Source organism: Pocillopora damicornis, chromosome 5 (genome assembly GCF_964200805.1).
Source record: "Pocillopora damicornis chromosome 5, jaPocDami1.2, whole genome shotgun sequence".
Taxonomy (NCBI): domain Eukaryota; kingdom Metazoa; phylum Cnidaria; class Anthozoa; order Scleractinia; family Pocilloporidae; genus Pocillopora; species Pocillopora damicornis.
Window position 1 is genome coordinate 23,579,328 of NC_142674.1, and position 417,500 is coordinate 23,996,827.

The 417,500-nt window shown below is 38.0% G+C and overlaps 29 protein-coding genes, 8 long non-coding RNA genes and 2 pseudogenes across 77 annotated transcripts in view; 19 read left to right on the forward strand and 20 right to left on the reverse strand.

Moving 5' to 3' along the window:
- Positions 1-36,705, reverse strand: part of LOC113680940 (sushi, von Willebrand factor type A, EGF and pentraxin domain-containing protein 1) — a 55,600-nt gene extending 18,895 nt beyond the window's left edge. The window contains exons 1-28 of the mRNA XM_089205997.1: positions 36,502-36,705; positions 36,055-36,153; positions 30,740-31,148; positions 29,348-29,742; positions 28,380-28,565; positions 27,759-27,944; positions 27,138-27,323; positions 26,666-26,857; positions 26,169-26,354; positions 24,204-24,615; positions 22,729-23,123; positions 21,852-22,037; positions 21,367-21,552; positions 20,899-21,090; positions 20,424-20,609; positions 18,455-18,866; positions 17,077-17,471; positions 16,230-16,415; positions 15,745-15,930; positions 15,276-15,461; positions 14,807-14,998; positions 14,409-14,585; positions 13,995-14,201; positions 11,863-11,915; positions 11,449-11,548; positions 6,966-7,365; positions 5,463-5,860; positions 4,739-4,921 (exon numbers count right to left, since the gene is read on the reverse strand). Coding sequence (XP_089062123.1) covers positions 4,739-4,921; positions 5,463-5,860; positions 6,966-7,365; positions 11,449-11,548; positions 11,863-11,915; positions 13,995-14,201; positions 14,409-14,585; positions 14,807-14,998; positions 15,276-15,461; positions 15,745-15,930; positions 16,230-16,415; positions 17,077-17,471; positions 18,455-18,866; positions 20,424-20,609; positions 20,899-21,090; positions 21,367-21,552; positions 21,852-22,037; positions 22,729-23,123; positions 24,204-24,615; positions 26,169-26,354; positions 26,666-26,857; positions 27,138-27,323; positions 27,759-27,944; positions 28,380-28,565; positions 29,348-29,742; positions 30,740-31,148; positions 36,055-36,153; positions 36,502-36,568 — 6,538 coding nt within the window. The 5' untranslated portion in view covers positions 36,569-36,705. The remainder of the gene's footprint in view (positions 1-4,738; positions 4,922-5,462; positions 5,861-6,965; positions 7,366-11,448; positions 11,549-11,862; positions 11,916-13,994; positions 14,202-14,408; positions 14,586-14,806; positions 14,999-15,275; positions 15,462-15,744; positions 15,931-16,229; positions 16,416-17,076; positions 17,472-18,454; positions 18,867-20,423; positions 20,610-20,898; positions 21,091-21,366; positions 21,553-21,851; positions 22,038-22,728; positions 23,124-24,203; positions 24,616-26,168; positions 26,355-26,665; positions 26,858-27,137; positions 27,324-27,758; positions 27,945-28,379; positions 28,566-29,347; positions 29,743-30,739; positions 31,149-36,054; positions 36,154-36,501) is intronic.
- LOC149046058 (uncharacterized) lies at positions 496-1,050 on the forward strand. The gene is made up of 3 exons (XR_016186639.1): positions 496-575; positions 667-753; positions 927-1,050. It is a non-coding gene; the product is annotated as an uncharacterized LOC149046058 (long non-coding RNA).
- Positions 36,706-38,117: 1,412 nt separating the features above from the next.
- On the reverse strand, positions 38,118-47,772 carry LOC113680934 (P-selectin). 6 transcript variants are annotated; one of them, XR_016186610.1, is made up of 9 exons: positions 46,080-46,270; positions 43,461-43,860; positions 42,468-42,859; positions 41,711-41,896; positions 40,807-40,992; positions 39,918-40,103; positions 39,221-39,406; positions 38,643-39,095; positions 38,118-38,433 (listed from the first exon to the last, which is right to left on the reverse strand). XR_016186610.1 is itself a non-coding variant. In XM_089206471.1 (9 exons), the coding sequence occupies exons 1-9, from the start codon at positions 47,651-47,653 to the stop codon at positions 38,144-38,146; spliced, it is 2,031 nt and encodes a 676-aa protein (XP_089062597.1). In that variant the 5' UTR covers positions 47,654-47,772; the 3' UTR covers positions 38,118-38,143. The 6 variants fall into 6 exon arrangements, 4 of the variants coding, with proteins under 4 accessions (XP_089062597.1, XP_089062599.1, XP_089062596.1 ...); XR_016186611.1 differs by having other exon boundaries at positions 38,904-39,095; positions 39,189-39,406; XM_089206471.1 differs by lacking the exon at positions 46,080-46,270 and adding an exon at positions 47,641-47,772 and having other exon boundaries at positions 38,904-39,095.
- Positions 47,773-50,096: 2,324 nt separating this feature from the next.
- Positions 50,097-75,297, reverse strand: LOC113680942 (P-selectin-like). 2 transcript variants are annotated; one of them, XM_089206466.1, is made up of 12 exons: positions 75,019-75,297; positions 70,452-70,836; positions 69,901-70,301; positions 69,198-69,395; positions 67,164-67,349; positions 66,345-66,533; positions 59,824-60,226; positions 58,645-59,039; positions 57,917-58,102; positions 57,335-57,514; positions 51,128-51,319; positions 50,097-50,750 (listed from the first exon to the last, which is right to left on the reverse strand). In XM_089206466.1, the coding sequence occupies exons 1-11, from the start codon at positions 75,254-75,256 to the stop codon at positions 51,267-51,269; spliced, it is 2,814 nt and encodes a 937-aa protein (XP_089062592.1). In that variant the 5' UTR covers positions 75,257-75,297; the 3' UTR covers positions 50,097-50,750; positions 51,128-51,266. The 2 variants fall into 2 exon arrangements, with proteins under 2 accessions (XP_089062592.1, XP_089062591.1); XM_089206465.1 differs by lacking the exons at positions 50,097-50,750; positions 51,128-51,319 and having other exon boundaries at positions 56,907-57,514; positions 75,019-75,291.
- Positions 72,149-73,567, reverse strand: LOC149046059 (uncharacterized). Its single transcript, XR_016186634.1, has 3 exons — positions 73,464-73,567; positions 73,039-73,176; positions 72,149-72,436 (listed from the first exon to the last, which is right to left on the reverse strand). It is a non-coding gene; the product is annotated as an uncharacterized LOC149046059 (long non-coding RNA).
- Positions 75,298-75,795: 498 nt separating the features above from the next.
- On the reverse strand, positions 75,796-85,174 carry LOC149046060 (low-density lipoprotein receptor-related protein 2-like). Of its 4 annotated transcripts, XM_089206484.1 has the most exons (8): positions 85,051-85,174; positions 81,994-82,381; positions 81,443-81,843; positions 80,739-80,936; positions 78,298-78,483; positions 77,477-77,665; positions 76,832-76,884; positions 75,796-76,399 (listed from the first exon to the last, which is right to left on the reverse strand). In XM_089206484.1, the coding sequence occupies exons 1-8, from the start codon at positions 85,136-85,138 to the stop codon at positions 76,352-76,354; spliced, it is 1,551 nt and encodes a 516-aa protein (XP_089062610.1). In that variant the 5' UTR covers positions 85,139-85,174; the 3' UTR covers positions 75,796-76,351. The 4 variants fall into 4 exon arrangements, with proteins under 4 accessions (XP_089062610.1, XP_089062612.1, XP_089062611.1 ...); XM_089206486.1 differs by lacking the exon at positions 76,832-76,884 and having other exon boundaries at positions 75,796-76,390; XM_089206485.1 differs by lacking the exon at positions 76,832-76,884.
- Positions 85,175-86,154: 980 nt separating this feature from the next.
- On the forward strand, positions 86,155-94,182 carry LOC113680943 (low-density lipoprotein receptor-related protein 1B-like). Its single transcript, XM_089206494.1, has 6 exons — positions 86,155-86,281; positions 89,909-90,302; positions 90,816-91,216; positions 91,956-92,138; positions 93,331-93,510; positions 93,947-94,182. Exons 1-6 carry the CDS (start codon positions 86,182-86,184, stop codon positions 94,039-94,041), a joined length of 1,353 nt encoding a protein of 450 aa, XP_089062620.1. The 5' UTR covers positions 86,155-86,181; the 3' UTR covers positions 94,042-94,182.
- A 701-nt stretch (positions 94,183-94,883) lies between these two features.
- On the reverse strand, positions 94,884-96,428 carry LOC113680932 (uncharacterized). The gene is made up of 2 exons (XM_027197983.2): positions 96,327-96,428; positions 94,884-95,575 (listed from the first exon to the last, which is right to left on the reverse strand). Exons 1-2 carry the CDS (start codon positions 96,385-96,387, stop codon positions 94,980-94,982), a joined length of 657 nt encoding a protein of 218 aa, XP_027053784.2. The 5' UTR covers positions 96,388-96,428; the 3' UTR covers positions 94,884-94,979.
- Positions 96,429-98,404: 1,976 nt separating this feature from the next.
- LOC113680935 (membrane-associated guanylate kinase, WW and PDZ domain-containing protein 1) lies at positions 98,405-115,017 on the reverse strand. Its single transcript, XM_027197987.2, has 19 exons — positions 114,568-115,017; positions 112,598-112,714; positions 111,884-112,187; positions 111,186-111,268; positions 110,933-110,990; positions 110,146-110,313; positions 108,824-109,374; positions 107,642-107,977; positions 106,995-107,044; positions 106,475-106,725; positions 105,858-105,996; positions 105,546-105,741; positions 104,482-104,847; positions 103,913-104,086; positions 103,284-103,315; positions 102,978-103,079; positions 102,433-102,837; positions 101,944-102,079; positions 98,405-100,737 (listed from the first exon to the last, which is right to left on the reverse strand). The coding sequence occupies exons 1-19, from the start codon at positions 114,887-114,889 to the stop codon at positions 100,640-100,642; spliced, it is 3,888 nt and encodes a 1,295-aa protein (XP_027053788.2). The 5' UTR covers positions 114,890-115,017; the 3' UTR covers positions 98,405-100,639.
- On the forward strand, positions 114,184-117,999 carry LOC113680936 (uncharacterized). 2 transcript variants are annotated; one of them, XM_027197989.2, is made up of 5 exons: positions 114,184-114,346; positions 116,300-116,339; positions 116,792-116,942; positions 117,087-117,244; positions 117,322-117,999. In XM_027197989.2, exons 1-5 carry the CDS (start codon positions 114,306-114,308, stop codon positions 117,493-117,495), a joined length of 564 nt encoding a protein of 187 aa, XP_027053790.2. In that variant the 5' UTR covers positions 114,184-114,305; the 3' UTR covers positions 117,496-117,999. The 2 variants fall into 2 exon arrangements, with proteins under 2 accessions (XP_027053790.2, XP_089062645.1); XM_089206519.1 differs by lacking the exon at positions 114,184-114,346 and adding an exon at positions 115,241-115,281.
- An 809-nt stretch (positions 118,000-118,808) lies between these two features.
- On the reverse strand, positions 118,809-124,287 carry LOC113680954 (protein bicaudal D homolog 2). Its single transcript, XM_027198007.2, has 2 exons — positions 124,008-124,287; positions 118,809-122,543 (listed from the first exon to the last, which is right to left on the reverse strand). Exons 1-2 carry the CDS (start codon positions 124,200-124,202, stop codon positions 120,420-120,422), a joined length of 2,319 nt encoding a protein of 772 aa, XP_027053808.2. The 5' UTR covers positions 124,203-124,287; the 3' UTR covers positions 118,809-120,419.
- A 25-nt stretch (positions 124,288-124,312) lies between these two features.
- LOC113680944 (ADP-ribosylation factor-like protein 8B-A) lies at positions 124,313-131,709 on the forward strand. Its single transcript, XM_089206520.1, has 7 exons — positions 124,313-124,554; positions 125,897-125,977; positions 128,315-128,388; positions 128,832-128,925; positions 129,331-129,398; positions 129,944-130,014; positions 130,516-131,709. The coding sequence occupies exons 1-7, from the start codon at positions 124,432-124,434 to the stop codon at positions 130,560-130,562; spliced, it is 558 nt and encodes a 185-aa protein (XP_089062646.1). The 5' UTR covers positions 124,313-124,431; the 3' UTR covers positions 130,563-131,709.
- Positions 131,710-132,003: 294 nt separating this feature from the next.
- LOC113680955 (uncharacterized) lies at positions 132,004-141,245 on the reverse strand. Of its 2 annotated transcripts, XM_089206467.1 has the most exons (3): positions 141,081-141,241; positions 140,906-140,993; positions 132,004-135,131 (listed from the first exon to the last, which is right to left on the reverse strand). In XM_089206467.1, exon 3 carries the CDS (start codon positions 135,099-135,101, stop codon positions 132,261-132,263), a length of 2,841 nt encoding a protein of 946 aa, XP_089062593.1. In that variant the 5' UTR covers positions 135,102-135,131; positions 140,906-140,993; positions 141,081-141,241; the 3' UTR covers positions 132,004-132,260. The 2 variants fall into 2 exon arrangements, with proteins under 2 accessions (XP_089062593.1, XP_089062595.1); XM_089206469.1 differs by lacking the exon at positions 140,906-140,993 and having other exon boundaries at positions 141,081-141,245.
- A 994-nt stretch (positions 141,246-142,239) lies between these two features.
- Positions 142,240-154,210, reverse strand: LOC113680946 (phosphatidylinositol-3,5-bisphosphate 3-phosphatase MTMR14). Its single transcript, XM_027198000.2, has 21 exons — positions 153,973-154,210; positions 153,774-153,830; positions 153,525-153,625; positions 152,237-152,342; positions 151,796-151,871; positions 151,059-151,131; positions 150,127-150,252; positions 149,949-150,022; positions 149,662-149,732; positions 149,438-149,512; positions 148,921-148,984; positions 148,752-148,837; positions 147,849-147,925; positions 147,394-147,430; positions 146,431-146,507; positions 145,972-146,030; positions 145,473-145,605; positions 145,223-145,352; positions 144,394-144,416; positions 144,194-144,292; positions 142,240-143,794 (listed from the first exon to the last, which is right to left on the reverse strand). The coding sequence occupies exons 1-21, from the start codon at positions 154,066-154,068 to the stop codon at positions 143,611-143,613; spliced, it is 1,824 nt and encodes a 607-aa protein (XP_027053801.2). The 5' UTR covers positions 154,069-154,210; the 3' UTR covers positions 142,240-143,610.
- Positions 154,211-155,478: 1,268 nt separating this feature from the next.
- LOC113680947 (centrosomal protein of 41 kDa B) lies at positions 155,479-163,334 on the reverse strand. The gene is made up of 12 exons (XM_089206506.1): positions 163,243-163,334; positions 163,078-163,141; positions 162,921-162,968; positions 162,396-162,457; positions 161,845-161,908; positions 161,049-161,196; positions 160,607-160,770; positions 159,582-159,649; positions 158,813-158,927; positions 158,388-158,555; positions 157,595-157,651; positions 155,479-156,988 (listed from the first exon to the last, which is right to left on the reverse strand). The coding sequence occupies exons 1-12, from the start codon at positions 163,279-163,281 to the stop codon at positions 156,879-156,881; spliced, it is 1,107 nt and encodes a 368-aa protein (XP_089062632.1). The 5' UTR covers positions 163,282-163,334; the 3' UTR covers positions 155,479-156,878.
- Positions 163,335-163,380: 46 nt separating this feature from the next.
- On the forward strand, positions 163,381-170,729 carry LOC113680948 (mesoderm-specific transcript protein). The gene is made up of 11 exons (XM_027198002.2): positions 163,381-163,571; positions 164,402-164,484; positions 165,096-165,173; positions 165,657-165,787; positions 166,530-166,606; positions 167,005-167,045; positions 167,359-167,426; positions 167,679-167,780; positions 168,556-168,632; positions 169,174-169,234; positions 169,952-170,729. Exons 1-11 carry the CDS (start codon positions 163,415-163,417, stop codon positions 170,079-170,081), a joined length of 1,005 nt encoding a protein of 334 aa, XP_027053803.2. The 5' UTR covers positions 163,381-163,414; the 3' UTR covers positions 170,082-170,729.
- Positions 170,730-171,290: 561 nt separating this feature from the next.
- On the reverse strand, positions 171,291-190,182 carry LOC113680945 (uncharacterized). Of its 6 annotated transcripts, none has more exons than XM_089206477.1 (8): positions 190,041-190,182; positions 183,602-184,161; positions 182,234-182,679; positions 181,430-181,677; positions 180,814-181,076; positions 179,705-179,846; positions 173,658-173,781; positions 171,291-173,085 (listed from the first exon to the last, which is right to left on the reverse strand). In XM_089206477.1, exons 2-8 carry the CDS (start codon positions 184,130-184,132, stop codon positions 172,980-172,982), a joined length of 1,860 nt encoding a protein of 619 aa, XP_089062603.1. In that variant the 5' UTR covers positions 184,133-184,161; positions 190,041-190,182; the 3' UTR covers positions 171,291-172,979. The 6 variants fall into 6 exon arrangements, with proteins under 6 accessions (XP_089062603.1, XP_089062601.1, XP_089062604.1 ...); XM_089206475.1 differs by having other exon boundaries at positions 181,430-181,689; XM_089206478.1 differs by lacking the exon at positions 190,041-190,182 and adding an exon at positions 189,622-189,890.
- On the forward strand, positions 175,180-177,356 carry LOC149046061 (uncharacterized; annotated as a pseudogene).
- On the reverse strand, positions 177,268-179,668 carry LOC149046062 (uncharacterized). The gene has a single exon (XM_089206508.1). It carries the CDS (start codon positions 179,163-179,165, stop codon positions 178,158-178,160), a length of 1,008 nt encoding a protein of 335 aa, XP_089062634.1. The 5' UTR covers positions 179,166-179,668; the 3' UTR covers positions 177,268-178,157.
- Positions 190,183-191,799: 1,617 nt separating the features above from the next.
- Positions 191,800-194,155, reverse strand: LOC113680950 (uncharacterized). Its single transcript, XM_027198003.2, has 2 exons — positions 192,592-194,155; positions 191,800-192,041 (listed from the first exon to the last, which is right to left on the reverse strand). The coding sequence occupies exon 1, from the start codon at positions 194,063-194,065 to the stop codon at positions 192,593-192,595; it is 1,473 nt and encodes a 490-aa protein (XP_027053804.2). The 5' UTR covers positions 194,066-194,155; the 3' UTR covers positions 191,800-192,041; position 192,592.
- Positions 194,138-197,223, reverse strand: LOC113680951 (uncharacterized). Of its 3 annotated transcripts, XR_016186615.1 has the most exons (6): positions 197,089-197,223; positions 196,594-196,683; positions 196,094-196,255; positions 195,296-195,564; positions 194,643-194,967; positions 194,138-194,502 (listed from the first exon to the last, which is right to left on the reverse strand). XR_016186615.1 is itself a non-coding variant. In XM_089206513.1 (5 exons), exons 1-5 carry the CDS (start codon positions 197,096-197,098, stop codon positions 194,874-194,876), a joined length of 477 nt encoding a protein of 158 aa, XP_089062639.1. In that variant the 5' UTR covers positions 197,099-197,223; the 3' UTR covers positions 194,138-194,873. The 3 variants fall into 3 exon arrangements, 2 of the variants coding, with proteins under 2 accessions (XP_089062639.1, XP_027053806.2); XM_089206513.1 differs by having other exon boundaries at positions 194,138-194,967; positions 195,444-195,564; XM_027198005.2 differs by having other exon boundaries at positions 194,138-194,967.
- A 976-nt stretch (positions 197,224-198,199) lies between these two features.
- LOC113680933 (uncharacterized) lies at positions 198,200-203,330 on the reverse strand. Of its 2 annotated transcripts, none has more exons than XM_089206525.1 (4): positions 202,950-203,330; positions 201,357-201,425; positions 200,532-200,791; positions 198,200-199,968 (listed from the first exon to the last, which is right to left on the reverse strand). In XM_089206525.1, the coding sequence occupies exons 1-4, from the start codon at positions 202,951-202,953 to the stop codon at positions 199,894-199,896; spliced, it is 408 nt and encodes a 135-aa protein (XP_089062651.1). In that variant the 5' UTR covers positions 202,954-203,330; the 3' UTR covers positions 198,200-199,893. The 2 variants fall into 2 exon arrangements, with proteins under 2 accessions (XP_089062651.1, XP_089062652.1); XM_089206526.1 differs by having other exon boundaries at positions 198,200-198,433; positions 202,950-203,328.
- A 1,809-nt stretch (positions 203,331-205,139) lies between these two features.
- Positions 205,140-212,274, forward strand: LOC113680938 (solute carrier family 25 member 3). Its single transcript, XM_027197991.2, has 8 exons — positions 205,140-205,356; positions 207,271-207,398; positions 208,136-208,315; positions 209,185-209,366; positions 209,846-209,962; positions 210,938-210,993; positions 211,429-211,539; positions 211,843-212,274. Exons 1-8 carry the CDS (start codon positions 205,230-205,232, stop codon positions 212,010-212,012), a joined length of 1,071 nt encoding a protein of 356 aa, XP_027053792.2. The 5' UTR covers positions 205,140-205,229; the 3' UTR covers positions 212,013-212,274.
- A 1,219-nt stretch (positions 212,275-213,493) lies between these two features.
- On the reverse strand, positions 213,494-215,488 carry LOC113680937 (uncharacterized). Of its 2 annotated transcripts, none has more exons than XM_089206507.1 (2): positions 215,125-215,488; positions 213,494-214,905 (listed from the first exon to the last, which is right to left on the reverse strand). In XM_089206507.1, the coding sequence occupies exons 1-2, from the start codon at positions 215,186-215,188 to the stop codon at positions 213,917-213,919; spliced, it is 1,053 nt and encodes a 350-aa protein (XP_089062633.1). In that variant the 5' UTR covers positions 215,189-215,488; the 3' UTR covers positions 213,494-213,916. The 2 variants fall into 2 exon arrangements, with proteins under 2 accessions (XP_089062633.1, XP_027053791.2); XM_027197990.2 differs by having other exon boundaries at positions 213,494-214,908; positions 215,125-215,468.
- Positions 215,489-219,576: 4,088 nt separating this feature from the next.
- Positions 219,577-224,672, reverse strand: LOC113680930 (uncharacterized). Its single transcript, XR_003447132.2, has 2 exons — positions 224,491-224,672; positions 219,577-219,699 (listed from the first exon to the last, which is right to left on the reverse strand). It is a non-coding gene; the product is annotated as an uncharacterized LOC113680930 (long non-coding RNA).
- A 458-nt stretch (positions 224,673-225,130) lies between these two features.
- LOC113680949 (sorting nexin-6-like) lies at positions 225,131-272,587 on the forward strand. 4 transcript variants are annotated; one of them, XM_089206504.1, is made up of 15 exons: positions 225,131-225,251; positions 228,214-228,324; positions 229,482-229,589; positions 230,147-230,216; positions 230,597-230,657; positions 231,479-231,554; positions 232,195-232,278; positions 232,884-232,958; positions 233,560-233,590; positions 233,948-234,032; positions 234,524-234,563; positions 234,672-234,758; positions 235,482-235,571; positions 235,784-235,849; positions 236,159-237,654. In XM_089206504.1, exons 4-15 carry the CDS (start codon positions 230,171-230,173, stop codon positions 236,294-236,296), a joined length of 879 nt encoding a protein of 292 aa, XP_089062630.1. In that variant the 5' UTR covers positions 225,131-225,251; positions 228,214-228,324; positions 229,482-229,589; positions 230,147-230,170; the 3' UTR covers positions 236,297-237,654. The 4 variants fall into 4 exon arrangements, 3 of the variants coding, with proteins under 3 accessions (XP_089062630.1, XP_089062629.1, XP_089062631.1); XM_089206503.1 differs by lacking the exon at positions 225,131-225,251 and adding an exon at positions 228,005-228,140; XR_016186612.1 differs by lacking the exons at positions 225,131-225,251; positions 234,524-234,563 and adding an exon at positions 228,005-228,140.
- Positions 240,571-261,539, forward strand: LOC149046063 (uncharacterized). Of its 4 annotated transcripts, none has more exons than XM_089206405.1 (6): positions 240,571-240,708; positions 243,125-243,263; positions 246,463-246,617; positions 247,503-247,641; positions 250,876-250,916; positions 254,994-261,539. In XM_089206405.1, the coding sequence occupies exon 6, from the start codon at positions 255,007-255,009 to the stop codon at positions 261,439-261,441; it is 6,435 nt and encodes a 2,144-aa protein (XP_089062531.1). In that variant the 5' UTR covers positions 240,571-240,708; positions 243,125-243,263; positions 246,463-246,617; positions 247,503-247,641; positions 250,876-250,916; positions 254,994-255,006; the 3' UTR covers positions 261,442-261,539. The 4 variants fall into 4 exon arrangements, with proteins under 4 accessions (XP_089062531.1, XP_089062532.1, XP_089062533.1 ...); XM_089206407.1 differs by lacking the exon at positions 240,571-240,708 and adding an exon at positions 242,501-242,655; XM_089206406.1 differs by lacking the exon at positions 243,125-243,263 and having other exon boundaries at positions 240,572-240,708.
- LOC149046064 (protein CFDP2-like) lies at positions 253,340-254,128 on the reverse strand (annotated as a pseudogene).
- On the forward strand, positions 268,658-271,523 carry LOC149046065 (uncharacterized). Its single transcript, XR_016186628.1, has 4 exons — positions 268,658-268,930; positions 269,546-269,673; positions 270,262-270,347; positions 271,393-271,523. It is a non-coding gene; the product is annotated as an uncharacterized LOC149046065 (long non-coding RNA).
- On the forward strand, positions 272,527-274,460 carry LOC149046066 (uncharacterized). The gene is made up of 4 exons (XR_016186621.1): positions 272,527-272,715; positions 273,082-273,168; positions 273,867-273,949; positions 274,367-274,460. It is a non-coding gene; the product is annotated as an uncharacterized LOC149046066 (long non-coding RNA).
- A 4,320-nt stretch (positions 274,461-278,780) lies between these two features.
- LOC149046067 (uncharacterized) lies at positions 278,781-288,905 on the forward strand. Its single transcript, XR_016186635.1, has 3 exons — positions 278,781-278,936; positions 282,262-282,302; positions 288,828-288,905. It is a non-coding gene; the product is annotated as an uncharacterized LOC149046067 (long non-coding RNA).
- Positions 288,906-290,257: 1,352 nt separating this feature from the next.
- Positions 290,258-293,357, forward strand: LOC149046068 (low-density lipoprotein receptor-related protein 5-like). Its single transcript, XM_089206530.1, has 3 exons — positions 290,258-290,417; positions 291,376-291,486; positions 293,113-293,357. The coding sequence occupies exons 1-3, from the start codon at positions 290,360-290,362 to the stop codon at positions 293,241-293,243; spliced, it is 300 nt and encodes a 99-aa protein (XP_089062656.1). The 5' UTR covers positions 290,258-290,359; the 3' UTR covers positions 293,244-293,357.
- A 17,443-nt stretch (positions 293,358-310,800) lies between these two features.
- LOC149046069 (uncharacterized) lies at positions 310,801-315,902 on the forward strand. Its single transcript, XR_016186636.1, has 2 exons — positions 310,801-311,537; positions 313,196-315,902. It is a non-coding gene; the product is annotated as an uncharacterized LOC149046069 (long non-coding RNA).
- Positions 315,903-316,608: 706 nt separating this feature from the next.
- On the forward strand, positions 316,609-332,870 carry LOC149046070 (peroxidasin homolog). 3 transcript variants are annotated; one of them, XM_089206480.1, is made up of 10 exons: positions 316,614-316,821; positions 317,579-317,620; positions 325,896-326,002; positions 326,324-326,459; positions 326,579-326,827; positions 327,766-328,038; positions 329,808-330,089; positions 330,562-330,696; positions 331,066-331,093; positions 331,969-332,870. In XM_089206480.1, the coding sequence occupies exons 1-10, from the start codon at positions 316,725-316,727 to the stop codon at positions 332,342-332,344; spliced, it is 1,725 nt and encodes a 574-aa protein (XP_089062606.1). In that variant the 5' UTR covers positions 316,614-316,724; the 3' UTR covers positions 332,345-332,870. The 3 variants fall into 3 exon arrangements, with proteins under 3 accessions (XP_089062607.1, XP_089062606.1, XP_089062605.1); XM_089206481.1 differs by lacking the exon at positions 325,896-326,002 and having other exon boundaries at positions 316,609-316,821; positions 326,214-326,459; positions 329,835-330,089; XM_089206479.1 differs by lacking the exon at positions 325,896-326,002 and having other exon boundaries at positions 316,615-316,821; positions 326,214-326,459.
- A 6,167-nt stretch (positions 332,871-339,037) lies between these two features.
- On the reverse strand, positions 339,038-359,853 carry LOC149046071 (uncharacterized). Of its 10 annotated transcripts, none has more exons than XM_089206424.1 (26): positions 359,715-359,853; positions 358,488-358,595; positions 356,363-356,756; positions 355,477-355,874; positions 355,041-355,166; positions 354,547-354,952; positions 353,969-354,363; positions 353,556-353,681; positions 352,862-353,285; positions 351,775-352,172; positions 351,111-351,239; positions 350,710-350,883; positions 350,143-350,328; positions 349,718-349,912; positions 349,436-349,621; positions 348,891-349,082; positions 347,847-348,095; positions 347,392-347,568; positions 346,182-346,385; positions 345,288-345,527; positions 344,178-344,414; positions 343,404-343,592; positions 342,140-342,619; positions 341,186-341,344; positions 340,940-341,075; positions 339,038-340,111 (listed from the first exon to the last, which is right to left on the reverse strand). In XM_089206424.1, exons 2-26 carry the CDS (start codon positions 358,564-358,566, stop codon positions 339,925-339,927), a joined length of 6,066 nt encoding a protein of 2,021 aa, XP_089062550.1. In that variant the 5' UTR covers positions 358,567-358,595; positions 359,715-359,853; the 3' UTR covers positions 339,038-339,924. The 10 variants fall into 10 exon arrangements, with proteins under 10 accessions (XP_089062550.1, XP_089062549.1, XP_089062551.1 ...); XM_089206423.1 differs by lacking the exon at positions 359,715-359,853 and adding an exon at positions 358,751-358,960; XM_089206425.1 differs by lacking the exon at positions 359,715-359,853 and adding an exon at positions 358,699-358,957 and having other exon boundaries at positions 339,038-340,108.
- Positions 359,474-390,687, forward strand: LOC113668824 (uncharacterized). 4 transcript variants are annotated; one of them, XM_089206400.1, is made up of 36 exons: positions 359,474-359,634; positions 359,951-360,051; positions 362,881-363,159; positions 363,550-363,747; positions 364,700-364,882; positions 365,308-365,556; positions 366,370-366,564; positions 367,105-367,296; positions 367,594-367,794; positions 368,676-368,924; positions 369,362-369,556; positions 369,786-369,977; positions 370,444-370,632; positions 370,829-371,074; positions 371,726-371,917; positions 372,888-373,085; positions 373,468-373,716; positions 374,074-374,319; positions 374,994-375,182; positions 375,764-376,003; positions 376,111-376,179; positions 376,622-376,687; positions 377,654-377,887; positions 378,422-378,583; positions 379,363-379,524; positions 380,052-380,213; positions 380,688-382,225; positions 382,479-383,343; positions 383,778-384,404; positions 385,502-385,741; positions 386,081-386,272; positions 386,785-387,252; positions 387,549-387,713; positions 388,386-388,494; positions 388,959-389,247; positions 390,116-390,687. In XM_089206400.1, exons 1-36 carry the CDS (start codon positions 359,603-359,605, stop codon positions 390,545-390,547), a joined length of 9,795 nt encoding a protein of 3,264 aa, XP_089062526.1. In that variant the 5' UTR covers positions 359,474-359,602; the 3' UTR covers positions 390,548-390,687. The 4 variants fall into 4 exon arrangements, with proteins under 4 accessions (XP_089062526.1, XP_089062527.1, XP_027040580.2 ...); XM_089206401.1 differs by lacking the exon at positions 390,116-390,687 and having other exon boundaries at positions 388,959-389,569; XM_027184779.2 differs by lacking the exons at positions 376,111-376,179; positions 390,116-390,687 and having other exon boundaries at positions 388,959-389,569.
- Positions 390,688-390,982: 295 nt separating this feature from the next.
- Positions 390,983-395,963, forward strand: LOC113668820 (uncharacterized). The gene is made up of 6 exons (XM_089206509.1): positions 390,983-391,227; positions 392,041-392,193; positions 392,492-392,671; positions 393,636-393,756; positions 394,231-394,407; positions 394,810-395,963. Exons 2-6 carry the CDS (start codon positions 392,089-392,091, stop codon positions 395,109-395,111), a joined length of 885 nt encoding a protein of 294 aa, XP_089062635.1. The 5' UTR covers positions 390,983-391,227; positions 392,041-392,088; the 3' UTR covers positions 395,112-395,963.
- Positions 395,964-405,512: 9,549 nt separating this feature from the next.
- On the forward strand, positions 405,513-413,408 carry LOC149046072 (sorting nexin-6-like). The gene is made up of 11 exons (XM_089206510.1): positions 405,513-405,848; positions 406,195-406,303; positions 406,923-407,001; positions 408,454-408,528; positions 409,131-409,161; positions 409,520-409,604; positions 410,095-410,134; positions 410,241-410,327; positions 411,051-411,140; positions 411,355-411,420; positions 411,947-413,408. Exons 1-11 carry the CDS (start codon positions 405,818-405,820, stop codon positions 412,082-412,084), a joined length of 831 nt encoding a protein of 276 aa, XP_089062636.1. The 5' UTR covers positions 405,513-405,817; the 3' UTR covers positions 412,085-413,408.
- A 304-nt stretch (positions 413,409-413,712) lies between these two features.
- On the forward strand, positions 413,713-416,484 carry LOC149046073 (uncharacterized). The gene is made up of 3 exons (XR_016186631.1): positions 413,713-413,933; positions 414,352-414,504; positions 416,296-416,484. It is a non-coding gene; the product is annotated as an uncharacterized LOC149046073 (long non-coding RNA).
- Positions 416,485-417,500: the final 1,016 nt, after the last annotated feature.

The following is a 417,500-nucleotide window of genomic DNA, read 5'->3' on the forward strand; positions in this document are numbered from 1 at the left end:
AGAGTTGGGCAAAGACAAGACACGTTATTTCCGGTGCGATACAAGAGGTTCAATGGTTATCTCGATTATCTAAACACATTTATTTGCGTGGTAAAGATTTGTTTTTAAATCTATGAACTGATGCTAGTCCTATTTGGAACGAAGTGTATTTGAAATAAAAAAGAATACTAAGTAAAACAAAAGTTGTCTGCAACACGAAGTATGCCTTCGAATTAAGACTGAGAATCCTAATGTTTATCGAATGTTCCCAAAAACCTTCTGATAATCTGCCCGCATCCACCCGTCACCCCGCCCCTCGCCACTGAACCGTACTGTTTTCACTCAGCAGCTGGTCAGCGGTCACGTTTATGAGGTAAACAAACCGATCGATTCTTGATCACCGCTCTTGTCGATCGGAAAATCAAAATACCAGCGTGATATTGCCGCAAAGATGAAGCAGTTATGTTATTTGATTCGTACTTCACATTCGAGTCGAAGCTTGGGTGGCACAGGTTATTTCTTGCGGTGGAATCGACGAGGGGAATTCAGTAAGTTGTAGTGTTTGTATTGTTGGAATAAATGGTCGCATGGGGATGGTAAGTTTAACAAACAATTTCATATTTTGCCGCTTGAATCGAAAGTAAAGTTCATTTGAATTGCTTTCTTATATATTTCTGACGGTTTTAGATTAACCTGCCCTATTTTTATCGGTTACGCTTCATGTTGACAAGTCCCTCAAAATGGCGGCCAAACTTGGAGATTGCCGAAAATTAGGTAAGTTCACGGAGTTATAAAGTTCTCGTAAAGGTCGGGCCGCAAAGTTTTTTTCTGTAGTTATCTTTTCTATGGCACCTACTTCCTAGCTATGTTAGTTGGATCAGTTAAGAACGCCTCACTTTTTCAAAAATGTACCTTGAATTTGATCGGTTTTGGCGTGTTTGATTTAGGCGAACCGATAAGGTGTCATTCAAGTCTTCCTGTTTCCTTGATTGACACGTGATGTTTACGAAAGTCGCCTCGATAGGTAAGATAGAGTTAATATACATGGCTGTGGTATTTGTTTTTTGCTGAGTTCCGTAGTTTTTTGTAAATTGTCCTCCAAAGTTGTATGAAATTAAAGTCTTGAAAAGTGTCACAACAAGCCTTCGCTCGAGTGAAATTTAATTTCCGTAAAACTCTGAAAAATAAAGAGATCCGATCAAACTGATTGTGGTTTTAGTATAGGTACATGAATGTCTTACAACACACGAGAAATGAGCGAAATCCGTGTCTCAAGCAAAATCGACCGGATCGCTCTTACAGAGACACTCTCTTAATCGTCTTTTGTCAGAGCAGACAAGCCTTTAACAGTTAACCGTCTGACATACTTCCTCACTAAGACTCTCTTTTGATTTTTACAGATCTCTTGCCTGTTAAGTGAAAAAGGAAAGACAATTTTCCCGACATAAAAAAGGTTTGCATTTGATTGGTTAAGCTTAGAGTGCATCTTGAGTGGACTCCTTCTCTTTCTGCAGGTTACAGCCACCGAAGTTTAACGTTCTAAACCCTAACACCAGCATACAAAATCTCCATACTGTTATTTATACAATTTCTGTGGTATTGAGGAGGATTGGTTTAACAACCGAGACATTCGTTAACGGACAATCCAACTTCTTCATTCTCATGACCTAAACACTTGATTCAGCCGCGATAGAGTAAAGAGAAAATGGATGCAAGTCCCTCTTAAGAGTCGAATGGTTAAAACCGCCTGGACTTTAACCATAGGCTTGGGGGCCAAGACAATCGATCGGGTAGCTCGTTGCTGTTATTTAATACGCATTTAAAACCTTGTAGACCCCCTTACTTGCAATCAGCGTCAAAATTAGTCGACACATTTTGTTTGAAGAGTCCTATTTATGTGTAGAATAACACTCCTGTGTCTACCACAGTTTAAATCATTTACAATACCCCCTTTCCCAATTCGGTGTTGTCTGTATTTAGTTAAAAAATCGTGGAAGCGCGATACAACATTGTTTTATTTTTTTTGGGGGGGGGGAGGGGAGAAGGGAAGGGAAACAAAGCTTACATGTCTAAGGATTGAAGCACTCTATTTGTTTTCCATTCTCCTCCTTTTGTTTGTCACTACTTGCAATGCACTTGTAATGATATCCTCATTAATAGGTACAGTGATAGAAGTTCCCCAAGCTCAAAGAAGCAAGACAACCTACCAAACTATAGAAAATAAGCAGTTGAATTCATTTTTCCAAAAGGTAAAAGCATTTATATAATTTAGCCAGTATGTTAAAATGATGGTCAATCTTGTTTTGTATTCAGATTGATCACCATGACTGAAGGTTTAATTTTAGATATTGACTTCTAACTTATCTGAATCGATAAATCACCTGAATCGATAAATCACATTCGTTTTCTCCCATACACATCTTTTTATTAATAGATATTGTTCTCTAGTTCCAGTAGTAGCCTATACATTAAAAAAAGTTCATTCCTATTTCTTAGGTGCCTTACAGCGTAAGTGTTGTTGTAAATATTAACAAAAGTAGCATTACGCGTTTTACCTTAACAGTTACATATATAGAACTGATATACAGTAGAACCCCGCCAATTCGAACTCAGTTTACTTGAACCCGACTCCGGTAACGCGAATAAGATTCGATTTTCCTTAAATTATTTTTTCAGTCATTTACTATCAGCTGACTCGAACCGTCGCTAGTTCGAACTATATTTTGTTTCCCTTGGGATTTTGAACTGGCGGGGATTCTACAGTATAATAAATCTATGAAGCAGTAATATTTTTATTTTGCACATGATCCATTCTACCTTTCAGTTGGTAGATCATTGCAAATTCATCCATCCTTAGAAGAGACCATTTTAGAGTTCCAAACGTAGAAAACAAGAGAAGATAGTGGTCCCATCATATCTCTTGGGATAGACTTCTTTAGATCTCTGCGCATAGACAAGAAGAGAACATCTGAAAAGCAATCAGAGACAAGTTAACAAGAAAACTCAGTGTAAGCAGAGTCGAAAAACCAAGGAAATTTCGCAATCGGCTTAGCAGAACGAAACCGATGCACGAATTGAAAAATTACCCGCTTTGGTGATTCTTTTGTTTACGTTAAGTCCAGAAATGCTTCCTCCAATTTTCCCCTTGTTGCAATCAATCAGGTTCGTAAGGTATTTTGATTGGTGTTCTAAAACTCTTCGTTTATTGGCTCAAACTGTGCGTGAAAAATAAATCTGAAAATTAGAATTTAGGTTTCAAAATAACTTTTATTTGCTTTTTTTATTTTCTTTTGCTCTTAATATATATATATATATATATATATATATATATATATAACTGCATATATATATATATATATATATATATAAATATTATGAGAGGAAAAAAGGACGCAACTACATTTCCCGACAAGCCTGTTTCGTGAATCGCTTCACTCTTCTGTTTCGTGAAGCGATTCACGAAACAGGCTTGTCGGGAAATGTAGTTGCGTCCTTTTTTCCTCTCATAATATTTATTCTGCTCTGCTTCAACGTATTGAGCACTGTTCCACGCGAAAATCGACTTGCAGACTTCCTATATATATATATATATGTATATATTTATATATATTACATATGTATGTATGTATATTTAGTACTCTGACTGCTTAAGCACTACGAGAAAGATAAATTACATGCTAACCCCCCAAAAAACCTATATCTCATGTACCTGATTCAATTCCACGTCCTCGAGGTTCATGTCCAAACTGTTCGATCGTGAGTTATCGTCTGCATCAAGTGAATCTCCTGTCTGCACTTATCATCGTCAGTTTAATCTCTGCCGATGTATGGTGACTTCGCAGCTTCTCTGTCTGGATCAAAGGCCTTAAGATGCCTACTGATGGTATCATGAACCGCATCGTAACAAAGATCAACGCTCTAAACGAACAGGCTCAACATGGGATTAGTATTTATAATTAAGATACATCGGACAAGCAGGTGTCATCTCCCTGTTCAGTATCAAAATCATTGATAAAAGTGAATACGGGGCATAAGACAAATGTATCGTTACTGAGTCTTGAACATTTAGAGACAGTGACGATCCATTCTACGGTCGTAAATCGACTGATCCGAGCGCCGATGCATTGGCTCGGCTGCTCAGACTCAAACACAAGATTACTAAGCTGTTGTTAGATCAATCATTATCTACAATCGCTACAAACCTTGAAAAGACTACTTACGACCTTTTATCAATTCATGATGTTAAACCGTAAGTCATCTGAGTTCTTTAAACATAGATCGATTGATCCAGAAACAAACACACATGAGATATACCGCGTAACCATGAGGAAAATGATTGTCACCACGATGTTAGATCAACCGTCGCAATCTACAATCGCAGACAACCTTAGACTAGTGAGGATCTTAGACTGATTCGTCTTCCAAGTTCATCACTAGGACAGAGGAGCAACACTCGCCAGTAGTAAGTGTTCGGAAATCTTATACCTGTACAGACAAGGTCCATACCACTCCAGGTTCCATTCTTTGTACATTTCCTGACTTTTGAACCAACAGACAACATTACTCCGCACTATTTGATACTCAAAATTTAGCCGATCGAAATTTTGCAGTCTGATTGGCTTAGCGGAAAGCGTCAATGGCCATTTTCATGTTGGGAGGAAGTTGAGCTAAGAGGTGGTTTAGGAAATATTGAGGTGTGATCTTCTCTCCTTAGCCACCATACACAGTATCATCAGAAAGTGAATATACTGCTACTTACTTTGACAAACAAACTCTTGTCCGCTCCAGGTTCCGTTGAGTAAACATCTTCTTTCTTGAGAACCATGACCTAAGTAGCGATTGTTACACAAGAACTGACAGACTGTATCATAATTTACACTTGCGTTTCTTGGGCATCCAAGTATTGCTCCATTAGTCGGTGCTGGTAACGCCGGACACGTTGCTACTCCAAAGAAAAAGAAAAGAAAACGTAACAATAATATCTAGAACTGTTGTTTTTGCACGAAAACGATCATTTCAGATAACAGACCCATAGACTTCAAATCAAAAGCAGCGAAAAGCTCTGGTTGTAATGAAAAGTCTAAAGCTGCAGCCCTGGTCAAATTGGAAATGACTGAATAACTCGTCTTGTTACCGAAGTCCAAAGCCAATATGTGCTCATAACTGGAAACCAAAAGACATGGGGGATTGCAAGTACGTCGTCTCAGTTCTCAAGGAAAGGAAAAAACACCAAACTATTCAAATGGCAATACTTTTTTAAACTAATAAGATGCGTGTCCACGCACCTTTTAAACCCCAACAATTGATTCAAAAAGCCTGGAAATTGCAGATGAGATTGAAGTAAATATGTTATTTCATCAGTCGCTACCTTCCACGAGGTGTCTTTCAGACCTGTCACCGGAAAGGGATAGAATTTGATACTTTTTTTCGGAGATCTCATTGTGAACAAGACTGATGTAAGTTTGTAGAATTTGTTTGCAAACCTGGTGGCTGCAAAGTGCTGTCATATCCATAGATTCCACGAGATCCGGATGAGGCGGAGGAAGCAAATTGAACACTACTGACAACTGTTCCATTGGACGCATTCACTTTGAAAACTGTATTTCCATGCCATTCACCAACGAATAAAAATGAGGACGTGAAAGCAATTCCAAACAAGTTAATTACGCCTTGTATCCGACTCAGTAGTACTCTGTTGCTGCCACTATAGTTAACAGATTCTATTTGATCCTTAGTATAGTCCACCCAAAAAACACGCTTTCGTTTTCTATCCACAGTGATACTATGCGCACTTACGAGACTTGATGATACTATAATATCACGCTGTGTTCCGTCCAAATTTGATTTTTCGATTTTCGACATGGCTGCCCAAAACATTAACCTGTAAAGTAAATATCTTACGGATCAATTAAGAGTCAATAAAAATTTTCAGTGTTTTACTCCCAAACTCCTCACTTTCTACCGCGATTGAGCAAGATACATTAAATGAAATAACAGTTGTACCGTGGCAAGAAAAACAGGATGTAACAGGATGTATCATTGTCAATAATTGGTGTGAGCTTGCATTATGTATCTGTTGTACTCAGAGTTCATGTGCTCTCCTGTTTGCAATGTGTTATAACGGGGCAATGTCGAGCGCAGGATGCAGTCCCTGCTTTTTATGGTGTCAATTTTTACCCTTAAGATTCCCTGAATGTTTAGGATCTAATTTCTCTTTACATTATCATCCCTGAATCACACATCAAGGTCATGAAAATAAAGGACACATTGACAACTAGAGAAGCTATTGATCGTTAGACTAACTCTCCATGTCAGTTCTGTCACCACCCTACTGGGGAATGTATAAGGAGCGGTATGGAGAATATGCATACTGATGTTAGGGTGTAAAGGGTCGATTCATGGTCGCCCACTTAAGCCTTTTTCAGATGATTGACAGTTTAATGGCGGCACCACAGACGAATACAAGGGTTTGCGTGAAGGCTTCCAAGACTAATTCTAACACAGAATTGTTACAATGGTATTGAAAGTCATACTTTCATTTTTTTTCCAAACGGTATTGACTGAAGTCAATGCTCGATGGCAAATTCTTCCTTGGATCTACGAAAGAAAGTCTCCAAATGACTTAAGCCCCCGTAACAAAGGATTGATTCAAAGATTAAAAAAATTTGAAAACGCAAACGTTTTTAATCAATTGTCTTCGATACTTGGAAAACATATGCGAGGATTCCCCTTGCTTTAACATTAAAAGACCAGTGGATCTCATGGAAGACCGAGTAAAGGACTTAAGCCTGAAAGTTCGGCAACCATCCAACTCGCGTTCGCGAAACAGAACTTAGAACTAGCCTGACCTAATACGAGCAATAGTATTTATATGATCTCTCACTCGTATTACCATTCTAGTCATTTGTTCATTTATGACGCAAGTCTGATTCACCTGGTGACCCTGACAATGGCGTCAAAATAAACAGTAATTTAAAGACACTTACCCCTGCTGCGGGTCAACAGCAATTCCTCTTGGGTAGTCTGTTGTAGAAAGGACAATGTTTCTGTTGTTTCCCTCCAAGTCTGATACCGATATTGTTTTTTTGGGATTTTCCGTCCAATACAACCGCATCGAGTTCCACTCCACTGCTAGTCCCACACAGTCCGTGTCATTGTGGATAACTGTAATATTTGTACCGTCCATATTCGAGCGCTTGATTTTACGTTGTGCTCGATCACTCCAAAATAAGTAGCCTAGCTTGTAATGAACGTCTACGTAATAACCATTGGCATTTGACAAATTTGAAATGACTGCAAAACTTGACTGGTTACCGTAGTCTACAGCCAATATGCGTGTTGGAGTTGAGATCAAAAGGCACGGAGAGTTGCACGGATGCTTAAGATCTGGTGAAACGGAAATATTAGCGAAAACAATTGACTTCTGAATCAGTTTTAGGAAATCATTTAGGGATGAAAATCGATGATAATAAGTACCAATCAATAACAGTTTTTAAACATTTGGTAAGTACAAATCTCGAATACGTCCTCTTCTCCCCTACATTAACAAACACCCTCACTAGAGATTCAAGATTCCAACTTCCCCATTTAAACTGAAAATTACTCTTCTCTCTTACCTTTCCATTAATCAAAGGCTGTCTATAATACTTTCTTTATGAGGGTGTGAATGGGGTTAACCGACTAGCGACAAAGGGCGTAAAAAATTACTGACTACCGACGAAACAGGGAAAAAATTACCGACTAGCGACAAATAAATTCTAACCGACAAACGACATGGTCAGACGTGATAGGGATGTTTGTATTCAGAAAGAACAGCATTTTGATGATTTCTAGCTCAGAAAATCCTTCTTCACCCGACGTAACCACATTAATTCCAAATTTAGCCGAATTATAGAATTTCTTGTCTTCAAATTACTTTAAGTCCACGGGATCCTTCTTTTCGGTGAGCAGCGTGGGTTCATTTCTAGAACAGCGGCTCGTAATCGTAAGAAAAATCTCTACAAAGAAGTAGCGAGTAAATCAGTTTATAAGCTTCTTTCTGATTAATTGATGAATGAACAACAGTGCAGCTTAACATATTAAAGACCCCGTTTATTTATACACGCCCTTAAATTTATTCGTTTCTGAAAACCAGACGTTCAAATAATATTCAATTATCTCCTCGAGGGAAGCTACGCACGAGAGATTTCGCCCGATGTGCACGTTTTATACATCTTGACGAGCATATGCTGATAAGAACTGTGTAAGTTTCTCAAAAGCCTACTAAAGAGAAAACTTAAAACACACGGTATTTAATATTTTAGTACACATTATCCAAGAGGTCACAAATTGGACCGGAAAGCCAGTAGTGTTGCTGAAGGCGCCGGCTACATCTGATAAAAGCAAGCAGAAGTCAATGAACGACACTGAGAAGAAAGGTGACGAGTCAAAAGTGAGAAGGAAACGGAAATCACAAGAAGAAGCAAAAGAAGATGAAAATCTGGCAAAGAGGATCATGACTGAAGGAGGTGACATCGAGAGAAACGAAAGGCAACAAGGAGACCTTCAAAAGTTTCAGGATGGTAGGGCTGAATTAGCACTTGTAGTTCGTTTACCTGATTTTCAAAAGTCATAAATTTCGCTACTTTGGAAATTCTGCGGTATTCCTTGTTTATAAACACTGCCTTGTTTATACAACGAAAAACGCTCACTTGGTGCGTTCGCTATGTAAAGATAGTTTCTTTTAAATTCCGGCTAAAAACTGTATTATTATTACTTTGATGGGCATTGTGGCGCATTTTGCGTGCTAAAATAAAGAATTTGCCGGGCTAAAATGTATGTAGATGGGCAGCAAAGTACTACACGCATGACAAATCCTTCTATCCGGTACCTCAATCCGCCATGCCCCTTTCTGCTATAGCTACGATGACACCTTTGCCAAGTGAGGACATAACACCAGGGATGGAAGGACAGATCAAAGAGTGGCTAGAGAGTTACAGACCAGTACGCCAACGGACGGTTAGGAGTGAGACCACAAAAGATAAGGCTGGGGCCTTGCCACCAGCTGTCTACGCCGTTCACCACATCGACGAGTCTGAAGAGAGGCTTCGATATCCTGAAGAAAACACTGTATCGTCAGCAAATGCACAACGCGTTGTCAGCATACAATTTGTGGACGAAGGGGATGTTACTGAGGTGTTTGAGGGTCACAGAGAAGTACAAATCGATGAGTATGAGACAGATTCGGATGACGAGGAATCAGATTTTGAAGAACATCCAGAGGTTGTCAACAGAGCGTGTGTTACCCGATCCGGCGGGGCTGTTCGTGCATTTGTGCGTCTCGACATGTAAGAGGTACTAACAGTTAAAAAATCCATTTAACGGTGCAGATTGATACGTATGACAACCAAATTTTTAGCAAAAAAAAAGAGAAAAAAAAGAAACCTCGCAGAAAAGCCACGAGAGCCGTTGAATAATAAGTGTAGTGAGTTTTTGTGGACGTCTCGGAAAAAAGACTTCCGTAGCTTACAAATTCAAATTAGGTATCCCAGGGGCTAGAGTGGGTGTTTCATTCTTTGTAGAATTTACCTCTCTTGATTTACTTCGATGCCCCGTAGTCGACAGGAAACAAATTTACATCTACAATAAAAGCTTTGGTGAATTTTATCAGTATACTAGTTTTGCAAACAAAAGTGGGGTAGATGAGCACGTTGCCAAATTAAAAAACAGCGTTAACGAGGTTTAAGTGAAAACAAATACTGAATTATTACAAGTATTACACTTCGTCTAGAGTTTAAAGTCTTAAAACTGGGCAAATTGCATAATAAATGTCAATAATTAACGTGTATTTTTAATTATTAACTGAGATTTACCGACAACCGACAAAAGTTAAAAATCTTAACCGACAACCGACAAAGTAATGAAATTATAACCGGCAACCGACATTTTGACCCCCCCATTCAGACCTTCCTTTATCATTCACCTAAAATAAACAGCGCTTCTTATACAACCATGCATTGGGTCATTTTGTTCGACCAATCGATAACAATAAGTGACGGTTTGACCTACAGCAAGAGTTATTCGTGTCGTTAAATTTACTATTAGCGGCGAAGCAGTTAATTTGTATTTTTTTGTTTTTTTTTTTCAGTGAACCCTTGTACAATATTTAATGACCCTTGTCGTCCATGTCTGAGCTACTTGCAAATTTACTCGTGTCTACATCTATCTGTTTATGAATGTATTTGCATTAAAATATACACGAAATTTGCTAAGTTAGGGCATAAAAATGTAATCTGCGATAGAATCCGTTTACGTCTCTATATTTGCTTACGTTGAATGGAATTAACTGCCTGGCAATCAGCCATTTTTTCAGAATTTGATGCTTGTTCTGGCAAGACAAGCGACTCCAAACTCCTGCAGTACTAATTAGAATCACCAACATGGCCGACTGTACATAGTTTAGGAACACCAAGTTAGCTGCCATGACGTCCTCACAAAACACTCTGAGAAAGGACACTAGTGTAAACTAGGAAGGACCCATTCGGCCTTAATAACGTTCAGTCGAAAATCAATTTCATCCGAAATGACAGTAACGTGTCTGGTAGCGTGTGTTAACATTAATTATGCATGGATAAAAAGCACTGAGCTGTGTCGGTGTTTTAAAAACTTTTTGTGCGGAAATACGGTGGTTATTTAACTTTCACGGCTTTAAAGAATTCAGAATTTTACCATACCTACATCTATCTGATTACAAATGTATTTGCATTAAAATATGAACAAGATTTGCTAAGTTAAGGCTACACATTGTAAAAATGTAATCTGCGATAAAAACTGTTTACGTCTCTATATTTGATGACGTTATGTGCGATTAACTGCCTGGCAATGAAACATTTTTCATAGTTTCTATTAAGATATTTTTCAAAATTCTTTTGAGTATTTCATGTTTGTTATGGAAAGACAAGCAACTACAAGAATTCATTTTTTTCCCTTTTATTAATTAAACATCCGAACTCTAAAGTGCAATTTTCTCAACGCTTCGAAAATTCCGCGATCTTTTGATGTGCCCATGCTCGGAAATTCGCTCAGAGAGTCTTATATCTGTCATTTTTATGTAATACAAATGTGTTCCGCTCTTAGAGATTATTATAGAACAAGGGGTTCAGTTGAAACTTATGCTCTTCAAGCAAATTATTATTCAACCGATTGAAAAGAGTAACTTGGTAATACATTCCTGATAAACATTGTCGGGCTCGAGTCATCGCAAATTTGAGAACCCTCTGCTTTGTTTCGGCATTAGTTTACCCGAAAGCGCTTTTACAAATACAAAACGATCGATTTTTGTTCGTTTAGCGCCCAATCAGGCAGTGAATTGAAGCATAAGTGAATAGAAAGAAATTTCCGAAGAGCAATTTAAATCTTTGAATGCCGATAAATCACAACTCTGAGCCACAAAATTATAAAGGAAACTGAAAAGAGAAAACCAATACATACCTGATGAGGCAGATACTTTGTTCAAAAGGGCGAGACTTAGAAGGAAGAATGTGCTGAGAAGTTTAAAATCCTTTCCGCTTTCGTCCATAGTTGTGTTCCCCTAGGGTATAACGAGACCAAAACTTAGCAATTATAATGTTTACAACCGACTGATGGCTGTATTCATATTCCCGGATGTTGTGCCATGCAAGAATCAAAAGGGTGAGGGGGAGTTGGGTAAGAATGAATGGGCTTAGCTTACACGGCCGAGCGGTTGCAAACAGTTACACGGCAAGATCTGGGAGCAACTCCTAGTAGAGTTCCCGGTAAGAAAGTTACAAGAAAGGTGCTTTGAAACATAAAAATTTTACTTATGACCAATTTAAATGGAGTCTTTTGTACTAAAATATTATATTGGAGAAATAAATCAATTACCTGCTGAAACTCCAAAGGCATCCTGTATCTTGTGAGAGCATGATATTGAGTTCCTCTCAACCATCATCTGACCATTGTTGCTGTTTACAGAAGACTTACAAGGGGCTTATTTTTCCAGAAGTTTCCCGCTGAAGATTTTACTGACCGAATTAAACTCAGAAAAAGAAATCTCAAAAGAAAATCAGTGATAACATAAATATAAATATTGACCTTTCATTCATAAGACCATTCTCAGTATGAAAAATGTTATCAAATGTTAGATACGTTTCCACGAAGGTCACTTGAGAAGTCACTAGAGAGTCACTAGAAATAAAGATTAAGCCGACTTTACATGCAAACAAGATGCAGTCAGCTATAACTGTTAAGGTAAAACTTAAGTTAAAGGGAAGATGAGAGGCTTACCTCTTGCAAAAAAATCGAGGGAAGATATGATTGAGGGATATAAGAACCACTAGGATAGGCTCGATTGAGAGGCACTTTAAATATTAACTCGGAAGAGAAAAAAGCCGAAGAGAAAACAAAGGGAGGAATGGTGAATGTATCGTCACTGGGTCAAAGATACTTGGAACAGGAACAACACCACCAACATAGACGATCATTATCAATTTGTCTTTAGTGATGACCGCATGACAAAAGATCCATGCATCTCTCTCTTTGAGATGCCTAAGAATGATTGCGTTCCATACTAAAAATACTGCGCTGTTATTAGATCAATCATCGCGATCTACAAACTTGGCACAGCAGAAAAAGTTGATAGATGATCTTGTATCGATCCAAAATCGCCTATAAATTTGCATACTAAGAAGGTGAGTCGTTTCATTCATCTGTAGATGCAAGAGAGGCGGCGTGGCCATCCATTCTAACACGTCAATGATTTCTGACCGCCTGACCGTTGTCATCCACAGTCATGGTGAACCAAGAAATAACTGATTATTAAAGATCTTAGAATCATCAGTGATCCAAGACTTTCATCAAATTAAGAAGAGGTCAAAATTTGCGATTAAACCACATTAATTCTAAGAAAGATGGTTTTTGCCTTGTCACGCGCGTGTGACAGAAAAAATTCTGACCTCCCATGAAGAATCGTACCCGCAGTGAACTTCAGATTCCGCACTAGGACGCCTTACCACTTGGTCACTATGGTGATGATCGTTTCAATTTTATGATGCAAAGTGACTAGAAATTCACACCAGTGCATTCAAAATCTTTTCCATTTCAAACTCCATTTTCCATACATCTCCTTACTGATGAACCTTGAGTCGACTGATTCATGCACAGATACATAGGATCAGCCGACATAAGCAATACAGAATAGTAACACAACGATGTTAGATCGAGTACTGCGATCTACAATCACTGCAAATGATAAGACTATCGACGATCTTGTATCGACTAATGATCCAAGATCGTCAAGTTATCATGTGCGATTCACAATCGTGCATCGATCGCTTCAGGTACAGATAAATTTGATGGACCACGCAGCCATAGCAAAGAATGTTACGAAAATGCCAGACTAAGACCACTGACGATCTTGTATCGACTCGTGATCTATGATCGTCAAATTTATGCGTCTTTCAATTCCACGTCGATTGATTCTTACGAAATGGACCGTGTAGCCATAAAAAAGGAATACGCAACGATGTTAGATCGACTGTAGCGATCAACTATGATTGCAAATCCCAGTCATAAGACTATCGACGATCTTTCATCGACTCGTGATCTAATATCGTCAATTTTTTTACATGGTGCGATCGTATGTCGATTGACCAATCCATATAGGGATATATTAAATCAACTTCAAAGTCATAATAAAGTCTGCTGCAACAATTTAGATCGACTACGGATCTGAAATGATTGCGAGCATAAGTACTGTGGACGAACCTGTATCGACTGGCGATCCAGATGCTCAAGTTATTATATAACGTTTAACGATGGCACATCAATGATCGATGAATTATCGATTTGTAAGATGGACCGCATAAACATAACAAAAAATTTCTGCAACTTTGTACGAACCATAAAAAAATTTCGATGGCCTTGAATTGTTTAATTATCAAGATCGCCAATCGAATGAGTGGGCGGGATTCTCGAATGGCAATTATGATTATTTTAAGTTTTCATGATTCAGAGTTTTGCCAGATCTCTTATACCTGTACACTCAAGGTCTGTTCCAGTCCAGTTTCCATTTTCCGTACATCTCCTTCCTGTTGAACCAGTCGCTACAGATCCTTCTTTACAAGAGAAGCTGCATTCTGTGCCATATAACATCTCCGTCCTATTAGTGTTACATCCCAAGAATACACCATTGGTCGGTAATGATAACATTGGGCAGGTAACAACTAAACAAAACACAAAATTCATCATGACGCCTTTTTTATTAGTCTCAGAGGAGGAGATGTGGTTGTTTTCAAACGCCTTGGTGAATGTGTCCAAAAAGTTTCACGCTAGGGATTTGAAAGGATCTAAAATTAGGATTCGAGCCTTTGTTTAATTGGATTTTTTAGCTCTGATTTTCAAAGGATAAGTTCAATTTTGTGTAAGCTTACCATCACATCGAGGTTGCGTGCCGGTCCATGATCCATCGTTATTGCACCGCATGATTTCTGAGCCAATCAAGTTGAAGCCTCGTTCGCAGGTAAAGTGACAACCTTTGCCTGGCAACCGGTTGCAAGAACCGTTCCTTCTTACATTGGGAGGAAGTTGAAGAGAATCACATATTATCCCTAGAGATTGAAAGCGATAAAGAAAAGCAGTCTGATATATCTCTCTCTGGGTTGGGTGTTTAAGTAGAAACTCTTTCTTCACAGAACATTGAGCGTCTCTCCATCCAGACGTATTGGACCTCTTTTTTTCCTGGGCAAAGTGAGTATCGTTCAATACATTCCTTAACAAAAGCCATTGCGTCTGAAAACAAAATCGTTTCTAGAATATTTTTTTAACTTACTCTCGCAATAAAACTCCCCTCCACCGCTCCAGAGCCCGTTGTCTTGGCATTTTCTCAAGCTAGAGCCAACGAGTTTATAGCCCTCAATGCAGGAGAACTGACATTCTGTGTTATAAGGGTATTCTGCTGTATTCCCAGTGCATCCATGTCGAACACTGTTGGCTGGTGGCAACGGAGTAGGGCACATCACAACTGAAAAACGTAAAATTAATCTTCATCCTGTTCTAGAAGAAATACTTTACTGCTGTTTAATTAGCTTTTCTTTTGAGAATTATGGGCGAACAGCGTAAGGAGTGCCCTTTTACCTATGGAAATATCATACTTTTCAATAAGAATACCAACAGCACAAGAATATCTTCAGTATCCTACATCATTTCCAAACCTAGTGATTATTATCTCCTCTTTCGTGTCTGTTCTAAAGACAAACTGTACTGTTACATTTCAAGCACCACTTAGATATGGGACGTACTTTGACAGACAAACTCATCACCACTCCAAGTTTTATTCTCTTGACATCTTCTTATTTGAGAACCAGATCCTACATAGCCATTATTGCACTCAAACTGACAGACTGTATCATAAAACTCAGTTGCATTCCCTGAACATTCAAATCTTGTTCCGTTTGTTGGTGAAGGCAATCCTGGGCACGTGATTCCTGCAATAAACATAAACAAATGAGTAAGTTGCCAAAGTATTTTAATTGTGAACGTTTCGACGTAATTTTCACTTTCAAATGTCGGTAAAAAATTGTTTTTTCCTGTAATACTAAAACATTATTACTGCTTCAACAGACTCGAAGGAAACCTCTTAAAATGCGCCTGTATAATGAAGGTTGTGTCTAAAAGGTCGTTAAGGTCCATTATCTACTATTTCGCGCCTGTTCTAAAGAGAAAATGTAAAGTTTTACATTTTAAGCGCCATTAAGATATGGAACGTACTTTGACAGACAAACTCTTCACCACTCCAAGTTTTATTCTCTTGACATCTTCTTATTTGAGAACCAGATCCTACATAGCCATTATTGCACTCAAACTGACAGACTGTATCATAAAACTCAGTTGCATTCCCTGAACATCCAAGTCTTGTTCCGTTTGTTGGTGAAGGCAATCCCGGGCACGTGATTCCTGCAATAAACACAAGCGACTGAATTAGTTGCCAAAGTATTTTAATTGTAAACGTTTCGACGTAATTTTCACTTTCAAATGTCGGTAAAGAGTTGTTCATTCCTGTAACACTGACTAAAACATCATTAGTGCTTCAACAGACACGAAGGAAACTTTGAAAAATGCGCCTGTGTAGTAAAAACTGCATCCTGTATCTAAAACGTCGCTAAATTAAGGTCGATTATCTACTATTTCGTGTCTTTTCTAAAGAAAACATGTAAAGTGTTATATTACAAGCGCCACTAAGATATGGGGCGTACTTTGACAGACAAACTCTTCACCACTCCAAGTTTTATTCTCTTGACATCTTCTTATTTGAGAACCAGATCCTATATAGCCATTATTGCACTTAAACTGACAGACTGTATCATAAAACTCAGTTGCATTCCCTGAACATCCAAGTCTTGTTCCGTTTGTTGGTGAAGGCAATCCTGGGCACGTGATTCCTGCAATAAACACAAACAAATGAATTAGTTGACAAAGTATTTTAATTGTAAACGTTTCGACGTAATTTTCACTTTCAAATGTCGGTAAAGAGTTGTTCATTCCTGTAATACTGACTAAAACATTACTAGTGCTTCAACAGACTCGAAGGAAACTTAAAACTGAAAAAATGCGCCTAACAAGTATCTTGGTGGCAAGGGCTCGAATCACATCGATCTTCAACTTTTGTTTAACTCCTTCCCCAGACCAAAAAGTAAAAACTGTATCTAAAAGGTCGCTTAAGTGTAGGAAAGCCAGTTTAGGTATTACTCAGCCATAAGTTCCGTTACTATCCCTCTTGTGCCAAGGTAGGGCGATCAGTTTGCTTGTACCACGGATGTCTAAATGTAATATTTCTGATGCATATATAGACTTAATGATTCGTAACAGAATTTACGTGTACGCCTTTTCCACTGGCACTTTTCCATTTAAGCAACTGAACTCACCACAGTGTAGAGAGTTTAAACAATGCCGGCAGGCATTAAACTTCAGGCTGCCTTCTATGTCAAAGACATTAGCTCTCGGTGTCACACTCAAAACTAAGTCAATCAGCTGATACCCTCCCTGTCCACTACCTCTCCACGCACATAAATCACTCTAAAGTTTTGCTGCTTTTTTACAAACCTGATATCTGCCGATAGCTGTCATATGCCACGAGTCCATAAGCTTTTCCGTGGGACAATGAAATAATGCTTACAACAGTTCCATTGAAGACATCAAATTTGTAAATCCAATTTTCTTTCCACCCAGTGATGAATAAATAAGGGGAGATGAAGGAAAGTAAATAGAAGTCTAAACCATTTTGCTGAAAGAGTAAAGTTCTGTTGTTCCCATTGTAATCAACGGATTCAATTGCACCTCTGGACTCGTCCACCCAGTAAACAAGTTTGTTTCGTCGATCAAGAGTGATACCACTTGGCCAAGTAAGATTTGACGTTACCATAGCAAAACGTTGGGTTCCATCTAAGTTTGATTTCTCGACTTTCGGGGCGTTTCCCCATGCATTCCAAAACATCAATCTGTAGAAGAAAGCACTAAATTCATGACTGGTTGAGTTTTCTTGCTGTTTCCTTTCTAGAATTCCGTTTTAATTTGCATGTTTGAGTATTCCCTCAAAGCAGGTTTATATAAAATGCAAAAGGAGAGTCAACTATTGACTCTTTGCCACGAGTTTGTAACATTCGGAAACAAAGGATACGTACATATACAAATATTTATATATACACTCAATCGTTTTCAAAACCGTTGCAATTTGAACTTTTCTGTCCTATATACATATACCTTTTGTTTCCTCATCAAAAAGGTGATGGACAATGTGATGGCCAATGCCTTTATGTAATTTTGACAGCAGCTATTGTACTTTCCTTTTGAAAAATTGTCCCTTTTGATTTATTCTGTCACTACATTTTTAATTTCAACTAGTCGTTAGAGCAACAAGGAAAGAGGAACTCGAGTAAACTTTTCATAAAGTACAGATCAAAAAGAAAAAAGAAAAAAAAAACAATAACAACAGGGAAAGCACAAGAACAAAAACTTATGTTTCCAAAGTCGTTTGAATAACCTTTCGTACTAAACCATGTATATCAAAATGACGTTTGGTACGGCGAAAATATCAGAATAAAGAACGGTGACATCACCGCCGTACCAGATAACACAGAAGAGTAAATATCTCAAGTAAAAAAGACGCTAAGCTGTTCATAAGCGTAGAAAAATATTTAGCCGGGAGAATAAACACAGTAGCTTCCATTTGGTGCGAATATCTGCTTGCATATTTGTCCCCGGAAATCATGTAGTTCCGCGTAGCTCACAGTTTTTGTCAAGTTTCGCCCTCGGAAAACTGTACGCATCTCGGAACAGATAATGTCCGCGGACAAAAAAAAAATTATCATGGGTGACAGGGATAAGTCCTCTCAGTTGATATTCTCTCGCCACGGACAAATAATGGAGGATATTTTTACGCCAAACAGAGGCTATTGTTTATTCCTTTCAGGGTTATATTTACCCCTCGTGTGGGTCGAGAGCAATTCCTGTAGGCGTGTCAAGATCTGAAGAAATGACCATGCGCCTATTTCTTCCCTCAAAGTCAGATACCCATATCATATCATTTGTTAAATCAGTCCCATACAACTGTAATGAGTTCCAATCCACAGCTAGTCCGTAACATTCTTCTGGGCCATTGTAGATAACTTTTATGTCTGTTCCATCCATATTTGAGCGCTTAATGCTCTTTTCCACCCTATCGGTCCAAAATATAAAGCCACGCTTGTTGTAGTCATTGTAGTAGTAGTCTAAAGCTGTAGCGTATGATGAATTGGCAATGACCACAGAACTCGAATTGGTGTCGTAGGTCAAAGCCAAAATGCGATCAGGAGTGGTAACCAAAAGACAAAGAGAGTTGCATGGAAAAGGAATTTCTAAAAAAACAAAACATCAACAAAATTAGATTACAAAAAACCTGATCACATTTTTTAAGAAACTCGAGGCAGTCATTCAAGGAAATTGGTTAAAAATGGAATATAATTATTTGATCATCAGAAGCAATCGACGAGTAGCATTTATGTGAACTTGATATCTTTCTGTGAATTTCTATCTTTTGTCCCAATTCTACTATGAAGAAGTATGTTTCTAGTACCACTATTTTAGCTGTTATCCTCTCCATTAGATCTTTTTCATTGCGGCCTCTGTGTTCAATTTGAGAGCACGTTTGAGATCAATTTTTGCATAACGGTTTCGGAAGCATAACTTTCCTTATATCGATATTTAGAGGTATAAATTAGATGCAGAATTTTAGTGTCGATCGATCTGATGGTCGATTGCTTTTTTAAACATTGTTTCCTATCGATTTACTCTTCTGGGTAAAACGGGAAATCAATGCAGGCATAGCCATTCCTACCCACTCCTTCCTACTCTGGTGCTCCATCCGAGTCAGTGGCACAGAAAACCGTGGGGATAAATAAAGACGTAAAGACATGGCCAATTCTTCGGTTATTATGTAAAACAAGTTCGTTTCCTTTTAAGGCTATTTAATTTGTAACGTGTTTTTTTGGCGCATTTATGGCGATTTTGTTTCAATCGTCGTTACACGGCTTATGATATTTTGGAATACTATATGCATTCATAAAATTCCTAACTATGTTGGCTCGACCTGTAAATCTGTTTACTGCGACGCAAAAAAATGTTGAAATTTCCTTTTGTATATTCTCGCTTTGTTAATGAAATTATCTTCTTTCTAAACAAGGGCAATTTGCTCAGCAATCGGTAGAAATTGGATTGCTTTTTCTTCAGACTCTACCCAACTTTCATGCCGTAAAATTCCATACAAGAGACCCCCAGAAATGCGGCCCGCTAAAATTCCACGAATATTTGCTAACCCTGTAAGCAGCTGCCCTTCCAAACATATTCTTTCTTTAATATCAACCCACAACACAATCACATTACATCCAATAACAGAAATAACTCGTTAGGTTTGTCTTTGAATGTTGAGATCTTCAAATCCGAAAAGCACAACTTTACTTTGAAATAGGTACGGTTGCACGAGCGCACAGAATTAATTTTGACGTAATTAGTATCGGATTAGGTCGATCTTAATTTAAATTCATTTCGCCAACGTGTAAGCAAATTGTATTTATGTTCTCATAACTAAACTGATCAATTGGCGTTCTTTAAATATATAGACATATGTTTCCTTAAGTAAACTGTAGTTTGAATGACATAAAACACAAACAACTGAATTAGTTACCAAAGTAATTTTCACTTTCAAAGGTCAGTAAAGAGTTGTTCGTTCCTCCATTACTAACTAAAACATTATTACTGCTTCAACAGACTCGAAGGAAACCTCGAAAAATGCACCTGTATAGTAAAATCTGTGTCTAAAACGGTCGCTTAAGGTCGATTATCTCCTATTTCGCGCCTGTTCTAAAGAGAAAATGTAAAGTTTTACATTACAAGCGCCACTAAGATATGGAACGTACTTTGACAGACAAACTCTTCACCACTCCAAGTTTTATTCTCTTGACATCTTCTTATTTGAGAACCAGATCCTATATAGCCATTATTGCACCCAAACTGACAGACTGTATCATAAAACTCTGTTGCATTCCCTGAACATCCAAGTCTTGTTCCGTTTGTTGGTGAAGGCAATCCTGGGCACGTGATTCCTGCAATGAACACAAACAACCGAGTTAGTTGTCAAAGAATTGTAAATGTTTCGACGTAATTTTTACTTTCAAATGTCGGTAAAGAGTAGTTCATTCCTGTAATACTAAAACATTTTTAGTGCTTCAACAGACTCGAAACAAGCCTCGAAAAATGCGCCTACATAGTAAGAACTGTATCTAAAAGATCGCTTAAGTGCAGAAAAGCCAGTTTAGGTATCCGTTGCCATCTCATCCCTCGACGCCATTACGTCTAAAAACAAAATAGCTACAATGAATTTATCAAACTTACTCTCGCAATAAAATTCCCCTCCTCCGCTCCAGAGCCCGTTGTCTTGGCATTTTTTCAAGCTAGAGCCAATGAGTTTATAGCCCTCAATGCAGGAGAACTGACATTCTGTGTTATAAGGGTATTCTGTTGCATTCCCAGTACATCCCTGTCGAACACTGTTGGCTGGTGGTATCGGAGTAGAGCACATCACAACTGAAAAAAGGTAAAATTAATTTCCATCCTGTTTTAGGGGAAATACTTTACAGCTATTTAACTAACTTTTTCTTGTGAGAAGTATCGGCGAACAGCGTAAGGAGTGCCCTTTCACCTACGGAAATATCATACTTTTATAATGAGAATGCCAACAGCACAAGAATATCTTCTACATAATTTCCATCCCTGGTGATTACTATCTCCTCTTTCGTGCCTGTTCTAAAGAAAAAAATGTAAAGCGTTGCATTTCAAGCGCCACTAAGATATGGGACGTACTTTGACAGACAAACTCTTCACCACTCCAAGTTTTATTCTCTTGACATCTTCTTATTTGAGAACCAGATCCTACATAGCCATTATTGCACTCAAACTGACAGACTGTATCATAAAACTCAGTTGCATTCCCTGAACATCCAAGTCTTGTTCCGTTTGTTGGTGAAGGCAATCCCGGGCACGTGATTCCTGCAATAAACACAAGCGACTGAATTAGTTGCCAAAGTATTTTAATTGTAAACGTTTCGACGTAATTTTCACTTTCAAATGTCGGTAAAGAGTTGTTCATTCCTGTAACACTGACTAAAACATCATTAGTGCTTCAACAGACTCGAAGGAAACTTTGAAAAATGCGCCTGTGTAGTTTAAACTGTACCCTGTATCTAAAAGGTTGCTTAATTAAGGTCGATTATCTCCTATTTCGTGTCTTTTCTAAAGAAAACATGTAAAGTGTTACATTACAAGCGCCACTAAGATATGGGACGTACTTTGACAAACAAACTCTTCACCACTCCAAGTTTTATTCTCTTGACATCTTCTTATTTGAGAACCAGATCCTACATAGCCATTATTGCACTCAAACTGACAGACTGTATCATAAAACTCAGTTGCATTCCCTGAACATCCAAGTCTTGTTCCGTTTGTTGGTGAAGGCAATCCTGGGCACGTGATTCCTGCAATAAACACAAACAAATGAATTAGTTGACAAAGTATTTTAATTGTAAACGTTTCGACGTAATTTTCACTTTCAAATGTCGGTAAAGAGTTGTTCATTCCTGTAATACTGACTAAAACATTACTAGTGCTTCAACAGACTCGAAGGAAACTTAAAACTGAAAAAATGCGCCTAGCAAGTATCTTGGTGGCAAGGGCTCGAATCACATCGATCTTCAACTTTTTTTTAACTCCTTCCCCAGACCATTTTTTTTATCGGAACTCACTTGCGAGGATTATTTCGAGTAAAAACTGTATCTAAAAGGTCGCTTAAGTGTAGAAAAGCCAGTTTAGGTATTACTCAGCCATAAGTTCCGTTGCTATCCCTCTTGTGCCAAGGTAGGGCGATCAGTATGCCTGTACCACGGATGTCTAAATGTAATATTTCTGATGCATAGACTTAATGATTCGTAACAGAATTTACGTGTACGCCTTTTCCACTGGCACTTTTTCATTTATGCAACTGAAATCACCACAGTGTAGAGAGTTTAAACAATGCCGGCAGGCATTAAACTTCAGGCTGCCTTCTATGTCAAAGACATTAGCTCTCGGTGTCACACTCAAAACTAAGTCAATCAGGTGATACCCTCCCTGTCCACTATCTCTCCACGCACATAAATCACTCTGAAGTTTTGCTGCTTTTTTACAAACCTGATATCTGCCGATAGCTGTCATATGCCACGAGTCCATAAGCTTTTCCGCGGGACAATGATATACTGCTTACAACAGTTCCATTGAAGACATCAAATTTGTAAATCCAATTTTCTTTCCACCCAGTGATGAATAAATAAGGGGAGATGAAGGAAAGTGAATAGAAGTCTAAACCATTTTGCTGAAAGAGTAAAGTTCTGTTGTTCCCATTGTAATCAACGGATTCAATTGCGCCTCTGGACTCGTCCACCCAGTAAACAAGTTTGTTTCGTCGATCAAGAGTGATACCACTTGGCCAAGTAAGATTTGACGTTACTATAGCAAAACGTTGGGTTCCATCTAAGTTTGATTTCTCGACTTTCGGGGCGTTTCCCCATGCATTCCAAAACATCAATCTGTAGAGGAAAGCACTAAATTCATGACTGGTTTAGTTTTCTTGCTGTTTCCTTTCTAGAATTCCTTTTTAATTTGCATGTTTAAATATTCCCTCAAAGCAGGTTTATATAAACTGCAGAAGGAGAGTCAACTATTGACTCTTTGCCACGAGTTTGTAACATTCGGAAACAAAGGATACGTACATATACAAATATTTTTATATTGAACATTTCTGTCCTATATACATATACCTTTTCTTTCCTCATCAAAAAGGTGATGGACAATGTGATGGACAATGCCTTTATTTAATTTTGATAGCAGCTATTGTACTTTTCTTTTGAAAAATTGTCCCTTTGATTTATTCTGTCACCACATTAGTAATGCAAAAAGAAAGGGAGAAAGTATTTCATAGATATTTAAACTGCAACATTTTTTAAACGGGTACATACATATAGGAAAAAAACTAAATTATACATGGTAGATATCTTATTGTTGTCCTACGCTGGCCTTTTTCAGCTAGTCGTTAGAACAACAAGGAAAGAGGAACTCGAGTAAATTTTTCAGAAAGTAAAGATAAAAAAGACAAAAGAAAAAATCAACAACAACAACAGGGAAAACACAAGAACAAAAACTTATGTTTCCAAAGTCGTTTAAATAATCTTTCATACTAAACCATGTATAGTAAAATGACGTTTGGTACGGCGAAAAAAATCTGAATAAAGAACGGTGACATCACCGCCGTACCAGAGAACACAGAAGAGTAAATATCTGAAGTAAAAAAACGCTAAGCTGTTCATAAGCGTAGAAAAATATTTAGCCGGGAGAATAAACACAGTAGCTTCCATTTGGTGCGAAAATCTGCTTGCATATTTGTCCTCGGAAATAATCTGTTCCTCGTAGCTCACATTTTTTATCGAGTTTCGCCCTCGGAAAACTGTTCGCATCTCGGAACAGATAATGTCCGCGGACAAAAGAAAAACTTATCATGAGCGACAAGGATAAGTCCTCTCAGTTGAGATTCTCTTGCCGCGGACAAATAATCGAGGATATTTTTACGCCAAACAGAGGCTATTGTTTATTCCTTTCAGGGTTATATTTACCCCTCGTGTGGGTCGAGAGCAATTCCTGTAGGCGTGTCAAGATCTGAAGAAATGACCATACGCCTATTTCTTCCCTCAAAGTCAGATACCCATATCATATCATTTGTTAAATCAGTCCCATACAACTGCAATGAGTTCCAATCCACAGCTAGTCCGTAATATTCTTCTGGGCCATTGTAGATAACTTTTATCTCTGTTCCATCCATATTTGAGCGCTTAATGCTCTTTTCCACCCTATCGGTCCAAAATATAAAGCCACGCTTCTTGTAGTCATTGTAGTAGTAGTCTAAAGCTGTAGCGTATGATAAATTGGGAATGACCACAAAACTCGAACTGGTGTCGTAGGTCAAAGCCAAAATGCGATCAGGAGTGGTAACCAAAAGACAAAGAGAGTTGCATGGAAAAGGAATTTCTAAAAAAAACAAAACGTCACAAAATTAGATTAAAAAAAACCTGATCAAATTTCTTTTTAAGAAACTCGAGGCAGTCATTCAAGGGAATTGGTTAAAAATGGAATATAATTATTTGATCATCAGAAGCAATCGACGAGTAGCATTTATGTGAACTTTATATCTTTCTGTGAATTCCTATCTTTTCTCCCAATTTTACTATGAAGACGTATGTTTCTAGTACCACTATTTTAGCTGTTATCCTCTCCATTAGATCTTTTTTCATTGCGGCCTCTGTGTTCAATTTGAGAGCGCGTTTGAGATCAATTTTTGCACAACGGTTTCGGAAGCATAACTTTCCTTATATCGATATTCAGAGGTATAGATTAGATGCAGAATTTTAGTGTCGATCGATCTGATGGTCGATTGCTTTTTTCAAACATTGTTTCCTATCGCTTTACTCTTCTGGGTAAAACGGGAAATCAATGCAGGCATAGCCATTCCTACCCACTCCTTCCTACTCTGGTGCTCCATCCGAGTCAGCGGCACAGAAAACCGTGGGGATAAATAAAGACGTAAAGACATGGCCAATTCTTCGGTTATTATGAAAAAGAAGTTCGTTTTCCTTTTAAGGCTATTTAATTTGTAACGTGTTTTTTTGGCGCATTTATGGTGATTTTGTTTCAATCGTCGTTACACGGCTTATGATATTTTGGAATACTATATGCATTCATAAAATTCCTAACTATGTTGGCTCGACCTGTAAATCTGTTTACTGCGACGCAAAAAAATGTTTAAATTTGCTTTTGTACATTCTCGCTTTGTTAATGAATTTGTCCTCTTTCTAAACAAGAGCAATTTGCTCAGCAATCAGTAGAAATTGGATTGCTTTTTCTTAAGACTCTACCCGGCTTTCATGCCGTAAAATTCCATACAAGAGACCCCCAGAAATGTGGCCCGCTATAATTCCACGAATATTTGCTAACCCTGTAAGCAGCTGCCCTTCCAAACATATTCTTCATTTAATATCAACCCACAACACAATCACATTACATCCAATAACAGAAATAACTCGTTAGGTTTGTCTTTGAATGTTGAGATCTTCAAATCCGAAAAGCACAACTTTACTTTGAAATAGGTACGGTTGCACGAGCGCACAGAATTAATTTTGACGTAATTAGTATCGGATTAGGTCGATCTTAATTTAAATTCATTTCGCCAACATGTAAACAAATTGTATTTATGTTCTCATAACTAAACTGATCAACTGGCGTTCTTTAAATATGTAGACATAAGTAAGCTGTAGTTTGACTGACATAAAACACAAACAACTGAATTAGTTACCAAAGTAATTTTCACTTTCAAAGGTCAGTAAAGAGTTGTTCGTTCCTCTATTACTAACTAAAACATTATTACTGCTTCAACAGACTCGAGGGAAACCTCGAAAAATGCGCCTGTATAGTAAAAACTGCGTCTAAAAAGGTCGCTTAAGGTCGATTATCTCCTATTTCGCGCCTGTTCTAAAGAGGAAATGTAAAGTTTTACATTTTAAGCGCCATTAAGATATGGAACGTACTTTGACAGACAAACTCTTCACCACTCCAAGTTTTATTCTCTTGACATCTTCTTATTTGAGAACCAGATCCTTTATAGCCATTATTGCACTCAAACTGACAGACTGTATCATAAAACTCAGTTGCATTCCCTGAACATCCAAGTCTTGTTCCGTTTGTTGGTGAAGGCAATCCTGGGCACGTGATTCCTACAATGAACACAAACAACCGAGTTAGTTGTCAAAGAATTTGAATTGTAAATGTTTCGACGTAATTTTTACTTTCAAATGTCGGTAAAGAGTAGTTCATTCCTGTAATACTAAAACATTTTTAGTGCTTCAACAGACTCGAAACAAACCTCGAAAAATGCGCCTGCATAGTAAGAACTGTATCTAAAAGATCGCTTAAGTGCAGAAAAGCCAGTTTAGGTATTACTCAGCTATAAGTTTTGTTGCCATCCCATCCCTCGACGCTATTACGTCTAAAAACAAAATAGCTACAATGAATTTATCAAACTTACTCTCGCAATAAAATTCCCCTCCTCCGCTCCAGAGCCCGTTGTCTTGGCATTTTCTCAAGCTAGAGCCTACCAGTTTATAGCCCTCAATGCAGGAGAACTGACACTCTGTGTTATAAGGGTATTCTGTTGCATTCCCAGTGCATCCCTGTCGAACACTGTTGGCTGGTGGCAACGGAGTAGGGCACATCACAACTGAAAAAGGTAAAATTAATTCTCATCCTGTTTTGGAGGTAATACTTTACAGCTATTGAATTAATTTTTTTCTTTTGAGAATTATGGGCGAACACCACAAGGAGTGCCCTTTTACCTATGGAACTATCATACTTTTTCAATGAAAATGCTAACAGCAGAAGAATATCTTCGGTATCCTACATCATTTTCATCCCTAGTGATTATTATCTCCTCTTTCGTGTCTGTTCTAAAGAAAAACTGTAGCGTTACATTTCAAGCACCACTAAGATATGGGACGTACTTTGACAGACAAACTCATCACCACTCCAAGTTTTATTCTCTTGACATCTTCTTATTTGAGAACCAGATCCTACATAGCCATTATTGCACTCAAACTGACAGACTGTATCGTAAAACTCAGTTGCATTCCCTGAACATCCAAGTCTTGTTCCGTTTGTTGGTGAAGGCAATCCTGGGCACGTGATTCCTGCAATAAACACAAACAAATGAATTAGTTGCCAAATGATTTTAATCGCAAACGTTTCGACGTAATTTTCACTTTCAAATGTCGGTTAAGAGTTTTTCATTGCTGTAATGCTGACTAAATTATTATCAATGCTTCAACAGACTCAAAGAAAACCTCGAAAAATGCGCCTGTATAGTAAAAACTGTATCTAAAAGGTCGCCTAAGGTCGATTATCTCCTATTTCGCGCCTGTTCTAAAGAAAACTTGTTCACAAGGAGTGCCCTTTTACCTATGGAACTATCACACTTTTTCAACGAAAATACCAACAGCAGAAGAATATCTTCAGTATCCTACATCATTTTCATCCCTAGTGATTATTATCTCCTCTTTCGTGTCTGTTCTAAAGAAAACATGTAGATTGTTGCATTTCAAGCACCACTAACATATGGGACGTACTTTGACAGACAAACTCATCACCACTCCAAGTTTTATTCTCTTGACATCTTCTTATTTGAGAACCAGATCCTACATAGCCATTATTGCACTCAAACTGACAGACTGTATCATAAAACTCAGTTGCATTCCCTGAACATCCAAGTCTTGTTCCGTTTGTTGGTGAAGGCAATCCTGGGCACGTGATTCCTGCAATAAACACAAACAAATGAATTAGTTGCCAAATGATTTTAATCGCAAACGTTTCGACGTAATTTTCACTTTCAAATGTCGGTAAAGAGTTTGTCATTGCTGTAATACTGACTAAATTATTATCAATGCTTCAACAGACTCAAAGAAAACCTCGAAAAATGCGCCTGTAAAGTAAAAACTGTATCTAAAAGGTCGCCTAAGGTCGATTATCTCCTATTTCGCGCCTGTTCTAAAGAAAACTTGTTCACAAGGAGTGCCCTTTTACCTATGGAACTATCACACTTTTTCAACGAAAATACCAGCAGCAGAAGAATATCTTCAGTATCCTACATCATTTTCATCCCTAGTGATTATTATCTCCTCTTTCGTGTCTGTTCTAAAGAAAACATGTAGATTGTTACATTTCAAGCGCCACTAAGATATGGGACGTACTTTGACATACAAACTCATCACCACTCCAAGTTTTATTCTCTTGACATCTTCTTATTTGAGAACCAGATCCTACATAGCCATTATTGCACTCAAACTGACAGACTGTATCATAAAACTCAGTTACATTCCCTGAACATCCAAGTCTTGTTCCGTTTGTTGGTGAAGGCAATCCTGGGCACGTGATTCCTGCAATGAACACAAACAACTGAATTAGTTGCCAAAGTATTTTAATTGTGAATTTTTCGACGTAATTTTCACTTTCAAATGTCGGTAAAGAGTTGTTCATTCCTGTAACATTGACTAAAACATTTCTAGTACTTCAACAGACTCAAAGGAAGCCTTGAAATATGTGCCTGTATGGTAAAAACTGTATCTAAAAGGTTTGCTTTGTTTGGGCACGTGATCCCTGCAATACACACAAACACTGAGTTAGTTACCAAAGTATTTTAATTGTGAACGCTTTGACGTAATTGTCATTTTCAAATGTGGGTAAAGAGTTTTTTATTTGTATAATACTGACTAAAACATTATTAATACTTCAACAGACCCGAAGGAAACTTCGAAAAATGCGCCTGTATAGTAAAAACTGTATCTAAAAGGTCGCTTAAGCACAGAAAAGCCAGTTTAGGTATTACTCAGCCATATGTTCCGTTGCCATCCCTTTTGTACCCAGGGTAGGGCGATCAGTTAGGCTGTACGACGAATGTCTAAATGTAATATTTCTGATGCATAGACTCAATAATTCGTAACAGAATTTACGTGTACGCCCTTTCCACTGGAACTTTTCCATTTAAGCAACGGAAATCACCACAGAGTAGAGAGTTTAAACAATGCCGCAGACTTTAAACTTCAGGCTGCCTTCTATGTCAAAAACATTACCTCTCAGTGTCACACTCAAAACTAAGTCACTGTCCACTACCTCTCCACGCACATGAATCACTCTGAAGTTTTGCTGCTGTTTTACAAACCTGATATCTGCCGGTAGCTGTCATATGCCACGAGTCCATAAGCTCCTCCGCGGGACAATAATAAAAAGCCTACAACAGTTCCATTGAAGACATCAAATTTTAAAATCCCATTTGTGTTCCACCCAGTGGTAAATAAATAAGGGGAGATGAAGGAAACTGAGTAAAAGTTTAAACCAATTTGCTGAAAGAGTAAAGTTCTGTTGTTCCCATTATAATCAACGGATTCGATTGCGCCACTGTACTCATTCACCCAGTAAACAAGTTTGTTTCGTCGATCAAGAGTGATACCACTTGGCCCAGTATGATTTGACGTTACCATAACAAAACGTTGAGTTCCATCTAAGTTTGATTTCTCGACTTTCGGGGTGTCTCCCCATGCATTCCAAAACATCAATCTGTAGAAGAAAGCACTAAATTCATTACTGGTTGAGTTTTCTTGCTGTTTCCTTTCTAGAATTCCTTTGTAATTTGCATGTTTGAGTATTCCCTCAAAGCAGGTTTATATAAAATGCGAAAGGAGAGTCAACTATTGACTCTTTGCTACGGGTTTGTAACATTCCGAAACAAAGGGTACGTACATATACAAATATATACTCAATCGTTTCCAAAAAACGAAAAAGTGTCCCTTTAATTTATTCTGTCAACACTTTCATAAATACTTTTAAACTGCAACGTTTTTTAAACGGGTACATACGTGTTGGAAACAAAAAAACTAAATTATACATGATAGATATCTTATTATGGCCCTAGGCTGGCCTTTTTCATCTACTCGTTAGAACAACAAGAGAAGAGGAACTCGAGTAAAGTTTTCAGAAAGTAAAGATCAAAAAGAGAAAAGAAAAAAAAAACAACAACAACAGGGAAAACACAAAAACAAAAACTTATGTTTCCAAAGTCGTTTGAATAATCTTTCATACTAAACCATGTATAGTAAAATGACGTTTGGTAAGGCAGAAAATCTAAATAAAGAACGGTGACATCACTGCTCTGTCTCGGTCTCATTTTTTTAGTGGTTTGTTCGTTCATTACGTCGTACCAAAGAACACAGAAGAGTAAATATCTCAAGCAAAAAAACGCTCAGCTATTCGTAAGCGTAGAAAAATATTTAGCCGGGAGAATGAACGCAGTAGCTTCCATTTGGCGCGAAATTATGCTTGCACATTTGCCCTCGGAAATCATCTGTTCCTCGTTGCTTACAGTTTTTATCGAGTTTCGCCCTGGGAAAACTGTTCGCATCTCGGAACAAATAATGTCCGCGGACAAAAGAAAAACTTATCATGGGCCACGGTAACAAGTCTTCTCAGTTGATATTCTCTTGCCGCGAACGAATAACCGAGTATATTTTCACGCCAAACGGAGGCTATTGTTTATTCAGTTTGGGGTTATATTTACCCCTCGTGTGGGTCGAGAGCAATTCCTGTAGGCGTGTCAAGATCTGAAATGACTTTACGCCTGTTTCTTCCCTCAAAGTCAGATACCCATATCGTATCATTTGTTAAATCAGTCCCATACAACTGTAATGAGTTCCAATCCACAGCTAGTCCGTAACATTCCTCTGGGCCATTGTAGATAACTTTTATGTTTGTTCCATCCATATTTGAACGCTTAATGCTCTTTTCCACTCTGTCGGTCCAAAATATAAAGCCACGCTTGTTGTAGTCATTGTAGTAGTAGTCTAAAGCTGTAGCGTATGATGAATTGGGAATGACCACAGAACTCGAATTGGTTTCGTAAGTCAAAGCCAAAATGCGATCAGGAGTGGTAACCAAAAGACAAGGAGAGTTGCATGGAAGAGGAATTTCTAAAAAAACAAAACATCACAAAATTAGATTAAAAAAAACCTGATCAAATTTCTTTTTAAGAAACTCGAGGCAGTCATTCAAGGGAATTGGTTAAAAATGGAATATAATTATTTGATCATCAGAAGCAATCGACGAGTAGCATTTATGTGAACTTGATATCTTTATGTGAATTTCTATCTTTTGTCCCTATTTTACTATGAAGAAGTATGCTCCTAGAACCACTATTTTAGCTGGTATCCTCTCCATTAGATCTTTTTATGTGATAATCAATATGGCTTTAGAAAAAATCGCTCTCCTAGCCTTGCGCTTATCGATTTGTGTGACAAAATTTCTTCTGCATTTGATAGAAAAGAACATGCCATTAGAGTATTCCTAGATCTTTCGAAAGCATTCGATACGGTAAATCACGACATTCTTTTTGAAAAACTCAATCATTATGGGATCCGTGGTCTGGCACTAGAATGGGTCAAAAGTTATCTTTCTGAGAGGACACAATTTGTCGAATTTAATAACGTTAGATCTGCCCCACAGGGGATTCCCTGTGGGGTGCCTCAAGGTTCTATTCTTGGTCCCTTATTTTTTATCCTGTATGTTAATGATTTGAACAATGCTTCCCTGCTTGATGCAATCTTGTTTGCTGATGATACAAACTTATTTATCTCCCATAATGACCCTGTTTACCTAATTAACACATTAAATAGAGAATTAAACAAATTGTCAACCTGGTTTGCAGCAAACCGGCTCTCCTTGAATTTAGCCAAGACTAATTTTATGGTATTCAAGCCTTGGCAAAAGAAGCAATCCTTTGAATTTCAAGTTTTCATAAATGAGCAGCCTATTCTTCGTGTTTCTGAGACCATGTTTTTGGGTGTTTTATTAGATGACAATTTGACCTGGAAATCGCATATATCCTTAACAGCAAATAAATTATCCAAATCTATAGGTATTATTCATAAATCTAGGTTTTTTCTCTCTACTCACTCCCTTCGTACTTTATACAATTCTATGATCCTTCCATATTTGTATTATTGCAATTTAGCTTGGGCTGGTACCTATAAGTCAAACCTTCAAAGAATTGTAACCTTACAGAAACGTGCGTTAAGAATAGTAAGCAATTCTACATACATTGCCCATACTGGCCCTATTTTAAAGGAACTTAAACTCTTAAAATTTCATGATATCCATTCGTTTCAATTAGGTACTTTTATGTTTTCATTCGAGAACTCTACACTCCCTTCCAAATTCAATAACTTTGTTTTACTGAATAGTCAAATCCACAATTATAATAATAGGAATGCTCAGTCCTTCCGTTTGCCACTGTGCAGAACGAACACCAGGAAGTTTTCAATTTACTTTCAAGGTCCAAACTTTTATAATTCGTTAAATTCTGACATAACTAGTTCTCCCTCCTCCGCTTCTTTTAAAAGAAAGCTTAAGGAATTTCTTCTCTCTAAGTATTAGCTTCTGTAAGGCAGTAATTCTTAACTAACTTACTTAATATGTGTGTGTGTGTGTGTGTGTACGTGTGCGCGGTCAAAGTTAATTACCATAAGTCCATATTGTAATTCTAATATAAGATTAGTTATTTTAAGTGAGAAAGCCTGACTTGTTATAAGCCTCGTGGTTTCTTTCAGGTTTTCTCGCCATTTATTTTCTGTCATCAATTTTCTTCATTTTTTTTTTTCCATGTGTAAATGTCGTATATGGCAAATAAATATTGTATTGTATATTGTATTGTATTTCATTGCGGCCTGTGTTCAATTCGTGAGCACGTTTGAGATCAATTTTTGCACAACGACTTCGGAAGTATAACTTACCTTATATCGATATTTAGAGGTATATATATTAGATGCAGAATTTTAGTGTCGATCGATCTGATGGTCGATTGCTTTTTTCAAACATTGTTTCCTATCGATTAGCAGAGCACTCTCACTAAGCGGAAGGAACCAAGAGTATTAAATCTTAAAAGCTTCTTCCTTACTATGCTTCACTATGCTGCTACAACCTCTATGAATGTTGGCTTTTTTCTCAAATTATATTTATATACTAATAACCAAACTAAGTCACTCTAGTGCTCCATCCGAGTTACCGGCACAGAAAACCGTGGGGATAAATAAAGACGTAAAGACATGGCCAATTCTTCGGTTATTATGTAAAACAAGTTCGTTTTCCTTCTAAGGCTATTTAATTTGTAACTGTTTTTTTGGCGCATGGGCGATTTTGTTTCAATCGTCGTTGCACGGCTTATGATATTTTGGAATACTATATGCATTCATAAAATTCCTAACTATGTTGGCTCGACCTGTAAATCTGTTTACTGCGACGCAAAAAAATGTTTAAATTTGCTTTTGTACATTCTCGCTTTGTTAATGAATTTATCTTCTTTTTAAACAAGGGCAATTTGCTCAGCAATCAGTAGAAATTGGATTGCTTTTTCTTAAGACTCTACCCGGCTTTCAAGCCGTAAAATTCCATACCCCCAGAGCGGCCCGCTAAAATTCCACGAATATTTGCTAACCCTGTAAGCAGCTGCCCTTCCAAACATATTGTTTCCTTAATATCAACCCACAACACGATCACATTACATCAAATAACAGAAATAACTCGTTAGGTTTGTCTTCGAATATCGAGATCTTCAAATCGGAAAAGCACAACCTTACTTTGTCATAGGTACGGTTGCACGAGCGCACAGAATTACTTTTGATGTAATTAGCATCGCATTAGGTCGATCTTAATTGAAAGTAATTTCGCCAACGTGTAAACAAATTGTATTTATGTTCTCATAACTAAACTAATCAATTGGCGTTGTTTAAATATATAGAAATATGTTTCCTTAAGTGAACTGTAGTTTGACTGACATAAAATTCATCCGTTGTCAACAGAGGATGAACATTTCTGCGTTCGAGTCACAGCAAGCACAGCAAGTTTTAAAAATAAAAAACAGAGTCGACAGTTTACTTTCTTTTAGTGTTAGTTTGTTCGAAGATAGAGGTTCGTTGTGTGATCAGGTAGTCCATAAGAGAAAGTTTTTCAAGGAACATTTGAAGTCAGGTGATGAGACCCATACTTGAAAGATATCGGAAAGATTTCAGCACAGCCCCATATCGAATACTTCATTATGCTTACAATCCATGGATAAAGAAAACAATGGCGAAGACAATAGATCTTCCTTAGGACTACGGTTACGAAAGGCTACATTGGCTACGAAAGGAAAACTGAACGGAGAACATGAAAATTTACCCGAAGAAGCAGACCCCTTGTTTAAACTGGCAAGACTCAAAATGAAGAATGTGCAGGAAAACATAACACTATGTCCGCGTCCTTTGATAATTGCAATCTTTGTGATCTATCCAGGTGAAGCCTTAGTCATGCCCGGGCATGCAATTGAAGGCTACACTCACAATCACGGATATTGAGTCAAGTAAGAAGCAACGGGAGAACTGACAATAGAGACCGCAAGGCCATAGTCTTGGTCACAACTAGAGGTACTCGGATTCGAATTTTAAAGATTGTGAGGGCAAAATTAAAAAGTTGAAATATGGAATTTGGTATATAATTAATAGCCGACGGGAGCTTACCGCAACTTCGATCCACTGCACTAAAAAACAAATTCTTAAAAAAAAAACAGTGAAGCAGTTCATTTTCGTCGTTGTGGTTTTTGTTCAGTGGGCCCCTTGTTTCTTAAAAAAACAGTGAAGCAGTTAATTTTCATTGTTGTGGTTTTTATTCAGTGAACCCTTGTACAATAATTGATGACGCTTGACTACATGTAAATTTGGCTAATTTAGTGGCAACAATAACACAATGCCAAAGAGCATTTGAAAAGAGATTTTTCGAATTTTATCCACAAAGTGAAATCAACATAAAGAACCCCTTCACCTACGTACCTAGCTATCTTGTTTTTTCCGTTGAAGCAAATAAGAAAAAAAAATTGCAATTAAAAAGAGTTCAGCTCCCACACGACTAATTTAAAACACCAATATGGCCGACTGTTTATCGTTTAGGAACCCAATTTAGCTGCCGTCACGTCATGCGAAAACACTCTGAGAAAGGACACAATGTATAAACTAGGAAGGACCTATTCGGCCTTAATAAAGTTCAGTCGAAAATCAATTTGGCCCGAAATGACAGTAACGTATCTGGTAGCGTGTTTTTATATTAATTATGCATGGTAAAAAGCCCTCTGTTGCAATGGTGTTTAGAAACTTCTCGAGCGGAAATGCGGTGGTTATTTAAATTTCACGGTTTTAAAGAATTCAGAGTTTTACCATGTCTACATATATCTGATTACATATGCATTTGAATTAAAATATGAACAAATTTGCTAAGTTAAGCCTACACATGATAAAAATGTAATCTGCTATAAAAAACTGTTTGCATCTCTATATTTGCTGAGGTTATGTGCGATTAACTACCTAACAATGATACATTTTTCAGAATTTCTATTGAAATATTTTTCAAACTCCTTCTGAGTATTTTATGTTTGTTATGGAAAGACAAGCGACTTTAAAAATTACGTTGTTTTCCACTGAGTTTTACTAAACATTCGAACGTTGACTCGAAATTGCAATGTTCTCGACACTTCGAAAATTCCGCGAGCTTTTGATTTGCCCAAGCTCGGAAATTCGCCCAATGATTTTCATATCTGTCTTTTTTATGCAAAGCAATCTGTGTTACGCTCTTAAAGATTATTATAGAACAAGGAGTTCAGTTGAAAGTTATGCTCTTCAAGCAAATTCTTATTCAACCGATTGAAAAGAGTAGAAGTCAAGAGACAAATTTTCGAAGAACAATTGAAATCTTTTAACGCTGATAAAATACCAGACTGCTAGCCACAAAATTATCGGATCGCACCCTAAGTCTCTTAACGGGAAAGAAAACTTGAAAGAGAAAATCAGCACTTACCTGATGAGGCAGACACTTTGTTCGAAAGGGCGAGACTTAATAGGAAGACTGTGATGAGAAGTGTAAAAACCTTGCCGCCTCCGTCCATAGTTGTGTTCCCTTGGGTATAACGAGGCCAAAGCTAAGTAATTTTCATGTTTACGACCGACTGTAGGCTGCATTCATATATTCCCGGATGTTGTGCCATGCAAGAATCAAAAGGGTGAGGTGGGGGGTAAGAATGGAGGGGCTAACTATAGTGAGCGTGAGGCCTAGTCTTGTACCCAGACCTGACACGGCCAAGCGGTGGTAAACAGTTACACGGCAGGATCTGGGAGCACTTCCCAAGAGAGTTCACGGTAAGAAAGTTACATGGAAGATGATTTGAAACAACAATTTTTACTTATGACCGATTTTAATTTGGGTCTTTTGTTCTAAAATATTCTAATGGAGAAATAAATCAATTACCTGCTGATACTCCAGAGGCATCCTGTATCTTGTGAGAGCATGATATTGAGTTCCTCCCAGCCATCATCTGACCATTGTTGTTGTTTACAGAAGACTTACAAGAGGCTTATTTTTCCTAAAGTTTCCCGCAGAAGATCTTACTGACTGAATTGAACTCAGAAAAGGAAATCTCAAAAGAAAATCAGCGATAACATAAATATAAATATTGACTTTCCATTCATGGCAACATTCTCAGCACGGATCTTTCGTAATGCGATTATCATTAGAGACAAATTGATTTTGATCGTCTATGTTGGTGGTATCGTTACTCTTCAAGTATCTTTGACTCAGTGGCGATACATTCATAATTTCTCTCTTTTTTTTTCTCTTCGGCTTTTTTCTCTTCCGAGTCAATATTTAAAGTGTCTCTCAATCGAGCCTATCTTTGTGGTTCCTATATCCCTAAATCATATCTTCCCTTTCACTCCCACAAGTGACCAAGACAGAATTTCTCCTTACAATATCAATACAATATCAAGCAGGCAGGTGATGAGAATAGAGAAGAATATCGATCATGGGATTATTAGTTGATCCAATACCAAATTCTCTGAACTAACATTATAAGAATTGTATGGCAGATAGTAAGGAGAATTACTAATTAGATCTTGGCAGTGAAAGGGTTAAAGGGAAGTTGAGAGGCTTACCTTTTGTAAAAAAATCGCGCGCGTGAAGAATCGTACCCGCATTGAACTTCAGATTCCGCACTACGACGTTCCACCACTTGGTCATAATGGTTATGATGCAAAGTGTCCAGAAATTCACACCAGTGCATTCAAAGTCTGTTTCATTCCAAACTCCATTTTCCATACATCTCCTTACTGTTGAACCGTGAGTCGACTGATTCATGCACAGATACATAGGATCAACCGACATAAGTAATACAGAACAATGACACAACGATGTTAGACCGAGTACTGCGATCTAAAATCATCGCGAATGACTATCGACGACTTGTATCGACTAGTGATCCAAGATCGTCAAGTTATTGTGATTTATAATCGTGCATCGATCGATTCAAGTACAGATGAATTTGATGGACCAAGCAGCCACAACAAAGAATGCTGAGAAAATGTCAGACTAAGACCACTGACGATCTTGTATCGACTCGTGATCTATGATCGTCAAATGAATGCGTCTTACGATCGATTGATTTATACGAAATGGACCGCGTAGCCATAAAAAAGGAATACGCAACGATGTTAGATCGACTGTAGCGATCAATAATGATTGCGAGTCCCAATCATAAGACTATCGACGACCCTCCATCGACTCGTGATCTAATATCGTCAACTTTCTACATGTTACGATCGTATATCGATTGACCCATCCATGTAGGGATACATAAATCAGCTGCAAAGCCATAATAAAGTCTGCTGCAACAATTTAGATCGATTATGGGGTTCTAAAATGATTGCGAGCATAAGTATTGTGAACCAACCTGAATCGACTGGTGATCCACGATGGTCAAGTCATTATAATGCGTTTAACGATGGTACATCGATGATCGATGATTTATCGATTTGTAAGATGGACCGCATAAACATAACAAAAAATGCTGCAACGTTGTGCGAACCACAGACAATTTTAGATGACCTTGAACTGTTTAATTATCAAGATCGCCAATCGAATAAGTGGGTAGGATTCTCGAATGACAACTATGATTATTTGAATTTTCATGATTCCAAGTGTTGCCAGATCCTATACCTGAACACTCAAAGTCTGTTCCAGTCCAGGTTCCATTTTGAGCACATCTCCTTCCTGTTGAACCAGTCGCTACAGATCCTTCTTTACAAGAGAAGCTGCATTCTGTGCCATATAACATCTCCGTCGTATTAGTGTTACATCCCAAGAATACACCATGGGTCGGTAATGATAACATTGGGCAGGTAACAACTAAACAAAACAAAAAAATTCATTAAGACGCCTTTTTTATTAGTCTCAGAGGCGGAGATGTGGTTGTTTTCAGACGCCCTGGTAAATTTGTCCAAAAAAGTATCATGTGGAGGATTCGAAAGGGTATAAAATTAAGATTCGAGCCTTTGTTTGGCTGGATTTTTTAGTTCTGATTTGCGAAGGATAAGTTCAATGTTGTGTAAGCTTACCATCACATCGAGGTTGCGTGTCGGTCCATGATCCATCTTTATTACACCACAGGATTTCTGGGCCAATCAAGTTGAAGCCTCGTTCGCAGGTAAAGTGACAACCGTTGCCTGGCAACCGGTTGCAAGAACCGTTCGTTCTCATATTGGGAGGAAGTTGAAGAAACTCACATACTACGACGCATTTGTATTGTTCATACATTGCTTAACAAAAGCCATGCGTCTGAAAACAAAATCGTTTCTACAATATTTTTTTTAACTTACTCTCGCAATAAATTTCCCCTCCTCCGCTCCAGAGCCCGTTGTCTTGACATTTTCTCAAGCTAGAGCCAATGAGTTTATAGCCCTCAATGCAGGAGAATTGACATTCTGTGTTATAAGGGTATTCTGTTGCATTCCCAGTGCATCCATGTCGAACATTATTGGCTGGTGGCATCGGAATAGGGCACATCACAACTGAAATAGGTAAAATTAATTTTCATCCTGTTTTAGGGGAGATACTTTACAGATATTTAATTAAATTTTTTCTTTTGAGAATATTATTCTTACATTTTCAAGCATCACTAAGATATGGGACGTACTTTGACAGGCAAACTCTTCACCACTCCAAGTTTTATTCTCTTGACATCTTCTTATTTGAGAACCAGACCCTACATAGCCATTATTGCACCCAAACTGACAAACTGTATCATAAAACTCAGTTGCATTCCCTGAACATCCAAGTTTTATTCCATTTGTCGGTGAAGGCAATCCTGGGCACGTTATTTCTGCAATAAACGAAAAAAACTTAAATAGCTGATAGACCATATCTTTAATCGCAGCACGCCCACGTGGATTATTTTCAGTAACAACTTTATCTTAAAGGTCGCTTAACCGAGGAAAAGCCAGTTTAGTTATTACTCAGCCATAAGTTCAAAAGGAAAGACAAAAGAGGCTCCGTAACTTACAGTGCAGACCGAGAAAACGAGGTTAGTAAGATATTTATTGTATCTCTGGGTTCAAACAGAAGGGAAAGAAATCAAATCAAACAAATTTTTTAATTTAGCGGGCCGTGTAGTAAAATAGTATCCGCTTCATTGACCAATGACTGACTGACTGACTGACTGTCTGACTAACTGACTGATAACACTTTTTATAAGAATACCAATAGCACAACAATATCTTCGGTATCTCACATCATTTCCATCTTAAGTGACTATAATGTCTTCTTTCATGTTTGTTCTACAGAAAAAAAGGTAAAGCGTTACATTTCAAGCATCACTAAGAGATGGGACGTACTTTGACAGACAAACTCTTCACCACTCCAAGTTTTATTGTCTTGACATCTTCTTATCTGAGAACCAGATCCTACATAGCCATTGTTGCACCCAAACCGACAAACTGTATCATAAAACTCAGTTGCGTTCCCGGAACATCCAAGTCTTGTTCCATTTGTTGGTGAAGGCAATCCTGGGCACGTTATTTCTGCAATAAACGCAAAAAACTTTAATAGCTGCAAGAGTATTTTAATCGTTGACGTTTGGAGGTAACTTTCACTTTCAAATGTCGGTAAAGAGCTATTCATTCCTGTGTTACTGACTAAGACAATACTAGTACTTCAACAAACTCGAGGGAAATGTAAAACTGAAAAAAGGCGTCCAAGAGTAGCTTGGAGGCAAGGACTAGAATCACTTCGATCCTTAACTTTTTCTAGCTTTTGCCAGACCATGTCTTTAATCGCAGCTCGCCTACGTGGATTATTTTCAGAAACAACTTTATCTTAAAGGTCGCTTAACCGAAGAAAAGTCAGTTTAGGTATTACTCAGCCATAAGTTCAAAAAGGAAGACAAAAGAGGCCCAGTAACTTACAGTGCAGACCGAGAAAACGAGGTTAGTTAGATATTTATTGTATCTCTGGGTTCAAATAGAAGGGAAAGAAATGAAATCCAACAAACTTTTGAATTTAGCGAGCCACGCAATAGTGTTGCTTCATTTAACAATGACTGACTGACTGTCTGACTTACTGACTGATAACACTTTTTATGAGAATGCCAATGACACAACAATATCTTCGGTATCCTACATCATTTCCATCTAAAGTGACTATAATGTCTTCCTTCGTGATTGTTCTAGAGAAAAAAAAAAGCAAAGTGTTACATTTCAAGCATCCCTAAGATATGGGACGTACTTTGACAGACAAACTCTTCACCACTCCAAGTTCTATTTTCTTGACATCTTCTTATCTGAGAACCAGATCCTACATAGCCATTGTTGCACCCAAACCGACAAACTGTATCATAAAACTCAGTTGCGTTCCCTGAACATCCAAGTCTTGTTCCATTTATCGGTGAAGGCAATCCTGGGCACGTTATTTCTGCAATAAACGAAAAAAACTTCAATAGCTTCTAGAGTATTTTAATCGTTGACGTTTGGAGGTAATTTTCACTTTCAAATGTCGGTAATGAGCTGTTCATTCCTAAGTTACTGAGTAAGACAATACTAGTACTTCAACAAACTCGAACGTAATGTAAAACTGAAAAAATGCACCTAACAGTATCTTTGAGTCAAGGACTCGAATCACTTCGATCCTTAACTTTTTCTAGCTTTTTCCAGACCATGTCTTTAATCGCAGCTCGCCTACGGGGATTATTTTCAGTAACAACTTTATCTGAAAGGTCGCTTAACCGAAGAAAAGCCAGTTTAGGTAGTACTTAGCCATAAGTTCAAAAGGAAAGACAAAAGAGGCTCCGTAACTTACAGTGCAGACCGAGAAAACCAGGTTCGTAAGATATTTATTGTATCTCTGGGTTCAATCAGAAGGGAAAGAAATCAAATCAAACAAACTTTTGAATTTAGCGGGCCGTACAGTAAAATAGTGTCCGCTTCATTGACCAATGACTGACTGACTGACTGACTGACTGTCTGACTAATTGACTGAGGACACTTTTTATATGAATACCAATAGCACAACAATATCTTCGGTATACTACATCATTTCCATCTTAAGGGGCTATAATGTCTTCCTTCGTGATTGCTCTAGAGAAAAAAAGCAAAGTGTAACATTTCAAGCATCACTAACAGATGGGACGTACTTTGACAGACAAACTCATCACCACTCCAAGTTTTATTCTTTTGACATCTTCTTATTTGAGAACCAGATCCTACATAGCCATTATTGCACCCAAACCGACAGACTGTATCATAAAACTCAGTTGCATTCCCTGAACATCCAAGTCTTGTTCCATTTGTCGGTGAAGGCAATCTTGAACACGTGATTGCTGCAATAAACGCAAAAAACTGAATTAGTTGTTAGAGCATTTTAATTGTAAACATTTGGAGGTAACTTTCACTTTCAAATGTCGGTAAAGAGCTGTTCCATCCTGGGTTACTGACTAAAACATTACTAGTGCTTCAACAAACTCGAAGGAAACTTAAAACGGAAAAAATGCACCGAACAAGTATTTTGGTGGCAAGGGCTCGAATCACATCGATCCTTAACTTTTTCTACCTTTTTTCAGACCATGTATTTAATCACAACTAACCTTCGAGCGCTATTTGGCGTGAAAAGGTTATATTAAAGGTCGCTTAACAGCAGAAAAGCCAGTTTAGGTATTACTTAGCCATAAGTTCAAAAGGAAAAAAAAAGCATCCGCAATTTACAGTGCGGACCGAGAAAACGAGGCTAGTAAGAAATTTATAATATTTCTGGGTTCAAATGGAAAGGAAAGAAATCAAATCAAGGAAACCTTTGGATTTAGCGGGCCGTGCAAATAAATAATGTCCGCTACATTTAGTAATTAAAGTACACGCACTAACTAAGAGATACAATAAACGGTGTTGACGACTCACTTTGCCGCTGCCAAGAGCTGTCGTACGGTACAATCCCCATGATCTTGTTTCCAAAATGATATGTCCCAGCTATCGTTCCATTGGAAATATTCATTTTGAAAACACTCTTGTGATTCCATTCAGATATGAATATATATGGAGAATCGAAAGTTACTCCGAAAAAGTGAAAATCGTTTCTCGCGAAAAGCAACGTTCTGTTGTTGCCATCATAATTAATTGACTCCAGTCTGTCTTCCCCGGCATCAACCCAGAATATGAGCCTGTGTTTCCTATCAAGAGTGATGCCGTTTGGCCATTGAAGGTTTGTGTTTACCAGGGTAGTGCGCTCGGTTCCATTTAATGTTGCTGTTTCTATTTTTGGCGCCGCTCCCCAGTCAGTCCAGAACATGGATCTGTCGATGAAGAAATGATATATCGGTAACAGTTAGGTCATGGTGGTATACGGTTTCCCCATATCAATTAGAACTGCAAGTGAACTAACTCGGGTTGTGGTTGATTGACTTATTGACTGACTGATTTACTGTCTGACTGACTTAATGACTGTCTAACTGACAGATTGACTGACTAACTGGTTGATTGACTGACTGTCTGACTGACTAACTGATTGGCTGTCTGACTGACAGATGATTGACTGGCTGATTGGCTGGCAGGATGCCTGCCTGACTGACTGACTAACTAACTGATAGACTCACTGACTGACTGGCTGACTTACTGACTGATAAACTGACTGTCTGACTGACAGAATGACTGTTTGGATGCTCGCCTGACTTGCTGCCTGACTGTTGACTGCCAGACTGACTGACGAACTATCTAGACGACCCACCCACTTATTGTCTGAGTGACAGCTTGTCTAGCTGGCTGGCTGACTGACCGAGTGACTGTCTCTCTATCTGTCCGCATGACTAATTGACTGGCGGACTCCATGGATCTCTATCAAACATTATGAACCGATAGACATCATTAATTTTAATATCCTCATGAACATCAGCTCACCCACGCTCAGGGTCAAGTGCAATCCCTCGAGGCTCATCAAGACCTAAAGAAATTAAGATACGTGTATTTTTGCCCTCAAGGTCTGATACTCGAATGACATCATCTGTCGTGTCAGTCCAGTACAACTGGTATCTCATCCATTCCACAGCAAGCCCGTCACACGTTCCAGTTGTGGAATGAATTACAGTAACATTTGTTCCGTCGATACAAGATCTCTTGATATTTAAGTCTGAAACGTCAGTCCAAAAAATGTACCCCAAGCTGTAATGAACATCAAGGGCTATGACTCTTGATAAACCCGATATTATCTGGGAACTTGTGTTGTTGTCAAAATCCAAGGCCACTATTTCTGTCGTTGTTGATACAATGAGGCATGGGGGCTTGCAAGGGACAGTTAACACTAGAAAAGAAAACAACATTTATCAAGATTGATTTACTGCAACTAACCTAATCAAGTTCATTTGACTAAAGCTATACAAATTTCCTTTTATTCATGAGGTTAGTACCAGCCATGGGAGTTCCGCGAGGTGAGTTTATTTTGTTTCACAATTTACCGTGACTCGAGCATGTCATGTGGTCTGAATGTTAAGCAAACAAACAAATTAAAAACAACCAAACAAAAACATCCTGGAGTAATTACGCTAGACCATCAATCGTTGCGTTCAGGGGTGATATTTGGGAGTGGGAGTGGGGCGAGAGAGGGAGAGGTTATTAGAAGGATCTAAGTTAATGCCTGCAATGTAAACAGTCCGATTGAGAGCAGTAGTGGTGGGGAGGAGTATCAACAGCAATTGAGAGCAGTAGGGGTGGGGAGGAGAAGGGGAGGAGTATCAACAGCCAAAGAAATTGACTACCATTCCTATTCCTTGAAAATTAGTGACTTAACGCAGTCATGACGGCGACGCAAACGAGAAACCTGATTGAATTTACAGTTGTGTGAAGACTTTTGCGAGCAGCTCGAAGACTCCGTTTGCGAGATTGTCATTCTCGGACTAAGAAAAATTTGCCTGGTTGTTTTATAGAAGACAACTGGAAAATATGAAAAGATTTCTAGAACGTTTATGAAGAGTATGTCCATCAAATATTTTGTTTCACTAAATTCTTCCAGCCAACATTGTCCTGATTTGTGTCATGTCCCTTAAATTTCAAGGAAGTTTCTAAGTAACCTAATCTTAAATAAATAATGAAGAAATTTATCGCTTATACAGCGCTATATACAACAAAAAGATCGATAGCGCTTCACAACGAATATGATAATAATAAATATTAACAAGTATAATGTTAAGAAATATTTACGAATATAAATAAGTGCTAAATAACAAAGTACGAATAGTGTCAAGAATGATAATAAATTAATTGTAAAATGTAGGATAATCTAAATATTTTTTTTAATAGTGAGGTCCAAAAATTTATATAAATCCAAAAGCTAACATGAAGAGGACTGTGTGTGCAATTGTCAAAGTAGAAAAATCTTTGCTCAGAGGAGATTGTTGTATTGGCATTAAATCTTTTTATATCTCGCAAAATTTAAACGCACTTAAGAACTCTCATTTGTTTATTTGTTTGAATTCAGTTCCTCTCGTTTATTACCAGAATCGAAAATAAATGAAAAATACTCTGGTCAGCAACGGTTGCTATGAAGATGCGGCCACAAGTTGGGAGGATAGGCAGGAAGTGTTGCGTGACCTTTCAAAAAAACAGGCTGCAAATGTAATTTACCTCCTCGCGTCACTGGGAAGTTTTTTCAAACAGTTATATAACGAAGGAAAGAAAAAGAAAAGTTTGTGCTTGAAATAACTCAGAACAACGAAGGTTATTCGATAGATTTTCACAACAAGCAAGATAGTCTTCAATGGCTCCGTGAGATTTTTTTTAATGAAACGTGACGTGCGTGACGTTACGTACGTGACGACTCTTATTTGATCTAAGCACGACAATGACCTACTGGTGTCTGTACACATCCTAAGCAGTCGTCGAACCCTCAAATGTACTCACATAAATAAATATAATAAATAAAGGAATCTGTTAAATACATTTGCGTTGGGTCAACGAACTTTGGCTGCTACCTAGGTATCAATTTACTCCATAATTTTCTTACGTTGGTTTGCCGTGTTTTTATCCGTGGAATGCAAGACATGCGGTGATCCAAACAGCATGCAAATTTCCATACAAAACCTCAGTCGCAAGACTGTTGTATACGTAATGAAAAAATTGCTAAACTTCACTCAAACTTCTATGACTGCTCAACAAATGAATAATTTAAAATGGCCAATACATTCGTCGAATAGAGCTTTATAGGGCAGTCATTAATCCTGTAGGTTTGAGCTTTAGCATGTGATGTTAATACTTCCTCCTGCCATTACATGTTTCGGCACGGTTGCTGCGGATTATTTTTACTCTTCTCAGAGATCTTGATTCGTTAATTTCCTGAAGTTAATCGGGCTCATTTGTTTTATAAGACAACCGTTCGACCATGCACCTTTAATGCTTAACGCAACCCACATAACCAAAAGATAGAATTGTTTGGCACTCATCAACAGTTTTCGCCTTGTATTCCCAAACGTGTGCCAAAACTGACATTAACAAGGACACAACCAAATGAGTAGAAATTTTACTCACCTCCACACGAAATTACTCTGTAGTGTTCTCTTGATAAAAACAAAATAAATATTCCGAACATCTCCAACAAGGCATTGCCGTTTGTTGTCATCATTCGTCTTCGACAAAGAACGAGCTCACACAAAAGCTCGAGTATACAACCAAATTTTTTAAGTTCTGGTAACAATCAATAGGGGTGAAGTGGAGTGGCGTCTTCCTACTGTGTAGGGTGGGGTGGAGTCCTTACCAGTGTAAGGAGGAATTATGATAAATTGTCAACTTATGTGCTCTAAAATACCATTCTATTCTAATTCTGTCATCCTTCTTGCTTGTGACAAGACTGAAGAATAGGAATTTTATCAGAAATGTGTTTTAAACAGGAGTTGCGAATGCTAATGCAGATATTATCAGATCCGGGTATGACAAAGGGTTGCTGCATCATCTGCCGTCAAATAACCATCCACATTTACCGACTTGACCTTGGTAAATGTTTAAATAATGATGGAAGGCACTGTAAAAATCCGTTAATATAAAATCTGCCATTAGCCTGGAGTCTTGTCCCAGCTGTAGGAAATTGAAGTGTTCATGAATTTAAAAAAGGATAAATGTTTTAGAAAACACGCTAAGTATCTCTCCAGTCATAGATCGTAGTGGAAATTATTTTCGAGGCATGGGGCTATTATTCTTTTCTTTAGTCACAACTTATTAATGAAGGTACCCATTTGCAAGTCAGATTTCAGTTTGATAAGAATCAGGAATCAGACGTATGTATTTTGAGAGCTGTGAAAGAAATCCAATTGTGTTTGTAGTAACATAGGCATGTTACGAATGCAAGAGTTACTTTTTGTAGAGTGGGTTGATTACTTGAAACATTGTAAGTGATGTCTACATTCTTACAAAAGGAAAGAAGAGTATTAACGCGGAAAAGAACGAAAATGTCGAATTAACTCACACACAGGTATTTTGTGGTAGATTATGCGTGTTGTGCGAATAACTGTAACCAAAAATAAACTGTATTGGTGCCACGGATACGTGTTAGTACAAAATGCAGACAGCAGACTGCACACCGGATACAAAATGTAGACTAGGTAGAAAATGTAGAAAATGCAGAGTGGGTACAAAATGCAGACTGATAATCTGAAGAGTTTGCTCGTCTGCTATATGATAACATGTCATCTTACAACGTAGCAAGTGTCACGCAATCGCTTCTCCGCGATCAGCTTTCACGATTATTTGCACAGTTGTGGAATATTCCTAGCCCATTTCTTGATTAAAATCGATCGTAATATAATTTCAAGCCTTCATATAGTCTTCTCACTTTGTGGGCGAGTTGGTTGGTGTGATGTCTATACAGGTTTTACAAACGTAATAAAAGTAGATGTAGATGTAAATGAGATCTCGCCATTGAATATTTAACCGCCCAACATTCAAGAAACAATCGACAGCTTTGCACGTGGTCCGTGTTATCATCTTTTTAAGTGGTATGTGTTTATTTTGTTGACAAAAATGCGGACCGAGACCAAAACTTTTTCATCGACTTAATATATTTTCGACGTTAGTAGATCACAACATATTAACTTACCTCCGTAAATCATTAATTCCAGCAATCAAAATCAAATAAACATGCTAACGATGGTATCTGAATTCGTCCTTGGCCAAACACAAACGTCTCCACAAGATCATTTCCTCCAGTCATCGAAAACTTACACAAAATCTTCCATAGTTAATTTTAATCAGACATTCATCTAGAAATAGCACCGAGCAAACCAATCCAGAAAAATATAATCGGCACACCCAACAAATAATGAATCTTGCAACAAAGCTTGCCGTTAAAGAACTGCTCAAATCAAAATGTTTGATGCAACTCATCAACACTTCAAGCGATATTTGATTAAAAAATTTTCCACTCACTTTCGTCGTGGAGGAACAATAACCATGATCGCGCTACAGTACACAGAACTCCATTTCCATTGCGGTACAATACTCGTTAAAAACACAGAAAAGCCAACGTTTCTCATTCTAAAAGATGATTCCAATTTACAAACCGTTCTCCCCGAATCTCCCATATCTTAGTTGAAATTTGAACACCTCTCAAACAAAAACGACGCTCTGATTGGTGCGAGATACATACCCTAATGCGGTGATCTGATTGGTGCGAGATACATACCCTAAACGATTTGATTGGTGCGCGCAACATACCACTTTCTGTACGCTAACATAAATTTTTTTTAATAAAAAAAAAATAACTCAAAAATAAACCCACGAAAATCGTTTTTGTTTCTTCGTTCGATTTCCTCCTGCCGCTCTTTTGCGACTCCATCGCCGAAATTGCGCGGAAATTACGAACTATGCAATTCCGCTCTACGCAATTTTTTTCCCTTCAGTACGCATGAACGTGAAATAAATCGGAGTGATTACTTTTTGACATAACAGAGAATAGCCCTTTGGGGAAAAGTTATCCAAGTCTTTCGATCGTCTAGCACGGACTTCTGCAGGAATTTTATACAATTTTAACTTTCGCTAGGCTATCATTTCGAGAAATCAATCTTCACCCGTCAAATGGCCTGATCTTTAACCGTCTTTTGTCAGAGCAGACAAGCCTTTTACAGTTAACCGTATGACATACTTCTTCACTGAGACTCTCTTTTGCTTTTTTTCCAGTTCTCTTACCTCTTAAGTGTTAAAAGAAAAGAAAGACAATCTTCCCGAGATAAAAAAAGGTTTGCATTTGATTGGTTAAGCTTAGAGTGCATCTTGAATGAATTCCTTCTCTTTCTGCAGGTTACGTCCCCCGAAGTTTAACGTTCTACACCCTAACACCAGCACATAAAATCTCCATACTGTTCTTTATACACATATCAAACTCATGGGGTACAAATAGTCTTAACATGAATGTAGTGACCACGCCCACTTCAACACCCCACTCAAATCGAGTGTAATTTTCGAATGTTTTACCATCGTATGGGATTCTCTACGGAAAAAGCACTCAATGTACCTCTGAAATATTAAACTATAATATTGTGGCTTTCTATTTCGCTAATTTTCTAACTTTAAGGTAAATTTTTTCCCTCGTCATTTTTACCTTTTCTCAGAGCGGTTGCGTGAAATTAACAAGGCGTTTTGATCAAAACACGACCGAGCAAAGGGTCTCGGGCGATATCTCTTTTACGCAGGCGCAAATTAAAAATGTACTGCCAGAATCAAAAAGAGGAACAAATTTCCTTTATTTTGATATATAAAGTGTCGAACAAAAAGCAGATTTACCCTCGTCAAATGGCGTTTCAAAACAGCTGTATCTTCCTCCTTTTGATTTTTTCCTGTTTTGTAAGCGTGAAAGCAGTAGGAGAGGGATCGGGAAACACAGAAGGCGCTTCGGGAATTAATCTGCCATCGTTTACTTACAAGATAAACAAGTAAGATTTGTGAAGTTCGTTGAAGAATGAAGTCTTAATAAATGCCTTTTTTAAGCTTGTTTGCTGGATTTTTCGTAAACTTCCCTGATTAATTTTTCGTTTCAGCTTACTAATCTACTCTATTTCAAAGCAATGTAAAGACGAAGACGGAGAACCATGAGTCGGTCCTTTCAACAATCGCAAACAAAGCGTTTGAGCAATGAGGTATACGAGGTGTAATAATCAATAGCCACATATCAGAAGTCTTCAGAAAGAAAGTATTCTGTCTCCAGAAAGCTGTCAAGAAAGCTAGTAATCGTGGCGGAGGGAAATTAAATGCACTTCTTAGCAAGTTGGAAACGAGTCCTCGGTATCGATTAAATATCATATCGATCTCGATATGATACAGTTTTGTATCTTTCTTCCGTGGATTCGCCTTTCTAACGGGAGTGTATGTTGAGTATTCATTGCAAAATCGCTTTGTTTTTTTAATTTCCCTCTTTGGCCTGTCCGCCATTTTGAAAATTCGTAACGGAGAGCATGCGTATTACGTGGGGTTAGTGGTTGCGTACACCTGGAACCGAGAAAAACAAATGTTCGTCGCTCTGGGGAAAGAGTTTGATATGTTTCTGTGATACTAAGGAGGATTGCTTTCAATTTTTATTTCAGTGATCATTACCCCTGCTCCGTCACATGAAACAAAGCTTACATGCCCAGGGATTAGAGCAGTCTATTTGTTTTCCCTTTTCTTCCTTTTATTGGCCGCTACATGCAACACATTTGCAAGAATATCCTTATAAGTAACTAACCACTAATCATTCACAGTGATGCAAGTTCCCCAAGCTCAAAGAAGCAAAACAATCCATTAACTTATCGAAAATGAGCGGTTGAATTATTTTTTTTTCAAAAGTGCTAAAGCAATCTTTGCAATTTAGCCTGTATGTTTAAACAAATAGTCAAGGTTGTTTTGTTTTCAGATTGATCACCATGACTAAAGGTTTAATTTTAGGTATTGACTTATTAACTACCTGAATCGATAAATCACATTTGTGTTCTCAACAAGGATCTTATAAAAAATAGTAGCATTACGTTTTGTATCTAAATATATATAACGAGTCTATGAAGCGGTAATATTTGATTTTGCATCAGTTGGTAAATCATTACAAATTCGTGCATCCCTAGAAGAGACCATTTCAGAGTTCCAAATGTAATGCAAGAAATCAAGAGAAAATAATTGTCCCAATAGAATATGGAATAAACTTCTTTGCATCTCTGTACCGCAGGGACAAGATGAAAACATCTGAAAAGCAATCAGAAACAATGTTAACAAGAAAATTCAGTGCAAAATGAAAACCAAGGAAATTTCCAATCGGCTTCGCTGAACGAAATCGATGCACCAATTAAAAAATTACCCGCTTTGGGGTTCTTTCATCTTTTAAGTCCAGAAATGCCTCCTCCAATTTTCCCCTTATCGCAATCAATCAATTCTGGCGACCCTCAAACCGTGCGTGAAAAATTAATCTAAAAATTAGAATTTAGTTTTCGAAATACCTTTTCTTTGCTTCTTTATTCTCTTTTGCTTTTATTATATATATTTTTTAGACCTCTGACTGCTTAAGCGCTACTAAAACGATAGGTTAAATTCTTACCACCCAAAAAAATCTGTATTTCAGGTACCTGAAAAAATTCCACGTCCTCAGGGTTCATATCCAAAATGTTCAACCGTGAGTTATCATCTGCATCTACTTATCGTCAGTCAGTTTAATCTCTGTCAGTCTACAGTGACTCTGTATCTTCTCGGTCTGGATCAAAGGCCTTAAGATGCCAACTGATGGTATCGTGAACCGCATCGCAATAAAGACCAGCACTCTAAACGAATAGGCTCAACATAGGATTAGTATTTATAATTAAGATACAATGGACCAGCAGGTGTCATCTCCCTATTCAGTATCAAAATCACTGATAAAAGCGAATATGCAGTACGGGGGATCTGGGCATGGCTTCGAGGTAGTAAGACGTGCCGCTCCGCGCTCTGCTCGAAAAGTATCTAAAATGGCTTCAAAGTTTTTAGTATGAGTATTCTGCGCTCAGGAAAGAAGCTTAAAGTTCAGTCTACCATGTCGGCGGAAAACGTTGCGGAGCTGAGTCGCCTGGTGAAAAGTCTTGCAGAAAAAATCGATAAGTTGGAAGCTTCGAGCCAAAGTCGCCATGATACTATCTTAACGAAGCTGACAACGCTTGAAACTACAACGAGCGAATTATCCGCAGGTTTAGAAGGGATGAACCAAGAAATGGAAGCAGTGAAACAAACCTTGCAGAAGAAAGCTGATTTAGTACAAGTGGAACTACTTGAGAAGAAATTAGAAGAAATGGAGAATCGTTCTAAGAGAAATAATATTGTTATTTGGAACATTCCAGAAGGTGCCGAAAAAGACTCGTCCTGCTTAGCGCTTGTAACTTCGATCTTGACGGAACACATGGGCCTAGAGGAGATAGAAGTAATGCGGGCCCACCGCACAAATATCAAACAAAGGCAAAGTCCTACAAGTGGTGCAACTCTACCTAGGCCAGTTCACGTATATTTATTAAAATATACCGCCAAGGAATACATCTTGCGTAATGCGGCCTCTAAGTTAAGAGAGAATCCTTTCCATGAAGCAAATCTATACATTTCAGACGACGTATCAAAATCTGTGAGGGAGCAGCGCAAAAAGCTTAAAGAGAGGCACCTGAATGAAATCCGTAGTCGAGAAGATGTCCAATTCGCCTATATTCCTTGGAGCGTACCGGCCAGGATCATTTTTAAATTGAATGGTGAGTCAAAACTTAAGTCCTTCTACCTGCAAGCTGAAAATGCCAACACCAGCTAAACCGACTACTGGACTTGATCGCGTATTGCTTTACTATCAAATATACTATCTTTGCTCTAGAACTGTCTACAATATTTTAAGATGAATTATCTAGCTCTTCATTTAATTTCACGAATTCGAAGGCCGCTCTTTGTTAATCTTTTTTTTTTTGACAAATGATAAAATACATTTATAGGAAGCCATAATTACTGTCAATCATGTTATTAAGTTAATATTTATCGGTTTGGAGCGAGTGCGGCTGAAGGGGAGAGAAAGGATGCTACACTCCTTCAGGAGGAAAGATGAAAATTTGAAATTTGATATTATTTTCCAAGCTAAATTATTTACTATGTGTTTAGTTTTCGTTTCTTTGTGTAGAGCGATGCAAATAATTATTCAAAGGTGTGTTATAAGGCAAATGGTCTTCCAGGTTTTTTCCGTACCAAATAAGAAAAATCATAGCAGAAATGAGTGATTTTAGAATGCTTTCATTAAATGTTAGAGGCTTGAGCAATTTTAAGAAACGACGCGCAATTTTTGCATGGTGCAGAAAACAAAATGCAAATATTATTTTTCTTCAAGAAACGCATTCAACTGGAAACAATGAGAAACAATGGAAAGCTGAATGGGGTGCCCCTCTGGAGCTCGCTCATGGGAGTAGTGGTTCAAGGGGTGTTGCAATACTCTTTCGAAAGGGGTTTGATTGCAAGATAATTAAAAAAGTCATTGATCCCAATGGGAGATATATTAGTATTGAAGTTCAAATCAATGATGAAAAATATTTTTTAGTGAATGTTTACGGTCCAAACAATGATAATCAGGCTGTGCAATTCTATGATCATTTAATTGACGTTCTAAGGAAAGAGGGTCTCGCTTATGAAGATAAAATAATAATAGGTGGTGACTTCAATTGTCCCATTAATCCGCTACTGGACAAAAAAGGTGGGATACTGGTATTAAGGAAGAAAGTTGTTGAACGCATTGAAGAAATACAAACAACATTTAATTTGCATGATGTATGGCGTGTAAAAAATCCCCAAGCAAAAAGCTTTACATGGTCCCAAAAATCTCCATTTATTTTTTGTAGATTAGATTATTGGCTCATCTCAAATTCACTTCAGGACTTGATTAAAGATGTCAACATCATTGCAGCAATAAGGTCTGATCACTCAGCAATTTTTTTACATCTACAGGAAATCGAAGAATGTCAGCGAGGCCCGGGGTTTTGGAAAATGAATACTTCCTTATTGACTGATGAAAATTTGTTCAAAAGATGAAAGGAAAGCTAGACCAATGGAAAAAAGAGGGAGAGGAATTTTCAGATGTGAGAGTTGCTTGGGATTGGATTAAATATAAAGTCAGACTCTTTTGCATAAATTACTCAAAAGAAGTAGCAAAGACCAAAAGGGAGAGAGAAGAAATGGTGCAAAGAAAATTGCAAATTGCTCAAGCACAGTTTCAGCAGGCCCCCTGTGAGGAGGTCGAAAAAATTCTTGATGAATGCAAAGCGGACTTGGAAAATTTTTATGAGGAAAAGGCTAATGGATTAATTGTGCGTGCCAGGGCGAGGTGGCATGAATACGGAGAAAAGAGTACTAAATATTTTTTGAGTTTAGAAAAGAGAAATTACACCAGAAAACACATAAGAAAGCTCTGTTTAAGTGGAGTCATTACTAAAAACTATCAAAAAATATTGGATTCCGCTACGGAGTATTACAAAAACTTATATAGTAGCAAATTGAAGGTAGACCAATCTGACTCATTACATCACTTTCTTGGAAATTCGAATATTCCACGACTATCGCAAGAGGAAAGATTAAGCTGCGAGGGTCAAATAACCATAGAGAAATGTGTTAAAGCACTTGATACATGTGACACGGGGAAGACGCCTGGAAATGATGGAATTCCTTTTGAATTTTATAAAATTTTCTGGAATTCTGTTGGTGAATTAATGACTGAAGTTTTTAATCATTGTTTTGAGCTAGGGCAAATGTCAAATTCTCAAAAGCAGGCGATCATCACCTTGATCGACAAAAAAGGAAGGGACAGGATGTTTTTGGAAAATTGGAGACCAATCTCGTTGATTAATGTCGACTCAAAAATCGCAACTAAGGTCATCGCAAATAGAATAAAAAATGTTCTTCCCTCTGTAATCCATGCAAATCAATCCGGTTTTATGAAGGGTAGGTTTATTGGGGAAACAGCTCGTTCAATCTTAGACATTATCGCTCATACTGAATCACTACAGTTACCAGGGGTTTTACTGTTTATTGATTTTGAAAAAGCTTTTGACTCCATAGAACATGAATTTCTTTATAAAGCATTAAAGTGTTTTAATTTCGGACCCTCCTTCATAAAGTGGATTCAAACGTTTTACAATAACCTCTCAGGTTGTGTTCTTAATAATGGTTTTTTCTCTTCTCCTTTTCAACTAGAAAGGGGTGTTAGGCAGGGAGACCCTCTGTCGCCTTATTTATTTTTAATTGCCATTGAAATTATAGCGATATCTATAAGAACAAATGAGAATATTGAAGGCATAAAAATCGGGGAAGATGAAACTAGGTCTCTGTTGTACGCCGACGACATGACAGCTACTCTAGCAAATATTTCATCAGTCGAAAAAGTAATGCAAATCCTTAATGACTTCGAAAAATGTTCTGGCTTAAAAATGAACCTTTCTAAAACCAAAGCTATGTGGGTTGGAAAAAACAAAAATTCTTTAGAAACACCTCTGGGCCTTGAGTGGTGTACAGGTGTTAAGACCCTAGGTATTCACTTCTCCTGTGATCAAGAACAAGTTATAAAACAAAATTTCCAGGATAGATTAAATGAAGTTCAAAAAATGATTAATTTATGGAAACTCAGAGGTCTCTCCCTATTTGGCAAAGTAACAATAATTAAATCTTTCCTAATCCCAAAATTATTATATGTTTCCTCAATAATAGAAACCCCACCCGAAATTATTAAACAGATGGAGAAAATGATCTACAAATTTTTGTGGAAAGGCCCTGATAAAGTTACAAGGCTTTCTGTGATAAATACTTTAGAGAATGGTGGACTGAATCTCACAGACCTTGAGCTACATATTAAAGCATTAAGATTGTCCTGGATTCCGCGTCTCATAGATGAGAAGGAAGGGCCCTGGATTTCTTATCTCAAATACAACTTAAAAAAATACGGAGGATGTTTTCTTTTTAGATGTAACTATGATGTAAATGATCTTGACTTAAGTCTTAGTAAGTTTTACTTACAGCTTCTAAGATGGTGGGCGGATTTTAGATGCTCCTTTTCTGATGTGAATTATTCTCAAAATGTAATTTGGAATAATAAGGATATACGAATTAATAATAAACCTGTTTTTTATAAAACATACTTTGACAAGGGCATAATTTATTTGAATGATTTACAGTTCGATGTTGACAATGTGCGTTCTTATGAATTCTTTAAGCAAAAAGGGCTTAACACTAATTTCCTGACTTGGACAGCCTTGAGATCTTCTATTATTAATACGAAATCAAAAAGCTCCTGCCCCATCCCCACAGCGGGTAATCTCGATCCTATGAATTTTGATTATAAGTCTAAATCTTTTAATGCATATACTGCAAAGTGTAAACAGTTTTATTCTACGATGATAACAAGTAAAGCGAGAATCCCGAATGGCTTTAAAAAGTTGACGGCGGATTTTGAGCTTTCAAATGCGCAGGAAGTTTTCTCTATTCCTTATCTTGTTGCGAGCGAAACGTATGTTTGGTCGTTTCAATACAGAGTATTGAATTTCATTTTGTTTACAAACGATAAATTGTTCAAAATAGGGTTAAGTGATTCGGACAAGTGTTCTTTTTGTGGAACCTATACGGAAGATCTGTACCACCTCTTCTTTAACTGCTCCTTCGTGCAAGCTTTTTGGAACGTATTTACAGTCTGGTGGTTTGATCTTAGTGGCGAATATTTAATTTTGTCTTTAAAAGATATTATGGTTGGCTTACTTCAGAGGAACGATCTGTTAAATTATTTGATAATTTTAGGGAAATTGACTATTTGGTAATGTAGAAAAAATAACACCTCTCCAATATTTAGATTGTTTTTGCACAAGGTTGAAGTTAAAAAACAAGTTGAAAAAATAATTGCTATAAGAAACAGAAAGCTTCGCGATTTTCAAATTAGATGGGAATTTCTCATATAATTTTGTGTTTGCCCTTTTTTTAAGGAAAAGAATGGAAGACCAATGCATAAACTTAGATCTCATATTCTTCCTTGTTTAATAGTTTATTGTAGTTTATTTTTGTTAGAGAATTAACTGGGCGTCGCCATCGCCGGTATGTGTCACTGTGCAATGTTAAAAGAAAATAGTACTTTTTGTATGTAATGGCATAATTAGTAGACTGTGTTGTTAATAGGGCTGGATACTGTAAGTAGTGTAATTATTAGAGACTGTAAGTAGTGTAAGTATTAGTGACTGTAAGTAGAGTAATGTAAATAAGCATTGTAATTAGTGTAAGTGGTGTTTCATATTGTATTGTAAGCATTGTGTTTGTAATTTAAAAATAAAAAAAAATTAAAAAATTAAAAAAAATTAAAAAAAAAAAAAAAAAAAGAATATGCAGTACGAGACAAATGTATCGTTACTGAGTCTTCTGCACTTACAGACAGTGACGATCCATTCTACGATCATAAATCGACTGATCCGAGCGCCGATGCATTGGCTCGGCTGCTCCGACCCAAACAAAATATTACTGAGCTGTTGTTAGACCAACCATGATCAATAACCGCTACAAACCTTGAAAAGGCTACTTACGATCTTGTATCGATTCGTGATGTTAAATCGTAAGTTCTTTGAATTCTTATACACATGTGATATACGACGTAGCCATTAGAAAAATGATTGTCACCACGATGTTAGATCAACTGTCGCGATCTACAATCACAGCCAACCTTGGAAAGACTATTGATGATCTTAAACTGATTCGTCTTCCAAGATCATCAATAGTACAAGGGAGCAACACTCTCCAGAAGTAGGTATTCGTAAATCTTATACCTGCACAGACGAGGTCCACACCACTCCAGGTTCCATTCTCTGAACATTTCCTGACTGTTGAACCGATCTCCTCAGCTCTTTCCTTACAAGAGAACCTACATTCTGCGCCAAGTGACATCTCTGTGGAGTTCGTGTTACATCCCAAGAGTACGCCATTGGTTGGTAAAGTGCATTTAACAGCTGAACAATAAAAATCAATATGATTGTGAATGATCGAACTAACTCTAAAGTGAGATGGTGGTTGCAGTTAAAATCTGTTGGGAGTACCCTTTTCTCAAAGTTTGTCGCAGAGTTTTGGAATAAATTTTGAGAATTATTTCCACTTTTCTTTCAAATAAAGAACGAAAAAAACAAATAACAAACAAACAGGCAGACAGACAACATTACTCTGCTCTATTTAATACTCAAACTTCGGCCGATCGAAACTTTGCAATCTGATTTGCTTAGCGGAAAACGTCAATGGCCATTTTCGTAGTTGGAGGAAGTTGAGCTAGGAGGTGGATTAGGAAATATTGAAGTATGATCTTCTCTCCTTAATTATCACACAATTTTTCATCGGAAAGTGAATATACTGCTACTTACTTTGACAAATAAACTCTCGTCCACTCCAGGTTCCATCGTGTTGACATCTTCTTTCTTGAGAACCATAACCTTTGTAGCCATTGTTGCACAAGAACTGACAGACTGTATCATAATTTACACTTGCATTTCCTGGGCATCCAAGTATTGCTCCATCAGTCGGCGCAGGTAACGCCGGACACATTGTTACTGCAAAGAAAAAGGAAATAAAACGTAACAAAAGTATCTGGAACTGTTGTTTTTATACAACAATGACCATTCCAGATAAGAAACCTACAGACTTCAAATCAACAACAACAGAAACCTTAGAGAAAGATGTTTCTCGTCTTGTCACGAGCGTGCTCTATTTCCATTTCGCTATTTCTTTTGCCCACGGTAGAGTCTCTGTGGCTCAGTGGAAGAGCATCAGAGCGCGGAATCCGAAGGTCTGAGGTTCGATTCCTTATGGAATTTTTTCTTTATCCCACGCTCGTGACAAGACGAAAAACATCCTTCTATTTCTTTACAGAGCTCAAAACTTACTATCTCACTTATTCTATTTACAAGAAAAATCTAGGGGCAGATATGGGGCTACCTTGCAAAACTTATATGTTTACATTTTGTCATTAACCGTTTCGTTTTAGCATTTCAAAATAAACGATGGAGAAAGGGAGCGGTTACAACCTTCAAGAAAAAGAAGCTCTTACTTTTCGACTGCGTTCACTTCCCTCTCTAATTATTGCAACACAAACCTGGTAACTGCAGTGAGCCGTTCAATGCGACGATTCCCCCGGTTAAAATGCCGCCGGTTGTTACATTTCCTACCACTGTTCCATTATAGGCATCCAATTGAGAAACCCAATTTTGATTCCAACCATTGATGAACAAATAGGACGACGTAAAAGTAACTCCACTGAATGACATTCCTGGCCGGTGAAAGAGAAGTTTTCTGCTGTTTCCATTGTAGTCAACGGATTCTATCACGTCCATTCCATCGTCCACCCAGAAAATAAGTTTGTTTCGTCGATCAAGAGTGATACCATATGGCTTCAAAAGATTGGTCGTTACTATGGCGACACGGTTTGTGCCATGTAAAGTTAATTTCTCGATCTTCGGTGGGTTCCCCCTGTCAGTCCAAAACATCAATCTGTAGAGTAAATCACCTTAATTATCTATTCATAAATTTCCTTAGAGAGAGAGAGTGAAATATGCTCTTTTTAAACTTTTCTTCATGGTCTAAAGGAAGTGGCTTAGGGCAGTAATGGGTGCATAATTTGTCACAAGAATATGGTATCTATCAAAGGAAAACACAGACTAAAGGCGATCCACTTGCAAAGTGATTCTCATACCTTATCCTAAAAGTTTCACGTCCTATCCCACAGGGTGAATTAGTGGTCAGTAAAGTAAAACAATGTTTGTGTCCTTAGAAATGGTTTCCGACCATGTCTAACCATTTATAAAGCTGTAACTTTAAATCGACTGGTTTGCAACCAATATATAAGGAACTCTCTCTCTGCAAGTTTTAGTTTGGCAAGGTTTGAAGCCACTATAAATTTTGAGTAAGACCCTAGATGGTCCCTTAAATTCATGCTCCCTGTAGTCTGTAATTCGATATGGGCCGTTCCTGATCGCAAACTTCCTCCCATTGAATACCCTTAATAAGTGTTATTCAGATGTGATCCTCGAGTTATAAGATCCACCTTCCAAAGGAGATCCCTTTAGCTTGTCAATGGTACCATTACAAGCACAGGAATTATTTGAGGGTCAAGGGTAAGGGATTGTTTTTCTTGTCCTTAATCCTCATATCGTCACTTCTTACATCATTCCAATATTACAGCAAATGAATGCCACTTAAAAGCTTGCCTCTAATGATACAGAATATTCAATGAATTGTTACTTATCGGCGAATTGTACTTCTGATGCGTATTTACCCCTCGTGTGGGTCGAGAACAATTCCGTCCGGCACTTCAGATTTTGATGACCAGAGAATTCTCTTGTTACTTCCATGAAAGTCTGATATCGATATAGTACCATTTGTTACATCAGTCCAATACAGCTGTAATGAGTTCCATTCCACCGCTAGACCCCAACAGGCTCCTGTGTCGTTTTGAATGATTGTAATGTTTGTGCCGTCCATATTCGAGCGCTTGATGTTTTGGTCTCCGACATCACTCCAAAATATGTAACCCAAGTTGTAATGAAAGTCTAAAGCTGCAGCCTTGGTCAATTTGGAAATAACTGAATAACTCGTCTTATTGCCGAAATCCAAAGCCAATATGTGGTCATAACTGGGAACCAAAAGACATGGATGATTGCAAGTACGTTGTCTCAGTTCTACAGGAAATAATAAAAAAGGCAAATTACTCGAATAGCAATATTTTTTATACCTGCCCTGATTTCTGTTGATTATAAATAGCAATCAACACCTTTTAAATTGTTTTGACTGGTATTTATGGTTACTTAGTTTTAAGTGAAAGAAAAACGAAAAAGGTGATGAGGCACAACCCCTGTATTAAATCACATTGCCTGAAATGCGGGAGCCAATCGATAACTATCAATCCAAATTAAACTGAATTTGATTCATTTAATTGAAGAGCACAATAATTGATATTTCTCGATTGAAAATACCAATTGATAATTAATTCGTATGGACCGATATTGTTAAAAGACGAAATTGGTATCAAGCAGGAACTTTTCTTTCTATGTAATTCTAACTTCACTAGGTGTTGGGAATATAAATGGAAATACTATGCCTATGTATATCGTAAGCTATTCAGCAAAAACTATAAAAGTTAGTTGATCATCTATTTAACAAATAGAGAAGCCTTGACTGTGCTCTGTTCTGTTGTAAAGCACGCAAGAAGCGGCTAGAGTACTCCCTACACATCCCTACACTTCTTGAGTAATAAAGAATCCGTTAAATTCCCCAAGAATTATTTTCAATTTTCAAAACAAATCGCTACAATAAGCCAATCAGAATTCCTGTTAGAATGTTTCAAATAATCTGATTGGCTGTACAAGACTAAAGCTGTCAAAAGTGTCAAACCATCAAAGTTCATATTCTGCAATAGTTTACAAACTAAAATAGCTCAGCATGTCGAATTTAACACTTTTGCCTGAAGTTTTTTAGTTTCTAATACAGGATCTGAAAGTGAAATGCTCAGTGAAGTTCTGCCCAATCGTGGCTCACAAAAATACGCAAGTTATTTCACATGACAAGTAGAAAACAAACTGTTCAAGGCGAGTGTATTATGGATGAACAACAGCCGAATTCACTAAGACAAAAAGATCACTCGGAATGACAGCGCCGTAAAACTCGGTTGCAGTGACTGATCTGGCCTTCCACTCAACGCATCGGAAAGGTAATCAGGGCAAGCTCTAATTTTTTCACTCGAAGGGTAGTCGATTTAGTTCCTGAGGCTTGCTCCACTGCGATGACCGAAGATCGCCATGATTAGCTAGCCGCGATAGGCCTTAAGTCGCTCTGACACCATCATGATTAGTATGAATTTTAACAGTTATGCCAGGTTATATTTTTCATAATTCCTGTTTTTTTCTATTTTAAATCGAAACTTAATATACTATATAAGTGTTAGCTGTGTTTGATTTTTATTACCGTACGTAAACTCGCAATCTAACTGAGCGTGAAAACCGTTAAAAAAACTCGGACTGTCTATCTTGTTTTATCTTTGAGGATTTTTGTCTCTGCTCACGTTACAGTAACGTAAATTACTGCGCCTGGCATTTTTGCAAACCTTTGCTCGTTTGAAGATTTTAGATATATGAAAATTCACATATTTGCACTGCGGTGGAGAGATGAAATTAGGAGATCCTAGCAGCTAAAAACACTACTGAAACGAGCAGTTGTAAATAGGACCTGAAAAAAATTCAGGCCCGTACAGGATTTGAACCCATGACCTCTGCGATACCGGTGCAGCTCTCTACCAATTGAGCTAACAAGCCAACTGGGAGCTGGTCAATGAATTGGGTACGAATAAACATCCAAGTGAATGAAGATTTTAGATATATGAAAATTCACATATTTGCACTACGGTGGAGAGATGAAATTAGGAGATCCTCGCAGCTAAGAACACTACTGAAACGAGTAGTTGTAAATAGGACCTGAAAAAAATTATTTGCTCGCTTGTTCCGAAATTTCACTTTTATTAACGAAAGAAAAGCTAGAAAGAAGTCCCGGAAAAGGTCGGACATAATACGATTTGGCAGATGGCGTGACAACTTTAACTCAGTTCTATGCTCTATACTCTCATAGAGCACGCTCTTTCAACCAATGACAGTACTTGTTATATCCGAGCTTTATTATAATATGCTCTTAGAGACCTAGTTTAGCAACCAGATTAATTGTTATCTTTTTATATTTTGTTTCCTTTGAGATTTTCATTTTGGTTAAACCTCATGTCGAATTCACGATCAGGAAAGAATTCTGCTATTCTAATTTCAGCCCTTTTTTCCAAACCTCTTTCGCTCAAGGTGACTTTAAGTGAAATAAATCGTGGCTTTCATCCTCCGCACTGAATTTATAATCAGAATGCTTCTTCGAAGAGCACGTAGCTCGTTAAGAAGCGGTTCCCTAGGTACCCCCTTTGTTCTCTAATCGTTCTGTTTACTGTTATTGTTATGTAACGGTCTTTGAAAGCTCTTTTCTCTGTGGATCTCCTTGTATGTGTAATGTGCAAATATCGTTTTTATTTTAAAAGATCTTAACTGGGAATGTATGCAATTTTACTGAGGTAGAAAGTCAATTTGTAAAGAGTCAACATCTCGAAGGAACATACTAGGTATGCAAGATCCACATTACGTAACTTGATGTGATTCGTTAGTAAAGTGTGACACGATTACTATGGACAATGATTGACAGCCCATTAACTATCACTTAATGGATCTGAGTTAGTGTTCCATGCTTTAGGGTAGTTTAAAAAGTGAATACAGAATAAAGATGAAACCAGCTTGAGTGTTAGAGAAATAAGGTTTACTTCAAACTATAAAGGAGGGCACTCAGAGGCGCAAACATGTTGTGCGCACATTCTCTTTTCTCAATCGATACTCGTTATCTGATTGTTTATTATTTGATACGAAATAATGGAGTTAAGGTTTTACATTAGCATAATTTCAAATTTAGAAAGATTGATTTATTGATTATGTAAAAAGCCTTGTAACATGCAAAAGCACAAAATCTTCATATATTTTTTTAATGAAGTCGGGTTTCTCACAACAAAAGAAAGCGGAATTGTTTATGCCGTTTCGTTTTAATGGCAGTTGTGTTACTATCAGTAAGACAGTTTTTCAAGGTCAAAGTCTGTCATCAATTCACTTAATCTGCTGACTGCAAAGCAAATCTAAAAAAATACTGAGATTTTGGTTTTATATTATTTATATTATTTTATTATGCGTTAGCCCTCTTTTTCAATAGCGACATTTAATGCCATTTGCAATGCATCGTCGTTTTTCTCTTTCTTTAACATCTCACTTTGTTTTCATACCGCAAATATTGGAAAGTAAAGACCTTCTGTAACGCAACGATCGAGGTCCATGGTTGTGAACAAATTATTAGCATGCATTCCTTTCGATGAGACCGAACTCTTTGCAACAGGACTCCGTTGGAATCTATCTTTTCTAAGTTTTATGTTTTGATTGCCGATATCTTTTTTCCCTAAGGCACAGAGCCTAAATCAGTGAACTCGATCGGGGTCGGAAGCATAATAACAATAAAGAACAGATTCCCAAAGTTTCCATCATGTCATTATTGCATTAGATTCCACTACTCCATGTACGGATATCCCTTTCCTTCGATTGCAGTGATCAGTAACCGAAAAAAAAAAGGTTACAACAAATCAGAAAAAAAAGGGCCGGTTGTTGTCACCGCTTCAACTTTCAACTTCTAAGTGAGCGTGCCATGGCTTGTATTTAAACAATTTCGGTTCGTTTTGAACAGGAAATGATTACTTGTCAAAAATCTGTGGCTAACCTGAAGAAGCAGATACCTCCTGAAAGCAAGCGAGACTTGAGATGAAGATTGTGCTCCAAAGCAGAAAAACCCTCTTGAGTCCTTTCATGTCTACGTTTGTTATTGTGCGCCGAGTAGGGTAAGACGGTTTCATTCTGAGAAATTTTAGTCATGGATATCGTAACACGTAAGAGAGGGGCCTGGGTAGAATTTAAATAGGACGTGAACTGGGCGATAACGCTCTGCTGGACTTACTGGTGGATAAGATTTGACAAAGCCCCGATGAAACTTCACAAAATACTATCTTCTTTATTACTCCTATAAAATAGATCTCGGTTCAAAAGGGCTAAAATGGCCTCGTATGTTCGTATATGCAGTGGCAGGACATTGGCGGGGGAGATGGGCGATTGAATTTTTATATATGGGTATTATTAGTCTCGCATCCCCGTTAGAATCAGAAAAGCGATGACTAAGTAATATTGAGTTCAGAGACTGAATACATTAAACCAGAAATGTCTCAAATAAACTAGAGCCAAGTATACGGCCTTGGTCATCAACGAATGCTCTTTAAGCTCCATGGTAGATCATCGGACCGTGAATTCCGAAGGTCTGTGGTTCGATTTGTCAAAGCGGACTCTGATTTTTCCTTCGTTCAGTATTTGTGACAAATTAACAACATGTGTCTTCGTCAACAATGGATCTCAAAATTTATTATATGTGACCCTCCGCGGGATTCAGGGAATAAGGTGAACGCACGCACACGGCACGCTCGCACGCTAAAACAAAACAACTAGCTTTTAACAAGAGATCTTTATTTCGCACGAATACATGATATCTTCACACGCATGAAGATCACTGTTGCTATAGTTATATATGAAAATCGCGCCTTTCGATGTTTTGCCTTCGACTTTGAGAAACATTTACGCTTACCTTTTTTGTTATTATTTTTTATTTCATCATGTAAAGTGCTTAGTTTGTGCAAGCTCCTTAAGTTCTGCCATTGAACGTTTTTCTCACTCTTTGTCTTGCGTTGAACATTATTTACTGCAGTCCATCAGCAACAATGAAGAACTCCGAACGCTCGTAATAGCGAGCTTAATGCTTTAACTCATAACATAGCTTTGCGTAGTCTTCTCCTCAGTGATGTAGTCAGATATGGCCTCTCAGCGTTGTATTATACCCAGGTTCGCAGGCTTTCTGGAATATGCCTTGAACTTTGTGAACAGGACAAAGCCAGGCGCGATAAGTCAGGGTAGGCGAGGACCTGAGGAAAAAGTATGAAGACGGCAGCCGGGGTAGAGTATGTGGGAAAGGGTTATATGTCTCATTCAGGATATTTTAAGCGGTCCTGAATCATCTGCTCGAGGAAGGACCCACCCAGCACAGTCCCTGCTAAAAGACCTGAAGGAGAGTTAGAGATATTATCGAGAGTAAGTGAAAGTAAACAGAACGCATTTCGCATGGCTAATTTGGAGTATACAGCTTCTTTACGTTCAGGTGTACTGAAACAATATTTTCCCCCTCACGATTCTCAAGCTTCTCGTATTTGCACCTCGGGAAATCTCGGGCTTGTTAAGATGATAACTATTATTCCTAAACTTCTACATGAGTATGCAAACCTTCAAGCTATGTAGAGAGTTTTCAAACATCGATCTGCAGATATTGTATCATTGTGTACTTACCACTCGTTGGATCTATAACCGAGACAAGCTATCATCATCATCATCATCATCATAACGTAAATCTCGTCCTTATAAGTGTTTTTTTCAGCTCAATCGTTGGCAATCTACAGTGAGTTCATAGCTATTCTGTATAAATTAAAGACTTTATGATTCATACTTACCAAATCAACAGCGATATCGTAACAACGGCTTAAGATGTAAACAGGACCAAGCCCTCAAGAAAGTTAGAATTTGTGGTAGAAGTGTAATATAGCGAACCTGCACATGCTGCCGCTTATTCAATATTGATATCATTGAGAAGATTGAATACGGCGGGATAATGGCAAATGTATCGTCACTGAGTCTTAAACACATAAAGACAGAGACGATCCATTACGCGATTGTAAATCGAGTGATATATGTGCAGATGCACACGATCAGCTGACAGAACCCATTCATAAGACTGCTGCGATGTTGTTTGATTGATTGTCATGATCTACAACTGCTTCAACCTTATGAAGACTATTGACGACCCTGTATCGATTCGTGATCCAGGGTCGTCAAGTTATTAGATCTCTTTCACCGTACATTGATTGATCCATGTACAGAGATATGAGATCAACCGCGTGGTCCCGAGAATTAACGGTGCAACGATATTAGGTCGACTATCGCGGTCTACAATCGCTGCAAACGTTGGGCGTAAAGACCACTGACGATCTCGAATCGATTCGTCATGCGACGCAATGAATACAACAAGTAAAAGCTAGCGAAAACCACTTAAATTCCATAACATTTTGATAGTACCAATAGTTCGCATATCTCGTACCTGGACAAACAAGGTCTGGTCCAATCCACGTTCCATTTTCAGCACACCTCTTTATTGTTGCACCAATCGCTTCAGGTCCTTCCTTACAAAAGAACCTGCATTCAGTGTCATATAACATCTCTGTGTTATTGGTGTTACATCCCAAGAGGACACCATTCCTCGGTAATGACAAGGTCGGGCACTTTAAAGCTGAAGAAGAAATCCGATTATAATTAGCATGACACTCATCTTTCGAGTATATCACAACCTGGCATTTAACTCTGACTATAGAGAGAAATAAGTTCAGCGGAAGGCATGCAGACATTTGAAGTCGGGTAGAAATGGTTCTCCGATCCTCGGCTAAAAAATTTACGCATAACACGGCATGAAGTGTCTTTTATAAATGTATATGAGGCAAACAAAATAGTAAGACCAAAATCAAAACTAGAACAGTGTCAAATAAACATGATTTTAAAAAGCTCACAATCAGGTATAACAAGGGGATAGTTTGGAGTTTTATAACTCTCGCATTTCATCAACTATCGACTGAAGAATTACCTCTCTTTTTGGTTTTAGAAAAACTCAATGGTTATTGACTGCGCGTGTAGGAGAACTAAATGAACTGGAATAATTATATTGGTTGGCCGAATTCTTAGACACAGCCCTGTGTTAGAACTGAGCTGCAAATGCAATTTATCATCAGCGATGTACAGCTGATGACTAAAAAATAGAAAGAAGCTGAGATAAACTAACATTTTGCACATTCAGATATCAACGACTTCTTGTTCGTTTTGACGTATGAACATTACTCTTTCTATCCGATAAACTTTGGGAACCTACTTTGACAAACAAAGTTCTGTCCACTCCAAATTCCATCGTACTGACACCTTCTGACTTGAGATCCTGATCCTACATAGCCATTATTACACGTGAACCGACAGACGGTACCGTTATATAATGGCACATTTCCTGGACATCCATATCTTGTTCCGTGGGTTGGTGGAGACAGTACTGGACATGTGATCTCTGCAATACAACACACATAGATAATAATCAATATGGTTATAACATAATTAAAAGTTTTATTAACTTTCAAAAGCAAGAAGCCAAATAAAAATGTTGATTAAATAAAACATTTAATCTAAATTTTTCTTTTCCAATTTACATTTACCTTCGCATGCAGGTAAGGAGTTGATAATACTAAATAGCCTAGGAATACGTTTACAAAGACCATTTCGATCCCTTTAGAGACTTTCCTAGACCTCCTAAAGATGAAAACAAAATTTGGGCAGACTACCCTAAAATCAATGGCTCTCATGCACTGGAATTTGCTATCAAGAAATCGAAAGTAAAAAACACTTGCTTCTTTCAAAATCAACCGGGGCTCGCAAACTCGTTAAATAATGACGTCACCATTCATTTACGCAGAAGACTTATTGGAGAATTCTCATGGTTCCTTAGAAGCGCTCGACCATTTTACCACGTTCCTATATGTACTCATATGCTTTTATTCAAACACTCCCCTAAAAAAAGTCCTAGATAGCTCTAAGGAAAAAGAAGCTCTTTGCTTTCGGCCTCTTGACGCTATTCACAGTAATAAATGTTCAGATAAAAGATTCAGCTAAATTCAAGATAGTTTAGAACGCGGTTTTGTTAAACATCGCCCAGAATGCTATTGTTTCTCGCGACATGTACTTACAGTGCCCAATTTATCAACGCGCGGCATAATAATTTGCAGGTCCAGAACTAGTCGGCTGTGATTGGCCAACAGATTTAGCTTTGGGAATACTTGAGTCTCTTTTATCAGCTGCTGTCAATCAAACGGTTGGATGCGAGGCACGGGTCACTCACTTGAACTTCACGCTCGCGCTCTCTTACTGTGCCGGTTAACGCAGTAATGACCGAGAGCATATTACCGGATATTTTTCTCTTTGAAGTCCGGACGGCAAAGAGAAAAAAAAACAAACACCCGCCTAAATAATTATCTAACTATTCCCTCAGGCTTACGCCTGAGTGAATAGTTAAATAATTATTCATATTTGGATCCGGTTTGATTAATCAAAACATCTAAAAAAGTTAAGTTTTATTCAATCCATTCAGTTGAATGAGAGATAACATGTCCAAGCATTTGAGACATCAGCCAGGCTTTTACGCGACATTATTTAATGATGTTTGCGATTGTGCCTGTGATTCAAAATACCGCCTAATTGTTGTGGGCGTTTACGAAGTCGAGCGTATTGTCACAAAACGAGTGAAAGGAGGCAGAGAGAAGTACTTAATTCAATGGCAGAACTACTCCTCGAATGAAAATACATGGGAACCACCCGAAAATTTGCCGGAAGATCTCATCACCGCCTTCGAGAACAGGTCTGTCGATCCGCTTCGTGCCGATGAATGCATTTTTTTAATTACTTTTTAAATTTAGCACCAGCGTCTCAATAAAAGTCCCGGATATGTCGCTGAGTTCTGGGCGATGAGAACGGCTAAACGTTGTCTTAATAACCGGCCCCTAGAAAATACAGCTTATAAAGTACTAATATCAATATTAAAACGCATATAATTATAATTCTTAAAACTACTTAAGAGTCTAATTTCAGTGTTAGTGTATGGACAGTTAAAACTCGTCAAAGAGAAGGGCCTGTAGTTTGTTTTTCGATTTAAAAGTCGCATAGTTCCTCAACTCCCCTGGCAAGGAGTTCCATGCTGCTTCACCTTTGCAGTAAAAACTCCGCTGACCAGAGGTACACTTGTACACGGCAGCGACTCATATTCACTCCCACCAGACACCGAATGTACTGACCTGCCGGTGGTTATTTACAAAATAAAACGGAATATATATTACATATCGGTCATTACCAAGCTTCGAGGACCTACTTTGACAAGAATAATTCTGTCCACTCCAAGTTCCATTGCGCTGACATCTTCTTACTTGAGAGCCAGATCCTACATAGCCATCCTTACACGAGAACTGACAGGTTGTATTGTAATACACTGTATTGTGATGCACTGTTGCATTCCTTGGACATATGGCTCTTGTACCACTGGATGGTGAAGGCACTGGACAAGTTACCACTGTGATGAGAAAGGAACAAAACTCAATTGAAAATCTACCCAACGTAAACACAGGAGGAATGCACTCGACAGCAGCCAACTGATTTGCGATTTTTGACCAATTTCTGGTAAGAAACAAAATATGACCAAAATACTGTTTTTAGTGAGAATTCTGTGTTAAGTTGCATTTTAAACCGTACTTCAGCTTCCGAGCTAACTGGGAAACAGTTTGTCGAGTTTTAGTTTTTAATTGGTATTGCAACTTCTAGATTTGTAGTTTATAGTTACTGCCTCTCCCTTTACATTCAAAACGAAAGGGGTCCATTTTTCTCTTTTGATACTAATCTGTCAGTGGAATTATACAAATGTAATTTTACAACCACTTACATACAGCAATGAATTAATTAGTGAGAGTGGTCAATGTCGCTCAGTTTTGCTCGGGATCATTTTTTATATCTTCAATCACAGGATTAAAGTTCCAAGTTCCAGAATAACCAGTTCAAGTTTGAATAATTTAATGGCAAACCTGGTAACTGCAAGGAACTATCATATGCAACGAGAACATGAAAGCCTCCCCAGATGCTTGTGACGGTTACATTACTTTTAACTTTTCCATTGGAGGGATTCAGTCTGTAAACGCTCCCTGATAACCACCGGTTAGTGGCGAATAAATCAGACGAGATAAAAGTAATCGCCCGGAAGTCGACTCCACCTCTTTGAAAAACTTTCCTTCTATTCTGGCCATTATAGTCTATGGATTCTATTGAGTTCCTTTCATTCAGCCAGAATATGAGCTTTCTTCTTCTATCAAGAGTGATACCAGCTCGATACGTATTATTATGAACCGCTAAAGTAACACGCTGTGTTCCGTATAGAGTTGATCTTTCCACCTTAGAAATATTTCCCGTATCAATCCAAAACATCAATCTGTGGAGGAAATCACTCAGCTGCATCGATTATTGGATTTATCAGCAATTTACTACACAAATTCATCTCAACCTTAGATTTTCATTGAAAAAGTCTCCACTAATAATTAACTGGTTTGCAGAATCGTCCACTCGTTCATACAGTACTTACCCTTGGTGTGGATCAAGAACGATATCGGTTGGTCCCAACAGCGAAGAAACAACAGTGCGTTTGTTATTTCCGTCGAGATCTGATACCATTATAGTTTGGAAATAACTAGTCCAGTACAGCTGGAATGAGTCCCACTCTACTGCCAACCCACGGCAGAGCACGCCATAGTGGATAACTGTGATGTTTGTGCCATCCATATTCGAGCGCTGGATACTTCCCACATCACACCAAAATATGTAGCCCTGGTTGTAATGAAAGTCTACATTTCTAACGAGTGATGAAACGGAAACGACTGGAAATATCGACTTGTTGTCGTAATCCAAAGCTAATACGCGGTCAAAATCTGCAACCAGAAGACATGGCGAGTTGCACGGATGCCTCAATGCTATGAAAAAGAACAAACATAGGAAAATAATGGTAAAACGACCAGTCCATAAAATATTTTTAAAACAATTTAGACGCGATTTAATGATAGTCGATCTCAAATACAGATTTAGTACTGCTGGGGAATTGTCGCATTCTTCACATCCCCCACGAACAAAACAAAACCAAAAAAATTCCCCGGACTCAGCACGATAAACGTAATATTTCTGATCTCATAGTCCGTTTTTTCGCTCGTGATAAAGGGGAAAGTCCATTTTTCTGTGGGAAAAACGGTTAGGATCCATCCTTCTCCTTTCCGCTAAGTCGTTAAGAAGAACGGCAATGGGTAACTCTTTTTTCAAAATATTAAATGTTTTTGGTGTCGCGTTGTTCAGTCTTTTTCACTCTATTAAGCATGTTCTTTGAACAAGTATGATATTATCTAAAGGACTCCCCTCCCCAGTTCTGAGTAGAGAATAAGGACAAAACCAACTTGAGCGTTAGAGAAATAAGTTTTGCTCCAGACTATAAAGGGGGGCTCTCAGAGGTGCTACATGTTACGTGCGCATTCTCGAAGTAATGGAGTTTAGATTTCATATTAGCATGAATTTCAAATTTGGAAAAGTTGATTTATCACATAAACTGTGGTGTTATACAGGGATTTCCGGCCCTGAGAAAAGCCGTAACAACACACGTGAAAAAATATTGTATTTTTTCACGTGTGTTAATATAGCCAATTAGCTGCTGACACGTCACTCGCCTTGGGCGCCACTCGGTCAGGTTGATGAATTAATGGCAAAGCCTTCACCATTCTTAATACAATTTGTTCGTCGGAGCTTTCTCGAATTATGGCGGCTAAAACACTAAAAAATCCGTATCGCTGACAGAAAGTGAGGTTCAACTTTCCTAGAAAGGGAAGAAAACCAATATACTAAAAGAAAAACCAAAAGTTGCGTATTCAGTGGCTTTAGTGTCAGCATTTCTCTCGTCTGAGAATGAAAATCGACAACTGGAAAATTTGCCACCAGGACAAAGTCAATAAAGGAGAATTTTGAGAATTGAAAATTACGACCATTGTTGTTTTGTAATCATGATTCAACGCATTTTTCCATCTTAGGAGTAAGCGACAACGCACTCTAAGATTGTTATTCGAGGATTGTCGATTCATTTATTTTCATTCAGAAATGAAGTCGGCTTTTCTTGCCAGTAAAGGGTTATTGCGTTTAAATGATAAAGACAATAAAATCAAATCAAAACTCGTGTTCAACTCGACATCTCACTCGTTCGCTGCGCTCACTCGTGCTCTTTATAGGAGACTTAAAAAAAATGACAAATGATGGCAACCTTTTATCTTTTATTTTTTTTGTCAACAGTATTTACACTAGTGATTAGTGCTATATCTCATTTGAAAGAGAACAAAATTAGCTTTTCAGAAAAAATATATTTTGCCTCCAAAAATCCATGGATTTTAAACCATGCTAAAAAATGGCATACAATTTGCATAAATTATCGTACAACTTTTGACTTTGAAACAGCCTGGGCCAGAATGGATTGGAGTTACAAGGAAACATTTCAAGATAAAATATTCCTTATCTTATGGGCAAGACATCCAGAGAGTCTGGCTGAAAAAGAACAAATACAGAATTAATTAGAATTTTTTTCCAAACTGTACCCCAAAACCATAAAAATTGACCCAGATTATTGAAAAATGTATTCCTCACCAAGTATTTACAAAAGGGAAGTAAGCTATACCTCACTTGAAACAGCAGTAAATAAGCTTTCCTGGAATACATATTTCCTCTCCAAGAAAAAGGAAACAGCCTCATTGAATGCTTTCAAACTAACATTAATTAGCATAAAATATCATCAAAATTTGAACTGTGAATTAAGTGATACCCAAATAATATAAAGTAATGAGGCAAAAATTAACTAAAGAGGTTCCATGTTATATGGGCAACATCTCCATAAAAATTGGTTGGAAAATAACAAATCTGAGATGTGTTACACATATTTAGTGAACACTGATTGACATACTGACTAATTAGTCTGACCTCATCATCACCCCAAGCCCAAATTTACTAATCCCTCTTGAAGTCTACAGTGCAACCATTGGATCTATATTTCTTTGTTTGACTTCTGAAATTTTGCCTTGAAACAGGGACAAATGAGATAATCAACCTCAAAATACATAAAGCGCAACATATATCGAAAGCCTTTCACTTACAATGCACCACCAGTATTTTTCAAGAGTAAAACAATTCAGAAGTGAAACCGGAAACTGTCATTTTATATCATTCCACTCATTCTTGAGCATAATTTGTTTGTTTTGTGAATTTTCGGCATGTAACAAGTAGAACCACATCTAAAAAACATACAAAACATATAAGATAATGTAAAGGTCGATATATATACAACTATCGTTTTAAAAATAAAATATTTAATTTGATGTAGTTCGGACGCACACTGCGTCATTCGATCTGTCATCGGCTGATAATTTAGACCGTTGCGTTCTAACATTCCATCGAAGATTATTTTCTCTGTCGCTTGAAAATCATGTTTGATCACAATATATATTGATTTTTATTCACAAAGATACATTTAAAGGTTTGTTTCAAGGCAAAAAACAAGGATTCGTTACAGATTACTTACCTCGATTCTTCGCTAGGATTTTCCAGTTTTCTATCTAATTAGGATTCCTCATCGCTAGAGATACCACCATGCTCACTTCCATCGTCAAAAATCATCTCTATAACGCAAGTGATTTTCGGATCGGGCTCCCGAGGTCACGTTTGATAGTTCGGAGCTAAAACTCGCCATGTGATTGGCTTAGAATGTTTACATACTACAGCCGGAATTTCAGAGCGATCGGATGTAATCCGAGCATTTCCGAAAAGGTCAACGTCATCGTGCAATTTTGCACGATCGGCCCCAGGGCTTGACCACGAAGTTAAGCACTCGAAGAGAAATTCCATATCTACGCACGCACATGTAATATTCTCTATTTGTTACGTCAAAAGCAATGTTACGTGCAAAAGCACAACATCTTCTGATATTTTTATGGCAGTTGTGTTACTACACGAGACAGTTTTTCAAGGTCAAAGTCTGTCTCAGAATCTCATAAATTCACTTAATACGCTAATTGCAAAGCAAGTCTAAAAATACTGTAATTTTGGTTTTATATTATTTATCTTTGTCAGGTGTTAGCCCTCTTTTTCAACGACAATACATAATCTGCAAGGCGTTGATTTGTTTCTGTCTTTCTTTAACATCTCACTTTGTTTTCATACCGCGAATATTGGAAAGTAGAGACCTTTTGTAACGCAACGATCAAATTTCACAGTTCTTAACAAATTATTGGCATGCATTCATTTCGAATAAGACCGACTTCTTTGCAACAGGGCTCCGTTGGAATCTGTCTCTGCTAAGTTTTGTCTTAATTGCCGATATCTTTTTTTTAAGGCACAGAGCCTAAATGAGTGAACTCGATCGGGGTCGGAAGCATAATAACAGTGAAGAACAGATTCTGAAAGTTTCCATTATGTTTGTCATTATTGCATTATATTCTAATATTCCATGTACGGATATCTCTTTCCTTCGAAAAAAGACAAGGTTAGAAGAAATCCGAAAAATATATAGGGCCGGTTGTTATCGCGAGGTCTAACAATGCACGGTTTTAATCAATCGGTGGACTTCAGACTTTCTCGATGACCTCTAATTTAATTAAATAAGATTTGTGAATAAGTAAAAGATGTTTAAATACGTTCAAGGACGATGGTGTAAATCAGAAGGCCTTGTATTTACACTACTCTTGGCATAACTCATATTTGAACTGGAATTTGACTGGTAATCTTTCGATCATATCGATCATCGATCATCGTCTCATTGATTTTTTATGGTCCTATTTTACGTTTAGTTAGGAGCCTGTTGGATTTTCCGCATCAATTTTCAACTTCTATGTGAGCGTGCCATGCCTTGTATTTAAAGAATTTCGGTTCGTTTTGAACAGGAAATTTGTCTGGTAATCTTTCGATCAATACATCGTCTCATTGATTTTTTATGGTCCTATTTTACGTTTAGTTAGGAGCCTGTTGGATTTTTCCGCATCAATTTTCAACTTCTAAGTGAGCGTGTCATGGCTTGTATTTAAACAATTTCGGTTTGTTTTGAACAGGAAATGATCGCTCGTCAAAAATCTGTGGCTTACCCGAAGAAGCAGATACCTCATGAAAGCAAGCGAGACTTGAGATGAAGATTGTGCTCCAAAGCAAAAAAGCCTTCTTGAGTCCTTTCATGTCTACGTTTGCTGTTGTGCGCCGAGTAGGGTGAGACGGCTTCAATCTGGGGAATTTTAAGTCATGGATATTGTAACACGTAAGAGAGGGGCCTGGGTAGAATTTAAATAGGAGGTGAACTGGTGATAATGTTCCGCTGGACTTATCCATAGATAAGATTTGACAAAGCCCCCGATGAAACTTCACCAAAATTCTATCTTCTTTATTACTCCTATAAAATAGATCTCAGTTCAAAAGGGCTTAAATGGCCTCGTATGTTCGTATATGCAGTGGTGGGACGTTAGTGGGGGAGATGTGCGATTGAATTTTTATATAAGGGTATTATTTGTCTCGCATCCCCGTTAGAATCATAAAAGCGATAACTAAGTAACATTGAGTTCAGAGACTGAATACATTAAACCAGAAATGTCTCAAATAAACTCGAGCCAAGTATACGGCCTTGGTCATCAACGAGTGCTCTTTAAGCTCCATAGTAGATCATCGAACCGTGAATTCCGAAGGTCTGTGGTTCGATTTGTCAAAGCGGACTCAGATTTTTCCTTCGTTCAGCATTTGTGACAAATTAACAACATGTGTCTTCGTCAACAATGGATCTCAAAATTTATTATATGTGACCCTCCGCGGGATTCAGGGAATAAGGTGAACGTACGCACACGGCACGCTCACACGCTAAAACAAAACAACTAGCTTTTAACACGAGATCTTTATTTCGCACGAATACATGATATCTTCACACGCATGAAGATCACTGTTGCTATAGTTATATATGAAAATCGCGCCTTTCGATGTATTGCCTTCGACTTTGAGAAACATTGACGCTTACTTTTTTTGTTATTATTTTTTATTTCATCATGTAAAGTGCTTAGTTTGTGCAAGCTCCTTAAGTTTTGCCATTGAACTTTTTTCTCACTCTTTGTCTTGCGTTGAACATTATTTACTGCAGTCCATCAGCAACAATGAAGAACTCCGAACGCTCGTAATAGCGAGCTTAATGCTTTAACTCATAACATACCTTTGCGTAGTCTTCTCCTCAGTGATGTAGTCAGATATGGCCTCTCAGCGTTGTATTATACCCAGGTTCGCAGGCTTTCTGGAATATGCCTTGAACTTTGTGAACAGGACAAGCCAGGCGCGATAAGTCAGGGTAGGCGAGGACCTGAGGAAAAAGTATGCAGACGGCAGCCGGGGTAGGGTATGTGGGAAAGGGTTATATGTCTCATTCAGGATATTGTAAGCGGTCCTGAATCATCTGCTCGAGGAAGGACCCACCCAGCACAGTCCCTGCTGAAAGACCTGAAGGAGAGTTAGAAATATTATCGAGAGTAAGTAAAAGTAAACAGAACGCATTTCGCATGGCTAATTTGGAGTATACAGCTTTTTTACGTTCAGGTATACTGAAACAATATTTTCCCCCTCACGATACTCAAGCTTCTCGTATTTGCACCTCGGGAAATCTCGGCTTGTTAAGATGATAACTATTATTCCTAAACATCTACATGAGTATGCAAACCTTCAAGCTATGTAGAGAGTTTTCAAACATCGATCTGCAGATATTGTATCATTGTGTACTTACCACTCGTTGGATCTATAACCGAGACAAGCTATCATCATCATCGTAACGTAAATCTCGTCCTTATAAGTGTTTTTTTCAGCTCAATCGTTGGCAATCTACAGTGAGTTCATAGCTATTCTGTATAAATTAAAGACTTTATAATTCATACTTACCGAATCAACAGCGATATCGTAACAACGGCTTAAGATGTAAACAGGACCAAGCCCTCAAGAAAGTTAGAATTTATAGTAGAAGTGTAATATAGCGAACCTGCACATGCTGCCGCTTATTCAATATTGATATCATTGAGAAGATTGAATACGGCGGGATAATGGCAAATGTATCGTCACTGAGTCTTAAACACATAAAGACAGAGACGATCCATTACGCGATTGTAAATCGAGTGATATATGTGCAGATGCACACTATCAGCTGACAGAACCCATACATAAGACTGTTGCGATGTTGTTTGATTGATTGTCATGACCTACAACTGCTTCAGCCTTATGAAGACTATTGACGACCCTATATCGATTCGTGATCCAGGGTCGTCAAGTTACTAGATCTCTTTCACCGTACATTGATTGATCCATGTACAGAAATATGAGATCAACCGCGTGGCCCCGAGAATTAACGGATGCAACGATGTTAGGTCGACTATCGCGATCTACAATCGCTGCAAGCGTTGGGCGGAAAGACCACTGACGATATCGAATCGATTCGTCATGCGACGCAATGAATACAACAAGTAAAAACTAGCGAAAACCACTTAAATTCCATAACATTTTGATAGTACCAATAGTTCGCATATCTCGTACCTGGACAAACAAGGTCTGGTCCAATCCACGTCCCATTTTCAGCACACCTCTTTATTGTTGCACCAATCGCTTCAGATCCTTCTTTACAAAAGAACCTGCATTCAGTGTCATATAACATCTCTGTGTTATTGGTGTTACATCCCAAGAGGACACCATTCCTCAGTAATGACAAGGTCGGGCACTTTAACGCTGAAGAAGAAATCCGATTATAATTAGCATGACACTCATCTTTCGAGTACATCACAACCTGGCATTTAATTCTGACTATAGAGAGAAATAAGTTCAGCGGAAGCCATGCAGACATTTGATGTCGGGTAGAAATGGTTCTCCGATCCCCGGCTAAAAAATTTACGCTTAACACGGCATGTAGTGTCTTTTATAAATGTATATGAGGCAAACAAAATAGTAAGACCAAAATCAAAACTAGAACAGTGTCAAATAAACATGATTTTAAAAAGCTCACAATCAGGTATAACAAGGGGATAGTTTGGAGTTTCATAACCCTCGCATTTCATCAACTATCGACTGAAGAATTACCTCTCTTTTTGGTTTTAGAAAAACTCAATGGTTATTGACTGCGCGTGTAGGAGAACTAAATGAACTGGAATAATTATATTGGTTGGCCGAATTCTTAGACACAGCCCTGTGTTAGAACTGAGCTGCAAATGCAATTTATCATCAGCGATGTACAGTTGATGACTAAAAAATAGAAAGAAGCTGAGATAAACTAACATTTTTTGCACAATCAGTTATCAACGACTTCTTGTTCGTTTTGACGTATGAACATTACTCTTTCTATCCGATAAACTTTGGGAACCTACTTTTACAAACAAAGTTCTGTCCACTCCAAATTCCATCGTACTGACACCTTCTGACTTGAGATCCTGATCCTACATAGCCATTATTACACGTGAACCGACAGACGGTACCGTTATATAATGGGAAATTTCCTGGACATCCATATCTTGTTCCATGAGTTGGTGGAGACAGTACTGGACATGTGATCTCTGCAATACAACACACATAGATAATAATCAATATGGTTATAAAATAATTGAAAGTTTTATCAACTTTCAAAAGCAAAAAGCCAAGTAAAAACGTTGATTAAATACAACATTTAAACTCAATTTTTTCTTTTTCCAATTTGCATTTACCTTCGCATGCAGGTAAGGAGTTGATAATACTAAATTGCCTAGGAATACGTTCACAAAGATCATTTCCATCCCTTTAGAGACTTTCCTAGACCTCCTAAAGATAAAAACAAAATTTGGGTAGACTACCCTAAAATCAATGGCTCTTATGGACTGGAATTTACTATCATGAAATCGAAAGTCAAAAACACTTGCTTCTTTCAAAATTAACCGGTGTTCGCAAACTCGTTGAATAATGACGTCACCATTCATTTACGCAGAAGACTTATTGGAAAATTCTCATGGTTCTTTAGAAACGTTCGACCATTTTCCCACGTTCCTATATGTACTTATATGCTTTTATTCAAACACTCCCCTAAGAAAAGTCCTAGATAGCTCTAAGGAAAAAGAAGCTCTTTGCTTTCGCTCTCTTGACGCTATTCACAGTAATGAATGTTCAGATAAAAGATGCAGCTAAATTCAAGATAGTTTAGAACGCAGTTTTGTTAAACATCGCCCAGAATGCTATTGTTTCTCGCGACATGTACTTACAGTGCCCAATTTATCAACGCGCGGCATACTAATTTGCAGGTCCAGAACTAGTCGGCTGTGATTGGCCAACAGATTTAGCTTGGGGAATACTTGAGTCTCTTAGCAGATTTCAGCTGCTGTCAATCAAACGGTTGGATGCGAGGCACGGGTCACTCACTTGAACTTCACGCTCGCGCTCTTTTACTGTGCCGGTTAACGCAATAATGACCGAGAACATATTACCGGATATTTTTCTCTTTGAAGTCCGGACGGCAAAGAGAAAAAAAAAACAAACACCCGCCTAAATAGGGTACAAATAAACATACAAGTGAATGATGATTTTAGATATATGAAAATTCATATATTTGCACCGCGGTGGAGAGATGAAATTAGGAGATCCTCGCAGCTAAGAACACTACTGAAACGAGTAGTTGAAAATAGGACCTGAAAAAAATTCAGGCCCGTTCGGGATTTGAACCCATGACCTCTGCGATACCGGTGCAGCGCTCTACCAATTGAGCTAACAAGCCAACTGGGTGCTGGTCAATGAATTGGGTGTTCCCGTACGGGCCTGAATTTTTTTCAGGTCCAATTTACAACTACTCGTTTCAGTAGTGTTCTTAGCTGCGAGGATCTCTTAATTTCATCTCTCCACCGCAGTGCAAATATATGAATTTTCATATATCTAAAATCATCATCCACCTAAATAATTATCTAACTATTCCCTCAGGCTTACGCCTGAGTGAATAGTTAAATAATTATTCATATTTGGATCCGTTTTCATTAATCAAAACATCTAAAAAAGTTAAGTTTTATTCAATCCATTCAGTTGAATGAGAGATGACATGTCCAAGCATATGAGACATCAGCCAAGCTTTTACGCGACATTATTTAATGATGTTTGCGATCGTGCCTGTAATTCAAAATACCGCCCAATTGTTATGGGCGTTTACGAAGTCGAGCGTATTGTCACAAAACGAGTGAAAGGAGGCAGAGAGAAGTACTTAATTCAATGGCAGAACTACTCCTCGAGTGAAAATACGTGGAAACCACCCGAACATTTGCCGGAAGATTTCATCACCGCCTTCGAGAACAGGTCTGTCGATCTGCTTCGTGCCGATGAATGCATTTTTTTAATTAGCTTTTAAATTTAGCACCAGCGTCTCAATAAAAGTCCCGGATATGTCGCTGAGTTCTGGGCGATGAGAACGGCTAAACTTTGTCTTAATAACCGGTCCCTAGAAAATACAGCTTATAAAGTACTAATATCAATATTAAAACGCATATAATTATAATTCTTAAAACTACTTAAGAGTCTAATTTCAGAGTTAGTGTATGGACAGTTAAAACTCGTCAAAGAGAAGGGCCTGTAGTTTGTTTTTCGATTTAAAAGTCGCATAGTTCCTCAACTCCCCTGGCAAGGAGTTCCATGCTGCTTCACCTTTGCAGTAAAAACTCCGCTGACCAGAGGTACACTTGTACACGGCAGCGACTCATATTCACTCCCACCGGACACCGAATATACTGACCTGCCGGTGGTTATTTGCAAAATAAAACGGAATATATTGCATATCGGTCATTACCAAGCTTCGAGGACCTACTTTGACAAGAATAATTCTGTCCACTCCAAGTTCCATTGCGCTGACATCTTCTTACTTGAGAGCCAGATCCTACATAGCCATCCTCACACGAGAAGTGACAGGTTGTATTGTAATACACTGTATTGTGATGCACTGTTGCATTCCTCGGAATTATGGTTCTTGTACCACTGGATGGTGAAGGCACTGGACAAGTTACCACTGTGATGAGAAAGGAACAAAACTCAAGTGAAAATCTACCCAACGTAAACACAGGAGGAATGCACTCGACAGCAGCCAATTGATTTTCGATTTTTGACCAATTTCTGGTAAGAAACAAAATATGGCCAAAATGCTGTTTTTAGTGAGAACTCTGTGTCAAGTTGCATTTTAAAGCGTATGTCAGCTTCCGAGCCAACTGGAAGATATTTTGTCGAGTTTTAGCTTTTAATTGGTATTTGCAACGTCTAGATTTGTAGTTTATAATTATTGCCTCTCCCTTGACATTCAGAACGAAAGGGGCCCATTTTTTTATTTTGATACCAATCTGACAGTGGAATTATACAAATGTAATTTTACAACCACTTACATACAGCAATGAATTAATTTGTGAGAGTGATCAATGTCGCTCAGTTTTGCTCGGGATCATTTTTTAGATCTTCAAACACAGGATTAAAGTTCCAAGTTCCAGAATAACCAGTTCAAGTTTGAATAATTTGATGGCAAACCTGGTAACTGCAAGGAGCTATCATATGCAACGAGACCATAAAAGCGTCCCCAGTAGCTTGTGACGGTTACATTACTTTTAACTTTTCCATCGGAGGTATTCAGTCTGTAAACGCTCCCTGATAACCACCGGTTAGTGGCGAATAAATCAGACGAGATAAAAGTAAGTCCAAAAAAGTTGACTCCATCTCTTTGAAAAACTTTCCTTCTATTGTTGCCACTATAGTCTATGGACTCTATCAAGTTCCATTGACTCAGCCAGAATATAAGCTTTCTTCTTCTGTCAAGAGTGATACCAGTTGAATACGTAACATTATGTACCGCTATAGTGACACGCTGTGTTCCGTATAAAGTTGATCTTTCCACCTTAGAAATATTTCCAGTATCAATCCAAAACATCAATCTGTGGAGAAAATCACTCAGCTGCATCGGTTATTAGATTTATAAGCAATTTACTTCACCATTTTATCTCAACCTTAGATTTTCATTGAAAAAGTCTCCACTAACTAATAATTGGTTTGCGGGATCTTCCACGCGGTCATAAAGTACATACCTTTGGTGTGGATCAAGAACGATATCGGTTAGTCCAGAGAGCGAAGAGAAAACGATGCGTTTGTTATTTCCATCGAGGTCTGATACCATTATAGTTTTGTTGTAATAACCGGTCCAATACAGCTGCAAGGAGTCCCACTCTACTGCCAATCCATAACAGGAAGTCTCATTGTGGATAACGGTGATGTTTGTGCCGTCCATATTCGAGCGCTGGATACTTAGCAAGTTGCACCAAAATATGTAGCCCTTATTGTAATGAAAGTCTACATCTATAGCTGATGATAAATTGGAAACGACTGGAAATATCGACTTGTTGTCGTAATCCAAAGCTAATACGCGGTCTACATTTGCAACCAGAAGACATGGCGAGTTGCACGAATGCCTCATTGCTATGAAAAAGAACAATCAAAGGAAAATAATCGTAAACAACCATAATACATTTTTTTAAAAAATTCAGTGGCGAATTAATGACAATCGACCTCAAATAAAGATTTGGTACCGGTGAGGAATTACCATATTCCTCATATCTCACCCTTTCTCCCCCCCCCCCCCCAAAAAAAACATATATATCTAGATATATATGGAGCACAATAAACTTAATATTTCAGATCTCATAGTCCGTTTTTTCGCCCATGATAAGGAGAATGTACATTTTTCTACGGGAAAAATGGTTATGAGCCATCATTCTCCCTCCCGCTGAGTCGTTTACAAGAATGACAATAGAAAATTCGATTTTCAAAATATTAAATGTTTTGGTGAAGCGTTGCTCAGCCTAGTTCACTTTATCAAGCATGTTCTTTGAACAAGCATGATATTATCAAAAGGACTCCCCAGTCCTGAATACAGAATAAAGACGAAACCAACTTGAATATTAGAGAAATAAGTTTTGCTTCCGTCTCTGAAGGAGGGCACTCAGAGCCACAAACATGTTGTGCGCACAGTCTCTTTTCTCGACCGATACTCATTATCTTATTGTTTATTACTGGATACGAAGTAATGGAGTCCAGATTTCACATTAGCACGAATTTCAAATTTCCAAAAGTTGATTTATTATGTCAAAAGCGATGTTACATGCAAAAGCACCAAATCTTCTAATACATTTTTTGATAAAAACGAATGCGGAACTTTTTTTCCGTTTTGTTTTCATGGCAGTTGCGTTACTACACAAGACAGTTTTTCAAGGTCAAAGTCTGTCTCAGAATCTCATCAATTCACTTAATCTGCTAATTGTAAAGCAAATCTAATGATACTGAAATTATCATGGTTTATTTTATTAATCTTTTTAATGACAACATTTAATTCTGCAGTGCATTGTTGTTTTTTCTCTTTCTGTAACATCTCACTTTGTTTTCATACCGCAAATAGTGAAAAGTAAAGACCTGCTATAACGCAACGATCAAATTCCACGGTTGTTAAAAAATTATTAATATGCATTCCTTTTGAATAAGACCGACTCCTTTGCAACAGGGCTCCGTTGGAATCTGCTGTGCCAAGTTTTGTTTTAATAACCGATATCTTTTTTTTTTAAGGCACAGAGCCTAAATGAGTGAGCTCGATCGGGGTCGGAAGCACAATAACAGTGAAGAACAGATTCCGAAAGTTTTCATTATGTTCGTCATTATTGCATTATATTCTAATACTCCATGTATGGATATCTCTTTCCTTCGAAGAAAGAAAAGGTTACAAGAAATCCGACGTTCTTTATTAAAAAGAAAAACTTCCGATCCCACGTGCTCACATTTCACCTTTACAATTGACCTTTTATAGTTTGTTCATCATTGCTTTTCTTGTAATCGACTCGCGGTTAGCGCTACACGGCCAGTGTATGAATTGATAGATTTCACGCTTCCACTTACTTTCTGCATGCGGATCCACTCTTCAGGAATTAAATTTACATTTTCCCTTCAGTTTAATTCTAAGACTCCTTGTGTTCTTTAGACTGCTTTTCATTTTGTATGCCTAAATTACAACTCCCTGAATATATTCGAAATTCGTCTCGAATTGTATCCAAATTGTACTTATCTCTGTTTTACACAACCAGACATTTTACGAAAATCCTCGTGTTGAAATTTTTTTCGTTATTTTCGTAACCAAATTCTTAAAAACTGGTTTCATATTACTATTTTCCCGTCCGGCCCGCCCTAAATCAGTCAATAATCATAAGACAAAGACTTTTTTCCGCCAAACCAAAGATTTGAATTTTTTTTTTAATCTATATTTTGGTGTGTTTTTGAAACAAGATTGCTCTTATAGAGCATATGATGCCTGTAGCGATATAGCAAACTACGACCTACATGTTCTTTTACTTCAGTAGAGAAATTTGAAATTCATATAAGTTATCTCGAACAAGGGCGGATAAAAAGGAAATGTAATGCTTAAAGCTTCAGCAAAAACGAAAACCACAAACACATGATGGTATTTTGCTTTATCTAAAACTCTACACGTTTATTCAGTTTTCTTTATTGTTGTAAGACGTATTCGTGTAGTAATAATAATAATTCGAGTATTTTTATGGCGCTATTTGCATAGAAATGATCAGTGGCGCTTTCCAGTGATTCACCCATAAAACTGTTCTACAACAATCTAAGTATACGATTTAAAATGAGGTCTACTAAAGAGCAAAAAGTGTGTTAATACGATCGAGGACGATGGTGCAGCCTAGGAGGTCTTGTAACACACAGTTCTAACGTTTCTCCTTTTCTTGATCTACTCTATCATACCACTATTGATTTGTACTTGTCCATGTCACGGTAAGCTATGAGCCTGTTGGCTTGTCTGCCTCAATCTCTTACTTCTAGGCGAGAGTGCTATTGCTTATATTAAACAATTTTGGTTCGTTTTGATCAGGGATTGATGACCAAATTGCCCTAAAATTGTGGCCGGTAGTATTTCAAAGAGCATTTGCAATTTGTTCGGTAGGGAATTACATGGACATTTTTCAATCCTTCAATTGTAAAACTGATATGTACCAAATCTTTATAGTTGTGTAAACAAATGTGTGTCATATCATTTTGCCTTGATAATAAAATCAAATATTCAACAGGGTAATAACACTTACCAGAAGAAGCGGACACCGCATGAAAACAAGCGAGACTTGAAATGAAGATTGTACTCAAAAGCATGACACCCTTCTTGGTACCTTCCATATCGACGTTAGTTGCGGTGTATCAGCAGGGTTGAGTCTGATAATGACGTAGTCTCACTCGTAAGACGGTTTCAATGATTGAGTTGCCAGTAACCAGATCCTTGCGTTTGCGCAAGGATCGCCAAGGGACAAGCACGGCAAGTTGCCAACCGGAAATACTCGGCGGGGGGTAATTTCGAAGTAATTTCTAAGGCCCCGACGAAACTTCACTTAAGTTCTCTATTATTTACTACTCCCATGTAATAGATCTCTGTTCGAAAAGGGCGTTTAGGCCTCGTATGCCCTTTGTATTCACGTCCCTGAATCACATAAGTCCATTGGCAGGACGTTGGTGGAGGACATGGGCAATTGAATTTTTGTAAATGGGCATTATTAGTCTCGCATCCCCGGTGTTGTCACAAAAGCGATAAAGTACATCAAGAGGTATTAGATAGTTAAATAACATGGTCTAGAATAACGGAATAACGGAATATAATAATTAATCTCTTGCCTTGAGCCAAATTTTCCCGCACGGACCGACCAAACTCAGTCAAGAGGTACATAAGACAAAGACTATTTTCTGCAAAGCCAAAGATTTGGTCGGAAATTCAAAGATTCTTTCGACTTTTATTATTGACATAACTGTGAAGTTCCAATATCTTGACCTCTTTGGGGGCAGAAAAACTAAATTCAAAACTGCATACGCTTTATCAGCTTTCTTTATTGTTGTAATATGTATTCGTGTCAGCAAAGTGTGCTAATTCCATCAAGAAGCAAATTAAAAAAAAGGATAATAATTTGATTGTTGGTCGTTACAAATTGTCTTAAAATGTAGCGCTCAATTTTCTCAACGAGCTTTTCGTTTATAAGACAAAGTATCTTTTCTTCCTATAGCAGGGTAAGGGTTTGGCGACTGATTCATTCAGGCCCCTATGAGGTTTAAAAAATTTTACCCGCCACCCTTTGCGTGACCCAATATCCGGGACATGCAAGATCGTAGAATAAAGCTGTCAAACGATTAACAGAACCTCCATAATCAATTTTTACCTCGCTGGGTGTGCCATAATGGACGAAACCATGAGAGGGAACCGGATGGGTTCTATGCTTCTGAGTGCAGTGATGATTGTTAGCCTTGCCTGTTTTAATGAGTTGTCAGCCTCTCCGGGTGAGCATTGTTATTATTTGTTCAATATTCGATCTCATCCCCAAAAAATATGATCCAGCTATGACCTTTCAGCGTCGTAGCTTTGAACATGAAGCACCTCTCGAAGATTTCCTGTGGTATCTATTAACCAATTCACTCCCAAGATCTCGTTAGTACTGGATTCTCCTTACTGTCTGCCAAACAATTCTTGTGATGTTATTTTGGAGAATTTAGTGTTGGATCAACTGATGATCCCCAAATTGATATTTGTCTTTATTCTCATCACTTGTCTGCTTGATGTTGTTTCGAAATTGGAGGGAGAAATTCAGTCTTGGTCACTCATGGGAGTTAAAGGGTTTACCGAGGTCTTTAAATCTTTAAAATTAATGGAGCTAAACATTGTTGTGGTAATAGCCCGAAAACTTAACTTGAAATGTTATTTAATGAACAAATGAAGAAGCCTTGACTGTGCTCTGTTCTGTTGTAAAGCACACAGCAAGCAGCTAGAGCAAGAAAGAAGTGTAAGGAGAAACGTTCGACTATGTCTCGTGTTTCTCGCCACTTCCTAATTGATTTACAACAGAACAGAGCACAGTTAAGGCTTCTTTATTTGTTTCATAAAAAAAGAATCCGTCAAGCTCTCTTAGTATAACTTTCTATTTTCAAAACAAAGTATAATTTTCGAAGCGAAGAAAAGCGTCTTCAGCACGTTTTTAACTTTCTTAAAACACGCTGAAATAAGTCAGTCAGATTCCTTGTTCAAATGTAGCCTTTCACTCGACGCACTGGAAAGGATATCAGAGCAAGCTTTAGTTGTTCACTCGTAAGACGGTTTCAAAACTGTTCTACAACAATCTAAGTATACGATTTAAAATGAGGTCTACTAAAGAGCAAAAAGTGTGGAATACGATCGAGGACGATGGTGCAGCCTAGGAGGTCTTGTAACACACAGTTCTAACGTTTTGAGTTTTACTTAGTTACCGTAGTAAGCTTACAATCTAACTGAGCGCGAAAACCTTCAAAACTCAGACAGTCCATTTCGTTTTTTCTATGGTGATTTTCGTCTCTGCTCAAGTTATAATAACATCAATTACGGCGCTTGGCATGTTTACAAACCTTTGTTTGGTTTTGCCTTTGCTACTTGCCAGCTCGCTTGTTCCGAAATTTCACTTTCAATTAAAGAAAAAAACAGCCAGATGGAGGTCCGGAAAGTGCTCTAACACTGTACAAATGACTGGCAGGTGGCGTGACAGCTTTAGCTCACCTCCGTGTTTTGTGCTCTAATGTGGAAAATCTGTTTCTTTCGAAGGAATAATACCTATTTGTTTATTAGCGGATGATTTAATCGCTTCATTCCAAAAGTTCGTCACTTTCGGAATCTTTCAGTATGAGAGCTGAGTCAGAAAAGTAATGAATTGGTTGATAAATATGCAAAAGAAAATGTTCTTGTGGAAAAGGTTAATCAATTTGGATATAATCTTACGGAAATATTGCATATGAAAATTTTAATCTCAACGTGAGTGGTAATGAGCAAGTAAGTCCAAGGATTATGGTCTGACTACGACTTTTGTGAGAAATACCTCGTTGAGTGACACAACTACTATGAAAATTGGATAACACACAATGAATCAAATAGTCTGAATAAAAAATGAAAAAAAAAATTATTTCTGTGTAAATGAACGAAATAAAACATAATCCTTGGCAATCACAGGCCTCTCTGCCGTTTTATGAAACTGATGCTCAAAACTCCTACCTGCCATTTGTCGGTTTTTGTGGTCGCTGAAGTCACTATGTTACACGGATGAGTTAGTTAGTGAGCGAGCGAGCGAGCGATGGCAAGTAAAAATAGAATTCTGATCTTGATCCAATTTGGACTGGTGTTTCCCGGTGCTTCCTATTGTCTTTTACGGAGTGTCTTTTCAGTCCGGCATTCATATAAATGTTTCTTTCCAAGCTAAAATTGAATCTCGACTCCCGGATTGATACACGCGCATGAGATAGACACAAAACCAGTGTAGGATGCTTCCTTGGAGCGTTCTTAGCTCGAAGCGCTCGACTAAAATCATTACATGAAGAAATTTCCTAACTATTGTGCGATCAGAGCTCAGCGGGAGAATTATCTCAATTTGGAGCATGCACGTAGCAGTTGAAGAACCAAACAGAAAAGTAAACAAATAAGCGATAGGTTTCGCTTTGAATCACAACTACGTGACATAATCACAAAAAATTAGTTGTTGCTTACTAACGTCCACGGGTCTTGATAACTATATCGAGAATTTCGTATAAACTAAACTTCTGATACAAAAACGATCTTGATTACTATACGGGTTTCATCTTGAACTGAAACGCTAATTGTAATTTTTTTTTAACTCAAAAGCACTTATTGCAGAGGCGTCGATCCAACCAGAAAATGTTTCGCACCTTTTCTCAGCATTCAGCTTCATCGGAAGCGGTTACAATTCGCACTCGATACATATTCTGGCCTAAAGCCACCAGCGAATTATTCTAGTTCTTGTATGACACTGCAAAAGACAGTAGAAGACAATAGATTAAACAGTTATTTCAGGATTGCGCGTGATTAATAACAAAACTTTTCCTTTCAGAAATATTTTAATGAATGTGCTGAACGCATAATAAAAAAAATAGAGAAAAAATTTTTTTGAAGAAAGAGCGTTTTAGGTCTATTAGGCCCATAGATATGATTATTTTCAGTTCTTGCCGCACACTAAGAAGTCCATAAACATCCTAAAATCATTTCACGGTGGCATCCACTGACGCGTGATTTAAATCAAAACTTTTTCTGGCAGAATTATCTAATAGGTGTATCTGCACATCACGGAAACCTTGTGGAAGATATGTTTTCTTCGAAAAGAGAACATTTTACCGTTTGAATCAGCGACTTACGGCCCAAAAGAGCCTCTAAATTTGCGAAGCGATTAAGCTCGGCGAAGTTTACAGCGAGTTTGAGTTGTTTAAAATTTGAAGCAGAAATCACCAGTAAGCAGAGTTGAAGTTAGCTTTGTCACGAGCAACTGAAAGATAATTTCCCGCAAACGCCGAGTTTTTTGTTGAGAGTCTTTTGAGACTCGTCAAGACACCTCTGTGTCTCTGTGTTTCTACTGGCGGTCGGCAATTCCAGTGGTAAAAGTGTTAATATAGCTTGATGTATGGTTTTACGGACTTGATGCAGGCCTCACTCGTCCATTACTATCACTCCGTTTGATATTTCAAGAAGTTTTACCAATTGAATGACTGGAACAGGCTAGAAATACGAGCTAATACGATAATAAAGAGGAATTTCATGTTTGTCCATAATTAAGAAGTACGAGAGTCACACGATAGTTGCCTGCTAAGACACACGATATCGAAATGCGTCAATCACTGTTGTGGAAACTCAACCAATCACAGCGAAGTATAGTGCTTATTCACTGTATATAGTCAAAACCCTGTGAAAGATATGGAATGTGGCCGCTTCGTACGACAAACGACAGGTAATCCATCATTCAGAATCGATGAAGAGCACATAAATCTTGACTGCCGCTTTTAGTTCGTCACACCATGAATTTAATTGATATCAACTGGCATTGACTGATTATGTCGGATTTAATAGATTTAATTGATTTGAGTTACGAATTTTCTTTTTCCTAGAGTTGAGCCGTCCGTGCAACTCTTCGTGTATTTTGGTTGCTGCTATAGACCGCATAATGGCTTTGGATTATGATAATAACTGGAGTTTTTCAGTCATTTCTAATTTATCACTCGCTTTAGCTGTGGATTATCACTACAATCTGGGTTACATATTTTGGTGTGATAGAAACGCACAAAACATCAAGCGCTCAAATATGGACGGTACCAACATTACAGTTATCCACAAAAATGTAAAGGACCCTTACTGGCTTACAGTGGAGTGGAACTCATTGCAGTTGTATTGGACAGTTGGAGGAGACATATTAGTGTCTGATTTCGAGGGAAATAATAAACGTGTCTTCAATTGCTCACAATCACATTTCCCAATAGGAATCGCTCTCGACCCACACGAGGGGTAAATATCTAACAGAGAAAGTATCCGTAACTTAATAACAACCTGTCAAAAAAGTGAGTGTGTGTACATGTGTGTAGTTCGGAGTTGGGGTACCATTAAGGCTGCCCAGTTCCTCAGGATTGAAGAGGCGGGACACAAACGATTATGTCTTCTGCATCCACCCCCCCCCCCTCCCCCCTCCTCTCCTACTATTACAGAAATAGAATAGATACTTTATTGACCCCCTTCAAAATTACAGCTTTAGAGCTGAATTAGTTAAAACTTTTCTACCCCGGAGAGGTGAGGAGATAACAGGTTTAAGAGCACCTCCCATTTCTTTCATAGCCAAAGAATACAGGGAAGAAAAAATACAGTTGTGTCAGGTTCAAGCGGAACCCTTCTTACCACATTTTGACGTCATCTGTGATTGTTACTGAACATCGAAAACATTTCGAATTCAAGTTAAGTTTGAGGGAAATTCTTGGATATCTGGATGTATGAGATATCTCATATCTGGAATGGTTTTCTCCACAGAGTGATGTTTTGGACTGAATCGAGATATACCGGTGTACCAAAAGTCGTGAAATCAAATTTGGACGGAACACAGTGTGTCGCTCTAGTAGCTTCCAGTCTTACTAATCCATTGGGTATCACTCTTGACAGACGAAACAAAGTTGTTTTCTGGGTGGACTTCAGCACGGGTGATATAGAATGCGTTGATTATGGTGGAAACAACAGAAGATTACTCGTTACATTTCCTCGCACTTCACACCTTTGGGGTGTTACCTTCACCTCATCATATTTATTCGTTACTAGTCTCAGAAATTGTCACAAAGTAGATGCTTCCAATGGATCAGTTGTCAGGAAGTTTCCGATCAAACCCGCCGTAAGAAGTTATGGACTCATTGCATTTGACAGCTCCTTGCAGGCATCAGGTTTGAGATACAACTCTACAATCAAAGATATAGGGAAAAAGGACGGGTAAAGGTACAATATTAAACTGATCGCAGTCGGACGTTGAAGGTTTTTTTTTGTTTGTTTTTTTATCGGTGATAATTTAAAATTTTTTAAATTTCTGTTGTAGAGTAAACTCATGATCGCTCACTAAGCGGCCATGATTTATGTTAAGAGGATGCGGAAAGGGAAAGGGACTGGGACGGAAGAAATATTCCTTGAGGCTATGCCTTTCTTTCCTCTGCTTTTCCTATCGTCTGTCCCCTCCCCCCTCGGTAACAGAATATTTCTCTCCCTGACCTATTTCCGGTCAAAAGGTCCTCGACAATGACAAAACAGTTTACAAAGATGTACTGAACAATCGTTTACTCTGCCCTCCCCCTGCATATCCCATGCTAATCATTTCGTAGTTTTGTACGTGTTTGTGTTTGATCACATCAAACCGACAACTTTAATAATTTTTGATCACAAATCATGACCTCAATGGATTATTTTAGATCTATATCAGTCATAGAGGTACTTACTGGATATGCTATCGTTAAATATTTTTGTGATTGATACATGTTGACCATATGCGATGCAGTTGGAGATTTTGCCGCCATTGGCTTGTGGCGAGGTTCGATTTTATTGTGATTCTTTCTGATTAGGCTAATCAAATCTTTATCAACTTCGAATCCAGTTATAATTTAACCAAAAGTTATTTTTTGTCTTCCATTGCAGTGATAACGTGTCCAACCTTACCTACACCGCCCCATGGAACAAAGCTTGGATGTCATTGGAATGTAATGTATTATGGTACAGTTTGTCATTTCTCGTGTAATGATGGCTTCATAGGATCTGGTTCTCAAGAAAGAAGATGCCAACGCAATGGAACTTGGACTGGACAAGACTTTGGTTGTCAAGGTAAGTTTCCAACGCACAGTTAGCAATTCTGAGATTCATGTTTGACAACTGATGAGAATTGCTGTCTTTACGAAGAAGTCACGGACTCATTGCATTTGACAGCTCCTTGCAGGCATCAGGTTTGAGATATAACTCTACAATAAAAAATATAGGGAAAAGTAAAAGATGGGTAAAGGTGCAATATTAAACTGATCGCAGTCGGACGTTGAAGCTTTTTTTGTTTTGCTTTTTTCATTGGTAATAATTTAATATTTTTTTAATGTCTGTCGGAGAGTAAACTCATGATCGCCCACTAAGCGGCCATGATTTATGTTGAGAGGGTGAAGAAAGGGAAAGGGACTGGGACGGACAAAATATTCTTAGAGGCCATGCCTTTCTTTCCTCTGCTTTTCCCATCGTCTACCCCAACCCCCCTCCTACCCCGTCCCCCTCCCCCTCAGTAAGACAATATTTCTCTCCTGACCTATTTCTGGTCAATAGGTCCTCGACAGTGACCAAATTGTTTACAGTTAACTATTCTGAGGGATATCATGTTTGATAAGCGACATCCTACAAAATGCAACGGATCAGTTTTTTATTGATTTACAAATATCAGTCACTGGGATCATAAGCACAGATCTTCGGTGTAGCTAAGCATGCTGGACTTTTAACTAATTAATTAATGATTTTTGAGGTCGAAACTTCGAGCTCCCCCTTCCCCTCCCCCCCTTTTTTTTTGTAATATTAAACATCGCCTGTAAATCACTTTCGTGCATGAAGTCGAGACCTCAAGTCCCCTGAGAATAAAACCATACAAAGTATCTTTTCAAAGCTGATGATAATTGCTGTCTTTACGGTGACAACCATCAATGATTAGATGTTCTGGTCATCAATTAGATAATAGTATTTATTGACTGCGTGGAGGGGCTGGACGGGAATTATTTGGCTGGAGGCGATTCTCTCTGACTAAGGGCAGACGCTTAAAATGCATTAGAAGCTCTTTATGGAAGCAAATTCATATTATCAACTCGGCTGGTAAAACTTAATTATCTTGTAATAATATTTCCCACCAACGCAGCGCCACAGCATCTTTAGAACTTACCTCCTTAATTCACTCGGAAAGGACATGTGAAATTAAAGAAAAAATGTGAGGCTTACCTAAACAAAAAGTGACCAACACGGAAAAAGACTATTATTTATTTTACTTTTCTAGCTGTCACATGCCCGTTACCGACCAATGCTGTATTCCTGGGATGCAACACTAATGCGACAGAAATGTTAAAGGTCTCAGAATGCAGGTTCTCTTGCAAGGAAGGATTTGAAGCAAACAATTCAGCGGTAAGAAGATGTAACAAAAATGGAAGATGGAGTGGATTGGAACTTGTCTGTAGAGGTATGATAACTGAGAACTCTTGGTATTTGTAAATAATATGGTTACTTGAGAATTTTGGTTGCCTGCCCTATTGATAATCTTGAATATCAAATTAATACAAGATTGTCAATACTGTTTTATGGTTGCTGCGATTGCACATCCTGACGGTCGATCTAAAATCGTTGCAGCTTTTATTTGTATTGCGGCGGAGCTATTGATCTCATGCATCTGTGCATTGATCAATTGATGCATGATCGAAAAATTGAAATAACTTGACGATCGATCTTGGATCATGGATCGATACAGGATCGTCATCAGTTTTTCCATGGTTCGCAGCGGCTGTAGATCACGATAGTTGATCCAACAGTGTCGCTACGTTCTAATTAATCTGTGCATGGATTATTCAATTTATGCTTGTAGAATGCATCGCTACTGCTTCTTTGTTAATTTAATCCAGAAACGTTGCATTCAAAATTTTCGCCTTATTCAAGCTGGTCAACGATACCGTTTCTGAATATACGGCGACTCATACAGGTCCGACATATTCAGTGAAATCATTTACGAATTTCAATTTTGAGGTAAGCCAGTTTCTTGTACAGATTTAAGCAGTGACTACAATGCTATAGTCATTTATCTCAGCTACAACCTCCAGGCCCTTCATTCAGACAAGTAAAATGAGGAACTCGCTGTACTATCACCGGAGGTGGAACTGACGGATATAAGGACAGGTAAGGGAACTGGTAAGGAGTCTCTTGGGGATCGACAGGTTTGAACAAGAGCGTGGAGAAATGGGTCGAGTGCATGAAGTTGAAGTATTGAGGTAAACGCCGTAATAAGAAAAAATAAACACTCCATCGTTTCACTCTCGTTTTTAACAATTTAGCCACATCGAGGCGAGGAGGTATAGACACGCCCACAAAAAAAATCAATAAGAAAACAATTTATAAGAAAGACAAAAAGAAAATTAAAGAAATGCGAATGAAGTCAAACAACGAAATGAAGTGTTATTGTTTTTGTTTGGTTTTTTTTTATTTCCGGTGAACATTGACTTTGTGTGTTCGATTCAGTTTATGTGGCTATTGTCAAAACATGGCTGGCTCTTGGTATACCTGTGGTGGTTCTGGTGTTCCTGTGGTGGTTCTGGTGTTCCTGTGGTAATTTTTTTCCTGAGGTAACACTGGTATTCCTGTGGTAATTTTGGTTTTCCTGAGGTAACATTGTGATTAAGAAAAGCGACTAAAATGGGTGACTTTCCGGTCATTAAGAAAAAGTAATAGAGTTTGCTCTAAAGGTAAGTACTACACACGTAGGCAGGTTCAAAATATCGAGTAACAATTTCTGTGATGGAAAGAGTATTGTTTCAGTGAAGATAGAAAATTTCAGTCAAACATAAGTAAAGTTAAAGTTTGTTTATTTCAAATCAGCATCTAAAGCAAAGGTTCGCACGACGTATGATGTCACTTTGCGTATCTTTGTCGAGCTCATTCTGTTTACTTCCAGTTGTTCTGCATAACGTGCCCCAGGTTCTCTCTCAGATCTTTCAACAGGACCTGCGCTCGTGAGTTTCCTCCTCCTCCCGAAGACCCTCCTTGACCGCCTCCAATGTCTCCAATGACGTAACCAAACACGTCCACACACACCCTTCCCTGGTTATCTCCGTCATACCTATTCTTCAGATCTTCGCCGTACCAAACGCGGAGCTCCATATGTGGCTGGAGATACAACGGGAAATCGAAGTTGGAGAACACGAGCTCGTCAGAGTGCAAGTCATCTACCACTGGCATGTCGTACCATAAACTTGCTGCATATTTGATAAACTGCGGCAGCGGAAAGATCAGGTTGTTCTGCTTATCAGTGATAACCACATTCAGTGGGCTCGCCTTGAGAGAACTGTAATCATGGCAACCCCAGCGACTGTTGAAAGCGACATCCGAGACGCATCGCACGTGGCCTGACCTGTGCACAAGCTTCAAGGCACCAACCAGAATGCCTTGCAAGCCTCGGTAGGTGACGTAACCTGGACGATTATTTCTGGCCTCAAAGCAAGCGGGAGGACCAAAATTTAATTTGTGCCATGTGGCCTCTCCTAAAGAAAAGAAGGGAAAATGTTAGTTTCAATGAATGTTTTAATAAACTACATGGAAAAGATTTTTTCCGCCAAGGCAAAAAGTAAACAAGTCGCAGAGCAGATTTGGTTGGAAAATCGAAGATTCTTTCGAGTTTTGCGTTTTTCTGGGACCAGAAAAAATAATTTCATAGACTTCAGACTGGAGAGAGCTGGGGTAACATTACAGTGATACCATGACCCAAATCCACATCTGGGAAGGCGTGCTAAATCTGAGAAATTCAGGGAGAACTACTTTAACAGCAGCTGATATATTTTTGACTCATAACTCTGACTTTAAAATCCAATATCTCAAACGTCGGTCAATGTATCAGTTTTATTTGCCCTGGATATATTAAACTTAGGGTTAATTTTCTGCATGTGGAGTTGTACCAGTGTGTCAATGCCAACTTGCCATGGATGCTGGGTACCATTCTGGCTGATATACGCTTGGAGCTTACTAAAAAGGCATGTCAGCGAGTATTGTGATTTTTGTTTCGAAAATTCAATCCATGAAAAGTTTCTTGGCATGAATTAGAGTAGAATTTTTGAAGTAAGCAACTAACCGTTTTGCAAAGGAGGAAAAAAACTATCTTGTCTCTCAAGAGAATTGACTCTGTCTGAAGCCCTGTTTGTAGCATTTTACCGCGGGTCAGGAAAGTGACTACGTCGTTTTGTAGAAAGAATGAAAGGAGATGCACTTAAAAAATAAAATGAACTTCAAAAATCGTACCTGGTAATATCTTGTAGCAGAAGAAAACGAGAAGAACCTGTTTGAAAGAAAACGAACTCATCTTTGCTCAATGGAAGCTTTGTGATTTCCTCTCAGCAAATGAAATGAAAATTTGAGTAGTCTTTGATAAATAATCAGCGTTGGGTAAATGTTTGCACGGAATCTGATTCATTCGTCACGATTTAATAAGAAAATCAAATACATTATGAATTTGTTAACACAACTGTCATATTGGATATGAGTAAACATTCTCTCAGCAAAGGCTCCAAGAAGTTTAGAAAAAACACATATTTTTCATTTTTCGGCAGAAAAAAATACAAAGGAGTACCTAGAATTTTAGGGCAGAATCCAATGGTGTCAAAGATAAAAGTCTTGACAACTTCGTACCCAGGAATGTTCGTTTCCCCTGGCTCGCGGAAGCAGGAACACAAAAAGCCCCGGTGACAAGATTGATTTCTTTCCACCTGCTAATGACGTGTGGAGTTAATCAAACGGATATCTGTTTTTAACGGTTTTTTTTTCCTAAAAACGAGAAGAAATTCCTTAATGAATTTTTTCATAAGGGCGAAAAAAAAATGTTCATAGTTGATTTTAATTAAAAGGTGGTTCCTTGGAGCTATCGGCAGTGTTTTTCAGAATCGCATGTGTTGAGATAAAACTAAATAAATGATTTGGAATTTGTTCCAAGCTGGATCTTTGTTCGTCCAGAAGAGCATTTTCTTATACCTCATATCAATTACAGAATGATACAAATGATCACTATAGGTTTGAAAATAATAAAATAAAATCTCTAGATCTCGATCTATTGTCTTCTTTGCTTTTGTGTCACAAATATTGATCTTGCTTAATTTAAAGGACGCTAATTGAAAACTTAGTTAAATCCTCCACATGAATTTTTTTTCTTGACCAAATAAGACCAATTACAAACAACTACCTTGCTAATTTAGCTAATAACAAAAGGCCGCTTTGAGATGTCAACTGCTCACACGTGTTTATTCGAATGGTCGACCATAAGGGTTTCGTTCACCGACTGAACAGGACGGTGCAATTAATATAAACAGTGCTATAGGAAAGCACTTCTCCTTTCGTTTCACTCCAATGTTCACACATTTAAATCACAAAGGGACTACAAAGGGATCTAGATGCAACATCGTGAAAGGAGCTTGTGTCCTCTATGAAATGACTCAAAAAATTTCTGATCTCGCTGGAAAAGAGGTTGTTCATCGACGACAAAAACGCTTTACTACTTCCTGAGGCAAGCGTATAATGTTGGCCTTATTCTACTTCCCCCTTAAACAGGGTACCCCGGCCCGCACAAAGTCTAGTGACGTCAGCATTCTTAAAAGGCTCCGTTCTGGGCAAACAACGAATCTGGATATTGGTGTGGTTATAGACAGCAGGTCGGGTAATAAATAGAACTCTACGTTTTCAAATTCGTGTGATTTAGGTAGCGTAGCTTGTGGAAAATGTATTTGAAGAAGTGAGGATGGTACGCAGAAGCGCACAAATAAGGTTGCTTTTTTTTTATATTCCTCCAATGTAATAAGACGGGGCGATTCAGGACCAACAGGGCGCCTATGCTTTAATAAGTGAACTTTTCGAATAGGAAAAAGGTAGCATTGAATACCAATGTGGTGCAGACATTCTCGTTTATTCAGCTTGCCCTATTCGTTCAAGACCTCACGCTGAAGTCCTTGACTCCCATGTGATACGAGTTTTTAGAATCTCCTCCCTTATAACTTAAAAAAAATTTCAGACAAAAGAAAACAAAGAGAATTAAGGAAAATAATCACTCGCGGTCCGTAGAGCCTGTGAGCAGGTCGTTATCTCTAGCGCAGAAGGACGCTCGTTTCTCCACCCGGGCAAAGATTTGAGCCGTGTCGGGGAGAGGTTTACCGGGGATCTGGGGCTAATAATAAATTGTTCCAGACCCCTTGCAGTCGCGTTGCTGAAATCGCATACTTTCCTGAAAGCGCCAAATTTTCAGTGCTGACAAACAAAGACATTTATAGTGATCTATTGGTAAAATTCCCTTTTTGATCACGGGATTTCACATGTTAAAACGTTTAGTTGCCAAATGAGAGTTGACAATCACTTTATTTTATTTTCATCAATTACAACATGTACAAATGTTTATCAGGAGATGCAGAGCTTTCGCTGACGAGGGTATTAAACTTTACAATTTACACAACACGTGTAAACACTTGAATTATAGCACAACCATCAAACTTTGATAAAAGTATAAAACATCTCATTAACAGCATAAAATTCGGCATTTTATGTTACCGCGTGAGCACAGCATCACAACTGATGAGAGAATCTTACGATCGGTCCACTAAAAATATCGTCTAAAATACATCAATCAATTTATATTCTATTCAATTGCTTAAAAATACACTCCTGTTGTAAGAAATTTATTCGCACACTCACAATACGCAAGCGATACTAATGAACAGGCTGTAAACTACTCCGAGCTATTTACCAACCTTCTCCACAGACCTTTTGAATAACAAAGAGTGTTTATTAAATTCCCTCAAATCATAGTACCTATGATGAATTGTTGAAGATAACTAATAAAATTTACCCCGAAGCATCTCACAGACTGTCTTTCATCCTTTAAATCCTAAGAGTAACCAGTATCTAATTTCTCGACACAGTATCACCCTGAATTAAACATTTAGGTCAATGTTGTTAACGTGTAAAGGACTAAAACTATACAGCAAATCAAACCCAAGCACGATTAATACAATCACAATTAAATAGAAAACATAAAAAGGGCGTTCTGATTGGCCAATCTGTTAATTACGTCACAATTTACGCCCAATTCTCATTGGCCAAACTGTCAATTACGTCATAATTTACACCTAGTTCACTCTAGGTGCTCTCAGTAGTTAAACTATTTTAAAAATCGCTACGTTACTATTTATACATGTCAAAAAAATTAGCGTGGCTACTGCAATGTAGCTTCTGAATTGAGCTCAGGCCTGACCTTAATACAAGCTTGAATAAAATCTTAAAGCTGTTTTCAATGTAATTCCTCACACGTAACAACTATAACATCAACTTATATCGTTTATGACGTTAGAAAAAAATTGCTTAAAACAGGAAATTCGTGAAAACGTTTTACTACGCTTCTAAAAGAGGCCTAACTTGTATTCTAGAAATTGCAATGGCAGTTGCAGGGCACAGAACTAAGAAGTCTTACGAGTAAATTTTGGACTACGCATGTACCAAAGTCAGCAACGAACCTCGATGTCGCAGGCTCGACTGGTTCTTCGTGTCATGCACAGCTAATTTACAAAATTAAAAAGAAAAACTAAATAAGCTATGCTCTCTCCATTTTTGAGTATGGACTTCAAAGTTTATAAATTACACTCCGTCTGTCTGCTCAAAGAATTCACGAAATAATATTATTATTACATTTATGAAATAGTACTGAAATGCGTTGGGGACATTGAACTCTGGTTAAAAAATTGGACAGGAAAATGTCTATTCCAGGGGATGTGTGGAGGGGAGAAGCAGATTTTACAGGAGGAGGAAGATTGGTGATGATATAAGAAAAGAGCTGTGAGCTAGTTTCAATCAATGATGGCAACATGTAAAGGCTAAGTGGACTGTAAAATCATACCTATACCACAATTAATTTTATACAAATATTGAGATAATGTGATCGTGGACGCGGAGTTTGCACAACTAAAGATTATCACGCGCAACTTTCATATGCATTAGCAAGATTCTCGGGCTAGCTACAAATACAACAGACGCCGCAAAATAAATTCGTCTTTCCGTTGCACTCCCTAGATCTGAACAATAATTCTCCTTACTGTCAGCTATACAATTATTAAAATGTTAGTTTTGAGAATTTGCAATTTAGTCGAATATCTTCTAGTTGATGTTTTTCTTTACTCTCATTACCTTCTGACTTGATAGCGTATGGATATTTTAAGGAGAAATTACTTCCTGGTCATTAACGGGAGTGAAAAGGTAGACAAGTCGAAAACTGAGACTTGAAACTTGAAGTGAAATTCATTTTTGACCAGTGAGCGTGCGAAACTCGATGACAAAATGTTACATGTATGTACACAAAAGTTTGGAATAAATACACAGGGTAAATGTGGAAAGTGAAGTCATTAACAAACAGGCTCAAACTCCCTCTCAGTTTATAAATTCCCTAATATTTTAAAACATCTGAAAAGATTCAATTGACAAAAATTTAGACATTTTATGGTTTCTGAAAATAGTTTCGATTTTATGACAACTTCGTGCAGGTTTTTAGTAAAAATTTACCACAGGAAAAAACTTCCTCCGACTTTTTATGACTGGTACATGCCATGGTATGTTTGACTCTTCCAAGAAGACCGAGGAAGGCTACCACTCTTAGGAATAGTGTGTCCGCCGTTAGGGATACCATCTACAGAAAAAAAACAAACAAACGAAGTGAGGATGATTAGATGTTGCGTGCGTCAAGTAGTTATAAACATGCTTTATAACATAGCTAGTAAATTTGTCTAATCAAATTCAATTGCGTGAGCATGCTTCATATTCCTATTGTGCACGCTCATGACGTCAGCAAACAAATCCCTCGAGAAAAAAAATTTCCATCAGGTTGAAAATGTTATAAAACAATTGCTTCATACGTCAGCTGTGTGTTCATCGAGATATGAAGCACTTGGGAAGTTTAGAGAGCACTCAAGGACCAATGAACCAATTGTTAAATGAACACGTTACAAAACCAGACATGCAGTGATATTCAAAACTCACGCATCCTGTATATCCCAAATGCGAAAAAAGCTTAATAGAGCAATTTTTAATAGTAATAGTAAATTAATAGTATAGTCGATAGTAATTCGGGATTGCTTTGCTTTTTCTTCACTTCGTTCTGTGATGGGTCCAGAAAAACTCGCGCCACTTTCACAACCAATCAGGTGCAAAACTTAAGACTTAGTCGCCCGCGTTTTCCCGCGCGTTAGACAGTTTGGTTATTTCTTCTAATTGGACGTTGTGATTGACTTGGTTTCACTTTTACGAAACTCAATCGAAAAGCGCTCCAATGATGCCTACCGAGTAAAAACCGGTTGGTTGTTTAACCACCCCGCAAAACTAGTTTGTGACTTATCTAAGCAAACTGGTCTATACACTTACTAAGGAAACACTATCCTATAGCTTGCCAAGTTAAACCGGTTACATTTGCATTATCTACACGAAGCGATTAAAAAAAGAAAAATTTATATCGCGCAAATTCCATGTGATTATGTTCAAATGCGCGTTACAAACAAATATGAAAGAGCAAATTAACATAACATGATAAGAATCCCAACTGGCAGGAGGCGAACCAGTTGGCTATTTACAAAGCGTGCAGGAGTTGAGTTCGGGGCCACCGAAGACAAATCCATCTAGTGGCAGGAAGGAGGGTCTGAACCCGGGGCCTCCGGCTTGCAAGTCCAGCGCCCTAACCACTAGGCCACGCTCGCCTCCCGATATCGTTAAGCGATATCGTTAAGTGAAACTGGTTTGTGACTTATTCTAGCGGATAAGTTTGTTGCACCTACTGAGGAGAGGGTGGAGGGGAGCCTGTTAGCTTTCTTGGCTTACCACGTTGAAATTATTTGTTACTTACCCATATAAACCGGTTTGTTATTTCTGGTGATCAACAAGTGAACTCTGTTGCCGCCGCTTTTGATCAAACTTATAGCATCAGCGTGTGGAATATTCTCTGTACTTCTGCCATTGATCTCCAATATCTCGTCTCCAACCTAAAAGAATGGGTGACCCTAACATCAGTATGCATATTCTCCAAACTGTTCACTATACATTTCCTAAGATGATGACAAGGAGAATTTGTTTAACAATCACGAGCTTCTTTGGCTGGTGATCATTTCCTATATTCTCACGACCTAACTGTTTGATTCAAGTGTGAGATTGAAAGGAGAAATTAGATGCAAGTCTCTCTTTGGGGTTAAAGAGTCAACTCACTAAGCTTACACATTTCAACTTATTTGCAATTCGTGTGACAGCAAATATGACGTTTCCAATCACGAGCTGAGCCGCTATGAAAATTCACTAAAATATGATTTTTAAAAAATGCTGCTCTTGCGCTTTCACTTACCCTGAGCCTGCCATCTCTTTGAGCAGCTCCACCCTCAGCCATGCGCAGCACGAATATCGGTAAATCCAGCTCTCTTCCCCCTCGGATACTAAACCCATACCCCTGGGAATCCCGCATCAGATCCACCTCCATGGTCTGTAGGTCATAGCCCCGCTCATCGTTTATCCCTCCGGTGTAACCCTGCGAAAACTGTGGTTGTTTGTACTGAATCTCTGGATTCGATCTCCTCCTCGGATCGTTTCGCACATTATAGACACTGTTTTCTTGACGCCGTTGCTCTTCTTTCACCCGAAGCACTTTCTCTCGTGAAGGTTTTGGAGCCACCCGGGGAGGGACTTTTGGTGGCGATTGTGAATTGTGGTTCTGTGTCCTGGGAAGGCTTTGGAAGCGATTATCGGGAACAACCTAACGACAAAAAAAAAAATGATAATTCAACTTTCAGGTGACATTTTTACTAAAGTAGATCGTAACTGGATGTCTTAGCTAAGATTAGGCCAGCGATCAAAACAAGACCACCACAAGAGGTCCGTATCTTTACTTCCTACCTGGTCTGAGTACGCGTGATCTCTGCTCCACTGGTCAGCGTCCCTTCTATAGTCATTGTTGCCGTCATAAGCATCGCTTGCTTTGGTGATATTCGGGGTACTCTGTGTAAGAAGGCATTAAATGACTCATCAGTAATCGCTATCTGTTGTCAGACACACAGGGGTTATGCTGCAATCACTCACTCCTTCATATCTTTTCGTGACTTTTCCGTTAAAAATAACTTTTCCGTTAAAAAAAAACCCATAAATTTCCTTAATTTTAAGATTTATGCAGTATCCTTAAACTATCTCAAATGAACTACTTACCATTCGCGACAATCTTCTAGAGTCCGTGTTATCTGCGTGAAATCAAAAGTACAATTACTAAAAATTTTTTGACAGATATGTAAGAGAAATGTCAAGTGTGACGACAGCAACGCTATGGAAAACATCCATCACAAATTGCATAAGCAGCTCGATAATTTTATCTCCTCCAACCAGATCAGATCTGTTCTTTAGCGGAAAATTTGGCTGTAGCACGGAATTTCAAATAGCAACGAGAATGAATTGCCGTCGGGGTTTCTTAGCTCCTGCTTCGACGAAACATTTAGCGATTTAAAGAAGTTATCTAGCATAGGACGACTTTGTAACTAAAACGTTTTCAAATGCACGTGTAAAATTGTTGTTCTGCTCATAAAAACGTCTGTTTCGTCACGCTCCCGTTGCCGTCGCGGCTATCTCTGAGAGTGATTGGCATCTAACTTCTCCTTACAATATCACCCCTGAATCACACATTAAGGTCATGAGAATAAAGGATGTGATCACCAATGACAGAAACCTCGATTGTTAAACGAATTCTCCTTCTCAGTACCTTAGGAAATTTAGAGAGAACAGTAAGGAGAATATGCATGTTGATGTTTGGATGAAAAGGATTAAGTGCATATACTATAACGTACCCAAAGGCCGTTGCTGGGCTATCCTAAGAGTGACAGTTCTTCCAGATTGTTTAATAGTTTCCACAATATCACCGTGATGTTGACCGACGATACTGACGTCATTGACTGCTACCAGACGATCACCCACGTGAAGCTGACGACAACGATCGGCAGGACTGCCTTGAATGATACGACCTGAGAACAGAGAGGGAGCATGTAACAAGGGGTCTGGGAATGAAATCACGAGGGAAAAAAAGGGGACTCGTGACTAGTCACAACTGTTTTAAATCTTCATCATTTGACGAATCAGCCTAAAATTTAACATATTCCTTATTCGACGTGATCCTCATTAGTGACCGCATCGTAAGACAAACGATCACACTTTAAAAGGGTTATTTTCCACGATAACAAATACAACCTATTTGACTCTATCTTACTTACTCTATCTCCCTATTCCACGCTTTTGAAACCGCTGATCCTGGAAGTGCGCAGGATGTTTGTCAAGATATCAACTAATTCACGTTATCAGCTCAGTTGATGAAACTAAAGTACCCTATTTCACTTATGAACAACTCAAATTTATCACTCACCTATTGTTGATCCGCTTTTGTGAACAGAAGAAAATATCACGAACCCAAAGCTCTCATTTTCCTCTCGTTCCAGCATGACGTCGCGGTAAGACGTGGGACCCTGGGGCTCAGCTCTTGCGTCACTCTCACTTACGCGTCTGTTCCTTTGAGGTGGTAACCCACCAGAAGTCAAACTTTCCCCAGGGGTAGAGTGATAGCTCCGAAGGGAAGAAGTCTCGTCCGGGTCGTGGTAGTGGTTCCTCCCGTAGTGGTTGAGATTCCCGGTTGACTTTGACCCCTCTCTTGCCTTGATTCCCCCAAGAGCGGCTTCGGAGAGTTCCGTTGATGCTGAACGGGAACGCCGCATGGCACCCGTGGGAGTAGCCCCTTGGGTAAAAATGATCACATGAAAAAAATAACGACGTTGGGTCGGAGAAGGGTAATACGGCGTGTAGATTTTCACGGATAGAATGAAAACCAGCTTTTAGGAAATTTAAGCTTTAACTAGTCATCCATAACTAGATTGCATGCGCCCCGCCATAAATAACAAAATGGATAGAATTTATGATAGAAACTTTAACGAGAACAAAAGCTATGACGAGAAAGACTACACACGGATCAGCTACATACTGAAGGTTAATATTACTTCCTATTTGTAGAGGGATCTTCTATAATAAGCTCGGGGTTTCTTGACAATCAGGGGGGACCTTAGCGAAGGACCTAACAGGCTGGTGCAGAATGCAATTTTGAGGTTGCAGAATTTTAGAGCGACTATGCCAGCCATTGCTTGATCATCACGAGGAAGCATTCCAAGAGAAAAAAAAAGACGCCATGTTCCCTTTCACTAAAGAGATCGTCAAGACTTAAGGCTTTGTCTTGTTATTATTTTTTTTTGTTTAATTTTCGCATCCGTTTTTATTTCAGAAAACAGAGAAACACAACATTTTTCAAGGGAGGTTCAGAAGAACGCAAGGTAGAATATCTTAACTTTTCTATTTTTCTTCGAGGAAGAAAGTCATTCGATGACTTTCGTCCACACGAAATCACCCTCTATCGCACCCAAAATAAATCATGTTTTTACTTACGTCCTGATTTGTTCGGGTTTCTATAGATACCAAGCTTGACCTCCTTAGCCAGTGCAGCGTTACCCATAAGTGTGATCACACGGCGATGCGTGGCACCAATCACGTTTATACCGTCAACATTGTGAATCTCGTCTCCTCGCTGAAGGTGACCGTCCAAGTCGGCAGGTCCCCCCCGGACGATCGTACCTATTGCCACCTAATAATGACGAAGACAATCCCATTTACCACGAAAATGTTACAATTTACTGATGAAAAAACAAATCGAGAAAAAGTGCCAAACACGTTCTCAAAACTGTTGTTTCTTTTCATTACCTGTGTGCCTTCCTCCTGACCCCCAATGATACGAAAACCAAACCCCATCTCCCCCCTTTGAAGGTGCACTGTGAAACTGAATGAGTCAGGGCTTTCCGGGGGAGGCAGTGTTTCTGGAGCAGTCAAGTTTTCCATTGACCTGAAAATTAGTTGAGACAAGATTAAACGCACTTCTTGGTTCAAAACCTTGCACGATTGAATATCTCTGTTTCGAGAAATGTAATTTCACATCAATCATTAAGTCACGATAAGTTTTAATCTAAAATCATTATTTTAATTCTTCCATTACAATCTCAAATATTTTTCCATACCGGAAGTTTTAAATTGAGTGTCGAAAATCCAAAACCTAAACAGTCAGAGCTACCAATCAGAATAACGTTTGACATCATCATCAACCAATGAGAACTCAAAGTCAAAACCTGCAACCTGCTTGAAGCGCGGGAAAACGCGAGTGACCACATCGCGATTGGTTTTAGATTTTGCATCTGATTGGTTGAAATTATGGCGCAAGTTTTCTTGACCAATCAAATAGCGAAGTGAAGCAAAACCAATAAAAGCTGGATCACGTTAGATATTCCATTGCTTTAAACACAGCGATACACGATTCACGAGTTTACCTTCTCGCAGCATTAGCGACAGCCTTCTTGAGTGATGGATATGAATTAAACAGAGCCTCAGAACGTTTGTCCAAAGATGGCTGTCCAAGCATTCTGTTCTCGTACCCAGTCTCCTGATTCCTGGTGCTCTCTCCGGCAGTTGCTAGGTTTCCAGTGCTTCCATGTTCCACTAGAGACTGACCGACATGATTTGAGCCCATAACAGGAGTGGATTTTGGACGAGCAACTCTTGGTGCGATAACTTCCTGTTCCTTAAAAAGAAAGAGGGTAATTCCTCAGATACGTGCGGCCAAAGCTCGCTCTGTAGAAACCCCACTAATACCTTTTCACTCCTAAGATCGTAAAATCGTAAAGTTAATTCTTCAATTGATAACCAAACACTTCCTTACTGGCTAGTATAGAGAATTTGCTGCTCCATCCGCACACTTTCCTACTTCCTAATCATTTTCTCCACATCAGAGAATCAAACGCTGACGTTAGGAGATTTGCAGTGCAATCTCATGCATAAAATATCAATTACCTTTTCTCTTCTTCCAAATGAAGGGCTGTTTCGAAGTGGTGTTGGAATCCCTGTGAATCAAAGAGAAAAATAAAATATATTTAAATCAGTCCGTAAGTTCCAAAATCTCTAAAGTGCTTCAAGACACCGATAGTTTAAGATAACTCGAGTAAAATATACGTGAAAAAAAAAAAAACTTAAGAACAACATCTAGTACATATTATAACAGTGGATTGCGTTGAAGGCGCGCTCTGATTGGCTACTCAAACTCCCAAAATCCTTCCATACTCACATCCCAGCATTTGCGCGCAGGATTTGCATCCGAAAATTTAGTAATCGTGGCAGGGATAGATGAGTTAAAATCGTCTTTTTTGCGTTGTCTTATCTTATTACTTTAGTATATACTAAAACTACAATTTATCTCAGTGTCGGTGACTAGCGATGGATATTTACCTCGCCGCTTCGCGCTGTGCGCTTCGCTAGCCACCTCTATTTTGGTGAATAGTCGTTAACTGTCAGTGCTTGGGAATATTTCACAAGAAGCCGTAAAGCAAAACTTGCAATCACAGATTCCCTGCACTGAAAATTGTTCCATTTGGTGGATTGAAATAATCATATCCAGCCTTTGAACATACAAGAACTTAGTAACAGCTCCTTTAACAACATACCTCCTCTTTGAACCACGATAAATGCCTCCTGTCCCTTGGGGCACTCCTTCAGAATATTCACCGCTTGATTGTGAGTACAGTTACGGATCAATCGCCCGTTAATCTCCACCAAAATGTCGCCTTCTTGAAGCCCAACACATCTGGGCGCATCCAAAATCTGCTTCACCTTCTGACCATACGGGCTGTCGGCGATAGTGAACCCAAATCCCATAGGGCCTTTCACCACCGGGACTGTGATAAGCTCAGGGGTGCCTCGTGGAATAGGGTTGCTCGTGGATGTCCGAGGGAAGCTCGATCCAGGGTACCCTCCAGGGGCAAATGGAGATTCCAACGGTTCTGAAAAAAAAAAATTGGGTAATCCATTTTTTTCACCTAGTGACACACTACAGTAGGTGATTTATACGCCAATCGAATTTGATTTTTTTCGGTGATTGATACGAACAATTAAAGCGAATATTTACGCCGACGCAACGATTTACTTCTCCAGTTTTATTAAAGGTCATTTTGCTGCGTTTTTGCGCACCATTTTGAGAAATTCGTAAAAAAACACTCATTACCAGCGATTCGCCGCTAGAACGTTGGGAATCGGATAAAAAAAACTATTGATACTGTCCAAAAGCCTGTATTAGAAAAATTTAATGTGATATTTTTAAAATGGATGTGATTTTGAAGGAATTCAACTCTGTCTTGAGAAATTTTGGTCCCAAATCATACAATTGACTTCAAATCACACGTGTTATTTCAAACCTGATAAAAACTAAGCCAAAATTCTCGAAGGTGATTGGTTATCACCAGTCCGATTTGATCACTTATAGGACACTGTAAGCGGCATGCTTGTAACTGGACAGTGTAATAGGACAATTGACAAGTCAATCCTGTGTAAGAGGACAGAACGCGTCATGTGCGCGTGCTACTGTCGCGCATTTCGCCGAGTTGAGTGTTGTTTTTCATGAAAACGTTTAAGCGATGGCTTCTTTGTTTCTCAAATTTTTTCATAGTTTTGATTACCTGGTAACAGGACATCGTGCCACCCAATTCCGTCTGCAATCATGCTCGTTGTTCAAAAATCGGCCTCCCGCTTCACGATCGTCCGATTTTGCTAACCACTCGTATGATTACAGACCGAACTGGACTCAAATTTCACCCCACTCAGTTCAAGTGTGATCATAAGTTCATTCTTACCTTGTGAGTTACTCCATTTATTGAACGCTTGTCCTTGTGGATGCGGGGGATACGTTGGACTGTTCTCCTCAGAGGACCGCGGCAGAGGTGACTCTGACCCATTTGAGGTCCCGTGTACCACTGTGTAGGATCCAATTGTCTCCACATTGGGGTCATCCGGATCAAAGGGCAAAGGATACCCACGCACCACCTCCAACTCGACACTCTCCCCAATGGGCATGGCTTGAAACATGCTGACAACATCTTGATGACTTCTAGTCAACACAGACATGCCATTGACCCTTTTCAGAGCATCACCCATTCTTAGCAGACCATCCTTTGCCGCGGCACCGTCTGGGACGATGCTCTTGATCTGTAGGAGTTCCCCAACTTGGTCCCCACCCACGATGGTGAAGCCGAACCCACGCATTCCTTTGATCAATTCTGTTACTATGACCTGACCTTGTAGCTGTCTTCCGTCCACAGAAGAGGGGTGGAATCGCAACTGGTTGTTGGTGCCATCGTCTGTGTATGCTGGCGGAGGCGGCTGAGAAAACTCAACATCTGGCCATCTGATGGGAAATCAAAGTATTAAGAAAGTTCAGTGTGAAAAGATGGTAAGGAACATTAATGATGGCGGTACCCAGTCACTTCACTGACAAGTCGACTCGGTGACACCATAAGTCAACTCGGTGACAGTTGTCTTTGGTCTTTGGTCACAACTTGTGTAGCAAAACTTGGTGTTGGCACAGCAAATTCACCGAAGTTGTCAACAAGTTGACCAATGGTGAGGGCGAATTCACCAGTGGTGTTGGAGAGTCCATTGTCATTAAAGTGACCAATACGCAAGAATGGCAGAGATTGAAAAATTCGGATTCAAATTTTGGGGATGGACCATCCATGATAAAGCCCCTGAAAAATTCTCTTTCCTGATTTGCAAATATCAATTCTCTGCAATTTCTGCCATTTATTTCTTATAATTTCAGGTGTTAAACTAAACAATATCCCCTTGTTTATGTTTGTATTCATTCCCAATACCTCTCTGCCTGAAGGTGTTTTGGTACTCACTCCTGGAATTAAAAGGTTAACATTCCAAAAAAAAAACCAAAGAGATTTGTTAATTCATTGACCCCTTTTACCCCTACAAGTGATTAGCATCTTAATTCTCTTTACAGTATTGCTGCAAAATCTCACATTAAGGTCACAAGAATAAAAGAAATGATCACCAAATAAAAACGCTCTTGACTGGTAAACAAATTCTCTTTGTCTACATCTTGGGAAATGTATAAAGAACAGTATAGAGAATATGCATACTGATGTTAGGTTGTGAAGGGTGAACAGACCTTGAGTGGGCCTCAGCTTCTTGTGCTTTAGCCAAAGCTGCTGCAGACTGGAAGGATGGGGGTCCCTCATGTGGAGGAGGTGCAGTGGAGTATGACACACTGCTTGACTGACTCTGTCGTCTGCGTGCGTGCACTGGATTCTCAAACTGAGTCTTTCTGTTGACATGACTGTAAAGGATACAAAATAACAACTATATTATTATATCTTTGCTTGCCACCTTTGAAATACAGTATTTCTAAATTACAAAAGAATCTGTGGGGAAGAGAAAGACGTTTTTTGATCTTGTCACAAACGTGTCACTAGAAAGTCTAACCTGTCATTAATCTTCAATGAAGGTGTGTACAAACCATACTTTACATAAAGAAACCATTTAAGCTGTTCACCCTTGAGATCTTAAGAGCAATTCTCTTTTCCATTTTTGTTTTACATTTCTTTCCAACAATTTTTACCTTTGAGAATGTAGTGTAAATGAAACAGTCTAGTCAATGTTCCTTGCCTGACAATGAATTGATATTGTATGTAGAAATGACATTTTGATCACTCCTGGGAGTGAAGGGGGGGGGGGGGCAGTCCATCACAAGGTACCCCCTGGCATTTCGTCAGTTAGTTTGTACCTAATTTATACTCCTTGTCGCAGAGAGGATCTCTCACAACACAAAGACACAACTACTTCTCGAACTCAGACCTCTCAGCCAGAAGTCCAGCACGTTCACCAATAAGCCACCATGTCTCTGTCCTGGGAGAAATGGATTATTTTATATTTTACAGAAGGAAACGCACACTTACTCTATGTAATATGTTCCATATTTGGGATCATCTACTCTTTCCCAGCCATAGGGCAGTTCTGAAAGGAAAAACAAATCATTTACATGTAAAGCTGTTTGCAGTCAACAGTACAAATATCATGCGACTTAAAGCTATTCTTCCTAATATTCAAAGGAAGCTTAAGAGAAAAACAATGGTATTCACAGGAACATGATAAACCCACCCCCCAAAAAAACAAAAACAAACTACATTCCCAAAAATACTGATAACATACCATCCTCATCACAATCATCAACTGTGGCTTTCTTCACCTGTGCCATTCTTGGGTCAACCCATTGAGTGGTGCCAGTCCTATGACTGAAATAGTAAATAATAAGATCTTTAGTCTTTCTCTTTACTATAACAGGGATTTCAATAACTTTTTTGCATGAGCAGCTGTGCCCAGAAAAGGGATCACAAGTAACCTTTGTCCAGGGGGGAAAGAATGGGGAAGGGAAAGGCTCCTTCCAAAAAAAAATTGAAAGCTAGAAGCTTGAAATGTAATTTCCAGCGTTCTAGGGATAAAAAAGACAGCTGCATGCTTATAATAATTCTTTATTACCAAGTATATAGTTTGTCTGTCAACCCTGAGCAGTCAAAATGCTGTTGCTGCAACTTATGTTTGTGAGACCCCAATACGTGAGCCTGCTCCTCAGCTAAACAGACAGCTCTAAGAGGTTTAATGGGTAGTGGAAGACTGCTGGTAACCAGCTTTGATAGAAATTTCTGCTTTGAACTTAATTCAGCTGTATCTGCAGATAATTTTTATCATTCAGATAGTTTTGATGCCTTCAGTCCCAGACCCCTGTCACTGTCTCCAGTCCCAGACCCTTTTCACACCAAGTCAAGTTGTCACTCATGGGAGTTAAAGCTTAACAATCAGTCTGATCTGTAAACCATACAGGTATAGCTAAACACTTAAGCAATACTTACTCTATAAAATACTTGACGTTATCCTCAGTGTATGCAACTTCCCAGTTTGGTGGCAGTGGTCCGAGATTATCTGCTGTTCTTGGTCTCCCCTTGTCTTCTGTTGCCTTCCCCTTAGCCGGCACAAAGATCATGTTATCAGCTGGCAGAGGTTCCCTTGGTGGTTTTGGTGTGCCATAGTGGTTCCCTTCATAAATTCCACTTTCAAGAAGGCTGCCACTTCGTTCTAACCTTGCAAACTCCTCCAAGGAGAGAAACACATAATCAACTCCTGGTATTTCACCATTTCTTGGGGATCGTGTTGTACCTGTCCAGTAAGAAGAATTTAAGGTCAAATTTCATAACAAACATAGCCCTACAAGAGCCTTTACTGAATAAACATCATACAAAATTCCTGTATGAGAGTTGTACATGGTGACACAAGCAAGACTAGAAAGAGGCGTATGACCTGCAAGTTCTAAGCTTAAAGATTAAAGACAGAAAAATGAAGAGCAACAGTCATTTGATAAAATGCTTTTTGACTGATTTAGGTGGAGTCGGAAAATTTTACACAGTTGGTATTTTGACAGTAAACTTTTTATACAAGCAATGGACATCCTTCCCTACACAATGCAAAAGAAATATTCCAAGAATTGCAAACAAAAAAAAAGCACCATAACTTTAGAGTTCAAAGACTTGACAATCACGTGAAAATTTGAGAACTGAGGTAAAACTTACATGGTACTGTTCTGTTGTAAAGATTCTCTCTGATGGTTTGCTGCAAGTCACTATCCACTGAAACTTTGTCAAATCTGGTTGAAAGATATTTCTGCAAGTCTCTTGAAATTTGTTCTCCTGTAACAAAATAAATGAATAATGGAAAGTTTAAGAAAACTCTGCATAGAAAATTTGAAATTACTCCCCTTTGGCTTGTGATTATGGCATTCCTGGGGGCTGAATGTTTTTTTTTTTTAAAATAATAAATTCATTTTATGTCATGTTGAAGATAATTGTTCCAGTAGCCTACTAGCAAATTTATTACTTGATGTATTCTCCCAGCAGTTCTACCCCATGCAGCTTATTAACCTATTAATCCCTTAGAGTGATAAGCATCTAATTTCTTCCATGAGAATAAAGGAAATGATCGTAAACTCAAGAAGCTCTTTATTGTTAAACAACTTCCTGTAAGAACCATTGATACAGATTGTTTGAAGATTTGTACAGAGAATTTGCATTCTGATGTTAGGATGAAAAACTAGCCTTCTTTTGTTCTTCCCAACTTCCTATACATACTCTCTAAGTTTGCATCTCACATGGAACTTGACAAAGAGCAGAATCAGTGTAAATGCAATTATAAAATAATTAGTGACACAATCATAAACAGTCTGGGATTATCAAGATTCCAATTATTCTCACCCTCTACAAAACTACGCAGATAGCTTGCAGCATTGACTCAACTGAGTATATCGGAATATAGCAAATTGGAATAAATAATTTGGTTTATCAACTGAGTCGATAATGTAACTTCACCAACACAAAGACTTCTTAAGCTGATGTTTAAAGCATTAGCCCTTATCAGAGCAAATGATAAAAAATGCCAGCTTTGAAACTCTTTATGATGGCTAATTTACATCACCAACTTGGTTGATAAAACAAAACTTCCTGTTATAATCCCTCACCCCTTTTATTCCTAAGAATAGAGGATATTTGTGAAATAAACTTTTCAAACTTTATGTCAAACTAAAAACGGTCATACAAGGAGTACACAATATTCAATATAAATGCTGTAATTTGCCATTAACACAGAATTAATTTTCCTCTTTATGGCAAATTAAGAACTTCAAATTGTATCAATTGTTGAGTGGATGAAGTGTTCTGATAGATTCATGAAAATAGTATGCAACTCACATACTAAGAAAGTCTTTTGGAACTTTCAAACATGAAACTATTTGTATACTAAGGACTTAATAAGCTCATCATTATTTTTTAATTTGTGGGCAGGCTTGGAATGTTGTCCTTAGAAAAACCTTTAAATAAGTGTAGGTTGCAATATCATAATATCACGATAAATCAATTACTGATGAAAAAATAATGTTGCCTCAAAAGTCTTAATTTCAGTTTGATGTGTAAGTCAGAGTCTAATTTTAAGGGAATACCACAAGGAAAAAGCCACGATTGCCCAAGCCACAGGAACGCAACATTCATGTTTAATCCTTCAATTGAAAATTATGTTCAATGACCCACATAATATTGGTGACACATCAATCTGTAATATCATCATCAATAATAAAGCTTCCCTTACGAAACATTGACAGCTATAAGTATTAGTTTCCAAACAGAGGCAAATCCGATCACAGGTCCCGTCTCAATAAAAATAACAGCATGGTTCATTGAAAGTTTGGATTGCATTTTTTTGGGTTCGTGCGGATCAGATACAGGGAAATTCATGAGATTCCGCAGGCATGCGTTTCTGATGCCATTACGGAGGTATTTCATCTAACATTCCAATTAAACTCGATTGCAGGATTTTAAACAGCTTGTTCGAATTATATGTAATTATCGACATCACACGCGACAACTTATACTGCAAAAATCCATAAGTTAAGATTGATAATGTCGTGATTAGCTCTGTATCGGTTGTGTGAGCTCATTGAAAGATATACAAGTGGTATATCGTGATTAATGTTAACGCAAACACTTATTCTAACCTGGCTTTACAATGCGAAGAGTTGCAGCTTCCTTCGAACTCTTGATCAAAGGTAGCACATCGAATTGAGTATAACCAGCCACAGGAGTTCCATTGATTTCCAAAACTACATCTCCAGGTTGAATTTTCCCTCGTCTGTACCGTAATCTATCTTGTTTAACATCCCCAATACAGATAAATTCGCCATTCTCTGCACCTCCTACAATATGAAGATTGAAATTTCCAGTCTTAGGTCCCCTCAGAAGAATGCATTCGTGGACGTTATAAGACCAGTGTTTTCCTTTACGAGGTAAAGAATTGCGTAAATTGGGAAGACTCGACATTCCTTGACGATTATGATCGTGGATCTGCTGGATAAAACATTTCAAATAGTGTCGACCAGCATTGAATTCGCAAGAATATATAAACAGTGAGTCACCGACGCTAAACGTATCACAGGTTAATTACGCATGCTCAGATCTCCCTGTATGCAAATTTTCGAGTAAATATTTCCCATTCTAGTAACGGTGGGTTGCATATTTCTCATGCATGTCATTAGGAAGTAACAGAAAAAAATAGTTCTCAACCCCGAAAAGAGCTTTTTTTTTTCTGTCCACCAAAGTAGCGATGAAAAAATGTTTTGCTAGTAAAATAGCTAATAAAAGTTTCTACTTCATTTACTCCCCATTGTAACATACCTCTTAAACAAAAACATGAATTGGGTCGGCGGAGCGCGGTGAGTTTATCTCTAGGAGCAAAACAACAAAACAACTCAAATGTGACCATAATATTGCCCATTTGTGGCATAAAGACAAAAAATTACTCAGTTAAGCTAAAATATTCGCAGAATTAGTGCAAAACCCTTGTTAAAAAATCAAATTTTTTTCGTCACTGACGCGAAACGCTTGCACGCTCTCCTTTTAGTCTGGAATGTGTGAAACGCCAATTTTGTCGAAACAATACGTCTTTTTTAGAGAATTATTTGATTGTTTAGCGGTTTGTGTTAGAGGAGCTATTGGTCTTCTGTTCTTTAATTAAGTTCCGTTGGGGGCCTGTGCGGTTAATTACGTTTAATGTCTCATTTATTATCAACTTGCAAATATAATCGATTCAGAGAGGGCGGATTACAAAGTGAAGCTTATCATAGTTGATAATCTGGTATGAGATAAGCTTATTTGTGGTTGCTAAGCGGATGAGTTTGCGATACTTTTATCTTATATCTCCAAAAGTTTGGATCGTTGTCAAAATTAAAGGATATCAAAATTTTGTTAGATGGCAATGGCACAAGAGAATTGAAAAATTTATCTCGGCTGAATTTCGTGGTTTTTCCGGATCATTTGACCTGTCGCATAGTAAATCATTTGGGTGAGATGATGAAGCATAAGTTTACTCAAAGTGAGTTATGTTGTCCACAAAATGTCCACACCCACCCGAAGGGTGCAAGATCTCAAAAGCTCCTCTCTTCTCCAAGGAATGTAAATTTCTAGGTGGCAGAAAGCTGTCGCCGACAAAAACGAAATTAGGACATAGCTACAGGAATACGGGCCTTTTAACTCAAAGGCAATTAAATTAAATGAACCAATTGGAATTTTCTGGAGGGTCAGAGTCATGTGAGAGAGAGAGGATGCTTATAGTACGATTAAGAAAACAAACGAACGAACGAACGAACCGAAATGAATTTTGTACTTTACTTTTTCAACTCCAAGAATGTTATCTTTCTGCAAGTTACTAATTTTTTTTTTCATTTTTTCTAGGAGCCGCCTCAAGCTTAAAAATGAGACAAAGTTGCAAAAGGTAAAATTCAAACACCTTAGTTTGCAATGTGATTAAAAAAAATTTAATCGGATTTTTGGGCATCAAAATGTTTATTTGTTAAAGATCTGCTTATACTTCTAACTGGCGTTCTTCTATGGCTTCTTACCCTATAAGCTTAATCCTTCACACCCTAACATCAGTATGCATATTCTCCATACTGTTCTTCATATATTTCTTAGGGTGCTTACAAGGAGAAAATGTTTGACAATTGAAATTTCTTTAGTTGGTGATCATTTCCTTCATTCTCATGACCCTGGTGTGTGATTCAGGAGTGATATTGTAAGGAGAAATTAGATGCTAATCACTTGTAGGGGTAACAGGATTAAATTAAAATATATTTATACTTCTAAGAGTTTCTTTTCTGTTTTGTTTTTTTTTTTTTTCCTGTGGATTCTTACTGAACAAGCTTAAAACCTAGTTTATATCAATAGGAATATTTTGAAAAGAAACGGCAGCTTAAGAGCAACACCAACACAGCGATATCCCAAAGGGTTAGTAAAGCAACAGCTCGAGCAAGCCAAGATCTCCTTAGTCTGGAAGTGATCATGGCAGCTCACAGGGAGAAGAAGAAGCAGAAAAAAGGTAACTCCACACATAATTCCTAGAGGTGCTAAACTTATAATCTAAAAATCCTTAATCAAAACATAGTTAGTTGAGGGGACAAGTCCCCTCTACTAACTATGATCAAAAGTTGTCATTGTTGTTGTTTTTATTTTTATTTTTTAGATAAAAGAGGCCGCACCTCAGAGACCATTGGTCATACCACCTTCAAGAAATCTAGTCAAGCACCATACTTCAGAGAAAGTTCATTGAAGCAGCCACAGCACATATTTCCAGAGCTCTCTCCCATCAGACCAAAGGTGTCAGCTGTAAATCTTGAAAAGGTAGTTACAGTCACCACCAGGATCCAAATCAACTCATTGAGAATTTTCCCATCTAAATGTAATCATTTCTCTTGTAGAGTGGGCAAGGCATTCACCTTCACTCAGATTTAGAAAATCAAGAGTGTATCTTCAGCAGAAGGTCTTTATCAACTTTATGCACTGATGGATGTGAATCAAAATCTGACAGACAAATAATAACAGACCACAAAGGAAAGTTTTGTTTAAAGGAAAATGCATTTTCTCTTGATTAAACACATCAAACCCTCTGAAGTTGAATTACAGTTTTAAATAAGGTAGCCATAGCTTTTGTCACTTAAGGTAATAAATGACTGCATGCTGAACAGTCAATTCTGCAAGTTTATGTTTAAACTTATTATTAACTTAATTGTTGAGAATTTTTTTAAAAAAAAATTACAGGTGTTTAAGTGCAAAATTCCAGAATTGAGCTTGAAAAATGTTGAGATCTCATTTGTTACAGCTATAACATACTTTAAAATTTAAATTTATCATAAAGACCTGGAGCAAAACTTCCATATCTGGGAAAAAATAAATTTATTAAAAATTAACTCATTCTTGAGCATTGTTTAGTCAGTGTGTCAATAAACTATTGTCAGTATTGTCTTGTGACAGTTTGACAAATATGAATATTAATCTGTCTTTTTTTAATGAAATATGTATACTGACTGAGGAAGGATGAGGAAGTTAACAGTGGTGTTGTACTGCATGGATTTTGAATAAATGGGATGCTATTTTAGATACAACTGATGTAAGTTACTTTACTATTGCCATCAGCTAGGGCACCCCACACTTTTTGCATGCTTCTCTCAGTATTTGTGATCAGCTCTTGAAAATTTTCTGTCATCAAGCAATGCATCAGCTCAAGAATGCAGCAATGGTCTTTCTTTTTTGTGGGAGGGAGAGCACTCAGTGTATAAGGGTTTTTGTGATGAGGGGAGATCACACCCATTCTGGCAGTCAAAAGGTTTGGCTTTCTTGCAAAGCTTCATGTTATTAATGTGTAGTCAAAAGAAAGAAGTTCATTCACTCAAGTTTTGAAAATTAAAGCCTTGTGTGCGTCATGAAAATGTTTCAGCACTTGAGGAATGAAAGACCCACACTACAAAGGACTTATGTTGGTTGAGATGCTTTCAACCTCATTATTACCCAGTATTTTATTTGGCAGATCCTTCTCTATTCCATTAAAAAATTGTTTCTCTGTTAAGTTAACATTTTACCTCCCAGAAGTGATTAACCAATAACTTCTCCCAACATTATTCACACACTATCCAGCAAACAAGTAATGAGAATACTCAAATGTATCGGGTAGTTATCTTGATCTAACACCAAATTCTCTTAACTAGATTACAAGGAAGTGTGCAGCAGCTAGAGGGGAGAATTAACAATCAGATCTTGGGGGTCAAAGGGTTAAGTTATAAAAACACAAAGGATTGCTGGACCAAATATGCAAAGAGAGAATGCTGGGATTATAAAAAGTGACTGGGGAAATGAGGGGTTCCCTTAACAATAAAATAAAATGCAGGGTTTATAAAAATACTTGAATGTAACCATGATTATTTAATTTAATGTCTGTTTATGAGAGACCAACATCCACCTAAGATAGAGTTTTGAACATGACCCAACTGATCTCGCTTAAGATTTTTTTCCAGTATATATATCATGAAACAAAGTTCTAGATTTGCCACTCCACCTGAATAAAATACTGGAAAATTACAAGAACTCCTGATCTGTCAAGGTTTCCTGATAGTTTTTTAGTCCCCAAAGTGAATATATTTCAATTCTTATAAAATTATTCTGATTTTTTGAAGGATGAATTTACATCACAACGATACAACACCTCCATCAAGTCTTTCAATTGTTTTCAATAATCAACACTAGCCAAAATAAGAATATTTTCAACACTTCATTTTAAATTCTTTCAACAGTATCACATCTGATAAAATCAAGTAACCAGGGTTAAAATACTTGTCATGAAAAATTTGATATTAATAGCAAATGTGCTTTTTACCTTCTTTGACACCTGCAGACTACATGCGCAACAAACTTTAGGCTGGGTGCTCACCTCACTGTTCAAATATATATAAATATATATTTTTCTCTAATAAAAATATTTGATAGTTGCTGACACTCATTTTAAGAGAATATTCATATTACAATATATCAAACATTGCAATAAAATTACCAAATTTTTATAATAATTATTCCATCAAACTTTTTAAAAAGGTAATATTGAGATGCTGTAAAATATTGCTTTCACACTGTAAAATGTAAAATACTCATTTAAAAGTCTGTTTTTATGAATATTTCAAGATAAAAATTCCATTAATATAATATTTCATTTACTTGCATGAAAAGATAATCAAAGAGTCATGAAACTGTGTCACAAATCCGATAAAATTTAACTGATATGCAACAAAAGACACACATGGAATAGATGCAGGCTGGATATCAGCACCATTCCAACCCAGTGACTTTTGCTGCATGAGACATATTTTTCTTGAGACTTGTAATGTGGTTGCATGATGCTTTGATTAACCTTTCACTCCCTAACATCAGCATGCAAATTCTCCACACTGTTCTCTATACATTTCTAATGTACCTATCAGGAGAATTTGTCTAACAATCCAGAGCGTCTTGAGTTTGTGATCATTTCCTTTATTCCCAAGACCTTTTTGTTGATTCAGGGGTGATATTGTAAGGGGAAATAAGATGTTAATTATTGCCCTTAGGGATCAAAAGGTTAACCCTTATACTCCCAGACCAAATTTGTAATTCTCCTTACTGTCAACCATACAATTCTTACAATGTTAGCTCAGAGAATTTAGTATTAGATCAACTGATTATCCCCAAATTGATATTTTTCTTTATTCTCATCACTTATCTGGTTGATATTGTATTAATATTGTAAGGAGAAATTTTGTCTTGGTCACTCGTGGGAGTTAAAGGGTTTACCATTTTTACATTTGAAGAACAACAAACAACAATTCGCCCTTGACTACAAAACACTGAACTTAAGACTGAATAACATTAATAACCTTTGCACCCTACAGGTAATTGTAGTTACTGAATGAAAGTAAAACAAATACATACAATTCCATTATCTTATATAAGAATATACTGACTAAAAATGAGTAACCTCTGGGAGGAAAATAAAAATCTAGACTCGGGTAACTGGTTTTGAGCGGTTGGCCTTACTGCCTTTTCTTGTGTATGCACGCAGTCTTTCCCTGGCAATCTCAAACTCTTCAAGTCTCTGTGTCAGATCGATTTTCTGGTGAATAGCTTGTTTGAGGAGGTGATTAAGAGTTTTCTTTTCTTCCTCTGATGCAGCATGCTTTCGCTGCAGCTCATCAACTTGAACCAGATATTCCTCACACCTATTGGCATACATGCTGCGAAGTGAGGCAAACGTTGACACTTCAGCTTTCAACGCCTTCAGGTTTCTCTTCAACTGGCCTACTGTCTCTGACTGAACTGCTTTATCATTCTCATAGCGACTTTTTAGATTTGCCAATGCAACCTCATAGGTAGACTTGTTAGCCTTCAGGACTGTCCGCAGTGTAGTGATCTGTTCCCGCTTAGTTGTCAATAAACTTTGTAGCCTTGCAATTTGCTGCTTTTGAACATCACTGTCCTCTCCACTGCTAGCATCATCGTCACTGACAACCACTCGATATTCCAGTGCTCGCTGCTTGGAAATTTCCACTGTCTTTTCCACAGCTTGTTTCAAAAACTTCACTTGATCACGCACCGAGCTGATCAATCTGTAACAGGAATAAGGGTCTCCTCTTTCCATGGTCTCATTTGGATTCTCACTTCCCATTGGTGACTGCCTCACTTCTGCAGTGCTTTCTTTTGCAGCTGAATCTGCCATATTTCTTTCCATTTTTGATGCTGCATGTGACACTTTTTCCTGTTTTTCTTTCCTGGTAAATGAATTGGCTGGGTGATCACCATTTGCTGAGCAAACATGATTATAGAGTCGCTGCAGATCTTCACTGACATACTTCAATTCATCTTGAGTGCAGTTCAGACTTCCCTGAGCATTTCCAGCAAGATCACTCATAGACTTAACATCTTCTTGAAGATTTTTGATCAATTCTTCAGATTCAATGCCTTTGTTCTTTAAATTCAACAGTTCTTCTTCAAGTTCTTTGACTCTCTTTGTCAGGAATGTTGCCTCATCAGATTTTGTTTGCAAGCTCGCTGTCTTTGCTCTCAAGTTATCAATCTCATTCTTCAATTCCTTGATCACAGCTTGAGACTTGTTATCTTTTGTCTGATAGCTCTTCAAGAGTTTCCTTACCTCTTCAAGTTCTTTCAACTGATTATTTATTTTTGAATTAAAAGCTTCTCTCTCTTCAACTCCATCATCACTGTCATCTAGAGTTTCACACAGAACCTTTGCTTCAGTCAGAGTCTGGATGGCATCAAATTCTTCCTTCAACTTCAAGACGTCCTTCTCTTTCTTAGCCAGGGCATTGGTAAGCTCTGTCTTCTCACTGCTCAGCTGTTCAAGCTTGTGAGTCATTTCTTTGACTTCTGACATCTGGAGTTCCCTCATGAGATCTTCCACCAAGCCAGGAACTGGTTTGTATTCCTCAATAATGCTTTTTATCAAGGGATGTTCAACAACTTGTTCAGGTTTTTCAGTCTTCTCAGGACTTTCAATGCCAATAAACCGGCTTTCCTCATGCCAGCTACTGACTGTAGGTGACTGCCGCTGGCGAATTTCTTGCAATTCCTTCTGCAGCAAGGAGTTTCTATCACGTTGCTCCTTTAAAGATTCCAGTGCCTCATTGAGCTGTTTCTGATATTGGTCCCGTTTCTCGCAGGCCACCTGAAGTTGGAGTTGTAATGCTTCCATTTCATCTGTCAAACTTTTGTTTTCAACCTTCAAGGATTCAAACTCCACCATCGATGATCTAAGAGCTGAATATTGCTTCTGAAGGTTGATGTTTTCCTCTTCAAGATCGCTAAATTCTTGACTATACTTTGATTCTCGGTACTTGAGTTCTCGGATTTCATCTCTAAGGAGTTTCTTACTATGCGCAAATTGCTCGATTTCTTTGACATAATTGGAGGCTTGATTACAGAGTCTTTCATTTTCAATGAGTGCATCCCTTTCAGCTTTTCTTGCTTGGCGAACTTCACTCTCTAAATCTGTAATTTTATGAAGATAATTGGCTTCTCTTGATTCGCTCTCCTTCACAAGACTCTCCTCTCTGTCATCACCAAAACGGCTGCGTTTCTCTTGTTCAAGTTTCAACTGTTCATGGACCTTTGAGAGAGGAAAAGGGATAGAAAAAATATTACAAATAATTCCTTACACTCTAACATCAGTATGCATGTTCTCCATACTGTTCTCTGTATATTTTCATAGAAGCTGACAAGGAGAATTTACTTATCAATCAAAAGCTTCTTTTGTTAATGATCATTTCCTTCATTCTTATGACCATAATGTTTGATTCAGGGGGGATATTGTGAGGAGAAATTAGATACTTGTCACTTTTATGGTCAAAGGGTTGAGAAAACAACAGATCTTCAACATTCTTCGTCTAGTCTAGTTCAGAGTTTACTGAATAAAAAACACTTGAAATGTATATTTAGATTAGACTCTGTATGAAATGAATATTAACCCCTTGACTCTGAAGATCTGATTATTAATTCTCCCCACTAGCTGCTACACATTTCCTTGAAAATCAGTTATGAGAATTTGGTACTAGATCAAGATAGCAGCTTCTACCTGATAAGTTTGAATATTCTCATTACCTGTTTGCTGAATAATGTATGAATATTGTAAAGAGAAGTTTTCTGTTAATCACTTTTGGGAGTTACAGGGTTAATATTCCCAAATTTCAGTGATAATATTGATGACCTGATCACAATTCTGCCAAAGACCTCCTTATCACTATTTATAAGTAAACAATCTACCTTAGGCTCAGGACATTGACCATTGCTACAAATATTTTTTTACTTCGTTTCGTTTTTAATTCGGCACCAATTTGAAACAAATAAATAGAAGGGCTGATATGAAAGAAACAGAAGTTCAGTCTTATATATAAATATATAGAGGCTGATATTGGCCCATTGCATGTTAAGCTATATATAGAATCTATTTACGACATCAACAGCATTCAGATAAAATCTCAAGTATTCAAAGTCTAACTGAAAATTATCGATAATCTATTACAAAATTTTGTAGGCCTGAACGATCTCCGATTACAGAAATGGATCAAACTTAGCGTGCCGATGAGTTCTCCCATGGCCTGAGCCTTGAAAAGGAACTCAATCAATATAGGTATCGAGTGATCTCTGAGGGAAATGCCAAGCAATACGATCTGCATAATCTTTTAATCTCAGAAATTTAGACTACAAAAATTTGCAGTCTTACACGTCACGAGAAATTATAATTTCAAAATGACTTTTAAGTTTTGAAGAGATCGTATATTTTGATACGATAGGTATAAATAGAAAGCGTGATGACCCTTTAATCGAAAACATTCGTACAAATTACAGCTGAAAAATTAACGCTAATCTAATCAGGAAGGAAGAAGTTCTGATTGACTACCTCACAATAATATTTCCCTCGCTTAGCGCATGTAAATAATTAAAGATATTAGAAAATCAAACTTTTGTTATGAACTCTTTTCGCGATTCTAATCTTTGATCTGATTAGATCAAATGGTAGGAATATTCTGCTTTCAAACGGAATGGTTAACCACGATTATTTCCTACAAAATACCTCTTTGAGGCATTCCAGTTCCTGCTTGTTGGATTCCAAGAGGGTTTCCAGCTCATCATATTGTTCCTGTAATCTCTGTTTTTCGTCCAAAACTGCTAGCCCGTATTCAGCAGCTTGGACCTTTTCTAAACAGGCCTGCTGTAGTTCACTACTTAGGCGTTCAACTTCGCTTTTAAGCTGGTCGATCGAGCCCATTTTGCCTTCAGTTTGAACGCCGTAATGAAATCCGCCATACCTCCATTGTCGAGGTAATTTTTGAATTGTTTTGAATGACTGCAATGTGTCACCAGATCCTCGCGGTCTACCGAGAACGCAATGCCTTCTGGTATAGAGCCGCCATCTTGAGTCATGTGATTGGAAGCAGTAAAAACGAAAAGAGACAATCTACAGTTTTAGTTTCGTTAAACGAACAAGATCTACGAAGATGTTGGCCTTTTTTCGTAGTATACTTGACTGGATAAAAAGTCTGTTCTGGAAAGAAGAGATGGAGCTTACGCTGGTTGGCCTGCAGTACTCGGGAAAGACAACCTTTGTCAATGTTATCGCAGTAAGTGAAATATACAGTTACTAAATGCAAGCTATTGTAAGGGACTTGCGTTTTATTCGAGTTGTTATCCTTGTAATTACTCTTTCGTTCCTTAATTTAGTTCTTTCTCACTGTATGTAAACATTATCCTAAATTCATCTTCATTTCGCGCCCTATTTGGAAATGTACCTATGCGTAATATTACAATTTGTCGTTGGTACTATACCGAGTCCAAGGGGGGAAATTAGCCTCAATCAAATAAGTGACGCATCATTTTACCTTGGAATTCGTTAAAAAATTCTCTTTTATATGGTTAATATAGGCCGAGATTTACATTTACATTTTTACACGTTGGTCGTGAATATTTAGGATAAGTTCAGGCCTGTGCTTGTTTACCATGACAGAAAAGTATACCTCTTATACATCGTAAAACGGATTCTGCGTTTATCTGCAACATTAACTCTTTTCTGTAACAAAATGCTAGTGCTTCAAACTTCCTCTCGTCAAAATTAAGCTTGTCACTTACCCTTACTGGACTTTATTTTGAAGTAAGTTTTTACTTGTTAGACATTCCAGTTCATCATTTTCTTTAAAAAGTAATAAATGAATCACATGATAAGCTTGATAGAAATTGGACCCCAGTTTTAAATAAGCACCCTTCTTGAATATACACCCTATCCCAAGGTAGGAAAAAAAATTAGTAAGCACTCAGGGAGCTTCTTTGAATTATTTCAGTGGGTATCGTTTATAGCAGGGTTATCATAAGGATGCTGCGTGTTTAGTGAATCTAGAGATTAGCAGCCATGAGAGATGTAGAAGAAAAGAAGAGTAAAGGTTATAGAATACAAATTTAGCAGCAATGAATCATTAGTTAACAGAATTCATGGAGTACCCTGATTCCAGGTGAACAAGGAACTCTCCTCTGCCTCATGATTACTAAACTGAGATGATTTCTAGTGGTAATAATTGTGCAAACTGGGGGAGTTTGAGTGTTAATCACTCCATTGGAGTGAAGGAAATTGAGACTACACTACTGATATGATACTGTGTTTTGACTTAAGATTTTATTTTATTTTTCTCTCATGTGATCCCTATGACCTCAGATAATGTTCATGTCACAAGTCAAATAATTACTTGGTTGATGGGAAAGCTCATCATCAAGTTTCCTGTAGCTCTGTGGAAGAGGATTTGGACATAGCTGCCTAAAATCTGAAGGCCTGGGTTTTAATTTCATGTTGGGTTCTCGGAGTTTTTGACAAACAAGTTACCTCTTTATTCAAAGACAGTTACCTCTTTATTCAAGTTTAGAATTTACCATTTTTCCTGTTCTGTGTACTCACTACAATAACTTTTTGCAATACAGTCAGGTCAGTTTAGTGAAGACATGATTCCAACAGTTGGATTCAATATGAGAAAAGTCACCAAGGGTAACGTAACAATAAAGGTAAGCTGAAAGATGACATATTCTTGCAGTGTTTCTTCTTCGTTATTTGCATTGTGAATTTCATCCAGGTGTATAGACATTTTTTTACATCTTTTAACCCTTTCACTCCCACAAGTGACCAAGACAGAATTTCTCCTTCCAATATCACTACAATATCAAGCAGGCAGGTGATGAAAATAGAGAAGAATATCAATCCTGAGATTATTTGTTGATCCAATACCAAATTCTCTGAACTAACGTCATAAGAATTGTATGGCAGATAGTAAGGAGAATTACTGATTAGATCTTGGGAGTGAAAGGGTTAAGTCCAACTTCAACTTAAACCCTTTAACCCCTAAGAGTGATTAACATATAATTTCTCCTGACAATACCACCCCTGAATCAAACATTAACCCTTTAACTCCCATGAGTGACCAAGATAGAATTTCTCCTTACATTATCAACACAATGTCAAGCAGACAAGTGATGAGAATAAAGAAAAATATCAATTAGGGGATGATAAGTTGATCCAATGCCAAATTCTTCAAACTCACTACACAAGAACTGTATTGCAGACAGTTAGGAGAATGCCAATGAGATCTTAGGAGTTCAAGGGTTAAGGTCACAAGAATGATAGAAATGATCACCAACTAAGGAAGCTCTTTTTTTTTTTTTTTTAACAAATTCTCCTTGTCATCACCACAACAGTATGGAGAGTATGACGTTAAACGGTTAAGTCATTTTGTAATAATATTTTCTTACATGGCAAGTAATTTAATTCTATTTCTGCATTTTCAGCAGATAACTTCCATATTTTAGATCATGCCTCTTCCGGCTTTCAACTTAAGATAAAAGAGGCAATTTATATTCAAAGAGAATAATCATCCTTGAATCAGCAATTACACCATGTAAATCTAAAACTATCCTTTTAATTCTCACACTTTCATGCTTTATCTCTTTTCTTGTTGTCACTATTTATCATAATCAGCATTGCTCTATTTACTATATAATTCAACTTTCAACACTTTGTACAGTAATTAACTGAGGATGACAGAAGTTTCTGCTGAAACATGTTTTACAGACTCAAAAGTTTTGTCGCTTTCTTTAAATTCTATTTCAATGAAAAAACTAGTTTTAATGCACAGATTTGTTAATATGGTAGCTGTCATTTAACCCTTCAACTCTCAGAAGTGATCAACATGAAACTTCTCCCTATAATATCTTAACATTATCCAGCAAACAGGTACAGTAATGAGAATATTCAAACTTATCAGGTAGAAGTTGTTATCTTGAACTTAATCAAATTCTCATAACTAATTTACAAGAATAAGTGTAAGAGCTAGAGGAGAGAATTTACAATGAGATCTTGGGAGTTAAAAGGTTGATTGTTGCCTTACTTTAATTGTTATGTGAAAGTGAAATGATTTTTGACAGATTCATTACAAGTCATACAAAATTTTCAATGGTTATGGTTTTCTCCTTAGTTAACACTTCTTAGTAGTACTGAGTAACAAATTCTTGAGTCTTTACCATCCATTTTTATTCCTTCAATACAGACCACTAACTTAAGACTGGTGCTAATTCTTAACCCTCAACACCTCATATCAGTATGTATATTCTCCATACTGTTTCCTATACTTCTCCTAAGATGCTGATGAGGAGAATTTGTTTATCAGTCTAGATAATATTTAGTTAGTGATCATTTACTTTATTCTTATGACCTTACTGTGTGATGCATGGGTTATAATTTTGGAAGAAATTAGATGCTAGTCACTCTCAGGGGTTAAAGGGTTAAACTCAGGGCATGAAATTGCGCCTAATACAGGCGCCAATGCAACTAAATTTTTCACTTTGGCGATCAAATCCTGAAAGTTAGACGCCAAATTGGCGACTAGAACGTTTCATCATAATCTCACCAAGAGATATAGTGAATTAAAAAGATTTGCAAAGATGAATCCGCAGCAAACTTCCTTGTTAAGTTTGTTTCCAAAACGTAGCACATGCATCTCAATCGATAAATAGACGCCATCTTGGATTTAGATGAGCCTGAACATTGTATATCATCCATCCTAGAGTCCACTTTGTAGCACGTTGAAGATCTTTTCCCTATCTTAATTTTGGAGGGTCTATCTAGAACGCTGACGGCGTAAAGAAAGATTTTTTTTGTCTTTTAAAATGGTGACCAACTTTTTTTGAATTGGCTACCACTTTAAAGAATTTAGGAGCCAAGTGGCTATCAGAGAAAAAAGTTAATTTCACGCCCTGAAACTTTTATTTTCTGGTGCATTTATCCCACCTGGCAACTAGATCTTATGTGACCAAGTTATTGTTGATCATTTTAGCTTTTTTTTTCCATAGGTCTGGGATATTGGAGGGCAACCTCGCTTTAGGAGCATGTGGGAACGATACTGTAGAGGAGTGAACTGCATTGTGTGAGTGTTGATGAAGCTTAAGGATGTAAAGCTGCATTCAAATGGTCTGTTAAGGTTGATTTATGGAAAAAACTATGCTAACTAATTTTCAAGAAAAAGTTTGCAGCCAAACAGAGGGGAAGATGCTAGTGTAGATTAGACTAGATTTCTGTGTGTGGTCTGCCTTTTTGCACAAAGGATTGTCAAGAACAATGCAAGAGACCCCACAATTTGTAGTTAAGTGGAAACTGTGGTAACAGGAGGGGAAGTGACCCTTGATGGCTTAATTACATTAATCTAATGAAATGTCATTGTGAAATGAAATGTTATTTTGGTTATGCAGGGTCTGAAAATGGTAGAAACAGCAACATGATATAAATTGTTAAATTTTCCACATAATGTATGTCAGCAACAAAATGAATACCAATTGAAATTATAGTAATTAATGCAGAGTTTTTCTCCAGGTATATGGTTGATGCTGCAGATCATGAAAAGCTAGAAGCTTCAAGAAATGAACTTCATGGGCTTTTAGAAAAACCACAATTAGCAGGCATTCCAGTAAGTAATACCTTAGACTCTCTTTTGTGAGAGATAGGGTAGCATGATGACAAGTAGGTTGGTACTCTGTGTCAAGGAGTATAATAGTTATGATATAGACCTATTGAAACTGATAAAATAGTTTTAAATAAACCTGCAACACACTAACATCCCATCCAAGCTTCAGTAGTTTAAAAGGTAGATGACTGTATTCAGTGAAAAGCTGAGTGTCTGGTGGATGGTCCAGATTTGTTTTTATCAAAGATACTTTCCTGTGGAATATCCATTTATCTGCTGGTGAGGATTTTCAATCCTTAGAACAACTGCTACTGCTTCTATCTGAGTAGTAGCTATTTTATGTATTTAATGTAACATGGTTACTGGCTTGTAAAATTTATATCATATTGTTTCTTACTACTTTTTCAGGTCTTAGTTTTGGGAAATAAAAAGGATCTTCCCAATGCGCTAGATGAAAAAGAACTAGTGGAGAGACTGTAAGTAGAACATGTCAGAAAAGGACTCTTAACCCTTTCACTCCTACGATCTCTTTAGTAATTCTCTCTATGTTCTGCCATAAAATTTCTTATTGTGTTAGTTTGGAGAATTTGGTTTTCACCTAATTATCCCAAAAATTTATGTTTTTTGTGATTCTCATCATTTGTCTGCTTTATATCATATTGATATTGTAAGGAGATATTATCTTTTGGTCACTCATGGGAGTTAAAGGGTTAAAATGTAACCCCTTCCCCCCATCCTTCAAAAGAGATATATGATAGTGTATTTGCATCTTTAAAATGTCTTTTTTTTTATTTAAAGAAGTTCATTTTCCTTGTTTGTCAGTTTTAATTGTTATTAACCATCCTTGTCTCTTTCATATTTTTTGTCTTGCCCAACAACTATTTTTTATTCCTCAAGTTGAAGGTAGTTTCGATTGTTGCCTATCAATAAGTAACTTAAATTAATGTGGTGCACCTTTACCAAGAGCCATTTGTATTGTACATGATTTAATTCCTATGTCTCTAAATTTACTTTCTGACAGTAACTTGGCATCAATTCAAGATCGAGAAATCTGTTGCTACTCCATTTCATGTAAAGAGAAAGAGAACATTGGTAAGTAATCAGTAATGTAGTTTCAACTTTATGAACTTTTCCTTTTTGCATCCTCTATTAACAATAGTAGTAGAACTGAGTGGAGTTCAATTTGGTCTGTAGTTATATGAGTGACTAACAGAATCAGATGACCTCAAAGCAGGAGTTCCATTTGTTAATCACCCATATGATTACAGACAGAATTGGACTACCAAAGTCCTGTTACCAATTAATCAAAACTATGACAAAATTTGAGAAAGAAACTAAGCAATAGTTAAGTTTTCACAACAAAATGACAGTTCACTTGGCAAAATGTGTGACAACAGCAGGCACTCATGACCCATACTGTCCACTTAAACAGCTATGACATGTCGACTGTCCTATCACACTGTCCAGTCACAAGCATGATGCATGCATTGCCCTATTAGTGCTCAAATTGGGCTGGTGATGACCATTCAGGCTTGAAAATTTTGTCATAGTTTCGATTTACATTTAACTTGTATTTTTGTTTCTGAATCACAGATATCACTCTGCAGTGGTTAATCCAACACTCAAAGTCACGTGGTTGAAGTAATTGTAGATTCATTCAGATTCCTTGTAAAGAGGACAAAGCCTTGGTGCATTTGGCAGAATGAATGGGATCAGAGTGGCCATTTGCAATCAAATTTATAGAACTTAAAGAAACTACATGATGCCCTTTTTCTATTAATAAACTATAGTGAGTGCTTAAAGCCATCAACGTGTTTTAAATCCTATAATATGACATACCCATAGTTACCTTTCAACTTCCAGAAGTGATTAACATGTAACTTCTCCCTATTTTTACACATACTTTATCCTGCAAACAGGTAATGAGAGGACTCAAACTTATTAAGTAGAAGTTGTTATCTTGATCTAACACCAAATTCCCATGACTAATTTACAAGGTAAAGTGTAGCAGCTAGAGGAGAGAATTAACAGTCAGATCTTGGAGTGAAAGGGTTCATTAGAGAGTCCAACTGCTATTTTCTGTATGAACTTAAAAAAAAAAAATACACATAACCAATCATTTTTGTGAAGAGTTGCATTTGTCTGTCAAGAGTTGTGGGCTGGGTTTTTAAAAAGAACAGACAATGTGATCCATAGCAATGAGGCAGAGAAATGTTGAAGGGTTTACCTTGCAACTGTTGAAAGAAAGTGTAAATTGTATTAACACCTTAGGAAAGAGTCAACTAATTTATGTGCTTTACCGTGAATGCACTGTTTGATTGTTTTCTGGTTTTTTTTTTTGTTTTTTGGTTGTTGTCGATAACTAAATCACAACCTTGCCAGTCAGAAGGACGCTTGATTACTTTGGCCAAATTTATATTTGTTTTTCTCAAAATGTGCTCCAGTGAATGTTGCTGTGGAACATTGCTTGACTAGTCTAGAAAGTGTCTTCTTCAAAGATAGTAAAAATATTAAATGATAACAGTTTGTTTGGTATCATTGTAGCATGTTGCAATCCTCTGATTTTTGTAAATGTTGCCTTTTTCATAGACAGGTTGAATTCAGTTATTCCAAACGTGACTTAGTAAGTTCTAATTAGATGGTATTTTTTTACAATAACTCTTTAATGACTCAGTGGATCAAAGTTTCACAACTACAAAACTACTGACGAAGACAGCATTTCTCCTTACTATGTTGATACAATATCAAACAGTCAATTAATGAGAATAAAGAAAAAATATCAGTAAAGGGATTATCAACTGATCCAATACCAAATTCTCCAAACTAATACCATGAGACTTGTATGGCACAAAGTAAGGAGAATCACAGTAACTAAATGCCAAAAGAAGCATCCTTGTGTTGATCAATGGAAAAAATTCAACATTACCCATGTGCATGCATCCTACAAAAAACTTGTTCCAAAAATTGGGTGGTGTGGGGGGGGGGAGGTCTTGACAGAAAGACAGAAGGGGAAGTGGGGTTTGAGGTTCTAACCTCAAATACTATTTCCAAATGAGTTAAGGGTCAGTGCAGAAATTTATGTGGCTACTTGTTGTGCCAGCTGCTGTATTTGTTAATTTGTTTTTTTCCTCACATACATTTTTCTCTTGCACATCTTTTCCTTTCTGCAAAAACTTTTGAAAGTGTCTGTTTATCAAACCTCATTTGTTTCTACCAACAGTCCTTTTTTTGGATACTCTTGTGTCTTAAAGAAAAGTACAGTTTCCATCTTTTTCTTCTTTCCTTTTCCTATTAAGTTTGTTGAACTGATAAGAAGGCTGTGGATCTCTTGTCCTCTTTCAAAGACAAGGCAGGCAGCATTGAGTTCTCTCCATTCTATGTTGTAACTCAGCTAAGTTTTTCTGAATCATTTTGACATAATCATGCTCGGGTCCGAACTTCTTCGAACAAATGTCCTTTGCATGGGCATAGTAGTCAATTGCTAGCTCAAAGTTACCCATTGCATCCTCCACATCACCTAGGTTATTGTAAGTGGATGCCACATCGACATGGTCTGGCCTAAGCTTTTTCAAGTATATATTGAGTGCATTTTCATAATAGCACCTTGCCTTCTTTAGTTTACCCAGATCCCTGTACACAAGACCCAGTTCATTGTAAGTAGATGCAACCTCTACATGCTCATCTCCAAGCATTTTGATACGTAACAACCATGAATGCTTCAAAAAGACTTTTGCCTGCTTCAGATCGCCAAGGTCACGATGCAGAATACCCAGGTTGTGGTAAGAAGTTGCAATGTCATCATGATCAGGGCCCAGGGTTTTCATTTGAATGTCCATTGCATGTTGGTAGTAGTCTTTTGCCTGCTGAAGGTCACCAAGCTTATTACACACCATACCAAGATTATTGTAAGAAGAGGCAACATAAACATGGTCTGGCCTGAAAGTTTTCAAATAGATGTCTAATGCATGTGAAAAGTAATCCTTTGCCTGCTCCAATTTACCTAAGTCACAATGCACTCTACCCAAGCCACTGTAGGCTGCTGCCTCTGCTTTGTTGCAAGCTACCACACCCAAGTTGACAAAGGCTAAGACCACATTACAACACTTCAATGCTGTGTTTAATTCACAGTGTTCAATACACATTTCTCCAAGTGTTAGAAAGTTTTCAGTGAAGTCTTGAACAGTTACTATGCCACTTTTAGCGACTTCTGAGATTCCTTGCTCAGAAAACAATGGACATGTCTCATTAATCAGATTTGTTACATGGGGGACCATGTTCTTGCAGAGAAACATAGGATCTAAGTCCTTCTCAATTTTGGATGCATGTGAAAATGATGCAATGGCCCCATGGATGACTTTAAGGTGTTCATCCTTTGTGTAGCATTTTATGACAGTATTGATGACTTCCTGGACAACTCTATGAACACGAATGTAGATACAGCCCTCCTCTTCTGTAAATAACAACAATGGGCATCGGCGGAGTTTTGCACCAACCATTTCTTTATCATCAAACTCTTTATCTGTTTCCAAAATGTAGCAGGTGACAATGTCTTGAAGTATTGGTTGTGATGCACAGAGAGAGAGCAAAGAGAATGTTTGATGAATAACCTTGTTAGATGTCATTGCCTTCTCTACAGCAAGTGTTATCGCTGCTGTCATGGATTTTGGGTAAGTTGAGTTAGTTTCTGCCAGTATGTTCTCTGTACTTCTTCGTTTTCCTTCATCCAATTTCTTCAAATAGTCAATCCAACCAAACTTGGAAGCCATCTTGTGCTGTCCAACTTCTCTAACATATGTGGCAGCACTTGCCATGGCAAGAGGTTGGTAGTCTAATACTTGCGCAACTTCTTCTTCCATCTCACTATCTGTGACACCAGAAAGGTGTTTCAACAGAAATCTGGCATCCTCAAGATCCATACCTTTGCTGGCTGAGATATGTTGTATGCGAGAGCTTGTCAATGGGATTGTCATGGTGTCTTGTGTTGTTATTATCATCTGGCCCCTTGCCCACTGCTTGTTCCCAGCATCTGGTAAATAACTATGGATACCGGATGCATCAGTGACATTGTCAACTACCAGCAACCAGGAAGTGTAAAGCTCAATTTTGGTGCTTATTAAGGTCTTGAGATTGGTAATTTTCTCATCTGTGTTCATCTCTCTGGATTTGAGAGTGTTTGTAATAGCATACTCAGGACATTTACAATACCGTGCAAAAGAGACATATGATTCCAAAAGAGCTCCTGTGTTTTCGGCATTTAGTGTCATTACAAATGAAGAGGTAGAATTTGAGTCTTCATCAAAGAAGTGCTTGGCTACCAAACGAGACAACTGAGATTTCCCACTTCCTGGATTTCCAGATATATACAGGATGCTTAAACAGTTTTCATTAGCCCCTTTGAGTGCTTTGAGTTGTTGTCTTATTTCAGCAACCTGACGAGTGCAGGGTGCAACATCATGAGAAGGTGGGGAAGGGAGAATGCAGAATGGAGAGACCTCAGTGTATAGCTGTTCCTCCAAAACCTGCCGTTGTCCTTCCTTTTCTTGAAGTTCCAATTCCTTTTCTTGGAATTTAATTTCTTTTTCTTGGAGTTTCATTTCTTTTGCTTGGAGTTTGTTTTCCTTCTCGCAAACGTCTTGTTTAAGGTCATCCACCTTCCGTAAGACCTCTCCTAACTCCTCTGTTGGAAAACTTCTTTGATTTTGTATTTCTTTGATTCTTGCAGTGGCAAGACCAAGATTGTGAAATGCATTGTGGGCTAAGAGAATATCATTCTTAAATTTTACACTAGAAAGATGGCCTTGTGGTACATGTGCAAATTCTTCATTTCGAAATTTCCTGAGGTCATCCACATTTTTTTGCACAGTTGGATTGAGACTTTGAATGCAATCTGAATACAGGATAGCATAAAATAGCATGGAACAATCCCATTCAGCTCTATTGCCATTCTTCATGGTTGTCAACAGATGGGCATTTTTACTTCTGTTTCGAGAGGACTCCCTATTCCAAAAGTCCATTCCATTTTTAGGTTGATCTTTCCATTCTCCTAAAGTTGTCTTGTAGCGTTTGTCCCATTCACATTTGAAGATTGTTCGCAAACCCTCGGTAAGTATGTCCGTGACAACATAAGATATCCTGTAGTAGTTCAGTTGCTCTGCAGTGTATTGCCAGGCAGTGGCCATATTCAAAATTTCGTTGGTGAAATAGGATACCTATTCCAAAAAAAAGTTCAAACAAAATGTTTTCTGGAAGGTTGTACAAGTGGAGGAAACTTACTGTAGATTGTGCTCGACAGTCAGGGTCATTTAGAAACCTTTTGCATGTTACAGAAGTCTTACAGAAACCAGTGCTTGCTCAGCTATCTACTACTAAAATCTTACATTATTAAAGTGATTAAAGATCAGTCACTTAAGTGTCAACTGATAAATTCTTATCCTTCCATTTCTTTCCTAGTATTTTAAAACACTTCTGCACTACTTTTAGGAGAAAAATTCATATTCATAGGGAAAAAAAAAAATTCTCAAACCCCCACCCCACCCCCTTGCCAAACAAAATGTTTTGTTATTGCGCTCCTCTCCTTATGCATGACACGTATCCCTTGCAAACTGAATTCCCAGTTTTCTGGGAATTCCTAGGAATTCTCAAAGATTCCCAATTATGCAAATGACCTTTGCAAACTGAATTCCCAGTTTTCTGGGAATACCTTGGAATTCTCAAAAATTCCCAACTATGCAAATTAGCTCTGATTTAAAAAGCTTGGAATTACTGGGAATTACTAGGAAAGGAAGACTCCAGTTTTGTGAGGACTTGAAATTCCTAGGAATTCTCCGCTATACAAACTACCTATAATTTAAGAAGGGTGGAATTCTTGGGAATTTCTGGGAATTGAATTTGAGGCAATTTAAATACCCTGAGGTCCACATAAATTCTAAGAAATTCTCAATATCTTGAACGTGAAGGTTTTAAGAAAAGGAGTAATTTCAGAGGCTTAAAACTTTGGCTCAATAAAAGGTATGCTATACAAAACTTACCAAGAGATATACATACATGTATATGCTTATAACTTAAAGATCATGAAATTTATTATTCAAACTAAGTTTTAGTAAATCTCATCATTGGATTTTCTCATGAACCAGCAGTAAATTATTTTAAATGGAAATTGCCAATTAATCCAATGTACTCATATCACAGATTTGCTTTCTAACCTCAAAGGACTCTTGGATTCCATGATCATAAAAAACTTTTTTATTGTGATGCAAATTATGTCTCATGTTCACTGATGTGCCAAAATCATCAAACATTCATTCGCTGTTCCTTGGTACACAACTTCCACAATAATTAACAATAATTACATTGTTATCTAAACTTAAAGAACTTTGTTAGTTATGAACATAAGTTACTTCCCTAACCTACATTACTGGTTGCCTTTGTTAGAAAACCTTGGAACAGTCAAGCTCAGTTGCCTCAAACACTGTCAGAGACTTTTTGTTGACATTATTTTCAGTAGAAATTTCATGCCTTAGACAAACAAATTCAACACCTAATTAATCTTTCTTTTTTCATGATTGTTGTTGCTGTTTTTTTTTCAGTTTTTTGCTCTGTTTTCGTGACTAATTGCTGTAATTTGTTTTGCTGTTTTTATTCTCACCAAATATTTCTGTAAGAGTTCCAATACTTGTGGATCATCTACACACTTTGCAAACATTTGGCATGCAGACAAGACAGAGGTATTCAGTGTTCCCTTTGAGAAAAAACACCTTTTAAATGACATATTCAATTTCCTTTATTTGAAACTCTGATCTGAAAATATTTGTCAACAAGACTTGTTGGTAGTGAGAAGTACAAACCAAGTTTCCTTTCATAACTTAATTTCTTAAATGTCCCAATCACTGGATCTCCCAAAAAATATTACATCTTTTTATTTTTGGTGCAAAATACATGGGCTAAACTTCAGAATACCCCGCAACTCATTTCCGCCTCACTTATATGTGTCGGGAGGCTTTGGAGATCGAGGCATAACACAATAGACGCTATTCTTATTCAATGACATGTAAATGAGTTGCGGGGTATTCTGAAGTTTCTCCAATACATGTCCTTCTTTATATACAAATGAAAAGTGCAAGTCACACTTCAATAATAACAGCTCCAAAGTTTACTTCTCTGTCTGTCAGCTATCAACAAAATTGTTCTATACTTCGGACAGTGCATAACTATTTGTGGACCAGAGTTCCAACGTTCCTCTGTAATCGCATATAGTTACTTCTGTCTCTTGTACAAATGTTTCTCCTTTGTAAGACGCACTCTACTCTGTTGTCAATACTGCTTTAAGTTCAGTGGAAACGACTGACTGAGGAATCGAGATGGCGGTGTTGGAACGTGTTGCTGAACGCTTGCTACGGTCAAGCTTTGTAGATCTAGGTACTGGTACACTGGGATCATCTATGTATCGCTTATACTTCCTAATGTGGTATCCTTCTTTTATAAATGTGAGGGTAAAAGACGATTTGTAGTCGCATTCAAAACTGTGATTGGCTTGAGTTATTTCTCACCTTTGCCATGAACACAACTCAAGTGAGTTTCGAGTTTTTGTTTCCTCGACAACTTTCGGCCACAAATCGTGCATTTGTATTACGATCGATTCTTGTCGATTATTTCTACATAGAGTGAGCTCACATCATTATTTATATCACCAAGGTATCCATCGTCTAGAAGCAGAGAACCGGTCGGAGAAGTCAGAATAAAGTTGTACGATTCTCTTAACACTGCAATCGGCAAGCCAGCGGATTCACTTTGCTAGCCAATGACAAGTCCTAAAAGATCCACGTGATCATGCCCGTGATCGGAAACAAAGAAGACTCCATTTGGCGCTCATCTTCGAATTTACTTTTCATCGGTTGATCGTTTTTCTCGACTGTTTTGCTTAATATAACATTTCTAAAGATAGCTTTTATTGTGGTTCAATGGGAAAATGAGAACAGCGTGAGTGTTGTAAAAGAAAAGAAAGGCGTTGGCGCCGTGGAGTTAAAAGAAGGGCAACAGTTGACATATTGACTGGTACAAACAAGGGTCGAGTGGCCATCTGTATGGGCGGCCGTCACCACCAAAAATACAAGGATGTCAAATAGATCAGCAAATACATAGATGGCTTAAGGATCAGTTGCAGGATAGCATAGCTAATAAAGGAATGGCATGGCCAAATTATAGACAGTCTAGTTTTCCTTAGTGAAACAGAACACCCTAAACATGAATAGTTTAGCCAAATGAGAAACGGTCTAGTAGCCCATGTTGAGTTGGAACATGAGATTTCACACAACGCTACACTGTTTTTATGTACGCTGTACCATTCGACATTACGCTGAGCCATTTCCCGCAGCGCTACACCATATGTGTGTACGCTGTACCATTCTACATTAAGCTGAGCCATTTGACGCAACGCTACACCGTTTGTGCGTACGCTGTGCTACTCGACGTTACCCTGAACCGTTTAACGCAACGCTACACCGTTTGAGTACTGTATTGCAAATGAGTGCTAAGCTATTCGTAATTGAGCTAGTCCATTTCACAATCTCATGTTCCAACTCAACATGGGCTACTAGACCGTTTCTCATTTGGCTAAACTATTCATGTTTAGGGTGTTCTGTTTCACGAAGGAAAACTAGACTGTCTATAATTTGGCCATGCCATTCCTTTATTAGCTATGCTATCCTGCAGCTGATCCTTACACCATCTTTGTATTTGCTGATCTATTTGACATCCTTGTATTTTTGGTGGTGACGGCCGCCCATACATCTGTAAAGCTACGATTTTGAAAGTTTGTGGTGAGTAAAAATTGCGATATTCGTTACGTGATCAAAATCTTATAAAAGAATAGATGTAACGGGTTGAATTAAGCTCACATAACGCTCGGCGCAGCTGAAACTAGAATAATTCTGAGAATCGAATCGGTCACTTGCATGCCGCAGTTTCTTAAGCCTATGCTTTACAATGAAATAAATCTATCAGTAAGGTTTCAAGATTCCTTTAGTCACGTTTGGGAAAATTCAAGATTCATAATAGGAACTGTTATTAAACAAACCTTATTACGTAAAGAAGCCCTCCTTGGTAAAAACAAAATAATGTATTCAGCCCTTTTTTAGTAAAATGTATGGGAGAGATGTACTAACTCCAATATCAAAGTCACTCAATATAACAGAGATTTCTCAATTTGAGAATCCAATGAATGCCCTTTTCCTTATAGCCATCTTAAAGGCCTGGTCTGAGCTTTAATATATATATATATATATATATATATATATATATATATATATATATATATATATATATATATATATATATATATAATTATATTATTAAACCAATTAAACCCCTGAAGAGTGAAGCGATTCACGAAACAGGCTTGTCGGGATATGTAGTTGCGTCGTTTTTTCCTCTCATAATATTTATTCTGCTCTGCTTCAACGTATTGAGCACTGTTCCACGCGAAAATCGACTTGCAGACTTCCTATATATATATATATATTACGACTCTGTAACAATTGCATGTTAAGGCCCCTGAGGAAGGCAAATGCCGAAACGCGTCGGGTCTTGAATAAAGCGTTGAAAACGGAAGCACATTCTCCATTGTGCAAATTATATATATATATATATATATTTTTTTTTTTTTTTTCCAAATTCAGATGTCATGGACTCCAGATACAAAATGGTCAAGCTTCTTGTAGACAACCTCATTGAAGGCCAACTCATTTTGAGCCCAGGGAAAAAATACAAACAGCAGCTAAGTTTGCAGTTTAGGATAACTTCATTCTAATTTATTGTTACAGTTACAAGAAGCTTTTAATTAAAAAATCAATTTTATTTATCTGTAATTAACCCCTTCACTCCCAAGAGTGCTTGGTTTTCAAATATAATTTTAAGATATTGTATTTTATGGAAAAGAATCAACAGATTTTATTCACAATTTGTGTCAAACCAAATTTAATGATTGGTTAGGACTATTTTACATGAATAGCTGTAATTGAGGATTAATCTGTATGAAGTTTTCAAGAAAAGAAAAATAAATCAAATTCCATCCTAATATTATCACATGTTGATGTTAATAATTAATCAAAAATATTTTACATGTAAGCCTTAATTAAGCTTGTAAATAAATTTCATTGAATACTTGAATTTTAGCTGGGTTTTTTTAATTTAAAGTATTTATTTTATATCATTAGCCTCAAATTTTTGCTTAAATTTCCCAGTAATTCTTAAACATTCCTAAAAATTCCTGAAAATTCCCAGAAATTCCAAGGAATTTTTTTAGATTTACAGCTTTTCACGGAAAGTTATTGGTTCACTGAGTTGGAATTCCTAGGAATTCCTAGGAATTTCAAGTCCTGTTGGCTATAAATTTAGAATTTCTAGGAATTTCTAGGTTTTTAGAACCAGAGTTGTTATGGTTGGTAATTCCTAGGAATTCCCAGTCCGAATTTACCGTGAAAATTCACACCTTTATTCCTAGGAAAAAATTCCTAGGAATTCCAAAATCCATTTCGCAAGGGATTCGTGCTAGCCTCGCGCTTGCTTTCGTCCGCTTATAAAACAAAAAAACTACACCTGTTCTGCAGGCTAAAACAAAAGAAAGCCTTAATCTCAGAGGTAATCGATTGTTTCCGCCATTGTTTTACAACAAATCGCATGTATGAGGTATGGGGTACTACGGAAATGACACGATGATAATATTAGCAAGCGGACGAGTTTATTTCGAGGCTATAAATTGACAGAAGATTCTTGAACCCCGCAGCGTTTTCGTAAGTTTCCCGAATATAAAATTCCAAACTGGAGCGTATCACTCCAAATTGTGATCTAATGTTTACGCTTTTGTTTTCTCTTGTATCAATTAACTGAGTAGGTAATGAACTGAAATTGCCACCTCAGCGTTTTCCCATCACAATCACATTGTTCTGAAGAATTCCACCACATAAAGACATCGCGGTGAAAATCTCACCCGTTAGCGGGTCTGTGATCTTACACTGTTACATCTTGAAACAATGACCAGCCCTTTCATCTGAGAATCTTGCTTCGGTCTTAGAGTTCTGGAATGTTGTTTTGGTTTTTTTCCGCTTTGAGCAAATTGCCAGCATGTAACGTCATGTCAATGATCACAAGTAAATCAAGCTTACCTTTTCAAAATATTCTGAAAACCTTGAGCAAAAATCAGCAATGCTTTAGTTAGGGCGAAGAACTATGAGGGTACTATCTCAAACTGCAGTAAATAATACACATCAGGAACTAATAAGCAAGAGCACGACTGACTCTCAAGTCGAGCGCCCTTCCGTCACATGCTTGTCATATGAGTCACCACCACAAATTCCCCTACCCTCTCCCAGCCGCGGGCGAAAAAGTTTGGTAAACGCCCGCCCGGCCGTGATTCGTAAAAAATGATACAACGCAGTTCAGATTTACTTGCTGTCCTCGGCTAACCTCATTCCAGATGTCAGATATGTTATTTCAATTACACTCGCCACGCGCCGGGGGGGGGGGGGAACCTACTACACTTAGGCTAACACGTACCCGTTTTCGTTTGAAAACGCAACTTTTTCGTCACGGGTACGGTTTCTGTCCACACGCATCCCATGAAAACGATCACTGAAAACGGAACTTTTCAAAAAGCTCTCAAGAGTGGAACATTTTGACAACGCTGTTTTCGCGCGTACGTATGGACGGACGAAACCGGAACTTTTCTAGAATGTGACGTCACACTATTAGTGCTAATCGACCCTGCGCAATGTTACAAACTTATTTAAGATGACGGGCAGGTGCTTCACTTTCTTGTCTTTACGACTTCAGCTTATTTCACATCTAATTGCTTGCTTTCAAGTAAATTAAGCTTTACCATTTGTTCAAGCTGACGATAAATGAATAAAGGAGGTAAGTTTCTAAAGAAACTGTGGTGCTGCGTCGGTAGGAGAGTGTAACAAGTAATTTAGTGTTAACAACTGAGTTGAAGACGTAAATTGATCACCGTACAGAGATTAAAGGCTAGCGTTTCGAGCGTTAGCCCTTTGTCCATCGCACTGACGAGGGGCTAACGCTCGAAACGTCAGCCTTTAAACTCTTTACGGTGGTCAAGTTACGTTTTCAACTCAGTTGTTAACGCTAAATTGCCTATTCCAGAGGGTACTTTCTCTACCGGTGTCACGAGGCGGAATTCTGAAACTTCAAAATAATTGTGTGGTAGACCGTAAAGAGAATTACTAATGAGATATTGAAATTAAAATCTCTAAGAAACCTTCAAAACATATTCAAATAACAACCAACCAAACGATATTTGACACATTCTGAAACAAATATTGAGAACACTCTTTAATTTGATATTAGGTGTGAAGTGACTTTAAAATACTCTCAGAGATTATCAAGAATTTCATCTTTCAAACAAGTATTATTACCTATGAATATATTTGGATGCGAATATTATCAGAGAAGAGGAAATTTTCAATGTATTTCACCACAATTTGTTAGTATAGGAGGACTGTTAACAATTTAGCATTACAAGTAATGCTATTTTCAAAAAGATTTAATTTCTTCAACAGATCAACTCTTCTAGTTCGCAGTGGGAAACTAGTAATGCTGCTTCTTCTGATTAACAAAATATTCGTTATCAACAACAATTAGATACTAATTTTGTCTTTATAATTTCCTTCCATGTTAGATGGTTTACGTGGTCTTGCAACAATTCCTGCCCAGACTTCTCTCCTGAAAAAATTATCGGCCGGCAGAGAAAGAAGGAAAAACATAGTTGTTAATTCCTCCAAAGATCCCTTGCGCTTTGCGCTCGGTACTAATTGTCTGAAGATTGTTTACACAGTCCTTCCAGAAGAGGCTGGTCAGTTGGTATATGAGACTAAGCACTGATTCACTTGAAGTTAAGAATTGCAGAGAGTTTATCGTTGTCGAAATTTTGGAAGGTCTATTCTGGTCTGCACTGTTTGTATTGATTTGTTTTCACTGCATTTATAAGCTACGTAAAATTCAGTTTAGTTCTGTGATTTCACTCGTTTTAAAGAATTTCGTCGAATGTTTTTCTCTCAAGTTAGGTGAAAAGAAACTGAGTTCAGCAAACAAAAACTACACTTGATTTGGACAACACCTCTCGCCTTAAGAAAGCTAATTTTCTTAAATTTCTGACTAACGCAACTCTTAAAACTCGGTTTACCGTAGAAGTAATTTAAAATACGACGCGAACATTGCATTATTACCGATGAACTAAAAATAAACTAACCTCGTTCCTAGGGTCCTCTCTCTTCCTTCCTTCTAGGGAGGAAGAGAGTTGACCCATAAAAACGAGATTGAAAGTAATTTCCAAATTTTCTCTTCTTTGACGAAAGGGATATCATTCTGAAGATAATCATCACAACAAAAGGACTTAGTCGCAGCACAACTGAAAGTCAGGACATTCAATGGGAATGAATAAATAGCAATTTAACAATGGACAATCCACTAGGTGGCTCATCTTGTCCATTGTTTCTGCATCGAATTGGAATTTGGTATTTAGGGCATTTAGAGATAGGGGCGCATAGGACAGTGACAGAGGACCATGAAGTGCGCAAACTCGGTTTAAGTACTACAACAGGTGCAATTTTTTGTTAAAGGGTGTTCAAACAATTTTCATTTTCTTTTTAAGAATCGTGAATTGAATTCGAATTGACTAAGCTAAACGACGGTACCCCATCCTTCCCGTAATTTCTCGGTTACTTGATCAAGAATACTCGAGAAGGAATTGCCAGCTTCGTACTTCGTCGTGTAGCCGACAGCCTTGAAATAAAGTTGATGAAACAAGCTACGGATGGCTCCTAAGCGCACCTGTCGTTCAGAGCACTCGTCCACGCTTTCAGCTCTGTAAATAGACACAAAATGAGGAAGGGTCACGCATTGTGTACGAAATACTAGCAAAGCGGAGCTACATAGCACCCTGACTAGCTGTTTAGCATGACAAACATTTCTGAGTCACAGAGAATTCAGTTAACATGTGACCCTACTCCAAACAATCACAGCATAGATTCTTTCCCGCTCTTTTCCCAAGTTACACCATTTTTCCCGCAATCATTTATACCAGCTATACACTTTCCGCCATTACGACTGTTTGCACATCTTCCCACCCTTAGCACCAGCTGCATGATTTCTTTGTGTTCTGATTGGTTCACTAGCTTATTGACAGTGGTTTGACAAATACAATATGACCTTGTAACTAAAAAACCGTTGCTCGGGCGGCTACAAACATGCAAACAAAACTCACAAGCTTGTTGAGCTGCTGCCATGTCCAAGTGCGGATATTGGAGAATCTCGTACAGTGGTAGTTCCGTTCGGACTCCCTGTTCCTGATATCAACTGCCAGCTTGAAAAAGAAAAGTAATAATTTATTTGGGGTGGGTGGGGAAATTTACTCCAGGTTTAAAACTCGAAAGAAAGATAGAAAGTTAAATGAGTTTAAATTACCTTCCACATGTAGAGGACGGTTTCTGAAAAGAAGACACGGGAAAAAAGGACAGTTGAATAATAGATTAAAATGTAATACTGTGGTCAAGTCCAGCAAGTGAAAACTTCCTCTAGACAGGATGTCGTCGTAATACAACATAAAAATTCTCACTTGAATCTGGCAAGGGTATGTAGGGGTAGGAATATAGAATAAGCAGTAGAATCCTAAAAAGAAAACTTAAAACAAAAATTTCGCAAATTGTTCAATAATGAAAGTGAAATGTGATCATCGCAGTAAATTTTCCAATTTAAGCAATTGGAAAGAAGAAGCCTGAAAAAAATCAGGGCTTCAACGGGATTCGAACCCGTGACCTCCGCGATACCGGTGCGATGCTCTACCAACTGCGGTTGTAGATGAAAGTGAAATGTGATCATCGCAGTAAATTGAAGCCCTGATTTTTTTCAGGCTTCTTCTTTCCAATTGCTTAAATTGGAAAATTTACTGCGATGATCACATTTCACTTTCATCTACAACCGCAGTACAAATATGAATTATTTCATATAAAAACTTCACATCATTTCACTGCACGGGAAGATATGAACTCAATAAATTGACCTCGCTCCCAATGTGTGGCTTCATAGCTCAGTTGGTAGAGCATCGCACCGGTATCGCGGAGGTCACGGGTTCGAATCCCGTTGAAGCCCTGATTTTTTTTAGGCTTCTTCTTTCCAATTGCTTAAATTGGAAAATTTACTGCGATGATCACATTTCACTTTCATCTACAACCGCAGTACAAATATGAATTATTTCATATAAAAACTGTTCAATAATCAGAGCGCCTGTCCATACTTGATCAGATGGAGTTGAGTTCTTTCTTGACCGACGTGGAACCGGAAGAGGACTGGTGGACTGGTGACGAAATTCATGATCTGCGTGAGAACGAGGTGGAGAGTGATACGCTGCGCGTGCGCCGTTACAACTGAGAAGGAAAAAGAACAGATTCCTATTATCAAATCAGCATTTGAAGCAGTATAATACTCTCATTACACAACAAAGTGGAACCAAAGGAACGAATATCATCGAGAACTAATCAACTTACATGGTAAATGAGGAAGAAGCTAATTCTGAGTCTTCTGCTATCTCCTGACCTATGAAAAAACTTGTTCTTTGTTCTGACGTCATGCTACTACAGCTACTCAAACTTGAGTTACTCCCGCGTGACAGTCGATCATCTGTGTAGGAAAAAAAGAATTTGCTCAGCGTCACACATTATATCTGTTATATCATGCCATTGGAAATATTCAGGCTTCAGTAACTCCCGCGTAAAAATCGATAAACTGAGTATCATCTGTCAATGGAAAATTGATGGTGAAAAATGTCAACTCAGAAGAAATGGGATGTCACATGTTACACTATAAAGCTGTTGTGTCTCGCCACTGTAACTTCCCAAGCTCAATTTACTTGCAAGAGACAAGACTCTATCCATGACCACATCAACACGCCATCACTTTTCGTTTCTTTCTGAAAAGCAGGTGCAAATTAAAAAGCACTTAATAAAACACTTTCAAAGCAGTGACAGTCAAGTACGCTAAACCTACCTAATAACACTGCACCAACATCAAACTGACCTATAGAGTCACTTCGCTTATCACCAGCTCTGATAATAAAGCATACAACTTTGTTAGACCATGAGATTAGCAAAAGAGGTCTTTGACGATAGTCATTTTCCGAAAATATATAGGATAAAAGGTGGAAGGAAAGTGTACTCGACTCTGTTTTAGGAGGATTTATGCCTGCCTAAGTTTCCAAATTTGCACCCCATTTTGCGAAGAATTTGCACGCAAAATAATGCTCCATAGAAGAAATAAGTAAATTACCAACATCCAACACTGCCTAATTCGTGTAACACATGGCGTAACACTTTGTTCGTGGACACAATGTGCCTTGGAAGTTTTTTTGAGCTGAATGAATCCGAACGACTGCTAGTAAGTATACTTTGTCATTTTAATCTTATGATGTCTCATCAAAAAGAAACAAACAAACAAACGCTCATGTACCTCCGGGTTAAAGATGAATTTACAGAAAAGTCATCTGACGCTATGTTTTTCAAGAAATTGAAACAAAAGAAGAAAACCTGAAAGAAAAACATCAATAAGTAAGCAGTGAAAAGAGACATGATTTCCGTAATCAGGGACATTTCCTGCCGGGTGATATATTGTTCCTAATCAAGTTAAAGGTAAAAATGAAGAACAGTACCCGAAAGATATTGTCGGCCGACAGTCGGTAATGTGTCGGTAACCTGTCGGCCGACAGTTGACCGACAGGTTACCGACAGCCGAAAATAGGAATCATTGTTCACTATTACCAAGTTAAGCAATGATACTCGTGAGTGAGATGAGATCTTGGCAATTGCAGAAATGAAGCCTGAAAAAATTCCGGCATCGATCGAATGCGAACTCCTGCTTTCAGATACTATAAATAAAGGGGGTAAGTTTCTAAAGAAACTGTGGTGCTGCGTCGGTGGGAGAGTATAACAGGGTTATTTAGTGTTATCAACTGAGTTGATAACGTAAATTGGCCACTGCAAAGAGTTTAAAAGCTGATGTTTCGAGCGTTAGTCCTTCGTCAATCGCTCTTAACGGCGGCCAATTCACCTTATGAACTCAGTTGATAATACTAAATCACCTTTCAGATACTAGTGGAGTGGTGCTTCCAGCTGAGCCACAAAGCCACACGCTGGGCTAGAAGCGAGGCAAATTTGAGAGGGTCCTCAGTGTATGCTTAAGTTTCAGTTAACCCTTTGACCCTTAAGAGTGACCAGCATCTAATTTCTCCATACAATATCACCCCTGAATCACACATTAAGTTCACGAGAATACGGGAAATGATCACCAAATAAAGAAGCTCTTGATTTTCATACAAATTCTCCTTATCAGCACCTTAAAAAATGTATAGTGAACAGTATGGAGAATATGCATACTGATGTTGGGGTGTAAAGGGTTAAAAACTGAGATTCTAACCTCTTCTCCACGCTGAAGTCTCTCAGGGAGACCATGCCTTCAGTAAGAGACAAAAGAGTAGTAACTATACATTTCTACCAAAGGAGAATCACACGAAGAAAAATCTTCCTACGTTATCTAACCCATGATTTCAAGACGCGTATTATCTTCAGAAGATCTGATAAGCTTGCCGTAGTAGGAGATGGAAGTGTTAGTTAAGACAACCCCGCAACTTCTCTTCCGTGATTTCTTCCTTAACCCTTAAACTCACACGAGTGACCAAGACAGAATTTCTCCTTACAATATCAATACAATATCAACCAGGGAAGTGATGAGAATAAAGAAAACTATCAATTTGGGGATAATTAGTTGATCTTCTACTAAATTCTCTGAACTAACATTATATAAATTGTATTGTTGACCGTAAGGAGAATTACAAATTTGATCCAGAGGTTAAAGGGTTAAGTAACTCTTACCCAAATAAGAACCAGTCATAAGCTATTGTAAGAAAAAGTAGCTCTGCAGGACTCAGCGACTGATGAATTCTTCCATCCTATACGCATAAACAATGAGAGAAGTTAGAGTATGAAAACTGTTGAATAAAGAAGATTGTAAATTTGAAGTTCCTTGTCATCAAATAAAAAAAGTTGTCACTGTAGAAATCGTAAGCTCAAATGTTATCACTGAATAGCAACAGAACCCAATTTTGTCCGTTAACTGGCCTAATAACCCATTTCAAAAGATAATTGAACCCTCGACATATGGGTCAATCACTTGCTCTTGCCTCGTGATATACAAACTCTTCTCGTTTTAATACCAAATACTCAAATATTGGGATAAGAGAGATGGCAAGTTTGAGCTCGGTAAAGAAATAGAGAAAGATATTTTTGCGTCTTGTCACGAGCGTGGGACGAAGGAAAAATTCTGAGTTTCCATGAGGACCGAATCTCAGACCTTCAGATTCCACGCTTCGTTGCTCTACTACTGAGCCACGGAGACTACGGTGAGAGACTCTACGGTCCTTATGAAATCTATTACGACATTATGACAAGCGTCCTGTATACTGCTAGGATCAGCAATGTCGATAGATCCATGTTTGTAAATAAAATAAGAGAAATGGTAAGTGTTGAGCTTGGTAAAGAAATAGAGAAAGATGTTTTTGCATCTTGTCACGAGCGTGGGACAAGGAAAAAATTCTGAGTTCCCATGAGGAATCTATCCTCAGACGCTAGTCATATGAACTTTGTAAAAGAACTCATAGGGACTTTTTCTTTGTCCCACGCTCGTGACAAGACAAAAAACACCTTTCTCTATTCAAATATTCTCCAAACATTCAGTGTGGGTTACTAAACCAGTCAACCAATAGATGATGATCTCACCGCCCATAAAGACATCCTAAGGAGTGAAATAAATAAAGGAGTTCTGTCCCATCCTGAAATGCAGTGTATCAACAGTCCTCCTTCACCTAAATGAAACAAAAGTCAGTTCATCTGATTGCACTTGTAAAATTAAACATGTCCTGTAGAACAGCTGGTGTAGTGAGCTTACCATCTTTAACACAGCTTATCAAAAGATTAAGATAGTTTTGAGTCAGTGTTACGAGATCCCATAACTGTGAAAAAGAAAAAGAAAAAGAACCAAAATAAGACTGGGCCAACATGTTATCACTGCAAAATATCATATAATCTTAGATCAAATTTTTCACTAAACAGTTATGTATCAGTTGATTATCAAAAAGAACAATTTCCCCCATCATATGACTTATGTTAATTCTTCTAGATGACAAACAATATACTGTAACATAAAAAATCTGTATATGAATATCGTGAACAGTGGAAACATTGTGTTGAGTTATTTCATTGGTTATGCTTATTATGGTTATGCCATTGATAGCATATTTTGAGAAGCTGAGGTTCCAAGTACTAGCCTTCTGTTAGAGCAGTTAAGAAATCAATGGCCTTGTTTTATAATGAGTCAGCCTACTAACATTATAAAAAAAATGTCTAATTTATTCTTGATTTAAAGTAATCACTCTATTTTTTAACCAACATTTTTTACATCAAACCTGATAGTTGTGCCATTCGATTCCTTGACGATGCAGTAGCAAATCAGGAACACTTAATTTTGTGTCAACATAATCCTACAAAAGGTGAGAAGACTATTAAGCTAAAGATTCTTAAAGAAACAACGTCAACAATAAAACTTACAGGAAGCTAACAAACAACTCTCAAATATTACTTATTTTCAAATAACAAGTAAGAAAACGCACAAAAGTCCTTGATATATTACCTGTTGCCAATTGAAATGTAAACCATCTGCATTGTACTCATTCTCCTTGAAGTCTCGAAAAAATTCACAGCCTTTGGAAAGAGAAAAAATTAACATATTGCAGTACAAATAACATCTCATGAATTCTCATTAGAGCTAACCTAACTCACTACCAAAATAATGAAAAAAAATTTGTGTTGTTTTCCTAAGTTTTAGTTTGAATTAAACCTTTCTTCAAATGTTACAAATTTCACTTGTATTTGGAAAAGAGTTACAATGGAATCAAACAATGTCTTTATAGCATTTACCTGGATAAGGAACAGAACACAAACAGAAGTCCGAGTATCGCTGGATTTTGTCCACCTTCTCTGAAGATGACACCCTAAAAATGTTCAACACATATTTATCAAATATTTGTTTAATGATTAAAACATAATTTACTAGTGATCTTCACAATGAACTAACATTGTCACAACAAATTCTCACCTCATTCCAAACTTGACTTTTTTTTTCTCCACCATCAAGTCACAGATGTATTTTACTTTGAGAGTTTTGAGCAAGCGAATATCCTGACCTCTGATGCGGTCAAATAAGTCATATTCACCACTGGCACTAGTGAACAAATTAAAAGAGGGCAAATTTTGTTTGAGTTAGACCCTCTCAACATTATCAACTGATTCCAACATGTAATTACTTTCCCTTAAAATTTAAAAAAATCAAATGAATTTAATATATTAAAGTTCACATGGCAACCAGGTGAACAATCAGACATAGTTTGATGCTACTCTGGTTTGCAGATTTAATGAATGTAACCGAAGAAGTTACAATTCATAGACCCAATGTTTCGACACTCCTGTCTACTGCCTTCATCAGGGGTCAATTATGATGGGGTCATTCCCTGATGAAGGCACTAGACAGGAGTGTCGAAACGTTGGGTCTATGAATTGTAACTTCTTTGGTTACATTCATTAAATCTGCAAACCAAAGTAGCATCAAACTATGTCAAATGAATATTTTGCTTATTAAGTATCTATACTGCACACTAAGAATTCTTGTAAGAAAAGCAGCTGCTTTGAAAAATCATTTATTTTAAGTTACTTTTTGCCACATGTTTTGACAACTGAATGTGGCATAAAGAAAGGTGTGTTTTGACTCCTCATGAGAACTAAAGGAATGGAACACAAGACATTCAATAATTGAATGTCTTGGGCCACTGAGTTACAAAGATCTGAACAAAGAGCTCAGCCATTATCAGGTTCTTACGTGAAAAGCTTTGCATACTGCTAGGTCCAGCAGTGTCCACAGCATCATTCAATTATATAAACAGATTTAAAGAAAGGCAGAAAAGAAATGCCTTGCCTTTAATTAATATAATCCTTAATAAATATCAATATTTAAAAAATATCAATATTATTCACCTTGAATAAAGAGACCCTGTTCCATTCACTCCATTAACTTCTTCTAGTGGATTATCAGGGATACTTTCACCACCTACATTTAGAATAAAAAAGATAGTAAGGTCTAAGCTCAGTAGGGAAAGAGAGAAAGATGTTCTTCGTCTTGTCACGAGCATGAGGGAAAGAAAAAATTTTGAGTCCCCACAATAAGTTCTTCACGGAGAATTTTAAAGGAGTTCCTGATGGGGAATTTTTATGAAGTTATTCATGGGGAATTTTTTAGGAGCTCCTCATGAGGAATTTTTTCTTCATCCCATGCTTGTGACAAGATGGAAAACATCTTTCTCTACAATTATTTTACATAGCATTTATTAATAAATGAGAACACAATTCAGAAGGGGCCTTTCAGCAGTTTCACTGCTTCCTAACCATCCTCGATTTTTCAATACACAAGATAACTGTCTCAGATTCTTTCACATGTCACTTTTTACCGTAATATTGGTATTGGAGCTTAGCAATTAGAGAACTGTTATCAACCTAACCTTATCACTGATGTCCATGTCAGTGAAAATTGAAGTTTCCATTATATCTCATGAATGATTGCTGATAATCTCAGAAATCCAAGACAAGTCAGAAAAATAGAAACATTCTTGATTTCATCCCAAAAAATCAGAGATCTCTACATGTTAGAGTTCCATTTATGGGAAAGATACTACAAGGTCTTCAGTCACAATATTTATTTCCGAATACATTCTTACCAGCAAAAAGGAAATCATATCCAGATCGACCATAAATTTCAGGTCCTCCTGATAATGTAGCTGATCTGCAAATATTCTAGAAAGCAAAATTAAAAAACCTTTAGTTTCACTTTGCAAGAATTAATAATCAAACTTTTTCAGACAAGCCTTCGTTGGAAGTCTATCTCTCTGATTCTTGTTTGTTCATTATGCATGTATTTTTAATAAGTTACAGAATAGAGTTCTAGTTTCTGAATCAGATTTAACTTCTCTAGGACAAATAAAAGGTCTTGTCTGTTATAAAATAAGATTATTGTTTATAACAAGGAAATCTGATCCCTGAGAAAAATGACAAAACTGAAACTAAAACACTCATGAAGAAAGGAAATTCTCATTTGCCATGGTAACCATTCATAATTAGGAAAACTGTTCAAAAGATTTGTTTTGTTTGACAAACTTTACCTTTCCCTCAAAGAGAATAACTGGAACAACAAATCTTGATCTACATCTGGCAAATCTAGCCTTCACAAACAGATCCCGAAGTTCCCTTGCATCATTTGCTTTTTGACTGAGGAGTGAAAAATAATTGTAAACCAAAACCATTTGTCCCAACCATACTAAATCTTCTCTTGTCTTAACATTAATTTGATTATATTAAATCACCACCTCCATTTATCAAAAGGTTGTCACATTAATTATGAATCCAGTTTGAAAACTATGCTAAATTCCACTTCTCTTTAAAAATATAAATTTCCCAAAATAAGCTTTTAGGCACACTTTCCCTTTTACATGCTTCACTTCAAGTCCAAATTAGGGGTGTGTCTCTAATTTTAGTTTTGCTTGGTAGGATGCTCTTACTTACTGACAAAGTTAACCCTTTAACTCCCAAGATCTGATTATATATTCTCTCCTCTAGCTGTTACACATATCCTTGTAAATTAGTAATGAGAATTTAGTGAAAGATCAAGATAACAACTTCTACCTGATAAGTTTCAATATTCTCATTACCTGTTTGCTGAATAATGTAAGGATATTATAGGGAGAAGTTTCATGTTGATCACTTCTAAGAGTTAAAGGGTCAACTTAAAAATTTTGTGGGATATATTCAAAACGTACTAGTTAAATTCAAAATGAATCCAGCAAGTAAACATCATGTAAAATTAAAACTGTCTGAGCATTACTGAGGTGACCTATGAGTGGCATTCTTAACAAATGCAATCCAATTTTTGTCTTAAAACTGGAAATGTGCTTTGACATGTCAGTTGCTGTGTTGTCACACGAAAAAATGCCCAAAACAGGTTTCCTATCTCTAATATCTCTATATGAGTCACTGAGTGTTACAAAAAAAATTACAACATTTATTGTGGTTACAAATAGCTATTTGCTTAATAATAATCACACCAATCACTGAACAGTAACTGACACTAAATTGATGGGGCAATATATTTAAATTTTTGATGAGATTTCCATTATTAGCCTCATACTTCATCATGCATACCAAAAAAAACAATGGTAAAAAACAATAGATTGCCTTGGGGACCACAGCTTTTTTTTACCATGAGGCTGTGCGGAAGTCTTACCCGATATTTCCCTTTGACACTCGAGCTCGGAAGGAAATTTCTCCAAAGGTTTAAAATTTTCAGGACGACGGTGAAGTCAGTGGACACAAAATTTACTGAGCAACCTAGTAATTTAACTATATAACAATATAACAAATATCAGATTTTCTCAAGTACAGATAGAGAGTTACCTTTCGTTCTTGTCTGACTCTCCACAATGAAGCTTTGACTCTAAAATAACCAGTTTGAGCGGGTAATGGTTGCACAAGTCTCCATTGCTGTTGGTGATTGTCTAAATGTAAAAAAAAAAAAAAAAACACGTTTTAGCAATATGCAAACACATGAAACTTTGGTGAACATCACCCTAGTTACGCACAGGAAACAAAAACCCATGCGATTTCTCGAAACTAACTGACGAATGACGAATTCAATTGACTAACCGTAAATTTGTAATCTTTAGAAAAGAGCTGTAAGCATTTCTTCTGGATGCCCTCTATCTGATAAAATAAAAACGAAAAAAAAATGATTGAGTAATAGTCTTCGTAGTCGTGATAAATCATAGATAAAATCTACTTGAGGATACAAGTTTGTAACGATATTTAATCCTGAATTCTCATAAAAGTGTTAGGAAATTATCACCTTCGAGTTGGCATCCCGCGCTCTGTAAGGATATTTTGAAAAATAATGCACTAGTTCAGACAGCTCGCTGCTCGAAACCTCCTCATCAAAACTCATAAGTGCCTTATCGTTCAAAAAGAAACCAATTACGGCAAATAAAACAAAGAGATATTCAACCCGGAACCATTTTCCGCTTTCGCGATCCCCAACTACCAACGTGGAGCGCTTGTTTACGTTACGCCACAACGCATACTGAGTTTCGACAAACCGCTGGACAAGGCTCGGTTAAATTAGAAAAATAGAAAAATAGATACGTAATAGGTTCATGTGACTAGTAATTTATCATAAGACTTCTTGCGAACAGTATCCTAAAAAATGCTTATAGAACAGTATTTCTTTCAAAATTTGCCCATGAATCTGTCATACTCTAAAAGTAATCGACGCCATTGGTTTTTCAAAACATTGCACAATGTTGTTTTTTCCGAGCGAAAATCATGAAAAGAAATAGAGGGAACAACCAAATTCTGTAGAGTCGGCCACTAGTGTCCAAAATCCTAAATCGGCAATTAGCGCCTAAAATCTAAAATCAAGAATCGGACACAAGTGTCAAAAATCTTAAAATCATATTCTAATGTTCAAAATAACATATCGAACATTATTGTCTAAAATCAAAATCGGCCACAAAGTGTCCAAAATCAAAAATCGCACTCTAATGTCCAAATTCTTAAAATCAGACGTTAGTGATTGTTAGGAATAATTGTTATTGTGAATAGAAGCTCCTAGAAATCTTCAGTCATGCTGACATGCATACTATAGAATTTTCTAGAAAAAAGAAGGTAGCGTTGTTTTCATACTAAACAGAAGACCTGCAGCATCCTACATATTTATGCGTAGTCTCTTCCACAAGAGAAAGACGATTGAAGCGTATAGTGAATAATTAAAATTCAAACAGTAATCATATGGTTACAGTTAATAATATTAATAATAATAATAATAATAATAATGATGATGATGATGATGATAAAAATAGTAATGTGATAATAATTTATAGGGGCTAGTTTAAAAGCCTTAGGGTTCCTCTATCCTCTAATGATCGTTAAACAACACTTCTTTTATTTTTACAATTTCTTTGCGATTCCATTTTTGTGAGACCCTTGTTTCACACAAGGCATTCCTCGTTTTAGGATATTCCACCATTCTATTATTCCCACCTTGTTAAACTTCAGGTATCTTGAAAGGAGAGAACTCAAATGTGTATCGAGTATCGAACTAATGGGATACTCCCCACCCCCTCCCCCCCGAAAAAAAATATGACAACAACAGAAGCACTGAGAAACGTCAGGTCGAAATTAAATCAAAATCGGAATTATATTGTTACTGACCGTCACCCTCTCACTCACTCGTGCCCGTTTCATGGCGGCTTCGCTTCCTATCAAAAAAGAGGCAGCAGCCACAAAAACGGGTCTAAACAGAAAAACTGTTAACAAAGACTAAAAAAGAAGATAGTATCTGACAGTACACAATATGTTTTTAACTCAAGTCTCTCATTTTATTTACAGAGTGCTATTCCAAGTACATGTCGTGTGAAGAGACTCATTCAGCGGTAATCAGCGACTACCATTCCACTCAAAATCTTATGACTCATACTCTTCACTGAGCCAATAAACACTTAAAATTATGAATGGGCACGAGGGATATCTTTTTTAATCCAATCGTTCTCATTGCGTCAAATATGAAAAAAGATTATCGTCCAGGACAAAAAATATAATGCAGTTTACTTTGACTCCCGTTAGAAGGAGCGACAAGGTGGAGTTCACAACAATAACCAATGCTGGAAAACTGGGTCGAGCACGTGAAATCGAGGCTTATCTGCAGACCTCTCTTGAAAAACAACTTAGAAACCTTCCAAAGTCACTTTAGGGGTTTAACTTTCTTATTTCATTAGCTTTCCAATTTTTTTTCCTGCGGAAATGTTATTTTAGGACTATTTGAAAATTAATAGTCTAAAAGAGGATATTTGATGTTTCAAAATGTTTACCACAAGTACTCCACTAATAGCCTCAACTACATGAATTCGACCCAGGTTTCCAAGCTCACGGGTAGAACGAACCGAGAGAAGACGAAGTAGACCACGCCAAGCCAAGATAGTTTCGTTTTGCTAGCGATTTTGTTCGTTTGTTTGTTTGTTTGTTTGTTTGTTTGTTTTACGATCACACCGTGGTACGTCTCAGACGCCTGCAACCGACGTTCCCCTGTTTTCCCGAATTCGTCCGATATCTAGTTATTATAGCCATGAAACATGGGAAAACTTTCCCATTCATAACAGAATATCTATTATTAAAATGGGTAATTTAGTGTTAACAACTGGGTTGAAAACGTAAATTAGCCACCGTAAAGAGTAAAAAAGCTGACGTTTCGAGCGTTAGCCCTTCGTCTGACTAAGGGCTAACGCTCGAAACGTCAGCTTTTTTACTCTTTACGGTGGCTAATTTACGTTTTCAACCCAGTTGTTAACACTAAATTACCTGCTTTACTCTCCCACCGACGCAGCACCACAGTTTCTTTAGAAACTTACCCCTTTATTATTAAAATGGTTGGAGAGAACATAAAGTTAAGGACATATTGAGTATATTGAGCACCAGTGCCCGATTGTGAAATGAGTGACACAAACTAAAGCAAGTAAAGCTTCTTCCCAACGTATGCTGCAGTCTAGAGAATTCTTTAACGGCTCTCTTCGTCCATTGATCTTTGTCCAAAATATCCATTTCATCGTCAAAACCACGCAATACCTCTGCAAACTTTTTTACTACGTGGCCTTCTATGGAGGCTGGTTAACATGGCCCTTCGCAAATTGAGGCTTCTTCCAAGCCTTCACGCGCTTCCTTGGATGAGGTCCTGAAAAGAGAAATGTCTTGAAATCTATTGGATTATTTCCAGACAGGTTTCGAGCTGCGACTGGTGGCAGAGCTGGCGGCAGTTGACGCTCTGCTTGCCGATGACGCTGCTGATCGACTGGACAAACGAGAATTTTGACGGCCTGTGAAGTAATAAAGCGAGAGTACATCTGTCAAATAGCAATCGTGTTGTCTAAATCTTTTTTTTCTCTCTTTCTTCATTCCTTCTTTTATTCAACTATTCATTCATTCACTTTCATTCATGAAAGCAGCTATTAATTAATTAACCTGTAGAACAGGCGTCATCTTAACGAAAGAGCGCTCAGTATTTCTCGCTGCACTCTGTCCGTGCTTCATGACCGAAAGCCAAATATTTTCCCGTTCAGCCCGACTTCAGGGTGTCAATATGTATTGTTTTCATGACCATCGTTCTATTTTTTCATACTATGTTCTTTTCTTGCTCCCAGCTAGGCTCGCGGCCGTGCCGCTTTTTCCGGTTCAGCTCACACCATCGCTAACGGCCCTCACAAGGGAATTTTTGTCTAATGTTTTCCAGTAATAGAGCGCGCGGACGGACGGGTCACATGACAAAGTCAATGAATCAATTATTAACTAAGATATTAATCAATAAATTAAATATCAACCTGTATTTCTTCTTCTTCTTCATTTTACTCATTACATTTACAAGCTCCTTCTAACGTTAATTATCCATAGAGTTCTATACATGATCTTATTTCACTACAACTTACTGCTCTTGTCTTGACTCAAAAGTTCATCATCCAGTTTATCTTGGAGTTTCACCAGATCTGCCTTCATGTCAAGGAGAAATCTAACGTACATACCAAACAGGAATTTGAACTCATCAACAAGATTGACGAGAATTGCAGATCTACCTTATTTTTTATAAGCTTAATCATACACACAGTTTGATTGGTTCTTAATTATGATTTATTAGAGGACAGATCATAGATGACGTCATCATTACCAGTATTTGCTTTTTTTAATCATATAAAACAAATAGATTCCAATTTAACGTGGGTCTGTACAATAAAAAATTAAAGAAGACGTCAAAACAGGGTAAAGACGTAAGTGACACACTCAGCTGCGCCTCGTGTAACACTTTTTTGTTCTTACCACGTTTTGATGTTATCTGTAATCTATTTACTCAACAGGAGTATGGCAACATTGAATCTATTTGTTAAGTAAATTTGTCATAACCAGAAATTAGGTGTAAAATCAAGAAGGCAAAATTCAGCTGACAACTGTGTTATTTCTCTTCAACTTTTTGCAGCAAAATGTATCATTATTGTAAGGAGAATTTAAATGTAAATCGCTACTCGAAATCAAAAGGTAAAGAGTCTTTCACGCGCTTTCAAGCAACTTAACGTTTTCTCAGTCTACAACTTAATTTTAGAATTTTGTCCTCGGAAGATTTGCCTCTATAATCAGTAAAAATAATCAGCGAAATCATCGTAGTATTTTTATCGAACATTACTATAAAGAGAATTCTTGGTTAAATCTTATTTTCATTGCAAAAGATACCCTCAGGATAAAACCATTTCTGGTCAGCAGAAGCGTATGGACTGGGTCTAGTCGCGCTCGTCGATTTCCCGGATGACTTTCGTGAAGGTGGAGGGGTGGGCCAGCAGGACTGTGGTACTTGACCAGCGACTAAGCCTTCAGGAAACTTCTTATACAACACTTTGAGACCTGCGAAATGAATCACTGCCGTTCACTTTAGTGGTCTTGGAGCTCATAAATACTTAAATCATGCTATGGTATGTTATGGCAAAATTTCTTAATCGTGATAAATTTCTGAAAATTATGTTTCAACTTGCACAAATTCTTATTGACTTGTCAGCAACTTCCGTATGTCGTCGGAAAATCTTCGGCAATTTTCGGAAAGTGTCGGTTCGTTATCTGAAACCCGTAACATTGAAAGCCGAAGCTTTTCTGACATTGCTCACCTCCTGACAACATGAAAACGTTGTCAACCTCTCTCTGTACAAAAGTCGTTGCTGCTGCGGGAGCTAATCTTTCATCTTCATCGTACAGTATTATTATCTTTCCCAGCTTATTTTTCTGTCAAATTTTTAAAGTTAAGAATCGCAAGCGAACACCAAAAAAGTGATAAATCATCAAAGACAGCATATCATTATCAAAATTGACCTTAAAAACAAATTGTAAACCCAGTAATTTTATCTACTCCATGTAATTTATACAAAAATTCCTCTAACGCAAATGGCACACTACAAGCAGTCGTTCCTTTATGGCGAAGTGCGTCGCGCGAGTAAAAAAATCAGCGAAGAGAAAAATGATGTTCGTGCACCACATGGAACTCTGGAAGTGAGGCGCACGATAAAAACGATAATTCTGCGTGGCGTGCAAATGTCAATTTTTTCTGTTGATCTTTTTAAACTCGCACGACGACCTTTCGTCTTAAAAAAGAAGGACCGCTCGTGTACTACACTAATGGCGGACTGCTAACAAAAAAATTGCGTTTACTGGTGTCTGGTGAAAAATTCAGCTTCTATGAAAATCAGTTATTTCTATTTTGGCATTCCAGGTCTTCAAAAGGTTTATGATTTTATGAATAATATCGCGCGTTTTTGCCATAAGATACATGCAGTGATTTCACTTAGCAACCCTTAAGTTTGGTATATGTTGCAATTTTACAAATTCACAATATTTGAAAAAAAAATCCAAAATAACCCCCTCTCTAGTAAAAAAGGATACAAATGTAAGAATTTCTTTAGTGAAATAGTTGTATGATCTTGATAGCATTGAAGAAGGATAACTAAGAGCTGAAAATAAATAAAACGGTTAATTCTGACGAACTTTTGTTCAATATTAAAAATACATTAAGCATCAGTCTGCACAACTGAATGGTGCTGTGGTTGAAAAAACATAATGACTCAGGAACTACTGTTCCCCCCCCCCTCAACACACACCCCCCCCCCCCACACCACCACCTGCTAAGCATCATTCGCCTGCTATATATCTTTTATCCTCTGGCCGTCTGATGATTTGCAAATCAAAGATGCTGGTTAACAATTTTAAAACAAAATACAGGTCCTCATTAATTAGTGTTGCAGAAAGCGTCTGCAGGAAGCGTCTGCAGGAAGCGTCTGCAGGAAGCGTCTGCAGGAAGATTGGAGATGAGCCAAGGAGAGGTTTGCCATGGTCCACGAACTTAGCATTCTGGACCCAGTAGTTCAGAGGGAAGATAACATTATCCAGAGGATAACTCACTATCCAGAGGATAAGTATTAAAAAAAAGTATTGCATTATCCAAAGGATAGAGATATATCCAGATTTATCCATTCTCTGAACAACCGGAGCCTGATTGGTAAGAGGTGATAGGACCTGTCATTTTGACAAAAACTGGTGCGTTATAGAGATGATCAAGGCCTTATTATGATTTGTGAAAAGCAACAGGACCTGTCATTTCAACACAAAACAGCTTGTGCCAAAGCACTTATGTGAGAGCCTGCTTGCGAGCTATGACATACAGAGCACTCTCCTCCCAAAAACACAGCCATAGGATGTATAATTGAAAGCTTTCTTTTTTCAAAGAGACAAATCAATGTTAGTATCTGAGAAACTGTGCACCTATCCCTCCCCTAAACCAAAATCAACCCTAACTTGTTATTAGTTAACTGTTGTTGCATTAGGGGAGGGTTAGGTGCACCACTGCTCAGATACCAACATTGATCCAAAGAGACATCTAAAATACTAACATGACCCTTATGAGTACACACCTCCTATGATATGACATTGCTTATAGGCATCTTCATCTCTAACATCCAGCAAAAGATAAGGCAGAGATTCAACTTCAGGAACTGATAACTGTTCTTCATCAAAGCTGTTGTCTTCTTTTTCATCCTTGTCTCGTATGTCAACTTCTCCAACACCATGTATGAGACTTGGTGAATAAACCCAAGATATTATTATTATGAAGATGGTGAATTTTTTTTGACAAGGAAAAAACAAAACAAAACAAAACAAAAACTATTACGAAAACAACAGGTTTGCTTGAGGTTTGGCTGAAAATTTATTAAGTTAGCTTGTGAATTCATTTTTCCAGTCATTTTTCCACACAAGCATAAAGACTGGAATTCTTAAGGTGTGCAGTCTGACAAGACATTCAAAGTACACACATTGACAATCAGTTGAACATTATACACAAGGCTTGCATCTAACCTTTGTAGAGTTGAGCGTGCACTACTTCTTGCTGTGGAGTCTGGTCTGGCCTCGTCATCTTCTAGATTTAAGGGAGGGATACCTTCACCCTCTCTTGGTGTCTCTTTATCTTCAGCTGTGATAGTTTCATCAGACATCACACTTTCACCTTTCATAAAAAATGCACAACATCAAATCCTTCATTTTTTTAAAAACCTTTTTTAACTGGATTTTGAAAAAATTAGTTAAAGAACAAAAAAACATGTCAGTGTCTCAACCCACTTGTCTTTCCATTAAAAAACTGTGTGTTTGTTGGTGCGTCTGTGTTTCTCAGTGCATGCCTGTCCAACCTCATGCCTGAGTATCTGTCTATGTATGTTAATGTCTATCTGCCTATCTGTCTTGATTTACTTACTATCAGTCTAGTAGAGCAATGTTCTTTGCACATGGGCTCTGCAGATCAAATATGTATTTTATTAAAAAATTGATCAAATTCCTTTATGGGAAAAGAGAACCCTAAAAAAGTTGCCTTATGCAGCTTTGCAGCTCATCTAAGAAGCACAGGTTCAAATCCTTTCAAAGCCTGAATTTTCAGTCCCCTTTTCTGCAATTGCAATGCAGCACACCTGCTAAGATCATAGTTCTACTTAAATTGCATCTGCAGGCTTTAGATGAAATCTGTTTCATCCAAAATGTGATTATAATCAGTCTGATTGTCTATCTCTTTGTATTTCTGCCTGTACATCTGTCAATCTGTTTGCTGGCTCATGGAGGCACAGTTGAATAATTACATAATAAAATAAAACAAGTAACAAACCTCCAGCTGTTGATATACTGTTTCTTTCCTGTTCCAAGCTTACTGCTTCTGCAACTTGAAGGATCTAGATGAAAACCCAAAACATTGATATATGCAAATCTTACAGAAATAAATAATAAAACACAAAATTATCTGAATAAAAGGCACAGGACATAATACAATAGAATAGGGAAGTTACACTTTGATAAATTTACGTATTCTCAATACCTGTTTGCTGGATAGCATAAGAATATTATAGGGAGAAGTTACGTGTTAATCACTTCTGGAAGTTAAGCCTTTCACTCCCAAGATCTGATTGTTAATTCTCCCTTCTAGCTGCTACACATTTCCTTTTAAATAATTTACATGAATTTGGTGTTAAATCAAGAAAACAACCTCTACCTGATTAGTTTAAGTATTCTTGTTACCTCTTTGCTAGACGATGAATGGATTTTATAGGGAGAAGTTACATATCAATCACTTGTGGGAGTTGAAGGGTTAAAGGATTAAATAGGTAAGCTGTTTGTTCTGCTTCAAGCTTACAATCACAATTGACAAAACGTATAACATACCAGCTGTGCTAAGGTTGAAACCTTCATTCTCTTGAAAATTTCATCCTTCCTGTATTTGTAATCTGAATAGTTTAATAAGGAGAAATGTTAGAAGTTTGTCAGAGTCAAGGATCAGTAAAACTAAATTTCAGAATTAGTAATGGATTTCACAATGTCTTCCATAAATTTTTTTGTACGGTGAATGTTTTTCCTAGCCTTGTGACTTGTTAAATATTGTACCCTCCATAGAAATCTCAATGCAGAGCTTTAATTGCCCCATTCTCAAGAAGATTTAGACAATTATGTTTACAGACATATATAAATAAAATATAGCCAATGAATGCTAAATATTTTATAATAGATGAAGGCTGGAGATTGACAGCTGATAAAACAGCTATTTTACCCATAGCTCGCAAAACAAGTTAGATGTAATTCATTTTCGATCGAAGCCAGTGATCAGATCAAACTTGAGAATAAATTAAGTTTAAATCATTTAATTAAATTCATTGGCTACAAGTACGACATGCAAACTAGAAGGTCACCTACTTTTCCGCATTTCTTCGATCTTTTGTTCATATCTTGAAATGCTGGCTCCTGAGACGAAGAAATTACAAATATATTGTCATCGGAGGGCAACACATCTAACAGATTTAAAATCAGATCATCTGAATTTGTAACAATAATCTTCATTCAAAAAACCTACCCGTGTCAACGGTTGCGCCAATATGATCATACTTTGGATTCTTGTGGATTTTCTTCTCCAGAATCTACGCAAAAAAACGAATACAATACATTACATCTGGCTTCAGGTAGAAAAAAACAACAGCTGAATTCGAATCTGTGTTAATATGATGAGAAATCATCCTACATTTGGAGGTTTTTTCACGGATCGACTCGTTGCTGACATTTTTGTTCGCTCGAATTTCTAGCGTCGTCAAGTCCGCGGTTACTAAGTCGTTTGAAAAAAGGCGGGGGAGGGGAGAGTTATTTATTTTGTTCCAGGCCGCGCGCGAAAGATTTCATATCCAAGACTAGATGACATGGCGATTTCCAATTTTCAAATAGCTTGCGCCATAGCTGTGGTTGCAATTGCTTCTTTCATCAATTTACCTGCTCCAAATTTCTCGCAGAGGCTAAAGGAATGGCGGAAAATGGGACAGTACTTTAATTATGAGGGGAACGCGATATTTTATCAAGGTTAGATGTGGCGCGCGAGCGTGCTTTGATCTCGGATCATATCATGTTTTTATGCGCACAGTCTTTTGCATGTCAGTTGAAAATTTACCCTGATTTTTATGCTGGAATTAGAAAAATGAGTATAATTTTTCAGTTAGGTTCTCGATTTTTGTTTGAGTGCTTGGAATGAAAAATCGACGGCAATTCCTTGAGCTGAAATAAGTTTCGTCATAAGTCGTGCGTTAGAAGGGGATATTTTTCAAAGACCTCTTTCAAATTGAATGAAAGAAGCTTTGTATACAAGTCACTGCTAGCGTGGCAATCCCCATCATGTCTGGAAAAATCAAGACCAACTTGAGGGTAAAATACATGGAATTCATGCCGAAGAAAAGCAAGCTTGATAACTTTTATATTTTTACTGGACATTCCAAACGAGTTCGATTTCATCGTCACAGACGTGAAGAGGGTTTGTTAGGATGAAAGACGCTATTGGGCTTTATTCACGACCTAATGGTTTGGTGCTATGGAACATTTTGATTGTTGGGTTTAGGTTTAAGCTATGACCAAGGCTCTTGTGTTGTCTTCTTGGTCAAGACTCTAAATCCCCCTCTTTAATCACCGAAGAGTACATGGGTACTAACAAAACTTCCTTGGAAACCCGGTGAGAAACTTTGAGAGTAGGGGGGGGGGTGGTTAACACTACGATGGAATGATATCCCAGGGGGGGAGGTGGGAGCAATGCTCAAAGTCACTTCATGCTTTGGAGGTCAGGTCAGGAGACATCAGTGATATCAGTCCATATGACTTTACCCTTGTTGATAAAAACTTGTGAATAACAAAATTATTTGCAGATTTTAGAGGTTATAAGAAAGATGATGATATTGTGGTTCTCTGCATTCATGGATTTCCTACTAGTAATTATGACTGGTCAAAGGTAAGCTTGATCTATATTTAAGACAGAAGAGGGTAAAAAATATTACCTTTTCTCAGTCAAGTATCTCTTTTTGCCTTTTCTTATTTGATAATTAGTTTTATCTTTTGAAAAAAGATCCTACATAAAGCTGGCAACATACTTGGTGATTTTAAATGCTGATCACAGCAATCAGTGAAATTTGCCAGGTGTTCAACAATGCAGCAATTGCAATTTTCACTAATCGCAGCAATTGCGACATAAAATTGCTGATATCTGACAGGTAAGGGAGCATTTATTTTTGCCTGTGATTAAATTTGCAGCAATCAGCAAATGAAATCACCAGGTATGTAACCAGCTTTAGGCAGCTAATATCATTTGCCTAACAATCACTCAATGTTCCATCAGGGATAATTAGTTATAGCAACATATTGCCACTGAAAACTGAGCCATATTTTGATATCAAAACATGGTTGCCGTAATTCCATTGCACCTCACTCAACTGGAAATCTCAGTATTAGGGCTGTTATTTTGCATCTAGTAGTTCTGAAATAAAGGCTTTTCAACAAGAACTAATGACATCTTTGTGATTCTCTAATTCAGAAAAATTTTGCTCTAATAATGAAATGTTTCAGGTTTGGGAAAAACTGAAAAGAAATTTTGGAAGAGTCATTGCAGCAGATATGCTTGGGTTAGGATTCAGTGATAAACCTGTAAGTATAACAAGGAAGGCTGTCATTTTAAAACATGTTTAACACAGCTAGTGAGTAAATCTTCCACATGAGTGTTTGCACATCAGCTCTCCTGCCTTTGCTCCTTATCTACTTTTGCACTCTCTTCCTCCGTGTTCAACCTTTAACTCACTTGAATGACCAAGACAGAATTTCTCCTTACAATATCTATAAAAAATCAAGAAGATAAGTGATGAGAACCTAGAAAAGTATCAATTAGGGGATTATTAGTTGATCCAAAACCAAATTCTCAGAAGTAACATCACATAAATTTTATAGTGGACAGTAAGGAGAATTACTAAAAAGATCTTGGGAGTCAAAGGGTTTAAAGTGAAGTCTTCATATGAAACACACTCAAATAGTTGCTGCAGTATGATATCAAGTAGTAACTAGTTGTCAGTAGTGATAAATACCACACCCCAGTTAGTAAGCTGACTGTGTACTCATATTCACTTAATTACCAAGCGCGACAGAGAATACACTGTAATGGAGCAAGCCACATTACAAGAGACATTTCTAGAATATCTTGGAATCACCAAAGTTCACATTTTAGCCCATGACTTGGGAGATACAGTGGCTCTTGAGATGTTAGCAAGGTATGGATAGTTGTATTATGAGTTTTTACTTTAGATTGCACTCTATAATCTTTTCATGTATTTAATTCCTAACTTGCATATAACTTGCATGAGACTGCACTAATCTGGAGTTTACTTAATAAGACAGTCTGGAAGCTAAAGCTTTGAAAATGGTACAAAGTGTATTGACCCTTCCAATCCAAAGAGTGATTGGCTTCCAATTTTTCCTCACATTGTTATCCTTGAATCAAACATTCAGGTGACCAGACTAAAGGAAATCATCATCAACTAAGAAGGCTCTTGATTGTTAAACTAATTCTCCTTGTCAGCTCCTTGTCAGCACCTCACAAATATTTGGAGAACAGTACGGAGAACTCTGAACTTAAAAGGGCTACTAAGAATAATTTTCCCAAGATTCTTAGTAGGACCACTTCATCAACCCTATTGCTCCCAAGATCTCATCAGTGATTCTCCTTACATCTGCCATTCAGTTCTTATGATGTGTGTGTGGAGAATTTGATATTGGATCATCTAATAATCTCCTAATTGATACTTTTCTATATTCTCATTACTGGTCTGCATGATATTTCATTGATATTGTAAGGAGAAATTCTGTCTTGGTCACTTGCTCTACTTGTGCAAGCATGAACACACTAAAAATTTTCTTTTTCAAGTTCTATATATAAGAAAATTGTTCTTGAAATTTTGTTTCAATGATTATATCCTGGATTCTTTGAAAATCTTGTTCTCTTTTGTTATACAGATATGAGGAAAGGAAAAAGAAAGAGTTGGATCCAACAGAGTATGTCAAAATAGAATCCCTTTGTTTAACTAATGGAGGTAAACAGCTTCTTATTGTCACTTGATGTCTCATACTGATATCTAGAAATGCGCTTTGAAAAACAGAATACAATTAAACAAGCCAGGAACCCCTGGGAAACCTCCAATATTTAAAATTTTAGATTCAGGATTACCTATGGATGAGGTGATGAGAAATTATAATTTCATGGGTAAAAATCAATGGATTGTGAAGAGTTTTACTGATTCTATACAAGGGAAGTTATTACACATGTTGTTACTAGGTTCCAAATGTAAATTTTTTATTGAAAATTGTTACTCATATTTGTATGAGTATCAGCACAATGATGATAACTTTTACTTGCCTAAAGTAAAAATTTAATTTTATCTTCAATACTTAATTATTTATTAACTCTCATTGTTTTTTAATCAATTTTAAGGTATATTTCCTGACACAAACTTCCCTAAAGTAATTCAGAAGGTACTGTTTTGCTTGAATTTTTTGTTATTAACCCTTTAAATCCCAGAAGTGATCAGCATGAAACTTCTTCCTGTAATATCCTTACATTACCCAGTAACTAGGTAATGAGAATATTCAAACTTATCAGGTAGAAGTTGTTATCCTAATCTAGCACCAAATTCTCATAACTACTTTACAAAGAAATGTGTAGCAGCTTGAGGGGAGAATTAATAATTTGATCTTGGGAGTTAAAGGGTTAAACTAATTATCATTACAATTGAAGTACTTTTAGTGGTATAAGATACTTGTTCATGATTTGAATGTATCATTGCAGTTGGGGTCAAATCCATGGTTTGGACCTCTCATTTCAAGACTAACAAGCTACCCAATCTTTGCAAGAAGGTACACACCGCTATAAGTTAGCTTCTACTTCCAATTCAATATAATTTAAGTTTTCTTAACCTAAACTTAATGGAATCAAACCAGTACCCATTGGATGTAAGGAGGTTTTCACTTGCCACCATAGAGATTCTGTAGCTGACATTTCGAGCAGGCAAAGGGCTAGTGCTTGGAATGTCAGCTTAAGAATCTTTCCACAGTGGCCAATTTACATTATCAACTTAATTGATAAAACCATCAAATAATTTTTTCCAGTCTTGCCTCAGTGTTTGGTCCTGGCACACGGCCTCCTAGAGAAGAGCTAGAAGATTTCTGGACCATCATGAGACACAAAGATGGTTACCTTGTAGTACCCAGGTAAGCTCAGCTGGAACTTTCAGTCTCTTTAGAGACATCTGTCCCATCAACATAAATTGTGAATGGATCCAAATACTCAAGAGAATATTTTAACCAGAGTGTCTTCAAACCCAAGCCGTATTTTGTGGAGACTGTCTTCTGATCAGTTATTCCTTCTATTACCCTACTGCAAGAAGCAAATGAGAATTCTAGGTGAAATCTAGCTAACTGCCCAACCAAAAGTGCATTAACATATATTCATTCCAACTGACTTACAATCCCAAATAGAATTCTTGGAACACCTAATGCAAAACGATTAGAAATGAATGTGTTTTAAAATGGTGTAGGCAACAGCACCCCTACCCCTTACCAATATTTATTAGAATCCTGGAAACACTAAGAAAAGCTGCAGTTGGTTTCAGTCTTGCTTGGAGGGTGGTATGTGCACATGGGGAGGGGGAAAGAAGACTCAAATATGAGTGAGTTTTTTAACAGATAAAGAACACATTTGACAGCCACAGTATTATTAAAGGATTAATTTTGAAGGTGTCCTAACAAGTTTAGACCAGGATTATAGTAAAGATTTGTTTTAAAATATTTTCTGGCTTTAAAAGATTATTATTTAGATCAGAACAGAGTATTTATTACTGATGTCTGAAATGTTCATCAAATATTTTTAGGGCAAACAGTTAGTGCATGGGGCAAAAGAAACTACTTGGTGGATTTAGAGGAGTAAAGTTTACAATTAAACGCAGCCTTCTCTATCTTTATTTATTGCGCTCCCATGTTATTTCAGCATTCTTCAGTACATTAATCAGAGGAAGGAAAACAGAGCAAGATGGGTTGGTATCATGCAAACCACAACAGTGCCAGGTAACAGCAAACTGTACCTTGTTTTCAAATTACAATGCATCTGTGGAGAACAGGGCCACAAAATAATGAAGACCAATGAGAGGGCAGGATAAATACAGTCATGAAGACTACAACTTGTTCAGATCCAACCAATCACAGATAGCATAATTACATGACTCGGAATTCTCAATTGATGTGTGGAATGAAAATGACTGTGCAGCCATAGGATGTTAATTGATATCAGGATAAAACCACAGTTCTTTGGGGTACTTTCATATGTAGTGTGAATTGAATGAGTGAATCAATGGGGCCCTAAGCTAATTTAGAAAATTATGAATTTAAAACTAATTTTAAAAAATGACATACTTAGATAGTGAAAGTGTTGATCATCAATTTATGTATTGATTGGATGGGCATTTCTGCCATAAAGATACAGTTATTTGGTCTTCCAGAACATAGCTTTCTTCACTTTGGAATAGTGCTTAATTTTTAGTACTTTAAAATGCATTTGTTGTACAAGAAAAAATTAGTATTACCTGTATTTCCCTTATCTATTTTTTAGTGCATTTTATTTATGGACCTGCAGATCCGATCAATCCTCCTCAAACACTTGTCAAATACAGGTAAATAATTTTAATATTTGTATTACATCAGTAAATTAAATATTCTATTAATAATTGTCTTGTGAGAGTAAATGCTTAAACTGCTAAAGCTACATTTTGGTTTTAGTTGCATAAACCCTTCACACCCAAACATCAGTATGTATATTCTCCACACTGTACTATAGCAGCACTATACATTTCCTATAATACTGACAAGGAGAGTTTGACAGTCAAGAGCTGCTTATGTTGGAGATCAATTTGTCTATTCTCAAGAAGTCATTGTTTGATTTAACTCTCTACACCCTAACATCAGTATGCATATTCTCCATACTGTTCTCTACAGATTTCCTCAGGTGCTGACAAGGAGAATTTGTTTAACAATCAAGAGCCTTTTTAGTTGATCATTTCCTTTACTCTTGTGACCTTAATGTTTGATTCAGGGGGGATATTGTAAGGAGAAATTAGATGTAAGTCAGTCTTGGGAAGCAAAGGGTTCAAGGTGATATTGTAAGGAGAAAAAAGATGCTAATCACTCTATTTACTGTTTCGAGGGTTGTTTGTCTAGGGTGTTGCTTCCATTAACCTGTGATTTGTTTTTTTTTTTTAAGTCTAGTCTGCTTTTTGAATAATTTTAGAACATCAAATAAGGAGGATGGTGAATGTTCAGCTCATTAGTTAAGTAAAGAACCAATCTTTCTACTTAGAGCAATTTCATTTAAAAAAAATTTTTTTTTCCAGGGAACTTGTTGTTAAAGGGACATTTTCAACAATGTCGAAGAATATTGGACATTACCCACACTGGGAAGATCCAGATGGATTCATGGCAGCATATGAACACTTTCTAGTCAAGGTTATTTCAGAAGAGTAATCTTGAGTGTTTTAAGCTAATATTAATAGCAGTAATATTTGAATTTTTAGCAAATGTTTTTTAAAAGCTTACACATGTGTTATATTGTAGGAAATGAAATAATCTTGAATTTTAAGTGTCATATATTTTTACCTGAAACAAATTCTTAATGATTATAAAAAAATTTTTGGATCAATATCAGTATCTGGGCAACTGCCCACCTACCCCTCCCCTAACTCAACAACAGTCAATTGATAACAAGTTGGGGTTAAAATGTTGGGTTAAGGGAGGGGTAGGTGGGCAGTTGCACAGATACTGATATTGATCCAAATTTTTTATTCTGAAAAAACCCTTGAACACTCTAATTGATCAAATCCAAGATTCCCATATGAAGATGCTTTACATAAGTTTGTATTACATAGGGAGAATTTTGTTAGGTTTTTTAAATGAGGACTGCTAGATCAGAATGAGAAAATAGTGATGATTGGCTACACATGAAGCAGGACAGTAGAATGAGAACATTGTGAAATAATAAATGATGAAGACCTAGGTTAACTTCTTTGGGAAGAGTCAGTTTGCACTGTCTCAAAATTGTTCATAAAATAGGCAAAGAAATCTCCAAAGGAGTTTCCAGAAGAATGCAAAATAAATTTGAATGTTAAAATGAAATGAAGGAGGTGTATTTTTCAACTTATTAAAAATAAGCACATGTCTGTGTTTTGTAATAGATTGTTGTTAGTTTGTTTGTATTTGGCCATTGTTGCTGTTTTAGTGAGGGGATGGGAGGGGATGTAATGCATGATCAGCCAAATCACCTCAGTCTTTGACTCTCTCTGAAAAATGATTTACACTTGAAACAAGAGCTTTGGCCAAGGAACATTATCAACTCAGTAGATAAACTCAATTCATCTGGTACAGAGCATGGCATTCCTAACCTTATAACTCCCATGAGTGACCAAGACAGAATTTCTCCTTACAACATCAATACAATATTGACCAGATAAGTGTTGAGAATAAAGAAAAATATCAGTTGGGGATAATTAGTTGATCTAATACTAAATTCTCTGAACTAACATTATAAGAATTGTATGGTTGACAGTAAGGAGAATTCCAAATTTGATCTGGGAGTTAAAGAGTTAATAATCCACAATCACAGCACATGTAGTGTCTGGTCAAAATAATGATAACTATTATAATAAATTTAAATTAAATAATGACATGTGACAAGGGTTTATGAATGGAGTTTATTTCTTGAATATCTGAATAACTTTCTGTTTGAATTGTAACAAGACCGGAAAGAGTAGATCCTTGACAATGTTTGCACAGTCAATCTTGAACTCCACTAATTTCTAAATTTTTACTCTAATAATGTTATTCTATTACAACTGTAACCTCTTGAGCAATAGTATCAGCTTGGATTTCTCAGCTAGCTCAATTGCTGCTTAGTTTTTAAATCATTCTAGTGAACTTTTAGAATCTACAATTTAACAGCAGTCCTAATGTTTCTGTTGAGAAAACTATTGCTTAGTGGGGTTTTCACTACCACCACGAGTATATTTATCAATTAAAGCATTCACTCCTTGTATAGCATTTGGTATAAAAAGGTTCTTGTGCAAAAATTCTTGAGTTTCTCTGTACAGTTATGAAAATGCAAGTCTTCATGTAGTGTTGGATTTGAGTTAAAGAGAGTTTTCATGGGAAAGAGATTGACGTAATTTTTAACAATGACATCAAACCATTGAAGAGACAACAAGATGCAAAAAGCATATAGAAAGTTAGTGAACATTTAAGCTAGGGTCTGCCTCAAATGGTATTTCAGAAAAGAAAAGAAAGAAAATGGAACTTCATTTACTTTTTTTAACCCTGGTACTCTCAGGAGTGACCTAATAGGATTTTCTCCCAACACCTAGGGGAGATGTTCTAAGATTTCACATCAAACTCACTGAGCTAAAATCATGAGAAATGGCTGATGGTGTGAAGCATTTGAAAGAAGTAAGCTTACTAATTTTGTGTATGGCACAATAATAACGATTTATCTCTTTGCTAAAAGGCAAAAGTCGTTAAAAAAATCCAAAACAATTATATATTCAATTGCATAATTATTAAATGCAAAACAACAGCATAACATGGAAGTTCAGTTCTTTCCAAAATTGGATAAATTTTGTAATAAGTTTTTTCCAGTTGATCATTGTTACATGTACTTCTTGGTAAGATTAATTTTGTTTTTTTGATGCAGGACAGAAGATTACCTCTAGAAAGTTGCATATTCAATACAAGCAGTTACAGTGTAATCATGTAAATTTTGGTTTGGAAGATCTGAGAAAAAAGAGGCCAAAAAAAGTCTTGCATAATAAATTTTATCAGCACTTCAATTGCACAAATGCAAATAGCCTTCATAAAATATTACATGACCATCATGCCCCAAGTAAACTAATAGATAATAATTATTATTAATAAAAGAGGATCGCACCCTCTCATTAACCTAAACGTGAACCATGTATATTTCTAATAGTGTGATAATAACTGTAGTTCGCACAATTTGAAAATTGGGATCAGGACACAATCAATAGAAGATTTTTTCTCTGCCAGAACACTGCTGACATTTTTAGATTTAGGATATGTTAATACTTGAATTTACTGCAGATTGACATAACGGAGCTAAATTTTTTACCTTATATTATTACAATCTAAGCTCAAGTTTTAATATTTGATGCGTTGTTGTTTACACCAAAGGAAGTAGTTGTAAATTTTACTATTCTGAAACTACTTGTAGGAACAATGATGCTTGGTTATAACACATCCATAATTTGGATATCACCCTAAGGCTGGAAAATTAACTCACTTTCACCTTTCACCAACAAAATAGCATACTGACCATTTTATACAAAAATCACTATTAACATTACATTACTATAGATTCTAAAGCATCTTCGTTTGAGAGTGGATTTCTTGTTTGAGCCTTATCAAAGATGAAACTGCCTCGGGCGTGGTCACCTTGTACCCAAAAAGCGACGTAGTTGTTCCACTGCAACAGACAAAAATTTATGAATAAATATATCAAGAATAAATTTAGAAGTACTCTTAATTCTTTGTCATTGATAATCTTCTTAGTAAGAAATTATACTGAGACAATTTTTCACCTACAGAGCAATCATGTGGATTTGCTGACAGCCTGTGAGGTTTTAAACCTCTATGGCTTTGATTGTGATGCATCACTCTCCTGAGGGAGAGTGGAAGCATACCCTTCTGGGAAATTGTGAAAAAATTTAAGGTAGCTTAGACATGTGTTCCTTTTTTCTGACCAACAATTTCTTTTGAAGGCGAGCAAGGAGTAAATTATTTTAAAGGTGGGTACTTAACTAAAGCAAAAGTTTGCCCTCTCAAAATCAACAATTTAAACCAGAAACTTTACATGGGTGAGAAACAGTAGTTTTAGTTGGAGAGTGCAAGATTAAATTTGTTGGTAAGAGTCTCACACTTAATGTGCAAGACTTCAGAGCTCTGCAACTCAAGCTTTGTGAATATTTTTGTATTGATTAACAGGCAAGTAAGGTAGAAAAACAGTTATAAAGGACTAAGACAAGAAGGTTAACCTACCAGTTGATGAACTCATGGGCAGGAGACCACCGGCGATCAGAGCTGGGCCCACATTCAGAAAAAGACTTTACATTCAAGCTTTTGACAAGACTGTTTTTCCGCAATTGTCTCAGAGCAGTGATGTCTGAATAAAAGTAATGATGAAAATTGGTTAATAGAGATGATAAATTTATGGCCATCCAGGTAATGGAATTCCAAGTCAAGTTTCGTTCAGGCAAGTCAGACATCTTACTGCATATGTGCTATTTGCAATTTGCACTTGTATTCAACTTTTCACTTGAGTTAATAAAAAAATGCACTTGTTTTCTGCCAATCAGATACAAATCATTTTTTCAAGTACATTATTATATGTCTACTAAGAGTCTTGAAATTTTTAAATTAGTCTATCATTACTTAAAAGTATGCATAAAAATGATAATGACAATTGGCTACTTGAAATGCACTATTTGCAGCTTGGAGATCAAGTGAACAAGGTCAGACCTCCTTAGAGTATTTGAATTCATGCCTAATCAGGGTTCTCAGTTGAACCCGTAACCCGTAACACCTGTCACGGGTGTCACAGGTAAGTGTTACGGCTGTCAAAGTGCTTCAACCAGTAGATCAATTCGTCTATCAAATGCAAATAAAAGAACCGCTTTTTGAGTAAATTGCTGGGTAAACTATTGACTGTTAGTTGCTTTCGCAATGTACTTTTCTTCGGTTTTAGTTGTCAAAGTGAATAGCCTTTTTGCAGACCATAGAATAACCGAACAATCGCTTCACGTCTCCGCAACGTTGAATATGGCCGCCATATTGAATTTGTAAATTTGAACCCAGGCCTCTCGCAGATGTCGTCTTTCCACGTGCAAAAACATGGCCGATTCATTCATTAACAAATATTTGCGCTATCTTATACTCTTTCTCATTTAGATATATAGCAGTTACTGGGTCAGTGTGGCCTTGAGAATTAGTTTTTGTAAGTGGGTGCCCCCATTTGGAGAGGACTGGTTACCTAATAATTATTTTTGTATAAAATGAATGCCATTAACTCAGAAAGCAAAGCATTGTTATTGCAGGTTAATATTTCATTGAATATTGCAGTGTAGTTTTCAGTTTGATAAGAGATAATTTCAACTTTCCGTAGTTCAAAGCCACTGAACAGATTACAAAATGTACTTAAACTTGTTTGGAGAAAGTGAGAAAATATGCCCCCAAAATGAAGGAAAAAGCATTTCTGAGCATCTTAAATAAAAAATTTCCCGGGGGAGCATGCCCCCGGACCCCCCTAGCAGCTTGGGCCCTATGGGCCCAAGTTACACGCCCAAAGGGCGTGTATGTTAGGGTTACGCCTGTAACTACCAAAGCAACGGCTGTACAAAATTCTACTGAGAACCCTGCTAATAAAGATGTCTGATTTAAATTTCCATTACCCTTGATTAAAAATCTCTCCTTAATAATTACAATTAAAATTAATTTCAAAAGCTATTTTCTAATTGCTGGTTTGCAGCTGACGTCATACATTTATGCAAATTAATCGTCCGCCATGTTGGTGCTCATCTCAGGTGTGAAATTTCATGCAAATATAGTGCCCTCTTTCAAATACTTTGTTCTATGGATACTTCAAGCGAAAAAAATCCAGAATCGCAAGAGAATATTCTTCTGCTGCTGTTCTCAGCTTCATCGATCCCTATGCTGACCGGTTTATCGATGAGAGCCACTCCCTGCCGATTATTCCCGATCTATTTGAAACGGGAAATGTTGATCTTGCTTATCCAGAACTACTAAGAAAATGTGTTGAAGTGACATTGGATATTTCTGATGAGCACGTAAACAAAGTGGAACTCAACACAAGAGATCAAGCCAGTGGGTCGGGATTTTTTAGACATCGTGCTGGCAGAATTGGTGCGTCTGAAAGTCACGCAGCATTTCACACAAACATTGCACAGCCCTCTCAGTCTCTGATTAAAACAATTTGTTACCCAAGCCTCTACATAGTTAACACTAAAGCTACCAGGCATGGTAAGAGGCATGAAAGTGATGCTGTAAATGCATACAAAGCTGCCGTAAAAACTGGTCATGTGAACTTAACTGTTAAGAAGTGTGGCTTGTTTATTAACAAAGAACATGAATTTCTCCATACCACTCCTTATTTCTTAGTTTCATGTGACTGTTGTGGCACTGGATGCGGTGAAGTGAAGTGCCCGATTATAATCAAAGATGGCAACTTTGAGAACTTTGCTCAGCAGAAGAATTCCTGCTTAGAAAAAGTGAATGGACATTTACAGCTTAGAAAAAATCACAGCTACTACTATCAGGTGCAGCAGCAGCTTTTCTCTGTGCCTGGAATAAAGTATTGTGAGTTTGTGGTTTGTGCCATTGATGAGAAAAAGAGCATGAATTTAATAGTGCTGCGCATATATCCAGATGTGCAGCATTGGAACTCTGTACTGCCCAAATTGGAAACATTTTGGAGAATATGTATTCTTCCAGAAATTCTAGGGCAATGGTATACCAGAAGATGTACAGTGCCTCCTAAATTACCAGATAAGGATGGTATTTGTTTTTGCAGGAAAATCAGACATGAGGAAACCATTTCATGCAGTAACAAAAATTGCCCTTACAAAAGGTTTCACCCTTCCTGTCTTTCGCTCACTGCCATGAGAAAGCCAAAGACTTGGTATTGCCCTCACTGCTCTCGACTTCCCCAGTTCAAGAGAAGAGGTGGTACCAGGACATCAGCACAACCCCCTACAGCATCTATTCAGGCAGCTATGAAATTGGACAGCATCTGCATCTGCAAGACTAAGCCTAGTACAACAGAGAAGGTTGTAGAATGCCATGGAGACAACTGTGAAAATGGAAAATTTTTCCACCTTTCCTGCCTCAGTTTAAACAGAATGCCCAACAATTATCAAACAACCTGGAAATGTTCTGAATGCAATAAAGTTGCCACTGTCCATTCAGCCACCACCCTTGCCAAGTATTGTTCTTCATCAGATTCCTCAAGTGGTGAAGAGGAAAGTGATATTTCTATCATTAAAGTCACTCATGGCAGCAGTGACAAGTCTAGTCCTCTGGGAAACCTAACTGACTCCCATTTTGATTTAATTCTTAGTCCCACTGGATGGCTAGACTGTGACATTATTCACCAAGCTCAAGTTTTGCTGCGTGGTGAGAATTCAAGCATAGTTCAGCGACCAACACTTGGCCCAGTTAGAAATTTTGATGTTGTCAGTGGTGAATTCATACAAATTTTGCACACTGGTCACAGTCACTGGGTGTGTGTAAGCTCAATTGGATGTGAGCTGGGACATGTCAATCTTTATGACAGCCTGTATCATGACTGTTTTAACCCAAGAGGTTGAAGAACAAATGAATGACTTGTTAGGGGGCTGTTTGGTTGCTCTTAACCCTATGCCAGTGCAGCAGCAAACAAATGGAAGTGACTGTGGGGTTTTTGCAATTGCATTTTCCACCTGCCTGGTCTTTGGAGAAGATCCCACATTCATAAACTTTGATATTCAAAGTATGAGAACTCACTTAGCATCATGTCTAAGTAATGGAAAATTTACTTTGTTCCCTACATTCTAAGTACACTGATTATGCATACAGTCTGAAGTGAAGGATAAAATCCATGTAATTTTGTTTTTAATCAATTTCAGTTCTCAATCTATGTACATTACATGCATGAGAAGATCATTTACTTTGTTCCTAAAAGAAAACTAAGTTTTGCAGGGCAATTTTTTTAATCACACTTGCCAGTCAAAGTTGTTTGTACCTTAGTTGTAATTTTCATGGTATTCTTTGCTTTCCCTACTAGGACACAATAGCCAATGGTAATTGAATGCTAAAATATCTACTGTTTTAACATAATTATAAATTAAAGATGACAGGGCTGGATGCATTCTTCATCCAATCTGCATGCCAACATTAAGTCAAATCAATGTTTCATTTCTTTTCCTCTCATTTCGACAATGGCACACCCACATAAAGACAATGTCAAACAACCCTCCAGTTTCAAAGGAAGGAATCAACAAGCAATATCTAATTAAAAGGGGACATAAACAGGGGTTTGGTTTCTCTTTCCAAGGCTTTAAATTTTTTTTTAAAGAATGATCAAGGGTTTGAAGTATATTGTTGACACCCTCATGGAGAATTCCTCGATCATCAGATACAATATTATTTCACTATTTACAGTACAACTAAAAAAAAAAATGTGAACACCAAAATAAGTCGTGGGTATTAGTCAAGTAGCACAAACCTGATTGGGTTATTCTGGATAGAACACAGTTTGATGAAAAAGTAATAAACAATGTTCACAGTAACAATTCAGGCATATTTCAGTTGTTCACCATTTTCTGAATTGCACTGTAACATCCAAGGTTTACAAATTAAACAAATGGTAAAGTACATTAAGAATATTTATTGGAATATCCACATTTCTGGAGAGTTCCATGTGTCTTTGTTTCTAAATTTATCTTCAATCATACACAACATAACTATTTGAAATGGGAGGTTTGCCTAATCAAAAGGTACAATAGGAGGACAGAAGTTAACAAGAGCTGCACAAACTCTTATCATGTGATCCACCAGTGGAGTGTGGCGATCAGAGTTTTCATGATTAGATATAAGATAGTCAGTTGGCAGGGTACCTTCTAGAATCGTAAATTTTCGTCTGAGCAATCCAATCACACGTTCAACATGGATCCTTACATTTGCAATTCCTCTAGTCTGCTCCACATCCACTGGGTCCAGCTGAGATTTTCCCTTTGTAAAAGCTGGGATTACCAGTCTTGCTTGCTTGAGACCAATGCTTTCACTAACAGTAAATCCTCGGTCAGCCATCACCATATCTCCCAAAAGAAGCTTGTCCAGAAAACCACAGTTCTTGGTTACAAATTTATCAGAGACACGACCTCCCCAGGCTTCTGAAACAAAAGAAATCGTTCCTTGGGGGGTTATACCAACAAGAATCTTGATAGTGATGTGGTGTTTATAACTGGAAAATGTCTGTGCTCTGGCAAGCAAGTTTGATGGTCTTTCAATAAACACCTCAAAACAGTCGATAACAACAGTTGTTTTCCTGCCAAAGGCATACTGGAAACACTGGGGCATTGTCTTCCAAAGTTGATGCCTGTCTGGCCAGTAAACAAAGGGAAACAGTCTTTTGTCCATTACCACAATCCAATGGAAAAATATTCTTGAAATAGTTGAAATGGATACAACAAAACGGTAGGCAAGGTCCTGTAACGGTACATTAAGCCTAAGTTTCATGAGTACAATAATAAACTCTTGGAACCTATCGAGTGACTGAGTTTGCCTTTTTACATGTGAAGCTACATGATCAAACACAACCATTAGCACTTCCAAGGAAGGTAGACCAGTATAGAAGCGAACCTTCTCGTCAGAGTCAAAGAACTCTTTATCCGGTGCCCGATACGTGCTTTTTTGAAACATGTATTCTAATTCGGTGGTTTGGCATTCCGAATCCTTTAACTCTGTGTCTGCTTGGCACTCGGCATCTCTCATAATTTGCGTTCTGATTTCATCAGACTCACTGCCTTCATCACATGCCGTTAGGTCACTGGAAAAGGCATCTTCGTTTCCAGTTTTTTCTTCTTCTGTGGAGGTGCTTGGCTGATTAAAGTCGATCTGGGCCACAGGAAGACTGCTTTCGATGAGTTTCTGACGCTTCTCTGCCGCTTCGCGTTCTTGTTACTCGATGGCGTGTTTCTCTCTTTTCTTCGCTCTTTCTTGCCTCTTTGCTCTCGCTTCATAGTCTATCTCACGGCCATAACTTTTCTTTCCGAGCTCTAAAGTTGGCACCCAATCTACATTGTGCTTGTCCCAGTAAGGAGATGGCTTTCCAGAGACAAAATGCTTGCCGCATACTCGTTCGCTTTTGAGAACGTCTTTTGCTTTTGTGTCGCCCCGACTTATCGCTTGTATCCACTTTTCTCTCCTCTCTGTTGTCAATTCTTCTTCGAAGGTAGACTTATTATTGATAACTGATGGTATTCGATAAAATCCAATCCCTTAAGTTAAGTTTCACTTAAGTTAAGTTTCACCTGGTTTCCTGTTGCATTCAGCGTAAATCCTTGCACATCTCTGCGCAGCAGATGATTTCTGTTCTTCTTCCAAGCCCTCGATCACAGCTATTCTATCTGCTACCTCAGTTGAAGAACAAGCAATGATATTGTCGCCATGAACCTGAAATAAACACAACATTGAGAATTATTAAGTTTTCAAAGGAAGAGATATATCAACCTTTAACTCCCAAGATCTCACTAGCAATTCTCCTTACTACCGGCCATATAATTCTTGATGTTAGTTCAGAGAATTTGGTATTGGATCAACTAATAATCCCCTAATTGATCTTGTTCTTTATTCTCATTGCTAGTCTGCTTGATATTGTATTGATAACGTCAGGAGAAATTCTCTTTTGGTCACTCATTGGAGTTAAAGGTTTGACAGTATACAATACAGTTAATGTTTTGAATGTGGGGGAGAGGGAGGAGGGGGGTATTTGATCACATGGTCTAATAATTGAGCGGCTAAACTGATGATGACTTCTGCCAAGGATGTCAATCACTATTGCTGACAACAGTCATTCTTGGATCAAAATGGAATTAGACTGTGTTTTTAGAAATTGTGGTGCTGTGTTGGTAAGGGATTATAGCAATTATGATTTTGGCATTATCGACTGAGCTGATAATGTAAATTGGCCACGGCTCTGACAAAGGGCTAACACTCAAAACATCAGCTTTGAAACTTTTTACAGTGGCCAATTTACATTATCAACTCAGTTAATAATACCACAATTAACTTTTGAGAACTACCCTTGCAGAGAGGATCAGAGTACACCATCACTAGTGTAACAGGGAGCTGGTCCTACTTCAAGTCCTGGTCAGGGTTATTGTGTTTTATTTTCTTGCCCAAAAATCTTTTCCTTTATTTTTTTCAGTCTGATATTGATTACTAGCTAGCCTAATAAAACACCAGGGAATCCTCTACTATACACAGAGCATCCCACAAAAGCATATTAGCAAAACTTCTTATTTCTACAGGAAGGCTTCAAAATCAGGAAAAGCCTAGATAATTGTGCAAGTCTATTTTCATATGAGAGGAATACCTCTATGACACTGTTATGTGCTTGCAATGAAAAGGTTTTTCTTACCACAACACTGCTCTCAACAAAATCATCCATCAAAAGATGACTCTCCAGTTTGAGGCTATCAAATGGTGGAAAAAATCCTTTCTTTTCCAATTCACTCATTACTTCTTTATTTCTTGAATTCCAACCACATGCCTTTGCTAAAATCACCCTGGCCACATCCTTGGCATTACGCAGACGACACTTGTTTCCGTCGTTGTCAAGTATGGCCACACCTTTGTAAATGAAGTCCTGGGCATAGGTGCAGCTCATGGCATTTTTTTGTCCTGTTTGAATTAGAAATAAGAGTAGAAAGGGTGTCAGGCAATATGGAGAATATTCCTGAAATTCTTTGTTCCATCTGACAAAATTTCCTTCCACAAACTAGGTCACATTGATTTAATTTGTGTTTATTTGGAAACAATGCTTAAGGATAAGTTTGTTAGACAGACTTAGCTTGTCACAGTAACTCAAAGGTAGATCCAGTTTTTTATTTTGACAGCAGATCAAAACTTTGATACAGGTCTGCAGGTCAGATGGGGAAGGGGAGGGGGATTGGGCTGGTTACAGACCCCCCTCCTTTGGTATCACCACTGTAAATTAATCTTTGCTGTGTCCCAAAATATAGGTTAACTCATACCATTCAAAATGGAAGGCCACTCTGTTTTCCTGATCTCTAATTCCCCCATCAGCTTTGTTCTTCTTTCATTTCGCAAGAACAGTTCCTGCGCTGATCGGTGCTCCATATCATAGACTCCCGTCTCCATATTCAGTTGTCCATGTCGTGTGTAGTGAAGTATGTCATGGTTGAAATGTTCCTTAATAGTTTCCATCAACTTTGTGGCATTTTCTTCCAGGACATGAGTGCACTTGATGGCTGATGGTAACCTGGAGAGAGATCTGTAGTTTCAACACCAATTACTATCGATTAAAATAAGTATATAGAAAGTTTGGATCAATATCAGTATCTGGGCAACTGCCCATCTACCCCTCCCCTAACCCAACATTAACCCTAACTTGTTACCAATTGGGTTAGGGGAAGGGTAGGCAGGCAGTTGTCCAGATACTGATATTGATCTGTAAGTTTTATCACTAAACATGTAATGTCTGGCTAAAATTTCATCAATATAGCATAAAGGTTCCTTATAAATAACCAAAGATTTTGGTAGAGATTACCAATATATGAGATGCATGTAGTCCTTAGTTTGTACACAGGGCCATATTATTAGTCCTATGGCACAAGCATTTCTACACTGGAAAGTTCTTTCTGGTAAGATCCTTGGCAGACCTCTTGCCAACCCCAATTTGTTTGATGCATGCTTAATATTCATGATTACCTTGTACTTTGGAGACCACTAGAAGATCTGCCTGGTTGTAAGCCACTTGGCTTGAAAGTAGAGTTTACCTTTACTATTTCAACTGATAAGTAATTCAAACACCTTACCTGTAATCGTAGCGAGCTCTGCACCCCTTACACCGAGTTGACCGTGCCTCGATTTCTGCCATTAGCAGCTTCTGCCTTGTCTCCTGCCTATTCTTCCATCCAATCAACCACTTTGCTGCATCCTCCGCTGATTGTTGTGGAGCATACTGGTAACTTGCAGGAGTACTAACATATGGCATGCACCTTGCATCAACAGTTTCTATATCACTATAGGAGCTGTTCATACTTTCAAGGGCTCGTAAAACCTCCCTCTCTCGCTGAACCAAAGCACATTGTTTCTCTGCTTCCCTCATGTTCTTCTGTCGTTGTTTGTGATTAAGTCTGTCTTGCAGTGCTTCTCTACTTCCATATTTCCTTCTCGCAAGAGTAACAAGATCTGATACTAGGAACTCATAAGAGTCATTGTCAATGGTCCTAAGATCTCTCTCAGTGAGACTAAATTGCTCCTATTAGAGAAAAAAAAAGGAGTTTTTGCTTGTAAAAATGTAAGTATCAGCTTAAAGATGAGAAGGAAAAATTTTCACTGATAATATATTAAGAAATATGGTAAATTTTGAGCGTGGTAAGGAAATAAAGATGATATTTGCCTTAAATGTCACAAGCATGAGGCAAGGGTAAAAAATCTAAAGCATACAGAATTGCATCCTAATTCCATGTATTCTCTGATACTTACTAAGCTACAGATAAAAAGGTAGTGAGCTTAGTTGTTACTACAGGCAGGTTCAAATAAGACTGAGGTCTTAGCTTGCATACTGCAAGGATTGGAAATGTCAAAAGCATTAAGATTATTCCATTCCCATGACAAGATGTAGAACGTTTCTCTGGTCCCTGCCAACTTCTCTTACATTCAACTATGGTCAACAATCAAGAAACAAGCTTATGCCCCTCTCTTCACAAGAGGACCATGCACGTCAGTCAGAAATACACAAAAACAGAAATGGAGCCTATATTAACATGCACTCCCTCTCCCCCCCCCCCCCCACCCACCACCAACCAGGTGATTGGATAATCCTCTCAGCTCCACCAAGAGTTTTAAAGGGTACCAGCAAACTGTCACCTTAACCTTGCATAAGGCTATTTGAGGGAGAGTATCAGCTGCAAATGAATAAGTTCCTTTATGTTAAAAACTGAGCAGGAAATAGACAGGAATGCAGAGCACCAGGCTCTTCCCTCCACTGTTTCTTTCAGCAATAAATACACTTCTTAAAAGTTTTAAAGTGTCAGAGCAGCAATCTATGACAGAGAGAAAAAGTAACAATTATAAACCCCTCCCAAGGCACAGAGGACCTCAGTAGGGTAGGGGTGTTATAAGTGTTACTATTACCCTGTTGAAGATTGGGGCTTTCAAACACCTGATGCTCGACATACCTTGGCATGGCATTTACGTCTGTAAAACAAAGGGTGACAGCTGTCACAGAGCGTCACATCAAAATGAACATCTACCCGATGAGAACAGTTCCGATAACAAACCACACAGCGCCATTTTGAGTATAACCAGCTCCTTGCTGCCATTACTTCCCAGTGCTTTTCACCTGTGCAAAGTTCAACAGCTTTATCATATGAAAATATTGATTCCTCACTCAAAGGATTTGCCACACACAAAACAGTGGGTTTGTGAACAAGTGCCAGCCTCATACACAATGGTTTCCATAAACGTTTGGCATGTGAATTCATAACACGACAAGTTGCCCCTATTGAGGACAGTGCTGGAGCATCTAGGTAAGAAAATAAGAGATTCAGCATCTCAGGAGGTAAGCATCCAAAATACTGTCCTATGCTTTCAATTCCACTTGCTCTTCGCTCACGAAGAAAAAGTCTGGTGATATATCTTGGACTACCACCAACACAACTTGTAAAACAACAATCCTCTGTCTTTCGTTTCTTTGTCCCTGGAGGCATTTTTTTTCCTAGGATCTTGGCTGGAAGCACTGTGGATTGAAAGATAGATTCAAGTTAACCCTTTAATTCCCATGAGTAATCAAGAAAAAATTTCTCTGTACAATATCAAGCAGATAAGGGATGAGAATGAAGAAAATATTAGTCAAGGGACTATAAGTTGATCAATACCAAATTCTCAAAACTACCATCACAAGAACTGTATGGCAGACAGTTAGGAGCATTACTAATGAGATCTTGGGAGTTAAAGGGTTAAGTATTTTCCAACAAAAGCCTTCATGAGTTTTGAATGCTTAATCTGATAAATTATTACCAAAACAAACCTGTAAGAATAAGAGTCCTTTAATCCTATGATAACAATCCAGGTATTCAAATCAAATTTCAAGAAAGCTTTTGAACATAATAAATAACATACCTTGATGAAACAAGAGGTTAAGGCGACTTCGCCTTGTTGAACTCACCACTACTAGTTACAAAACCACAGTGCTGTAATTTGAATTTTCGCATTTTTTTTGTAAGCATGTGATTGCCTTTTGACATTTGATCTGTGGAGTCAACAGTTCTCATTTTGTTCAAGTGTGGTTTCAAGGCAAAATCACGTTATTTGAGACAGGTTCGAGTATGCACGACTAATTATATATTAGTTATACCAGGGGAATCCCATTCCAAACATGCCACAGGATAGAGTAAGCAGACTGTTTGACCCACCGCAATTTATTGAAAGCAGAGAAAGGAAAACATTTTGAAAGTAGTTATCCAGGCACAGCCAAAGTGAGCTCTTAAGCAAAGCTGTAGATAAATCAGACCGTTTCTTTCGCCGGGGAGTTTATTTATCTGAGCACTTCTGCAACACACGACTAGATTGAGTCCTCGCTGAAGACAGTAGTTCGATCTTTACATTTGCCCAGTGTTGAACAAAAATTGTTTGTTTAAAATCTGAGCGTATATTCTTATTGATATGATAATGCGGTAAACTCCAGGAAGGGCTTGGCCAATTTAGAGGTGATATTTTAAAATTCATGGGTTATTTTTTTTTTAGTAAGAACCCTGCAGAAAGGAAATTTGTTTTGATCTCGAAAGATACCCGATACTCACGAAAATTTTAAGAGGATGACCTACATTCACTCTGAGCTTGTAAAATATCCATGCAGGAAACTATCGACCCTTTTTACATGGAAGATGGAGAAATTTCTGATCTTCAGCTCGGGTAATATATTCTCTAAGGCAATCGGAGATTCACAATTTACTAACTACTGAAAAATCTGCCGGCTCATGAAGCTAAAGAATATTTCCGCGGCTTCGGAACTTTCAATTTCTCTCGTAAAACGAGCTGTCCTAGTTGTCCAAAATGTTATCAGTTTTCAGCTTTGTAAATGAAAGTTAGACAACGGGCTTGTCGAGTTTTCCTTTGCCGATTTTGACGGAATTATCAATGCCTTGCATTTTACATGTTAGATTAAAAATTGATACCAAATTGCTATGACATGTGGCATTTAAGAATTATGCATGAACAAAACGAATCGAACTTTTGCTCGTCTTCACTGATATAGAAACTAAGCGCAATTAATTAAAAAAAACTTGCAAAGTAAATGCTAGTGATTACGCTCTCTATATATACGTAAAAAAAATACAGCGATTTGGATTTGCAGTTGTTTCGACATCAACGCTTTCCATCTCACCTCAACGCCTCGAAGATTTTCTTACAATAACAATGAACGCTCGGGAAATTTCTGCAAGCAAAAGCCGGTTCTCTCTTGTATTTTTTGCCCTTCTTGACTTATATTCTTCCACTTTAGAGTAAGAGGGAGATTTATCACTATATTTTTACCAACAAAACATCTAAAAATCGAGCAAACTTGCCAATAAATTTCCAGCTTTGTTGTAGAACATGTAAATATGCATTAGATCGCCCACAAAGAACTCAAAACCATAACGGAGAATTACTCGGATTTTTCTTTGATTATAAAGTAAAACTCGTTCTCCGTCATAGAGCTTAAAGCGTGTTTCATCGAAGTTGCGAAACCATCAACACAAATATCAGATGAGCTAAATTCGAGCAACATTAACCTCACTAAGGTAATCCATGGCTCCACGAATTACTTAGCGGAAACTGTACGCTGCCATATTTATGATATTCCATGAGGTTTTTTCAAGCGATCAGATGCTAGGCATGAAGGAAAATTTCTTCTTGAAATAAAAACAGAACCCTTTTCCTGTTAGATCGCTGTTTGTTGAAGATTTTTTTTCCCAGAAGGAATGAGCCATTTTTGGTGTTACAATACAGGCAAATAATTCTCGGCTCTGATCCCTTAGGTTAAACAGCTCGCCCCGTTAACTTCCAAAACTAGTCGATAAGCGGTTATAAAAACTTACCAGTTGCTTCTCTTGATCTTCAATAAGGAGACACGTTCGGAAAGTTATTCCTGAAGACAAGAAACGGTCGAAACAACGCCGACAACTCGCTCCTCGAAGAAATTTCACTGTCACTAAATCTGACTTTCATCAACCGCGAATATTTAAATACCCTTTACGTCTCATGTGTCCTATTAACTGATGACCAATCACGATGTAGGAAATTTGCACCCGGACCAATCAGATGGTGAGAAACATATTTGAAACAGAGGTGCTAACATGAATGCTCACGTGCATGGAACAAAAGATCTCTCTCAAATACCCGAAGACAATAGATCTTCTGATCTCACACAGCAAACTTTATTGTATTAACATTAGCATAACCTATTAAGGCATGTAAATCAATTCAAATACTTTGAAAAGTAAATTCAAGGCTATTGTTGTTTATATTAAGTCTGTAATTTTTCACGCCATAGAAACGCACGTAAATTAGTTCGCTTTGTTTTCTTTAAGGTTGTCTTTGCGGTTTTTCTCTTCTCCACAAGAATGGACAAACCCAAGCAAAAACTGGCAAACGGAATATTTAGTTTCAAAATTAACATTTCTATGAGGAAGGAAACTTGTTGAGTATTTGGCTACAGTCTTCAACAGAGTTTTGAGATAGTCCGATATGCAAGATTCTCTGTAATTAACAAAATCTTAAACGTAGCAAGCGATATTGCAATAAACATGGAAATGTAAGGAAGAAACTTTACACAGACCCAACAATTACTGATCTCTTAAACAAGAACTCGTAATAAAGTTTGCATTCGCCAGTTCCGTTCTTTCGCATTTCCTCACAAGAAAGTGCAAAAGTCATCTATAAACATACAATTTTTCTTTTTCGAACTGCGTGTTGCAGCAAGATTTTTTTTTTATACTTAAGTATATAGTTTCAAATTGTCTTTTTCGTGTTGCCTTTATAGACGTGTCGTCTCTATTTACTTAACAAATATTTTTACAAAGTAGCACAGAAACGATCTCTACCTCCCTTGAGAAAATTGCAATTTCCCGGTCTTTGTGCTAGGAACCACGCAATTCTTTGAAAATCTTGCTTTTCCCTAAGCGATATCCCATTGATATCCTCAAGTAACTAAATTAGATGTTAAGAATACCTTTACGTCAAATTTCCCTCAAACATGAAAAGCTCTACGAGATTTTTTTCAGTTAATCTGCAATTAACGTCAGGAAGTGAAATAAAATTTAAAAGTTCCTCCACCTCCCAAGAATTTATTGGCCATGCTTCTGCTCTACGCAAGCGCGGTGAAATTTACGGACAGAGTTCAAATTAAGACTGCCAGCGTTAGGCCTATTCCTTCAAAAGCGAACAAAGGCTTAAATTTACATTCTTAAACTTTGCAATAGGAGCTAATATAAAAGAAAAACAGGTACCGAAAAGGAAAAAGCTCTGGTAGGATTTCTTCACTCGATGACTAAACAATGTCATGTAATTGTTTATTTCCGAAGCACGACTATGAAATCTATACATGTAACAAACTTTACCGCAAAAAATGAAATCATGACTTAAAATGCAACGTGGGATGTAACAGTACGTGATGTTTGCATACGTTGAAAATCCAGATCCCGGCGTGGAACAATTAAGATACCGGAATTTAAAACCTTTTTTTTTCATTTCTGGCGCAATAGTTGTATTGTGAAGGATATGTTTTTCCTCTTATATCTCAAGAACGTTTGGCCTTCCCAGATGCCAAATTTGTTATAGTTTTGTATACATATGTTAAAAAAAAAAGTTATTAACGCCATCAAACGACGCGGTTTCGATCTTTCCCCTCAAATTGCGCATGGTTACCTCACGAATTTTGAGCTAATCTCGTTGATCAACACACTCCAACGCAGTTCTGTTACGAGATTCAAAAGTTTGTCACTTTCCGTATTTATGCTGGTCAGGTTTTTTCTTTTTATTCTCGTATGTGATGGCAGCTTCTGTGGTGCTTTCCTTTCCATTTTCTTTCTCTACAATGGCGGCAAATTTCACACTAAAAATGAAAGTTGAACTTGAACAAAGGATGAGGTCATATCCAAACTATGTTTCCTATGATAATTAAATTCTAGTTTCAAACCACAAAAAGTAATCACTTAAATGTTTTTTTTTCGCAGAGAGGAAGACTTAGACATGAAAAATTTCAACTATACTAATTAGATTACATATCAGTCAAACTGCGGAGAAAAGTTCGACAGCGAAACGGTCTACAAGTTTTCAATTTGTGTTTCTATGCTCCTTTCTTGAAAGAGACGAAACAAAGAAGTGTGAGGTGAAAAACTGATATTCGTTGTTCTATTTTCCAAGAAGCGGATCGCGAACGACAGTTCGTAATCGCAACCTTTAGAAATACATAATATTACTAACCCTGTCATTCTGCACTTTCCAGTTGATTTACGCAATTTGAGTATAAATTCATAGCTTAGCTTAGAGTAGGTCCTCATTACAAGACTGCAGGACGCGCGTTTTTAATGCGGCGTAAACGAAGATTTGATACAAGTGGAGGAGAGGTTTGCAGACCTCTAGCAGGCTTGCGTTGCTAAGGGCCTCATGATCATACTCTCTCTTTTGGGCAAAGAAACGCTTTGAGTTGAAAGGCTAATAATCGCTTGTCATTTATCGGTCACAAGTCATTTGAGATCAAATTCCCCAACGGGTAACGGAGAGCCCACGTTAAACTTTCCTCGCCCCCATTGTGTGGCCTCGTGGCTCAGTTGGGTAATGGCGCTTATCATTGGGGAGGAATACGTTGTGTTTTGTCCAAGCCTGATTTTTTCCGACTTCTTCCACTACAGTTACTTTTCCTGTACTTATCTAACGAAGATCGTTTCGTCGAGGTTAACTAATCCACAAATGCAAATATCAATTTTGAATTCCTTTTCATGAAACAAAAAACCCACGCAAACCTTTTCTTCATTCATTAAATTGTGGCATCGTATTTTCGTAGATAACAGCGCGGCCACCCACTGAGTAAAAGGCACCAGTTCAGTTCCCTTTTTAGCTTACCAGTTCGGTTTCCATGCTGAGTTAAGGAATGATCTAAGCATCTCGGTCCATTTTCCATTTCTACAATTCCTTTAATAGCATGCATTTCACTTACGAGGATTAATTCGTCGCCTACTCCTTCCAGCTAGCGCGTAAACTCACAAGAGTTGTCGAGCTGCAAATGCGTCGAGCCTACGAGAACGTTTTCACCAGAGCTGCAGCACGAACGGTGAAATTTGTAGATGCGAGCAGACCGCTTGCTAATCACACACCACACGCTCCTATCAAGTGCACGCTTCGCTCACAGTCTCGTATCATGTGAGCTTCGCGGCTCACACCGGGCGCACGAGCGCCTTCTCAATGGCTAAAGTCTTAGTAAAGACCAGTATAGGCGGAGGGAATATAGCCCAAAGCCCTTTCAAAAGACCAATCAAAAGAGAGGTTTACGAGACGACTTGCTGTGCTTTTTGTCACGCTACTCAAACACAGTAAACAGAAGTTTAAAATGATGAGATATTTGAGGAGATTACTCGCCTTAGTGAGAGAATTCAAGCCTTGGTATATTTCGTACTCTTCTTCCCTTTTAGTGGCTTAACAAATAAAGCGGACCTCGTGATCGAATATCCATGGCAAAATCTGGAACAACGCCTAGATTTTAAGTTGGGATCGTTTGATTGACTTTTCGTGCTGTGGAGTGTTTTTGTGGTGTTTCACTTCCGGTTCGTTGCAGTGAGGCAAATATTGATTTCAAGACATCATATCATTTTAGCCAGGAATAAGCGAGCGACAGTAAAATTAAAACTAGGAATTCGGAGAGGCGCACCGATGCTAAGAAAGAACAGTTTACCTGAAGCCTTTTTTCCGCAATGGGCTTTGCCTTTATGAATTGTATTCAAACTCTTCAACGTATGACGGAAAATGTGATTCACGCTTGAAGTACCGCACTCGACGTGAGCAGAATTCTATTTTTACAAAGAGCATTGCGTAACAAATGAACCTCATCATTTTTCCGGAAACACTTAGATCTGCTTGAATGATAAGTAAGCTCTTTACAAAGAAAGCGAATTTACCGTCACGTAACACGCTCCATTTGTATCGCTTAAAACCAGCGTGGGTCGATTTCCCGGGTTGTCAACTAAGTTCGCTCCAAAGAATACATTTTTTTGTAGGTTTATGGGACTTTGCATATAAAACGTGATTTGGCTTTGAGTTCAAATGTTTTCTCAAGCTCTTGACTTTTTAATTGTTATTCGAAAATTGGGACAACGCCCTCTCGTCATAAGTAAACAATCAATAGACTTCCTGTTATTAGACAAGCCACCCGCCCTCTTTTGTTCAGTAATGATAATGAATGTACTTTCTGATTGGTTCCTGGTCGTGCATTTTTTTTATACAGATATAAAACCGCTTTGAAATGAGGAGCCATAGAACAAAGAAAAAGAAAGAAAAAAAACGCTACAGGTTAGTTTGATGCAATCCATTTCATAATTGGTTTTTGTCTTTGAGCTGTTGATATCAAGGTAAAAATTCTGTGAACAATTATCCAACTCATGTCTGCGATCCTGGTACCGGATCACGGCGTCTATTTGATTTTCGTCGTATGGTTGCTTTCCTGAGAATTTTTGTCCATTGAAAAACTTTCAGAAATGTTGTAAATCAAGTTCCACTCTGAATTACAGAAAGATAAAAAAATGAATTTAAAACTAATACCTGAGTCAACTTAGTCCTTCATGGGGCGTATGTATATTCCCCCATGATGCACTTCGACGAGTAAAACTGAATTTAAATATTTTCCGTCGTGTTCCTCACACAACGGGTGTATGAAACTATCCCGGTACTCTCAAATAAGACTACGAGTAGTCCCTTCTTTTGGCCAAGTCCGTCGTGCTAATGAAAAAAGATCAGTCACCAAAAATAATTGATGTTAGTACGTCGCGCTTTACCATGGGAGTGAGGGTCTGAGGGACACGATAATTCAGCGCGACACGCTAACATCAATTGTGTCTTTTCCTCTAACCTTTTTTTAATAGTACACACGTCTTCGCCTAAAAGGAAGAACTGTTCGTAGACTACGCTCTGATAACATCCATCGACATCCTGTGGTAAAGTGGATTGCCAGCTCTGATCACCCCCCCCCCCACCTCCTCCCCCACCCTTCGTAGACAAACCGTAGGCTCTGTCGAGTAATTAGCGCTTGGTTTTAATTTTCAATTTCAATTTTTTCATTGATCTGTTTCATAGTTATAAGAACTGGGGAAAATGACCAAAAAAAATAAGAAAGCAAAGACAACAGTTCCACCAATTTAACACCAGTTTAATCAGATGAGTGTATTTTTTAAACCTGCACAAACGAGAAATTAGACTACTCAATTCTTCAATATATTTTGCTAACTATTTAACCTGTCTTTGAGAAAGACCTAGTAAAAATGAGGATGATTCGAATCATTTTTTTCAATGAATGAAATTTTTCACAGATTTTCAATAATCCTCCCTCTTCTTCCTTAATCATCCCACCATCAACTTTTCAACCGTCATCTGCAAAGAAAATAAGATTATATGATAAAGCAACAAAATTTGTAAAAAAAATTGTTACTGTATTAGGAATTTTCTCGATAAAAACTGTTTCAATTTAAAGTTGCAATTCTGTGCACATTTTGTTTACAGAGATGAAGAAAAAACGCTTCGATTTGGACTGTTTGAGATTGTCAAACCGATCAATGATGACGTTGCTTTCTGAATGCAAAACTTTTGATCCATTCCTCCATATGAAATAGAGATCAAACTCGCAGCTTTTCATGTAGCAGATGACACGCATGATATATATTCACTTAAATACTGTTGAGTACGACGAAACAGCAAACGTCTTTAGTCGGCGCAAGCGCAGGACGTTTAAAACATCACTTTCCTTGGGAATCAAACTAGTTACCCGCTAAAAATTCCTACAAAATACTCGGCTATATTTAAGCTGCAAAAAGATTTATGACTAGGTAGGTTTTATACCATCAATCCGTTTCTCTTGAAGTACAAATATGATATTAATCGAGGATGGGATCTGTATCGAGAATTCGTTTAGCTTTTGGCTCACCTTAAATTTTTAACACTGTGATCCTGTGGTTCTCTCTCTCGGCTATCGCGATCCTCCCATCAGACATCAGGGCCAGTCCTAACGGGAACCAACACTCGTGTAGGGCGGTGCCATATTTCCCATGCTCTCTCTGCGGCTCCCCAGCCATGGAGAATACTTTCACCTTGTGATTTCTGTAATCCGAGCCATACACCTCGCCCCTCGCAGCATCAAACAGCAAGAAGCGCAAGTGAGTACCCTTTGGACCAAATAAACTCAGGTAGTCACCGGCACCACTGAAAACTTGGATTCTGTGCAGCGCTGAATCGGACACGTAGATCTTACCGGAATCGTCACAGCTGACATGATTGATGGCCTGAAATTCGCCTTCTTCACGACCAAACTTTCCAAACTTGCAGAGGGTCTTTCCTTCAGCAGCGCTCAGGATGTAGATCCTATAGCTTGAGGAATCACCAGCAATAATGTTACCATTGGAATCAATAGCAACGCTCGCGAAGTGGGGATGGACTTCTGGGTCATGGACCTCCGGAATGATTTGCACAAGCCTGTTGCCTTCGTAATCGAATATCTGAATCCTTCCGTGGCCGTTTTCGTCTTCGTCTGCCACAAGAATGTTTCCGTCTTTGGTGAGACAGAAATCTGTCATACCATTGACCTTTCCTTCGCCTCGCTTCAATAGACATTTCAAAAATTTTCCTTTAGCGTTAAAGAGCTGGATACGTTGGATGGTCACTACGCCTCCCATTCCGATCGTGTGCTCTTCCAACACAAGGAACTGCCCCTCTTTATCAATGGCTACTTTCTCTGGGTAGCACATCTGACCATCAGCCATGCCATAATCACCGAAGCACCAAATCGCTGGGGGCTCGTAATCGGGTTTCTCGCTCGGCAGGGCCTCGGCGGAGATATAAAATTCGGGCCAATCCCCAAGTTCTTGCCCAATACTTCTTACGTACTCCTTCGCTGCATCGTCAATGACTTTGACCTGGGCCAAAATTGTAGGGTTGTTTTTCTCTTCAATGGCTGAATTAACCCCGGCGATACCTCGCAGCTTATTCAGCAAATGGCGAAAGAAATTCGCGACCATCTCGCTCTCATCGAGGTAGATGAACGAAGCCTCGAGCAAAGCGATCTTGCATCCTATCACTCTGTCTTCCGTCGTGTTGTCACTGTCTTCTAAGACAAATTTTCCTGTCTGCTGGTTCAGCCAAAATTTGACTTTGCTGAAAATTTCTTCGCCTGGATTCACGTGTTTTATGGTGATCAACCTGTCGCGGATATTCAGCGCTGCGGAGCCGAGAAAACTCCGGAAAGAGTTTTCCTCAATTTTGCATACCTCGCGTAGGATCTGCTCCTTCAGCCATCTGTACGTGGAATCATTATCCTGCACGATTTCTTCGACTTTCTCCCACTGGTCACTCACAAATAAGTGAAAGGCGAGCTTAAACCAATTCTTCAGCGATCTTTCGGGCATTTTGTATCATTTAAAAATGATGAAAAATGAAAACTGCTTTAGTTAATATAGACACGTCTGACGAATAAAACGTTTCGGTTTTTCAGTGGTGTAATTGATTGTTGTTTTGAATATTTAATTGTACGTAATATGCTAATCACGAACAGCTGGTTATATCAAATAAACAACTGAGCAACCAGTTAATATTAAATCTGAATACTGAAAACGACTCTCAAACAGGTTCATTAGTTACTTTAACAAGGCTATCTTCGAAGATCATAGCATTTTTTTTTGCAATCGGAAAATTTACTTCAATCACGTCCTGAGAAAGCGTGACAGTCTGTTTGATCGACTAACCATGTTGTCATGCAATATGAAGAAAAAGCTTTTTTAAAGCACGAAAATGAAAATCAATTTCTTTATTAATTGTGGTATAGAAAATGGATTAATATCAGTATCTGGGAAACTGCCCACCTACCCCTACCCTAACCCAACAACAGTCAACTGATAACAAGCTAGGGTGAGTGTTGGGTTAAGGGAGGGGTAGGTGGGCCGTTACCCAGACACTGATACTGATCCTAGAAAATCTCTTTATTACCTGTAGAGGAAAATATGGATGTTTGGATTTAAGTTGGTCTTTTGATAATCATTCTGAGAGAAAGAATTTATGCGTGTCTGGGCGAGCTTCCTCGAATCATGTTATCTTTTGCTTGTTCCTGAGGCTCCACGCCTTATCGAAGTCTCCTTCGCAGCCGTTTCTATGTATGTCACGTAACTTTCCCTTTAAAGAGGCGTTGCGTTTTCACATCGTTAACTTCTTAAAGTCCTCTTATGTTGTCAATCCTTCAGTCAAGTCCATTGTCAGTATGAATCTCGAGAGGATTTCGGTGCATTCTTTAGCGACACGTACTTCCCAGCAAATTCTGAGAAATAAGATATAACTTAAAGGATTTATATGATGAAAAATCATAATCATGATTATTTTACGATCCTGAAACAGTGAAAAGGTTGAAAAGTAAACTTAGGGAACGGTACGTTGTTATTAATTGCCTGAGGGGAGGGGGAGAGGAGGATTGGTTCGTATCACACTAAAATTTACCCTATCCCCCCCTAAGGCTCTGTAGCAATGAAAATTGGCCTAGTTTCCCTATATGCTCTGTTGGCGACGACTGATCCCCACTCTGTTCCCCCTGAAAACCAAAAGATCTTCCGACCCCTCCCCCCCGTAACAAATAATGACTACTCCCTCACCTGTGAATCCTTGTTTTGCTCGGGTATAACGTAATATGTGTGACCCTCTCTGGCTTTTAACAGACCAATATCACTTTTTAACAACTGACAGTTTTCTAACGACGGGTCACTGGTCTGATGATAATTGTATGCTTTGCAATAGTTATACCGTATGCAGTGGTCCCAGCAATGGAGTTCAGAGACAACCCTGAACTCCAGAAGAACGTTACCTTCCAAAAACTTGTTCATAAGTGGTCTTCTTTCTAATAATGAAACTTTGCTGCAGCCTCCTGAAGAAAGGAAGAAATATTAAAGGAGCGAAGGTATTTTTTTCAAAACGATTTGGTGATTGGTCAGGCATATGCTCTATTTCGTATATTTGCCCTTTTAAATCGCACGCGAAATTCCAAATTCAGCATTTTTTAATTTAGTTCGATTGCTTCTTGCCTGTTTAAATGCAAGGTTTCCAAAGTCATATGGGATAAGGGCACTTCCTATATTTAATTTTGCCCAGTTCCTAAATTCTTCCTTTCGTGTCCCATGTACGGGCTGAACCGCCGACCCCGGGCGGGTTCATTCCCACAACAAAGCGTGGAAGAGGGTAGACCACAGTGACTAGACTACTATCATTGCAATTTAAAATCATATCCTACTTGTTGTCAGTCCTTTAGAACCGATTGTCCAGAGTTCAATGCTGACATAGAATTTAAATCATCTACCACGGGTAGATGATTCGCGGGGGAATCTTTAATCAATACTCATTTTCCTTCAGTTGATGGCAGGGTAATGGCCTTTTCAACTAGCATGTTCCATAGTTACCTTTATGGGGCTGTTTTTCTTTGGTTCTAAAGCATTTAAATTTTACTTTGTTTTTTATATGAACGCAACACTCTTCGCTAAGTCGTCTGCATCCCTCTTCTGTCACATGGTCACCGGGCTCGAAACAGAAATCGCCTTTCAGGACTGCAGAGTACGAACAGTCTGCAACAAGATATTTGTGAAAAACCTTGAGTAAGGAAACCCAACCAGCTATATCGCGGTAAAATCCGTGAAGCCATGTTGCTTCTTCTTACGAACCACATCGGTGTCTCTCTGCAGGCGAAAATTGGTGCGAAATCTAGGACGTGGTTATCTTGGGCAGAAAACGATTACGGATCAAATGAGCGAGATAACTACAATTTCCCGTCAGAAAAAGATATCAATGCCTATTGCTGATATTTCCGACAAAGTCTAAACTCCCTCATAAATTCGCTATTTCATAAGTTACTTCGGCATTGTGTTCAGGCCGCGATAAATCTGGACAAAGATGAGTAGCTTACCAATGGCCGTGATTTGTTTCAGAGTCAGAAGAAGGCAGACGAGGATGATTTGTGTTTTCAAGTAGTGGCAGTCAAGCAGAAGACTACAATCTACAATAAAACAATAAGGAATTTATGCTCGCGGGCATATTTATGTTTTAGGCTCGACTCTGAAAATAGTCATAAATTTGTAATTAATTTTTGTGGCCGCTGTATTACTTTTCGAGTCTCTATCTCGAGTCTATCAGATTTTAAGATCAGTCAAGGAAGAAACTCATGAAGACCTTTTCATCTAAGCTTTGAAGCCTGTTTCTCCGAGATTCCGGTGGCACATGACTATATTTATTAATCTTAGTCAGGTTTCTACAATCAATCGTTAAGGCTTCCATTATCTTGCGTTATTTTGGGGGTTATGCATGTTATGGCATAATTCCAAGAAGATAAATTTTATTTTAAAAATTCAGTATTCAAGCTCTCTGGCCCTTTAGTAACACGGACAAATCAGAACAAACTGACCTGAATGCATCGCAGCATAAAATTCCAGTCTGTTGAGAATTTTTCCAAACTCGTTAGTTTTGGAAAAATATGGACTTGATATGCAGTATTTGTTGAAAGGAAATTTTTCTTTCAGTTTTGTTTAGAGAGCTGACGTTTACTCTTTCAAAAGATGATAAGCTTGTCACTATCAGTTTTTTGGTGATTGGCTGAGAGTGGTCTTCAGCAGCTGCTAATACAACGAGCCATAAAAGCGTTCACCTTTGTGTAAATATCGAGTTAAGTAATTGCTTTCATAGCGCAGAAAACTCCGAAAAAAGATCTATAGTGTGATGCACATGTTAAAAGTTAAGAACAATTTGGCAAATAATCATTGGAAATGTCATTCCTGTTTGGAAAAGAAATTCTTCGTATTTGCTCAGAGAAAAGAGCATATGTTGTCTCAAGGTTATTAAAATTTTTTTTTCCTCTCACGGTGGTCTCAGAAAATAATTGCACTAATAGACATTTAAGGAATAGCACATCAGTAAATTTAATGTTAGCTGCCGCTCTTCACTCAGCGCCGACTTTTTGTAAGAACGCTTCATTTTTGCACATGTTTTTGCGCGCCCGGCGCAAAGGGCAAGGAGATGAAATAGTCGATCTAAATCCGGATGGTGATCTTTCGGCTCCACCATTAACGTCGCAAGGCATTTCAAAGGAGAGGCATATTTCTGAAAACAATAATTTTATCTCCACCATTAACCCCTTAATGACGAGAATACTCAAACTTATCAGGCAGAAGTTGTTAGTTTGATCTAACTCCAAATTCTTGTAACCAATTTATAAGGAAACGTGCAGCAGTTAGAGGGGAGAATTAACAATCAAATCGTGGGGGTCGGTAAAGGGTCAAAGAAGCCATATGACGTTTCATTTTTGCTGCCATAATCTGCGTTATCCTAGTCTCGTACCCAGACTTTCCACTACCAAGCGGTTACATTTTGGTTACAAGGTGGAATCTGGGTACGAGTACGAGATTGGCATCATCCCTTTCAGGACAGCTATGAGCAGCAAAAACAATAAATACTGTTGAGCGGCAACCATTTGAGTTATATCCTAAAAAGGTACACAGAGGAAAATTTAAACATCGACACTTTTCCAATTTGTTCTAATGAACCTTTAATCGTTATATATCATGACATTTTTCATCTGTTCCAGCGAGTGATACTCTACCCTAGCGGAGATATTTACATACTTTATTACACCCGTTTTGAAAGCACTGGTGGTCCCTGTAATCTGATTGGCTCTAATTGGTGCGATTTATTCACGAATTGCACCATTCTTTGCTTTAAATCGCATCTTTTTTCCAGCCAATGAGGAGGCTACACTAAAAACAAAACTACCAATCAGACTTCAAGGCTTGTTTAAAGTAACCGATCAAATTACAGGAAGATGAAAGACATGAAGTATCATGTGGCAAATTTTGCAACTTTTGTTTCCAAAACTCTTATTTTTTCCTCCCAAAAAATGGATGAATTTAATTTCAAACTGGCTCAGTATTGTAGTAATAAAATATTTGAACTGACCAAGTCCTGTACTTGGGCGATTTCAATATGGATGTAATAAAGTGGTAATTGAACCTCGTGTTGTGCAATTTTGGTCTGAAATCATACTTGTGATTTCAAATTGAACTCGCGCTGCGCGCTCGTTCAATTTTGAAATCACGTGTATGATTTCAGCCCTAATAATATACATGGAAAAATTACTCAGTTCTGATTGGTTAAGATAAATGCAGTTTTCAGGTAATTCAGTGCAGAAGAGAGTTAATTCAGTGCAGAAGAGGGTTAATTCAGTGCAAAGACAGAAACAAATCAGACATTGTGATTGGTCAATTATCAAAGAAACTCACAGATAACCAATCAAATGCGAGCCTTGGATGTCGCGACAAAGTTTGAAAATTTGCGAGTGAAACAATGGCTGGCGTTTTAAGTAGGTTTTTTTTCGCCGCCGCAGCTGAAAAACAGCTTAAACAACGAAAACACTATAAAGAGCACTGCTTTTTGGTTGTCAGTTTGGAAAAAGTGGTGTTTAGAGAAGGGAATTGCCAAGGAAATCGAAAATTACGAGCCGACCCAGCTTAACACTTTGCTGGAGCGATCCAACGCCGAAATTAAAAACAGTCATTGTTAAACCTCGGAAACTATAATTCCATTTCATCGAAAGTGCTTCGGACACAGACTGAACAATTCCTTGAACTGTTTAGTCGGACTTTGAACTTTCTTGCACCTTAAAGATGTGAAGATATCATTGCCTATTATTGTTTTGATCCTACGCGGTTGTTTTGACCGAACGCACGGTTTGAATAAATTATTTTTTGCACTTGATGCGCGCGCTTTACTTATGTTTAATTATGATAAGTCATCTCGTATTTTTCCATGTATATTATTAACACGTAATCACATGATTTTTCTCGTGCAATTTGGAATAAATAAGCACTTGTTAATTTTTTCAAAGACCACAAATTGCACTCGCCCTACGGGCTCGTGCAATTTTGTTAATCTGTAAAAACATTTACTCGTGCTTATTTATTCCAAATTGCACTCGAAATCATGTGATTACCTATGCAAATTGCACTCCACTCAGTTCAATTACCATTATTTATCCTACTTTGACATTTACGTTAAAATTTCCCTGTAGTCAGTGAGCACCTCTCGAAAGCAGGAAACTTGATGAGAAGTTTGAGTTTCACTCTATACTCGGCTGCACTGTTTAAGATTAAATTTGCTTTGTTTTGTTTTTTGTTTGTTATTTAAAACGTTAATTAAATTCATCAAACTAGGAACTTCCTTAGCTTGGATTGTTTGACTTCCAAGATAGTGGATACGGGCAGTACTTGGTTCCCAAAAGAAAATCTTTCACAATCTGAAATCCAAGAAATACAATTAAAGCCCATCCTAACACAGCCTATCCCAGTTTTTTTGTCATTAAACGACCCATCCTTTTCTCGTACCTAGATCTTACCGTGTGATTGTAACTGAATCCGCTTGACCGTGAAAGGTCTGAGTACGAGACTAGGTCTATCCCAGCTTACCCCTCCCCCCTCTCCCTCTCCACCGCCAGCGCTTTTCGTTTAGCTTACTTGAAGGTTTGCCAGCACACATTTTCAACCTCACGCTCTCAGGTTCTCTCCTCCTCATGGCGCTTTAAAGGGTTTGGAAGAAGTCTTGTTTTTTTGTCTATCTTTGCAACCCTTTTTTTTGGTCAAAAGTTTTGGCGTTTTTAGCAGTGCTTGTGTCTCCTCTTTTAAAATATTGAGTGGAAAAACACTGAACTCGGAATCATGGCGCTTGATAAAAGTGTACTCTAACACCCCGCCTTACCAGAATACTCTTCCTCGTTTCCCCTAGCCTTTGATTCGACAAGCTAAAACTGTACAATTGTAAGTATAATAACAGTATAATCGATGCTAACTAGTATTTACTCACGTTCATACTCGTTGGTGAGCATGCGCCGGATATATTCCGTAAGTTTCGAACACCGGGAGCAGAGGATATGCCATCAGTGCTCAAAAGTTTACAGTTTTCCTTTTCTGTCCCGTTAAAAATGAATTTGTCGCAGTGTGGAAGGCGGATACACTCGTCCAAGCACTGAATTCCTGTCCATACTGAGCGCGTTGAGATCTCAATTCCCGTGCAATTTTGGGGTTCGATGTATTCATCCGAACGTTCGCAATCGCCTTCCACACCTGAAATAGACGAGAAAAAGCAGAACAAAGGCAGAGTTTTAATATTTTTAAATCAGCTTCAAAAGTTGTTCTGCCTTCGCGTCAGCCTTCTATCATTTACTATGTAACTTCCACCAAAGGGCAGTTTTCAACGAGCACAGAAAGTAATCCGAGAATTTTATCTGTTTCCTCCACTTCTAGCTCTATGATTGGACCAGAGAACTTGCACCATCCTCCCGACAAAAAATTTAAACCAATCGTGTGTTGATCCCATGCGTTTTCCCGCGTTTCAGGCACTTTGTTCATCCGGGTTACTCGCGTTTTATAATGCCCTCGGTATTACTTCAATTGATTCATTTCTCATTACCGGCTCCCGAGTGGTGTGTTAACGTTTGGTCTGATTAGCCATCGAAATTACTATGCTCTCAGTTTGGTTCGGACAACTTGAATGGTTGAAAAGCGGCTTGTAGTTCTTATCAGTGTTGTACCCAGACCTTCCACAGCTGAGCGGTGGTAAAATACTACATTTCAGTAGCGGTTACTCAGTAGGATCTGGGTTCGAGAGTTAAGCTCTAATATGACTCACCATGATCAATACACGTGATGTAAATGGTGCAGACGAAAGCAGCTACAAAGAAATGACTTTTATCATGACCTAGAAGCAGCAAATTAAACACAGCTCAAATTAAAGAGTTATCAAAAATGGTTGCGAATGAAATAAATACAGTATTAAATGAATCTATTCCACCCTTTATACGAAAACACCCTTAAATCCCTGAGAGAAACTACCGTCCAATTTCTCCTTACAGCGTTGCTGCTGAATCACACATTAAGGTCAGGAGAATAAAGGAACTGATCACCAACTAAAGAAGCTCTTGATTGTTAGGTAAATTCTCCTTGCCAGCACCTTGCAAAATGTATAGAAAACAGTATGGAGAATATGCATATTCACGTTAGGGTGTTTAGGGCCTCTCTTCTGGATCACACTTGCCCTCGTACAACCTGTGAGCAGTTCAAATGTCTAGGAAAAATGAAATGCAATTGCAACAAGTAAATCAGCTTTCGCCTTCTTTTTACACGGCGCAATCATATGAACTGGTCTACACTTGACATCGCTGTAGGGTAGTTCGTTGAAATGGTTAATTAACCATAACATTACCATTAACCGTAAATATTTAAATTGAAAGAGGTGACGGCTTTTTTACGGCTAACGGTTGATATATCTCCATTGTGATCACCAGACATTTTTTTAACTGTTACATTCTTTTTACGACGAACGGTTAAAATTTGTCAATTTTTACGCCTATCGGCTTAATGTTTGACCGTTTAACGGCTATCGAGTAATTCCATTTAGACCCTCTTAATTCAATGTGGTCACCTGCCAGTTTGACCCTCGGGGAGTTTTTTCGGGTAACCAGTAAATTTCTTTATTTTACATTACACTTACCATGAAAATTCTGATTGGTCGAGCATTTAGTCAATATACATAGCGCGTGAAGTTGACATGATAACCCAATATCTGCAGCAGGTATTGCCGATACTGGGTTCAAAGTCTACCTAGTCTTCAAGCCCCTTACACTTAAGATTTCTCAAACTTTTGCAAACTCAGATAGAAAGCTCTTCAGTTTTGCAGATTGTTAAAAATTGTATAATAAAACAACTATTAAATTCGGTTGTGGCATGATATCGTAAATTATCATACCTCTTATCTGTGTTATCAGCCTCAGTCTTCGGCTACAGTTGATAACTCAGACCCTGACATTGATATTTCATGATATCCTGCTCAACCTCATCTAATAATTGCGCAGTATTCCAAAATTTATATTTTTCTTCTTCATTTTATATAACATTTTAGTACAGCTAAACGTAGTTGCTTTTGCCGCTATTATTGAAGATCACTCACTGGCAACCAGTTGACATCATGTTTTCCAAAATGGCGTATCGCAGGCTCTTTAAACAAAATGGCTTGTTTTTGTTTAAATTCTTGTAGGAGAAACAACTTGCTCCGAATTGTGAATTTGTCTCTTAAGTAAGAAGCAAGATTCCAATTTTTTTGCGACGTAATCGAGATTTGTAACTGTTTTCTCTCCAGATGGCTTCTAAACCATGTTCTACTACCCGCTACAAGTTGACTCATAGAGGACGATCTTTGAACAAATTTAACTTAAAATTTACTCACACATGTCTGAATTTGACTTGGGCTATACTTGAGATGGAATCCTCAATCTTCGTTGCGAAAAGTCTCCGGTGCTCAAATTTTGGTCGTCTTTAGGGGACGTCTTTAAGCCCAAAATGTACATTAACTTTGCAGCCAACTACAGTTCGCTTGTTTGTAAGTGGCTGTTTTCTCTCATTACTTCTGTACCACAAACACCTGTTATTCAGTCCTTGACTACTTTACCGTTTCCGTTTACGCAATTTTTGACACTTTCCGCTAATTGCCAGAGGGTTTAGAATGACGCTCTCACCCTGTCAGTAAATTTATGTTCTTAGAAATTTTGCAGGAAGGTACAAAGCTCTTTGAACTTAACGTCCAAAGCCGTGGTCCAATACTTCTCGCGTTAATTTTATTGTGCATATGCAATTCGTCGTTTTTATTTCTACGTCTAAAAATAAACCAATTACAAAGGTTTCATGACATTCTAAAGCTGTCAGTCATCTTAATGTGTTGGAAGTACATGCATATGCATTTCTCGATCTGATGGAAATTTATGCTGTTCTGGAAATGACACTACGTTTTGGTGTATAGAATTGAATATGCAGTAAACGCATGATCGGCACACAGAGCCTCTATTCATGTGCTTCAGTCCAATTCAAAGTCTTCTTTTTCTTTCGTGTCTTTTTCATTCCCACTTTTATGTGACATGCAATATTTTTAAATTGTCGGACTTGAGGTCGATTAATGCCTCTCCTTAAACAAACACAATAAATGATTGCAAAAAGTTTTCACACCTGCCATCCCCTCGAAATTTGACTTCAGCCAACATTTTAATTAAATAAAAGTGCTTGTAAACCGAAAAATCGTATCAATATCTCCGACTCCGAAAAAAAAGCTATATTGGTTTAAGATCGTTTGAGATTTGTGTTCGTTTTATTTTTGTTTTTTACCCGAGACCTTGTACACCCTTCGGCGTTTTCTTTTCCTACACCACGCAAAGTAGTAAATTAGCATTCTCGTTCAATCTAATGAAATTCATACTTCGTAAGGTTATTGTACAGAATGAATGTCATTTCAGGCTTTTTTCAGGCGAGCGGCGGGAAGCGCAGCAGGAGAGCACGTGACTCGCTCTTCGTGCCAATTTCTCCTCGCCTATCACCGCCTGTTCAGCAGTTAACTGCAAAACAGCATGGGTAAACTCGCTGTAAGACTTCAATGATGACCCACTTGCTACTCACGCCCTGGCCGTTAAATGCTCCTCTTCATCGGAGAAGGCTTCTTGTTACGATTCAACCTGATAACGATTTTATTTCACGTTGAATATCATGCGAATAGACCTTCATTATCATTATTAGCGCAGTTTTACCCGCGGAAAGATTTGAGACGAGACGGGGAAAGGCTGCTGGGGGTCTGGCGCTCAGAGCAGACCTTGCTCTTGTTGCTTTAGGCCTCAGACTTCACCGCAGGCAAAAAAACGCTCCCGCCGAAGAGCTTACGATAATAATAATGAGAACCGGACATTGCCCGCTCTGGAGCGGAGTAAAGTATATTGATCGTGACCCCCATTTCAACACACGCAGGGTGAAAGAGGCAATTCACGTAAGACTTCGCCCTAAAAATATTAACAGGAACAGTGAATTTGAAATATCAGAAGCCTGGATGCCGACGATCAAAAACCCAATCATCAGGAGAGCCGTGTGGCAACGGACTGCAGCTGAACCTGATCCGAAAATGCACCAGTCACAGCCGTGGAATACGATCCAATCACAGCTGAGCTTTACTGATAGCATATAGATGACGCGTATTCAGTGAACCGCATCGCCTGAAAAAAGACTCGCAGCATGCAGGGGAAACGTCGCGATCCACATCATGAGACGAACGATTATATTCTTTTGAAAATAAGAACTTTCTTGCTGAATGCTTCGTTTGGTCAGCAGTCTCGGCTTTTTCGGTTACAAAAATTCAACCTGTTCTAAGCCCTTCGTTGAAAGTGCAAATATTTGGTACATCGGCAAGAATGGGAAAAAAATTTTGAAATGCTCTCCACATCCAACTTCTACTGGTTCAAGCAGATGTATGGTGACCTCCGCGCATCACTACCTAAGCCTGCAGACTTAAACCTTTGCGGCTACCCCCAACTTGATTTATGCGTGCACTCAACACATTAGCGTATGTTACGTATCTCCCATAGTTCCCTTCGGCTTCCTCTTTAACGTGGAATTCGAACGAGGGTGAAGAACCTCGTGATACACGAAGCGGAATACTAACTGACTTGTGCAGTTATTGCCAGAAAAGGACAAAATGTTCTCCAGATTTTCTGAAACAGCAAAGAATAGTCCATTGTCGAACCCGTTCAGCGTAGCACAATGCTCATCAGAAACAACTCCGGTGACTAGGCGAAGCAAAATCATGGCGGCACCTAATACCGGTACGTTCGAAGCCGGCTTTTCTGATTTAAGATCTTGTGTGTGGTTCACGATTTCTCTTGCACTTCTTTCACTTTAGATTTTATACCATTTCTTACCTGTTTGATATACTTTGCAGAAACTGAGTAGTAACTGAGCGTGTAAATGCCTGTGTGTTTTAGGAGTTTTTAAATCACTCGGTTAGATATTAAGCTTGAGCGATCACAGCTCTCAGTGAATATATATGAAGTTCATTGATGTAGTATTTTAATATTTAACTCATTGTTCTGAATATTGTGATAATATTCTGGCCAGTCTTGGGCAACAGTCCAGTTAAAAATCAACTTCAAAATGTTCTACCAAAAAATGACGAACTTCTGCTCGTGAGTGTATGTATGTTTAAATTGAATTATATTTGTACATTACAACATTACGCAAGCAATAGGAAAGGTTACGTCCGAACAGGTTTGACGTAGTTCATCTACTTGAGTTCATTTGCCAGGTATGTGATATTACACATAGACTTTACCTTCAGCATGGCGTTTGTATGTGGCCTGGATAACTGCAAATTACGCCTTACTTTGTGCAACTTTGTGTGCGTTAAAGTTAATTTGTTAACTTACAATTTCTCCTTGCGAAATTCCAATTTGTGATTTTTTTTTCATATATCGTCAGCGCTATTACCACCAAATTGTGATTTATTCACATGCAACCTTTTGGCCCTTTTCTATGGTATTGTTTGAATTAGGTGTAAAAACATGCAAGATGTTTCTCTGGTTGATATTAAGGGGGAACAAAACTAGACAAAAAAAACTAAGAGATCGATCAATTATTGTGGAACCTTGTGTATTATTTAATACTCACCAGTTCTTACACCTGTTGTTTGATAATATCTTCCTTACTTCCAGGTCTAATGCCAGTTGTCCAGTTTCTTTAACTAAACCAAAAAACTTGCATTATGAAACTTTAACTGACACATTTCTGATATTTTAATCAGAGGAAGCAAATATTATGAGAAAAACTGTACCTTCTCCAAACTGTAGATTTTAAAAAGTAGAATATTTTAGGGAAGGTTGTACTGGAATTCTCAGGAATGCCTTCAGAAGTTTTGAGCATCTCTATAAAATTGTTTGACTAGGTCCTCTACAAAAACTCCTGAGATACTTCAGACAAAAATATGTTCCTTCTGATTGAGAAAATATTGCCAAGTGAAGTGTATTATTTTTTCAGATCTGTTTATCTGGGCTGATTAGTTATTATCTTGTATACATTAATCCTTTACACCTGAACATCTTAATGTATATTCCTCCTGTATACCAGAGCGTAAAATTGATTTTTTTTTCTGATAGCCACTTGACTCCTAAATTTTTCAAAGTGGTAGCCAATTCAAAAATAGTTTAAAGATAAACGAAACCCTTTTTTTTGTACACTGTCAGCGTTCTAGATAGACCCTCCAAAATTAAGTTCTACAAAGTTCTACAAAGTGGACACTAGGATGGATGATATACAACATTAAAGCTCAACTAAATCCAAGATGGCGTCTAGTCATCGATCGAGATGCATGTGCCGCATTTTGGAAACAAACTTAATGAGGAAGTTTGCCACGGATTTATCTTTGCAAATCTTTTTAATTCACTATTTCTCTAGGTGTGGTTATCATGAAGCATTCTAGTTGCCAATTTGGCTACTACTTTTGAGGATTTGGTCACCAAAATGAAAAATTTAGTCGCATTGGCGCCTATATTAGGCGCAATTTCACGCCCTGTATACTGTTCTCTATACAGTTCTTAAGCTGCTACCAAGGATGAATTTTTTTTGATAATTAAGAGCTTCTTTAGTGGATGATCATTTCCTTTATTCTTGCAACCTTAATGCTAGATTCAGGGGTGACATCAGGTGCATAAATAAGTTGTATGTTCTCTGCTTGTTCCATCTAGGTGAGTCATACAGTTGCGAGTTTGGAAGTGCAACATACTATGCATATTGCGGATTTGGTGGCATTCTTAGTTGCGGTATCACACATACAGCTGTTGTGCCTCTTGATTTGGTCAAATGCAGAATTCAGGTAACTTTTCAGGCATTGGTTAACCCTCTAATTCCCAAGATCAGATTGTTAATTCACCCCTCCAGCTGTTACACATTTTTCTTTAAATTAGTAATAAGACTTTGGTGTTAGATCAAGATGACAACTTCTACCTGATAAGTTTGAATATTCTCATCACCTATTTGTTGGATAGTGTATGGATATATCAGGGAGAATTTAAATTTTAATCACTTCTGGGAGTTAAAGGGTTTAGAAGATGGCTGACTTAGCCAGGACCATGTCACATGAACAAGTTCACTCTGTACCTAAAACAATTTTAAAGTTAAACTCTTGAAATACCGTAATTTGCATGAAATTTAGTTAATTTTACCATTCTCAAGATGGCCTTACACATTGGGTTTTAGACAAATTGTAAGCTTTTGTAAATGTATTAACGCATTGGATTTTTAAAGAAATGACCCCAAAAGCTTTATAGCTTCAACAATTATTGTTTGGAAAAAAGGATCTGATTGTTTGACGCAAATTGAAGCACGCAGCATATAAAACATATCCTATATTCTACTTCATTTGAATGATGAAGAATTTAGTCGCGATAAAGCTCAATGGAAACCACAAAATGTTGGCATCTTCCTCCAAACAGAACCCGATGAAACTTGACATGTTGTGGAAGATAGAGATGTGGCATGGTGCTCAAGGCCTAATCATGTGTCTTTTGTCTTCTAAAATATATATATTTTTATTTTTAATGTTTTTATTAGGTTGACCCAGCTAAGTATAAAAACATTGTAAATGGCTTCAAACTAACAATAAAGGAAGATGGCGCTCGAGGACTGGCCAAGGGTTGGGCTCCAACAGCCATTGGATATTCTATGCAGGGGCTGTGCAAGTTCGGCTTTTATGAAGTGTTTAAGATTCTCTACAGTAACATGATTGGAGAGGTATGTATAGAATTTCAATTTCCATGGAAGTTACTGTATTTCCTCTAAGAAAGAGCTTTCCCCCAAGTTTAGTATTTCCTCTAAGTTGGGCTTTTTTCAAAGTTTTTAAGATTCTTTATAGTAACATGATTGGAGAGGTATGTACAGACATGAAATTTCCATGCAAGTTACGATATTCCCTCCAAGAATTACCCTCCCCCAAATATTGGCCCAGCCCCCTGGGCCATTAAATAAAACAGTTCCCCTTCTCCTTCTCCTTCCTCCCTCTCTTTCTTTAAAAAATTGGGTTCAAGGAAAACCTGTTTCTATTTCCACTTGATATATGTGATATATAAGTTTTTGAGCTTCAACCGTGGGTGAATCATTACAGGTAAATAGTTGGTTAATAAACACCCTTCTCCCGATGTATGCTCCTCCTTTAGCAGAATAATTGAATAAGCACCTGGGGCTTGTTTAAGGAAATATGGTACACCAATTTTTGGTTAGAAAATATTGAGATTCTAGGCTCTTCCTTTTGGGGTGTTGAATCTAAGAAAATTATTGTATCTAAGTCAAAGCTCAAGAAGTAACTCCATGCACTCTGAAAGATTTTTTGTGCAGGATCCCAGAATTGTCCAAACAGACTCGATAGTGTGTGATGTATGCTGCATGTTACAACTTACTTCCTAACTACAGTTCTAATCTAAATCTTATGTTGCAAGATTAGTAATGTTCACTGCAAAAAGAAAGGTATCAAAACATTTACTTCTTGTTAGGGGGAGCAAATCAAGTCAGGATGCTGCCTTATATTTAAAAATATCTAAAAAAAAAAGAAGGAGTTTCCCAGAAATAGTGCAAAAGTCATTTTTAATTTATTCCTTCTGCCTCAGGAAAATTCATACCTCTTCCGAACCTCTCTGTACCTTGCTGCATCAGCTAGCGCAGAGTTCTTTGCAGACATTGCTTTGGCTCCAATGGAAGCTGTGAAGGTTCGTATCCAGACACAGCCAGGCTGGGCCAACACCCTGCGAGAGGGAGCACCTAAACTGATGGCTGAGGAGGGAATCAGGGGGTAGGTAGATTCATGTAATGGCATGTTGCTGAGGGATGTTTTAGATCGGGGAACTTTGTCACGTGCAAGTTTTATGGTAATGATAGAGCAATTTTCAATTTAGTATTAGACCTAAGCCAAGACTGCTTTCAGAGTATATGCCTGGTAGCATATCTATGTTTTGGGCCCAGACTCTGAGTCATTTTAGTGCAAGCAAGGGTCAGAATGGCTCTGAAAAGGATGTGAAACATATTTATGCATTAGAACTTTAACTGTATTACTTTTATTATCACTTTGAAGGGCAGTAACGAAATAAAGACTGAGAAAATGCCATCAACATAGTCCTACCAATCATGCAAGACTGCAAGTGGGTTAAATAGATATAGCCCAAATCCTCCATTGTAGCCTACAAAATGTACCACAATGCCAGATTTAGTAATAATGTTGAAGGTTATTACAAACAGTGTTCTTACAATGTTGTTTTTTTTTTTTTTCATTAGCTTTTACAAAGGCCTCCCCCCTTTGTGGATGAGGCAGATTCCATACACCATGATGAAGTTCGCTTGTTTTGAGCGCACTGTGGAATTTTTGTACAAAAATGTTGTACCCAAGCCAAGGTAAGCCTTGCTGAAAATTTGATTTGTAACCAGCACTCATGGATAAACATTACGCAGACATTCCATGATTAAATTGTCCAGGCCAGGTTTATAGCACTGCTGAGGCTAGTTTTGAAGCATTATTGGTTATTTATTTGTGACATTCAGACAGGCTGGCCCAATTCATTTACAAAGCTGGTTTAAATGGCAGCCTTTATTAACAATAACAAGGCCAGACCCCAACACCAAGAGCTACATTCCTTGCTCTTTGTGATAAGTATGTGGGTTCTGTAACATCACCTGCTAACCATTACAAAGAGGATGCAGGAGATGGAGCCTACAGTTTGTCGTCCTTATCCTAGAAGACTAGAATATCTAACAATTTGCAGGTGTTGTGGCAAAGGCAGCACACTCTCCTCAGTTATTTTAAGACCCTGAGTGTTGGTCTTGTTTGGGGCTTGAACCCTTCACCTCCCATACAGCAGTCTGGTGTTCTTGATTGAAGAAAGGCATTGTGTGAGTGAATTGCTCAAGAACAGCACAATGACCCAGCTAGGGCCTGGTGCCCAAACTTCTTGAACCATACTATGGTGTGGTAACATAAAGGCCACCACTTTTCTAAACAGATTTGATAAACATTGGTAAAGAATTCTGTGTTTCTTTGAAGAAGCACCCATGCACTAATAAGGGCCCTCCCACAAATAAGTGCTCGACCCCTAGTCCATAATGTCAAACGAGCACCCCCCCTTACTTTCTTAAATAGTTGTGATGAAAGGGAAACTTGTTTCTTTTGTTATTTTATTTATTACTTTTAAGCTTCAACTATAGTGGGATCAGTAAAGGTGAAAAATAAGCACCCTTCTTGACTCAACACCCTCTTCCCTTAAGTGCCCCTCTTTTTAGCAGAAAGTGTAAATATATGCCCAGGTGCCAGTTTGAGGAAATGCAGCATCAGATTCTTCCCACTGAACAAGAATCTTTTTTTTGTCTCTTTAGGAGTGAGTGCTCCAAACCTGAACAACTGGTTGTTACCTTTGCAGCTGGGTACATCGGTAAGTTTTCCACTAATTAATCAGCAGCATGTAGCAAAGGTGAATTGCAGTGGCCAAAATACTTCTCCTTGTGTAGAGGGAGGACATGTTTGGCTGGCATTTTTCAATGCCCTGAATTTAGAGTCCATCTGAGATAATGGTGAAAGAATTTAACCCCAGGGATCAGAGGGATTGAAACCGCTGCAAACCACTCTGGACTGAAAAGCACACACTTCCAAAACTCTTCTTGAACTCTAAAAACCCAGCTTTTGCATAGTTCCACATGAACATGCTCCTGTAAGACTTGCTGCAGACAAGAAATGCCCGCTAAGCCGTGACATTTGACTTTGTTCCCCCGTCTTTTCACTGAGTTTTACTGCTAGGCACTTGTAATTGTGTGTTCCTTGCTGTTTTTGTTTGGTATTTAATGATATTGCTGGCTTGTTATTTCGTTAGCTGGTGTATTCTGCGCGGTCGTGTCTCACCCTGCTGATACTGTGGTGTCCAAGTTGAACAATGACGTCGGAAGCACACCCATCCAAGCTGCGCGTGAGCTGGGAATGAAAGGTACGATTTCCTTCTTCTAATGTTAAGCCAAAACCAAAATAATCGAAAAAGCCAATCAGAACATAGAAAAATATCTCAAGCAGCCAATAAGAACTCAGAGACTGAGAGTAAATAGCTTAAGCGCGGGAAAGCGTGATTGAACAAGTTTTGGTTTGGCTTGTGATTGGTCAAGAGGAGGGGGACGAGAGTTTTCTCGACCAATCATGGAGTGGTGTGTAGCAGAACCAATGAAGTCGCGACTTAATTTCTTTATGCAAAAGAATGTTGATGTAATTTTTGTTGTAATTTTTTTTGTCGTCACAGGTCTGTGGAAGGGTCTCGGCCCACGTATCATCATGATCGGTACTCTGACGGCTCTGCAGTGGTTCATCTACGATTCAGTGAAAGTGTTCTTCCGTCTTCCGCGTCCCCCACCACCTGAGGAGCCCGAGAGCTTGAAGAAGAAACGACTCTTGAAGCAGCAAGCTGCTTAAATGGAAATCATTTTTCTGTGCCTGGCCAAAAAATGTGTGAATGCAACTCAGGATTAAAACAAAAGTGCATGTATTTAATGGAGAGAATTGACTGGATAAGTATACTGTGATAATCACGTGGACTACGTAAATCATTGCATGTGAAACAAGTTGAGTAATGCCTGAGAAGTGGTGTTTGCACGAAAAAAAAAATCAATAGCTGTACTCTTGTTTGTATCACCAGTCAGCTGGACTTGACAATAAAGCTTATTTTACAACTTGGTTCGCTCTAGTCAAATTGCGAGTAGTTTCTTTACCGTTTACAGCGCTTCTCGAGTGAGTGTCGTAAAACAGTAACCGTCTTAAGGAACCAATGAGAGCTCGAAACGGTAGTTTGCGCGGGAAAACGCGGTTAACCAAGTCGCGTTTGGTTCCAGCTTTGTATCTGATTGGGCGAGATTATGGTGCATGGTTTTCTTGACCAATCACATAGCGACGTGACCTCGAAGGGAAACTCTCAGTGCAGTACCATTTGATTCTCGACACATCACTGAAAGCGAGAGATATGCGATTTAGGGGAGCGAGCGTGTGCGGCGAAGTTTAAGCTTTGATAAGTACGAGCTAACCTTAATTCTAACTAATGTAGCGGGAATATGAGAGTCGAGCAGTGTCCTGCATACCGAATTTTTTGTCCATTTTTAGTGTTTAAAGCACAGTTCATTACAAACTGATGTGGGTTAATTTTTATGTGGAAAATAAAAGTTCTTTTCTCTTCAGGAAGTTTCACAAATTGCGGTGAAATCCGCACGCTTGTCGTTTTTTCCTAAGAAGGAAGATTCACTCTCTTCCACGAAGGACGGGTGGTAAAATTGAGATAAACTATTAGGTTATTTTGTATTAAAAAAGAGAAATAATAACTATTGTAATATAAAGACTGAACTTCTGCGATACATAAGTAACCTACACAAACGTAAAATACGCAAAGCGTGGACTGAGGCTGGAAGTTTTATCCGTAAGTCAACGAGATAGAGTACCATGTATTTTAATTTGAGAAGAGCTGCAGACACCAGGAAATGTCTTAGTCGTTTTGGATTGAGTTTGTATAATGGATGGCCATAGATCTTGGCGAACCTCGCAAAAGCTTTCCTTGTCAGTCTCAAAAATAATCTTCTTTGATACCTCGTTAACTCGAATAGGAAAATGTTAAACTTAAGTGAACAGGTGAAAAACTCGCGCCAGTTGCACTCTGCAACGATTTAACTTCTTCGTTTCAAACAAACAACGGCAAAGGCTAGCAGGTTTTCAAATGATATCTATTTGTCTTGGACAATTCCGACAAAGGCAATTTGTAAAACAACCTTACTGTATTAAAATCTTTCAATTAAAATGTGTTTCAAACTGCGAAGTGATCGTTTTTAAATGAATATATTACATATATTTAAGCTCAGAAGTTGGCCTCTTTTCTTCAAAAACAACCCCATTGGAAAAAACATAGCATCCGCTTTTGGGTAAGATAAATCTGTACAATTTTATTGCTTAGTCAAACTTGATTGTATCATATTATTTACACACGATTAGGTTAACGTTTTTATAGCGATGTTGCCTTGAATTCGTATATAAACCAATATTTTAACATATTTATATATTCACAGGTATTGTTCACTAATGTACATATTCTCACTTAAAGCTTACAACTTTCTATTGTTCTTCCACGTGTGCGCCGTTATGCATAACACCGGTTATCATTCACATGGCCTTTAACTATCTTGGTTTACAGTCTATTATTGTTAAAAGTCACTGTGTTCCAGTCTTTTAATAAAACTCTTTGAGACTTTGTACATAACGCAAGTCAATGAATTACACGCGTTATGAAGTACCCGCTTCTTTTCTTCGCGATTTCAACAACACAACAGAGGACGCGTGGTTTATTGTTCAACTCTGTCACGTTGCTCTTTGTTCTCGTGTAATTTGCGGATATGTTTTTTAAGGTCAAAATTCCGGCAGAATCCCTTGCCGCATTCCTTGCATGTAAATGGCTTCTTGTCATTATGCGTGTGCATGTGGAAAGTGAGATTGTACACTTGATGGAAAGCCTTGCCGCAGATGTGGCACTTGAAGGGCTTCTCCCCAGTGTGAGTGAGTCTGTGATTTTTATAATTGCCCTTTTGATGAAAACCCTTGCCGCAAATATCGCACACAAACGGCTTGTAACCAGCGTGGATGCGGATGTGAGTGTTTAACGTGGAAGATCTGTTAAATGCCTTGCCACAGATGTTGCACTTGTGTGGCTTCTCCTTTGTGTGGATGATCTTATGGCGGCATAAAGTACTCGCTTGTCTGAATCCCTTCCCGCAGATTTTACACTTAAATGGACGGGCGCCGGTATGCACTGGCATGTGTCGGGTCAAATTGTAATGTGCGTTGAAAACTTTGCCGCAAACTTCGCAGGTAAAGGTCTTCGGAGTGCCATTACGACGCTTTCGGCCAACAGCATTAGAGGTAGAGCTGACCGCAGGAAGAGAAGGAGGTTTGGTGTTCTCTATTCCTAGAAAACCACTTCCGGGAATAAAGATTCCCGCGCTTGGGTAGCCATCGTCGCTTCGAGTCGGCGATGGCACAAGGGCACCGTCTAGGCTTAGAGGACTTGTGTTTCTTGAGTCGAAAGAGCACGGTTCATCCTTTGTGTACAACGGCTTGCCAACTCCGATACCACGATGTTCAGCATTAAGATGAAAGGAACTTAAAGTGAATGGACTGAAAAATCTTGCCTTGGGTTTCAGCTGCCCTTTTTCAGTTAAAATTTCTGGGTCGAGAGTAGCGAGGTCCAACTTGATCGGCTGAAAAATCTGTGCTGGCTCGATTTCAACGCGGATTGGTTCCCAAACGTTAGGCGGAGCCGTCGGCACATCACAACCTGCTGAGTAATCGGAGCGAAAGAGCAGTTTTAGATTTTGCTGTCTCTATTTGCCTGGTGATGAATATTTAATGAGGTGTGGCAATTTTGAATCAGAGAAACCTAAACGTTTCAAGGTTCGGTTTGGAAGGAAATCTCTTCAGAACTCAGAAAAAAAATCGCTGCATTCAAATTCCCTCTTAGTGCGCTTGAAATCACCTTTGCAAAATTTAGACTCACCTTCATCCCAGCAAAAACCGCTTGGACTACTCTTTTTCAGTTTAACAAGAAATGATCGAGGCATTTTCGAGATGACCTTCAATACAGTTATATTAGAATCTTGTTAATCGCACTGTCAGGATTGCCAAAGCTTCGGAACGGACTATTTAGGAGAATTCCCTTGATTTCTAAACCACTCCGGTGAAACGTTCTGGAAGACTTTCTGCGTTTTAAAGTCGCACGCGAATCTTAAAAGTGCACGAGGCCTTTGACTACTGTCACTGTATCAACTGTGGCTAATTTGTGTGGCGCGTGCCGTATTTTAAGGGTTCGTGTGCTCTTTTTTCTTTTATGCACATTATGTCAGCTGAAAAGAGGCAAATACAAACAAAAACACAAGGAGAGCCGTCCAACCGCGATCTCTCTGCCGCATTGCTATTGGACAGAGCTTTGCTGTTCTCTCAAGGGAGGTCTCGGCTCAGCCAATCAGGATGAAGCATGAGGGCACCCTTAATAACAAGTATGAACAATTGAAGAAAACTGCCCCCGCCCCACTAGTTCATTATCACCTAATTGCGAACTCTAATTTTCACGTTCTAGAGTTGTACTTTATAAACTGAGGCATTACTCTGCTTCGAAAACTAAGTTGTTACAGTATGCCTGTTAAAATATTTGTACTCACTTCCGGTACATTTAAAACATTCGTGCCATTGAAGATCGCAATAGCGTATTTTATATTTGCAAAATAAACTATAAAAAGCTTTCACCCTCGGGGGAACTTCACTGGAGCATAAAAACTTTCTCTTCAGCGGCAGCTGCATGAATATTTTATCGAGTTTTACAGAAAGAATGTCTAATCTTTTTTAATGTACAACACCTTTTCTTGGGGATGTATATTCTTATGAAGATTTGTGTTTACGTAGTTACAATTTCCATTTGATCGATTGTTTTGGGACACAACTGTTTAGCTAGTATTCAGGGATGGATTTCTAAAGAAAAATAACTGACAATAAGAAAGGAAAGAAAACAACAAAAAAAAAGGGATCCAGAACTGGCTAATTTGAAGCTGAATAAATCAAGAAATTTGTCCTCGTCTTTGGAGAGCAGATGTTTACTTTACGCTGTGCAAACGATATTAACATACCGAAGGAACCATGTTTATACAACATTGCTTAGCAACAGAGGAAAAAAGATACAGAGATTGTGGAAATGTGTAAGCAGTGCTAGGGTATATCTATACTTTGATCTCAGGATATTAAACTTCACAGTTTGTTGTCGTAGGCGAACATAGCACCTCAGAACTCCGTGAAAAAGAATGTTGTACCCAATGCGAGCTAAGTGTTTTTGCGTCGCCGGCTTGTCTGAAAATAGCTGTATAATTGCGATATCGGGCACAGGCCGACATAAATATTTTATCGTTGGTTGAAAGGCCGAAAAATAAAATACTAATTGAGTATTATGTGTTGTACAACAGAAATAGGAGTGTATGTCGCCTTTCAATTGGTACGGGATAATCACTAGTTACTTCATAATACAGTATTGTAATATATGGATATTCCAGGTGTCAGTTATTTGAGTTTCCTTAGCAAGTTTTGCACAAATTTGTTCATTATCGATGCAAAATCTCTAAAGTTTATAAAGTGTTCGAACGCAGTACGGCGCGCCAATAGCAAAGGCTCTGCAACGCAGGTAGCCATTCGAAAGTTATTTAATAAGTTTTTAATCATTTTTAAAGTTTAATTGCATTAGCGAGATGAAGTAAAGATTTTTTTGTTCCATTTGTGCGAACGTACTCTTATAAACTTGTTGAAGTAAATAGGTTATCCTGGTCATTATGAGTTTGACAGAGATTGTCACATAAATCCGCGTGCATCAAAACACAAAAGCTGGGCCGCGTGTGCCGGGACTTTGACGGCTTTGTAATGTAAATGAAATTGTCCAACTTGACAAAGAAATGATAATAAATACCACGCTTACTCGAGTATTTCAATGGTGTTGCATCGCACTTCAAACATAGCCAAGCGTTTCTGAACGTCTTCGTTTTCGTACCCGGAACCGTTTAAATTCTGCGCACAAAGGGAACAGCAAATTAGCAGAAAACCCTTAAAATGTCTTGGCACGCGTGAAGATCATTTCTCGTCTAATGCTAAACATGGCGCCGAAATAACTACGTTCAAAAATCACCCACTGTGCTTTATACAACTTTGCACGCGCTTAAAATTAAAAAAGCTTAGTTTACCAGCAAACAATTTCCCTGTAGGCTGCGATCACGCTAAATACCATTGAATTTCGCTTTTATTCTGATGCAGTGGGGGTGTAATCTTTGAAAGTGTTTTTTCACTTCAATTTATCCGGAATCACTCCACAAAAGCTAAACAATCGAGTCGCACGTTTTTGATCGAGGTCTAGGGACCGAGGTTTTTCTTAGTATGATTTCCACTCTGTTGCGAAGTCTTTGTCTAATTTAAATTTCATTCAAACAAATCGCCATCAAACAAAGCCAGGAATTTAGAGTTAAATTGCAGTATTGTCGAGCAATTTTTGTTTGTCCTAGAAAGTCTTGCCCACGTGGAACATAGAAGCAAAGCAATGAAAGATTTAAGAAAAGAAGAAAAATCACTAGGAAATCATTCAGAATATCATTTTAAACTGCAAACAAAGAAGTTCCACAGAACATAGGAAATCAGACGTCTTTTTATTGTTCGAGTCTAGTCCAAGTGAACAAGACTAATTGGGCCGAAAGCTTAACACTCTTTAGGAAAAGGTTTAATAAAACGGCGACTCGATTAGATAAACGCGCATCAATCTGCACGCGCCTTTGAAATGAAAATCGAATTTGGCACACGGTAAGTTCATTTTCATCCAATTAAAATCTCTTATGAAAGTGCGTATTTAGCAGAACTAAGAAAAAACAAGTTTAGTACAATTATAAGTGCGGCCACAAACACCTGGTGGGGTGAAGAGGTCGCGCGTGGGTTGGCGCGTGGCATGGGTTCTCAACAAGATGCTCTTTATAGTTGATTGACAGGTGAATTTCAGGAACCCCATTAAATTTCCAATAGCTAATTAAACATTTCAGTCAGATTCGCACATTGGGACAAAGCGCATTTTTTCTGGTCGCGTGTCCGCCTCATTTCAGTCGATACTTTATCAAAGGAAAAAGAATACGATATATTTTTAATTGCGGGAAGCAATGCAGTTTTAATGAGGCTCTGTAGGGCGCGAACAAGCAAATACGTTTTTTTTTAGTTACCAAAATACTGATATCATCCTGAAAGCTACATTGTTCTGCGATTGGCCCCATCACAAAAGTACTGACAGTGTTTAATAACGTGCGTGAATTTGGACGAGTTTTGAATCACAGAAAAGATATTTTAAATTTAGAAAAAGCAAACAAAAGCATTTTTAAGGCAGCTGATGTATGTGTGTTATAACAAGCAAAATTAATCTTATTACGAGCGATTATTTACGACAAATCACCGCGAAGTGCGCCTAAATTAAAAGATAACATTTAAATAACAACCTTTTTCGCGATCTTCGTAACTAGGTACGAAATCGTTGGAATTAAGTCGTCTGTGAAGTTTAAAGAGCTGTTTTCGGTCGTGCAACAAAAGATCACCAACGACACCTTTCAAGTATATAGAAAGAATCAGAAAAATTGTCTTCAGTTGAGTCGAACTACATGTTTTCAATGGGACCACAGAATAAAAACACTTTGGAGGGTAAATATTTACATAGATTAATTTCTCGACGTGTAGGGTAATAGAGTAATTAGATTGCGTTTGACAAAGGCCCGTGTAAACATCCAACCTAGCCACGCGGATTTTCCCGCGAATAGTGGACTTGTTTAATAAAGTACAACCTTGAAACTTTCCCCAGTGATCAATGTCAACTCTTCACATCACACAGACAGTCAAAGGAACTTTGATCAGACACAGTGCTACTGTTTTGATCATAAAAACATAACTTTACTGCTAGATACTGATATTTAAAAAATTAGTATACCTGGCAGCGATGCTTCGTTCGTTTCTTAATTTCAGCGAGCTAATTAACTTATCTTATCAATCCAGCTTAATTGCCAGTATTTGGAAGTCGTTTTTCAGAGGCCGCGTGTGCGCGCATTGTTCGTGGCACGTGCATCGTGATAGCAGATGAAGTGAATTTTGGATGTTGTAAATTGTTTCAAGTAGCTATTTCATTTAGCATAGGAGCCCCTTAATTTCAAATGTGGGAGTTGATTCATCAATGCCAATTAAATTGATTATATGCTCTTGGAAGGATTTCGACTTTTACCGACTTAACAGGTATCGTTCTCCGAGAATTGGAATAAAAGGGCTTCTCTTTTCTTTTGCAGAATTAAAGTTGTTAAAACTGTATGACCTAATACGAAAAAAGTGCATGAATCGGAAGTCAGGCTGGTTTGTAATATTTCGAAAGTAATTATGAAAATTAAACTCACAATCAGTCAAGCATGGAAATATATATATTTTTATTTCGTTCAATACATAAGATTGGATTTCTTCTGCGCTCACTGGTTATGTACGTGAAAAGCGTGTGAACTGTCTTGAGCTAGCCTCGCTTGACAATTCATAATTCCTGCAAAAAAAAGTAAAGAAACAGTCAGTATAACTATCAGCATTGTGGTTCCATGTTAAAACAATTTCATTTCTCCTCATCACCAGCAAGATTCCTCTTTGTTTAAGACCCTTAAATTTGTTCTTAAGATACAGAGTTTGAACCGCGTATAAGTAACCTACTTCAATGTTTATTTAAACTCATTTTGGCAACACGGCAACCCCGCATACTAATTAAGCGGCAGATCTTTGTATAGGGAAACAAGATGAGGCCAAGGTACTTTTCTAGCATCAAATTTCGGTCAGCGATTCCCGGTAATCTCGTCACGAAACATAACTATACACTCTAACAAAAAAATTTCATTTCAAGTACCGTATCATTGGAATTAAAAAGACTTAGACTTAGACTTAATTTCGTCATTGTCACAGCTCTACCCGAGTGAAGGGCTGTGTAGTGGCGCGTGTTTTTCAATGCCTTGTATCCGTTCATTCTAGTTTTGATCTTATCTTTTGATACTTTGGCGGCCGTTAGCACAACTCCTCTTGAAACAACATCACAAAACACATTTTTTAGATAACACATGTACTGACACGCACACGAGGTCACATTTTGCGAATGTGGATTGTGCAAATTTAAAAGTCTTTGGTTTGTTTTCCTTTTAAATTTCTTTCTTTTCCGAATCTGTGAGGGAATTTGATCTAGTTAAGTCATCCATAGCTTTAAAAAAAACCCATGTTAGGTGAGTGGGGATAATAAGCGTGGTGAAAGACCGCATATTTATAGGAACTTTCAAGAACAATTCTTCCACAGCATTATCTGAATTATACCTTTAGACACGACACTGAACCAGAACATTGGCCAATGGTTTTGTACGTAAAACGCACGAGTATTTTAAATCACAAACGTCTGATAAGGGGATCTTTTCACATTTTTTTCAGTTCGGTTGCAATCGTTCAAAGCTGTAGGCCATTGTAGACAAATTCATTTGCTGCAAGTTTTTCTTCAAGTATAACGAAACTTCCACAAAATGATACTTATATATTTAAGTCAAAGCAATTGCTAACAGTAATTTAGGATGTTGTCGTAAACTTACCTGCTAACAACTCTGTGTGAGGGAAGGGCTAAATTCTAAGTGCAATTGTAAAAATCACAATGTGTACAGAATTTCGATTCATAATCTTAAGGAATATTGCTTCTGCGGTTAGAGTGAGAAAAAGCGTTTTAATTTGGTATATTATTTATTTATTAAAATGTTCTAGGTCGCGTGCTGAGGTGCTGTTCAAAATTATACCTCGAACAAGATCAGACGGAAAATGAATTCGAAGTACGAGAGATAAAAACATGATTCTGAAGGACAGAATTGCAAGTTGTTCTTTGCTAAACTCATAGACGAATTTCTCGAAGTTCCTGGGAACGAAAGGAACTCAAGGCTTTCGATTTAGTTTAAAGATCTTATCAATTATTCAATTCTTAAAACCACATGGGTTTTTGTGGGCACTCGACAAACTTTCAGAAATCGTGCGCTAAGAGAATATTTTAATCATGGTAAAATTATTGTCACATTAAGTAAACCGTAAAATATAATTTAATTTCTTAAAATTCTGGATATGAAAATTTGACGTGAAACTAGGAAAATTAACTATTTGTATTTTTTGCTAAATATCACATGTGAATGAAAGAAATGCTGAAACCATTTTTCACAGAGGGGCGTTTTTGAAAGATTCCAGAAGCAGTTATCCTGATTTTGTCTGATGTTCCCTACGATTTTTTTAAATGCGAAACCGAGGTGTGACGAGGAATATAGAAGTGTTTGTCTCTCTAAATAAAAGGTGAAAAGGGATTGTTCACGGGTTGAAAAATAACATTTTAATAAACATTAAGACTTGCCCAGTTGACTAAACACCACTACAAATTTAAACCTGCTATTTTGACGAAAGGAAGAACTACGTACTTTTCGAAAGCAATAAAAATTCTTGACTCTATCAAAGCGCTTGTTATTTTGCAATTGTGTCTTACCATGTGCTTCGAAACTAGTTTCATAAGACTTTTTTTTTATTCAAGAATTACAAGCAAGTTATCGATCTTGCAGTGATCGATATCTTTTCCCTTTTTTGAACAAGAAATTGTTATTGAGTAAAACAAGAGTGTTGGATAAAAATCCCTGAGCTGAAAGCAATAAATTTATCATTTCATAATTTTTCTTAGCTTAATGTAATAGCGATTTCGAGTCTAACTTGGCATGAATTGAAAGAAGCAAATTTGTTGCCCCGTTAAAAAACAGTTGGCTAAGTGAGATGCAATTTTCAGCCCATTTCTAAGACATCTTTTTGTCTAAAAAAGGGAGGCGTTTTATACGAAACCTTTAATTATCCTGGCATAGAACATTTTTAATTTCGATGAAATGGAAAGAACATTTTTCAGTTCTTCCATTTAATAATTGAAACTTTTAAGAGAAATGCTATACTTATATTCATCAATTTCGCTCTACTGTGAATTCCAGTGGAGGAAAAAGAAAATAAATATAATTGAAAAATACATCACACCAAAATAATTATCGAGGATTTGTGAATACATCCAGCGCGCGCGCGACACATGGATCAAGATAAAAGAGTGCATCCAAACCTCGTGTACCAAAAGACGCTTTATTGTTCTCAGACCTCGAAAGAAAGAAGACGATTTGAAAATGGTTTAGAAATCCATACTATATTTAGAATCCCTTTCTTGTTTTTTTCATGAACCGGTGCCAAGAGTTTGTATTGTTTTTCAGCTTTTGACATTGAACCAGGCAGTTATTAGCTTTCGAACGGTTTTCATAGTGCTTAAAAATTTTCTTTCGCACCGAAAAAGGTGAATAGAGTGGCCGATTGTTTGATAGTAAACAAGGGAAGTTTTTTTAATTTCATCAATTGTTTGTACAATGATAGCGTTCACACTTTCCCTAAAAGACCTTTTAAGTTCAATTTTTTATGTAACACGGGTGACTCGAGCGCAACTGGAAATTTTGTACTGAAAAAACACACTTGACACTTTCTAGGGATAACAAAAAAACTCACTTGTCGGTGGAAATAAAGGAACAGTACTTTTCAATTAAATGAAAGCACCTATTGACCATCAGGAATGTTATTTAACAACAAGCTGTTGTCTTTAGTCAAGAAACAAGAACTGGGAGGAACATCACGGTTGTTTTTCCTTTGATCCTGCAAACTTATTGCGTTGTGAAACATGCCGTGTAAATTCAGCTTTGTAGTAAAACGGCTGTCCCGCAGATATGCCTTGTTAAAATTTCTCAAAAAAAAACGTGTTCTGTCTTTGAAAAACGCTGTTTATTCACAGTCTTCTAATATACTTGCCTAAAGAAATATCCTTTTTATTCTTGGATAGCTCTGAAAACATGTTGAAATAAAGGTGGCTACTCAAACTTAGCCGCATTTTAAACCATAGCAGATGTGAAATAACTTTTTCTTCCATTTCTCTCCTCTTTGCGGTAGAAGATAAATGCTCTATTTCCCGTTCGATCGAGTTAGTTTTCAGTTTTCTTAAACACCCAGTGAAAAGAATGGCTTTGAAGTTTTTTTTAACTCCTCCAGAAACATTTCACTCTTGTGGCGAAGTTTCGTGATCTCTTGAGGAACTCCTGTTTTTTGTCTACGCAACTAAAAACTCCTTTAGAAAACAAAGCTATGATAGTTTTAGTAAGTTCTCCTCTTAAAGATTTCGTAAAAGAACTATTCTGCTTTTAAACTTTCGAGTTTTTCGTCTAAATTCTAAAAAGACAATTTAGCCTTATTCTGAAGAGTACTTTTCAGATAGTGATTGCTTTAAACCGATCGTCAAATACGAATTCTCTAATGGAACGTTTTCGAATATAATACATAAATCTATTTGTGATATAGACGGCATGAAAAGTTGGTTTTATCCTCTCAGTCCTGGCCTTTTACCAAGTTATCACATTTGCGATATTTCACTTCATAGGTGGTGTGTATTTCGTAGGATTATTCTTGCCAAAGCGCGCCGAACGCCGTTTTTTTTTTTTTACTTTTCGATAGATCTCATTGAAATACTATTAAAAATTATACGAATAGCTTGTCTTGTTCGTTAACATAGCAGAGGATGGGAGGCAATATGAAACACCATTTGGTGGACGATAAACCAGCTAGTGTCTCTACATGGATGTAGTCGATAGAATATACCTATCTGTGTACCACCTGTCCTGGTGAAAATTGCGTTAGGACCGGTTCTAATGAAAAACCATCATGAAAAACTCAGCGTTTATCGTAATACTACTTTATAAAGCGTTATATTTCTTAAAGTGTTTGCCCAAAAGCGATAATTTTAAGGCTTCTCACCGGAAAAATATAACTGAAGAAGAAAACGAAAACTCCAGGAAGAAAGATCTCCCCTAGTTTTTTTTCCCAAGAGTTGTTTTCCACATAACTCGCTGAAAAATACTTAAATGTTTTAAATTGCGCATTATTTAAAACACGCTGAAATGAGGCTTATCCAGAATTTTATTTCGAAACCCGACCAAAATAAAATTGAAAAACATATGGATTATACGAAACTTGTAAGGAGGTTTTTTTGATTCAAATTTACCTGATGTTTCCGACTTAGCAAGTTTTTACTTCCCCATCGTTGAAAATGCAAAGATGAAAGCATTCCCATTTCTTTAATAGTTTTCGCGTTATTTTTCAGGGAAGATTTTTTTCCGCATAATCACTAATGAATAAAATGTTAGGTTTTTTGTGAACTTATTTAAAAAGCTTCCTCAGAGTATCTCTTTGATATAAAAATATGTTCAGAGTGCATAGTTACCTGCTCTTTGAGAAAATCGCATTCTGCATGGTTCGTTCAAGTTCTTGATCAATTCTGAATGTTGGAGACCCATTTCTAAATGAAATAAATAATTGCAGGAGACAAAGTCCAGCTTTTAGATTTTTTTTTTAAGTCCCCAGGCATTTCGGCATATCGATTTTTACTAATTCGCGGACAGGAGAAGCGTTTTCTATATTTTTACTCATGAATAATTTAGTCAAACTAAATTTACTTTCTGCTTCGTTACGAGTTTCTTTCAATAAAATAGTGAAACATTTTAATCGATCTTTCCTTAATTGCGGCTGTTTAGAATCCGTCAGAAGATACCGAAAAATTGGTCTGGATAGGTACAAATCTAATTTGTGGTATTTGTAGGGAGGAAAACGTCGTAGATGCATATTTACCCATTTTTTTTTATTGTTAAAAATTTTGTCAGGCGGCTGAAAAAAAATTGACACAAAAAATATGATAATTTTCCCAGAGTTACATTTTAGCTTGACTTAAAATTAGGAAAGCTTTCAATTAGGTAATTTCTACTGAAAAAAGAGGAAAAAAAATGAACCTTAGAGAGCAACATCACTTATCCGACCATGTTTGTAAAATATATAATTTCACATGCGACTGCCGCGCTTCAGTATTTACGCATGTGCAGTACAACTTAGTGGTCCAAATTCAATATTTCGTAAAGTGGACTATTTTCGGTGGGGAACGGAAAATTTATACATTGCTTATTTTCACGTGGATTGCCGCGGGATAAACGTGTAAGTTTAATTTAAATCTAATATAGAAGCTGGAATGTCAAACTCCTTTTTTTGCCTAGGATTTCTTTCTCGGTTGGAATATGTCTTTCTAAAAGAAAATGATTCTTTTCTCTTGGTCTTTCATGGTGCCCAGAGTTTGAAGAAAAATTTTTTGTATTCTAGGATTGGTTTTCAAGTGGCATAACAGTCGTCAGAGCTTATCCCATTCTCTGAGGCTAGCGTAAAATTCTTAGGGTCAAGAAACATTATTTACTTATACTGGAGGGGTTAGGGCTAGACGAAAAAACTTTCAGCTTGACGAGCCTGTACGTTATGAGCAAAAGCAAAGTATTTTCCTGCCTAGCCCAGCCTTACTCAAGCCTACTCAGTCATTGAATCTTTTATCATATAAAAACAGTTGTTTCTCTCTCTCTTTCTGACCTTACCCGCGCGAACGTCGCAACGGCCTCCATACATGGTATGGATTTTTTTTCAATACCCGTTTCACAGTGAAACCGCGCACGGGGCCGCACGGGTCATGTGACAATAATGCATACTCTTACTGATACTGCGTACTCTTGCCGATAATGCCACTTTTTCTTGAAAATTTCTGACAGTAACCTGTCCTGAAAATTTAACCTGTCTTTGGTTGCCGTGTTTGCATTGAAGATCGTGATGTTCATGGTTTGAAATTCATACGGTGTAGATATTAGGAAATGAATAAAGAGCGGGCTGTTTTTGGAGTTTAGACCAGCTCCATTCAGGGGCGTTGGTAAGATTGTAGGGAGGGGGAGGAGGGGGGGGGGGGAGGAATCGTTCTGTGTACGCGCTTTCTCTCGACCTGAACCATAAGATTTGTATACTTTTGAATTAAAACAAAAAATTATTCCACCGAAGGGATTGAGGATATTACAGGATTTACCCCTTCCCCCATCCTGGATTTATCTTTGCTGCTATTTCCAAGGTTTAGATCGCAAAACATTGTACCAGGCTTGGGGTATTAATAAGGCTAACCGTTAGCCTTAAAAAGGCAAAACAAATTTATCCGTAAGGCGTGAAAATTGACAAATACTTTTTTTTTAAACTATTAATCGTAAAAAGAGTTAACTGTAAAAAGTTATTATTTCAAATCGACTAGCGTAAAATGGCCAAAATTTAACCATTTAACTCCCAGAAGAGATTACCATGTAACCTCTTATGATGGTATCCAAACATTATTCAGCAAACAGTTCGTGAGGATACTCAAACTCATCAGGTACAATTTATTACCTTGATTGGACACCTAATTCTCGTAATCAATTTACAAGGAAATGTGTAGTAGCTAGAGGGGAGAATTGACAATCAGATCATGGGAGTTAAAGGGTTAACCCATTGGCCAGAAAGGCCATCACCCCCTTAAGACTCAGCTTGGAAAGTTTACCCGGTGTCTCGAAAAAATTGTTCCTGGTAAGGATTCGTGCTTGAAGCTCTCGATCTGAAGTCAAACTCATCAGGCATTAGGTTACCGCTTCATACGAAAATACGAAAGTAGCTTTTGGTTCCGTAAAGTAAATAGGTGTACTGCCAACGAGGGGGATTATTAAAATTCTACGACAGAATCCCCCTTATTTCCCACAGGGGATGAATCATGAGCCAACCCTTAGTTGACACGCTTATCCTCACTTCAAACGGGCCCTTAGCTGACCTTAGCTGTTCGTGTCGAAAGGGTGTGGTCGGGAATCACAAAATAATTAGGGACGGACCATTATTTTTCTTAAGGGGGGTATGAGACATTTTCTTCTGCAAACATTTTTTTAAACATATACGTCTCTGCAAGCATTTTTTTCCCAACGTCATCTTTGTGCAAACAATTTTTTCCATTTTTTTCCTGAGTTCTTTTTATTTGTGCTAAATATTACAATTGCCTTATTGAACTATGAAATATGTATTAAGTAACAATGATAAATATAGCCAAGATTGAAGAATATTATTTTTTTGAGAAAAATACCTGATATAACCATGAAATTTTGTAGTAGGACGAAATGTTGACAAGTAACGTTGTGATTTAACTGCCACAATAAATTCTCATTTTTCAAGAAATACTCTGCTATTTTCAGATTTGTTATTTGCTAAATACAGAGTGACCACTTTTTAGTGACCAAATTGTGATAATTTTTAAACTAATGCTTGAATTTGTTACTTTATTTTTTATTTCAGTTTGGTAATAATGTTTTTTAATAACTTACCTGACTTCTCTGCAAAAAAATATTTTTTTTACCTTATCACATTTGCAAACAATTTATTATGTCTTTTCAGATCCTGCACACAGTTTTTTTTCAATATTTCTCACATCCCCCTCTAGAAAAATAATGGTCCGTCCCTTAGACGAGGTCGGAAAAAGAAAAACAGAAGAGGATTAGCCAGGATTGCAAGTTAGAAACTCGAGATATTCTGGCTAAATGTTGCAAGATTTTATAAGATGCTTAATCAAATCCTTAAATTAAATTCTCCCAAGGTAAATCTTGACATGATGAGTAACTACTTGTACCAAAGGAAACAGAAATCATAATAAAACTCGCTAGGAATGAAATTTTGGGCATCCATGATATTAGCAATGATTCGGTTTTCTTTATAACAACCGGCCAAACAGCTTTTCGCCTTAATAGCAGGAAAAGGCTCTAAGCCACCTCCGTTTGCTAATTCCTGGAACATTTTTGCGTAACTGCCGCGCTTTTTAGGAGAGACCCTGGGAATGAGTTTGCGCTGTCAGTTAAAATGACGGCTGTTACGCGGTTGTTTGAAGCAAGAGATTTCATGTGGTGTAATGTAACTTAACTATCACCGCCCATAAGCGCTGGTTTTATCATCGACTTGCAACAGAGATTAAACCACCGGAGTGCAGATTGTGGGCTGTTCTGATGACTCAAGATGGTAACAGCTGTTTTACAGAAAAGTAGAGCTGTTTTAGATTCCTGCAGGTGTGTCTAATTTCCTTTCCTTTCAGGCGGAAAGTGAAGTGAATGGCGTCGGAGAACACGGTTTGTCCTGGCCGGTGAAAGTTCTTGATGCAAGCAAGGACGGCGAAATCGTAAAATTCACCATACAAACCAACATTGTAAGTCCACTTCGCTTATCTCTGATTTTATTGAAATCTACCCTTGTTATCCTCGGAGAATGGTACTGCGACCTTAATCCATCAGCATTTCCTTGAAATAGTTCGCAGACTTGCAAGACGATTCTGAAAAATGAGATAGCTTTAGAATTTCGCTCTGCCATAACCTATCCAAGTTTCATGAGGTTTGGGAGAGTGACAAATCCAGCCGGACATTTACCTTTCTCTCCTCTGCTGCAGCTAGAAGATTGTTGTAATACTGAAATTTCTGTGATCATCCATATTCATTATCGTCCATTACAAACCGACCGTTTCGGTTTGTTGCTTTTGTTACTTTTCAGCTGGCTAATAAACCTCGTGATATCCTCGAGAGAGGTCATGTAAATCTTTTTAAAGGTCTTTATTTTGAGGCCAGCTAATAGTGTAGATTTTTTTAAGGCAATCCGGGGTTGGGTTATCAAAAATTGCCAGTTTGCCAAGTTAAACATTAAGAATGTGAAGAGAAGATATGTTTTGATCCCATCCGAGAATTAAGGCGAGGGGCAAAGAAGGGGGCGTGGTTTTGTTCTCTTCTTAATTCATGATGGTGGTATGCTGTCTGCATCTTCAAATCCTGATGGTATTGCAAGTCACAACCTGCAATTTTTAAGATGCTTTTTAAATACCTTTACCCTGTAGCTCTTCAATTTACAGTTCTATTGCTAAATTATCCGGCAATGGCAGAGAGTTTGAATACAAGAGTTTTTCTAAAGAAAAAAATCAGACAATTTTTTTTTAACATTGAGGTACAAAATTTTTCTTGATGCATTATGGCAGGGATTAAAATTAGGATTGAGTGAGAACAATAATTTTTTTACAATTTTCCAGATCTTAGGGGAACTGAAGCAAATGGCAAAGGGTTTTTTAAAACTCTTTTATCCATTACAAGATTGTCCAGCACCTAATTTCTCCCAATGGTGTTATTGTTGAGACAAACATAAGGGCATGGGTAAATAGGAAATGATGGCTAACTGAGAAAGCTCTTGATAAGAAACAAATTCTCCTAAACAGTACCATAAGAAACATTGGGAAAAAAGTATGGAGAATGTAGCTATTGATTATAGGGTGTAAAGAGAATCACTTGAAGCAGTTCTATGTATCTGTGCTATTTGCTTCAACAGGTTGATGACAGTGAAGAAGAGAAAGGGGTTGTAGTTCTTCGTCAGTATGAAGACCTAGAGTGGCTCTCTCACTGTTTAGTAGCTCACAATAATGTGGATGGAGTTGTTGTAAGTCTGTTAACCTTTAACTCCCAGATCAAATCTGTAATTCTCTTTACTGTCAACCATACAATTCTTATAATGTAATTTCAGAGAATTTAGTATTGGATCAACCAATTATCCCCAAATTGATATTTTTCTTTTTTTCTCATCTCTTATCTGGTTGATGTTGTGTAAATATCGTGAGATGAAATTCTGTCTTGGTCATTCTTGGGAGTTTAAGGGTTAAATTTGTCATTTTTAAATTTTATTTGCTTTGTCAACTATTTCTCTATATTTTTCATTTTGCTCTAAAGTACAGCCATGAAGGTGGGCTCCAAAAGACAATATCTTAACCCTTTAACTCCCAGAAGTGATTAAAATAAAACTTCTCCCTACAATATCCATACATTATTCAGCAAACAGGTAATGAGAATATACAAACTTATCAGGTAGAAGCTGCTATCTTGATCTAGCAGCAAGTTCTCATAACTAATTTACAGGGAAGTGTGTAGCAGCTACAGGGGAGAATAAACAATCAGATCTTGGGAGTTAAAGGGTTAATTGAGATAAATTACTTTCCTCAGATACCACCTTTACCTCCGAAGCCCATGACCACAGTCAGTGCTGCAGAAGCAAAATCTAAAAAGCAACTTGGTAAGTGGGAAATGAAACACTCCAGAGAATCTCAGAGATTATTGTGAATTGCATCAATTTGATAAGCAGAGATTCTATTTCCTTTTTTAAATCATACTTTGTGATACCCATGAAAGTCTATTTATTTAGTTAAATTATTATTATATACCATAATTAAAATACAGGATGCTCTGTGCTGAACTTTATTTGTAACATGCTGCACATTCTGAGCTGGAATCTGCATAATTTAGTTTAAATAGTTTCATGTCTTTCATACTTGCATATTTGTTGTATTGTAAGGAATAAGGTGATTGAAACCATAAGTTTTTATGATAAATGTTGCCTCTACTCTACAATAATGATATTTTCCCATCTATTGGTACTAATATTCATTTTTCCAGGGAAAGATGCTAAAAACATGGTTGCTGATGAGTTTTCAAGAGACTGTCGCAATGTAGAGAAGTAAGTTTTGAAATGTTAATATGAAGGGAATTGTTGAAGGGATGATGGCTGATGAAAAAATTTCTAAATTTATGAACAAACGAAACAAAAAAGGCAGAATATACATAGAATATATAGTTTATAAATAATATTGGAACTGTAATATAGCATATTTTATTTTATTTTAGCTTAGTTTCTCAAAGATATTAGCTGTACAGCTACACTGTGTATTTTGAGCATAAATAAAGGATATGAATGTATATGTATGTATGTAAATGTACATTGTTGGTATGAACACTACATGCATCTGTCAAATATTGTTTAAATAAAGCAAGATTGTAGGGAAAGAAAAGATTGATTGGGTAGCTTCGTGAATAATAGAGCAATTGAATAAAGAAGGAATGGGAGCAGCTAGCACAGAGATGCAGATTTTGGTTGTAGAGGAATGTTCTGAGAAATGGAATAATCGAGAAAAAGAGGTGCATTTGTACATGTTGAGACAAAGTCTTTGTTGGAGTAAAGAAATTGGGCAAAACCAATGGAAAGAGGAATGGAGGAATAGGAAAAGAGAACAGTTCAGTAATTATATGGATTTCCTGCAGAACAGAGTCTTGAAAAGAAGAACAGTGGGTTGGAAAAGTCATTCAATTTTCCATTTAGGTTTTTTCTTTCAGTAAACTGGCTAAGTGAAACTAAAATAATCAAGAAAACAAACCAACAGGAAACAAAAAACAAATCTTAGAGAAACTTTCTGAGAAATTATTCAGTTCTTTAGATGGTTGATTTGCATGTTTACACTGCATAAGCCCATCTGAAGAATTAAAATGGTTGATGTCTTCCAGATTTCTTCAACTTGTTGTTGCCCACCCAGCCTTTTCAAAAGATGAAGATTTGCAAAAGTTTTTGAAAGAGGAAAATGTGAGTTTTTCAAATAATAAGATACGCTTACAGGTGTTTGGCCACAATCCCTGTAAGTGTGGATGACTGTTTCCTCAAAATTTGTAAACTGACATAATATGGCAGAACAACACATGATTTAAACTCCATAGTAGGTGTATTTTTCATAAAATCAACAACTGCATTATTCATTATTAGTGGTCATATATGTTTTTAACACAAAATCAGTTGACACAACATCCACTGAGCCACTTCTAAGGAGGTATGTAGAAATGGAGTAAAAAATTGAATTGCATTTCACTGCAATAACCTCTTCCACCAGTCAATGTTGTAGAATGGTTTAAAACAATTAAAGCAATATGCTACTCGAGAGGAACAGTCGAAAGTTAGGAATTTTATTGGTATGCTATTCCAGAATATTACCATTTCAATGGTAATGTGTCAACAATTTTCTCGCTGTTTTTTTGTACATACCTGGGGAATTTTTTTTGTAAGAACATGTCTGTTGCAACTTAGCAAAACAAAGTTTGATAATCATTATTAAACTCCCTGCTTTGAGTAATTAATCTTCTTAGCTTTTCAACTCAGAGACTCCATGGCATCTCTCATGCTCACTTACAGTGTAAGATATAAACACTCTTTTTTAAAAATTCTTATATAGCCACCAGTCAGAAGCAAAGTGAAAAAAGGTCTTATGACAAGTTTATCACGAGCTGTGGATGATTTCAGGCATCATAGTCACAAGGTACAAAATTTTCCATAGTTTATTTTATGGTTTTTTGTTTTGTTTTGATCTTTTATCCAAGAAATCTTTATTTGGTAAAATTGTGATATCACTGGATTATTGTTTTAATTACATACAGTTTATGTCTCATTCAGGGAAGTAAAATATTTATTTAATAATTGTAGTTTGAACTGTGGTATACACAAACATCAGTATGCATATCCTCCACACTGTTCTTGAAACATTTCCTAAGATGCCAACATGGAGAATTTGTCTAACAATCAAGAACTTCTCCAGTTGCTGATCAGCTCCTTTATTCTCCTGACCTTAATGTTTGATTCAGGGGGGAGATGGAAAGGAGAAATTAGATGTCAGTCACTGTTAGGGGTCAAACTGCTGAATACTTGGTCCTTCCTTATCAGTGTTAAACTCTTTGCAGGCCTCTCAGCAGCTTGTGTTGCTTTAAGTTTCAATCCTTTCTGCTGGGTGAAGAAATACGCTTGCCAAAGAGCAAATAATGAGGCCCTGCTGACAGATGACCTAACTTTCTTTTGAATTTAACCATTAAGAGAATAACTTGGCCTTCCTAGAAATACAAATAACCTGAAGTTATTCCTCTTGGTTAGGATCTTGATGAAGAATTTCAGAAGAAAAGAGATTTTGTGGAAGAGTACACACCACTTACCAAGGAGACATATGGGGTCAGTAGTTGTTATATTTTTTCAAACAGAATCTTACTCCAGGGGTGCATTATGGTTCAGTCATTCTCTTTACTGTTTGCCATACAATTCATATGACGTTTGTTCAGAGAATTTGGTTTTGGATCAACTAATAATCTGAGCATCACTTGCCTGCTTGGTGTTGTATTGATATGATGAGGAGAAATAATGTTTTGGTGACACACTGGAGTTTAAGGGTTAATAGGGTAAATACTTGCCTCTCACAACATCAGTCTAGGCTTGGATTTTGCACCCTGTGTTACTTGTGGTTATAGGATAGAGTACATTTACATGTATCTTGTTGGTTTGCTTTGGGGGTCTTTTATGGAGGAAAAAAGCCCTGGAATTAAACAATGCCAACTCTGCAGGAAATTGTGATTGAAAAGACACAATCTCTGAATGTCAATAATAAAATAAACAATTGAAATATGCTTTTGTAAATTGGCTTTGTATCAAACAGCACCCATGGTAAGAGCAAGGGTTTAGATGAAAGTGAGATTTGGTTTTAGGTTTTAAGTGAGAGTGAACAATTTTGAGATTAATTCCTACAATAAATAGTTGTTTTTCTATCTGTTTTTTGTAGAACTTCACCAAAATGGTACACAGTCAGCAACGTATGTAGCAATGTTTTATTTGCGGGAATGTGTAATCTGCGTTAAGGTTGTTTAGGCTGAAATAGCCAATGACACCTTTAAATCTCATGATTTTAGTGAATGGTCTAGTCAAGTGAATTTTGACAGAAAGTATGGCTAAAAACATTGATATCAAAAGAACATCCGTGTGAAAACAACATGAGGGTGGTAAAGACATACTTGAAGTATTATTCATTAAGTATTATAATGTATTAGGATGTTGCAAAATGTATGATTGTTTTTGATAATTTATGATAATGTATGATTATAACAATCTCACCACGACGGCATATTTATATATATGTAAGTTTGGTAATGGAATTTCTTTGTGAATTTCAGGTGTTGCATTAGCAGTGAATGACTTTAGTTCTGGCATCATGACAGCATCTGCTGGTGATGATAATAGTACCAAGGAATTGAAAGGGTTTGTTGTTCTTTGTCTGAAATCGCTAAATGATATGATTTTGTATTAATTACTTAATATTTATGTCATATCTTTCCATTATTCACCTGTGGTGGCAAACTTCCAATGCAAGCAATGATGGACCAGACATAGTTTGGCTGATTTTTTTCCCATGTGAATAACCACTGTTTTACCACATCTTACATGTTAGCTCTACTCACTGTAACCATCATGAGAACTGGCAATAAGATGCAATCAAGACCTATCAAGACCTTAGCATGATAGTTATGTCTTCCTCTCTTGTTGAAGTGATCAGCATCGAAATTCTCCTCACCATATCACTGCTGCATAGTACATTAAGGTCATGAGAATAAAGGAAATGATAGAAAAAAACAAAGAAGCTCTTGATTGTTGAACAACTTCTCCATGTCAGTATAATAGAATTTGTACCAAGAACAGTATGTCTTTGTTTAACAAAAAGCTAATTTTAAAATGTATCTTTACTTTTACAGGAAATTTGTGACTTTTTCAAGTGCACTAAATGGTGTCAAGGTATGGTAGCTTTTTAGACAGGAACTAGTGTTGCTCGCAGTATTTTCAATTCCAAGAGTTTAATATGTTTTGTCTTACTTGTGTGTGTGTGTCATCTTCTTTCTTCAGGAATCACTGGATGTTATGTCCACTAATGATGACAACACGTTAGGTTTTACTTTAGAACTTTATTCCAGATACATGGATGCTGCCAAGGTATGTGAAATATGTATTGGAAAACTTGGATCTTATTGAACTCTTCAAAGGATACCAACTTTCTTTTTGTGGGCAGGGTTAGGGAAGGGGAAAGGAGGTGACTATTTTCTTTTGGGGTGGGGTGGGATGAGAGCATTGTCACTGCCTGAGAAAAGCTCAGGATCACTGCGCATCTAAAAAAGAAAGAAGAGAAAACCAAAAATAACCAAACAACAACAAAAATTAATTAGCCAGACTGTTGATCAATCTATTTCTCATATCCCAAATGATTTGTGTGTTGTGTCTTGAATGAGAAGACTGGGTTCTACCCGCTCTATCTCTATTGCATTCAATTTTTTCAATTCATTGGTGAGTATTAGAGCATTTACATGAATGTAGCACAAGAGAGAGGTTATCTGTAGAAAAAGCACCCTTTGGAATAATTAACATTTCATTTTCATACTGCTAAGCAAGAGGGATGGAAAACTTGCAAACAAAGACTGGAATGGTGGAACGGAAACATGAACTGACTTGGGGAATTTTTTTTTATTTACAATGCTTCATGGTATAATTGAATTTGGAACCATCAAGTACAGATGAGCTGGAATGTGGGACTTCTGGATTGCAATTCCAGTACCCTAACTTTGAAAACCCCTTTTTTTAATTGGTTATTTCTTCTTGCTGTCTCAAGATGATTATTTTAACTGTTTACTGCACTTGTTTTGTCCATCTCTTACCCTGCAGGAGATGCTTTTCCGTCGTACATGTAAACTAGTTGAGTATGAGAATGCAACAAAAGCACTGGAAAAAGCCAAACCCAAGAACCAAGAAATGGTAAGGTTCTGACAAACATGTGCTTTGCACCTCTCTCTGATTTTTGACATGTGATTGAGTGTTGTTGTTGTTTTTGTTTTGTTTTTTTCTCGTGATTCACATGAGGCTGCACTTAGCAATAGACTCGAAGTTCAAGTTGAGCTTCTGAATAATTATGGTGAACACCAGAATTGAAGAATCCTAAATTGTTTTATACATTTTTTTATTTTCAGCTTCAAAAAGCCAAAGACGATGCAGAGGAAGCATACAATTCAATTTCAGAAGCTGCAAAGAAAGAGGTGAATAAAATGATATAAAAAAGTATTTTTTGTACGCACTGATTGGCTAACTTGAAAGTGATGAGCAAGTACCATTAACCTCTGAGAATCCAAAGTGACAAAATCGTTCATCAACAATTTTATTTTCAACCATTTTCCTTGGTTTACAATGAATCCTTTGTGCTGGGGTAATAAACAGAGGAGAAATGGCAGATGATTTAAATATTTGTTAAGGGTACATAATAGAAATTGTCATTTCGCTCCAACTGCAGTAGACAATCTGCTTACTCGATTGATTTTAATTTTTGTTCTTTTTTAATTTAAATATAGATGATCCGTTACAATAGGCAAAGGGTGTTGAGCCTGCAAGCCAGTCTTATCCAGTACGCTGAATCGCGGTTAAAGAATGGAAGAGATACCTACGCCATTTTGGCCAAACTATTGAATGACATGAAAAAATCTGCTTAATCAATGAGCACAGAGAAAATAGACGGCACCGTAAATTTGGGAGGCCAAAATTTATTTCTAATTTTCGTTATGAAATTAGATTATGTTGATTTGACACGGATAATACAAAAATAATTTTTAAAACGATGCAAGGTCGTTTCAGGCATTGGCTCACTCCAGGTGTTCAGTTAGTAAAACGGAGCAGAGACTGGAGCGGAAAAGTGAAACAGCAAGAGAGGCTTGGGTTAGGTGGGATTCATTGAGTGACTCAACCCAAGCCTCCCTCGCTTTTTCACTTCTCTGCTACTATAGTGCTGTTTACTATCACACTTTGTTTTGCCGACTGAATGCCAGGAACAGGCTATTCAGGCACTAATCATAACCATTGCAATTTCTTCAAATGTGATTGGTGCATTAGCTGCTTCATTTTTTTCACTTCTCATTCTGTACAGCTTTAATTGGACAGCATAATTGGACAGTTGGCTTTAATCGGATACCTGTAATTGGACAGTTGAAGCAACGAATCATACTAAGTTCAGTCAGCCAAATCCACCAATCACAGAGTTAATCACAATAACCATAGCAACAACCACTTGTCTCCAAAAAAAAATTAAGAATTTCCAAAATGGAGACATATTTTTTTACTGTAGACATTGTCTATACCAGAGATATTTGACCTAAATGTATTTCTTGTTTTCAGAAATAATAACAATTAAGATTAAATGGTAACAGGACTTTTTGTCGTCCACTTCTTTCTGTAATCATACTCGTGATTGACAAATTGGTCTCTTGCTTTGCAGTCGTCCAATTTTGTTAATCACGTGTATGATAACAACAGACCGAATAAGACTCCACTCAGTCCTATTACCATTGTAGATTGGCTGGAAATGGTGGAAAAAATCCAGCAATTACTTGAAATTTAATCAGCAAATATTTCATGACAGAAAGAAATTTTCCAATTTTGTGAACGCTACCAGCCTTGAATGAAGGCTCCAGAACATTCAATAAACACTTAACATGGTGAATTTTCAACTTTATGTTGTTTTCATACAGATCACCATTATACTAAAGAGTGAATGAATTTCTTTACGTCTTATAAAATAATATTTTTATTAAATCTGAATGAATGGGTTTCAAATATGCAAAGTTTTCTACATACTTTCAAGGTAACAGACATTATGGAAAAAAATTTCCTCTCCAATCCTCTGAAAAGTACCAACCAAAAAATTGATTTCCTTTGTATTGAAAAGCTTTTGTAATTTATATTAGATATAGCGATGGTAAGTTTTTGTTTCAATTGCTTCATAATTACCTGTAAAGGCAGAACTTAACGTTTTCAGTTGACTTAAATGTGAGTATACTTCTTATTCTGACGAAAACTATGTTTTTCCAGTGTAATTATTTTTTTCAATATAGAATGGACCATATACAATGCTAGTTGACGTTTTAGCTCTACCAAAGCTCTTAACTCTGTTAGAGACGACTGATTCCCCCTCCTTTCCTCCTGAAAACTATGTGATCCCAACCTCTCCCTTAAAAAAAACACATTTCCTCCAGCCCCCCAGGCTATAAAAATGACTCTTCCTTTAGTATCGCTGCTAACCCAGAAATTAAGCCCGAAACGACAAAACTTCCTTAATGATCCCCTCCTCCTAACCCTACCCCTACCTACAATTTAGTCATCTGCTGTTTGAATGACCTGGATTCTTTCTAATGAGATCAGGCGCAAATCTGTCTGCTGCTGACGTTTAGTTGTGAAAGTCAACACGCGAAATGTCATCAGATATGCTGCGCTCTGCAAGTTGGTTTCACTTTTGAGCGTGGTTGCTTCCGAGCAGTACTTTGTCATTTTGTTGGCTGAAAACGTCGACTTGTTCCCGCGATAGTTCCTGAAATCCTCAACTAAGTAAGTATAGATCATTTGTAATCAAGATTCGAGAAGAAAATTCCGAATAGCGTTTGTTTACAACGAGACCAAAGCTCGGTGTAAGACCATTAAGGGTGTTGTTAAATATTCTTGCTCGTAGACTCAAACTGAAAAGCTTAACGGCTCTATGAACGAGTTTAACCCTGCTTCATTTTAATCATTTATCAAATGCTAAGTCGATTTCGTTTTCAATACAACAAATTAGGAATTTGTCCTCCATTCATTTTCAGAACTATTGTTTCTCTTAATTAGACGGAATTAATACGATTCTTGATTTGCTGAATGGTAAATTTTATCTCGTATGAAGAAACTGTGGTTATTCATCGTCGTTAAATACAATATCGGCTAAAGTATAATCGTTTATATTGCGCTTTGTTTTCGCCTCCGATGTACGTAGATCGAGACGTTTTGATTTGAAGAAAACGAGTCAGAGTCTTTTTCGTGCGAGCTCGGCCATCACGATCTACAGCGGCAGTGAAAATATCGAGAGACAAAGGATACCACTTATCGGCCATAGTTGTTCCTCAAGGCAATAAAATTAGCCTCGCTGGTAAGTACATTGTGTTATAGAGTAATTTAAGTGTTTCTGTAGCAGGCCAGGACTTGCTAACTTTGAAACTGAAACTAAACATACACCTGCCTTTGGACAACAGCAAGAAATACAGTACTAGTCTTCGATTTCGAGATTGAAAAACGATCGTGATCTTTCTATCTATTTAGTCATTGCGTGTGTTTTGATGTTGGGGAAGTTTTGCGACTGTCGATTGTCTGAGAGAAACAAACAGACAAAAACAACTCCGCAGTCGATTAGAGATCCAATATTTCGAATTCACCGTCCAGTCCAGAAACATTTTCCCCTAATTTTGTAAAGTTACACGCTCTTAGCTTGCTGAGCATTTTGATGAAGAAAGTGTAAGGTTTGTTTTATTGTTAAAAATTGTGAACTTTAAACTGAATTGTGTTCGTTCAAAAGTTTTACCTCTGGTGAAAGACTCTCAATTTAGAGCATTTTCCTTGTTTGCTCCAAGAACTGTCTCAATGCGGTTCGAAAAAAAAAATTTATCAGAACATTCTAGAAGAAGACACGGGAATATGTTTGACCTCTGTCCAAGAGCTTACTCCAATTACTTAAAATATAACACCAGACACGACTACAGTAAGAAAATCGCCAAATTTCTGCTTTGTATTCAGTGAGGGAATGTGGAATGGTGTGCAAGTTAACCCCCCTTCCCTTCTCTCTACAACCCACTCCTGCCGATTCGAGAATTTCGTAAAATATTTTCTTAAGGACCGAAGAAGGGATCAACGCACAAATGTGACGTTTGCGGTTGTTTACGCCTTCAAAAACCACGCGATGTCATCGGATTATTATTATTTGTTAGGGTCACAATACGTAACACACTGGTTTTACTTTCGTGTTCCTGTTAACGAGTTGAAGGCTGGTTGAGCATGGGCAATTTTTGTTTGTTGTCTTGCGTGGTTCAAATTTTGACAAACACACTGTTGTACTTATTGCATAGATTCTTTGAAAAATATATCTTCAGTCTGTTAAAAAAGGCTTCTTAAAATCGAATGTGTTATCCTTGTTACTCTTCTAAAAAGGACTTTGATCAAAACATTCTTGAACATAATTTAAGTTCAATTGTTGTAGTAATCATATCAGGCACGGGTGTCTGAAGATTGCTTCTTCATCTGCCTTTCTTCTTGAGTTAGGATGACAGAATGGTGTGTATGTAAATGGCCCCCTTTCCCCTCCACCCCACTTTCGCTGATAGGGAAGTTTTCTAGCGAGAAATACAGTAGCAGTCTCCGATTTTGAGATTGATGAAGGATCACGAACTTTCTTGTCTGTTTAGTCATTGTGTATGTCTTGATGTTGGAGAGGTTTTGCGAATGTATGTTGTCTAAGAGAACACCATAGAAACAACTCCGCAGTCGATTGGAGATCTTTTCGAATTCACCGTCGTCCATTAAAATAAACAAGGATACATTCAGAAAACTGATATTGATACGACACACGCTGAAGGAGAAGGAGCTTAATAAAACAGTTTCAGCAAACAAAAAGGTGAAATTGCACAACAATTTCTACAATCGTCACCCCAGATTAGTGAAAATGTCAAAGGGACGTTATTTGATGCACTTAATGATTTGACCATCTGATGTGCTGCGTGTGTCAAATGAACGAAAGAACTGCTTTGTTTTGTTAGAAAATAATGCTGGAAAAAGCAAAGAGCGGATTAACCCGAATATCATTTCGTTAAAGCAGCAGAATTTTTGGTGTGAGAATTATCCATTTTTTATGGACAACGGTACAATGTGGAATAAAGTATAATCGTTTATTGCGCTTTGTTTTTACCTTCAATGTGCAGATCGGGCGTTTTATTGCAATCCTTCTTCGTGCGAGGCCGGCCATCACGATCCACAGCAGCAGTGAAAAGATCGAAAGACAAACGATAGCATTTATCAGCCTTAGTTGTTCTTCAAAGCGCTGAAATTAGGGTCGCTGGTAAGTACATTTTGTTATAGAGTAATTTAGTTGTTTCTGTAGCCGGCCATGACTTGTTAATTTTGAAACTAAAACTAAACATATACTAGTCTTCTATCTCAAGATTGATAAAGGATCAGGAACTTTCTTGTCGATTTAGTCATTGCGTATGTTTTGATGTTGGGGAAGTTTTGCGAATATATGTTGTCTACGAGGACACCGTAGAAACAAACTGACAAAAACAACTCCACAGTCGATTGAGATGTTTTTCGAATTCACCGTAATCCAAAAAAAATTTTTCCCCTAATTTAGTAAGCTTATACGCTCTTTGCTGGCTGTGCATTTGAATGATGAAATTGTAATTTATGTTTTATTGCTGAAGATTGTGAACTTTAAACTGAATTGTTCGTTCGAAAGTGTTTCCATCTGTGAAAAACTCTTAATTTAGACCTTTTTCCTAGTTTGCTCCAAGAATTGTTTCAATGTGGTTTAAAAACAAAATTTGAGCAGAACATTCTAGAAGAAGACATTCGAATATGGTTGACCTCTGTTCAAGAGCTTACTCCAGTTACTTGAAATATCACACCAAACACGACTGCAGTTAGAAAATCGCTAAATTGAGTATTTTCTCGGTGTTGTCTTTTGTCTGCTTTGAATCCAGAGAGGGAATGTAGAATGGTGTGCAAGTAAAGCCCCCTTCCCTTCACCCCAGAACCCACTCCAACCGATTCGAGAATTTCTTTAAATATTTTCTTAAAGACTGGGGGGAGCTGATGTGCTTTGCTTTCCCACTTTGTAATGTTTTTAGCTACATCGAACTAAACAGCTCTGCTTACACTTAACGGATCAGCGCATAAATGTGGCGTTTGCGGTTATCTACGCCACCAAAAAACACGCAATGTCATCAAATTACTATTTGTAAGGGTCATAATACGTAACACACTGGTTTTACTTTCGTGTTCTTTTTTACGAGTTGAAGCCTGTTTGCACATGAGCCATTTTTGTTTCTTTTCTTGTGTGGTTGAAATTTTGACTCTTACACCGAAATCAAAACCGATTGCATAGATTCTTTAAAAAAGATTTTTACAGTCTGTCTGTGAAAAAGGTTTTTTTTAAATCCAATGTTTTAACCTCGTTACTGCTCTAAAGAAGGGACTCTGATCAAAACATTCTTGACCATATTTTAAATTCTATTGTTGTTATATCACGCCAGGCACACGTGCTAGAAGCTTGCTTCTTAATCTGTTATCTTTTTGAGTTAAGGATGTAAGTGTGTATATTAATGCCCCCCTCCCCACGCCCCCCCCCCCCCCCCCCCCAACCACACTCTCGCTGATGGGGGAGTTTTTTTTCCTTCGGGGAAGGGATCATATCCCATACCCTAAGGAAAGCAACTCCTTCGTTCTACTTGTTTTAGTCACTCAGTCCTTGGTTATTCTGAAAGAGGACTTTGATCCAAACATTCTATAACAGGACGGTGAAACATCGTTGACCTCTGTTCAAGAATTCACATTTTCTTGCTTAAAAAATGTCACGACAGAGACTCGTAAGGTCAGAAAATCACCAAAATTTAGTATTTCCAAGATGCTGTTCTATTATCTACTTACCATTTATGTGAGCAATGTGAAATAGTGTCTAATGCGAGGAATTTTTCACCAACTTTTGTAGAGGGGAGTAAGTTTGAAAAATTTTTAAGATCAACGGGTCGAGGCACATTGTTGCGTTAATTTGCTGGGGGCCAAAAATGGACCAATGATGAAAACAAAGCGAAAACAATTGATATAATACCAGCAGGGTGCAGCTATTTAGGGATGTGAATAATGTACATTACGACAAAGCCAGATTAGCTTTTGCTTTTGAGTTCCTTGAGTGTTTTGTTGACTACAGAAAGCAGCCTTGTTCTTTATGTTCTTTATCGCAAATGAAGTATGCATACCTCACTGAAAGGTTTCTAAAACTTCAACGACGGTACGTGTACTTCAATCCATTTACATGAAAGTAATGTGTGGCAGTTAAAACTCGTTTTCAACGGAAAATAAACAAGCATACATCCTAGAATACTTATATTGATACGACACAAGTTGGAGGAGAAGGAACTTACTAAAACAGGTTTAGCGGAAGTGTGAAATAGTACAGCGATCTCAACTATCGTCACTTTACATTACTGAAAATGTTAAAAAGTGACGTTATTCGATACATTTTACGATTTCATCATCTGATATGCTGAGTGTGTCAAATGAACGAAAGAACTGCTTTGTTTTGTTGTACAATAATGCTGAAAAAAGCAAAAAGCAAAAAGCAGATTACCCCCGCTGCCATTTCGTTAAAGCAGCAAAACTTTTTGTGTGAGAATTTTCAATTTTTTTTATGGACAACGGCACAATATGAGATGAAGTATAATCGTTTATTGCACTTTGTTTTTACCTTCAATGTACAGATCGGAACGTTTTGATTGCAAGCCTTCTTCGTGCAAGCCCTACCATCACGATCCACAGCGGCAGTGAAAAGATTCAAAGACAAACGAGAGCATTTGTCAGCCTTAGTAGTTCCTCAAGGCGCTGAAATTAGCCTCGCTGGTAAGTACATTGAGTTGTTGTGTAAATTTGTAGTTTCTTTAGCGGGCCACAACTTGCTCATTTTGAAACTGAAACGAAACATCCAACTGCTTTTGGACAACAGCAAGAAATACAGTACTGGTCTTCGATCTCGAGATTGATAAAGGATCACGAACTTTCTCGTCGATTTAGTCTTTGCGTACATTTTGATGTTGGGGAGGTTGAATGTATTTTGTCTAAGAGAACACCAAAGAGGCAAAGTGGCACAGACAACTCCACAGTCGATTGGAGGTCTTTTCGAATTCACCGTTGTTGTTTATAACCACCTTCCCCTAATTTTGTAACCTTATCCGCTCTTGGCTTGCTGTGTATTTTGATAAAGAAATTATAAGGTATGTTTTATTGCTGAAGATTGTGAACTTTAAACTGAATTGTTCGTTCGAAAGTTTTTCCTCCGGTGAAAGACTCTCAAGATAGAACTTTTTCCTTGTTTGCTCCAAGAATTGTTTGCATGCAGTTCTAAGAAAAAATTTTGAGCAGAAAGTTCTAGAAGAAGATATGCGAATATGTTTGACCTCTGCCCAAGAACTTACTCCAATTACTTGAAATATTACACCATACACTACTGCATTTAGAAAATCGTCAACTTGAATATTTTCTTGATGTTGTCTTTTGTCTACTTTGAATTCAGAGAGGGAATGTGGAATGGTGTGCGAGTAAACCCCCCTTCTCTTCACCCCAGAACCCACTCCTAACGATTTGAGAATTTCTTAAAATATTTTTATATTTAAAATTCGTGTTCCTGTTTACGCGTTGAAGGCTTCTTGTGCATGAGCAATTTGTTGTCTTGTGTGGTTGAAATTTTGACGCTTACACAGAAATCAAAACCAACTGTACTGTTGTATTTACTGCATAGATTCATAGATAAATTTTACATTCTTTTAAAAAGGCTTTTTAAAATCTCATGTTTTATCCTTGTTACTGCTCTGAAAAGGACTTTGATCAAAACATTCTTGACCGTATTTTAAATTCGATTGTTGTAATATCACGCCAGGCACCCGTGCTCGAAGGTTGCTTTTTCATCTGTTGTTTTTTTGAGTTAAGGATGTAAGAAAGGTATTTTTAATTCGATTGTTATAGTAATCATATCAGGCACGGGTGTCTGAAGGTTGCCTCTTCATCCGCGTTTTTTCTTGAGTTAGGGATGTTAGAATGGCGTATATATTAAAGAAAAATTTGAGCAGAACATTCTAGAAGATATCCAAATATGGTTGACCTCTGTTCAAGAGCTTACTCCAATTACTTGAAATATCACACCAGAAACGACTGCAGTTAGAAAATCGCCAGATTTAGTATTTTCTTGAAGTTGTCTTTTGTCTACTTTGTATACATGGAGGGAATGCAGTGTAATGTTTGCAAGTAAACCTCCCTACCCCTCTCCCCACAACCCACCCCTGCCGATTCGAGAATTTCTTACAAATATTTCCTTGAGGACCAGTGGAGAAGAGGTAACGTGCTTTGCTTTCCCAGTTTTTATTTTTTCACTTAACCCGGACTTAACAGCTCTGCTTACACTTCAAGGATCAGCGCACAAACGTGACGTTTGCAGTTATCTACGTTATCCAAAAAGACGCAATGTCACTGGACTATTATTTGTTAGGGTCACAATACGTAACACTCTGGTTCCACTTTCGTGTTCCTGTTTACGAGTTGAAGGCTGATTGCACATAAGCAATTTTTGTTTGTTTTCTTGCCTGGCTGAAATTTTGACGCTAACACAGAAATCAAAACCAACTGTTGAACTTATTCCATAGATTCTTTGAAAAAAGATTATTAAAGTCTGTTAAAAAGGCTTTTTAAAATCTAATGTTTTATCCTTGTTGCTGCTGTGAAAAGGAGTTTGACCAAAACATTCTTGACAATATTTTAAATTAGATTGTTGTAGTCATCAAGCCAGGCACCGGCGCCAGAAGGTTGCCTTTTATTTCGGTTTTTTTCTTGAGTTAGAAATGTTAGAATGATTTGTATGTTAATGCCCCCCTCCTTCCTCCCTCCCCCCCTCCTCTTCACCTGATGGGGGAATTTTCTGGAGAAATACCCACAGGACCGGGGGAGGGGTGATATCCCATACCTGAAGGTGAGCAACTCCCTTAGTCTCCACGTTTTAGTCAATCAGTCCTTGGTCACTCTGAAAAAAGGAGTTTGATCTAAATTTGATCTAGATAGAGAGTTTGATCTAGATCTTTGATCTAAACATTCGATAACAGGACAATAAAACATTGTTGGCCTCTGTTCAAGATTTCACATTTTCTTGCTTGATGGATGTCACGCGAGATATGCGTACAGTCAGCAAATCACCAAAATTTAGTATTTCCCCGATGCTGTTTTATTATCTACTTTCCATTGATGTGGGCAACGTGAAATGGTGTCCTATGCAATGAATTTTACACCGAATTTTGTAGAGCGGATTAAATTTGAAAAACAATTAAGATTAACAGGTCAAAGCACATTCTAGTGTTATTTTGCTGCGGGCAAAAAATGGACCAATGATGAAACCAAAGCGAATTTGATAGTTGTCGGTGAAAATTGATATGATACCAGTAGGGTGCAGCTGTTTAGGGATGTGAATAATGTGCTTTGCGACAAAGTCAGATTAGCTTTTCGCTTTCGAGTTCCTTGCGTGTTTTGTTGACAACAGAAAGCAGCTTATGTTTTTTTATCGGAAATAAAGATTGCATGCCTGACTAAAAGGTTTCTAAGACTTTAACAACGGTACGTGTGCTTCAATTCACTTACATGAAAGTTATATGTAACAGATACAACTCGTTTAGAACGGAAAAAAAAGGAATACATTCTAGAATAGTTATATTGATACGACAGACGCTAGAGGAGAAGGAGCTTAATAAAACATGTTCAACAAAAGGTGAAATTGTTATTATCGTCACTTTAGATTAGTGAAAATGTTACGAGTGACTTTATTTGATACACTTTATGATTTCATTATGATATGCTGCATGTGTCAAATGAACGAAAGAACTGCTTTGTTTTGTTAGATAATAATGCTGAAAAAAGCAAAAAGTAGATTACCCCCGTTACGTTTCCGTTTAAGCTGCAGAGTTCATGGTGTGGGAATTATCCATTGTTTCAATTAAGGACAACGGTACAATATGTAGATAAAGTCTTATCGCTTAATGCGCTTGTTTTCACCTTCGATATACAGATCGGGACGTTTGGATTGCAAACAAACGGCTACGAGTCTTCTTCGTGCGAGCCCGGCCGATCCACGATACACAGCGGTGGTGAAAAGATCGAAAGACAAGCGATAGCATTTATCAGCCTTAGTTGTTCCTGAAGGCACTGAAATTAGCCTCGCTGGTAAGGACATTGTGTTATAGTGTAATTTAACTGTATATGTAGCGGGCCAGGACTTGTTAATTTATAATCGAAACTAAACATCTACCTGCTTTTGGACAACAGCAAGAAATATAGTACTAGTCTTCGATCTCGAGATTGATAAAGGATCACGAACTTTCTTGTCGATTTAGTCGTTCCGTATGTTTTGATGTTGGGGACGTTTTGCGAATGTGTGTTGTTTAAGAGAACGTTATAGAAACAAACTGACAAAAACAACTCCACATTCGACCAGAGATCTCTTCAAATTCACCGTTCTCCATGAACGTTTTCCTTTAAGTTTCTAACCCTGCACGCTCTTAGCTTGCGGTGTATTTTGATGAAGAAATTATAAGGTATGTTTTATTGCTGAAGATTGCGAACTTTAACTAAATTTTTCGTTCGAAATTTTTTTCGCTGGGGAAAGACTCAATTTGGAACATTTTCCTTGTTTGCTCCGAGAATTGTTTCAATGCAGTTCTGAAAACATACACTCTAGAGTACTTATATTGATACGACACACGCTGAAGGAGAAGGAACTTATTAAAATAGGTTCAGCAAAAGGTGAAATTGCACAGCGATTTCTACTATCGTCACTTTAGATTAATGAAAATGTCAAAAGTGTCCTTAGTTGATGCACTTAATGATTTGATCATCTGATATGCTGCGTGTGTCAAATGATCGAAAGTACTGCTTTATTTCGTTGGACAGTACTATTGAAAAAATGCAAAAAGCAGGTTAATCCCAATACCATTTCGTTAAAGCAGCAGAATTTTTGGTGTGGGAATTATCCATTTTTTTATGGACAACGGTACAATATGGAATAAAGTATAATCGTTTATTCCATTTGTTTTTATCTTCGATGTACAGATCGGGACGTTTTGATTGTAAGCCTTCTTCGTGAAAACCTGACCATCACGATCTAAAGTGGCAGTGAAAAGATCGAAAGACAAACGATAGCATTTATCAGCCTCAGTTGTTCCTCAAGACACTGAAATTAGCCTCGCTGGTAAGTACATTGTGCCATAGTGTAATTTAGTTGTTTCTGTAGCGGTCCAGGACTTGCTAATTTTGAAACTGAAACCAAACTTCTACGTACTTTTGGACAACAGCAAGAAATAGAAAACTTGTCTTCAATCTCGAGATTGATAGAGTATCACAAACTTTCTTGTCGGCTTAGTCATTGCGTATGTTTTGATGTTGGGAAAGTTTTGCGAATCTATGTCTAAGAGAACACTATAGAAACAAACTGACAAAAACCAACTCCGCAGTCGATCAGAGATCTTTTCGAATTCACCGTTGTCCATAAACATTTTCCCCTAATTTTGAAACCTTATACACTCTTAGCTGGCGGTCTATTTTAATGAAGAAATCATAAGTTACGTGTTATTGCTGAAGATTTTGAACTTTATACTGAATTGTTCGTTCGGGAGTTTTTCCTCCGGTGAAAGGCTCCCAATTTAGAACTTTTTCCTTGTTTGCTCCAATAATTGTTTGAATGCAGTTCTAAGGAAAAATTTGAGCAGGACATTCCAGAAGAAGACGTGAATAGGGTTGACCTATGTTGAAGAGTATACTCCAATTACTTAAAATATCACACCCGACACAATCGCCAGATTTAGTATTTTCTTGGAGTTGTCTTTTGTGTGCTTTGTATTCAGAGAGGGATTACGGAATGGTGTGGAGGTAAACCTCCTTGCCCCTCTCCCCACAACCCACTCCTGCCGATTCGAGACTTTCTTAAGATATTGCCTTAAGGACACACTTAACGGATCAGTGCACAAATGTGACGTTTGCGGTTATCGACGCCATCCAAACAGACGCAATGTCATTGGATAATTATTCGTTAGGGTCACAATACGTAAGACAGTGGTTTCACTTTCGTGTTCTGTTTACGAGTTGAAGGCTGGTTGCGCATGAGCCATTTTTGTATGTTGCCTCGTCTGGTTGTTGCAGAATTCTCTACTTCGTTAAAGAAAATCTCTGCGGAGAGCTGGTTCGACAACCAATAGGACTATATCGTTCTGCTTTCGTGCGGTTATTTAAGATCCATACAATATCCGTACTTTCTACATTCAATCGATCTCGATCTTTTGTTACAAGATAGTGATTCTATTTATCTGCTATTACAACGGAATTACACGCCTAAACTATGTAAAATCAAGATTGACATTAGTTATTTGAAGTTTTCTAAAATCCCAAGCTATTTCCTTTCAAATTGATTTTAACAGCTGTTTCCCATTCTACTCGGATAAACATTTCTGTTATTTACACCCGATCGCACGCACCAGTTACGGCACGAATGACACATCACGCAACGTCACAGGATATTCCAACCAAAACACGCACGCACCAGTTACGGCACGAATGACACATCACGCAACGTCACAGGATATTCTAACCAAAACACGCACGCACAATTTCCCCAGAAAATTCCTTATCTGATTATTTGAGACCATTATTGATTGTCTATATCACTTCTGCTGTGCGCGATCCGAACATTCTTGCTACATGTCTGTCATTACTATGCTAAGCTCAATTATACATCTAAATCTTAAGTAACCCTGAGCTTAATTGCTGAATTAGAAATTAAAGCATCACGCGATACGCTTACAAGAATGTCGCTACACTGGCTGAGATTTTGACGCTTGCATGGAAATCAAAACTGTTGTACTTGTTAAAAAGGCTGTTTAAATTTAATTTGTTATCCGTACTTCTGCTCCGAAAAGGACTTTGATCGAAATATTCTTGGACATAATTTAAATTCGATTGTTGTAGTAATCACGCCAGGCACGCGTGCTCGAAGGTTGCCTCTTCATCCGCTTTTTTCTTGAGTTAGCGATGTTAGAATGGTGTCTATATTAATACCCCTGACCCCCATCCACTTTCGCTGATAGGGAAGTTTGCTAGATAACTACCCACTGAACTTGGGAAGGGGGCATATCCCATGCTCTACGGTGAGGAACTCCTTCGTTCTCCTCATTTTAGTCATTCAGTCCTTGTTCATTCTGAAAAAGGACTTTGATCTAAACATTCTGTAACAGAACAATGAAACATTGTTGGCCTCTGTTTAAGAATTCACATTTTCATATCCAAGAGGAAATAAATTATCTTGTCTCAACTGACGCAACCCTACTCAGTAAAGTAATTACTTTAGCGAATCAAGAGAAATGGCCCATTGGATGACATCATATTCATTTGATCAACGCCTTCTCGATTAAAAGTTTCTCAAAGTTTTTTTCTTGTAAATTAAGATCTTCTGGATGAGCCCCCTCTCAAGTGAGCCACGAATTTTGTACACTTTTGTAGGGCGAAAGAAGTTTGAACAATAATCTTGACCAATGCATAGTACCTGTAGGGTGCAAACTTTAAGGCTTGTGAGATCTCTTGTGTGGGAGATAGAGAAGGAAAAAAAATTAACAGCAAAGAAAACAAATTCTCTTCGCTAAAGTGTCTTTTTAAATCATGTTCCGAATGTCAGTATTCCATAGAATTACACCTGTTAATTCCAATAGAAATCCTTTTTCCAGCCAGTTTTCATCAAAAATTCTGTTTCGTTTTTCAGTATTCCTTTATTACGCATGACCAGCTGCGAATGTAATCCTTGACTGATTACGGTCACATAAACCGTGGACAGAAAGTAAATATTTTTCGGAATACTTGCAAAAGAAACCTTGAGGGACAGAAACTCAGTAATTGTGGCAGCACTTGATGCAGAAGGCGCAGGATAGCTGCTTCCGCCAGAAGGAGTCCAGAATGTCTAAGAGCGTATTTAAAAAGTTTTGATACCCATTAAATAATTGGGCCAAAGCTCTTCAAATGTCTGTGTCATTTTGTGATAGGAAGTGAAAGACCGAAAATAACAACAGACTACACTTCATACTTGTTAATTTAAAAAAAAAAACTTACATGTTACCCTGCGTTTGTTTAGTAAGAAATCACAGCTGACGTCAAAATGTGGTAAGAACAAAGAAGAGGCACACGAAGTGCAGCTGAGTGTGTCACTGATGTTTTTACCACATTTGTGACGTCATCTGTGATCTATTATCATAAAGAACCCAGGCAACATGGATTCTATTTGTTTTGTACAATAAATGCATTTGTCCTCCAATAGATCTTAGGTAAGAACCAAACACAGTGCCTGCGTTTTTTGCTTATGATAAAAAAAGAACCTACAGATAATTTTGCTGCTTGAGCAGCTTTAAAAGCAAGTGATTCTAAATTGTTCAACCTTTGATTGCAGACAGTTCAAGTATTCCCAAGTTTTGCCAAACTTCTAGAACGGTATGTATCATTTAACTCACTGATTCGAAAGTAAGTTCCAAGTAACCTTTTAAAGGGAAGTTGCGTGACATGAGACTCACGCAGTCACGGTTAGGTTAAGATTGAAATAGGAGAGGTGATAATTAGAGTGATAGGTTTGAGGGGAGAGCGTTGGAAGTTTGTGACGTGGTGAACGTTGATGATAAGCAATGAAAGAATTTGACGATTGAGAGTACAGTGTACCCCACAACTTCGGTACACTTTTTCTCTAAATTTATTTTCGTTTCCGATCTCTAGCTACACAGTAAATATTTCTTGCCTTTCGTCAAGAAACCACGGGTTACCATAGCACGTAAATTAAAGTTAACTGTCACGTGTGGAGTGTATCATCGTCCTCATTATCATCATCATCGCTCGTTGGGCCTGTAGGTGCATAAGGCGGTCACATTGTCCGCCCAACCCCCCTGTTGCGTGCCGCCACCCCAGCCACAATCCAGCTCTTCCATATCGCCTTGCCTTTTTCCTCTTTCAACAGTCCCTCTCCAACTGGTCCTTGGTCTCCCTCTCGCCCCTTGACATTCTCGTGTCCACCCCAATACCGCAAAAAAGTTGTTCACACCCTCTCTCTTGAGTACGTGTCCTAAACAGTTCCACCTTCTTCTTCCCACCTCGCAACCAATTTTATTGGTGTCTGCCATTTCAACTACTCTCCTGTTTGTCATTCTTTGCTGCCATCTGGTACTCAGTATCCGTCTTAGGCATTAGTAATGTAAACTTTTCAGTGTTCTTTCATCGGTCTTTGTGATTTTCCATGTTTCACAACCATGCAGCAGGACCGATCGGACTAAAGTCTTGAATTGGCACATCTTGGCTCTCTTTCCTACTCGTCTGGCTACCCACACCTTCCATAGCCTCTGGAATGCACCTCGTGCCTTCTGCATTCTGTTCCTAATATCTTCACTGCCTCCACCTTTCTTTTTTACAATAGCTCCAAGATACGCAAACTCCTTTCACTTCTTCACCATTCACCACAATGCTCTCCCTGCTTTACTCTTGACTAAATCTTGAACCAGTCTGTTATCTCCCATCCGTCGATTACAGCGCATTCAAACCCTCCGTATATCCCCACTACCACTCTCACCATCTTGCGCGCAATTCCATAGCTCCCCGTGGTGTTCCACGAGCTTTCTCTGTGTACCGAATCGAGGGCTTCTTTTCAAAGTCCACAAAGTGCGTGCGCAGACTCGCCCTCCAGTCATTTGCCTGCTCTAAGATGTTTCTTTAATGTAAAGATCTGTTCAGTTGTATTTCCATCTGGTCTAAGGCTGGCCTGCTCTTTTTTAAGCTTCTTGTCTAAACCTTTCTTGATCCGTTCTAGCAGCATCCTGGGTAATATTCTATTGATGGTGGGTAGCAAAGTCACTCCTCTCCAATTGTTACAATCACGCAAATCACCTTTCTTAATTTATTGACAACAAGTCCCTTCTTACACACTTCTGGTCACCTTTTACTTTTCTAAAGCCTGTTATATTATCCGTCTGCCTACTTCCGGTGTATTGCATGACAGCCCTTAGTAGGTCTGGGCCCTGGCTTTGCTTTCCTGAACGCATCCTTAACCTCTTGTATTCGCCATCTTCTTAAATAGATTTCCTCAATCTACTTCAGTTCTTCTGTTTCTTCTTTCTCTTCCACCGGATTTGTGGGATCATCTCTGTTTAAAATTTTACTCAAGTTCTCTACCCAGCTCTGCAATCTTTCTTGGGATTCTGTCTTATTCACCCCCAGTTTGTCTTTCACACGCAATTCTCGCCTCCTCTGTTCCCGGCTATTGTCTTGGTTATGCTGTTTAGCTCCTCGTTTCTACAATTCTCAGCGGCCTTGTCTGCTGCTGTAGCCCTTTCCTCCAACCAATTCCTCTTATCCTCCCTAGCACTCTCTTTCACTTCCTTTTCTTTCGCACTATACTCCTCTCTCTATCGCTGTTCAAGTCGTTCCAATCTCGCACCCTCTATATTAAGTTTTGCGTCTTACCCCTCCTAAACGTTTTCCCACGTCGTGTCTCCTATCCGTGGCTTGCTCTCCTTTTTACCTTCCAATAGCTTTCTATGTGGCATCTCTGAAAGTCACGAAGATCTTGTCGCGCTTCCTTTGAATCTTCTATATCTCATATCGTTGAAAACCTGTCCTTCACTTTAATGTTATATCTCCTCCTGATCTCTTCACTTTGCAACTAACGCACGTCAAACCTCACACTTGTTTTCTTCTTCCCATGCGCCTTTGCCAACTTTAGCCTCATTCATTTAGTTCTCACCAGGTAGTAATCACCATATACGTCGGCTCCTCCCATCACTCCAGTGTCCAGAATCGATGTTCTCATGCGTCCATTCACAAAGACATGGTCGAGCTGGTTAAAAGTCTTCCCACCTGGTGACTTCCAGGTTAGCTTATGGATCTCTTTCTGTAGGAAACTGTTCCAGTTACAACTAAGCCATTCGTACCACAGAGGTCACATAACCTTTCCCATTATCATTCATGACTCCGACACTAAATTTCCTCAGAACCACCTCTCTGTTAATGTTGTTACTCCCGTAAGCGTTCAGGTCTACCATCATCAAAATCATATCATGACTAGTGCAGCTTGCAACAGAGTCTCGCAGTTCATTGTAAAATTCATCCTTTTCCTCGTCCATCGCATCGTCTGTTGGTGCATATGCTTTTATTACCGTAAGCTTTTGTGTTTTGAGTAGAATCTTGCCTTAATGGTCCTCATTCAGATTGGCATCCATTCCATTAAGGCTCTCTTCGTCCTCACACTCATCATGATGGGGACTCCTCCTTGTTGCACTCCCTCATCTCCCACGTACGCCACCCTATCACTACCTTGCAGTGTTCTTGATCCTATCCATTTCCATCTGGTCTCGCTTATCCCTAACACTTCAATTCCACACCCTACCATCTCTTGGCCACTTGCGCTGTTCGTGTTGCCTCCGCCATAGTCCTTGCGTTCAAGAAACCGATGGTGATCTGTTTCTTGGGGGCTATTATGGGGCCTATCGGCCTTTAGGCTTCCCGCCGGCTTTGGCCGAGGAGCGTCATTACGGCCCCAGCAGTAACACGTCCGGTTTGAGTTGTATCGTTGATGCTTTCGGCTTGTTACATGTGTTTCTCTCTACGGGGCAGGGTTGTTAACCCTGCGCCCAACCCTCAACTGTGGGACAGGGGATCACTTTTTGTCTGGTTTTAACCCTTCAACCTGTTTGGCAAGGGTGACCCTACCAGGAGTGCAGGACTGCAGCCAGAATAGCTATAGGTGTCATTGAGATCAGGTCGGCGAACTTCTCTTGTATTTATGTAAGAGTGATGATTGGTTTTGACTTTTTGCCAGCATGCTTGAACCAAGGGAGAAGTGATCCTTGATGTTAGGAGACTTGCAATTTAGCTTTTGTAAGAGTACCATCACCAATTACCTCACAAGCGGAAAAAAACTACCAGCTCAGCAGAAGACGATAATCGTACAGCTTAAAAACTCCCTTGTCATTGACTTCGACCATCAGTTCCCTGCGTAATTTTGTGCTTGGGCTGAGTGATTCAGTATCAACATTTTAACCTAATTTTTCCTCTCTAATATGCGAAGGGGCCAAATCAGGTGAGATCTGTCGAGTTCCATATTTCAGGTCGACTGTGTCTCGAAAAAATACCCATCGTGGAACCAAGTGAACACTGAAAGAAACAAACAAGTTAACAAATAGGGAAGGAAATAGATAGTTTCTCTCACACACAGACCGTATCCCTGTTGCTTTGAAGTCTTTTCTGTATGATACTGACCTTTAAGTTCTGAGTGACAGTGAATCTTTATCACTCTCTTTTCCTCCCTTCTATTAGCCTCTGACTTCATCGAGCAAATTGTTTCGAAAGCGAGATTTTTTCAATCGCCCTTACTTCCTCTCTAGAATATAATTGACATGTATCAGCGAAAATATCTTGGTAGGTTAATAAATAATCACACCAAGTACCACAAAACCGTTGAAGGATCAGCGAAAGTATAGCGACCTACCGACATAGCCGAATTAGGTACTAACATAACTATGGTTTTAATAGGATGTAACTGATAATGGCCACTCGGTTGAAGTACACCACAGAGCAACTGAATTACTACAGGATTTGTTACGTTGTCACTGACATACTAACTGAGGGTCTGCGAACCATCTTCAAACAAGAATGGGACAATCGATACAAGACAACACTGGGAGAATGGAAAGATCAACCCAAAAATGGAATGGACTTCTGGAATGGCGAGTCTACTCGAATCAGAAAAAGAAACGCTGGGCTGTTGACAACCATGAAGAATGGCGATAGAGCTGAGTGGGATTGTACCATGCTGTTTTACGCTATCCTGTATTCAGATTGCATATATTCACTTAATCCATCAATTAGATCAAATGTGGACGACCTAAGGAAATTTCGAAATGAAGAATTTGCACATATGCGACAGGGCCACCTCTCCAACGGAGATTTCCAAATTGTTATTACAAAGGTTAAAACTGCATTCCACGCACTCGGTCTCCCGACATTGAAAATCAATGACGTTCAAAATCAGACAAACTTCTTAACAGAGGAGTTAGACGAGGTTTCAAGGAAGGTTGACGACTTGAAACAAGAAGTGAACAAGAAGGAAAAGGAACTTCTAGAAAAAGACAAGGAACTTCTTGAAAAAGGAACAAAACTTGAAGAAAAACTGGAAGAGCTTCAAGAGAAAGGAAAGGAACTTCAACAAAAAGAAGAACAGAGGCTTGCCTTAGAAAAGCAATTACATTCCGATGTCTCTCCATTTTGCATTCTCCCTCCCAAACCTAGCCACGACATCGCTCCTCGGGAATCTGAAGTTGGTGAAGTTTTACAAAACCTCCAGACACTAAAAGACGCCAATGATGGGTTGAGCATACTGTATTTGTCAGGAAATCCAGGAAGTGGAAAATCTCAGCTGGCCCGTTTAGCAGCCAAGCGATTTTACGACGAGGTCCAACAAATACCTTCCGCAGCTTCATTTGTCATGACATTGAATGCTGAAAACTCAGAAGCACTTTTGAAATCGTATGTCCTTTTCGCTCAACATTGCAAATGTCCCGGGTATGAAATAACAAACACTTACGGCTCCAAGGATTTGAACACAGACGAGAAGATTTCATATTTCAAGACCTTAATAAGTACAAAAATTGAGCATTACGCTTCATGGCTGTTGGTAGTTGATAATGTGACCAGCGAATCTCGTACAAGCGACTATTTGCCAGATGCAGACAGCGAGTTGTGGGCAAGGGGTCAGATGCTAATAACAACACAAGACACTGCGTCTATGCCGTTGTCAAGCTCTTCCATACAAAATATCTCACTCAGCGCTGGAATGCATCCTGATGATGCATGCTTTCTGGTGAACCTCCTCACTGGAACCACAGATGTCGAGATTATAAAAGAAACTGCGAAAGTACTCGACTACCAGCCACTTGCCTTGGCAGGCGCAGCCACGTATGTAAGACAAGTTCGTCAGAATAAAGCAACCTCGAAGTTTGGCTGGACCGACTATTTGAAGAAATTGGAAATGGGGAAACGAAGTGCTATTGAAAACATTCTTGCTGAGACAAATCCAAGCTATTCAAAGTCCATGACCAAAGCAATAACACTCGCCGTCGAAAAGGCGATGACAGATGACATAATTTGGCATCACGCGTTCCTTTTTCTCTCAATGTGTGCATCACAGCCGATCCTGCAAGACATTATTACCGAGTATATTAAAGCAATTGATGACGATTTTGAAGATGAAGATATGATAAGAACAAGGATGAGTCGATGTTCACTGTTGCTAATTGAAGAAGAATCAATTGGTGTTTATATTCGAGTCCATGGTGTCGTTCTTGATGTTATTAAATCTGCGACAAAAGGTTTCGCAAAGGATCAAAGCTACAAAGTGCTGTATGGCGCGGTAATGTCTTTCTCAAAATTTGAAGAGCTAGAATCTATTGTTGTGGGAACAAGAATAGTTCCCCATCTTAAAACGTTGAGCTTAAAAGTTGAAGACATGTCACTCGGGAAAGGAATACCAGAAGCGACCGAAAGAGCCTTGTGTAATTTTCTGGATGGCCTTTGGAGCCTTAATTTCATGTGTCTAAACCATAGTGAGTTTAGAGCGGCGCTAGTCTATGGTAAATGGCTGTTAAAAATTCAGATGAAACAGCTGGGACCTGAGCATGTTGATGTTGCAAGGTGTTACAACAATCTGGGTACTTTACATAAGGCTCTGGGCGACACAGATGAAGCAAAAGACTGCTATAAGCGTGCACTGGAGATTCGTCTGAAACAGCTGGGACCTGAGCATGTTGATGTTGCAAGCTCTTACAACAATCTGGGTACTTTACACAGTGATCTGGGCGAGACAGATAAAGCAAAAGACTGCTATAAGCGTGCACTGGAGATTAAGATGAAAAAGCTGGGACCTGAGCATGTTGATGTTGCAAGGTGTTACAACAATCTGGGTACTTTACATAAGGCTCTGGGCGACACGGTTGAAGCAAAAGACTGCTATAAGCGTGCACTGGATATTCGTTTGAAACAGCTGGGACCTGAGCATGTTGATGTTGCAAGGTGTTACAACAATCTGGGTACTTTACACAGTGATCTGGGCGAGACAGATGAAGCAAAAGACTGCTATAAGCGTGCACTAGAGATTCGTCTGAAACAGCTGGGACCTGAGCATGTTGATGTTGCAAGGTGTTACAACAATCTGGGTACTTTACATAAGGCTCTGGGCGACACAGAAAAAGCAAAAGACTGCTACAAGCGTGCACTGGAGATTCGTCTGAAAAAGCTGGGACATGAGCATGTTGATGTTGCAAGGTGTTACAACAATCTGGGTACTTTACATAAGGCTCTGGGCGACACAGATGAAGCAAAACACTGCTATAAGCGTGCACTGGAGATAAAGATGAAAAAGCTGGGACCTGCGCATGTTGATGTTGCAACCTCTTACAACAATCTGGGTACTCTACATAAGGCTCTGGGCGACACAGATGAAGCAAAAGACTGCTATAAGCTTGCACTGGAGATTCGTCTGAAACAGCTGGGACCTGAGCATGTTGATGTTGCAAGGTGTTACAACAATCTGGGTACTTTACACAATGATCTGGGCGACACAGATAAAGCAAAAGACTGCTATAAGAGTGCACTGGAGATTCGTCTGAAACAGCTGGGACCTGAGCATGTTGATGTTGCAAGGTGTTACAACAATCTGGGTACTTTACATAAGGCTCTGGGCGACACAGATGAAGCAAAAGACTGCTATAAGCGTGCACTGGAGATTCGTCTGAAACAGCTGGGACCTGAGCATGTTGATGTTGCAAGCTCTTACAACAATCTGGGTAATTTACACAGTGATCTGGGCGAGACAGATGAAGCAAAGGACTTCTATAAGCGTGCACTGGAGATTCGTCTGAAACAGCTGGGACCTGAGCATGTTGATGTTGCAAGGTGTTACAACAATCTGGGTACTTTACACAGTGATCTGGGCGACACAGATAAAGCAAAAGACTGCTATAAGCGTGCACTGGAGATTCGTCTGAAACAGCTGGGACCTGAGCATGTTGATGTTGCAAGCTCTTACAACAATCTGGGTAATTTACACAGTGATCTGGGCGAGACAGATGAAGCAAAAGACTGCTATAAGCGTGCACTGGAGATTCGTCTGAAACAGCTGGGACCTGAGCATGTTGATGTTGCAAGGTGTTACAATAATCTGGGTTCTTTACATAAGGCTCTGGGCGACACAGATGAAGCAAAAGACTGCTATAAGCGTGCACTGGAGATTCGTCTGAAACAGCTGGGACCTGAGCATGTTGGTGTTGCAACCTCTCACAACAATCTGGGTAATTTACACAGTGATCTGGGCGAGACAGATGAAGCAAAAGACTGCTATAAGCGTGCACTGGAGATTCGTCTGAAACAGCTGGGACCTGAGCATGTTGATGTTGCAAGCTCTTACAACAATCTGGGTAATTTACACAGTGATCTGGGCGACACAGATGAAGCAAAAGACTTCTATAAGCGTGCACTGGAGATTCGTCTGAAACAGCTGGGACCTGAGCATGTTGATGTTGCAAGGTGTTACAACAATCTGGGTACTTTACACAGTGATCTGGGCGACACAGATGAAGCAAAAGACTGCTATAAGCGTGCAATGGAGATTCGTCTGAAACAGCTGGGACCTGAACATGTTGATGGTGCAAGCTCTTACAACAATCTGGGTAATTTACACAGTGATCTGGGCGAGACAGATGAAGCAAAAGACTGCTATAAGCGTGCACTGGAGATTCGTCTGAAACAGCTGGGACCTGAGCATGTTGATGTTGCAAGCTCTTACAACAATCTGGGTAATTTACACAGTGATCTGGGCGAGACAGATGAGGCAAAAGACTGCTATAAGCGTGCATTGGAGATTCGTCTGAAACAGCTGGGACCTGAGCATGTTGATGTTGCAAGTTCTTACAAGAATCTGGGTACTTTACACAGTGATCTGGGCGAGACAGATGAAGCAAAAGACTGCTATAAGCGTGCACTGGAAATTCGTCTGAAACAGCTTGGACCTGAGCATGTTGATGTTACAAGGTGTTACAACAATCTGGGTAATTTACACAGTGATCTGGGCGACACAGATGAAGCAAAAGACTGCTATAAGCGTGCACTGGAGATTCGTCTGAAACAGCTGGGACCTGAGCATGTTGATGTTGCAAGCTCTTACAACAATCTGGGTAATTTACACAGTGATCTGGGCGAGACAGATGAAGCAAAAGACTGCTATAAGCGTGCACTGGAGATTCGTCTCAAACAGCTGGGACCTGAGCATGTTCATGTTGCAAGGTGTTACAACAATCTGGGTACTTTATACAGTGATCTGGGCGACACAGATAAAGCAAAAGACTGCTATAAGCGTGCACTGGAGATTCGTCTGAAACAGCTGGGACCTGAGCATGTTGATGTTGCAAGCTCTTACAACAATCTGGGTAATTTACACAGTGATCTGGGCGAGACAGATGAAGCAAAAGACTGCTATAAGCGTGCACTGGAGATTCGTCTGAAACAGCTGGGACCTGAGCATGTTGATGTTGCAAGGTGTTACAATAATCTGGGAAATTTACATAAGGCTCTGGGCGACACAGATGAAGCAAAAGACTGCTATAAGCGTGCACTGGAGATTCGTCTGAAACAGCTGGGACCTGAGCATGTTGGTGTTGCAACCTCTCACAACAATCTGGGTAATTTACACAGTGATCTGGGCGACACAGATGAAGCAAAAGACGGCTATAAGCGTGCACTGGAGATTCGTCTGAAACAGCTGGGACCTGAGCATGTTGATGTTGCAAGCTCTTACAACAATCTGGGTAATTTACACAGTGATCTGAGCGACACAGATGAAGCAAAAGACTTCTATAAGCGTGCACTGGAGATTCGTCTGAAACAGCTGGGACCTGAGCATGTTGATGTTGCAAGGTGTTACAACAATCTGGGTACTCTACACAGTGATCTGGGCGACACAGATGAAGCAAAAGACTGCTATAAGCGTGCATTGGAGATTCGTCTGAAACAGCTGGGACCTGAACATGTTGATGGTGCAAGCTCTTACAACAATCTGGGTAATTTACACAGTGATCTGGGCGAGACAGATGAAGCAAAAGACTGCTATAAGCGTGCACTGGAGATTCGTCTGAAACAGCTGGGACCTGAGCATGTTGATGTTGCAACCTCTTACAACAATCTGGGTAATTTACACAGTGATCTGGGCGACACAGATGAAGCAAAAGACTGCTATAAGCGTGCATTGGAGATTCGTCTGAAACAGCTGGGACCTGAGCATGTTGATGTTGCAAGTTCTTACAAGAATCTGGGTACTTTACACAGTGATCTGGGCGAGACAGATGAAGCAAAAGACTGCTATAAGCGTGCACTGGAAATTCGTCTGAAACAGCTTGGACCTGAGCATGTTGATGTTACAAGGTGTTACAACAATCTGGGTAATTTACACAGTGATCTGGGCGACACAGATGAAGCAAAAGACTGCTATAAGCGTGCACTGGAGATTCGTCTGAAACAGCTGGGACCTGAGCATGTTGATGTTGCAAGCTCTTACAACAATCTGGGTAATTTACACAGTGATCTGGGCGAGACAGATGAAGCAAAAGACTGCTATAAGCGTGCACTGGAGATTCGTCTCAAACAGCTGGGACCTGAGCATGTTCATGTTGCAAGGTGTTACAACAATCTGGGTACTTTACATAAGGCTCTGGGCGACACAGATGAAGCAAAAGACTGCTATAAGCGTGCACTGGAGATTCGTCTGAAACAGCTGGGACCTGAGCATGTTGATGTTGCAAGCTCTTACAACAATCTGGGTAATTTACACAGTGATCTGGGCGAGACAGATGAAGCAAAAGACTGCTATAAGCGTGCACTGGAGATTCGTCTGAAACAGCTGGGAAACGAGCGATTTAGCAAAAACAATGTTTAACTAGCTGAAAAAAGAGTAGAAATAGATATTTTAGATATTAGAACAAAATCCAGGATATTTCGCGGTTCACAGGAAACGTATTAAAGTTTTTCACTAAACGCTTGAGTACCTTATAATTGAAAAATCGAAAACTGCTCCTCACCTCCCGTTCCCGCCCCTCGCTTCCCCTCCTCCCCCCGCCACTTGTCATCAAGGCTCACATGAGCCTCAATCACTAGAGTCTGAGCAGCGGTTGTCTTAAAGAAATAAACATCATTTGTTCCGAACTTCGTAGACGGAAAATTCTCTGGATAACTAATTTGCTAACATGCCACAGGAAACTAAAAAGAAAATCCCGTTACCTCTTCATCAGTAGTTGTTTAACATCCTAGGTGGAGTGGAAGTAACGTCTCATTCTTGTGGAATCGAAGAGCGAACTTCAATAATGATCTTAACGGACGCGGTGAATGGTGATTTTGGATATATGAAATTCATATATTTGCACTGCGGTGAAGAAATGAAATTAAGAGCTCCTCGCAGCTAAGAACACTACAGAAACGAGTAGTTGAAAATAGGACCTGAAAAAAAATTCAAGCCCGTACAAGTCCTTTTTTCAACTATTCGTTTCAGTAGTGTTCTTAGTGACGCGGTGAAGTCTCACAATGTACTGGCTCACAATTCCTAATACCCACATTCCTACAAACTCCTCTTTCATCTTGAAGAAAAAATTTTAAACGAAAGTTTAAGTTTTTTTTAATTGGACTTGAGGGTTGAAAACATCATTAGTTTTTCTCATACAGGGCTCCCTGCCCTTCTCCCCAGTCAAAAATTTCTAATGAAAGCCTAGTTAAAGCCCGGATACCGCGTGGATGACCATTATCATGTCGTAAAGAAGTTACTTGCACGGGGATGGGGTTATTTATTGATGAAAAAAGTTAGTAAGATTGTTGTTCGTCTGAAGGTAGAATTGTAACATGTTTTACTTCTCCATAATATTGCGGGACACGAGTGAAAAAGGGAACAAATGCGGTATTACAAACACTTTTGGAAAACGAATTTTAAAATACTTTTTTTCGATGAGATACTCTTGTGAGATGACGAAACTGATAAAGGTCCAAATCCAACCAGGAATGAAACATTTTATTCTGAATTCGTAACTCTACATTGCACCTAAAGTGTATCTTTGATTGTAACGTATTACACTGTCCAAGGGATTGGATTTGAATTGTCTACGTGGGCGGTTTTATCGTTGAATTGCGGCCATTTTCTCCGTGATAACGCTTCCCTCGATGCCTGTAAGAAGTACTGACTCTTTTCCCTAATCCTTATAGACCTTCCGCACTAGAACCCATCATAGATGCTGTATAACAAGATCCAAGTGACATTATGATGAACTCGTGGATATAACGTGCAGAATATAATTCGTCATTTCGTCGGGTCGTCTAAAAAAACCTTGACATTTAATTTCTACTCTGCTAACAAAGCATTGAGAGGGAATATTCAGTTGTTCACATTGTGATAAAAGGGCTACTCCGCATTACATTATCGGCACAAAATTAGTCGTCATCCCCACAAAAGCTCACCCCAATTGATTTGCCATAATTAACATTGGGTTCGCATCCTATATACCGTATTTACCCGTGTATAATGCGCACTTTTTTTCCCATAAAAACAAGCATCAAAATCGCGGTGCGTATTTTACACGGATTCTATTGTTTGTCAAGCACGTCCTAATTTGCATACGTTAAAATCGCAACAAAGAAAGTAAAAGTGCACGGATCGGTGGCCTGGGGAGGAGAAAGAGCTTGCTTGTTTACGACTCATTTGAAGCTCACATGACAGATACTGTGAACACTTCCTTCAAACGCGAACTTCCCTTCTCCAGCCGCTCGATGTATCTTTGAACAAACCATTTAGAGATGGAGTCCGAAAGGAGTGGATGGCTGATGGAATTCACGAACTTACTGGACGACAAAAAAAGGCTTCGGAGGAACTGATCTGTTCGTATATTTACGTTATATGCTCTCCCCAGACTTCCTAGGCCGCGTCAACGCGTTGCTTTTTCCCATGCTTTGCATATCCACGGCTTAGACCGGTGAAGGCAGGACTAAAACAAAAAAGGGATCTCAAATCAGATGATCTGAAGTCGTCAAACTATTTCCCTAGGCTTCAGAGTGACTGTTTCGAAGCTCCGCGTAAGTATGTGGTTCCGTATTCAGTAACTGATAATGGGAATGAGGACTCGGAAACTGCAATTCTTCAATTTCCTCATAGACACGGGTATTCATTGGATCTTCATATGCTGGATTGTTGTGGAGGGGAGGGGAGAGGGGAAGAAGGAAATGGTTTTCGGCGATGAATAAGCCTGGCATTCAGTACGATTTGTTAAATGCTTCCTGTTGTTATTTTACTGATACATGTATTTTACTAGCTCTGGCAATTTTGCTTGAACAACAGGTTACCCCACCATAACCCTTGCTTTGCTCAGGCCAATTTACCCTTCCCAAGCCTTTTCACCTCTTTATCTTCCATTGCAACTGAACTCTATCGGTTTCTATTCCACTTTTGAAAAACTACGACGGCAGTAAAAATAACAATAAGAAATTCTTATGGTGACGATAATGACAACCATAAAAAAAAAGAAAAAAAAAAAAGGAAAAGATGCTTTTGACTTACATTCTTTGCTTCCACACACAAAAGATGGCGATGGCAACTATTACAATGACTGGTACAACTATTGCCATGGCAATGATGACATTGAGAAGGTGACCTGATGTCCCTTGCCCATCGGCATTTGATGTTTTGGAATTCCTGATGAAGATAAGAATTGGCAAGCGGTCAAATACGAATATTGTTTACAGCGGTACTAATAAATTCGTCATAAAGACCTTCACAGTTTCCTTGCCATGCGAACTCGCCGAATGTTGATGTTCCGAATGGACAAGGAACACAAGAAGTCTGCGCCTCTTTATCCTGGTAAAGATCCACTGCGCATGCCTGGCAATCTGAGGTATTGTGTAAGTATCTAACAGGACAGCTCACTATAAATAACAAAAAGGGTAGAAGATATTCAAAGTGTTTGACGTATCATCAAGCTGTTTATAAAGCTATTTCAGTGCTGTTTGAAGCACCTGTTTGTATAGCAAGGCAAGTGCATTGTGTTTTCGATAATCACATTACAATCATTCTTCAACCTCATGCGCGGAAACTCATTTTCAAGAGAGAGGTTTTGTACTTTGATTCAGCTGAAAGAATGATTTTTTGGTGCTTGGTTATGATATACTTCCTTCGTTGAGTTAATTACATCTTTCTTATTACTTACGATAGGGTCTAAACTTAAAGGGCATGTAAACCCAAAAATACATGTTTTTCTTATACTATGTAAAAAGTGGCGTAGAAAACGAATTTGAAATTAGTTTTGTCCAATTCGACTTATTTTAGGAGAAGATCGGCATTATCAACTGAAATTCCATTTCCGGTAAAAACAATAGCGAGAAGTCGTGACGTAAGCGGTGGAACCAAAATATTGCGCAACACATATTTCCCAGTAGAACTGGTGTGGGAGTTCGTGTAAGTAGCGGTAGTTCGGAAGATGTTTTTTCAGAAGGTAGCGACTCGAATGCCTTAAGCTTAGTACATGACAGCGCTGGGGATAATCCAGAATCTTTAGGAGAGTCTGGGCCACGTCCGCCGCGTAGGGTTCACCGAAGCGATCCGCACGAAGACAGTACAGAACATGTCGACAGCGATGCGACCGTCTCGGAAACTCAGACTGGTATTTAATTTACTTTGTGATTCAGTATTTGTATTTGACATGAAAATGCAATACAGCGAGGGTACAATCTAAAGGAATGCAACAGAATTTTTTTAAACTTGAGCTTCTGAGAGTGTTTTATATAAAATTATCAAAGGTGCGAGTGTGGAACTTGTCAACCAATGCCGAAAACTCATGAAAGTGTTTGTTGTACGGAAATCGGGCAATTGTGGCAAAATGGCCTGAAACCCAGATAAGTTGTATCACTGAGCATCCAGGTTTTCAGTCAATTTGCCTCGATTTCTGGGTGCTGGAGACGGCCAAGTACGCTTACAGGCAGCAGTAAAGCACAGATAATCACACCAGAAACGACTAAGCTAAATATTTTCTGTTTCATCTGTTTTGTTACATTTTGAGATCGATTTACTCGAGTTGTTTCTGCCATTGATTTAATAATACAATACTAGAGCTAGTTGTTTTTCGCTTCTTTCCTGGCAGGAAATTTCGCTAAATTGCCTACAGATAGCTTGTTCGTTGGTGTTGGGGATATCTCAGCAAACACTTTAGGGTCGCTGTGCTATCTTGTGCGGTAAACAATATCCTTCATCTCAGAAGCATTTCCATCGATAAAACAAGTTGTATCATGTGCATTTCCTTGTGTGGCCTTCATAATTATCCAACCTTGTTTGTGTTTGCTTCGATTTGCATTATTGAAAAGATAGTTTTGCAAGCTGAAATCAGGATCTTTTAAGTTGTACTCAAAATGATGAATATTGTCCTACTGACCTTTGAATGTATTTTCACTGCTGTGAAAACCGTGACACAAATTCTTCTGCTGTTTCTCTGCAGGGTTTCTCAAAGGAAGCACTAAGTGGGGCTGGCATGGATTTTCTTATAGAACATAAGGGTTGATTATGGGATCCTGTATAGAATTCTTTGTATAGAACCGACAAAATTCCAGATCACGTTATAACACACTGATATCAACGAATTCTCTTTCTTTGATACGTGTTTCGACAGGCAAAGGTTCAGACATGTCAGTGTCTTTTACGGGCTCAGCGCCGGCTCCCAAACAACTGGCTTCCCCATAATCTTTCATTAAATGAGAAAAAAGATGTTTTTAGAGAACCAATAAAGCTATTGTTGTTTAATTAACGAAACGTTCTCATGTAAATCGATTTTGTACTTTCTCTGTTGACCTCTAACTTTTGAAGAGCTCAACTTCTTTCTCAGTTTGGTCAGCCACTTCCGAATCCTCGTCGTCTGCCGACTGTGTGGGTCGTTTTTCGTCTTCCGAATAATTTGCTTCTGGTGAGGCCTGAATCGTCGGTACAGCACCAGGAATAAAAATGACTGCTACAAACAACAGAACGTTCGAACGGCTCGACGAAATCGGCTATTTTCACTTGAACAAATTTCACAAATTGTCGCTTCAAATTTGCGTCATTTGGAAATATTTGCATTGTATGCCCAGTTTTGTTTGAATCAGTACAAAACTGGACGGCACAACGCTTCACCATTACGAAAAAATTGATTATATTGAAGCAAACTGTACGTAAAAAAATCATGACGAGACCAGCAAACAACGGGTGTAGAAAAGACTCCTTCGTGCCTCACGCGATTATAAAACGAGACTTTGGAGGATCCACCCGTGACGTCACAGGAAAGATGGCGCCATTCAAGATGGCGAATGTTTCGAATTTGGAAGAGCTTTTACAGAGTGAAAATGGACTTTTGAGAAAAAACGAATAGTACCTTTGGTGTACTTGATATATTTACTAAACATCTATGTGAAAAGGAAATGAACGTTTTTTGGGTTTACATGCCCTTTAACCAAGTACTCCCTAAACATCAAGGTCCTTAAAAGCTATACGAAGATTCTAGTCTAAGTTAGAGTATGCACTTTCAATGCGTTTTTTTCGACTCCCATATTTTTTGGAATGCCTTCTGCGAGGAAATTCTGCGCCTTTGAAAAATTTTTGATCTAGAGTAGGCAGCTAATCCTATAACACCTATATTTTTAAACAAACCAATTATAAAGCGGAAGTGAAATTACTTTTACGGCCGTTTTGGAAAACTCGGGCATTTCAGAAAATTTCATAGTTACAGGGAAGTACTTGGCAAATGTAAAATAAAAATTCTCCGGCTATTCTTTCATTTGCATCATACCTCTCGCTGCTCCTGTTTGTCCAAAATGTTAAAAAAATTTATTTTAGAATACTCGCTTATAGAAAAATGCCAGCGTAACCAACATCATTGGACAAAATAAGAATCTTTTAAGCACATTAGTCAACCAGTCACTTTGTTTTTTGAGATTCTTAGGAATTTGATGATAACAAACCCTGCTCACCGCATTTGGAGCTCTTAGAATCTGTGCATTATCACATAAAAGGCGCACGAAGCGGACTTGAGGTGGTTTTGAAGCATCGAAAACTAAGGAAATCCCACTGATATTTTAGATTCACATCTGCTCTGTTAAACTTTAATAATAGGTTACTGGAAATTTCTTCAGTTGTCTGATTAAGATCAGCTTCAGTCGTGTTCTCGGGCAGTGGAACTTTCAAATCAAAACTAATGGAAAGTGAAATTCTTGATGAGAGGGGATTACTTCCTAAGTCTCTTTTTCGAAGTGTTCCTGTCTGGTCTCCACATTCCACCTCGACATTTTCGAATGTGCATAGCCCAAGTGAATCGCAGTCATTATCTGGTCCCAAATAAGTGGTGTGAAGTGCGATAAAGTTGCTGGCGATCTGCTGATTAATTTGCTGGCTGCACTGATCAGCGAGGTAGTGGAACTGAATTTTAAGCAGAGTCATCGGCGTGTTTCTGTAACAGAAGTTTTTAAAATGAATAATTGCTGATTGTTTTGTTTAAAAAAAACTTTTTAGAAAATCCTACACAGTGGCAAAACGCGGATGAGTTACAAATGCAATCGGATCTTTGACTCCCAAAGCAAGGACTCCATGTTGTAAATGATTGATATAGATATTTGAAATGCAACAGTTAGCTGAGAGACGATTCGTTTCAGGCTCACTGTTCAGCGGTACTCATTTGTAATCCTGTGTAGAGAGAGGCCTTGGGGTTGTGAAAAAATCCCTTCCTATGAACAAGACCAGAAGCCCGTTTCTCGAAAAACCTGGGAAGTTAACAGGCTAGACGGGTTTTGTTTGCCATGATTCTTTCGAGACAAAGACTCGCATCATCATTACGTATAATTTAATTGTAAATGTTATATTTGTTCTTCTGAAGTTAGTAGAACTTTGAAAATTATGCCCAAGGGTTGAATAGGAATCTCTCGACTCAGACTCCAACACGCAGACTATGGGGCCTCCACACCTCTAATTCTTTCTGCAAATGTACCATATGTAATTCAAAACATTTTTTCATAAGCTAACCAAGCCCCTTATTTAGCAACGCCTTATTTATCAGGCCTAACAAGGCCAAAAAAGCTTTACATGGCTGCTAACTTTGCCTTTTTGGTAGTAACTGTCTAGAGTCAGTAGCATCGATGCCATAAGGCATTTTCCATGGATACAGCCGGTACTTTGTCATTTGGAAACCATCCTCTTGACGCTCTACACAAATAGAACTCTGCTGGTGGTTTGTTGGCGAAGTGAGACAGGGTGGTTACCAAGCGCAGCACATCGAGCTACTGAACTACGCATCATGAAGGACTCGTAAGACAGAAATTCAGGGACGATGCGGATTTGGGTTACAGAGGAATGTTCAGAGAAGTGGAAGAAAAGAGAAAAACAGGTATATTTTAATGTTGAAACAAAGTTTATGGTGGAGTAAAGAAATTGAGGATAACCAATGGAAAGGAGTAATGCAGGAATAGGAAAAGGGAACAGTTCAGTAATTGTATGGATTTACAGCAGATTACAGAGTATTGAAAAGAAAAACAGTGGGTTGGGAAAGTTTTTTTTTAACCCTTTACACCCTAAATTCAGTATTTGTATTCTCCATACAGCTCTTTATACATTTCCTAAGGTGCTGACAAGGAGAATTTGTTTACCAATCAAAAGCTTCTTTTGTTGATGATCATTTCCTTTACACTCATGACCTTAACTTGTGATTTAGGTGTGATATTGTAAGGAGAAATTTGATGTTAGTCACTGTTGGGATATAAAGGGTTCATTTTCCATTTAAGTTGTTTTTCCCAGTGAACTGGTGAAGTAAAACAAAAATGATCAAGAAAACAACCCAACAACAAACAGATCTTAGAGAAACTTCCTCAGGAAAGATTCAGTTTTTCTTGAAGATATTATTTCTCTAAAATTTAATATACTTTCTGGGAGACACTGTTGATTCACATGTTTACAAATTGCATATTAGCCCATCTCAAGAATTACAATTTTTGATGTTTTTCAGATTTTTTCAACTTGTTGTCAGCCACCCAGCCTTTTCAAAAGATGAAGATTTGCAAAAGTTTTTGAAAGAGGAAAATGCGAGTTTTTCAAATAATAAGATGCTCTTACAGATATTTGGCCACGATCCCTGTGAGTATGGGTGATTTTTTCCACAAAATTTGTAAACTGACATACTATGGCAAAAGAACACTTGATTTGAACTCCATAGGTATATTTTTCATAAAATCAACAATAATTATGACTATTTTCATCTTAAGGGGTCATAAATGTTTTAAAGATAAAATCAGTTGACACAACATCCACTGAGCCACCTCTAAGGAATTATGTAGAAATGGAGTGAAAATTGAACTACAATTCAATGCAATAAGCTCTTCCACCAGTCAATGTTGTAGAATGGTGTAAAACAATTAAAAAACATTTTACATGAGAAGAAGAGTTGAAAGTAAGGAATGTAATTGGTATGCTATTCCAGAATATTGCCATTTCAGTGGTAGTGTGTTGACAATTTTCTTGCTGATTGTATGTATATGCCTGGGGGATTTCTTTTGTAACAAAATGTCTGTTGCAGCTTGGTAAAACTAAGTTTGATAATCATTATTAAACTCCTTGCTCTGAGAAATTAGTCTCTTTTCAACTCAGTGATCAGTGGCTTAATGGCATCTCTCATGTTCATACACTTACAGTGTAAGGTATAAACACTTTTTTTTAATTACATAGCTTGCAGTGTGAAGCAAAGTGAAAAAGGGTCCTAGGACAAGTCTATATTATGAGCTGTGGATGATCTCAGGCATCATAGTCACAAGGTACAAAATGTTCCAGGATTTTTTTAAGTTTTTTTGTTTTGTTTTGATTTTTTTATCTAAGAAGTCTTTATTTAGTAAAATTGTGATATCACTGGATTATTGTTTAATTACATACAGTGTATGTCTCATTCAGGGCTCTAAAATATGAATAACTGTGGTTTGAATTGTGGTATACAGAGAGACAGTGTTTTAACCCTTCACACTCTAACATCAGTATGTATATTCTCCATACTGTTTTATAAACATTTTCTAAGTTGCTGACATGGAAAATTTGTCAAACAATCAAGAGCTTCTCTAGTCAGTGATCGGCTCCTTTATTCTCCTGACCTCAATGTTTGATTCAGGGGGGATATGGTAAGGAGAAATTAGATGTCAGTCACTCTAAGGGACTAAACTGCTGAATACTTGGTCCTTCTTTATCAGTGTTAAACCTTTTACTCCCAAGATCTGATTGTAAATTCTCCCCTTTAGCTTCTATTACGTATTTCCTTATAAATTAGTTTTGAGAACTTGATACTAGATCAAGATAGCAGCTTCTACCTGACAAGTTTGAATATTCTCATTACCTGCTTGCTGAATAATGTATGGATATTATAGGGAGAAGTTTCATGTTGATCACTTGTGAGAGTTAAAGGGTTAAACCCTTTACAGGCCTCTCACCAGCTCATGTTGCTCCAGGTCTCATTCTCTCCTGCAGGTGAAGAAGCACTTTAGCCAAAGAGCAATTAACTCTTAAACTCCCAAGATCTGATTTTCAATTCTTCCCTCTAGCTGCTACACTTGTCCTTGTAGATTAGCTACGAGAATTTTGTGTTCAATCAGCGTAACATCTTGTACCTGATGAGTTTGAGTATTCTGATTACCTGTTTGCTGAATAATGTATGGATATTATGGGGAGAAGTTACATGTTTATCAGTTCTGGGTGTTAAAGGGTTATAGAGGCCCTGCTCACAGATGACCTAACTTTTTTTTTAATTTAACCATTATGCAAATGACTTAGCCTTCCTAGAGATACAAATAACCAGAAGTTGTTCCTCTTGGTTAGGATCTTGATGAAGAATTTCAGAAGAAAAGAGATTTTGTGGAGGAGTACTGACACTACTTACCAAGGAGACATATGGGGTCAGTAGTTGTTATATTTTTCCAAATAGAATCTTACTCCAGGGGTGCATTATGGTTCAGTCATTCTCTTTACTGTTTGCCATACAATTCATATGATGTTTGTTCAGAGAATTTGGTTTTGGATCATACATACAGTGTATGTCTCATTCAGGGCTGTGAAATATGAATTTTTGTAGTTTGAATTATGGCATACAGAGAGACAGTGTTTTAACCCTTCACATCCTAACATCAGTATGCATATTCTCCATACTGTTCTCTAGACATTTCCTAAGATGCTGACATGGAGAATTTGTCTAACAATCAAGAGCTTCTTTAGTCTGTAATCAGTTCCTTTATTCTCCTGACCTTAATGTTTGATTCAGTGGGGATATGGTAAGGAGAAATTAGATGTCAGTCACTTTCAGGGATTAAGCTGCTGATTACTTGGTCCTTCCTTATCACTGTTAATCCTTCACAGGCCTCTCAGCAGCTTGTGTTGCTCTACTAGGCCTTATTCTCTTCTGTGGGTGAAGAAACACTCTTGCCAAAGTGCAATTAACCCTCAAACTCCCAAGATCTGATTATTAATTCTCCCCTGTAGCTGCTACACATTTCCTTGTGAATTAGTTACAAGAATTTGGTGTTCAATCAGGGTAATATCTTGTACCTGATGAGTCTGAGTATTCTCATCACCTGCTTGCTGAATAATATATTGATATTAAAGGGAGAAGTTACATGTTCATCACTTCTGGGAGTTAAAGGGTTACAGTGGCCCTGCTCACAGATGACCTAACTTTCTTTTGAATTTAACAATTACAAGAATGACTTGGCCTTCCTAGAAATAAAAATAACCAGAAGTTATTCCTTTTGGTTAGGATCTTGTTGAAGAATTTCAGAAGAAAAGAGATTTTGTGGAAAAGTACACACCACTTACCAAGGAGACATATGAGGTCAGTAGTTGTAATATTTTTCTAGGGGTGCATTATGATTCAGTAATTCCCTTAACTTTCTTCCACACAAGTCATATGATGTTAGTTGGGAGAATTTGGTTTTGGATCAACTAACAATCAGAGCATCACTTGCCTGCTTGGTGTTGTATTGATGTGGTGAGGAGAAATAATGTTTTGGTCATGCATGGGTTTAGCTTCTAAGTAAGATTTGACTAAGTAAGATTTGACAATTTTGAGATTATTTCCTTCAATAAATAAATGTTTTTCTACTTATGTTTTTTTGTTGAGCTTCACCAAAATGGTACACAGTCAGCAACGTATGTAGCAATGTTTTATTTGCTGGAATGTGTAATCTGCATTAAGGTTGTGTAGGCTGAAATAGTGAATTAAAACTTCAGATCTCATGATTTTGGTGAATGGTCCAGTCCAGTGAATTTTAACAGAAAATATGGCCAAAACATTGATATCTAAAGAACATTCATGTGAAAACAACATAAGGGTGGCAAAGACATACTTGAAGTATTATTCAACCATAGAGTATTTTAATGTACTAGGATGTTGCAAAATATATGATTGTTTTTGATAACATATGATAATGTATGATTATGACAATCTCACCATAATGGCATATTTGTACATGTATAGGTAAGTTTGGTAATTTTGAATTTCTTTGTGAATTTTAGGTGTTGCATTATAGCAGTGAATGATTTTAGTTCTGACATCATGACAGCATCTGCTGGTGATGATAATAGTACCAAGGAATTGAAAGGGTTTGTTGTTCTTTGTCTGAAATTGCTAAATGATATAATTTTGTAATAATTACTTAATATTTATTTCATATCTTTCCATTATTAACCTGTGATGTCAAACTTCCAATGCAAGCAATGATGGACCAGACATATAGTTTGGCTGATTTTTTTTTCCCATGTGAATAACCACTGTTTTACCTCATCTTATATGCTAGCTCTATACTTGCTGTAACCATCATGAGAACTGAAAATAAGAGGCAAACATTTCCATATTTTTGAATGGTTAAGTCAGCTTACAAGACCCATCAACACCTTATCCCGTATGCAGTGTCCTTCTTCCTCTCTTGTTGAAGTGATCAGCATCTAAATTCTCCTCACCATATCACTGCAGCATAGTACATTAAGGTCATGAGAATAAAGGAAATGATAGAAAAAACAAAGAAGCTCTTGATTGTTGAACAACTTCTCCTTGTCAGTATAATAGAATATGTACCAAGAACAGTATTGAGAATATACATTCTGATGTCAGGGTGTAACAAAAAGCTAATTTTAAAAGCTTTTTTTAGCTTCACAGCAGTTTTGTGCCTTTTTCAAATGCACTAATTGGTGTCAAGGTATGGTAGTATTTTTAGACAGGATCTAGTGTTGCTGGCAGTATTTTCAATTCCAAGAACTTAATTTGTTTTGTCTCACTTGTGTGTGTCCTCTTCTTTCTTCAGGAATCACTGGATGTTATGTCCACTACTGATGACATCACATTAGGTTTTACTTTAGAACTTTATTCCAGATACATGCTACCAAGGTATGTGAAATATGTATTGGAAAACTTAGATCTTATTTAACTCTGTAAAGGATAACGGCTTTCCTTTCATGGGTGGGGTTAGGGAAAGGTAAAGGAGGTGATTATTATCTTTTGGGGTGGGCCAGGATGAGAGCATAATTACAGCAGAGAGAAAAGTTCAGGATCACCTCATGTCTAAACAGAAATTCATCAGCCAGACTATTGACGAATCAATTTTCCGTTTCCCGCATGGTTTGGGAGGCGTGTCTTGAACAAGAAGACTGGGTTTTACCCCCTCGATCTTTATTGCATTAAATTTTTTTAGTCATAGGCAAGAATAAATGCATCCACGTAGCACAAGGGAGTGTTTATCAGGAGAAAAGCGCTCTTGTATTGTTTACCCTTTGAGGGAATTTGCATTTCATTTTTGAACTGCAGTGCAAAAAAGGAAAGGAAAACTTTCAAACAAAGACTGGAATGGTGGAATGCTTTGTGGTAGTAGTTGAATCTGGAACCATTAAGTACAGATGAGCTAGTTGTGGTACTTCCAGATTGCAATTCCAGTGCCCTAACTTTGAAAACCCATTTACCCTATTAGTTGTTTCTTCTTGCTGTCCCTAGATGAACATTTTAACTGTCTAATGCACTTGTTTTGACCATTTCTAACCCTGCAGGAGATGTGTTTCTGTTGTATGTGTAAACTAGTTGAGTTTGAGAATGCCACAAAAGCACTGAAAAAAGCCAAACCCAAGAACCAAGAAATGGTAAGATTCAGACAAACACATGCTTTGCACATGATGTGCATTCTTTTGGTACCTCCCTTTTGTTTTGTTAGACATGATTGAGTATTTGCTTTCACATGATTCACACAAGGCTGCTCATTCACTAGCAATAGAATTGAAGGTCAAGTCAAGCTTTTGAATGATTATAGTGAATGCCACAATTATAGAATGCCAAATTGTTTCATGCATGCTTTTTTTATTTTCAGCTTCAAAAAGCTAAAGACGATGCAGAGGAAGCATAAAATTCAATTTCAGAAGCTGCAAAGAATGAGGTGAATAAAGTGATATTAAAAAACCTTTTGTTTTACTAAGACTTTCTTACTGTTTAGCTGGAAAATTTTGCATGCTACCCTTAACTGGTGTCATTTCTCAGTTCGTTTTATAGGCAGACCACCATGCTGTTGGTTTACATGTAAGACACATGTCAAAGGATTATATGAATATTTGTGCTGTTTTCATGTTAAAAATCTGAATATTAAAAAATTAGTATATACCACACAAGTGAATAGTGCTTTTCGCGCATGCTGATTGCTTAGCTCAAAAGTGATCAGCAAGAACTATTAACCTCCGAGAAGCCGAAGAGACAAAAATACACACGAACAATTTTTTTCCAGACTATATTCGGTGATTTGGCAATGAATACTTTGCGCCGGTGTATTAAACAGAGGCAAAATGGTATAAATGATAATAAAAATAATAAATAATTGTTAAGGGCACATAAAGGGAAATTGTCATGTGGCTCTAACTGCAGCAGACAATCTGCTTTCTTGATTGATTTTAATTCTTCTTTTTTAATATAAATGATCTGTTACAATAGGCAAAGGGTGTTGAGCCTGCAAGCCAGTCTTATCCAGTACACTGAATCGCGGTTAAAGAATAGAAGAGATACCTATGCCATTTTGGCCAAGCTATTGCATGACATGAAAAAATCTGCTTAATCACACAGTGCAAAGAAAAGAGATGACGCCGTAAATTGGTAGCCAAAATTTATTGTTAATTTTCTTTATGAAATTGGATTATGTTAATTTGACACGGATAAAACAAAAATAACTTTTAAAATGACACAAGGTTGTTTCAGGCATTGACTCACTCCAGGTTAGTAAAACAGAGTGAAGACTGTCACAAAAAAGTGAAACAGCGAGAGAAGCTTGGGTCAAGTGGGATTCATTGAGTGACTCAACCCAAGCCTCCCTTGCTTTTTCACTTCTCTGCTCCTATAAGCGGCATTTACTATCACACTTTGTTTTACCCACTGAATGCCTGGAACAGGCTATTCAGGCACTAATCATAACCATTACAATTTCTTCAAATGTGATTGGTGCATTAGCTGCATTATTTTTCTCTTATCTTTCTGTACAGCTTTAATTGGACAGCGTAATTGGACAGTAAGTCCTCTCACGCGAAAACGTTCCTTACGGTATCCGTTCGAACGGTCGAACGCACGGTATGTGAACGGATGACAAACGGATAGAGAAACCGTTTAAAACGGATGCCGTGAACGGCTGAACGGCTTCAGAAAAATTTCGAACGGTTGAAGTCGAACGGCTGAACGGCTAAAGGAAAATTTCGAACGGTTGAAGTCGAACGGCTGAACGGCTAAAGGAAAATTTCGAACGGTTGAAGTCGAACGGCTGAACGGCTTCAGAAAAGTTTCGAACGGTTGAAGTCGAACGACTGAACTGCTGAAGGAAAATTTCGACCGGCTGAACGGCTGAAGTTTTCAACGGATAAGGTCAAAGTAAACGGTTGAACGGCCGATCAAAAACATTCGAACGAAATGACAGTAATTAAGATAAATGCGACACGCGCCGCTTAGATCTGAAAACTGATAGAAAACCTAGAATAAATCTAATCCTGTTTTGAAAATAATAAGTCTTTTGAGAGTAAAGCAAATTCGTTTTCGCGGGGGACGCCCATAACAAAAGCCGGTAATATTCTGCGTTCTCTTTTAAAATAATTGTCATGCAACCATTTCCAGAATTCGTAATGTAGCGCCATTAATTGACTTTGTAAACATCTCGTTTCCGAACACAGGCGACGCTGTACTGTTGGTTTGCAGAGTTTAATTCCTTGCAGAGGGGAAACACGCTATGTTAGGAACCTTCAAGTGTTTACCAAACTAACTTTGGTCTGTCCGATGTACTTTTGACTGATCGCAGTGCGAAGACTATTAACTTTGACAGGATCACGGCTCGAAACATCCCTTCCAAAGGAATTGTAAGCAACGGTTTCAAAACATATCGCCAGCCGTTCGCCACGAACATCCAGTTCGAACGGCTCACAACTTTTTTGAAACGTATAGCTCCAGCCGTTCGAATGGCTCCCAATTTTTTTTGAACGGATAGTTCAAGCCGTTCGAACGGCTCCCAATTTTTTTGGAACGGTAGCTCCAGCCGTTCGAACGGCTCCCAATTTTTTTTGAACGGATAGCTCAAGCCGTTCGAACGGCTCCCAATCTATTTGGAACGGATAGCTCCAGCCGTTCGAACGGCTCCTAATTGTTTTTGAACGGATAGCTCAAGCCGTTCGAACGGCATCCCATCCCGTTCGAACGGCTTACGAACGGCTATCCGTTTCAAAACGGCAAACCGTAAGGAACGTTTTCGCGTGAGAGGTCAGCAGCCACTTATCCTTAAAAAAAATTTGAAGAATTTCCGAAATGGAGACATATTTTTTACTTTAGACATTGCCTCTACCAGAGATATTTGACCTAAATGTATTTGTTGTTTTCGGAAGTTATAACAGTTATGATTAATTGGTAACAGGACTTGTTGACATTGAATTCTGTCTGTAATCATACTCATGATTGACAAATTGGACTCCCGCCTTGCATTCATCAAATTTTTTCAATCACTTGTATGATTACAGATTGAATTGGACTCGACTCAGTCCTATTACTATTATAAATTGGCTGGAAATGGTGGCAAAAATCTAGCAATGACTTAAAAATTAATCAGCATATATTTAGTGACAGGAATAAATTTTTCAATTTTGTTAAGGCTCCCAGCCTTAAATCAAAGCCCCAAAACATTCAGTAAACACTCAACATGGTGAATTTTCACCTTTATCTTATTTCAGACCTTTTACTGCAGATCACAATTAAACTGAAAAGTGAATGAATTTCTTTACATCTCATAAAAGAATATTTTTATTAATTTCAAATGAATGGGTTTAAAATGTGCACAGTTTTCTACATACTTTTGGAGTATTGGACACTCTGGAAAAAAAATTCCTTTCCAATCCTCTGAAAAGTACCTAAAAAATTGATTTCGTTTGTAGTGAAAAGCTTTTAAAATTTGTATTAGATATAGTGATGGTAGGCTTTTGTTTGAATTGCTTTATAATTACCTGTTTAGTTGACTTCAGTGCAAATATACTTCTTATTGTGATGTGTAATTTGTTTTATGTTAGAATGGGCCATATACAATGCTACTTGTCCTTTTAGCTCTACCAAAGCTCTTGCGTCTCGAAATTGGTGACTCCCCCCCTCCCCACTCCCCTCCCCACCCAGCTAAAAGAGCCACTTTATGAGAAGTGGCCACTTCTGGAAGTATCACTGACGTAAGAGGCTTTGTGAAGGTCGATTGAAGTCCTTACCCTCATTAACGAGTTTTCCACACCCTTCGAAAAAGAGGACTCCCTGGGGCCGAGTCATTAGTTGACATACTCCGCAGTTGAAATACTCCGCCCCGCACCACCCTCCCCTGAAGGGGAGGGTGGTGCGGGGCGGAGTATTTTGGTTTTAGAACAATAAAATTTACCTAATCTCCCCATAAAGCTCCGTGGTATTATATTGATCTTCGCTAATCAGCAGTCAATCTTCTACAGTTGTTCTTTCAAGTCCATGTGATCCCACCCTCTCCCCTAAAAAAAAAAAAAAAAAAAGATTTCCCACAACCTCTCGGACTATAAAAAATGACTCTTCCTTAAATTTCGTTGATTATCCAGAATTTTTAAGCGCAAAACGAATAAAATACCTTAATGACCCTCCTCCTCCTCCAAACCCTACCCCAGCCTTCAATTTAGTCATCTGCAGTTTGAATGCCGATAAGATCCGGCGAAAATCTGTCTGCTGGTGACGTAAAAGTCAACAATTTCATCAGATATGCTGCGCTATGCAAATTGGTTTTAGTTTTGATCGTGGTTGTTCTTAAGCAATACTTTGTCATTTTGCTGGCTGAAAACGACGACGTGTTCCCTCAATCGTTCCTGAAATCCTTAAAGAAGTAAGTATAGATCACTTGTAAGCTAAATTTGAGACGCAAATTCCAACTAGTGTTTGATTACAACGAGACATAGCTTGGCGTGAGATCCATGAAGGGTGTTGTAACAAATTGTTGCTCGTAAGCTCAAACTACAAAGCTTAACGGCTTTACGAACTAGTTCAACCCTGCTTCATTTTAATCATTTACAAAATGCTAAATCGATTCCGTTTTGCATACAACAATTTGGAAATTTGTCTTTTATTCCGTGGAGAACTTGACAGAATTACTACGATTCTTGATTTGCTGAATTTCAAATCGTTTGAAAAGACTGTGGTAATTCATCGTCGTCAAGTACAATATTAGATAAAGTATTATCGTTAAATGCGCTTTGTTTGATGTACAGATCGGGACATTTTGGATGTTATTGATAAAGGATCATGAACTTTCTTGTCGATTTAGTCATTGTGTATGTTTTGATGTTGGGGAAGTTTTGCGAATGTATGTACGAGGCCACCGTGGAAATAAACTGACAAAAACAACTCCGCAGTCGATCAGAGGTCTTTTCGAATTCACAATTACTTTCCCCTAATTTTGTAACCTTATATGCTCCTAGCTGGCGGTGTATTTTGATGAATAAATTATAAGTTGTGTTATTGCTGAAGATTGTGAACTTTCTACTGAATTGTTCGTTCGAAAGTTTTTCCTCCGGTGAAAGATTCTCAATTTAAAACTTTCTCCTTGTTTGCCCCAAGAATTGTTTCAATGCGGTTCAAAAATAAAATTTGAGCGGAACATTCTAGAAGAAGACATGCGAATATGGTTGACCTCTGTTCAAGAGCTTACTCCAGTTACTTGAAATATCACACCAGACACGACTACACTTAGAAAATCGCCAAATTGAGTATTTTCCTGATGTTGTCTTTTGTCTGCCTTGAATTCAAAGAGGGAATGTGGAATTGTGTACAAGTAAACCCCACTTCCCTTCTCCTCAGAACGCACTCCTGCCGATTCGAGAATTTCTTAAAATGCTGCCTTAAGGATCGGGGGCGAGCTGATGTGCTTTGCTTTTTATAATTTTTTTACCTACATAGGACTAAACAGCTCAGTTTACACTTAACGGTTCAACGCACAAATGTGACGTTTGTGGTTATCGACGCAAATAAAAAAGACTCAGTGTCATTGGCTTATTATTTGTTGGGGTCACAATACGTAACACACTGATTTCACTTTGAATTCGTGTTCCTGTTTACGAGTTGAAGGCTGGTTGCGCGTGATTAATTTTTTGTTTCTTGCCTTGTCTGGTTGAAATTTTGACGCTTACACGGAAATCAAAACGAACTGTTATACTTACTGCATAGATTCTTTTAAGAAGATTTTTACAGTCTGTTAAAAAAGCTTTTTAAACTATATTTTATCCTTGTTTCTGCTCTGAAAAGGACTTTAATCAAAAGATTCTTGAACATAATTTAAACTTGATTGTTGTAGTAATCACACAAGGCACACGTGCCTGAAGGTTGCCCCTTTATCCGCCTTTTTCTTTAGTCGATGCTGTTACAATGATGGTTATATTAATGCCCCCCTCCCCCCCCCTCCCATCCACTTTCGCTGCTAAGTGAGTTTTCTAGAAAAATACCAATAGGACAGGGGAAGGGGTCATATCTCATACCCTAAGGTGAGCAACTCCTTTGTTGTCCTAATTTCAGTTATTTAGTCTTTAGTCACTTTATGGATTCGTAAATCGCCATTCTGACAAAGGACTTAGCACAAAGCATTCTATAACAGGAGAAAGAAACATTGTTGACCTCTGCTCAAAATTTCACATTTTCTTGCTTGAAAAATGTCACGCCAGAAACGCGTGCAGTCAGCAAATCACCAAAATTTAGTATTTCCGTGTTCTATTATCTACTTTCCATTTATGCGAGCGATGTGAAATGGTGTCTATGCGAGGAATTTTTACCGACTTTTGTAGAGCGAAGTAAGTTTCAAAAAGAATTAAGATGAACGGGTTAAGGCACATTGTTAGGTTATTTTTCTGGGGGCAAAAATGGACCAATGATGAAACAAAAGCGAATTCAATGATAGTCGGTAAAACAAATGATATACTTCGTAGAAGGTCGCTTATTATTTCAAAGGGATCTCTTGGCTTAATCTGGGGAAAGTGTTTTACTGAGGCTAAATTCATTGGTCTACCCGTCATTTTGACTTATCCTCAACGATCAATTATTTCGGGTGAGTGCAACCAAACGTACCCAAGAGGAAATAGATTATCTTGTCTCAATTGACGCAACCCAGTAACCTACTCAGTTAAGTAATTACTTTAGCGAATAAAGAGATATGGCCTGTTGGTATGACATCATATTCATTTGATAAACGCCTTAGAAGTATTATCTTTTCCATTTAAAGTTTCTCGAAGTGTTTTGTTTGTAAATTATGATCTTTCGGATTAGCCCCCTCTCAAGTGAGCCACGAATTTTGTACACTTTTGTAGGGCGAAAGAAGTTTGAAAAATAATCTTGACAAATGCATAGCACCTGCAGGGTGCAGACTAAAGCTTGTGAGATCTCTGGTGTGGGAGATTAAGAAGGAAAAAAAATAGCAGCAAAGAAAACTACTTCTTTTCGCTAAGTATCTTTTTATATCATGTTCCAAACGTCAGTATTCCTTAGAAGGACGCCTGTTATTTCCAATAGTAATCCTTCTTCCCGCCAGTTTTCATCAAAAATTTCGTTTCGTTTTTCAGTATTCTTTCATTACGCAGGATCAGCTGCGAATGTAATCCTTGACTGATTACGGTCACATAAACCGTGGACAGAAAGTAAACATTTTTCGGAATACTTGCAAAAGAAACCTTAAGGAATAGAAACTCAGTATAACTGTGGCAGTGCTCGATGCAGAAGGCGCAGCCTAGCTGCTTCCGCCGGTAGGAGTCCAGAATGTCTAACAGCTTATAGAAGAAGTTTTGATATTCATTAAATAATTGGGTCAAAGCGTTTCAAATGTCTGTGTCATTATGTGATAGGAAGCGATGGACCGAAAATGACAACAAACTACTCTCAATACATGTAAATTTTAAAAATACCTTCCATGTCGCCCTGCGTTTGTTCAGCAAGAAATCATATGTGGCCAGAACAAAAGAGTCGCACACGAAGTGCAGCTGAGCGTGTCACTGATGTTCTTACCACAGTTGTGATGTCATCTGTGATCTGTTACTGTAAAGAGCCTCGGCAACATGGATTCTATTTGTTTTATATAATAAAGGCATTTGTCGTCCAAACGATCATATACCTTTGCTGCTGGTGCACCTTTAAAAGCACGTGATTCTAAATTGTTCGACCTTTGATTGCAGACAGTTCAAGTATTCCCAAGGTTTGTCAAACTTCTAGAACGGTATGTATTATCTAACTCACTGATTACAAAGTGAGTTCCAAGTAACCTTTTAAACGGAAATTGCGTGACATGACATCTACGCATTCACGGTTTGGTTAAGATTGAAATAGGAGACGTGATAATTAGAGTGGTGGGATTGAGGAGAGAGTGTTGGAAGTTTGTAAAGTGGTGAACGTTGATGATAACCAATTGAGAGTAGAGTGTACCCCAAAAGTGCGTTACACGTTTTCTCTGAATTTATTTTTGTTTCCGCTCTTTAGCTTCAGAGTAATTATTTCTTTCCTTTCACCAAGAAACCACGTGTTACAATTTTACTTAAATTAAAGTTAACTGTCACTTGCGGTGTGTATCATCATAATCATCATCATCATCATCGCTCGTTGGGCCAGTAGGGCATAAGGCCGTCAAATGGTCCGCCTAACCCCCCTGTCGCGTGCCGCTGCCCAGGCCACATTCCATCTCTTCCACTTCGCCTTGCCTCTTCCTCTTTCGACAGTCCTTCTCCAAGTGGTCCTTGGTCTCCTCTTACCCTTCGACCTTCTGGTGTCCACCCTAATGCCGTAAAACAGTTGTTCGCACCCTCTCTCCTGAGTACGTGTCCTAACCAGTTCCACCTTCTTCTTCGCACCTTGCAACTAATTTCATTGATCTCTGCCTTTTCAACTACTCTCTTATTTGTCATTCTATGCTGCCATCTGATCATCAGTTTCCGTGTTAGGCATTGGCATTAGAAACTGTTCAGTTTTCCTCCACCGGTCTTTGTGATCTTCCATGTTTCACGACTATATAACAGGACCGGTTCGACTAAGTCTTGAATAGGCGTATCTTGGTTCTCCCTCTTATTCCTCTGGTTGCCCACACCTTCCATGGCCTCTGGAATGCACCGCGTGCTTTCTGCGGTCTGTTTCTTATATCTTCACCGTCTCCACCTTCCCTGTCTACAATGGCTGCTTCCTCCGTCAATCTCCTTGTCTTTACACCCAAGTCTTTAAACTTGGATGAAAGTAGAGCGATGTCATCCGCAAAATCAAGATCCTCTGACACTGTTGTTAAATTCCACCGTATCCCTCTTCTCTCGTCTGTTGTTGTCTTCCTCATGATCCAACCCATAGACATCAAGAATAAGAATCCTGACATTACACATCCCTGCTTTACTCCTGACTTAATCTTGAACCAGTCTGATATCTTCCATCCGTCGATTACGGCGCATTCCAACACTTCGTATATGCCTACTAGAACGCTCACTATCTTTCGCGGAATTCCATAGCTCCCCATGATGTTCCACAAGCTTTCTCTGTCAACCGAATCGAAGGCTATTTTCAAAGTCCACAAAGTGCGTTTACAGACTCGCACTCCACTCGTTTGCCTGCTCTAAGATGTTATTTTTTAATTATAAGGATCTGTTCAGTTGTACTGTCATTGGTCTAAAGCCAGCTTGCTCTTTTTGAAGCGTCTTGTCTACAAGTTCAAGTTTCAAGCTCAAGTTCAAGTTTATTATTTCACACTGTTTACAGAAAAAATAACTTAACATAACATGATTTACAATGATATAGAAAATGACAAACAGAAATTAACTAGAAGAAAGAATATTTAATCGTGTACAGTGACCAAAGTGGCCAATGAGCTTTCGAGTTCGTCACTGTCATGTGTAGATATGAGTTGGGGTTGGCCGCATATTAAATATAATTTAAATAAATAGTTACATTAAAGACGATACTGTTATCGTAAGAGAAGAAAGACATACACAAATGCAAGTTAGAATAAAAGGACAACTGTATATTGTGAAGCATTATCTTATATAGCTAACAGTTAAACTATGGTCAATTTTGAGTACTCAAGAACAATCTTTTATACCGCTTTTTGAATAGCATGTATGGAAAACGTTTAAATTCATTGTAGAGAATTCTCTTATTGCAGAGAATTTAAATGTAGACATACCATAATTAGTGCATACTGATGGCTAGAGCACCACCTCTACACCTCTCTTGATCCGCCCTAGCAGCATCATTTGGAGTATTTTGCTCATGATAGGTAGCAAAGTCACTCCTCTCCAGGTGTTGCAATCACGCAAATCACCTTTCTTGAATATCTTGACAACAAGTCCATTCTTCCACACTTACGGCCACGTTTCAGTTTCCCAAAGCCTGTTATAACATCTAATCAGCCTACCTGCGGTGTATTACATGTCAGCTCTCGGTAGGTCTGGGCCCACTTCGTCTTTTCCAGCCACTTTCCGTGGCTTTGTCTTACTTAGCGCGTCCTTAACCTCTTGTACTCGCCATCTTCCCACATCTATTTCCTCAACTACTCCAGTTCTCCTGTTTCTTCTTTCTCTCCCACTGGATTTGTTGGGTCATCTCTGTTTAAAATTTCACTCAAGTGCTCTACCCATCTCTGCAATCTTTCTTGTGATTCTGTCTTAAGCATCCCTTTTAATGCATCCGGCTTCTGTAACATGCGTTTCTTTCTACAGAGCAGGGTCGTTAACCCTGCGCCTAAACTCCAACTTGAGGACCAGGGGATCACTCTTAGTCTAGTTTTTTACCCATCGATCTGTTCGGCATGGGTGACCTTACCAGGAGTGTAGGTCTGCAGCCAGCATAGTTCTAGGTGTCATTGAGATCAGATCGGCGAATTTCTCTTGTGTTTATGTAAGAGTGATAGTTGGTTTAAAAAAAAGATGGTTTTCGTCTTGCCATGAGCGTGGGACAAAGAAAAAATGAATTACGGGTGGATAAACTCAGTGCGGTTATCAAAAAAGTTTTGAATAATTCTTTATGAAAGTTTCTATTTGCTGTTTTTTCTCTTTAGTTAAATACAAGATGTTCAAACGCGATTCTCTGAAAAAAAAAATACTCCTAAAGAGAGCGATACATATCATAGCGCGAACAATTTTCACGCTGATACAGTTTAAAAAGGAAAACGCTAATTTTCCATCTGTGATTTTCTGATAGCACAGCTAAGAATTCAAGCTAAGAGCTCAGGGGCAGCAATGCTCATTTTTCTTGTTTACATGTGAAAAGGATAAAATAAAGCTTCAAAGGAATTTACCGGCGTTATTTAACAATTGGTTCATACGTCAGCGTGCGTTCATCGAGATATGAAGCACGCGGGAAGTTTGGGGAGCACGAAAGATGCGTAAAAGTTGCTCGAGGCGTAGCCGAGAGCAACTCTAGCTTCTTGAGTGCTCTCCAAACTTCCCAAGTGCTTCATATCTCGATGAACACACAGCTGACGTATGAACCAATTGTTTTATAACATTTTCAACCCGATGAAAAAATTTGTTTTGGAGGGATTTGTTTGCTGACGTCATGAGCATGCACAATAGGAATATGAAGCACACTCGCGCAATTGAATTTGATTAGACAAATTTGCTAGCTATGTTATAAAATAAACTGCATTGTTCCAAGACTGCTTTTGTAACAGTCTTCTTTAAAATAATTTTCCGCTGACTTCGGTCGCGCATACCCTGGAGCAATAGTTCTTCAGTAAAATGAAGTGCGGTCGGTTATTTCATTTCCGGTTTGTAACGCCGGATCAAATTAATAATCTCATACTTATTGTTTGCGGATATTGTGATTGAAGATCGGTTACAGGCTTGACACGAATTTTTCAAAGATATTTCTTTTAGTACGTAGACAAAATAGATATGGCAGCAGCACTAAATCGCAAGAATTCAATGTGGTCTATGATTGACATTTCAAACTAAGTTAGAGTCTGTTTTTCATCCTCCCCCCTCTCCCGGGGTCTTTCGAAGAAGAAAAGGCTCCTCTGTCTCCGTCACTCCTATCTACTAACCTTGTGAAGAAGGCGTCAATCTATTTTTTCTTTTTTTTTTTGTTTTGTTTTTTTGGGGGGGGGTGGGGGAGGGAGTGGGGCGAAGGAGAAAAGGGGGGTCGATGTCATTTGACTTGCTTTATTTTTTCCCTAAAGTTATCTTTTACGTTATTCCATATGTTGGAGCCTTTCTACTAATCCAGTGTTTCTTCAAATGAGTGTTTTTCTATCTTTGCAAGATGTTCCGTAAACCATGAAAAAATCTACATGCATCACTCGGTTTAGATTAAATTTATTGCCAAGAGATATTGTTTCTCTTCTCTTTTCATTATTATTACTTCTTTTAAAAATTTTTATTAGGGGAAGTGGGATTGGTTAGCCTTTCACTCCCAGTGGTGATCACTATGAATCTTCTTCCTATGATATCCATACATAATTCAGCAGACAGGTAATGAGAATATTCAAACTTATCAGGTAGAGGTTGTTATCTTGATCTAACATCAAATTCTTGTATCCAATTAAAAAGGAAATGTGTAGCGCAAAGAGGGGAGAATTTACGATCAGATCTTGAAAGTTAAAGGTTTAACCTCCCCCCAGTCCACCCCTGTTTGCCTATTATCCACGTTTTATAGAGGGTTTCTCCTCAGAATTATTTAGCGTCAAAGGTGTTAGTTCGTTTGAAACGCCTTGAACGTTTCATGCCTACCAGTCTTATAAAAAATTTCATAATAAACATAAGATGCCTCAGTTACTCTCGATCTGAATTTTCCAAAGTGTTGGATTGAGTATCATTACGAAACCGAGTGATAATAAAATTCTAGTTATATTAACCTATTTATTCAGAAGTTAATCGAATTCTCCGGATGGTTGCAAGCTCCTAATTTTCTTGCCCTCTTACCGGCTCGATCGGAGGTGAGGTCATCAACATTTCAAGAGAATGATTATTGGATTCTGAAATACAATATATGCTTTATGCAAAGTTAACGGCACCTTCTTCCTTTCTTCGGTTTTTGTCATCGCGAAAGGAATATTTATATTTAGGGAATCTCGACTTTGTTTGGCAAGAATTTATTCATTCTTAGAGAGGCTCCTTAGAGGAAGGTATTTTTTTGGCTATTTTTGTACCGTTTGGAACATTGAAAACATGGTTATTCTATATATAATTCAGTTGTCACCTGCTGATGATGTGCCGTCCATAATTAATCATCGCCCATGATCGTCATCTCTATTATTTCGTTTCGGTTGTTAAATAATTATTTTGAAGCTTATAGTTTTTGAGAGACATTCTTTAACACCGTACAAGTACTGATTCTAATAGTAATTCTAATTGTAATTGTAATTGTAATTCTAATCATGGTGACTTCGACGTACATAAGATTATTGTTGTGTTAATACCATTATCTCAATATTTCAATATTTTTTTTATTACTTCGCTTCTGTATGTTTTATCTCTGATAAAGTGCTTGTTAAATAAGCTTTGCTTATATAGTTCTAGATCTAAGTGATCGTTATAGCTGAATTATAGTCGCACATTCACTTGTTTTCCTCTTGACAGAAAAAGGAAAAAGCTACTGAAGTATTTTGTCATAAAATAGTACATTTTATAGGAAGAAAACAAAAAAAAATTAAAGTGAGGGAGAGATCATGCAATTCTGATAACTTATCGTTATCAATGGACGGGAAAAACACCGTGCGCTAGAATATAAAACAAACAAACATTTGTTGGACAATTCTCTTCGCATCACCTGTCGGCGAGATAAACTATTATGTATTTTGGTTAAGTTGCATTATTTGTTCTTGGCCGCTCGATCTTAAGTAAACGATTACTATTAATAACTTAAAAAAGAAAGATAAAATGATGGTGATAAGAGAAAATAATATAATAAATAATAAATTAATAATAATAATAGTAATAAATAAAAATAATAATAAATAATAATAAATAATATAAAATGATGGTGATAAGAGAAAATAATTATTAGACATGAAAAGAGAACGAAACAAACCAAACCGAAACAACAAAATTGAAAAGCAAAACGAGACAAATGATAATAATTAAAACAATAATAATAATAATAATAATAATAATAATGATAATAATAATAATGATAATAATAATAGACATTAAGAGAAACTTGTGGAAAAGCTTAAATTAAAAATTTCGCAAAACGACTGTATCCAAACAGCCTGCGGTTAATATTAAAGAAAAAGTTTTTCCAGATTCCCACAAGGAGTTGAGACTCGAACCTCCTGGTTCCGCGGAATTCGACAACTATGGGCTCAAATAGTCTAATGACGCCATTAAACCTACTGTTATTTGTCTCCAGATGGCGGATCAATATCAGTATCTGGGCAACTGCCCACCTACCCCTTCCCTAACCCAACATTAACCCTAACTTGTCATCAATTGACTGTTGTTGGGTTAGGGGAGGGGTAGGTGGGCAGTTGCCCAGATACTGATATTGATCCCAGATGGCTGAAAACTGGAAGGGTCTGTCCCTTGATTGGCTGATTTAAAAGATTGATGTTGTCAAAGCTTTAATTTGTGATCATCTGAAAGAATAATAAGCTAATTTGCCGATCAGATCTTCGTTAAGAAAACATTAGGGCTAAATGACAATTTATCCATCTCTAGATTATCGTTATTCATATCTATATTATGACTGGTATTTGTTTTTTTTACAGTTACAAGTATCATTGTCATTATTATTGTAAATACTATTATTATTTTCTCTCTTATCCTAATAGGACAGTCTTTTTCCCGCGAGTAAATACCTGTTTCCTCAGAGGGTTTCTCTCTAAAACACCTCGAAGACAACATCGAAGGTAATTGCTCATTTGAAACGCGTTGAACTTTTAAAGCTTAAAAGTGCTCAATCAAATTTGATATCAAGAAGTTTCGATTTTTGTCAAATTCAGTTTCTTTTACCGTGCTGGAATGAGTCTCTGTAAGGAGCAGATTGGTGATAAAATTCTAATTAAGCTTGCCTATTCAGAAGTCACTTCAAGTGGCTTCAGGAATGGTGTGACGAGCAAGTAACACAGTTAATCAAAATGTATTTATGAATAATTAAATTTCTATTCTTTAGTTTTCTCAGTTTGATACGAACTCCAATTTCTTAATTGATTATGTTTTACTTTTTCAGATCGTACAAGCGTTTTGAATCAGGTCACTGCCAAGTGCAAGAAAGGTAAAGTGTTCCTTTTTTTCCACCCTTACAAGTTTACTAAAAAGGCCATATTATTACTATACAGGTGTAAGTGACCAGAAATTACAATACAACAAAAAAAAAATACACAAAAAAAAAAAAAAAAGAACGGTCATATTTTTATCATAAGACAGACATATTCTACTCGATAACTTTCATGGACGTCTTCATAATTCCTTTACCCACTTCATCTAGCAGCCAGCGCTTTAACAGTACCATCTCTTTTTTTTTACAACTCAATGCCACTCAAAGCACAGGTAGAGAAATGAATAACAAAGGCCCATACAAGAAGGACATACGGGTGTTTATGCGAGTATGTCGACGTATGTCGCTTGATGCGTGCACATGGTACTTCTTTACAGTGTCCCCTTATCTTTGATCTGCACCGACCGTCTATATCAGTACACTTCATTGTTGCTAATGTCAACAAAAAATCTTCATTTTAAGCCCTAATGGTGAAATATCAAATTGCACAACAAGTTTTCAAATGCAATTTTGATCGTTTCTCAATAGCTTGTGATCATAGTAGCATTATTATCATCATTATCATTGTTATAATTACTACAACAACAACAACAACAAGTCTTTATTTCTCACAAAAATGGAATTACAATGAAATAAGAAAAATGATTATAATGAAAAGGCAAAATAAACATAGTTGTATCATTTTGGAGCCTAGAGGCTGGAGGAACCGTTGGGTTTTCGAGTGTACCCTCTATGAATTTTTATCTTTTAACCCTTGAACTATTGGTTGAAAGTCAATTGGTCACTTTATTTTTTAATTATCTTTCTCTATTGGAACAGGTTATTCATAAATATGTGTGATGTGGCAGGTTATGAAAAGTAATCGCAATTTCTTTTAATGCTATTGAAATTGTGCTGTATCAATAGCAATATCAGTAGCTACAATCAATCTCAGACTGCCTATCGTTCCTTTATCGGTGGGAGAACTTACCTAAGCAGCAAAAAAATCAGCGGATTGCTTACTTTCCTACCAAAAAAGGAACAATTTGACTCATTACATTCGATTTTGATTATTTTTTACCTTTTTTTGTTTCCACAAAGATTGCCATGAATCCCCAGATTGTTCTACTGCTCCTGCTGGTAGCCGTCCCCTGCACATCTGCTAGTATGTTACTATTACTACTTCGTAATGTTTAACTACTGGTCAACAGAGTGATTCCGTATGAATCCTTACAACCAAAAAATGTTTAGCATGATAAATGCATTACACATTCCAACCCTATTCTGAGCAGGCTTTTCTGTATCTGAAGGAGACCTTGGAGGACTTAACCCGTCACTCCGAATTTTGACAGAACTGATATACTAAGTACTTGTAACAACCGGTCTAAACCATTCATAATCTCATGTTGGCGTTAATTTAAAAAAATAATGAGAAAGATTTAAATCTCAGGTAAGAAGCTCGCCGTGATCGAGGCGTGTCTTACTGGTAATTGCGACATTTCATCGAAAACTCGCCATCTTGAAACGTTCCCATGAAAATTTTATTGGACAATAAATGTCTATTTTTAATGATGGTAATAATAACAATGATGGTTAAAGTAAATCTCATCACATACTGGCGAATCAGTGAACTTCTGAATTGTGTATGATGTAGGCAATTTGTACTCCAATCGTTTCATGAGAGTTTCAGTAGATTGGAAGACTTTATCTCTCATCGAGAACAAAGGGAAACTAATCTCAGGAGTTTGTTGCCATCAAGAAATTTTTCTTCTCGGGATAGAGTCAGACCTTCTTAGGCGCCTTCTGGAGGAAAAAATTCGCACGGGCTGTTTTTTAAGTAAACTTTCAGAAACTATGAATCGACGAAAAGGTTATTAAATACAGAATTCGATAAAATCATACCGATAAACTGAAAAAATGTGAAGTGGAAGTTGATGGTTATCAAACTTTGCCTTTAATGAAAAGTCAAAGCAAAATGTCAATCACAAAAGATCAATCACTAAAAGTAAGCTGCTCAAGTCGTGAAGCAGCCCTTAATATTCATTATATATTTTTGGTAAGAAATGTAGAAGAAGCGCCAACGTTTTGTCACGGTTCATGTGTTTCTTTTAATCATCTGCTAGTAACTTGTCGAAGCGATCAGTTTGCTTGTGCAAATCAACAAAATTGTATCTACGCGTCTGGACGCTGCGATGGGTACACTGACTGTAGAGATGCATCAGACGAACAATGCAGTAAGTACTGTGGTTGATAGGTAACTTCTACTTCTGTACATCTTCTTATTCTTTATATGGGCTTAGCGTAAGAATGCTACTATCAAAAAGTAATATCAAATCGGAAGGCTCACTCTCTTTTCAAAAATATAAAAAAAAAGCTATATTTTCCAAGAACCCCTCTTTTGCAAGAATACCTTTAAGGCAGCGAAATAAAGCTTTGACGTAAATCATATGCAGAGGTATTTTTACAAAACTGAACTGGCTATTGGTCGAATGCCTTCACATTGGGTCATCTTTAGATTAAGAAGTCTAATGGCATGAAGACGGTTCTTGTGATGGTTTGTAATACCAAAGTCACTTTAAAATCGAATGAAATAAACTGCAACTAGTTGAATGAGATAGCGGCGATTTCATATACGAGATGAACTCCTTTTGTATCTTACCGTTGGAAAAAATCAAATGCATTAATGATTTGTACTTTGCAACGTAAAATGCTCTATATGATAAATTTTTGAAGCAACCATTATTACGCATGCATGCAGTGAATGAACACTTCGAGATTTCTCGAGTATATTGAGTTCCCCAAGCGTTAGCATATTAATTTGAAAAAGGTTTTCTGGAAATGTACTCATGCACCCATCGGCATTACCTTAATTGACTGTATTAATTGACTGCGAAAAGGCGAAAAGGCGAACGGTCGCAACACAGGGGATATTAAATAGCTAATGTAGAGCTTACGAATAAATCTTTCTTTTACACCAGTGCCAGTGCGCCATACACAAAATTTCATACAGCTTATTGTAATGATACTAATAGACCAATTGAGTAACTTTTCCTTTTCTTTCATGTTTTACCTGCGCCAATTAGCTGGCCGTAAGTATCATAAATCTAAATATATCTTTGTGTCGTCTCCTTGTAATATTGCTCGGATAACCGCATTAAAGGAATAGCATATTTTGAACACGTCGCTTGTATTTATTTGATTTACATGTAACTATCAATAGAAAATCTAAGGTTGCGGGTCTTTGAAATATTAAAAAATTGAAAAGAGATTGAAACAACAAAAACGGAACAAAAACCAAAGTTAGCTGGTCACTTCCTGCTTGATAGGGAGGCTGTATAAGATATGGAGGAAAGAAACTGATCACACATGTTCACTGATTTCAGTTTTTCTTTTTTCCATATATATTTACAAAGCCTTTCTGTCAAGACAACTGAAATTCACGGATATTCATGATATAAAAAACAATTTGATGCCGAGTCCTCATCCCTTCATTTTTATAAAATCAATCTAAAAATCATAAGAAAAAAACATGACACAGAGAGACCAAGGGTCAGCGGCAACTTTCTCCTTTCTGAGGACGACGTGAATTAAAATTTATCAAGGGAAATTGTGGTAGCAACAGCTTGCGAGTTGCTTGTTTGTCTGCGTATCGGTTCAAACATATTTAGCAGAGGAGAATTTTGAGACAAAGGCATAACCTCGGAGATGAAAATAACTGTCCTACAGTTTTTGACTTCAGAGCTAAGAAGTGTGTCTAAATTGTTTGGATTATTTCAGGTTTTGTTTGTTCTTTTCGTTTTCTTAAATACACAGGCTCAATATTTTGTCTTTAAATTGAAGTTATTTGTATTATCATACAGGAAAGTGTGCAAACTACGAGTTCACTTGTGCTAATGGAAAGTGTCTTAGTAAATGGAGACGTTGCCATCACGGAGATGACTGTGGTGATGGTTCAGATGAACAGCAGTGTAGTAAGTTTGTTATCAAATAGTGCAGTCGCCTTTCCTATGAGCTGATGGCTAACTGTTCGAGTTGTGTTGTAGTAATCAGGTCGAGATACAAACAAATATTGGGAGCTGTCTCTCCGCCTTCTCTCTTTTTCAATGAATCGAATAATTAATAACTATAACTATAATATGGACCGAGTAAGCAAAATTAAGGCTTGTTCTTATTGTTGTTACTGCTGACAACGTAGTATGTTTCTCTTCAGTTTCCATTTCATTTTTATTGTTTACTTAGTTGTTTGTTGTTGCTATTTATTTTCTTTCAACTACAAATGCAATAAACAAATCCTGGTTAGTAGGTAATTTTAGATTGTTTTCTTTTCTCTCAATGTACGAAACATTCTCACGGAAATATTAGCTCAACGTAAGTAATCTTTTGGATATTTTAGTAATTTCTTAACTTTTAAGTGCAAAACAATATGTTCAGTTATTTATCACTTACTTATTCTATGTCATCTTTACTTTTCTGTAATTATTTCAGTGCAATGGTATTCACACTTTTGTCAAAGAGAAGCGTAGCAGCCACCTGTTTGAAGCATTTATGCTTGTAGGAGTGGAATTTTTTTTAGAAAGTTTTTTTTTTTAATCGAAACTTACTGTTGACAGTCACTAGTATACAAAACATTTACTAAAATTGATTCAATGTGTTTTATGTTTTCCCATTAAGTTTTGAAATGAGGATAGTTTGACGTCTTTCACATTTCCATGGCGAGGCCCCTTGTTTTTGTATATAATGGATTTGTTTTATTTGCCCTGGCGAGCAGGATAACAATATGCTCACAGCTCACCAAGTTTTTGCAACACGACTTACAATAGCTCTTCCTTTTCAGGAGGAGAATGAAAAGTAAAACAGTGCGCACCTTTGCTGTCAGGGTGTTGATATTGATCTTTAGGGAATTTTTAAAAAGCACAGGGGAGGATTGAGTCAGCTGCATCATTCACTATGATAATAAAAACTGTGTGTCCAAAAGAAAAGCATTCAAACATTTTGATTAAATTTCTGGCACTGTATAGGAAATATCTCATTACTCTTCCCACTTTTCTATGCTTTTTTAACGAGGGGATGTGATAGCCAGTGATTTTCTTTTCTTTCCTTTTTCTATGTTTTTCATGGACTGCACTTCGGAAACATCAGGAAGTAAGTGCTACTTCAATTTCTTAATGTAGATGTGACTCCTAACATGTCACATGACCAAAAAGCTGCTAAACACTCCCATTCTGTACCCTTTCTACCAGCTGAAAACTGATAACGACAAAAGAAAAGATCAGGAGGCGTTGTACTTCATTTAGAAATCGAGATTTGCGTTTCGGCGTGGAAAATAACTCATGTTTCAAGGTCACACACTGAATCCTAAACCTTAATGAAAATTTTACTTTAGCCTCCCTTCAGGACTCACTTAATTTTTCTTTTGCAATGTTTTGAACAACAGATGATTGATTAAAATTAGATAAATAGCTTTATCTTGTGGCATCATATTTAACTTTAAATGCAAGTTAGCGTGGATTTGAGTCCATTCAATGTTAAGGATTTTTTTTTCCTCCTTATTCTCTGCAAAGGAGATATCAAAGCGTCACCATCTTAAACTTAACGAAACTTGTTTTCGGTAAAAGTCTTGAAGAAAGACTTCTCCATACTTCTGTTCCACCGAAAGAAAATCAAAATTGTTTAAGAACAATATACTTCTTTTTTTTGTTTCAATTGCACCACATTGCATTAAAAACGTTTCAAGACCAAATGGCTTCGCTTTTCTTTCAGTTATTGATTAATGTGCTGATCAATTTAAAGCTTTAACATTCCCCCGTGGGGGAACTGTCGTTCGTGCCTAGGGTTGAGGACTGTGAGCCTCGCCTGGCTGGGGTTGGAATTTGAGCCGGAAGTGGCAATGCAAGTGTTTTAACTTATAATGTGGAGGTGTTTTAAGAAAAAGAGTTCACTTTTGGGTACGAATGGCTCCTGAGAAAAGGTCTACAAGGTCTAGCTTATAAGGCTTGGCAAATTTATAGAATGTCAGGATCGCTCATTTTGCCTTTTAAATAAAAGTTGACCATCAAGTCCAGCACTTGGGTAGGGTATTGAAACACAATTTTGGCCCCGGGAGCTGAAATTTGAACGGATCAATTTTCAAAAGTTCAAACGCCTGGAGCTCCCTGTGGGGGATGTTGAGTCTTCAAATTAATCGATGCATAATTCATTTATTGGTTTACTTATTTTTCATCTAATCTCCCTAACTTAATTATCATTCTGTACTTTCTCTACTCATGTGCGGCCTTTGTGAAATACACCAGCGTGTAAGTGATTTTTGATTAGATTACTGAAATTAATAATTTAGTTATAACATAAGTTTCTGCTCCCCTTTCCATAACATTCCTAAATACCGCAAACGTGCATGAGTAACAAAACACAGGATGAGAGGATGAGGATGAGAATTTGATGTTCTAATACCAGTTGCTGTAATAGCAAAATAAATGACATATCTCGAAAACAGTTGATGAAGAATAACCGAGGCCAGCTTTCAGTCCCATATGATGATTGATGGGAAGTGTGTTAGTATTGCCTACTTGAACTATAAATGTTAGTTGAACTAAACAATGTTTTATAATTCTTGAATTCTGCTTATCCCTATTGTTTTCTTTGCTCTCGATATCGCCTTCGGTGGATCAAATACATTTTAATACATCAGGCGGTAAGTGAAAGCTTAGAACTAATTACTTTAAGGATAATGATACGTTGTCATCTCCTTTTGTTTTTTTGTTTGTTCAAGAATATCTTATGATTAAAGCTGCCTTTCTTGCGTTTGGTGGACAACTAAGAACAACGAATGCGGAAGATTTTCATAAGAGAGAAGGGGGGGGGGAAGAGGGAGAGAGAGGGGAGAGAGAGAGAGAGAGAGAGAGAGAGAGAGAGAGAGAGAGAGAGAGAGAGAGAGAGAGAGAGAGAGAGAGAGAGAGAGAGAGAGAGAGAGAGAGAGAGAGAGAGAGAGAGAGAGAGAGAGAGACTGAGACTGGCATCTTCCTCGGCTCATGCTGACATTAAGGAAACTTTTAAGCAGAAAAGGAACAAATTAGACAAAAATCTGGCAATTACTGCAAGCTTCCTTCCATTCAGAAAAAATGCCATTGTTGACAAGTCCGCTTATAAGGTCGAAAACTTATTTCTGGTCAACAACTTTGACCCGCAATGAACAAGCGGAATGACACTTATCAACCAGTTGCCTAAAAATATTATCAAAAGTGTGATACGAGTTCTTATCCCTTGTGTTCAACCTTGTTTCATTGATTAGTTTTTGAAATTACTGCATTCTTTTTCTTAAATTACTCTTTCCTCACGTAAACTAACATTTTTTGTTACTTTTCTGTCCCTGGATACCGCTCAATACAGCATGTGAGTATGATTTTAATGTCTATTCGAATTGTGAACTGTTGAACTAAGACAATTGTTGATTTAGACACAATTTGCTGATTTATGATTTTACTGTCTTTTCTATTCTCTTTTATTGTCTTACCTGACCTGGCGACAATAAGGTGGTAAGTAACCATTATCTTTTATTAACTTTCTTTGGCACTTTTGGTTTGACCGCTTACATAAGTTAACTAAAGTTTTTATGACTTTTTTTATGAATTTGATTTGATTGAATCGAATGCATATATCTTCGTTCATCGTCACCATTTAAACAGAATAAAATGTAGGCGATTTTCAGTTGAAAGGTAAACCTAATGTAACTAAAGTGCGGATTAATTTTTGGAGCGTGCGCATCCCGTTTTTGGTTGTGAGTTTTATTGGTATATGGGCAAACACCATAACTTCGAAAGGGGAAAACATTACGTAAAATATACTTATCGACTGGATAGGAGGGCCGGACAGATAAAGTTTTGGCTCGAGGTCATGCTAGTGCTTATAATCCGGTCCGGCCCGACCAACTTATTCAATAAACATTTTACCACCAAGTATTGAAGATTGCGAAATTTTTGTCTCAACCTAGATAGGATGTACTTGCATATAAAAGAAGGGCGCGCAAGTCCGTACGAGTCACACGATGATTAAAATTATATTACATGCCTTAAGATGAGTTTTGGGTCTAATTCAGGTAACGCGTCTGCTTTAAAGAGTCTCAATGGGTTTAACTGTCTGTCATCAAACAGCCCAAAGTTTAATCATCAACCGTCAAAAAATCGTTCAGTTTTAACCTTCAAACGTTCAAAGGTCTTTTAGATCTTTCCGCCTCCTCCGCTTGCCACGAACAGTTCTAAGTGTCGAAGAACCGGCGTAATTTTTTTGCGTCTCATTGGCGAACGGAGACAAGCGTTTGGTGAGTGCGAGGGAGGAGCGCAAAAAAAAATGCTTCCCACATTTCCACCGTTCCCATCAAATTGATTAGTGAATATGATGTGACAATCGAATATCTTTCAATAAAAGCGTAGCGTATCATGTTCTATGTTCGTTTAATTCCGAACAAGCCAACTGTAAAGGACAGGCAAAGAAAATGCATCGCTGATGTATTTACAAGCACATAGAGAAGTAAATTGAGAATAAGAATAGAACTGACCTTAAAAAAAAAACAACAACAACAACTGTAAACAATGGGATGGAATAAATGTCATTTATGAGATTTATCCTCCGAAGGTAGCGGACGCACTAGGTTTACAAAACTTGCCCGTATACGCATTTGAAAACACCAAAATAACTGTGAAGATTTATTTACGTTCAAATATATCACCTTCTCATAGGTTTCGCTCGCATAGAAGCATACATTTCTTTGGAGAAAATGTTGTCTCGACATAAAACCATGTTTGCTGCAGTCTCCGCCGGTATCTGGGGAAAAATAGCTTGAACAATTGGTGTGGGTACAGGGTACAGGGTACAGGGTACAGGGTACAGGGTACAGGGTACAGGGTACAGGGTACAGGGTACAGGGTACAGGGTACAGGGTACAGGGTACAGTGTACAGCTGGTTTTGCCTTTCTTTTTTCTTTACTCCTCCTTCCGTGCGTGACTCACACCACGTGCTCGCTTCGTGCTTGCCTCCGTTATCTGAAAAACACAGAAAAATTGCACCTGTTCTGCGGAACCTGGCCTCCTCAGTGAAACTAAGGACTAATGATTTCCTTTTTCTTGTCTTTCTTCACATCACAACGGATGGTAACAAGCAAACTCATTAGGCGGTAAGTACCTATTTTAAGTACTGTGTACATTTTGGTCTTCCTGTTTAATCTTTAATTAACTAAATTGATTAAGACCTCTAGATCGCATTTTCATAAAGTTTGACTTGGATATATCTGGTCTAACTACAGGTGGCCCAAGCTCCAGCTGTGAGATGATCATCTTGCGAAATAAGAGTCATGGCGAAATTATAAGAGTTTGTATTGGAATATTTAAGACCACTCTTAGGAATTGTGGAGGCGCGGTGGCCTCATGGTTAGTGCGCCCGACTCCGGGTCGGGTGGTCCGGGTTCGAGGCCGGGGTCATGGTGTTGTGTTCTTAGGCAAGACACTTTACTCTCACAGCGCTTCTCTTCACCCAGGTGTACAAATGGGTACCAGCAAATGTGCTGGGGGTAACCCTGCGAAGCATCCCATCCGGGGGGGGGGGGGAGAAGCAATACTCCTAGCCGCTTCATGCTAAGAAAACCGGAGTTAAGCACCGGCCCCATGGGCCACCACCGTATAAAGGCTTTACTACTCTTAAGAATAAAAAAAATACAGTCTAATTCTCAATAAAAATACCTTACCTTACTTGCACAGCGCATCACTTGTTATCTGACCACTTACTACGTTAAGAAGAACCTATTTTAGCGAGTTATCCATTTCTAGGTTTATTAACGTAGTAAGCGGTCAGATAACAAGCGATGCACTGTGGAAGTAAGGTGAGGTATTTTTATTGAGAATTTGACTGTATTTACTTTTTTTTTATTCCTAAGAGGTCTGAGAGCGATCGTAAATATTCCCATTCAAACTCTTATAATTTCGTTATAACTCTTATTTCGCATGATGATCATCTCACAGCTGGAGCTTGGGCCACCTGTGGTCCTGTGGTCCCTTCCGTTCTGTTCCTCACTGTAACATTACCTCAGGTCAGTTTGCACGTATTACAAAATATTCTTTTTCACGAAAGGGAGGATTTGTTAAAAGGTCTGTTCTTCGGTGTAATGATATTAAGTTCGTAATATGCCGTTGAGCTATGTTTAAAAATTAAATAACAACAAAATGAAAGGCCTCCTATCAATCTTGTTGTCAAACGTCCAGTTCTTGCAAAAATACCGCAGCATTATTTACATCGTTTTCCGCTTCATTTAATCATAGCTTGAATGGAAGTAACAAGCGTCTTTAAATAGTCAAATGAACCTTCATTCGACCAGGTTGTGCACCATACCTCAGTACCCTTTTTGTAACGACATCGACATTCAGATATGGAGGTTTTCACGGAGTCAATCGAGAGTAAAAGCTGTTTAAATTCTACTTAAATTCTAATCATAATACCCTTAGCTATTTACTATTCTCAAAATGTCTTTTGTGGTTTCTCTATCTTGGTGTGCATACGGGTACAGCTGTTTTTTGGTGTCTTTTTTTTCACTCCTCTTCTCGAGCGTGACTCGCACTTTGCGGTCGCCTCGCGCTTGCCTCCGTTTGACTAAAAAACGCTGAAAAGTTGCCTGTTCTGCAGATCCAGGCCTCCTCAATGAAACTAAAGGTTTATGGTTTCCTCTATCTTGTCTTTCTTTATATCAAAACGGAAGGTAAAAACAACTTTTTTTATGACGACGTCAACATTCAGGTAAGGAGGTTTTTCACGGAGTTAGTCGAGAGTAAAAGCTGTGGAAAATATTGCCTGATAATAACCCAAATTAGAACGAACACAGCTTTCCTGGCCTTTTTCCCGGGGGTGTAAGTTAATGATTATTAAGCTACAATTATTAACAACACTTCACTAAACAATTGTTGTTTTCTTTCTTTCATGTCAACTGATACTCAATAGGGGGTAAGTATCTACTTATTGTGCTACGTATGTCTATCCATTCCCTGATCTTGTTGTTTAAGATCAATCCTATTTCATTTAAAATAGGCCTTTGACTAGTATTTACATAAAATCCAATTTGAATACTTATCATTTTTTTAAAAACTGATATGTAATTAAAATTAGATTAATCTTACTTTGTGTTTGTCACTTGTCACATAACTTTCGGGCAGCTGAGTAATTTTGTTCGAGCTAGCTTGGAAGTAACAAGAACAATAAGAAACAATAAGCTACATTTTACACGAGGGTGTTCTATTTTGTTATTAAAAAAAGGAAAAGGGCCCTAAAACCCGATTCCTTTTTTTTTTCAATGACTCTGACATTTTTTAAAGTATTTAAATTCTAATGACAAAACCCTTAGCTACTCAATATTCTCAAAATGTTTTTCGTGATTTCTCTATCTTGGTGTGCATAGGGGTGCAGGTGTTGTTTCTTCTTTTGCACTCCTCCTCTTTCGCGTTACTCGCACTTCACGATCACTTCGCACTTGCCTCCGTTTGAACGAAAAACGCTGAAAAATTGCCATTTCTGCAGATCCAGGCCTCCTCAATGAAACTAAGGGTTCATGGTTTCCTCTTTCTTGTCTTTCTTCCTATCAAAACGGATGGTTAAAGCAAACTCCTCAGTCTTTCAGTACCTATTTATCGTAATGTGTATGTTTTTGTCTTGCTGCTTAAGCTTCACTGAACTCAATTGACGAAGGCCTGAACCCAAAACACTAAGAACAGTTGAAAAGAGAAACAGGGGGTAATCTATACTTTTGTGTAGCGTTATAGACATATGGAAAACTATTACAGAACTTAGTTGTGAATTTAAGTCGTGAAATAAAAAGTAAAATCATCAAAATGAAAAGAGATATCATGAAGTTGAACGTGGCCTCCTCAAAGAAACTAAGAATTAATGATTTCCTCCTTCTCATTTTCTTTATATCACAACGGATTGTAACAAACTAACTCATACCGTAGTAACATTTATACTTATTTTAATCTACGGAGAAATTTCTTCAATTAATTATCACTTAAATGGCGCTGTAAATAGTCGATGAACCTTCATTCGACCAGGTTGTGACTTGTATACCATACGTTAGTTCCTTTTTTTCGAACCACATCAACATTTAGACATGGAGGTTTTTCACGGAGTCAATCGAGAGTAAAGGCTGTGAAAAAATATACCTTATAATAATAAATAAATAAACAAATAATATAATCATCAAATTTGGAAAGAGCGCAGCTTTGCTGGTGTTTCTCTGAGGGTATAAGTTAATGATTACTAAGCTAAAATTATTCTTTCTTTCATGTCAACTGATTCTCAACAGCGGATGAGTATCTACTTATTGATTGTGCTACGTATGTTTATCCATTCCCTGATCTTGTTGTTTAAGATCAAAAAAAAAAAAAAAAAAAAAAAACTAAGCCGAAGTTTGAACTCGGGAGTTTCCTTTGGAAAGCCCGAGTAATAGGCCTTTGGTTAGTATTTGCATAAAAGCCAATTTGGATACAGTTCAGTTTTAATTACATTAGTCTCACGTTGCGTTGGCTCCTTGTCACGTTACTTTCGGGCAGTTGAATAATTTTGTTTGAGCTAGCTTGGAAGTTACAAGTTTCAAATTGCACTTCACTTCAGATTTACTCCTGGAACATGGTCAAATAATGGCGGCTGAGAAAGCTTGAATTTAACGCTAAAAACAACCGCTTATGTCCTTCGTAACGGATTGAAATTGTGCAGGGTACATGGAATAGTCACACTGTCATAATGAGAGAAAAAAAAATAACAATTGAAAATTCTATCTCAGGGGCACTTTAAGATGTGCATCCTCTTTGAATTTAATTATTTCAAGAGTTACTTTTTTGATAAAAAAAAAAACATTTCGAAAAAGTGCCTTTTTGCTTTGTTAATCGTAAATTTGCATAATATACACTCACTGACTTTAGTGCATTCGCGACCCGTTTCTCTGTAGTAGAAAATTTCATGCATACAAATCTATATTGAACTTAAAATTAAAGTCTTTCTCTGATTTCGGTTTGAGATTATGAAGTAGTTTACGTTCTGACTGGCCCAAGCTCGCGAAAATAGCATTTAAAAGATTAATTAAAAAACTGCTTCCAACGGTGCTTGGGATTGAGGACTGTTATGTTGACGCCCACTCACTAAACTTGAAATTCAGCACCAGTAATTATTGTGCCCTATAACTGTATTTATTAGTACAGGTAGCAATATGATTGCGCAATTTGGTGTTAATGAGCACGAGTAAATTTTTCAAAGACAGCAAAATTGCACGAGCCCTTGGTGTCATGTCCTCCTCTCTCTCCCTCTTTCGTTTCAACGTTACCTCTATTTAATATTTGCTCTATATGCGCTTTGATTGAATAAATAAACAAACGACATGAAAACGATCCCGTTAAACCAAGTTTGCTCCGGACATCCTCACCGAGAATGATGAACAACGATTTCCTCGCTCGTGAGTAAGATTGTAGTAAAAAAGGGGAAAAAGTCACCTGATAGTAATCCAATTAAGAAATGTTCCACGCAATAATAATATCAATTTACACACATGCTGTTGGTCTATGTTTTATTTTGAAAAAAAAGAAAATGAGAGTTCTCTTATTAATTTAGATGTTACCAACTAAACCAGATTAATGTCGCAGGATGTCAAAAAAGGGCCTTCTGCAGCTTTGATTATAGAGAGCTCTCAAAATTATTTTAACCAACGTGGTCTTATATACTTACCACCAAAGAAGTTTTCAATGGGCAAAGTTTGAGGCAAAACGTTTTTCCGATGCGAAAAGAGTAAGCTACTTAAATGTCCCCTCCTCCCACCCCCCCTCCCCCCCAAGTACAAACAAACAAACCTACAGATCCTTTATCACATTAGTACTAAGAAAATAGCTCACGGTCTATTTCATATTTTTAATAAACTAAGGAGCATTGTTTCTCAGTGTAAAGTGTACTACACCCTAGTACCAAAGGACGAAGATATTCAACGAGAGTACACAGAGTAAAATCCAAAAATAAACAAAAACAAAAATAAATCCAGCCCAAGTGTAATCCAACTAGACAGTAACGCAGCTTTCCTAGTTCCCTCACGAAAAGTGATCTGTTAACTCATTCAGATATGGTGATTATTTAGACAAATCATTTGAGGATCAAAATTGTGCAAAAATATTCTCCATTTGTCGATCTTGCTGTTCAGCTCAATTCAAGGTTTTAATGGGAAAAGTATGAGGCAAAACTTTTTTCCGTTGTGAAATGCTTTAGACCGCTCCTACTGAGATCGCCACTTAAATGTTTCCCCTCTTTTCCCCCCTTCGCCCCCCCCCCCCCCCCTCAATACAAACATATAGGTTCTTTATCACTTTAGAAATACGAAAATAGCCAACGGTTTATTTCATAATTTTGATCTTTTAAGGAGCAGGTGTATTGCACCTTAGTACCAAATGAAGGGGATAATTGAGAGTAAACACTGTAAAATCATCAAAAACAAAACAAAATAAACAAAATAAAGAAAAAAAGACCGTAGAAAAACTAAAACGAAATAATCTAATAAATTAATAAATGGCATTAAACGATCCAATTAAACCAGGTTAACTCAGGACATCCTCAATGACAATCATGTTCAAAGTTTTCCTCGCTCGTATCTTGAGTAAGGTTGTAGTAAGAAAGGGGAAAATTAGAACAGATCGTAGCGTACCACGCTAAAATCATAAAGCAAGAGAGCATTAATTTACTTTTGTATCTTTTCTTTCATTTCCGGTCATGTGATGCTCAACAGCTTGTAAGTATCTATTTATTGTGTTACGTACGTTTATCCACCCGTTGATCTTGTTGTCAGCTCGAATTCAATTTTTTCTAAAATAGGCATTTGGTTAGTATTTGCGTAGAGTTCAACTTGGATACATACATTTTAATTACTTGAATTGAAGAACCTTACGCTGGACAACAAACTTATCAGTGTGAAAGAACCTCTTTATTGAACTTGAATTTCATTGACTTTCTGTACCGTTTTTCACTCGTGATGTTATATTTAGTTAAGAAAAAGAAATTAAAGTTGCTGAACATATCAAGGAATTCTTTGCAATGAAGTCTTTAAATAAAGGTTTTAGTACATCACTATGCAATGTTTCACTGATAAGTCACTGAGCTATGTTATGATTAATAATAGAGAAGTAATACCTACAAATAGTTCTTATCACTCAAATTTGTATCATTAATGAATTATTATAGAATTTTCCCAATCGATGAAACTATCGGCAGCTTTATTAAAGCAACATAGCGAACTTCTGAAATGCGGGAAATGTGGTAACTCTAAGAATAGACCGTATTGTTCTAAATGGTGCACAAGGACCTTTCATACGTTGAAATTTAGATAAAGCTGTAGTTAGAAAAAGTATATTAGCTCATAAGCTTTTGCATTCAATACTAACAATATTTTCTTTTATCATTATTTCTCTCTATTTTCCAAAATGAAATTAATCTCCAGGCTGTAAGTACCCAACATTTTATTTATTTACGCGTATCACAGACATTCTAACGTACGCACATGCCGAAAATGCTTTGAAGTAGGCTGTAATCTTAAAACACTAATTCTGCTTCTTTTATTTCCTTTTTCTCCCTCAATCTTACTGGACATATCAAGTTGGTAAGTGGTTTAACGTTCATTATCAAAACGAACTTTTATCGATAACACTTTTTACTCATGCGCTCCGTAGTGGGGTCGATTCGTTTACAAATCGCTGTCAATAATGTAAGGAACAAGTGTGAGTGCAAGTATTTCACCTCAAGGGTTCAAGAACTACTTGAAAAACATTTGAAGTTACTCTGCTGTGTGAAAGTGATAACTCTTCCACATACCTTCCACACGTTTTTAACTTGCCTTATGCAATTAATACATGAGCAATATGAGTGATGATCGAAATCGGAAGACCGCACAGCGGGAATCAGATTTGTTAATTACGAGTTTGATTACAGATAAAATTGGACGACTTGAATTACTGTTTCAGTTAGTCAGAACTATGAAAAAATTTGAGAAGGAAAATAGACATCAGTTGTACGTTTTCATTGAAAAAACAACAATTAACTCGGCGAAGTGCGCGACAACATCGCTGACTGTCCACTTACACGGGCACGACGTATCCACTCTCCTACTAGACAATCCAATTAAAAGGCATGGCGCGTACTATGATATGATGAATGATTTTTCTGGATACACTTTGGACCCTCTGAACGTCAGGGAATAAAACAATTTTTAATGCGAGCACTATAATTCCTTAAAAATTCGTAGACACTTAATGGGACGCTAAGAGTATTTAGATTATCCTTAAAGTGCCTATGACACAAAATTGTTTTGCGTGAATAATTAGCTCACCATCTGTACAAACCAATTCCGATTAGAAGAGAAGTTTCGGAAAACTTGAAACTCCCGTGGGCTGGTAACGAATTAGCGAATGATGACGTAGAAAACCGTGAAAACTCTCAGTTGACACTTACAAATCTCTCACATCTCTGGTAATTTTGTATCGGTCAGCGTTGAAATGCTCTTGCAATAATGTCTGATAGCGATGTCTACCTACCTTCAGCGAGCTCTACCGAGAGTTGTGATACATCGTACTCAAGTAATAAAGAAGAAATGGACGTTGCGACTACGGTTCAGCCCTACGAAGGAGAACCGCGTGCATCAAACGAAGATTTCGACGAAGACTGACAAAGACAGTTTCTCGCCTGCGATGTTCAAGTCAAAATTAGAACAAGAAAATCTCATTATTGAATGTTTAGTTTGTTGCTTTTGTGTTCTGTTTCTTACGGTGAAATCTATGGAAAGAATGGCTAGCATTGTTCGTTCCTGTTACCCTAAATTGTATTTCTTCGCACTAAGTGCGGCGAAGGTTCCCCTTGGTCGGTGCTATAGAGTTTCGTTCCCGTAGAATGATTCCCTTAGCTAACCAAAAGCTAACTTTTGATGGAAGAATCAGCTGTATCGCGAAGCACGATCATTTTTCGCCGTGAGGTCACCGGGCAGTTTCACAGCATGTTACTCCTTTCCTTAGACACTGCAAAGGCAGAGGCGATCGTTGTCGGGCCGGTCAAATGGAAAAAAAAATTGCGTTTAGAGTCATCTGATTCAAGTTCATCTCAAAAAGGGATTTCAATGAAGAAATCTTCTATAGTTTAAGTGCAGCATTGCCATATGACCCATTTCTCTCAGTGGCAAATAATTGACATCAGTATAAGTTGTAAATTTCGTATGCATCGACTTTCACACAGCACTGGGATTCGCTACCATTTAATTCAATAATATTTGTGTTTCTTAATTTATCTTGTTCCAGTGCTTTTGTCCCAATGAAATCGCTACTGTTGCGAATTTTCTTTTTTGAGGGCAGGGGGGAATTGATGGCTCGTGGAATAGATTTTTGGGAACCTAGGTTAGAAGAACACACGGCCCCTTCGAGCTTGTGTTTATGTCAGTATTTGACAGAGCTTTCGCACCGTTCAGGCAACAGAATATCGGTTAGCTCAGGAAAGAGCTTGACCTTAATTACAAATGTTGTATTTCTGTTATTAAAATACGATGGAAACTACAATAGGGTTTTCATATGATAATGAAAGCGCAAATGTAGTCATGAGGAAAGACAAGGAGTATAGGTACATCTTAAGCGCGTGAAGTAAAAAAAACATTAAGGAGCTCACCGTTCTTCGCTTGCGAAATGTCAGCCGAAAAGAATGTTGAAGAATCGTTTACGGTGTGGGAACAGGCCCCTTAATCAGCATTCTCTTTAGCTGAATTCACTTGTTATCTTCCTATGATTTGATCAGTGATATGTGTCGTAACAGTTGTCTTCGAAGCCGGTACGAAGGATAAGGCCGATCGGCGATCGAAGATCGAAGCGCGTCTATTTTGGTCATACAGCTACATCCTTTGGAAAGTAGTGTATAGTATGTGTATTGTTCTTGCCGCGCAGTACGTTTGCCCTTTCTTCTTGATTTCTCCTTTCTCCACCATAGTTGCCGACGTGTCTCCACAGTTTTCTACGTCACAGCTATGATACGTAACATAAACGTTTTGGCCGCGCGCTTAATGAAGACACTTTTGAGCCGCCAAATAGTACTTCCAATGCGCAAAAAAATGGTCAAGGAGAACTCGCTAGGCGCTAATTATTTTAAATAGCTATCAACCAGAAAATACAAAAAAAAAATCGTGTCATGGGCACTTTAAGGTCAATTTCATCAAAGTTATTTGCCTAGTGGAGTCCTTCACCTAGTTTATCTCGTTCATTTGGTATTTTTTAGTACCTCCTTCGCATCAATTAGCCTCCTTGGAAAATACTTCTTCCTACAGCTCGTCTGAATGCTTACCATGTTGATAAACACGTTTTAGATTATCTTTAAGGACTACTTGATAATGATAACTTTCTCTTGATGGTTGTAAGTGTATTCAACATGTCATAAAATATTGAAATTGTTTCAATTTACACAATGATCAGACCAATAAGTGCCCCTTGGCGGCGGAAAATTTTTTGGCGGGCAAAAATTAATCAAATGACCACAATTTTTTTTATTTTGGCTTTTTGGTAACGGTTGAGTTATGGATTCGTTTTCTCTAGCGACAGTAACAATTTACGATCTGCTTGTGCACCTTATTGCATATATTTATTGGTGTCTTTCTTAGTGTTGTGGTTCCGAATCAGGCGAAAATATTAAGCAAGCAATAAAATAAACAGTATTTTTAGGCAGAAACTAATTTCGCCAAAATATTTCTTTTCATCTTTTTTCTCCTATGGAATCTGCGTTGGACTACAGAACGTAAGTAGATAAGGTATTTCTCTTTTTCCATTACTTTTGAGTCTCTCCATCTAATACGTCCAGCTCACTACTCGACCACGAGCGTTCTCCTGTAAGCAGCACAATTTGACTCCACGCTTGGTGTGGGAGTAGGACGGGTTTGGAATATAGAATTGATTCAGTTTATCTTTTTAATAATAAATAATTCCTTCTTCCAGTCAATGCTAAACATTAGTTTGACTGATTCAAATGCATTTTAGCCTTTTCAGCAATAAAATTACGTTGACAGTCTTTATATGCTTTGTCATGTTTCTCTTTTATTTCTCAAGGTGGGTGTTACAGTCTTATGCGTCCAAGAAGATTTCATTCTCGCTCTTTCTCGGATATTGAATAAATTAGTAGGAATTCCGCTTCAGTTAGTTTGCTGTTTTTCTATTCAACTATTCTTTTTTTTCTCATCCCTGTACAACCATGAATATGATGGACACACCAGGAGGTAAGTTCCAATTTTTTTGTCTTTGCTTTTGACATAGTGTTACTAAAAATTCAAAGTCGAGTTTAGGTCCAGTCTTTAGATGCTTTGTATATCTTACTGCTTTTTAAAGATCTCTTTTCTGTTTCGTGTGAACGAAGATACCGTAACTCGACTGTTCGTCATGTTTCTCTTTTATTTCTCGAAGTGGGTGGTACAGTCTTTTGTATCCACTGAAGATTTGATTTTCCCTTTTTCGCGGATTTGAATAAATTAGTAGGAATTCCGTCTCAGTTAGTTTGTTGTTGATATATTTTTATATTCTTTCTTTTCTCATTCTTGTACAACCACGAATATGATGGACACATCAGGAAGTAAGTTCCAATGTTCTTTTCTTCACTTTTGACATAGTGTCGCCATAAATTAAAAGTCGAATTTACTGAGGTCCGGTCTTAAGCTACTCAGTCCGGGGGTTATGTTTTAAGAATACCGCTCTTAACACGTAATACGTAGTTGTCGATCTAATCCGTCCATTAACGCTATGCCGACGAGTTTTTGTGTTCCTGTATTCCAACAATAAGCAGGAAATTAAAATGCAGGTGATTCTCGTGAGATAAAAGCTCTTTCCGAGGAACCATTTCATATCTTTCTATTAGGGCACAATGACTCGCAAACGATTTAGCACCCCCTACCTTTTCTTCTTCTTTTTTTCTTTTGATCGAAATATTCGAGGAAAATCCAAAAAAGTTTCATGTTTATCAACCACGGCTTGTTATAGCCTTGTTACTTCCTAAGGAAAAAGTCGAGAGTTTCCGATACTTTTCGCTTTTGTGCTTCTTATCGATCAGATCGTGTTCTATCATTGTAACGCAACCCCAGTCTTGATGCATTGGCCCACTCTATCACTGAGATGATCGGTTTGCCTTCTCTAAGTAGCAAGGTTCTTAAAATTTGGTAAACTGCTGTTGTCATTTTGTAATGAAAAAGCCAGAACTTGATTTGGGTCATATGGATTTCCTCCCTACCCCTAATCCTCCATGTATTTTCAAGGGAGCGGCATCTTAAGACGAAAGAAAGGTCACGGTTTGTCATCGGAGTGAAAGCACCGTTTAGATGAAAAACTATTCTTTTTTTTGTCCTCTCGATGATGTCACTGCGACTGTCTGTTTGTGAATTGATCTGCTATAGTGAAAGTATTTAGATCTCCAGGCTTAAGAGGTTCGCGATCTGACCTGGTACTAGTGCCATGAAGTTGGGTGGGCTAGGGTCGTTCTCCAGTTTTTGTAAAGCTGTTTGTACAGCTACCTCAATTGAAGAGTTTGTCAACAGTTCCATAGACCTCGAAACGCATAATTGTGCTTAGTTTGGAGCCATTTTATAACTGCAGTAACAGTCACCGCAGGATCGGTGCAGGCTGGTCTCTTGCAAGATATGTATTTTGGAAGGAAAATGGCAGAGTTCAGTGAGCCCTGGGCAGTACAATGATATAAGAAAGAATACTTCCCTTGTGGTACTATTACAAGCTAATACACCTCGCCTCAAAGGAACGAAATTAAATTGCCTGTTTTTGATGGATATCTGGGTTTTATTAATTAAATTTAGTCGTGGTTTTGCTTTTTTTTTGGTTTCCATCTTTTGTTTCTTTTTCTTTTCTATTTGATTGAGGCTTCCCAATTATTTTCGTGCACGTTGTGATATAAAACACATAAATAGTGAGATATATCTTCTTCGTGTTACATTTGATAATTCTATGTTATAAACTAATTGTAGTTCTTGCTTTAGAGTGTTAACTTTCTTAATCGGTTTTCTTCATTTTCTTTTTAATCTGGTGCATTGACCCTCACTTGTCAAATCAGCGCGTAGGTAACGTTTTCGTTGTGTAATAATTTTCTCTTTTCATTAGTAAAGATAATGGTTAATGTCTAAGTAAATCGGTGTTCATGGTTTCTATTACATTTAACTTGCTCGAAACAATTGGAATATCTAGATTGACATCGCTCAACAAGTGAAATGAGGCACGAGATTTGCCTTCCCGTTCGTAACTGATAACTGAGTTTCATTGATTACTTGTAGTTTGTAGTTGATTAAAATCCATCGCATTCTGTTACTGTGATAGAGACTCTTTGGGAGTGCATTTTTCGAGCTGATTTTAGCCTTTTTCCTTTTTATTTGATTGAGGCTACCACGTCTCAATTATTATAGAGCACTTTGCGATACAAAACACATAAATAGTGATATATATCTTCTTCGTGTTGCATTTGAGAATTCTTTGTTATAAACTAATTGTAGTTTTTGCTTTAGAGTGTTTACTTTCTTAATTAGTTTTCTTCTTTTTCCTTTTAATCCGGAGTAACGTTTTCCTTGTCTGATAATTTTCTCTTGTCATCGGTAAAGATAACGGTTTCAAGAGGAATATCTAGATTGACATCGCTTAACATGTGAAATGAGGCACGAGATTTGCCTGCTTGTTCGTGATTGATAATTGAGTTTCATTGACTACTTGTAGTTTGTGGTTGATACATACTTAAGTGCTTTTACTTTCTTTAATATTTTTTTTTATTCATTTTCGTTTTAATCTGGTGCACCATCTTTCATTTGACAAATCAGAAAGAAAGTGATGTTTTCGTTGCTTAATAGTTATCAGTTGAAATAATTGTTACTGACTACACAACATTGCTACAAACAAGTCGAGTCGAGTAATTTTATTTCGAAAAGAGTAAATATTTCAAGGTTTTTACAATTCATTACATTAAGAAACAATTCAAGTTGTGTTTACTTTGTTGCTCTCAGAATAGCACAGACAGACAGTTTAAAAATTATGCTAAAAAGCATACGTTTTGATTGCTATCATGCAATCTACTTCACAAAACATCTGAAGATTAAAATTTCCTTTTTTGGGGGTTGTATTTAATGATTATAGGTATTTATCAAATTGCATTTGTACTCTAGTGTACTTACTTCCTTTTCTTTCTTCATGCATTTTCCTTTAAATCTTGCACATTGACCCCAATTTGGGAAATTAGACAGTAAGTAACATTTTAATTCCTTCTAAATAGCTATTAGTTAAGGTAATGTTTTCTATAGGATTGGAATTGCTTGAGGCAAGTTGAATATCTATATTGATATTCGATGTAATTAAAAAGTGAAATGTAGTGCCGAATTTGCTCTCTGCCTTTTCGTAACTTCTAATTGAGTTTCATTGACGAATTGTAATTCGTGTTCTGGTTAGTTTACTGTCTCTCTAATTTGTGCGACATTTTCTGACCAGTTCAGAACATCTTCTTTTTTTTAGTGAGTTTAAATTTCGGGTGCTTAAGACGCATAGTTTCTTCTCGTGATCAGTAAAAGAAAGCGCAGTTCGAACCGTTACTGAATTTTTTAATTTGAAACTTGAGTGTTAGATTCTGCTCGCGCAGAAAATTTCACAGTCTGATGATCGCTTAGTATGTGAAAATCCAATAACAGTTCACCTTATCTAGAATTTATATTTTGCTCAGTATATCTTTGCTTAGAGCACTTCAGGGTGGGTTAAACAACCTAAGCACAGCATGTTCAATCTTTTAGTCAGAAAAGTAGAAAATCACTCACGTAGGAAAGTTTCATTTTGTAGTGGTATTTGCCTTTTTCCTTTGCGATCATTGGCCTTTCAGTACGTTGAATCTCTAAGCAACTCATAAACTAGGTCATACATTACGGTGAAAGAAAACAAAATTCTGTAATTTAAAGAATTTTGTTTTCTTTCACCATATCAAGTATCTAAAAGTATCAATTTGTTGCCTTAGTATTACTATTTTGTATGAAACACTTAAATTCAGCTAACGATTTATTTCTGTTGCTTTTTTCTCTGTAAAATCCTGATTTCTGGACAATTCAACTTTGGGCTTTAGATTTCACGTGTATTATCACGTGACTTTTGATGTAAACAAACCCCGAAAGTTCGGACATTGAGTCGAGCTCGCAGCACATGTGTCCAAACTTCGGCTTTGGAAATTTTTCTTAATTAACTTCCCACTTTCAAGTAGCGTCTCTACGCTCAAAATTGACATCTTTCTTTTCTTATTTATTTTATCGTTTATTGTAGAATTGTTAAGCTTTTGAAACCATCTTGAAGGAAAGCAGAACAGCTTTACGGGCCCGTTAAGTTACCACAACCCCGAGAAACGGGCTCCCGGTCCGGAAAAAGCTGCCCGGCCCTAGTGCACTTGGGCAAAAAATATTAAAATGAAAAACATTGTTCGCTTTTGTGGCCAAAAATGAGTGACAGCAGAGAGTACAAATGGAAACAAATGACACGTTTTTCGATGAAATGTGAGTTTCCTGTTCTAACTCAAAAACAGAAAGGAAAAGTATAAATTGTAGAATCGTTTTTGTGGTTATTCCGTGCGCGCCGGTCTATAGCGTAGTATTTAAGAAAAAAAAATCGAAATGTCCAACACTAAAAAGTCATACGGTAAAATGCGTAATGGCAGAGTTAGGTCGGGCTAGATGGGAAATATTTGGCTTTCGGTCATGGCACTCGGACCTCTGTGTTGTGCTCGGTCCGTACGTTATGACCTCGAGCCAAATACCTTCCCATCCGGCCCTCCCACACAGTCAATTAGTACACAGTATCTCACAACGGCTTTAAACTGATCGTGAATTTCAGTTGATTCATTTTCTCTTCTTTTCCATCGGATTCACCAAGGTCGCATTCGCATAACAAGTCGTAAGTAGCTTTTTCTTTACTTTTCCTCATTCATTTTCACATTTCTTGCAAACCAGGTACTTTTCGACAGTCATCATGTGTTAGACTCTCTTCAGAATTATCATCATTTTTGCGAAAGAGTAAATTTGTGAAAGAAAAAGCTTTATTTACAATGAACCGGTATAGTTTTCGCCCCAACCAATATTTTTGATTGCGGCCAAGAGTTATACTTTGGCAAAATGTCCTTTTTACTATTGGTGGCTGAGAGCATGTTAAAGATTTTTAACCGGTCAGACTTCCCCATTGACTGCCAATATGGTAACCATTTGAAATACCCAACAGTTGTGGCAAATGTAATAGGATGCTTAGTCATACTACTTAGTCATACTCATACCGAACTTAAGAACAATGTAGGCAATAACAAATGTGCATCACCAACTAACAAATCTCTTTTTCTTATTTCCGACCTTAACGGGCAAACAGATCGTAAGTATGTTTTCTTTTTATAGTTATTTGGCGGATTTCACATGTCTTTTGACTACTGCAGTAACAGTCATGTAACATATTTGTGTCACTGCCGCTTACTTTTGTAATAATGAAAGCTACAATTTTCGTTTTATTAATATGATTATGGATGAGAAATTATGATCATCAATAAACATAGCATTCTGATATTCGCCTTGCTTCCTAAGTTATGGTTGGAAACTTGTTAAGGTCGTTTTGAATTAGGCTCTTGTGGGAATATTTATTCAGTATGAACCATAAGAAGATAAGGATCCAATTTTGATTCAATGGCTCAGTTTACGAAAAGATTTAATGTTATCTGTGGTAGACTGTAAAATTGAGGTGTTAGTTACTTGAAACTGATTATGAGAATTAAAGTCATAATCATGAAAATACTTTCATATCAGAACTATTTGTTGAGCAGAGGTCTTAGCCGACTGATTAATGAATATCAACGCTCTTGGTAGTTAAATAATTTCATTTTATTTATTTTTCTGTTCTCTATGTATTTTTTTCCATCATTCCTTGGCCTTGGCAATTGTGAAAAACGATCAGGGCGTAAGTATATGTACCGTTGTGATTTAAAGCATATCTATTTGCATGGCACCTTTACAGTACGTTTACGCTAACATATTTAACTAAAGTACAGGTGATAAACGAAAGAAAAAGTGCATAGCATTTCTCAATAATCAACTGAATGTTTTAAGCAACAGATGCACGTTTTAATTATATTTTTTTATAACTTTTATTTACATGCCACTTCTGCGGTCACTTAGCTGGTAAGTTGAATTTAGTTTTTCTCGCGCAATGCTTATTCTTAATAATCATTCTCAAGACAATTAAACTTTCCTTTAGTACTTAAGATCTCATTTACAACCGGACCGCGTATGAATTGTTTACTCTTTTCGGAGTGCATGTCGATTAAGTGTTGTAAAAACAAAGCCACAGCGAATCAGAACAACGAAAAATCATTGGAGCCTCAAGAATCTAATATTCAAAGCAAACATTTGGCATCCAGGATCATGTAAAATCAAATTTGCTGAGAAGCTGTAGTGCAGGACGAGGCGTAGCAAAAATCCGATGTTACCAAGGATTACTTCTGAAAACTCCATTTAAAATCGCTTTCGCTTACAATAATAAAGTTTCAACCAATGAAATTTACGCTGACATCCATCAATGTGTTTTAAGTTTACTTTTATGCTTTATTTAGAATTTTGAGCTCAACTCGTGCTTACTGTAAATTATATTATAGTTATTGGTAAAGACTTCCATAACTGGCCCCTCATCCTGTGATCTGCTAGTGACAGCTGATGAGGAACATTCGGTTCAGCAATGCTAACTTTCTCTACCTCCTAATAGCGACTGAATCTCGTCCAAGACTGCAAACAAAAAAGTTCACGGTGTCTACCATAGGATCATTATAAGGCCTGACAAACGCAGAACAGAAATAAAACAAAGTTTAACACAAGTAATTCAAGGGCTGGTCATACCACGCGTAAAATCAGTCAAACCCTTAACGCGAAACCGGCGTGAACGAGGTTAAACAGAAATTTAGAAATGCAACCCATCCTTGATAATTTTCTCTCAAGTTTCTGACGAATCTTTTTCCAACGTCACATCCTTTCCTGGGAAATATAAATTTAGGCGCTAATGTTCGCTGTCCATGTGTTGAGAAAGTACTGGAACCTGATTCCTTTCCTAAAAAAAAGTGCGGGGGGGGGGGGGGGTAGAGTTTTACGATGAATTGTTATTTCATAACTTAAGCTATGTTATTTAGATCATTAACTGTTCCTCCTTTCTTATCTTATCTTTTCTGTCTAGCCAAAAGGGAAGGTAACTATCAATATCATCCGTTCCTATAAATAAAGAACTCTCCTGTGGCTTAATATACACTATTGACTCTCTGCACCGGCTGATTACTGATCGGCAAATTGCAATCGTAAATAGTAAAGAATTATCTGCGTGTTTATCAATGACAGTTAGTGATAGCTGTTAATGTTACAATGTTACTATCCAAACGATTTTACTGATGTGAAAAATATTAGTATAAAATCAGTACCTAAGTTCTGTAATAAACGATATTTGGATAATTATCATCAGATATCAGTCATATTTGGCTGATTGTTTGTTTGATTTAACAAATTCTAAAATATTGGCATACCAAATTAAACAAACTGGTTGGTTCAAATAAACAAATGAATAGATAATGGATTAACATCTTTTCAAAATTGTTTTTCTCTTTCACGACGTTCTTCCCGGATTCATAAGCGGGTGAGTGCGACGAGTTCAGTTTGTTTGTTAAGCTAATGATGTGTGTAGTCAAGTATCCCAGGGCTATATTAAGCCACTTATTAACTCACCGAATGTGAATCTTTCTTTTCATGTTCACCTAACATCCTCATCCGAACTGATATAACAGATTGTAAGTAGCCATGCTTGAACTATCATTTATCAGTAGGCAGGATAAAGGGTCGATAAAGATGGTTGAACAAACGAATGGATCTTAATAGTGGGATTCGGACAGGGTACTCTTCTCTGAGTATCATTCGATTTATGGACAAAGATGTTGCATAGAGATGAAGTGAATTTGAAGTTGCATAGAAATGAAGTGAATTTCAACGTTTCAGGCCTCGGCCTTCGACTGGTAAAACTTTTACAGTAAAGTTGAAAATCAAAAATTGACAACGTTAAAATCCTAGTTTATTTCTTTTAAAATTTTTGCACAGTCATCCATTTGAGCGATACAAAACAGTGTCATTTTCCTTGTCTTTATAAATAATAAATCCGTGACAGATGTTGAGAGAACACGAATGAGGCTTATAAATAGGGAGCTGTAATTTGGGTGATTAAAAGCTTCAAGCCATCAATCTTTTTTAACATGAAGATGTTAGTTGGAAGTCTCCTTGGAAATTAGAAACTGGGAATATCGACTCTAATAGTAACGTATTTTGGTATCCTTTGTGACAAGCAGCAGATTAATGCAGCAAAGGAAGTAAAGAGCATAGGTAGAGTGATAATATAACATATGATTCTTTGCGCAAAACTTAATATTTTCAAAGGTTGTATGGCGTGGTCATCTTGGAGTGTCTACAAAGAATGCAACCAGTACCGGCAAAGAGTCGGTAAGTGACAAGAGGGAGTTTTTGATAATCTGTGACTCAAAAGTGCAATGGCTGGTTTTCGCCATTGTTTTACAACTTCAAAAAGCTATACAGCATTTATAAGCTTTTATTCAAATGGATAAATTCTTATGTATATATTGCAATGATAGCAGGTAATTTAGTGTTAAAAACTGAGTTGGAAAAGTAAATTAGCCATCGTAAAGGGTAAAAAAGCTGACGTTTCGAGCGTTAGCCCTTCGTCAGAGCGATTGCAGGAATTGTGGGTTGTGTGTGGGTTTATATGCAGAAAGTGGAGCTACGCCATTGGTGGGAATATGGTGACGAGAAAACAGAAGTAAACTAGTTGAATTAAAAGCGCTCGTTGATTCCGTGGGGATTAAGGGTGCCGATTTGGAAGATAAATTTTTGTTCTAGTGTTTTGCGGCTTTCCGAACCGCCCACATGTAAGGAAAAGCCACAGACTGCCATAATCATAATCCCTAATCATTCTAAACAGCATATGACAGTCTACGGTCTTTCCTCACATTTACTTTAATTTACGTTTTCAACTCAGTTATTAACACTAAATTAACTGCTATACTCTCCCACCGACGCAGCACCAGTTTCTTTAGAAACTTACCCGCTTTATTGCCATGATAATTAAGCAGGAACCTTCAGCAGCTATTTTCAAGCGATGTTTTCTTTAACAGAAATAAGATGACTTAATCTCCAACCGTTTATTACTTTTAAAAGATTATCTGGATAACCTTACTTCTAGAATTTAACTGCTCAAGAACTCAGGAATCACGGCCTTGTATATGTAAGTGTTTTTATGTATGAGGAGAAAGTAAAGGATTCATTTTTTGGTAGAAAATGCTGCAAAGATATCCTTCAACTGTCCTTTTATTAAACGTCAAACTCTTTGTTTAATAGACTTTGGTTTTACTAACAGAGTTGGTAATTTTGATCGGCCACCGTAAAAATTATCAAAGTTGACGTTTCGAGTGGTAGCTCTGACGAGGCGTTAACGGTCGAAACGTTAGCTTAGAAAATCTTTATGGTAGCTATTTTACATTTTCGACTTAGTTGATAAGACCTCGAGATTTTGGAAACTTACCCCCCTTTTCTTTGTAAAAAAAAAAAAAAAACATGGCTCGCACTCAATTAAAAACATTTAATTTTTTCTGCAGGAGTTTCATTATAACCGATTAGACGCTAGATATACATTTTGTCACAAAGAAAGAAAGGCAATTTTTCTTTAGCAGGAAAAGAAAGATCATTATAGTTTCATGTAAAACAGGTGTGATTTTCGCGAGCCGGTGCTAAGTATTTTTCCTAGGTGAAAATCATGGCTACAAACTTTGATTTCTACAGCAGGGGAGAGCTGGGGAGAGAAAGAGAGTTGCACCAAGTTTCTGAACGAAGGTTAAAAAGAAGTAGAGGGGGTGGGGATGGGGATCAAGTTTTAAATAAATCATTATTTCCTGTTCAAAATTAAAAAGGTCCTCCTGAAATACATTCTCGGCGAGAGAAGTCTGTCAAATTTAATTCAATCCTTCAAGTGAACTGTCTTGTGAGGTGAATTGGACGAGAGATGGAAAGCTACCTGATACCACGAACAAGCTCACCGTTAAACAAGTGACTTATGAACACGCTGGTCAATATACATGCAGCGCTAAGAATAGTGAAGGAAAAAATAAAGCAAGCTTTACTTTTTCTCTTCAAGTTACTCTTTTCATTTTCTGTTCCTTTTTTTTCTCGTATTTTCATCTTTTTCGAATTGTGTTTGTTAATTCCATCCCCAGGTCCTCCTGGAATTAATCCTGGGCTCAAGAATCAGTCTGTTACATACATACGTACGCTCTTATTGGTCAAAAGCCTATCGACTATTGTCCCTGTAAACCCATAGATAACTAAAAAATTTCCCTGCCCTGAGAAATGAAGCCATACCAACCGATATCCCAGATTTTAATTTATCTGTAACGCCTACTTTTTTTTATCATTTTCTCATTACTAAGTAGCGCCCAAATCATGTCACTCGAGGTTTTCTAAGCCCGAGAATAAAGGTGAGAACAGATTGGCATGGACTCTCCATGTGGCTTTTGTGGTCGCGTTGCATTGTAACCTTCAAATTAAAATTTTCCTCTCACAAGCGTGACTTTCTCTTTGTGTAAGAGATGATCGGAGGTTTTGTAAAGATTGCTATCAGCAAGAGCTGACTCCGATGTTCCATCCATATTTGTTTTAAATTTTTAACTGCCGAGTGTACGTTGTGACCTTTTGGCTTTTGTGCATGCGTAAGAGCCAATTGCCTAGAGGTAAAGTTGACCCCTGACAAAGAACTTTCTATGATATTTTCTAGGTACCCTCCTGTTTCGAAGCGTTGTTTGAATTTTAGAAGGCCCTCCTCTAATATTTCTTTCGGAGAGTTTGTTCTAAGCAATCTGATTGCTTCGCCTTTAATGAAACCATGTTTAACGCCTGGTGGGTGGCACGAAGCGAGGTGCGTAGATTGGAAGGTCTCGGTCGCCTTGTAATGGGTTTTGATGTCCAAGTTGGATTTTTTGCGAATCTCTCCTCTAAACACTGTGGTATCGTGGAATGAGATTTGGTTCTCTGCTATTTCTGCCGTGAATTTGCTAGTAGGATGGAAAAAGTTAGCTCGTTTAATGAATCATCTATTTCTTCTCTGTTTTAATCCCTAAGGGTGTCATCAACGTAAGGTTTCCATTCTCTTGGCCTGGTTTCGCTTTATTGGATTAATTTCGTTTCAATTTCCGCCATGGAAATACTGGCAAATGACACCGCCCATTTTCGTTTGGGAGAAGTTCTCCCCATTGAATTGAAACAAATTTTCTTGAAAGGTTAAGCCAAGCATTTCCCTGAGGTAGTGCGTTGGGATCGGTGCGTTATGGTTGTTGAACTTTTCGTATGCTTCGTTCCTTCTTCTTGAGGTATATTTGTGTACAAGCTAGAAACGTTCATTGATACTAGAATAGTATCTCTGCCTACCTTTGTCTTTTCTATGAAAATGATAAAAAGCAGTGGCATCCTTCGTATAGGATTGTTGCAATTGCAACATAAGCTGGGACAGTGTCTCCACGAAAGAGGGTATTCTCTCGGTAGGGCCGTGGCAACCTGAGATTATAGATTATAGATCTACCGACCGGTACGTGTATTTTCGTGAGCTTATAGAATATTGGTATACTAGGCGGATTGGGAGTTTGTGAAAGCCATCTCTTGGTCATGTCATCAATGTGTTTGCCCTGACGCATTTTTTCAATGATCTCATTAACCCTTTTCTGCATATTTTTCACTATCGGTGCTTTGAGAGGTTGTGGTTATTCGTGATGACTGTTATACCTTTCTCTACTTTTTTGAAGTTTAACACAGAATGGCTTTTCAACTCTTTTAAAGCCACAACCTCATTGCGCGACGAATTATTTTTTGGCTTAGTTACAGTAACCTCTGCAAGTTTTGGTTTGCCATTTTCCTAATTGCTCTCAAGGGCAATAGAAGGCTGAACCGGTGGTATCCAGTTGGAATTAACCTGAAACGGATGTGGTTCTTTGTTTTGTCAGTGGAAGCAATGCAAATTGTTCAAGTTCTTGCAAGACTTGTTGCCTAATTTTACATTCGTTTGTCACGGGCATTGAAATGAATTTGAGACCTTTGTTAGCATGCTGACTTGTCTGTCAAAAATTTGATAGTTTGTGAGATATTTTAGGAATGTTTCATTTGTCTCCCTTTCTTTGGCTGAAAGCCTATATTTTAAAGCGTGTCTACGCTCTTTGCGTCTTATCCTTTTTGTTCTGTTTCCGCTGTTGTTAAAGCCAGCTTTTTTAGAGTCAGAGAACATGTCATGTCACCGTTTCGTTACTCGCGCACATTTACATCACATGCTAAAGTTCCCGTATCAACGTGTGCTCGTGTGTGAATAAATGAGTTTATCATGGCTGCGCGTGTGTTTATTCTTCGACAAGAAATACTGTAATACTGAAAAGTATACTGCTTAACATGGTGTCAGGACCGGTTTTTACAGCGAGCCAGCCTCTCGTAGACACAACTGCACCACTGAATAGCTTTCACGGCTACATCTCAAATCTTCATCAAAATTTCACAATTGCACCATGCCGAAGCACGAAAAGTCTATCCTCGATGTACAAGCCGTGCAACCAAACTGTGACCATAACCGTTACTGGGAGACCAGATTTCATGATTAATATTTACTCGAAGGCTACAGAAACCCCGCTAAAAGTAGACTCACCGAAACTGGGGACCACTACATCGTCGCTGGGAGACCCTTCGAGTTAACAATTCCTGCAACTGAGTGGGACACCCTACACAGCGAAATAGCTTCCAAGATACCGAACGATGATGCTGGAAAACACTGGATTTGGCTTCAAAAAATCAAAGAACATTACACTGGTGCATGAAGTTTGATGCAAGACCGCTACCACTTCTGAGCAAAAATGTCACAAGCAGACCAGACCTCCATTTCAATGTAAGAAACGCTGTACATACTGCCGCCGGGCGATGATCGTTTGGCGTGAACGCGGAAGCATTTATTAGGGGTAAGTTTCTCTTCGGTCTCAACGAGTTCTTCAATCGCCCCGAGAAAACATATTTCACAGATATGGCCAACGGAAACCGGAGGATCCCCCTTTAACCTCGACTTTCGTGGTGAATCAAGCTATATCGTTTGAGGGGGCATAACATACAAACAAGCTTTTGGTTAATTCCACCACAGAAGAACAAGTTCACTCTCCCACTTCCACGACAGCGCACAAATTGGTCAAAAAACCTCCGGGCAAACCAAGACCTGGAACCTACCCTAACAGATCTTGCTTTTTCTGTGGCACCAAGTGGCAACACTACCGTGACATATGCCTAGCTTCAGGCCAGACTTGTAGCTATTCTCATAAAACTGATCACTTTGCAAGCGTCTGTCAACAAGTAGCCAAAGACAACCGAGCCTCCAAACTTGCCTCCCATAAACCTACCCCACCGAGTCCCAGACGGGAACACATGAGATTGGTGGAGCAAGAAGAGCACTTCTACACCCTTCCCAAGGAAGGCATACAGTATGAGAACTGCTTCACCCTCTCAAGCGGGCAACCTCTAACACTGGCGTCACTACAACGGCCCCATCCTCTGACAAAGGTCATTTCGTCTTGCTTCTTTTGGAAAAACCAAACTCAAACTGCAGAGCGCAAATTCCTTTCCAAATAGATTCTGCAGTCTCTTGAAACACATTTCTATCCTGCCACCTCTCCAGCATGCCTTGGACCAAGATTCTACCATCAATTACTGTATGACAGTCCACCAATCAGACCCATTGGTCAACTTGCCCTCCAAGCCTCTACGTGCGGACTTCATAAGGAAATGTTCCACAAGTAACCCTCCCCAGCCACTAACGACTGAACCTGACAGCCATCAGGTATAAGCAGCTGGGCCCCCTCCACCACGTCCAGATACGTCAATGCGAGTCTGGCCTACTCCAGGGACTTGAACTCCGGAATTCATTTCCGAGAACTGGAGCTCACTTTTTCAAGGTCTAAGCTTCCGCGGCCCACCCGTCGGTCTTAACTAGGCTCCAGATGTCAAACCCATCCATGCCCCCAATCACTGTGAGCCGATTTCAAAGCTGGATGCGATCAAAGCGGCCCTGGATGCGTATGAAACCACTGGCAAGCTGGTAAGGATATCTGAACCGAAAGCGAGAACCAACCCTCACCAAACCGGGAAAATACGGAGCTGCTTAAACCCTTCTCAGACCCTCAATAAAGCCATTCGATGTCCATATCATCAAGAATATCATCTCCACCTTGGAAGAAAACATCCACAAGCTGCATGGAAGGAATAGCAAAATCCACTACTGCCATAGAGGAGTAGAATATTGACTTCGTTTCACATAGAAGCATGTTTTTAGTCATGCCCTACCTGCTCCCAGTGTGGAAAGCAAGCCGCCACTGACCATATTATCCCTTCCTGTCCCTACACGACCTTGGCAGTTCATCTCGCAAGATATATTTGAGTTCCAACATAACCAGTACCTAGTCACCGTAGACCATTACAGTGATTTCTATGAGTTGGACCAGCTGATTAACACTCAATCTACCACCATCGTCGTGCTCACCAAAGTCCACTTTGCCCGCCACGGCATCCCAGTAAATTGTTTAACAGACAATGACCCGAAAGCCAAAGAAGTTTAATGACAACGAACTTTACTAGAATGTGGGCTAACAGAGTACAACCTTACAAGAGCACTCCATATTGTCAGTGCCTTCCTTTTGGAACATTTTTCTTCTTTTTCTTGTCATTATCTTGTCATTTTTGAACAATCGGTCACATTAATTTTATCTTGAACTCCGGAGACACTATTTGTTTGTATTTGCATATCTCTCTCTGTATATTATTTTTTTGACGAGGGGGATGTCATGTCACCGTTGCGTTACTCGCACATGATTGCATCACATTCTAAAGTTCCCGTATCAATGCGTGCTCGGGGGTGTGAATAAATTAGTTCATAATGTCTGCCCACGTGTTTATTCATCGTCAATCTAGATAGTATACTGCTTAACAAGCACACTTATACTTTCCACCTATTTTATTTGCAAGTATATAAATAGACTCTTAAGTCAGAAATCTCATTCCTTAATTTGGCTATTTTGTCACTGTTTTTTTTTAAAAAGTTTGCCGAGTGCTTTTCTTTGAGCGGTTGCCAATTTACATGTTTTTTTCGCGAGATATCGTTTTCGTCTTCTTCACCAAGACTTTGTGTAAGGTATTCCGCTAGAGAGTTGTCAAAGGCGGACATTGGTGCAACTGTTTATAGTGGCTACGACGATATCGACGGTTTCGACTCTTCACGAGTCTCTTCAGCTGTTGTTTGAAGATGTCGTTGCAAGTGCAAGGTCTTTCAGGGAAAGGTAGAGTGGTGTTCTCAATTCCGTTCCCGAGTGGAAATTGCTTCTGTGACCTTTTTATACGTAGATCGTTTGGCTTGAGGACCGGGTTTCCATTATTCCTATTGGTTCTTGATGTTGGTTAGGGAACCAATAAGGAGCAGGCCATTTCGATCTTACCCGATCTGAAGGTGAGGGTGAGTTTTTAGGAAGGCCTTTTCTGCTGCATAATTCGCTTGAAAAGCTATTAAGACTCATAAGTGAAATTTGTTACGGTTTCCCGTAGTGTTTGTTTTCGTTCCCCCTAAAAAGCAGGGGCTTAAAATGTTGTTTTTAAACTATAGTTTGTGTATTGTGCATTTGTACATTAACTGATTATGCACGCCAGAGTGTTTGCACACAAAGGACGGGGTCTGTCTGGAAACCATCAACATGGGAATAAAGGTAAAGACAGACTGGCACGGATTCCCATCACACCATCGCCTCGATAAGTTTATTGCAAACCCTACGGCATCGCGCCAAATACCAACTTAATGAGTTTACCGTAACCAAATGTTAACATAAGCATTAAAAGTAATTATAGATAAAGGTAGAAATACAGACTGCACCACTGTCTTACATATTATATTTTGTTAAATGATCCAAACATGTCATGTATGGTTGTTTATCGAATGTTTTTGTTGACAACATTTGGTTCTAAAGTTAGTTGCAAATGAACAAGACAACTGCACCATCTTAAATCTATCAATTCGAGTGTTGGGCTGAATTGAGGTCTTTTTAGACACTCGATTTCTTATATGGCATCACTATGAAGACGTAATACAACTGATACACCTACACTACATAGGATTAAAAATGTAAGTGTAAACTTTTTAAAAGTTTCAGAAACGTTTCAGAGACGTTTTTGAGAGACGTCTATCTTCGGCTGTCACAAAAAATTGACCCCCACTTAAATTTACTGGGAAAAATGAACCTACCAACTCCTTGCTGAAAAAATTGGAATTCATTTGACCGATATGCCGGTGGTTTCAATTTTGCCTTTTTCCTCGGGCTGCTATAAAACAGTTCATAAATTGACCAATTAATAAAATGTTTTGAAATACCGTTCGGAATTTGCCTTTTTTTTCTGCATGCAAATCCGGGGTAAACAAAGTTTTTAAAACATTTGACAAGAATTTCATGGGGTTCACCTCGATAATTTTCGTCGGTGAGAGTCAAGACGTGCCAAGGTAAACGACATCGCCCCCCAGTAAAATAGTTTTCCAAAGAATAAATGTGGCGAGCGTGAGGAAAAGCACAGTTTTTTCATTATTGTGATCAAAGCCCAATGATGTACCTAAATTGGTACTTACGGTATCAAGCCATTGATTATGACAGGGTGAGCTTAATTTTTCTGTCGAGGTCGACGTGACTTCACATTAAAAGCGTTTTTGACGGAACAAGCTAGTGAGCATCACTGCACGAACTGAGAAAGTAAAACTTGTATTTATCCCCCACACGTTTCGTCTGACAATAGTAGACTTCATCATGGAATTTTTCAAGTAGGGTAAATAAGCTTGCTCATATACCAATAACAAATAAGTCGTCTCTGTACTATTGAAGCCAGTGGATAGAATTCGCCAGGTGTGCCTACGGTGTTATACATGCGTGACATTTTCCGGACGTTACATGTACGAGTACGTGATCCGTTTGAGGGTCACAGATTCAGTGTAAATATTTGACCCCTCAACATCACGCAATGTCTCTAGTTTACAGAGGTCTAAGAACGTTTCAATATATGGATTTGCCTTCTGCAGGTAGAAGGCTACAAGCGAATTTCTCAATTGATGTTGTCGCAAACACAGTTTTTGGGAGTCACGAAACAAAAAAACTTGTCAGGATCTATTTTCATGATCTAATGGAAATAAATAGCAAATAAAAACACATTCTCTTGAGAAATAAAGTCATAAATAACGGGGGCTCTATGAAACAAATAGTGATAGAAAAAGATTTCAGTTCTGGTCAATATTAACTTTTCATAGCCTACTTCCAAATCTGAGGAAATGCGCGGTGGGAATAAAAATATTTACGTGTCTGATAATGCAAGGAGGAGAATAAAAAATCAAATAAAGAAAAAGGAGAAAATATAGGAGGGGATGGGGATCAAGTTTTATATAAATCATTATTTTTCTTGTCAAAATTAAAAAGGTCCTCTCGAAATAAATTCTCGGCGAGAGAAGTCTGTCAAGTTACATTCAACACTTCAAATTCAATGCTTCGTGGGGGATTTTCCTAAACCAGAGGTGAACTGGACAAAAGATGGAAAGTTACTTGATACCAGGAACATGCTCACGATTAATCGAGTGACTTATGGCGTTGCTGGTCAATACACATGCAGCGCTAAAAACAGTGAATGGAAAAATAAATGTTGACTTACTTATTTTAGTTCTATTGCTCTTCTCATTATCTGTTGTTCTTTTCAAACTTTCACCTTTTTTGAATTATGCTTTTGAATTCTATGCCCAGGTCCTCCTGAAATTAATCCTGAGCTCAAGAATCAGTCGGTTGCCTATAACTCGTCGCTTCAGTTCATTTGCTCTCTAAGCGGTTTCCCTACACCTGAGATACTCTGGACGAAAGATGGGGTGAATCTTGGTAACAACAACACTCTCACAATTAATCGAGTGAGTTATGGAGATGCTGGTCAATACACATGCAGCGCTAACAACAGTGAAGGGAAAAATGAATCAGCTTTTCATATTACAGTCACAGGTAAACGTTGACTTAATTTTGTTTCCTTCAGTTGCTCTTCTTATTTTCTGACATTTTTTTTCTTTTTATTTTTTTTACTTTCACCTTTTTTGAATTGTGCTTTTGAATTCTATGCCCAGGTCCTCCTGAAATTAATCCTGAGCTCAAGAATCAGTCGGTTGCCTATAACTCGTCGCTTCAGTTCATTTGCTCTCTAGGCGGTTTCCCTACACCTGAGATACTCTGGACGAAAGATGGGGTGAATCTTGGTAACAACAACACTCTCACAATTAATCGAGTGAGTTATGGAGATGCTGGTCAATACACATGCAGCGCCAAAAACAGCGAAGGAAGCAAAAACTCAACTTTCTGGATCGAAGTGGCGGGAGGTACGGTTCTTATTTACATACAGAAAGAACTTGAGTCGATAATCAATTTAGATCTTTGGTTGGATGAGGATAAAATCTTTTCTATGATACTAAATGCAATTTAAGGACTTGAAACCCCAAAAGTTTCAAAATTGATTAAAAATATTAAAAAAAGTACTTAATTGATGATAACATTTAAAGAGCGAGAACATGCCAACTTATACATCGAATGTAAATGAATTTCGTGATCAGACATGTAATTAATTTTTGGGCAGTTAAATTGATTGCTTTTTGGAGCGTCGAGAAATTTTGACTTTATAGACATCACTATATTTTGTCACGGCATTTATTATAAAAGTCCGTTTAATTTTTTTAATTACCCTTTTTCTGCTTCTTAAATAACAATGGCTGACAAGTCATGATTTCATGTACATTTTTAGAAGTTCAAAAATGTCAAATTGGCTATCAGTGCATTATTATTTAAGTATTTATTACTGAAGTTGGAAAGCGAAACATCCATGTAAATTTTTCATTGATGCAAACCTTTTAACCATTACTATTTGGCTATTCTTCAAAGTAAATGTGTAGTTTGAACTTAGAGAAACTGGTACTCTTGATCATGGTGTTGATATTAAACCTAACAACCAGTAAGAAAAGAATGAAGAAATTAATAAATAGGTAACTAAGTTGTTAACTCCTGGGCTGTTATTAAGATAGGAAATCTTTTAAGGAAATAAAAGAATGTTTTGATGTCACATTGGGCTGACTTATACCTTCCTATATCAAAAGTGAAGAAAACTAATTTCAAAATAACCTTGGCTTAAAAATAGACTTGGCAATAACGTAATTTGCTTTTACTTTGAAACTAGTTAATTTAGGGTTGGATAAGGAAGGGGGCAGATGGGGTTAAAATGGAAAATGCGACCCCTTGTTTAGCTTGGTGATCTTTTTACTTCAAGTCTCTCTCCAGATCACCGAGCCTCCGATAAGCCAATCTGTTACCGAAGAATACCCTGTAAACCTTAGTTGCGTAGCTTCAGGTGTTCCAACACCAACCTTAGTCTGGACTTTTAATAATGGTGACCTGCCATCTGGTATCAATCAAACCGGTTACGAAGGAGGATCAATCCTAGTTTCGCCAAGTGTCACGAGAGAGATGAATGGGACTTACAAGTGTACAGCGAAAAACAAGGCAAACACAATCAGTTCCTCAGCAACTCTGCGTGTTTATGGTAAGTTCAGTTATAATCAGGATATTAATGATGATGATGATGATAATGAGTACGACGACGATGGTGACGTTGATAATGACGATGATAAAGTTGAAGACGAATAAGAGAAATAGGGAGAGAAGAAATAAAGACAGAAAAATGAACTTGTAAATCCATGGGCAATAGCGACGGAGAAAAGGAATAGCGCGAAGAGAATTTAGGTAAACTCGGCCTACTTGTATAAAGGGCAGATCACGCTATCTAACGGTTAAATATTTATCCAGTGAATCTGTGGTAGCAAAACGAAAAGCGTTCTCCGCCAGATAGAGTTTTATCCAGTGGATAGTGTTATCCACCCTTCGAGCAACCGGGGCCTGACCTACAAAAAAACTGGTAATATTAATGCTTAATACTTATGCCCTTGGATCTTTATGATTACACATGCAAAGAACTGCGTAGATCTGGGTAGGAAAGAAACGCTGAAGAAAAAGGACAGGTGATGGCACTATAGAGAGTTGATTGATTCGAAATACTTCACGATATGCAATGTACTTTCAAGCTGGAAAAATCTGAAGAAGAGAATTCCGAGACGGAGAGATCCAGAATCTCAGAAGAAAGCAAAAAGTAAGCGAGATGCAAAAGCCAAAGTTACATACGACACACAATTGTATTCTCTACATTGAACAACAAAACTAAAACAGAGGAAACTACTTAAAGCGAATACGCTTCCATCCGTGACCGAAGTCGGAGTTCGAATAGCGATTAAGCATTCGAAAGAATTCCCTCGCATCCTCAATTCTTTCAGATCTCTTCACAAAGTTGATTTATGGCTTTTTTAAAATCGCAATGTGACTTAGCCATGAGGATGGAGAATATCACAGAGTCAAGATTTACGGATTTACACGCTGAAAAAGCATGAAGTAAAATTTTCTTCCCAAGCTGGTCCAAGAAGCCGAGAGGCAATCAAATGGCGCACATCGCTTTTTTTACGTGTGAGGAACCGTGTATTGTGCTTTTTCACCCGTAAAGCGTATGTTATCCTTATTAATCTTTCACTGGCATAGTTTCCGTCTATAACATTATAAAAATCGGCTTTCAGGACTGTTTATTAAACCAAATTACTTACAAAAGATGACTGAGGAACCTCTGTGGAGAATTATGCGGAATAGAAAGCATGCAGAGCAAAAACACAAAAGAGAAAACAGCGAGTCGGTTTTTACCAGAAATCTCATTGGTTCGCTGCGCACACCTGTTCGATTTCCGATACTACCAACTCGTGCGTAAAATACCGTATGGACAGACTTTCCATGAAGTATTTTCTATCGATTGAATTGTGATAACAGCTCTTGATTCTAGTTCCGTCTATGATATCCACAATTTATCCTTGGAAATTTCACCGTGTCAGCTTGAGAAAATGTTGTAAGTCCACTCGAGAAAATTTAGTAAGTCCACTCTCCTCAGGAAGCGACAGAAAACCACCTAATGAAGTTGTTGTAGTACTTTACAATTTAGACGTACGATCATCTACTTGAAATCACACCCGATACCGCTGTGCATGACTCACTTGTTGTGTCCTTTTGCACAAGAGTGAAGAAAAAAGAACAAGGGAAGATGGATTTTAGATGCATTTAAAGCAACCTGTCCGAAGCATTCCTATAGAGGTCGCATTTGACTCGTTTCGTTTCCATGTTTTGTTTTTGTTTTATTTTGTTTTTTGAGGGTTTTTCTGATGCAGTTGAAGTTTCAATGTGACACTAGCATTCTAACGAATTGCCCCTTTTTCAACGTAGGAAAAGCCTCTGCTCGAGTTGTTTCAGAGAAATACATAACACTTATTAAAGGATATGCCCTGGTATTGACCTGCAAAGTCAACGAAGAAACAATAAGCGTAATGTGGGAAAAAGATGGAGAGCGAATAACAGAAAGAGCAGTTATAGAAACACGATTAGACGAGAAAAAGAGTAAACTTGCTCTTACTAAAGTTGTGGAAGAGGACAGTGGTGAATATTCTTGTGAAGCACGTAACAAGCTAGGAACTGTGGCTCGCTCTGTTGTGATAGTAAATGTCAAAGGTAAGCTGTTTAAGGAGCTACATATAATTTTAGTAATTAACTATGTAAGGTCATTATTATAAAATACACCTCCGCTTTTTAAGTTCCTCACAAACTTTTCCAGTGGTTTTTTGATCTTCTGGGAACTAGAAATTTGAAATTAATTAAATTTGAAAGAAAACTGTTTCAAAACGAATTTGAAACAGTAGCAGTTTGTTATACATGTTAAACATATTCTATAATTCTTTCACCAATCTTTCTCTTTCTATCTGCTTGTTTTTTGTAAATTAACACATCTGCGTCTGTTTTTCCATGGGTAATTCCCCGTCACCCAACGCGAGCAATGAACAAAGTAAATTGTTGGATCGTTGTCTAAATTGTAGTAAATTGTTGGATCGTCGCTATCTGGATCGTTGGTGATTTTAGTTTTTATTTTTAATGCCGACCAGCAAATTACTTTCCTACTAAGCTTTTTTCTATTATTATGTTTCAGGAAATTCAGAGGCTCCCTCCAGCAGCTCATCTTCCTCCAGCAGCTCACTGGAGTGGTACTACATTGGGGGACCTTTGGCTGCTGTCGTTTTTCTATTGGCGCTCATTTCATACATTAAAAAACGCCGTGAGACAGGTAAAATGTTACCATACAAAAATAAAATGTCTTCATATGGCAGATTGTGGCTTTTAATAGGTCAGTGTTTTGGAGCACGAAGGGGCTATTTAAAGCAGGTCATATTCTGCATTTCCAGCGCTGATTTTGAAGGTCCCTCTACAGTCCCGGCAAAGCCCAATGCTAATCAAATTACAAAAACGTTACAAATTATATGAAACTAATTACCATGATAACCCACCTTATTCCTTCTCCTGTTGTTTGACAACAGAGTCAAATACAAGTTACACTTGGTTTCTGAGTCACAAGCTTTAACTTAGTTAATGATGTCATTCTTACTCACAACGAAGCGATTTCTTTCATCTCTTTCCACATATCCTTTGATAATAGCCCCACCTCATGTGCCATCTAGGCCGAAGTAAGTGAATTCGCTTTTTTTTAATGCTCACTGTTTGAACGTGTGGTTATTACCGAAGTTTCTAACTCTTGAATAAGTCTCAGTAAAGTAGTGATAAGTAAGTGCCGCTGCTGAGCAAATACGTCTTTTTTTTTCAGTTTGTACCGATTATATTTACCATTATGAGCACACTGACCAAAATAAAGGTTTTTTTTTCTTTCGAAGCAGCAGCAGTTTTCGAAGCCGCTCTAATCAAATGGCAGTCAAATGTTTCCTAACATTCTTTCTGTTTTGGATTCGTCCGTCCTTCACTTGCTTTGACACCTTGTTTAGAATCTTTTTTTTTTTGTTACCAGTATGCTGGGTTGTGGGTGGCATACTCGTAAAGAGAAAGAGCAGCTTTGGCCCTTCGTCACTCTGTTACAAAAAATACAGTTGAAATATATTCGGAGTCTTGTAGACCGATTTAAAATACTACTTGATATATTGATTGTAGACAATAATTCAGATGGTTTTGGTTAGTATTTCATTTCTCGCGTAGGAGGTACGATATTTATATGACGTAAATTGCCGAAAAACGCAGTCGGCGCTAGTTTATCTTCATGGGAGGTTTATCCAATCTTTTTTTTTTTTAATAAAATCTCCTCTCTGGATCGATGCGTCGAAAAAACGGGTTCAGTAAATTAGTATCCAAATTTCACCTATTTCAATAATTTTTTCATTGGCAAGTGATAATTTTCTGAAAATGAAATGAAAAATGAAATGAAAAGAAAAAAAATTAAAGTGAAGATATAGAGGATATCTTTACCACGTTACGTTAAACCAGATTCAAAGAAGGAAAAGATAGATGGGTAACACAGATGGTTAAAGTCTTATTTTCATCTGCAATTATTCAGTGAAGGGGAAGACGAAGTTGAGCTGGATAAGCTGAACGCTGTGGTTGCAATTGACGATGGTGCTACAGCTTTCCCCTTCGCTACTAACTTAGAAGACAAAGGGGCAGCTGCAGCAAATCTCGCCCATGAAGTGGGTAAGCACGGTGCCACTGCACATCCCTTTGTGGTTGGAATTGATGATGGTGCTACAGCTTTACCTCTCGGAATCAAAGCAGGAGAAGAAGGTTGCCTAGCACACCCTTTTGAGAGTGATAAGAGAGGAGAGGCTGGCGTACAAGAGTATGATGGTAATCAACTTACTGCTGCGGATACAGACGAAAATGGAAATGACGAAGGCGAGGAGTCATCTGAAGCAGCTCCTCTTGTGCAGGACTGAGGCTTAAAAGCAAAATTGCTAAACCTCCATGGTTATAGTCTTATAACACTCTGTGGTAATTTGTAGTTTAGATTTCGAGAACTTCAGCTTCAATATTTCATAGCTTTTGATTTTAAGATGTAGTTTTTATTGTACTTTTATTTAAGTAATGCTTTGGTAGTGATGATAACCATTTTCATAGTTTATAAATGGAGGTTGAGTGGAATTTCCTTGAAAGAAAAACTTGTTTATTTACTTCACTTTTGCACTTCTTAGTTTACCGTTTATTCATTTGGTGCTCTTGTCAGTGCTTTGTTGTTGTTATTGACTGTAGGCTGATAGAGAAAAAAAACTAACAAACAAACAAACAAACAAAAAAAAAAGAAATTGCTGTTGAGATAATTTTTATAACTGATCAAGTCAGAAATGCTGCGTAAATTTGTGAGTGTTGTTCCTAGTATAAGTAATATTTCTTAATCTAATTAAGAATAATTAATTTGTTGTAAAACACTCCCTAAATGCTTCAATAAACTTATATAAGCTAAAATCGTTTTGTTTACTCCATTCATTGCAGAAAAAATGCTGGTCTGGATTTAACTGTAGATTTGAAGGACACCATAGACTAAAATGACATTTAGTCGAGCCAATATAATAATGGATTCTCATTCAGTCATTTTTCAATTTTGTTTTTTCCACGAGCAGTTACATATAACCCTGACATGAGCAAGGCCTTTGACAAAATAGACGATGGCATTCCGGCGTGGCTTAGTTCATCATTAATCCATCTAATAGGAAACAATTAGCGCTCATAAATTCTGAGTCCATGACCCTCTGGTCTTTGAATCCAGAGTGCCACAAGCGGTTATTCCATGACTTGTTTTATTCACAATTTAAGTAAATAACTTTTCATATGCCCCTCAATCTTGTTTTACTGAATATTAGTGGATGATACTAAACTTCAGATTTCTCTCCTAATTCAAGGCTGAGCTAAGACAACAATTTTTTCTGAGAAAGGGAGTTTTCTTTAAATGAAAGTGAAATAAAACCACGACCGTCGATCAAAAGATCGGTGGGGACTCGGATGTCGATCTCAAAAATTTCGGTTTTTGTCTTTTTTTCGGTATTTATCTATTTGACTGTTCAATATGCTTATAAGGAAGTATTTATCGTTTGATAGGGTTATATAATAGATCTTAGCTAAGAACCAAACACAGTGCCTGAGTTTTTTGCTTATGATATAAAAAAAGAACCTACGAATACTATGCTGCTTGTGCAGCTTTAAAAGCACGTGATTCTAAATTGTTCAAACCTTGATTGCAGACAGTTCAAGTATTCCCCAAGTTTTGTCAAACTTCTAGAACGGTATGTATTATGTAACTCACTGATTACAAAGTGAGTTCCAAGTAATCATGGAAGTTGCGTGACATGATACTTAATGTCATGTCACGCAACTTCGCATTTAAAGTTGAGACTTTTTAACACGCAGTCACGGTTAGGTTTGGTAGGTTTGAATAGAGAACGTTCAAAGTTTGTGACGTGGTGAACGTTAATGATAGACAATAAAACAAGGATTAGACGATTGAGAGTAGAGTGCAGCCCGCAAGTTCGGTACACTTTTTCTCTAAATTTATTTTTGTTTCCGATCTCTAGCTTCACAGTAATCATTTCTTTCCTTTCACCGAGAAACCACGAGCTACGATATCACGGAAATTAAAGTTAACTGGGACGTGCGGTGTGTAATATCATCGTCATTATCATCATCATCGTTCGTTGGGTCAGTAGGTACATAAAGCCGTCACATTGTCCGCCCAACCCCACTGTCGCGTGCCGCTGCCCCAGCCACGATCTAGCTCTTCCATATCATCTTACCTTTTTCCTCTTTCAACAGTCCCTCTCTAAGTGGTCTTTGGTCTCCCTCTCGCCCTTTGAAATTCTGGTGTCCACCCCAATACTGCAAAAAATTCGTTCTCACCCTCTCTCCTGAGCACTACCTCGCAGCTAATTTTATTGGTGTCTGCCATTTCAACTACTCTCCTGTTTGTCATTCTTTATTGCCATCTAATCCTCAGTATCCGTCTTAGGCATTAGTACTGAATACTGTTCAGTTTTCTTTCATCGGTCTTTGTGATCTTCCATGTTTCACAACCACGTAGCAGGACCAGTCAGACTAAAGTCTTGAATAGGCATATCATAGCTCTCTTTCCTATTCCTCTGCCCACACCTTCCATAGCCTCTGGAATGCACCTCGTGCCTTCTGCATTGTTCCTAATATCTTCACTGCCTCCACCTTTCTTTTCTACAATAGCTCCAAGATACGCAAACTCTTCGACATCTTTCACTTCTTCACTACTCACCACAATGCTCTCACTGTTCCTTGCAAACTCAGTCCTCAGTGTCTTGCTGTTGTCTTCCTCATGATCCAACCCATGGTCAGTAGGAATAAGAATCCTGACATTACGCGTCACAGCTTTACTCCTGACTAAATCTTGAACCAGTCTGATATCTCAAATCTGTCGATTACGGCGCATTCAAACCCTCCGTATATGCCCATTTCCACTCTCACCATCTTGTGCGGAATTCCATAGCTGCCCCTTGGTGTTCCACGAGCTTTCTCTGTGTACCGAATCGAGGGCTTCTTCAAAGCCCACAAAGTGCGTGTACAGACTCGCCCTCCAGTCGTTTGCCTGCTCTAAGATGTTTTTTTAATGTAAAGATCTGTTCAGTTGTATTTCCATTTGGTCTAAAGCTAGCCTGCTCTTTTTTAAGCTTCTTGTCTATACCTTTCTTGATCCGTTCTAGCAGCACCCTGTGGAATATTTTACTGATGATGGGTAGCAATTTTCACACGCAATTCTCGCCTCCTCCGTTCCCGGCTATTTTCTTGGTTATGCTGTTTGGCTCCTCGTTCCTACTCTATTCTCATTGGCCTTTTCTGTTATTTTCTACAATTCCACATCCTGTCATCTCTTGGCAACTTCCACTGTTCGTGTTGCCCCCGCCAAGGTCCTTACGTTCAAAAAACCGATGGTGATCTGTTTCTTGGGGGCTATCATGGGGCCTATCGGCCTTAAGGCTTCCTGCAGGCTTTGGCTCAAGAGCGTCATTAAGGCCTCGGCAGCAATACCCTCGTTTTGAATTGTATCATTAATGTATCCGGCTTCTGTAACATGTGTTTCTTTCTGCGGGGTAGGGTCTTAACCCTGCGCCCAACCTTCAACTGGAGGACCAGGGGATCAATCTTTGTCTGGTTTTTACCCTTCGACCTGTTCGGCACGGGTGATCCTACCAGGAGTGTAGGACTTCAGCCAGCATATCTTTAGGTGTCATTGAGATCGGATTGGCGAACTTCTCCTGTATTTATGTAAGAGTGATGGTTAGTTTTAACTTTATGCCAGTATACCTGAACTCAGTGAAAAGTGATCCTTGATTAATCACTGGCGAGCGAGCTGAGACATTCGAATACAGTGCTAGGAGACTTGCAGTGTAGCTTTTGTAAGAGTACCATCAATAATTACCTCACAAGCTGAAAAAAAATGTCAGCTCAGTAGAAGACGATAATTGTACAGCTTAAAAATTCCCCTATCATTGACTTTGACCATCAGTTCCCGGCGTAATTTTGTTCTGCCGAATGATTCAGTGTCAACATTTTAACCTAATTTCCCTCTCTTGTATGCGAAGGGGGCAGATCAGGCGAGATCTGTAGAGTTCCGTATTTGAGGTCGACTGTGTCTCGAAAAAAAAATACCTATCGTGGGACCAAGTGAGTACTGAAAGAAACAAACAAATTAACAAATAAGGAAGCAAGAAGATTGTTTCTTTCACACATAAACCGTATCCCCGATGCTTTGAACACTTTTCTGTATTATACTGACGTTTTGGGTTACAGTGGATCTTTATCACTCTCTTTTCCTCCCTTCTATTAGCCTCTGACTCCATTAAGCAAATTTTTTTGAAAGCGAGATTTTTTTAAATTGCCCTTACCTTCCTGTCTAGTATATAATTGACGTGCATCAGCGAAAATATCTTGGTAGGTAAATAAGTATTCAAAACAAGTACGGCAAAACTGTTAAAGGATCAGCAAAAGTATAGCGACCCACCGAGATAACCGAATTGGGTACTAACCTAACTATGGTTTTAATAGGATGTAACTGATAATGGCCACTGTATTGAAGTACACCACAACTGAGTTACTACAGGATTTGTTACGTGGTCACTGACATACTAACTGAGGGTTTGCGAACCATCCTCAAACAAGAATAGGACAATCGATACAAGACAACACTGGGAGAATGGAAAGATCTAACCAAAAATGGAATGGACTTCTGGAGTGGCGAGCCCCTTTCCAACAGAAGGAGAAACGCGTGGCTGTTGAAAATCGTGAAGAATGGCGACACAGCTAAATGGGATTGTACCATGCTGTTTTACGCTATCCGGTATTCAGATTGTGTACCTCAATCCATCGAACAGATCAAATGTGGACGACCTAAGGAAATTTCGAAATAAAGAATTTGCACATATGCCACGGAGCCACCTCTTCGACAGAGATTTCCAAAAAGTTATTTTAAAAGTTAAAACTGTATTCACCGCACTCGGTCTCCCCACATTAAAAATCAAACAAACTTCCCCACAGAGAAGTTAGACGAAGTTTTAAGGAAGGTTGACGAGTTGAAACAAGAACTTAAGGAAAAGAAAAAGGAACTTCTAGAAAAAGACAAGGAACTTCTTGAAGAAGGAACAAAACAGGAGAAAAACTAGAAGAGCTTCAAGAGAAAGGACAGGAACTTCAACAAAAAGAAGAACAGAGGCTTGCCTTAGAAGAAAAATTACTTTCCAATGTCTCTCCATTTTGCATTCTCCCTCCCAAACCTAGCCACGACATCGCTCCTCGCGAATCTTAAGTTGCCGAAATTTTATAAATTATTCCGGTGGCCTTTGGAGCCTTAGTGAAATGTGCCGAGACCACGGTGAGTTTGGAGCAGCGGTAATCTACAGTAAATTGCTGTTAACACCGATTGACTTAAGTTACGTTGGTACGGACCGAGCAAAGGCAGAATATTACAACAGATTAGTTGATGCGCTCAGTGAAATGGACGAAACAGATCAAGCAAAAGACAACTATAAGCGTACACTAGAGATTCAACTGAAAAAGCTGGGACCTGAACATGTTCACGTTGCAAGCACGTACAACAGTCTTGGTAATTCACTCAGTAAGCTGGGCGAAACAGATCGAGCAAAAGACTACTATGAGCGTGCACTAGATATTGAACTGAAAAAGCTGAGACCTGAACATGTTGACGTTGCAAGAACCTACGGAAATTTTGGTAATTTACACAGTAAGCTGGGCGAAAAATATTAAGGAAAAGACCACTGCAGGCGTGCACTAGAGATTCAACTGAAAAAGCTGGGACCTGAACATGTTTACGTTGTAAACACTTACAACAATCTTGGTGTTTTACACAGTGAGCTGGGCGAAACAGATCAAGCAAAAGACTACTATAAGCGTGCACTAGAGATTCAACTGAAAAAGCTGGGACCTGGACATGTTGACTTTGCAACCTGTTGCAACAATCTTGGTAATTTACATCGTACGCTATAAGCGTGCACTAGAGATTCAACTGAAAAAGCTGGGAGCTGAACATGTTAATGTTGCAACCTGTTACTTCCGTCTTGGTAATTTACATCACACGCTGGGCGAAACAGATCAGGCAAAAGACTACCATAAGCATGCATTAGAGATTACACTCAAAAAGCTGGGACCTGAACATGTCGATGTCGCACATTCTTACCACAAAATAGGTAGTATTTACAATGGCCTGGGCGAGTTCGAAGAGGCCAAGCACTGTCTTGATCGTGCATCGGTAATTTATATCGCCAAATATGGTCAAGAACATGTAAGGGCACTTCAGGTCAGGAGGAACTTATCTCGGCTACAACAGAAAAGAAAGAGAGTTGATGACCATGGAGCTGTTTGAAAAAGAAGAAAAGAGACTCGTGTGAATAGTTTAAGAAACTGTGCTGATTCATAGACGTTGGAATTTAATTTAGCTTTACTCGTAGCTCTTTCTCTGCACGTGAGAACTTAGACCGTTTTAATTTTTTCATAATATCTTGCATAATTTGTGCTCTTTATATTCCGATCTGAAAACTCGCACAATCGTTATGGTTTTCTTTTCTTATTTCTGGACAAGTAGTTCATTACTTTCTCATTTCTGAAGTTGCTAGAAAAGGTTGTAGTTCTACAAATAATAAACAATCAAAATATGCACCCAAGTAAAGAAATTTTTCAGTTGGTAATCAGTGCTGCTTCTTCAGAATCGTGCTTTTTTAAACTGATGATTTTATCCATATTCTTGATCAACTATGTCTTCTTGATCAGCTATGTCTTATTATAAATATTTTAACAGAAGCTCTGTGGTTTCGTCAACCTTCATATTAATTTAAAAAGCGTCCCAAATGGGTGATCATGATCATGTAGTAAAGAATTTACTTGCAAGGGGGTGGGGGTTATTTATTGATGAAAAAAGTCAGCAAGATTGTTGTTTGTCTGAAGGCTAGAATTGTAACATGTTTTACTTCTCCATAATATTTCGGGACACGTGTAAAACAGGAAACATCTGCGGCGTTAGAAACACTTTTGGAAAAATAAATTTGAAATACTTTTTTCCATGAGATAGTCATGTAAGATGACGAAAGTGATAAAGATCCAAATACAACTAAGAGTGAAACATTTTATTCTGAATTCGTAATTTACATTTCACCTCGAGTGTGTCTCTGATTATAACGTATGACACTGTCCAAGGGATTGGATTTGATTTGTCTACGTGGGCGGTTTTATCGTTTAATTGCGGGCATATTTTTTTCGTGATAACGCTTCCCTCGATGCCTATTAGAAGTATTGACTCTTTCCTCTAATCCTTATGCACCTTCCGCACTAGAGCCCATAAATATATACTGTATAACAAGATCCAAGTGACACTATGATGAACTCGTGGATATAACACAGGACGAAATTGCAAGAATCCGTAAACGGAAACGTGGCAGAAACATGTTAAACCGTTCTCGAAACACGACGGATAACCTGTGTTTCCGTTACCGGTTTCGTGACGTTTTCTCGCGTTTCCGTTGCTGCGTATACAACGGAACCGGACCACTTTTTGTCCATGTTAAACGTAACGGAAACATGGAGTTGCATGTTTCCGCCACGTTTCAGAAATACGGAAACATGTGATTTCGTCCTGTGTAACGTGCAGAATTTCGTCGGGTCAAGTCTAAAAAAACCTTGACATTTAATTCCTACTCTCCTAAGAAAGTATTGAGAGGTAATATCCAGTTGTTGACGTTCTGATAAAAAGGCTATTTCGTAGTACATTATCGGCACAAAATTAGCCGGCTTCCCCACAAGAGCCCACCCCAATTGATTTGCCATAATCAAGATTGGGTTGGCATCCTATGTAAGTTATATGCTCTCCCCAGACTTCTTAGGCCGCGTTAACGCGTTGCTTTTTCCTATGCTTTGCATATCCACGGCTTAAACCGGTGAAAGTAGGACTATAACAAAAAGAATCTCAACTCAGATTGTCTGAACTCGTCAAACTATTTCCTTAGGCTTGAGAGTGACTGTTTCGAAGCTCCGCGTAAGTATGTGGTTCCGTGTTCAGTAACTGATAATGGGAATGAGGACTCGGAAACTGCAATTCTTCAATTTCCTCATAGACACGGTTATTTATTGGATCTTCATATGCTGGATTGTTGTGTCCCCTGGTTTCAGACGTTGTTCGCCGAGGTCTTCTGAGGGAGGAACGATAAAATAGCTGAGAAAGAGAGACATGAATCTTTAACTAGCTCGCATGTATCAAACCTTGCTATGTGATGCTATGTCATTCAACTATGTCATTGCTATGCTATGTCATTTCGGAACTCCGAAATAAGACAAATTCTTAACTTTGTTAATGCCTTACTCGGCCAAAATAAGAATATTTGTTTTATGCTATGTGCGTGGGTTGTTGTGTAGTGGAGGTAACCTTTAGATGCCGATATCACAAAGGATCTGAGGAGAGGATATATCAAAGTTGGGAATTGCGGTGGTTTAGTAAGTAGTACGCAGGAGCAACTGTTCGAGAGGTCCAAATTTAAGCCACGGTAAAGTCACAGTGATGCAATCTTGAGGACAATATGTTACTTCTTTTGTCGTCAATGTGATGCTCTCAACCATTAAGTATTAAGGGAAACTGGCAAACTATCAGAGAAACTTGATGAATCGGCAAGGGAATGGGGGAGAGCGAAGAAGGGAATGGTTTTCAGCGATGAATAAACCTGGCATCCAGTACGATTATTTAAATGCTTCCTGTTGTTATTTCACTGATATTGAGACGAGCTCTGGCAATTTTGGCTTGAACGCTGTCAACACGTTACCCCACCATCACCCTTGCTCTGTTCACGCCAGTTCACCCTTCCTAAGCCTTTTCACCTCTTTTTCTTCCATTGCAATTTAACTCTATCGGTATCTATTCCACTTTTGAAAAACCACGACGGCAATAAAAATAACAGTAAGAAATTCTTATGGTGACGATAATGACGTCCTTAAAAAAAAAAATGAAAATGATGCTTTTGACTTACATTCTTTGCTTCCACACACAAAAGATGGCGACAGCAACTATTACAATGACTGGTACAACTATTGCCATGGCAATGATGACATTGAGAAGGTGACCAGATGACCCTTTCCCATCGGTATTTGACGTTTTGGAATTTGCTGATGAAAATAAGAATTGGCAAGCGGTCAAATACGAATATTGTTTACAGCAGTACAAATAAATTCATCATAAGTCAAAAGAAGACATCTAGTACAATTTGTTTAGAGACCTTCACAGTTTCCCTGCCATCTAGATGCTAACGCGCCAAAGGTTGATGTCCCGGATGGACAAGGAACACAAGAAGTCTGCGCCTCTTTATCCTGGTAATGATCCACTGCGCATGCTTGGCACTCTGAGGTATTGTGGAAGTATCCAACAGGACAGCTCACTATAAATAGCAAAAAGGGACGAAGATATTTAAAAAGGTTTGATGTATCATCAAACTGTTTGAGTCAGCCATTTCAGAGCTGTTTAAATAGCATCTGACTGCATAGCAAGGCAAGTGCATTGGCTTTTCGATACTTATATTAGAATCATTCTTCATCCTCATGCGAGGAAACTCATTTTCAGGAGAAATGTTTTGTACGTCGATTCATTTAAAAGAATGACTTTTTGGTGCTTGGTTCTGACATGTTTCCTTCGTTGAGTTAATTACATCTTTCTTATTACTTACGATAGGGTCTAAACTTAGCCAAGTACTCCGTAACCATCTGGGAGCTTAAAAGCTATAGGAAGATTTTTCAATACGTTTTTTCAACTCATATAATTTTTCAAATTCCTTCTGCGAAGAAATTTTGCGCCTTTGAAAGATTGTTGATCTAGAGTAGGCAGCCAATCGTATAACACCTATTTTTTTAAATAAACCAATTTTAAAGCGGATGTGCAATTGCTTTTACGGCCATTTTGGAATACTCGGGCATTTTAGAAAATTTCATAGTTATGGGGAAGTATTTGGCAAACGTGAAAAAAAAATTATCTGGCTATTCTTTCATTTGAATCATGTATCTCACTGCTCCTGTTTGTCTAAAACGATCAAATTATTTTTTAGAATACTTGCTTATGGAAAAGTGCTAGCGTAACCAACTATCTTGGACAAAATAAGAATCTTTTAGCAAAGTAGGTTAACCAGTCACTTTGTGTTTTGAGATTCTTAAGGATTTTTATGATTAAAAACACTGCTTACCACATTTGGAGCCTCTTAGAACCTGTCCACTATCACATAAAAGGCGCACGAAGCGGACTTGAGGTGGTTTTGAAGCATCGAAAACTAAGGAAATCCCACTGATATTAAGATTTACATCTGTTCTGTTAAACTTTAATAATAGGTTACTGGAAATTTCTTCAGTTGTCTGATTAAGATCAGCTGCAGTCGTATTCCTGGGCAGTGGAACTTTGAAATCAAAACTAATGGAAAGTGAAATTCTTGATGAGAGCGGATTACTTCCTAAGTCTCTTTTTCGAAGTGTTCCTGTCTGGTCTCCACATTCGACCTCGACGTTTTCGATTGTGCATAACCCGAGTGAATCGCAGCCATTGTCTGGTCCCAAATAAGTGGTGTAAAGTGCAATAAAGTTGCTAGCGATCTGGTGATGAATTTGCTCGCTGCATTGATCAGCTTGGTAGTGGAGCTGAATTTTGAGCAGAGTCGTCGCCTGGCGTGTTTCTGTAACAGAAGTTTTGAAAATGAATAATTGCTAATTGTTTTCTTCAGAAAACGTTTTAGAAAATCCTAAAGAGTGGCAAAACGCGGATGAGTTACAAAAGCAATCGGATCTTCGATTCCCAAACAAAGGACTCCATATTGTAAATGATTGATAGATTATTTGAAATGCAACAGGTAGCCGGGAGACGATTTCAGGCTCACAGTGCAGCGGTACTCATCTGTAATCCTGTGCAGAAAGAGGCACTGTGGGAAAAATCCTTTCCTAAGAACAAGAACCCGTTTCTCGAAAGATCCGGGAACTTAACAGGCCAGAAAGGCGGACTTTATTGCCATGTTTCTTTCGAGATAGAGATTTTGAAAAATTTGAGATGCAAACAGTAAAGATAACAGGAAAAGAAACAGAATGTCTGGGCGGAGACTTGCATCATCCTAGCGTATAATTTCATTTATAAATGTTATATTCGTGCTTCTCGAGTTAGTGAAACTTTTGAGAGTTAGGCCCCAGGGTTGAACAGCAATCTCTCGATTCAGACTCGAACATGCAAACTATGTACCATATGTAATTTGTTATTTTTTTTCATATGCTACCCAAGCCGCTTAATATGCTGGCAACGCCTTATTTATTAGGCCTAACAAGGCCAGAAAAGCTGTTCATGGCTGCCAACTTGATGACTACTTTGCCTCTTTTGGTAGCAACTATCTAGAGTCCGTACCATCGTTGCCATAAGGCATTTTCCATGGATGCAGCCCACACTTTAACGTTGCATAGTGTGTTCACGCTTACCTGAGCAATCTGGTACTTTTTCATCAGGCAGCCATCCACCTGACGCACTACAGAAATAGGCATCTGGTGGTTTGTTAGCGAAGTCATATCCAACGTTACAGTGAAGCGTGCAGATCTTACCACCTTCCAGCCATAAGTCACATGCTTTTGCTCCATTCAGTGGTGAATGCAGCTTCGGACATTCATAATCTTGATTTCAGAAATAAGCAGAAATTACGTCATCATCATCATCATAATTTTTTACATCATCATCTTTCCTTATCGCGGCAGTAGACCATCGCGCTCTTTCAACTGTAAACAGTGACTTAATGAGGATTCTGCACCACCCCTAAATCATATTCAATCTTTAAGAACGCCAGTAACCTGCTTACTTTTCCCAAAAAGAACAATTATTTCAAAATAATGATAAAAAATTACCAGCCTAACGCTATATTTTGGTATTGTGCTATCATTCGGTGGTAGCTCTCATCTGGTATGTTGGAAGACCGGTCGCTGAGTCGTGATATCTTTTCTACCCACAAACAAGCTATGACCGGCATCAATGTTAGCATATCTGAGCAACAGCACACCTACCCCTCCCCTAACCCTGTCAGCATATCTAAGCAACAGCGCACCTATCCCTCCCCTAACCCAACAACAGTCAACTGATCACAAGTTAGAGAGGATGGAGAGGTAGGAGCGCAGTTGCTCAGAAAATGTCATTGATCCGATGACTGTTACCAAGGAAACTGACTGTAAAACTGTAAATTTAAAGTTGGACTAGACTATACATACCCTTAATTATTATACGGAACTTGCACGTGGCTGTATTACCAGCTGTATCTGTAGCACTATATGTTATATTGTGTTGTCCCCATGTAAACTCGCTTCCGTTTGGTCTGTTTGTAATAAATGAGTGAACACCAACATTATCGGTGACCTCAACTCTGGGTAGCCACACCTTAGTCCATTGCTTTGCAGAAGTAATGAGTACATCTTCGGGACAGGGAAAAATTCTGGGTGGCTCTTTATCTGTTGGAGTAGAAATATAATTGAAGTATCCGCATTGTGCCTGTGATGTGCTGCAGTCTACCTCTCATAAGTTGTAGCTACCTTTGCCAGTGTATGTATTGTATAGTATGTAGAGTAACCTAACTATTAATTCAAAGCTCGTAATGCAAGTAGTGTAAGCATCATAAAATTTGTAGTGTAGGCTAATTTAAAAGAAAATCATTTTGTGAGTAGTCTTTAACGTGAGTATCAATAAGTATAAATATCAATAGGGGTAGTATTGTAAGTAACACAAGCATTGTTGGTGTCATAATTACGCTGTGTTTTTACGTTGTGCTAGTGCTGCACTGTTGTATGTAAGTCGAAAGTTAATAAAGACAACTTTTAACCAAAAAAGGTATGTTGTAAGAAAACATGACTTAAAAAAGAAAAGGAGCGATTGACAATTGAACAAATAAATTTGCTCATGCAAATGTTTCCAAGTTCAATCTTATAGAGAAGATTTTTCTGTTGAACCCTAGTTAGATGTTTGAAAGCCTTTTTAGGCCTCCTTTTATTGAGGAACCAAAGCTTTTGCTTTTAAAAAGCCGACACTATTTGAAAAGTTGCAGGAAACTGTTGAATTGTCAATATTTGGTAAAATTTGTGATGTGATTTTGTGTATAAATGTTTTATACCACCATAGTTAGTACCTGGAAAATTATTAAAGATGCAAATGGTAAAAGTTTTTGTACCTCTTTTAAGTAAATGGGTAGAGTGCTCTGGGATTACATTTGTTTTGGTTTTGCGAAACTCAATGGCTAGAAATGTGCTCCTTTTAAAAGATATCATGTTGAAAGATTGGAAGTAATGATATGTCCACGCCTAATATCAACGGCGTGTACGCACTCATACCTTTGACCTGAATCGAGAAAGTACAGGATGAACTCAGCCTGGAAGAGTCAGTGACTTTGTACGTGATGTGATTTGTACCAACATTAAACTTCTGCGGCGGCGTCAAGCCAGTAAGAATCAAATGTTCGTTAGAGTTGTCCGTGGGGACTGGTAACTTCCAAGTTACGTTCGCATATGACTGACCAGTTTTTGTGGGGGTTGTCATGTCAAGTGGGCATTGAATTCTAGGATGCTGGATATCTGTCGGGAAAAATGGTTATCAAGTAAGTTAAGGATATATTTGGCCATCGTATGGAGACTCTAAAGTTGATGTTTCCGGCGTTGGCACTTCGTCAGAGTAAATCGAGGAATCGTAGGCTGTGTGTGATACATGCGCAGAAAAATATATTTATGCTTTTGGTGGAAGCATGGTCAGTTCAAAAACATAGGAACAAATTAGGTGAATAAAAAGTGTTCGTGGGGAGTAAGAGTGCAGATTTGAATAAGATTTTTGTTGTAGAGGCTTGCAGCTTTCCGAACGGTCCAGAATAGGGGAGTGCTGAAGATTACCACACGTTACTTAGAGTGACTAGAAAGATTAAACTTTCCAACGACTGGTTTGAATGCGTCCTCGTCAATTCTTCCTTCGTCACGAAGTATTCTCTTTATTGGTCACCTACATCAGTGAAACAGAAAGACAACTGGGAAACCTACTCCGAAAAAACTTTGTGATGTAGAAAAGAATGACCAAATCACATCAACACAAGAGGGGTTCAAAAGGGAAAACATTGACATCCTAAATTTAGTCTGTTTTTTTTATTATCATTGTAAATATGCTTTTAAACTATGATTAAAATCATGCATAATATGTCCTAATAACTGAGGGATTATCAAAATAAAATGTCAATTAAGTACCTCTACATCTAACATTAGTAACATCTGCACTCCATGATCCATTTTCAAGGCAGGACACATTTCTTGCTCCTAGAGGTTGATATCCGGCCGAAACATCACAAATGAAATAGCACTCTGTCTTGTAATGAACTCCTGAGAGTAACTTGCAAGGACTGGGAAAGACCCTACCATGAGATGGGGCCCTTATGGCAGGGCATTTGACAACTGAGAGAATAGAAACATGTGTGAGAATTATCCTGTACGTGCATCAATACAGTATAGTATAATCTTTATTTAAGCACGAAACAATTCATCAGCAATTACATTAACTAAAACTATTTAAAAATTAAAACACTAACTAATATTTAAAAGCTGTTTTCCGTGAATGCCGTGCGTTATAGAGTGGCATTGATCTTGCGTTTAAATAACCCCAGAGACTCTGTGTTCCTTATATCACATGGAAGACTATTCCATAATGTGGCTCCACTATAGCTAAAGCTTTTTCGATAATAGTTAGTGCGAGGTAGAGGAACATTGAGTTTATTTTCAGAGTCCCTGAGGTCATAAGCAGAGTTACGCCATTTAAACTTAGAATTAAGATATTCAGGAGCTAGCCCGTGCAGACATTTGAAAACCATGGTAACTCTCTGAATTTCCTGCTGGCTTGTCAGATTTTTCCAACTTAAAAATTCAAGTAGCTTAGTTGCATCGGCATCATAGCTGGAAAATGTCAAAACACGGGCTGCTCTAATCTGTAATTTCTGCAGCTTATCTCGTAGCGTTATCCCACAGCTACCCCAGACAATGTCACAGTAATCAAAGTGAGGTTTTACTAAAGCTTGGTAAAGCAGATGTAAGGTCGATGCTGGGATCAGATGCCTGACTCGCTTTAGGCACCCGATACCAGAGGCAATCTTTTTTGTTAATTTTTCGATGTGACTATGCCAATCGAGTACAATGGTGGTAGTTTGCTTTTGAAGGTCAGCAGATTGCAAAACTGCACGAATAATTTCATATTTTTTTTTCCAAAAGTATGCGAAACAGAAAAAAAGTAAAAGGGAGAAAACCTTTGCAAATAGGAAACCTAATGTTTAGATAAAGAAATCAGTTAACATAATTCCTCAATGCATTTTACTTTCGTAAGTACTTCGCTAAAACTCAACACGGCTGGACATTCTATATTTTTTCACTTAGAGGTTATATGGATTATTTATAACTTAAAGCTGCTTACTTTGGCAAGAGGTTGTGTTGCCTGACCAGGTCCCATCACTTCTGCAGGTGCGAAGAAGAGAGCCCTTCATATTAAATCCTTTTTCACAGGTGAAAGAAGCCTGGGAACCAAACCAGTTCTGGCATGTTAGCGATATATATCCATGTACTGGTTGAGGAAGGACTGGACATGATTTTCCTGTGAATGAAAGACGTTTGTTTTCATTGGCCGTGAAGCAAATTTCCACCTGTTAATTAACAAGTATCCAAGGAAGTGAAGGTGGTTAATGGCGGTTATTTTTAGTCCTGCAACGATTACAATATTTTCAGGCGCAATTCCCACGTGCGTTTCTCGGAGGTGAATAGCAAAGTATATTTGGAGTTTGGGTGGCCAATTAGAGGGCGCCCTTAAACCTACCCACTTTATTAGGATATAACTATAATAATTATATGGAGTTATCATGCGAAGTGTCATACTTGTCACTTGAACGGTGAAACTGCAGTTAGCACTGTTTCCGTTATCGTCTTTGGCTGAGTAAATCACTCGATAGAGGCCAACGTCCAATTGAGTGGGTGGTCGAATTGCTGGATAGCTGACCGATACGTGGCCCGAATTGTCATCAGCAACTGGTTCATTCCACTTGACAAGAGCAGTTGGTGAACATCCAGCGGTATAGAAAACCATGTTGTGGGGACAAGTGTTATTGAAAGAGGGGCGCATGTTGTCTGTAAGCGATGAAAAAAGGATCAAATGTAAATCAGTGCCGATGCGAGCTTTGATAAAAGGTGTTGCAGGCTAGGTAACCCACACGAGGCTTCTCCGATTCCTTTCACGTGAACGGAAAGGAATTTTATCAATTCTTCTGAAAGAGATGCTAAATTATTGCTGTCAACCCCCCCCCCTCCCCCCCACACCCTAGCGATGGTCAATTTTCCAAACAGTTTGTTGAAACTTATCTACACCCAATGTAAGAGGAAGACACAGCGAACGGCACAATAAGTTATGATTTTAAGTTTCTGGAAGCTTTTCTTCAGGTCCTAATCCGGACACAACCACTAAGACCTTTGAGCTACAGTCTCCCAAGAGCCATTACACTTGGAAAATTGATATGCCTTTTTTTTTAACATGCTATGAACAAGTTATCCTGCATCTTTGCTGGTGGTGATGCTGCTTAAGACTGCAACTAAACTACAAAAATAAGAAATGCTATGTGCTATGTTGAAAAAAAGGAATATCATAATGAGGTTATGGGAATGGAAATTTATATATACATTTGAAAATGATGCGGTGTCCTAAACATTTTTTGGACGATTGTAGATTGCCAGTGCAAAGAGGTAGCAACAAACCAGAAGGAATTAGAAAGGCGATCATGGAGAATGGCTCAAATTAACGTTCCTTTAAAATAACGAAGTATAAAAATTTGCACAGATATCGATGACCCATGGTGTAGCGTTTCTAAACGGAATGACCAAATATTTCTGATAACTAAATGGTTTTTATTTTCTACAACATAAACTAACCTATGCAGCGGGTGTTGTTGGATCCTGTCCATTTCCCATTGTTGCCACATACTCTTGAGGAAGTTCCATCAAGAACATATCCTAGAGTTCCACAGGAAAATCTGCATGTCTGACCATAAGGACTACCAGATACACATGAAGATGGAGAAATGATCGCATTCATGGGAGGGAAGAGTGGACCACAGGCGACAACTGAAAATAATCGTAAAGAAATACCTATGATTGGAGCACAGAAACGTTAAAAAATAAGAAACGGCTTTGGACAACTTTCGAAAAACATTTCAGAATTTTTCCATCCAAACATAATTCTTAATAACGGTGGGAATTATACAGTTCACACCTCTCAAAAAAATGGAAAAGGAAGCAGAAAGAGAACAAGAAAAAAAGATGCATAAACGCACGCTCTATCCAGCCTCAGGCCTAGACCGTGAGTCTCAATGCAAGTCTGTCAAAGAATGTGCTCATGGGACTCCTTAACAAAACAGCTCATCTTGAGGACGAAGGATGTCTTGTTTCTTGAGCATATGGACCTTTAGGCTCCTTACCTTGACATGATGATGCAACTCCACTCCATGTGCTGTTTTGTAGACATCGCCTGACAGAGGAACCAAGCAGACTGTAGCCAGCTTGGCATGCAAAACTACAATGGGTATCATAAGGCTCCCATACAGGATCAATGCATCCAACCTTTTGTCCATGTTTTGGGATAGGAAGAGATGGACAAGTAATGGCTGCAAAGAAAAAAAAGTTATGCTTAAGACGTATTGAAGGAAAAGGTGAAGGAGCAAGTAAAATGGAGCAAAAATATATTCAGCGACAAAAAGTACCATGACAGGTTGGCAGACGATTATCCCAAACGCCTGGGGGACTGTCACTTTGGGCAACACACTTGAGTGATGAGGATCCATTTAAGTGATAACCAGTGGGACAGGAAAAGTTACACTGTGCTCCGAAGTTATATCCACAGCTGCTCATGCGCAACGGATCTCCCGGACTTACCACAAGCTTGGAACAGTTGATAACTGACACAAAGATAAAAGAGTGTTTAAAAATCAGAAAAACCGATTTGTTTTTAATATACTAAACTTATCTTTTGTCCAGGTGCGGAGCCTCTCTGTTTATAAACTTTCGTTAAACAAATACCTGTGATGTGGCCTTTAGTAGGAGGAAGATAAGACTAAGGCAGACTTTAAACGAGAACCATTTGGGATCCCTATGTAAGTGGTGCTTTTACAGTAGCAGTTTATTTAACCTGAACATACGAAGTCTTGCCCACTCCAGGTTCCATTTTCTTGGCATTTTCTTGTAGGAGAACCAATCCCAGTGAACCCAGACTTGCAGGAAAATTGGCAAATTTTGTTGTGCTGCTCCGCCGTTTTTCCTGAACAACCCGTCTGGATTCCATTTGCTGGTATGGATAAGGCTGGGCATGTGGCAGCTAAGAACGAAACAAGGAAACAAAAGGAAGCCAAAAAATTCATTGAATAATTAAATATTAGCAATTTACTTGGTTGCGTTTCTACCTGGCAGCCCCGGAAGCCCTAAATATCCCCCTTTTTGTCTGATTATCTCTCCTTCTATACTTCCGGGTGTCCTTCGGCCTGTCTGTTTGGCTGCCTGCCTACCTATCAGTCTGTATCTCTGACTGTCTGTAAGTTGGTTTACATCTCTATTTTCATTTTTAGTCAATAAGTCTTTAGCAGGATTCTTTGCTTAGATTGGCCCAAAGAAAAAAACCCGTTATAATGGTTCCTAGCATCCACTGGGGCATTTCTTATTTAGAGATGTATTTGAAGAGTGGTTGCTTTGGTTACCCTACCGTTACATTTAGCCTGTGTGCCGGTCCACGTGCCATGGTCTTGACAGGTTCGCGTTGCCGATCCGGTGAGAATGTACCCTTTGTCACAGGAAAACCGACAGGTATTTCCAGGAAGATTAGAACAGGGATGTAAGCTTCCGTTTGAAGGCACAGACAAATGGGCACAGCGGTTAACTGAAATAGAAATAAAACAACAAAAAATAATTTTTTTGATTTAAAGCTGCCATCCATCAACCCTTCACACAACCGTGTCAGTCAATTATGAAAGGTAAGTCCCCCTAGAACTCAGGCCACTCTACGCTGTTACCAAATGGAACATACGTTCAACATCGAAAAAACATATAGCAAGTTAGAGGGGTCAAATGGCAAACTGGTGAAAATTTGAATCGACTTTTCCTTACCTCCTTGACAAGTAAAGGGATCGCCAGGCTTTAGCAGTACTCCTTCAGGACAAAAGCACTGGTGTCCACTTGGATTTGGGAGACAAAGATGACTACAGCCCCCATTTAAATGCGAACAGCTGGTTGATCCTACACGTCAAGGGAAGTGGAGTTAAAGCGACCAGTATGAGCGCGCAAAACATTATGGGAGAAAAGTGATCGTAGTTTTCAACTAATTTTTCAAAAAACAACCCCCCCCCCCAAAAAAAAATAGTTAATCAGAAGAAAAGTTAGGATCATCATTAGCCATCAGGGCTCAAAATAATTACAGACAGACTGTTTGAGGCCCAGCAAAGCGTGATCGACAAAGTCGCGATCGCATTCTTGCGTCCAATTGATTTATATGGGGGGCGCAAGTTTTCTAAACCAATCATCAGGCAAAGTAAAGCAAAACCAAAGCAATTAGGGAACACGTTGCACATTATTGAAAATTGCTCGTGCATTTCATCGTTAGATAAAAGATGCATTGTGTGTTTTCCACGTGAACAGATCACACATTGGCTGGCCCTGCCCCCGAAATGAGAATTTTGAGAAACGAATCAGATCGAATAGTCGACAAGAAAGCTTTAATATCCAGTATGGGAGCACGTCTGTTTGTTTGAGTCTCTATTTCATTATTGCATACCAGAAAAGATTTTTGCGTCATCGTGGATGTGCATCTCCTTCGGTGACTTCATCCCATGAACCAGAACCTCATTGAGAGAGGAAGTAATGTTGAATTTGTTTATATTCTTCCTTTCCAAGTCTGACCAGTAAATAATGTTGTCAGATAAGGCCAGTGCAAATGGGTGCCGAATATAAGATGACAAGTCCAGTAAAACGACTCGGTTATTCCCTTGAAAGTCTACCCTTTCGATCTTATCGAGAGTTGCATCGCACCAGTACAACAGTTTTCCAGAGTAGTCTATAGCTAGTGAGTTAACCCCTTTAAGTCCAGAACTAACAAGAACCACCCTGGAAGAGCCGTCCATGTTCGCTTGTTCAATCTTTGGAGAAGATCCGCGATCACTCCAAAACATCTTCCTAGAAATAATAAATCATGATCGTGACTTAAAAAGAAGTAAATAATTTAGAATATCTAACACCAAATATTCGCACAACCCTGCGTCAAACTATCTGATGTGTTGGCGACTGTTTTGCAAAGGTAGCACTGTTTTCTTTGAAATATCAGAGGATTAGCGTAGAGTCCTTAGTACATAAATTTGCAGAGACAATATTTACTATTATAGAACTGTTTTTCAAATAAATTTAGCACTTTTCCAAAGCCCACTGATTTTTTTCCTTTTTCTTTTGAAGCAGTAGAGCATCTGTCCTTGATGAGCACAATCATTAAGCTAGTTTAATTAATTCCATTCATCCGTTTCGCCCCTTCTCCTTTTTCTGTCTCACGAGTTTCTCTACCCGTCCTGCTAAGAATTGGAACACATTTGGCGAAAACCGCCTCTATAACTCTTCGATACAAACCTTTTCGTTCTGTGACAATCCTCGTGCAACTTCAAATCTATAGTTTGCATTCGAGCAACTCGTCAGAATAAAAACGTTATGTTGCAAAAACAGGCGCAGCAATTACTCAAGGCCAATTATCCCCGAAATTTTTTTCATGGTGTGTGTAGGTTTTAAAGATCACTTCATCGCTATTGACAAGAAAACAATTAGTGGCAACTAATGCGTAGATAACGACGCGTAATCAAAATAAAACTACCTATAGTTACCTTTCTGCTATATTGAGTATTATGGCTCTTGGACTTTCGATTCCTGATGTTATAAGACTTCTTCTAGATGATCCATCTAAGCGTGCTACCTCGATTTTGCGGGTTCCCGCATCTGTCCAGTATAGATTCCGTTCAATATAATCGACTGCCAGCCCCTCAGGCCCCTCAACTTTGTTGTATGCGACGACCTCAACGGAAGATCCGTTAGGAAAAGCTCTTGCCACTAATTTCAGGGCGACATCTGTCCAGTATATTTTTCTATCGAGTGGATCGTAGTCGACCGCCACGGGAGAAGAGATGTTTGTTTTGATTTGCAGAGGTTTGCAAGGGCTCTCTGATACTGAGATTGCAACGCTGTATATTTTTCGAGTATCAGCTTCAGGAAAGACCATGAATTTTTCTAAATTCGCTTTTTCAAAACCATCTTGAACAAAAAGGAGATAGAGCAGTCGTATAAATGCATACTTTCTCAAGAATAAGCGACAAATGAACACTATTACAAAATTAAAGATTAAATAGAAAAAAAGTTCCTTATAGGGAAATGTGCAACTTTGGTTACTTTCCACTTTATTCCAAAATGTATTCCTGGCCGAGGATGCTACTCTCGCGTGTTCTAGTTATTATGATACTTGTATGGCCAGCATTAAAAAGCACTTGGCAAAGTTAAAAGGGAAAATATGACTTGCGTCCTCACCATTATCACAACTTCTCCCATCAGGCTTCAGCACAATCCCTGTTGGGCATGCGCATTTGTATCCTCCTGGCTTCAGTAGACAGAAGTCGCTGCATAACCCATTGTTTTGAGCACATGCGTGAGGACCTAATGGCGGTAACAAGTCAGAACATGAATTTTTTAATCTTATAAACACCTCTAATTATTTGTACTAACTTCAGACTTTCATCTCTCCTGTATTTTATGAATTTGTGGCTTGAAAATCTTAAGATAGAGCAGCGCTTGAAACGTTCTCCTATTTGCTTTCTTTTTCCTTAAGTCTAATATTTCTAATGCTAAAGAGTTTCAAGTCCATCCAAGTTTTGACATTGAAAGGGACTGTGAACTTAAATTGTAAAGCTTTAAATTGAAATACTAATAATCTGAGTAATTACCTGTAAATGACAAAGATGGATCATAAACGTGAATGTCCATCGGTTGCTGGAGGTCAGGAATCACCGTTTCATGTTTTGCACTGGTTAAATTGTAACGTAGAATACTTTTCTTATTCCAATCAGTCCAGTAAAGCACACTTTCATACAACGCTAAACCAAAGGGATGTATTTGATCTGCAGATGATAACAGAACCTTTCTACTCGCACCATTAAGGTCGGTCATCTCTATAGTGTCCAATTTAGCGTCAACCCAGTATAGACGGTTTGTAGCCTGGTCGATGGTCAGTCCATTTGGCCAGGCTAGATTTCCTGTGACAATGGATTGTCTCCCTGAGCCATCCATCTCGGCTTTCTCAATCTTTGGATTGACTCCCCAGTCAGTCCAGTACATCATGCTGAAAGCAAACAAAGATAAGAAAAGTAGGTTTCCTTAGAGTCTTTTTGAACGCAATTTGCTTGCCTATTGTTATGGATCAGAACAAAAGGAGCTATCAAATTTAGGATAAAAAGGGTGAAAGAGAAAAGGCAGTTCCTGGACATACTGGACATACATAACAAAACTGCTTTCAATCACTTACCCATTTCTTTCATCAAGTATTATGGCCCTCGGCTCATCGAGTGCATCTTTGAATAAGACCTTCCTTTTTGTTCCATCAAGACGACCCAATTCAATCCTGTCTGTCCCAGTATCTGTCCAATAAATGTTTCGACCCACGTGGTCAATAGCTAAGCCATCAGGATTAAGGACGTTACAAAAATACAAAGTTTTTGCTGAAGATGCGTTTCTGAAGGCGCTCATGATGCGCCCTTGTCTTACGTCAGTCCAGTAAACGCGATCTTCAAGAGGGTCAAAGTCCAAAGCAATAGGACGATGATCTCCAAGGTGCACGAACAAGGTTTTGGATACTAAATAGTTGACATCCAATGAAATGATGTTCGTCGATTTCTCGTCGGCATCCGTATATAGAAAAAACTTATTTTCTTCTGTAATGAAAGTTAATGAAGAATGTTTATTAGAAATACGCGACAAAAGTGATGATACAGAACTCAAGCACGAGAGCCAAAGACTTACTTTCTTCACACGTTTTTCCATTCTGTTTTACTGCCAAGCCTGTTGGACAAATGCACTCATGACCAGAGGCTTTTGGAACGCAAAAATGACTGCATCCTCCATTGTTTACAGAACATGGACTTGACGCTTGCAAAGACAAAATAGGTTTTCATCGTTAGAAAAGATAAAATACTAGGAGAGGACTTTAAACGTTTACTTCACGTCATTATCTTGTCAAAAGTATAAAAATTTATGAAGGAATCCAGTTGTAAGAGACTAAATAAGAAAATAGAATAAATGATTAAAATACTGTTAATGATGTGGTGAAATGTTTTTGTGCAGTGTTGCATAAGGAGTTTGGAACGAAGGAAGTCTATCTGATTACTTAACTCAAGATAAAATTCCATTATGGACTTGACAAACCCCTTGGTATTCGCATGCATAGGACTTAACTGACCTGATGGTTGTCGGGAGCCATCGTAAACTACGACGCCCATTGGCTTTCCACCATTGATACTGTAGCTTCGAAACACTTCTCCAGTCAGGGCGTCTAGTTTATGAACCTCTCTGTTTGTATTCCAGTCGGTAAAAAACAAGAAGGGTGGAACCAAAGTAACTCCAAATGGATGTAAACCACTCCGTTGGAATAGCAGCTTCCTGTTACCACCGTTGTAATCGATGGATTCTACTCTGTCCAAGGCTGCATCAACCCAGAATATGCGTTGATTTCCTTTGTCTAGGTCAAGACCATTTGGATGATAAAGATTCGTTGTAACGATGGCTGACCTTTGTTTTCCACTCGAGGTAGCTCTTTCAATTTTGGGGTTAAGTCCCCAGTCAGTCCAGAACATAAAACTGTTGGACGATTGAAAAGAAAGAAATACAGAGAGGTAATTTTCTAGACTTAGCTCCAGCTGTCCTCTATTTCTTCCTCCCTCCCACCCCACCTTACCACACAGAAAAAAAAAAAAAACAAACAAAAAGAAAGAAAGAAAGAAAGAAAAAAACAAAACAAAACAGGGACACACGAACAAAACATATAAATAAATCTAGAACAGAAACCAAAAATATGAGATCATGTGTGACATTAGTTAAATCAATCATATAGTGATTTCTATTAGCTATATCTTCCACATCTCAAACTTTAACTCAAGATAAACCTGTCGGTAGAAATCAAAGAAGGGTTGAACGGAGAGAACATGAGAAAAGTAATCAGGTTAGTTAATGGAAACTGCGTGTAGCGATTATCCTATTAAAGCAAGTAACCCTGGAATGTCCCCTTTTAGTACAAAATTTTAAAACTATTTACTAATGGCTCAATTTGTGAACAGACAAACACCTACTTATTGTCAGGATCCAAAGCAATCCCTCTTGGTTTATCGAGATCAGAGGAAACTATTGCAACTTGGTTATTGCCATCCAGGTCTGATACGGATATGGTATTATATGTTGTATCTGTCCAAAATAGCTGGGAAGTCCTCCAATGCACAGCGAGTCCATCGCAAACTCCAATATTGCTGATAATTGTAGTTTTAGTATCAGTATCGAGGTGAAGACGCTTGATATTGTGTTCGGTGACGTCACTCCAAAATACGTAGCCCAAATTTAAGTGATAGTCGATCGCAACAGCTCTTGTTAGACCCAATACAACTGAGTTAATAGAAGAGGTTTGGATGTTCATGGTAACAATATCCGTTGTGTTAGAAACTAACAAACAGGGAGAACTGCATAGCGAAACTACGGATGAAAAAAGAAATAAATAAGGGACCTGTCATTATTCATCAGTTGGGGAGGAAGAGGGGAGAGGGGAATTTTGGTTCTTTTATGATGAAATTTACCTTATCCTCCGTAAGGCTCTGTAATGTTCTTATACCCCCCACCCCCTGGTAAATTGGCAGTCAATTGTCTTTAGTTCACCCCTTATACTCTGTTATATATTGATATAATAAAAAATAAAAACAGCCACGATAATGGGTGTTTTGGTTTTAACGTAAATCGGCCACTTGAACGAACTTTAAAGCTAACGTTTCGAGCGTAAGCCCTTCTCCATTCGCTCTGCTGAAGGGCTGATGTTCGAAAGTTCAGCTTTGAAACTTTTTGCTGTGGCCAATTCATATTATCAACTCAGTTGAAAATAACAAATTACCCTGTTATATTCTCCCGCTGACGCAGTACCACAGTTTCCTTCGAAACTTACCCCTTTAATAAATATGGGGGGATAAAAAAAAATTGGTGGTGAGACTTGAATACCGTTGTAGTTAAAGTTAAAACGTAAAACATACATGGAATTATCTTCAGTGGTCTTAAATGTAATTTCCGGAAGGTCGTAAAGTAGTGAGGAAAAAAATCGTGATTTGAAATCTTTTTTGAACGAAATATCTAAATAACTAAGCATTGGATTTGCCTCTTCTGTCATTGAAGAATGGAAAGTGAAAATAGAGGTAAATTCATCACCAAAGGAGAGGGTCTCAATGGGGTCAACCGTTAGCCCTAAAACTGCAAAGAAATTAGCCGTCAGGCGTAAAAACTGATAAGGTTTAACTGTGATTCTTAAAAAACTTAACTGTAAAATTTTTTCTTGCAATCGCATCGAAAAGAAATCAACCATTCGCCGTAAAATGGCCCAAATTTTAATGGTTCGCCATAAAAGCCGTTAGCCCATTGAGACCCTCAAGTGAACCACATGCTTGGGAATGGGACCGATTGGTGGAACCTGGCTTTGCAGAGGCCGTGATTTCACTGGCCCATTATTAGGTTTGTGCAGCATGTTTTCAACTTCCGGTGTCGATCACTTGTTCCGTTAACTTCTCGAAACTACAGACCCACTCCTCCCTTTGTGAAGTGACTGTTTACAATTTCCGTTGCGAGTGATAATCTTTCAGAAGTTTTGATCCTAATAGTTTGAAGAGTTATTGTAAGGAATATATATACCAACCTTCTTTGAGTCTATGAAAAATATTTTAATTCCTCGGATCAGTAAGTGAACCGTGAAAGAACTGGTGTTTATTTATTTACTATTTTCGTGTTCAATGCCTTTGCATAGTCCAGGCAGGATTGACATTTTGATAACCAGAAAGTAACAGTGACCTTAGAAAAGCAACTTTAGGAAATTTAAGAACTCTGATCGAAAGGAAGAACTGCCACGTTGTTTACAGTTCTAGACAGGAGACAAGGAAGATTTAGACGTTTGCATATTAACGGATAACAACTACCTGACAGCTGCAGCTTTGTTTAACGTAAATTTCGGCTTAGGAAAGTATTTATATGAATTCCATAAGAGTTTTAACAATGGCTAGTGAAAACTGAATCCATACTGTGGTTGAAAAAAGAGCAGGAAGTTTCCATGGGGTTCCCATGGACTACTACGTGACTGTAAAGCGTCAATATCCAGCTCTACTAACTTTGCAGATCTGATCGTATGCAAGGAGTATTTATTTTCCCCTTTATTTATTTATTTATTTATCTTACCTCCGTTTACTTGAGTCCTTTTCGTGTCAAGCAACTTAAGAAAGGATGTCAACATGTAAATCCAACGTAGCACACTCATGTTCTTTAGTTGTTTATAAAGTTCGATCCCTATTTAAACAACACCATAACAAGATTAATCATCTAGTATGAAATGAAGAAGTAAGTACAAAATTAGACCGTCAACGGGTACAGATGAATTAACCGAACTTACAAAAACAAAGCTGACGTTGAGGATGGAAGGAGAAAACAAAACTCTTTGTAACCTGAACTCTTCTGCCGCGTCAATTACAAGCGATGTGGTAATATTTATGTATGCTTTCAGTTTCCAAACTTAAGGGACTTGCCCCGGTTATACTGAGGTAGGGAACTCTTTGGTCTCACACGTTTGGAATAGTGCTCGATCTGTTCTACTTCGCGTGTAAAGATAACCGTTAAAATTTAAGGAAGTAAGTAGCACTACATGGTCGTAAATTATTTCAATAATTTTCAGTTCCATGCCTTACGGGCAGTACGTGCTTTCCCAACTGATAAGAACCATTACAATGGGTCGCCAAATTTAAACTGGGAAATGCTTAGTAATTATAATTTTTCTGTATAATGAACTGGCAAAAGCGGAGAGAACTGCAGTTGAAGGGCGCTTTAAGGAATCAAATTTTGGATAAGCAAGGCTATTATGCGTAACTTTGCAGTGCCATCGTATAGTATTCCTGCAAATAGCCCGTATCCATTAAAACTCTTTAGACAAATTGCGTGATATTTTATTACAGCCTAAAGGAGATCTGATGTTGTACAAAATAGCTCTTCAAATTACATCGACCCCACGATCTAAATTTGGAGTGGCAAATTTACTGCTTTTCTCTCAAAGGAAGAGACAGAAATTTTTGTGATAAATAAGAGTGATTCTGGGATATGACAATTTGAAGAATAGCATCACGTCGCGACAAACACCTTTATTGTTATGAAAATTATTCAAAGAAATTTTTACCAGTTCCGCAAGTAACGGTTCTATACTACGTGATAGACTCTGTGTTTGTCCTGAATTATAATTGCAAATCTAGACCTAAGAATTTGGAATACCTGCGTATTTTGATATTTGTGTCTAGAAGTCGCTTTAAATGCACCAGCTCAAAGGTGAAAACATAAATACGTAAGTCTCTATGCATTCAAATTTTAAACTTGTGCCTAAACACAATGACTCATTTTTCCTCCACTTAAAATTTTACTTACTTGTTGTTGGAGTTTTTCGATTCTTCTATTTCAAAAGAAAGACATTCCTTGATTTACAGCGTGTGTACGAATCATGGTCAGACACTCTCGATAGCAAATGAAGTTGCCGCACAGACTAATTTTGTATGTTTATTTGTATGGCAGCATCTGTCAGGGGGTTTCCCCCAAAGAGAGTTAGGCGTCTGGTCAATCAAAAAGCCGCCACTATCATTTCCTTAATTAACTCGCTCTTGCAGGAGAACCATGAATGTTGTTGCGAGCACTATCCTAATTCTTGGATGCATCGCCTTTGGTGGAAAACAAAATCATGTCGAAGGCTGTGGGGGCTGCGGACCTTGTGAGTAATAATACTCTTTAATATTTTATTATTTTGGTCATGGGTGTCAGTGTGTTGTTATAACAGAACTGCGGAAACATAAGTTAATGTGTAGATACCAAAATTTTCACCATCCCTTTCTTTTGACTTGTATAAAGCTACTAAACGTTGGATATCGATAAGTATTCTGAATAAATAAGCGAAAAATCAGGCAAGATCTAGCTTCTCTTGCTGCAGTCCTCGTAACTCGTAAAACGGAAGCATTTTTCTATGATTTATTAAATTATGAACTAGGAAACTGTAGGAGACAGTTGATATGGTGTAAACTTGCCATTGGTAATAAATATAGCGCTTGAAAAATCGGTTCCTTGCAGGAATAGATTAGATTATGTGATTTCACAAATTATTCGCGCGATGCAGTTAATGATCGTATTACGAATTAAAGAGGCGCCCTTCAAATATTGTATTTACACAAACAAAGCTCTTAAAAATATGTTAAATCGCTCGTGGAATTCTTTATTTCCCGCTCAATACTCGCCAGCTCTCAGAGAACTTTTCATTTGTTCTTAGTTTTTACTAAACGTATTCTATTTCTCACGGAATGTGCTTACGAAGCGTCGGTAATGGTATAAGGCTTTCACTTTCGCTGCAAATCTGAAAAAAAAAGACGTTTTGAGCTCGAAATGAAGACTTTTTATTGATTAGCTACACATTTTGTTGACCTATCCACGTGAGAAAGCTTTGCGAAGTCGAGTACTCAATATAATGCCTTATTAAATCATAGTGTCTATTCAGTAGGAATCGAATCGCTCACATGGGAAAAAACCCCCACAATTTGCAAAACGAAATGAAACCCCAAGCATTTCCAGACACGGACATAGTCACTTGCCTAACCTCCGTTCTTAAATTTCTGCCCATTTTTTTCCAGTTTACTTGTTATAAATTTGATCGTCTAGGTATAAAAATTTAGCTGGAGGAAATGTTTTGTGGTAGTGAATTGTTCAAGGCATGCGTCTGACTTAAAAATAACCATCACGTCATAAGCTATAAACATTCACTTTCAGTTCTCACTGTCGCCTAGGTAGGATCATTTTCCCTTCAAAAGGTTAGCTCAGTAAGTGACAATAAAAACATGGAATGCGGCCACGACTAAGTGTTTATGTTTTCGTGTATTCTGATGTCTGTTAGTAATCCTCCATCAACAACATCCTGTTTACAAAAAAAGCAAGACTGTCGTGATTTCCGAGAATTAAAGCATCTCGAAAGGGAAGTCAGTCCGAGAGAGTTCACTTGGGATTTGATCAATTTTATTGTCAACGATGACCAACTAACCTGGGAAATATAATAAATACTTATACTCAGGAACGTTCACATGGATATTATGCGCATTATTTGACTTTGTTTTAAATAAAGTCTGCAGTAATCCAGCCTAAGAATAATCTATTTTCTAGGAGCTGCGACGGAAAAGGGTCATTTCCGCTTTTTATGACAATGAATCATCTTCAATAGCCAGTCTTAAAATAGACATCGAGAATAACATAAGCACAATTTTTAATGTTAGTAATATAGGCGTAATCTAAATCGATCGCTTGATGTGGTGTCCGTTTAGATAATACCGCGAATTTAGCTGCAGAAAAAAATTCTAAATGCAGCCTTTGTTAATTGTTTATGGCGGCTCGTTCATTCAAATGTAAACGGTCACGAAATCCGTCCAGAAGTAAATTATGCTTTTGATCTGATTAGGTCTCGCCTCGACGCTTACCCTTCCTGTAATCGCTTCCCGAATTTTCGATAATGCTCTTCGGACGCAAGGAAATTGGTTTTTATCTAACATCAATGATTTTTACTTAAGTCGGCGAGTTTAACTGCAAGCTGATCATATGCGTTCAACCGATTCAGATTTCGATAGCCCTTGCGTTACCTCGAACAACTAATTACTATGCACATCTAACACAATATGTCAACAAAGCGTGCCTAGTTTTCTCAAATTCTGATTGGTTCCTAAGAAAAATAATGGAAAAACTGGTCCATGGAATATTAGATTGCGTTGAGAAATCTTGGTCACCTTGCGTTCGACGAGCGAAGCAAAATTGTTGAGGCTAGAGGAATTTTCAGATTCGACATTTTTGAAATATATAACACCAAGTTCCGAGAGAAAGTAATTCTTAAGGGTTCTTATCAAGGAAAAGTATATGCACCGGAAACAACGTATATAAAAATCTTATTTCCACTTTCCAGGTTTCAAGATTGCCAAGAGTATCCTAGCTCGAAAATTGTCTTTAGATGTGCTCAGAGTTCGAATTTGCGGACACTGCTATTCCGAGAAGAACTGGTATCACTTGCATAAACACAATGAAGGGTTCATTGCGAGTTTCAGCGCTGCTTCTTTTACAAAATAATTTCTCATCAAAAAATTGCCTTTTTAATTAGCCCCTTATTACTAAAACAGATCTGCGACAAATGGAAAAATAGGAGTCGCGGTGTCCGTATTCAAAACTTTAGCGCATTGGAAGGCAAATCTCCTTGAGAATCCGTCGGAATCTTGAAAGAACGTCACTGCTAGAATTGCATATTCTCCTGTCATGGTGAGGGCAAAAATTAAATGCTTTTAGAACCTTAAGGCGATTACCATAAAAGGCAACATCTGAATCACAATAAGGCATGGCAACGGACAAAAACCTTCGTTTTTCATCCTTCTTCTGAAACTATGAAAAGTGAGCTGCACCAAATCAATTTTGCCCCATTCTTCTCTTATTCAGGGTTCTTCGGAGCGAGTTCGCTTTCAAATTTGACGATTAACTGCTTATTAATAATCAATGATGTTATAGCGTTCTGCTCGATGTATTTTAGCACCAAGACATGGTCAGTGGGGCCCTTGGAACCCAGCCAGCTGGGAAGAGGCACAATGTTCCAATGGTTACAAGACCAGAAGTAGAAACTGTGACAACCCAGCCCCAGCTCATGGTGGACGTGACTGTTCTGGCAATCGCTATGTCACCATAGACTGTAACGAGTGTAGCCATGGCAACGGGGGATGCGAACAATTATGCGTTAACTACGATGGTACCTACTCATGTCGTTGCAACCCTGGTTACAAAATTTCTCCAGGAAACTGGAAAAAATGTGATAGTACGTAGTTTTTCTTTCATAGTTTGAATGAAGAATATAAATTGAATGAGCCTTCCTTACTGAAAGACACAAAAATAAAAATGAAAGCTTTTCTAGACTAACTTCTAAGAGGGGAATCAGTGCCCGTATTAGAGGAGTATGATAAAAGAATAAAGTTATTCAGGAGAAGTCACGGATTGCCCCTTTTTTTTTTCAAGATAATTCGCTAAGCATGACATTTCGCAATGATCCCTCTCGTTAGTCTCTCAAAAAGATACAATATGCCCCATGTGCTTTATTACATTACCTACAGGCTTTACGAAGTAGAGTCGCATAGATATTAGAATAAAAAAAAGATCATGCTTACTTCATAAAATCACTCTGGAATCTTTCAATTTAAACTGCTTACAGGAATTACCTGTGACACCAGTGAGTGGTCAGCTCCCAGCCATGGACAGATATCGGCACAATGTGCAGGTCAGTTACAGGTGGTTTCTGGGACGCGTTGCGAGGTCACCTGTGATGATGGGTATGAACTAAGTGGCTATTCAAATTCTGTTTGTGGCATTGATGGGGAATGGGATCCAAGGACAACAGCAAACTGTAAAGGTAAACGCCAGATCCATAGCTACGTAATTAATTTGTTAAGTGGCGATATTATAAGTAAAAAAATATGTCAAGACGATACTTGAATGAACCAATGAAGAAGTGAGAGGCTAAATAAATGAATGAACACAGGGGAAAAGCAGTAAGAACCAAAGGGTGAATTGATAAATGGAGCAATGAATGATTGGAAAGTTATTGTTAAATGCAAAATATTTTCATTCGTGTTTCCATAACATAGTGACCAGAAGTACTGCGATACAACCCCAAGTAACATTTTCTAAACAATATGCTTGCACATTTTTAAGCCTAATGATGTAAGGGGAGCCGTTGTGTAACTTATCTCAGAGCAAATGAATAAAGGGGTCAGTTTCTGAAGAAACTGTGGCGCTGCGTCGGTGGGAGAGTATAGCAGGTAATTTTAATGTTAACAACTGAGTTGAAAACGTAAATTAGCCACCGTAAAGGGTAAAAAAGCTGACGTTTCGAGCGTAAGCTCTTCATCAGAGCGATTGAAACGTCAGCTTTTTTACCCTCTGCAGTGGCTAATTTACGTTTTCAACCAAGTTGTTAACACTAAATTACCTGCTTATCTCAGAGCAGCCAAGCAATGCACCCGGCAGGGCTGAACACGAACTTATCAATTCACGTACTGGTCTCAATCAAAAGGTCAGTATTTCTTGAGGGATGAGTCTAGGAATAAAAGGGAACTGAAAAAGTGAATGCAAAAGGCCCCTCCCATCCTATAAAAGGAAACATAAACAAACGGGCAAACAAGGAAAGAGAAATTGAAAGCAAACAAGCATTAGAGAAGTAAAGGCCCCTTCCCCGTGAAAAGGCAAGGAAAAAAAACGCGAACCAAAGTTAAACAAAATCGAAAGCGAAGCATCACAAAACTTTGATGTTTCGAAATATAATACTATAAATTGCTGATGTCATGAATATATTTTCATTTTAGTACATCAGTGTCCACCACTAACTGAACCGGATAATGGGCAAATTACTCCTTACATATGCAAAACCAAGCCTCTGCATGGCGAGACTTGTCTACATGAATGTAAGCCAGGATTCAGAGTCGTTGGCCCCAGCTCAAGCAAGTGTGACAATGGACATTGGAGAAATGAAGGGTTCTATTGTCAAGGTAAGCTTAAGGTACAATGGGATTTGTCACAATGGGATTTGCCACAAGTGGGTGACTTATGGAATGACAAGTGTTTAGCACATAATTGCACGGGATTCTGGGTTAAAAATGTAATAAAAGAGTTATTAAAATGAATGATTGGTCTCTCTTCTGTTATATCTTCGCGGGTTTTGTGTCAACGTGTCTTGAGTGAATTTTGCATTTACGCTTAACCGATGATGGACACCCACTGAAACGATTTAGCGAAGCCTCGTATCTTATTTCCAAGACGTTTGGATCAGAATGGAAGGGTTGGTAGATTATCTGTTTTTTTACTTAATAAAGGACAAGGTCCAAAATGTTTGATTAAAAGTGCAACTTACACCAAACGGGGTTCATTGCAAGTTCAAAAATTACTTTTCAAATTTTTGGCTGTTCTCTCATAGATTATGAAGCCCCTTCATTTGGTGAAACATGCCCATCTGCACGAAGTGTTTTTGCTGACGAAGGAAAAACGTCGGCCACAATAAGCTGGGAACCAGTCATAGCCACTGATAATGATCAGGCCATCGTGTCTGTGTCTCCTCAAGTGACATCTCCGCACATATTTTCGGAGGGGAACCATTCGATAACCTTCACTGCCACAGATCTATCTGGGAACGCGAAGTTTTGTCACTTTCAAGTTAATGTTCAAGGTATTTGTGGGCTCCATGCCAAAATCAGAATTTAGCTGACATACTGAATCTTACGTAAGTGCATAATTAGTTGGGTAATTTCTCTTTTGTTATATTTGGATCACGGCAAGTAAAAATTTGATATTGTCAGGACACTGTTCACGTTGAGTCTAGATAAGCTAATTGAGGATTATCTTGCCATTCAAGGCTGGAGTAGGCTGGGTGTCTCCGTATGATCTTCTCTTAGCACCATCGTATTGAACGTATGTCACTTGTGACGACTTTTAATGATAAATTTTTTGAAATGTAAAGAATCGTCGCGATACCTTTCACAACTATTCGTTTGCATCAGGTCACAAATGGTGTCGTATTTTGGATTCAGACTAGAGAGCTTTTCTGTGTTTTATTTGACTGATATTCAATAAAACGGTAAACTAAGAGGAAAACTGCTAGAAAAAAACAACGACAATAAAGGATGACTTCCCTTTCCCTTTTTCAAACTTGTTTGGAAAGGGAAACTATCTTAAGCGCAATAGTAGGTTAGGTTGCTAAAGTCTACTAAGTCGTTTTTTGAGGATGGTGCAGTTTTTTTAGGACTTACTATGGATATTTACTTTCCACATTTTACTAAAAGAAGCACCCATTTAATGCTTATATTTTACCGATTTCCCTTTGCTACTTCCACTTCGATGCTGCCTTGTATTCGTACATGCAAATTCTCATGAGCAACTACTGACTGGGTCTCAAAGGAATTCCATTTAGTTTCTACACTTGATTGAGAGAAACAATCTCTCTGAGCCTTTTTTTTACTAGCTCTCTTTTTATTACTTTTAGTACTTCGATGCCCCGTTCTACTCGCCCCTGCAAACGGAAGACTGGAGAATGCCGCCTGTGGAAACTTATTCGGCAGCACCTGCCGCTTGACGTGTAATAAAGGATACGAAATAAAAGGAACTGAGGAAAGAAAATGTGAGAAAAAACCTGAGACGAATACAGTGCACTGGACGGGAAATGGTACTCACTGTGAAGGTAGAAAAACATATGACTTCATTGTTCAGTCAACTGAAACAGAATGCGGAGAAATGTGGTTCTCGGCCACCACCATCATAAAAGGCTGTCTATCAAGGTGAAAAGTCGAAAGAGACGATATTTATAAGGATGACAACGACGATGGCGACAAGAACGACAACTATGATAATTGAGAACAATTCTCAACTGTCCAGTAAAAACAAATTAAATAAGACGTTGTTGTACCACCAGCATAAAGTGCGATTTTTTTAAAAAGAATAGGTTTCAGTTGTGCACGTTTAATAATAAAAAGATAAAAAGGCCAATACAGAGCAGGGTGTAAGGAATCGGGCGGGCACCGGGCACGAGAAAAGAACGTCAGAAAAGAACGTCAGAAAAGAACGTAAGAAAACACGAATACATATGGCATGAAAGAAGAAATTGGAATATACTCTGAACACTATATAATGAAAAATACACCAAATTTCAACCGAATCCTGGAATTTCGTCTTCGATTTTGAATGAAAAATGTCCCTTGATTAATCCAGTTTTTCATTGCAGCTCTTCAATGCTCTGCTCTGGATAATCCAGGTAACGCAGTCAAATCAGGTTATGGTTGTACTGGCGCATCCTCTATCTATGGTACTTCCTGTTTCTTTTCTTGCATGATGGGATACCACGCTGTGGGCGGATCGCTGAAACGAACATGTCTGCAGAATGGGAAATGGAGTGGAACCAAGCTTCAGTGTGAAGGTAAAAAAAGGATGATTCCTTGAATTGAGAAATCTCATTTCGTGTATTTTTCTGGTAGCGGGGCTGGCGTAGTTGCGAGAGGACTCACATTACATTCCACCACCGTGGCTTGGGTTCGATTCCCCGACCTGGCGCAAATGTGGATTGAGTTTTTTGATGGTCCTTGCTCCGAGGGTTCTTCTCCAGGTCCTCCGGTTTTCCTCACTCCGCAAAAACCAACATTCCAAATTCCTGGTCGACCTAAGAAAATAACCTATGACGCATCTCTGTTAACAAACCACTTATTTTTTATTCTAGCTATCACCTGCCCACCGTTTTCCATTCAATCAGAAGGACTAATTATCGGCCCGGCATCCTGTACCAATGCAACTGCTGTTCTAAATTATAACTCAGAGTGCTGGTTCTCCTGTAAGAGTGGATATCTACAGGGTGGGCCTGGAATCAAGACTTGCAATCAGAACAACGATTGGTCTCCTCTAGGAAATCCTTCTTGTAAAGGTTTGTCTTAATTACCAATTTTCTTTCAAAGGTGAACACAATTTAACGACCTTCGACAAGATATTTTAACCAACATTGTGCAACAGTGCACTCATATCAGTTCCAGTGTAACGAGCTTGGAGTAAAATAAATGCCAAAGACGACAAAAAAAGAGTCATTCTTAAATATTCTGACTACAATAAACATACATACAACATGCAAATTTCAACAAAGGAGAAACAAACCTGTTTATTGCTACTATTCCTTTTTTTCGCGGGGCAGCAGTTTGTTGAATACCCTCTCCAATTAAAGGAAAATCTTAAACCATCGAGTTCCTCCATGATAATTAATCACTTTGAGAGTCGAGCAGCATGCAAAACTGAAATCAAACAGTTTTATTTGAATACCAACAACTGCATTGCGAAAAAATAATATTCTTTTCAAGGATCAATATCAGTATCTGGGCAACTTCCCACCTACCACTCCCCTAACCCGACATTAAGCCTAACTTGTCATTAATTGACTGTTGTTGAGTTAGGGGAGGGGTAGGTGGGCAGTTGCCCAGATACTGACATTGATCCCTATTCAAAAGCCAATAGCCTTTCGGGGTCTAATTCAAAATTAACATTTAGAAATAACTTTGCACCGAACAATTTCTTCAGAGTAAATTTTGCCTATAAACCTAAAAAACGGGAAAATCTATCAGCGACTATAAAACTACTTGATAGCACACTAGGCTAAACGGAGAGTTTTTCATAACTCTTGTGCATTAAGTAGTTTTCTCCCTTTTTGAGGAAGCTACGTTAGCTCACCTGAAGTTGACTCCACGTGTTATTCGATACTCTATTTTTATAGTTGTCTCTCTCAAATTTGTTTATGTTTTATTTTGAACTGTTTTTCAGATGTTTCCGCGCCAGTCTTTGCAGACTGCCCCGCCAACATTGTCATCACTGCTGATAGAGGTGAAACGTCAGCCCAAGTGACTTGGGTCCATCCGACGTGTACAGACAACTCTGGCCTTGTTCCAAACATTACACAGTTTGGAAAACAACCTGGGAACACATTTTCCGCTGGGGAACACAATATACGATACTTAGCATCTGATAGATCAGGGAACATTGCCGAATGCAGATTCAAGATTTTTGTTCAAGGTAAATGTTTCTCAAAATGGGCAGATGTCACAATGATCCCTGATATGGTTAAAATTGTCAGCCCTGTGGTCTGTTATGTGTTGATAATAACAAAAATATTAAATTTAAAAAGCTGAGAAAAGAGAGAAAGTATCACTTTAATCGCTCCAGTAAACCCCAGTTTTAAGACACCTACCCCTTTTTTTACCTTAACCACTCGGCAGAAAAATGCCAAGTGGGAAAAAATTTACTTACTAGCAGGGGAAATTTTAATTATGTAAATGTGAAAGAGTGGTACTTTTTTTACGTTGAAAGTATATATGTGGTAATACTTTAAATCTATGAGAAAAAAGGAAGGCACGCAATAAAGGCGACAGACTAGGCGCACGTCTCGATATTATCTTTGTGTTCGCGCCTGCCCTTCTTTTTACCCTACGCTGTTTGTTTCTTTGTTTTAGTTTTGCGGTGTTCACATAAACTACAAGCTCCAGCGGGAGGAGGCTCGCTTTGCACCAAGGGTAATCAGTATGGATCCAAATGTTCCTTCGCTTGTCACATTGGACACAAGATGATAGGCTCTGCCCTCCGGGTGTGTGAGAAGGACCCGGTGACTTCTTTGGGTTTCTGGACAGGAAACGAGACAAAATGTGATTGTAAGTCAAATTCCAAAATTATCTTTCTTTCCGTTCGCTTTAATCCCTTCCCCCATCCCAAGAAAATGGCTACTTTCTTAAAATGGTCGGAACATTTTTTTCTACCACATAACTTTGCAAAATCACGTTTGCAAAAAGCACTTTGCAAGTTGAACCGAATCATCTATAGTCCAAGAAATTTAGATATAAAAAAGTCACAAAGTTTACTCTGACCATATACTTTTTTTAGTGATCAGGTGCCCGCGTCTAATTCCTCCCGACCACAGTACACAATATGGATGTTCGCGTGGCTCTGTGGATAACACTTACGGTGACAAATGTTTGTTGTACTGTGACGTCGGGTACCAGCGTGTAAATGGTTCCACCGAGAGAATCTGTCAAGCTAATGGTACATGGTCTGGAGAAGAGCCCTTCTGTGAGGGTAAGGGTGTGGAGGGGGGGGGGGACATGAGGGGCAGTGCAAATTGATAAACTTACATGATTTAATTTGATTTATAAGAACATTGACAGATGTTTAAAAAACGGTAGCTTTTGTTTGTCTCGTGCGCTTTAATCAATTAATTCTGCTATGGAAGACAAAACCATTCCGCTATCAGTAATCATGCCAACAGAAAAAGATAAATAGCCAAAAATATAATAAGCAAACAATTAATTTTCATCCTTTTGCTCATTTTTCTCATTTTATTTTATTTATCAATAGAGAGACAGTGTCCTCTGTGTCGTAATTGAAGCGATTACAAGGTCTCTCAAGTCTCTCAAACAAGATAACTCACTCCATAATTCTATTTGTCATACATGAAAACCAGAGCGGTTTATAAACAGCAAAGTTCTGATGTTATTTTCAAGTATTGAAAATGATGTTGACTTACTGAATATTCTTCTCTTAGCTGTCCGATGTAAGTCTTTACAAGCTCCAAAGGATGGCGATATCTCTCCAAGTTCTTGCACATCGTCTCCGGAGTACGACACCACTTGTCTTTTCTCTTGCCGAAAAGGCTACAGACTGCATGGAGAACCAATAGCAACTTGCCTTGGAGATGGAAGATGGTCAAGAAACGCCACTGCAATGTGCAGAGGTTAGATAGCAAGATCATGGAAAACTTTGGCTTAGAAAATAATACAAGTTGCGATCTTTTCAAGTGCTCTCACATATGTATATAAAAAAAAAACAATCACAACAACAACTATAACAACAACAAAAAAAATATGCCAAAAAAAAAAGGGGAGAAGGTCAGCGCTCAAAAATTATTTCTAATTTAATTCTATTTGCAGACGTGGAAAGCCCTTCGTTTGGCTTTACCTGCCCAAGCGGTATCAACTCGTACGCAGACAAGGGAAGAAATTACACGCAAGTATCCTGGCCTCCTGTTATTGCCACTGACAACTCTGGTCTGGCACCGACTGTGACTTCTAGAGGTGTGCAAGTCATATACTATAATGGGAAGCACGAGGTCACTTACAACGCCTCTGATGTAGCAGGAAATTTCAAGATCTGCAAGTTTCACATCACCGTCGAAAGTAAGCTATTTTAAGCTTTCCCGTGTGATAGTAGAGTCCTAGAAAAATGGTGAGCGATCTTGATGTATCATCGTCAATTTTTTTTTCAACAAACTGAAACGCAGTAAGACAGTATTGATAGCAGAAAATGGTTTATGATATGATTGCTTCCCAACAAGTCGAACACAGACTTGAAGACAAATTGATTTGTTATTGGCTTGATTGCAGTAGCATCAGAAAGATAATGTAATATAAATCAAGTTCATAAAATCTACTAGGTTGAACAATTTAACTGAGAGTTTGTGAATAATTCTTCCTTTTGAGAAAAGTGTTTTCTCTTCCAAAGGGTAACATATGAATTTTATCAGCGTTTACCAAGGAATCTCTCTGATATTTATGTTATTTAGTAGAAATACTAACTTTACTCAGATTAATGAGCAATTGTTTAAACTACCCTTAATGCTCACTTTTGTCTTTTGTTTCAAAAGGAAATGATTGGGTGATATGTTTTGTTTTCAACCTTGGTTATCGGGTACAAATTATATGTTAATTTTGAATGCATTCCCATCCGTTTCCTGCTCCAATAACAATAGATAATCGTATGTAAATTGAGGATATGCCCAAAACCAAACAATTTGTATTACATTCCCTTATATTTTTTCATTTTTCCAGTCTTTAGATGTCAGACACTGTTACCTCCGTTGGAAGGATCCTTTTTGGGAGATTGTGACAACATTTATGGTTCGACGTGCAAAGTGGTTTGTAAAGATGGTTACAACCTAGATGGGTCTAGCGTCCTCACTTGCCTCAGGAAACCAGGTCACATAACAGGATACTGGAACGGTTCTTTCCCAGTCTGCCAGGGTAAATGATAAGCTTATTCTGTTATATGAGAAAAAGGTTATTACGTTTTATTGATATTGTTCGAATGAACATCAGATGAGTATCAGATATCAAAGTGGACAGAGACAATCCTTTTAAATATGACGGGAGACTGACTACACCTCGGATTATGCAGCGTTAATCGTTTTCAGTTTTGGGCACAGCAACCTTAGCACAACAAATAAAAGGATAAAATCTTCCAACGATGTACTTTTTTAATTGCATCAGAGTGTCGTTAGTAACTTATTAATATTGGCCGAATTACTGCCTTTCAAAAGCAGAACAAATAATGCTGCATAAAATTTAAAAACATTCAGTTTGTTAAATGAAAACTTTCTCGAAAATTAATGCTTTTCAGTAATTATGGAGCTACGCCGAATCAATCAAAGTTACATAAAATGAAACCAAAGAGGTCAAATGGAATTTACTGAGAAAGAGAATATTTATCTAAATACAATGAAATGCGTAGAGTGAACGAACATTAAGATGAAAAACTCCAAATTTAACCCACGATGTTTTCAAATGTTATAATGTTATAAGCTCTACGTAAAAATAGCTATCGTAAATTGCTACAAATTTTCTTTTTTTTTTACGGATCGTTAATATGTGGAATAATTTACCTAAAGATATTGTACACGCAGGATCATTGACTTTATTTCGTAACAGACTAAAGATTTACATGAATATTGATTGAGGTGATGGTAAACAGTTTTAATTGTCTGTCTATAATGTTTTGATCTTTTTATTCGGGGAATCTTTTGTATAGGGTTAACCTCTAGAATATCCCCTTTCGAGAGATACTTTTACAATTTTATTTTTTATTTTCCTTCCCTTGAATAAAGTATTGTAATTGTAATTGTAATTTTAATGTCTCTAATTATTGATTTTTCTCTACTATTTTAACCGAAAAAACATGTTATAAATTCCAAAATATCATTTGTGTTGATCGTAGTACGGAGATGTCCTTCTCTGAGTTCTCCACGGTACGGCTTTATTTACCCCCGTATGTGCAAGTCGTCTCCAGTCAGCGGTACAGCCTGCTACTTCGAATGCAGGAATGGTTTCCTTGAAAATGGTGGAGAAACTGTGGTCTACTGTGAGAACGATGGAAAATGGAGCAAAAACATATCTTCGATATTAAAATGTCTTGGTAAGCTACTTAGATTTTTGGTTGAGGAACTGCCGTGGCGCCATTGCCATAACTGATCTTGCTTTACCCTGAGTTGATTGGTAGAATTTATTGATGTGTGTAGGAGACTTAACAAATAGATTCCATTTTGCCATATGATATTTCATTAATAGATCACAGACGAAGTAAAAATGCGATAATAGTTTTTTTGAGTGTTGAAAAAGCTAAACGTTGTTGATAGTGAAGCCAAAATAAAATATTCGTCTGTCCCTAAAATAGATCATAAGTAATAACCAATAAAACTGTGGATAGGATACAGTTGATCATATAATTCGGAAGAGATCACACTGATATGTCATTTACCTTTTGCCAAATGTTAGTCGTCTGTTGCTTATTTTTGCAGATGTGTCACCGCCTGTATTCAAGAATTGTCCCTCAGACATTCGTGTAAACCTCGGCACAAATTCAACAGCCGTGGCAAATTGGACTGCTCCAATTGCATTAGACGACAGCAACGTGGAACCTCAAGTAACAGTCTTCCCTGATGGGATTAAGCCGCCTCACGTAATCAATGAGACACTTATGGTTGAGTACACGGCCAAGGATCCAAGTGGCAATGCAGATAAATGCTCTTTTAAAATAATTCCAGAAGGTAAACAGTGTCCTGAATAATGCTGCAATTAAATTAAGAAGTTTTACTTGTGTGTATTTAGTATTTTCCTGGTTATATTGGCTTTCAGAGAGTTCTTGCAGCTGTTAACGATAATATTGCTTCAAGAAAAATGTTAATTTCATTGCCTTGGTCTTCTGCTCACAACCCTTTTCAATATGTTTGGAATTAAAATCTCTTGTACTGCCCACCAGAAACCTCCACTACAGAATCAAGAACATCAAACCGCTACATCCGTATAATCGTATTGTGCAGATCGTCTCGTTCCCACTATAGGACTCTTTACGTAACCCATGAAAGTAAAAAGTTAATGTGTGGTTTTTATGTTCAATTCCCTAGATAATTTGGGTCCTGTGGTCGTTTTCTGCCCTCCAAGTCAAGTCATCATATCGGAAAAACGAAAAATAAGCGTTAGATGGCCAGAGCCTCAGTTTAAAGACAACAGTAACAGCCCGCTGCAAATAACGTGCAGTCAAAAAAGTGGTACTGTCTTCTACTGGGGAAGCTATACAGTACACTGTATGGCATATGATAACAACCCCAACAATAAGCCAGCAGTCTGTAAATTTGACCTCACAATAAGACGTAAGTACCAAATATGATTCCTCGCAAGTGCTGTCGGTATACAATTTTTTTACCTTAAAGCTCCTAGTTACTTGAGGAGCGTTTCTGTTTTCACAAAACACTTCCTCACTGGCATCAGCTTGATAATTAAAAATCCTCGTGTTCACTCTCGTTGTGACTCCAGGTTAAAAAACAAATAATTATAACATTTTAAGTTATGGTTAGGTATTTTCATGATTTCCTCACACTATAGATTAGCAAACAATGCGAGCACTTTTGGTAACTCTTGGAAGAAGAAAAAACGTGCAAACTTCGCTATGTTTAGATTTGATTGGAAAAGAACAAATACTCAGAGAAAACTGAAAATTTATGCAGTTTATACAGTTTATTTTATCATTATCAGTAACCTATCTGGTTAAAGATCAAACACATTTTTTAGAAACCTAAAATACTCTCTTAAGAGAGAACTTGGAGTCAAAAGCATGATATTGCAAGGCTTTATGTAACTTCCAAACAATTCCCATTACGGGATACGAACAACTGTCCAAAAACTACCAACATCAAATCGCTCAAGTTTTCTTTTTATTAGTTAAAAAAGCCTTTTTTCTTGAGCCGTACTTGCCACCAAAAGATGAGAAAAAGAAAAAAGAAAGAAAGTTAATAAACAATAAGTAACTGTCCATTTCCTTTCCCAGCAAAAAAATGCAATGAAATGAAATCTCCGATCAACGGTGGCGCCGCTTGTGATGACTGGATGTTGGGAAGGATGTGCACACCGTTTTGTAATAGTAAATTTGATTTTAGCAAGCCTTTGTCGAACAGCGTTTGGAGTTGTGGAGGATCTGGTACCTGGACTCCTGGATATCGTTGGCCAGATTGCACAAGTAAGCAGCATATGCTAAAAAAAATTTTAAAAAAAATTAATTAAAAAAAAAAAAGGAAAAGCCGAATATAATCCAAAAGAACTTATGGAGCAGCTCACAGTAACTGCGAACTAAATATTTTCCGAAAGTCTGATATGGAGAAATAAATATATAGTTGGGGCTCGTGGGTACTTTGGTAGTGCCATTATAACTTATATTGGCCTGCATTAGTCCACATAACACTCCAAAGAGGGAAGAACGTTGTCTCTGACTAGAAAAGTGATTCGTTTGCGTAAATGACAGGAGCAAACCAATTATCGCTCGTCATTCCTTGAAAGGACCGGATATACTAACACTAGTAGAATTTTACCTTTCTATCTGCAATCCCTTCATCAAAGTGCCCACGTTTCGGGCGTTAGCCCTTCGTGAAAGCGAACGCACGAAACATCAGCTTTTGAACTCTTTACGGTGGGCAAGGTACGTTATCAATACATTTGATGATTCTAAATTACCGAATATGTGTTACAATTTGTCTCAAACAAGTATTCCGACGAACAGAGTGCCATTCGTTGTGTAATGGTTTGTTTCTTAAACCTTTTCAGAAAAATCTCATCCCAATAGAGTAAGAATGGCAATGGACTTACACTACTATAATGGAGATTGTAGCACAAACGAAACCCAGACTCAAATAAAGGAACTCTTTATAAAGATTATCAACACGTCTGCTTTCCGTCAAGCCTGTCAAGATCCATCTTTCAGAGATAAGTGTAAAGCTGAGAATGTTGTGGTCACGTGCGGGGAGGTCGACGAGTCTGTTGCTGATAGAAAAAGGCGTTCGACAGGTAAGACATATGGAACTCTTTCAGGAAGGCGCTTTTAAATTTTCTTCTTTTGTATGATGTTTACCTTATCATCATGCATAACAACGATGACATTGTCACTCTTAAAGGAGGCCTAGAAAGCCTATTTGAATGCACGTTACTATGCCAACCATATCGTAAGGCGAAAGATCATCGAGGTAAATTGCATTAATATTAATTCTCTGTCAAACTCAGTGGGTATTCAAAAGTTGTTGAGAGATTTCTTCAAATTTTTGTCAAAATCCATGATAATCTCTGCAGAATAGGATCCTTTGGGAATGACAAAAGCTTTCATGGGGAGATATGATCAAGATCCTACAAATCAGATTGTGTCTTTATTCTGAGAATCGAAAAGTGGGAATTACCACTCATCGTTCGGTTGGCGCAAACTTGGCTTCTAACAATCAAAAGAAGATTATCTAAGATATTTTTAAAGCTTATCGGCGATTTTCTTCAGTTTGAAACTTGTGGTCGAGCATCTGCAGGAGACAGGAACGTACATCTTTTACAAATAATTATTTTAGAGAGATGCATATTTTATTTAATATATCTACTAAGTCAAAAGGAGCTTGAAAGCATATTAAGGTGTGAAATCAACAGGTGATGGAGAGCATTTCAGAAGAAGGCGATCTGTTCCACAAACAACAGTCACTGTCGAGATCATTGGTAAGTCCATAGACGTTATTCACCAACAATATTCTACCGAGGCATATGCAAATTTTTATGAATTATATCAAATCATGTTGTGTGACACATTGTGATATAATATGATGTGATATAATGTTATATCCGATGTGATGTGATAAGTTGTGATGCGGAGAATGGTGTAATGACATGTGATGTGATTTCATGTGACATGAAGTGATGTAATGCGATGTACGAGGTGACGTGATGATACGTGATGTGATGTGCCATGATATGATGTAATTTGAAATGCTATGTGACATGATGTGATTAAATGTGATGCGATGTAATGTTATGTCCGATGCAATATGGTGACATGTGATATGGAGAATGATGTTATGACATGTGATGTGATTTGATATGACATGATGTGATGCAATGTGCTGTTGTGATGTGTTGCACGAGGTGACGTGATAAGATGTGATATGGTGTGAAGAATGGGTAATGTGATGTGATGCAATGTAATGCGACGTGCGATATGACGTGATGTGATGTGTGCATGGAATGCGACCATTTTTTAAGATCGCTAATATCATGTGAAACGCATATGAACAGGGGCGTAGCTAACCCATAGTCCTGTGGTCTTGGGCTTGCAAATATTTTTCTGTCGGCTTGACTTTTAGAATATCACTCTTTCAAATTTTGAAACAAAATTGAAGTTCCAATCAGTTTTTCGGCATAAAACAAGTCGAAAAGCAGGCTAAGGGTGTTGGATGGCAAAATGCCGCATGGGGCTTGTCGATTTTTTTTACATATTCCCTCCACAGCGACAGAACCCGTAACAATTACAGACCTCGTTAGGGTAGTTTCTGAACAGTTTCATGTCTGCTAAAATTACGAGTGAGGGAGGGGTCGATTATTTATTTAGTTTGGTTTTTCACGCTGATGTGATTTAGGGTTTTATGAGTGGAAGAATGCTAAGTAATTTGAATATTTTATCTCTCGCAGTTGAGCTTGATGGGATTGAAGGAAACGACACCAGCGAAGATTACATAATGATTGGAGAGGAAGGAATGAAAGTTGCCCACAATATTAGCAATCTGATTAAACAAGCAGCTCAAAATGGCAGCCTTCGGTTCTCAGTCAATAGCTCAGAGTTTGTCCCTGACATAAAAACGCTCAACATCTCCGACCCTCAGCAGCTTTGTTATACTGGGCAGATTTACAGGAATGGATATTGTCGTAAGTCTAGTGCGATTATAATATGGTATCATTTAATGTTTCAGTTGGGGACTTTGACACAATTACCAAGGCCTGAGAAGTTAGCTAAAAGTTACAACAATCTGAATTTATCAATTGAGTTGATAAAGTAAATTGGCCATCATAAAGATTTTAAAAGCTGAGGTTGCAAGCGATAGCCCTTCGCCAATCCCTCTGACGAAGGGCTAACGGTCTAAATAAATCTTGTAAAATCAAATTATCTTGTAATAATCCCCAAAGAAGCAGCACCTTAATTTCCCCGGGAACTTATCACCTTTATTCATCTAAAAGTTATGATGATAACTTGTGCTCAAATTTCACCTTTACTTGATAATACCTTGAGATGTTGTGTTTTACCAGAGATGATTGCCTTCAGCGTAAGATATTAGAGTTTGTTATAAAGCCCATCATTGTTTGTTACTGGACTCTATAAATGAACGAACAACCCTCTTACTGCGTAATTCCATTGATAATAGAAAAGATTCCAATCTATGATGTCATACTTTCGTCTCTCAGTTAACTGTAGCTCTGGAACGTTTTTGAACCAAACGACTGCAAAATGCCAAGATTGTCCTCACGGAACATATCAGGACTCTGAAGGAGAACAACAATGTTTGTCCTGCCCATCAGGAACCTCTACTGTAGAATCGAGGACAGCAAACCGCTCCAGTTGTTTTGGTAATCATTAATTGTTCTTTTTAAGAGCCGCCCTAAGATGTTGGTATTCAAATCTGCAGTTTAGTTTGTTAATATCAACTAGGACCAAAATAGCAGCGACTAACCTGAGAAGAATCACATGTCTCGGCCAAGGGAGTCATCAGATACTTAATAGCATCTCTCGTAAGTCTCGTTCACAAATTGAGGTGTCAATAGTGGCATTCCATCGCAGAGGGTTTCTCAACAGCCTGCTAACGAGTTACATCAGTGCAATAGAAGAAAGTTCTAAACAATTATTAGATAAGGTTTTTGTGATATCCAGAGTAATCAAGGTCGAGGACGGGGGTTATCAGCCGAAGCCGAAGGCTCAGGCTGACAACCCTTGCCGCTATCATTTAAGTTTGTTGTGCGCTATCGTTTAAATTTGTTGATTTTCTTAATTTCTTCACAAGCGGTCGCAGCTCTATTTCAAATTAACTACCAGGGTGACTTTGATCATGGCTCCTTTCAGTTTTCATTCTTTTTTTTTAGAATGATTGAACTTTGAGCCAGCACATAACTTTTAAAACTTTTGCTTGCGCCGTTTAATGTGTATTTGTCCATTGATCTGATTCAATTCAGCAGGTTCCCAGTGCCTTCAAGTAATTCTATGTAAATTTATAACGGCGTTTGATATAAACTGTTAGGCTTAATTTCAAGTGTTAATATTACTGATAATTACAGGAATGGTTATATCATTATATGATGGCAATAAATATCAATATTATCATTATCATTAATTGCTTCAATTTTTCGTTAAGCCTATTGCAAAGCTGGTACCTACTCCCCCACGGGTCTTGAACCATGTTTCCCATGCGACAAGGGCTCTTACCAAAACAAGAATGGGCAGAAAAATTGCTTGCCATGCGCAGCAAACCAGACGACGTCATCTGAAGGTTCCAATAGCTCTTTGCTGTGCGGAGGTATTTCTAAGAAGTGATTGATTTGTGTGTGCTGATTCAAGGTTTCTGTAATGTTATCGCTTTAGATGGAATTCTATGTTTCAACCTAAATGCTTGCCTTAAGATTTTTCATTGTAAAATCAACTAATTTTACGTGATTATTTCGCAGAATTCTCACGCCAGAGGACTGATTTTATGGTTTAATTTTGCCGCAGGTTATAAACCTTGGTTACCCTAATCAAGCTCTTTTTAGGCAGAAAGTGCTCCATCTTCCACTCACATCTTTTTCTTTTACTCCTGATCATAAAAGTTGGAAACGGTGTCATAAAAATGCTGCATTTTTTTTATTAACCCAGGTGTCTTGCAACCCCCATTCTCAGTTATCTCTCGCAAATCTTAAGTTTCTTTCAATTCTCCAGAAATCCCCTTCTCTTTTGAGTACATCCACCCTACCGGATAGAGTGCTACCTCCATAACTTAACGACCTGAACAAAGGTAACGGTCATCAAAATCTCACCTAATCATTTATGTTCACTTCCCTCTCACAGAACCTTGCCACCCTGGCTCGTTTTCCCCCAGTGGATTGGCACCGTGCTCTTTATGCGACCAGCGTTCTTTCCAGCCGCGTAATGAAAGTCGGATTTGTTTTCCATGCCCAGGAACCACTATAACAGTATCTCCCGGATCAAAGACCGCACAAGATTGCATAGGTGAGATGACATAAGAGGAATTAGGTTTCTGTATTTTTTTAATCATTTTAACCTACAAAATTGAAGATTACACGCGATTAATAATGGTAAAAGGAGCGAGTGAAGTCCATTCGGTTTGTAATCGTACGAGTGATTTACAAAAGAAGTTGGAAGCCGAAAGAGGTGATGCGGCTTAGCGAAAATTGAAATAATTTATGGATCAAGATGCCAACACCCGTTAACCATTATGAAAAGAGACAAATTGTGTAAATAATATATAAAGACATGTTTAATATCTCTCTCATAGAGGCAAATAATTAGAAAAACTAGATATAAAATATTAATTCTTTCAAGACAAAACTTTATCGCTAGAAATTAACAGACATGTATCTGAAAAAACTTACAAAAAAAAATTATGATCTACCCATGCTACTTAGAAAGTCTTTTTCAAAATTAAGTAATTTCTGTTTCCTTGTGCTTGTCATGTTTCCATAGAAATCAACGAATGCGAATCAGACCCTTGTAACAACAATTCAACATGTACAGACCTCATCGGTGACTACTTGTGCTCTTGTACCTCCGGTTACACTGGAAAGCAGTGTGAGACCAACATTGATGAGTGTCAAGACCAACCTTGTTTCCATAACGGCACATGCCACGACCTTCTTAACAATTACACCTGCAATTGCACGCAAGGTTTTCGTGGAATTAACTGCGAAATGGATATCAACGAATGTGATTCGTCACCATGCGCCAACAATGCTTCCTGCCAGGATCTCCTCGGAGGATTCAAATGCCAGTGTGAACCTGGTTACACTGGCAAGCTCTGCGATACTGATATCGATGATTGTCTTATTTCCCCTTGTCAGAATGGAGCTACTTGCCGAGACGGGTTCAATAGCTACGAATGTGTCTGTGCTCTGGGATACCAAGGGGATAACTGTCAAGAGAATATTGATGACTGTGCAAGCCATTCTTGTCAGAACGGAGGCCAATGCCTCGACGGTATTGGCAGCTATCTGTGTATTTGTCCAAAGGGATTTACTGGTAGTATTTGTGAGATAGACATTAACGAATGTGTGACAGCAGACTGCAAAAACAACGCTACTTGTATTGACGAGATAGACGGATACTTTTGCCAGTGCGAGAAAGGATTTTCTGGAAAGACGTGCGAGATTGAAATTGACGAGTGTTTCTCCAATCCATGCAAGAACCAAGCGCAATGCATGGATATGATTAATGGGTATACATGTGACTGTCAAGATGGTTTCGATGGTTTGCATTGTGAGAACAACATCGACGACTGTGCTTCAATTCCTTGCTCAAACAATGGCATCTGTCGCGATGGTATTAACAATTTCACCTGCGTATGTCCGTCTGGTTTTACGGGTGCGCTGTGCAACGTGGACATTGACTATTGCACCTCCAAGCCTTGCTATAATAACGGTTCATGTTTTGATGACAACACGTCTTTTAAGTGCCAGTGTCCCGATGGTTTTGAAGGGGAGCACTGCGAAATCAATGTGGACGATTGCAAAAATTCTACCTGCATGAACAACAGCACTTGCATTGACGGCATAGATGAGTATGAATGCGCATGTTCTGAAGGTTTCGTTGGCATCAGCTGCAAAATAAATGTTGATGACTGTGCGGGAAACCCATGCGTCAACGAAGGAACATGCACAGACCTGATAAACGACTACCAATGCAACTGCAAGTTGGGTTACACAGGGAAAAACTGCAGTGTGGACATCGACGAATGCACAAGTTCTCCTTGTAACAACAATGCTACGTGCATCGACCAGGTGCATAGTTACATCTGCCTCTGTAATGTTGGATTCAGTGGATCCCATTGTGAAGTTGATGTAGACGAGTGTGGAGCAAACTATTGTAGTAATGGATCCACCTGTATAGACGAAGTAAACGGCTATAGCTGTAAATGTGCCCCAGGCTTCTCTGGTGACGATTGTAGCACGGAGATTGACGAATGTGCATCTTTTCCATGTGACTATGGTGGGACATGTTATGATCAGGTACTTCACGACACATTATATGACTTGGTTCCGTTGAGCTATACATATACGAATTCAATACGATCTCCGGACACAGCATCATACAATACACACAAAAATAACATAGGATACGTAGTAAATTCACAATTTTTTTCACCGAGGAAAGATTTTCCCCGTGGTTAAGTAACCGCTGTTCTTTATCTTGATCAGTTAATGGAAATCAGTAATCTTTTATCAAATTAATGTTTAAAGGTTTGAATTTTATACTTCTCAGGTTAATGGCTTCCTATGTTTCTGCAAACCTGGATTTACAGGCCATCGGTGTAATGTGAATATAGATGAATGCGTCTCCAGTCCATGTCAAAACAATGGCACGTGCATGGATCGTGTGGCAAACTTCTCTTGCCAGTGTCCAGTAGGATTTAATGGATCCCAGTGTGAAAACGCCATTGACTATTGTTCCGATTCGGGTAATTGCACTGTAAATGGGCAATGTGTAAATTCTCGAACAGATTTCTATTGCAACTGCAGTAGTGGGTATTTCGGGAAATACTGCGAGTTTGAAATCGACGAATGCTTAGCAAAACCCTGTTTCAACAACGCTACCTGCCGTGACGCCATTGGTGACTTCTCTTGCTCCTGTTTAGACGGATACACAGGGAAGCTCTGTGAACTGAACATTGATGATTGTAGGAACAATTCTTGTCAGAACAACGCGACTTGTGTTGACCGTACCCTTGGGTATTCCTGTCTCTGTGCCGAAGGTTACAATGGGACCCACTGCCAAACAGAAATCAATGAATGCGAATCCAATCCATGTTTAAACAATGGCTCATGCATTGACCTGACTCCTGGGTACAAGTGCGACTGCTTTGACAAATTCATCGGGGAAAACTGTGAAAACTTGACGGATCTCTGTTTATCTGCGCCTTGTCGAAATGGAGGTAGATGCAAAACTGAAAGCGCTGGGGAATACTTCTCCTGTACGTGTCCAGCTGGTTTTACAGGAAAAACTTGCGAAGTTAACATCGATGACTGCGTTTCGAGTCCTTGTATGCCAAACTCCTATTGTCAAGACCAGGTTAACGGGTATGCATGTGAATGCTTCCCTTCTTTCATGGGAGATCGCTGTGATATCTGTGAGTATCAATCATCGGTATACTATTTTATAAGACGATTAATGCAGAAACATCAAGGTAAAGCAAACCAAAAGAACTAATAGCAACTTTGCATGGAGGCAGGGGGGTAGCAATTCTGAAAAAAAGAGAAAGGTTTTATTCGAAATAAAATCAAAACTCATGCGTAGTGCCATACGAAACATCAACTTGGGGTGTACAGAACATGTAACTTTCTCTCCGCTGCCGAATAGCTACAACGGAAAACATCATTTGTTTAGTTCATCAAAACAGTATTTAAAGGGTTAAAACGTAGAACCCTTTCCCGGGTGACAGTTATTCGATCCAGGTTGACGTTTAATAGATCGAACGTGTTTCAATAAACGTGAAGAAATCTCTCCTCTTAATTAGTTTTCAAACATATATGTCTTATTCTCAAACCAAGCTTTACGTTTCAGTTCTGGGCAGCAACTTTGATCTGAAATTTGCGCGGAAAAGTAAGGACGACATGGTCCTTCTGTCAGACGGTAAAAGTATTCCCAGCATGAGGTCGTTTACAATCGCCCTTTTTGTCCGTGTGGACTCAAGATTCCAGTCAGGGACATTGTTTAGTTATAGTGTTCCCCAGCAGTCGCAGGACATCATAGTACTATCGTTTACAGAGTCTGAAATCCTCCTGGAAATCAAAGATAAAGTAATAAAGACGAGTTTCAGGCTGCTGGATGATCGTTGGCATTATGTGGGAGTTGTTTGGAATGGAATCACTGGAGATACTTTCATGTACGTGGATGGACCAGAGAGAGAACATTCCAAGGATGTAAACACCGGAAGTATTATAATGGGAGGTGGTTGGATCGTACTGGGGCAGCGATATCTCGCAGATGGACAGAATCCGACTGAATCGACGGCTTTCCTGGGAACTCTGCACCAAGTTAGCCTATGGGATGTGCCAGCATCAGCAGACCACATGTGGAATGCCGCACACAACTGCACCTGGCCCATTGCAGGAAGTGTGCGAGCATGGAGCAGCTTCTTGCTTGGGATAAAAGGAGAAGTAGAGAAGAGGTTTACGACGCAATGTAAAGGTATACAGTCTGCTAAACATTCAATATTTTCTAGAGACGCTTTTGTACGCAAAGCTCTGGATCCCGAGGCCAAAGTTCGATACTCGACCGGAGTTAATGTTTTTCTTGAGTAAGGCTCCTCCTTCTCTTCAGGAAAACCTGATGAAATGCAAGGGGAAATGGCTCACGTTATTAACTCAGTAGATAATGCTAAAATACTAAATACCTTATGCTGTTTACTAAATTATTAAAGAATGACTTTGCAAAGCAAAAGTTGACAAGAAATGGTAGGAGCAGACTAACTTGGTACTAGTTGTTAGAAAAAAGGTTATTAGACCAAGTCTAAACGTTTGTTTCGAGCTTAGTAAGCTAAATACCTACTCCTGTCCAAACACAGACAAGCTAACACTCTAACACGTAAAATATATTTATGGAATCTGAATTTGAAGCTTCTGTCCGTAAAAAGTTATAGTCGTCTGCTCCTAGGAATTCATTCTAAACTTAATTTTCTCTTTACTGCGAATTCGAGAGTCAAAGATTGCTCTAACAGCTCTACAAGTCAGGTGGGCTTGCAGGGTTGATTTCAGAATTCTATCATTTTAGTCTGCAGCTGAATAACTGGTTCATCGCGATGATTTCTGTAACCTCTATTTTTATTTAAACATTTTTCTTTAATTATCGCGGATGAGATTTTTATTCAAACTTTTTTTAGGATCAACCTATCGGTTGAAATCATTTCACCATTTGTGTTCCCAGTGCTACGCGGCACAACATTCATATGTACCCTTACTTTCTCTTCGCCGCGATTCACCATCCTAAATCGTCCCCGACTTTCTCTGTGCGACCTCGTAGCTCAGTCGGCAGAGTAACGGTAGATCTAATCCGGAGGTCGTGGGTTCGATTCCCACCGAGGTCAAAAGATTTTTTCTTTGCCTCGTGTGGTTCCCTGTTTCCCTTTATTAGGGCTAACGCCCAATGGGTTATTCTTGGGTTTAAATAGCACTTTAATTTACATTTCAGAGTTAATTCTCTGTTTCACCATTTGTGTTCCCAGTGCTACGCGGCACAACATTCATTATCGGTTGAAATCGTTTATTTTCTTTCTTCTTTACCGGTAGCTTTGGACGATTGCACAACAAATTGCTCCCACTTTCTCCATTGTGAGGCTCGTGAAGCACGTTACCACTGCGAGTGTCAGCCTGGGTTTTCAGGTCCAAACTGCAATATCGACATCGATGATTGCAGTTCCAATCCCTGCGTCAATGGAAAGTGTGTAGATGGTGTAAACCGATACGACTGTGAATGCGATAACGGGTATTATGGCACTGACTGCAAGCAGAAAATCATCGAGGAAAAAGGTGAATATGCTCTCAAAGACACGAAACTGAACAGGTTTTCCGAAGTGATTGTAGAATAAAGAGTCGATAAGATCTTTTAGTCCGTTGAATAAAGATTAACAGTATATTCTAGACTAGAATTTACACTAAAATGGTTAATGAAGGTAAATATTTGTCTTTTGACGTATCTATGCTGATATTGTTCTGAAGTTTCACTAACGCCAAACTTGCAGTAAGTGCATTTGATAAAGAATTGCTGTTAAATGACTAGTGCTTCTGGTCAAACTATTTGAGCCCTACACATTCCGCACGTTTCTAAGGAAATATAAACTTTAAAACAAATTTCGCCCTTTTTCGTAGTCTGCCCAAAACTGGAGAAACCCAGGAATGGTCAAACGAAGTGTCGAAAGCTATCTGGAAAACTATTGTGTATCATATCTTGTGATGAAGGACACGCATTTAATTCCGGGGCAATTACAATGTATGGCTGTGGGCCAGATACAGAATGGAAATGGAATGGAAAAGATGATCTTGGGATACCCTCTTGCACAAGTAAGGAAAGCGTCCTTTGAACTGTTTTTTAGAGTCATGTGTTATCTACATTTGCGCTGAAATTCTTTTCTTGTTTAAGACCTATCTAATACCGAGAAAGCAATTCCTTCATTTCATTAAACAAACAAGTTTCTAATTTATCTGATTAACTTGTTTGGCTGGTGTTTATGAGCAAGCGAATTCAGAGTAGGAAAATATCCAAGAGTAAGATAAATAATTTTCTTATTTGTTTTAACGATGACTACAGTCGAGAAAATATAAACTATAAACAATAATAACGGTAATAATAATAACAATAATAATAATGATTTAATATCTTGTTATAGTAATGATGATTTGACATGGTAAGGCAGCATGTTTATTGTGGTCTGCGTCTTATAAAATAAATAAGACTTTCACAGAAAATGAACTCAACATCTTTCATTGCGAATTGCAAGAGATGAGTTAACGAATCGATATTCGACTCACTCTAACAACATCACTTTTTTTTTGCTTTCTTCATTTTCACACAGGTGAAGCTGCTCCCAAGGAAATAGAACATCACTTTTCTGTAAGGTTTAGTGGGATTAATTGTGGGAACATAAAAACCCACAAAGATTTACTCAAAGCTGTTAAAAAAGCTGTCAATGAAACGCTTTCAACAATCTCAGGATGTCACGCTTGCCAATTGACAAAGCTTACCGTTCCTGGATGTGAATTGGCGGAGAGGAAGAGGAAAAGGCGAGCAGTCAGCCATGCAATGGAGGTTCTTTTCTCATTGATGGTGAGAGAAGCTCTTGGTAGTAACTCATTGAGCGAAGATGTTCAAGAGAAGAGTGAAGCGGTCCTGTTTCAGATGAAGTACGCTGTTGCCACAGGACAATTCAGGATAAACGTGTATGGAATGAACAGTACCGCTGAGAGATCTTCACTACAGCATCTCTCCTCTAGTGTCACTTGCAGTGCAGGATATGTTACAAGCAGCAATGGAAAAAGATGTGGTGAGTGTTGCATCTGCTTTGGTTATGTTACTTTTCAGATTAACTGGATTAAAAAACTTACTGGTGAAGGAACTCGTGCTATCCTCTCAACCAATCAGTATTGACGCCGAAACGTAATCGTTACTTTAAGAGGCTGCGCTTTCCTTCGCTGGTGACCAGTCTCTTATAGTTAATTTCATCCCTCGGTAGCTGTTTTGCTCTTATTGGCTGTGATGTTTTCCTTGGGATAGCACTCTGCTGCGTGAATACTTCGGACGTCTTTGCGAATTCTTGGCCATTCTTTTGATTTTCAACAGTGGCATGCCCAGAAGGAACGTATTACGATAAAAACGGCTTCAACTGTACGTTGTGTGGTAAAGGTAGTTATCAGGACAAGGAAGGTCAGAACAGTTGCGAAAAGTGTGACCAAGGAAAATCAACGGATACTAATGGAGCTGCTTCGAGTGAAGACTGTGTTAGAGGTATGACCAGCTAATTAAATTTCGAAAGTCTTTTTCAAACATAGATAATAGACTGCTATAAAGATAACAATTAGATCAGAATAACTATCGATCAAACATTACATCGTTCTGCAGGATTCAATCAATGAATATCATTAACAGTTAAGAACCCACGCCTAATCCAGCAAGAACATTGCGCGATTATTTTGCTTTTAACACAGTGAAGGTTTTTTGGCAGAACAGGTCTTAGAGAATACGAATTTTACCTCGATAAGCTTTCTAGATCTCGTTTTCGTTCTGAAACGTCAACTAAAAAAGGAAAATTTTATTGACAACCTAATGCTCATGTTTGAAATTGGAAAATTCAGGGAAAATTTTGTCACATACAGACGAACTTTGCCAGATGACTCGACAATGAAACTAGGAAGGGTGCAAGTGACGTTCGTTCTGGCGAAATATTCTAAGAAAGATTCCTTGAACGATTCCATCGTCAATTTATGTAACACACCCTCCAACAAAAAATCCTTTACGATAGCGTACAGTATGTAAAGGGAAGCATGATTCTCTCCATTCCTTCCATTTTGAACAGTCTCATCGCCAACACTATAGTAGTCAAGTTGATGAAAATCTTGTTACCCTCTTCCTAGCCTCCCTTTAGCCGTAGTTGACATGACTGTCTCTGTTGGTCAACAGAACCTATCTCTATCAAAGAAGATACTGCCACTGGCGTCATGGTCGGAGTTGTAGTTGCTGTGGTTATTTCGGTTGCCTTTGCTGCAGCAGTTTTCTATTATTACCGCAGGTGCGTACTTCTCAATAGACGATGGCTCTTTGAAATATGCGTCTTTGGCTGGTGAAATCACACGAGGATAAAATTATGAAGATATTACACTATTTTTTTGGGAAAAAAATGCTCGACATAAATTATTTACTATTACTACTCTATAATAAATAGACCAATCAAATTGCCTTAAAATGAAGAAAAAAATTAAAACTATCAACAATCAGCCTACTACTGGATCAAAAAGAAATCATTTATACCAACTGAAAAAATCCTGTATTTGAGCGACTGAAAGGTGCGATTTCAAAATGGGTATAATATGGTGGTAATGGATCTGAGTGAAGTGCAATTTTGGTCTGAAATAATTGTGATTTCAAATGAAACTTTTTTTGCACACTCTTTTAATTTTGAAATGACGCACAAGATTTAAGACGAAATTGCACTCGACTTAGCTCAGAAACTATCATCTATTTAATTCTTAATAGATCTCCCCGTGCGTGTAGTGGCAAACCAAAAAGGGGAAGTGAATCACGTATGTTCGAGGACAGTACCCAAGAGGGAGTATTTAACAAAGCATTTGAGGCGAACTCCACAGAAGACAGAGCTCGAGATGAACAAGAAATGCAATCTCTAGGAAGTGATTCCTCAATGATATCAGGACATACTTATTGCGAGATATCTGAAGTAGGAACATATGAGAATGCCAACATCGGTCGTCAGAGGGACAATCCATCTCAACCTCCAACCTATTGCAACCACGTTTCGCCTTATGCTGTTAGTAGGATCGTTTAAATTACTTCCCTCCTCACTTCGAAGCACTTAATTTGTTCTGAAAACTTGATTATCCATGCATATGGCATTACTTTGTGAAATTGCGAAAGAGACGTGCAGGCGTCCGATTAAAGACAACTGTCCAATTAAAAGGTCTGGTTACAACTATAGGAAATAATGAAGGATTGCGACGCAATAACTTGACGAAGTCTTCATAGTCATGATAAGCTAACAGAAAGGTCTTCTGAGACATTTATGTCTGCGGCTAAAGCTGAGATTACCAATACAGTCATTGTGGAAAATATTCAGTGCTCTAGAAATTTTTTCGATGACTAAGGCTGGTTAGCTTGAAAGCCCCACTGGGGCAAAAATGGATTTACTCATGTTTGCAAACTGACCAAATATATTGCAAATTTAGAGCACCAAATTTGAACTGAATTTGCACTGGCGAGTAAAGTGGGTGCAAACTCGCACATTTGCTTGAATGGCAGTCGTCCTTTCAAGCGTCACCATCTATGTCTGAAGTGCAGGTGAAAAGCTACCTTAAAAAAATAAGTTCAAAACAAAACAAAACAAAACAACTGGTGTGTCTTGAAACTTTTACTCAACTTAAATTAAGGATGTTTCAAAGAGGTTGAAATGTTGGTTTAGCAACCTTAGAAGTAAAAAAGCGATTAGAAATTATCCCAAAATAATCGGGCATTTGCATTTTTTTGAAAATATGGGAAGCTTAATAAAATTTTAATGCTGACGTTGGTTTCTTTTCTTTTTTTTTAAATGGGGTATTTTGAATTTCCTCACTTAATTTTTGGATGACATATTTAATGTTTGACTCAAAATACTGTTTGACTATGTTTGTTTCTCACTAAAGGTCCCGGATGAGGCAAATCTTCTAGAAAGTCAAATAGGTCCAAATGACAGCAACGAAGGTGACTGTTTACCCAACGGGTTTGAAGTGAAAGGCATATTCGACAGTTCCGGCGGTGAGCTGAGCGCTACTCATGACTCGGACGTGAAAATATGTATTGGAAACGGCGCAATACCGATTGGAGTCAGCCAGGAAGTCTTCTACCGTGTGGTCTACGACGTAACAGAGCTGTTGCAGGATATCCCCGTTGGACCTGATGAAACACTCATTTCCACCGTTATTGAATGCGGACCACACGATATCAGACTTTTGAAGCCTTTGGAGATTACAATTCCACACTGCCTCTATATGAGCAAAGCTAAAGAGAAATGGATAACTGTCTACAGAACTGACCCAAGTAATCGAAAAATCCCTGGGCTGACTATTTTCAGCTGAATTCAAAGAAAATACATTTAAGATTTAAGATCTTGAGGACTCACACGTTTGTAAGCCTTACATGTTCGGATTTTGTGCAGGGCATGGAGTTACAAAGAAGATAAGAGCTTTCGGTTTCCAACGCTGTGGCCCGGTTTCTATTCGCTGACCTGGCGTCGCATGTGGTTAAGTTTTTTGGTGCTTCTCCTCCACACTCCGAGAAGTTTTCTCTGTGTTTCTGATTTTCCTTCTTTCGCAAAAACCAAGGCCCAAATTTCGATTCGACTTAACGTAACCCTAATCTTGAGAGGAACCTCGTGGATTTCCACTGCAGAGTAATCCCTCTTATTTATTCTACCTGCATAATTTTTACTCCCTTCTCTTTCGGGTAGATAGGGCTGATCTTCGTTATGCTGTTACTGTACTGACGATTTTGTCATCAATGTTTGATTGAAGGTCCCATCAAGTGGGAGAAAATCCCCAACAAATCCAAAAGAAATGATCTGTCTAGAGCATGGTTCACAGCAAAAGAGGACTCCATTCACATCAATACCATGACATTCTGTTTCTGGTGCGTATATTTTCGTCGCGGGGCACCGAAAAGGAAAAGAGCCACAGTGTTTGCTAGTTAATCAAATTCTGGAGGTGATCTCATTCAATTCAGATTCTACATTTACAGTGACAACAAGGATTCACTGAGGGTAAGTTATCGTTTAAGTAAGATTTTCTTTTGTTTGAATGCAAGGCATCCACCAAATGCAACCGACTGTGTCAATCAGTTGTTTTAGATAGAAGTGTTCTTTCTAGTATTTTACCCACGTACAGTGTGGCAATGAGGCATTTCCACTGATAACTGGCTTGAACTTGCACTACTCATGATTCATTATCATATCGCGTCATATCATGATCATTGGTTCATTGGCTCATTCATGTAATTCTTTAAAGTAATGTACGAGGGCACTACCATGGTTGCTTTACATCAAATCGCCATCTTCGATACAAATCTTGACATATGATTGGTTGTTCTTTACCACAAGATACATATTCCTCCTCTCTGATTAGATATGAACCATATTTGCTTCCCTGCATTCATATATTTATTCCCATGCTTATGTGCTCGACCATTATATCACTGAAAAGTAAGTTTGCGACTCAGTTCTGACGTTCTACAGTTAGATGAAAGCACGAGTATGTACATAGTAGTCTATTAGCCTCTTATTGCTTGTTCTTAACCTACTCTCATGGAAATGAAGCGACAAGGAGTGTTGTTACTCCTGTTGTGCGGATGCAACTCAATTGTAAGCATCTACCCAGCAATTTATAAATTTGCCGGTGTTACAATGTGCTGTCACCCAGTCATATTCCTTTATTTGGTAAGTGAGTTGCATTTGTCTGACAAAATATTAAAAATAAGGTTTCGTCTAAAAATTCAAAGAATGATGCCCTTTCATCTAGTCACTCTTGTTATTGCACGATATACCACCTAGCTGATCCATATTTTTTGCCTTTACAAGCGAGTGGAGACGCAAGATAAAGAGTTGTTTCCTCACTCATGGAAAGGAATGGAGAAACCCTTCAAAATGTACAACAACAGCAAAAAGATAACCGTTAAACTTTTGCCAGATCCTAAGAAGGGCTGGGAATTAGACGAGACACCTGGTGAGCAGGTGAGGAAATCAACATGGGGCTGGGCTCAGTCGTGAGTTACAATAAAACATTTTTGTCTCTGATAATCTGAATTGAGCTTAAAAGGCCCTTGGTAGTTGGTCGACGGTCTTCCACTCAATATACATTGCATGCAGTAAGAAACTCCTGAGTTGTCGATTATGTGGCCTTCTGATTACCTCTGAAAGTAGCTGTCTCAACAATGCACTTTAAAGGACCTCTTATTCTTTGTGAATTTTTATTGAAAGCGTTTTACTCCCGATTGATACAATGTATTTCTCAATCTGTCATTCGTTGTAGGTGTACATCTGCGATGATTCCCACGGCGGTAGATTTCGATGTAAAGATGCGTGTGTTTTTGCAGTTGAACCAATGAAAGGTCGAGAAGTAAAACCGTTTACTTGTAATCTAACGTTCCAACAAGAGGGCCATGAAACAGCACATACAATCTACGTGAACCCTGGTTATCCGCTTGTGGAGGTAATACTGTATGTAGCTGACACGATCTGATTTCGAATAAAGTCAGTAAGATAGGTCACAGTCGTCTTTGAAAATAAAAAGAGGAAAAAACGAACAAGAAAAGACAAAACATAAAATCAAACCAAAATTGATGTAGCTTTCAGCTCAATTTTTTTCTGTAAAGTTACAATCGCCACTAATAATAATTACCAAATACCTTATTCACACTCAATCTTAATTTCGCGTTCTTCGTGATTATAAAAGATCGCGAAATTGAAGACTCGGGAATGAAAATGCTTTTGTGTAATGTTAATGTTAATCATCTTCACGTGAATCGCAAAATTTATACAAATTCTTGAAAACATCTTTCATGCAGTCCTCAAAATTGCCATTAACTCGTCTCTTGTAGTTCTCATTCATAACTTTCATGTAATATTTTAACATTTGTTCCAGTTTATCTTGGAATTTTAAAAAGTTCAGACATTTTGAAAATTAAAACGCTTGAATCGCGAAATTCAATGTCCTATTTTCATATTTTCCTATTGATATCGAAAATAAATCCCTGCGAAATACTGTCTCGCCGAAATTTGCGAAATCATATACACGTAAATTAAGTACGAATAAGGTATATAACACTGTAATTTTAGTCTAAAACGGTTTTTTTGTTTTACCGATAACCGTTTTGAATATTAAAATTGATGATTTAGATATATGAAAATTCATATATTTGCACTGCGGTGGAGAGATGAAATTACGAGATCCTCGCAGCTAAGAACACTACTGCCAGTATCGCAGAGGTCATGGGTTCAAATCCCGTACGGGCCTGAATTTTTTTTCAGGTCCTATTTACAACTACTCGTTTCAGTAGTGTTCTTAGCTGCGAGGATCTCTTAATATTAAAATTGTTTAATTGTTTAATTCAGTATTCATGGACATGATTTTCCGGTATCCGAGCGATTCTACAACTTTAACTTGCTCTTTTTAGGGGTCGATCGAGCCGGCAAATGCTCGTGCGCACTCCAACAGCGCAGCTGGATGCTCGACTTCCTCAGCTCCAGAAGAAAGTGACAGGAGCAACATAGACGAACAACCAAAAACTCCTCAAGGTATCTTCGTCATCGTCAACGCAGCTATAATAACTATCATGAGAAGCTGTGGTTAAATCTATAAGATAACACCTCCTACGAATAAGCTTGTCTTTGTCTTGTTGCCAGAGTAGTCGGGCTTTTCTCTCAAGAACTTGATTCACGCTTTTAAACTCTCTGTTACGAATAATCAAGTGTTTGTGCTCTTTCTCCTTTGTTGGGTGTCTTTGCTTTTTGCGTTCTTCCTCAAACTTAGCGTGGTTAGTTTCTCTTCACTCGTCCGCCATTTTGTTTGGTTGTGCTTTCGCGACTTTCTTGTTAATCAATTCAAAGTTTCGCACTCAATTTCAATTTTCTGCAATGTGTGGTGTTAATTCACGTGTTCTTGGCTTGTCAATATGCTGAAATTTTTTCATGTATAGAATAAATAGAGTAAATACAGTTTGATATTGGCAAATTGACAAACTGTGCTGATTCCATTTGTGAACGTTTTAGGTTTGAATAAATCACAGTTGGTGAATTTTCCACGTCAAAGATATGGAAAAAGTGACGGTCTCGAGGTGACCTTATCTACTCTTAGACGCAGCAAAAGTGCATCTGGGTGCTCGAAGTCCCCAACATCAGAAGAAGGTGACAGGGGCAACTTAGACGAACAATCAAAAACTCGTCAAGGTATTTTAGTCATCTTTATCGCCATCATGGTAGCTATGCCTACTATCATGAAAAACTGTCACTTAAATCTTTTAATAATTATACCATCTCCTTCGAATAATCTTTCCCCTCACCACATAAACATTTAATTTTCCACACGTTGACGTCATCTTATGATGATCTATTACTATGCAGACTCACGGCAACATGGAAGATATTTGTTCTGTATGATAAAAAAATTTTAGTGTCGCTTGTGGTGACTTTATCTATGCGTCTTTCCTGCCATTGAACAAAATTAAAGAACCTATCAAAATGCATAAATAATTAAGATTATAACATAACAATCTGCTACTTCCATTATTGCGGTGCAGTGTAAGCACATTAAACATTAATAAGTATCTTCAAATTCTCTCTTTGTTTTAGACTCGAAGCCCCTTAGCAGCTTGCTGGAAATTAGGCCATTACTTGAGAAAATATGTAACCGTCTGGACTCAAGTAGGCCGGGTGTTGGTGACTATCGCGATGTTTGTTCCCACTATGGTATTGACAGTTTTCAAGTGACCGCAGTTTACGAAAAGCACACTGACGGACCGTCAAAAGCCCTCTTGGAACACTTGGCAGCTTCACACGAACAGCTAACAGTTGCCGAGTTTGAAAGTGTGTTGAGAAAAATTGCCGGGAGAAGTGACATTGCCAAGCTTTTAGAAGAATATGATAATCAGTAAAAAACATTTTAAAGAGGTCAGCGTTGTTTTGAAGTAGTTTTCATAGAATTTTGAAGTGCGTAAAATTCTTAAAAAGAAACGTCAATTGATAGCACGTTCGTCATAAAAAACAATTCCACAGTGTAGTAAATTTGGTATAAAGAGTTTAAACCGACTTTGTTTTGATGCGTTTGCTTTAATTAAACGAGTGCCTCGAGAGGTAAAGAGGGCATCCTACTTTGTAAACAGGAGTTATAAATGCCTTGTTCTATGTTGTTTTTTTTTAAATACCAAATTACTGTTCTATATTCTTTTCTAGGTCTCGTGTTGCACTGATTTAATCAGTTTTCAAATGGTCATTTTGCTCTAAATAAAATGTTATTATGGGAATTTCAGTTTTAGGCATTATATATAGTCACTGTTAGTGCGCAAGGCATCTGCTTTGTAAACGTTTAGGACAGCAGTTATATTCATATGATCATGGTAGTCTTGCCACAGGCAGACCAAACTCGCGTTATATACCATCGTTTGCCGGCATATTTTGGCCAGCTTTTTGCGCCTTTGATTTTAATAATTTCTAACGAATACAAGAATGGTACAGAGATGAAGAGAATTCATAACAATAACTTAGAGAGCTTTTGATGTCATCGTGCCAAAATTGTTAAGGTTATTAAGATCGTCATCTACATCAGTCAGAGACTGAGATAGAGTATTCAGCACCAAGGTTGACCATCCAGTTGGTCAGTCCTTGGTTTTTAATTCATACTGATATTCCTAAGTATCAGCTCCATATACATCATAAGTATTAATTTTTTCTTTGGTTTGTTTATTTGTATATTTGTTATTAAAATAAATTTTGACCACTTCTGATGTCGAACACATATGCAAATCAGTTTGTAATATATAAAGGGGGTAAGTTTCTAAAGAAACTGTGGTGCTGCGTCGGTGAAAGAGTATAACAGGGTGGTCTAGTGTTATTAATAATTAGTGTTATTATTAGCTGAGTTTATATCATAATTTGGCCACCGTTAAGAGTTTCAGAGTTGACGTTTCAAGCGTTAGCCCTTTGTCAGAGTTTCAATTATATGTTGACGAACTACCATAGGGATTGTTTCCCTTCCTTTTCCATCCAACCCCCCACCCCCCTCTGCCAAAGAAATAATTTTCTGCATTCTTTCACGTCACCAACTCCTCATCTTTTCCACCCACCCCTCCCCCCTTTCTTAATGAAGCACAGAACAGAACAGGCTAACTGTTCATAAATGCTTGTACATATAAACTTTGGGCCACAAACCTGAAGGGTCATTTATCTCCATTCGACCACAGAAAACGAAACTGCTATTATTATGGTATGTCAGGTTTGAGAGTGTTGCATTCCTAATACAGAGTCGTCAACATCAACACAAACAAAATATTGCCTAGGTTATCTTGCAGTTCTGTCACATTTACTTTCCTGCCGTGTTACAGATACTTTCTATTCTATTGTTCATAATAGCTTGCATTCATGCTGCAGCTCGTGGGAATACAATGCTCTGCATGCATAAATTCATGAAGTAAATTAACGTCCAACCATTTCACAACCATAAGTTACAAATGAACAACAATTAAAGCTGGTGTAACTTACTCATTAGGTAAATCTACATTTTAAATGAGGGAAAAGTTGCATCAATACTATCATAAACACCAGTGTAAATTTTGAACAGTGGTATAGATGCAGAACAAGGCAGACAGGAAAGCAAACAGCTGAGAAAAAAATTGGATCAACGTCACTATCTGGGTTACTGCGCACCTACCCCTCCCCTGACCAAACAATATGCCTAATAGGTGAGGCGTAGGTGTGCAGTTGCTGAGATACTGACATGGATCCAAAAAAAGCTAACTAGAGGGCAGATATATGAGGTAGAAGGCTTCTATCACCTCTTTTAACGGCCTTCAGGGCTTGACTTTAGCTTTTAAGAGAGAATTTTTCTGGAGACCGCGTGAAAACAAAAAAATGTGGCACATGCCTAGAAAAAGCCCTACCTTCATGCTTCGCTCAAAGATACCTTAGGGTAAGTCTATAAACGTGGTATAATTTTTTTGTTCAGAGCTGTTTTTATTTTCTAGAAAATCACCAAACACTATATCGAGCCCCAACCGCCATAACAGTGGCCGAAATGAAGCCGACGAGTAGGGCAACAAAAACGTTATTCTTCAAAAGCGCAAAGGAAAGCAAGTCTTTCCGAATATTATCTATTTGTATACGAGGTATTAACAAATGATTTGAATCTAATAACGGGATTATTGACATAACTATGAATTATTGGCGAATATTTGAAAATCGCCAAAATTTGATTGATTAAAAATTTCATTTTGAAGCAGTTTTTCAATAAAAATTTTTCCTACTCGGTATAACTCGGAATCACTTGAGATGAGCATTTCTGAAAATTGGAAACGATGTTCTTTTCAAGGATATAAAAATGAATTTGGGGCTCTTAATTACTGCGAAGAAATAGCCCGATCTATTTCGTGCAAATCGCAACGCCGCCGTGTAAACAACCGCAGATAATCCAATTATTCTTTTATTATCGAAGCCATAATTTCCGCAAAATCTTACCGCTTTGAGCTGTGCTTTATCAGAAACTCAATATGTTACCCTTACCTTCTGAAAGCAGGGATTAAAGAGTGATGTTTCCATTATTTTTGTTTCAAATCGCCATGTTCACTTGAAAAGTATTTACAACGTCCGGCTTGACCATTTACAATACTCGGAGCTGTTCATAAATCATCGCATCACAGCCTGTTTGTGTGCTGAGATGTCTTTCTCACATAAGCGCAGAGGGACTATAAGAGAAGCTTTTCCTGCAACTCGACTTCGCTTATCTTGGGAGCAGCATACCCCAACTAATCTCTGAAAGGAGCAATTGATTTCCATTTGGTACGCCTACCTCTTAAAAAAATCGGCGGCCAAACGAAAACACCATTTTAGTTTGCTTTGGAAAATTTATGGCGCGACGCTCATTATGTGGTTAGAAACTGTGCCTAATCTAATTTATTTTTTTTAGCGCTGAGTATTTAGGAAAGCTAATCCCAATTTAATTTTTCCACTCCTGCACCTGTCTACCCTGCAAGCCGTCACAATTTACAAAATAAGATAACACATTTTTTTACGTCGTTAAAAATTAATGCAGTGAAATTTCCTCTATGCTGTAGTAACATATACCTAATTCATTTAGCAGTCTAGGGTGACGCATGAGTGGTATCGCGCTTAAAAAATGCAAACAACGGTAATTTTAAATTCTGGATTTAAAACTTTTTCCCGGAAATAAAAAATAGAGGATAAGAAGGAAAGAAAATAAGAGCGTATTAGTAACCGAGCCTCCTTTCGAGTGACACGTTATTGCGTGACACCATCGCAAAAGACGAACGTCAATGATTCATTTCATCTGTCAGGATGCTCTGGCTCGTTCTATAAAAAACAAACTTCCATTCTTATTGTGAAAGGAAGACTTGTAAAATGTGAGTGTTCCAAGCTGAAATATGGTTATAACTGTCCAGCAATGCGACGTTTCCGGCAGGAACCTTCGTAAGATGTTTTCACTGTGATTTGGTATACACCGCCTGTAGTGCTGTACTATCGAAGCTGTTGTCAAGTCTCTTTATAACAAGATTGAGGCAAGGAACCAATCTTAGAAAGGTGTTTTTCGCCAGGTGAGCCTAAGAAATCCAGTTTACAATCTAGTATAGGTCAAAGCGATAAGATTTTGTTGGAATTATGGCTTCGATAATAAAAAGCCTAATTGGATTATCTGCGGTTGTTTACATGGCGGCATTGCGATTTGCACGAAATAGACCGGGCTACTTCTTCGCAGTAATTAAGAGCCCCAAATTAATTTTTATATCCATGGAAAGAACATTCTTGCATCCCTTTATTTTTCTCTGATGTTTTTCCTGCTTCTCCAACTGACCTCTTGGTTCAGACGGAGCTCTTGGATAATTTAACATCCGCCCTCGCAGGTGTTCAGGCTGAGGTATGCTTACTTCTTGCCTTGTTACTGGTTGCCTTACTCTCTCTCAGCGCAGTGGTGTCAGCTATTTCTTGGGTCTAACTGTTTTACTGTCGCGTAAGGAACGCTGTTAACGTCATTGGGTACCTCTCCGCTTTTTTTTAACTGTCTTGCAGGGTTTGGCAATGATACCTCTGTCTCCCTTCCTGTATATTCTAGTCTCTGAGGTCCTTTTTGTGAACATCCGCTGTAATCCGCACATCTCTGGTCCTTGTCAACCCGGCTCCTCGCCCCTTCCGCCCATCTCGCAATATGCCGACCAAACGGCTCTCGTCTAAACATCTGATAACGCCATAGTAGCAGCGTTTGAGACGTATGCCCTGTTTGAGAAGGCTTCGGGTTCCAAGCTCAGGCCGTTGATGTGGCTGCTCCGACCCAGTTGCCCTGGACTGGTCATCGTCCAGGCTCAAAATCTTTGGCGTCTTTATTGGTACCGGAAACCTAGAGGAAAACTATTGGCGTCGAAGGATCGATGCGGTTGCCCGTGTACTCAGATCGTGGCGTTCTCGTTCTCTCCTTCTATCGTGGCAAGGCCCTAGTGGTTCACTCATCCATATGCCTCCCTGGGTCCCGAAAGAGCTCTCCTGCCTGTCCTTTTCCTTCTTCTGGTCTGGTAAGCGTGACTTAGTTTCGTGGTTACGTGTCGTTCAGTCCCCCCTTTTTGGCGGTTTCCCTGCCGTTGACGTCAACCTGAAAGTGTGGTCCCTTCTCAGTCAGTGGATTGAGAGGTTTGCCTCTTCTTCCTCCGGTTGGGTATCCCTCATGTCTCACCGGTTCGAGTCGTTATTTAATGCTTCACCCGTCACGGTCGTTTCACGCCCTTATTCCTTTGATCCTGGGGTCTTGTCCCCCTTCTTTAAGTCTCTTCTGTTTGTCTACAGCTCGTTGTCCCCCATGTCTGCTCCCCGGTTTCCGGTACGTCCACCAAACTCTGATAATTGTTTCTCCTCCCTGAGCATATGAGCACACTGCAATGGACAAGTAGTTCATTACTTTCCCATTTCTGAGGTTGCCACAAAAGGTTGCAGTTTTACGAATAATAAACTGTCAGAATATGCACCCAAGTAAAGAAATTTGTAAGAAAGTAAGTAAAGTTGCTGATCAGTGCTGCTTCTTCAAAATCGTGCTTGTTTAAATTGATGATTTTTATTCATATTCTTGATCAACTATGTCGTCTTCGTCAGCTTTGTCTTATTATAAATATTTTAAAAGAAGCTCTGTGGTTTTTTTTTTTTAAGCTTTATGCAACTATAAAAAGCGTCCCAAATGGATATAGTCTAGAAATCCGCAATGCTACTGTAGTGTTGAGTCTATTAAGTGAAACATCATTGCAAAGATTACTAAAACCTCAAAGTATTACCTTAATTATCAGTAGTAATTATGTTAAATTGAATAATTTGAAGCTATACCTATATTTTTTCCACATTTTCAGATGAAAGTCACGCGTTGCTTAGCGGATTATGCGAGGAGCCTCGTTCATCTTAAGATGATTGAATTCAGCGGTAGTTAATGCCATTCGGTGTATTTAAATTTACCGATCTTTGGATAAATGGCAGACTCTAATTACGTGCATTGGCCTTATTGAGAGCTGAGATAGGTTCAGATATTTTTCTGCGGTAAAATGTGAGATACTAGGAAGAGATTATGTTTAATTAAAATACACGGAGAGCTTTCTCACCAAATAGAGGCTTGTGTGGCTTTTATCTTTCGACTTTGCTACCGAAGCGGGCGGGTTAAGACTTTCACAAACTGCCTACCGCAGTAGAACCCATCAATAGATACTGTATAACAAGATCCAAGTGACACTATGATGAAATCGTGGATATAACGTGCAGGGTGAATATAATTTGTTATTTCGTCGGGTTAAGTCTAAAAAAAACCTTGACATTTAATTTCTACTCTCCTAAGAAAGTATTGAGAGGTAATATTCAGTTGATGACATTCTGATAAAAGGGCTATTCCGCAGTACATTATCGGCACAAAATTAGCCGTCATCTCCACAAGAGCTCACCCCAATTGATTTGCCATAATTAACATTGGGTTCGCATACTATATAAGATACATGTATGCTCTCCCCAGACTTCCTAAGCCGCGTTAACGCGTTGCTTTTTCCCATGCTTTGCATATTCATGGGCAAAATCGGTGAAGTTAGGACTAAAATAAAAAAGGATCTCAACTCAGATGATCCGAAATCGTCAAACTATTTCCTTAGGCTTCAGAGTGACTGTTTCGAAGCTCCGCGTAGGTATGTGGTTCCGTGTAAAGTAACTGATAATGGGAATGAGGACTCGGAAACTGCAATTCTTCAATTTCCTCATGGACTCTTCATATGCTGGATTGTTGTGTCCCCTGGTCTCAGAAGTTCTTCGCTTGGGTCTTCTGAGGGAGGAAAGATAAAACAGATGAGAAAGAGAGAAATGAAGCTTTAACCAACTCACATGTATCAAACCTTGCTATGTGATGCCATGGCATCCAAGCCAACGCGCCCTGAAACTCAGAAACAAGACAAAATCTTCAGCCAAAATAAGAATATTTGTTTCATACTTTGCGCGCGAGTTGCTGTGTAGTGCAGGTAACCTTCAGACGCCGGTATCACAAAGGATACGAGGAAAGGATATATCAAAGTTGGGAACTACAGTGGTTTTGTAAATAGTGCGCAAGAGCAACTTATCGAGAGGTCCAAATTTAAGCCACGGTAAAGTCACAGTGATGCAATCTTGAGGACAATATGTTACTTCTTTTGTCGTCAATGTGATGCTCTCCACCATTAAATATTAAGGGCAACTGGCAAACTATCAGAGAAACTTGATGAATCGCCAAGGGCATGGGGGAGGGCGAAGAAGGGATTGGTTTTCAGCGATGAATAAATCTGGCATCCAGTACGATTATTTAAATGCTTCCTGTTGTTATTTCACTGATATTGAGACGAACTCTGGCAATTTTGGCTTGAACGCTGTCAACACGTTACCCCACCATCACCCTTGCTCCGTTCACGCCAGTTCACCCTTCCTAAGCCTTTTCACCTCTTTTTCTTCCATTGCAATTTAACTCTATCGGTTTCTATTCCACTTTTGAAAAACCACGACGGCAATAAAAATAACAGTAAGAAATTCTTATGGTGACGATAATGACAACCATAAAAAAAAAATGAAAATGATGCTTTTGACTTACATTCTTTGCTTCCACACAAAAGATGGCGACAGCAACTATTACAATGACTGGTCCAACTATTGCCATGGCAATGATGACATTGAGAAGGTGACCAGATGTCCCTTGCCCATCGGCATTTGACGTTTTGGAATTTGCTGATGAAAATAAGAATTGGCAAGCGGTCAAATACGAATATTGTTTACAGCAGTACAAATAAATTCATCATAAGTCAAAATAAGACATCTAGTATAATTTTTTTTAGAGACCTTCACAGTATCCCTGCCATCTAGATGCTAACGCGCCAAACGTTGATGTCCCGGATGGACAAGGGACACGAGAAATCTGCGCCTCTTTATCCTGGTAATGATCCATTGCGTATGCCTGGCAATCTGAGGTATTGTGGAAGTATCCAACAGGACAGCTCACTATAAATAGCAAAAAGGGACGATGATGTTTAAAAAGGTTTGACCTATCATCAAACTGTTTGAGTCAGCAATTTCAGAGCTGTTTATAGCATCTGACTGCAAAGTAAGGCAAGTGCATTGCCTTTTCGATACTTATATTACAATCATTCTTCATCGTCATGCGAGGAAACTCATTTTCAGGAGAAATGTTTTGTACGTTGATTCATTTGAAAGAATGACTTTTTGGTGCTTGGTTATGGTATGCTTCCTTCGTTCAGTTAATTGCATCTTTCTTATTACTTACGATAGGGTCTAAACTTAGCCAAGTACTCCGTAAACATCTAGGGGCTTAAAAGCTATAGGATGATTTTAGTTCTCCTTAAGTTAGAGTTAGCGCTTTCAATACGTTTTTTCAACTCACATAATTTTTCAAATGCCTTCTGAGAAGAAATTCTGCGCCTTTGAAAAATTGTTGATCTAGAGTAGGCAGCCAATCGTATAACACCTATTTTCTTAAATAAACCAATTATAAAGCGGAAGTGAAATTGCTTTTATGGCCACTTTGGAAAACTCGGGCATTTTAGAACATTTCATAGTTATAGGGAAGTACTTAGCAAACGTGAAATAAAAAATTATCTGGCTATTCTTTCATTTGCATCATGCATCTCACTGCTCCTGTTTGTCTAAAGCGATCAAATTATTTTTTAGAATACTTGCTTATGGAAAAGTGCCAGCGTAACCAACTATCTTGGACAAAATAAGAATCTTTTAAGCAAAGTAAGTTAACCAGTCACTTTGTGTTTTGAGATTCTTAAGGATTTTTTTTATAACAAACTCTGCTTACCACATTTGGAGCTGGAGTCTCTTAGAACCTGTCCACTATCACATAAAAGGCGCACGTAGCGGACTTGAGGTGGTTTTGAAGCATCGAAAACTAAGGAAATCCCACTGATATTAAGATTCACATCTGTTTTGTTAAACTTTAATAATTGGTTACTGGAAATTTCTTCATGTTGTCTGATTAAGATCAGCTTTTGCAGTCGTGTTCTCGGGCAGTGGAACTTTCAAATCAAAACTAATGGAAAGTGAAATTCTTGATGAGAGCTGATTACTTCTTAAGTCTCTTTGTCGAAGTGTTCCTGTCTGGTCTCCACATAGGAATCCCTCGACTCAGACTCCAGATGCAGACTATGGGGCCTCCACACCTCCAATTCTTTCTACAAATGTTCCATATTTAATTATCGCCAGAAATCAAGGACATTTCGAGCCCGCTAACAATTATCAGCGGTATATCGTATTACACTCCGGAACAATAGATCGTTTTCAGTCACGTGACCACTTTACAATTGGCCGCCATATTGGTGCACATGTAAACAGTGAACTCGTATTGCGTGAGCTCTAAAAAAAGGTTTTGTGTGCGATTTTTGGCTGTGGAACCCGAACTGTTCGTGATAAAGGAGTTTATATGGCAAGAATTCCTTCAGTCGTAACGAATCAAGGCGACGAAATAAGAATTCTTAGCGAGGAAAGGCGAAAAAATGGATTTCTGCCATCAGCCGAAAAGACCTCACGGACAGCATTTTGGAGCACGGACGAGTCTGTGGTAGACATTTTATCTCAGGGAAAGCTGCAAAACTGTGGGATAGGTACAATCCAGATTGGATTCCAACCCAGAATTTAGGCCATAATAAATGTGATGCCGCAGAAAAGCTTCAAGCAGATCTAGAAGCTGCCGGGAAACGAGACGAGAGGGTCAGAGATCGTGAGATGAAGCGTGTTGCGGCAGAAAATGAAAAGCGGCTCAGGGAAGAAATCGAGGCCAAGCGACAAAAAATTGGCGAACCAGGGGAAAAGGTCAGTGACATTTCTTTCAATTTGGACTCAGCGATGGAAGTGGAAACTGAAACAGGAACAGCTACTCAAACTGAGGAGTTCGATTATTTATTTCACATCTCGACTGCCAAACCACCATTCGATGAGGCTTACTTCGCAAATGACAACGAGAAGGTGAGATTTTACACTGGATTGCCTGCTTATGATGTCCTGCAAACAGTTTTACCGTATGTTTCGAAATTCGTTGTAAGAAAGTCGCCAACTTTGTCACAGTTTCAAGAATTTGTTCTCACTTTAATGAAACTTAAACTGAACATGCCAATGCAGGATCTTGCTTACCGCTTTGGTATTTCCATTGCAACAGTTTCAAGGACATTGTCTGCATGGATGGTCGTCCTTGATGCTAGATTAGCCTTTCTCATAAGGTGGCCAGAGCGTGAGGACTTATGGCAGACCATGCCTCAATGCTTTCAAGTTGCCTTTGGCAACAAAACTACAGTAATTATTGACTGCTTTGAGGTCTTCATCAATAGACCGTCCAATCTCATGGCCAGAGCATGATGTGATGTGATGTGCGTGACTGTTGGCTTGGTGTTTGTTGTCATGTGCGTGACTGTTGGCTTGGTGTTTGTTGTATCCAAGACCATGCGCGCAGTTTATTGTTCCATCTTTCTCGGTAATGATCCAGATTGGAATCAAGGCCTCGTTCATCCGCTGAGAGTGCCGCACTTTCGCCAAGACGACAAACTTGCTTGCGACCATATGCCCTTGCACAATTTGAGCACCGCAGATCTTCTATTCGATGAAAAGAAAAAGAAAAGAAGACCTGCAAGTAAATCTTTGGGATTTTTCGAGGCAGAGCGATGACATGATGTCAGAATTTTGATTTGCTTGAATTTAATTTTCGCGCTAAGACCACTGAATTTGCATTCAATGCCTGGCATATTTTTATTCCGAAAAGGACCGAGAACTAATTTATTTCCCTGCAAGAACATAAACAAATATGGCCGACGATTCGAAGATCAGCGTTGCTCGTGTTTAACTATTTCAGTCATAGTTTTCAACATGGCGTCTCGTCACTTACTCAACATGGAAAATAAGGGATATTCTGGCGCGTTGGGAACTTTTTTGATGGGAGGAAATGGCAATTTTACAGGATGTTTGGACGCTTCGAACTCTGTAGCAGTCAATTTGATCGAAAGCAGTTGACTTTATTGATGCACTTTCCTGTAATAGGCGAGTGTTTGGGATGGAGAACGACGGATTTTGAAGAACTGTATGGCGACCTAGGTCAATGATCAATGACAAAAGAACTGGCTCGGGAAGTAAGTGGTTTTTATTTATCGAGTCCCTGTGAGGTTTGATGAAAAGCAGAATCAGTACTGAATATGTCTCGATCGAGAGCAGACGGGACCATGAGCTCCTGATTGTTATATTTTAGAAATGTTACAAATTTCCATACAGTTTCTTATATTATTTGGACGCCATTATGGACGAAATGCGCAAGCGCTGCTGCCATCTTGTCCAATATTTCTGCCGATGTTCAAAACATCTTTTCATAAGCTACCTAAGCCCCTTATGTAATAGCAACGCCTTATTTATCAGGCCTAACAAGGCCAAAAAAGCTGTACAGGGCTGCTAACTTGATGACTAACTTTGCCTTTTTGGTAGTAACAATCCAGAGCTACTCAACGAGAAGGACTCGTAAGACAGAAAGTCAGGGACGATGTGGATTTGGGTTACAGAGGAATGTTCAGAGAAATGGAAGAAAGGAGAAAAACAGATATATTTTAATGTTGAAACAAAGTTTATGGTGGAGTAAAGAAATTGAGGATAACCAATGGGAAGGAGTAATGAAGGAATAGGAAAAGGGGACAGTTGAGTAATTCTATGGATTTACAGCAGATTACAGAGTATTGAAGAGAAAAGCAGCGGGTTGGGAAAGTTTTTTTAACCCTTTGCACCCTAGATTCACTATTTGTATTCTTCATACAGCTCTTTATACATTTCCTAAGGTGCTGACAAGGAGAATTTGTTTACCAATCAAAAGCTTCTTTTGTTGATGATCATTTCCTTTACACTCATGACCTTAACTTGTGATTTAGGTGTGATATTGTAAGGAGAAATTTGATGTTAGTCACTGTTGGGATATAAAGGGTTAATTTTCCATATAAGTTTTTTTTCCCAGTGAACTGGCGAAATAAAACCAAAATGATCAAGAAAACAACCCAACAAGAAACAACGAACAGATCTTAGAGAAACTTCCTCAGGAAAGATTCAGCTTTTCATGAAGATATTATTTTCTCTAAAATTTAATGTACTTTCAGGGAGACACTGTTGATTCTCATGTTTACATTGTATATTAGCCCATCTCAAGAATTACAATTTTTGATGTTTTTCAGATTTTTTCAACTTGTTGTCAGCCACCCAGCCTTTTCAAAAGATGAAGATTTGCAAAAGTTTTTGAAAGAGGAAAATGTGAGTTTTTCAAGTAAGTCCCTGTAAGTGTTGGTGATTTTTTCCACAAACTTTGTAAACTGACATACTATGGCAAAAAAACACTTGATTTAAACTCCGTAAGTATATTTTTCATAAAATCAACAATAATTATGACTATTTTCATCTTTAGGGGTCATAAATGTTTTTAAGATAAAATCAGTTGACACAACATCCACTGAGCCACCTCTAAGGAATTATGTAGAAATGGAGTGAAAATTGAACTACAATTCACCGCAACAATAAGCTCTTCCACCAGTCAATGTTGTAGAATTGTGTAAAACAATTAAAGAAACATTGTACATGAGAAGAAGAGTTAAAAGTAAGGAATATAATTGGTATGCTATTCCAGAATATTGCCATTTCAATGGTAGTGTGTTGACAATTTTCTTGCTGATTGTATGTATATGCCTGGGGGATTTCTTTTGTGACAAAATGTCTGTTGTAACTTGGTAAAACTAAGTTTGATAATCATTATTAAACTCCTTGCTCTGAGAAATTAATCAGCCTGGCTTTTCTACTCAGTGACCAGTGGCTAACTGTTTGTCTATGGCACCTCTCATGCTCATACACTTACAGTGTAAGGTATAAACACTTTTTTTATTACATAGCTTGCAGTCAGAAGCAAAGTGAAAAAAGGTTCTTATGACAAGTTTATCATGAGCTGTGGATGATTTCAGGCATCATAGTCACAAGGTACAAAATGTTCCGTGGTTTTTTTGTTTTGTTTTGATTTTTTATCTACGAAGTCTTTTATGTAGTAAAATTGTGATCTCACTGGATTATTGTTTTAATTACATACAGTGTATGTCTCATTCAGGGCTGTAAAATATGAATAATTGTAGTTTGAATTAGGGTATACAGATAGATAGTGTTTTAACTATTCACACCCTAACATCAGTATGCATATTCTCCACACTTTTTCTAAACATTTTCTAAGTTGCTGACATGGAGAATTTGTCAAACAATCAAGAGCTTCTCTAGTAAGTGATCAGCTCCTTTATTCTCCTGACCTTAATGTTTGATTCAGGGGGGATATGGTAAGGAGAAAATAGATGTCAGTCACTCTTAGGGGTTAAACTGCTGAATACTTGGTCCTTCTTTATCAGTGTTAACCCTTTAACTCCCAAGATCTGATTGTAAATTCTCCCCTGTAGCTGCTAGTACATATTTCCTTATAAATTAGTTATGAGAACTTGGTACTAGATCAGGATAGCAGCTTCTACCTGACAAGTTTGAATATTCTCATGACCTGTTTGCTGAATAATGTATGGATATTATAGGGAGAAGTTTCATGCTAATCACTTGTGAGAGTTAAGGGTTATAGAGGCCCTGCTTACAGATGACCTTCTCCTTTTTTTTAATTTAACCATTATGCAAATAACTTGGCCCTCCTAGAAATACAAATAACCAGAAGTTGTTCCTCTTGGCTAGGATCTTGATGAAGAATTTCAGAAGAAAAGAGATTTTGTGGAAGAGTACACACCACTTACCAAGGAGACATATGGGGTCAGTAGTTGTTATATTTTTCGAAATAGAATCTTACTCCAGGGGTGCATTATGGTTCAGTCATTCTCTTTACTGTTTGCCATACAATTCATATGATGTTTGTTCAGAGAATTTGGTTTTGGATCAACTAATAATCTGAGCATCACTTGCCTGCTTGGTGTTGTATTGATATGATGAGGAGAAAATAATGTTTTGGTGACACACTGGAGTTTAAGGGTTAATAGGGTAAATACTTGCCTCTCACAACATCAGTCTAGGCTTGGATTTTGCACCCTGTGTTACTTGTGGTTATAGGATAGAGTACATTTACATGTATCTTGTTGGTTTGCTTTGGGGGTCTTTTATGGAAGAAAAAAGACCTGGAATTAAACAATGCCAACTCTGCAAGAAATTGTGGTTGAAAAGACACAATCTCTGAATGTCAATAATAAAATAAACAATTAAAATATGCTTTTGTAAATTGGCTTTGCACCAAACAGCACCCATGATAAGAGCAAGGTTTTAGATGAAAGTGAGATTTGGTTTTAGGTTTTAAGTGAGAGTAAACAATTTTGAGATTAATTCCTACAATAAATAGTTGTTTTTCTATTTGTTTTTTGTAGAACTTCACCAAAATGGTACACAGTCAGCAACGTATGTAGCAATGTTTTATTTGCGGGAATGTGTAATCTGCGTTAAGGTTGTTTAGGCTGAAATAGCCAATGACACCTTTAAATCTCATGATTTTAGTGAATGGTCTAGTCAAGTAAATTTTGACAGAAAGTATGGCTAAAACATTGATATCAAAAGAACATCCGTGTGAAAACAACATGAGGGTGGCAAAGACATACTTGAAGTATTATTCATTAAGTATTATAATGTATTAGGATGTTGCAAAATGTATGATTGTTTTTGATAATTTATGATAATGTATGATTATGACAATCTCACCACGATGGCCTATTTATATATATGTAAGTTTGGTAATTTTGAATTTCTTTGTGAATTTCAGGTGTTGCATTAGCAGTGAATGACTTTAGCTCTGGCATCATGACAGCATCAGCTGGTGATGATAATAGTACCAAGGAATTGAAAGGGTTTGTTGTTCTTTGTCTGAAATTGCTAAATGATATGATTTTGTATTAATTACTTCATATTTATGTCATATCTTTCCATCATGTAACTGTGGTGGCAAACTTCCAGTGCAAGTAATGATGGGCCAGACATAGTTTGGCTGATTTTTTTTCCCCATGTGAATAACCACTGTTTTACCACATCTTACATGTTAGCTCTACTTGCTGTAACCATCATGAGAACCGGCAATAAGAGGCAATCAAGACCTATCAAGACCTTAGCTTGAGAGTTTTGTCTTCCTCTCTTGTTGAAGTGGTCAGCATCTAAATTCTCCTCACCATATCACTGCTGCATAGTACATTAAGGTCATGAGAATAAAGGAAATGATAGAAAAAAACAAAGAAGCTCTTGATTGTTGAACTTCTCCATGTCAGTATAATAGAATTTGTACCAATAACAGTATGTCTTTGTTTAACAAAAAGCTAATTTTAAAATGTATCTTTACTTTTACAGGAAATTTGTGACTTTTTCAAGCGCACTAAATGGTGTCAAGGTATGGTAGCTTTTTAGACAGGAACTAGTGTTGCTAGCAGTATTTTCAATTCCAAGAGTTTAATTTGTTTTGTCTTTCTTGTGTGTGTGTCTTCTCCTTTCTTTAGGAATCACTGGATGTTATGTCCACTAATGATGACAACACGTTAGGTTTTACTTTAGAACTTTATTCCAGATACATGGATGCTGCCAAGGTATGTGAAATATGTATTGGAAAACTTGGATCTTATTGAACTCTTCAAAGGATACCAACTTTCTTTTTGTGTGCAGGGTTAGGGAAGGGGAAAGGAGGTGGCTATTTTCTTTTGGGGTGGGGTGGGATGAGAGCATTGTCACAGCCTGAGAAAAGCTCAGGATCACTGCGCATCTACAAAAGAAAGAGGAGAAAAACCAAAAATAACCAAACAACAACAAGAATTCATGAGCCAGACTGTTGACCAATCTATTTCTCATATCCCAAATGCTTTGTGGGTTGTGTCTTGAATGAGAACACTGCGTTCTACCTGCTCTATCTCTATTGCATTCAATTTTTTCAATTCATTGGTGAGTATTAGTACATTTACATGAATGTAGCACAAGAGAGAGGTTATCTGTAGAGAAGCGCCCTTTGGAGTAATTAACATTTCATTTTCATACTGCTAAGCAAGAGGGATGGAAAACTTGCAAACAAAGACTTGAATGGTGGAACGGAAACATGAACTGACTTGGGGAGTTTTTTTTTATTTACAATGCTTCATGGTATAATTGAATTTGGAACCATCAAGTACAGATGAGCTGGAATGTGGGACTTCTGGATTGCAATTCCAGTACCCTAACTTTGAAAACCCTTTTTTTTAATTGGTTATTTATTCTTGCTGTCTCAAGATGATTATTTTAACTGTTTACTGCACTTGTTTTGTCCATCTCTTACCCTGCAGGAGATGCTTTTCCGTCGTACATGTAAACTAGTTGAGTATGAGAACGCAACAAAAGCACTGGAAAAAGCCAAACCCAAGAACCAAGAAATGGTAAGGTTCTGACAAACATGTGCTTTGCACCTCTCTCTGATTTTTGACATGTGATTTAGTGTTGTTTTTTTTTTTTTTGTTTTTTTTTTTCTCGTGATTCACATGAGGCTGCACTTAGCAAGAGACTTGAAGTTCAAGTTGAGCTTCTGAATAATTATGGTGAACACCAGAATTGAAGAATCCTAAATTGTTTTATACATTTTTTTATTTTCAGCTTCAAAAAGCCAAAGACGATGCAGAGGAAGCATACAATTCAATTTCAGAAGCTGCAAAGAAAGAGGTGAATAAAATGATTTTAAAAAGGCCTTTTGTTTTACTTAGACTTTTGGCTTACTGTTTTGCCAGAAAATTTTGCATGCCACCCTTCCCTGGTTGCATTTTTTGGTTTGCTTTACAGGCAGACCACCCTGCTGTTGGTTTACTTGTAAGACACATGTCAAACAATAATATGAATATTTGTGCCATTTTCATGTTAAAACTTGAATATCAAAAAATTAGTTTATACCACACAAGTGAATAATGTTTTTTGTACACACTGATTGGCTAACTTGAAAGTGATGAGCAAGTACCATTAACCTCTGAGAATCCAAAGTGACAAAATCGCTCATCAACAATTTGATTTTCAACCATTTTCCTTGGTTTACAATGAATCCTTTGTGCCGGCGTAATAAACAGAGGAGAAATGGCAGATGATTTAAATATTTGTTAAGGGCACGTAAAAGAAATTGTCATTTCGCTCTAACTGCAGTAGACAATCTGCTTACTCGATTGATTTTAATTTTTGTTTTTTTTTTATTTAAATATAGATGATCCGTTACAATAGGCAAAGGGTGTTGAGCCTGCAAGCCAGTCTTATCCAGTACGCTGAATCGCGGTTAAAGAATGGAAGAGATACCTACGCCATTTTGGCCAAACTACTGAATGACATGAAAAAATCTGCTTAATCAATGAGCACAGAGAAAATAGACGGCACCGTAAATTTGGGAGGCCAAAATTTATTTCTAATTTTCTTTATGAAATTAGATTATGTTGATTTGACACAGATAATACAAAAATAATTTTTAAAACGATGCAAGGTCGTTTCAGGCATTGGCTCACTCCAGGTGTTCAGTTAGTAAAACGGAGCAGAGACTGGAGCGGAAAAGTGAAACAGCAAGAGAGGCTTGGGTTAGGTGAGATTCATTGAGTCTCTGCTACTATAGTGCTGTTTACTATCACACTTTGTTTTGCCGACTGAATGCCTGGAACAGGCTATTCAGGCACTAATCATAATCATTGCAATTTCTTCAAATGTGATTGGTGCATTAGCTGCTTCATTTTTTCACTTCTCATTCTGTACAGCTTTAATTGGACAGCATAATTGGACAGTTGGCTTTAATCGGATACCTGTAATTGGACAGTTGAAGCAACGAATCATACTAAGTTCAGTCAGCCAAATCCACCAATCACAGAGTTAATCACAATAACCATAGCAACAACCACTTGTCTCAAAAAAAAAATTAAGAATTTCCAAAATGGAGACATATTTTTTTACTGTAGACATTGTCTATACCAGAGATATTTGACCTAAATGTATTTCTTGTTTTCAGAAATAATAACAATTAAGATTAAATGGTAACAGGACTTTTTGTCGTCCACTTCTTTCTGTAATCATACTCGTGATTGACAAATTGGTCTCTTGCTTTGCAGTCGTCCAATTTTGTTAATCACGTGTATGATAACAACAGACCGAATAAGACTCCACTCAGTCCTATTACCATTGTAGATTGGCTGGAAATGGTGGCAAAAATCCAGCAATTACTTGAAATTTAATCAGCAAATATTTCATGATAGAAAGAAATTTTCCAATTTTGTGAAGGCTACTAGCCTTGAATCAAGGCTTCAGAACATTCAATAAACACTTAACATGGTTAATTTTCAACTTTATGTTGTTTTCATACAGATCACCATTATACTAAAGAGTGAATGAATTTCTTAACGTCTTATAAAATAATATTTTTATTAAATCTGAATGAATGGGTTTCAAATATGCAAAGTTTTCTACATACTTTCAAGGTAACAGACATTATGGAAAAAAATTTCCTCTCCAATCCTCTGAAAAGTACCAAGCAAAAAATTGATTTCCTTTGTATTGAAAAGCTTTTGAAATTTATATTAGATATAGCGATGGTAAGTTTTTGTTTGAATTGCTTCATAATTACCTGTAAAGGCAGAACTTGACGTTTTCAGTTGACTTAAATGTGAGTATACTTCTTATTCTGATGAAAACTATGTTTTTCCAGTGTAATTATTTTTTTCAATATAGAATGGACCATATACAAAGCTAGTTGTCGTTTCCGCTCTACCAAAGTCCTTAACTCTGTTTGAGACGACTGACTCCCCCTCCTTTCCTCCTGAAAACTATGTGATCCCATCCTCTCCCTTAAGAAAACATTTCCTCCAGCCCCCCAGGCTGTAAAAATGGCTCTTTCTTTAGTATCGCCGCTAACCCAGAAATTAAGCCCGAAACGACAAAACTTCCTTAATGATCCCCTCCTCCTAACCCTACCCCTACCTACAATTTAGTCATCAGCTGTTTGAATGACCTGGATTCTTTTCTAATGAGGTCAGGCGCAAATCTGTCTGCTGCTGACGTTTAGTTGTGAAAGTCAACACGCGAAATGTCATCAGATATGCTGCGCTCTGCAAGTTGGTTTCACTTTTGAGCGTGGTTGCTTCCGAGCAGTACTTTGTCATTTTGTTGGCTGAAAACGTCGACTTATTCCCGCGATAGTTCCTGAAATCCTCAACGAAGTAAGTATACATCATTTGTAATCGAGATTCGAGAAGAAAATTCCAAATAGCGTATATTTACAACGAGACCAAAGCTCGGTGTAAGACCATTAAGGGTGTTGTTAAATATTCTTGCTCGTAGACTCAAACTGCAAAGCTTAACGGCTCTATGAACGAGTTTAACCCTGCTTCATTTTAATCATTTATCAAATGCTAAGTCGATTTCGTTTTCAATACAACAAATTAGGAATTTGTCCTTCATTCATTTTCAGAACTATGGTTTCTCTTAATTAGACGGAATTAATACGATTCTTGATTTGCTGAGTGGTAAATCTTATCTCGTATGAAGAAACTGTGGTTATTCATCGTCGTTAAATACAATATCAGCTAAAGTATAATCGTCTATATTGCGCTTTGTTTTCACCTCCGATGTACGTAGATCGAGACGTTTTGATTGGAAGAAAACGACTCGGAGTCTTTTTCGTGCGAGCTCGGCCATCACGATCTACAGCGGCAGTGAAAATATCGAGAGACAAAGGATACCACTTATCGGCCATAGTTGTTCCTCAAGGCAATAAAATTAGCCTCGCTGGTAGGTACATTGTGTTATAGAGTAATTTAGTTGTTTCTGTAGCAGGCCAGGACTTGCTAACTTTGAAACTGAAACTAAACATACACCTGCCTTTGGACAACAGCAAGAAATACAGTACTAGTCTTCGATTTCGAGATGTTGGGGAAGTTTTGCGACTGTCGATTGTCTGAGAGAAACAAACAGACAAAAAGAACTCCGCAGTCGATTAGAGATCCAATATTTCGAATTCACCGTTCAGTCCACAAACATTTTCCCCTAATTTTGTAAAGTTACACGCTCTTAGCTTGCTGAGCATTTTGATGAAGAAAGTGTAAGGTTTGTTTTATTGTTGAAAATTGTGAACTTTAAACTGAATTGTGTTCGTTCAAAAGTTTTACCTCTGGTGAAAGACTCTCAATTTAGAACATTTTCCTTGTTTGCTCCAAGAACTGTCTCAATGCGGTTCGAAAAAAAAAATTTTATCAGAACATTCTTGAAGAAGACACGGGAATATGTTTGACCTCTGTCCAAGAGCTTACTCCAATTACTTAAAATATCACACCAGACACGACTACAGTAAGAAAATCGCCAAATTTAGCATTTTCTTGATGTTGTCTTTTGTCTGCTTTGTATTCAGTGAGGGAATGTGGAATGGTGTGCAAGTTAACCCCCCTTCCCTTCTCTCTACAACCCACTCCTGCCGAGTCGAGAATTTCGTAAAATATTTTCTTAAGGACCGAAGAAGGGATCAACGCACAAATGTGACTTTTGCGGTTGTCTACGCCTTCAAAAACCACGCGATGTCATCGGATTATTATTATTTGTTAGGGTCACAATACGTAACACACTGGTTTTACTTTCGTGTTCCTGTTTACGAGATGAAGGCTGGTTGTGCATGGGCAATTTTTGTTTGTTGTCTTGCGTGGTTCAAATTTTGACAAACCCACTGTTGTACTTATTGTGTAGATTCTTTGAAAAGATATCTTCAGTCTGTTAAAAAAGGCATCTTAAAATCGAATGTGTTATCCTTGTTACTCTTCTAAAAAGGACTTGGATCAAAACATTCTTGAACATAATTTAAGTTCAATTGTTGTAGTAATCATATCAGGCACGGGTGTCTGAAGATTCCTTCTTCATCTGCCTTTCTTTTTGAGTTAAGATGACAGAATGGTGTGTATGTAAATGGCCCCCTTTCCCCTCCACCCCACTTTCGCTGATAGGGGAGTTTTCTAGCGAGAAATACAGTAGTAGTCTTCGATTTTGAGATTGATGAAGGATCACGAACTTTCTTGTCTGTTTAGTCATTGCGCATGTCTTGATGTTGGGGAGATTTTGCGAATGTATGTTGTCTAAGAGAACACCATAGAAACAACTCCGCAGGCGATTGGAGATCTTTTCGAATTCACCGTCGTCCATTAAAATAAACAAGGATACATTCAGAAAACTGATATTGATACGACACACGCTGAAGGAGAAGGAGCTTAATAAAACATTTTCAGCAAAAAAAGGTGACTTTGCGCAACAATTTCTACAATCGTCACCCCAGATTAGTGAAAATGTCAAAAGTGACGTTATTTGATGCACTTAATGTTTGACCATCTGATGTGCTGCGTGTGTCAAATGAACGAAAGAATTGCTTTGTTTTGTTAGAAAATAATGCTGGAAAAAGCAAAAAGCAGATTAACCCCAATACCATTTCGTTAAAGCAGCAGAATTTTCGGTGTGAGAATTATCCATTTTTTATGGACAACGGTACAATATGGAATAAAGTATAATCGTTTATTGCGCTTTGTTTTTACCTTCAATGTGCAGATCGGGGCGTTTTGATTGCAATCCTTCTTCGTGCGAGGCCGGCTATCACGATCCACAGCGGCAGTGAAAAGATCGAAAGACAAACGATAGCATTTATCAGCCTTAGTTGTTCTTCAAGGCGCTGAAATTAGTTGTTTCTGTAGCCGGCCATGACTTGCTAATTTTGAAACTAAAACTAAACATATACTAGTCTTCTATCTCAAGATTGATAAAGGATCAGGAACTTTCTTGTCGATTTAGTCATCGCGTATGTTTTGATGTTGGGGAAGTTTTGCGAATGTATGTTGTCTACGAGGACACCGTAGAAACAAACTGACAAAAACAACTCCACAGTCGATTGAGATATTTTTCGAATTCACCGTTGTCCATATAAAAAATCTTTCCCTAATTTAGTAACCCTATACGCTCTTTGCTGGCTGTGCATTTGAATGATGAAATTGTGAGTTATGTTTTATTGCTGAAGATTGTGAACTTTAAACTGAATTGTTCGTTCGAAAGTGTTTCCATCCGTGAAAAACTCGTAATTTAGACCTTTTCCCTAGTTTGCTCCAAGAATTGTTTCAATGTGGTTTAAAAACAAAATTTGAGCAGAACATTCTAGAAGAAGACATGCGAATATGGTTGACCTCTGTTCAAGAGCTTACTCCAGTTACTTGAAATTTCACACCAGACACGACTGCAGTTAGAAAATCGCTGAATTGAATATTTTCTTGGGGCTGTCTTTTGTCTGCTTTGTATCCAGAGAGGGAATGTAGAATGGTGTGCAAGTAAACCCCCCTTCCCTTCACCCCAGAACCCACTCCTACCGATTCGAGAATTTCTTTAAATATTTTCTTAAAGACTCGGGGGGAGCTGGTGTGCTTTGCTTTCCCACTTTGTAACGTTTTTACTTACATCGAACTAAACAGCTCAGCTTACGCTTAACGGATTAGCGCATAAATGTGACGTTTGCGGTTATCTACGCCACCAAAAAACACGCAATGTCATCGGATTACTATTTGTTGGGGTCATAATACGTAACACAATGGTTTTACTTTCGTGTTCCTGTTTACGAATTGAAGGCTGGTTGCACATGAACCATTTTTGTTTCTTTTCTTGTGTGGTTGAAATTTTGACTCTTACACGGAAATCAAAACCGATTGTTATACTTATTGCATAGATTCTTTGAAAAAGATTTTTACAGTCTGTCTGTGAAAAAGTTTTTT

Excerpts from the sequence above, each read along its gene's own strand:
- LOC113680932 (XM_027197983.2), bottom strand. The coding sequence starts at position 96,387 with ATGAGTTCGTTTTCTTTCAAACAGGTTCTTCTCGTTTTCTTCTGCTAC. Across the intron at positions 95,576-96,326 it reads CTGCTACAAGATATTACCAG|GAGAGGCCACATGGCACAAA; the intron begins GTACGATTTTTG and ends TCTTTTCTTTAG.
- LOC113668820 (XM_089206509.1), top strand. The coding sequence starts at position 392,089 with ATGGAGAAACCCTTCAAAATGTACAACAACAGCAAAAAGATAACCGTT. Across the intron at positions 392,194-392,491 it reads ACGAGACACCTGGTGAGCAG|GTGTACATCTGCGATGATTC; the intron begins GTGAGGAAATCA and ends CATTCGTTGTAG. Across the intron at positions 392,672-393,635 it reads CTGGTTATCCGCTTGTGGAG|GGGTCGATCGAGCCGGCAAA; the intron begins GTAATACTGTAT and ends TGCTCTTTTTAG.
- LOC113680943 (XM_089206494.1), top strand. The coding sequence starts at position 86,182 with ATGGACGAAACCATGAGAGGGAACCGGATGGGTTCTATGCTTCTGAGT. Across the intron at positions 86,282-89,908 it reads TGAGTTGTCAGCCTCTCCGG|AGTTGAGCCGTCCGTGCAAC; the intron begins GTGAGCATTGTT and ends TCTTTTTCCTAG. Across the intron at positions 93,511-93,946 it reads ATTGGAACTTGTCTGTAGAG|AAACGTTGCATTCAAAATTT; the intron begins GTATGATAACTG and ends AATTTAATCCAG.
- LOC113680951 (XM_027198005.2), bottom strand. Across the intron at positions 196,256-196,593 it reads GAAACAAATCACGGCCATTG|ACTGTTCGTACTCTGCAGTC; the intron begins GTAAGCTACTCA and ends ATCTTGTTGCAG. Across the intron at positions 195,565-196,093 it reads AGAAAAACAGCCCCATAAAG|GAGGCTGCAGCAAAGTTTCA; the intron begins GTAACTATGGAA and ends TCCTTTCTTCAG.
- LOC113680949 (XM_089206503.1), top strand. Across the intron at positions 230,217-230,596 it reads AAAATCTAAAAAGCAACTTG|GGAAAGATGCTAAAAACATG; the intron begins GTAAGTGGGAAA and ends TCATTTTTCCAG. Across the intron at positions 233,591-233,947 it reads AATGGTACACAGTCAGCAAC|GTGTTGCATTAGCAGTGAAT; the intron begins GTATGTAGCAAT and ends TGTGAATTTCAG.
- LOC113680947 (XM_089206506.1), bottom strand. The coding sequence starts at position 163,281 with ATGTCAGCAACGAGTCGATCCGTGAAAAAACCTCCAAAT. Across the intron at positions 158,928-159,581 it reads CTAAAGAAATTCTTACATTT|AAAAATAAGCTGGGAAAGAT; the intron begins GTATCCTTTTTT and ends AAAATTTGACAG. Across the intron at positions 158,556-158,812 it reads CGTTTTCATGTTGTCAGGAG|GTCTCAAAGTGTTGTATAAG; the intron begins GTGAGCAATGTC and ends TTCATTTCGCAG.
- LOC113668824 (XM_089206400.1), top strand. The coding sequence starts at position 359,603 with ATGCACCAGCTCAAAGGTGAAAACATAAATAC. Across the intron at positions 359,635-359,950 it reads AAAGGTGAAAACATAAATAC|GAGAACCATGAATGTTGTTG; the intron begins GTAAGTCTCTAT and ends TCGCTCTTGCAG. Across the intron at positions 383,344-383,777 it reads GGGAGATCGCTGTGATATCT|TTCTGGGCAGCAACTTTGAT; the intron begins GTGAGTATCAAT and ends TTTACGTTTCAG.
- LOC149046060 (XM_089206483.1), bottom strand. The coding sequence starts at position 85,138 with ATGGAAGGTACCAAGAAGGGTGTCATGCTTTTGAGTACAATCTTCATT. Across the intron at positions 82,382-85,050 it reads TGCGGTGTCCGCTTCTTCTG|CAATGAGGCATTCGTGCAAC; the intron begins GTAAGTGTTATT and ends TCTTTTTCATAG. Across the intron at positions 77,666-78,297 it reads ACAGAACTTTGTTTGTAAAA|CGTTAAAGTGCCCGACCTTG; the intron begins GTAGGTTCCCAA and ends TTTCTTCTTCAG.
- LOC113680944 (XM_089206520.1), top strand. The coding sequence starts at position 124,432 with ATGTTGGCCTTTTTTCGTAGTATACTTGACTGGATAAAAAGTCTGTTC. Across the intron at positions 128,926-129,330 it reads CACAATTAGCAGGCATTCCA|GTCTTAGTTTTGGGAAATAA; the intron begins GTAAGTAATACC and ends CTACTTTTTCAG. Across the intron at positions 130,015-130,515 it reads TAAAGAGAAAGAGAACATTG|ATATCACTCTGCAGTGGTTA; the intron begins GTAAGTAATCAG and ends TCTGAATCACAG.
- LOC113680933 (XM_089206525.1), bottom strand. Across the intron at positions 200,792-201,356 it reads CATCACGTGTATTGATCATG|GTGTGGAAGGCGATTGCGAA; the intron begins GTGAGTCATATT and ends CGTCTATTTCAG. Across the intron at positions 199,969-200,531 it reads GCTCACCAACGAGTATGAAC|ATTGTGAAAGATTTTCTTTT; the intron begins GTGAGTAAATAC and ends CTTGGATTTCAG.
- LOC113680955 (XM_089206469.1), bottom strand. The coding sequence starts at position 135,101 with ATGGCCACTGCCTGGCAATACACTGCAGAGCAACTGAACTACTACAGG.
- LOC149046062 (XM_089206508.1), bottom strand. The coding sequence starts at position 179,165 with ATGAGAGATGCCGAGTGCCAAGCAGACACAGAGTTAAAGGATTCGGAA.
- LOC113680937 (XM_027197990.2), bottom strand. The coding sequence starts at position 215,188 with ATGCCTCGATCATTTCTTGTTAAACTGAAAAAGAGTAGTCCAAGCGGT. Across the intron at positions 214,909-215,124 it reads CGGTTTTTGCTGGGATGAAG|CAGGTTGTGATGTGCCGACG; the intron begins GTGAGTCTAAAT and ends CCGATTACTCAG.
- LOC149046068 (XM_089206530.1), top strand. The coding sequence starts at position 290,360 with ATGAATCCCCAGATTGTTCTACTGCTCCTGCTGGTAGCCGTCCCCTGC. Across the intron at positions 290,418-291,375 it reads CGTCCCCTGCACATCTGCTA|TAACTTGTCGAAGCGATCAG; the intron begins GTATGTTACTAT and ends ATCATCTGCTAG. Across the intron at positions 291,487-293,112 it reads TGCATCAGACGAACAATGCA|GAAAGTGTGCAAACTACGAG; the intron begins GTAAGTACTGTG and ends ATTATCATACAG.
- LOC113680942 (XM_089206465.1), bottom strand. The coding sequence starts at position 75,256 with ATGGATAAGTCCAGCGGAACATTATCACCAGTTCACCTCCTATTTAAA. Across the intron at positions 66,534-67,163 it reads ACAGAACTTTGTTTGTCAAA|CTTTAAAGTGCCCGACCTTG; the intron begins GTAGGTTCCCAA and ends TTTCTTCTTCAG. Across the intron at positions 59,040-59,823 it reads GTTCTCGACCCACACGAGGG|ATTGATGTTTTGGACTGACA; the intron begins GTAAATACGCAT and ends TTTACTCTACAG.
- LOC113680948 (XM_027198002.2), top strand. The coding sequence starts at position 163,415 with ATGGCGATTTCCAATTTTCAAATAGCTTGCGCCATAGCTGTGGTTGCA. Across the intron at positions 165,174-165,656 it reads TAGGATTCAGTGATAAACCT|CGCGACAGAGAATACACTGT; the intron begins GTAAGTATAACA and ends TTAATTACCAAG. Across the intron at positions 165,788-166,529 it reads GCTCTTGAGATGTTAGCAAG|ATATGAGGAAAGGAAAAAGA; the intron begins GTATGGATAGTT and ends TTTGTTATACAG.
- LOC113680935 (XM_027197987.2), bottom strand. The coding sequence starts at position 114,889 with ATGTCGAGTCTTCCCAATTTACGCAATTCTTTACCTCGTAAAGGAAAA. Across the intron at positions 111,269-111,883 it reads AACGTCAAGTATTTTATAGA|TCATAGGACTGGCACCACTC; the intron begins GTAAGTATTGCT and ends TTACTATTTCAG. Across the intron at positions 102,838-102,977 it reads ATCACGCGTACTCAGACCAG|GTTGTTCCCGATAATCGCTT; the intron begins GTAGGAAGTAAA and ends TTTTGTCGTTAG.
- LOC113680938 (XM_027197991.2), top strand. The coding sequence starts at position 205,230 with ATGTTCTCCAGATTTTCTGAAACAGCAAAGAATAGTCCATTGTCGAAC. Across the intron at positions 207,399-208,135 it reads TGGTCAAATGCAGAATTCAG|GTTGACCCAGCTAAGTATAA; the intron begins GTAACTTTTCAG and ends TGTTTTTATTAG. Across the intron at positions 209,367-209,845 it reads GCTGAGGAGGGAATCAGGGG|CTTTTACAAAGGCCTCCCCC; the intron begins GTAGGTAGATTC and ends TTTTTTCATTAG.
- LOC113680945 (XM_089206475.1), bottom strand. The coding sequence starts at position 184,132 with ATGCCTCCAGGGACAAAGAAACGAAAGACAGAGGATTGTTGTTTTACA. Across the intron at positions 181,077-181,429 it reads GTGGCCTTCCATTTTGAATG|GACAAAAAAATGCCATGAGC; the intron begins GTATGAGTTAAC and ends TAATTCAAACAG. Across the intron at positions 173,086-173,657 it reads GCCCATGAGTTCATCAACTG|TGGAACAACTACGTCGCTTT; the intron begins GTAGGTTAACCT and ends TGTCTGTTGCAG.
- LOC113680946 (XM_027198000.2), bottom strand. The coding sequence starts at position 154,068 with ATGAGTTTTGATGAGGAGGTTTCGAGCAGCGAGCTGTCTGAACTAGTG. Across the intron at positions 149,733-149,948 it reads GTGTTCTGTTCCTTATCCAG|GCTGTGAATTTTTTCGAGAC; the intron begins GTAAATGCTATA and ends CTCTTTCCAAAG. Across the intron at positions 148,838-148,920 it reads GATAAGCTGTGTTAAAGATG|GTGAAGGAGGACTGTTGATA; the intron begins GTAAGCTCACTA and ends TGTTTCATTTAG.
- LOC149046071 (XM_089206424.1), bottom strand. The coding sequence starts at position 358,566 with ATGAGTGTGCTACGTTGGATTTACATGTTGACATCCTTTCTTAAGTTG. Across the intron at positions 351,240-351,774 it reads TGACGCAAAAATCTTTTCTG|GATCAACCAGCTGTTCGCAT; the intron begins GTATGCAATAAT and ends CTTGACGTGTAG. Across the intron at positions 346,386-347,391 it reads CAACACAACCTCTTGCCAAA|TTGTCAAATGCCCTGCCATA; the intron begins GTAAGCAGCTTT and ends CTATTCTCTCAG.
- LOC113680934 (XM_089206470.1), bottom strand. The coding sequence starts at position 46,173 with ATGATGACAACAAACGGCAATGCCTTGTTGGAGATGTTCGGAATATTT. Across the intron at positions 40,993-41,710 it reads TGATGAGTTTGTCTGTCAAA|AAATAACGTGCCCAGGATTG; the intron begins GTACGTCCCATC and ends CGTTTATTGCAG. Across the intron at positions 39,407-39,917 it reads TGAAGAGTTTGTCTGTCAAA|AAATAACGTGCCCAGGATTG; the intron begins GTACGTCCCATC and ends CGTTTATTGCAG.
- LOC149046063 (XM_089206405.1), top strand. The coding sequence starts at position 255,007 with ATGGCCACTCGGTTGAAGTACACCACAGAGCAACTGAATTACTACAGG.
- LOC113680936 (XM_027197989.2), top strand. The coding sequence starts at position 114,306 with ATGAGATTCCGCAGGCATGCGTTTCTGATGCCATTACGGAG. Across the intron at positions 116,943-117,086 it reads GAAGAAGAAGCAGAAAAAAG|ATAAAAGAGGCCGCACCTCA; the intron begins GTAACTCCACAC and ends TTTATTTTTTAG. Across the intron at positions 117,245-117,321 it reads CAGCTGTAAATCTTGAAAAG|AGTGGGCAAGGCATTCACCT; the intron begins GTAGTTACAGTC and ends TTTCTCTTGTAG.
- LOC113680954 (XM_027198007.2), bottom strand. The coding sequence starts at position 124,202 with ATGGGCTCGATCGACCAGCTTAAAAGCGAAGTTGAACGCCTAAGTAGT. Across the intron at positions 122,544-124,007 it reads AACTGGAATGCCTCAAAGAG|GTCCATGAACAGTTGAAACT; the intron begins GTATTTTGTAGG and ends CCTCTCTCAAAG.
- LOC149046072 (XM_089206510.1), top strand. The coding sequence starts at position 405,818 with ATGATCAATGACAAAAGAACTGGCTCGGGAA. Across the intron at positions 409,162-409,519 it reads AATGGTACACAGTCAGCAAC|GTGTTGCATTAGCAGTGAAT; the intron begins GTATGTAGCAAT and ends TGTGAATTTCAG. Across the intron at positions 411,141-411,354 it reads AACCCAAGAACCAAGAAATG|CTTCAAAAAGCCAAAGACGA; the intron begins GTAAGGTTCTGA and ends TTTTATTTTCAG.
- LOC149046070 (XM_089206479.1), top strand. The coding sequence starts at position 316,725 with ATGATTCTTTGCGCAAAACTTAATATTTTCAAAGGTTGTATGGCGTGG. Across the intron at positions 316,822-317,578 it reads CCAGTACCGGCAAAGAGTCG|AATTTAACTGCTCAAGAACT; the intron begins GTAAGTGACAAG and ends CCTTACTTCTAG. Across the intron at positions 326,828-327,765 it reads CTGGATCGAAGTGGCGGGAG|TCTCTCTCCAGATCACCGAG; the intron begins GTACGGTTCTTA and ends TTTTACTTCAAG.
- LOC113680950 (XM_027198003.2), bottom strand. The coding sequence starts at position 194,065 with ATGCCCGAAAGATCGCTGAAGAATTGGTTTAAGCTCGCCTTTCACTTA.